General features: G+C 38.3%; 22 protein-coding genes and 2 long non-coding RNA genes across 52 annotated transcripts; 13 read left to right on the top strand and 11 right to left on the bottom strand.

Annotated features, from left to right (window-relative positions):
* Positions 1-736: 736 nt before the first annotated feature.
* On the top strand, positions 737-114,761 carry dgkza (diacylglycerol kinase, zeta a). Of its 15 annotated transcripts, XM_077229139.1 has the most exons (37): positions 38,101-38,233; positions 56,849-57,710; positions 58,643-58,751; positions 58,869-58,964; positions 59,411-59,488; positions 59,572-59,643; positions 60,126-60,152; positions 60,389-60,445; positions 70,936-71,004; positions 71,094-71,165; positions 71,259-71,375; positions 71,707-71,778; positions 71,939-72,034; positions 72,174-72,256; positions 72,903-72,963; positions 73,785-73,898; positions 74,082-74,222; positions 74,326-74,404; positions 74,540-74,595; positions 74,939-75,001; positions 75,299-75,372; positions 75,575-75,686; positions 75,777-75,976; positions 77,148-77,248; positions 79,576-79,655; positions 81,314-81,358; positions 82,302-82,371; positions 85,967-86,007; positions 86,111-86,304; positions 93,053-93,154; positions 95,635-95,691; positions 101,106-101,140; positions 104,596-104,645; positions 105,733-105,853; positions 108,280-108,316; positions 108,575-108,674; positions 111,207-114,761. In XM_077229139.1, the coding sequence occupies exons 2-37, from the start codon at positions 56,890-56,892 to the stop codon at positions 111,321-111,323; spliced, it is 3,819 nt and encodes a 1,272-aa protein (XP_077085254.1). In that variant the 5' UTR covers positions 38,101-38,233; positions 56,849-56,889; the 3' UTR covers positions 111,324-114,761. The 15 variants fall into 15 exon arrangements, with proteins under 15 accessions (XP_077085258.1, XP_077085259.1, XP_077085261.1 ...); XM_077229140.1 differs by lacking the exon at positions 60,126-60,152; XM_077229143.1 differs by lacking the exons at positions 38,101-38,233; positions 56,849-57,710; positions 60,126-60,152 and adding an exon at positions 737-1,267.
* Positions 114,762-118,674: 3,913 nt separating this feature from the next.
* Positions 118,675-127,204, top strand: mdka (midkine a). The gene is made up of 5 exons (XM_077229156.1): positions 118,675-118,812; positions 123,777-123,859; positions 124,047-124,214; positions 124,379-124,540; positions 125,340-127,204. The coding sequence occupies exons 2-5, from the start codon at positions 123,778-123,780 to the stop codon at positions 125,366-125,368; spliced, it is 441 nt and encodes a 146-aa protein (XP_077085271.1). The 5' UTR covers positions 118,675-118,812; position 123,777; the 3' UTR covers positions 125,369-127,204.
* On the bottom strand, positions 126,098-139,317 carry chrm4a (cholinergic receptor, muscarinic 4a). Its single transcript, XM_077229154.1, has 2 exons — positions 138,944-139,317; positions 126,098-129,884 (listed from the first exon to the last, which is right to left on the bottom strand). Exons 1-2 carry the CDS (start codon positions 138,996-138,998, stop codon positions 128,401-128,403), a joined length of 1,539 nt encoding a protein of 512 aa, XP_077085269.1. The 5' UTR covers positions 138,999-139,317; the 3' UTR covers positions 126,098-128,400.
* A 23,598-nt stretch (positions 139,318-162,915) lies between these two features.
* On the bottom strand, positions 162,916-269,512 carry ambra1a (autophagy/beclin-1 regulator 1a). The gene is made up of 19 exons (XM_077229059.1): positions 269,282-269,512; positions 267,692-267,908; positions 266,897-266,955; positions 266,556-266,739; positions 266,262-266,434; positions 260,035-260,101; positions 258,502-259,928; positions 254,729-254,815; positions 253,362-253,544; positions 250,744-250,818; positions 250,126-250,226; positions 229,440-229,550; positions 216,053-216,241; positions 214,058-214,212; positions 200,953-201,092; positions 186,828-186,938; positions 185,437-185,645; positions 167,063-167,179; positions 162,916-165,698 (listed from the first exon to the last, which is right to left on the bottom strand). The coding sequence occupies exons 2-19, from the start codon at positions 267,821-267,823 to the stop codon at positions 165,121-165,123; spliced, it is 4,098 nt and encodes a 1,365-aa protein (XP_077085174.1). The 5' UTR covers positions 267,824-267,908; positions 269,282-269,512; the 3' UTR covers positions 162,916-165,120.
* Positions 269,513-270,013: 501 nt separating this feature from the next.
* Positions 270,014-278,714, top strand: acp2 (acid phosphatase 2, lysosomal). 2 transcript variants are annotated; one of them, XM_077229043.1, is made up of 11 exons: positions 270,014-270,177; positions 271,576-271,671; positions 272,462-272,548; positions 272,654-272,806; positions 273,013-273,111; positions 275,545-275,634; positions 276,557-276,689; positions 277,080-277,168; positions 277,320-277,426; positions 277,515-277,693; positions 277,830-278,714. In XM_077229043.1, exons 1-11 carry the CDS (start codon positions 270,094-270,096, stop codon positions 277,958-277,960), a joined length of 1,248 nt encoding a protein of 415 aa, XP_077085158.1. In that variant the 5' UTR covers positions 270,014-270,093; the 3' UTR covers positions 277,961-278,714. The 2 variants fall into 2 exon arrangements, with proteins under 2 accessions (XP_077085158.1, XP_077085160.1); XM_077229045.1 differs by having other exon boundaries at positions 270,044-270,177; positions 272,462-272,489.
* Positions 278,715-279,023: 309 nt separating this feature from the next.
* Positions 279,024-288,479, bottom strand: snx1b (sorting nexin 1b). The gene is made up of 15 exons (XM_077229042.1): positions 288,159-288,479; positions 287,820-287,952; positions 286,173-286,315; positions 286,010-286,076; positions 285,147-285,190; positions 284,908-285,049; positions 284,435-284,513; positions 282,508-282,583; positions 282,305-282,418; positions 282,119-282,212; positions 281,830-282,035; positions 281,592-281,735; positions 281,351-281,431; positions 280,802-280,873; positions 279,024-280,727 (listed from the first exon to the last, which is right to left on the bottom strand). The coding sequence occupies exons 1-15, from the start codon at positions 288,288-288,290 to the stop codon at positions 280,677-280,679; spliced, it is 1,578 nt and encodes a 525-aa protein (XP_077085157.1). The 5' UTR covers positions 288,291-288,479; the 3' UTR covers positions 279,024-280,676.
* Positions 288,480-288,900: 421 nt separating this feature from the next.
* slc8b1 (solute carrier family 8 member B1) lies at positions 288,901-299,544 on the bottom strand. The gene is made up of 15 exons (XM_077229046.1): positions 299,109-299,544; positions 298,715-298,867; positions 298,300-298,352; positions 297,559-297,616; positions 296,929-297,034; positions 296,063-296,230; positions 295,787-295,900; positions 295,322-295,381; positions 294,991-295,124; positions 294,442-294,583; positions 294,068-294,189; positions 293,639-293,792; positions 289,690-289,770; positions 289,470-289,534; positions 288,901-289,289 (listed from the first exon to the last, which is right to left on the bottom strand). The coding sequence occupies exons 1-15, from the start codon at positions 299,256-299,258 to the stop codon at positions 289,101-289,103; spliced, it is 1,749 nt and encodes a 582-aa protein (XP_077085161.1). The 5' UTR covers positions 299,259-299,544; the 3' UTR covers positions 288,901-289,100.
* Positions 299,545-303,513: 3,969 nt separating this feature from the next.
* On the top strand, positions 303,514-304,619 carry LOC143736619 (uncharacterized). The gene is made up of 3 exons (XR_013203509.1): positions 303,514-303,707; positions 303,947-304,124; positions 304,497-304,619. It is a non-coding gene; the product is annotated as an uncharacterized LOC143736619 (long non-coding RNA).
* Positions 304,620-309,496: 4,877 nt separating this feature from the next.
* LOC143736621 (uncharacterized) lies at positions 309,497-310,093 on the top strand. Its single transcript, XR_013203510.1, has 2 exons — positions 309,497-309,916; positions 310,006-310,093. It is a non-coding gene; the product is annotated as an uncharacterized LOC143736621 (long non-coding RNA).
* Positions 310,094-310,521: 428 nt separating this feature from the next.
* tnni2b.1 (troponin I type 2b (skeletal, fast), tandem duplicate 1) lies at positions 310,522-312,062 on the top strand. The gene is made up of 4 exons (XM_077227302.1): positions 310,522-310,646; positions 311,351-311,440; positions 311,531-311,713; positions 311,889-312,062. Exons 1-4 carry the CDS (start codon positions 310,593-310,595, stop codon positions 311,976-311,978), a joined length of 417 nt encoding a protein of 138 aa, XP_077083417.1. The 5' UTR covers positions 310,522-310,592; the 3' UTR covers positions 311,979-312,062.
* Positions 312,063-316,549: 4,487 nt separating this feature from the next.
* Positions 316,550-333,934, top strand: lsp1b (lymphocyte specific protein 1 b). 3 transcript variants are annotated; one of them, XM_077229049.1, is made up of 14 exons: positions 316,550-316,885; positions 318,632-318,751; positions 319,103-319,553; positions 319,670-319,779; positions 320,724-320,940; positions 322,230-322,268; positions 323,060-323,103; positions 323,631-323,712; positions 324,174-324,308; positions 324,937-325,035; positions 325,653-325,745; positions 326,024-326,114; positions 332,858-333,297; positions 333,431-333,934. In XM_077229049.1, exons 1-12 carry the CDS (start codon positions 316,827-316,829, stop codon positions 326,105-326,107), a joined length of 1,533 nt encoding a protein of 510 aa, XP_077085164.1. In that variant the 5' UTR covers positions 316,550-316,826; the 3' UTR covers positions 326,108-326,114; positions 332,858-333,297; positions 333,431-333,934. The 3 variants fall into 3 exon arrangements, with proteins under 3 accessions (XP_077085164.1, XP_077085165.1, XP_077085166.1); XM_077229050.1 differs by lacking the exon at positions 322,230-322,268; XM_077229051.1 differs by lacking the exon at positions 322,230-322,268 and having other exon boundaries at positions 332,858-333,271.
* On the bottom strand, positions 326,105-335,271 carry LOC143737506 (uncharacterized). Of its 2 annotated transcripts, XM_077229047.1 has the most exons (4): positions 335,123-335,271; positions 334,822-334,852; positions 332,838-332,925; positions 326,105-332,435 (listed from the first exon to the last, which is right to left on the bottom strand). In XM_077229047.1, the coding sequence occupies exon 4, from the start codon at positions 332,425-332,427 to the stop codon at positions 328,084-328,086; it is 4,344 nt and encodes a 1,447-aa protein (XP_077085162.1). In that variant the 5' UTR covers positions 332,428-332,435; positions 332,838-332,925; positions 334,822-334,852; positions 335,123-335,271; the 3' UTR covers positions 326,105-328,083. The 2 variants fall into 2 exon arrangements, with proteins under 2 accessions (XP_077085162.1, XP_077085163.1); XM_077229048.1 differs by lacking the exon at positions 332,838-332,925 and having other exon boundaries at positions 335,123-335,227.
* A 1,597-nt stretch (positions 335,272-336,868) lies between these two features.
* On the top strand, positions 336,869-353,191 carry tnnt3b (troponin T type 3b (skeletal, fast)). 5 transcript variants are annotated; one of them, XM_077229055.1, is made up of 13 exons: positions 336,869-337,184; positions 338,893-338,932; positions 339,049-339,059; positions 341,559-341,726; positions 343,609-343,626; positions 344,614-344,632; positions 344,786-344,831; positions 344,930-345,046; positions 346,888-347,079; positions 347,183-347,295; positions 347,423-347,513; positions 350,657-350,697; positions 352,853-353,191. In XM_077229055.1, exons 2-13 carry the CDS (start codon positions 338,913-338,915, stop codon positions 352,887-352,889), a joined length of 873 nt encoding a protein of 290 aa, XP_077085170.1. In that variant the 5' UTR covers positions 336,869-337,184; positions 338,893-338,912; the 3' UTR covers positions 352,890-353,191. The 5 variants fall into 5 exon arrangements, with proteins under 5 accessions (XP_077085170.1, XP_077085172.1, XP_077085167.1 ...); XM_077229057.1 differs by lacking the exons at positions 341,559-341,726; positions 343,609-343,626; XM_077229052.1 differs by lacking the exons at positions 336,869-337,184; positions 338,893-338,932; positions 339,049-339,059 and adding an exon at positions 339,781-339,907.
* Positions 353,192-354,163: 972 nt separating this feature from the next.
* otog (otogelin) lies at positions 354,164-396,325 on the bottom strand. The gene is made up of 55 exons (XM_077229058.1): positions 396,233-396,325; positions 395,773-395,830; positions 393,811-393,883; positions 393,171-393,269; positions 392,929-393,086; positions 390,346-390,467; positions 389,980-390,188; positions 387,384-387,514; positions 387,060-387,166; positions 386,807-386,916; positions 385,292-385,417; positions 385,020-385,128; positions 384,852-384,898; positions 383,979-384,124; positions 382,874-383,006; positions 381,926-382,103; positions 381,681-381,805; positions 381,205-381,417; positions 380,459-380,624; positions 379,156-379,230; positions 378,919-378,962; positions 377,329-377,494; positions 370,650-370,757; positions 370,257-370,395; positions 369,999-370,133; positions 369,478-369,621; positions 369,231-369,350; positions 368,420-368,536; positions 368,157-368,313; positions 367,684-367,710; positions 367,385-367,552; positions 366,497-366,775; positions 366,273-366,390; positions 366,073-366,152; positions 363,291-365,695; positions 362,998-363,175; positions 362,754-362,902; positions 362,505-362,594; positions 362,187-362,373; positions 361,877-362,097; positions 361,653-361,791; positions 361,329-361,517; positions 361,034-361,243; positions 360,563-360,667; positions 360,373-360,477; positions 360,066-360,167; positions 359,379-359,477; positions 359,156-359,196; positions 358,944-359,019; positions 358,670-358,848; positions 358,487-358,591; positions 358,109-358,228; positions 357,230-357,275; positions 355,340-355,419; positions 354,164-355,254 (listed from the first exon to the last, which is right to left on the bottom strand). The coding sequence occupies exons 2-55, from the start codon at positions 395,809-395,811 to the stop codon at positions 355,054-355,056; spliced, it is 9,195 nt and encodes a 3,064-aa protein (XP_077085173.1). The 5' UTR covers positions 395,812-395,830; positions 396,233-396,325; the 3' UTR covers positions 354,164-355,053.
* Positions 396,326-398,246: 1,921 nt separating this feature from the next.
* On the bottom strand, positions 398,247-405,452 carry slc67a1 (solute carrier family 67 member 1). Of its 2 annotated transcripts, none has more exons than XM_077229060.1 (11): positions 405,221-405,452; positions 404,702-405,124; positions 403,880-403,977; positions 403,510-403,655; positions 403,280-403,412; positions 402,436-402,545; positions 402,213-402,323; positions 401,610-401,710; positions 401,389-401,490; positions 400,275-400,395; positions 398,247-398,993 (listed from the first exon to the last, which is right to left on the bottom strand). In XM_077229060.1, exons 2-11 carry the CDS (start codon positions 404,798-404,800, stop codon positions 398,809-398,811), a joined length of 1,206 nt encoding a protein of 401 aa, XP_077085175.1. In that variant the 5' UTR covers positions 404,801-405,124; positions 405,221-405,452; the 3' UTR covers positions 398,247-398,808. The 2 variants fall into 2 exon arrangements, with proteins under 2 accessions (XP_077085175.1, XP_077085176.1); XM_077229061.1 differs by having other exon boundaries at positions 404,702-405,117; positions 405,221-405,430.
* A 3,286-nt stretch (positions 405,453-408,738) lies between these two features.
* LOC143736700 (serine/threonine-protein kinase pim-1) lies at positions 408,739-415,126 on the bottom strand. The gene is made up of 10 exons (XM_077227342.1): positions 414,708-415,126; positions 414,084-414,305; positions 413,709-413,800; positions 413,388-413,438; positions 412,846-413,224; positions 412,534-412,710; positions 412,350-412,438; positions 411,214-412,254; positions 410,632-410,977; positions 408,739-408,778 (listed from the first exon to the last, which is right to left on the bottom strand). The coding sequence occupies exons 1-8, from the start codon at positions 415,024-415,026 to the stop codon at positions 412,243-412,245; spliced, it is 1,341 nt and encodes a 446-aa protein (XP_077083457.1). The 5' UTR covers positions 415,027-415,126; the 3' UTR covers positions 408,739-408,778; positions 410,632-410,977; positions 411,214-412,242.
* Positions 415,127-416,239: 1,113 nt separating this feature from the next.
* ptprja (protein tyrosine phosphatase receptor type Ja) lies at positions 416,240-462,104 on the bottom strand. Of its 5 annotated transcripts, XM_077229063.1 has the most exons (31): positions 461,907-462,104; positions 436,460-436,481; positions 435,727-435,924; positions 435,418-435,504; positions 434,533-434,781; positions 433,628-433,879; positions 433,105-433,380; positions 432,722-432,982; positions 431,979-432,230; positions 431,541-431,798; positions 430,706-430,972; positions 425,496-425,762; positions 425,132-425,395; positions 424,741-425,001; positions 424,369-424,635; positions 423,579-423,830; positions 423,036-423,308; positions 422,810-422,953; positions 421,750-421,954; positions 421,412-421,524; positions 420,871-420,952; positions 420,438-420,485; positions 420,316-420,324; positions 419,948-420,035; positions 419,579-419,669; positions 419,034-419,107; positions 418,825-418,959; positions 418,482-418,598; positions 418,062-418,222; positions 417,811-417,946; positions 416,240-417,440 (listed from the first exon to the last, which is right to left on the bottom strand). In XM_077229063.1, the coding sequence occupies exons 1-31, from the start codon at positions 461,970-461,972 to the stop codon at positions 417,285-417,287; spliced, it is 5,331 nt and encodes a 1,776-aa protein (XP_077085178.1). In that variant the 5' UTR covers positions 461,973-462,104; the 3' UTR covers positions 416,240-417,284. The 5 variants fall into 5 exon arrangements, 4 of the variants coding, with proteins under 4 accessions (XP_077085178.1, XP_077085179.1, XP_077085177.1 ...); XR_013203665.1 differs by lacking the exon at positions 420,316-420,324 and having other exon boundaries at positions 420,434-420,485; XM_077229064.1 differs by lacking the exon at positions 420,316-420,324.
* A 10,032-nt stretch (positions 462,105-472,136) lies between these two features.
* ptpn5 (protein tyrosine phosphatase non-receptor type 5) lies at positions 472,137-486,807 on the top strand. Its single transcript, XM_077229067.1, has 13 exons — positions 472,137-472,217; positions 478,050-478,248; positions 479,398-479,508; positions 479,650-479,727; positions 479,918-480,156; positions 480,596-480,782; positions 480,874-480,958; positions 481,065-481,144; positions 481,461-481,598; positions 482,061-482,171; positions 483,476-483,636; positions 484,061-484,174; positions 484,421-486,807. The coding sequence occupies exons 2-13, from the start codon at positions 478,081-478,083 to the stop codon at positions 484,512-484,514; spliced, it is 1,566 nt and encodes a 521-aa protein (XP_077085182.1). The 5' UTR covers positions 472,137-472,217; positions 478,050-478,080; the 3' UTR covers positions 484,515-486,807.
* A 9,032-nt stretch (positions 486,808-495,839) lies between these two features.
* On the top strand, positions 495,840-518,663 carry kiaa0232 (KIAA0232 ortholog). The gene is made up of 8 exons (XM_077229068.1): positions 495,840-496,074; positions 508,404-508,951; positions 509,308-509,448; positions 510,751-510,820; positions 510,925-511,012; positions 511,377-514,689; positions 514,902-515,010; positions 515,199-518,663. The coding sequence occupies exons 2-8, from the start codon at positions 508,718-508,720 to the stop codon at positions 515,213-515,215; spliced, it is 3,972 nt and encodes a 1,323-aa protein (XP_077085183.1). The 5' UTR covers positions 495,840-496,074; positions 508,404-508,717; the 3' UTR covers positions 515,216-518,663.
* Positions 518,664-521,798: 3,135 nt separating this feature from the next.
* Positions 521,799-552,593, top strand: tbc1d14 (TBC1 domain family, member 14). Of its 2 annotated transcripts, XM_077229083.1 has the most exons (15): positions 521,799-522,294; positions 522,580-522,706; positions 526,936-527,641; positions 529,928-530,054; positions 533,819-533,937; positions 535,729-535,811; positions 536,112-536,229; positions 537,943-538,049; positions 546,306-546,392; positions 546,612-546,706; positions 546,794-546,865; positions 548,532-548,660; positions 548,754-548,863; positions 548,958-549,216; positions 550,041-552,593. In XM_077229083.1, the coding sequence occupies exons 2-15, from the start codon at positions 522,649-522,651 to the stop codon at positions 550,095-550,097; spliced, it is 2,127 nt and encodes a 708-aa protein (XP_077085198.1). In that variant the 5' UTR covers positions 521,799-522,294; positions 522,580-522,648; the 3' UTR covers positions 550,098-552,593. The 2 variants fall into 2 exon arrangements, with proteins under 2 accessions (XP_077085198.1, XP_077085199.1); XM_077229084.1 differs by lacking the exons at positions 521,799-522,294; positions 522,580-522,706; positions 526,936-527,641; positions 529,928-530,054 and adding an exon at positions 531,235-532,403.
* Positions 552,594-552,809: 216 nt separating this feature from the next.
* Positions 552,810-553,895, top strand: ccl36.1 (chemokine (C-C motif) ligand 36, duplicate 1). The gene is made up of 3 exons (XM_077229089.1): positions 552,810-552,986; positions 553,195-553,306; positions 553,486-553,895. The coding sequence occupies exons 1-3, from the start codon at positions 552,911-552,913 to the stop codon at positions 553,577-553,579; spliced, it is 282 nt and encodes a 93-aa protein (XP_077085204.1). The 5' UTR covers positions 552,810-552,910; the 3' UTR covers positions 553,580-553,895.
* Positions 553,896-559,686: 5,791 nt separating this feature from the next.
* Positions 559,687-563,270, bottom strand: cfap184 (cilia and flagella associated protein 184). Its single transcript, XM_077229069.1, has 3 exons — positions 562,030-563,270; positions 561,159-561,649; positions 559,687-559,772 (listed from the first exon to the last, which is right to left on the bottom strand). Exons 1-2 carry the CDS (start codon positions 563,113-563,115, stop codon positions 561,308-561,310), a joined length of 1,428 nt encoding a protein of 475 aa, XP_077085184.1. The 5' UTR covers positions 563,116-563,270; the 3' UTR covers positions 559,687-559,772; positions 561,159-561,307.
* Positions 563,271-563,376: 106 nt separating this feature from the next.
* tada2b (transcriptional adaptor 2B) lies at positions 563,377-567,808 on the top strand. The gene is made up of 2 exons (XM_077229070.1): positions 563,377-563,693; positions 564,387-567,808. Exons 1-2 carry the CDS (start codon positions 563,424-563,426, stop codon positions 565,572-565,574), a joined length of 1,458 nt encoding a protein of 485 aa, XP_077085185.1. The 5' UTR covers positions 563,377-563,423; the 3' UTR covers positions 565,575-567,808.
* A 152-nt stretch (positions 567,809-567,960) lies between these two features.
* grpel1 (GrpE-like 1, mitochondrial) lies at positions 567,961-575,111 on the bottom strand. The gene is made up of 4 exons (XM_077229071.1): positions 574,990-575,111; positions 573,596-573,752; positions 569,318-569,399; positions 567,961-569,216 (listed from the first exon to the last, which is right to left on the bottom strand). The coding sequence occupies exons 1-4, from the start codon at positions 575,109-575,111 to the stop codon at positions 568,870-568,872; spliced, it is 708 nt and encodes a 235-aa protein (XP_077085186.1). The 3' UTR covers positions 567,961-568,869.
* Between the last annotated feature and the right edge of the window lie 1,605 nt (positions 575,112-576,716).

A 576,716-nucleotide genomic window follows, 5' to 3' on the forward strand; every position in this document is an offset into this window, starting at 1 on the left:
AGCAGCTGGGGCAATGGGATTTGATAGATGATAATATGTGTGAATATGTAATGTGAAATTTTATTTTGGGTGACCACATTCTGATTACCGTGTCTCCTTTAACGGGTTCAGATTAATGCGATGTATTTCCACACAAGCTGTTATGTCATTGGTGGAATTAGCTTCCTGGCATTGCATCCAGTTATCTGTAAAGTGTGGTGGCTGAAGATGGCTGTAAATCTGACCTTACATTACTCAATAACATTACAACAACTAACATTTGGATGTAAATCCCAGTGAACCTCTTCAGAGATTGCTTTAATGTACTCAATTGAGTTTTATTTCAAATGTCGTTCACATGCACGCATACTAATCAAATAGAAAACAATGCTCTATTTACAAAGACACACTTCCTTCTTCACACAAACTGGCTCAAACATTGACAATTGACCCTTTATCAGGCCTCCCCAATGTCAATGTCAACTTTGTTTCTAACTGAATATTGTTGCAATGATCAAAGGAATTTGATAGTAAAGGGAGTTTGATCTCTACTGAGATTTGTTTTTAAAATGCTGTGATTCTGTGCCAGTCTTAGCTTGTTGTTTAGGATTAGTGTGTGTGTGTGTGTGTGTGTGTGTGTGTCACGGCTAGAGAGAGAGAGTTCTTTGTTATGATTGGTTGATCCTGCAGCTGTGGTTAGGTTGGGCAGGGCTTATGGGCATTCTCTCATATGATTGGCTGATCCTGAATCGATAGTGTATGTGGGCGGGGCTTCGTGACACAGTCAGCTGTGTGTTTCGAGGTGGTCGTCGTCTGCGCCGCCGAAAGCAGATTCAACCGTAAAGGAAGGTGATGGTCAAATCTATCACAAACTTCCCCGAAATTATAATAATATATAATTCAGCTGCTATTTCACTCGTGCGACTTAAGGAAAGCACATATATCTTCTTAACTTCGGCTCGCCTCTTAGTGTGACATTTTACATCGGTATTAAGTTAGTTTAATAAATGGCAGAAGCATCGAAAGCGACCGTTGACGGTTCGTCTCGTGCGGCACATAGCTCCGCAGACTCACTGACCACGGTCGTGATACCGCCGACCTTGGAAGACCTGGTGGAGGAGGAGGACGTGTTCCTTTCTGAAACTGGACACAGCGGCACAACTTTAGAGTGTTCGGGGAATGGGACTGAACGACTGGTAGTAGGGAGAGAAGGAGGGCTGAGTCCTCAAAACCAGGCGGAGAGCAGCGAGTTCTTACACCTCAACATCCGGAAACAGGTGTCATACAGGTAAATCCCTCTCACAGTAAACATGTAGAGCAATATAACTGCAATAAAAATCTGACCATTTTTGCTTGATTTCATACTCCAGCTCCCACTTGTCTTAATTGATGGGCCTAACCTTGACCAGCAGCAATTAATGTAGCTTTTGGTAATTGTTCTGTTAGTATCGTTACAGTCATAGGATAGTTGTGTCAGTTGCAACTTGTTGAATTTTGTCTTTTTTTTCCGAAGAACCGTCTTGATTCCCTTTGACTGGATGATCTGGATTACTGTTACTGCCATCACAAACTGAAACGCCACACTCTTGTAACCTACTAGTTTACTAACAACTAATACAACTAAACACTACACACACACACACACACACACACACATACATATATATAATGCATACATTTCCTCTTTAAACTTGACATGGTACACCAAATTTTTAGTCTATGACAGGTTTTCAAACTGGTACCCCCAACATGGTCCACAAGGGAGTCTAGAGAAAAGCAATCTAAAACGGGTTAAAAATAAATAAGATTAAAATAAGTAAATTAATTAGGTTAAAATAATTGAATAAAGATGTGATTAAAATATAATACAATAGTTAGTTATTAATCTATTAATAAATAAATAATCTGAAATAAATAAATACAAATTAGATTTAAATAAATAAATACGTTGATATAAATAAAAATGAGACTTAAATAAAATAAATAATACATTTAACAGTAGGCTACATTAATATTGATTCATATACCTATAATTTTTTCAGTGTGTAATATGGTTGTTTATAAAAGACAGGTGCCTTTTAAATTTTAAGATTGGTCTCCCGCACACAATGATGATCATATTGAGGGTTATGGCATCTAAAAGATTAAAAACCTCGCTTTATTTCGAAATGATGAATAATTGTAGTTCATCGGGCCTAACTGCATGGCTCTCTGTCATCAGGGTCAGTTTATCATGGATGTAAATTAAATTGCTGTCAGATGCCAGAATCTCTTTGCACATTAACAATGTCATTCTTTTCATTAGGGCAACTATCATAGGCCTGGCCTTACAATATATCCTTGGTAACATTAGCCATGTGTTTTTGTACAGAATGCCACATCTGACAATGTGTGTGATGGCTTGGAGTATATGGCACCACATGCTTCGTTACTTAGAAAGCATTTGTGTGTGCACTAAGTGCTCTTAATTATTTTACTGTGGTTACAGTGTATGTTATGCTTTACTGGCCTATTTGTCATGTAGGTAAAGGCCATGCCATGTTGGGCAATAAAAGTGTGTGTGTTTATGTGATTTTTCCTAGCACACACTTTGCTCTTTTCCTGATTGCTGTATCATGTTGGTCTACCTTATTGTGTTACACTGGATTTCTTATTCCCTTGAATCGAGACTGAAAATATTTTGTACCAGTATGTAGAACTAACTTAATTTAAATGTAAAGAAACATAACATTTAAATTTGAGTTAAATAATGTATGGTAAGGAAGTGTTATAAATCTATACTCTTTTGTTGTGAAACATGCTTTTGTGTTGTATATTGGTTACAACATCTTCAGATAAGGTTTATGACCTCTTACTTCTGTGTTCTGTCATTAGTAGTAATCCCACAAATGATTTTTCCCTTTCGTTTCGGTTGGACAAAGTAATGTTTTTGTGTTACTGAAACTCTTGACATTTAAAGAGGAAGTAAATTAAAGGTTTATAGAATTTGTAAGAGCTTGCTCAGTTTTTCGCTGGCTTTGTGACTGAATTTTTGGAAAATAGTACGGTATAGATTTGCTCTCCTCTCTTGCTTTAATCTAAAATAAAACCAGCACCAGCTGTGCTGATTATGTAATAATGTTCAGGGTTTTTATACTACACAGTGTAAAGTAAAAGGACTTTGATTGTGGGCATGATGGTGGATGGGTTCTTCGTGCTCTTAGTGTGTTATATAAGAGGTTAACTTGGGAAACAGTGTGGAATCACAGGTGGTTTTGCATTGAAGAAAGAAGTCAACAAGAGAGGCCTGTCTGACCCTGATGCACGGTGGGCAGATGCTGATAGATGTGTATAAGGTCACTAACAACATACTACACCAGCACCGGCAGGACAGAAAGAGGAAAGAGAAGGACAGTCAATTATTGGCTTAGAGTTAGAAATCAAGAGGATCACCACCGAAACAGTCAATAACAGGCGGAAATGCAATGGCAACCAATCTGTCCCTCTAGCTGTCCACCTCAGTGCTGTTGTTGTGACCTCGGTAATGTGTTTAGGGCAATCAGCCTTGTATCATCATCATTTTAGCTCTGATTAGAGTGGGAGTTAATTTTTTAGCTAAAAAAGAGCAACATGTGTGGACAGCTGCCTATGGCAATATTAACAGAGCAAAAACAATGCAATACATGACCATCTAGTAAACCTGAGAATGTTGCTCTTGCTGTGTTTTGGTGTAAATATCTACCAGGATGTTATATTGTGAAACTAAAACACTAAAACGACTTCTTTCAGCTCTATGTTGTGGTTGTTGCATCGAAAAGATCTTTAAATAAATGACAGCATGTGCATTCATGCAGTCAAGAGGTTTTGTGTCTCTGTGCAGGCAGTACAGATTAAGATTACTGATAGTTGCAAAGCAGGTCACTCTCTCACTTTAATTCAGACTGAATTCCTCTGAAATGTATGTCCCTACTCCCTATAGACTGCAAAAAGTAATTAATCTTAGTTTTTTCTGAATGGACAATTAATCCTTTGGGTAATTTACCAATAAATAACCATCGTAACTTATCTATGTATGAACTTTTACCTAATTATACTATTTATGACAAAAGATAAGGATTATGCAGTGTAGGCCGGTGTTTACTATGGCTTCACAGTCAATTTTTGGGATTGACAGCAGCAGTTGCTTACAATGTTTTGTTTATTCAGGAGATTAAAGAAGCTGCTTGAATATGTTAATCAGTGTCAAACATGGCGGTGTCCATAAAACCTTAAAGTTTTAATACAAATGGCAGTGTGTTATTAAATAAATGAGTCTAATCGAGGCAGGAGTTCATCCATTAGATATTTTGAATAACCAACAACAGCGTTAAATGCTTTATAAGCGGTTGCAGAGAGTACGTTTGAGCCGCGTGTCTCACAGCCTCGCACCCAGTGAAAACTGAATGCTGTATGAACGCAGCTGTATTAAGCATAAAATGTAGGACAGACAACTGTATTCTGTAACTGTATAGTGCTGCGTAAAATGGAAAAAACTGTGTGTGAAGCAAGTGGTGGTTTGTTGTTGTCACAATCAGTTCTGTGCTTCTATTGGTTTTGATTTTTCGATTGCCGTAAAAGAAGTCACACTGCAGGACTGTACCTCAAAACCTCTGAGACTACAGGGCTCCAGTCTAAGGATTTTTTCTACTTGCCCAGTTGGGCCAGTCACACCCCTACAAATTAGAAGTCTAAAACGAGAAGTATTAAAGAAAAATGTCAGAGGATGTCGATATAAGAGAAGAGGAGCTACGTCCTACATCGGGTTAGAGGTCACCCTTCCGCCGGAACTCGAATCTCTTGCGCCGCGAAATTAACGGGGTGAAAAGCTGTCTTGCGATATGGAATGACTGAACTTGAGGGTGAAATTAGCATAGTATGCCACCGCTGCATTTACATTACATTACGGTGCCCTCCGCGTCACCGCCTCCACTGTCGTTTTGATTTCTTTATAGAAATAAAAAACATTTAATTCAATTGAATAACGGTCGCTTCAATTGCTATTTGTAACTATTGTGACTATTGTAAACGTCTACTCTACTCATTCAGCACGAGCTGCAGAGTGCACAGTCGCGCACAGTGCAGCAGGAATCACAGTTCACTGATCATGTGACGATGGCAGATGATTCGTTGCACAACAGAGCCTAAGCATCTGATGAATGTCTTATCTTCTAGAATGCACGCTCAGCACCGCCTTGCACTCTTTAAACGGAGTACGTGCAATCGCGAATTTGAAAGTGAACGTAAAACACGAGCTCCCTGATGCTCGCAAATTAGGCTACATACAATAGCCTGTCTCCCAATGTCAAACCTATCTCTGGACTGTGTAGTTGTGGCTCTGGTCTTTGTTTTGGTCTCTGTTTGCACTTTGAATATTGAGAGAGTACTTCGGTTATAGTTGCACTTATTGTTTGCCCTTAATAAGACTAAGAGAAAACTGTTATTTTTGTTATTTACACTTTTTATTTCTATGTTCATTCAGTCAGAAATTCTGGAAGCTCATAATTCATGTACAATAATGTCTGAAGAGACGCATGTGAAATCATACTGGAGAAAAGCCGGTCAGTTGAGTTTGTGGCAAAACCTTTTACAGTGTTTGGATATTGTTGTCTTTCAATGCATATGATAATTATTCATAGTCAGAAAGTAGAACTGAAATGACATTCATTGCAAGTTGATTAGCTAAAACATTTCAAATCCACAGTATGCAGACTATTTTTTCAGTCATGAATTTTGTCATTGAGGGTTTCTTAAATTCTGTGCAAAAATCTCATCTCGTTCTCGTGAACCCAATCACTTGTCTCGTCTCGTAAGCTACAGTAAGTGTCTCGTCACACCCCTACTAATTTGTGATCGGCGTTTTGTTTTGCTCTATCCCCTGCGTTCTATGTCAGTTATACTTTATTTATACTACACATATCTTCTTTTAACAGTCACAAAGTAAGTTCTTCATCAAATATAGCACTCAGTAGTTTAAGTAGAGAGAGGCCATGTAACATGAAGCAGAATATTACCTTACAGGCTGCAGATCATTAAGTGCATTACTACTAACACGATGAATGAGCATAATTTACTGCTCCTTTAAAAGCAGTGTGCTGATATTTCGCTGCTCTATCTGACAATTGGATGAACAGAGAAAATTATTTAGAGAACCACAGTGTGCTACAAATGTCAATATCTATTAAAACATATCTAGTAATACATCACATTTAGGAGGGGCAGTCAAGCTGAGCCTAGCTCAGAGACCAGTGGAAAGAGGAAATACTCCAACAGTTCTCACCATTAAACAACTACCATCCCCAACAGCTGCTTTACCTTCAGCCTTTCAGTGTCCTTCAAGTTGTGATAGATGCTAAAATTCCTAAAAAGAGAACTAATGATAATAATAGTGTATAAGAAAGAACAACACTGTATTTTTTGTTTTTTTATTTATTTATTTTAATGCAGGATTGTATCTTCTGAAAGCTGCAGTTATTTTTAACATTGGCAGGGCTCAGCTTTATGAGCAGCGCAAGGACTACCAGTTGGAGTGCATATAGTGACCCACTACGTAATACAGCTGATATCGTGGCATAGTAGGAATGTCTGCTAGCGACCAACAGCACAACGACTTTATTTAGCCTGTTTATTTAATTTTTGCTTTCTATGGATGGAATCCTTATCAGAAGAGGGCAATATGTTTACTTCATTTCTGTAAAATAGATGTTTCTAGAACACAAAGTATTTAATCTTGTGTGGAAGGTTATCTGTATTTTATGAGATCTGATCTGGTCAAACAGTGGAAGTTTTATGTGTAATCCCCTGTGTAGATTTACACAGATGACTAACCCTACGCTGGATTACCATTACAACAACACACATAGACTCACTCACAGAGTGTCACATGACTACATCACTCACAGATAGGCGGGTAAATAAAAAAACATTTCCATGGCATTTTAAGATGCTGCAAGCAAAACTGTACACTAATTATATTAGTTTTTATTTTACAGTGATGCTTTTCATATTGTTCTTTATTTGGAAGCTATTATTGTGTATTATTGAATATTATTAATACGAGGAGAACTACAAATGTAGAAATTATCTGTACCCTTTTACCAGGCATAAAACAACTGTTTTGCATAACAGTAACACTCAGTTCATGCTAATGTAACTATGATAATCATGTGGTTAAAACTGGATAATTGTTTTCAGTCTGTTACATTTGGCACAACATGCTCGCATTGTTGGGCTGAAGTATTTCAGGGGGTTTATATTTGTTATTATTTATTTGCTTTGTCAAATTTAATGTATCAACATAACAGGCTACATCCTGTTGTCCTTAGGCTCAGTCCTTGAATTGCTTCATGAACCCCCTGAATTGCTTCATGTTGATTATTAAAACTGTAGAATAAGTATTATAATACTGTTTTGTGTCCATCACAGCTCTTACCTGTGGGGAAATTACTGTTACACACAGCCTCTTGTGGAATATGCATTCAGGACATGCCGAGAAACAGGGTTCATTCATGAGATAGGAAAAGTCCCGTTACCTAAAATGAAAGGTCTGTCAAATAGGATCAGAATTTTGTACTCCACTATAGAAAACGTTCTTGTCTCCAACCAGAATTATATTGCTTTTACAGCAATAGGCTTTCCTGCCACTCATTACCTTTATATTACTCCATCAACCCCCTTTATGACCTGACCTTTCAGGTATCTCATTACTGCAGCAGTGGCCTATTCTGAAGAAGAACAGATTCCCATTTTGATCCTCTTACTGCCAGCAGTACAGAAAAACTGGGGTCATTATCTGGCTTTAATGAGCCCCAGTCTTGTGTGTTCTGGTTTCTGGGAAACCAAAAATCCCCACCGTGTATAAAGTTCTGAGAAGATCTTTAACTGACAGTTTCATGATTTCAAAGTTCACGTACACACTGCAGCTTAATACGGTTGTCACTCCTTGTCTGTTTTGTACAGTGATTGACAACAGCATTTTACATCTGGATTAACTCCAAAAAATCCAAAGTGAATTACATTAAATGTTTCTAGAACAAACAAGTTATTGTTACATTTAGTCCTTGCAATGCATACAGCCTTCAAATGACTTACAGTTGTCTTTTAGATATTAGGATTTTTTTCTAAAAATAGCTCAATAACTAAGACGTATGTATATAAAGTTTAGTCAGACAGTGCAACTTGATTGGGCTGGTTATATTTAGACTTGGTGGTTTCTGCAACAGCGTTTTAGACAAACACTTTTTTACAGGGTAGGTGCGGTATGAATGGGCATGAGGTTTCTGATAATAGTATTATTACGTGTTGAATAATGTGGTAAATTTAGATCTCTTGATGCAGAATGTAGCCCTGGTAAAGCAGACAACTCCTTTGGAAAAAATCAATGCACTACATAGCAAACAGAGTCCATGCAGGGCCATCAGCGCCCCACCCCCCTACTTCATCAAAGACAAATCTGATACAGACATGAGTGACTCTTCCTTAACCATATCACCATCTCCTTCATCTTAATCAGGCCTGGTAGGCTTAAAGCCCATTAATCATAATTCTAATGTAGGTCTGGTGGTTTTAATGTCATTAGGCTGCTTCAGTGGGCCAGCTGGTTATTGGTATTAAAGGACCAGCTGGTGTTGTGTCATCTGTATAGAGACAGATCTGCTCAGTTTCCGTGTACATCTTGAAAACAAGGTCTGAGCCATCTGACAGACTTGCTGGACTGTGTCCCATGCCACTAAGATTTGATTCGCTACAATAAATAATGTAATATAGTGTTCAGCTCATCTATCATGCAACCTAAGCATTCAGGTACAACTAATGTTAAAACATCTAAATTAAAGAAGTTCTGTAACAAATGTAACTATTGCAATTTGCTCATTGTTACTGTTAGTTAATGCATTGATTAAAATTAATTAATGGGACTTATAGACCTTATGTAGCCCCGCCCCTTTTCAGCGCTGCGCTCGTTGTCTTTTGACTTCCGGTCTGTATTTTCACAGCGATCTTGCATAGGTATGAATGAACTGCTCGTAAAAAAATTCCCGGTCGACATTTGTTAAGAAATCTGCTTTACAATGCTTATGATAAACATTACAATGCTCATGATAACTTTTGTTAACTCTACAATAAGTAAATCCACTTCACCAGCTAATTACTCCTGGACAGTGATGCCATAGAAATAGAAGTAGAAAACGGAAGTTCAAAGACAATATTCTAAAGATGACGGCGCCCACGTTTCTCTGGTGCATAAGGTCTATATTACGGGGCTGTTGGATGATTGAATCTGATTGGTTTACGAATGTTCTAAGGTGTGCAATTATTTTCAGAGAAATACACAGCTAAAGTAGTTCCAGCCATGTCTTGACCGCATTACAGTTCCATATCACTTCGCCTAATGATTTCAGTTATTTCAAAGGGCTTTACAGCCTACAACAGCAAAAGAGACAAAACCCACAACAACAAAGCAGATAAAAATAGTAAACGATAGGATAAAAACAAGTGTCCCATATGTTGTGTGTGTATTTGACCGTTCAAGGCGGTAAAAATAACTCTGTTCAATACTCACTCGCTCTATGAGCAGCGGCTTCATGTGTTTGCGTTTCTCAGACAGCGCTTAGAAAATAGGGATGCACTGAAATAAAAATTCTGGGCCAAAACCTTAAATTCTGAATACACTTGTCCGAAATAGCGAAAACGAAATCGAAAATTTATATGAATATTAGAGTTTTTAATGAAATTCAATAATTTTTTTGATACTGAATTTAAATAAAAATATTATAACCACACTTTTAGTGAAAGTGACACTAAAATTGGATGGAAAATAACAATATATTATTCTTTATTCAGTACTATGCCACAGAATCAGATTAACAGATACATTTTTTTGGTCAATTCTCCAAATAATGTTTAGTCTTACAAAGCTATTATCAGAGCACATGAGCAGCGTTGCCCAGCACGGCTTATACCACACCATGTTACAGCACATTAGGGTTACAAACGGAAACAAGTTTACTACTACACAGAAATTTTATATTGCCGCATTGTTTGAGCGGACTTTGCTTTTTCGACGAGCATGAGCGGTACATGGGTGGACCAGGTGGTGGGTACATGGGTGGTGATGGGCAGGGCGGGGCGGCATATATTTTCGGCCTTTTTCTCTTTCAACCAAAAACTGAATATGCCATTTTCAGTCAATAATTTTCGGCAACTGAAATTTCAGTGCATTCCCATTCTCCACTCAGAAACCATCTTTCAGACAGCTTGTACTTATATTGAAATGAGCTCTCTTTCTCTGCTTATTGCGCTTCAACAATGCTTAAAAATGCATGCTAATAATAAGCTATCATGACTGGTCAGCATGTCAACGTCGATAGAGACGGTAGTCCAAAATCTCTACTGGTCGACAAATGTCTACCGGTATATCGGTAGACATAATACTTAATACACACTTAGAGGACGCTCACCCAGGTTTTTTACTTTATAGCAAACAAACAAATCACAGATATTATACAAAAAAGGTTTTATTCTGGCTTCATGAAACATACCTCAAACATATCCACTTACATTTTTTGTATTAATTGCCTTTCTTTTTCCAGAGCAAGTAGAGGAAAAAAGTATTGAATCACTGTGTTGAGAAAAAAATTGTGGAATCATCAAAAAAACTACAACAACAACAATGGACTTCACTAATGAAAAACAATATTCCCCATCAAGCTGGTTTTAACTTTCTTAAAACTATAGCTGTCTAAAAATAGCTGTTGACTAATCAGCTTTGCAGGATGGAGCCTTATCATGGACCAGTATTTTTAATATCCACCATGTTCCAAGTTTCAATTGGATTTAGATCCAGACTGTTTACTGGCCATGTGGCTCAGTTCTGTGCCTTTCCTGAAGAAAATGCTTTTTGTTCTGTGGGAAGATGCATCATCATCCTGAAAATGATTTCATCACCATCAAAGCTATTTTCAATCGATGGAATGAGAAAAGTGTCCAAATTTTCAGTGTATACCTGTGAATTTACTGCTGTGGTCCTTAACCTGACATGCAACCTCATATTATAAATCAGGTAGGAGGGAAATTTTTATTGTTTTCTTCAGGCAGTCATCTTATACGTTTCATTGAAATGTCACCTGACAAAAGTTCCAGCATCATCTCCTTGCTAATGCAGATTTACTATTCTTCACTGAATATAATCATCCACACTACTGTACATGATTGCTTCTCTTTAGCCCTCTGTAACTTTGTTTTCTTCTGTTTAAGTGTTAGTACTAGTTTTCATTAGGCTTTTCTATATGTAAATCCCATTTCATTTAGCTGGTTTCTTACAGTTCTGTCACAAACATTGGCTCCTGTTTCTGTCCATTATTTCTTCATTTGTTTTGTTGAACATTTTCTATTTTATAGGCATATTGCTTTAAGATGTTCTGGACTGATGCTTTGACATCTATTCAATTATTCAATTATCTATCAATTATTTCCTCAACACTGAGTGATTCCATACTTTTTTCCACTGCATGTTCTGGAAAAAGACAGGCCATTAATAAAATAAATAAATAAGTGGATTTGTTTGAGGTATGTTTCATTAAGCCAGAATGTTAAGCTAAGCTATTGGACAAACCTTTTTTGTGTCATATCTGTGATTTTAGTTTTTTTGCTATAAAGTAAAAAATCTGAGTGAACATCCTCTATGTGTGATGTAGACAGTAATTGCAGGCAAATTTGCATGGTGCGTGCAGCTTGCTCTTGTAGTAGCCTCATTTTTGTAGCCGCTCTTCAGACGGAAACTCTCATACGTCTTAAAAGGCTGGATGAAGTTGGTTGTTTTGGTGTTATCTCTTGGCAAGCTTTGTTTCGACAGCATTGCTACAAGAGCTTCACTCTGCAAATCCCAGGAAATGTTCCTGCCTCTTTTATACTCTACCATCTCTTAAGTCTCTCTCACACACTTCTGTTTCTCTGAGCTTTACAGAATCTGTCTACTGTAACACGAGTGTGAGATGGGCAAAAATAATATTCTCACCATATGCATGTTCTGCTGAAAAGAACTGGAAACAGAGTCGATTCAAAAAGAGATTTAAATTAGAGGTCGTATTGACAGTGGTATGATGCTTGGGATGGGGGAAACGGGTATCAATGGGGAAAAAAGCCTAAAGAAAAGAGATAAGAATTTTTTTCAATGTCATATGGATTATTTCTTGCAGAGAACAAAAATCAAGAGCCTCAATAAAGCTGTCCGATGGAAACTCATTTGTGACCCAATAATAAAACAAATAAACACAGATTTCCACAGATAATGTCAGTGGAGATTATTTTAGTCGTCAGATTAGTGATCATGGCACTCAGTCTGCATTCGATCGTCTCTGGCAGTCATCTGTGTGGGTTTGAGGGTTGCTCCTGAGGATAATGCTGCAGCCACAGACAGTAAGGAAGTGGGCGTTTGTTAATTGAGTCTCTCTTATTCTTTTTATTCCTCCCCCGTCTTTCCTTTATTCCCTCCTCCTTCCTCTGTATAACCCCCTGTCTATCTTCATCTTTCTCATCCTCCATCCATCTCTCATTATTGTCACACTGTTTCTCTCTGAATCTGTCTACAGACAAGCATCAGATAATTTATGCTATTTCAGTTTATCACATTTTTCTTTGCTAAACCCTCATACCCCTGGTATGATATTTTATTTAAAATAGATATATGCCACGTCAGTCTCTTTTGTTATTTTTATGTCAGAAATATTCTGATCATTATTTTCAATGTAACGCAATCAGGTAATACTACTGTCACGTTCTGAGTGGCTGTAATGAAGTGTGCGGCGATAGAGAAATACTAGAGCAATCTTTATACTCAGGAGTATACAGTAACACAACCTCAAACATGAACGATAAGCTAACCGACAAAGAACTAAAGTGACCAGAGTAAATATGCAGGGGATAGTCAGGAATTAAATAAGATACAGCTGATGATAATCACAGAAACATGGATATAATCAGTAACCAAGGAAAACGAAATTAAATAGAGCAGGGAAACAGGTAACCAAATAAGAGTCCATAACATAACAACTACCAGGATGAGATTGTTTATTAGTTAATGTTAAAATGTTATCTAATAACTTACATATGCGTGAACGTGTTAGTAATAATAACAAATATATATATTTCTAAGGGCTTATCCCAATAATGTAAAAGACAAATTGGGGTGGTGTAATTTAAAATAAATACAAATAATTAAACTAAAGATTATTAATCTGCTGCAAATGTTGTGTGTATGTGGTGATCTATATATTTTCTGGTAAATATTATCAGTTTATGATAGACAAGTTCCATTTTATGAAAAGGTTATGAGGCCATTATACAGTGCTACGAGACATTATACATATACATTATATATCTATTTTTTAAATATTTTGATGTGTATGTGAGTGTGTATGACTTTCTGTGTGTGTTTGCTCTTAGAGTGAGCTATAGAGGGTCCCAGCTGTACTGAAGGGTTTGTGTAATGGCTGTAGATTGGAGTGTATTGTGAGTGAGTCAGTGCACCATGTAGGTGCTGATTTAACAGGAGTTCTCCTCCCACAGTCGGAGCCATCACAAAAACAGCTCCTTTCCTCTAACAGCACTAACAGATTTCTTCCCTAACTTTTGACATTAGATGGTTTTAAAGTGAGCGAGACAATGTTGAACACACCAGGTTCAGATCTCACAGCACCATTTTGTGGCTAAGTCAGTACTCGAGTTAGGTTGTGCCGTTTTATAAGTCCTGTTCATTAGTTTGTGTCTGCAAGTGTTCTTAAGGGATCAAGTAGATGTTCTTGAGAGAGAAAGCAGCTGTTTTGATGTCAGAAAACCTAATCCTAAACCATTCCCTACTGCATGTGTGAAAGAAAGAGAGCTGGAACAAATGCGTTCACAGACACATACGGAAAGGACATCACTCAGTGACTGACTGGGTAGAGACTGTGACTGAGTGAAAATTAATTATTCAAGCCTTTTCTGTACAACACAGATTACAAACACCACTGTGTGTGTGAGAGAGAGAGAGCGATATTTGAGTAGATGTGAAGTGTGTGTGCGCGCTCAGTGTTTGCACTGGAACAGAGTGAGGAGTGGGCACAGCGTGGCTCAGTGCATCTTTAGACACACTCTGTATTACCAGGACAAATTGTTTGTAGTTCCCTCTATATTTTTCTCCTAAACACATTTTTCCTGTGCACATTTAGTTTGTCATGTTTTATTAGAAACACACTATTTCCTCCAATTAAATATTGTGGTCACAGTATCACGTCGTCATGAAAATGCTGAAAGCAAGCTAATGAAAGCCAATCACCCGGCCTTTACGGTTACCTAGTTAATCGATGCTTTAGCTGATAAGCAGTCACTACAGTGACAGACACCATGGTACCTTTGGCCTTGATCTCTCTCATGACTTCATGGGCTGGAACACGATGTCCAAAACGCTTAGCAATGAGAGATGCTGCAGACGCCGCCACCTCACAAACACACTGAAATGGCAGCAGGCTTTCTGATAAGCCAAACCACACAGAATCTGCATCTGCAGAATGAAGTTGTGCACATAAAATAGTTTGGCAGACTTGACTTCCAAGAAGAGTGTAGTACTATGAGCTCCATGTGACAAATTTGACCATATTTAAATCATTCCATCTAGGTTGCTCATAATTGACGGTTTTAAGTGTGCCGGTGGGCCGAGCTGCTCTTTATGTGAAGGTTCAAAATGAGCGAACAGGATGTCACTGAACCCCAGAGGGCTTTCTCTAGGTTTCCTTGTATATGCAGGGTTTTCAGGAATAGTTCAGAAAAAAATATTCAGTGGTGCAGAAAACGCCAATGCAATCGTGGAATCCAGTCATAAAAATGAAATGTACTGTATAATGCTGAATATGGATGAATAAATCAAATGTTAGGGCTGAATACTTAATCAAATCGCAATAGTGTCAAAGTATCAGTGAATATTTAAACACAAAAAGAACGTTTTAAATGCTTGTCTCCATGTGAATGAGGGGCGCAGTTTCGTCCACTACAAATACTCAAGATGCTCATGGTTTTTCAGCTTTTGTTGGCTCAGTATATGAGGACATGAACTTAATCTCTAGATCTGAGTTCACTTAATGAGCATTTTGCCATTTTACTAGATAAAAACTATACCGTCATATCACAGACCCTCAGAGGTCTTCACTACAGTTAGTTAGTTAGTTAGTTCAAGTTTATTGTCATATGCATATTAGTACAGAGTTTAATTTACAACCTGCCAAAATAAAAGTTTGGTTTGACTTGAAGAAATTGACTGAAATGTATTGTAGAATGTAGGAGGCTTTTTTTTGTCATTTTCTTTCACACCACTAGAGGGCACATAAGGTATTAATATTGTAAAGTCGACACAGAGTTGTGTGCAAAGAAGGTAAAACAAACTTTTTTGACCGCGATGACTCAAATGATTTTTTTTGTAAAGTGCATGAAATAGCTGCTGCTTTTTATTTTTCTTAGTTGTTGTTCTTCAAAAAACTTTTTTTGTAGTCACCCAGGTTTGGAACCACAGGATCAAGAGATGCAAAGCTAGGATAAGAGAGATTACAGAGCCATCAGTAAAGAAGAGCACATTCTCCCCCTAGTGTGGAGAGAGGAGACTTACAGGAACTTTCTATACCTTTCTATCCTATTCTTTTATATCTTAGAGTAATCATTTTAGAGTTTAATGAGTTTCAGCAATCTGGTGAAGGTAACACAATCTTCAGACCCAATGATCTGCAGAGAGACAATGAGAGGAAAAATAGAAATTCAGCGATGACTCATTATGAAAACATAATTCACATGTGTAATTGATTTCATATTGACAAATGTTTTTAATTTTGTGATTTGTTACGGTATATTTTGGATGGTATACTTTAGATCCATCAGTGAATTTTTTTTTTTTTTTTAGATGATGATGACAAAACCATAAATATTTAAGTATATTACAGTTTTTGTCAAAATGAACAAAATTCACATCTCTAATATAAATAGAGAATGTAAAAAACACAATGAAAATGGACAACAATATTTGTTTTATAAAATATCTTAAGACATGTATCTGTGGGTGTGAATTTAAATGTGGTTAGAACTGAGAGGAGGCTGACAAATGAATAGGCCTAACAGTACTGTCTGTTCTTCATCATTTGTTTATTATTTGAGCTTGTGTTCTCATGCGCAGAAAGAAATATAAAAGTTCAAGATCATCAGCCACTTTCCTCTGTAGGAAACGGGGCGAGCCGCCTGCCTCTGTCTGTGTGTGTGTTTGGGGCTCTCCTTTAACACTACTAAAAATAGTTTCCTACAGGACCCTGTTCTCAGTGTGAGTGTGTGCCTGCGGTAGCTCATATCCTATTTGAGGCTGATTCTTTTACCAGAACCAAGTTTTACCTCTGACCCATCTCTCGTTCTCTGTCTTAAAACACATGCAACACTAACACAAACATACACTCACATAAGGAAGTGTCACAACAGGAAGTAGGGGGTGTTGGGGAAGAAAGATTTAGCTCAGTGAGGCACAGGTTGTGAGGGTCAGTTGTTGTCTACACTAGCTGAGTGCATGAGAGTAAGTTGATTCAATCTGGCAATCTGGCAGGCCGAAAGAGAGAGAGAAATGTGGGCTCACAGGGGGAAATGGGTCTTGCCCCCCACCCCTCCGTCTCAACCTCCCCACAGGTAAGACTGAACTACACCTGCAACTTTTGATGTCCCATGCTACTTGTGCCAGCTCATTTAGATGTAAGAATGAAGCTCTGCACATAAAGACATTGCAACATACAGATCTGAATCCAACTGCAAGATCTGGCAGTAAGAACACTTTCACTACATCGGAATATGCCTGCTTTTTATCTGAAAAACATTATTCATAGTATTTGAAAACGGGTGAAAAGAATCAGTGACCTCCCTATAGAGTGCACACTTTACTATCCTGAGGCCACAGTATGCATATATTGTACATCAAAATGGGGATTGGGGGGGGGGGGCATTTGGCAAAGTGGGGACATTTAATATTCAATAATATTATTGATCTGCCTTACTTAAGGTGGACGTTGACTCAATTTTCTTTTAGAAACAAACTCTGTTATATTATTTTCATGTTATCACTGTGAAGCTGCTTTGATACAATCTGTATTGTAAAAAGCGCTATATAAATAAAGGTGACTTGACTTGACTTGACAAATACTACCCATATTCATACTGTATAGTTCTTTTTTTTTAACAGATGTAGTATATTCTAGACAGTATGTGATTTCGGAGACAGCATCTGTAGCTTCTTGTATGCAGCTGCGTGTGTGTATGAACTTCTGTAAATGTGGTAGCAGACATACAGTAACTGTATTTAACTGTGCAGCTTAAAGTAATACTATCTGTGAATCTGCTGTGCTGTCAGCACAAGCAGAAGTTTATTAAAGGGGTGGTAAAATGCTCTTTTCACAAGATGTAAAATAAGTCTTTGATGTCCACAGAGTATGTATGTGAAGTTTTAGCTCAAAATGTTAAAATTGTTACTTTTTAAGGCTGAGCAAAAACGCACCATTTTTGTGTGTCCCTTTAAATGCAAATGAGCTGCTGCAGCGTTCCTAGCAGGCGTATAGCACTGCTGACTTCAGTAACCCGGACGATGAGCCTGCGTTATCTGTTTTGAGCGGTTGTTATCTGGGAATAACTTACCGCTAGGTGGCGCTACTGACCAAACAGAATCAAGTATTCCACAAAGTTGTGTAATAAAATAAAATATCTCCCTTTGTTTTGAACTTTGAGCTTCGTAACTTTGCAGATGTTGTTTATGCTCAAACAGCAATATTACACACTAACTAAAGTTAGAAAAGCGAAATCATAATCAACCACCCCTTTAAATAAGCCATTTTAGTGACTAATATGCTGCTTTTTTCCAGTAAGCGGTGTTCTGAAACGTTACATAAATGCAGGTTAAGAATATTTACATTTCACATTTATGCTTTTACCCAAAGCATTGCATTGAATTACATAGCATTTTATAAATCACGCACACGAGTTGAGCACCTGACACTGACATTCCCATTGCTAGCGTCATAAAATGCATGTAAATGTTATTGCCGCTTTTGCTTCTCATTCAGCATTCTCGCAATAACCAGCATTCTGGTGTGCATGTAAACATATCTGGCTTCTGTTTAAGGCTTATAGCTGGTTGTTTTGTTTCCTTGAAAGTTTTAGTCCAGATGCGGTTATCACCAAACCTGCATATGGAAACCTTCTGTGACCACCATCTCTTATCTTAGAATCTAGAGAGAGAGAGAGAGAGAGAGAGAGAGAGAGAGAGAGAGAGAGAGAGAGAGCGAGAGAGATATATTAAGCATGTAAGGAGATTACACAGTTTAATAATATTTCCATTTGTTGTATTTATTGTGGGAACACAGTATCTGGTCCTAGTTCAGATGATGCTCAAAATAACCACAGTCACTTTCACAGTATTATGACTTGTGTAAGTGTGACCTAAGTAAATACATATACTGTATAAAGCAGTGGTTTTAAAGTATTGTAAGAGAAATGCCTGCACGCATGCAGTTGCTCAATATAACCACAAGGTGGAAACCAAAATCATAATTCCCATAGAAATTGTTTTAGACTCAAGACTGTAAAAAGGATAAGTCGATGCTTGAAAAAAGATACTTTACGTGAGTGTGTCCTGCTGTGGTGAGTATGGATTGATTTGAGGTTGAAAAATTTCTTCCTGCTGTTTCTGGTGCTGAATCCAGGTTACTTGTTACTCCTACACAGTTTTCTACCTACTGATCTTTTCAGATGTCCCATTTTCACCTCCTTTCTCCTTTCCTCCCTCTATATATCCTCCTTTAGCTCTCTCTCTCTCTCCCTCTCTCTCTCTCTCTCTCTCTCTCTCTCTCTCTCTCTCTCTCTCTCTCTCTCTCTCTCTCTCTCTCTCTCTCTCTCTCTCTCTCTCTCTCTCTCTCTCTCTCTCTCTCTCTCTCTCTCTCTCTCACAAGCACACACACATATTGCTAACAGAAGAATAGCAGGAAACAATATCTGGTTTGTGGTCCAACCGTAATTGTGAACGACTCCCATTTTAGTGACATCATTTCCTTCCTTCACAGGAAGTCTGTAGTGAGTGTGAACAGGAGGTATAGTGGAGATTAATCATTCTGCTGTCTTATTGTGTTGACATGTTTATAGTACACACACTCACACACTATGACCTAATTAGAATACTTCCCTTCTAGTTCTGTCCTCAACAGTCTTATTTTAGTATCATAGAGATTCTATGTTTTCATTTGAACTTAAAGGTATAATATGTAAGATTTTTGTAATAAAATATCCAAAAATCACTTGCACAGTCTGACATTTTTCCTGCAGTTGTGTACTTACAATATCCCAAAAGTTCCCAAAGATTTTTAATTTCAGAGAAATTCCAATTTTAAATAATGGCTCGTCCTTGGTCATTGTCCACTGTCAATGACGTAACATCCACGTTATCCCTGGTTTCCGGTAGTACTGCCATAGTAACCATGGCGTTACGTCTAGCGGCACGCTCATGCTATTTTTGTTTCGTTCAAACATAATGGACCATGGCAAGCAGACTTTGGGACAAAAGGAAAACTAAAACAAGGATCAATATCAGCGTGGCATTTTCGAGATGCCAAAAGCTCCACGTCCGTGACAAACTTCGACTTGACAGAGACGCCGCTCTTGCATGTACTTTATTAGACAGGTGATCAAATGGACATAAAACTAATCGATATTATACAGCTCAACATGATGAAATGTTAGAATATGATCAGTCTATGTTATTCTAATGTTGATCTAGCTTACTGTTTGTCTCATACAGCCAACAAACACATAGAATAACATTATAACTCAAATGCAGTTTATTGTGATAGTTTAGACCAAGTGAAACAGCGCTGCGTTACCTCACAAGTTTCATTCGTCTAATAAACTGACCTGTGTTAGTCAGCACTTATGGGTAGTTCGGTAAAATGAAATGTCCTCATTCCTTTATATCCGCGGGACTCGCGTGTGGCGCTGATATTTGTCTCTCATTAGCAATCGCGACCTGCTTCATACCACAGTCATGTTAAAAACATTAATCTACTCACTCACCCATAAACATTATTAGATCCATCGGCTTGACGACAAGTTCCATAATTCCGCTTGTGCGTCATCAAACTACGCCTTTGTTATTGTAAGAGGTTAGCGACCCCTAGCGGTGAAAAAAATTACATATTGTAGCTTTAAATGTAAGTTTTAGTAACTTTGTTGTTTTTTATTTTTTATTTAATATGTCCGTATAGTTTTGTCAAGTTAAACTGGCTGGTGATGCTTATGAAATTTTGAAATAATTATCATATCAATAGAATCATAATTAGTATGTATGATGTATTTATTAATCAAAATAGTATTTTGTTTGAAATGTTTATTTTTTTTTTTTAAATGAGCCATACGCAGGTTTTGTTAATTACAGAGGTCACGACGAGTTTGCTAGGGGGTTCGGGGGCATGCCTCTTTTGTTAACATTAGTTAATAAAAGTGCAACTGTTCATTGCTAGTTCATGCTAGCTCAGGTCCATTATATAATATTAACAGATACAACTTTTGATTTTAATAAAGCATTAGTAAATGGTAAATGTTGATATTAACATCAACTAAGATTAACAAATGATTTAGAAGTAGGCCTATTCATGTTAACTAAAGAATTAACTAATGAAAACTTATTGTAAATGTTACAGAAAAATAATAAAGAATCAGGACATTTTCAATCAGTAGCCAATTTTAATTTCAGTATTTGGCGCTGTGACGAACATCAAAGCGAATACTAAAATATGAATGGCTGTTTGAAATATTTAAATGGTGTTCAGAAACAAAGTAGCACAGCTGCTGTGTTTACGGGGTTGCCGGGTAACGGCTGCATTCCTGCTGTTCCATTAGCTCCATCTACTGTCAGACAGTGAATGTTATGTTCATTTTCATTCAGCGTTTCTTCTTCACTTGTTTCATTGTCGTGCACTCTCATCCGTGTTGGGCTTGTTTCAGAGTGCGCATGCACATTTATTATTAATCTTATGCCTTATGAACAGATTCATTAATGTTTCTTATCTCGTCACGATGACCGTTATGAATGGCAATGAATCACGTAAATTATAACCTACATTTTCACTTAAAAATTAAACAAATAAACAAAACTTAAATAATCCTGTTGGTCATTTAGCATTTCTGTAAAACAGCTGGCAAATATTAAATGTTGACTTTATCTCGCACTTCATGACCGTTTACTGAAGTGTTTCGCTGGAATTGCTTCTGCAAACATAAAGCCCCGCCTACTTTAATTTGATTGGCCATGTCAAACATCTTGCCTTTGACAAGCGCTGTTAGACCGAAGGACATGACAGTTCAGATGAGAAGGTTGGTTATCTTGGCGCTGGGCAATATCCATGCAGCACCAAAGTAGAGTAAATATTAGACAATTATTTCACAACCTTTATTATACACACCTCGGAAAAATACAGAGGTCCGGACCTCAATGGTGGGTACAGACCTGTTTTTATGGTTTTAGTTTTAGTTAACTATAATAACCATTGTCCACAATATGACAGTGGAGGAAATATGTAACTGTAAAAGATGTAAAAGAAAACCCTTCAACCGATGATAAGAGGCATACTCACATGCCTCTAACACACACATACAAGGATTTGACAGAAATCAATAACCCAAAAACCTGAGGCGATCTTTCTTTCTATCTTTTTCTTAATCAAACTGCATTTATCCACTAGAAGATCCTCATACCTGTTCTCCTGTTACAAGTGTGCTTGCACAGCCACAAACTCATTGTTCTCTCTCTCTCTCTCTCTCTGTGTGTGTGTGTGTGTGTGTGTGTGTGTGTGTGTGTGTGTGTGTGTGTGTGTGTGTGTGTGTGTGTGTGTGTGTGTGTGTGTGTGTGTGTGTGTGTGTGTGTGTGTGTGTGTGTGTGTAGTTTTACATAGTTTCATACGCTTCTGTGACCTCAGTTACACCTTTTATCATTAGCCAGTTCTATACAGAGATTATTTTCAAATAACCCCTCAAACTCAAGGCAGCCGTTTGTCCGTAAGTGATATTTGTGAACAAAACTAGATGGACTACTGATCTGATCTGCAAACTGTGAGCTGCTTTTTCCATTGTCAGAGATCACATTTTGTTCTAAAGCCTCTATCAGAGAGAGAAAGACATAGGTTGTGAGATAGATGTAAGGTTGAAAACAATCAGGCACCTGGAGGGGCAGCTACATTTGGGGTCCTACGAATGAGTCTCTTCTGAGTTTGACACTTCCTGGTGTGGTGCAATGTTTGTGAGTGCAACCGGCAGCTAGAGCGTGTGTGTATGTGCCTGCATAGACGCGTGTGTGAGTGCAAGAGACAGCCACTGTGGGAGGAGAGAAAGACATGAAGAGAGAACTGAAGGAATACTCTTTGCTTTATGGCTCTGCTTAGACCGGGACTGTAAGAACTTCCTGAGAGAGAGAGAGAGAGACAGAGAGGGAGGAAGGAAAGAGAGGAGGAGGAGGGGGGAGGAATGTTGGGGTTTGCTTATAGGATTAAGTGTCTTGAAGGCGGATGGGAAGCGGATCACACGTGGAAGTCTGCAAGGATCTGGAGCACTGAGTGCTGTTTGCGTTGTCCTCCCTCTCTTTCTGAGAGGCAGAGAGCAGGATGGTGCGACCCTTCTCCAAGTTTTTCTCGTCATGAGGACTCTCTGACTGCATGACTTTGGGATTGGTTACGATTGTTTGATTGACGGCTAAGGCTCCTGATGGAGCAGGAGCTAGGAGCAGGTTCGCAGGACAGGGAAGAGGTCACAACCTCTCTGGCCTCCACGTCCGCTTCTTCATCCAATTCTGACCTCCCGTCCAACCCCTTGGCTGAGGGTGAAAGAGTCGCGGTGGGTCGCCGGCACAGCAGCAGGACTTTTTCAGGGTTACGGCTGTTTGGAAGGAGGTGAGTCGAACTTGCACCTGATGAGTGCAATCTGAGCTCACTGTAGTGCACTTATGTATGTCTATATGTAGATGTAAAGAAAGATTGTGTATTTATGAGAACTTGCAGAGAGTGTGTGTGTGTGTGTTTGTGTGCGGGTGCTCAAGTTTCCATTCAATGTTTCCATCTCAAACCTGAGCCCTGTAATGTGTATTTGCAGTAACAACATGTCTGTAACGCAGTGCATGTTACCTAACCAGAATGTGGCTGTGTTTGCTTACTGTTTGTGTTGTGTTGTGTTCAGGTTGGGCTTAGTTCTTGTTAGGCTGTATTCGATTATCAATTAATCGCATCTGTGCACTGTTCAAGAAAAACATACGTCAGTCACTTTATTTTACAGTAGTGTATAAGCATTTCTATGAACAAAACAAATCTGGAAAGGATTGGAGGACACAGAGTTAGCTACTGTTGGAAAAGTGCACAACCCAAGTTGTTCTAAACATGAGAAATCATCATATTTAGAGCCTCAAAAAAAAATTCTACTTGTAACACAATACACAAATATTTTTTTATGAGAGCAGTAACAGGGACCATTGGAGTATATGATCAGATGATCCATTGAATTTGTGTTCCTCCCATGTACCAGTTAACATTTTGTATGTGCTTTTGTTTTTCTGAATTATCATTTATAATTTAGTGATTTTAACTGCTATGGTAAGCAATCAGTTTGAAAATGTATTTGCACATAGCTTATAGGGATACATTTGTCATATTTGTTTTCATTTTCTATTTTTACAGCATTGCAGCTTACAGCTCAGGTATTGATTTATGTTTTGTATAATACTAAAATATTTTAATTTGAGCTATATATCATTGTGCATTACTTTAATATGCAAGCAACAATGGATAATTTACCTCAGATGTTGAAAATCTTGATTTCTTTTACTGGTATGGACAGACAAATTGCATTGTGTCTGGTTAGGACACTGTTAGGTTGGCCACCCACCCAAAGTGTTTCTCTGCCTTCAGCCCCAAAACGCTGGCCTTCAGCACCCTGCCCTGTGACCCTACACAGGACAAGCTGTTCTGAGAATAGCTTAAAGGATGGATGAATGGGTTTGGGTTTGTCTTGAGTTGTCAACCTTGGGTTAGTCATCTTCTATTTTTAATCTGGTTCTTCCTATCTATCAAACGGTTTCAAAGAGCAAACAGAACATGATGGACTGAATACTGAACGAGGGAGAGAGGGAGAGGTGGATGGTTGGATATGCAAACTCATCCCATCCTACCCTCGTACCCATGACATGTACATAAAGAGATCACAGAGTTATTAGTTATGTCATCGAGTGTGGCAGAATGGGAGGATTTGCTCTGCTAAAATGGTGCACGTTAATGTCAGCTCTATAAGGAAGTCTATGAAAGAAGTCTTTTCAGCATGACAACATTTATATCACCTCTATTACCTCTCGTCTTCTCAGCTCTGCATGTGTTCCCACTGATGAGACCGCTCCTGCTGTGTGTGTTAGTGTGTTGAGCTTAATGATTGATGCATGAAGATGATCAGAGATGTGAGAAGAGGATGTCAATCAGACTGAATTATTAACTTTCACTGGTAGAGCTTGATTTCTCTGGGATAACTTTATTCTCAGACAGATCACAGTAATAATAATGATTAGAGCGACTGGCGATGTTGTGTGTGTGGTTGAAATAAGCGCGTCTCAACTGTGTGGTGTGTGAGAGATTTACACTGAAGAAATATCAAATCAATCTCTCTCTCTCTCTCTCTCTCTCTCTCTCTCTCTCTCTCTCTCTCTCTCTCTCTCTCTCTCTCTCTCTCTCTCTCTCTCTCTCTCTCTCTCTCTCTCTCTCTCTCTCTCTCTCTCTCTCTCTCTCTCTCTCTCTATGTTTACTCTGTCATTTTGAATGTTTACATTTCCAAGCCTTTGTAAGTAGTCTCAGACAGGGTTAGTTTTGAAACTCCTCCCACTGTTTGTTTGTTTTTGTTTACTTTTCTGTTGAATTCTCAATTAAGTTTACATTGAGAGTCTCTGTGACATCAGAGATGACGTTAAGCACAATGAGAGCAATTGTTTAAATACTTTAACCTTAGTGAACTTTAGGGCATGATGGGATATTTCTGATCATATCCTGGAACTCTCTGTGTCACCATGGCAACCCTATGTCAGGCTGGAAGAACTCAGCGGAGATGCATTCATCATGTGAGACTCCAGATATCTGGGTCATCTCCACATATAACTCTGTGTGACAAAAAAGCCATGGGAACGTTTGACAATACTGACTCATGTACTGTATGTGTCAATGTCTGATGTCCTCTGAGTCTGATCATACTTTCATAAGTGTGTGTGTATTAAATTTTTTAAAGAGGCAATTCACTTCCAATTAGCTTGCTGCTGCCCCCAAATTCGGTCTTAGCTAGCTACTGTATATAATGAACGAAAACCTGAATCCCATTTCTCATAACATTTATATATAGTATTTATAGCTATGCACACGCTGTAGTTAAATTTACATTTTCAATTAACCTTTTTCTGCTTAATCCTGTTCTGTACACACAGATTTCAGTCATTTATGGGAGTGACAACTGCGTTCTACAACTGAATTAACAACCACTTTTACAAAAACCTCCATGCAGTCTGTACGAAACCAAACTGAACAACTAGTTGTTAATAATGTATATAAATTCACATTAGAAATGGCTTTTGTATGCACAAGAAAAAGCCTCGAATCATTTGTGTTGCCAGATCTTGCTAGAAAAAAACAGCAAACAAGAACAAGCCCATAATAAACCTAGATAAATCCAAATGCCTTATATTGCTATTAATGGGGCCAAGCACAAAAAGGCATGAGTCATACAAGGATGACTGGGAGCATCAGACCAACACCAACAATGAGTAATAAAATATATATTTTTATTATTTTTGGTCAAAACGGCTGAAAAATGATAAATACAATCACTAGTAATATGATTTAATTGCTTATCACTTTTGCGCTGTTACAAATTGGTCAGTGGGAGGTGACAAAGAAACATACAATATGCCAAAGCATTGCAGAGTTACAGCCTCAAAATCAGTTTGAAAAAGCTTTTTTGCCAATTTTGGTGAAAATTGAACCAACGGTCTAGTTTTGACCAAATATGGTTTAAGGAATGACTCAAGGAATCTATCAAGACTTGTTTCATTAAAATAGGCACAATTATTAAAAAGCTATTAGCATTTTTTAAAATTTCATTTACATTTTTGACTGTTACTGTTTCAAATTTTTGAGTACCTTAAGGACATGGTCCCAATGACTCAAGCCGGGTTTCGTAGTGATATGCTAATTTGTTCGTAAAGTATATATAATTTTACTTAAATTCAAAATGGCCGATACAATTGGGTATCGTTCAACTGAATCAAAAGAGACCATTTTTATGACTTTTGGGCAAACCGCCCATTTATTTAGAGACTCGTGATGAAGCTTCCTCTATCTGTGATCCAAATTTCATAATTTTATTTCGCAAGCTGTTCTATGGACTGCCATAAACTCAATAGCGGATAATAAGAATACTAACAGATACAATAGTTGTCTATGCACCTTCAGTGCTTGGCCCCTAAATATCACATCCCGTACAGGTCTGCCCAATTTAATAACTCCCTAAACTTGATTGCTTTATGAGCCAAACACAAACAACAAGCCCAAAGACGCTTATAATAAGTGGACATGACAACACTGAAAAAGAGTGCTCTGCAAAGCAGCCTTTAAAACATAAACAAAACATGACACCTCTGTGGACCAAATTGTCTAACATAATGAGTCTTTGGTGCATGGCTTTATTATTATTTTGGTTAAAAACAGTGGATTGCAAACACGTTAGATGCCAGAACATTGCTATTGTTACAACGTTGTCAATCATCACAGTTTCGTGAGCGAGTCATGTTCCGTACACACACGGAACAATCATTTAGGGCTCTCACTCCTGTATTTAAAGGTGGCTGTCACTCCAAAAATTTTGCGGTGTGTACATGACCAATGTCTTAAAATTAGCAACTGGTCAGTGTTTAGACTGATTTAAGTCTCACAAACTTTGACCTGCTTTGAGGCTTCTACTAGTAATTCACTGAGGATGTCGTTATCAAACTGAAGAGTTCAAGACAACTTCATGTACATTTATAAACTAACGGATGCCATATGTTACCTGCTGTATGCAGCTGTGATTCATTTGGCCTATAGCGGTGGTGTCAAACAGGTAGGATTAAATTTGTGCCAAAACAAACCAGATCCACCACCTCCAGAACTGGAGCACCTATTTTTGTTCATTTCCCACACGCCGCTGATTTATGCTATGACTTTTATGCATGTTTAATAAAAAATTAGGCGTTTCATTATTTAAGTTGTCGATAACCTGTATAATTAGAAGTTTTTATTATTTATAATCTATGATTTAATTAGATTTATTTTTTATTCACAGAATACAGACACTTCTTTAGAAAACACTATGTTAGTGCAATCTCCACAACAAGCAAGTGTCAAAACATAGTTTACTAGATATAATCAAGACAGAACCATACTCAACAATGCAATCCACTCTACTTTGTTTGCAGTGTAGGCAGCTTAATTTTGATGGGAGCAATGATGTTTTGTCATGAAAAAACATTCTTTTAATTTACTTGATTTTTTTTCTTTACAGTGCAAAATACCAAAGAGATAGATGAATAAATTAGGAGAGTGAATCCAGCATGCTTTTTATCTCTATTCCTGTGCACATCTTCAGGAGAACCGTTTCCTTTCTGTGTGCTTGTGTGAGTGAGAGATAGGAAAGAAGGTGGGGAGGCTGGACAAGATGGACAGAAAGTGCACTTGAAGTCATTTGTGGCATCATAGCTACAAATTCCTGTGTTTGATGGCACATTCAATTGCTCATTTGAAGCAGAGGAACTCTGTATTCTTAACCCTTTCGCACGTACGATCACACCGGTGTGATTAGAACGGTCAGTGCATCATCTGATCAACTGTAAAATTCAAACGTGCTTTCGCGCGTTGACTGGCGCTGAGCCAGAGTCGGACGCACTCAGTGCTGTCATATATCACAACTATTGAGTGTTTTCAACCACATAATGTTTATTTTAGGTTTCAGACACTTAAATACACATAATTACTAGCAAAACAATGATTTTGAGTTTGTAAAATACACACTGACGTCTATGGAAGCGGCAATAATAATCCTTTACATTATAATAAGACGACACGTTCATTCATATCAGATGCACATTGTGTAAGTAGCTTTACATTTTACCTTATTCTTCTCCCAGTTCACAGGCCACTTACTTTCATGTATTTCGTGAGAAGTTGAGGAATTGACGTGTTGTAAATCCAACAGATCCGATTCTCTGAACTGTGAAACAAACTAACATGGCGCATACAGCTCAAATAACGCGATCGTTATAACGGTGTTTAAACAACAAAACACATCCACTTGCAAATATTTGCCAATCGGAATATCTATGTTTCATGCTATAGCTAATACATTTGTGTATATTTTTAATAAAAAAGGAAAAAAATACATAAAAGCAGATCATCATTCATTCAGCGCTGTGTTGTGGTTGCGCTGTCACGTGACAAGCAATGACGCGTCACCATGGAAACATTTAAGTGACAAGTTCTAAATAACGGTCGCCTTGAAAAACTCACGCTGGGGGGTCAGTTAGAATATTTTAAACTTACGTGTGAAAGGGTTAAAGCTGGACTGTGAACAGAGTTTAGATTGCACTGCAAAAACTAAGCAGAAAAGAGAAATGACAGATGAGTGTTTGGTCAGTGTTCTGCCCTTTGTCCTCTCTGTGTGCTCTTCTCTCTCTCTCTTTCTCTCTCTCTGTGCTCGCCTCGGTGGCCCGTTCAGACCTCAGCAGAATCCACAGAACTGAGTATCCATCTGTCAGCACCTCTCGACCTGCATCTCTCTGCAAACTGAGAAAGAGAGAATGGAGGAACAGTTTTGTCAGTTAAAGGGTTGTATAATAAGTCTTTGATGTCCCCAGAGTGTGTATGTGAAGTTTTAGCTCAAAATACCCCACAGATATTTTCATATGGCATGTTAAAGATGTCACTTTTTGAGGGTGAGCAAAAACGCACTGTTTTGTGTCTGTTCCTTTAAATGCAAATGAGCTGCTGCTCCCGGCACAGAGGGCGGAGCTTCAACAGCTTGTGTCATTTAAAAAAAACGTTGAGCCTTTTTTTATGTTCAAACCAAAGTCAGATGATGTCAATAGAGTCAATGATGGAGAGACTCAAGAAGTGACAGCATGTAGAATGCAACAGGACATTTCTGAATGATTAGTTGATGAATTTATGTAGCTGATGTGTAGTTATCTTCTAGTCATTGATTATATCAATCGTGTTTAGGGGGCGGGTTGATGTCATTAATCCGGGAGGAATGTCGTGTAGTCCCTACCAGCCGTTTGTTGTAGTCTTTAAAAAGCAATTTCTTTAAATGCAAATATCTCCCTTTGCTTTGAACTTTGAATATTGTACCTTTGCAGATGTTGTTTATGCTCAAACATCAACATTACACACCAACTTAGTTAGAAAAGTGAAATCATAATCAACCACCCCTTTAATTTAGAGTCTGCGTGCGTTTGTCTTTTAATAGCCACGTCTTGCAAATATGTGTCTGTGTGGTGTGTGTAAATATGTATGTGTGAGCTAGCTCAACAGATTTGTGTGCCGGATATGTCGCATGGCAGTTAGATGTCTTACATATGTGGATGCACACACACTATGGGTTGCAGTGGTGTGTCTTTTCCTCAGCAGAGAGAGAGAGAGAGAGAGAGAGAGAGAGAGAAAGATGAAGTGAAACTAATAAAGGAAGGCAATTGTCAAGAGCAGACACTCTTTGTTAAAGGGATAGTTCACCTAAAAATTTTAATTCTGTCATCATTTACCCTCATGTTGTTCCAAAACTGTATGAATTTCCTCGTTCTGTTGAACACAAATGAAGATATTTTTCAAAATTTCTTCTTTTGTGTTCAGCAGAAAGAAAAAAACAAGTTTGGAACAACTTATGTGTGAGTAAATAATGACATAATTTTCATTTTTGGTGAACTTTCCCTTAATCTGTCTGTCAAACAGGAATGCAGCATAACATGAAAGCCATGCTGCTCCTCAGTAACAACTCGAATGGTGCACCAGTGGAATGAGGTGCACCTCAGAACCCTTTAAAAAAAATGAAGAAATACCCATATACTGTTAAAAAGTTTGTGGTCGGTTTAAAGGAGTCTCTTCTGCTAATAAAGCCTGCATTTATTTACATGTAAAGAATTCCGTAAAATTGTGAAATATTATTACCATTAATAATAACTGCTTTCTGTTTTGATATATTTTAAGATGTATTTTATTCCTGTGATGGCAAAGCTGAATTTTCCGCATCATTTCTTCAGTGTCACATGATCCTTCAGAAATCATCTTTCTTCTTATTATTATTATTATTATTGTTATTATTATTGTTATTTATTCTTGTTTGCTGAAGCGTTTTTTTTTAAATAGACATCTTATGTTACTCCCCAGACTTTTAAACTATAGTTTAAATTAATAAAAAATCTCCAATATGCTATATTTGCTATTAAATAAATTATCAATTTTAAAAATAAAATGTAAATATATAACAATAAATTGCAACTATTATCAGTAGAAACATTTTAGCAGATGGTTCGCATTATATTTGATGGTTTGTCTAACCGTATTGACTTTTAGCTGGTAAAGAAACACTTTTTTTTATAGGCAGGCTGCTTCTCTTTTTCTATGATGCTGACAGCAGCCGAAGCGAGAGGGGGCATAGAAGCATAGTGCTGGGAGCCGCTCTGAAAAAGGTTACCCTCTGGGGTTGAATGCGAGAAGAGGTGTCTGTATCTCACTGTATGCATGTGTGGGCGTCCCAGAGAATGTTATAGGCGACTGCCGATCCCGCTTATACCAGGATCTTGTTGTACCGGTAACATGGAGATCTGTTCACAAATCCTGATCCAAGTAAATCCAAGTAATTCTGATCTCCATCAAAGTGGCACTAAGTGAAGTCTTCAGTCAACAGTTATTGTTTGTAATTATTTATTCATGGGATTTACACATAATGCTTGTGTTGCAGTTCTTAAAAAGTATTTTGTACTTGCCAAAAAACGATTTTTAGTTGCATTTAGGATAGAACCGGAGGAGACTATAGAGGAGACGGGAAGCAATGGGAGAGGTGAATCTTGGCCCTCTGCTTGAACATGATGAACATGTGATGTAATGATTATTTTATAAATTACTGGAACTCTTGGATAATGGATTGACTAAAACAAAACCTGCTCTGCCTGATTTAGATTAGGTATGAAGTGCTTTATGGTTTTTTTATTGCTCAGTGTTAAACTGATGAACTAAAGCATCTACTAAACACACATAAAATAAAAACACTACATACAGAAAGGAAGTCCTGATCTACAGTATGAGCTGACTGAGGTAGTAAATCATTGTTCACCATTTGTTTTCTAGCAGTGCGGTGTGTTTTCATGTGTGTAAAGGTGGGTGGATGCCTGTTGGTGAAAGGGATGGAGGTTAGGGCTCAGATTGAGTTTTGTCTGTTCACTGTTACTCCTTTCATTTCATTTTCTTGCTACCGCTCTCTTTCGACCCGTTTATTTGATTGAAGTGATTGTAAATTGTGACAAAGAAGAAGAGTTAACCTCTTTAGTGCAGTATGTTCAATGATTCAAGCAGAAGCCTAACTGAACTGTTTAACATAAAATGAACCTATCATGCCAAGTGTCTAGTTTTAAACAACCTTTTTGTAGTAAACTTTAACTGATTTAAATTAATTATATTAAAAGGAAACTCAAGCTTCAAAAAGATACAAAAGCTCTATAAAAGTATCAGAATGACTTATGCACTACTGTATATTATATTCCAAGCCATGATAGCTTTGTCTGACAGAAATTTACTGTTGCTCAATTCTTATCTGAAAATACTTCCATTTTTACATTTTCTAATTTAATGTTGTTGGTGTTTTTCATCATAAAAATTATATTGGATTCATTTAAGAATGTTACATTTTTTTATTTGTTTCCTTTCAGTAGAAGCAATGAAATACTTTTCAGTTTACAGTTGACAGTTTACTCTTATTCTGTGCAGACTGTCCCATGCATATAACATACGTGAAATACATCCTATTCAGATCTAGAGGGTGTAGATGAGTTTATATCCATATGCGCAGTCATGCGCTAATGTATTTTTGTGTGTTGTGTGTTTGAGCACACCTGTGTTGGTTTAAGCAGAAGTTAAGGAGAGGCGTGTCTGTGTCATTAATGATGAAATGCTCTGCCTGTCTGTCATGCGTAAAAATAAATACCTCCTCTTAGTAATGTGGGATACTCTAGTCTAGAGTAGGGATCAGTGTAATGGAATTAAATTTCATGTTTGGAAATGCTTGAATTACAGCTGGTCTAATCATTAAAAGAAATGACAAGTGTTTGGACAGTTTGATTTCAAGCTAATCAATATTCCTCCCTCTTTCTCTCCCTCTCACTGGTTCTTTAAATGGCTAAATCATCTCTCATAGGTAAGTATCCATGTCTCTTTGAAAAGGATCTGTTCTGCTGACACAGTCTGTGTAAAAGAGGGATCTTGTATCGTGTGTGTGTGCGTGTGTTTGCTTGCATCGGGTGTAAAGTGCTTGTTCTCATTTATATTTATTCCACTTTTTCAGCCTAGCACAGGGTTTTCACAATATCAAAATTTCAGTAGTTGACATCAATAGCAGTGAAATTGCACAAATCTCCACACTATTATACAACAGCTAAAATACATTTGCTATTGAAAACATCCTTTATTTAAAGTTACATATGAATATGAACTAATTCATATAATTTTATATCATTGTAACAACTGAAAATTCTGAGAACAAGAATGTGAACAAACTTGAATGATGCTCGGAACAGTCGACAGGCCAGTGATGCATCGTCACGAAAGTTTGAGCCTTGTGAATTTAAATATTCAAGCTCAAATCAATTTCAACACCATAAAATCTGCTTCTCAGACTGAATTGAGTTCTCTTTCACGTCTTCTTGCACTTGAATGGACATATTCAAAGAAAATTGTCAAAATGGCCATCTTGGCAAGTATCTTTGTAAACAATCAGTTAGCCTATGTCTTAACTGAACGTAAACGGTTGAGATGTAAAACGGCCATTAAATTTTCTTAAGTCAACGACCATTGGCAGGTGTGGCACAAGGATTTAGGCCCTGGATAAATCACAGTGAAGTGTGAGTGCTTTCCACATACACATGGAAGCATGTCGGCTTGGTAACAAACTACTGGTGTTTTTGAGATCATTGCTCTTCCAGTGGGAATATGCAGCCATCTGCCACTGCAACAGCCTCTGATCTTGTTCCCCATTAACACACGCACACACACACACACACACACACACACACACACACACACACACACACACACACACACACACACACACACACACACACACACACACACACACACACACACACACACACACACACACACTCGCAATAAGGTCACCAGCCACTATATTCATCTGTCACAATTTCTCTGTCTCTCTGTCTATCCATCCCTGTCTTATTCAAGGGTACCTGGTCAAAGATAAAGGGACGCCAAAATAACAAAAAACACCAAAAATAATCAGATTTTCCAGGGCTTAGGCTCTTGAAGTCATTGAAAGCCCTGTTATTTCGTGTTTGCGTTTATCTTTTTGTGTGTGGAGTGTCCCTTTTTACATACCTCATTATTTTTTTGGTACCCCTGTTGAAACCATGATGATACTGTGACTTTTCTTGCTGCTCTTTGAGAGGTGGACTGGAGCTGGGTGTAAAATGATTATGAGAAAAAAAGAGAAAGATTTGTTGGAAATAAGGAGATGGAGAAAAAAGGGTAATTTTTTTGTTGTTGTACTATCTATTGGCCATGTTTAAAATCTCATTACTACCTCAAAGATGAAGTAGGGATGCTGGTTATGGCCTGTTCAGTGTTATTTGTTAGATGGATTTTGTCTAGTGATGTAACCTGACAGAATCAGGGTGATCAATATCTACCATGTCCTCCACAGCGAGGGATCTTTCTCATAATCAGACGAGGATGAATTTCAACTGCGCGTTTGCTAAAAGCCGACAACTGTCACAGTTAGAAATAGCTGAGCCGTTGTGATTACTTATCTTACAACAGTCACGAAAGGTGTTGCTTTTTAACAGCAGTTTAGCTTCCATGCCATGGAGACTCTGGAGTCTCTGTTGGTCTGCTTTTGTCTCCTTCACATCACACTAACCTGTGACTGAAGAGCTAAATAAGAGGTCTGTTTGCAGGAAGTTTGTTGCTTTTGTTTGTTTGCTGGCTACTTTAGCTTTCTCTCCTAGAGTTGTAGCAAAAGGCACTATGCTGCTCCAGAGGGTGTGTATAAGTGCATTTGCTTATTTATGTCATGTTGACACAGCAAAGGAGAAGGAAATGTTGGTAAGAGTAATGTTCTTTCCCAAAGAGCAGAAATTAGAAGATTGGTAAATCAGAAAAAAAAACAAAAAAACAGGATAGGAACAATTCATTTAATATAGTTTATTATAATAAAAAAAAGGATTTAGAAACAATAGAGGTCTATATGTTCACATTTGGATAATTAGGTAGAAAAATTCTGAATAGGGCTGGGTATTATTACAGATTTCCAGATTTGATTCAAATTCACAAACTTTCAGTTTAATAGGATTCTTATTTTCAGGGCATTGTCCTGTTGCACTACACATCACATTACATTGTGATTTTGTGCCATCTACTGGAGGATACATGCTGGCAGAATGGAAGATTCTACCGTTCAAAAAGTTTGGAGTCTGTAAGATTTTTAAATGTTTTTGAAAGAAGTCTCAACATGCTGCTTTTATTTAATCAGAAATACAGTGCAAACAATGTATTATTAGAATATAACGTAATCGTTTTCTCTTTAGTTTAACATTATCCTACAGAAATCATTCTAATATGCTGATTTGGTGCTCCTAATATTGTTGTGGGATTTTTTTTCAGGATACTTTGAATAAAAAGTTCAAAAGAACAGTATTTGTTTGATATAGATTTTTCTTTCAACAGTATAATGATGACTTTAGTTTCACTTTTGATAAGTTTAATGCATTCTTGCTAAAGAAAACCCCTACGTTTGAATGGAAATCTTTTCATTTCAATCTTTTCTTCATTCAAAGTTGCTTTTGATAAAATACTGGTCTATTGATAATCATTCTGAGAGGAGTTTGATATCTGAGCGCACAGGAACAGAATGATGCACATGAAGTCAAAACTTCAAGACTGACGGGCAGTTGACACACTATTATGCCTGTAATGCCAGCTTCTGACCAGCAGATGCCTCCCTTTCTCAATATGCTCATACATGGGTGTGTGCAGGATGAGAAGGGCTATTAGATGGCATATGAAGATTGGGCTGTCAGCGGAAATATGACTGACAGCTTGTCTCAGGTGGTTGCTCAGATGATTATCAGGTAATGATGTGCTGTGACACCCAGGCAGAAGCAGCAACAGTTGCCGTGGGAGACGGTTAAGCGACGTCTGAGATGGCACGTTCAGTTCACACATGACAAAATAAATAGACAGACTTTGCTTCTGTTCCTTGTTTGCATGGTGACTCACACTCCTCATTCCTCCCACTCCTCCACTCAGAGATGGAGTTCTAAATATAATCCCCTTGTCTGGTTTATGAAATGCTAATGTAAAACCCCTCTGTCTTGAACTAAGACTATCAAACCACCGTGTCTAATTCGTGTCTGTTGAGCAGTGTAGCATTACCAGCCACAAATACTCTGAGCAGCACCTTTACCATATATGGCGGAGGCAGACGCGTGCATCGTAGTTCATCAAATCTACATAGAACAGATTCTGTTTGTGTGTGCACATGCATATCGACAGAGTCAGGGTGAATAAGTGTGTGGGGGAAGGAAGTGTACAGTGTGAATGCATGTGTTGCTGTTTCAGTAAACGCCGCTTTTTTAGTTTCTGCTGACAATTACTCATTGCTCACACATCCCTTGTATGATTTTAAACTTCTGGGTACTTTTTTATGTTGGGAGCCAAACTGACCATACTTATATTCAATACAATTCCCCAGAAATCACACCAATGACAACCAAAGACCTTTAACATGAGAGGAATAATAACATTAAAGAACATAACTCATAAAATCTGAATAGGCGTATTATAAACGGTATTTAATAAAAACAAACAAAAAAAAAACATTTGAAGTTGTTTGGAAAAACACTTCTGTGTGCCTTCCTGAAGCTCAAACAGTTCAAATTTTTTTTTGAACTGGGAGTTCAATTCCCAACAAACCTAACATGCACGAATTAACTATATATGCCTTCCATGCAAATTCTTCAGATCAAAGTGTCTACCAAATACTGTACATAAATGTAAATACCCTCTGATGGTAGTTTAGAAACTGACATAACAAATTAAAATACATGTTTTTATTTCGGGTCTGTGGAGCTGACTTTAACAATGTAAATTTTGTACGCACATTTAAGTGTTAACACCTTGCAGGCATGTTCATCTTTTAGATTATTTTCTCAAGAAAAACATCATAGGTTTAATGTTCTTTCTGACAACTAAAAAAATCGAAAAAGGCCAAATTGATCTACAACTTAGTATGAGGGGTTTTTTTCCTTTAAAAAAATGTCAGTTTCTCAACAAGCTTCTCGTGCATTTTTGGAAACAAAACTATGAAACCAAGAGTATGGCTAAATGTATGCATGCATGTGTGTTTTTTTGCAGTAAACCGCTCTGACTGAGATGGGTCTTTCAGTCATTATAGGACAAAAAAGCTGTTGTGGTCCAACCACACGGGCAGCGTCCTGATGCACACACATACTGCTTGCGGCAGTTGCGTCACACTGATCAAAGGAACTGTTGGCGTCTGTCACTTCAGAGTTAAGAGAAACATACACCCTTTCCCCCGGCACAAACACGTACACTATGTACGCATGCACACACACACACTCGCACACATAAATAGCTGGCTTGAGGATGTTTGTGGTTGATGTCCTCCCCATAGGAAATGGAGTGTGTGTTTGTGCGTAAAATAGTAACCTTGCTCTTGGGTCGATGGGGGAGTCAAGAGGATCTTAGTTGTTTAAAACTGCCAGCCTGTGGTAATTGGGTGTCTTTTTTTCCTGATGTCGAAGCTTAACATGCAGAGACAATGTATAAGTAAACCATTAGTTGACTGATTCCACCCAAAAGTGTAAAAGCTCTATGGCACTTTCAGAACGTTTAATCAATCTGTCCTGCACGACACAGTGAATGTGAGTTTAGGACTGGATTATGTCTGCCCGACCAACATTGGGAGGGTTTGGTCTTTATTTTTGCAAATACGTTTGGTGCAGAAATGACATGCTACTCATTATTGGATTATAATATTGTTGCATATTGCTGTGGGAGTCGGACTCTAAACTAATTATGTTTAAAATAGATTCACAGCACCTTAAAAGAATAATTCATCAAAATCGAAGTATACGAAAGAAGTATACTTCATTTAGTCACCTTCATGTCGTTCCAAATCTGTAGGACTTTCTTTCTTCTGTGCAACACAAAAGAAAAATGTCAAAGTATTTTTTTGTTCCGTATGATATAGGCAAAGGGGTCCTATGTTGTTCGGACCCCAGTGCTCTCCAAAGTATATTTCACAGAAGACAATATTAATGCAGATTTGGAATGGAAGAATATACATTTTTGGTTGATCTATTCCATTAATAGAGATACAGTCAAAGATACAGTTGCTGTAGATCCTCTAACTAGCTTTCAGTACTCATATATTTACATAATAATACATTCTGGGGATGTTAGTGTACATATTTACACCTGCTGTATGTACATGTCAACATCTGTTCAGACTGAGCAAATGTTTTCAAGTTTTTGGTTGACTTTGATCTATATATCTGGGTGTTTGTGTCAGGAAGTGTGCTTCATCAGTAGAATCATGCTCTCTCTCTCTCTCTCTCTCTCTCTCTCTCTCTCTCTCTCTCTCTCTCTCTCTCTCTCTCTCTCTCTCTCTCTCTCTCTCTCTCTCTCTCTTCCCCAGCTTGCTTTTTGACCCTCCCACTCTCTTAGGAAAGACTGCATGCTCTCTCTTTCCCCTTCCCCAGTCAACCTTCTCTCTGTTTTCATTCTCTTCCCACTCTCTCTTGCTTTCTCTAAAAGTTATCTGGTGAGAAAAGAAGACATTTGGATGATTTACACTCTTCCATCAGGTTGTACATTTCTCTGACTATTCTCTTTTGAGGGCTTGAGGTTTTGTTGATCTCCAGAGTTGAGAGTGCAGTGCTGTGTCCTTCAGACTGTGATTTGTGTTAACGGTGCGTGTGGAAGAGTAAGACGTGAGGTGTCTGATGAATCTCATGCTATCTGACAAATCATCTGCAGTTTAGATACAGTGACTCTAATCTCATTGCTGTCTGTCTGATTCTGTCATCAACTGTTGCTGCTGTATTTGGGTTGTATCGGCCTGCGGTTTGTAACTGTACAAATCCAGGTGTTGTAATCTGTATTATATTTGTTTCGGAGTTAAAAGAGGATATTGCAGGCTGCTGTTGTTACCAGAAATCTGCCTAGCTCTGACAGTGAAACTCTAAAAATAGTGCACTAGCACATACACTTGTGTTTGTGTATGTTAATAAGACACCTTGTAACACCCACAGAGTGAAGCTAAAGTAAAGGCTTTTAACAAAGTCAAGCAAATGATTAAACTGCTATGATTATAGACCATTGACTGTGTGTGTGTGTTTGAGAGAGAGACAGAGACTGAGTAATTTCTACCATAATGACAAAGAGATAACTCAAATATTTATATGCACAAGCTTGTCATTGCAGACTAGATATTTATTTAGAAAAAAAGATAACTCTGACTGTAAATTCTGATTGCATGAGCCACATCTGAAGCCTAAATTGCCGATATATTGTACAAGCAAATATGGCACGAGAGGCTCTGAATATAGTCAAAGCTAAAGGCAAGTTAGGCAAGTGAATTTATTAAGGTTTTACTGGGATTTTACCATGGATAAGTTTTTTTTTGGCACTTCCAGTGAGTTGTACCTAAAACCCCATTTGGAAGTGACAAAAAAACATGAAACGGTAAAATCTGAAAAGAAAATAAATCCTAAAGTCTTTGAGAGCCGAATAAATGAATGAACAGTGACAACATAGGAAGAAATGAGAGAGGAACAGTAGCTCAGACAGTGTTAAGAATTGAGACATGATGTGACAGCAACACTTACAGTACATACTGTATGCTCGGATACTGAAAGTAGTGTTTTATAAACTCAGACACTGTGATTTTATATAACAGATTACATTTTCTAGACATGTGCATGTTTTTAAAAGCAAAACACTTTTCAAATGTTCATTAAAGGGTTAGTTTGCCCATTTAAGACATGAAGTTGTATGGAATCCTTACCAGCACTATAGTGCATACACACTGACCCACTCTGTTGTAACCTCCCTGGTCAGAGTTCTGGCCGCTGGAAGTTTTTCAAGAAAGTACTCCCGGTTATTTTCCGGGGCCACAAAACTGTGCGTTTTTACGTGAAAAAATGATTTGCGTTTCAAAGCTTGATTAATTTACCACACAAAAAACACTCCGGTCAAAATTCATACCTCAGTTTTAATCGGCACTATTTTCTTTCCATTTCTATCAATCCGCGCTGCTGTCAACGTCAACAGTGCGCACGTTCCGATCAGCTGTTGATAGCGCGACTCGCTGACAACATGTCTGACTGCGAAACTTCTGATGATGAAACCAATTTTAGCACAATGTCAGACGGATCAGATGATGAAAGTAGTTTTAGCACAACGACAAAGGGATACCTTTATGAACCGGAGTATACAAGATCAAATCAAATGTTATTGATTGCAACACAAAACCTCAATTGTGTGTGTGTTTTTCTCAGCAAATTGTTCAATCAAATAGTTTTCTCAGCAAATTGTAGGCTACCAATATCCCTATATACTGTTTTTATACTAGACATCTTTTCACGTGTTTTATAATGGAATCTAAACATCAGCTTGTTTACCGTACAGTTTAGACATGGGATCATGAAGTTAGTAAATAGAGCTTACCCGTGGTACTGGTACAGCAAAACTCTTTAATTTTTCTTTTCCTCCTTGGTTGGGGATCTAATCGTCTTCGCTGAAGTGAGCACTGCACACACGAAAATCCTTTATTCTGGATATTTTAGCTCCTGCAGAGTAGCCGATGGCAACCAGCCAAAGCTGTCTCACAGTTATATTCGAAACAGGAAAACGATGGAATCTGAACTTTGATCCCGGCACATCCTTGTGGTCACAGCCTGGGAATTTACAAGTTCGCACCAATGTTAATTTAATACTTTTTATGTCGTTGTCAATCGATTGTGTAAACACTATGGAACAGCTGATCGGAACGTGCGCACTGTTGACGTTGACAGCAGCGCGGATTGATAGAAATGGAAAGAAAATAGTGCCGATTAAAACTGAGGTATGAATTTTGACCGGCGTGTTTTTTGTGTGGTAAATTAATCAAGCTTTGAAACGCAAATCATTTTTTCACGTAAAAACGCACAGTTTTGTGGCCCCGGAAAATAACCGGGAGTACTTTCTTGAAAAACTTCCAGCGGCCAGAACTCTGACCAGGGAGGTTACAACAGAGTGGGTCAGTGTGTATAAACTATAGTGCTGGTAAGGATTCCATACAACTTCATGTCTTAAATGGGCGAACTAACCCTTTAATGTTAAATGTATGTATCTCTACTAATATTTAATTTGGATTTTGACAAATCAAACTATTAATAAAATGTATTCCTGATCTAGGCATTTACCCAAGAAGTTTATTATGAATTAATCAATTTATCAGATGCTTCAATTGGGTAATAATTGAGGACACACAAAAGCAATTAATCATAAGAGCATACTGCTGCTTATACAATATACAGAGAAAACTTGTCACAGGGTTTAACAATAAGGATTTTTCCAGTATTTGGCCTGTCAGGTCAGTTGCTTGGCAACATTTTTAATGACCCAAAATATATATATTTATGTGTAAAATAATGATTTAATTTATGTATAATTTATTAATATTTTTAATAATTATTTTTATTTTACTTTTAAATTAATTAATTTATATGTGTGATATATAATATTTATATAATATTTTTTTATAGAAAAAATTACTTTGAAATGAAATGCAATAATGTAACTACATAACAGCGAAACACACTTGCGTTACATATGTTCGTAATGTGTATATAAATAAATATGTACGTATGTTACGTAAATGCAGCGTTACATGCATTACTTGAGGGTTATGACCCACAAACAGTCAACATCTGGGTCTGTATGTTCTGTGTTGGATATCTTGTTTTTTGTTTTCTTGTGTAGAAGAGCTGGACAATTCTTGATAAATTGAGAAGCACGATTTTTTTGTTTCAAATAGAGATCACAATTCTCCCACGAATATGAACAAACGTAATTGGTTCGTATTAACGAACAGTGTGGTCTGAAAGCTGTGTTTGCCAAATTAATAGGTATCTATGCTAATCGCATAACCTTTTCTTTTGTCAATTTGCTGAAAAGGTCACATAAACCAGGATGGAGGTGTATGATTAGGACATATGAAAACAACAGTCTGCACCTCTTATAATATGCCATCAGTAAGAGAATAGAAATTATGGGTCGACTCGTCGAGAAAGCATTGCTCACAAATTCAGTTGTAACATACAAGCGCCCTGAAGTGATCGACACTGCCGAGGTGATAGAGAATTGGTCGCATCTGACTCATCCACTCCGAAACGCACTGAATTGAGTATTTCAATGAATGTAGTTTCACTGAAATTCACAAAGGGATTTCAGAAAAGGGTCACAGCAGCCCTTAAGCACACACAAGGGGTTATTTTTATGTTACACACACACTTCACAAAGCTGTGATGTTGAGACCGAGGCAAGGTCAGAGCTTCACATGTATAATGACCTGCAACAACAAGGCAGAATGCAGTCATGGTCACCAGAAAGCGACCGCTACAAATGAGCTTTTTTATGAAGCCACTGACAGCTAAAACCAACAGCTAAAAGTAGGCGTTAACCTCATCAGTGTGGCTTTGCTAGCTTGTGTCTCATCTAACTTTTCTTTTCCCTCATAAAAACGTGCGTTGGTGTGTAGCTATTAATTCCTTTTACTTTCTAACCCCTTCAACTTCTTAGGCCTGCTCTCATCTCCTTTCCTCTGGTAGATTAACACAGTTTCCCTAACAAGCACTTTTTTGTCGAGAAGTGTGACCTTCACTTTACAAACAAAGCAAAATTAGCCCAATTAATCTGTTCCTGTGTGTGTGTGTGTGTGTGTGTGTGTGTGTGTGTGTGTGTGTGTGTGACACAGAAGCATGTCATATCCCAAAACTGTCTCTGTGCTCTCATGTAAATATTTACTCAAGCTGAAACGACTCTCCCTCCCCTCTTTCTTTTCCCCTTCTCTTTCCCTCTTTCTGTCATGTATGAGGTGAGCTATGGTAAACTTTAAGGCATGTGATTAGGGCGATAGTTGTTTAAGTGAGGTTTTACACTGAAAAGCAGTACATTTATTTGTTCAGTAAATGACCATTGCAGCTTTTTTTATGTTCCTGAAAATATTTACATTGCCGGGTTTTTCCGATTGGTCAAAAGGTGAACTGCAATACAGTATGTAAATAACCATGAGCACAATTCACATTTCACAGTTATTTACACACTGATGCGGGATGTGGAATGACAGGACGATGAAGACATTTCTAAAATGGAAATCGGGACATTTTAGTTCATCGTTATCTATGAATGGAAAAACCAAGACAATCCATTTTTTTTTATTTTTTTTTTATTGTGTGTTGAATAAACTTATTATAATTAATAATAGTATAGTATTATTATTGTAAATAATAATTATGCTATTACAGTTCACCAAAAATAACACAATGAAAAATAAGTAAATTAAAATAAAATTTAAAATAATTAAAAAAAAATGTACTAAATTTTTAGTAGAATTAAAAAAAAGTAAATAGTAACCATTGCAAGTAGAAAACAGATCAAAACAATATAATAGAGCAAATTATGAATGTACAAAAACGCATTACAAAAATGTTACATGTAATACAAAAACACATTACAAAAATGTAACATAATAAATAAAACTGTATTTAAAATATTTTTTACATTTTTCTTATAGCAATATTTTTTTTTCCTTTTTTTTTTTTTTTACAAAATACTGCTACTGTCATGTTGGTCTAGGATTTATTTATTTTTTTTACAGTGTATTTGCGGGGTGTCTTGAATGTACTGTTAAATGGGGATATTTCCAGGGACAGCTCCAGTTGTGGACAGGACACCAAAAAGCAGGACCACATCTCTATATATTATTTGTCAGTGACCCATAAATCCATAACTAGAGTGTCCGTAGTGTCTGTAGTGAATGAGGGGGAGACAACTGACCGCAGACAGTTTTAAGTGCTTCCTCTTTCCCATGGTCTGGGGCACAGCCCAAGTGGGACAGCACTGTCACAATCACACACATCACACAAAATCCCTAATGACAAACAAAACCTTCAGCTGCACACAGAGACTTCAGAATCCCAATGGATTGACACAGATGCGCTCACACATGCAGTGAAGCTTAACTCACAATAGATTACTTAGTTAACTTTTTGAATTGGTATGAACTGATGTTTGTGTCTGAACATCCTGCTACAGGCTTTCGGTGAGCTTTCAAATACTGGTTTATTCAATGTAACAGTTATTTTGTTATTTTGCATACAACATGTATTTTTTAAAGACCACCATACTGGAGCATAGCTCAACAACTGCTGTATCTATTCAATGGCCACAAAGAGCGCTATGTAGAGTGTTTTGAGAGGGGACCTCTATTAACTTTTTGTTAACTCTATTAAATTGTTAATGGTTATAACTTTATAACACATTATTACATGGCTTGGTTGAATTCTAATGTAGAATGTGGTCTGTTATTTCTTGATAACAGACCGCTGCTAAGTATAACACACCGTTGCCATGAAAAACAGAGCGTTGCCATGGACACAGTTCTGTTCACTCTGGAGCAATACAATCGTTTTTAAATCAATAAACTCCTTTTAAATCAATATTTTGTGTCAAATTATTGATTTACTTGGTAAGTAGCCATGTAAAAAGCGGGATAATGTAGAGCGAGGCGGTTGTTATAATATAGCGAATACAACCCCTTCAGGCTGATTCAAGAACACTCCGCTTCGCGTCGGGGTTCTGATCAGCCTCGCTCTACATTATCCCTTACACAATAAATAACCCACACAACTAACTCTCTTTAAAATAGCAACTATCATATTTGGCCCTATGATTCCTTGTGATGTGGAAATGCCAGAATTGCAGAATCCAGTCATAAATGGAATGTACTGTAAAAAGTAGAGTGTCACAGAATTTAGCAATTTTTGGATAAATAAATTTAAAGAAGGCATGTAGGCTACAATAAATCAAATCACAATATGGACTAAAGTCTGTGAATATTAAAGCTCAAAAAGACTGCTATTTAAATGTGTGTATTTTCTGCAGGCCAATGCGTAAATGAATGAGCACCCCAGTTTCAGCACTGTTGTCTCAGTATATGAGGACATGAACACATGAACTTTATCTGCAGAGCTGTTCAGAGAGTTCACTTCATCAGCATTGCACCATTTCGAGGAAAACTATTGTGATATGTACACAAAAACTCATAGGTCTCTACCCACTAAAATAAATTTGGAGAAATTATGTCAGAAATATATTCATGTATATTAATATATAAATATGCTTCTTAAAGTTATAATAATAATAGTAATAATACAAAAAATGATAAGGAATATCATACAATAATTTAAAACATGGACAAAAATTGTGTTAATCATTAAACCTCTGTTGTGCAGTTTTTCCAAAAAAATGAAAGAAATAATTACATTTTCATTTCATTACATTTTAAAAGATTAACTGGTTTTATAAGATTTGTTTTATAAATAAAAAATTTTATAGTAAATTTGTGTTTGACATTACTATGTTTTTATATTCGATGTACTCCTGACAGTAAAATAAGATACTATAAAGATCCAGTCATACAAAGAACAAAAAATAATACAGTGATACAGATATTTGGTCATAACCCTCAGCACTAGTTAGTGTTTAAGTGTTGTGATGGAGTTTTTAAATAAGTGTGTGTGTGTGTGTGTGTGTGTGTGTGTGTGTGTGTGTGTGTGTGTGTGTGTGTGTGTGTGTGTGTGTGTGTGTGTGTGTGTGTGTGTGTGTGTTGATTGAGTCTTGATTGTCCTGGTAAAGACGGCTGACTGCTTATCCAATAACTAGAAACAAAAAATGTCTTAACTTTACTATTTTAGTGGTGATGCTTTAAAGCAGATGAATTAACAGATTTAACTGAACAGTAAAAAAAAATATAGCGGTAGTTAGACTGTCAGCACAACTCTCTTTAATAAATTAATTTTTCCCCTTTTTAAGCATCAGCACTACCTACAGCCATCAAACTCTGCTTGAGTAACAAATTCACTGCCTTCAATAACACATTTCAAGACTGTCAGTTTAACTGCATGTTGTGAGTAGTTTTCCCATTATAATGCATAATATTTATTGTTTTTAGATATTTAGAATATTTATCTGTTAGATATTTATTGAATATCTGAGATCACATTTTGAGACCCCTGCATTCTGATCTATTTTGTTACACACTGACACTGTCCAGATTTTGTGTGTCTGATGGACCCTATACAGGGTTTTCTTAAGACCAATAGTCAACTAGACAGCTCACCGGGTAGCTGATTGTGAAGATCTGTAGTTTTGCACACCCCAATAACGGTAAAACCCACCTGTGCTAGAGGTAATCTAATTTACTCAGACATCTGTGCAGTCTCTTTCTCTCTTTTGCAATTGCACACTTTCTCTTTATCTCTATTACATCTTTGCTTTCTGATGCGTTCTTCAGTCGTTAGATACATCCAATTGAATGTTTTCTAGCAATGTGAAAATTGCTGTCTAACACAGCCATGCCAGTCGCTTTGGACAAGCGTGGATTATTTACTCTTAACATACTTTAATTCTGACTGACACAAACTGAAACTGTTGCTATTTTAAAGTCCCCCTGTAGTCAATAATCGTATCCCTTAAAACTCATCTTTGATCACCACAATTATACTTATAAAATTTTTCCTGTGAAAATGTTTTCTTCATGCTTTAAAATCGATTGAATGTAACTCTAGACCCTTGCCTCATAGATACAGCGCATTTAGGCCACGCCCATACCGGGGGGGAAAACAATCCAATCCTCTCCATTGACTTTGTATTGCCTGAAGCTGCCTTCTTGTCATTTCTGATTTATAACAAAAAACAAAACTATGTCTAAAAGCTGCTTTGTGACATGGTGTAGAAAACAAGCTAAAAAACCAGAACAGCTTTTTATAAGCTCCATTTGACTTCATACAAAGTCAATGGAGACGGTTGGATTGTTTTCCCCCTCCGGTGGGCGTGGTTTTTAGATTATCTGTCTCTATTTAGTATATTTGGAACAACGAATATGCAAATTAGCCCCACTCGCTCACACCAGCTCAGAGATCCACTCGGTCAACTTACTAGAGTAAACACTGCACAATGGTATCGCTCTCAACAACGTCGGACACATAGCGGTAATTGATATGATTAGCCTTTTGCTTGACTATGTTATCAAACAGCTAATAATGGGTTGCTAATGTTATACACAAACAATGTCCCCGTTCGCCATCAGAATCAGACAGCTGCCTTCTAAAAATCAACATCCTTATAAACGCTTTCAACAACTCAGAATAACGTCGTAATATAAATCATACAACCGCCATATTGCTAAATCTACCGATTTTTCATATCAACAGAAAACACACAGGGATAACGTTTGTCTATGGTTTGTCTATTTGATATGGTTTGTCTTAAAGCATATTAAAAACACCACATAGACATATAAACAACTTAGTTAAACAAAGTAGTGTAGCACTTTTTCTAGTAGTGAAGCACTTCCATAAAGGCTGACTGACATATGTAGCCTATTATAACACTAGGTATGGTCTGTTATCTTTCTAAGCAAGAGTCAGTTGCATAAACATAGCCACCATGTTAATACTGTGTCTTAAGAATTAGTCTGACCAGCAGTTAGCCAAGGCCCAAAGGGTAATTAATCTTACTTTTCAGATTCAATTGACACCAATATACTTTTATGGAACCGACATAAAGTTATGACCAGTTATTACATATAAAATGATATATCTATTTTTAATAAATTGGAAGTCTCTATAAATTGAGATTGCTACCACCGAGCTGACAACACAAGACAGAAAACAGATTTCTTCCCGACCTCAGTGTCAAGTTTGCTTTAACAGTGTGTTATTCACAGAAAACAAACTCCTCATGCAAACAAGAGGTGGTCTTTGCGTCACTCACAACAAGGCTCGCTCTTTACAGCAGAGGAACAGCCACGGCCCTGTTAAAGCCAGCATATGCAAATCATCTTCAGGTCACCACTCGATAACACTGATCAACTTGTGTGTTGTTCCTGTTAGACATTTACTTGTCTGATACTCTTGGCTGTACTTGTACTCTTTTAAACTATTTTGATGGTACTGTCTTTATGCACACAAGTCTTTCACTTCAGTGTCAAAACTTGAGACCGCTTTTCTAATATCTCTGAGCATAATGGAGGAAAGATCATCTCTATCCTATTCAGCTGTCAAATATCAAGCTTTCACATGCAAACCTGTGCATGATATGAGAGAGCGTGGTAGAATTAAAAAGTCACTGCTTGTGCTGGTTACCAACTCACCCTAACATATAAACACTTCTCGTGTGCATTTTTTTTCTACTGTCTGAACTCATTTAGTTCATGAATTTTGAGTCCATCAGCATTATTGTTGAATTTGCTAATCAACCTTAAATGTCAGAATTTAATAAGTCTAATCTACAAGTGATGGGAGTTAAACAATTTCTACTTGCTGCAGTTATTTTTTGCTTTTGTCACTAATATAAATTCATGCTCATTTCCCTATTTTTTACATTTAGATTAGCTTTGCCATCAGCTAATGCTCACTTTTTAAAAAGTCAAATAATTTAACAGTCATCAAATCTCAGGATACATTTTCACAATGTGCATTATAATGTTGAGATGCCTAAATTCACACGTAGCATTTAAAGATTCATTTTAGTTTTGTAGTGTTTTTTATTTTATTTTAATTAATTTAGACAAAATAGTATAACATTTTATCAGTTATTAACTCTCCAACCCAAAATAATGATCAACTCATCAGTTTCAGACAGAATTTTAATATCAGTGCATCTCTACCAGGGTTTAAAAACGTGGGGGGAAAAAAACAAAAATCAATTGGTTCACTCAGAGCAGAATCTGTATTATAAAATGGATAGTTCCGGTCCTTGATTCTGATTGGTTCAGCTGCGTTCGAAGCCATTGCAAATTACTCAACAAACATACACCTGTGACCGCATTACATTAGTATTACTGCGCAACTGCCATTGCTGCATACTTGCTTGGCAACCTATTTGGAACTACATTGCTTGGCGGAGGAATAAAAGTGTTATTATAACATTATATTTTTGTTGCTGGTGATTATTTTATGAATAAAATAAATATTAAAATGAATATTTTTATGGAGTATCCGTTTTATAAAAGCAATAAGCCTGAACCATTTGAACCATTGAACCATTTTTACAGTGAATTTTAGAACAGCTACGTTGGTTAACAACACCCCTTAGCTGTTCTAAATTCTCTGTAAATCACGGCTTGGCAGGGCTTATTGTTTTATTTTAACATATCTGTTCATTCATTCCTTCTGTAACATTAACGTTCCAAAAACATTTTGATTTAAAAAAAAAATACCAGTTAGTAACGTTTTTATTTATTTATTTTTGCCTTTACTTCATACCAGAGCTTGAATTGAACTTTATACTAAGAGCTTGTGACTAAACCTCAAAACTCCAGTGGATCCTCAAACTTTCAGCAAAACCTCATACAGCAGTTCCACCCGCCTCAATCGTGAATGAGTCCTGCACGCATTTGGGAGACTCTCTCTGCTTGTTTGCTGTGCAGGGGTAAATAAATAAAAAACTGTTATTTTGAATGAGTGAACCTGTGATCCAACAGCAAATGCACATTGCCTTGATATTTTTTATTTATTTATTTGATTATTATTATTATTATAAGTACATTATTTTCTTTATTCAAAACACTGTGTGTGTAAAGACTAATGTTTATATATTTGAGGAGCGGAGAAGAGTCTGGTATTTACTATCTTGTCAAAGCCAATACAGCCTGTGCGTCTTTTATAACACAAGCTTTTTGCTAAATATATTAAATGACAGTAAAACTGAGCGCCCACATAGCTACAATAACCTTTGTTAACTGTAAGTTGATAAACTACATGCAATGCTCTTACTGCCTCAGATGCAACTGTTCTGATGAAAACCTCGTAACTTCATTTGAGCTTGATTTTGGAAAAACAATTATAATATAACGACACGCACAAGGGAATGACCATACATAAAGCCACAATACTTTTGTCAACATGTTGTTTAATCATTTTTAAAGAATACATTTGATTTAATTTCCTGAATAGTAGTGGTTCTACACTAATCTGCAATTTTCATTGGTTTCACAACACCACTCTGGATATAATGTGATATGGTAACAGATCCTCGGATAAATTCCTGCAATCCAACCGCTAAAGCACATTGCCTTGCAGCTTAGGATGACTTGATCTGAGTGATCTGATGACTGATCATGTCACTCACATTAGATGCGTCAACGTCACATTTGCATAGGCTGTACTATTTGAATTCATAATTGATTGACTGCCAAATTAAACTACGATAAAATAACATTATTAACTGGTTAACAGTAAACTATTTTTTATTATTTTTTTTATGTTCCTTTTAAAATTTCGTTTGTTTCCGTTTTTTGTTTTCATTCCTTGAACCGGTTTCGGAGCCCTGATCTCTACTATCATGACTAGTATTTTTGTATTTTACCACTGATAATATACAGGCTATATTTTGTACACTATCTTTTGTTTTAATTGTTTATTTTTATCACTTTTCTTTAATAAAATATCCTGTATAGTGATTTATAGATTTTAAGACTAACCTGTCAAACATTTTGTTGTACCACAACCGGGTAGAGTTAGAAGGAGAGTGTTTTTGTCATTTGTGCATAATGTGTAAAGTTTTGCAGAGGAAATGTCAAATGTAAAGTTTCTATATTTAAATTACCATCTGCAGCAACCTTAACCTTAACCTTTAACTCTGAGACCACAGCAGTCTATTACACATCACTAACCACCCACACGTCGCCTTCTCTGCTGCTCTCTTGCTTTCAGATAGGGCTTTAATCTGGTCATGGTAGAAGCTCTACTGGATCACACTCACACACTCCTGCATCTTAAGACATAGTGTAATCTGGTGCAGATGTGTGTGTTCTGTTTGGAGAACGGACAGCCTAAAACACATGAAAGGGTGAAGTGACAGGTTGTGTAGAGATTAATTTGAGATGTGCAGGAATGCAGTGTCTCATTTATGATGTTCACTGTGCAGAGCAGAGTACAATAGAGCATTCCAGTTTGTCACAATTTGTTTCAGCAATGCCATAGCATATAGACATGCCATTGCTATAGATGGGGGATAGCTAGGGATGTATGTCTGCACATGATGGGAGAGAATGATGGTATGCATTCATTTGTATCATAAGGGAAATAATTAAGAGAACGTTTGGAATATAATACAAGAGAATATTTGAAATCTATGATGAGTCACTAGAGATGACCAAGGCTTTGTATATTTTGGCAACAAACACTTTCCCCTGAACATGTATTTTTTTTCTTTTTTCTTTTTGCAGTTTTGGAAACTAGATGCATTTTGTGTGATCTTTTGGGTGAACTGGTTACTGGCAGCATCAAACATTTTCAACATTTGAATTGTGCAAGAATGCAAGGTCCCTATTTTGATGTTCACTATAATGTACATGTTTTGTTCACACAAAAAGGTGTCTGCACAAAAAATCTGTATTCGCAGTAAAGAGACATTTATTTACTTAGAAGGATTTGGACAAAATTATAGTTTAGTTTTGTCACATAGTTAATAGCAAATATAGTTGCTATTATCAAAGTGCACAAAATTGCAATGTAATTAGAAATTTTGACAACTGTACATTTTTACATAACATACCTCAGAATTGTGCATCTGTAAATTATTCTCAAACTGAACACTTATAAATATAATATCTGTACATTCATAAATGTGTACTGAATTGTATTTAATTTTTTGTCTTTTTTAATAATATTATTATTTTGTTAGTCCATTTTATTGACCAATTCCTATGTATGGCGTCACTATATCTGTACTTTCTTCTGCACTGGAAGCTCCTGTCACTAAGACAAATTCCTTGTGTGTGTAAACATTCTTGTCAAGCTGTTTCTGATTTTTCTGATAATGATTCTGATGTGCTGCATGTTTCAAAGTGAAGCACTGCTCTGTGTTCTTTTACACACATGCAGCTCATGATCCAGTGTTTTCAGATGCTCAGTTTAAAGTAAATGCTGCTCCACACTAACACCGGACACGTGTTATAATTTCGGTGTACATATTAACAAATTTAAGCATTTACACAGGGACTTCGACCACAGGGGCGTATTCATTCCCACAAATGGGATGCAAACCTTCACGTAGTGTGTGCCTGTGAATCCTGCATGTACTATAACTTTTGAGTCACTTATAATGTGAGGTTGGGAACACAATGTGTGGCAGGTTCACTTTTCACATTTGCACAATTTCCAAAATTTTTGTGTAGACAAGTTTACAGTTTTTTATTTATTTTTTTTTTTTACCAGATATGGAATGAGAAGTATTTGTAAACCTGTTGTCAACAAAACACAGAAACACTCCCTGCAATTTTCCGACAAAATAAAAGCTTGAGGAATTAACGCTTAGATGTAAATATGTTAGAAATAATTTATGATGGGCCATTCAATTATTGAAAAAGTTTTAGAGCTAGTAACAGAGGCTTGAACCATTGATATGCAGTTATGAGAGAGAGAGAGAGAGAGAGAGAGAGAGAGAGAGAGAGAGAGAGAGAGAGAGAGAGATCATTTACCTTAGTGTGTATGGATCTCAACAGGGTTCGGCAAGTTCGGCAGTACTGACAACAAATTTATGTGCGTGTGTATGTTTCAGTCTTTTGCAAGTTTCTGTCTGTACACACACCTGCACACTAACTCTTTCTATTGGCATTAATGTGTGGTCTCTTAATACTTTCGTCCTGGATGTTTTAGCAGAGAGGATTTCACAAGAGATAAAATATTTAGGTGTCACAGTTCAAATCAATTATATCAAATCAGTATGTATATATATATATATATAATTTCCCCCCCCCGAATCGTGCAGTATAGTGTTAGTGTATGTACTTTGAAAGATATAAGGAAACAGAGCTGTAAGGAAACATCTGTCATATATCGCCAGGTAGCCGACCTGGCTGTGTGTGTGTTTTTATGACACAGAGCTAAATATTTAAGTTCCATTTTATTCTTTCTGCACTGTTTTTGTTATTTGAATTCATTTCATGCTCTTTAGTTTAATGGTTTAAGTTTCCAGTTCCAAGTCGGTCTAACAATCTCACCTTACATGAGTCATCCAAACCTAATTGCGAGTCTCTCTCACCCTCTCTTTCTCTGCTGACTTCAGCTCACAGACCTCTGAGTGCGAGAACAGAGCTGAGCGTTTGTTGTTTCATGTCTTATTCCTTATTGTAGGTAGGCTAAGGGTGCGGCCCTTTTCAACAGACACGCACACTTTCTCTCTGTGCCTCCATCTCTCTGTTTCGCAGTGGATATAGAATATATAGTGGATATTGCAGTATGACAGAAGATGAAATTATACAAGACCAGCTATACATGTTTGGGAAATTTGGGACAGACAGAGTAGTAGTTTGCATAAGCATAAACCTTCATAATATATTATTAAATATGACAGTGTTTTCTTATAATAAATAAAGGTGGATGCATGTGGATTTAAAAATGGAATGGAATATGATGTAGCCTATACATAGAAAACACTTAAGGAAAAGAAGGAATTATTGTGGATATGCTCATACAGTAGTTTATCTGCTTCAAGATCCAAGTTAAATGCTAAAATTCTCTCTGTTTCATTATCATTCACAGAGATTGAAATATCTAAATATGACAGTGGTAAGTGTAACTAAAAGCTTATGCAGATTCTTGCCATATCCTGATTCCTGACACACAAATGATTTTCACATTGACCTAAAGACCAAAGGACACAGTAACTTAGATCTGTACTAACGTTTGTTTACTCATTTTACTTTTCCAGCCCTTCCTCTTTGCAAAGTCTGTTCTTTGGAAATATGTTCAAATGTGCATGTTATTGGTTTGGATTTAATAATAAACAGTCACAGTATAAGGGGACTATTGCGGTGGGGCACAATTTTAAAAGCAGTGGATCGACAGTGGAGTCTGCATTTCGGCCTGGCCCCCCTACTTACAGTAAAGACCTCTCAAAGCCAAGTAGTACATTTCTTGACCTTCGGTCAGCTTTTGTATACTGACCTTAATTTCCTCTCAGAGCGCAGTTCACACAGTGGGATAGACACATTTTACTGCCACTGTCATCTTTGCATCTAATTATTTGGTAACTGAAACATTTTTTTTTTGTTAAATAATTTATATTAAACGTAAAGGGGTACTTCACTGCTGGCAAATGGGCTATCAATAAAACTTGGATGCCGGCAGTAGAGAGGCGAATTTAAAAAAAAAAAAATAGAAATCGGTGCTACGTACCTGACTAGTGAAAACAGAGGATAACTTATATCCCACCCATAATGCAATGGGCATGTTATCGTCCAAGGCAGCTCCCACCAGTCTGCTATGGATACACTTGACCAGAGTCAAATACTGCCTAGCTTTAGCAGGACATACTTCTTAGAAAACTTTTATTTATAATGGTGTCAACTTGTATTGTTCCCAGGTGCAAGAATTCAAAGAGTAAAGGAGTGAGTTATTTTCAGTTTCCAGTGAAGGATCCAGCACATTGTAGGCAGTAGCTTAAGGTTGCAAACGATTGGAAAAACCTCTGTGTTTGTAGTCAATATTTCAAACTGGATGACTTGACTACAAACACAGTGTTTTAGGCCAAACAGAGGGGTAAAACTGAAAGAAACTGTGGTTCATCAGTTGCACATAACATTGCGAAGCAAAACACTGTTGACAGTGTTTAATTTTTACCATACTGCTGTTTAAAGTGTAGACAATGTTACAATTTTATTCCAGTATACCAGTTATAATCCTACCCTTACAATAACTGTCCTGTTAATAACCCTCTGTCAATCCAACTGTCCGTGGGCGGGGATACAAAAATGCGGAATCATAATCTGTAGTTTTTTACGAAAGCCCTAGAGCTGTCAAAATTCCACCAGATGATGCAAAACAAATAAAAGAGAATTTATTGGTCCAGGTAACACAGAGAACAAATAAACATTGCTCATTTAAGTATACTAATGACATTGTAACAATACAAAGCGTGTAGAAAATCATCAAAGTTACACTTTAAAGCGCAAAATAATTTAAAGACTCTGCAGCTAGATGCTCTGCAGCCACATAAATGGCTGGGATGACCATTAGAGTCACAGACTTATGCAAAAGACAATATTATATAATAGACAATCTCTTGTAGTTTCTTATAGTATACTTTTGTAGAAAAGTCTTTATTCAAAAGTCATTATAAAAGACACATTAGCAATAGTGTCATCCACCAGAAAAACACAAGGCTGTCACTTTAAATTCTTTCTTAAATTGATATTCGTGGAGTTCTTTTTATGGAAAATGCATATTTACAGTATACATTTTTCTTCTCTTATCATTTATTTGCATTACAGAATAATGTCTCAGTCATGTTGTGTATTTTGACAAACAGTTACTCACTGGTGACCTTTAACAGTGTGGGAATCTGATAAGGCCTGTGAGCTCAAACTGTGGTGCTAGAGTTACACACAACCTTTTTTTAAAGGTACACTGTGCAGTTTAAGTATTTTATTAGCTAAAATCAATGTCTTTATTCATAAATATGTCCTCATTGGTGTAAAGTCCATGGAGGCTTCCATGTCGTTCCGCCATCTTGAAAAACTATAATAGCAGAGAGGGACAAAAAGCACTTGCCTACCTAAACGCGTTTCCACAACGCATTTTCATTCAGAGCCAGCGTCACGTGATTGAAACCAGCTGAAACGGACAAGGAGATCAGTGAGAGGCGCTTGTCACTGCCCCGGCAAATTTGCACAGTACTTCATAATGCAGGATCATACTTATGAGAAGGAATCCTCATCGCAAAAAAAAGCAACACATTTTATTTAAAAGGAAACGTGACTGGCGAATTCAAAAACCGAGGGTAAATATCGGGAACGTTTTTCCAGTTGGAAAGAGCTAATGAAGGAGAAAGACTTTGAAAGGGACGCTGAAGTTGCCTTCTTTCTTCTTGGTACATAACGGCTACCATAGTTTCAGCACTCGCGAGGGCACTAGAAAGCACTATTTGTTTGAATGCAAAATACAATTTCACCGCTAGATGGAAAAAATTCCTACACAGTGTACCAGTGCAGAAATTAATCCACACACTTCCAATGTTGTTTAGACTTAACATTATTTCAATTGTCTGTTTATTCAATCATAATAATACATTTTGTTTGTTAGATTCCAGTTTTTGTTCTTGAATATAGAGATACTGTACAGTACACGGTTTAGTCTAAGAAACATCTAATTATTCTCTCTCATTATAATATCTCTTTCCTATGTTGTTCATTGGATGGTCATGTGTTCATAATTATGATCATGTGTTTTAAAAAAGTTTGTGTTTTGTAATTGTTGACAAGTCAAATAATCATGCTATGCACTGTTGAAATTAGATGGTGGTCTATGCTACAGATAAACACGTTCTCTCTCATCTTCTCATTATTGTTCTCCTACTGAATTTCTCTGTGCCTGTAAGCTTTAAGTGACATACTTTTGCAGTCTTTGTGTCTTTTATTTTGAGTTGTGAGTTTTCTGAGTAGTGATGCAGAATTCAGGCATGGGTGTTAGTATGGGTTAGAGTGGTTAATCGAGGTTTAAAAAAAGAGACTTCCTACAGAGATACTGTACTTCTCAACATTGCCATTCTGTCATTGTTTTCTCACTCTCATGTCATTCCAAATCTGTATTCCCTTCTTCTGTGGAACACCAAAAAAAAAATATTTTCAGTTTCAATAGTCAGTGGGGTCCAATGATGTTTTGGAGTTTTTTGGTGTACTATCCCAATAAGGGCACTGTTTTGAAGTCACCCTGTGGGGTCAGAGAGTGGAGTCAAATATCGCTGTGAGATACACTTTCTCCAGGTAACGTTACCTGAGTGCCGTCAGGTGTATCAGGACCACATTATACTCCTGAATCAATTGTGATCATGTGTCGGTTACATAGCATTGCTGATTAAAAGAAGTTTCATTTTCTTTGTTACAATTCAGATACTTTGATGCAAAAGATTATGGCAGATGGTTTTCTTCCCTAAGTAAGTCACGCAGGTGAGGAGAAAAGAGTTGATTGGTATTGAATAGAGCTGATGGAGTGATTAGTGGTGGTCTGATATCCCATCATTGTTATTTCACCTAAAATAAAGGTCAAAGGAACAGCACTGCATTCGTGGAGACAGTCACACCACATTTGTTCATGTATGTTGTAGCCTGTGTATTGTGTGTGCTGACCGACTCACTCTTGCGCCAACAGCGTCCTCTGGGGAAGACATCAGTCGTGGCATATAGAATCCAATGGAAACTTTGTTCGGACTACGTTTCAGGCGGAAAGCCTGTGAGCCAAACGTGCGCAGGCGCTCCAGTGTGTCACTTCCAGCGAGTAAAGCGCGCCGGCGCTCCAGCGTCGGCCTGCCCTCAGCTGGCCTGGCTCATAGACGCAGGTCTAGCGTTCAGCTTCAAACCTGCAACGTGCAGGCAGGTGTCAGAAGAGCCAGAGGACACTTCACTAGGAGGAGGTCGAGTGGTGCGACGGCATGCCTGACCCCGCGGTTCGCTATCCGACGAAGACAGGCTGCCAAACACCGCAGCATTCACGCCCATCTCCTGGGACCGTCACTGCTCCTGGCCAGTGTGGTGCAGATGAGCGAAGACCATGAAAGGGAGGACAAGAGTGTAGAAGAATACTCCTCTTTCTCTGATAGCGATTGTAGTCAAGAAGAGCTCGAGCAAGCAGGGATGGACTTGGAGACGGAGTCTGATAAGTGTCTGACATGGTTGGCTCAAGGTTTGTTGGCGGGAGAAAGCATTCAGCCCCGCCCCCTCATCCGTGCACCACGTTGCCTGCGGCGAAACTCCTCACACCTACTTCCTGCTGAGTCCGTTTTTCGTAGCCCAGCCTCTTCTGGGCTATATGGCCGTTACCGAAGGACCAGTCAGGCACACAGGCTGTCCGATGTGGGTGGATTTTGGGCAGGGAGGAGAAATTCTCTTGCAGCTCGAGGATCAGTTGCACTGTATAGGACCAGCTCCCCTTGCTGGCCAGATCTCAGTCTTTCACACACACTGCAGGGAACTTACTACAACCCACAGATTGACACATGGAACGGGTTCCTCTCGTATGTAGAGCCCTAACTACAGCTGTATGTCTTATGTTTGTGTGTTTGTAATTCAGTTTTTTTCAAAACAAAGGCTAATTGGACTTTTCTGTCACTTAAATATTTAGATTTCTGTTGGATTTGTTAGAGAGTATATATCCCCATTTTCAATTGATTACATGATTAGAGAAGCAAAAAAAAAAAAAGAGGACTACATTATTTGAACCCTAATGTAACTTAATATGTATCTTAATACTAGCCTTATATCAAGCACTCCAATGGTAATTCCTCTATATTTGTCAATAGAGAGGTGATTATGGAAAGTTTTTTCTTGTGTTCTTAGCTTTCTAACCATCTGACACTTACAGCTATTCCTTCAATTGTAAGCACAGAAAAATAAGATTGAGAGTTTCTCTCTTCTTTTTACTCTTGCTCTGTTCATTTTTTTAACTGAAATATCAGTCTTCTCCCTAGGAATATTTAGTGTCTTTAGTGGTTTACATGTGAGGCACACTGCTACACAAGTCAAGTCACTTTTATTTATATAGGTCTTTATACAATATAGATTATTTCAAAGCAACTACACAGTAATAAATGATGCAAACGTATCAATCCCAATTTTTTTTAATTAAATTTTCAAAATCTAAGATTTTATATCTAAAATGACAAAAGTGTCATTATTCAGCTCAAGTCATTTCAGTTTCTGATTCAGTTTAGTTCAATAACAGTGTTGATGTTCCAAAATTAGTTAATTATGAAACAAATTAGATTCAGCTATAAAACATGTCATCATCCAGCTCAATTCAGTTCAACTTATTTGAAGGTTTTGTTTGTTCCAGGCACATTTACTGTCCTTCTGTGTGTATGTGTGGATATCCGGGTTATACACCAAGTTTCTGTATATCATTATTACTTGATGTTTTATGGGACCTGTCTATTTTGTTTGTTTGTAGGAAGGCCATTGCCAAGTCCGGTCTCCAGCACCTCTCATGCCAGCCCAGTGCTGCAGTGTTGGCCAGGGGGGAAACGGACAGAGAAATCCGCAGCACAGTGGACTGGAGTGTGAGTAACACACACCCAAATAATCTAGACTTCAAATCTCTATTCATTGTACTGTAGATAGCGCTATAGTTTCTTTCTTCAGTTTCACATTTAATTTGATGCTGTGTGTTTGAGCAGGAATCAGCTCTGTACGGAGAGCACATCTGGTTCGAGACAAATGTCTCTGGGGACTTTTGTTACGTCGGAGAACAGCACTGTTACGCCAAATCACTGGTGAGTGGGTGTTCCATATGTAAATATAAAGGAATACCAAAAAAAGCCCCTCCTAATGCAAGAATGAGTAAACGGAAGAGTAAATAGAGGGACAAAAGTGAGATAAGACATCTTGAATGAGGTATTCCAGATGAGAGGGAATAAAGGATGAAATAAGACACTAAAAGAAGGTGAGCGAGAGGATAGAAGTTGATGGATGGTAAAAAGGAAAAGAGAATCTGTCATTTGCACCGTTTCTCTTTTTCTCTTATATTTTTCTCACTTTGTATAATACTGCTCCCTGGTGGCTTTCTCACAGAATGCATTGCTTAGGATTTGGTCCTTTAACTTCGGAATTATGTGCATCAAACCAGTTTGATTGAATTATTTTGTGGAGTGGAGATCACCTGTGACCTCAGACCTTTGAGTCTGAATCTAATAATGTCTCTCTTTCCTGTGTTTCACAGCAAAAGTCTGTTGCTCGGAAAAAATGTGCTGCTTGCAAGATAGTAGTTCACTCCATCTGCATTGAACAGTTGGAGAAGGTGAGTGCTGGTTCTAATGGCAACACAAAGGTAGAGACATGATCTGACACTGCATCACAGACCATACGTGTTCCTCCCTTCAGTTATTGGATTGGAATGCTCCGCCTCAGGGGGAGGGCCTTGATGAGGTGCCTCTCAAAGAGCCGTCATTCAGAGTGAGAAACCCTCTGGCTTTTTCTCAGACTCAACTGGGGCTAATGGATCACTCACACATCTGATTTTAGTAAAGACTGGTGACTGTCTGGCCTGATAAACCTAGAACATCCAAATAACAATGTCCTTTTAACATCCGGAGCCACTTAAGCTCTCAGTCCAGACTGTGAAGGGGCCATCCTTTGTCTCTTTAGATAACCTCATTGGTTTGAAGTTAAGACAAAAGCTGGTTCTAATCGTATTAGGTTTTCTTGCCAGACATATTCTTTTTCTCACTAGTACCTTAATCACTTTCATTTTGATTGGGCAAGTCAATGTCAGGTTTTTGGGTGGAGTTTTATTTTATCCACGAGGCACAGATTCTGTGTTCTCAGTTCTAATTCTGGCTGGTGTCTTCGACAGTTTATGTCTGGTATGTGGGGCTGATTGTGGTGAAATGATGTTTGATTAGGGGATGATTTTAATCATACTTCTCACTAACCAGGCTAACAAACTCAGAGAAGGTGGCAAGGCAAGTGGTGCTTTTGCTTTTTGTTCTGTTCTCATAAAATTTTTGTAATTTTTTTTATTCATTTCATATGGAAATGTTGATCTCAGTGGGTCATCTTCAAATCTGAGCATGTTTTCTGTAGAATAAAACAGTTTTGTAGTTTTGATAAACTACTGAACCTCTTGAGGCTTTATTTAGGGTAGATACCGTACTTAATAGTATTGTAGAAAACTTGATTTTTTTTATTTGTCTTTCAGATAAACTTCAGATGTAAACCATCTTTCAGGGAGTCAGGATCGCGGAATGTCCGGGAAGTGAGTTTCTTCTTTTCCTCTTCCTTTCTTTGTTTTCTTAATGTCTCTCCCATTCTGCCTGTTTCCCAATTCTGTCAAACTTACTGTCATAAAACCTTTATAGATTGATATAAACAGCCAACAGCGGTGTGCTGAGAGTCAGTTTTCTTTGTCATTGCATTTTTTTTAATTTATTCATTTCACTTTAAGATGAATAGCTCCTCATTTTTGTTATGTGTAAACTTAAATTTAGCGCTATGCAGCTGTCTAAATGACCCCAGACTGTTTCACACACTACAATGACTGATGCTGTTTGCTGTTTACATCTTTAAATCTTGATTTTACCCATTTTACCCTCTTTTCCTTTTAAACATTCCCTATGTCCTGCTCACTGCTGTAATCCATCCCTCGTCACTTCATCCCTATCTCGCTATTGCACTTCTGCTCCTCTGTGTGCCCTTTCTCTTCCTGTCTCTCATCTTGGCTTGGTGGGTTAGCGCACCTGGCGACGCAGAGCTTTCAGAGGTCGCCATGCTTTGGAACAAATGACAGTTGCTGCAGCTAAATATAGTGCACACACCTCCATCACACAGGTATCAAACACACTCTCACCCAACTATGATGACACCTTTACTTGGCTATCTAAGTCAGGGCTTGGACATTTCTGCTATTTTAAATAAAGCTAATTACAATTGATACAAACAAACCATCACCCTATGCGGTTAGAATTGTTTCATATGTCTAAATAAATAGATGTATATATCTACAAATAAATAGATATTGATCTACAACTAAATTTAAAGAGGTTTACAAAATTAAACAAAATCACAAATAAATAGTGTGATCAACAAATATAAGTTAGGAGTTTCACAAAAATTTATTAAAGGGTTAGTTAGTCAATTTTCAACACAATTTTTATTGTTACAATGTCAGTAGTATATATGCACAGTAAATGAACAATGTGTAATACCTGCACAGATATATCTTAATTTCTTTGTCAGCAAAATTTGTCAGTTTTTGATGGCTCCAGAGCTTTTGTGAAAACTACCAAACGCCTTTCTGCTTCATTTTATTGATAACCCATAATGCCAGTGCTGAATTATCTTTAAATTCACAAATAATTCTGTTTTATTTGCCGATATCAGATTAGCTCGAGTGGACGGTGGGTCTATCTATTTGTGAATTTTTTTGCACAACAATCAAGTCAAGTCAAGTCACCTTTATTTATATAGCGCTTTTACAATACAAATTGTTTCAAAGCAGCTTTACAGAGATAACAGGAAAGTAAAGTTGTAATAGTATTGTTAAATTCTAAATTAAATGTTAAATGTCCCCAACTAAGCAAGCCAAAAGCCAAAGGCGAATGAAGGCGAAAAAAAGGCGGCAGTGGCAAGGAACCAAAACTCCATCAGGTGACAGAATGGAGAAAAAAACCTTGGGAGAACCCAGGCTCAGTCAGGGGGCCAGTCCTCCTTTGGCCAACAAACGAACAGTGTATGACTATGATTTAGGCGGCATAATAGGTCAGAAGTCAGATTGGATCAGAACTTTCACAATATTTATCCAGTTCATCTGGTTAGGGGTCGGAGTCATCACGCTGGTATGGAGACGAGTTTGTTGAGGTGTCCGTGAGGCCTTCACAGTGTTGATGAGGCTGGCACTTCAGGGATGCGTTGTCGTCATGTCCATGTGATGGTCCTTCATCAGAACTGGATATGGCCTGGATCCGGCGGACTGCGGTAAACCTCAGGATAAACAGAGAGACTAATATTAGCGTAGACGCCATCCTTCTTATGATTTACAAAGTACATCAGGATTTATGGGAAGTGTTCCCGGTTCCGGCTGATCTAAACTATGCAGCCTAACATTGAATTATAGCAATCTATAATGTGTTATGTGTATGCTAAGCCAAAGAGATGTGTTTTTAGTCTAGATTTGAATTGACAGACTGTGTCTGCTTCCCGGACAATGTTAGGAATATTGTTCCAAAGTTTTGGTGCCAAGTAGGAAAAGGATCTACCGCCAGCAGTTGATTTTGATATTCTAGGTATTGTCAGCTGGCCAGAATTTTGAGATTGCAATAGACGTGAAGGACTATAATGAGTTAAGAGCTCGCTCAAGTACTGCGGAGCTAAACCATTTAGTGCTTTGTAAGTAATCAGCAATATTTTAAAATTTATACGATGTTTAATAGGGAGCCAATGCAGTGTTGACAGAACCGGGCTAATATGGTCGTACTTCCTGGTTCTGGTAAGAACTCTAGCGGCTGCGTTTTGAACTAGCTGTAGTTTGTTTATTAAGCGTGCAGGGCAACCACCCAGTAGAGCATTACAATAATCTAGCCTTGAGGTCATGAACGCATGAACTAGTTGTTCCGCATTTTTCAATGAGAGCATATGACGTAATTTAGATATATTTTTGAGATGGAAAAATGCGCTTTTACTAGGGCTGGACCCGGATATTCGAATATTCGAATGTCACATTTTCAAATCGAATACCAACACACCGAACGAATATTCAAAATCTTTTTTTTTTTTTTTTTTTGCACACCTGGCATCCCCCTCGAAACGGATCTCATTCGCGCTTGAATATGTTTTACACTATAAAATCTGGTGAAATATAATACTTAACATGTAACTTCGTTAAATCTACTTAATAAATATATTTGCTTCTTCTTGGACAACTAAATGTGTTCCTGCAACGGGAGTATTCTCTGACTAGAGCGCAGAACAGCGGAGTTTGTATGTACAGAAGTGCATGATTGAGCTTGTATTTTGGGTTAAGCTGCGTTGCTTTGACATTGTGGAACATAGAATAATAGAAACAAAATGTATTATCCTTTTCACCCTTATCAATCTAAATTAATCCACAGCTAAATATAGGAGACTTTGAGATTTTACTGGGACGTCACGTTTATTTTTTTTATTGTTTTTCTTTATTTAAATTTTGTTTTTCTTTATTTAAATTTCGTTTTTCTATATTTAAATTTCGTTTTTCTATATTTAAGTTTCGTTTTTATTTATTTAAATTTCGTTTTTATTTATTTAAATCTACCCTACTTTGTCAGTGAGAAAAATATTATAAGACTACCTAATTAAAAATATTGCTTAAGTTAAAAGACGTGTGTGTGTGTGTGTGTGTTTTTATATCACTAGCGCAGTGTCCGTTCTCGGAGCATATATGCCCTGCATGCGTGAGGCGCGGCGCTTCTTTATTTAAATCTACCCTACTTGTCAGTAATTTGTTAGTGAGAAAAATATTAGACTACCTTATTAAAAATATTGCTTAAGTGAAAAGACCTGTGTGTGTGTGTGTGTGTGTGTGTGTGTGTGTGTGTGTGTGTGTGTGTGTGTGTGTGTGTGTGTGTGTGTGTGTGTGTGTGTGTGTGTGTGTGTGTGTGTGTGTGTGTGTGTTATATCACTAGCGCAGTGTCTGTTCTCGGAGCATATAAGCCCTGCATGCGTGTGAGGCGCGCCGCTTCTTTATTTAAATCTACCCTACTTTGTCAGTAATTTGTTAGTGAGAAAAATATTAGACTACCTTATTGAAAATATTGCTTAAGTTAACAGACCTATGTGTGTTTTATATCACTAGTGCAGTGTCCATTCTCAGAGCATATAAGCTCTGCTCACGTGAGGCTCGCGTGCATCCGGCTCGCGCTGTTCTGTAGTTTATTAAAAGTTTATTAATTCTGAACGTGTCGAGTCTCGCCTGTCTATCTATATTGCACCAAATACGACACTGCACTCACTCCCTTGTGAAGTCGTTTGGATGAACGGTTCTAGAAATAATGAAAATGCAACGGACAGATAGACATAGGCTATAGAGATTCCGAACCTGGGTGTGCTCTTTGATACCAATCTTTCATTTGAAAGTCACGTGTCTAGTATCTGTAAAAGCTAGGGCTGGTCCGAATACCATTTTTTGAGCTTCAAAGCTTCGGTAGTAATGAACATCAAATATTCGAAGCTTCGAAGCTCAAAAAATGGTATTCGGACCAGCCCTAGCTTTTACAGATACTAGACACGTGACTTTCAAATGAAAGATTGGTATCAAAGAGCACACCCATGTTCCTAACTGACGACGAAGACTTGACACAGCAGCCATCAAGTGTTAAACAATATTATAGGTTATTGCGTGTGGAAGTTTTTTGTCCAATAATTAGAATCTGTTTTTTCAGAATTTAGTAGAAGGAAATTACTAGTCATCCAATTTTTTATATCAGCGATGCATTCCGTTAATTTTGTGAATTGGTAAGATTCGTTAGGTTTTGAGGAAATATAGAGCTGAGTATCATCAGCATAACAGTAAAAACTAATTCCATGTTTCCTAATGATATCTCTTAAAGGTAGCATGTACAGTGTGAACAGCAGCGGTCCTAGAACTTAGCCTTGTGGTACGCCATACTGAACTTTTGACCGATAAGACATCTCTTCATTTACTGCTACAAACTGATAACGGTCAGATAAGTATGATTTAAACCATGCTAGTGCAATTCCACTAATGCCAACATAGTTTTTTAGTCTATTTAATAGAATGTTGTGGTCAATGGTGTCAAATGCAGCACTAAGATCAAGTAACACTAATAGAGATAACGTTATAATGTAATAAATAATAAATAACGTTAAAATGTCTTTGTATTAGCAACGTATTAAACTGCAAATTAATATTTATATGCCCTAATATAGGCTCATAAAAACAACAAACGTTATGCCTATGTTACAGACGAAATATGAAAGACAACATTTCGTTGACTAGTTTTGGATAGATTATTAACTGTTTACTGTAAACTAGACTACTGCCACATTGAATAGGCAAGGCAAGGCAAGGCAAATTTATTTATATAGCACATTTCATACACAATGGTAATTCAAAGTGCTTTACATAGAAGAAATTAAAATAATCAAAAGAAATCAGAATAATTAAAACAAAAAAAAGAATAAGCTTTTGTTCACCAATTTCTGCACAAATGTTAAATATATTAGGCTATGTTTCTTTTGTCCAAAATAAAGTCATCAACTAGGATGCTATTATAGTGTTTGTTCCAATGTAGGCTTTATTCAAACTAATGAATCCTTAACTTTGAAATATGCATGATATTATGATAACACAGTTGTGAGGATACTGCCTTTTCTAATATCTTTGACAGAAAAGGCAAATTCGAGATCGGCCTGTAATTAACTAATTCCGTAGGATCTAGTTCCGTAGGAAGTTGCGTTTTTTTTAACAAGCGGTTTAATCATAGCCAGCTTAAAGGGTTTTGGTACGTATCCTAGAGACAAAGACGAATTAATGATATTGAGAAGAGGATCTATGACCTCTGGAACCATCTCTTTCAGTACTTTAATCGGTATAGGGTCTAACATACAAGTTGTCGATTTAGATGAGTTAACGATTTTGCAAAATTCTTCTTCTCCTATAGCAAAAAATGAATCAAATTTTTCAAAAACTTCTCAGATGGATATTTCAAGTGTAATATTTATTTGTAAAAACTAAAGTATATATTTTATCATACATATTTCAAAGTTAAGGATTCATTAGTTTGAATAAAGCCTACATTGGAACAAACACTATAATAGCATCCTAGTTGATGACTTTATTTTGGACAAAACAAACATAGCCTAATATATTTAACATTTGTGCAGAAATTGGTGAACAAAAGCTTATTCAATGTGGCAGTAGTCTAGTTTACAGTAAACAGTTAATAATCTATCCAAAACTAGTCAACGAAATGTTGTCTTTCATATTTCGTCTGTAACATAGGCATAACGTTTGTTGTTTTTATGAGCCTATATTAGGGCATATAAATATTAATTTGCAGTTTAATACGTTGCTAATACAAAGACATTTTAACGTTATTTCAACATATTTCAGTCGATTTTCACTCATCTCACTATAGCAATAGGGTTTGGTAAAAACTGTTCAGTTCATTCATTCACACACAGACGCGATTCATATTTAAACAGTCTTTTTGCGGTTTACATACACTATGATATCGCGATTAGAACAATAATAAAAAAAAACGTACTTCTCAGATGGATCCGTTGCTCCTCGAAATGAAAATAAATCAGCACATGTTCTGAGGTAAATGTCCCAGGATTATTCCTCACACAGCCTCGCAAGAAGAAATAGTACATTAATCTGATTGTTGTGTTACCGCATTTATGAGGGACGTTGACACTTTGCATGTGTTGCTTCAGATAATTTGCGTTTGAATACCGCACGCTCTCCGTGGGCGTGTCACATTCAGCAGAATAATGAGCTGAGAGAACGATAATGAGATTGGCTGACACCTCTCTCTTTTTTTTTATAGATTACATAAACAGAGAATATTTATTTTAGTTTTGAATTAGATATTTTAAAAGTACAAACATAAATGATTATAAAGATATATTGCTCATGCTTGTCTGAATAGTATTCGCTGAGCTTTGTTTAAGTTTAGAGACATGCTCCAGAAAAAAGGTAACGCAGACAGAGAGGCAGAAAGCACACCCCGTTTATTTTCTCCATTTTACAAAAGCACACGGTTTTGATGTTAATGTGAGTGTACACAAAAAAAGAAGACCCTCTATAGTTTATGATCATGTATTGATTTTATTTATATGACCAAAAATGATGGAGTATTTTAAGTCTATGTTGCTGCTATGTGGATAAAAATCTGCAAAACGCGCTGGCGCGTTTCTGGACCCCAGAGGGTCAAGCGCAGCGGAGCAACTGCGTCTAAAGTGCTGGAAAAGAGAGAGTTAAAAGTTTCTGTTGCAATATCGAGTTATTCTAAGCTATCTGGGATGCTGAGATGATGAAACTGATCAGGAAGATTATTGATAAAGCAATCTTTCGTGGCAGAAGTGATAGGTCTAACATATTTATAACACGGAGTCGGCTTTGCAGCCTTGCCTAAATGTAATTTACATGAGACTAGATAATGGTCTGAGATCTTGCAGATGTTGCTCTGCTGCAGTATTTGAACAGCATCGACATCTATTCCATGTGATAATATTAGATCTAGAGTATGAATACGACAATGAGTAGGTCCTGACACGTGTTGTCTAACTCCAATTGAGTTTACAAGGTCTTTAAATGCCAATCCCAATGCATCTTTTTCATTATTTACATGTATATTAAAATCAACAACAATTAGTACTTTATCTGCAGCCAATACTAATTCTGATAGAAAGTCAGCCAATTCTTTGATAAAGTCTTTATGGTGCCCTGGTGGCCTGTATACAGTAGCCAGCAGAATTGTCAAACGTGATTTATCGTTTACACTATATATTTTTACATTAAGCACCAACACTTCAAAAGAAGTATATTTAAAACTAGATTTCTTAGTGGTTTTGAAAATATTACTATAAATTACAGCAACACCTCCCCTTTGCCTTTCGGACGAGGTTCATGTTTATAACATTAATCTTGCGGGGTGGACTCATTTAAAGTAATGTAATCGTTTGGTTTTAGCCAGGTTTCTGTCAAACACAGCACATCTAGGTTATAATCTGAAATCATATCGTTAACAATAAGTGCTTTTGAAGTAAGGGATCGAATATTCAGCAACCCAAGCTTTATCGTTTGCTCATCTGTATTATATCTATTTTTTTTTTGTTGAACATTAATTAAATATTTAACCTTAGATAGTTTTGGAAGTTTTTTGTATTTCCAAATTCGGGGAACAGACACAGTCTCTATATGATAATATCTAGGTGAAAGAGCCTCTATGTGATGGGATTTACCTGACCTTGGTGACGCTAGGCCGCTAGCAGACGGTCGGTTTATCCAGTCTGTCTGCTTCCTGACCTGAGCCCCAGATTGTCATGTTTTATCTCTAAGACTATGAGCCAAATTACTAGAGAGAAGAGCAGCACCATCCCAGGAGGGATGAATACCATCTCTTTTCAACAGGCCAGGTTTGCCCCAAAAACTTTTCCAATTGTCTACGAATTCTATATTATTTTGCAGACACCACTTAGACAGCCAGCCATTGAGTGAACACAATCTACTAACTTTCTCATCCCTCCTTCGGACAGGAAGGGGCCCAGAGCAAATTACAGTGTCTGACATCGTACTTGCGAGTTCAAACACCTCTTTAATGTTAATTTTGGTGATCTCCGACTGGCGATGTCGAACATCATTAGTGCCGACGTGAATAATAATCTTAGAGAATTTACGATTAGCATTAGCCAGCACTTTTAAATTTGCTTTGATGTCAGGCGCTCTGGCTCCCGGCAAACATGTGACTATGCTGGCTGGTGTCTCTATTTTCACGCTCTGTGTAATCGAATCGCCAATTCGAATCAGGGCACAATCAACAGAATTCTCAGTCGGTGTTTCACTGAGTGGGGCAAATCGATTTGTTATGGTAATTGGAACGGAAGGGTGTTTTTTTGATCCGCGACTAGAGTGATCGCTCACTGTCACCCATCTGCCTGGCTGCACAGGCAATAATTCAGCCGGAACCGAATCATGTAAAGGGTTCACTATGCTAGGCGCATCCAAAATAGTATCTAAAGCTCTTGCACACTTACTATCCTCAATTAAAGTTTTGATGCGTGTCTCTAGTTCTGAAATCTTCTCCGTCAGCCTGACTGTTTCCTTGCATTTATCACATATATATCCTATATTGCCGACGGGGAAGGCTATACTAAACGTGGCATGAAGTGCAGGTGACAATAACAGGACAAGACATTACTCACCGTGTTTGTTGACTGATTCTTACTCACTTGGGCTTTTATTAACTCAGAGGCGCAGGCGTGATTATTGCGCGAGAGAAAAATAAATAAATAAACTGAGCGCACGGGTGGCGCTTAACAGACTTAGCGAGTTACTAGTGTGTCGTGCTAAGAATAACGGAAGCTAGCGAATGATAAGAAAGCTGTAATTAGTAGTATAAACAATTAGAAATGATAGTAAATGATGGTTCAAAACAGAAAGAAATACGAAGCTAATACGAGGCTTAGACGGAGCTTACAGCCTCGAAGCAGACAAAACTCACAGCACAGCAGGCAGCGAGGCAGACAATGCTAGAAATGTTTCCGAATCCACAAATGCATGTGCCGATCCACACATGCACATTAAGCAATCCACAAATGAATGCCAGACAAAGTTGTGTTTGTAACACAAACATTTTTGTTATTTTCAAAACTCATTTTATTCATGTTTTTGATTTCTTTGTGTTTGTGTAAATTTCTCTTAATTTTGTGGATCTTAATCTATTTATTTGGAAATATGACAAAATTCTAACCCTATAGAACCCAAATCCCAATCCTTAACCCTGAAAGATAACTTACAACTGCTGTTTTAGAATAAAAAGAAAATCTAAATCATTTTAGTATTCTGTATGTCTGGGGGAGGGCGGGAGGGTTTGTCCCCCTAGTATTTAATTATACATTTTCCCACATTCGTATAGGCATTGCATCATAGCATTCAAATATGAGTTCACACAGTTTTTGGATACAGTATCTCACAAAAGGGAGTACACCCCTCACATTTCAGCAAACATTTTAGTGTATCTTTGTTTGCGGGCTTTCTTGTGAGCCAGGTTCAGAAGAGGCTTCCTTCTGGGACGATGGCCATGCAAACCGACTTGTTGCAGTGTGCGGTGTATGGTCTGAGCACTGACAAGCTGACCTTCCGCTTCTGCTACCTCTAAAGCAATGCTGGCAGAACTCATGCGTCTGTTTTCTGATGCCAGCTTCTACACCTGAAGCACAGCACGAGGAATCAATTCTTTGATTGACCCTTGCGAGGCCTGTTCCAAGTGGAATCCGTCTTGGAAAACCTCTGTATGACCATGGCCTGTACTGTAACTCAGTTTCAGGGTGTTACCAATCTTCTTATAGCCTAGGTCAACTTTGTGGAGAGCAACAATTCTAATTCTCAAATCCTTAGAGAGTTCTTTGCCATGAGGTGCCATGTTGAACATCCAGTGGTCAGTATGAGAGAATTAAACTCAAAGCACAAATTTGAACTGCTCTGATACAAGATACACAAATTTGTATGGTCCTATCGAGCTGACATAAACATGAAAATTATGAATAGGACATGTGGCTTTGCATGGTTAAACGATGTACAGCTATTACCACTTAGGGTGTACTCACTTTTGTTGCCAGCTATTTTGACAATAATGGCTGTATTTTGAGTTATTTACAGAGGACAGTTAATATATACTGCCATACAAGCAGCACATTGACTACTCTAAAATATATCCAAGTTTCATTTCTATAGCATTGTCCCTTGAGAAGATATACTAAAATGTTTGCTGAAATGTGTGGGTTGTACTCAATTTCGTGAGATACTGTACATCTCCAGAAGTCTTCTATTTCCATGATTTCTTTTCTGCTGTCTCATCCTGTTCACATGTCACACCAAATCCCTAACTTCAGATTTGATCTTGATCTTTGCCCCGCAGCATAAAATCACTACATTAAATTGGTTTAATGTAACATTTTTAACATAGATTGTCATAATCTGTGAACGAGACAGCTATTTTAGATCTCGTCTTGTTTTTATGACAGCCTGCAATAGTGCGACACCACTGGGTCCATCGGAGAAGACAAGAGGGCAAATGCAAACAGTGTGGAAAGGTGGGAAGAAAGAATCATGATAAAAGTGTTTATGTGACATATGTTTGGGAAATGACATGTATCTCAATGAGCCTGATCTCCACCTACAGGGATTTCAGCAGAAATTTGCCTTTCACAGTAAAGAGATTGTAGCCATTAGCTGCTCCTGGTGCAAACAAGCAGTAAGTCTCTCAGGCTGAATGCATTGGTGTGTTTTAGTATTGTAGAGTATGTAAATGTTTGTAACTTTCCTCTATTTCTCTGTCTGTCTGCAGTATCATAATAAGGTGACATGCTTTATGCTGCAGCAGATAGAAGAACCGTGTTCATTAGGAGCACACGCCGCCGTTATAGTACCTCCTACCTGGATCATACGGGTTCGCCGACCTCAGGTATACACTACACCCTGTTACTTCTCTATTAAGGTTGTTGCATGGCCAACTGAATTAGATAAATTAATTTGGTGGCTCTGTAAGCAGTGCTATCAGCATCTCTATGGCTCAATTTCATGTAAAACGATAGATGTAAACACCTACATTCCACCCAGTGCAAACCCTAAGGAATTCTGTAAATTTTCAAAACGTAGCATTTTACTTACTAGTACAAAAGCACTGTTTGAGCTTTGTTCTGCCAAAGAAGTGTTGTTGTCTTCCCTGGATTGTTTAAAAACTCCAGCAACTCCTGCGTTTTTAGTAATGTTATTATGCTGTTTTTCAATCGTAGTCCTCACTTAAGGCAAGCAAAAAGAAGAAACGAGCGTCTTTCAAACGCAAATCCAGCAAGAAAGGAGCAGAGGTATGAGAAACAAGTATACATTTTTGTTTACTAGAGGATAATACAATTAAAGAAGCATTTTTTGACTCATGTCTCATTTAATGTCTCTCTCTCTCTCTCTCACTCACTCTCTCTCTCTCTCTCTCTCTCTCTCTCTATTTCTGTCTATCTTTCTTTCTAGGAGGCTCGATGGAAGCCATTCATAGTGAGACCTATTCCCTCTCAACTCATGAAGCCACTGCTGGTGTTTGTAAACCCGAAGAGTGGAGGAAACCAGGTATTATAATTACCTTCTAAATCCATAATAATGATGATGATTTAATAGTAATTATATTAACACCAATAACCACCATACAGCAAGCATAAAAATGATAATTACCTATATGAACTATTCCCTTCTGCTCTCTCTCTTTCAGGGAGCTAAAATCATCCAGTCCTTTCAGTGGTATCTGAACCCTCGGCAGGTCTTTGATCTCAGTCAGGGGGGTCCTCAGGAAGGGTCAGTACTTGTATATGGAATGATTCAGAACAGGGCTTCCCAAATTTTTTTTCTCAGCGTTAACCCCTTTATCCCAGTTGTAATCAAAATGATTTAACCCCCATTGCAAATCAGGTGTTTTGGCAAAATATACAGACTTCCAGCTGTTCGCAATGAACAAATCAAACAAAAGTAATTGAAATAGCTCAACACAACAAATGTTTCAAGTGGTTTCCCCAAATTCAACTGAAAATTAAACTTTTAATGACTTCTACTGTCTCAAAATTATTCAACCCCTTCATGCCAAGCATCTTTAGTACTTAGTAAGGCACCCTTTTTTGTACCTTTGTTTGATTTGTTCGTTGCAAACAGCTGGAAGTCTGTATATTTTGTCAATAAACCTGATTTGCAATGGGGGTATAATAATTTCGATTACAACTGTATAATAAGTACTATTCAAGATTTTAAGTTGTTTGTGGTTCTCTGATGTCAGTTAATGGTCACTTGTAATGGTCACACTACAGTACATGTTTTATTTTGATTTGTTTTTATTTGCGGTAAACGGCTGCACGATTTGGTCAAAAATATATATTGTGATTATTTTGTCATACATTTCATCATACATTGATATTTTCTACATGGATGTTCATTGGTGTTTTGTTTTTAGCTTGGAGATGTATCGCAAAGTTCACAACTTGAGAATTTTGGCCTGTGGTGGGGATGGCACGGTGAGTGAGTGAGTGTGTGTGTGTGTGTTTGTGTGTGTGTGTGTGTGTGTGTGTGTGTGTGTGTGTGTGTGTGTGTGTGTGTGTGTGAGAGTGTGAGTGTGAGTGTGAGTGTGAGTGTGAGTGTGAGTGTGAGTGTGTGTGTGTGTGTGTGTGTGTGTGTGTGTGTCTGCATGTGGCAATAATCTGCAAACACATAGTCTGTGATCCCCTTATGTAGATGTTTGGTGAATGGTTTGTATAGGATTATGAGCCCCTCCAGCAGGGGGTGGCACTGCAGTCTTATCTTCCAGACTGTGAGCAGAGGAAGAGATGATTCTCCTGAGTCATAATACTGTGACACTATTCAGATGAGTCATGTGTTTGAGGAGTTTTCTGACATATAATGCTGATGTCTGTGTCCTGGTTTACCCCATGCTGTCACATCTCCGTAATCCATTTGTGTGAGTAATTAAGAGTGTTAAAGTGGGATCTGAATGCAGCTATATTTCATATATTGACTTTGATCCATGAGAGAGAAGTTTAGGAATATTGCCTTAAGTCCAACTGAAATAAGGAGATTAAACCACCCGTCCTCCACCCTGCTGAACTGCGGTTTTATTCGTTAAATACTGCAGATATTCATATTGAGTTATTTTTCTTGTGTGGTTTTCTGGGTTGATGTGATTGTACAAAACAAAATATCAGCTATTTAACTTTTTTTTGTGTGTGTGTTTTATAATGAAGTTTTTATGCATCTCTCTCTCTGTCTCTCTCTCTCTCTCTCACTCTCTCTCTCTCACTCTCTCTCTCTCTCTCTCTCTCTCTCTCTCTCTCTCTCTCAGGTGGGTTGGATCTTGTCCGCTCTTGATCAGCTGCAGCTGAACCCTTCTCCTGCTGTGGCAGTACTTCCTCTGGGCACAGGAAATGACCTTGCTAGGACGCTAAACTGGGGTGGGGTGAGTGAAACTTCGGTTAGAATTCTGCGCATTCATACACAATTATCCCAAATAATCAGTCCAACTTTATCATGTTCCTCCATAGTAAATTTGAATGTAGTTCATGTAGCATAGTCTGCTCACTATCCATTTGTAAGTATTGTTTGCTGAATGGTCATTTCTTGTACAACCGTATGCATGTAGGGTTACACAGATGAACCTCTGAGTAAAATCCTGTCTCACGTTGAGGATGGGAATATTGTACAGCTGGATCGATGGAATCTTATCGTGAAGCCCAACCCAGATGCGGGCCCAGAGGAAAGAGACGAGCAGGTTACGGACAAGGTAAGAGCTTCACCTTCAGTGCTGTTTTACATGCAGTCAGAAGCACAGGTTTGCGTCAGTATGTAAGCAGCTGATGAGTGATCGATGTTTCTCTGCTCCACAGCTCCCTCTAGACGTGTTCAATAATTACTTCAGCCTTGGGTTTGATGCTCATGTGACTTTAGAGTTCCACGAATCTCGAGGTTGGTGTAAAGGCGCTAGTCTGTGACTGTTTATTAGCCTGACAGCAGTCGTGTGAGAATAAACGATTTCTTCTATGAGGTCGGATTGATTGGTACTTATTGAGTTTAATGATGGTTTGTCGTCTTACTTCTCAGAGGCCAACCCTGAGAAATTTAATAGCCGATTCAGAAACAAAATGTTTTATGCAGGGGTAAGTGAAACACACACATTTATAAATGCATGTTATCAATCTTATTGTGAACGATTCCTTGATGTATGTTTTTTTTTTTTAATTAGTTTTGACCTTGTAATTCTTAATCAAACTTGTTCTTCCGGTGAAACGACAGACTTTTTTTCTAGTAATGTATGCTTTCTTAAAATCAACTCCAAGCTTGCATTCAGATCTCCCTCCATCCAGAAAAAAGGCTCTTTCGCTACTTCCGTTACTTCACAACTATAATAATTGCAAAGCCTTGTGTTAGCTGAAACATTAATAAATATGACAGTGAGTTGGTGATGACAAATAATGCAAATATTGTTTCCTATTTCTACAGACAGCGTTTTCTGATTTCTTGATGGGCAGCTCCAAAGACCTGGCTAAACACATCAGAGTGGTGGTAAGTACAGAACAACTCCTTTGTGCAGAACAAGAGAGGAAATATGTGTGCATGCCAGGGTGTTTTGAAATGCAAATGAATATGCTGTGATTTTTTTATTTTTAGGCTTGACTCAAAGTCTCTATATTTGCATGCTTGTTTGTTTGTTTGCGTTTCTTCCTCTTGGGCTTTGGGCTCTTGAGCATTGAGAGGTAGTGTGTCTAAATTTGAGTTGAAACCTTTTTCCTGCTGACTGTTGGTTTGTTCTGCTGACTTACTCAGTTTATGCTGCTTTCTTCTCTCTCTCCTTCTCTATAGTGTGACGGCACAGATTTGACCTCGAAAGTCCAGGATTTGAAGCTGCAATGCCTGGTTTTCCTCAATATCCCCAGGTAATGCACAAAATCTTTTTTCTCCAACTTGTTGAATTCTCAGCATCCTTACTCCAGTCTTCAGTGTGACATGATCCTTCAGAAATCATTCTAATATGCTGATTTGGTGCTCAAGAAACATTTCTTACCTTTGCTCAACATGTCACTCAGCTCTAGATTTGTTTGTGTGACATGTACATTTGGATGTGCATGTTAATCACAGGTACTGTGCGGGCACAATGCCATGGGGCAATCCAAGTGAGCATCATGACTTTGAGCCTCAGCGTCATGATGATGGCTGCATCGAGGTCATTGGATTCACAATGACATCACTGGTATGTTTCACCTGATTGGATAAGGTTGAAGTGAGATTTTAAAGTTGCATTGTTAATTTCCTTTCCCTGCTTTGTTTGTTGTGAATATAGGCCACGCTGCAGGTCGGAGGTCACGGTGAGAGGCTAAATCAGTGCCGTGAAGTCACCCTTACCACCTTTAAGTCAATACCCATGCAGGTGGATGGCGAGCCTTGCAAACTAGCGCCATCTGTTATTCACATCTCCTTGCGAAACCAGGCCAACATGGTGCAGAAAACCAAGAGACGCACATCTATACCACTTCTCAATGAGTGAGTCCAACTTATGTGACAGCACACTCATTCCTGGATTCTGTGTGTAGATTAGTGCTGTTGCAATATATTTTCACTACACTGGTCATGGGACAAAATAATGCTCTATTACAATAAAATTGCATTATCTATAGAAATAAAAAAATATATAATGCTCTCATTCAAATTCATCTTTAACTTTTGTGTTTTCTCTTTTGGTCAATGAATCACACTCAAAATACAAGTATAGTTTTATTGTTGATAAAATGCAAAATACGGTGTCTAACAGAATCTGAAAACCCCTCGGGTGAATGTAGTGTCTCGCTTTTTTATCTTGAAAGATTTTTCGTGACCATAGTAATATGTTATTGGCACTGAATTCGCTGTATTATTTATGTTTTTATCATATTTTTAGTATTAACATGATATTAATATTTTATTTTTTAAATATCACGGTTATCGTCATTAATGCTATGTTGCAACACCCTATTGTGCATATGCTATTAAACAGAAGGTCTGCCATTTTAGAATGAGTGTTAAAGGAGCATGGCTCTTTAGAGGGGAGAAATCACGAAAATACACACACACACACACACACACACACACACACACACACACACACACACACACACACACACACACACACACACACACACACTTGAGTATTTTGTATGAGCTTGTTTAATAAAAAGCCAATTGAGCAGAAATTTAAACTGCTTGATTGATGTCTTTCTCTATTGAGCTGTTACTGAAAGTGTGAAAATTTAGTGTGATTTATTCGCTCTCTCATTCTCATTCCATTTCCTTAAAAACTTGAAGTGAATAAATTACCCTCATAAATGGCTGCTTAGGACAGACAATCTTGCTTAGTCCTGCTGAAAGTAGATAATCGCTCTCTCTTAGGTTTTGTTCATTTCACACCTGAGTGCTTCGAGGTAAATGCATTGTATTGACAGCAGATATGCCCATAATGAAACCACTGTTAAAAAACTAAATATCTGAAATGGAGACAGATTTAATTAGTGTGGCGACAGCAATGCCATTTATAAAGTGCAAGACACTGTTCCTAGCCAAGACAGTACATACAGTGTCAACATACTATTTCATGCATGTGTTCTCAAAAGCCTCAATTTGTGCTGTACATCCTTTGTTTGTATGATTGTTCTAACTGGAATCTTTTTCCATCCGGTAGTCAGCAACCATTTCCAGAACGGTTACGGATCAGAGTGAGCCGTATAAGCATGCATAATTACGAAGCTCTGCACTACGACAAGGAGAAACTCAAAGAAGCTTGTGAGTATGAAACACATATTAACGTTACAGTTCAGCAAATGTACTGATGATTTTAGCTGTAAAGTAATCAATTTGAACTATTTGCAAATAATATTTTATTTTAAAAGTCGGCATGAAATGGAAGTGGCAATAGTATTTTCTTCCCTATTGTGATGTATATCCAAGTGAAACAGCTTATTGAACAAGAAAACCTGTAGAGCGGGACTTGATTTTGTCCCTCTGGAATTGATTGGATCATTGGATAGTTGTGGTTTGCTGTTGCTGCGATTTCATGTGAGTGACAGGATGTTCTGCCCTCGCACCAGTGAGCACGTCATCAAAGAAGAGATGTCACTGCAAGTTATTTTGATTAAAGATTACAAGGCCACATGATTTGAAAAAAATAATGATATGCATGGATAAATCATTTACAACAAATGGTGCAAAATTCCATTAAAAAAAAGAATTGTCAATTTTGATTTCATGGTGACTTTAAAATTCGCACACGTTCTCTCATATTCGTATGCCTAATAAATAGACAGTGCAATAAGCTGTTTGTCTAAATTATAGCATATTTTCAATTAAAAATGGCAAAATTGTAAAAAAAGTTTAGTATTTTGTGTCACAAAAAATTACTGTCGGTTGTTTGGATATTACTGTTTTCTGTTGTTAAACAGTCAGATATTAAATGTTTAGGTACTTTGCTACTGAACCATCTCTTTAAGCTGCAGTTCTATTTGTCAACACTAGGTGTCGTCCCATCACTACAGTGAGTGATTATAGTGCGTCCTGATGTGGGTCTGTGGGTCTTTGAGAATACGTTCAGATTCAGCTTCATGCTGCTATTGTAATTTGACAGATTATTTTGTGCCGATCAAAATGCCACACATTTCTGTTCTCAAAAATCCATACTCTGTAACATATGAGTGTGTGCGCGCAACAGTCCATCTTAATGAACCGATATAATCAAGCTATCTGTTGAAGTATATATGACACAATGCGTAATAACTTAAGATAATTGAACTATTGAATATGCATTGCACATCACTCAGATCTTTTTCAGAAGCTCTCTATGCCGAGACCAATTGTAGTGTGTTTGTAGCTTGTTCAACCAGCACATGTTACTCACTTTATTTAGGCCTGTTAGTCTGATTTCTCTAGCATGATGTTCATGTGACATTTTATAAAGACAAATTATTGCTTTAGTTTTACTGAAATCAAACTTTTCAAGTGTATACAGTTGTTCTGTACTCTCTCCTTTGTGATAGAAAGCTATGCCACGCGCCCCTGTGTCTATTCTGCTCGCAGCTGTCCGTCACTAGTCTTCACTCTTCTGATGAGCTTTGACAATACCACCAACTCAACAGATAGAGAGAGAGCAGAGAACAAACCTGAATTGAATTTGAGAAATGACTGTTCAGATGTTGCTAAGCAACCCAACATTCCTCAATGGAAGAGACCTCTCTCATATCTCGCTACTCTCTCTCTCTCTTTGCTCGTTTCTTCCTGCTTCCCTTGTCGTTCTCTCTCTCGCTCTCGCTCTCACTCCCTCGCTCCCCACTTTGTCAGGAAACTTGCCGTCCTCTTGAGAATGCTCATTTAATTTAGAAATATTACCTTGCCTCTCTGAAGCCTGTGAGATTCAGCTCAGGGTTGGACATGACTACTGCTCCTCCAGCCTTTAAAAGTACACCACTGCACTTCCATAACGTTAAGGTGATTGAGTGCGTCACGCTACAGTTGGGATTTCAGTGCAGGTTCTATGTCTTTCACCCTTTTCCTCTAAAGTGACTTAGACTTGAGAATGTCCATATGCATGAGAGGACGCATGTACCCACAGCAACCTCTGCACAAACATCATATTTCATCATATTCTCTCAATGACACATACTGTATAAGAGCAAGCCTACAGCCATGTGTCCACAAAACGCCTGCAGTGGTTTAGACGCTAGTGCAGACAAAATTGCCACATCCTCCCTATCATGTCCTATTACTGTCTGACCTTGTTTTATGAGGATTCTGTAGATTAGTAGATTAGTCTGAACCAGTGCATGTTTCATACAACTGCCAAAAATCAACTTCATCAACTCTACTGCTTAAATGTATATCCACAAAGATAGAGATTAATTAGCTGAAACCTTAAATGATTAAGAAAAGTATTTCTTTGTTTTCTTTTCTTTTTACTCTTTCTTCCATTTCTGATCAGTATCCCCTGAGAGGAAATATGTGGGACAAGTTTTTCACAACACGCAGCAGACTGTTATTGTGAGAGTGATGGAAAGATTCTGTTTCTTCTCCTCATCGCTCGTTCTAACTTCTCTTTTCGTCTCTTTCCATCCTTACTGTAGCGATTCCGCTGGGCCTCATCGTTGTCCCGGGAGACAGTGATTTGGAAACCTGCCGAGCTCACATCGAAAGACTACAGGAGGTAAAAAATGAGAGGGTGGGGTTAACAGATGGAGTGGGGTAAAAGTGAGAAAGGAAGAGGACAGGGAAAGAGTAAAGAGGAGAGAGGTGTTGGAGTTTGATTAATGATGGGAACAGTCAGAATATAAGGAGGGAGAAGTTACTGCACTACAGATACAGAACAGTGGTACTCAACTGGTTTGTACTTTAGGACCTAGATCGTAGTGGCGTCACAGTATCAAAATTGTTTATTGTACAATAGGAAAGAAAAATCAGCAACAAGTTGATTAACAATAGTTAACGAATTAAGTATTAAGAAATCAGTGAACAGCAGTTTTTACAGCATTTCTTGATCAAGATTAATGTTAAAGGGATAGTTCTGTCATAATTTACTCACCATCATGTTATTCCAAACCTGTATGGATTTTTTCTTCTTCTGTGGAACTTAGTATAATATATATAATAATATACACTGCCATTCAAAAGTTTGGGATCTTTAAGATTTTTAATCTTTTTAAATAAGTCTCTAAGCTGAGAGATTTCTCAAGATATCCTCTTATGTTCGATTTGCATTTTTGGATGTACTATCCCTTTAAATTATAAATATATTATTTATTCATGAAGATTCATTATTAAATATCATATTCATTGTTAGTTAATGATACCTAAAGTATTAACCAATGTTAACAAAAAGTGTTGTTTATGAGTGTTACCCAAAAAATCTAATATTAAAATGTGTTATAATACTTTATACTAACAAAGTGCTAATTTACAATTACATTATGAAATAAGAAAACTGACATTCCTGGATTCAGATGATACCATGCTTTCCAGCCAATAGTTTATAGACAAAACAAATTGTGACAAACAATGTCCTTTTGCAACTCATATTCAGCCTTATGCAAGTAATAATGTAGTCTGAATTTATGTCATCATCTGCCTAATGTAGCTTGTTTCTGCAAAGGGGCAAATTAAATACTGTAGTTTGACAGTTTTTGATTCCAACAATTAAAAATAAGGCAAAGCGTTTTCACCTATTGTAAAAGTTTTTATCATTTTTTACTGTTGTGAATATGCTAATTTTTTGGTTAGATGACCTTTAGTATTTACCATTGTTTTTTTTCCTGACGTTGTGACCCTTGGTATAGAATATCTTATTTGTTTATGCCATACTCTCCTTGTTTTAAAACTTTCTCATTGAGAAACATTGGTCGCACAAATAACTTCACGTTTAGCTGGAAAACTAAATGATTTCAAACCAGTCAGACCCTTCGTCTAGACACATATGTACAATAAATTTAGGTTTGATTTGTTATCATATGGAAGGCAAGAGCAGGGCAAATCTCTCTCTCTCACACACATGCACACACACACACACACACACACACACACTGTGCAGCGGGTTATAATGAATTTCTTGTCAGGACGGTTGTGTGAGTGTCAGTGGCAGAATAGGGTATTCTTAAAAAAAGAAAAGTAGTCTCAAATTCAAATCCTCTCATTAATTCATGTGCTAGAGGGAATTTTCATAGAAAACTGTTGTCCATCTGTTGAAATGGAGACTATAAATAATAGAGAAATCTTATATGATTGGCATTTGTATCTGAACTTGATGCAATGTATGCCTGATCTGAGGGGGTTTGTGTGTGTATGTATCTAATGTAATGGGGTCTCCTGCAGGACTTTGTGTCGTGTCACCCATCTCTGCAGCGGCTGGTGCTCCAGGTGGGTAAGATACCTGTGAGAGGTAAAACAGGCACACCTGGAGCACTTTCAGGAACAAGGCTGGAAATACAGCCTGGACAAAGATTCTAGAAAACCAAACAGAGTTCTGTTTGTACTAAGGCCTGTCAGATTTTGATGGACATTCCTGCACAAACCCAAACTACATTAACTTCAGCAGCACATTTGTGTACTCTAAAAATAGGCTCGGAGGCAGACGTGTTTACCGTGAGTGTGCGTAAAACTCCGAAGAGATAAAATAAGCAAGAGAGTATGTTTTTAGATAGAGCTTAACATGATCCTCAAAGCAGAGTATTCTGCAATTCATCCGAAATCTCCCGCACCATTTTCTGAGATTAGAGCACTCTAGCGCCTCCTAGACACTAGTCTGTTTTCAGACGTGAAGAGAACCCTCATTAGTACAGCATTCCCTCATGACAGATGTTATGGGTGGAACTTCAAATAAGCACAATTTATACTAAATGCTTGCTAAGCTAAATCCACTCACTCAAAGGTTCGTTCCCTGGATATTTCCCCTGGGTCCTAAGTGCTCCCATGTGCTTTGTGTGGATGGATGCCTTCGATCACATTTAGCTTCTGTTGAGAATGGCAGCTTTCTTTAGTGATGGTGCATGCAGGTGTTGTATTTATTGTGTGTTTGTGGATTCTGTGAGTGTAGTCTTTGTAGTGGGTATTTGACTTTGCATGACATATATCTTCAAATGGCAGTTTGGCGCTTTAGGAAAGAGATTAATTGATGTTACAGGATAAAATGACAGGTCTGAATGTGTGTGTGTGTGTGTGTGGGGTGAAATAGTGAACTTTCACATTTTTCATATGCTGTTAATTCGCTTTGAGTGGCATAAACTGACACTAATCAGAACTGTATCTACCTTTCTCCTCTTCCCATCTCCTACCCCATACTTTCTTCTTCTCTCATTCACAGGAAGGTGACGGGGCACAATCAAAGGCTTTGTCATCTCAGAGGCTGTCGCCAAAATGGTGCTTTCTCGATTGTGAGTATTCTTTTCACAGTAGTTTGGATTGTAGAATTCAGAGAGTCAGATCTGGGGTACTGAACATCAAGTGTGTCATGGTGGCCCTCAAGGATGTGGGCTGGAGTTGTGTTTATCAGTGCACAAAGTGTAGGTGTTTGCTGTGAATAAAATGGCAGAGAAAGGTCAGAGATTCAAAACCATGAGTCAGACCCACAAAATATTCTCTTATCAGTGCCAGAATCAAAGTGAGCCAAAGAGGAAAAGAGAAAGAGTCATGAATCTCCATACTAAAGAACAGAATCTACTCTGACATTTGAGCACTAATAAGGAGTGCCATTATGATTACTGTCAGCGGGAGAGAATTACAGCCACAGAGAAAGAGAGAGGAGCTGTTGGCATCATATTAACTGCATGTCTGACATGATGAACTCTGTGGGTATGTGTGTTTCACCAAGTCAAATGATGTAAGAGTCATTACTCAGTCATTTATGTGACGTACATTACCACACATGTGTTGCATATGTACATATACACACACCATTCGTCTCAATTAGCATCATCCATTGAGTTCACAAAAACATTTGGAAACATAATTAATTTCTGTATTTATTAGAGGTAAAATTTCTATTCTTTATTTATTTAATTTTGTTTTACTTATTTTCTTATTTTCCTTTAAAGTACACTACCATTCAAAAGTTTAGGGTAATATATATATTTTTTTAAAGAAATTAATACTTTTTTCCAGCAAGGATGCATTTAAATTTCTTTTGAACTCTCCATTCATGAAATATCCAGAAAAACAGTCTAGCGGTTTCCACAAAAATATTAACAACTGTTGTCAAAATTGATAATAAGAAATGTTTCTAAAACACCAAATCAGCATATTAAAATTATTTCTGAATGATCATGTGACTCTGAAGACTGTAGTTGTGATACTGTTTTAAAATATATTCAAATAGACAACTGCTATTTTAAATTGTAATACTTTTTAACTGTATTTTCTATTAAATAAATGAAGCCTTGTTGAGCATGAAAATTCTTTCAAAAACAATGAAATTGTAAATGACCTCTAACCTTTGACTGGTATGTATTTTTTAAATAGGGCTTTATGGTTTGTTTAACACTATCCTTCTAGCTCATTATTGTCACCATACAGACCTTTGTGTGGACCACTTTCCAATTCTAGTAGTTATCTCCTGATTGATCCCTCAATGCATGTAACTCGTTGAAGCAAAAAGATAATTATACATATGTATTCAATGAGAAATGATAAATAGAAATAAATTGCTTTTCGCATACAGGTGAGATGTGTGTTGAAGCATTGACTCGAATTGTGTTGAAAGGGCCGTCAGACTTCATTTGACAGCATCTCGAGATATGGGGAGTCAGTATTCATTATACACCAATCCTCTGTGACAGCTGAGTCACATTCACATAGATCCTAAACTGCTACACATCAAACCAGTGAAATGACAGTACATCACAATCCCCTGTTCAGTACATGCATCTTTCTACACTTCCCACCCTTTTTTCATCCTTTCTTTCCAGTCCCTCCTTCCTCTCTTCCCACTGGCAAAACTCATCTCCTCATTTTAAGACTAAAAAACTTCTGAGGGCTTCATTACCAGAGCAGAGAGCTACAGAATTAGCCAAAACTTTTGAGAGTGATTGTGGAAGCACTTCTCAGCTCGGAGTTATGAAGTTGCTGTCAAATAATTAGTTTCAGTTCAAGCTGGGGGAAAGTCTGATCCAAGGCCAGTGTTATACCATTTTCATGGATCATGGAATAGATTGTCCATGCCCCAGGCCAGCATTAAGGGGGGAAATTGTCACCAGAGTGTGAGGAATCAGGTGCACTCATTACTTTAGTGGCAAATGTGTTATTTACAGGTATGAAGTCAAGCTCTTGGGAATTTGTTTATGTGTGCATTTTCAGCATGTGCATTATCTTTGGGAGTAATTTGCTTTGGTGAGATGTGAGACCCATGGCAACATCTCTTTTCATGCTCATTAAAGGACAATTCCGGCCAAAAATGAACCCAGGGCTAAATAACACATGGGACAGTACACTTCGCGTATACAAGCAAGAGCCATCTTTGGAAAACAGTCTCGATCAGTCGAACCACGAACGCCGTGCTACGTGCTGGTCGATAGTCACAGTTCAGCTCACGTAGCACGGCGTTTGTGGTTCGACTGGTCGAGACTGTTTTGATTGCTCAAAGATGGCTCCTGCCTGTATACGTAAAGTGTACTGTCTTTATATAGTATCTTCTTATTAAACTGTCTGTACACTTACAAAGTTCTCAATGCTTCGGTTTGCAGGTAGACACCCTAATTATGCTACCGTGTTAGTGTGCGGCTATTCTGAGCCTTATTAGTGGTATTAACTAGCGATTTTTATTTTTACTTATTCGATGCCCCATACACTAGCGTTATAAGCTAATCTGTGGTTAAACTAAAACTAACGTTAAAACTGGGTACATTCGATTATCATGAAAACGCATCCCAGAGAACGTTTGTCTCGGTACCCATGTGTTATTTACCCCTAGGTTCATTTTTGGCTGGAATTGTCCTTTAAGACAACATGAGGGAGTGTCACACCCCTTCAGAAATCCAGCAGCACCATTGGTCTAAATACCTGGCATGCTTTATTGTCACCCTCTGATTCGTTCAGATCATCTTATCTGTTGCAGCCAACCCTGTCAAAGGGGTATCATGAACCTGTAGATAATAACCATGAACATATTCTGAGAACCCAATTTGGGTCATTTTGGCAACCCAGCGCTGTTTTTTTTTTTTTTTTTTTTTTTAATCCAGCTGAGCAGTGTTGGGTGTAATCTGTAATGCATTACTAAGTGATTAATTACTGTAATTTTCAAAGGAAAAGTAATTCAAATACAGTACGGGATTACTTTTAAGTTTTCTGTAATTCAATTACTGTTACTTCTGATATAATTGCATTTAATACTGTAAAGAGACTATAGAATATAAATAATAGTGGATGTTACATTAAAATTAACATGTAATGTTAAAATGTATGTTTTTAATATATCCCTTTCCCTTTAAATACGGAGAATACTAATTTAAAAGATAATTTATGCAATTGTTTATGATTTATTTGAAAGAACTAAACGAGCAGATTCATGTCTATCCTTGCATTGTTTAAGTGGTTGAGTTTGATATGGGATTTAGAAAGTAATAAGTAATGCAATACTTACTGTTGAAGATTTTGGCTAATTAGTAGCTTGTTAATTACTTTTTAGAGTAAATTACCCAACACTGCAGCTGGTTAGGTTAAATATTTGACCCAACATAAAAAATAAATTTAAAAAAAGACAAAATTACTGTACTGCTGGGTTAGAATTTAGGAATTTCAAATAACTTTAACCCACACACAGAATGACTACAGTAACAGTATAACCAAAGGATGAAGTTTATTTATGAGTAAGAACACCCAGAAATAGACAAATATAGCTAACATATGATAAAATAACCCAGTGTATGATCTGTAGATGTTGAAGGGTACAGTTGTTTAATTTGGAGACCTGATCTGAAGGTCTGGTAACTAATCAGAGGCCTGATTTGGGTTCTTATTTATGTTTTGTGTTTACAGCTACAACAGCTGATCGATTCTACAGGATTGATCGAGCTCAAGTGAGTCCTCCATACAATACCTCTAAGAGTAATTTGAGCTAAAATTGAGCAATTTTGAGTGTCCACAAACAAACCGTGCATATTTGTTTTGCGTCTGTCTCAGGAGCATCTTAACTACGTGACTGAGATTTCTCAGGATGAGCTGTTTGTTTTGGACCCGGAACTGGTTGTCACAGAGACGGTCAGCACATCGCCAGGCATGCCAGACCTGGTGGACTCTGGTGATGTCTCGTCCGATCCACATAAATTTGCCTTCCCATCATCCTCCTCTTCTCCACCAAACTCACCTGGACCTAGGTGAGACACCGTAAATACACACATGGACAAACACAGAGGAAACGGTTTCAGTGTATCCAGTGCCATTATGTAAAGGTATAGTTCACCCAAAAATGTACTTGCCCTCATGTCGTTCCAAACCTGTATGACTGAACTTCTGAGGAACACAAGAAAATATTTTGAGAAATGTCACAATCAGGTCCATTTTTGTTTTGGGTACCAATTATATGACCAAAAACAGTTCAAAGGAGACATTCTTCAATATATCTTTGTACAAGTTTGGAATAACGAAGGACGAGTAAATGATGACAGCATTTCCCTTTTTGGGTGAACTATCCCTTTAAACTAATCTTTAACTTTCCTTTCATTATATTGATGTTTTGATGAATGAGTTATTTTACACAAACTCTCGTACAGGAGACATGTTCATAATCGTCAGTAGCTAATTACTCAGATGGCTGATATCTGACAGCAGTTTCAGCCAACAGAGAGCAGTAGAGCTAGAGCATCGAGCCGCCTGGTGGCAGTGTGTTTCTTACAGCTTAGCTGCTTTATACAAATGCTACAGTACATTAACAACACTAATTCTAAAGTACTGAGAACTGTATGTTTAACATCCACCTAGGGCACTTAATAGTTGTTGCTTCTGAAATGCTTTTAATATACAGTAAACATACACACGTGTAGGCAGGTTCATACATGAATGTCTATGCATGTTTGGATATGGGAATGATAATGTGATTGTGAGATTGTGTGTGTGTGTGTGTGTGTGTGTGTGTGTGTATAATTGTGTACTAAAGAGTGAATAAAACAGAGCGTTTCCTGCAGCGCAGAGCTTGATCCGATCCTCTATTTATAGCTTCTTGAAAAAGTCATACAGCACCGCAGCTCCTGCTAATCTCCTCTGTGTGTGTGTGTGTGTGTGTGTGTGTGTGTGTGTGTGTGTGTGTGTGTGTGTGTGTGTGTGTGTGTGTGTGTTTGTTTGTGTTTGTGTTGGGAGGGGTTAAGAAAGCTCAAGACACAGAAAGAGAATACAGACGGTAATTTAGATTTTTGTCTTAGTAAAGAATGAATAATTACATTATATTGATTTACACAAGACGATAGGGTTGGGCGGTATTTCGGTAATATCGTATACCACGGGGTCTTAAAATAGCAACGGTATCAGTTTCAATACCGTCATTACCGGCACTTATATATAATAAATAAATATAATTTATTCAATGCCTAAAAATGCTTATGTAGTTGTCATCAAGTGACAGTGTGGAGGAGAGAGAGAGAGAGAGAGGGAAGGGAGAGGCGGTAAATACTGACGAGGCAATTTGTAAATGTTGCAATAAAAAAGGTGACCGCGAGAGATGGAAACACCTCTAACCTAATGTCGCATCTCCGAAACAACCACCCACTCACTGCTGCGAGGGTGCATTTTGCCCCGAGTTCATTAAATAAGCGCATTAGTTTATATTTGTTAAAATATTATAATGTTATTTTTTTTACGTTGATAATGAAAACTGAAGAGCACTAGTAAGATGGGATGCATCGGGAGTCAGACATTGACCACTTAATTAAGTTTCATTTTGTAAAAGGCCTTTCTTTAAAGTGAATTTCGTTTTGTATAAATTGTATCCTAATTTTAATTTTTTTTTTTTATCAACCAATAATAAATAAAAATCAAATATAGCAGACAACATAATCATGACATGATCGTGCGCTGGCGCGCCACGGTCACTTGCATTGAAATCTCATCATAAATTAACCGAAACTCAGTGTATGTCTCACAGACATGACAGATATCTAAATAAAGCTTGAAATTTCATTAAACGAAACAATTCAAAATGAAAAGAAATAGGCCACTCGCTGATTATTTAATCCATGATGTGCATTTCTCTCTATGCGCGTTCTATACGGAAATGGCGATCATCAAATTAAACGAAACTATTCCAAACGAAAAGAAATAGGCTAGCCTACTCTCTGATTATGTAATCCATGATGTGCATTTCTCTCTATCGTTCACTATGGAGATGGCGATTCATCAATTTCTTTAAACGAAACAATTCAAAAGGAAAAGAAATATAGGCAGCATACTCTCGGATTTATCCATGATGTGCATTTCTCTCTGTAGGCGCGTTCACTACGGAGATATCAATCGTCAATTTCTTTAAACGAAACAATTCAAAACGAAAAGAAAAAGGCTAGCCTATACCTTCTGATTATGTAATCCATGATTTGCATTTCTCTCTATATATGCGCGTTCACTAGGAGATGGCGATCGTCAACTTAATCTTTGCAGCACTGACAGAAAAGTTGTATTAATAAAAATCAATGGACGCGTGTCACCGGATTTACAAATGCACTTCTTTCTTGTTGCTTGTTAATTTAATTTAAATGAATGAATAAAATGAATACAATTGTCATAATTAAAATAATTAAATATTATTAATTGTCCCATTTTTGCTCATTTATAAATAGTATTTATATCTACCACCCCTTCAGCACCTGGGTTAAACAATTATTTGGCGCCACTATATTATAACGGCCCATGTATTAAAAATAGTCTAGTCTAAATAGGGCTACGGCTCATATTACATTTAATGCCGTCAGCCGGGATCAGACACAACGTGCACGGGTTGGCCTTGATTTTTTTTGTGTGTTTTTTATGCCCGATCTGGTATTCAGTTTCTGAAGGGTTTAGACACAAGCCAACAGTTTGGTGACGCTGTCTGAGCCTTATGTCATAATTTTTAATTAGTCACGGTAATACCGTATACCCCGGTAAAATAGGGAGGAGGTTTGACGGTATCAAAATTTGGATACCGCCCAAGCCTACAAGACGATATCATTTGATTTCATCAAATCTTTATATTTACCTTCAGTTCCATCATCACACATAATTTCTATTCAGTAAATGTAAAGGTCTGTAGGGAGGGTGCATTTGATATTTTATTTTATATTATTCAACCTTAGTGGAATGCTTTGCTAAAGAAATTTTAGGGGACCAACAGCCAAAACACAACATACACTACTATTCAAAAGTTTGCGTTATTCAGCAAGGACACATTAAATTGATCAAAAGTGACAGGAAAGACATTTATCATGTTACAAAATATTTAGATTTCAAATAAATTCTCTTTGAACTTTCTGTTCTATTTATTAAATTATCTAGAAATTGAATGTATATGTATATGGTTTCCACAAAAATATTAAGCAGTGCAACTGTTTTCATCATGATTTCTGAAGGATCATGTGACACTGAAGACTGGAGTAATGATGACTGCTGAAAATTCAGCTTTGCCATCACAGGAAGAAATTGCATAAAAATAAATATATGCACATGTACAATCCATACATATATGTATATAGACTTATATATAATATATTACCGGTCAAAAGTATATATATATAAAGGGCTTGACATTAACACCCGCCAATCCACCCGGGTGGATTTTGCTTGTGGCGGGTAACAGAGTCACTCCAACTAGCCACTTTGGCCGGTTCCCGCCTCCTTCTCGGGTTTCAGCACTAGTGTAACGCAGTTCAGATGTAATAGGAAGGAGGAGGCGGGAACCAGCGAACAATCAAATACATTTTAATGACAAAATAAAACAAATACAAAAACGAAAGTAAAGACTGCAGTCCCTCACGGTCGACTGCCGCCACACACAATAAAGCAAAACATCAAATAAAATTCAGGCCTGTCCTCTCTCGCTCTTCACCGTCTTCGCCCCTCCTTTTATGCTTCCTCTCCTCCGTGAGAGATACGATACCGGTGCGTCACGCAGGTGTCGTTCATCATTAATCACGCCATTAATTAAGTCTTCTTTGCTCATTGTTGTTCTAATGCAGAGATGTTTTTTCTACTCTATTATTTACTGCTGTTGTTGATGATACTGTAAGGAGTGTTTACATTTACAGTGTATATTTCTATCCATTTCTCGTCAACCTTACCAGTAGTCATTATTAGGGCCTAAACACAAAAATGACACAAACTGAAATGTGTTCTTTATGATGAGAGGGACGTTCCCCTCAAATTTGAATGAAAATAAAAGCAACTTTGTCCGAACCATGGCATGCATTTTTCTTGAGGTTTCGAGACTGACCTACTTTCCATTGCAACTTCCCATCGGGGCTCAATAAAGTAATTGAGTCTGATTCTGATATTTAAACAGACAGGGTTTCTAATGCTAAAGGTTTTTTATCTTTTTTATTAATCTTCTACATCCATGCACCACTTTTATTATGCAATAAGAAGCTACTTTTTAATGTCTTTATCTTAATACATGGTTTTATTTTAAAAAGGAGCTTTACACACAACTTTATCAGAGCTAATGATAATGACCTGTATTGTTATACATTTATGTAGTCTTGATTTGGGTGTGTTACAGTGGTTTTACATTTAAAAGGGTTGTAAATCTAGTTCAAGTAAATTTTAGCACGCCATAGTCAACTTTAATCAGGTAATTTCGCAACAACAAAAATGTGGCTGGCTAGTAAAAATGCTGTGTGGCTAGTAACTTTGGAAAACCACTAGAAAAAAGTTAATGTCAAGCCCTGTATGTTTGTGTGTGTGTGTATATATATATAAAACAGTTATTTAATAATATTTCACAATAGTACTGTTTTACTGTATTTTTTATCGAATAGCCTTGAGGCGCATAAGAGACTTCTTTAAAAAAAACATAAATCTTGGCAATTATCTGATATTTGCTAATAAATCTATTCATGTATTTAGCTCATGCTGGTCAGGAAGAGACTAGCAGTCTATTGATTTATCAGAGTGATTGAATAGTTATCTCTGTGAATTTTGTATAATGATTGTTTTCCTCCTGCATCCCCCAGCTGTTTGAAGCTTGTCTGGTTGAAACAGAGAGAAGCCGCTCGCTGGGCATAACTCTCTTCTGATTATGTCATGTATGTCATTGTATAACCCAACGGATAGGAGCTATTGTTTTTGGCTCCCAATGGAAAACATTGAGGGAACCCTCAGAGCACTTTCAGTCCTGATGCTGCTTCTGTCATGTGTGCTGTACTGTGATTGTGAGATAACAGTCAGCCTTTTGACTTTAGGGGCAGTGGATGCTTGAGATGTACTGATATGCCCTTTATCTCTCTGTATTTGAACTTCAGAAAGTCTTTCTTTTACTTCACATTTGCAGTAAATGTGTCATTTTTCAGCCTTAATGATTCAAACACTGCCTTTTCTCTCACCCTTTTTCTCGGGTTCACTCTAAGCCACCTGGGTATTTCACATCAAAGCTGAGGCTTTCTTTAATTAGTCTTGTTTACCTTGATAATTGTGTTTTTTTATTTTATTTTATATATTTTGTGTTAGAAGCACCACAAGCATACAAAGCTACAAAATGTCGACATTCTATTTTTCTTATATATATATAAATATATCTGGGTTCTTGTAAAATGTTTAAAAAGCAGCACTATAAATGATTTCTTTGTCCATTGGCTTTGTCTGTTATTGCAAGAGGCTTGGATGTTTTCTTCCTTGTCGATACTTAAGTATAGTTTCTGCATGTTTTAATGACATGCTTGCCAAACCGAAGAGTCTTTCAGAGAACTTTGGCTCACCTTCTTGTAATTAACATCTCCTTTTTCCTCAGCTCATCCTCCTTTTCTCCTTCCATTTTGTCCTCCTTTTATTTGGATGTTTCACTTTAACATATTTTTTTATTTATACATTTAATCAATGGCACTTTTTTTGTTCTCGATTCAATTTTTCGTCAACTTTTCTATTCCTGATTTGTGGTTAGTTGCACACACCCAATCAGTCACACATGGCGTACGGCTGATGATGCGTTTGGCAGGCATTATTACATCCCTTAACTCCCTTGGGCATGAAATAACGATCTCTCGCCTAGCCAACATTGAACATGCTTTTGTTCAATTCAGAATCACACAGAATCGCTCATGAAAGGAATATTAAATTAATAAAAAAAGGTAATTAGCCTTTGTGGTGATCTCTTTGTGGTGTTAAGTGCTGAGTTTGCCTGGGTGAACTGTGGGTGAACAAAGTGACAGAAAGCATTGTCTTTTTGAGTCTCTAGAAATGTTTTTTTTCTCTCTCTCTCTCTCTCTCTCTCTCTCTCTCTCTCTCTCTCTCTCTCTCTCTCTCTCTCTCTCTCTCTCTCTCTCTCTCTCTCTCACTCACTCACTCACTCACTCACTCACTCACTCACTCACTCACTCACTCACTCACTCACTCACTCACTCACTCACTCACTCACTCACTCACTCACTCACTCACTCACTCACTCACTCACTCACTCCACTCTCTCTTGTCTTCGTAATGTTTTTCCACCGGTTATGCTTTTCCAACAAATGAGATCAGACTGCTGCAGGGTGATACATGCACTAGTGGAGATCAAAGGGTAGTGTCTCTATCTTACTCCGTCTCTCTGTCTCCACCTTCATCTCTTCCTTTCCCTTTCTCTCACATACTATTATTATACACTAAAAACACAAACAATATGCATCTAAACCTACTTCTATATCTATATACATATATATATATTTTTTTTTAAAGGATATTCCTTATCTTTTAGGTGTGTTTTGAATTAACCAGACTGTACAGTAATTGTGGGTTTTTGCATGTTATTTTTTTTTATACTGCAAAGTCTTCCAAGCCTTAAAGAACAAGCACACAGATAATTTTGATTGGTTTGCAGCTAGACCATAGCATTTGCTTTTGTTGGATGCAGATATAATGACTGGCCTGCTGTTATATTCCTCTTGATATTCCTCTCTGTCGTTGTTTCCTTAGGGCTGCAGAGCTCCAAAGGAAGCGTGTTTCCAGTGACAGTTCTGTGGCAGAAGCACTTGCACACTGTGACTCGCTCAGATCAACCAAAGCAGCTCTCAGCAGGTAAGAGATAGAGAACGAACGTTTATGCTCCTCCAGAACATGTCTCTCAAACTCCAGCCACGTGGATCAAGCTTACTGCCACACACAAAGTGTTCTTTTTTTCTTTTCCAGGCTTATAAAGTTCTACCTGATTTGCATTTGTATGGCCCTAAGCAGAGTATTGAGTTCTGTGATAGTTATGAGAGATGCTGATCTGTGAATCTCAAGTTTTTCTGTGAAAGAAACCCTCTCTAGCTAATCTTTATTGTAGCAAAAGGGAGCTAACTTCTCTACTCTCATTTCTCTTTTTGTGGGGCTTGATGGTTTATTGATAATATATACAATATGTAGTGCTCGGCAGTTTGAAATATCTTATCCGGTAGAGATGTTCCTGCAGTGTTTATACAGTGGTAGATATATTTAGGACTGCTTTATTATTTACTTTCAAATTTATGTTTATAACAGAGCAATGTGTGTGTATAGCAGTTATTTTAAAACATTTAGAAACGTTTAAAATCTTTCGATTGTCCAAGCAGAGTCAATACCATCCTTTTTACTACATTAGTTTATCTTTTGTTTTTAGCTCAAATGCTAGATTTTATAATTCATTTCTAATGAATAATCATATCTTTTAGCCTGCGTTCCGAATAAAAAAACGATGGATGAAGTACCTTTCATTTGTAAAGTATTGCATTCACTCCCCTCAGTATGGGTAAAATAAGAGTAAATGTGTTTGCTTGTACTGTATGCTTGAGTCTGTATTGGTGTGTTTGCAACTGTGGCCACCAGGTATTTTTGTGAAAAGTATGACATCTCATTACTGTGTATAAATGCATGTTCCTTGTTCTCTGTGTCTGTGTGAGAGAGAGGGGTTTTCATGAAGGTTTTTTAAGGATGCATTTAATCCTCATGAGCATTTCATGAGGACTCCATGAAAAAGTTAGTGTTTTCACATACATGACATGAAGCTTACATGGAATATTTAATTTTTTATGTTTGCTTGTAATAAGTCTTTATTCCTGCTTATTTTGTTATACAAATATAAATTATAATATATAAGTATTGCTGGAGATGTTGTTTGTCAGGCAGAAGTCTCCAGAAGTGATAGTTTTTGCGATTTTATTTATTTATTTATTTCCATGCTTGATTTGGAAGTGGTTTGTCAATCCACTATCCATCATGGCAGGACAGACAGATATTAGGCTCTACTTCATGTAAATGTGTGTGTACGTATATGCATTTGCGATTGGAGAGGATGAGAGAGATTTTCTGTTAGATTCTCTACAGGATCCCAGACCTCTCAATGATATACTGTACAGAGGAAAGAACCGACCACTGGATACAGGCCAAGAGATATTACACCGATAAAAATGCAAGAAAGCTGCTGTCCATGAACTGCTAGCTTTCACTTCATAGAAGACGTAAGGCATATCACTGCCTGACTGCTCTCTAGTCAGAAACCACAATCACAAATCTCGTTCTTGTGTGAAATCAGCTCTGTAAAGCACAGAGGGCTGTCTTGGACTCCTTTGTGTTCCTAAATGATGGGCGCTTTGGGTCCTATTAAGTTTCTCCCAGGGTCAATAATATCTCTGTAAAGGAAACTCCAGTGTCTGTGGTCCATTATGTAACATTTGTGTTGGCCATGAACCGATACGCTCCAGTGGGGTCCGGGCCACAACCCTGCCTGAGGGGAGGAATATCTGTCCAGAAAAGAGATAATAGAACCACCCCTAGTTTTAATGGAGAAATGTGTCTGGATTACATCACATGCACATGCTTGATGTCCTCAAAATGTCACACCAACTCAAAAGCACAATGCACAAATGCTCAGTTCTTTTATTTTTTCCCCTCCTTGTTATTATTTTATTTTATGTGTGTTTTTATATGTATTTATTTATTAGTTTCAATGTTTTCCATTCCATGTACTGTATAACATTCTGATTAACAACTCAGCTACTTAACAGACTCTTTAGGTATTTTTTGCATTTGTACATTTTATACTTTTTTAAAAGGACAATTGTAAGTTTGAAAATCTTCCATTGACTGTTGATTATTTAAAATGCAACAGTAGCAGTGACGTTGCCACAATATTTTAATACTGAATTAATTTGGTATTTTTTCTTTTAGATTTATTTACATACTGAATTTTGATTTGCCCTTTTCTCTTGTATATATTTAACAATGTCAATTTAACAATACACAGTGATCATGTGTGAATTGTTTGCAGCCAACATAAAACAAGATGCTTGCTCAGTGTCATGAAAATGACAAAGCCGCACTAATGCAGCATTGTATTTAAAGTATGCAGAACCAAAGCCTAAAACCCAAGTCTATGCTACTTTTCTTTGCTGCCATTTCCTTTGGGAAATGCAAATGTAGTTTGTACTGCATCACTGTTATGGCAAAAGATTATTGTTTATGGTAATGTCTTCATCATTTTATCTTACATTCCCATTTATTGATGTTGTTTTTTGTTTAATTCTTTTGTTGTTTTGAAGGGTGGGGGGTGTTCATCGCTCAAATACAACAGCAGCCGATTTCAAACCTACCAGCAGGTGAGACAAAGCTTTACGGACTTCGTTTCTGTATTCCTCCCTTCTCTGTACCCTGTCAGTCGTTTCTTCTCAGAGCTACCACAGATGTTAGTGTTCAAAGAGCAGCTCTACTCTTTTAATCCCAGTCGGGATAGTTTCTGGCTGCCGGTGGCTCTTCTTTATGTGAACTATGTGTCATTGCTGCAATGAGGAAATTAAATCCAGCACAGCAGGACCACACCATTCAGTTCTGTGGAGCAAAGAGTAGTAATTTACCATGTTCTGGTCCAGTATAGGCATTTCTAGTCTTGTTTGTTCATGTTTTGTCTTGTCTTGCATTCTCCGGTTTGATGTCTATCATCCTATTGACTGCTTTTTGCTTTAAGACTAAGGGCAGAGTCACACAGAAAGCATTTTTGTGTTCCAATGTGCTGCTTTTTGGTTTTCCATGTAATCATCTCCTAAACTGAAATCTTTGACCATTGTGGCACATCTCACTGCTTTTTTAGCATCTTGCATGAGCACCCCATTTTTTAAGATGCAGTGTCAAGTTAAAAGAAGTTCAGTTTAAAAAAAAAAACATCGAGAAAATCTCGAGACCCTGCTTTTCTTTTATTTGTTAGTATCTTAGCATTTGGATGATATTGTGTGGAATCTGGCTTTTCTTTTTTAAAGTTATATTTTAGTATTTTTGTGGCACGGTGAAATGGGATTGACAAAGGACCACGAGCCAAGAATCAAACTCAGGTCACCAGAGGAGCAGTTACGCTATGTGTCAAAGCGCTGACAACAGAATCTGGCGTTTAAGCGGCCCATCTTAAAGGGATATTTCAACCAAAAATTAAAATCTTTAGATCCCTTACACTCATATCATTCCAAACCTGTATGACTTTTTCTTCTGTGAAGTACTTATACAAGAAGATAGTTTGAACAGTGTTCATACAATTGAAAAAAAGTGGTGATTTAACATTGTGTTGAATCCCAAATGATCCCTAGAAGATTAGGGTTGGTATGACATTACGGTGAGTAAATGACAGAATTCTCATTCTTTGGTGAACTGCTCTTTAAGAGATGGCTTCAGCATGGTAGAGAAGCACAAAGACAGCTTGTTTAAATTGTGACAGCCTGAGCCAGTCTGTTCTTCTACAGCGCAATCTCTTCTGTTGCCCATATTCTACGTCTCATCAATACCTCAAATCAGCTTAAGATGCTTGGAAGTTTGATTAAACCAGCATCTCTCTCTCTCTCTCTCTCTCTCTCTCTCTCTCTCTCTCTCTCTCTCTCTCTCTCTCTCTCTCTCTCTCTCTCTCTCTCTCTCTCTCTCTCTCTCTCTCTCTCACCAGGGAAATTGATTAGTTTTTTGTTGTCGTTGGTTTAACTTTGAATGTGAGCCGTAATTAATCGATACATGTTTTACAGTATGTTGTTTTTCTGTCATACTTAAATGAGGGATTTGTGTTTTCCTCTGTAATGGAATTATAGCTGGGCCCATGAGGAGCTCGCATTCTGAGGCAGATTCACATCTGAACACTGATACTCAAAGCAAATAACAACAGGAAACAAGAGCACGCAAGAGAGATTAGCCCCTTGTTTCCTGTGCAGGCTTAACGAACCATCTTTAATGTGATGTCTGCAAATGGTAAATTGGAAAGGAACATAATAAAGGTTATATTGATGAGAAGCAAGCGAGAAAAGATACGCAAGAGCAGCCAGGGCCAGAGCCTTCATTATCAAGGTCAGATCCTGATGCTGCCAAAGTCTGATTGGCCCCTAGTGTGCTGAACTTTGACCCCTAAGAACCTTCCTATATTGAAGTCTCCTCTATTGGTATTGTATTTACAGCACGGGTCATCAAGCAGCCCTCATTAAGAACTGTTTTTGTTTTAAGAAAAGACTGCTGCTCATAAATCTCAGTGGTGATTAGAGAAGAACATTCCAGTCCACAATCAATACAGTAAAACTAACTTGCAAATACCATTTGTCGTATTTGTGAGAACTTGTGGGAGCTGGTGATCTGGCTGAATAAATGCCAGGCCGGTCCGGATTCAGATTGCTGTTTCTTTTTAGAGTTAATGAGGGATTTCTTGACTCATATCGAATAATTGGTCCAATGTCACATTTCTACCCTTTCTGTAAATGTGCTAAATTACTAGCAATTACAGCTAGCAAAAACTCAATAACCCCATTAATGCTGCGTTGAGCTATATTTTCATTGTTGAGCGTGTGTGTGTGCAGGGTGCATGTTAGAGTGTCTTTTAGAGCTGTGGTAGAGCGTGTGTGAGTGTGTTGTGAAAGCAGTGTGAGGAACGTCAGTGATTACAGCTGCCGTCTGGGTTACATACCAAGGAATGTTTCAGACATGTTTAAACACTGGATGATCATTTACAATAGGGGACTAAACCGTTACCAGCTTTTCCTCCAGGACATGATGGTTAGAGATTCATTTGCCCTGATTTCAGGCACATGTATCAAGCTCTTGTGATACGTAGAGGATTGTGTGACATCATCAGATCTTTACTGCCCATATTGTCCCAACTCAGCTGCAAGCCTTTTTTCCATCTGAAGAAGAAGAGGTTGTATCGAAATGGACATGGCTGAAGATGAATGTGGATGCCGATAACCACAGCAAGCTCAGTGATGTGAATTAGTTTGAAATGGTTAAGTTTTTTTCCTCATGCTGTATTGATGCTGTGAACTCTCAGACACACGGGAAAAGATTGGCTGATCTGAAAATTCTTCTCTGACCAGAGATCAGTGTTTTTTAACATCAGTTGTCATGATAAATCTATATGGAAAGATAAATTAGGATTGATAGAGTTAGTTTTTGATAGCTGAGAGTTATGATTTGTGGTTTCAGAGATCTGAAATCCACTTACCTGAGCAAATTTCACTGCCTGGAGGCTAAACCTCAGCTGCGAGGCTGGAGGAGGCATGCAAACATTCAAAGGTCCATGTTGGGAAGACATGTCAGAGTCAGCCCAGATTTATGAGTCTGTGAACTGCTTTTAATTATGGGACACACTCAGATTCCTTAGCAAGGCTAAATCTCTCTCTCTCTCTCTCTCTCTCTCTCTCTTTCTCACACACACACACACACACAGACACGCACACACTCACTCACTCACACATCACAATGGAAACAGTATTATGTGGCTTTGACTCAAATGGTCATGAATCCCTTTACCTTTTCCTTTCCTCTTTTTCTGTCTCACTCAATTTGAGGCATTGTGTTTGAAGTGAAACAGGTTTATTGTTTTTCAACTGTGATCTGACCTCTCCTAAATACCAGTTTACATTTTACATTTACATTTATTCATTTAGCTGACGCTTTTATCCAAAGCGACTTACAATTGCTATATATGTCAGAGGTCGCACGCCTCTGGAGCAACTAGGGGTTAAGTGTCTTGCTCAGGGACACATTGGTGTCTCACAGTGGATTCGAACCCGGGTCTCTCACACCAAAGGCATGTGTCTTATCCACTGCGCCATCAGCACCCCAGTTACATTTACTGCAAACCTTTTTAGTAAAAAAATACCCCTCATTGGCTCTTTATATCAGATGCTGTTACATATTTCCTTGCAGTGTGTTTCTGGCAAAGAAACTAGTCTCAGAGCTGCACTGCTTCTAGCAAAGTTCATCGTCGCCCTGTGTGCCACTTGTCTCTTTTCCTTAATATCCCAGTCTTCTTAGTGTGGGGTGGGGAACCCTTTGATCAAATATTCTTTCAGGTGAGAGCACACAGAAAATGCTCCAGTCAGCTGCAGGTCTGTTGGGGGAAAAGACAGAGAGGAGGTGTAGTGTCAACGATGGCATCATCGTCATAGGTGTGTTCGACTTCCACTGCGTCTGTCCTTACCGATCGTTGATATTTCCCGCTTGCAGTTGGGGGAGGAGTTCAAAAAGAAGAGGTCAAATTGATCACTTTATGCTTCCCATAGTGACGCTCGCACAGTGTCTGTGTACTTTATCTCAGACAAAGATTAGATGTAATGTTTCTCAGATAAACAGATGTTTGAATTTTACATGTAGCAAGCAGAAACGCTCTTCATTGAATAGGGTACATGCTGCTTGATACAGTGCCTGTGTGGAAAAGAGAAAAGTTCAAGATAAGTTGTATTATTTAAATACCATTTTTATCAATTTTATTTTGATTAACATAACAATTGTAACGATATGACATTAAGATTAAATGGAAAGAGTTTTACTCAAAAAAAACACTGATTTTTGAGTATTAGTGGAACTGATATTATCATCTGTCTGACCAATTGTGAAATGGCTGTCGTCATCAGTGCTCATGCAGCCATTCTGGTAAAATGACTGAGTCTGTCGAGTGCCGACTGAGTCTGCTTGAATCCTTCTCACTGTACTTTAGTGGCATATCATATGTCAGCACCTCATCAAGTCAGACTGTCATGCACTGCTCAAGATGCCCATTCTGTGCAGTGCACAGTCAAACAGACGTAATGTCACACTGTTTATGTCACACAGATAGAATTGCAGTGACATTCATTGAGTTTGGGCTCTCTTCTCAATTCATCTCTTGCTCTGAGAGAAGAATATTATCAAGCTTATTTGAAGTTATTGTTCTGTTGCTCAATAAATCTGAGATGCTGAACATTGAGAAGTGCATAAAAGAGTGTGTATGCATATGCATTGTAGCCGTTCTTTCTTTCTAGGACCATTTGAAGATTATTTTTAGATTAACAGTTTTTTTATTGATTCTCCGAAATTTTCCAGAATACAACACAATGAACAGAATCAACCTTTTTACTCCGATCAACCAAGAATAGTATACTGATGCTTCATGACCCTTCCCATATGCCAAAATTACCATGCAGTGTACGTCTGCCTACTCAGGAAGCTGTTACTAGAACCAAAAGTAGTACCAAGTAAAAGTCGGAACCGTAAATACCGGAAAAACTGAGATCAAGATATACCATCTGCTGTCGTGTGTGTTCAAATGACTTAAGACTACCATTTTCTTAAAGGTTGCTTAATATAACGAAACCCTTCTTAATCCATTCCTTCCATAGAAAGGGGGTTTTATTAATACGCAATTTAAGGTTCAACCAGATGCTTAAACAAGCATTTAGGTAAGGGTCAATGTTTGGCAGATGGGAAATTTTTAACCATACTGCATGGAAGTGTGAAATAATAATAGGATGTTTTTTCACCTCTCCTTCCAGTTTAATGGACAGAGTCTGTAACAGGGAGACCGAAGGCAAGATAGCTTGTTCAATCATATACCAAGGGGGGAGATTTTAAGGTTATTTTAACAGCTTCATCAGATGATTCAAGTTGAGATGAATGGCTTCCCAGAGTGTGCATCAACAACTTTAGATTCAGATACATGCTGTGAAGAGGTCCTCTAAAAGATTTGTGTTTTTTGACTTAAAGTGTTTCAATCACTCAGATGTTTCTGTTTCTCCCACAGGTTTGAGAAGAGCACCCTGAACAATGTGAACTCTGGTAAGGAGTTTAAGTAGTGCTCTAATTTTGCTTTCTGCTCTTCAGTGAATGAACATCATGTGAACTTTGGCAGTTTCTTTGGATAATAATGTAAAATTCTAAATGAATAAATGTAAATGGGAGCACAGCGAGGGCTGAATTTTAGTCTTTCTTCTGAGAACAAGTTAAAGTCGTACAGACTCTCATGTCTCTGCTAGAAGCAAATTGGGGTCGCTACATATAGTGGAGGAGCAGCTCTTGCTCAGTGAAACATTTCTGACTTTCATAGAAGGTGGAAGTTGAGTGTTAAACACTCCTTGGTCTTCTTGTTCCTTTTAACGAGCCGCTGCCTGTCAGGAGAGGGCATGTGCCAAGGCTGTGGTGTTTTCCGCTCTTCTTGGCACTGGTAGGGGAAGGAAAGGACTGTCTCACAGTCTGTGAGGTGCAGCGAGGCAGAGCAGGTTATCGTAACTCACATTGATCCACATTAGAATTCAGCACTTGCTCCAAAGCATCTTGGCATGAGCATAGGAGGAACGCATTTCCAAAACCTGATTTGGCCCTGTGCTTGCTTTTTCTCTAGACAGGAAAAAAGACTCTTCAGTTCCATAAAGCGGCCGAGTTTTCAGAGCTGGTTTGGAGCGGGCATATCTTTAGACACAGGCGTAGATTTAGCCTCGCAGTCCTCTCTGCAGCGCGTGTTAGCCCAACATTCCAGCTGGGTGTTTTCATTTTTTACCTCTTGAGGTTTGCGAAGCAACACACAAGATTGCTGGATTAGGAAGGCAAATCTACAAAGGGCATTGCTAAGCTTTGAACACAGATTTAGCATATTGAGACTGAACCCTCAGAGCCAGCATCAGCAAATGTGATTAACACCCGTAATTAAAATCGTATTTCTACTCCCTTTTAAACTATCTGCTCCCAAAGCATTAAATAACCAGAACATCATCTTGTGTAACTCTGAATAACTGAATATTGAACATATGCATAAGCGTTTTGAGCATGCAGCCAGTTTATAAAAAAATAATACCTTTAAGTAATAATGGAGTCATCAATTGTCATGAGGAAACTAACTCTAGTATTTGCACATTTTCTGGTATCACAGCTGTACAAATCTTCTTGCAAATAATACCGCCTTTGTTTTTTTATTCTAATGCCATAGGTTTCACACATCTGGTCACATTTGAGATTGGTACAGTAGATTCAGTCTTTCTTTAAAACTATTAATGTAACTTTTCTAAATTGTTCTAGATTTAACATAATTTAAATGGTGAGTAAATCCATCTTCCAAACCATAATTTCATTTCTAAGCCTATAATAATTTATTTTAGAGCTGTTGGGTGGATTTAGCAGGAACCTCGATACTTCAGTCATTCATCCTTGCGTGTCATGTCTGTAAATAAAGGAAATAAGGTCAGGTTATTACAGTGCAAGTTGTCGAAGTAGCCTGAAGCCACAAATAACCCTTAAACTGAAAAGAGTGTTGGTCAAAGGGAAAGTGACAATGCATGTAATAAAACATGAATCAACAGCAGGCAACAATTTGCCTATAAATAGCCTATTAGCCAACTTGAAATAGTTTCCAGTTTACCTTATATAATATGAATAGATGGATTTTGTAGAACAATTCAATGAGACAAAACAACGGATGCTTAAAAGCTACTTACCTGCTCTTAACACATTTTTTCCATATCCATCTTTCTTTTGTTCTTCATTGGTTTATTTTTCTTTCTTTCTTTTTTTTGGAATGGGGGAGTTTTGATGTTGTTAGTGACATTTGCACTCATAAGACAATCACCTGTAAACATGGGCACAGTGTGTGCGCCTCAAGCCATCAGAATCATCTGTATGGAATAGCAGAGGCCAAAGCACAACTCGCACAATCACAAAAACAATGTTAAAAAACAATCTACAGAAAAAATAAAAAAAATAAAAAAATATACTCTGACATACTGTTCTGGGGCCGTATTCACAAAGAATTTTAAGGCTAAAAGTAGCTCCTAACTGGCGAATTTAGTAGCAACTCCTAAAAATAATGGGCGTGTCACTCCTAACTTTAAGACTCCTAATTTTTTTCACTAAAAGTAATTCACGAAGCATTTTAGCCCTAAAAGTAGCACCTAAGTCTGGGACAGCTTAAAAGAAGTCGAGAGGACTCCTAACTCACTAAGACCTATTCACAAAGGATTGTAGCGCATATCACCGCCTCGCAGTCGTCCGGGGTCCGCCACACAAGCGGGAATGCTGCATTGATCTGCAAACAAATCTTCTCCTATGTCTCACGCTTAGTTTTACTTGATATCCCAGTGTCGAATTTCTCTTTTATTTTTATTTTTTTATTTTTTCAGCACCAACTGGGCCAGCAGCAGTAACTGATCCTGCGTCCAGTTGGGCTTTCTTTTTCGTTTTGGCGAGTTCATAATCCACCGTCATTCAACTATTACATTACTTCAATAGGAGCAACATTTACTTGCTTTAAGTAGTCTATTTAGGCTATGGAAGCTTGTTTCCGCCACAGAATGAAAAATAAAAAAGCTAATTGCTACTTTTTATCTCACAACTGCGACTTTATTTCTCACAATTCTGACTTCATATCTCGCAATGAGATAAAAAAGTCGCAATTATTTTAATTTATTTTTATTCAGTGGCGGAAACAAGCTTCTATACTAATAGGATGTCAATTAACCAAGCAAGTGTTAATGCAAGTGTCGTTTTTCATTATTAGGCAAGTGGCGGTTTCATTAGGGTATTAGGCTACCTTAATTTAATTGAATTGAATTCACCACTTTTCTCTCTCTTTCTGCCTTTTTAGAATTACACTTCACTGGGGCCTGCACAAACATATCATTATATATGCATTTCGATGACATTACTATTATTATTTTGTGTAGGACACAGACATATTTAGATGTCGTAATTCCATGATTTGTTGCGTCTGTGTTATGTTCCGCATGATGGCCCTGTCATCTAACAACCAATCACCGTGATCATTGCGTGGAAACTCGTGCATGAGAATTGACGTCATCCATAGCAACGAAGACTCACTCTTAGTTTAGGAGTTGTCATTTTTCCTTACTAAGAGTAGGTCTGAAAGGCGTTGTGAATAACTTTTAAGAGAAAACTCCTAGCTAAAATATTTTAATGGGATTTAGGAGTACTCCTAGTGGTAAAATAAAATTCTTTGTGAATACGGCCCCAGGTCACATTTCATCTTAGCAAATCTCTTGCTTTAGTTACACTTAAGTAATAACATCAAAATATTTTTAAGATCAATTAAGACGGCCTCCATTAATTCTGGAGAAGTCTCTAATGCGGATTACATATTTTTAACACATCTGATCACATTACATCTTGGTAAACAGTCTGCTATAATCATTAAGTAAAAATGATCAAAACAAGTTCAAGATCAAATAATAAAAAAAGAAAAAAATAAGCTTGAATCTCCATTAATAAAGTACTTTCTTGTTTAACAGTGTCAGCAGACAATCTAATCGAATGTGTGAAAATGAAGGACCACCAGAAGGTAAGAGCATAATTTGAATACATTAAGCACATAAACAACCTTTTCACCTTCTAGGTTTCTCAGACTTTTGACTAAATTTTATTTTTTATTTGCAAAATGACTTGCACGAACATGCATATCATTTGAGTATAGCTCGAATGTCGTGTTTTACAGTAATTTAATATGCAAGAAAGCAATCCGTGTGCTTTTAGTTAAGTACTCGGCCTAAAGGATATTCTGTCGTCTCTAACACTGGACTGACCTCACCATTAAATGTCAAGAATCTTGCAGAGCGGAGGCGGAACCAGATAAATGATCCTGCAAATTCTCTTGACCTTTCACTCGTTCTTAGTTTCTATGGTGACCAAACAGCCTTTCCCCAGAATGATAATCTCTCACATCCAGCCCCAAACCTGTTCTGGTACAGAGCAGAGACGAGAGGACATTTCAAATATTAATGAGGATGTTTGCACTAGGGAGTGATGTACACCGCAACCCTTACCTGCCCCAATGCGTTTTCTTTAAATTAAGCATCTCCGCGTCCTTACAACTGGAACATAGAGCAGTAAACACTCTCTCTGACATTTAAACTCACATGAAAGATGCAGGACTATAGACTCTCTCTAAATGGTGTCTCCTCTTTCCTCTCAGTGCATTCATCAACAGGAAAGAATTCATCATCCTCCAAATGAAAACTGGCGAATAAAGAACCTCTGATGATACTAGTCTGTCTAGACTCACTGGACTGATGATAATGCCAGTATTTCTTAAGCCCAAACTCTCTGTGGTGTATAAAAGAGTCCTGGCAGGTTTCTCACAGATTTTGGGCTTAATTGCACCTAAAGGTCCTTTGAACCTAATATTGAGACTGTCTATGGCACGTTTGCTATCAGCCTTCAGCCAAACTTGTGCTTTTCTCCATAAGCACAGCTGAGCCCATCACTAGATTCGGTTTGAATTACTGTGCGGAAACTTTGGAATAATTAATGAGCCTCGGTGTTCAGGATACCATGTGGCTTACCACAGTGATGCTCTCTTTGGTTTGCCATTGTTTGGGGATGTGTTTATCTCAGTGTTGGTTTGTTTAACTGGCAGCTTTTCTCTGCAGTTGAAGGAGCTACATAAGATGGGGGCAGACCTGTGTGTGCAGGACCCTGTGGGCCGTACCCTACTGCACTATGCTGTGGAAGTGGGCAGCAAGGAGATTGTCAGATACATCATTGATAATGGTAAATGGTCACACAACACACAACTGTAACATCTCTAAAATGCTTCTGGCATAGACAGAATGTCTTTGTCGCTGCAGTTTTTATGCCTCTTGTTCTTTCTTTTGAATGATCAATGTAAATTATGTGGAGTAGATATTTCAAAAAGTAAAGTGATACCCGCATTGTCAGCAGTCTCTATCAATTTCAAATGAGCTTTATTAGCATAGCTGTGTAGCAAAATATATATTTATATATATATATATATAGCATAATAAATTATATCCATCTACAATAAATTGGGTCTCTCAGTGAATTAACCATGTCTAACATTGTGAACGGCTAACACATATTTAGCACTAGTTCAGCTGTCCTATCATCTTCTCCAAAGCATTTTCTCAGCATCACTAAGTTGAATGATGGAATCAGTGTTTCAAATCTTGGGAGAAATGTTTCTCTTAAATTGTGGTATTTAGGACTGATGAGGAGGAAGTGTTTCTCATCCTCTGTTTGCTGTAGATCACAGTGTCTGCAGAACCCCTGCTCTCTCTGTGTCCATGTTTCTGTATGCTTTCTTTTTTCCTATTTCTAGATCATGGTCACTTAATCTGTATTTGGGGAGGGTTTGACTTTCTTTAAATTGTTTAAATAGTAAATAATTAGCCAATGTTGTAGTTCTATTTAGGGTCGAATAACATTGGAGTTTATTTTGGTGGTCAAATTGAGTTTTTAGTGTTTTGTCTAGTGTAACTTTTAGATTTTTGTCAATTTCTTTTAATAAACGTTTATGGGTTGTAGCTGTGTGTTTAGAGTCTGGTTTCATTGGCAAAGAGGGCTTTATATTGAAATGAATCGGGATGGACTGATGGAGTTGATGCCAAAACTGAACACATCTCTTCTGGACCTCAATGTTCAACTGGTACAAGCCCACTTCATCCCTGCATCATTGGAAGTGCTTCTGTGGACCTCTTAAATGTTTTTGGCAATTTCTAATTGAAAATTAATTAGAAAAAAAACAACAATAATAGATTGTTAATAATAGAAGTTTATCCCAATTTAAAAATGTTAGTACTGATCCCCAAAATTCACATCCATATAAAATAATTTGTTTTATTATTGAATTATATAATTGAATCCACATTTTAATGGGTAATTTTATTTGACTTTGTGACTTTATAGCATAAAAAGCCCTCCGATCCTTTGCGCTCAGTGTTTTGTTAGCCAGACGGAAGCGCTGATGTTGATGCCTAGATAACTCATGGCACTTGTGACCAGTGCTGTACCAGTTCAATGCCTCTCTCTCTCTCTCTCTCTCTCTCTCTCTCTCTCTCTCTCTCTCTCTCTCTCTCTCTCTCTCTCTCTCTCTCTCTCTCTCTCTCTCTCTCTCTCTCTCTCTCTCTCTCTCTCTCTCACACTCTCTCTCTCTCTCTCTCTCTCTCTCTCTCTCACACTCTCTCTCTCACACTCTCTCTCTCACACTCTCTCTCTCACACTCTCACTCAAAATCCTCATATACAGTGAGGGTCCAAAGTTCTGAAAACATCTATTTTGCTTTTTTATTTATTTATACAATTTCCTAAATACAAATTTTATTATTAACACAGCAATTTAAGTGAAAAGTCTATTTAGTTCCCATGTAGATCATATATGGTAAATTATCATATTCATTATCTATCATAATGTTTCTTTGTTTAAATTCTTTCAGTATATTTTTAACAGTTAATTCCACGTTTTGAATCTTTTCCCCGGTTTCACAGAAAAGGCTTAAACTAGTCCCAGACTAAAATGTATGTTTGAGCTGTTTTAACTGAAAGCAACTGACATATCTTAAAATATATATTATTGGCATTGCTTTGCCTCAAGATGCACAGACTTTTTTTCTAAGGTATGTTTATAAGAACTACTGAAATGTCCTAATTAAATTAAATTTAAACCCTGTGTGTGAAACCAGGCCCTAGTCTCTCAGCGTGGTCTCAGACTTGAATCCCCTCCCCAGACAAACATGCCTGATTTTGTTTGTTTTACAATACTATACATTTTCGGACGCACCTACATATTCTTTACTATTATTCTTAAGTGTGAAAGGTAGTAATAATATAATCATTACAACTATGACAAATAAATTATCTTATATTTTAGATTCTACAAAATAGCCACCCTTTGTCACCATTTGTCTCTGTCCAGGCCTTTAGATCAACAAGTTTCTGAACGTAAACGCATTCAGGTGTGTCCAAACTTCTGACTGGTATTGATTGCTACTTTGCTTTCAGTCGCTGTTATGCGCATTATCTGTGGTGTGTGTAGGGGGTTGATGTGTGAAGCAGGTCATCTCTCTCTCCCACGCAAGCTTTTTACAGCTCTTCATTAAGCAACACACCATCACTTCAGGGCACGTGCTTTAGTGCGGTTGCAAGGTTTAATTTTTCTTTTTTTCTCTCTTTTTTCCACAGCACCCACCGATATTCTGGATATAACAGAGAAAGAAAAGTGAGGCCTGTTCTGTCATTCTATAATGCACATTGATGCCATTTGTTATTTTTATCTGTTAACAGGAAAGGTTCAGGCTTTTGTTTTATGATAGTGTAGTCAGGCCTTGCTCACTCAAAAGCTTTTTCAGGAATTATCTTGAGATTCATTTGTAACAGCCTGTTTATTCCTCCAACTTGTTTTTCTGCCTTCCCTTTCTGTCTGTTTTTTTCTCTCTCGCTTTCCCTCTGACTTTCTATCTCTTCCCTTTTTATTCAGCGGGGAGACGGTGTTGCACAAAGCGGCCTCGTTGTGTCATAGGACAATCTGTCATTACCTAGTGGAGGCCGGAGCATCTCTCATGAAGACAGACTTACAGGTGAGATAGGAATGTAGAGAAAGACAGTTCATGTTTGATGCTGGATAAGTTAAAGGGTTAGTTTACCCCAAGAGGAAAATTATGTCATCATTTACTCTCCTTTAACCGGATTTCATTCCAAGTCCATAAGACTTGGTTACTCTTTGTAAAACATCATATAAAGCAATTGTATCTCTTCACAAGACTTGGATTAAACTGCTAGATTCAAATGGATTTGTTCCACAATGCCTTTATGACCTTTTTTGGATCTTCTAAGTTTTAATTTGCTTTCAATGGAGGGACATAAATCTCTCAGGTTTCATTAAAAATTCATCTTAATTTGTGTTTAGAAGAATAACCAAAGTCTTGGGGGTTTGGAACGACATGAAGGCGCGTAAGTGATGACATGTTTGGCTAAAACATCCCTTCAATGTTTTCAGAGGTCTACTTAAAAGCATAGAATGAAGTCTCATGACCAGGGCTGTGTTTCCCAAAAGCAATGTAAGCCTAAATTGATCGTAGAACAATTGCCACTAGTGGTCTCAATGTATCTCAACTTAGGCTTACGATGCTTTTGGGAAACACAGCCCATGTCTGATGCTGACAAAAACATAAGGGGAAATAATGTCATAGCTTTGAGTATATCTATTGACATCCTGTCAGAAGTTTGTGTTTGATATGAGAATTTAGGAAGGAAAAATTTTGGTGAGCTCTGAATACAGATTCATGCCAAGCCGATCCATTTTTAATTTTTATTTTTTTAAACATTTGTGGCTTTTGGATCGGTCTCATTTTGGTTGCAGCCCTCCAGCTGGTCTCTATCCCTGAACGTCTCTGTTAGTCAGTGCTGACTAAGACCTCCACATGAAACAGGGAGCCATTCTTCCCCCCAGCAGCCCACCCTCTCCCCCGCTCACCTCCACAGAGCCAGCCAAGAGATTCAAGCTCTCCTGCAGCACTTCTGATTGGTGTACCGCAAAATTACACACAGCTGTAGACACACTACACTCTAATTACTGCCTCTCTTCCTTCAGAAGACACGTCAATTTTAAAAACTACTCATTTGAAGAGATCTATGAGGGAATGATTTTCCACAAAGCACAAAAATCTCATTTGTGGTGAGAACTCTCAGCAGTACTGTCCATCGCTCTTGCTCGATCTCATTTCCCCCTGTAGCTTTGTGCCTTTGCACCACTGGGGCTTACTGTAAGAGTCTGCTCTAAAGCTCACAGCAGTCTAACAGACCTTTCCCAGCTCCCATCTGATAAATGTGTGAGACGGCACTGATTGTGTCTCCTGGGTGCAGACGGACTCTAGTCTGTCTGACAGCCTTCAGTTCTATCTATGTAATTATCAGTAACTCATGTGCTGTTGAGGGAGATGAAATGTGTAAAGTCACCAGTCTGACACAGTCTGAGAACGGACCGAAATGAAGATTTTTCTCTTCAGAGGATATCCCATGATTTTCATCTGCCCTCTTCAGGGAGACTGTCCTCCTATGCTCTAGACAGACTCGAACTGATCAAGACCTGATTTAGTGGTGCCATTTTCCTGGACTGTGGTCTGTTGCCTTTAACAGCTCCATCAGCACTTTTCTGTTCTGCTTTCCATCAAATCTTAGGATCCTGCACTCATTCAATCCAGAAAACATCATATCCAGGATAGAGTGACTCATCGTTCATTTCCCTGTGATGATGCGCAATCCTCCTCTCCAACTCTCCTCCCTCTCGCTTTCTTTCCTCTGTTTCTCTTAGGGTCTATCCATCTGTCTTTGTCTTTATATAATAAGCATCCCCATTATCCTTTCCATCATTTTTTTCCCTTCTCTCCTTTGCGACTTGTATGAGAAAGGATGCATGCTGGTTTTTAAAAGCGCTATAAAAGTGTGATTATATTTCTGTTCGGCATGCCCTGCAGGGATAAGTATCTCAACCACAAAGCTGTTTTTATTTTTTTCTCATGTGTAACTCGTCTCTTTTAGTTCATCATGGCTAATATTCTCCGTTGTGCTTGCTACAGGACTCTGTCGTTTTTGACAGCTTTTCCAGAACTGGCCTTTGTCTGCATGTGAAAGGCTGAAAATGAAGGGATGCAGCACCACACTTGCGTAGTATGAAAGGGTGCTGGTGGCCGCTCGTACTGTATACGAACAAAAGCAGCTTCATCTGTGCCACAATAATGAAAACGCCTGGCGGGCAGTTTGAGTGCTCTCAGCTCTGTTAGGAACAGTCCAGGCCTTTCTCTCAGTCTCTCTGCACCAGGTCTGCCTGCAATTAACAACAATTACTGTTGAGCAATGCTGGCACCAACAACATGGAAAAACAGAGGCGTTTTCTGAGAACATGTTTACCTTTAGAGGCTCTGTGTAATCTTTGATTTCCCTTCTTCATTGTTCATGAAAATCCCTAATTAAGGCCTGGAGCAACCATAGATATTTTCTGTGTATTTTGCTTCAGTTCACGAAGAGCAGTTTAATTATAAACTATGCTAAATTTCTTTTGAACTTTTCCAGCATTTGTTGTGTTTGGACTTAACGTGTCTCTTCATTTCCAGGGCGATACTCCAAAGCATCGTGCCGAGAAGGCGGAAGATGCAGAACTCGCGGCATATCTTGAGAATCGCCAGCACTACCAAATGATCCAGCGTGAAGACCAGGAGACTGCAGTTTGACCTTTGACCTCTCGCCTCAACCAGTGTCGTCCTTTTTGTGCCAAAACAACAGTAACCAAAACTGAATCGCTATACCCATCGCAGGCTCTCTGGACTGCAGAAGGGGGGAGGGGGGAGGGGGATTCATTCCCAGAGAGGGGAGACGGTCGGACACTTGACTCTCTGAAGAGGTCCCTAGCTTTTATCAACATTCTCTGAATGACCTGTTGAACTTAATGTCTTGTATTTCATTGCACTGCCAAAACATCTTAGAGTTTGTATGTATGTATGAAACAGGATGCAGAATTCTCTCCATGTTAATGCACTCAAGTTTGCTTTTCTAGTTTGACAATGCTGAATTTTCGATGAATAGAATGAGGATCTGGAAGATGCCCATGGGCTGGTGAGGACAGTGCTGTGTGTGTGTCTCCTGACAGAGTCATCAGTGTCAGTAGAGTCAGGGCTATGGTGAATGCTCCAGCTGCACTTACAGCTACAGCTTCAGTATTGCTCGGTTATGGCTGAACTTTAGTCTGGTCAGTGGTCCAGAACTTGAACCGGAACTCGAAACAACATTTCAACATAGCTGACTTATTTCCTAATAACAGTAGAGCCATTAAATAATATGATGTTAATATGTAATGTAACTTTCTAGATTCCTCTGCACTGAAAGAGTTCAGGATGGTTCAAAGACTGGAATGTTTTCCTAGGGCCTTGGTTTTTAAGTATCAGAACGATTTAGATATTTTTCAGGGTTGTTTATGGGAAGGATTTTGCATTTTCATAGATTTCTGTGCAGTTTCTAATAAGAACATTTGGTACTGTAAATGTATGCGAGTAGCTTTCTGTTTAAGAGGCATTTTGCACTGTAGCTTCGATTGCCTTCTTTATTCTATAATATGGATTTATAATTGATGTACTAAATATAGCTTCTTTCCTACAATATTTTTAAGTAAATAGATGTTTATATAATTTGTAGCTATAAAAAAATATGGGTTGTCATGTTTGTATTATAAAACTCTGAAAATTGGAGTTTCAGCATTTTTCTTAATTCTTTGTGATAAACCAAGACACTCTATAAGAGTTTGTTTATTGTTTTGTTGTTGTTTTTTTTAGTATCTAATGTCTTAATACAGATTCAAGATTTTAGGATGCTAAAAATAAATATTGAAACATTTTGGCCTTGAAACATACGTATTTAATAATATTAGTCATTTATAATTTATTTCAGTAATGTACATCACAGAATGAAACTCTTCTCTGCCCAGAAAGTTTACTACTTCATTAATGATGTGACCCACTGGTTTTCATTGTATTTAAGTAAATACACTAGCATCTTTAATGCTCTTCATTAGCTGATCAGTTGTATTCTTTCTTTGGAAAGACATTGAAAAGTTTGAGTGTTTACACAACCATCCATTCAACCCTTTTACCCTGACAGCTATTTGACAGGAGTCTTGATGAATGACATCATATGGCAAACACGCTGAACTCACTGAACTCTTACATGGGACATGTCTTAATAAACATGGAATATGTCTTAATGATCGATTATGTAAAATCTGAAAGGTTTTTTTTTTGTGCCCTTTTTTATAGTGTAGAAAATTGGTTTCGTGGTCCATGATTTTTTTATATAATATTCCATCTGAAACCCCAGTGTAAAGGCTAAGAACCCATCTTGGTTTTGATGATTGGTGTTACTTAATAGCTCCTGTAATGGAAAAGCTGTTTAATGTTCGGGCAGACACTGGTTAACAGATGCATTCTGGGAGAGAACAAAGCTAGCAGGCTAGCTGAAACTGTAATTGGTTTTCTAGCTAACAGTACTTTCTATTCAATCATGCCAACTTCGTTCCTTTACCAAGGAATTTTGATCATTTAATTCTACTATTTGAGATAAACAGCCTACAGGAACCTCTCACTCTCTCAGAGATTGGGGGGATTAAGGGACAATTTTGCGAGTTTCAATTCATAATTATAACAATCCTAAAACTAGAGTTTTTCGGACTAATAAGGAGGACAAATGGCATAGATTTGCCCCAAATGTTTGAATTAATTTCTAAACACTTTTAGAGGAGACTTTTTCTCTTATGTACTGTAATAGTTGGAACAAATGTTGTCACTTAAATCTTAGAAAGCAGTTGTATTGAGTGTATGATATAACAAAACTCAGTTTGTTACAACTTTTTATTTCTCATTTAAAATATGCTAGAGCCTTGCTACAATACTATACTCTCTTTTTTCTCTCTCTCTGTTTCTGTAAAACTTGTAATTGATTTGGATTTTATTTGAAATAGATAGTCCATAGACATTTAACAGCATTCAATTTCTGATTTAGGTGATTTACAAATATTTGTATGTCCACAGTTCTGTACCTGATTATGAGCAATATGCATTTTGACTGGCATTGTGATGTTCTACTGCATGAACTCAGTCCACAACTATTAACTCAGTGAAGTGGATATTTTAATGGCCAGTTTTTATTTGTAGACTGGATTTAGCATATCGTTCTCACACCTCTAAGGGCAAACGAGTCTATGCCCTTGCATAAGCCCACTGTCACAGAGTTATTTAGTCTGGTGTTAAAATTTTATTTCACCCAGACTTTAATGATATGGTTATTTTGTTTAGTTATTGATTCATCTACTCTTTGGCACGTTGGGAGGAGATTGCGAGTGGTTCAGGCAGCATCATAATATTACACTTCAGTCTCCTCTGCTGTGATTTTTGTCCAACCAACAGATTGTGGTTATGTATATTACTTCACTATACATAATTCATACTTGCATGTTTTCTCAAGCAGCTATTTAGAGCTGGACCTTACGTGCCCTTTCTTATTAACACCAAGTTTTCAATGCATAGCTCACTTTAGCGTCTCTTATCATCAATACACTGTCAGCAAACATTCATTACATGCATCTAATATCCTGTTTTACTTCATATGGTAGAGACACTATTGAACACTTGCAACATTATTATCAATAAACACCCCTTTATACTCTATACTGCATTATTACTTAAGAGATTAGATTTTTGGAGAAATTTCCATTCTGTTATGAAAATATTTTTACTTTCAAAGGGCAAAGCAATGTAATATGTATGTATTTTGAATTTCTGAATGTGTTTTGTTGCTGTGTATTTTCTCGCTCAATTAAGCTCTTAAGCCTTTAGCTGTCGAGATGCATGAAAGCAGTAAGAAAAGGGAAGAACTGTCTCTTTCCTTGATTTACAGGGAAAATAACCTGACGTTGACACTAAAGTGTGTCTAGTTTTAGGTTGTTTTTTTGTTGCAGTGCAATTTAAAGAATTTGTTTGATGTTTTGATAATGAGAAAGCAGAAAGCATGGGTTCCAGTGCAATACAATATATTGGGTTTTAAGAAATGTTTCATGAATTTTCTGTTCTGTAACAATATGTACTGTCTGGTTATTAACATAATAAAGCATACTGAATATTTCATTCTGAACAGCAAGTTCATTTGTTGTTTAAAACACAAGGATATCTTAAAAGATTAGACCTTGAATGGTCTTTCGGTCCTTATCATTATGTGAAGAATCTTTTTAAAGTAAGAATTTTGTGGCTTATTCTACAGATCAGAATGAGATCTAATCCATCGGTTGAACAGAAAGACCTCTTCAGAGTAAACAATCCTTCATACACCCTGCTGTTAATTTTGTACTGTTCGCATAGAATGATAAACTGAGAAAAAAGGTACAAAAGCTGTCACTGGGACGGTAAATTTACGCAAAGAGTGCATATGCATGTGAGCTTTGTTTTGAGGAGCCTGTAGGGAATTTGTATTCTTCTGTATTGCACATGTCCACATAGATTGATGGATGTGAGGCTTCGGTGTCTGATACAGCTGTTTAATTTGAATATATTTGAATCATCCCTGGAATGTATTAGTGATATTTCCCTCCGACTCTGCTACTGAGTTTCCTTTTGTCTTGGCAGGAGTGAGTTGCCAGCTCAGAGATGAGAGGCAGGTATTAATAAGAGAAATGCAATTGCTGTCTCTGGCTTCAGGCTGTGAGAGAGGCATGAATTATCAGTCATTGAATTATCACCCTATATGAATGGAGGATCCTGGTGATGTGGAATAACCATCGATGAGAATGACCCAATGTTCAGCAAATTCTTCTGGTTGAGTAGTCACAGCTCAACTCTATTCCAGTGATTTCTTTAAGAGGAAAAATAGTAATTCAATCAAAAACTGCTGCCTGGGTACACTCTCAGAAAAAAAGGTACAAAAGCTGTCATTGGGACAGAACCCTTCAAAAGGGTTCTAATATGTATCGTACTAATATTTACACTTTTGTTAAAAATATGTACCTTTGAGTGACCAATATGCACTCTTTAAGTACAAAGGTGTACCTTTTGAAAAGGTACAGCCACAGTGACAGCTTTTGTACCTTTTTTTCTGAGAGTGTATAAATTGGAAAAAAAGAGGCATTTGTTCACCCCTATAAAAAACGGTATTGATATAAATGTAATTTCCTAAACTTATATATAACTTAGTTTTATTATTCTTATTTATGATTCTGTTAGACTTCTGATAGAGTCAATATTTTGGTAACATTTTATAACAAGGTTCAATCAGTTAACATTAGTTTAAACTAACATTTAACAAAACCTTTACAGAATTTCTTAATCTAGTTTAATGTTATTTTTTAATGAAAGTGCATAAATTAACTTTATTTAATGCATTATGAATGAACAAGAATTAAAAATGAACTAATGTATATAAATGAATCTTAACCTAAAAAAAATGCTGTAAAAAAAACATTAATTGTTAGTTCATGATAGCATTAACTATGTTAACAAATAAAACATTGCTGTAAAATATTACCAGGAGGATTCATTTATTTATTTAATAGAATCTTCACTCTTGGTAAAAAAGCTTTGGGGTTCTTTTGAATTGTGAACCGTTTAGAAGTCTGTGTGGTAGTCTTTCATTACATATTTATTCGTTTTTGCAATAAGAAAAAGAGTAACTGCATGTGTATGTGAGAGGAAGTGTAGAGTCCATTCTTCTGGTCATGCTCTGAGTGACCCCTGCCTTTAGAATATTGAAGACGTGAATACTGACTAAACTTCTGTTTTAAAAAGCACAGACTTCATCTTCAACTCTTTAACCTTTTCATGGACACCCTTTTGCCCATTTGGCAAGCTTTCCCATGAGTTCCCGTGGATCTAAAGAGACATAGAGCGGGGAGAGGAGGAGTGTTGGGGTGTTGTTGATCATTTGTGGTGGCTGTGAACTCTCTTTTATTCAAACAGTGATTGTTCCATCTGGTCCTCTGTTGTGAGACAGGTTTCACTGTGGAGAGTAGGGAGGAGGTCTTGCCTTTTCAGTTTGCTACAAAATATGTAGCCTGTATAAACCTCCCAACCCACTCTTTCTTTCTCTTTGTCCCTCACCCCACTTTGATTTCCTCCATCACCCCCATTTTCCCTGTGGTCTACTTAGTCATCTTGGAGTGAATGTGTAAAACGAACTACTTTCCCCTCAAAAGTTGATTATGTTCATTCATCAAGTATTTTCACAATGATGCCTATACTGCTTTTTTGTTAGTTCTGTTCAAATCAGCTACTAACAGATTCCTGATTTTTGTGTGTGTATATATATAGTTAAGTAAAATTCTAATTTGGGAAGCATTTAAATGCTTATATTAGTATACCTTTCCTTTCAAATATTTGTGATCAAATCAGTGAAATCTTACATTTACATGTAATGCATGATGTATATTACAGTCTCTTTTTTTAAAGCACAACCTTCAGAAGATGTGCTCTGACTGAAATACAGCTTATAGAAAAACTATAAAATAACTTCTCCCTTACATTCTGTCTTCAACAAAAGTCTTATCTGATGCTCTGCGGTCACTTTTTCAGTCGTTATGATAGAGGCCGCGTGTGTGCTGCTGTAAAAATGCTTGATTGTGCGACAAGTGTGTGTGTTTTTTTATTGAGAGTAGGTTTTATATGAACACGGTCTATGAGAATGGTTTTATTTGTGGAGTTGGCTCAGGTCATTGCATGTGTTCTGTTCTTGCCTGTCTCAGCCTGCAGAGATTGTTTATCTGACTACACCATTTGTCCTATTGAGCTGCTGTTTCCTGCCCTTAGGGGTCTACAGACACACATTCACAGACTAACAACACACCCACGTAAAATCACATAGATGGCAAAAAAATAAGAGAATCTATAGCCTCTGAAAACATTTTAATCATTTGCAGTTAAACGTTTCAGTTGCTTGCAGTATAAATGCAAACAAATACACAAAAATGTAACCGATTCAATTCGATATTTTGTTGAAGCTAGCTGTTATAAGCTGCTATGCTATTTGGAAATCAGGATATTACTATGTTCATCAATACGCAAGTATTTCACAGATTCAGACTGTGCTGTTTAATCAGAGTACGTGATCCTTTAATAGTAAAACTCTGCCAGGAAGTCCTAACTTAGCTGGAATGTTTTCAGAGTTTTTATGCATTCAATTTTACATTAGATTTTTTACATTATGATGATTTGCAAAATTGAGATGGTATTTAATCTGTTGAATCGTAGGTCCTGTTCTTAGTAGTCAGGTCTCTGCATGAATGCGCTTATAGACAGATATATTTGCCAAACTTGCAAATAGTCAGAACTGCTCAGTTCAGCATTGATCATGATGTTCTGCCATTTTTTATTTTCTGTTTTGAAGGGGAACAAACCATTCATATTTGCTTTTTTTATTTCCGCAGAATTTGGTGTGTGTGTTTTGATCATTTGATTTAGTCTTATTTAATGTCTGTCCTGGGAACTGCCAAAAGTGTTGGTGTTAGTGTTTGTGAACAGCCATCTCTGTCATCGTGGAGGGTCTTATTTTCACTTTTTCACTTTTCACTAAATTAGTGTTAAATGTAATATTTTATTATTGATGTTATTATAATTATAATTATGTAGCCTACATGTAGATTAAAATTATTATTATTGTTATTATCAGCCTATTATTGGTATTATTACAGGCTCTAATAATAGGCTAATAATAATAATTGAGAACATTTTTTGGTAACACTTTATTTTACAGTGTTCTTGTTACATATGTTACATGTAATTACCATAGTAATAACAGTAAATGATGCATAATTACATGCAACTAACTCTCAACCAAATCCTAATCCTACCCTAACCCTATAGTAAGTACATGTAGTTAATTAATATTACACTGTACTTAAATATTTAATTACACTGTAACAATGACACCTTAAAATAAAGTGTAACCCATTTTTTTTAGGTTGACTTACAGGTCTCATGGCTGTGCCCTGAGGTCTATTGACTGATGCTGACGTGAGCTCTGACGTCACTGTGGGGTTAATTTAAATAGGGTTCAGGAGAAAGAAACAAATTAAATTAGTCTGGGGGGAAACAAAGAGACGAAGAGAAGCATAAAGGCGGATGCTGGAGAAGAGTTCACACACGAAACTTCAGCAAGACCTTTCAGTGTGGAAACTTTCAACACAGAAAACAAGTGAGTTAAATCTGCACTTTTCATAGCAACAGTTGTTATGTGACCAGTACGTGGACTTTCTATTTTATTCAGCTAAACTTCTTGAAAGTTATAAAACGAAAGAAATAGTTTAGGCTACATGGATGTTTCGCCCAAGCTGTCCACAACGATAACATATTTTAACACAAACAACGTGTTTTAGAGGGTTATTTTGTAAATGTTTGAGGGCTATTACATTTTTAAAGAAGAGTGTTTAGATAGCTAAATACCCAGTATGAAATTATTTGATACTGCTCTTCATTTGGTATTAGGAGTTTTTGTTATCCATCAATAAACTAAAATATCCGCCGTTCTGAAGTGCGCGAACATAGTCTCGGTCTGTGTCGCGCGCTGTTGCATTTATTTATTGTAGGGAGGATTGCAGCACAGGATGAGTAGTAAATTAAAACCATCAGTTTAACCAAGTAGAAATGATCTATCACTATCCTACATGACCAGCCTCCTCTGTATGCTAAAATGTAAGTTGTTCGTTTCTGCGTAAAAAATATAAGGGCTTTACGGAACAAAACAATTTTGAGCTGCTAAGGCATCATTTTACATTTTGTTTTGGCTTTAACTTTTTTTTTTTTTTTTTTTTGCTATCATGTTAATGAATGACTAGTATGATGCACTTATTGTAATTTAATACTTTTACTGGAATTTATTTTTTTATTTGATTACCATAATAAATTAATGTACAAATTATTTGCCTTTATCTATAAAACACTCTGTATAAAACTGCATTTTTGGGCATCATTAGTCACCTTAGCTCTCACTCACACTAAGTGTGCCCAGTTTCTGTGTGGATAGGCAGTTCATTGTGGCTAAAAAGTATTTACACAAAACATGTTATACCCTGCTCTAACCCAAAGTGTTTCAGGTGTGTGTGTGTGTGTGTGTGTGTGTGTGTGTGTGTGTGTGTGTGTGTGTGTTAGGGGTCATTGTGCATTTAATGCTCTTGGTTTCATTCACTCCCTCTCTCCTCTTGAATGAAGTGATTAAAGTGAGCATGGTCAAAGGGTGCAGAGGAGAAAGGAAGAGGACCGCGCTCCATCTTTTCTTCTCTCGCTCTTTCAGAGAACCTTTCACCTGACCTGCATTCTGACCTGCCCCCTTTTCATTTCTCTCTTTAGACATTTTTCAGGGCCTTTTCATCCCAGAGTGGGACTTAGAAAGTGCAAAAAAAAGAGAAAAAAAAACTGGCACTTTTATTGAAGGGATTACACATTTAGAGGTATACTAAGGTATTACAGCACTTCAGCAAAGTTGTAAACATTCAACCTTTTGGTCTCTGCCCTGATTTGGTGTGAGTTTATGACAGACGGAGAGGGACTATTTGGGTCAAAACACTGTTATCAGGTCAAATAAAACATATAAAGTGAGAGAAATGTGAATAATTCTCAATGCCAAGCACAATATATTATACTTAGTATATTTACATTACAATAGAGGAGAAATGGAGTATGTTTCAGAGCGATATTACAAAGACCTCTTGCACTCCGCATTGTAGTGACATGCTTTCAAGCCGAATGTCTCAGTCTCAAGCTCTGGATATATGAGTTCATATCCTTAGGGTGGGTGTATAATGGCTGGAGCAGTGTCTCAGTCACTGATTTCTCTTTAAGGAGCAGGGATGTAGTTACATGTTTTTTTTTTTTCTTGTTTTAACTCTGAGCTCTCAGACACTTACCTAATGCTTTACAGAGCTGGTCTGCTGGCTGTGTGTGTGTGTGTGTGTGTGTGTGTGTGTGTGTGTGTGTGTGTGTGTGTGTGTGTGTGTGTGTGTGTGTGTGTGTGTGTGTGTGTGTGTGTGTGTGTGTGTGTGCGTGCGTGCGTGCGCGGACATCACACAGCTGCACACACTCATCAGAAAGAATAATGGGAGGCTCACAGTGATTTATGACTCCTAGCCTCAGACCTGTGTTTGAGTAAATCTTTTGCTGAGGTGAACTTAAACAGCTGTTTTTGGTTTGAACACTGTCTCCAGTCATGTCTCTCCTCCCCTGTGTCTGTCTGTATGTGGTTTAGATGACTGATAAAGCCAATGCTGACTTGAACTCCCTCTGCACTGTCTCTGATGACTAACGCTCAGTACCAGCTTAGCCTTAAGGGCCTGCTTTGCTTCAGACTTAATGAAAGCACCTCCACTAAATAGAGTCTTTACAAAAAAACGTAGCGCTTGTAATAGAATTTAAGAGTTGCTGAAAGGAGAGACTCCAAATGAAAATCTGTAATTGAAAAGCAGCACTGATAAGCGTGAAACTGTGCCATGTGTCTAGCTATGAGTGAAGTGGGTCAGAGCTTTGTGTTGTTTTCTCTGCTATGGAAATGAGTTTGAGGTCCAGCTGGTTGTGCTGCAAGGGACTCGCACACTTGAACGCTGGGTGCTGGGACATGCTGAAAAGATGTGAGGGGAGGAGAGAGGACCAGTGGTGGGGAGAGAAGAGAAACCATGTGTGTCCAGCGGTCCCGCATTCCTCTGCGGTTGTGATAATGGAAGCCCCATGGCGTATGATGAGTGAGAAAGGCCCTCAAAGAGTGTGTTTCTGTGAGAGGAATGGGGCTTTTAAAGGGTTTTCTACCCTCAGAGTGTATGAGATGTGTGTGTGTGTGTGTGTGTGTGTGTGTGTGTGTGTGTGTGTGTGTGTGTGTGTGTGTGTGTGTGTGTGTGTGTGTGTGTGTAGACCCAGCGGGTCAGAACAGCATCGTTAGGCAGTCTGTCCCCCCATCATACACACACACACACACACACACACACACACATGGATCACACAAAGAAGGCTGCCTGATGAGTTTTGGAGAAAGGTCAGATAAAAAAGGTGAGGTGGGGGAAATTTTGGACAGGGAGAGGGGGTGAAGACATTTTTGGGCCAGGAAAATGGGGGTTGGGGTGCTCGAGATTTGAGTTTTTCTGAGAGAGGTTAGTCACGCTCCGCTGAGCGGCTGACACTTAATTACTGTTTGGAGGGAGTTGCAGGATTTACTGGGTCAACAGAATATTTTATAAACGGCTTTAGAGAAGCATTTAGTGTCTGAGAGTGAGAGATGAGGGGGAAAAAACAGGTAGAGTATTTTTACTGCCTCTTCTTATGGTGACCTATAAAGGCCTGGTGCCTGAGTGATGCGGGACAGCGTTTGTTAGTGAGAGTCCAGAATATTAAATTCAAACACAATAGGAACAAGAGTAGCCTGGAAACATGTGATCCAGAGTGAAATGGCCATCGTGCGCGAGTGGACAGACTAACGGACGCATCGACTACAGTGAATAGAGAGTGTTGCGGTCAGGACGAGAGACTTGTTTGAATGGATGCTTAATTATCCTCAAAGACAGTACAATACCACTTTTCATCAGTCCAGCTCCTTCTGGCTGCTTTGAGGAGTCTTTTATTGCGTCTTACAGAGACCGTCCTCTCATTCAACAGGAGATCAGCTTTTGTCACCGTTAATTGCTTTTCCTGCTAACAGAACTCTGAACCAGGGATGTCGTCTTATTGACAAAAAAGTCACTCCCACACTAACAATGGTGCAGAGTTGTTAGTAAATGTATCTGTGGGAAGCTGGGCGATGTGTGAATGTGAGTTCTATAATCTGTGTGGGTCCATATGTGAGTGTATATCTCTGCGTGAGCTGCTGCTTCAGTCCTCTTGCCTTCATATCCACGGAGCGTTCCGGAAGAATGGCGTCCCGCTGCGATGATTCCATTCTCTTCAGACAATACGCTCCTACTATCTCACAGCAACCGGTCGAATCATTGCCATGGAGATCACAAGCTGAGGCTAAAGAGCGCACTCACGCAGCCAGAGTCACAAACACAAAACCCATATAAGCAGATCTGTGTACATTGGGCAAACCTCCTTTGAGATGATGCACACAAATAAATGCCCGATTGAAAAAATCTCTTTTATCAGCAAAAATATCACTTTCTCCAACTCTTTACCTGCCATTTGCAGTGTTAGTGGAAATAAACTTTGTGAGTGCTGTGGGGTCAATGTTTTTCCAGTTTTCCAATCTCAACGCTGACATGTTGAGAAGCAGAAGAGCAAAAGAGTGCAGGTTTTTTTATACAAACTTTTGGTTACACTTTATTTTACAGTGTCCTTGCTACATATGTTACATGTACTTACCGTGGTAAAAAGAGTAAATTATTCTTAATTACATGTAACTAACCCTCAACCAAAACCTAATCCTCCCCTAACCCTATTGTAAGTACATGTAGTTAATTATTATTACTCATTACTTACATATATAATTACACTGTAACAATGACACCTTAAAATAAAGTGTAACCAAACTTTTAATAATTTACATCATGTGTTCACAGCTGAGGACAGACACAAATGTCTGGACTGTGAGTTTCTGGAGCTGGAAACCAGCTGAAAAGAAAGGACACTTTCAAACACACTCTCTTCCTCTTGAGTCTGAATGGATGTTAGTCAGGGCTGAATGTTTATGTTTGATGATTCACAGCAACAAGCTAGTACAGTGGCGGTGCCTTCGGTGCCAAGAACGTCATTATCATAATTCCAAGAAAATCACTCTGTATTCTCCCATTTCACTAGCTCTTACATTATACTCCTGTGTGATGTGTTTGTGGGTGTCGGGAGAAATGTAAGCGCTGTTGTTACATTATAATCTAGTGGCAGTGATAGCAGAGAATCATAGTCCTTCACCACTATGACCTTTTGTGTTTGTGACATTTTAATACCAGTCTGTTGAATTCAGTCAGTGAAGCTCTAATTAATCATTCTGAATGATCATCCTTATCAGCTTCATCCATTTATATCTAATTTGGAATTTGAAACATTAAAAGGGCAAATTAAGGTCTCAGAATAGATGCCTTGATTACTGTCCTGTCCTTTGATAACAGCACTTATGACAGAAATTGTTCATTTCCTGAAAACTGTAATTTTTTTATCTGCAGCAGCTGATTAATCTGTGTTTTTCAGAATGCGTGGCCTGTTTTCCACCCTCATCCTGGTGCTGGTGGCCTTAATGATCGTGACTACAGAGGCTGGGAAAAACAAGAAAGGTATCAAATATGGAAGAGACCATCTCTTCCCTTTCTTCTTTTTTTCCATTAGTTCAGCTCTCATGCAGAATTACACTTTGTGATCTGTCACTTTGAACCTTGGACAATAGTTTGTGTGATACTCACCCGAATGGAAGGTCAAGGTAATCACATGAAGTAACTGTGGTGCTTATGTGTCATGTGATAGAGAAGAATAAGGGAGGTAAGGGTGGTGCGGACTGTGCGGAGTGGCGCTTTGGCAGCTGTGTGGCCAATAACGGGGACTGTGGACAAGGCGTGAGGGAGGGTACCTGCGAGGAGCAGACCAAAAAAATCAAATGCCGAGTTCCCTGCAACTGGAAGAAAGAGTTTGGAGGTCAGTGAATCTGTGGTAAATCAGCTGAAATTTGCCTACCTTGATTTCTCTTATAGAATAAAATTGATGGCTAAACATAATTAGTGTTTTTCATGCTGCTATGTATTTCTGTTTGTTCTGTGCATTTCATATTATCTTACTTCATTGGTACTTATTTCATGCAGCTGACTGCAAGTATAAGTTTGGTAACTGGGGCGAGTGTGACGCTGGGACGGGTTCAAAGAGCCGCACCGGCACTCTACAAAAGGCTCTCTTCAACGTCGACTGTCAGCAAACCATCTCTGTGTCCAAAACCTGCGCCACCAAGGTCAAAAACAAACCCAAAGGTACATCCTCAACACCAAACCCAAAACTGACAGCCAATGAGCATGTTCCTGATTTTGCCCAGTTAGACGCATTCATGGGTCAACATATTTTGTTGATCCTAGAGCAACATTCCTAGGATTAGGACTTAATCCTAACCATATCCCCAACCATGTCCCTAAACCTAACCCACCCATAAGTTATTCCTAAAATCAGAGGGAAATGATAGGTGAATAACACCTAACCCTTGTTGTTAGACTAAACTTGACATAAACTGTAAACCTGTCCATCAAATCTGATTGGTTGATTTGAATGTTGTTTCAGGATCAACAAAGATGTTGGTCCAGGAACATGTTGCACTTGGTGAAATCAGGCTCTGCATTCAAGGACAAAACTGTTATGTTAAAATCAAATGTTAGTGTTAAAAAAATCATAAAAAAGAGCTTCCTCAAACACACACGACTCAACAGGTGTTATGTTGCAACCGGTTTGGTTTGGCTGAATGGAGTCAGTAAGGCATGTAATCTGCTCTGGTTGTGTAATCTTGGCCTGTTGGCTGTGGTGGGTGTCTTGAGTGGGATTCTGAAATCAATAATGAACCTCTGCTCATACATAAGAGGCAGATGTGTAAGTCAGTCCTTTTAAAGCATGCGTTTGTGGTTAATGTGCTTATCTGGATGTGGATTCAAGCAATAATACTGTAGCATTATTTTTATAAGAGCATCTGCATTTCCTAACCAGCATGAGACGGGGAGGCGTCGTCAAAGGTTCAGGTTTCCTGCTGGATCTGAATAATGAGATTTTGTGTCGATCTCTCCACAGGAAAGAAAAACAAGGGGAAAGGCAACTAAAGGGAGAAAGAGATCCAGAGGAGCAGTAAACATCACGTGATCATCCGTCATCCAAACACGGCCTTTTATATCTCCACTCAGTGTTCTTCAGCTTGAGCGGGACTCGCTCTAGCCACAAACGTATAGCCACAAACGTATAGCTTTATAAGACTATGACTGAGTAACATCCCTCCAGCACATCTCTCTCTCTCTCTCCCTCTCATTTGCTAAAGGACAACAATCAGTAGAATCAAATCAATCGAACACAAACACTATTTTATTACTGTTTTACTTAAAATTTGGTTTTGTAAAATTGTGTAATTTACAGGATTGTATTACTAGTGGGGTATATAAGTAGTGTTTTGATGTCACCCTTCTCTTTTTTGTATCATAGAATATAAAACTGAGGAGTGTTGTTTGAAATAAATGATTTTTTTTCTTTTTCTATAAGAGGTGTAGTTTGTGTAAAAGTGAAAATAGCCCAATACTGTTACTTTTGACTTGACTGTTACTAACAGATTTAAGGGTGACAGAGGGTTTTTAAGTCCCCTCTTGTGCAAACCTATTTTATAAGCATTTTAAGAAAGACAGTGAAGTTTTGTTACAGAGCTTTGTGTGTTATATGTTGTGTTAACTAAAGGTAAATTAGTGATGACCGTTCATTATTAAAGACACTTGAGCCCTCCAAATTTTATGCAAACCCATATGTGTGTTCGTGGACATGTAAAGAACAAGCCTTTTCTCCTCCTGGTCAGTGCGCTTGAGATCTTTATTAAGCTTTATGCAATATAAAAAGAACCACACTCTTATGTACACTGGCTCTTTAAGGGCAGTGGTAGATATTAGATAAGTCCATAATTACGGAATTATGGAATGTTCATTCCATCAGCTTCACTGGGGTAATGATCATTAACTTTGCCCTTCAGCTGGTACGCTTATACGAGGGATTTCTACATCAATCCTTATACAATTTACATTTGAACATTTGAAGTGAAAATTTAAAAGACCAGAGGAAAGAGCATTTTTGGGCAAAGTCATTTTTCTGTATTGGTCATCTAACAGATGCTAATGATAGATTTGCTATTTTCAGATTTGCAGAAGGACAATATTCAGATTGTATGATTGAATTTCTTTAGTACAGTTGATGGTTCAGAACTCTCTGAGATAACTCTATTCCAGTGTGACACTTTCTTAGTTTGCATCAGAGTTGGGGAGACTTTTTAGAATGTCTACTTCAACATAGTCCATGTATCAGATGACCAAAGCAATTTGCAAGTTTTAACATTCATAAAAAAAAGGAAATCTGCTTTTAGCTCAGTTGCAATGACATGATAGTCATTTAGTCTGTCTTTACCGCTCATTAAAACGAGATTCAGAGCTGGTTTGGATATTCAAACGCTATGAATGGAAATTTGATTATGAGGTAGAAAACATGAAACCAAACTCAAGACGTTAGAGAGGCAAGTCTCTGCATCTTAAAATGATGCTAATGAATGAATAATCTCTCCTCCTGACCAGGTCTAAAAGCAGACCGGAGTGCCACGATCTCTTTGGTTTAATGCTTTAAAGTCTGTAATTGCTGAAACTGGCAGCCTGTAAATAATGTAACATCATGAGCCCTAAAACAACCAACACATTTCTCCCTCTGTGCCAATTCTGACCACATGTTCTCAAACACAAAACAGTTGGAGATCATTCCTTCAGGTTTACATGCTGTAGTTTCATCAATTACAAACCTTGTATTTAAATTCAAACTTGTAAAACAATATTGCACCATGAGAAAACATTATGAAGTGGATATGTGCTAAATCAACATGTTTTACAGGGGGAAATAAAAGCAATTTTCCATTTCTCAAATTTACGGACACTCCTTTGTGCCCTGTTTTAAATAAATGCTTGAAATTGAACATCTTAAAAACAGATTAAATAAATTAGTCATCTCTTATTTTTTTCAAGTATATCACAAATTATAAATGGTTTCAACAGTTCTGCATACAGACAACAATACATTTAATATTTAATCTGTAAAATTACATGAAGATCACCAACTAAATACAATAGGAACACAAACATCCAGACATCAAATGCAGGGAAGAAATAATACTTTCAAGAGCATATATTCATCATATCTAAACATATTTACAGACCTCTGTAAGATCAAACCCTTACAGTGACATTTCTCAGCTCAGTATAGAGTGTCTCATCCCATTTGAAGTCTATAATGCCTATCCCAATCCATTGAGGAGATCCTTTTGAATTCTGACCTATACCAGAACCTCAAGAGGATCACACTAAGAGGATAATGATGACTAACTTCTCCCAGGCTGAACCACATGTCCTGAATTTGCCGCTATGAATGTAATGAACTACACAGCTGTTGTGGACAGCAAAAGACTTCCTTAATTTGGAAAGTGGACTGTGCAGGTAGGCAATAGGAAATTGAACCTCACTCTGGAGCATCATGCTTTCAGAGATAGTCAAACATGAAGCTTTTCCATATGCTATTTGTCTTAGGCTGTGATCCTCTGTCTGATGTTTTCAGAGAATCTGCACAGAAGTCTACTAACCAAAAGGACTTGATTGATACCATTTACGCTGTACTGGGAATATAAATGAATGATTCAAATAAATAAATATAATGAATCAATAAATTCCCCTAATTCACATCAATTCAATTCAAGTCTCTTCTGGATTATATTTGCTGGGATTCTCTCTCCTCACTGTTGGAAATAATGAGCCGTCTAATATAATGTCATTCGGAGCCTGATCTTCATGTAACTGTAGTGCAGAGTTCAGTGGTCTTGGCAGTGCAGCAAAAAGTCTTGATTTCTTCAGTGATTCAGTCTATTGTCCATCGCTCCATCATCTTCTTGTAAACACTGATTCCTTAATATATTACGTTTTGGTTATAATGCACTATTTAGCATTATGGGACTATGATGCCTCTCAATGTACTGTGCAATACCTTCCGAAGCTTCAAGTTATGGGGTCAGAAGAGCCAGGACAGCCTTTATACTCTCCATATCACACCCTCCATCTCTGCTTTCCTCAGTTCATCTGGTGCCGATGTTCTTATACTGGCACATGAGCAGGTTTTTGAAGGTCTTTTTGAAGGTGGCGTTACAGAGTGCATAGCAAGCGGGGTTGATGGTGCTGTTGACGTAGCAGAGCCAGTAGCCAATGGCCCAGACTGTGTCTGGAACGCACGACTGGCAGAACGTGCTGATTAAGACCATCACGTTGTATGGCGTCCACGTGATGATGAAGGCCAGCAGGATGGCAAAGATTGTTTTTGTCACTTTCTTCTCTCGTGCCGCCATCTGCCTTTTCCTCTTCACCTGGCTGCGGGCGATGCTGGCAAACTTGCGCGCCACCGTGCGGGGACGGTTGACGGGGATGGAGCGCCTCTCGCCGGTACTGTTCGGTGGGACGATCTCGATGGCTGTGATGCACTCGTCTCCTGCCTGTTTGGTGACTATCTTGATCTTGGACCATTTGGATTGAGGGTTGATTTTAGGCGCGGCTGTTGGTGCGGGTGTCAGACCGGCCTCTGAAGTCACCTCACTGTTTGTTCGCTCTTTGGGCTCTTTAGGCGCTATGCTGACCGTGCTGGAGTCGTTTGAGCTCTCCTTCTCCGGCTGCACGCACGAGTCAGCTTTAGCCGATACCACAGACTCGTCTAGTTTGCCGTTCTTCACAGTGTCTACTGTAGAACAGGTATCCAGGCTGGGCTTAGGAGTGGACTGGTTGTTGTTGTCCTGCTTCAAGATGTGACTCTTGAGCAGGCCGCTAGACTTCTGGCCTTTCTTCTCTTTCTTAGCCTCGGGCTTTTGCTTGGACACACGGCTGCGGCTGGCCAGAGAGATGTGCACATAAAGCACCGTCATGATGACCACCGGCAGGTAGAACGCAGCAATGGCCGTGCCGAACGTGACCGCGGGGTTGGAAAGGAACTGGATATAACATTCGCCAGGCTCTACGGTCCGTTCTCCGACGATGAACTGCCAGAAGAGAATAGCGGGAGCCCACAGGATGAAAGACATGATCCAGGCGGTGGCAATCATGAGGCCAGCCATCTTGGTGGTTCTGCGTGTAGGATAACTCAACGGTTTGGTCACACAGAAGTATCGGTCAAAGCTGATGATTAGCAGGTTCATGACAGAAGCGTTGCTGACCACATAATCCAGCGCGAGCCACAGGTCACACACGACTGGGCCAAGCGGCCAGTAGCCCCTGATGATGTAGACGGTGTAAAGGTTCATGGAGAACACACCGATGATGAGATCTGCACAGGCCAGGCTGAAAAGGAAGTAGTTGTTGACGGTCTGTAGGTGTCGATTAACCTTGATTGAGAGCATGACGAGGATGTTGCCCACAACGGTGACAAAACTGAGGGATCCAGTAACCAGTGCGATGAAGACCATCTCCACCGCCTTGTACGGGCTCTCGCCGCCCGCCTCAACCGCTGCACACGAGCCATTAGCGCTGCCGCTGTCACAACTGAAGTTGGCATCACTGGACACGTTGCTCAATGAGCCTGAAATACACACACAACACAGATACAATGCTATAAATAACAAAAATGCTGATATCAAAATAGATGCAATCATTGAAAATAATCCCAGGCTGATATACATACTGGCAGAGTGATTGCATATAGGGAAACAGAATGACATTCATTAAATATTACTGCAGCGCATTCATTTCCATAATGAAATATAACTATGCTTTTTGTATTAAAAGCAAGGTAGAATGTGACCCAGCTGACAAGGACTAATTCAACAATTCCCAAAAAACACTTAGAGCTGTAACAGTAATGATGAAACATAAAGCCCTATACACCCTAAGCTCTATACAATTTTTTTTTTTTTTTTTTTTTTGCAGGGCATGCAGTTTTGCAGAATTGTGAAGTCTGGATTCATGTAACATAAATTCAAACATTTCCTCTATATCTTGAACAGTATAATTACAGAGTATAATTATCTATTATCTGACCCACTGGCACTAACCAATGAAGGCACTGGTCATTAGGGTACAAAACAAAACAATGTACTGTTATATATCCTATTTGTTAGCATATATAACTGTTACCAACTATGCAAAATTAGTTTTTGTTTTGTTCAGTGTTATAATTAAATACAAACCAGCATCATTCATTATGGAATATTTTACAATAAAGTTCAATTTATTAATATTTATTTATTAGTAACATGAAATAATGTGTGATACTTCTGCTGCAATTATCTTAATGTTCATTTCTACATATACTAATTCACAATATTTCACATTGTGTAACTAATGCATTATGAACAAATATGGATTAACAATTAATAAAAGTATATTTATACATTACCATTTACCTAGATTAATAAATGTTGTAGAAATTGTTGTTCATTGTTAATTCCTGATACCTAACGCATCAACTAAGCTAACTGAACCTTTAATAATTATTGAGACAGTGTGAGAACGTTCAGGCATTGGGATGAGCAGTCTCAGGTGAAGAGAAGATTAATTAAATCCTCATGATTAATAACACGTTCATGTTTCATTCAGATACACAAACTTGACTCCTTACAACATTATCCAATCAAAGAAGACAAAGCTGCCCTGTCGGTAAACTCACATGACCCCTGGGCTTCCTAATGATCTGAGCTGCTCGGAAACAATTAAATACAATTAGCAGACAGGGAACCCTGAGAACCTCAGTGCTCCTCAAAAAAAATCCACTCAACCCTTTGATGAAGGATTTCCATACACCCATTTACTATATGAACAATTTTCATAAAATTAATGTTTACATTGCTTCCTTTATCAGAGATTTTCAAGTAAGGATCTTGGTATATGAAAAATTGAGGGGTTTGGCATGCCATTTGTGAATGTGGGCTGCATTTCTAGAGATTTCGTCATGATGCATGCTGCATGCTAAACTTTACAAGAGACAGCGCAAGGCACAATGCACTACCATAGAAAAAGGTGAGAAAAAATGTACAAAAAAAACCCCCTTTTTGATGCATAAATGTGAGAAGCTTTTTGTTTCAGGTCATGAATTATCCATAACCTTCTTCATGTGTACTTCTGGGAAGCTGTTGTCATACTGATAAAGTATTAATCCAATGGACAATTAAAAACCTATTTGAAGCAGCTCAAGGCAGGCGTTTCCTAAATGCATAAAATGCACTAAAGAACGAACGCAAATATCTTTAAGCATTTTAAAGACACTTCATTATTGTCCATTTTAATTCCTAGAAGAGTTGTTTCTGTCATATCTTTTGAAGGTTGCCATCTTCTGGATAACCAGTGAAATTACAACCTATCACTATGAATAAACACGGCAAAAGACTTGCTATGAATGCTGTTGCCTGCCAAATTATTCATTTTTTATGCTTTAAACTGCTCTTGATGAATAAAGATATAACAAATCTTTATATCTATTAAATCTGAAATCAGTTTCCCACCAGAGGAAGGACCCCGACCCAGACCCTCTCTTTATCTTTATTCTCTCTTAAAACCACCTGACTGATCATCAGCGGGCATCAAAGCACTGCCACACTCCGGACGGTTAGACACCACATATCCTATTCCTTTTGAAAGCTTTTGACAAACAGACACACATTCTCTCCTCCTCTCTCATGCCAACACTGATCACACTTCTTAAGGTCTTTGGCTATTGGTACTTGGAAAGCAATTAGAAAGTTGATATAGTCTGGGTCTTGCTCTATATTTTCCCCCTCGAGTGCAGGTGATTCAGTGTGGGGAGAGGATTCTTTACCCCTTATCAAATATGAATCAGCAATCACTCAACTGTGGATTCGAGCAGAGCGGAAAGATAAGCGCCAAGCCTCATTAAATATGAATAAAAAATATTCATCTGATATCACCGTGGGAGAAAGCTCTCCAGGACTGTTTTACCAGCTTTCTTGTACAATTTGTACACAAACAGCAACCCCTATCACCCCAAACTCTTCCCCTGAAGCAGAACAGCTGAAGCTTGTCTATGTGAAGCTTGTCATGGTGCCAGAGCCAGACAAGGTTAGTATACTTTGCTGTATATATTAAAAAAAAATAAAAAATTACTTTCTGCTTTATTTGTATTTCAGCTTATTTGAGGGATTTCTTGTTTAGTTGATTTAGTTTTTACTGTCATTTTAGTATTAAGAGGGAGCTCAAGTTGCTAACTGGTATCATTTAAAAATGTTATAAATCTCTGCACACTCAAGTGTTCTTTTATCTAGCTGCATTTTCCTGTGTAATGCAGATGTGCTGCAAAGGTTTCAAGTTTTATTTACATTTACATTTATTCATTTAGTTTTATAATATACATGATTTGAAACCTGTAATTAAAATGAATTAGTTGCCTGTTAACAGTAAATATTTCATTGAACAAAAATGTATCCGTTTAGATTTCATTGTAGTTTTGTTAAAGATAATAATACTGTACCTCATCTGTCCTGCTGTCAGTCCAGTACGTGTGCAGACAGAAGCAATTTCTCTTGTCACAATGTGACAAGTAAAAAAGCAGAGCCTCATCTAACCACACACACACACACACACACACACTCAACACTTGCACATTCATTCCCTGCTGCACACATCACACATCACACAACGAGCATCGCAGAACCAAAGGCAAGGTTTGTGGATCACTCATATACAGAAGTCCCGCACATATGGCTAGTTGAAAAGCTCCACCACACCACTGTAAGATTGCTTTGGTTGGAATCTTGGCTGTTCTGCTTCCTCTGATCTGATCATTTTTATCATTAAAAATCTCACAGCTGGAATCAGAACAGAATAATAACCGAATAAACAGAATAAGAAACAGAACAGAAAGCCTAGCATTGAAAATTAAATCTGTTTACACAAACAGTCTGAGACAGAGTGCATGTATAATGAGACATGCAATGTCAGGAAAAATCACTCTCTATGATGGCTTTTTTTTTCATGTACTGTATGCTTTACATTCAATAATATTCACTTCTTTCTTTAGGTCTGAGTAAGGCCCAAACCCACACTCCCCACTCGTTTAGACTTTCGAAAATACTGGCCCCTTCAACGGCTGCAGTGAAACGTCACCTGAAAGAGCCGTCGTTGTGTTTGTTTGTTTGTTTGTTTGCTTTGTTTGAGGGTTATCCCCACTTCTGAAGGTTAATATTCAGAGAGTCAAAGCTCTTTGAGGATGGAGTGACATTTGTGTGCTGAGAGGTTGTCTGAGCTTTGAACCAGCACAATACCGGCGCTGGCTCTCATGTCAGGAGATAAAAACAGTCTGGAACATTTCAACATGCTGACAAACATCTCAGCAAAGCCTGCGCTAAACATTAGATTCCTGACTTTACCAGAGGATTTTGTGCTGTTGACTGTGAGCGCTGCTTTGCAGCTTCATTGAAATTGATGGCGAGCAAAGCCACCACCCTCTTCCTCCGAACCGCAGCTGATTCTATCTGGGCCGGGTTTTTTGCAGTTTGTATCCGATGAGCGGATCTTAATTTCCATAATAAGACAGGTGTACGCCATCACATTTGAGCCACTGAAACTCAAACGTACACATCCTGGAATAAAATATGAGGAGCTGTGAAAGCTTATTCATCGATTCAACCAGATATTTGATTCATTCTGCTCCTAAAAAGGATCAACAACAAATGTACAGTAAACCACACCGACCTCTCACAGTTTAACATAATCTATCAAATGATTTATTACCATAAATGCATGATGGAGCCTCAAAATGGCTAAACAATTATCACATGCAAATTAAGCAAGGGTGAGTGGCATCTATTTTAGTGATAGGATCTGGTTGTGAAGTTCTCCCACAGCTGTGGATGTGGAGCTGGCAGGATGCAGAAGCAGAGAGGGTGATCTGTGCTCAGCCTGCAGCAGTGAGATATGAGGTGTCTGATCTCAGCTGGCTCTCAGCAGCGCAGCAGCTCCGTGCCTGATCACAACCGCGTGCCAATGTATTCCTCTGCCCCATTCTGTGTTCCTGAGCTCAGTGTCCTAAGCGAGTTGATACAGGACCTGCTCGACAGAGCTTTGAAAAACAATACCAGTCTAACCGTTACCAAGAGGGCGATAATCTGTGACTACACAATGACCCCAGCAGTGATACGTCAGTGATGTGTTAGAACGTTATAAATAGTGCTCATTTCTAACTGAACTTATATAATCATAATAATTCATCTACCCTCACCTCTACTCATCTCTCTCTCCGGACACATTCCGCACATTAACTAATTATTGATGACCCTTATATCTCCCTCTCTAAGCACACTTGCTCTGTTTTACTTTTCTTTTTCTTTTTTTTGTTGCTCAAGTCAGTTATCCAGTACATGAGCTTATGGTGATATAATTTCTTAAACACTATAATTATAAACTGACATATGCATCATTACATGGCATATCATTCCCTATTACTGTATATTGTAATTTATAAATAGTCACTGTTTGTAACATTGCATATACAATTATTTTTAATGTTCTCTTTTATAATACATACTAAACGAGAGTACATAAAAAAAATATTTTTAATGTTCTTTTTTAATGAATTATTATAAAGAGAAATAAAGAGAGAAAGAAACAAAATATAAATCACCTGTCACAAGTTATAGTAATGTTTGTGTCAGTATATTCAAAAAAACTGTTATTGTTCATTGGAGACTTTTCTGCACTGATACCAGATTATTTTGGTTGTTTGGCTGCATGTACAGTGATGCGGTGACATCTTGTCAAAAATACAGTGAAAGACGTTTCCAGAGTCTCCAAAGCGAGTCACAAACCGAGACTTTTATATAAGCTGTCATTCTCTCGGCTGTGTGTCTCCTGTGCTAAGCACTGGGATGCAGAAAACAGCAGCTGTTGCTCGAACACTTCCCTGCTTCACACACACTGCCACAGACTTTCATAAAAGCTAAACACTTGTATTTTTACATTTAATTGAATGACAAAGAATAGGAAAGGAGTCAACTGAGCTGCAGAGGATTTGACTATGGATGTAGTCACACACGCTTGTCTGCACAAACAAATGCATGCACACCAACAAACACATGGATGCTGCTCATTTAGTGACTCTTTTGGGACTAAAAGCAGAAAGCCTCCAGTTACCAGCTGGCAGCTCGAAACATAAAGCCATCTGCTACCAAATATACTTTCCCCCACCAGTACAACTCTGAACAAAAAAAAACAAAACACATTTGAATACCAGTTAATTAACATAAATATCTATAACAATGTGTCAGCATACAAATAACAAATTGAAAGGTTCCATTGAACCACTTTCTAATTAGTGTTTTAGTGTCTTTTCCAAATGTCTTCGACAATCAAAAGTTCGAGTTTGTTAAGGCAACCAGGACACACAGGCAAATACACAGACGGCACACAGGCCTCTGCAGATTCGGACAGACATCACAGTGGGAGTGTGTGTGGGCTGCATTGTGGTCTGTTCATCAGACTCCTCCTTTGATTCTGATATGTGCTTGTTATAAGATCCCCCATACTGTCCACTGGCAAACTAATGACTCTCTCGTTCTCTCTCCCACACACAATTCTAATTCTCTGCTAATTCTCTGAATATTGGATCGAAATCAGGCACATTCCCCCGCTGTGCTACAGTTTAGCAGCATTGATTAAGCTGATCAGCAGACAGACGAGCGTCTGTGTGACAAGTGACGCAGCATCCTTACATCAGTCATAGGATTGAGCACACATTTTAAAGGGGGGGGTTACACAACTAGAGAAATATTCTAGATGTTTCTGATTGGCAGATAGTCCAAGAGAGATGGTGATGTGGGTGATGGTTCCCTTATAACTGTGCCATTGTGAGCGCCATGGAAAGAACATTTGTAATTGTTGACACACACCGACTCACAACTCACGCAGTTATCAGCATTATTCTATCCGGTGAGTAAAAACAAAATAGTCAGTGTCGGACTACTTCCAGTGGCATTAGGTGGGATTCATCATATTGATAAATGCAAATTTCAGCTTTGCTTTTCTCCCATTAAACCCCATTGATACTACAATTTGAGTCAATTCCTATGGAAATTAAGGCAAATGACATACCATGATCCCAGCCGGTCCCCAAACATACAATAATCAAATTTAAGACGATGAATTTGAATGGATTATTCAACCAAATATAATGTTTCATAAGATATGATTGGTCCAAACCCTTGTTGTAACGATCTACCATTCAAATAATTACTAAATAAAATCTTATTATTGTCAGTTCTGATGTGATCTTTCTTGGAGGATCTCTCAAAACAATTAGGTGCACCGCTGACAATAGAGGGCGCCATTTGGGATCAGAATGTCCCATGAGAGGCTGTCCATCATGCTACAATGCTGAAGGCTATCCGCTCAAGTCTCCTGCACAGTAATGATATATTATACTGACAACCAAAATGTGCTACCTCTGATTAAATATTTAGTCTAAAGCTGTCAGAGGTGATTGCAATTGTTGGGGACCAGTGGCAGAATGCTCAGGGCTTGGTTTAAAGCTAAAAGCCAATCCTGCTGCTTCAGCTGTTATAGCTCTTCTCTCTCCCTGTTGAGAAGCCACAGAGAACTGGCTGTGTCTCCAGGCATTTCATTCTTTTCTCAGTGTTTGTGTGTGAGTGCGTGTAACAGGGTGAAACAGCAACATAGCGACACACTTTCCTCTGTGAAACTGGGTTAACACCCAGCCAGAGACAAAGAGAGCACAAGGAAGGATGGGGAAGAGTGAGAAAACCCGACACAGAGAGAGAGAGAGAGAGAGAGAGAGAGAGAGAGAGAGAGAGAGAGAGAGAGAGAGTGTGAGAGAGAGAGAGAGAGAGAGAGAGAGAGAGAGAGAGAGAGAGAGAGACAGACAGAGATGAGACTTTCACTCTAGGGGATTCTTCTAGTACTTTACCAGTTCACACAGTGAGAATCATGGTCACAGAATAAAAAAGGCGCCATCATGCGCATTAGTCTGATGTGATTGAGTAGGTCAGAGATAACGGAACTGAGAGATTTGTATTCTTTTTAAATGCTCTCCGAGTGAACTGTGACTTTTGGTTTCTTTCCCCCATGTTTCAGCACCCCCAAATGTCTGTATGTTTTCTGTTTTATTGTCAGATTGGACAGGGTAGTCTGTGCAAGTATCTGAGGGGGATTGTGTGCCTGTTCTGTGGTGATATGCACTCTGCTTCTAATGAGCTTAAAACGCAACATTTTAAGAACTGGATCCAATTTAGTTTTTAGATAAAATATGCATGTGCATTATGTGCTGCATATATGGGCATATGCATATTCTTTGAGAGAAAGGAATAACAGATATTTGCCATAGAGAGCAGGCTTTACCCACATCCCCCCTTCCCCCACTCCCCCACTCCCACCCCCATCTATTTCATCAATTTCATTTATTTATAATCCATACTTTTCAACAGAACAGGTGGAACAGACATAAAGTCATTGCTTGTTCAAATATACATTATGTATATTGATGAACAGATAGAGACAATTTTCCGTATTAATAATCCGTATTAATGATCCGTATTAATAATAAGATAATCCGTATTAACCATTGAAGCACAAGTTACAGAAAGAGACCACAGGGGCTTGGAAATCAGGTCCTGACAGCCCAGTTAACAGAGTGGCGATAAGAGTGAAGAGAAACCAATGGTGAATTGGGCAGAAACGACTTTCTGCCTAAAAACTACACTAATCTATATGTAAACATCAAGACTAATCTAATCTAAACGTCAATCAGTCCTTGGCAAACCCACCATCAGCCAATGCCTCAGGACATTCACCACTCAATCACTCATAAGTCACACACACACTGCACACTCACATAAATTGTTGTTTAAGGTGGTTGATCTTTGAATTCATTTTCTCACCGCAAAAGCATTACAGTACATACACAGAAACATAAATGGAACAAATTTCTGGAACAAACATTCACATAGGATATCATACAGTTTTAGTTTGGAGCATGTTAAAGCCAAAGCTGTTTTAGTTAAGACTTTTAATAACACAAAATACATTATATAATTGAACCTCTGCATCTAGAATTAACAAAAGCATTATATAATGAATGCAATCAGAGACCTGTCCATGTTCCTTCAAACCGCCCCACTTCATATTCTGTTTAAACATACAACTTGAGTAAAATATTTTAAATGGAACTGTAATAATTTGATTACATATGTTTCTCGAGATGAAAGAACGTTGATTTAAATGTTTTATTTTACCAAATGTTAACTTTAAAGTGCATACTTGGGAATGGGATAAACAGGTTAAGCCATTTTGCTGGTGTCTTTAATTACCATTAATGCTTCTTTCATATGCTTGTTTAGCTCATTCTGAAAGGGCGAAAAGGGATCTACAAAATGATATAGCCTACAAAGACAATAACACTTGGAACATATTCATCGTGGAAAACATTACAGGACAATTTGAGTTTTTGTTGGGAGTAACACCATACCGTCACGAATACGATTCTTTGGACATGGTCTCACTATATGTAGGCTACTCACACAATGAACACATACATCGCAATTCTCTGTTGTGACATAAGGAACTCTTTCTTTTCTAACTCTTTCGTGTCATACTTGTGTGCCTTCACTCGCAACTCACCGTTGAAGTTCCAGGGCGCGAGTCCCTCTGCTCCAGTGCTGTTAGTTACATTCATGTTGCATGATTTTAAAAATGCTCAGCCAGCCAGAAGAAAAAAATAGTAAAAGAATCCACACTTCCTCTTTCACTCCGTCAAGTTTTTCCTCAAGATTATTAGAAGGGTTGTCCTCATGTTGCGCGGGATGACTTTGTTTGTCACATCATGCGTTCTTGACGCGCGCGGCTCTTGCCAGAGGGAAGAAGCTCATTATGACTCTGACCATTGTGACTGGCGGCTCACCTAAACACACCTCGGGCGCGTGGTTTTCTCTAAATCTACTCGGTTTACAATCCGCCAGATGTGGCTCCCATCTGCGCGAGCGGCTCTGATCTCTTTCCAGGAGTTTAACGCGCGCGACTGAGGCAGCGGACTTTCAATGATGTCATCTACCTCCAGCCAATCACCTGAGAGTCCGCATGTTCCACTGAATCAACCTATAGCTTGTACTGTCGTGCTTTCAGCCCAGCACTGTCTGTTATAACAAAGTCTGAACCATCCTTCCTAATAAATGCATTTACTAATAATCGTATTACTGTTGTCAGATAGACCTCATTGGTGAATCAACTACAGGCTAAAACAACGTGTGAATGATGGGTTTAACTAGTCACGTCTTGAACACTTTGGGTCAAAAAAAAAGGTTGAAGGGTATTTTTGAGATGTAAGCTATGTTGAACCATGTAACCTGGGGTTTCTCAAGAAGAGGGCGGAACACTAGCAAAACATAAATAAATATTAGACTACAAATATATCACAAAAACCTTTTTAGTTAACTTACAAGCCAGTAAAATAGTTCACAAACAATTTGAAATATACCATTTGGTGTTGCTCAACACGCACCTCGACAGATTGCGACCCGAAAATTCCCAATTAAAATTCTCAAAAACGTCGAACCAATGAGAGCCAGTGTAGTCTATAATTTGCACACTAGGTAAAACCATATAACTTCTATAGGAGTGGGAGAGTGTCCGACTCTTAACCTTAGAGCTACGTTTCTTTAAAAAAATTAAAAAATAAAAAGCAACGGACCTGACCATATGTAGGCCTACATGTATTTCACAAATTACAGTTCTTTTCTGCGACGTAAAATAAAGTAGTTGTAGGCTATGCCACTGATCAAACGTCATTTCACTGGGGAGGGAAATCTGAGCAGTCGGAATCCCACATCATCTGAGGACAGTGGTCATATACTCAAGATATGCACGCGGTTAAGGGAAGGCTAAGCTTTCCCCAGCCAGCCGTACACAGCTCCGCCTACGTTTCTTGGGTCTGTTCATCGGTGTAATTGCTTATGATGAGTTTGGCTCTCAACATATAGGATGCTCTTCAGCGCAGTACAAAGGTTCAGCACCAACGCTCGTGGACAGCGCTCAACAGCCCGAGCATTTAGCCCTCTTCCAAAAATATCACGTTATTAAGCTGGGAATAAAAAAAACAGGCTTTAAAGTGTCATGTTTTCCCAAAACAACGGCAAAGTTGCTATAGATAAATAAACCATTCGATATAGAGCGAAAGTAGAGGGGAAGGAATGGGATGTTTTCTTCCCTTTAAGAACTATCCTCCTCCAGAGATTTCGAAAACAGCTGAATGGTTGCTGTCTGTCGCTAGTGCGTGAACTGGCACCAGAGCAATGCATGACAAACGCACGCGCTCAAAGCCGCCGGGGCTGTGTGTTCTGTGATAGTGTGTAAGTGTGTGTATAGTAAAAAGGCAGAAAGAAAGAAAAAAAATTATCTCACGGAAAGGGTGATTGGGAGATACGAGCATTTGGGAGCTTGTATAAGGCTTTGACAGTTAAACATCAAGACATCCCTTCCTCGACCCAACCAGCCCTTCTCGGCAGATTCGGAAGGCTTGCACCCAGACTCAAAGATTAATCTGGCAGCTGTCTCACAGCAGACAAAAATTAGATTGATGCCAGCCAAAACAGAGAGAACGCGCACAGAAAATCATTTCAATGGCAGCACAGAGCGGAAACCTGACAGCCACTGACAACCCGGAACGAAATCGTCTAAATCATATGCAGGCAGAACGTTCTTTGAGCCAGCGTGCGCTCCGCCGCAGATGAGCAGCGCTGTTAATTAAAGTACACAAGCGTAAAATTTGGAATAAAGAAAGCGCGTGCTGTAACTAAGTTTACAAATGTGTAGGCATCAGTTCGCCTTGTCTTTATTTTGCTTTTCCCAAATTACAATTTGTCATTTGCACGTGCGGCGTGCCAGTTATGCAACAGAATGACAAAATGTCGCCAATAATTTAGGAGAGACGCACGCAGCTCCCACGATTTATTTATTTATTTGATTGATTGATTGATTGATCGATTGTAATGTAGCCATTTAATGAGGCCAGGTAAATGGCTGTCACATTAGAAAAAACCTGCGTGCATTTCCCCCCATGCGTAACAAAAAAGAAGATATTTAAACAATTAAAGAATGCTTGTGACCATTTACTTCCAATGAAAAACAAAAAATCTCAAAATATCTTCTTTTACGTTTCAAAGAACGTTATGCAGGTTTGGAACATTAACTTTAAAACACCTTTAAAAATATTTAATTAATACAATTTCATTAGATAAAATAACAAACCAAGTTAGAACTCATTTGATATTTTACTGTAATGCAGTGGTTCCCGATGCTATTTTTGGGGCACTGTGGCTGATTTTAAATGGTGAGTTATTCTATTTTATAAAAATCTGAGATATCAAAGAAAGACCTATGTATTGAGAATAGTCCATAGGTTTTTAAGAACAGTAGCATGCCTAAAATACAGGAACATAAAATTGTAGACCTGGAACTCAAATAAAATTTACAGACTTTTACAGGGAGGATTTATCACATTGATGATGTGCTGACACCGCACCAACACACACATTATCACACACAAAAAGAAATATCACATTTGTTAGATCGATTACAGGCAGTAATCCTCAGGATTATGTTGTTGAAGTCATCATTTTGAACTGACACTAGAGACAGAGCATGCAATTAGATGAGAGAATCCTCTTTATAATAATACTCACCAACACTATGAGCTTTTTTCACAACAGCTATTTTGTGTATGGAAGTGAAGAAATTTCTGCATCTAAGCCCTCTCTGTGAAACCAGACTTTGTGTGTTTGTGCATTTGTCCAGCCTAATATTTACACCCACGGTAGGCCAGCCAGTGGCTTTAGCTCTGATTGATCAAAGAAGTGATGCAATTAGGTCACATGATGTGCCAGAAGGAGAGACAGTGAAGTGATAGATGTGGCTGTGTGCAGGTTTTCATCATCAAGGCCATGAGATCCTACTGGAGCCAGGCATGCTGGGACTAAATGATTTTAACGGTGTATAATATTCGAGCAGATAAAGAGAAAAAGAAAGAGAGATGGAGAGAGAGAGAGAGAGAGAGAGAGAGAGAGAGAGAGAGAGAGAGGGGGGGGGGGGGGGGGGGGGGGGCTTTTCAGAACACTAATCATTTTTAATTTCAGGTGAGTCAAATTGGTGATTCCTTAAAGCAGTTCTGCTATAGACCCTATGTAGACCCGCCCCTATTTTCACAACGATCCTGCTTATTTATAAATGAACGGCTCGTTTTAAAATCTTCCCTGTCTACTGACATTTAAGACATCTGCTTTAAACATTACAATCCTCATGATAACTTTCGTTAACTTTACATCAAGTAAATCCACTTCAAAAGCTAATTACTCCTGGACAGCGATGCTATAGAAACATACAGAGTAACCGCAAAAACGGAAGTTCAAAGACAATATTCTAAAGATGGCGACGCCCTTGTTTCTCTGGCGCATAAGGTCTATAGACCCTCTGCACAGCTTTGCTAGACATGGTAAGCTGTTCCCATATATTGCTATATGCAGTGGGTTCACATGTCTAAGTCACATTTACTGTATAGGACACAATTATAATATAATATTTTCCTAGTATATTCAAACCTCATAGGATGAAAGCGTGAGGAGGCGTGTGCATGTGTGTTCCTCTCAAAGGCAGAGATGCTCTGCTAAGAGCAAAGAGGGAATTCAGTTACATTCATAGAGCAAAAGTACATCTTTCACAGCACAGCTTCACTAAACTCCCAGCAGCCCTTCCCACAGAGCGGCCAATCTGTTTCCATTAGCTGAGCAGGTACAGGCAACAATTAAAGCAGATAAAAACATGATGTGCTAAGTGAATTGGATGATTAGTCTGTTATTAAGATAATGTGTGTTTCGTGGCACCAGTAATCCACAGGGAGAAAGGATTCACCACAACGACATCAAACAGCACCACAGAGAGAACATTAACAGTGCGAACTGCTGTAACATCACCCACTCACCTCCCATTTCCTCATCTGTAAAAAGAGGAAGAGACACACACAGAGAACAGCTATATAGTTTTAACACAACAAATGAACAAAATTCATATACTAGTACAAGAGTTTTGATATTAGCTACATTTGTAATACACAAATTTAAACTGTTAATTTTAAAACTGCATTTTAATATATTTTTTTAAATTAGGACAGATTAATTTAAACATCCTTTGGGAATCAGTCCCTCTGCAGCTCATAGTCTCTAAATTTGGCAGGAAATTAAAATATCACATCACCGTCCCTCTTAAAACAAACACTTTGTTAATTTCGGTTTGCTTATTTGGGAGCTATTGTGTGCAGAGAAGCTGCACAAAGACCATCACAGATCACCACACAACATTACTTTTTAAAAAAAAGACAAATAAATCACTGTGGAAAAAAAACGGGTTCAAGGGTTCAACAGCTTGTCACTGGGGCAGAAGCTTACACCCTTTTACCCTACTGGCACATTTTAGTAGAGACAATTCACTCAACCTGGTTCCAAACCTGTTATGTCCCAGAAGACAAAAGAATATATGTATATATATATATATATATATATATATATATATATATATATATATATATATATATATATATATATCACAAATGAAACGCAAACACACACACACACACACACACACACACACACACACACACACACACACACACACACACACACACACACACACACACACACACACACACACACACACACACACACACACACACACACACACACACACGCACACATGTAGTGTTTCCATGTTTTATGGGAACTTTCAATAGACATAATGATTTTTATTCTGTACAAACTGTATATTCTATTCCCTTACACTAACCCTACCCCTAAACCTACCCATCACAGAAAACTTTCTGCATTTTTACATTTTCAAAAAACATCACTTAGTATGATTTATAAGCCGTTTTACTCATGGGGACCAAAAAATGTCCCCACACGAACAAGGATTTCAGATTTTGCCATCCTTATGGGGACATTTTGTCCCCATAATGTAGGGTTTACCAGGCCACACACACACACACACACACACACACACACACACACACACACACACACACACACACACACACACACACACACACACACACACACACTGTATATGTGTATATGTGTGTGTATATATATATATATATATATATATATATATATATATATATATATATATATATTACTGAAAAAATTATTTGGTAAATAAGACACTATGAGAAAACTGAGCCATTTTAATTCTTTAAGAGTTTAAAATATTTGGTTAAGGCTGTTTACTTGTTTATAGGTTTTTATGTAATGTGTTTGCTTTAGGCTGTAAGTGACTGTTGCAGGTAGGAGGAAGAGATATAACATTTTATTCCAATCTCCGAAAAGAAGCAGAGTTCAACTATTGCACATGGCTAGCAAAAAGACACAGCTTGAACCTCAGCATGGGTAAATACAATAGGACACCATTAGTGACTTTGAGGAGTATGTTTTGGAGAATAGGAACCTGTTTCTAAGGAAAGCCAAAGATCATAAAGTACAGGCACTATACATATTTGTGCGAATTTCAGTTGCATCAGCCAATGCAGAACTATTTCTTACAATCGGCAGCACAGCTAAAAGTTACAACCTAAACTGTTTTTTTGTTGTTGTTGTTGTTGTTGTTGTTTTTTAGAGTGAGAGGAAACTCACATTAAAATGTCCAGTCAAACTTATATGACCAAAAATGTATGAGCATATAAATGTGTGTGAGGAGGGTAATTGCCTACAAACACACTCACTGGTTTTTGGGCCCTCTTTGCCTCCCCTGCATTTCCACATTTTTCTCTGATGTGGTTATGTTAAATTAGATTTCCTGCAGCATAGCTGATCTAATTGGACATAACTTGCCTTCAGGGAATGCCAGTATTACCCAGCATGCACCTCTCAGGGGAGCACTCATGAGTATGTACTGTAAGTGGTGGTGGTTTCTGCAGGTGTGGAGTGAGAGAAAATAGATCTAAATGAGCATCTTTAAGACAGGTATGATGCAAACTCTACAACGCATCATGACTTCCTTGACAAAATATAAATGTTGTTGAATGTCTATGTCATAAAAGTGACATCTGAACATGTTTTTATGGTTGCGTGCTGAAGTCGGCTAATGTAATTTTCGGTCAACTGATCTGTTTTTGTATAGTGATGTGACGGAAAAGCGAAATAGATCAGGGTTTGTTTAAATTTACACCAGCTCACTTCAAACTAGAAGTTGTTCTGTTTCCCTGTTAACTTCAACCTACAATCTGACTTAAGCACACACACCAAGTACACAAAACAAAATGTGTATAACCAAAGTAAGTATCTCAGTTACTGTTGAGGACGAGAATTGGTGTAACGTTACCGGCAGATAAATGAATTTAAGTGAAAGGCCAATCACAGAGCTATTTACTTGTAGAATTCATCTGAGATCCGCTGACAGTTCAGTGCTACAGAAAACGTATGTGCGTGTCTGCGTGAGAGAAGACATTTGATTGACAGAGGCTAAACTCAGCCTGACTTCCTCTCACAAACAACCCTATTTATAGCAACAATCCCACCTCTGCTTGGATTCATGTTTTCCAACAGCGCTTCAGTCTTTCTTATTTTCCCAAATAAAATTAGGCTCATTAAGAGGTGGGCTTCAGATAGGAGGATTGCGTTGATCTTCAGAGAGATCTGTGAGCATTCTTTTCATAACAGTTTGAGTAACAGTTAAAGCCAGAAATTGCACCAGGAGCTCAAATGGCCTTTGGATTGCAACAAGAGGTCAACTGTGTTTGATCAATCCTTAGCTGAACATTGTGTCAAATGCATGCTTTATCACTAAGAGAGGTATGTAGAGAAAAGACAGATATCCAATAGAGCAATTATTATGGATACTGACATATTGACTTGAGCTTAAAATTCTTCCTGTAGTCTGCAGGGAGAGCACTGCTTCTATCCCATTTGATTTAGTCTCTCTAAGCCCTTGTTAATGGCCATAATGATCTTTTCTAATGTGATTTACAGCATACTGTAGAACATTGTTTATCATCTTAACATAATTCAGGAGGTTCCAGTAGTCATTATATTTCTTTAATATTATGAGTCTTAAAACAGTAATTAATAAGTGTTTTTCTTTTACAGTCCCTTGTATGGTCAAATGGTCAAAACAACTAGCCACTGAACAGAATTCAAGTTTTGAAATTATTGCATTTATTAGGTCGCATATTTCAGCTTATCTTCAAAACATGGATATGCCAGAGAAAATATATTCATATTTTATGGACATTGGGGTTTAGAATTATGTTCTTATAAAGCACAGAGTTTCTATAGATGATTTACATTGTATATGTTGTCTAAATATATATATATATATATATATATATATATATATATATATATATATATATGAAAACTTTATTCTCTAAAAGCAAGAAAAAGCTTAAATTAAACATCAGACCAGGCTCTGAAGTCTGAAGACTCTGTAAACCATAGACTTGTGTTAGGCTTTGTTTAAGAAAAATATGACTTTTTCATGATATGGCAGACAGAGTGATTGGCATCACTGTGATTTGAGTGATTTCGCTCTCATCTTTCATCACTCCCTGTACAGCAGTTCATAATGTCTTAATGTCTGTCCTGCTGTTGATAGTAGCACACCACAGCCCCATCCCTCTACGTGACTCCAAATGAAATCCCAATGTCTCCAGACTGCTTAAGCAATAGACTTCATGGGAAATGAGAGAGATTAGTGGGAGAAAAGGGGACAGAGTGACGGCCCACAAATCAATAGCTGCTTCACAGATGAGCAGAATTTATACCTCTGTAAATAGAACCGAGTCAGTCTAGCGGACAGTAATCAGGTTTAGACTTATGTGCTGCTGAAGAAGCCGCTGAGGAGCACAGTAAACATACACAGAGAGAAAGAAGGACCCAGGGCAAATGTTTGGGGTTGAGGATGAATGCAAGACAGGACAGTTTTTGTAAGAGAAATTGCACCAGGCAAAAAAGTCCAAATGTGCATGGCTCAGGTCCCAGACCTATAAGATGCAAGACTTTATGTTTTGGTGTTTTCATGCTTCTCTTATTTACTGAAAGTGGACTCACTGCTCCGTTGCCAGATCATTATGCTGGAGAGATGCAGGGAAGACAGGGCACAAGGGATGTTGTTACTTTTGGGCTGCTGTTATCCAGGGTACAGTAACTGTGGGCAGAGATATAATCAAGAGTCCTCCTGAACTACACCAACAACTGCGATTTTGGGCTGTGTAAACACTTTAAACACTATCCTGTTGCCAACCAAGAGGCAACCTTGACAAGCAAACCATCTGGGCAATACCCAAGGTGTAAAGCTCCGTATATATTCCATCATATAACTTGGTCAAATCCATGATCTTCTCCCTGAGGTCTGTTGAGGATGCAGGTTAGCTTTCTGTTTATACTGGCACTGCAGTGTAATCTACAGGGCAACATGAACCAGCTGAGCCAAAAGACAGCGAACACTCCATCAGAATAAATGCCAGTGGGTCCTTGTCTCCCCTCGCAGTTAAATGTCATTCTTTTACGTTCTCCTCCTCTCACTCCCCTCTGTTCGTTTTCCCTCTGCCTCTCTCTCCTCCCATTTCTGACAGTTGCTCAAAGCTGTGTGATTATTATGCGACTAAAATCAATGACATTCGGGAGAACCTGTCCTGCAGGAAAGGTCACGCACACACTTTCTCTGTTCCTCATATATATGAAGGGTGAGAGGATTCTAACAGATATCACGCGACATATGACCAAACACAAAACATGTATAAACATGTATAACTACAGCGATCACATACAGTTTAAAGGGAAGAAAAAAGCACGTCATTATGCACAGCAATTTGCTTTCCAGATGTAAACGACTGAACGATCTGCTCTTAAATCCTCCGCAGGTCAGAACTGCTTTGAAGAAAAGGGTCTATTAGAGGAAGAATGCAAAACCTCAGCTGACTGAATCAATACGTAATGAACACACTGGCCTCCTAAGAATACTACTGACTCTAAATGAACAGAACCATTTAAAAGTCGTCTATCAAGAGAGCGACCCCATGGAGATCATGCTTTAATCGTTTCATCTCTAAAGAGCTGACTGCAGTCCAGAAGATTCACCATTTTTCACCAGGTTTAGACAAAATTCAAAATTGAATCTTGGCTTTACTTCATTCATGAGCTGGAGTCTCATTTGAACTGGTAACACCCCAAATGAAGTTGAACTGAAATGACAGGAAAAGGAATGTAATGAATTGCAATTCAAGGTGATGCATTCTGGTAAGCCCTTCTCCACCCTGCGAAGGTAATTTATATTATGAAATATTCACTAAATCAAATTAAGTGGCTATAGAAATCTGTCTTTAAGGCCTAGAAAACCTTTCAACTTTTTTTTTAAACTTTCAAACAAGACCTTGTCATTCTAACATTCAAAGATATGGAAAGCTTTATTTTTCTACTCAAAGATAAAACTTAAATAAATTTCTTTAATTTTACTTCCTTACTGTTTGCATTCTGTTTGCTACATCAATTCAAATGAAATCCAGGGACTGAATTGGAATTTAAAAGGCATTCTCAATTCTGAATGAATTCCTTCCCTCCAGTGTTAACAAATTAACCCGTGTTTCTGACATGCACTACAAAGTTGCTATTTTTTTGGTAAATTAAAAACAACAACAAAAAAGGTCTGTTGAGAAAGAGTTAAACTAATTAACCCCCAGACCACCCCCCCCCCTCCCCCTCCCTTAAGCCTAAGAAATCCTGGAATCAGCCCTAGATTATGCCTATTTTCCATGCAAAAGGTCAAAATAAATCCCAAGTCATGCACAATACACAAGGGCAAGGCAACTGAATCCTGAGCGAATTCACAAAACTGTTGCAGAAAAAGCTCTACATTATTAGAGATGTAAATTATTTAGACACTCTTATCCTGCTTGAAATGCTTATGGAGACTATTAATGTTTGTAATATGAGCAATAACAAGAAAACTCATCTTTCACAACATTGTGCATCTGGAATTGCTATCATTGATCAGAGCACACCTAGACAGTTTCTTTATGAGGCGATTCCTCACCAGCTTAAGAGACAAAAAAAAACAACAACTAAAAAACAGAGGATGTTTAGGACTTTAATTATTACTAAATATTCTATGCGTGTAGAGTCTGTTGTTTCTCAGTGGACTTCTTAAAGTGGTAATATGTTGATTTAAGAAACAAATTAAATGCAAAACCTAGCAATTATCTAAATAATTCACACTAGCTCTGTATTAATGAAAGTTTGGGGATTTTGAGAGACTTCCAAGAGCATCTGAGGACGAACTCTGTGGGGGGACCGGGAGTAAGTGTTTGCTACACAATTTTGTGTGTGTGTCCATGGTCAGTTTCACACAGGCATTAAGGGTTCATTAGTTCAGTTCATTCTAATGTTGATTCTGGGTGACACATCAAACAAGCTTGTGATTAGATCAGAGAGCTGCCGTACCATGTGATGATTGTTCTTAGATTCAGGAAAAGAAAAAAAAAACTAGAAACAATTGAAAATATTCTAGAGCTTTCCACCACTTTATGAATGTTATAAATTTTACATTAGAAACAACATTCAGGGACTGGTGCAAGCAAGAAGATCACTTCTGCAGTCTGTTCAGTCAACCCACTAATTAACCTTATCAGTCATTCAATCCATAATCAATATTCAGTTCCACCCATAGTCGAAGAGGCACCAGAGAGTGGTAGAGAAATATGCTTATCTGGCATAAGAAAAAAGTGTGATAGTATCACCCGAGCTCAGAGCTCTAAGTGATTGTGTCAGCACTGACAGTGTCTGTCTGCACCTACCATCAACACACATCACTGCTGCCTCTCTACTCAGCAGATTAATCTCTCCACAGACATTGAATAACCCAATGAGATGTTTGTCCAGCACCTCCAACCTACGTTATTTAAAGCATGTTATCTGACTGAGGCTAAAGAAAATAAAGTTTGACTTCATCAGGATAGAAAAAGGAAGCCAGATTTACAGTCTAAAACTAAAAACCACCCCAGCACTCTCTGAATTTTAATTTGTATCCTTTTAGTTATAGGAAAAGTAGATTTTTTTTTCATGCAGATGTGCAGAGCAGAGCAAGCGAATCTTTGAGGGTTTTGGCATTCAATAAAGCACTCTTCAAAACTAAATAAGCATCAACAAAGACAGATATTGACACTGGAAATTCTCTTCCATTTACTATTCCATTTCCAAACTTTCTTCACCACTATTATATATATTTTTTGTATAAGTTGATTAATAATTGTATAAGTTGACACACACACACACACACACACACACACACACACACACACACACACACACACACACACACACACACACACACACACACACACACACACACACACACACACACACACACACACACACACAAACACACAAACACACACACACACACACACACACACACACACAGTATATAATGTATATATAAAGCAATAATCAAATCTTGCTAACACAAGCATCCCTTTTCATCATCAATATTTATATGTAGAGAGAAATAAATCATCTCTCCCAATCATTCCAATATTCAAAACAGGGCCAGAATGATACAGATGCAGAGAGCTTCCATGTTCTAGGCCTGTAGTATTCAGAACTAAAGCTAGGTTACGAGATATACAAGGGAAAGGGAGACAAACCACAACATGTAAAATGTGATGAACACTCACAGTCTAACACAGCAGCCTGCAGTTTGCCATCAAATCCAAAATACTGTAGTTTTTAAATGTCTCTTTGCAAAGCATGCATCACAATATAACAGGGTCACAAAATAATCTACACACAAAGGTAAACATTGGACTGAAATGAACAACCTTGTTAAAAATAAACTGCTCACTTCTATCATTGGGATCCTTCTGTCATGCATTTAAATTTTATGCCATTAGTTCTTCTGGTGATTCTTATGACCCCTTTAATTTATACCCCTATGCATTTCTTTTCCCATAATGATTTTTGTATTTTTATTTTTTCAAATCTACAAAGGAGGTTTGTAGCCTACTCGTCTGCACAAAGCTGCTTTGATTTCTGGATATCGTTTGCATGTTTGAACACTGTCAGAACACATCACTGCATTTCAATGACACTGAGGTCACTCGACTTGGCCATTACAGGATTTCTTCTCTTTGATCCCTTCTGTTTTTGGGCTTGATATGACAAACAGATGCTCTGACATTTACATGTAAAACTGATACAAATTCTCAATTTTACAACACCGTTATACTCCCTCCACAAGTATTGACAGCTGGGATGAAGCTGATATCTTATTGAAATGGAATGTCTTGTTTTCTTTAAATGTAATGCTTTGTACAAATGTTCAGATGCCGTTTTCTCTGTCCACAGTCCATTGTTTTAGTACAGCTGTGGGTAAATTATTTATCGCTTTAGAGAGCAGTGGTTTCCACTACAGTAACCTCTCATATACTCTATCCCCATTCTAGCAACAGCTCTGATGTTTTTCCACCTGTCAACTTTCTGTCTGATGGTACACTAATTTGGGTCCTAGTCTTTAGAAATTCTTTTATACGGCTTTCAACTCTTGGGAGCTTCATCAACTCTTCCCTGGGGTGCTCTAAAATGTTTTTTAGTTTTTTCATATTCAAAGCAAAAAACTGTTCAGAAGAGTATAGGTTAAAAAAGGAAGCTTCCATATGGCAAAACAACAGAAAAACTTCACTGTCTTTTTAATGTTGTTACTTCTATGTTGACATCATGGAATCATACCATGTACCAATAATACGCACCACTGCAACAGTGTCTAATTGGCAATATTGAATGAGCAGATGATGCTGCCCTTATAGACCAAACAACACCATGTTAGCAGTAGTGCATTAACAGGACTGTGCAGGAATTCTGCAGGAGATTTTTTATGAATGGGATTGATTTTAAGATACTCTTATTTGTTTTTAAAGCCTTACATGGTACTGCTCCAACATATAGCTGATCTGATCCAGGTGAAGAAACCAAAGAGAACATTATGCTCTGAGTCATTAAACCTCTTAGTGGTCCCGCGGACGTAGCAGAAAATGAGAGGATACCGCTCCTTTGCAGCCGCTGCTCCTAGGCTGTGGAATGGGTTACCTCATTACATCCGGCAGTGTTCCACTCTTAGAGAGTTTAAACGAAATTAAAATCGTATTTATTTATTCTAGCATTTGATCATACATGAGTGTTGTGCTAGTGGTGTAACAGGTTTTTATTTATGGCTCGTTTATTTTCTGGTTTTTATCTGTGACTGTGTTGTAATGATATACAATTTGAATGGGATTTTGTGATTATTTTGCTTTGTCCCGTGTACAGCACTATGGCCAACTGTTGTTGCATTAATATGTGCTTTATAAATAAATTGATCATGAATGAGGCCAGAGATTGTGGTAATTACAGTATCACGATATTGTGGGAAAAGAAGTGTGGTTTACAGGGGAAAATGAAATCCTTGTTATCTGGTAAGCAATGCGACACTGTAAGAGATGCTTGAGCAGTTCATAGTTAATGGTTGATTGCACATGTGTGTCGATGCATGCACTCCGTAACATAGGGAATAGGTGCTCTAGGGGCATGTGGAGAGATTTGGGACCTCTGCAAAAACTGTTGGCCTGATTAAGTCAATCCTTGTAAAATACACACACACACACACAGACACACACACAGACACAGACACACAGACACACAGACACACAGACACACACACAGACACAGACACACACACACACACACACACACACACACACACACACACACACACACACACACACACACACACACACACACACACACACACACACACACACACACACACACACACACACACACACACACACACACACACACACACACACACACTCACACACACACACACACACACACACACACACACACACACACTCAGGTGCAAGAATAAAGACTGCATGCTCCACTAACTTTGAGACAGAGAGATGGAAGGAGTGACGAGAGGAAAGAGGCATGGGAATGAAACGATAGTGAAAGAATAGAGAATGAAAACTTTACATTTACATTCCTGTGTTCTCAAACCTACATGTGAAGGAATGCCTGAGCTCCCACACGTGTAGCTACATAAAAACATCATAATTGAAAATATAATTTGTAAAGAAAAATACAATTTTATGCAATTGTATGTTATTTATGCCATCATAACTTGAAATCGTGCAATAATAATTATATACTACTTACCTACATGTATAATAAGAGTTGTAAATGAAAATGTCCCGAATAATATGAGCCAGGAGATAAAACCATGAAAACTAGATGTTTTAAAAAATTACTTAAATAATCGAAAAACTTAAATTACTAAAAGAATTAAGAAATCTTAAAAACAACCTCAAAATGTGAGCTATTTATTTGTAAAATATAACTAGAACCAGCTTAGCTGGCTTAAGCTGGTTTAAGCAGGTCTTCAGCCTGGTCAAGCTGGTGGACAGCAGGTCTCGCAACTTGACCAGCTGAAACCAGATAACAGACCATGCTGGGAGACCAGCAAAGAACAGCAAACCAGCATAGGCTGCTTTTAGCTGGTTTCTTTTCAGCAGAACTGACAGATCAAGCCAATAAATGCATGAGATTTTACCTCTGTCTACACTGCTTGTTCTTGTGTTTAATGAAGTTAACTTTAATCTCACTTGAATTTAATTACATTTGATTCATTAGTCAAGGCCATAAAGAAGACATTGCAGAAGCGTATGCTGTTTCACTGTGAAGTCTATAATATCAGAAGGGAATATTCTCTCATGCAAACAGACCACAGGGTAGTAGGAACGAGATCTGAGGGAGCCGTTAATGAGGTGAGGCAGACCAGCACTCCTGTGTGGACATGACGAGATGTCTCAACTAAATCACTGTGTATAGTAACAGTAATACGCTCTGGTGTCTCATTAGTTCGGTATGAATACTGAGCTCGATGATCTGAGTACAGCAGGAGAGGGGGAGAAGGAGAGAGAGAGAAACCAACATCACTAAACTTAAGAATAACTGAAAATATCAAAGTACCAATGGTTTGAAACTACAAGAACGTCAAAACTAAAACTTTACCAAAACTAATACTGTAGGTCTACTGCCGAGACATTTTTAGTTATTTAACAACTCTTTTTATTTTTTCTAATCCTTTAGTTTGTTTCATAGGCTGTTTAGTGATATGTCCCCATAGGGAACAGCAACAAAAACAACAACAAAAATATGGGTAGAATAAGATAATGAAAATATAATATAATGAAAAGCTCATGCTGCTGTTTGCCAGTTCCAATCAGGATTAGACGTCCATAAGTTCTCTAACAAGTCAAATTATAGGATATTTAAGCTCATACATCACAGACTTACATAACAAATTCCATTTCACTTCACTTGCCCACCCCACTGCTTCGAAATGAGATATAGCACTGCTGCCGATATCAGCCGGTATCAGTTCAGTTCTGCTTTGTTAACTTTAGAACTGCTGAAACTGGTGAATTTCATGAGCACCCCATTGAGTTTGGCACTGAATTCATTGTATATGGTGTGTTTCTCGTGTAAGTTCTATAGAATTATTGGGGCTTCAGGCCAGAGGCAGTATCTGCCTCAATAAAACAATTGATAAAGTTTTTATAGGTAACTGAACTGCTGACAAAGCAAATGGCTTTTTCCATGAGTTTTTTTGTGTGTGGCTTTTTCTGATGTTTATCAATGTTATAAAATCTCTACAAAGTAACCCTGTATATTAACTTTATGTGGTTGACCTAAAGAAAAACTGTAAACTGAAAGTCACTACGGACTAAAGTCACTGCGATGATCACCTCTAGTTTTAGATAAGAACACCTATCTCTCTCATAGTCTCATTTGACTAAATCAGATTAATTGAGAATCTGCTTTGAAGTGATAGAAGAACTACTGCTTATGCCCCTTTATGCCACACCTCTTTACTTGGGAAAGAGAGATAGAAAAGAGAGATTTCTTTTCGAAATGAGAATGAATGAATGAATGAATGAATAAACCAGAGTCAGATGACTTACAGATAACACACCCTCAGGTCTACTTTCTCCTCCCCTTAACCTAATAGCTAGCGAGTCAATCTAATAGCTAACTTTTCATATACAAATGGCATAAGTCTGAAGATGGCAATATTAGGAAAACACTTACAGACAATTAGTTTCCTCCAATTATTTTTGCCATGGATCTGGCTGCAGTTTGCATACTATGAGAAAGAACTGTCCTTCCTGTTTTTGGAATACGAACATAACACGCATTCATGCATGCACACTTGTGTACTCATTTGAATATAGCAAAAGATCAGCATCACATACAGCCACAGACCTCTACATCTCACCCTATTCTGCTTCTCTCGGTCCTCTCCCTACATTTTTTATATTTCCATTTACGTTATTATTTAACACTCTCAGGGGCTCTAAGTGCAGTGTGTTCTCTCTGTTTAAGAGGTGCATGTTTGTATTAGGATCATTATTCACCACCAAAAGACAGAGAGGTACCTGAGCAAGTAATTAGATGTGTGAGAGAAAGAAATGTGTATGTGTGTGTATGTCAGAGAAAGAGAGAGAGAGAGAGAGAGAGAACAAATCAAAAACAAAGCAGTTATATCTAAATGGAAAGTTAAGCTAATGTAATGCAATGATGAGCATCTGTTTTCCGATGAACAAGAACACAGTTAAGTGGCTAAGGAGGACATGCAAAACATCCTTTCAGCTAATTTATATAGTGATCACTTCCTGGCAGCAAAAAGCAACCAAAATTGTTTTTAAAAGCCATAAAGCTGAAATTGTGACCCCTTTCATACTCTTCAGTTGAGCATATAACATTCCAGTACATTGTAGGAGAAGATACAATTATGCAAATATACTCTTAAAAAAAGGTGCTTTGGATGACAAATGGTCCTTGCTGGAACCATTACCGCTCAGAAAATCCAACGCAAATACGGTGGTGCTCATGTAATCTTTACAGCTCTCAGGGGTTCTTGGCATCACAAACACCGTTCTTAGCCTCTTTAGAGGGTTCTTGTTCAACAACAACAAAAAAGATTGAATTGTTTCTTTTATCAAGTACAACATCGGGTAAGTGGAACTGTTTTTTTTTTGTTGACTTCCCTTTCTCTTTATTCTATTTGACACGTCCATTTGCTCTGGTTATGTTCAATAATGTGACATAAAATAATAACAGTGAGATTAATAATAACAATAACATAATATAATAATAATGTTTTCTCTCTTCCATGTCTGATTTCTTTGTAAAGGTCTTGTATCTTAATAATTTCAAATTAATTTTAAAGAGTTTATTATGGTGTCTTTTAATATGGTTCTGTCACTTCTGTCTAGTCTATTTCTTGGTTTGTGATAGAGCCCTGAAACTCCTGTTTTGTCTTGTAGTGTGTGCTTTCATGTTGTCAAGTTCTGTGTGAACACGTGGCTTATGAGCGTTTCATTAGCTGCGTGTTCATGTCTCGCTTTGTGTGAGCACATGGCTTGTGATTTGTTTTACTGGCCATGTGCTTGTGTTCAAGTCATGTTTGGTGTGTGAGCACATGGCTTGTCATGCATGTTTCCATGTGCCATGTGCTCTCTGTCGATTGTCTAATCCTTCCCATCTTGTTACCTGATTGATTCATTTGCCCCATCTGTCCTCCCTCGTTACCTCCTTTGTTTGCTCTCTCTATTTATTCTCCTTGTGTTTGCAGTCCTGTGCTGGGTCGTGGTCATCTGTACTGCGTGTTTCCCTGCAGTCAATTCATCCCCTTCAGAGTAGTTTTTGTTTGTATTTTGTTTTATTTTTATTATTTAAAAAAAAGGCAATCAACTCTGCACCTGAGTCCTCGCTTCTTTCACCACCCCCACACCAGACAGGTTCACTGTCTTACTAAACCTAATATTTTTTTTGTTTTACCAATTGCTTTAAAGGGATAGTTTACACAAAAATAACCATTATGTTATAATTTACTCACCATCAAGTCATTCCAAAGCTGCATCATATTGACTGTGGAAGATATTTTGATGAATGTTGGTAACAAAAACCAGAGGTGGACAGTAACAAAGTACATTTACTTCACTCAAAAAAATTTATTTTGCCTCTTGTTAAATTTAATTAATTAAAATAAGCAAAGGTAACACGATTGTTTAATATTTTGTCACAACTTAATTTAATTGTGTTCAATCAAACTAATATATTTAAAACTGAAGTTTACTTAATTCATTTGTGTGAAAACTACATGAATTATTTTTGTTGACAACTAACTTGGCAGTGGATCTGTAGCTCCCAGCATGCTTTGCAAGGGACTGCATTAGGAGGGTAAATTTAGGGATTAAAATGTTTTTTATGTGTTTTTCAGTAAATGGAAAGATGTTGTTAGTTGATGTAAGTATTTAATGTTCAGTTATGTAAGAAACTTAGAGGACTTTATGTAATGTTTTTGAATTTTGTGGTTACCATTATGCAGAAGAGTGACGACTGTGTTTAGTATGTGGGAACTCAGTATACACTCTATATGCATTAAACCTCACTTGCATACCTGCATAAGTCATTTCTAATATTATTATGTGAAAAGTTGTTCTAATTAAATTGAATGCTAGTGGCTACTACCATTGGAAGTAACTATAGAGTCAAACTAGCTAAAATTATAATGTTGGTGATTTTAGGCAGGACAAAAATTAAATCTGGGTAACTTGACAAAAACTTTATCTAGTAGGAATGACACAATTATTTTAGTAGTCTTGACCAAATTAATTTAAATTCATACAGCAAGATTACAACAAATCATTTCAAACAAATTCGATTTTGTTGGATAAATATAATTCAATTTCGTCGAAAAGCTTTCCTTAATTTAATTAAGTTGGTTCAACAGATTTTTTTGAGTGTTGAGTACTGCACTTAAGTACGCTTTTTGATTATCTGTACTTTACTTGAGTATTATTTTTTCTGGAAACATTTTACTTTAACTTCACTACATTTGAAAGACAAATATAGTACTTTTTACTCCACTACAATTCTGTCAAGGTCCAGTAACGTCAGTCAGGGGATGATTTTGGTTGCAGGGGTTGCATTTTAGTTGGAAAAAGTCGGTTTGACGCCATAACCCGACGTCAGATTGACGTCAACATCCAACGTCGGACAGACTTTGGATTTGGTTGAAAATGAAACCCAACTAAAGTCGGTTTGACGTCAACCCGATTTACATTTTCAACCACAATACAACGTCTGTCCAATATTGGAGATTAATGTCAATCTGGCGTTGGATTCTGATATCAACGTGCTTTTCATTTTCAACGTTGGGTTTGGTCTTCTAAATGCAAATTTTGTCATTGTTTTGGAGCACAAGCTTATAAATAACAGGCTAACATATTCATACTAAAAGCCAAAAGCCTTTAAATAGGGCACTATTTGACGGAACAGCCATTTGGTTGTCCGAAACCATTGTGGATGATATTGAGTGCACTTATTCAATCTCACATTCAATACCACTACTGGAACTGTGATCTAGAAATAAATTTGATATTGAAATGAGGGTAGGTATTGCAGGCATAGATTCAGAGGCATAAGGTACTTATGTAAGTATTACATACAACAATAATAAAAATCGGTCTTTACAACTGTTACTTGTAACAGATATTTGACCAGTAGTATCTGTACTTTTACTAAAGTAAGGAAGATGTGTACTTTTGTCCACTTCTGACCAAAACGCTTTGGTGACCACTGACTTCCACCGACAATAAAAACATATCTGACTCTATTATTCAGCAAAGACACATTTCTCAAAAAACTTTTTTGTTCCACAGAAGACAGAAAGTCATACAGGTTTGGAAAGACATGAGTGGAAGTAAATGATGACAGAATTTTCACTTTCTTTCACTATCCCATTTAGAACGTCACTGTAAAGTGGGTAATTTTGTGATACTAAATAAATGGACGTGAAGAATTCAGTTTAGTTAAAATTATTTTATTATGCAAAATTAGACACTGCGGAATCATACGAGAGCCATGAAATTAGCTGAGCGGTGTAGCAAATGAGTTGCTGGGGAAACGGTCAATTAGGCCACAACAATTAAGTGATCATGTTATCAAAATATGACCCCAGAATGCCACAACTGACCAATCAGTATTCCAGAGAGCAGAGTAATTTGCATAAATATGTCACAGGCTATTCTGATTTGTTATGATTATTGGATATGTTCCTGAACCTTTTTTTTTTTTCACTAAAACTCAAACACCATCCTCATAAACACCATTCAGGATTTATTGAAGACTGCTGCATGGATTTTAAACCATACTACATCAGGTCTTTTTCCTATATTATTCCACTTTAATAACAAAATTCTGAGGTTTGTTCATTTAGTGGTTTTCTAACTCATAATAACTGTGTTAAAGGCGCATGGAAAGTTGGCTATACATCTATATTTTATTTTTAGTTTGTTCTTTTCTGGAAAAAAAGGTATTTATTTATTTCACACAACCTAATCACTGCTTTATTTCAACGGCACCACTTACTTGAATATAAAATATCTCTAGATATTTGATTATATTTCTATTCAATACTACTCATGTCGGTAGTAATCATCGGCACACACACCAATTTAAAGTTATATTTTATAGCTTTTCTAGCATTTTTCATTTTTTTTTACAATTAAAGTTTTTTTTTGTGCAAATTGATGTACATGCTACTTTGATGCATTACAAAACAATAAAACAAACAACAAATAGATCATGAATATTAAAGGTTGATCAAAAAAATGATAAACATCCACTGTGACAGTCTATAATGATCATGAGACCAGATTACACTCAATTTCAGGGTTATGTATCCTGTGAAGTATATGGGCAATTTTAGGACAAAATTGATCAATACACCATAATGTATGAGCAAATGCTGTGTGGATATTTCCTGTACAGTCTCAGTGGCTTTATTAACTGGGGATGTACAGCACATTATAACTGACAACAGCAGAGAAACACATTAAAAATAATGGCTTTAGAAGAAAATGTCCACACACAGCATTTCAGGGAGAAAAACAAAACAAATAAATGTACAACATGCCATATCTGTTAGAGAAACATGTGATAGCTTTGTAATTGCATACAGTACATAATGGCTGCACACTGTGCCAAGGGTTTTTTAGCAATAGTAAATGGGCCGGATCATTAGCAGCATGTTTTGCTGTAGTCATCCCCATTAACCTCAGCCCACTCTGTTTATCTGCCACATTATACAATTAAGAGGGGCTTTGCATAACAGTCTTTCTCTCAGAAAACACCCATCATTAAATCTCCTCTCTCACAAAGCCTAACTGTGCATGTGTGCACTTGAGCGCTCAGAATAATGCCACCACACACACACACACACACACACACACACACACACACACACACACACACACACACACACACACACACACACTGCCCACTTACGCTGCGATGCTGCTCTCTGAGATCCTCTGTGTGGAGCACTTTATGCAACAGCAGTTCTGGAGAGTGAGAGCACAGTTACTGTAGGTGATAATAATGCTCAGCTGGTCATGTAATCATGTCAGTATTAGAGCTTTGTTTCTACACAAAACTACTGAGATCAGCTTTATAGGGAGGACTCTGATCAGGCCCGCTGTTGTCAACCTCACAAGTTAACATGCAGTGAGATATGAATTCCAGCGAACCCAGCCCTCTATACTCATCAACAGCATCAATACTGATATATGAGACAGGAGATTCACAAAAAAGCGGAGAGTCAGCTGAAAGTTGAAAAATAAGACACACTGGGCTAATGCCGAACAAATTTCCTGCCAGACAGGTGGAATTTCTCAGAGCCTTTAGGGAAAAGTGTATAATCGCTTTCTCAATATAAACAGTGAATTCTGCGGTGCCTTCCAGTCCCTCAGGAACGATCTGTCATAGCTTAGTCTGGGAACAGGAATCGGCATCATTTCACATGGCAAGAATGGATTTCTCAGTCCTGCATTAAAACTCTTGATATTTGTCAGGATGACACTGATTAGAGGAGCAAAGTGTTTCTATCAAGGAGGACTATAATATCTGAAAAAGCTATTTCAAAGGCAGTTGCTTTGCTATATAGCTAGAGAGAGAGACTGGAATTTTGTTTTTGAAATCTCTTCTGCTCACCAAGGTTGCATTAATTTGATCAAAATACAGTAAAAAACATAATATCGTAATATTACAATAATAATAATAGATATTTTTTTATTTTACTATATTTTACAATGTAATTGATCCCAGTGATAGATTTTTCAGAATTATTTGATGAATAGAAAGTTCAGAACAGCAATAATTTGAAACAGAAATATTTTGTAACATTGTCTTTACGGTCACGTTTGATCAATTTATTGGATCCTTGGTGAAAAAAAAATATTATTTTATTTTCAAAAATGTCTGTCTATCTACACATACAATTAATAAAAATACATAAATATAATACATTTTGCTTATAAATGCAGCAATTAAACAAATATATAAATATTTAGTCTGAACACAGAGCTGCTTGTAAAAGGTTATCATCGATGGAGAAATATGGGCCTCATACAACCATGCCAAACCTCGACCTCCTGGTATGTATGCGTGCAGCAGAATGCTGTAAGGCAAATCTCTCCCTTCTTTTAATGAGCCCTCAGCTGTATTGAATCTACATCAGCAATTAGACACCACACAGTTTTAGAGGAATGGAGCCCAAAAGCACAAAATGTTCTTGCTTGTTGCATGTTGCCTCTAGCCTCACATTAGCTAATTTGGCTGTTGCCTTCATACATGCCTGCATGATGAAGTGTTTCTGGGTGTGTGTGTGTTTTATACCATTAAAACTGATGTTTTCTAACAGTTAGGTCATCTTGAGATCCTCATTACAGGGCTGCTCATCAGAATAGAGACTATTTTTTAAGCTTCCCTTGAGATCCCATTTAATCAGTATAAGGACTGAAAAAGGCTATAGAGGACCAAAATACTCTTCCTGATGTTCCTTCCCTAGCTCTCACACATCTCATTTCTATTCACATCTCTCTGAACCATTTTCACTGAGAGGATTAACAATTAACAATCTTAAATGACATCATTGTACCTTCAGAATCCTATAGCAAATGTCTGAAGAACTACAGATTTTAGAATCTTAATATTAACTGACAAATCACTTTTACAGGCCTTTTTATTCAAATGGTCTCTCAGAGCCAGTGTTAACCTCTCCATCATAGCACAGTGAACACAATCACTGCTTAGTCTCATGCACAGTTCTGGCATCATCTGAAAAGAGTCTACTTCGTGAGAGGCATAATCCTAAACAGGCAGCACTGATCTGAACTCGGCTCAGGAGCAACAAGGCTAATGTGGAGCTAAGTGTATGAATGAAAATGGTTATAAAATAAATGAACAACAGTGAATCTAATAACATCTGGACCGTTAGACTTTAGTTTAAAGAATCATTAGGTGCAGCAAAAGATTATTTAAAACAGTAGGGGCATGCGAGACATCCGCAGCAAAAAGGCCCATAATAATAAAATAAAAATATTAGAAACAAAACATTACAAAATGAGCATTTTTATCTTTATCGCTATCAACACACAAACAAACATTAACACGGTATGTTTGTTGTAATTTTATTCCATATAATTCACATACAAGATTGTTTCCCAGTATGCAGATCAATGTTTTACCGCTATTTTTTCGTTGAAAAGACAAACATTTAATAACAGTTTTCTAAAAAGCAAACAGAAAAAGAAACAAAAAAGACAATTTTTCACTTTTAATGTGAAGTACATAATCCCTCAGAAAAGCTGCTGCTGTAATTTTACAGTGTCTTATACATCATGTGCAGAAAAAGCACAACATTTTTGTTGTTGTTGTTGTTTGTTTTGTTTTACTGTAGAAGGCCAGTGAGATGAGCTCTAAAGCAGAGGTTACACTGTTTACAAAAGCAGCAGGTTGATTCAGGAGACACTACCAGACATTCATTTTCAGGATAAAGTGGTTTCCCAAAAGAAGCAGAGAGAGCCTCTCCATATTAATGCGGAACATAATGCATTAGCCAGCGAACAAGAAAAATCTCACATAAACATTCATCCAAGCATCCGCCTTCCCTATGCAGTACTGTAGCACTGTGTACCAGACCACTAGCCAGCATTTCGACAGTGAAAAACACATCATATAGACAAGGTCACATATCAACATAAAGTACACTAAACCAATCCCACATTATCATTTGCTAGTTATTTAGTGGATTGCGAACAAGCTGAAGACAAAATATGCTTCACATTCTGAAATGCAAAAGGCATTACAGCAAAGCCAGGGGCACACTTTGAGGTTCAATGGACAAGCTCTCTGAACACACACATGCACACACACAAACACGCACGCACGCACGCACGCACGCACGCACGCACGCATGCACGCACGCACGCACGCACGCACGCACACACACACACACACACACACACACTTTTCTGAGAGAGAAGGTAGAAACCAGAGTGCTACATAAGAAATAAATGGCAAGGTAGCAACAGAAATGTTGTCAGGTGTCTGCTTAACTTTCAATAGGCTTTGAAAATCTACAGTAGCTGACAGAACTGGGATAGTGTCTCTCTAACATAGACATGCTTGTCAAACTTCACCGCTTCCCTGTTGATGTTCTGAGTGTGAGGTTTATTACATTGTGTCAACCACTTTACTGTAAACAGGGAAGGGAAAACCCTTTCAAGGAGCCAACTTTCTGGGCAAAGCGAGATAATTAGGGGTTTCAGTGGTAACACTGGGTGGAAAGAAGACTGACTTGGCCACATGGAAGACTGATGAAGCTGATGGTTTTATGGGGCTACAGATCTTAAAGGTTGAAATGAAAATTTTGTCATCCCTTACTCTGCCTCATGTTGTTCCAAACCTGGAATCTTCTCAATTCTAGAAATAACCCAATTCTTTCTTTCTTCTCAATTCTCAAAATAACTTATTTTGTGTTCTGCAGTCAGACAGGTTTGGAAAAACATGAGTATGAGTAAATGATAAATCAATTTTTTTGAACTACCCATTAATGCCACAGAATTAACTCTACAAAAAACAATATTTGTTTAGACAACTCTTGTCTTCTTTCTTGATTCTCTTTCTTGTCTTCCTTCCAAAAGTTTAAAAAACAGGAAAAACAAGGTGTGACCTTTTCAACTTTATAAAAATCTGAACTAAAATGTAACAATCACCTTCTAAAATTGGACCTACCTTCTACAGAAGTGACTTTACACCCGATTCTAAACTAACCAACAGTAACATAACCAAATTGTTCAGAGTGTGACAAGTGTTTGTAATTTCAAATACAAGACTATACGAGACTTTATACTTTTCTGGTCCAGGCAGCAGATTTCAATGGCATCTGAAATGTTACATTTGAAAGAAGATGTAGAGGAACAAAACTGATATTGCTCTGCAGAGTGCCTGCAAAGTGATGCTCCATCTCTCTGGCATTCACATAAAAGCACATACACACCTTATTCTGTACGTGGCTATATATGTGCGCACTTCATGATGGACAACAGGCAGACAGAGACCACCACTGGAACCTTCAGCAAGGCTGACTGAAGTACAACATGAAATCGCCTGAACACATTGCTGAGTTTTAGCTGATCAGGAAACTACAACTGTTTCTCCATCTTTCATTATTCACTAAATAGTGTCAGAGCAGATGCAAAATATTAACACTGATGCGAAAGGAACACCGAGTGCAAACATATTCGGACGTTTCTGTTGTGTTGCCTTCTCTTTCCTCGTTGTTTTCAAATTATGACTTCTCTCCGAACTCCGCCCCTTTCACCGCCCATACGCTTCTCCGTGGTAACTATTATCACTGTTGCTGTAGTTACTGTTATTCACTGGAGAAAGAGATGGTGAGGATGAGGGTAAAGATGGAGAGAGGGGCACAAAGTCTTGGAGCTCCTCTCCCTCCAAGACACTGTATGTTTCCATGGAAGCAGAAGGTCTGTTTGTGTTTACAGCAGATGAGAAAAGAGGTGAAAACTCCTGTGACAGGAGGGATGTGTGAAGTCTCTCTTGTTCTACGAGGGGTGTTAGGTCTATGTCTGTAGAGGTGCCCAGAGCCGTGTCGGTATGAAGCCCCAGTGCGTTGGTGAGGACGCAGGAGTACGAACCTGCAGCTCCAGCTAAAGACTCAGGGACACTAGAGGAGGGACCAGGGATAGGGCTCAAAAGAGTACGGCTCCGTGCGTCCGCACCTGTCTGGGAGCCACGGTGGATATGGTGGCTGACAATAATGTTGTTGCCAAAGCTGCCCATGGAAGCCATTGTGGTGCTCTGCTCACGCTGGACAACCGCAGTCATGCCTCCCTCAGCCATTAGCCTTCGGATACGAGAAACATACTCTGCCTGACCTGAGAGAGAGAGAGAATGAAGGAGAACTATTGAGTTCTTCAAGAAATACCAGTGTCCAACTTGCTTTCAGGGACCAATAAACTTTATTAGGGAGGAAAAAAGTAATAAGGCTGGATAGCCTTTTGGAGAAAAAGTGAAATTGACAGCTTACAAAACACGAAGAGTTGCAGTTTGGTGTTAGTGGAAGATTTATGTCTTGCCAGTGTCAGTGGAGATTTACACACATAAATTGGCTTTCAAACAGCTGTTACAGTACAGGTTTACAGCCTGGACACATGTTGTATGGACCTAATTTAACAGGAAGCTGCAGTACAATCAAAGCGCCACAATTGACTCTAAATTATTCATCAACTTGGTCTGCAAACTCAATTCTTTGATCCTCATCTAGTGTTTAGGCACTGTGGATCAAGTATAGTTAAGTATGAGAGTATGTTTCAGATGTTTGCATCAGCATCAACAATCCTTTCAAGCTTTGGTTTTTCCTTCTTCATGGTTTAATTTCTGCACTGACAGTTACAATGCTTGCATTGGTTTTCTGAATTGTGAGTGGATTGTGTACTCCACAAGTGACTTTTGCTGTGCAACAATGTACTAATGTACAATCGAAGGGGGCCTTCACACTGGGCACGTTTGCTGCGGTCTGAATCGGAGTGTGGCTGGTCTGGTTTTTATAAATCCTATCGAACCTCAGTGGATTTGTTCATCTTGTGGCATCACAAACGTGCACAGCACGCATGATAGAAAGAACAATGTGGGTTGATATGTTTTTTTTTAATTTAATTAGTGATATTATGTGCAGCAAAATGAATAACACTTGCGTCTATGTGTGTTGCATTCTGCTGCTCTTTTGAGGACACATCTGATTGCGAGCCATTCATTTGCCGCTCTGATTGCACTCACTCTCTATACACGATTACACTGCACGCTCACTCTCGCTCGTATCCAACGTAAATCATCACTGGCATGATCCCCTGCATTTGTTTGGTTGAACTAATGATGTTGTCATCAGCTAAAATCCACGTGCATGTTACTTTACATCCTGAACAAGTGCGGACCAAATTGCTTTCAAATTAATGAAAATTGCTCAACAATTCTATTGAACTGCCAGGGTGAAAGCACCCCAACATGTTAGTTACCAAGGTAAAAACAATTGTATTACCTATGATGGCTTTGGTTTTAAATGTCCTTTCTTTGTCCTAACCATAAATCATTGCTACAGTCAGAAGTCAATATGACTGTATGATGATTTAAATGTTGTTCAAGTTGGTCCTAAATCAAACTCTGGCTGGTTGATAACAGTTCCAGGACCAGAATTAATATCACATAGATACTGTGTTTATCTGTGTGAATATGTGTTGGTTACCTGTGCTGGGTTCAGTGAGATCTGACCCTTCATCTTCCTGAGGCCGACTGTGGGGGGGCGTCTCTGGTACCACCTCAGACCCAGAATCCTCTGGGAGAGTCTCTAAATCCAGAGAGTCTGTGGATGATAAAGAATGATCATTTCAGAATCGTATAAGTTGCTTTTGAAACCCCCCAGTTGATTTATTTGATTTTCAACATAAAAAGAAAACAAATGGGATGAATAAAAACAAACAAACAAACAGATTATAAAAACTTGCACAGGCTAGTGGCAAAATGAGAAAATAATATTACTGCTTTTTGTATTCACATTTTTTCAGGGAGAGTGGTACTATGACTAAACCTATATTGTACTGTGCTTTCTTAAACCTCTGAATGCTTGCAAATGTTTGCTTTTGTGTTGGTTCTTTATTCTCACACTGAATGAAGTGCCACTACAATAGTTTACTTATTTTAATATTACTGCTTTTTTATTGCTTGCTTATGTTTTACATTTTCCCATCTGACTGAAAAACAATCCAAATCTTATTATCAGATGAATGATTTGAGAAATAGAAATTTGACAAATAGAAGCACACAACAAAACAATGACAGTCAAGAATAATGGAGAGGAATTCTCCATCTCAGTTTTTTTCTGATACCTGCAGCAATACACCTACATCAGCTATAGGAAATAAAGTAAGTGAAAATGAGAAATCACGTGTTTATCTGTAAAAATTACGTTGCATGTTAAAATAACAGAAGTGACAAAAAAGATTTCATAATTAGTAACTCAGCCCTTTAAAGCTGTTTAAGCATGAATGGACTTATGACAAATACCGTCTGCTGTTTAAGCTTATCTCAGCTGGCAGGCTGATCAAAGTGTCTTTAATATCATTGAATAGTCTCTCTTTTGCCAAACTGCACTCATGGTTCAGGGTCACTAATTTCCAATATGAATACTCATTGTGCTACCTGTAAAATGCATCACATTGTGCAGAACACACTCATGCTTGCCTATGTCAGTTTATCCCTCCCTGGACAACAGCTCTCCAAAAACACAGAACCTGCCCATCATCACCTCTGCCATCTGAACCCAACTCAACCAAATTCTCTCGGATCACCGGTGACAAAGGACACTAATGCCAAAATATGCTGAGCACAAAATGCAAAATAGAAATCAAAACACAACATTTCCATAATAAAAGTATATCAAATCACACAAATAACGTTTAATTAAACAAATTTGATTTATACTTATATTCCGAAAGGATGCATTAAATTAATAAAAAATTACAGTAAAAAATATTTCTAATATTTCAAAAGATTTCTATTTTAAAAAAATGCAGTTCTTTTGAACTTTGTATTCATCAAAGAATCCTGACAAAAATGAAAACTGAAGCATGGATCAATGGCTGCTGACAATTCAGCTCGGTCATTTTAAAATATATTAAAATAGAAACATTATTATAATTTGTAATAATATTTCACAATATTACTGTTTTTACAGCATGTTTGATAAAAAAAAAACATCAGCCTTGATGAGCATATAAGATACTTCTCTCAAAAACATTAAAATATCTTTCAGACCCCAAAGTTTTGAATGCTAGAATGCCTTCTAAAGATATCATAAGATTAGTCAGGATTATTGTACTCTATTGACAGCCATAGCTTAACGGTATATTTTGCTTCAGGTTTATACATCTAACATTACTCTAGTGGTGGGTAGAAAAAAAAGATTCAGTGTCAGTTTAATAGAACGCAAATATTTTTCAGATACACTAAAAAAGTCGGACAAATGTACTGTTAATATGAAGGAATTTTCCGTATTGATTTTTCCCAGGTGTTTTATCCTTATTTTTAGTTATGTTTCATTGGGTTGTGTATTATAGCTGAAGGAAATGTCAGTAAACTTAACTGAAATGGTACTGTTAATTTTCTGCCAGGGCAATATCTGTTTTTTAGACAGATTTTTTTTACACATATTAATAATAATTTTATTTCTTACAGTATCTGAATATTCCTTTAAAGCCAAAGAACATTAATATATCTGACCCAACCAAGGTCAAGGTCAAGGTCACTTTTATTTATATAGCACCTTAAAACAGCATTTCTGCTGGCCAAGGTGCTTCACAAAAACACAATAAAAACAAACATCGTACAAAATTTCATAGTATAACATTTTAACTCACTAAGGCTACATATCCTCAGTTATGAGTACGCCTGAGAAAAAAGATGTGTTTTCAAAGCTGACTTGAATGCATATAAAGAGGAAGCTGACCTAACATATAGAGGTAACGAATTCCACAGCCTTGGACCCAAAACGGAAAAAGCTCTATCACCTTTCGTTTTCAAGCGAGAGCGAGGGATAGTTAATAATTTTTCAGTAGATGATCTAAGAGTTCTTAGTGGAGAGTATGGACAAATGAGGTCTGTGATATAAACTGGAGCAAGACCATGCCAAATTTAAATACAAAAGTCAAAACCTTGTATTCAATTCTTAACTTGACCGGTAACCAATGCAGATCTTGTAAAATAGGGGTGATATGTTCACGTTTTTTCTTACCCATTAAAAAACGAGCTGCAGCATTTTGTACTAGTTGCAAGCGCATTAATGAAAAATGGTTGAGACCGGCATACAAAGCGTTACAATAATCTAGCCTTGTTGAAATGAAAGCGTGAATGACTGTCTCTAGGTCACCAAAACATAAAATACATTTTAGTTTTCGTAAGCTCCTGAGCTGAAAAAAACTGCTTCTGACAACCGAGTTTATTTGCTTGTCGAATTTTAACTCAGAGTCGACAATGACACCCAGGTTTTTTACATGAGTGCGGATGTTAGCTTTCAGAGGTCCTAAATCAGAGGTCAGACTATCTACCAAATGGGGGGCGCTAAATAAAATACTTTCAGTCTTGTTTTCATTTAACTGAAGAAAATTTTCACCCATCCAACTTTTAATGTCACTTACGCAGGCTAATAAATCGGATAAGGACTTAGACCCAGATTTTATTGGCATGTACAACTGGGTATCATCCGCATAAATATGATAAGGAATCTGATGAGATTCAAAAATATAACGAAGCGGTAGCATATATAATGAAAATAAAATCGGTCACAAAATGGAGCCTTGCGGTACTCCCCCCGTGACAGGAAAAGGTGATGAATGAAACTGACCGATCTCAACAGAGAAACTCCTCTCAGAGAAGTAAGATTCAAACCACTCTACAGCTGAATCACAAATACCAGCCTCAGTTTTTAACCTATTTAAAAGAATACAGTGATCCACTGTATCAAAAGCTGCACTGAGATCCAACAATACCAGAACTGCACAATTTCCGGAATCCACAAATAATAACAAGTCGTTTACCACTCTTAGCAGGGCTGATTCAGTACTGTGCTTGGATCTAAACCCAGACTGAAACGGATCCAGTATATTGTTCTCAATTAAGTAAGGGGATAACTGATTTAAAGCAGGCCTATAATTATTAAAATCGGATGTGTTCCTTTTTAAGCAGCGGATGAACTACTGCATGTTTGAAGCAAGATGGAACGGAACTCGTCTGAAAGGAACTGTTAATGACAGAAATGAGATTTGGTGCAACTGAGTCCAGAACTTCCTTAAGTAATCTAGTTGGTATAACGTCAAGTGAACAAGTGGTCGATCTTAAACTGGACACTATATTCGTTAGTTCAGAATGTAAGATCGGACGGAAGTGTGAAAATGTAGCTCTACTCAGAGGCAAACGCCAGACCTTCTGGGATGGATTCAGTACAATCTGTGATTTAATGCAAATAATTTTGTTTATGAAAAAGCTGCAAAACTTCTCACACAACTCTGTGCTCTTAACAATACCAATCTCAATTGACGAATTTAATACTGAATTTATAGTAGCGAACAAAAACTTTGGACATTGGGAATTTTGAGCAATCAAATTAGAAAAATATTTAGACCTTTGAAAGGCAGCCTCCTCTTGAAATTTGACTAAGGAATTTTGTAATAACTGGTAGGAGATTTGTAATTTATCCTTTCTCCATTTTCTTTCTGCTCTTCTACACTCTTTTCTTAAAGTACGAACTTTGTTTATCCAAGGCTGTTTTTTTGGTTTTAGTGTCCTGACTTTATGGGGGGCGATTTCATTTAAAATCCCAGTACATGATATATTAAAACTAACGACCAAGTCATCAACATCAGAATACTGTGTAGTGACACCTACTGGGAGTTCTTTAAAAGCCTCGATAAACTGAGCGGCAGTAGAGGAGTTGATAACTCTAGACAGGTAAGTGGAGGAGCTGTTTTCAGGTTTTAAAGCAGGGATAGAACAATCAAAAATTATTGGCAGATGATCAGAAAGCCCAGTATCACGAATTTCAATATTTACTATAGGAAAACCTGTAGTCATAACAAGGTCAAGAGTGTGGCCCTGCATATGTGTGGAGTCGGAAATATATTGTGTTAAGTTAAAAGAGTCTAAAAGTTGAGTAAACTCTCTTACAAGTGGCTTTTGTGGGCAACAAACATTTATATTGAAATCGCCTAAAAGCAAAACATCATCAGCTTTTGTGGCCAAATTAGATAGAAAATCAGAGAACTCTGTTAAAAAATCCTTATTGGATTTTGGTGCTCTTCACAATAACGTCATTCAGTAGACTCACAGATCTTTCAAAGCCCTGAATGCATCTCTGTGACTGAGCCAATCTGGCAACGGTGCCATTGGGGTGCGTTCATACCAGTACCAATGTGCAGCATTATTATCACATCAGCATTTTTGTTCATACGCAGCTAATGAACAAGCCATTATCAGGCCGCGTGAGAGAATTAAATGGCTCCGTGTGGAGCATCTCCTCATGGGGTTTGTGCTGACTGAACAATGAAAAAGTAATCTCTCAGCATTGACTGCACCCACAGGCTTTTGTAAGGAATACATTTAGCTGTTGAGTGAAGAGAGTCTTTGAGGTATGTATTAATTATTTATCTAATACATAACATCTGTTATGCCTCCAAAATAGTGTGTGTGTGTGTGTGTGTGTGTGTGTGTGTGTGTGTGTGTGTGTGTGTGTGTGTGTGTGTGTGTGTGTGTGTGTGTGTGAGTTGAATGAGTAAGAGATAGAAAGCAAGAATCATCCCTGTCTTTAAGAAGTAATCGGAACTGTCTCGCATGCAGCTGTCCTGTTGGTCGGTTTGCAACATGAACACCACTTATACTGCTCAATCCTCACACAAACAAGCTTTCAGTGCCAGACAAAAAGCTCACCAATGTCAGAATGGAAATGTGAGAATTTGCTCTTCTGCGACCACAGTGCTTCATGTGAATGTTGTGACAGACTGTACAGTAAATCCCCTTAAAGGTGCATGAGTCACTGGATAAGATATCAACAACACTAGCTATTCAAACACATGGAAATAAGCTGTTTTCTATAGGAATGCATGCATATTTTGTGTGTTTAAGAAAGAGAAAGGAAGGAGAGATTATGAAAACTCTCATGACCTTTGGCTGGTATTCTGCCTATGACAGCTGAAGCTGATTCCTCTGTAAAGGAGAGTTAAGGTGTCTAAGCGTCATGAAGTGAGATAATGAGACGGGTTACTGTCTGTCTCTGTCTAAGCTCTGACCACTGAAGAACGATGAGAAGATTGGCGGTAAGAAAGTTTTTAATGCCAAATCAAACCTGAACACATAAAACAAAACCATGGCTTCACAAAAACTGAACACTTTCATATGGAAGGGTAATCCTAACGCCGTTCACACACTAAAGAACTTTCAAAATTGCTGTTCTTTTCACACTACACAACTGTCTGTAGTCGTTGATATCAGTTCCAGTCAAAACACATTTAACTCTACAGGACTTGGGTTGCACACAGGTCTAGAAATTGAACATGCTAAATATCTCTCGGGCATCGGCAACACACTGGTGGTTCTCTCAGATTGCGTCTTTGATAATTCAAACATAGCGGTCATCACTTACGTGAACGAGCACCGATTTGCCTCTGAATTTGGGCTTTTGTCAGCTATCTCCCTTAACTGTTGACGAGTGGACAGTCAGGGCTAAAATTGTGTTGTTTGTGAGTGGCATAAGACTGAATCTTTCCATTACAATGATCGGAGAGGACGAAACCCAAAATAGGCTCTATACCACACAAAAAAATCTGAGAAAGGTTTGCATACCTAAATTAAGTGGAAACAAACTCCGGTCATTCACTTGCTTTAATGCACAAAAATCATTTCATTTGCTTTATTACAAAATAAAACAATGATTTAGAGGTACACTCAGTAAGTGTTAGTTTGATTCACCAGTCCTAATATGTCCCAGTGGTCTTGATTTTTATACTTACATTTATCACCGTATTTATTAGCAGTTTTGTTTGTACTTTGTTTTAGACTTTTTATAAATATTTTATTCTGTCTAAGAACACATACATCAATAAACTCGACCTTGAGGTACTCTTGTCCTTGCTTTGTGGTTAATGAACAGCGAATCGATGCAGTTTGTTTCAATACTCTAAAAGGGACTGCTTGTTTGGACAATTCATTTATTCAGTTTGGATTGGTTTACTAGTTTTATTCAGATACTCTTATACAGTTTGTCTTGAGCATAGGAGTCAATTTAGAAAACTTACTATGCTATTGTTACTAATAGTAGTAGTAGTAGTAACTTTTTGCAAGGCACAGCTTTTGGTGATCACAGGTCACATGATCTCAACTTTTCTAAGCCACTGATATGGCTGCTGTCTCCATTTTGTAAAATAAGTGTTTCGTTTTTTTAACATTTTTGTCAAAATAGCTATTCACAGTTTCATGTTAAACTTTTTAATGAGGGAAAAAAGTTAAGTACACCTTTAAAATACAATAATAAGAATAGTATAATTAAAATAATGTGATGGCCAGATATTGTATATAAATATATCACAACCAGGGATGCAACTAATTTTTTAATTCCACAACCTGCCCAATGTTGTCCTCCAAACAATGTGCAATATAAAGATTAGGAAAACAAGTTATGAATATAGTGAATATAATTATGTAGACTATGCTATACATGCAAAAAAGGGTTAAAATGTAAACATTTGAACAAAAAACAACTGATTGCTTACATTTTTTAAAGCAGAATTTCAAATGAATAAATTAAAAATGACATGACAACAAAAAAAAAAAACATGAAATGTATGAGGATCACACACATTCACATCGTAATTAAGTTAAATTACTGTTACTGCTCTCATAGAAATATGATTAATTGCACTCCAGTTCTGTTTGACGTGCATGTGCGCATCAAAGCTCGTTCATTTACGCCTGTGAAGTTTGATGGAGATTCGTTTGTTGTCAAAATATGCTAAATGGAAATACTCATGGGAATTTATAACATTTACAGATAAGGATATAACTGAAGAAAACACGTCTAAGTGTTACTTTTAAAAGTAATGTTACAATATTGCATTACTCCCTTAAAACAGTAACTAATTGCATTACTTAGTTACTTTTTATGGAAAGTAATGTTACACGTTACTTTTGAGTTACTGTTTCTCACCTGGGCGGGGCTTGCTTATTCATTTTTTAATAACAAAAAAAAGTTCAATTTTTGTCAAATGGAAAGGCCCTTTCACACAAAAAGTGAAAGGAATATGCCTCAGGCTGAAGGAAATGCGAAAACAGCAGAGGGCGCAGCTCAAACAAACATTTCAACTTTGCTGCCATTCTGGATTGCAGAAGAACAAGACACAGGACAAGAAATTTCAACATTCTAACTTCACTAAAAACAAAAATATTAAACAAATGAGATGTTTCACTAAAATTAATTTTCCTTATTCGTATGGTTGAATTTGATCATTAAAGATCAGAAACAAAGACATTGGTAATAAAGTGAGATTAAATACAAACATATATTTGTGTTAACATTTAATTATTGCAGATTATTATTCTTTTTTTTTAGGAATACTGAATCTGTTGTTTTTTTTGCAAATGAGATGAGAAAGTTAATGTTAACATTTAGTCTAGAACTACAATAACCGTTATGTTTACACAGCGCACACAATGCCTCTGCAGTTTTACTCCCGATTTCTCTCAACATGGGGGCAGGAGACGTGTCAGTCAATAAATGGGGAAAAAAGGGACGTGCTACTTATTTGAAAAAGTAAATTACAAAATTATGTATTACTTTACTAGTTACTTGAAAAAAGTAATCAGATTACATAACTCATGTTACTTATAATGTCCAACCCTAACACCGCTAAAAAGCATTAATCAGCACATGTATTGATCAAAGCACGACAGGGCAAGCCAAGGTAAATCCTTATGCTTTTGTTTGAAGTGCTTATAAATATAAAAGTATTCTCATGTTTCGGACAACTTTGGTTATGCACCTTTCCTGCAGCAGCTTACTCTGTGTCCTCCGCTATTTCTCCTCCTCCGCTAAATCTATTGTAATAAATAAAGCTCTGTGTAGAATATAAGAGGTCCATATATACACATTACCATTCCAATTAAAACACTTTTTTATATAATTTTATTAAGCACAACAAGACACATTAAACTGATTAAAAGTGAAAGACATTATGTTAAGTGTCATATAAATATAAAGCAGCACAACTGCTTTCAACATTGATAATAAGAACTGTTTTTTGAGCATCATCATTATATTATAATGCATATTTTAAACATCTGCATATTACAATGATTTCTGAAGGATCATGCGGCACTAAAGACTGGAGTAATAGCTTCTGAAAAATTCATCTTTGCAATTACAGGAACACATTACATTGAAAATAAATTAAAATAGAAAAGTTTTTTTTTTTAAATCAATTAAATGCAGCTTTTGTGAGCATAAGATGCTTTACATTAAAAACTCCTACATAGTCCAGATTTTTGAACGGTAGTGTGTGAAAAAGTTCCATTTAATCTGTCATTGCCTCCCATGCCAATACACCTTTTTATGATGTATTAGGACACCAAAGATATCAACAGCTTCAGCCTGTCAGAACATAAGGACAGGTGCAGCAAACTCAGGTTCAGGTGGAGCATGATCTGTCATTAGTCAGTAAACTCAATCTACTCAGCGAAATGAAGAGAGAGGAGGAGGATCACATCTCTATAGTAGAAATAAATATCCCCAAAACATGAACTAGACAATTTCTAAATGAACTTCTGGAGATTTTTCATTTCTCTGTCTGAATGCTAATGTGAGGTGGTTCATTCCAAAAAAACACATTTCAAACAAAGATTTGAAGAAATAAACAACTTAAGGATTACATTTTACATTCCGTACAACATTCACATCAGAAAGATAGAGAATAGACTGGGGGAGGGATTGAGAGAGAAAACGTCTGTGCATATTTGTATAACCTAAGTAAAAACACCATACTCTTACCTCATATTCATTACATAAAATGCACAAAGAGGATGCGAATTCTAACCCTAAACTTATTCACTGTCTGCAGTTTAAAACGATACCACACTTAACCCTCGCCCACAGATCTCACTGCAGGGAGTGTGTGCACTGTTTGTGTGGGAAGATGGCTTTCCTTGAGGTGAGACACTCAGATGTGAACTTCTCTACCCTAAAACTTTGAGTCATCAAGTCTTGGCATCTGTAGTACCTCAGAGAGACAAAACATACAGTTGCTGCAGGCGAAGATGCAGTACATCTGACCTCAGTCAAACGCCACAAAACAACTACGCACAGCCATGAAACCTGCTACTACGTATAATGGGCAGGTTACATGCAAATCAATTTCAGTAAAAAGAAAAGTGTTAACATTTAATCACAACAAGGTCACAAGACCATCCGACCTCTGACCAGAGTCCATTCACTGATATTCCGTCTGATACTGTACACTAAACTGAACTTTAAACTAAATTTTCTAAATCTAGCAAGTTCTAACCTGGTCTAAAATAAAGTTCAGGAGTAAGGCCACACAGGTTCGTTTCAATCAGTTTGCACAGTAACCAAGTCATGTTTACAAGGAACAAGCTGATACAGTTGATCTTTTGAGAATGAAGTATTGAATGGCTTTGCCAAATTTGCCAGGTTATTGACATCAAATCCTTGAAAGATATTTTTGTAAACAAGTCAAAAAGCAGAACTCTACAGTGTATTCCACTATTTTAGTCAAAAGTCTGCATACACAAGATTAAACAAAAGACATACACTTGTTCGAAAGTGTGAAAACAGAGCTTTTGAATAGTCTCAGAGACAGAAGTTTTATTCCTTCAGAGGTCAGTGCTAAAATAGATTTGCTAAAACCACCAAACTTCACACAGCTTCAGTCTGTACATGCACTCTGGGACTTCATGGACTCCATCCTGGTCCACTAATTATTATTTCTATTCATGCACTGTTTTAAAACCAACAGAGTTTAGCTTTAAAATCGAACAAGAAAGGGGTGTTCGTTCTTCTGTTTCTATTCTATTTTTAATACTCAATTTTTCATAGAAGTACATTCATTTGACTCTTGCTAAAGCCAGAGCCAATCAATTTAAAGGACGCTTCATGCAGTGCCTGCTAGGGCCGCATGTGCTTGGTGTACTGATAGCTCATCCCTAGCCGTCCTTTTCCCTCTCCTCTTTTAATCCCTTTATCCAACTGAATTAAAATTGTCATTTAAAACTCTTCCCACTACTACAACTTTCAAGCAAGAGTTAATAAACTTCAAAACTGCTAACCTGTATGCAAGTTATAATCTATGTACGTTCCTGGGCTAAACATAAGCTTAAAAAAAGAAAGAATAAAAAAAGTTTGTTATTTTTTTTTCTGACAGAGCTTTAAAAATACAAAGTTTATACCTGTGCTTGATAACCCTGAATTTCAGTAACACTCGTAAACCGAACTGTATTTATTGTTTTTCTAACATTCTAGTATTGTTTCTCTTTAGTACTCTGTCACTTTAACAATACAAAATTACATTTTTATTTTCAAATTATATATGGGTACTTTATTAGGTACACCTTGCTAGTACCGGGTTGGACCCCCTTTTGCATTCAGAACTGCCTTAATTCTTAATCATGGCACAGATTCAACAAGGTGCTGGAAACATTCCTCAGAGATTTTGGTTCATATTGACGTGATAGCATCACGCAGTTGCATCAGATTTGTCGGCTGCACATCCATGATGTGAATTTACCATTCCACCCAGCAGCGTAACTATAATTTCAGACTTGAGGGGGACAGATATGCTGTGTATTAACTTAAACAACACACGCACTCTTTTTGCTACTGTAGAGAGTCTGACAAACCCCCCAAGTCACATTCCCAGAGAAATGCTCTCAGACAGCAAGTGCAGTGAGTTTGCTTCCTTCTTCTCTGAAAAAATCAATAATATCAGAAAGGTGATCAGCACATCCTTGAGTTGCGCTGGGGTCAGAAAGATCAGACCACAATCTGAGAAAGTAGTTACTATGTCTGATTTCGGAGAAATTGATGGCAAGATTTTGGAAGAAACCGATAGCACCTTAAAACATCAATCTGCGCTCTTGACGTACTTCCCACATCTTTTTTCAAAAGTGTGTTAAACTGTTTAGAAGCAGATCTCCTAGGAGTGGTAAATGCCTCACTTCTCTCTGGGAGTTTTCCAAACTCCCTGAAAACTGCAGTTGTCAAGCCCCTCCTGAAAAAGAGCAATCTGGATAAGACTATATTAAGCAACTATAGACCAATCTTAAATCTTCCTTTCATAGGCAAGATCATTGAAAAAGTTGTCTTCAATCTGCTGAACAAATTTTCAAGCTCGAATGGATACTTTGACAATTTTGAATCTGGCTTCCGACCGCATCACAGCACAGAGACAGCGCTCATAAAGATAATAAACAATATTCGCTTAAATAATGATACAGGCAAATTATCAGTGCTGGTACTACTCGATCTCAGTTCAGTGCTGCATTTAACACTGTCGATCACAACGCACTTCTTTACAGGCTGGAAAACTGGGTCGGGGTTTCTGGGATAGTCCTAAAATGGTTCAGGTCATTCTTAGGAGGGAGAGATTATTATCTTTAGGATTATTATAGGAGACCATAAGTCTGAATGGACACCCATGACATGCGGAGTCACTTAAAGGCTCAAATCTTGTGCCACTCCTATTCAACCTGTATTTGCTCCCAGTGAGCCAACTAATGAGATAAAAACAAATTGCTCACCACAGCTATGCAGACGATACACAGATTAGTCTAATGACTACAGCCCCATTGACTCCCTGTGCAAATGCATTGATGAAGTCAACAGTTGGATGTGCCAAAACTTTCTTTTGTTGAACAAAGACAAAACTGATGTCATTGCGTTTGGAAACAAAGATGAAGTTCTCAAGGTGAACGCATACCTTCACTCTAGAGGTCAAACAACTAAAAATCAAATCCGTAATCTCGGTGTGACTCTAGAGTCCGACCTTAGCTTCAGTAGTCATGTCAAAGCAATAACTAAATCAACATACTACCATCTGAAAAATATTGCAAGAATTAGATGCTTTGTTTCCAGTCAAGACTTAGAGAAACTTGTGCATGCTTTCATCACCAGCAGGGTGGATTATTGTAATGGACTTCTCACTGGCCTTCCCAAAAAGACCACAAGACAGTTGCAGCTCATACAGAACGCTGCCGCCAGGATTCTGAGCAGAACCAGAAAATATGTACACATCACACCAGTCCTCAGGTCTCAACACTGGCTCCCAGTTACATTTAGGATTGACTTTAAAGTATTATTAAATAAATAATACTTAGTATATAATTCATTCAATGGCCTAGGACCTCAATACATTGCAGATATGCTCACTGAATATAAACCCAACAGATCACTCAGATCATTAGGATCACATCAGCTTGAAATACCAAGGGTTCACTCTAAGCATGGCGAGTCCGCTTTTAGCTACTATGCCAGCCGCAGCTGGAACCAGCTTCCAGAGGAGATCAGATGTGCTCCTACAGTAGTCACTGTAGCAAATTATCTCCATGTAATATTAATAACCAATCATAACTTGTTATAATTGATTATGAATATTTGTGTCAGTTAATCGGGTTAACTTGATGTAGCTACATTAACATTACAACCAATTACTCGGTTCATCCTGTGAACCCTCAATATTGGTTATTAATTAATTAATAGAAATGTACATTTCCGGGGCATGGGAAATGTCTTCATTACTAAATACTACTAAGAGCAGGTAGTTAAGATCAATATGATTAGTGACTCCGGATATGAGCTTGAGACACGGACAACTTTACAGTTGATCTTTGCTGATGTTGTATTGATGAGAGAGAACCAGTTGAAGTCAGAGGATCTTTGGTGAATGGAAAGACAAGGCCGCAGCCTGGCACAAGCTTGGGGGTCCTTAGAACACTTCTAATTCAGCATCATCTTCACATCAGAAAAAGGACTAAGCGAGAGTGGGGACTGATCTTGTGATCTTAAAGCATGAAGATGTCACACCCTCTGGAGGTGTGTGAGCCAATAAGAAGTTGTCCCTTTGGAGGGAGATTTTACGACCCTTTGTGTTTGTTCGAGCAGCACATTTGAATCTGTAATTTCAATGGGCATTTAAGAAAAATAATCTTCAAGATTCTTATAATACCCATTCGTCACAAAATGTAAAATAGCAAAATGTAATGTAAATTAACAAATGGGGAACGAAGATTGGAGTTTATAGAGATCAAACATGCCACACATATGATTTTGGCTAACCATAGTATGCAAAGTCTGAAACATTAACCCATTAAAGTTTACAAGAAAACATAGGCCAAAACAACATCAGAAGGAAAATCATGAGATGTGAAAATTAGATACATGTTTATACATTTCTCAAGTGGTTATATATACAGAATATATAGGATTAACAGGGTTTATTTCCCCTTCTCAGAAGAATTATTTGAGTGTCACATCTCTCAGGAATGCCTTATCTATGTTACAGGACATTGTGAGTGTCTGAGTTCTGCCCGTGGTGTTAGCTTCGTGGGAAGTTACACAGATATTTGTTGGGAGAGTGGGTTTGCCGGACTATTCATTAAATATAATGAATAATTTGTGTCTGTGTGATTGGTCCAGACGCTACTTCACATTCAAATCCAGACTCAAAACACATCTGTTTAGCTGTGCATTTAACTAATGAGCATTGTGCCACTGTTCGTCCAACTGTTTGTACTGTATTTTATTTTTGATTCTAAACAGTTCTAATTACAGTTCTGAATTATTCTTATTTCTTTTGATTATTTTAATTTCTTCTATGTAAAGCACTTTGAATTACAATTGTGTATGAAATGTGCTCTAAATAAACTTGCCTCTTTTTTCTAGTTTTCTATTGACAGGTTTTATTTTTTCTTATCTCCTGCTTCTAATAGGCTAGGAAATCAAATACACTGCTGACCAATAACCACTGATTTGATTCTATATATTTTCCTTATGACAATTGACAGATTCATGAATAAGAATTAGAATTAATTAGAATTTTTATCACAGTATAAGGCAGAAAATATATGTTATAGTTTCTATACTGTAGTAAAGGCTATGTTAATTAGCAATGCATTATTCATATACTTTATTGTATGAAAATACCCAGATATGGCTTTAAAAACATAAACCATAAACTGTCACAATCGTGTGTTTATTGTATCTACATTTCATCAGTCAAAACATTTCTGCCTTTTATTCAGCTACAGTGATAGTTGGATCCCTTGGTCCACTTAAGGGATTTACTGGAACGTCATAAGTTATTACTTCTACCCATCCGTTTTGGACTTTCTGCACAAGAGCGCCCTCCGGCTTCAAGTGTGAATGAAAAATACATTGCACAGACTTTCTTGTCTCTTTAAATGTACTTTAATTCATGAGGAATGAGAACCTTTAGGTGAACACACTTGCCCGAAAAAAGTGAGGACGACGAATTTCTGTTTTATTAAAATGCATATTCTACACCCATGGTTCCACCACATCCCAAAGGTGCTCTGTTGGATTAAAATCTGGTGACTGTGGAGGCCATTTGAGTATAGTGAACTAATTTTCATGTTCAAGATATCAGTTTGAGATGATTTCAGCTTTGTGACATGGCGCGTTATCCTGCTGGAAGTCGCAATCAGAAGATGGGTTACTGTGGTCATAAAGGGATGGACATGGTCAGCAACAACACTCAGGTAGCTGTGGCATTTAAACGATGCCCAATGTGTACTATGGGGCCCAAAGTGTGCCAATAAAATATCCCCCACAGTCAAGACTCATCAGAATATGCACCGTTTTTCCAATCTTCTATTGTCCAATTTTGGTGAGGCCGTGTGTATTGTTGCCTCAGTTTCCTGTTCTTAGCTGACAGAAGTCACCCACAGTGTGGTCTTCTGCTGCTGTAGTCCATCTGTTTCAAGGTTGAGCGTGTTGTGCATTCAGAGATGTTCTTCTGCAGACATTGGTTGTAACGAGTGGTTATTTAAGTTTTTGTTGCCTTTCTATCAGCTTGAAACAGTCTGACCATTCTCTTCAGGCATCAACAAGGCATTTTCGCCCAGAGAACTGCCGCTCACTGTATATTTTCTCTTTTTTTGGACCATTCTCTGTAAACCCTAAAGATGGTTGATTGTGAAAATCCCAGTAGATCAGCGGTTTCTCAAATACTCTGACCAGCCCGTCTGGCACCAACAATCAGGCCACATTAAAGCAAGGGATAATGAACATCCAGCTGGTTGTTCTCTCAAAATAAACCCCCGACAGAGTGATGAGGACCCCGACGCGAAGCAGAATATGCACTTCCTGCTTATCACATGGCTACTTGCCACATAATTAAATAATTAGATACGAAATATTGATCTGAGTTGAAATAGCTTCCCTGCTATTTTGTCCGACAAACAAACCAGAAAGGGGAGATTAACATTAACAATTATTTTATTTTTTACAAATTAAAACATTGGTGGACTTCAACTTGAAAAATGTATTGACGTCTTTCCGCAGTTGAAACAACATACCTTCTGATATTAATTTATATTTATTTTGTGCTATAGCTAGTAGGAAGTTTACCATTCGAAGTAAGGCGCAACAGCGATCTGTTACAACACATTAAAAAGCCACTAAACAGTATTTATTGTTAAAATTTCTTAAAAAATTTAAAAATTTGAATGCTGAGACTTTGTTTCCTACCAAAAGTAACTTGCTCTGTCTTGGCTGTTGGCGCGTTGTCAGAGTCCTCTTTGCTCCGGCCATGTATTTTCCCCTGTGTGAGAACGTGATGTGTGGCGTGAGAGCGCAATGGCTTGTCGGATGTAGCAACAGTAACTAAGGAGGGTGGGTCTTTATGAAGGGTCAATTGACCGTTTTTTAAGTTCAAATCCTCCGTTAATCTACAAACGTTAAGTATCCTGACTGCTTTGTCTGACAAAAATGGCGGATTCAGCGGATGGCGGATTATGATTGGTCACATTGATCAAACTCTCTGCGAAGGGTCAATTGTCTGTACTGTACAAAACTCTACAAACTGAGCATCATCTTATGCATTTAAAAGCCAAGTAAGCCTTATGTTAGCTGTACAAATGACAAATAAATAAAACTTGATTGGAAACTTCAGACAAATGGTCAGATTTACAACTACAATCTATAGATATGGAAAGAAGTAAATGATTAATTATGTGCTGCTAAATATTGCACACAGTATGATCTGACTCTTCTGAAGTTGAGCTCCCACCAGGCATTATATCAGACATATTATTCCAGCAGCGGCTCCGACTGCTAACCATGTTTATAAATAAAACACATTTAAACAGCCCAACGATCTAAAAATACAAGTGTCAGCTGGGTTAAATCTGTCGCTCTGCTTATTTCTGCAATTTATATCTGGGACCTCAAAATAGTTAAGCTTCATCGAGACATGCTTATTCATCTGTTGCTAAAAGCGACACATGCGGAATAAGAGTAAAAAGAGCAGAGAGCTAAAGTGGGCTGATGGGTACTTGGAGGCTGGCAGAGTAGAAAATGGCGGGTACCAGGAAAGAGAGATGCAATGTAGTGTTTTCTGTCATAAACGCTCTCTCTGAAGCTAACCACCATTAAACATGAGAGCAATACTACACACACATTAACTTGCCCAGTGTAGTGGCCTCTCCTGTCCCCTGTAATTACCATTAGCATAAGGACAAAATTCAGCACCCAATCTTCTCTATTCACCTCTCAGGCTTCTCACTAAAAGACACAGAATGACAGATAACACAAAGCCAAACGGGAGCTATGTTTACATGAAGCCCAGTAATCCATAAATTCAAGTGAAAGCTCAAATGGAATCAAAAATCATGTAAATACCTCATTCGAAAACAAATGATCCGACTGAGCTCGATCCTGTCACATGCCTATCCTGTCTTGTGCTGCACATGGGTGTTTTGTTATTTTGGGCCATGTGCTCGTGTCATTGTCTGATACCTCCCCCTTGTTATCTGATTACTGTTTGAGTTCATCCACCTGTTCCCACCTAATTGGTTTCCCTTTTTAAGTCCCCTCTTGTTTGCATTCTGTGTCGGTATGTTGTCTAATGTTTCCCGCTCCCCGTTATCCTCCAGCACGTTTCATGTTCTGTTGTTATTTTGTATTCATTAGTTATGTTTTCCCCCTCGTGGCTTTTGTTCTTTTGTAATTAAAGATCATTCTCCTGCACTTGAGTCCTCGCCCCTGTTTGCATTGTACCAGCCGTGACAGATCCCAATTAATGAGCCTAAATACTTCAGAGAAATACTCAAAATAACTTGCATGTAAATCAGACAACTTTCACAGTCAGATCCAAAATTGAGGATTGATATTTGCACCACAGCAATAAACATGATTTTAAGTTTAAGTCTTAGTCATTTTGTTAGGTACTTTTGACATTTTCTTTAAGTTTTATATATTTTATATGTTTAAATTGATTTTTATTTCAGTTAGCCACAAGGCAACAATTTTTTAAGTTTTTCAAATCATATTTATATTTTATTTTAATTGTGCTTTATTTTAATTAACAAACACTGTTTTAACAGTTTTAGTTAACAATAACAACACTGACATTGAGACTTAACATTCGAAATGAAGGAGGGAAGAAAAGTATAGAACAACGACTTCAAAAAAGTCTTTGAGGTAATGAAAATTGTGTCCACGTTCTCTGACAGGAGCACTGACAGCTTCTTGTTGCTGTGGTAGCACTGACACTAAATGCTGCTCTTTTGTATGTACAGAATACATGAGTAGCCACAAGTAGCCAGATAAAGTAAGTTTGAGGTACATAGAAGTTTGAGTACTAGAATCTGCAGTCAGATTGAATTTATTCAAATTGGTGAGACAAAAAAGAATGTTTTGTGGATACAGAATATTTTTGCAGAGAGAAGCAGCCAATATGTTAGAGCGAAGAGATGGGAAACTAACCAAGGCTTGATGTGCCTTTTCATCTCAATGACCAACCTAACCTGAGCTCAGAAATGATGTCTTACCATCAGTAACCTGTGACCCCTGAGAAGTGCTGGGCTGCTGAGGTTCATCTGGAAGGTCATGATCTGTTTGTGTCTCTGCATTCTGTAGCCGCAAAGTCTGTGTCTGCGTCCCCTGTGATGCAACAGTGGGGGCGGGATGTCGTGGCTGCAGACCAATCGCATTCATCAGGCCCATCTCTCTGTGTGAGCGCCAATCAGTCCTGCTGTTCCTACAAACAAGACACATCGCAAGTTCTTCAGGTGGGTCCAATTTGATCTGATATGACAGACAGTTCAATTCTGCACAGGGTTGAAGGAGCTTCAAATAGAACAGGATATGTGTCTGTATAACTGCTTATTAGGTAAAGCTCAAGGTTGTTTTTTATATTTGATATAAAATTTGATATATATTTGATTTGGTTGTTGATTATATTTTTTTAAATATCTTCTTTTGAAATTCATATTGGTTTGGAACAACATGAGGGTGAGAAAATGATTACAAAATATACATTTCTGGATGACCCTTGAAATGCAATTCATAACAAGCACTAAGCTTGGAGACAGGGTCATGTGGCGTACAGAACTGAATTATCTTTAAAATACTAATTCAATTGATAATTCAAAATTTACAGTGAAAGGAAGTAGAATTAAAATAAACTGAAATTCAAGAATAACTAGAATTAAACAATAAATGTAATTTTTACGTAAAAAAAGCAAAGTCTCCAAGATCAAACCTTGCTTTGAAGAGGATTAAGTATGAAGTATTATAGACAGATAATGGCAGTGGTAGACCATTATTATGATCATGTATGACTAATTATGTGATGCCCGCAGTCATATGCTGTTGTGGACTTCCTCTTAGCCACCTGGTCCAGCCTGAATCTGACATCTGGTTATACTTTGAGAGGAGACGGAAACTCCATCACAATTTTGGGTGATGCACCGTTGCTGTAGACTGGACTAAGATGTCTCATTAAGTCCACTGTGGACAAGTGTGGCACCAACGTGTCAAATAATAAAAAACAACAACATGGGATCAGCAGTCAACACCTCACTAAGGCTTTTTTCTAAAAAAAAGTGTCAGCAAAACATGCTGGAATCATGGCTGCTGTGAGAAGGTCTAATTAGCAGCAGCCATGCCTCACAGCTGTGCTATCATGCACATCCACTAAGTGACACACTGCTATTGCCCGGACCTTGGACAGCGATTGGAGGGCTACTCTGCAATAATTCTGAAGGGAGGTGAATCCTCTGTCACACAATATATACCATATTACAACAGAATGGATAAAAAGCTATTAATGAAACAGCTCTTTGATATATACTCAATTTGCCAAACCAACAAACAAAAATTATATTATTTATTTTTTTATTTAAATGTATACTTTTTAATTAAAATAGTTTATACTCACCCTACCCTGTCTCCACCCCTGCTGCTGCTGGTTCCAACACCTCCACCATTATTGATGGTGAACATTCTCTCAGAGTGTTCAGAAGTCTCGTTGCCATCTGAATGTACATCACTGCGCGGTATATTTCCATGGTCACATAGACAGGCAGACAAAGAAAGAGAGAGTGAAAAGTCCAGGTAAAGCTCATGGAAAATGTTGCATATAGAAGAAGAAAAAATATGGACCTTGGAATAAGAAGAACAGAGACAATGTGTTACTTGATAGAAAAGAAATTAAATATAAAAAAGAAAATCAGACAAACATCCCATGAATCAGGGTACAGAGTATTTTTTTGCAGAAATAAAGCATTAGCTAAAAAAAACAAAACAATGGGAAGCCCTCATTTTTCTTTGTCAGTTTTAAATACAGATAAAAACTTCAGCAAACACAGCATGAGAAAAAAGAGCTGAGCTTAAACAACAGCAGACAGAAGGAGAAACCTCTCTTTTTCTCAGCAATGTCAGAGCTGTAGTTCGTTGACTGCTCATTTGCCTAGCTCAAAGAAACTCGCTATACTCCCCACGGACTCCCACAATGCATCTTTGCGGCTCATTAGCATAGCACAGACAGTCCCGTAGTTGCCGAGGCTGACATCCACTTTATCCAACCATCCCATGCACCTGTCTCAAACCAATAGTTCCCGGAGATGTTGCCTCCCAGTGGGCCTGTCCAGCTTCTCTTTCTTGCCCCCTTATCCCTTCTACCACTCTCTGTCCGTTTGTTTCTTTCTCATTTCTATAAGGGAGGCTCACTAAAGGAAAGTAAAGAGTGTAGCAGGTCAAGAAGGTATAACAGAATAACCACAGTTTTGAGCTGATGGTGCTCTTTAATGGATAGGAGACAAGTTATGAAGGCCAGCTCATGGCATTCTTAAACTATCAAATCAATATTTGTGCACTTTACAATTGATCTTTTTTCAACACATCCGTTAATAAATAAAATAAGTGGGTGTTCCCCAGCATGAGAGTAGGCTGATATCTGGAACCACTGGAGGCTAATTACAAGTTTCAGTCAGATCGATCCCTCTCCCTCGATGTCCATCAAAAGCTGTAGTGTAAAGAGCTTTATGGGTACTGACAGAGAGAAAGCTGTGTGTGATCCTAGCTGCTTTCAGAGAGAGGTGAAGACATTCTGAACCTCTGGTAAATAAATATACGGGAGATGGGACAAACAAATTGACTATATATTAACATAAAGAGTCAAATGAACAGCCTAATATAGAGTAGGGCTAAACTTTGTCTTCAAAACAGCATCAATCCTTCATAGAAGTTGCCATCTCTGAAATGTGTTGTCTCATTGAGATTTCCCGAAAAATGCAACAGATCCTGTTAAGAAGTTGTAGTTGAGACCAGCATATTCGAGTCCAAGTCAAGACAGAGACCAGGATAGGGTTGAGTTTGAGTCAAGACTGAGGCCTGATGCTGCTCCCAAGTCCATAAGACCAAGACCATGAAAAAAAGTCAAAGACCATATATTCAAGGTCTTGGTCTTTTCATGGATCTTGGACCATGACTCACACTTGAATGAGCTGGTCTAAACTAAACACTGTAAGCAGTTGTAAATGTCAAACATAGTGTTTAATTTTGCCCATCCTTCTAAAATAAAATCATTTACAAATATCAAGTGTGAATACATTTGTGAATGTGTGAATTATGTGCAAGACCAATAACTCCTGACAGTTCTGATGTTTATGATATCTGGCCTTCTAAAAATCAAAGGTGATAAACTATTTGCATTTATTAACTGTTTTGGCCTTGGGCACTTTATAGCCAGAAGTTGTGGGTGATATTAGCCAAAAAATAATGCACATTTGAAAAAAGGTATGTTTTTAGGCACCGGTGTCTATCTGTTTACAGCATACTTGTGAAAGTGGCTCAGAAAAGGCGGTTTCACTTTATTTTGATGGTCCCTTTAACACATTCTGTTGACTATGAGTAGCATTGCACCTACATGTTTACTAATTCTTGTTAGAGTGTTAGTAGAGAATTAGTAAACTTAGGGTTATAGGGTATAGTACATGGAAGGGTTATATATATATATATATAGTAGGGTTATAGGGTTTGAATAAGTTGACATGTATTTGCAAAGTTAATAAGTTAGTAGAATGTCTGTTTGGAGAACCATCACAATAAAGTGTTAGCAGATATTAAGCAGATAGTCCACTAATACACTAATGAGAGTTAGTTAACATGTAGTTGCAAATTTTCTTATAGTCAACTACATGTTCAAAAGGGACCATCAAAATAAAGTGTTACCGAAAAGCCTATGGCTAACTGAAGATCAGTGAGGGGAGCTCTGGAAAGAAATGCCACCATGAGGACTATGACAATTATATATTAATTATAATCCAGGATAGAGATGGGAAACGCTACACGAATTTGAAGGGTAACATGAATAACGGTGTTTCATGCCATGCCAAAGTTACTGTAATTATGAGATTCCAACTAGTAAAAAGCATTACCATCTTCTTAGAACTTGTAATTACAATTTGTAAACTCCAACTTGTGTCACCTGAGCGCAGCAACATCATGTGGAAACTCAGAAATGGCAGCAGCTTTAAATTAACTTTTAACTTTAAGTAAAATAAAGTTGTAAGCAGTTATTTCACAATATTTAACAATTCCTATAATTATATATTGTTAATATAATAATAAAAATGAAAGAATAACCTGGAACGAACAAAACAAAGTCCTGCTAAAACGGTTTATTAATAAGGTATTTGAATAACAAATATCATCTGTTATTTGTTGTATTGCGGTTTTCTCTACTTATTACTCAAATACTAATGCTTCAAAATACTGGCACTGTATTTTTTAAACGGTGACATCATCAATACCGTAAGTAATGTTGTATGTGCAGCAAGTACACTATTTAAAATGTTCATTTGAACATGAATGTTCGCAAAAACATCACAAGAGTCTTTTTGAGTGCTGCTGCCTTTCTGCTGTGCCCTGTGTAGTAAATGCTATCTTGAATTCTCGTCTTATATGGTATTGAGTATTTCCCGATGCTTAATTTCATTTTGCAATGAGACATTGCAGGTTGTTGTTTGTGCTGCAGTTTATTAGGAGATAGGATCTGAAAAGATTAAAAAAATAAGCTGCTCATGCATCACTTTTCAACATTATAAAATCTTTATATGAAAATGAATTATCGCAGTTTGTCCGTTGCTCATTTGACCACTTCTGGAACAGGTGAAATGGTGTGGTATCTGTCAAGAGTTATAAAACAATGAAGCACATGAGACAGGAGTAGCAAACTTCATCCATCTTGTTTACTCATTTACAACTTTTTTTACAACACTTTTCAAAATAGTAGTCAACAACACAAATCACTTATGAACATAACATTTCCCCCCTTATTAAAGCAACACCAAGTAACTTTTCCTCTGCGGTCGCCCTAAAGGTTGAAAGCGGAATTGTCAATTACCGCTGTCGTAAATAATTTAGCCTACCGCAGCCTACTGTCGCACGCGCATGCACATGCTCTCTGTTTATCCAGCACCGGCTTTGGAATCAACAATGGCCACAGACAAGGTAGAGTATGATGCATGATTTTATGAAAGTATGATGTGTTGCGACATCACAAACGAGGAATTGTAGCAATTGTAACGCTTGCCGTAAAGCAAGTTATATTAGTAGTTTTCTTATGTTTCATTAGAACTACAGAAACGCGACCCGATCTGGCAATCTTACATAGCGTAGATATATCAGATAAAGGACCGCAAAGCTGTGGCATAAGTGCATTTCACCATGTCACGACTTATGAACCACTGAAACGATTGTGGAAACATTATTTTAAGGTAAAAAATCTTACTTAGTGTCCCTTTAAATAACAGAATATTACAGCAGATCTAGCTGTAACATAGTCCTTTAACCAACTAGGCTTCCGAACATCACATTTAGGTACAGTATAGTGGTATGAGTGTGTAGTGAGCAGTGTTCTCAGCCAGAGTTGTTGGTGTGCATGGGTATGCAGTGAAATGGGAAGCATTCCATGTCTTTCTATCACTAAGAACACAGTACCCACCCAAAATCTTTTGGCAGCTGTGATCAGTGAACCTACCGAGACCCCTTAGGAAGACCCCTTACCGAGACCCCTTAGGCTTCCATACCCTTACTGTATCCCCCTCCTGGAAACAAGGCATCGAAACGAGCCATAGAGGAGCTGAAAGGGCGAAGTACTAGTTGTACACCTGCAAGAAGTCAGTTACAAGTTTCCATGGCTGATGTTGCAGGATGGCCCTTTGGACAGTGTATTTGAGCACAGGGTTAAACCTCTTTACAGCACAATTAGCTGCCAGGTAGTAGAGAAAAGAACAATGGTGATGAATATTCATTCCTTCCAGAAAAGCAGCGAAAGCACCAGACATAAAATGAACACAAATATCAGTAACTATACTCAATGGATTACCATGGTGGCTGAAGACTGATTACCGAAACTAAACCACAGAATCAGTACTGACAGTGTGAGTGAAGGAGACCTCAGGTCATTTGCTGTAATAATCAGTTAATGTAATAGCAAACCTGCAGTAGGATGCAGCAGTATCAAATGGCACAACTACTGTATATCCACAGCCACTTTCTGCCATGGTCCATTTGACAGCAACACCGGCTGGAGAGGAGCAGGATGTGACTTGACAGTTTGGTCATTGAGCTGACACACGTGGCAGAAACGGACAGCATCCTGAAGCTGAGAATCCATCCCTGGCCACCAATTGAGATCATAAAGGCGTTGTTTAATTCTCACCTTTCCCTGATGTCCTTTGTTCACTATGGAGACCAGCATAAATTGAAGAGCAGCAAGTGCAAACAGCCGTGAGCCTCAGAAGACAAAGTTGTCCTTGAAGGGTTAGTTCACCCAAAAAATAAAATAATTTTTCATAATTTAGGCTACTCACCATCATGTCGTTACAAACCTGTATAACTTTCCTTCATCTTCAGAACACGAATTAAATCAGAGAGAATCAGATTTTTAATGAAATCAGAGAGATTTCTGTCCCTCCATTGACACGTAATTACCACTTTGATGCTTCAAAAAGTTCATAAAGAAAAACTAATCCATATAAATTGAGTGCTTTAGTCCAAATTTCCATTAATTTAGGCTTTTATTCACATATAAACATTCATCAACGCACACATCAGTTATGGTAAATGGAAGCTCTATCATGCTTGCTTGACGTGCGAGAACCAATGAGGTTCATACTTGTGTGTTAAGCAGCATGTTTGTGTCAGGGTTGAGTGAAGGGATGACGAGAGGTCTCAAGATCCAGAACAAGGGGCTTTTATTTATTATGAAAAATAAAATCTAAACAAACAAAAACTACCTTGTTGGGGGGTGGAACGTGGGTACATCAGATGTCAATCTGGCACAGGAATGAAAACACAAGGAGAATAAATAGGGAGCAAAACAAAGCAGGAACAAGGAGGGACAGGTGGGGCAAATTAACCAATAATCAGATAACAAGAAGGGCATGGTTAAGACAATAAAAAGGAGAGCACATGCTACAAAGAAACAAGCATGACAAGTCATGTGCTCAAACAAAACAAGACAGGAGCATGCACCCCATGAGAACATTCACAAAACACACAAAACATAACACAAAAGCATGCAGCTGATGAAAATATGAACAGCATGCTACACAGACACGACATGAGCACCTGGACAAAGGAAACAAACTAAACACTCAAAAAACACAAGAGTGCATGGCGAGTGATCGAACACACAACCAGTGCGCTCACACAAGACAAAACATGGAGCATGAGTGTCCCCCGAAAGAACCGAAACCAAACTAGACATGAGTGCCGGGATACAAACACCACGCTCAGAATATGAATCAAGGCATGCGGACAAGAGAGCGCACGGCTCGAGCACACTCTAAACCACACTCACACGAAGACAATGAGTTTTGTTTGACCTCTGTCAAAAAATCAAGAATAAAGCAGACAAAGTGACAGAACCTCAGCAGTTTGAGCTTCCGCAAGAACCAATGAGATTGTTTCTTGCTTGTCAAGAAAGTACGGTTGAGCTTCTGTTTATGTTCGGTGATCAATGTTTATAGATAAATAAAAACTAAAAATTAAATTAAAAAATAACCTCTCAACAGCCCACACACGCTAGTGCTTCCTTTTCCACCATGGCATATTTACACTCAGCAAAAGACAACGTACGTGATGTAAAGGCCACAGTTTGTTCAATGTCTTCCGGGCTGACCTGAGAAAGTGTGGCTCCCAGACCATAGTCAGAAGCATCTGTGGAGACAATCGTGTATAGTGTAGGGTTGAATAATGCCAAAGCAAGCCTGTTTGCTAGCAGTTGTTTTACTTCTGTTAAACTTTGTTCAGCCTCTTTTGACCAATTGAATCCATTTGGATCTTGTAGACATGCATGCACTGGAGCTACAACAGTGGTAAAATCAGGAATAAACTTGCTGAACCATGACACAAGTCCATGTAAGGAGAGAAAAGTAGCCCCTAACCCCTAACAATCCATCTTCTGAAATGCCAAAGGTGCTGAAGCCAATCTGTAAGGAAGACAACAAAAACTGATCCGTCGTGAGTATTTAAGTCCTCATGCAGTGGCACTTGGTAGTAAGCATTAGTCAGGTTGATGGTAGAAAAAAACCCCCAGAACAACATTTTAGAGCATAGAGTAGTTCATCCATGTGCGGCGATGGAAGAGTCCACGATCACTGCTTTATCTGTCTAAGGTCAACGCACATCCTAATTTTACCTGACTTTTTCTGCGTAACAACAATTGGTGACACCCATGCAGAGACATCGATGCTTTCTATCACCCTAACTAATTACAGGTGAGAGAGTGAGAAGCAACAGAGAGTGGCAGATGGCAAAGTTTTTGGTGCACAAGTGTGACCGTTTCATCCAGCTTTACCCAGTGAATAAACTTTTGGCACATCCGAAAGTTTTAGCACAATTTTAACACAGCAACAGTACACTGAAAGACTGGGACAGGAGAAGCAGGCACAGGAAGGGCATTAGGATGGGTCCCTCCCCATGAGAGATGTCCCTTTGTCCACAATGAAGAACGTATCAGGAACGTATCAGGAGTGGTCATATAGGGAAACATTCGCTGACAAACGTCCAACCACCGGAATATAGGTTTTTGAATACGTCACAAGCCTGGCTGTGTGTTGCGACATTACTGAAACGGCATGCATGAGTGCTGGAGGGCAGGGTAGATATGGAAGACCCACTGTCAACCACCAAATCCACCACACAAGTCAGAAGTAGACATAGTCACTGTGCTTGTAATACTGGGAGTACTAGCTGAATATTCGGTGTAAAGTACAGTAACTTCTGGTAATAAATTTCACGGCCCTTCCACTTCCCCATCTAAGCAGAATTAAGAGGTGCATGTGACGGCTTTCCCGGTTTACTGTGTGCGGCACCGCTTGTACGGGGGCAGTAACTTGGCGGGAATATGAAATGGATTTAGCCTGTTCAGCAGCAGATTCAATCTGGCTTGCTATCATAAAAAATCTGTCCAGTGTGAGATCAGTTTCTAGAGAAAAATCTCTCGCGTATTAGTAAGCTAAGTACATTCTACTAACTGATCGTGAATCATTTTGTCAGTACTGGCACCAAACTCACATGAAACAACAAGGTCTTGAAAAGCAGTAATGTACTGTATAACTGTCTCGTTAGGTGCCTGATAACGTCTATGGAAGGTGTGACGTTCAGCTACTGTGTTAGCTTTTGGCACGAAGTAGGCTTTCAATGCACCATCTGCATCCTTATACGTTGTACCTGTGTTAGGCAATGAGTAGAAAATTCATTGTCCCTGTGTGCCAAGGCAGTTAGGCAATACAACTCTCTGTCTTTCGTCCTGTCAGGCATCCCTTGTACTAGGGATGTGACAGTGAGGAACTTTTCTCACCGGTTAATCGACATTGGACAACACCGGTAATACCGATATCACAGTTGGGGGGACGTTTGAGTTTTTAGGTGGTCTGCACCAGTGGACATGCACCGTAAGACTGTAACAGAGCGAGAGTTTTCAATTAATTCCTATAGAAGCTCAACTTCCATAGGAATAAACTGAAAATGCTCGCTCTGCTTCGCCCCAGTGGAGATGCACCATTATGAATACCTGGGTGGCCGAGCACATTTTACTTTAGAATTAGTGCAAATTTGGGGGTGGCAACTGCTTGAATGGTGGGTTTATTATTCTTAATGTAAAACACAACAACAAAACAGTACAATGATAAACTCACTTAAAAAGACGCTTTTACATTTTGCTTAGAAAACCAATCTTCCGCCATCGTCAGTCAGTCAGTGTTGCGAAATGGGCGAAGTGAGGTGAAATCTGACTCCTGCTGCTGATCTGTGCTGCGACTCTTGTTCAGTTTACACTGAATTAAGCAGACGCGTCCAGTTTTTAATTGCAGTGTCTGTTTCTAACTGAACAAAATCATTTTTGTTACTATAAAAAATCAAAACAACGGTGGCGGGCAGGTTGCAAGTGATGCAACCGATGTTGTAGCTGAACACTAGCAACACCGACTATCGCACCAAGTCTACCCTGCAATAAATCGTAGATATATCCGCAGCCATGTGCTGAATGGCATAGCAGGCTTATTAGGGCATAGCAGGCTTTTTAGGGCATAGCAGGCTTACTAGGGCAATGCAGGCAAAAACTCTGGCAAGTCATGTTAGAAACAGCAATTTTTGAGACCAACTATAGCGAATAAATGCCTAATCCTCATTGCCAATTTGTGGTATCTGTCAAGAGTTATAAAACAATGAAGCACAAGAGACAGGAGTAGCGAACTTCATCAATCTTGTTTACTCATTTACTTCTGTTCTCACACACGTTACATAGGAACACAACACTTTCAAAATAGTAGTCAAAAATACAATTCATAAATGAACACAACAAATGATTAGTTCTAGAACCATCTTTGCGATGACGAATTAAATCCTATTCATCGGCATTTGCACTTGGTTCTTATCAACCCTTTTAATGTGATTAATGTGTTAATGTGAACATTATAAATGAATTATATATGTTTTAATATATATACTGCCCTCCAGTCAAATTTGGAAATTTCAAGCCATGGGGGAAAAAATGCTTCTGTATGAGTTCTTGTTTTTTTATATCTATGATAATTTAGCAATATCACACAAGCAAGAGTTCTGTTTTTCCTAATATCAGAACGATTGCAAATGTGATTGCTTTTATACAACAGTTCAATTAACAAAAAGTTAATATAAAATCACATAGGAAACAACATTGTCGATATTTATTTACGCTCTATTTACCAATGAAAATAGTTCTAAACAAACCAGAACTGTAGCGTTTCTCCGAGCAAACATACAACACTGTTTTGTTTCTGAATGAATCTGTGTTTTTTGTAATGAAGCCATTCATTCAAAAACGTTGAACATATCAATGCATATATAACTACTGTTCCCAGAAGCAGGGAAACAAGGTACAACACATTACTATGGGATATCGTGCTCTTGTGCCATTTGTTATAGACAACTTTAATAAAGCCTGAAAGGCCAATGACGCATGACCATGTGGGCAGGTTTACCTGCCAGTCCAGCTCTTCACCGAGCCTCCGAATGTAAGGGGCTCAGAGGTGCTGTACCTCACTTTCCTCCTTCTGGGAACAGTAGTTATATGTATAACTCATCGTTCATATTTAGTCAGTCACTCTATGGGACATATATTGACGCCCCGCAAAGTCACTGAACTGAACGCAAGGGACAAGCACCTCCGCATACCCCTTTTTCAAGGGAGTGGGAAGTTGGAAAACACAACAAAAAGCTGGTGAAACCAATGTTCTTTGCTGATGGCAGTACCAAAGACAGGGCAGCCTTACATTCAAGGATTCTAAAGGCTCAAACGGAGGTTCACACATAGCCTCCAGACCACAGCAGACAGGTCATGATGGCACCATTACATTTTGTAATACGCCTAAAAACGGGTGGAGAGAGAGCACTTCAAAACCAAATCCACTAGATAGTGCACATGCGCCGAATGCATCTGTCCACCTACGCGACCAAAGGAGCATACTTTGAAAGGCTCACGCTCTCAATCATGCTTGAGATGGAGCGGAACGCAGAAAATTAAGTAATGCAAGTGCTCTGTCTGTATTGTAGCTACAATCAGATTCTCTCTCTCTCTCACAGTTCCGGCCGAAGGTGCAGAATCTGCCTCCTGGCTAGGACAGCAGGTCCCTACATAGAGATAGACACCTTGGTGTCCTTATGGTGTCACGTACCATGACTTCGCTGGTCAACAAGAAGCCACAAAACTCAGTGACAGACCCTTCTGTGTACAGCAAAGTACATGCGACAATGGCTCAGCCGAAACCAATCGCAGATCTGCACCACTATTCAAGAGCACAAATGCCACTCCAGGGGAGACTGCAGGTCTGCGCCATATCAAATAAAACTTTTATGCAATCACCTCGAAAGAGACTTCAGAACATTTTCTGTGGTCCGGGTGGACTGTGGTAATATGCATTGGGCAAATCCACCGATGTAAGTCAATCCCGAGGATGCAGGTGACATACTACAATCATTTTTGAACTTGTAACACCTTGAATTATGTGTTTAACTGCTGCAAATCGAAGATAGGGCGGAAACCCCCCTTTTCTTTGGGAGGAGGAAGTAGCGGCTGAAAAACCTCTTCCTCCATCTTTTCTTGTGGCAACACCTGAATTGACACTTTTCTGAGGAGAACACGGATTTCCTCCATGGAAAGGGAAAGCCCTGTCAGACACTGAAGTTGCAATTACTCCACCGAACAACATACTTAAAACTGAACCCACTATCTTGTAGGTTAATATTTACCCAATCTGGATAGATTGCCAGGCGTCAAATAGAACTTCTCTGCTTCTCTGTATCGGGGCAGGCCACTCAACAGACAAACTTTGTTGCTGCTCTCCGACATAAATCAATGCAAGGGCCCGGCCCTCAGTTTACTTCCACCCACCACCTCGGGGGAGCCGTGATCTGCCCTGCTTGAAAAAATATCGTCAGAGCATTCATCGCCCACCGCGCCTCCAGCGAGACAGAATCATCCCCCTGACAGTAAAAGTTCCGCACAGACTAAGGGCAGCCAGAGGAACCTTGTCATGGACACTACATCAACGCACTTTGGCCTCCACACGATTGTCCCCACTCTCGATGACCTCCAAAAATGGCGATCACAGCATCTGGATCAGCACCTGAAAACAGGAGCGGACCGTGTCTGGCTGCTGCCCCGTCGAGCACAAAGCTACACACCGCTCAAGTGCTGAACGATAGATCTGCCAGCAGTGCACACATGCATTGGGTTGGGAGAGATCCAGCCTAGAGTGAACAATTCCAAACACACTGGACAGTGCTTGTGAGTATACCATAAACACCCACATGCCATAGGACAGGGGCGAGATGTTACTCATGTTCAGATATTTCTTGTGAAAAAATGTATTAACCTTTTGTTAGCTATGCTAAACTTGAGCTAAAAACTTATCTTTTATGCTTTTTCCTTCAACATGAGTCATCACCACGGGATTTCTTGTGAATGTGGCATTTTTGGACATTTTGTTTGAGAAAAGTTTATTAGCCCTTTGTTAGCAAAGCCAAAAACGTTCTATTTTCTGCCTTAGTTTCGACAAGAATCACCATCGTGGGCTTTCCTTCTCAAGGAAATGTGGCGTGATGGTGTTCTAGCAGCACGATGAAGACCTGAAGAACAAAGGGAATAACGCATGTAACTGCTTTTATATGCTGTGGATGGGAAACCCACAGCATATAAACCCTGCATATAAACGTTGTCATGCGTAATTGGCCTTTCAGGCATTAATAAAGGTGTCTTTAGCGAATGGCGCAAGAGAGCGATATACCATAGTCATGTGTTCTACCGAGTGAACTAATTGAATGGGAACAGTCACTTGCTTTGTTCCTGAATGAATCAGCCATTTTGAACAAATTAAATAAATGATTCAGTGACTCAATCATTAAGGCTACTTTCAGACTGTCAGTCCAAATCTGATTTTTGTGAATATCCGATTGAAATCTCATCAGATTTAGCGTGAACAGCAAAATAAATCACATATAATGCGAATTTTATTTTATTTTCAAGCTACATTCGTATGTGGTTTGAAATCATATTCAAAACGCATTTCTGGAAATCCGTTTCAGTCTGACCGCTCTGATCGCATTTCGCGTGGTTTATGTGACTGTCTCACGCCACATAAAAAGTAAACTTCAGACGTCTTTATAGGAAACATGCTGAAAATCGCTGCAGAAACAAGGGTGAGTTGTTGCAAAGTGCCGGACGAGCAGAAAATTACGATATTTTTTGTATATGTAACGGAGACATGTATTAATACTGTCAGAGACAACAGCACGGAATAAAGCCACATATACCAGCCTCCTATGTTTCTGCTGCTGCCTCATAAGATGCAGTAGTCCAGAGCGGCAGCTACACATCGTCATGCTGTAAAGACGACAACATCTGCATTGCAAACCCCTCCTTGTTGCGGTTGTTGTTTTTGACGTATATCTGCCAACGCAATATCATTGCCATAGAAACCAATGCAGATATTCCGGAAAACAAAAGAGCTGCATGGACACACAAATCAGATCTGAACAGTTGCGATTCAGTGTGGACGTCAATAATTTTAGATCAGATTCCAATCGGATACACAATTAATCAGATTTGGACTGGCAGTCAGAACAAAGCCTATGAATTGCTGCCACCTACTGGCAGTTTTAGTTTCCCATTTACAAATCCATACGACCATTTAAAAAAAAAAGCATTGTATGAATTGTATGGGTTATTGCCATGTTTGTTTTGTGTGGTTTTTGAAGCATCAACTTTGAGAGACCCATCTATTTGCATTACTCACATGGACTCACATTCATTTTTTATTTCTTTAAAAATCTCAATTTGTGTTAAACAGCAGAAAGAAAGTCACAGATATCTGGGATTGCATAAAGGTGAGTAAATAAAGCAACCATTTTTGGGTAGAGTAAATAACGGTCCTTTGTGGTGCAGAAAATAGACTCCCCTACTTCTCTCTACACACAGGAAAAAGAGACTTGACAGAGCACATCTATTGATTTTTTTTTTTTACACGCTTAAATGTAATTTATGTAAATGTCAAAACGTGATTTAAATTCAAGTTAATGTTATTGAAGTTCTCAAATAGTTGCAATAGATCAAATAACCGCTATCAGACGATTAATCAACAATTTTTATAGGCCTATGTGGTAGTGCATTAATTATTGTGTATGTTACACTAAGAGAGATCATTTCCTGTCACGGCTTTTCGGTCTCAAAGCCACACAATATCATCTGTCTCTGAACACTGGACACCATGACTGAGTACATAAACTATAAATAAGTTTGTGCCCTGAGTTTGTGTATGGTGCATTTTCTGCTTTCTCTAATTAGCAAAACTGTTTGCATTAATGAAGTGAGAGCGTGTTTACATTAGAGACAATGTTTGTGTGGCAACGTGGGCTTTTTGTATCCACAGTAACCTTGATGATAATTATGACAAACTTGCAGGAAAGCAACATTCACAGCCAAGCTGCAAATTATACAACCAAATACAGTGGAGGGAAATGATCCTTGAAGTGAATTAATTAGTGTCTGTTTCGTTAACAAACACCAAACGCTTGTAGGAAAACTTCTTTTTAAACTGCTGAAGAACTGACGACACCAAGAATGTATTTGAGATGTATGACATTCATTTACATAAACATTAAACAGTGTAGTTCTCACTCAGAAAACAAAAACAGATGGGCAAAGCAGTGGAAAGACAGTTCAACATTTCAGAACATCCAAACATTTTTATACGCACACCATTAATACCATTGCAATTTGTTTTATCATGGTTAACATTATGGATCATTTCTCATTTGTTGATGACCCACATGCAGATGAGTAAAGTGCTGATTATATTTGTCAAGCAATTATCTTGAGGAGTCCAGCCGAGTTAAAAAAAAACTCTTACAACAGCACTTTTATTCTTTAATGCAACAAAAAAGGAAAGAAAAAAAGTATTCATGACCCGCAAAGAGGGCTGAGTGAACTATGAAGGGATGGATAGGAGACTCACACAGGTCTGCAGATGACCAGATCTCCTTTGTTGGTTCCATAAGCAAGCCCAAGCCCCGGTTCTGGCAGCCAACGTGCAGAATTTATACTGACATGTCTCCGCTGGTCTGGGGCCATTGGATACACCACATCAAACACCCTCTGAAAAACATACAAGAACACACCTGTTTAAACTGTCCCACAGCCCTCTTAGTAGTATCACTCATTCAATCAGTCACCAGAACCTCCCATTATCCAATCCGCTGTAGACTGCAGTCTGTGTCAGATATGACAAGCACTCCTAGCATAACTGAGGAGAGGCTAAACTGTGAAAAGTCAAATCTCTTTCTTCAAAGTACTCTTTCTTTCTCTTTCTTTACCAATCCATTCCCCCGTCCCTGTCTGTCAGCCTTGGCATACTACTTACACTCCACTGGCTCTAGAAAAAAGGACAAAAATAGGAGTTCATGTCTGCCAGGGAAAGAGAAAGCGGTCTCATTCATCTGCAGATGAGTGATCAACAGACAAACTCTTTCTCTCTCATATTACTCTAGACTGAGGAAATTCAGGACAAGAATAAAAGCCACAAAGTACACTGTTCAAACAGTGTATTTAAAGAAATAGTTCACTTCAAAATTAAAATTCTGTCATCATTTACTTACCCTCAGGTTGGTTCAAACCTGTATGAATTTCTTTCTTTTGCTGAACACAAAGGAAGATATTTTGAAGAATGTCGGTAACCAAACAGTTGATGTACCCCATTGACTTCCATTGTAGGAAAAAACATACCATGGCAGTCAATGGGGTACATCAACTGTTTGGTTACTATTTTGGTTGATTTTTACCACAGGGGGACTTTAAATATTACACTGCTCATAAAACAATTAATTGCAAGTTTTCAATCTAAAAAACAACCCCAGTATGAAATCACATGTCAGCACTACTAGAGAACATTGGCAGGTAAGTGGTATGATGAGTATTTTTCTATAGCTTGAGAATGAAATTGATTATTACATAAAAAAAAGAATATGTACAAAAAGTTGTTTACAGTTCAAAGTTGTTAAAAGCTGGAGACAGAGCCTTGGGCTAACCTTTGTTCATTTTCATTCTCTCTGTACTCCAGTGTATAATTAATCCTGGTAATAAGCATACACATTAACGATGCTGACGCATTAAATTCATTCATTAACTACATATGAGAAAATATCACTTCAAATAAACAAACAAAAAGACCTCCTCTAATAAACAAAGACATGAGGGGGAAACAGAACATAATCAAATTACAGAATATAAAATGATGGAATCTAATAAATAAACATACTGTGAATGAGAAACGTCTCTATAAACAAACAATGAAATGTATTAAATGTGCTGTTGCTATAGTTACAGCTGAAATCAGAATCAGAATCAGAAAACAGATGCTGAATGCACCAGTCCACGTTTTTTCCCGTGATTCATAGCAGAAGCCTGTTGACGTTTTAGGGTGCTAGTGTTTTACATTCACATGTATTCAATACATTAATTCAGACATTCAAAAAATATAGATATATTTGAATTTCTTAGAAATAAATTAGTCGTACATTTTAGTCAATGTAACAGTGTATAGAAGCCCTAAGAGGCCATGTATTATTTTTTTCTGCCTTGTGTTCTTCTGACCAAAACTTAATTTACTTGTGACCTACACTTAAAAACACTCAAATGGTTTTGGTTCATGCAGCTTCTACAATGATATTTAGGGCCTCCATAAGCAGTTCAAGGAACTTACAGATGAGTCTCATATCAATCTCACATACAATGCAGGGAGAAAATTTAATGAAAGCAGACCTGGAAAAAATATTTCACACAGTGATGTGTGAAAGGCTGTCAGTCAGAGACCTGTGGAGTTCGAAGACTCCTCATTATCTCATATAAGACATAACATAACAATACTACATTGTCCACTTCATTAGATTACCTGTGGTAGTGATATACAATAACCATTAGAGTGCCTGAGTGTCATTAAGAGAGACTGAATTCATGTATGGGTCATATTCTAAACAGCTCTAGCAGCAATAACAAGGGGTACTAACTTATTTTAATGCATCACAGTTTCTGATAAACACAAAGACATTAATGTAAGCCTAATTAAGAGGAAGCTTCATATTTATCATACAAATTAGGCTCAGTATGAAACACAAAGAGACTAAAGTGGGGAGTGCTGGCGAAATAACAGCAAACACCCATGAAAACTAACAAGGGCTCACTGAACGGCTTTCCAAACTCTGCAGAGAGAGATTTGGTGTTGTATGTTTAGAGACTGAACAAGGATAAAATTTAAGCTCTCCTGCTCCATCGCTCTCAAATTAATCCACTTTCAGAATCCTGCCATGAGCACAGCTTACAAAAACAAAAGTCAACCATGTAGATATTTCCATTTATGCCCTTCGCTCCACACAAATACACAGTTTTCCCACTTCTCTCTCCCTCTCTATTTCTAAGAGAGCGTATCTAGGTCAGGTTCCTACTCAAAGGCTTTTCTAAACCCCAGGCTCCCCCCTCTGCTGTAGAGAGCACAGAGAGCTGATCTACATAGGGCAGTGGCAGTCCACCAATAATATCCAAGCTTCACAATAATCAAATGTCATGAAAAGAATTACTAAGTTGACTAAAGTAAATTAATTAATTCGGTTACTAACGTAACCTCGGTTCTCTCTAGAGAGGGAACAAGTATTGCGTAAGTTTAGCTTACGCTACGGGAAAGATTCATCTTCTCGAGATACTGAAGCCAAAAAATTATCCTTAATTTTGTATTCATTGTCAACGCAGTGCAGCAGCTAGCAGACCTAGAGCAGGCCATCTCGCGTGCTACTTGGCTGGCCTGCGGGCAACTGCTGCAGCCTACCAGTGAGCCCGGCGTGACGTCACGCCCAATGAAGGGCGCCCGCGCCTTCATAGCGTCACAGCCCGCAAGAATGGCCGTGGCTTAGCATATAAAAGTAGGGGCTGTAGGCTGACTTCCCTGGTTTTTCGTCGACTGAAGCGAAGTCGCTCGTGGCGCGAGCACGGCCGGTTACGCAATACTCGTTCCCTCTCTAGAGAGAACCGAGGTTACGTTAGTAACCGAGTATCGTTCTCTTACGAGATGGGTTCTCTCGTATTGCGTAAGTTTAGCTTACGCTACGGGAACACTTTGTCAACGCCGTGCGCGCCAAGCATCCACCATGAGACCCCGAACTTTCAGGGGACCCCATAAGTGGAAAAATAAAGTGGCCAGCCACGCGGGCCATCACTTGTACATAAGCACACATAGGGAAATATAGAGCAGCGTGCCGGTCTGTATAGGCACATGGCACATACCCCACTTGGTGCAGCTCAACCAGGAGAGCTGAGTCATGTGAGAGTGATCTGAGCAGGAGATCTGGGCAGAATACACCTCTCCTTCAAACTGACAACAGTTTAGCTTGCAAGGCAGGAACTTCTAGGTTATAAAACCTGACAAAGGTAGACGGGGGGCTCCAGCCCGCCGCTACACATATGTCATGGATAGAAATTCCACTGGACCATGCCCACGAAGAGGTCACGCCTCTCGTGGAATGAGCCCTGATGCCCAGAGGGCATTGCAGACCTTTTGACGCATAAGCGGCTGCTATAGCGTCCACTATCTATCTGGACAGGCTCTGTTTCGAGGAGGCGAGACCCTTGGTGCGCCCACCAAATGAAACAAAAAGCTGTTCAGAACGCCTGAAGGAGGCAGAGCGCGTAATGTAAAACCTCAGCGCTCTGACAGGGCAGAGGAGATTCACATCACTTCTGCTGTCAGATGCTGGGAGAGCTGACAACGAAATAACTTTACTTTACAGCCAACGAGCCATTACTTTAGGAACATAGCCATGTCTAGGTCTGAGGATGACTTTAGAGTCATTCGGTCCGAACTCAAGACACGACGCGCTGACAGACAGCACATGCAGGTCCCCCACACGTTTTACTGACGACAGTGCAGTCAGAAAGACGGTTTTCAGTGATAGATATTTCAACCCCACGGAGTCTAGTGGTTCAAAAGGAAAAGCTTTCAGGGCCTCGAGGACCAATGAAAGATCCCACATGGGAACCGACGGGGGGCGCGGCGGATTCATCCTTCTAGCTCCTCTAAGGAAGCGGATGACCAACTCATGTTTTCCCAGTGACTGGCCGTGCGTCGATTCTGCGCACGCTGCCACGTATACTTTGAGCGTGGATGGGGACCTTCCCTTATCCAACAGCTCTTGTAGGAAGGTGAGTAGATGCGCCACCCCGCATGTCCGCGGGTCCAGACTAGTGATCGACCGATATTGATTTTTTTTAATAACCGATACCGATTATTTGCATGTTTATGTGCCCAATAACCGATATGCAGAACCGATATTTATTTACTGTTATACTTCTGTTTTTGACACAATTATTACAACACAAATGAACTGAACAAACCATTTTATTTATAACAATCACTCCCTCCTATATAATATATCTATATAATATAATAATATATAATATAATCATTCCCTCCTATATAATATATAATATCCCTCCTATATAATATATAAATATAAAACTTTATATTTATACACAAATAAATAGAGGGGTCTGAGTCCAAAAAATATAAAGTGCCTTTGTTTAACAATAAAAGCTTTGATGAGGTAAAAAATAAAGCACAAAATTTATTCTAACATACTGGGGGGAAAAAATCTAAATTACATGAATTTTAGTAGTTATTTTAGTAGTGTAACTTAATACTCCCAGTTAAGCAGAACTAGGTTTTAGTGTAAAAAACAGAGTCTTTCAGCATTCTGCCCCTGTAAGCCTGCTTCGTTTGTTTTCATAAATGGTAAATAAATCAAATTACAATAAAAACATTTATATTATTACATTATATCATTTATATCTAAATTATATCAACAATGTTAACAATAGGCAAAATAAATGTTAAAAGTCTAATGTTTTCATATGGAGAAAATAATTGACAGGGGAGTCATATCACCTTTGCAGAAATGTAATTCATTTTAAACAGTTTTAGAAGGTTAATGTGCCGTTTAATAGGTTTAAACTAAGAGTGAGGAATAATTCACTGGGTAATATTAATTCACTGAATAATATTAGCTGGAATATAACATTGTCAGGAAAGTAGATAAATAGGTCGACTTCCGCTTTGCCGAATAGGCGCCACAGTTTCTGGACCGTTTGGGGGTGCAGGGACCATTCCCCTGGGGGAACATTGTCCCTGGACAGTTTGTCTGGGCCGTCGTTCAAATGGCCAGGCACATGCGCCGCCCTCAGCGAACGCAGGTGCATCTGAGACCAAATAAGGAGGCGTTCCGTCAAATTGCAGAGATTTCTGGATCTGACACAGCCCTGACGGTTTACATAGGATACCACAGACATGTTGTCCGAGCGGACAAGAACATGCTGGTCCTGTATGAACGGGAGGAAGCACTTCAGCGCGTTCTCGACCGCTATCATCTCCAGACAGTTTATGTGAAAACCCTTCTCCTGGTCTGACCACTGGTGAAAGACCGGTCTGCCCTCCCCCAATGTTCCCCTGGGGGAACATTGTCCCTGGACAGTTTGTCTGGGCCGTCGTTCAAATGGCCAGGCACATGCGCCGCCCTCAGCGAACGCAGGTGCATCTGAGACCAAATAAGGAGGCGTTCCGTCAAATTGAAGAGATTTCTGGATCTGACACAGCCCTGACAGTTTACATAGGATACCACAGACATGTTGTCCGAGCGGACAAGAACATGCTGGTCCTGTATGAACGGGAGGAAGCACTTCAGCGCGTTCTCGACCGCTATCATCTCCAGACAGTTTATGTGAAAACCCTTCTCCTGGTCTGACCAATGGTGAAAGACCGGTCTGCCCTCAAACAGTGCGCCCCAACCCGAGTTGGAAGCGTCTGTCGAGATTACTTTCCGATAAGAGATGGTTCCCATCCTTACTCCCTGCTGGTACCAGTCGGCCACTAACCAGGGCTGCAGAGCCGCTATGCAGGTCTGAGTCACTCTGATTTTCTGGCCGCCAGACAGCCAGGCTCGGCGGGACACGCGAGTATTCAACCAGCGTTGGAGCGGGCGCATGAGCAGTAGGCCCAGCTGAAGCACCGCTGCAGCTGATGCCATACAGCCCAACATCCTTAGAAATGTTTTCAAAGGGTGAAAGCTGCCTTTCCGGAAAGATGCGGCTAGGTGGCGAATACGGCGCGCGCTGTGTCGATAAACGAGCCGTCATGGTTACCGAGTCCAGTTCTATGAAAGGAAATTGACTGGCTGGGCAGTAACGAGCTCTTGGTCCAGTTGACCGTGAGACCCAAGCTTTCCAGATGACTGAGAAGCACTGTCCTGTGAGATAGCAGTTCTGTCTCTGACTGTGCCAATATCAGCCAATCGTCCAGATAGTTCATTATTCGCAGCCCCTGACTTCTCAGGGGGGCGAGCGCCGCGTCCATGCACTTCGTAAGTGTACGGGGTGCTAGGGACAGTCCGAACGGCAGGACGGTGTATTGATATACCTGACCGTCAAAGGCGAATCTCAAAAATTGCCTGTGACGGGGTATTATCTGAATCTGAAAATAGGCATCCTTCAGATCTAGAGAAATAAACCAGTCCCTCGGGCGAACGTGCGCGAAGGATTTTCCTGGTCGTAAGGATGTTGAACGGTCTTTTCGCAAGCACTTTGTTGAAATGTCTCAGATCTAGGATAGGTCTGAAGGCTCCGTCCTTCTTGGGTATGAGAAAATATCGGCTGTAAAGTCTGACTCGATCAGAGTAGGCGGTACCTATTCTATAGCCCCTTTGCACAGCAGCTTTGCTATTTACGCGTGAAGTAGGTGTGCTACTTCCGCATTCACTATCGTCGCGGTCCGGGCTTGAAAGCACGGGGGGCGGCGAATGAATTGAAGTGTATAGCCCTGCTTTATTGTGCTCAGCACCCGTTCTGAAATCCCTGGGATAGTTTCCGACGCAGCTATGTGAGCCGCTAGGGGGCGAATGGCCTCCGGGTACAGATCGCCGCCATTTGCGGGCTTGTGAAACTGAACCGGAGCCGAAAGTGCGGTGCGCGCGCTCTCGGTTCTGGGCAATGGCTGCTCGCTGAAAGCCGAAACCGGCTGATTTATGTGAGATGCCCCAATCATAAGGGATGGGGAACATTCTTTTTTCACTTTTTGACGCGCGAGCAGCGCTCCGGGCGGAAAAGCTTTCTGTAAGCGTGAGCGCGTGTACGCGGGCACTAGACTTACAACTGTATCTGACGCCCCGATCATAATGGATGGGGAGCGTTTTATTAACGCCCTGCGTTTTGTGATAACACTTAAACACCCGGGCGGAGCCCGGGGGGAGGTTTGTGTCAGCAAGCGTGAGCGCTCTCTGGCGGGCACGAGACTTACATTCATAACCTGCTTCTTTGATCGTGTAACAGAGCGGGCAGATAGTGGGCACAGACTTGTGGACACATTTCTTACATTTAACACTCGAGCGGCTTTTCTGCGCTTTATGAGAGTGTGCTCTGTGAGTGACACGGGATTTGGAGTGCTTATGTGTAGGGGTGAACACTGGGGCGTGGGCACTTTCACTACACTTAAAACACTGACGGCGTGAGCCGGACCAGACATTATATTCTTTTTGAGATTTCTCTGGGTCGCCAGAGAAAACGGCGTTTGTGTGCAGGCGAGAGGGTGAATAAACCGGCTCGTTGGCTGCTAATTGAATCACTGCAGTAGCCTGTTTGAAGGGGACTGACAGGGAAATTAACTTTGACGGCGGTCCGGCCGCAGCGGGACACTCACGTCTTTTCTCTCTCTCTGTTAGGAGGGCTTCGCGTGCTCAGACTTCAGTGTAATTCTTTGCCGAGGCCCTCTGGGGGACGGCGGTATGTGACGGCTGTCTGAGCGCGACCTAGGGCGGCCGCCTTGACGTCGCTGCGAAGGCTGAGGCTGTGCTGGACGCTGGGTGCTGGTTCGCACAGGAGGCTGGCTTTGTCTCTCGCGAGAGCGGCCTGTGGCGGAACTCGAGCGTCGCGGCAGGAAGAGGTTCATGGCCTGCGTGGTCTTCTGCTCCTCAGAGAAGAGGTCAACGATCCTGTTCACCGCTGGGCCGAAGAGACCAGTGGGGGAGATCCGCGCGTTCAGGAAGGTGGCTCGCTCAGTTTTCCTCATATCCGCGAGCGTTAACCAGAGGTGCCTCTGTGTCACAGTTAACGCGGCCATGGCTCGTCCGATGGCTTGGGCTGTGGCTTTGGTGGTGCGGAGAGAGAGATCCGTCGCACTTCTCATCCTTCTCATTCCATTCACGGAGGAGGTCGGCTTGCAGGATCTGTAGCACGGCCATCGAGTGTAGAGCAGACGCGGCCTGGCCGGACGCGGCATAAGCGCGGCCGACCAAGGCGGACGTGGCTCTGCAGGCTTTAGACGGGAGGGCTGACCATGACCCCCATCTCGCTGAGGGCGGGCAAAGGTGCGCTGCGACCGTCTCTTCCACAGGGGGAATAGCCGTGTACCCTTTCTTGGCGGCGCCGTCCACTTGGGAGAGCGACGCGGAGGCCTGTGACTGAAGTCTCGAGGAAAATGGTGTATTCCACGACTTCGTCAGCTCCGAATGAAGTTCCGGCAGGAATGGAGCGGGCCTAGTTGCTGAAGCTGCGCGGCGGCGACTCTGAAGAAAACAACCGTCGAGCCTGTTCGGCGCGGGTTCATTTGGATTGACCACTCGAGCCCGAGACAGTCTACAGCCTGTGACAGCAGGCGCATCAGTTCTGCATCAGCTCCAGGGCGGGTACGGGTAGATTCCTAGATCGACGAGGTGGCGGAATGAAGCAACCATTCCACGCTGTCGGATGCCAGGATGGAGCAGCAGTCTTTCGTGGCATATTCCTCGGCCTCATCCTCCGATGCGACGGTGGGGAAGGCGAAAGCGAGGCTCGAGGGAGGTTCTCCGGCGTGCGCGTCGCTGTGGCCACAGGTTCCGGCTGTCTCAGGGAGCGGCGCTTCTTCCTGCGCGGTCCCACAGAGGGCGGAGTGACTGCTGCGGTGTTGAAGACCTCGAGTCGAGCCCGCAGGGTCGACAGCGGAAGCTCCTCACAGAGCTCGCAGCCCCCGGACACGAGGGCTAGCTCTGCGTGTTCCAGGCCCAGGCAGAGAGCGCAGATAAGGTGGCGGTCTCCGGCGCTGAGCGGGGCTCTACACGAGCCGCAGGAAGTGCGAGGCATCTTTAAAAAGACGCTCGCTGCTCTTTTAGAATATATATAGCAAAAAGGATACGTGCCGGATAGCGTAGCTCGTATGGCTGAAGGTGGCGAAGACGGCCGGCTTCCTCAGCGCTGTCCTAAGCTGGCTGTTCGCTCTTCGACGGCGGCGGTGGCTTCTCTCAGATCCAGCGATGCAAAGAGCTCGCTGAAGAGATGAAAAATCAGGGAAGTCAGCCTACAGCCCCTACTTTTATACGCTAAGCCACGCCCATTCTGGCGGGCTGTGACGCTATGAAGGCGCGGGCGCCCTTCATTGGGCGTGACGTCACGCCGGGCTCACTGGTAGGCTGCAGCAGTTGCCCGCAGGGCAGCCAATGAGCACGCTCGATGGCCTGCTCTAGGTCTGCTAGCTGCTGCACTGCGTTGACAATGAATACAAAATTAAGGATAATTTTTTGGCTTCAGTATCTCGAGAAGATGAATCTTTCCCGTAGCGTAAGCTAAACTTACGCAATACGAGAGAACCTCTCGTAAGAGAACACAATACTATATATCAGTGGTCTTCACTATTTTTTTCATGAGAGCCGCACTTATATGAAAAAGTCAATAGGAGAGCCACTTTTACTGCAAAGTATAAAAATTAACCTCCAGTCTGCTTATCAATCTGTCACCCCTGAACATAATGCATTAAATACAAAATGTAAGTAAACTTTATTGCAGTAAACTTTATTTAAATAGCACCTTTCACACAAGAAGGGTCACAAAGTGCTTCACAGACATAGAAAAAAAAAAGGGGGAATCATTCTTTATTTTACCAGTCAAATGTGTAACTGCAACACAATGATTTCCCTTAATAACAAAAAGGCAGGATTAACTTAATGCTGGGATGACTGGAAGCATGCATGCATTTCTTTGACCTTATTCATGTTGTATTTGTAGCTTGTTGTTGCAATCCTTGTGAGGGATGCAAGATGTTCATTGGTGAGGCGGCTTCTCTGTTTCCTCTTAATAGTGTTCATGGTTGAGAATGTTGACTCACAAGTGTATGTGCTCACAAAGAAGGACATCACTTTTTGCACAAGTGGCTTCAAAGTGGGAAAATCATTTTTAGACACCAAACTCCAGAAGTGACCAACACCTGCTCTGAGTTCAACTTTAAGAATGTCTTTTGTCTGCAGTTCTACTATTTCACTTTCTACATCAGCACGCTGAGTAGGGCAGAGCAGAGTGATAGTTGGAGTGAGAGATGACACATCCACATGGAAGGGATTTTCAATAAAGTTGAAAATCTCCTTGTGCTCATTCACATCTTTGAATCTGGATTCAAATTCCCCTCTCAGCTCTTCCAAAACATTCACAAATCATCTGTGGCTGAAGTGCTGCTGCAGAGATGGGTCATTTGTGGTGACAGCTCTGAGTTTGGGAAAGTGAATGAATTCTCTCTCAGGTATGTACAGGGAAGTTATTTGTTTTTGAAATGCTCTGATGGCATTCAGCATGTTGCTTGGAAGCTTATCTCTTCCTTGAAGCTGCAAGTTGACAGTGTTCATGTGACAGGTGATGTCAGCCAGAAAGGCCAGCTGTGTGATCCAGCATGGGTCTTCCAACTCTGGCTCCCTTTTTCCTTTGCTGTCCAGGAAAGTGCAAATTTCAGGGAGGAGGCTCAAAAACCGTTCAAGCACTTTTCCACGAGATAACCATCTCACTTCACTGTGCATCAGTAAATCACCATACTCTGTGTCATATTCCTCAATGAACTGTCGAAACTGTCTGTGATTCAGCGCTCTGGAGACTATGAAGTTTACCACACGAACAACTGTTTGCATCACATTTTGGAATGATTTATTTTTTAGTTTTGAAACCAGTGACTCCTGATGAATGATGCAGTGGAAACTGACAAAGTTTGGTATTTCTTCTCTTTTTTTCATGAGGCCAACAAGCCCCTTCTCCTTTCCTCGCATGCAGGGGGCACCATCAGTGCACACACTTGCTAGACCTGACCAACTGAGATTTTTTTCATCAAAAAATGACAGAATTGCATTCAGAATGTCCTCACCTCTCGTTTGGTCAACAAGTGGAAGCAAGCACAGCATTTCTTCTCTGAAAGATTTTTCTTTTGGGAACCTTACCCAAACACACAACTGGGCAACATCTGTCGTATCGGTGCTTTCATCCACCGCGATGCTGAAACACGGTGTTGCTGACACATCTGCACAGAGCTGGTCACTCATGTCTTTGCCGATGTTTTCTATCCGCCTCATTATGGTGGTATCAGATAATTGTAATCCTTTAATTTGCTTTACAATTGCGTATTTGTTGTCAAATTCTGCAAATAATATTTCTGCCGAAACCAAAAAGCAATCTTTCACAATTTCTGAGTCTGAGAAGGTTTTTTTTCCCCGAGCTAAAATCCATGCGATCTCAAAAGATGCCTCCGTTAAACGTTCAGCTGTAGAAGTTGTTCTGTGTATGAGCCTTTGCTGTCCAGAAAGAGAGGAAGAAAGCTGCTCTATTTTTCTTTTCCTTATTACACTTCCCGGTGGGTAACTTTCGTTAAATTTTGGGTGGGTCGTTTGAAAATGTCGCTCCAAATTACTTCGCTTGAAACCAGAGCGGGTTTGTTTGCATAGTAAACACAAAGGGTTCGATCCGTGGAGGACAAATAAAAATTCCTCTGTCCACTTTTCTTGAAATTTTCTATGCTCATCTTGTATGACTCGTACCTTTCTCTTTTTACCAGGAGTTGACTCTCCGCAAACCTCGTCTCCATCATCTTCCTGTCGATTTGCGGTTGTTGCATGCTCCGAATCAGTTCCCTCGCTTGTCACTGTCACATTGCTTTGTTTCTTGTTTGGTGCTCGACTTTGTCTAACAAGAAATCGATCCATTTTCAGTCCGTATATAAATTGTCTCTGGTATAACACAAGCTAACTAGCATGGAATGCTGGAAAAAACTAGCTTTGTTATAATGTGCGCCAGTCTCCTCCAATTGAATTGCTTCAATTTACCATAACATTTTATTTAGATTTTTTTGTAAATGCCCAAAAATATTCCATATTCACCATCATGAAATTATAGATAAGAGGGTATGCATAATATATATTTTAATGACCTTAAGTTATTTTTTCGACATTGGCCCATCATGTATCAAGAGCACATTCGGTGGTAAGAGCTGGAAAGACCGCCACTGGCAACTCCACAGTGAGTCAGTGTTATGGATGTAAGGGCATCTAATGACGCTGTTTTGAGTATTTATATAAATTATTTGTATGAGTTTTTAATGGGTTACGTTATAGCCCTGCTTGTTTTTAATGTTTCATGACATATCTGTATTGACTGCGTAATCATATCACCATATTAGTAACTGGCATGCGAGCCACAAATTAAAGCTTGGCGAGCCGCATGAGGCTCGCGAGACGCGCAATGAGTATCCCTGCTATATATATATATATATATATATATATAGATAGATAGATAGATAGATAGATAGATAGATAGATAGATAGATAGATAGATAGATAGATAGATAGATAGATAGATAGATGGAAGTTGAATAAATGAATAAAGGTTTATTCGGTTACTAAACATGGAACAAAATGTATATAATACAACAACAAATTCATTACAAACAAAAAAGGTAACCGAACGCTTATTACGCCTACCCTAAAGTTCATCTCTTTGAAGGCAAAGGATGTTTTTTTTCTACTTTTGCCTTTACTTTTTATTACACTGAATAGACTGACAGAAAAGTGCACAACCTACATAGGAAGGCATTTTTTTTTGTACAAAATTACAGCCTTCCAGAGGCATATAATTTAAGGAGATATTGCGGTTTGGATTTCTAAAAGCAAATGGCACTTTTCTTTGCTTTTTTATTTCATTGAGTATTGAGAGCAGTGGTAGTCTCTAAAGAAGACGTGAGGTCAGAAGTGACGTACCCTCATGGACGTCTCTCCTCCGTGGGGCTGCTGCAGTCTGAAGACCTGTGCCACCATGTGATCGGTGATTTGATGCAGCAGGATGCGACGAGACGCCAGACCCACCATCACGTAACGACCCATCGGAGACAAACTGACAGAGATGGCATTTGGACCTGTGACAAACACACAGTGCAGTTATTTATAGCTGTACCATGACAAACAGAGACAATCTAGTACAGACACATCGACTTAAAACTACAGCCTAAGCCAAACCATTGCAAAATTAGCATAATTATGTTAAATTAATAAATTCAACAAGAATGGGTTGCGGGTAGGGTGACCACCATCAAACAAACCAGATGTGGGACGATTATAAGTTTGTGTGGGACAATTTGGGACATGTTATCAAAACTAAAACATGCCCAGAAACTGTTATATAATGTTTATCTAACTTAATAAAAACATTTGTATTCTGCCTATTAGCTGATAACAATTCTTTATTCTTTAGTCCCTTCCAGAAAACACCATTACATCACAATGTAAAATAACATGTCTTTATTTTACATGACATCACTGAATATATTAAGAATATATTAAACCAAAAACTTTTTTTTTTTTTTAGAAAGGATGTGAAAACCACCACAGCAGGCAACAAGTTGATAAATTCTGTTAAATTAAAAATTTAATTCGCCGAATTATCCATTTGTTTTCTGACAGGGTACACATGGAACGAATCACCGCTCCACATTTTGATTGACAGCGTCACAACCCACTAGGGACCGTGTTTACTCCCTTCCTTTCAACCATTGGATAGGATTTTAAAAACAGCTGTTGTATTTGTACTTCTGACGAAGCAATGTTAAATATAGGTGAAAAACTACGGCGCAAAAATAATAAATAAAATGCTTTCTTAAAAAGGCAAAAGAACGCATGAACGTTTTCTTAGTATGATAATTAAAAACCAACAGACTGATGAAAATGCGGGACATTTTCTCAATATGCGACGTGCGGGACAAGGGGTGAAAACGCTGTGCGGTACAACGCAAAGCGGGACGGGTGGTCACCCTAGTTGCAGGGCTGTATTTGGTCTTTTTTTGCTAAACCAACAATGCAATAAACTAATAAAACACTGAGTAAGCTGGCTAAGCAGTATTTAAAATATCATAATTACTAAGTACACTTCAAAAAAAGTCAAATCATAGCAGTAAGCCTGATGTAAAAACTAAACAAAATATTATGAAAATCCAGGAAATGCATTTTGAAACTATTAAAACTTAAAGATTCATTTTGTACATTATTAATTGCTGTAAATGTTATAACCAGAGCATTCAGACTTTTAAAGCATGAAATTAGAAAAGTTCACACCTAGACTCAGACTGTAATTATAGCTGATATAATTTTTCATCTTAAAACGTAATTGAATTTTGTAGCTATTTTAACTTTAGAAATCAGTCTTGCTTGGCAAGTGCATGAGCTAGAGAGCCAAAGAGTGCTGGCAATGTGATCAGCAAATTAAAACGAGTGGTTTAGTATTGAGGCTTCCTGGTTGATTGCTTTCATTAATTCACTGATACTAGATAGGATAGAATGATAGTTCTTTGAGACCTGTACAGCCGATGGCGATGATCAACCCACAGAGAGAGGGAGAACAGCGTTTCAAATCACTTTAATCTAAAACAAGCAGGACTCATACTTCCTCATCATTGGTTTCCATTAGCAGCCTGGTCCCATCCCTTCCTTCATTTGGCATTTAAATGGGGTCTATCTAAATAAAGCTGCCTCTAAAAGAGCTCCATCACTGCTGTCTGTTCAGCCAATTAGAGGGAAAGTGAGAGCACAATACGAAAAGCTGTGTCCCTTTGCATTTTATTTAATTAAGCACAAGTTTAAACTAATTTTAGCTCTGATGGCTCAATCAATCAGTGTATTAAACCCTAATAACCACAGGAGTCATGTTTTCGCAAACCAACAGCCCTTGTGAGATCAAGCAGTTTATGTCTCAGGGTTACTCACCAAATCTCTTGGAGTAGAGCATCTCTCCCAGGTTGTGCGGGGCGAGGGAGTACACAGCCAAAATGCCTTCATCAGGGAAACCCCTCTGACTGCTGGGAATGAAAACAGCCAGCAGCTGCCCATCTGCTGAGATATCACAGCTCGCATCATTGTAGATCTTACAGTTGGGCACCAACACGTTAACAGAAGCTGAAAAGAAATCAGACACAAGAGTTAAAATTAGGTGTAAATCGGTATGGAAAATGTGTCTGGTAATGATAACGTACATGTGTCCAATATTAGATATTAGTATAAAAAACTAAATACTAAAAGTCCAAATCTCTACACACTTCAGATGACAGAGGAAGTGGAAAACCGCTTTGATTTTTAAAATAGGTACAACTATAGAAAACAATTCATTTTATTTTTTTTATAAAAGTTAAATGGAAAATATAATTTTAATAAAGTTAAATGGAGAAACTAAAAGCACAATAACATTCTATTATAACATCTTCTAATTTACAGGGAAACCCCGGATTTAAAAGTCACAAAATTGGCTTCATCCCGCATCCTGCAAGTCATAAGCAGCGTCCAGCATTTCAATTGAATCTATATTATTTTTGTTTTTTTCCCCAAAAATTAAAATACCACAATAAAAAGGTCAATAATAATACGATTATTGGGGTTTAAAAATCTATTTGCGGAGGCATGATGTTCGAGCAAAGGAACCGAGCCAGTTTGGACCTCAGCAAAAGTAAAATGATGAAGGTTAGCAACAGTTACAACTGCCAGGATTTCTACAGACACATACTGGATGAGAATCCTCTGCTTGATGTTGCCAAATCCACAAAAACAGCATACAAGTTCAAGATGAATCTGGTAAAAATGCACATAATCTTTGTATAGTCTAATACAGTAGCATAGCCTAGTCACTCACTGCTAAAGGAAATTTATATTCAATAAATTCAATATATTTAGTAGACTGAATAGGTCCCGTGTTATATCACTCGAACCTGCACAAATTGAGTGCCAGTCAGACAAAGCCGGTCACAATGAATATATTATAAAGCTTATTGCTAATTTAAAGCATGATATTATCATCCAACAAATATTCTATAAATAGACTTTTCATCTTACATAAATCAATATTTACATAATATATTATCACTCTCATACATGTCCCCCATTGTCACATAAAATCACATCTGCTGACCTGCAAAAGAGCAACAACCAGATGGTCACCCTATTCTATTTGTGTTTAAGAATAGGTATAGGCCAACTAGAAATAATGTGCAATCCCATTATCATTTGAATATAACTTATTAGCTATAATACATCACACTTATTACCAATATAATCACAGTATCATGCATCCAAATCATCTCATACATTAGTCCAAATAATCTCATACATTACTTAATTTAGCTTGGAGTCGTCAATGAAAAAAAACAACAACCATAGAATGGATGAACGAGATTCCCACTGACCCTACCTGCTATCTAGCGAAACCACAGCCAAGGAAACAGGCTTGGCAGAATCAGTGGGGAAAGTAGCCTTTGGTTGAGCTTGATTCTAGTCTGGCACTGTGAAGAGTCAGAATAGCAGAGGTAGAATCCGGAACTAGCTCTCTAGTCTCTGTACTCTTGTATTGTGTGTTATTTCATAAACACCATAATGAATAACAAAATCTAAAAGGCTTTTGAAAACATGTAAATACTGACTTTTCTTCTCTGTGAAAAGCGGGTGCCAGAAAAGTTACGTAACGCATTGACTCTCAGAATAACCAGGTTATATTAGCTTTTTTAAAAGTGCCATCTATTTTCAGAGAGTGAATCTGCATTTTCATTTATCCGGTCGGGTCAAATTTTTCTGCCTTAGACAGAACAGTGTTATAGTAAGTCATTGAAACTTTAAATTTGTCATATTTTGAAAAGCTAACTGTTCTTATCTGCTATATTTAAACTGAAAATTTAGCTCCACTTTTTAGAGAACGGATGTTAAACAACCATGCTCATAAAAATTTGCCAAAAATTGATAGTAGTGTCAGCCTCTGCATCTGCCAGATTTCTATTTCACATCCAAATCTCTATTTGCACACAAGCAGTACTCTGTGTAAAAATCTTTTTGCTAAATTAGCAGAAACTGCAGAATTGCCATAGGTTGAGCCGCAATAAAAGTGATTTAGCGACGTACAGACAGCTGCATCTGTTTAATCCACACCAATGAATAAGAAAGTTCCCCATTCCACACACACGCAGATACACACGCACATACACACACACACGCACACGCACACGAACACACACACACACACACACACACACACACACACACACACACACACACACACACACACACACACACACACACACACACACACACACACACACACACACACACACACACACACACACACACACACACACACACACACACACACACACACACACAAAATGCATCTAGGACTACCATTCTGTCAAGGAGAAGGCAGATATTTTTTTTTCTGCTCTGGGAAACACGTCAACTCCAAAATTACTCCAACTCCATTTTCTGTTATACACATAGTATAATCCTTTACTGTTTCCATGGAAATTTGCATCCCGATGAAGCTATCTCTCAACACACAGAATGGTAGTAATATTCGGAAAACAAATGTGAGTGAACCGAGACGGTTGATTCAAAACAATTGTTCAGATGAAGCAACGTATTCAAAGCATTACTGGAACAATAACGTGCTGCTCTGGTCTCATGCATCAACGCATGTCATTGCGCAGAGGTCTCTGAATAAAGCATCAGGTGCTTGTGTGTGGGAGGTGTAATTAGGGCTATTTGTGTTTTAGAATGTGAGTGTGTGATTGAAGTGTTTGTCATTTCCCTGGAGAGTGAGTGTGCGTGCGGACGACGCTGGAAAACATGTAAGGGCACAAGATAAACAAGAGCAGGTGAGTTTTGGCAGGTGTCTGAGAGTCATTATGCCCATTTAGAAAGATGGATTTGTTTTAATTACCCACTGTGTGTGTATCTGTGTGCATGTGTTCACTGAGTAAGGTCAAGAGAGTCTGAGAGGACAGGAGGGAAGATTTAAGCATGAGTGTGTTAATTAAACAGGGCAGTAATATTGTGCAGTTATGAGGCTGCCGTAGGGCAGGAACTGCATTTCACACCCTGACACACACACACACACACACACACACACACGCACGCGCACGCGCACGCGCACACGCACACGCACACGCACACGCACACGCACACGCACACGCACACGCACACGCACACACACACTCACACACACACACACACACACACACACACACACACACACACACACACACCATCACTTCAGCCCACTCATTCACTGCAGGCCAACAGGAGCAGGGAGACAGGAAGAGGGAAATCAGTTCATGATAAAATACACACATACAAAATAATAATAAATAAATAATAAATCGTTACAAACGGCAGAACAAATAGTGTAGGAAACTGGCTCAGAGAGACACTGGCAAAAATGACAATCTTGCCCTTAAAGACTTCAATTCAAATCGAGAGCTAAAAAGTTTAGAAATCAGGTATAATCTCATCTGCCTCTCACTATGATGAAGGCAAAATGAAATTAAAACACTTGTCTTTTACCAGGAGAGGGTCAGAAGGGCAGGTTGTGTAACGGTGAGAGTCGGTCCAGACTGCTAAATATGGATAAGTGGCTCACGGTTTCATCAGACAGAGCTCCCTACTGGACATGAGTAATGTATTTGCTGGGGTAAAGTGACGGCTATTCCGGTGACACTACGTGGGAAGCACAGACCATTCCCGTATGAGATAAAGTACGTTTAATCATCTATTTTTGTGGACACAAGTGTGCACGAATGTTCTTTAGGATTTAGATTGGGTTTGCGGCTGACACTGAATGATAAACGAAGCGCTCAGGCTGCTATGGACAGAGAGCATCTGGACAACTGAAATAAATAATGCTTTTACAGGCATATTTACACTGGATCCATTCCATCGACCTAGCCAATGTACCCAGACTGGTTCAGTCCCGAATTTCTCAGTCCCATTACATTCTCTGTCATCTGCAAAACCACTCTGTCTGAAACTACAGTACAAAGTCATCAAGCAGTTAACAGACACAAGATGGTAGTGACAGGGATTTCCTGGTCATAACTCCAGCAGAGGAGCTTGGGAAATATGTCTGAGAATAGTGATGTGTCTCTTGTCACAGAGAGACTAAATGAGCAAAAATTAGAGACAGGGATAAGGAACAGATTCAAAGAAGCAGTGGATTAACACATCCCTAGAAAAAAAAAACATCCAGAATCTTCTAGTTTCAAGATCAACAAATAATGAGTACACAAACATTCATAAAAACACAAACATCCCTCTTCCATCTCATAAACGACACAAAACCACAAACACCTAATGTCAGTTCAAGTGTCAATTACGGTCACTTCACCTGAACACTAGAAAAAGGATTAATACAGATAAATACAGAAGAATGACAAAGAAATAATAAAGTTGACAGATTTTATGTTTGAGGTTGATCCCAAGAGTGCAGAAGTTGCTCAAATCTTTATCTAATTTCTTAAAACCAGCTTTCATGTAATCATACTATAAGTCCAGCCACGCATTAAAAAAAATCATCTGGCACTTAAGCCAGGTACACTAATTAATTTGTATTTTAGCAGATGCTTTTACTCAAGGCGACTTCCAGTACATTTGTTATAGGGTCTGGTGATAGTTCATGGATCATTGATTTGAACCTACAACATTTTAGTTACTAGCCTAGATCACAAGTGGCCTGGGTTTACAGCCTTCAATATTAACACAACTAATCATACTTGAGTAACATACAATGGACAGCGAATGGAAAGGTGCAAAAATAAAGTGCAATAAACATTTTAATTTGAATAAACAGATGTTAATGCCTCTGTTCAGACCGACACATGACTTGGTGGCACTCATAAATGGAGTATTTTTCTAGAATCTGGAACTAGCTCTCTAGTCTCTGTACTCTTGTATTTTGTGTTACTTCATAAACACCATAATGAATACAAAAATCTGAACGGCTTTTTGAAAACATGTAAATACTGACTTTTCTTCTCTTTGAAAAGCGGTTGCCAGAAAAGCTACGTAACACATTGACTCTCAGAATAACCAGAATAACTTTTTTTAAAGTGCCATCTATTGTCAGAGAGTGAATCTGCATTTTCATTTATTATTTATTATTTATCCGGTCGGGTCAAACTTTCGTGCTGATCATTTGCGTTGGTGTGAATAGGACTTAAGACCGAAAACGATATGCATGAATTGCCAAAGTATGCATTATGCAGGCTTGTACTACACAGCAATAACATCCATTCAGTGGTTCATCTCAAATGACCAGCCTGCATTCCCTATTTACTTCTGTATTGTGGAGAGCAATGTTTTTTTTCTCTAGGGCACCACTAGATTTCCGAAATTGTCTACCACAGATGAGACAGTATGTTGTGCTCTTTTTTTCCATTAAATGTAGACATGCTATTGCAGCAATAATTTAATGAAGCAGCTACTGCAAGCATTTCACACTACAGGCCCCGTATAATATATAGATGCAACCCATTTCATTTCCATTGCAGCAGTGGGCATACTAAACAGTTTGAGGTATTTTACATAAAATCCTCTTCAACATTTAATAGAATAATGAATATTCATAGACTCATGTTGCATTTTTGCATCAATGGGTCTGCCATATGCATGTGTACAGTATCTATTATTATTTCAAAACTGGAGCTCCTTCAGCTCCTGAGAATTTACAGAAACATAAAACACTACTTAACTCTACAATCAGTCCTGCAGTGACAGTCTGAATTTTATTTGGGATTTTACTTTCTAAGTCACAAAAATCCTCTCGCTACACTAAAAAACAATGAGTTTGCATTTACAAGAACTGCATGAGAGCGAATCGGCACACACATAAAAATAAATTCAAATAGAGGGGGAAGGAAGGGGGTAGGCTTACTGCGGTAGTCGGTGTTAGCAGTGTTACACGGTGTGTTCGGCGTACACCGATTACATTACTTGGCCACCGCAGCACCGGCCCCACTTTTTTTTATAGAAATAAAAACCATTTAGTTCAGTTGAACAATGGATGCTAAAATTATAAACTGAAAGCATCTGCTCTGCATACAGCACAAGCTTCAGAAAGTCAGATTTCACTTATCACACGAAGAAAATGAGATGATATGACCTCATCATGACCCCTAGAAGGGGCACAATAATCATATATATTCACAAAATGACCATACCTGCTTTGCTGTAATGAGAAAGGACTTTGTGTTGAAAAATAACTAGAGCGAAGCATTTAATTTGATTTGACTCATAGCTCTCCTAATTAAAATAAAACCAGCATGTGCTGCGATCACAGCAAAATTCCACATAGCCCTTAGCAATCCAGTGATTTCAGTGAAGTCTAATCAGAAACATCTTTGATTTCAGGATCTGCAACAACATAGGGCTTGAAAACATGTCTTTGATCCTCTGTTTTAGTCTTTATATAGAATAAAAAGTACACAGGGCTGAATATTTCATCTTAACTGTAACAAACTAGAGGACAGGAGAGTAGCTGCTGGAGGAAAAGAGTAAGGAGGCATTGTAATTGTCAATGTTTGATTTCTGCTGAAGCCACCAACAAATTCATGAGACTATTTCATTCTTAATTATGCATTAATGAGCTGAGTGGTGTTAAAATGATGAATCAGTTGCGATGGCTTATATTTAGTCAGAGTAACAATTACACTGATTTATGATCCCCTGCAGATTCCTGACATCATTGACTTTAAAAGGATGAAGTACAGAAAAAGGTTTCTCAATATGAGCTCCCAGAGCTCTCGGAAGCTTTATGAGCTGGATTTGTTCAGTGTCTCTGCTGGTAATTAGAAATCTGTGACAATCTAGCAAGTTAATATTTATAAACACAGATAAAAACACAGCTTTAGCCTTAGACCTGACCTCATGAAACTAAAGCATGTCTTGCTGTTCTGGATTAATCACAATAATGGACTGTTGTGTGGTTTTATCTAAATATCCTTATATTTGCCATTGTTTTCACCACCACCACATCAGCATCTTCACCGTTGAACTAAACTATACCAATCAATCATACAGTAAACAATACCAACTGACACCAGAGTTGGTTTAAACCTCTAAAGGCAAACTGCACCAAGATGAAGAAAGAAAGGTCAGCTGTGAGAGATCTCACTTTGGGCATCCCCTAAGCTGGAACAAAAAACATCCACACACTTTGGAACAGATGTTAGCTAGAGCCAGGTACTTTTGCTACCCCTAGAGTTTGTATTGGCGCTTTTCCACTGCATGGTACGGTACGGTTCGGTTCGGTACGGCGCGCTTTGGCGCTTTTCCACTGCATGGTACGGTACGGTACGGCTCGCTTTAAATGGTACCACCTCTGTTGAGGTTCCAAGCGTACCGTACCGATACTAAATGTGACTTGAAAACACTGCAGATAACTGATTGGTCAGAAAGACAGAATCCTCACTACCAGCATCATTGTATTTGCAAGACATCAAAAACGCTAGATTTAAATAGCCAGTAACAGCCACCGCTGTAGCACCTGTTTTAAAGCTACTTGCTTGAAGAAAAAAAAATTCCAAAAAAGAAATGGCTGAATCGTGGTCAGTGGACGAGAAGTGCAGACGTATCTCTTGTTGGTTGCCGAGGAGCGGATAAACTATAATGATCAGTCATAATCCCAAAAGCGATACTACCTGCAGTGGAAAAGCAACCGAGCTAAAGCGAACCAAGCCGAGCCGCGCCGAGCCGAACCGTACTGAGCAGTACCATGCAGTGGAAAAGCGCCATATTATATTATACTGGCAATTAGTGGAGTTTACTTGTTTTGTGTACTTGTTATCAAACCTGGAAATAAAATAGTATATTTTGAGCTTTGTATTACTGACAGAGCTTCTGTGCAGCCAGTCACACTCTTCTCATATTAAAATAATGGCTAACTTTGATGTAGAGCACTTCCACGGTCTAAACTTCAGATGCTCTGTTAATTTCAGCTTCTTGAAGCCATACATTACCATGATGCATTAGAGAGGATGGAAACATTTTAGCTCATTAATACTTCTGCTCTTTGGCTGAGCTGTCCAGAAAGGCTTCTGAGGAAAGGGTAGTTAATAAGGAGAATAAGCTCAAGTTAGATAATGAGCCTGCTCAGCTGAAGGCTCACCATGCTCAAATGTTTTTGCCAGAAATCAGACTGTATTACCCCAGTAGATTTCTTCACCCTTGTAGTCTCAAATGAGTCTAAGGATGGCTTAGTAAAATTGGGCAGAACTTTGTTTTGTTCCAGAGTCTCTAGGTTTCTCTCGGAGGTCTTCTCAGCGGAGAGTGGAGAGATGGCTGCTAGGTGCACAGGGCTATTGAGTAGGTTGACTGCTCAGAGATATCAGTCAATGAGCAGGCCAGTGATTCACCAGTCATGCCTCCTGCTGCTGAGCAATGCCATTATCGCCCCTTGGAGGTGCCTGTCCCTATGCTGTCAGTTGATAGGTTGCAGAACTTTAATTGTGTGGTGGTTGAGGAAAGCAAGCAGGCAGGCCTCGGGTGGACACATATGTGACACACACCTCTTACTGGTCATTCTCTGACAGGATGAGCCTAGTAAAAGATACGCTGGAATACATGGAATGGATCAGTGAGTGTTAATTGAGCTTTTTACAAATTTTTGTTGGTTCTAAAAGTCCTATATTCTTGAATTCTTACAATATGGATGTGAAAGTTATGAAGTCCAAAGCATCAATTTGAAAGCATTTTCTCCCCAACAAATCGTCTGGATCACACTATGTTGTGCTTGTATGAACTTGGTGAAACTGAAGTGTTGTTCAGAGTCCCTGCAGTCACTTGAGGTCTTTATATTTATTACTGTGGCAGTTGTTTGCATGTTTCCTCAGAGTCAGTTGTATTAGTTGGGGCTGTCACAATATCAGATGTTTTACTACACTATTATCTCGGCCAAAAGAAATCACAATAACAATATATCACAATATCTATAGAAATCTATAAAAATATTGCTATCAGTCAAATTTATCTTTACTTTGTTTATTTTGTGTTTCTTGAAGAATCCATTGCATACAAAAGGAACAATTACACTTAATGATAACCAGTTTGAAATATCTTCCTTCTGTGAACTGATGTAGCTTATCATTACAGAATTAGGTAGAAATTATTTTATAGTATTCTATACAGTGATAAAGGCTATGCCAATTGCCATTGCATTATAAATATACATTATTCTTTTGAAAATTGCCAATATGACTTGAAGAACAAAGATACTGTTGAAATGGTGTAATTCTCTTCATGTTTAATCAGTCAAAATATCAATACCTGCATTTCATTCAGCTATTACAGTGATATCTGAATGTCTTTGTCCACGAGGGCGCCCTCCGGCGTAAAGAATGAATGAAAGATGAACTACATGTGAGAGTTCAGCATTCCATAATGCTCGCATCGTTCTAATTTGGGTAAAAATAGAAAAAAATACTGCTCTCTAAAGACATTTGAAGAAAACATATGATAATCCATAAGTTTTCATCAGAATGAGCACCCTATAATCCCAGAGGGATGCAAATAAAATAATACACAGAAAGACATCAGCAGTTTAAGGGTTAATTCACCCAAAAATTTCAATTCTGTCATTAATTACTTACCCTCAATTCGTTCCAAACCCGGAAGACTTTCGTTCATCTTCGGAACACAAATGAAGATATTTTTGATGAAAGAGAGATTTCTGTCCCTCCATTGACAGTCCACGCAGCTACCACTTTGATGCATCAAAAAGTTCAAAAAGAGATGGTAAAACGAATAGGTTTAGTCCAAATTTTCTAAAAATACCCGTCTCATATTTTATATGATGAAGAGATTTAATTTAGACTTTTATTGACATATAAGCATTCAACTCCCACATCAGTTGTGGTAAACAGAGGCTCAAGCATGTTCGCTTGACACACGAGAACCAATGAGGTTCATTCTCAAGTGTTACGCACAGGACATTTGAGCTTCTCCAAATACCAATGAGGTTTGTTCTCGCGAGTCAAGCAGGTTCAGTTGAGCTTCAGTTTATGTTCGTTGAATTTAGAACACAAAACTGACAGGAACAGCCAGTGGAGAACAGTGACTGTATCTAAAATCTTTAGATGACACAGCTAATATCTCAGTCAAATCTCTGTAAGTTACCAAAAGCGAAACCACACAAGTAACCGAGCAACACACGGCAAACACGTGTTTGTGCAGTGCCAAACAACAATCAACTATTTGTTCAGTCTGGTTCTGTTCATGCAGCACACGTATTCTGAAAATGTGGTTGTGAGTCCTGAAAATGTACATTTGTGAGTTTGGTTATAGAATGCGGTTGTCACTCGCGTAAATAACTGCATTGTTCGTGAACACAACCGTATTAAGGCCTCAAAAATAGGACTGACAATTGTATTCTGTTATTCTACTTCATATTGTTTTTATATACAGCTAGTTATAAATACTATTACTTAACCCTGACCCACACCATTACCCTAACAGAAAGCTTTCTGCATTTCTACAATTGAATGAAAAACAAGAAAACTTTGTATATTTTATACCATTTTTACACATGAGGACATACCCAAAAGGAGGTTTTGTCAGATTTAGCTCACTTCTGGGCACAAATTTGTTCTCAAAATAAAGTTAATATTGCAGGCAGCACACAGAAAAAGATGTTAGGTTACGGGCAAATGCCCTGGTGTGTAACCTCTAAACAGAGAGTTTGCATTATATTACAATGGCCAGGCCTCGCGTCTTTACAAGGTTTAGATCAAAGATCTGCAACTAAATTACTGTCATCACAAGGACACAAGAGAAAAAGCCTCTCAGATTCAAATCAACTTCTATTACTGCCAACATTTGAGCTAAAGAGCATCAATAATCTACAGAGCAAATAATTACTTATCTGGCCTAAAAATCTGAAACATGTCCCATTTACACTAATGATTATAGCCTGAAGTCTGACAAGCTATTTTTGACAAGCTATTTTTGACAAGTTATTTTAACAAGTGCACTGCATTTCTAACAGATGTGTACTTCTACAATTTTTGGATCGAAACAAGTTCTTAATTACTGTATCAAACTGATTTTGAGATATTTAAGCCAGAGCACATAATTAAAGCAAGTACAAGTATTTTCTAAGAAGATTAAGTGCTTTTTATAACAATTAAATCAGATTGCATTCAAATAACTATAGAGGAAAGAATAATGTAGGCCACCGAAAAGAAACGTTCACAAAAGCCCAGTCGTACTTAATTAAAAACTATGGCAAGAGCATGTCTAATGGAAATGTTTCAATCTTAAGTGTTTTCTAGAACAATGAGCTTCCACATATTGAGCATGAGCTGTTTAACTGCACAATACATGAACTTCTAATGGGCTCCAGAATCAATAGCACAGTTTATTTGACATCTAATGCCTATAAAGGATTTCTTGTATTTGTAATTAGACAGCACTGATGTACTGTGCACTGTGGGAGGACAGAAGAACGCACTCATATTTTAATATAAATATTCTAAAAAATGTATCATGTTGAAAGCACACGAAGAATTTATACTGCAATGTAGTAGTATTGTGCTGTGGTTTTCATGGCCATAAAGGCCTTTTCACAGCAAGAATAAAAACTATAACAGTAACTATAATGTCTACACATGGTCCAAACTAATGGACGATAACAATCTGCTTATTACAAGCGTACATTTCACTTACGATCTGTGAACACATAATTTAAGAACGCACATTAAAGTAGGAAAAAAATTGCTCTGAAAGTGATTCCAACAATATGATTCCACTGTGTCGTTATTGTTGTAATGGTCTGGATTCTTAGTGTGAATGGGCCAACTTTCTAAATTGGCTGAGAACAGTTCCTATGATCACTCCTTGGGACACTCATGCACCTTTGCACGGAACAGAAAAAAAAAATAACAGGAGAAGAGCAAAAACAATTAGAATTAACTCTCAGTTCTGCAAAAAGTGTTGTATGGAAAATCTTTCTTTAGGGTACTTAATAATTAAAATATTTTAATATTTTGCCATATTTTGCAGGATACTGCCAAGCTAAGGACTTTTTCCAGGGTGGTTTGGGGCAAAGCCAGGGCTTCTGCAATCCAAGTAGTTTAAGGGGATTTCCAAAACATTTGTGAGTGTTTGAATACCTTTAACAAAAACCTAACAAAATATTTATTGTGCATCTGATTGAACTGGATGCGACTGACACTGGGATGCACGTCTGCATGCATAATATGCATTGTGCTGTTCTGTCTCATTTCTATGTTTTATTTTACAACACAGTACTATAGACTATGACAACAATGCTTCTAAAATCATATCAGTTTTATTGCCCTGTCTTTGGGAGATCTGAGTATTAAAAAAATGACTGGGTCAGTTCTCAACAGAACTGACAAATAAAACTCCATCCTCATCCATCAACAGATCCTCAGCAAGTCTGGCACCTCTGGGTTAAGAGATAAGTGAAGGTCAAACTAAATCTTATAAGGGATTGACTTTGGGGTTTTTTAACCTTCATACCGCAACAAACACAGCATTCATAAGACTTATTTTCTTGTGTATATCTGGCTATGTGTACATGTCCTGAGGGATGCTAACCTTTGTTTTCTGAGATTTTCAATATTCTTACAGGCTGAACAGATGTTAGTGCCTAAGTGCTGCCAGGTGTGAGATCAAGCCCAGATAACAAGAATCACTCTGCAATCTTGTAATTAGCCCTGGGTAATCGCCAAGAGCTTCCAGTAACGCTTATCGTGACAGAGAAAGAAAGAGAGAGGCGGGGAAGAAAATAACTCTAATATGTGACCAATTTCCTCTCCTGTCCATGGCATCTGCCCTCCATCAGCTGTGCTAGGTATCTCGGTGAAGTGAAGTGTCACTATTACCTTTTTCTACAGCTACTCTATCATGGTGCAGCCTTTCCCCTCACTACGATTTCTTCAACACTGTGGGGTATTGAGGCATTTTGTGTTTCTGTTCAGGTGGATGGGCACATGGCAAAAATTAAATCTCAGAAAGAACACGTGCCTTTCTGGAAAATCCCACAGAAAACACCACTGTAAACAGGGGTGCACACTTCACAATTCAATAAGAATATATTTCAGAGAATCGCATTTTTTATTGATTATTCTGCTGTTTAAATGCAAAACTGTAGATTACTTGCTCAAAGATTTTTTTTGTGTGGAATAAAAAAAAATGAACTTTGTAGTTTCGATTAGGAATCATTAAAGAAAGAACAGCGATGTATCAATGTATTGATTTCCCCACAATCTCTGATAATGCATCTGTTTATCATTAATGGCTATGATACATCCCTTCAAAAACTCACCATTACTGATCTCAGGCAAGTCGAATTTGGTGAAGTCCCACCACTGCAGACGATAGGTTGTGTTAGCGATGTTGCTGGCTACTGCAGATTGACCATCCCCAATTACAGCACCTTAAAAAACAAAAACAAACAAACATTCAGTCATATATTACTGATACAGCAATTAAAAAAATGTCTCAATCAGTCAATATTTCCATGGAAATAGGTTGATTATGCACAATCCTTACACTACCGTTCAAATGTTTGGTTTCTAAATATACCATGGTTTCTAAAATATAACATTTTAAATTGTAATAATATTCCACACTATCACTGTTGTACTAATAAAATGCAGCCTTGTTGAGCATAAGAGACTTCTTTCAAAAATATTAATAAATCTTACCGACCCCAAACTTTTGAACTGTAGTGTATATCTGACCACAACCGCAACAGCAGATGACAAGAACAAGTAAATCTAACTTAAGACACTCAGTTGTGTTTAGTTCTGTTTACATGGCATCTCAGAATGCAACCCCAAGGCTTGAACACTCAAGCAGAACAGGAAAATTAATAAAATCGGCCCTACTAATACTGATCAAACCCACAGTGCATATTCTTGTTTGGTTAGAGGATAGCAGATTAAAAATAATAGACAAAAACCAGGCGAACGATTTGCATATATCCGCTATTTAATACACCTTCTGCATGATTCTGCATCTGATCTGTACAATAACAGTTAAGCTTTGTTTGCCTCAGGGATCTCATCTGTCTGCAATAACTTCTTCCACTAAGAGTCCATCAATGGTTATATAAACCATATGTAATATATGAGTAATATATATAATATAATATATATAATAGTTATATATAATATAACCATATTATGTGTAATATGGTTTCCTGCAACAAAACACTTCTTTGCGGAAAACAAGGAAATGTCAGGCTGTCCTCTCCTGCGCTCAGCCTTGTCACCATAATTACAGAAGTGAAGAAGGAAGGCTTTGGCCAAACAGTACACTTAGAGGTCCATTTGCCAGTAGAGGGTCGATCCTGGGCCTGGCTAACATATTAGATTTGCCTGTTATGACCTGAACTCAAGGAGACGTAATGCAGCCATAAATATCTATTACGCAGCTTCCCCCTGCACTCTGCTGTCTGCCCATTACGGCCCACAGACACCCAGGTGCAGTAAGCTGGCATTCAGACGGGGCTTTCAGAAGCTGCTCTAACAGCCATGGACTAATGAGCTGGAGAGCTTTCCTCACTATAAAAGACCCTTTGGGAAACTGAATGATATGGACTTTACACTAAACCTAACCTGAAATACAACACAACACTTCTAAGAGTGCTATGTAGGAAAACAAAGTATGCTGTGTTCAAATAAAAAGACATATCATTTACACTAACATTCAAAAGTTTTGTGTCAGCAATAATTTTTATTATTCTCTGCTCTTTCATGCTTTCAAAGGCTACATTTATTTGATAGCTGTAAAAACAGTAATACTGGGAATTATTAAAATGTAAAACAACAAGTTTCTATTCAACATTTTAACATGTAATTTATTCCTCTGATGGCAAAGCTGAATTTCCAGCAGCCATTGTTTATTTCGAGCAGCCAGTCAGTTCAGTGTCACATGCTACTTCAGAAATCATTCCAATATGATGATTTGGTGCTCAAGAAACATTTCTTATTATTATTTTTATTATAATTTATTTGAAATCTAAATCTTTTGTAACATGATAAATGTCTTTACTGTCACTTTTGATCAATTTAATGCATCATTTCTGAATAAAAGTACCTTACTTACCCCAAACATATCGACAAAGATAAATGTAGGATTGATAGGGGAATGGGAAATAAGGAAAGACAGAATGATATAAAGAACTGACATGAGTGTGTTGATTGAAACCAAATCCTCAAAGTCTTTACAATCAAAACTGCAGGTCAACAACAGGACAAATCACAAAATAAACTGCTCTAAAAAAGTCATTAATATGACAGGAACGTAAAACACAGTTTGCAACAGTCATCTTCAGAAAGAGAGATAATTAATAATTTTACTGTAACATGGTTTTATTTTAGAGAGTTTAGAGGAGTGGGCTGGAACAGATGAGGAACAAACAGAGTTAACAAGAATTAACTACACTTACGTGACCATTTTATCAGCAACCACAAAAAAAGCACTAGGACGAGGGTGAGGGATTAAGTATTTATCATCTGTCACAGTGCAGTTATGAGCTAAACCTTTTACACGGCCATCGTTTTTTTTCATAGACGCACAACAAATTGCCCTGAAAAATGTAACTTTTGGGGGAGTCGAGTGCTTGAGAAGAATTTTATAAGGTAGAAAGAGGCAGCAGAGACAATGGGGGACTCACTCATTAAAATATTTACAGATAAAAAAAAAAGAGCCAAGAATGGAGATGTATTTTAAAAGTTCACTGCAGCACCTTGTTTGTTAAAAGGAGTTCACCCAAAAATATAAATAATAAAAAATATAAAATATCACCGTTTACTGACTCTCATGTGACTTCAAACCTGTATGAATTTCTTTCTTTTGTGGAACACAAAAGATACTCTGAGAAAATGATTGGCACCCCTGGTAAATATGATCGAAGATGGCTGTAAAAATAAATCTGCATTGTTTACCCTTTTGATGTTCCATTCAAAAAATTCGCCAAAGAATTAAAAGTGGGGGTCTATCACATTATGAAATAAAAGCTTTTTTCCAAAATACGTGCATAAATTATTAAATACTTTTCGCAACCTCCTTTTGCCACGAAAACAGCTCTGAGTCTTCTTCTATAATACCTGATAAATTTGAAAAACACCTGACAAGAGATCAGAGACCATTCCTCTATACAGAATCTCTTCAGATTCCCAGATCCATGTTGGTGCTTCTCCTCTTCAGTTCACCCCACTCATTTTCTATTGGGTTCAGGTCAGGGAAACTGGGACAGCCACGCAGAAGCTTAATTTTGTGTTCAGTGACACATTTTGTGTTGATTTTGATGTTCGTTTTGTGTCCTGATGGAAGATCCAACCATGGCACATTATAATATTTCTAGCAGAGGCTGTGAGGTTTTGATTTTTTTATCTGTTGGTATTTTCTAGAATCCATTATGCCATGTATCTGAGCAAGATGCCCAGGACCTTCGTCAGGAAAAGAGGCCCACAACATTAAAGATCCAACGGTATATTTAACATTGGACATTGGGTACGTTTTATCCCCGTTTGCACCAAACCCATCTGGTGGGTTTGCTGCCAAAAAACTTTTTTTTTTTTAGTTTCATCTGACCATAAGATCCGGTCCCTTTTGAAATTCCAGTCATGTCTGACCAGGGCCGGCCCGAGGCATAAGCGAACTAAGCGGCTTCCTGGCCACCAGGGGGCCCCCCAATCGAGTTTAAATTTTTTTTTTTTTAGATGACTTAAACAAGTGACATACATGAATGAATGAATATGAATGAATAATTCAAGACAAGAAAATTCTGATTTCATGATCAATATACCTGCCAACCACTGCTGCTGTGTCTGCCAACGTTTAAGTCATGCGCATTATCTAGACACCTTGCGAGTGTAGACAATTCGTGCGCAACTGCGCATAGTCACGGTATCGGTTTAAGTTGGAGAAAATAGCCGCAGGGGAACTTAACCTTCTAGGTGTAAGGGTAGCAGTTTGAATAAATAAACAACATAGCAGTTTGAAATCTTCTCCACTTTATTATACCACACATCAGATCACTAACTCCAAAAACCCGCGACACTCCAGTACCAAGTGCGCACGACCCATTCCTATCTACGGCAAGCCCCGAGGGGAAAAATAGATTGCATACACACAGACAACGAGCGCCAGTACATCATTACCTGTATTATAGTAAAAGACTTTGTTGGATTCTGTCATGTACAATCCAACAAAGTCTGTTACAATAATAATAATAAAAAAAGATTTTGAGGAGAGTTACACTGTATTGAGACAGTTGAGAAATAATAATAATATTTTTACAGTTTTCAACAATAATTGTCATTGTTGAACTCTTGTTCTTATTATGTTTCTGATTTCTCAGTTTTGTCAATATTTTTTGCAAATAATTTATTTTATATGTTTTGAGAAGTTTGTTTTAATAAGTTTCAAAGAGGTAGTAAAAGAGTAAAGTAAAAGTTAAAACTTTTTTATTTAAGTAGGCATCTATTTTTTAAGTATTTATTTTGTATTAATACATAACCTCACTTTATTCATTTATAATGTATCATTATTGTGTGACATTTGTGTCAATAATCATCAAGCACAGGTGACTTCGCGTAGAGGGAGGGGGCCCCCAAATCAAAATCTGCTTAGGGCCCCCAAAAGGCTCGGGCCGGCTCTGTGTCTGACAACTGAATATGCTGGTTTGTTTTTGGATGAGCAAAGATGATTTTTCTTGAAACTCTCCCAAATAACATGTGGTGCTGTAGGGGTTGATTGAGTTTTATTGAGGCTTTCTGACCATAAGACTCAACTAATTTCTGCAATTCTCCATCTGTGATCCTTGGAGAGTCTTTGGCCACTCAAACTTTCCTCCTCACCGTGCATTGGGACAATATAAACACACGTCCTCTTCAAGGCAGATCTGTAGCATCTTTAGTTGATTTAAACTTCTTAATTATTGCCCTGATGGTGGAAATGTGAATTTTCAATGCTTCAGCTATTTTCTTACAGTCACTTTATATTTTGTGAAGCTCAACAATATTTTGCTGCACATCAGAACTATATTATTTGTGTTTCCTCATATTTATACTCCTGTGAAACAAGAAGCTCAAAGCTCCTAGTCACCCTAGTCACCTGTGATAACATTTTAAATATTAATCGTAATATACTTAAGAGATATTTTACTCATAAAAAAATGTATTGGTGTCAATAATTGTGGCCAACGTGTTGTAACAAACCTGGCTTACAACCTAAGTAAACCAGAAGTCACTTAAAAGTTCATGGCACTCTTAAGGCATGAACGATTAATGAAAAACACTGTATCAATACTTGAAATCAGACAAAGACAGGCCTAAGCAGATTAACCAACAAAGTATATTGACAACTCAATAGTCAGATCAGAAAAATGATCACTAATCCAAGAATCCTTGATCCAATAGTCCATGTGTGAGAAGTATTGTTCGTATGCGTGAATCCTTAATCCTTGAACCCAAAAAATGAATCAAAATGTCCAAGAAAAAAATGGTAATAATCCTCCAAATATGGTCAAACAGCAAAAATACCAACAAAAACCCAAATCTTCTCTTGACCCTTGATGAGTAATTAATCCATAAACGCCCTCAAAGGAGAAGGCTAACAAACACCAATCTGTTTGGTTCAAACAGCGTCACCTCACATGCTCCTCCCATCACCTGGCTTGGTCTTTTTTACTAAACAAGGCCTTCCTCCCCAAGGCGCCCTCCTGTAAAAAATAAGTGTCTATTTTGCCAACTTACAGGAGGTTTCTGCACCAACCATAAAAGTCCCACATACAAAAGAGAGAATTTACACTATGGCCTGAAACCAATTGAATCATACCTATACTAATTTTACAGTATTTTATTTATCTTAGCCCTAATATAGAAGTGTCACCGTGTTTTGGAGAAAAACATTTATTTCACAATGTGATTTTGAAAAAATGAATGTCAAATTCTCTTAATGCTAGGATTCAACTAGAGAATTTGGATGATTAGTTTAACGGGTCTCAGAGTCTTGGCAGGATCAGTATTTCCCGCCCTGCTGGCTGATTAAACTTCTGCTCAAGACCAATTACAATCTCAGCACGCACAGGCAGTTAGCACAGAGGAGGTCAGGTCTGCACCTTTTCGAACAGAGCAGGAAAGCTGTTACAACTGTTAACTAGTCACCATTCCAGCTGGCATGAGCACTGCAATGTTGTCTGGATAAAGTTCAGCAGCCCAGTATTTAATAACGCTGTGTCATCTGGAGAGATTTTGATTGCATGAACAACAGATCTGACAAGCTGTATCCTCTTTCGATTTACCCAGAGGCTGCCGCTCTCAAAAGGCGACAGTATCAAAGGGATAAAATGCAAATATCATTTGAAATTGAAATTTTTGGTATAGTCCAGGTGATGGTCAAAATTTGAGGTGATATGTTCACTTTTTCATAAAACAGGGCTCCAGACTAACTTTTTTCACCTCCGTCCTGAAAAACAATTTGAACTGTCCTAAAGTGAATGTCAACGGTCCCAAAATCAAAATGTTTTTTTCTGTACTTTGTTATTATCATCTATAGTTGTTAAGTCACATAATAAAAACACCATTAAAATGTTTATGATATATATTATTATATTTATTTAGCTCCATTCAAAGTAGTTATCTGTAAACAGGTTAAAAAAAACAGATTTAATAAAAAATGTCAGGAGTTAAATGCTTTTTTGTATTCATGCAGAACAATTTTTTTTCTTTTTTTTTTTACATATACGAAAATTAAGAGAAAAATACATACAGCTCAAAACGTTTTTGAGTTGGTTGGATTAAACAATAACAAATAAATACTGGGCTCGTCCATTTTGACCCAGGCCTATGGTGACTAGTGAGTGATTTTCATTTTAGCAGTTCATCCAATAAGCAGCCCGAGGAAAGCTTTGAGTGAAAGCTTCTCAGCCAATCAGCGGCTTCTACCCCACGTGTGGACTCTTAATCCTGCCCACACATCGTCACCACAAGTGATCCAATGAAATGAATGACGTTTGCGCCAGGCTTTTCAAAGCAAGCTCTTTGGGGCTGTTTACACCTGGCCACTTCATGCGTTTTCTGTGATCGGTGATTCTGTGATCCGATCGTGAAAAGACCAGGTGTAAATGCCCTCCGAACTCGAGACTGCCTGGAGGAGGTGGTCTGAGTTCGGTTGCTCCCGAACCGTGCTGCGATTCGCGTGTATGTGTAAACAACACGGACTCGGATGCGCACTTGTTCAGGAAGTAAAGTATCCTGCGCATGCGTTTTAGCCGATTATGATGTATTTAGTTAAATAAAACACACGTAAGGGATGAAGATTTACCCTGGATACGAGCAAGAGTGAGTCTGCAGTGTATTCACGCATAGTGCGTGCAATCAGGGCAACAAATTAATGGAAATCCACTGTCTCCTCATAAGAGTCCATTTGCAAGCAGCGGAAAGACAGATTATGTGAAACACACACACAGTTAACCTGCGTTGTTTACTCAGCTATAATTAATAGCACCAAATTAATAAAAAAACACAATATATTGACCCACGTCGTGTTTTCTATCATGCGCCGTGCACGTTTGCAATGACGTAAGATGCACGCAAATGCACCAGAGTTCGATAGAATCAAGTTGAGTGTGAAACCAGACCAACGCTGCGGGGGGCGCCGGGAACAATCGCGCCCGGGCTCGGACCGCAGCAAACGAGCCCAGTGTAAAAGCCCCCTTATTGCGGTCTTTGATTTTGATTTTAGCTGATGATCAATAAAATGTAGCTCATATCTGTTGCTTTCGGTGACGTGAACTATATTAAATCTGCATATAGCGCGGGAATTGAAGATCAGATTTATTTCCGTTTCGCGAAAAACACATTTGTGTGTCCAGATGTAAATGGAATCGTTTTGATAAATCAGATAGCTATCCGATCTGAGAAAACGCATGAAGTGGCCAGGTGTAAACAGCCCCATTGAGACAGACACAGATGGTAGCTATTATTTAGCAAATATGAAAAGCAAAGCAATCATTTTTACGTTACCTTTGTTTAACCAGCGCAACATATTTGCGATGTCATTAAGTCATTTGATAGATGCACCCATATGCACCCGGTACCGCGGAACACGTCTCCGGGTGAGTAGCGGCCAGTGATAGTAACTATAGTAACAGCATGAGAAGACGCGCTCCGTTGTAGTCAGCGTTTGGTCGGTTAATTTTGGCATTTTCTAAGTAAGTTAGCCTAATAGGATAGTAATAAATGAACACACATACAAAAATGTCTTTCGTCCTGTAGGCGTCTTGGAGAATATTTCTGTTCGTCCTAAACACAGTCTCGAGCCCTGCATAAAAGCATGAAACCTGGTACTGTTGTACAGTTTGGGGTCCTGAACATTTTCAGAAATGGAGCCCGCGCTAAAGCGCCTCGTGGCGGTCATTTTACTTTCTGCCATAAACAAGTTATGTATTTTGTATCATATCTCCTGAATCAAACACGATAACAGAAAATATTATGTCTACCCCTATGTTTTGATGGTCAAGGATTACAATGATACAATATACAACATCATAAACTGTTAAGGTGAATAGTCTGTGTCTGTTGCATGCATGTTGTGTAGAGTTTAAAAAGCTTAACCCTTTTGTTCATTAACCATGACAATACATTGACTGTAAAGAGTAGAATATTCAATATGACCTTAGCAACATGGCCTAAAAAGAATGTGTCAAACGAAAAGATTTACTTATGGCCATGTTTGTGGTCTCTCCCATTTTCAAAAATATTATAAGATTTAAAAAATATTTTAGTGTGGCCCCAGCTTTAGATGATATTCTCAGATACTGCAATTTCATTGTAATCCTTCTCACGACATCACTGAATTCACCATTAACTATTCACCAGAACAGTTTATGTTGTATATGGTGTCATTGTAATCCTTGACCATCAAAACATTGGGGTAGACACAACATTTTCCATGTTATCATGTTTGGTTCAGGAGATATAATACAAAATACATAATTCAGTTATGGCGGAAAGCAAAATGGCCGTTACAAGGCGTTTTTGCGATGGCTCCATTTCTGAAAATGTTCAGGGCCGCAAACTGTACATGTGTCCCAAGTTTCAAGCTTTTATGAAAAATACCATAATTTTTGCATATCACTTGGACTAGTAGGCATATGGCCAATTAGTCTCTTTAGCATTTATGCAATATACTGAAGCCAAACCTGAGAAGGGAGTCAAGAAGATTCCACAGCGTTCCTGGTCACGTAATTTACGTAGTTGTAATTCATAAGCGGATATTATGCTAATTATGAATGAGCGTGCACACACGGCCTATTTATTAATTGTTGGAATTTATTAACACACACACGTTTTAACTATGAAATCAGATGCTTACGAAGCAATTGTGAATCCGGATGAGAGTTTTTGGGAAGGTCTGTTTTATGCGAGAATTCACTACTATTTACAAAGGTTCCATGAATGAGGCCCATTCATTTCTGTCATATACAGTGCCTTGCAAAAGTATTCAAACCCCTTCATTTTGTTATGTTGCTGCCTTATGTTAAACTACTTTAAATGACTTTGTTTTTCACATCAATCTACACTTCATGTACCATAATGATAAAGCAAAAAAAAAAGATCAGTGATAACTTAGCAAATTTATTAAAAAGGAAAAACTGAGATACATTGCATTAGTATTCATACCCTTTTCTGGGACACTTGATATTTAGCTCAGGTGGCATTCACTTCAAATGGAGTTAAACTGTGTCAAATTAAATTGAACGGGTATGGAAAGGCACACACCTCTCATAAAAGGTCTAACAGCTGAAAATGCATATAAGAGCAAAAACCACTTTCTCAACAGCATCTCAGACTCAGAATTCTCTAATACATACAGCAAAAAATAGTTAGGATAGGGTATGTGACCCGTGACTTCTGAGTCTGTTCCCAATGTTAAAGAATAAAGAGCAGCTGAGGGGAACTGATGCAGCACCTCTCAAAAACAGGTCACTACCTGTAGCTACCCAGAAAGACAAAGACAACTAAAAAGAGAAAATGGGAGGGAGAGAGAAAGAGAGGGACCTCACCTGAACTCTTCATAGACTCAGCTGTGTTTTAAGAGTGGCTCGATTGAGTGTTTCAAGGAACAATTACCCGAGGGAGTCTTTGTATGGCATGTGGTGCGTATGCTAAATGAGGTCATCATAAGTGTCCCACACAATAACTAAATTTAGGACGACTACCAAGAAAAGCGCGTTTCATCATGAAAAAAATAACAAATTATATCAGTGCTTTTCAAAATGGTTGAAATTTACTTCACACACCGAAACATAAATTAACAAACTGGCCATGCAGCAGAAATCAGTCATACGCCTCATGTATACTCACCAGCCTCTTCAGCACTGACCCGGCAGAGCAGAAGAGGAGAGAGAGAGAGAGAGAGAGAGAGAGAGAGAGAGAGAGAGAGAGAGAGAGAGAGAGAGAGAGAGAGAGAGAGAGACAGACAGACAGAGAGAGAGAGAGCGAGACCATTCCATTAAAGATAATCGGGTTTTTCATGCTCTGAAAAGTCCATATAAACTGGGGTTCTCTCTGACAACAAGAGCCTGAGGAATCCGTCAGGCCTGCAGTACTGGGTGGAGCAGGACTGAATGGATCAGAGTCGGGCTGAAATAGAGAGGGTCACTGTTCTCCATCACTACCCCTTCATTCATTACACACTCCATCCTAAGGCCCTCCAGCTCTGGCTTTGTCATACTTCCTATCTGTAGTTAAACAATATTTAATAGAACACACACACACACACACACACACACACACACACACACACACACACACACACACACACACACACACACACACACACACACACACACACACACACACACACACACACACACACACACACACACACACACACACACACACACACACACCCTATATTTCTCAAAAGCGTTGCTTAAATGACCACTGATTAAATTTGACTATGTAAAACATAAAATCAGACTTTTCAAAAATGATTATATTTACTTACTCATATTTTCATGAATGTATCTTGATTTAAAGATTTGTAACGGAAAACAGAAAATATTGAGGAAGATATCTTTTTTTTTTTTGCAATGTATGCAACAGTTAATGCCAAGACTTTGTGAATTTAAGATGTTCTGCTCTGATTTAAGATCTTTTTAAGGACTTAATTTGTGTAAGGGTGAATTAAGACTTTTTAAGACCTTTTAAAGACAAGCAAAAACCATGTTTTTGAGAACTGCTTACTCTTGCTTAAAGGAACTGACTAATATTTATATCTCTTAAAATTGTAATTAACTAAAAATTCCTCCTACATATTTTGTAAATGCTAAACATTCTAGACATTAGTATGAAAGATTCAACCATGTTTTTTTTTATATTTAAAAACTTCGTAATGTTTACATAACTCAATCTTCTGGTGAAAATGACAGACGCTAATTTTTTTCAGTTTCATTGCAACTTTAAGTACATTAAAAAGCTACGATGTGTGCCCAAGAATCTCTAGTACTGATATGTTAGCTACACAAAATAAATACAATACAGCTAAATCTAAATTCGAAAAATCGTAGCATCGTCATATATCGGCATATCGCCCAGCCCTGCCCCTAAACTTGCTCCATGTTGACGCATTAAGGCATTACCTGCAAGATGAATCGCTAAAAGAACGCGATCTTGATTCAAACACCCACACAATCTAATTCCTAAATGCTAATTATTCACCTGTGTCTAATAAACGTTTGACAAAATCACACCGGAACATTCAAATCTGTGTTGGCGCTGCTGCTGAACCAGAGAGAGTAGATGTCATGTATAGGTGTGAAACAGCTTCACAAACAGTCTTTTCAACCACACAGTTTCATTATTTCTGTGATATTGGCATTTATTCAAGAAATTCATTCAAAAATACTGATTCATCCAGTAATTAAACAAGTGAAGTATTTATGAATCATTAAATCATTATTTCAAACAGTTTTTAAAAAATAATTTATTCAGAATAATTTAGCATTTTAAATAGTCAGAACCTCTAGTAAATTGCATTTTATTTTTTATATTTTGATTCTCAATTTAACCAGAATTGTGCTGATCTACAATATGACTTTCTGTAAAGCTGCTTTAAAATTATATGTATGGTGAAAAGACCTATACAAATACATTTTACTTGACATAAACAAACGCACATAAAAATGTATGGACTTTAAAGAGTTAGTTCACCCAAAAATGAAAATTCTGTCATCAATTACTCACCTTCATTTCGTTCCAAACCAGTGAGAGTTCTGTTTATCTTTGGAACACAAATGAAGATATTTTTGATGAAATCAGAGAGATTTCTGTCCTTCCATTGACAGACAGTCCACGCAACTACCGCTTTGACGCTTCAAAAAGATCATAAAGGGTTCATAAATTCATATGAATTGATTGGTTTAGTCCAAATTTTCTGAAGAGACACAATCGCTTTATATGATCAACAGATTTAATTTAGGCTTTTATTCACAATAAAAAAATATCTGTATTCGTGTTTCAAAGATGAACAAAGGGGTCTTACGGGTTTGGAATGACATGAGGGTGAGAAAATGATGACAACATTTTTTGGTAAACTAAACCTTTAAGGTAACCCTAACCCTAAGCTCAAGACATTTTTTCTTTTTCTGGTTTCTATGAGAAATATAGTTTTAATGTAGTTGGTAGTTTGGAGCTGCACATTCATCGAGTGACCACTAAAACTATAAAATTTTCAATGAAAACAAATATACTTTCTTGTAGGCAGACGAGAAAGAACTGAAGAATCAGAAAAGGGGCTGGTCAACCAAGTAGCCCGTGGGCCAAATACAGCCCTTTGGTTGATTTAAATAAGACAGAGCTGCCTGACACATGAGAGTGCTCTCTGTATAAAGCTATGATGAAATCAAAAACACTCAGTGGCCAACAATTACCTGGCCATATTTGGAGCACTTGAGTATAACTCTTGTAAAAAGTAATAGCGGGAAACGCCATTGAAACCTGCATACATCCATACGGTTGTGTACTGTACATATATAAAACATACATGTATAAAAAAAGAATAAAAAAAATATATATATATATATATATATATATATATATATATATATATATATGATAATAACATGACTAGACTTTAAATGAAAGTGCTATAATCTAATAATTACTTTGAAAAATGTTGTCCCTCCCCTAAAATTTACATTTGGATAATCTGTCTCTCAAAAGAACGTAATTGAAGAGCCCTGATCTCTGGGTAGTAAAATAAGTACACAGCAATAGCAGAAAGAGTGAGATAGAAATCCTGTGTATGTGAAAAATTGTGTCTAAATGTGCATGTGTATGTGTGTGAGTGCACGCTCTGTGCTGTGGGGCTTGTATAAAGTTGTCTAAGAGCAGTTAGAGAAGGAGAATGCTTGAAGGAGGGGGAATGTGTGCTGGCCTGGTAATTGCCATCAGTTTGGATATTTGCCCTGGAGTTCACAGTAACGGTCCTCCCCTCTCATCTTAGAACAAGGGCCAATCATACGTCATGGCCTTCTCTTTGCAACAAAATATAATAGGAGTCCACAAATCAACCCCTATTACAGAACTTTAATCCCTAGAGTGATTATTGGATGCTGGGTAAAATAATTCTCTATTTAAAAATTAAGAAACTCAATATGATTAGTTCACCCCCAGTGCACTTAACAATTAGTATAAACTAGATAAAGTACTGATTTAACAACAATTGATGGTTAATTTATGCACATTATTCATCTTGCCACAGAAAAATCTGTCAGATGACCATAATAACTGTTCCAACATGCACTTTTTAAAATCACAGCTGAGAGGAGAGGAGAGGAGAGGAGAGGGACAGAACGATTGATGCTCTGTAAAGTGAAGTCATGATGCTGTTTTCTGTGTGAGTTGAAGAGGGTTTGGAGAGGGGCATTTCTGAACCTCGTATGACACACTGCAATTAGTGTGGGCTGAATGCCTCTCTGTGTGGGAGAGAGAGAATGCTGGTATGCAAAAGCGAGAAACAGTTCTGTGGATATTTGCATTGTTTTGAATTGGTGCAGGATATGTGGGGAGTGGGATCTGTGAAGTATGGGACGTCCGCCCTCACAAGCACTCAAATGATGGCTGATAAATTTTTTTAATGTTGGCCCTGAAAATAAGAAATGTGCTTGTTGTTTCCTAATTTTTTTCTGCCTCCATAGTAAATGTCTAGTAATTTACTATTCATTCACAACATCTGTTTGGTTCTTCCGCACTTCTGGAAGTTGTTGACTTAATGTATGAAAGATGCTCAGCGTCACATCCGATGCAGCTGGCAGCTGGCTTCAAGAAATATTTTTAAATAACCCTGTGATGAGAGCATACAGGTGTATCGAGATGTATATTTCAAGACTAAGGGTGTTGAGAAAGTTGATTTGGAGTATGTTGACAGTAGGTTTGGTGTAAGCGGTAGGGCACATAGGACTTATTTCGAGAAATACAAAATCATAGATATTTGCAATCAAGTGATGAAGCCAGGATGTGTGTTTGTTCTGAAAGGTTCCCTTTCGAGGCGGTAACTCAACATGTGACGTATATGGGAACTCATCCCTTCTCCACTTTTGCTCTTATGGAGCAATCTTATGGGCTAATGCCAACTTGGGATAGCTGGCCAATTGTCGCGAAGCATACAAATACTGACAGGTCCGCGGGCAGTATAAAATGCATGGGCGCGACAATTACGTCAGAATCTCTTTCTTCGCGCTAAGAAGTAATCGTGGAAGTTGCACATAGAGGACTAATTATCTTTTTCTTCTCTGCATCCGATGGCTGATACATGCCAGATTTGTGCGGGGCCCATCGACGCGCCCGACCTTCACAAGTTTTGTGTCGCCTGCCTGGGCCTTGCTGAGGCGGCACTTACGGACGACAAGTGCGCCCAATGCGCCTAGCTGCCAGTGCGTGCCCTCAGAGCCAGAATGGAAGTGGCTCAGGCCACAGCGGGGATGAGGCCCACTGCCACCAGCGAGCCACTGGTGGGCCCTCCCCTTCCCAAAGGCGAGGATTCCGGCGCTATCAGCTTCGCGGAAGCAAGCTTCCGCACCCCCCACGCCGTCGCGGACTTTGTCTCCTTCGGAGCTGGCGGGGAAGACGACTCCATGTTGCTCTCAGCGTCTGAATCGGGACGCTCCGACCAAGAGGGCTATGCAGACCTCCAGGAGGAGCTCGGCAAGGCCATCACGGAGTTGGACCTCACCCGCAAAAAGTAAGTTGGACTCGTGGTTCCTCCAGTCGAGCCGCCGCCAGGCTTATTTCCAGATGTGCATGAGCACGTGGTGAAGTCGTGGGCTGCACCCCAATCGGCGCGCACCCACACTGCCATGCAGGCCATGTTCGCACACATGGACGGGGGGGAAGCCCACAGATGTGTGCGCATGCCCCTTTGTTGAGGAGACCGTCGCCGTGCACCTGTGCCCGTCTTCGCCTGCGTTGGCTTCGGACCGCAGCCTGCCTTCCAAGCCGTGCAGGTTCACGGCCCACCAGGCGGACAAGGCCTATGCATCTGCGGGCGAGGCAGCATCAGCTCTTCACGCCATGGCAATACTGCAGGTATTCCAGGCAAAACTAATACAATCCCTGGACGGCAGCGGCGCTGACATCATTAAGGATCTGCGCACGGCAACGGACCTTACGCTGATGGCTACCAAGCGCTCTGCACAGCGCTCCATGGGGTTCATGGTCGTCCTTAACAGGCACCTATGGCTAACCCTAGCTTACTTGATGGACACGGACTGCAAGACGGTCCTGAATGCTCCAGTCACTCCCTCCGGCCTCTTTGGCAACACCATGGAGTCGGTCACGGAGCGCTTTTTTTTTTCTGACCCAAAAGCGCATCAAGGCGATGAGCCACGGGATACCCCATCACTCACTTCAGCCATCATTGAGATCCCGCTCTTCCTCGGCACATCGCCACACTCAAGGACCAGCTAAGACAGCCTGCCGTGGCTCCCCGCCCCGAATCGGAAGCTTGTTTCAGCCGAAACAGGCAGTGGCCAGGGCCTGGGAAGAAGCGCCAGGGTCAGAGGAGAAGCCCGCGCCACGAGAGAGGAAGAGAGAGCGTGCTGGAGGCCCCGCCCCCAAGCATCATGTTCTAATGCTTCATGCCCCCCATGTTCCTACGGGCGACAATTGCAATGTGTGTGTAAATGCTGTTTCTGTTTGTGTGGGTTCCACAATAAAAACATGTATCCCTTCACACAAAGAGCTTTTTCTTCCTCTTGCACCTAACACTGTGTCACTCGCCACACCCCAGAGCAGTGCAGAGTCACATCCCATTAATATAATGGCCTCTCGAGGGCGCGAGAGTGACAACATTACACAAAGCCCGCCGCGAGCCAAAGTAGTGGTACCAAAGAAGGATGGAGGACTCCGTCCGATACTGGACCCGAGACCCATCAACCGCGCACTTCACAAGCGCGCGTTCAGAATGACAACACTGAAACAGACCCTGGCACAGATCCGCCCCGGGATTGGTTCGCTTCAGTGGATTTAAAGGATGCGTCCTTTCATATTTAAATAGAGACGCGCCATAGGCACTTCCTGAGATTTGATTTCGAAGGCACAGCTTATTCAGTGCTTCCATTCAGGCTGGCCCTAGCCCCCCACACCTTTTCAAAGTGTATGGACACAGCGCTTTCTCCCTTCAGATCGAGCAGAATGCACATCCTGAATTATCTGGATGATTGGCTGATTTTAGCCCCCTCAAGAGATGTGCTAATCGGTTACGTGGAAACACTGCTTTGCCATCTGGATATGCTGTGACTGCGTGTGAATATACAGAAGAGCGTATTTTCACAGAGTCGTACTATAACATATCTGGGAGTATGTTTGGACTTGATGGCGATGCGAGCCCACCTCTCTCAAGAGCGCATAGAGACAATCTCATCGACTCTGCGCCGTTACAGACAGAGGAGGGAACAGTCTGTTTCACTGAGGGAATTTCAGAGGCTTTTGGGACTGATGGCGGCGGCTTCTTCAGTGTGCCATCTGGGCCTGCTGCATATGCTGCCACTGCAGATTTGGCTGACAACTCGAGTTCCGCCAAGGGCGTGGTCTTTAGGTCACAAGCGCATTATGGTCGCTCACAGTTGCGTCAGCACTCTGAGACGGTGGAGCAACCCGGATATGTTCAGCACAGGAGTTCCTTTGGGTATAGTGACGCAACACACCGTGGTCTCGACGGACGCGTCAACCTAAGTATGGGGACCAGTGTGCTTGGGCGTGCCTGCTTAAGGTCTGTGGTCGGAGTCACAGAGAGAGTGGCACTTAAACCGTTTGGAATTAAAGACGGTGTCCTTAGCCCTGGAAGCATTTTGGTCACAATTGGAGCAGCAATATTGTACTGATTCGAACCGACAACACGTTTGTGGTCTCGTACATAAATCGCCAGGGCAGCGTGCGCTCCAGAGCTGTTCAAACAGGCAGTGAGTCTCCTGTTCTGGGCGGAGCGACACTTTCTGTCCATAAAAACGGCACACATCACCGGTCTCTTGAACCGTGGAGCGGTAGGGCTGGGTACCGAGTTCGGTACTTTTTAGGTACCGACCGAATTGCCTCGATACTACCGAGTATCGAAACATGTCTTGTTTTTCGGTACCAAGTTTTGGTACCAAAGTGGTTAATCTCGTCAACGTCAGTGAAACAATAAACATGCAGCATGATTGGTTGTGGCGGAAAAACACTAGTTTACGCGGCTGCCCAGAGACGTGGCTCGTCGCACGTGAGGCTGTAGTGTGTGTGTGTGTAAGTGTCCAACCCAGATAGATAAAAAATATGTGGAAATGATCAAAAGTGTACCTATGTACCCGACTCGATGCCATAAGCACACAATGCAATACTTTCGACAAGATAATTGCTGCCAAGACCGGTAACACGGTAAATCTGATAAGGCACTTAAAAGCGCACAGAATAAACTCGAGAGTAGAAAGTTTATCAGCCTTCGACTACAAGAACTGGAGCGCGTCACATATAAACCAAAACTCAGCGTATAGGATGCTTGCCTCACAGACATGTGAAATAGTTCTATATATGTTCAAAATATTTCTACTTTTAAACGAAACAATTAGAAATAAATAGTTTGATTACCTAATCCATATAGGCGCGTGCGCATTTACTACTGCAGGGATGACGAGTCAGCATCGCAAATTCGCAATACTCATCTTTGCAGCCAACACGTTTAGTAAACACTTGTTCATTAATAAACAATTAAAATCTCTCCTTGCTATTGTTTCCCGACACATCCATAATCATAAGGCTACTTTTGCCAGTGCTTTGCGCAAGCTTCATGTGTGCTGAGCGCGAGGCATATATCCCGCACCCCAGTAGCCTATATTTAATTCAATTCACATTTATTTGTATAGCATTTTCACAATACATATCGTTTCAAAGGAGCTTTACAGAAAATGCATGTGTCTAAATTACAATTTAGAGTGATCTGTTATCAGGGGTGACTGTGTGTAATGCATTTCAATTAATTTTCATTCAGTTTCATTGTTAAACAATGCATTAAGTTAAGGCAGAAACAATGAGCTCATTGAAGTAAAGAATACATGTTGTTAAATGATTAGGAAACATCGAAAACTTTAGCATTGGGGCTTTTTTACAGACTCAAAATATGAGTGTAAAAAAGTCAACAAACTGAAAAAATAAAAGTTTTTTTTTTAGGTAATGTTGTTATATTGATAAAATTGGTATCGAAAAAAGTATCGTTCAGGAACCGGTATCGAAGTCAAGGTATCGGTATCGAAAATTTTGTTACGATACCCAGCCCTATGGAGCGGACATGCTTTCGAGAAATGGGATTCCTCAAAGAGAGTCGAGGCTTCACCCCGGATCGGCCCAAATTTAAAGCCAGGCTTTAAATTTGGGAATCGATTCGGGAGGGCAGACGTGGATCTGTTTGCCACAAGCGAGAACACGCACTGTCAGACGTTCTTTTCGCTATCTCACTCCCCGCTGACGGGAGATGCTCTGACATCGCGTTGGCCGGAAGCCAGGCTTTAAAGTGTTCCCTCCGGTGAAGATTCCGCCTATGGTGTTGTGCAAAATCAGGGAGGAGAGAGCGTCAATGATCCTCGTGGCCACGAACTGCCCGAATCAGCCCTGGCTCACGAACCTGAGAGAGTTAATGGTGGCTTCCCCATGGCAAATCCCCCTCAGGAAGGACCTGCTGTCTCTGGTGAACGACACGATATATCACCCCAGCCCCGAGCTGTGGAACCTTAATGTGTGTCCGCTGCGTGGACCATAAACGAGTGGGACACTCTGCATTTACAAATGCTGAGCACACTCGTGGAGGCGCGTGCGCCTTCTACCAGGCACCTCTATGCTCTGAAATGGGGAGTTTTTACATACTTAAGTGCCTTATCTGCTGAGCCGTCAGCCACGCGTGACGCTGACGCTCAGAGCGCTGTTTGCCCTGTCAGGGCTTTGCGGATGTACGTGGATCGCACGGCCGCCTTTCGGCAGTCGGAACAGCTGTTCGCGTGCTTTGGTGGATGTACTAAGGGACGGGCTGTTTCAAAACAGATACTTTCTCACTGGATTGTGGACGCTGTTGCATTGGCTTACGAATGCCAGGGGAAAGATTGTCCCCTTAACATCAGAGTTCATTCTACAAGAGCGATTGCTTCCTCGTGTGCCTGGTCTAGAGGTATGTCTATTCAGGATTTATTTCTTGCTGCTGGCTGGTCTTTTCAGAACACATTCGCCAGGTTTTACAAGCTGGATGTACCGTCTGTAGCGTCACAAGTGCTTTCGGTGAGTTGAGTTCTTACTCATGTATTATGAACTGTTATAACCAGCTATGCAGTAGCTACCATTATGCTGCTAACTCTGTGTTTATGGCTATTAAGGTTGATGCAGCTACCACCGCAAATGCCGTCGACACTGTGTTTAACTCTCATGCTTGAGTGCTTATTGTGTTGTGTCTGCCCTGATCAGTGCAGCCTTCGCTTTCATTGCGTTGGGATATTCAAATTTTGGTCTATACTTACTTCCACCTATCAGATGCGAGTACTCCTAGCGGCGCGGTTATGGGCTAAGAACTGTCTGTCACTTAGTTGTGGGTGTAGCTTGACCCCGTTATCAGGGCTTATCTTCACTGCTCTCACGGTGGGATTTAATACAGTTCCCATATACGTCACAGCTGACGTAATGTTGAGTTACCGCCTCGAAAGGGAACGTCTCCGGTTACTATCGTTACTATTGTCGTGCCCATGCATTTTATACTGCCCTTGGACCTGTCAGTATTTGCATGCTTCAGCTGTCCCCAGCTGGCGTTAGCCCATAAGATTTCAGCAAAAGTGGAGAAGGGAGGAGTACCCATATACGTCACAGCTGACGTAATGTCTCGTTCCCGCCTCTCAGGGAACCGAGGTTCAACAGTAACCGGAGACGTTTTGTATGGTGAAAAAAAACCCCAAGAATAACACTGTAGTTGAAACAATATTTCCGTAGCTAACACATCGCTGATGTTACTGCAGCTATATATGGCTAATACTAAAGGGATAGTTTACTCAAAAATGACAATTGGTTCATCTGAAGTTGTTTTGTAGTCTATTCATTTACAAGCAACTAGCTCTAAAAAAAGTGCAAACACTCCCCCAAAAAGTAGTTCATACGACTTAAGTATTATTTGGCATCTGAAGCCCTTTGTGCTAATTATACATATTTGGGGCGATATGAAAGTGAATAGATGACAGAATATTTTATTTTCAGTTGAACTACCCCTTTAATATAGAAATGTCTAAGCTAAAGCAACTACTGTTAAAGAGCCCAGCTGAGAGTCCTCATAGACAAAATAGCAGGGTGAGTGGGCGAATTAGCACTCGTCATTGACCTGACACATGACATTATACAAACATTTTTGGGAAGTTTCATCCCTGAAAAAGCCTTCAGTGAGTACCATCCCATCTAATATTAGAAAACTGATGCTTTAGAGGGCAAACGTACCTGCGAGGACTCTATTGACTGATGAGTGTGTTGCCAGGCCTGGCTGCCCTCGTTCATGGAAGATTCCAGCATACGGCAAAAACTCAGGCAAAAGGAACCGCCTGGGATAGATGGAGTGAAACAGAGGCAGTGTGAGCGAGAATGACTGGACATGTGAAGACAAGATTTGATAGTTTTGAGGCTGTATAAGACATTCATCAGCATTACATGCATATTTCACTGAGAAGACAAACCCATAATGCACTTCGACAAACTCAGTATAACAATATATCCAGGATTTTTTTTTCAGCCTTAGTTATTATAAAACACTTCTTTCATAAACTTTATAAAACCTTACTGACCCTCAAACTTTTGAATGGTAGTGTATACTTATAATGTTTATTTATATTATTATTAAAGTATTGTGTAATTTCTCTCACATAACTATTGTATTTTTAAAATCAATCAGTCAAGTCTCGTGCAATTTGCCTGCGGAGTGCTATTTGTATGACACAACACACTCTCAGATGGAAGGTGCCTGTGTAGGCAGTAGGTAGAGAGGCAGCTCACTAGGTTTTGGAACAGAGTTAGAATGTGTTTCTGGTGCAATTTGCGTAAACAGGCTAAAAGTGTTCCTACCTGGGCACAAAGCGACCGAGGGAGGGGGCAGACATGCGTGCGTTACGAGGAGCCCTATGTCTGCTTCCATTATCCCTGTACACACACACACACACAATTATAATTATCACTGAATCAATCATAACTTGCTTAATATCATTTGTCTTTTGTAATTTTTTTTCATGAATTACTCACCCTCATGTCGTTTCAAACCCATAAGACCTTTGTTCATCTTCGAAACACAAATTAAGATATTTTTGATGAAATAAGAGGTGTTTCTGAACCAGCCATAGGCAGCAACGTCATTGCAACTTTCAAGGCCCAGCAAGGTAGTAAAGACATCGTTAAAATAGTCCATGTGACTACGTTGTTTCAACCTTAATGTTATGAAGCGACGAGAATACTTTTTGTGCGCAAACCCCCCAAAATAACGACTTTATTCAACAATCTCTTCTCTTCCACACCATTCTCCTACGCTGTTGATGTAGTGTCAGTGCAGCACTTCCTTGTTATTGTTTGTTATTTATAAAATAACGTTGTTATTTTTAAGGGGGTTTTAAGCACAAAAAGTATTCTTAATGTCTCTTCATAACATTAAGGTTGAACCACTGTGTCTTTACTACCTTTCTGAGCCTTGAAAGTTGCAATGACTTTGCTGCCTATGTGAGGTCAGAAACCTCTTGGATTTTGTCAAAAATATCTTAATTTGTGTTCCAAAGATGAAAGAAGGTCTTAAGGGTTTGGAACGACATGAAGGTGAGTAATTAATGACAGAAATTTCATTTTTAACTATTCCATTTAACTAACCCTTTAAGCATCTCTGTAATAGTTTTTTAGCTAAATGAGAACATCAGTATGCTTAAAAGGTAAGAGTGGGAATGATTGATAAAGAACTGAAAGAAAATAAAAAGTGAATGAAAAAAAAATATGGCAAACATAAATATTAATATGAAGGCTAACTGAAAGACTGATGGGTTTCATAAATATTCTGATGAATATGGATCTATGGTCCCAGACTGCAGCGCTGAACTCTCCAGCCAGCGGGTGGAATTATTCATCAGCTCAGAGGAGGGCATCTAATCCGTGCCAAAAAAAGAAGAAAAAAGAGAGAAAGAGAGGGAGAGAAAAGCTGCGTGGTATGGAGTGGAGAGAAGCACTGATATTCCACTAGTGGAGGGGTTGGGAAGAGGGAAAGCGAGACTTTTTTAGAGCATTAATGGTTCCATAAAAGGACAGATGACTAAAGCCCTGAGCACAGACTAGCTGGCTGCTTCCAAAAACAAATTTTGCAAACAAATTAAAAGAACATTTTAATATTAAAATTTTGAGTCTGGACTTCATAACTGAGCCCCTAGATTAAGAGAGTAATGCTCAGGTTTTTAAATGGCTGGTAATGAGATTGAAAGGGACATGTAATTTCATTATTTGCTTGTGGAAAAAACAATGGATTATTCACAAAATATTCCAAAAAACAATACAAAAACAACCCCCATATTTGTGCCCAATCTGCCTTTGCAGAGTCATATCCAGTGTTAGCCATAACGGGCGTCTGTCATGCACAGCCTGGATCCCGCCTACTTACATATCCCTTGGACTCTTATTTTATTAGAACTTCATTATTTTTAACAAATTAAACAAATCTCGTCATTAATACTATGTTGCTGGATAACATACGTTAAAATTATCATTTGTTTTAGTACGCTTTGTGTATACATTACAGTTCAAAAGTTTGGGGTCAGTAACACTATTTTTGGGAAAGAAATTAATACTTTTACTCGGCAAGGAAGCATTAAATTGATCAAAAGAAATAGTTTGCCACCATTGCATAGCATTACATTACACAATGGTGTTTTTTTTATATTCAAACTGAAAAGTTATCTGAAATTGCAATAATTTTTCACAATATTACTGTTTTATCTATACTTTTGATCAAATAAATGCAGTCTTCTAAAGAGAAAAAAGATACTTTCATAAACATTAAAAAAAAAAATCTTACTGACCCCAAACATTTGTTTAAATATGTGGCAGCCAGATGAGGGGGGCTTCCCCAGCTTGACTCCCAAGGTAGATCCTCATCTACTAAAACATCGTAGAGAGTTTTTCCTTGTCATTGTCACCTTTGGCTTGATCACTGGGTGTTTTGGAAGGCACAATTCTTAGTATACCTGCTTTTAAACAATATCTATTTTGAAAAGCACAATACATATCATTTGACTTGAACTGAAAACATAATGGGTGAGAAGAAAAATTCTTCTGACTTCTAAACTAAAAATATAATTTCAGTTGTCCGGCAGTTGAGGAAAACAGCAGTAAGCTCACAGCAGTACATTGACTGATTCCCGATGGGATGTAGTAAAGTGCATTTCAAGCCAATGCTAATGCCAAACGCTATAATAAGAGCGTTTATTATAAACGGCAACCTAACAAACAAATTGTTGGCAAGCTCAATAAGTCAGTTGAAAAGCACAAGTGATAACATTCTGGCATTCAAAGCCTGCCCCGTGTATTTTTTTGTGTTGCCTAGCAACAATACAGGAAAATAAATACATAGAGATTTGTATAAGCAGATGAGAGCAGGTAACAACTGAGGAACAATTACTTGGCACGGGCTTTATGTGTCTGTGTGAGTGTTTACTTACTCAAACTCCTCAAAATCAACTTCGTTGTTCTCAACACTGGAGGCGGGGCCAGGCGAGAGGCTGTTGGAATTAGAGGACAGGGGTCGGGGTCTGCTGGGGGAACGGAGAGAGCGCTGCCGAATGCTGTCACGCCGAGACAAATACTGGATCATACGTTGTGCATAATATGCTGCAGGGGACAACCTACACACACAACACAGATAGAAACCACAATGACGTTAGATATTCACTAGATAGATAACATATCAAACAAGTCATCCTCCCGTTTTTATACTGATATATATATATATATAAAAATCAAAAAAATACTTTCATTAGGAGATAGCAATATTGGAACACATATTTGGTATTAGTATCTAATTATTTTGAATAATCTACCAATACCGATACCGATCTTAAACTTATGAACTTTAGCTGTAACTAAATGTTGTTTTTGTTTTTTTGTGTGTGTATGCATTTAATGAACATTTTGAAAAGGTTTCAAATTTCAACATGGGTTTTTCTGCAGTGGTTCAGAACCAAAACCAATCACGGAGTGTCTGTTGTACACAATCATGTAATGGTCAATCAGAGGCGTTTAAATTACTTTCATAAGACATCAGTATCGACAAACCAATCAAATGTTTTTAAACATCTTTTGAATTGCTGATAAGAAATCTGCATCTATTCTGAATTTAATTCAGCTGTAGAGACATTAGTTAACATTTTGTCAGGACGACTTGCTGATTGAAGCCCTTAAAACATAATATTTTGTGCAAGAAGAGCATCTGGAGTTTCGTTCTGTCTAGGACTAGTTGAGCAAGGAAATCTGCCAGTCTGTCTGAAAGACCCTAAACACACCAACGCGCACACACACTGTTTATCAGCATGTCTTTTAGACCAATATACAGGGAGACGATACGGGAAACAGTGTCATATAGCGCCAATTACTTGTGGTTTTGAATGTGTTGGAGTCAGACTATCCTTCTAACACCAGGTAATTTCTGCTCTTGGGGAACGGAGTCTGTTGCGGTAAAACACAGGTTAGAGGTGTACACCAGCCCATGTGTTTGTGCGAACCTGCCAGTGGGAGTCCGTGCTAACAATCTGTCTTGATCCCAGACCACAGCTGATTCCCCAGAGCTCAACAATGACTCTCTAGCCATGAATTCAATTTATTATGAGCCTTACTCACAGAGCCAGAGGATGCTGACAGGCTCTGTGTGTGCCTGTTTGAATTAGGGGGACATTGGGGTGCTGGCAGGTCTGAAATGTCACACTGCTGTCCGGCAGTGTGACACACACAATTCCTCATTACTCAGACCTCACCGGCAAACCGGAATGACCACGAAAAGCAGTTTACACAACACACACACACACTGAATCACCTGGCCGGGTCGGGGTAGATGGGGTGGTCTCGTGATCCAGAGACGTCATATCTGGAAAGAGACATCATGGACGACTCCAGCAGCCTCCTACAAAACAGAATTATATAGCTTTGTATGTTTGCGAATTGTGAAGACCTTCACTTCCTGTTCATATAAAGAATCTCGGGACAGGACATCACACAAAGACAACACATTTTCGTCCAATTTACACTACTCTGTTTCTACCGTAACACTCCCCACCAAGCGCCATCACAATCATTAAAAATCTCATTAAACTGCACAAGGACATTAGTAAGCTCATTACCAACTGTTATGCGAAGGCTAAATGAATATAATGTGTAAGTAATGATGTGCGCTCTGCCAGGCTAGGAATCAGTTAATAACCCATTAAATTGGGGCATTTTTTAAGTTTGAGTTTGTACTATTCCTCAAACAATTAAGAGTTCGCTAAAGGGTATTAAGAGAGGAGACCATGTCCCGCGGACGAAAACATGCTGTCTCCGACTGGCAGGGCACAAAGCTGGACGGACAGTTGTGTAGCGAGCTGGGCATTTTTATTCAGCATGAGTCAGTGTGATGTGTGTGTACGTGAATGTGTGGGTGTGCTCGGCTCTTCATTAGAATGCCATCTTCTGCCCTTTGACTCACAGCAAAAACAGAACGGATCGATTCTGACTCCTTTTCACGCACTCCGCTGTGTTTGCTCCCTTTGACTCTTAAAGATCAAGTTCTGCATTTTACCAGAGATGAAGCAATCCAAATTTTGCTGTTCTTTTAATGCTGAGGGTATTTTTTAATTGTTTTGCCTACAATAACCCTACAAGTACAAAAGCATTTTACTCTGTCTATACTAAACTATTTTATTTTAATTTATTCATAATAATTTGATCATTATAATGATAATAATATATCAATAATAATCATTAATAAGTTGCTCTCGTTTCAGGTACGACACTATAGCAGGTAGTAATGAGAATTTGTTCTGAAACTTTGCATCATGCTCAAAGCCATGAGTCAGAAGACTGAACTGGAGTGGGACTCATGGGAGAACATCAAATTACAGTATTATTATTATTATTATTTTGCTCTCCTGCATAAGTGAAGAGTGATACTGTTTTTCGTTGCACAGTTTTAGCCTTAACACACAACCGAATCATAAAACTCCCATGCACATGGGACAAGCTGTTCAGCAACATGAGAAGAGGAGATTGGTGTGTTAGAGTGCAGGTACATAATCAGAATAAAGGCCCATTGGCCACTCAGTGTTGAAGATAGGCTATATGTGAAAAGTTACCACTAAATTTGCAGTGTGATGAGCTACTTCCCCCTAATGGACTGTAGCGGGCATTGCAGGGACCCTTGAGGGGCAAAATCACCTCAAATTGTCCCATATTTTAGATCAGATTACTTTCAAAAGTGCCAATATGATAAATTTCAACTTATAAAAGTGGATCGTTAACTTAACTTCAGAACTCAAGAAAGACAGACTTCTCTAAAAGACACTTAGTGAGCCAAGTGTGCCGGTGACCTAGGGTTTGCATGACTACTCATTTTAAATAGTCGAATGTGACAGTCCAGAAAAGGAGTTGACTACTAGTCTGTGCGTCATTGTTTACCTTAATGACGGTGTCTAGTCACCATGCAGCATCAGCATTCTGACCCACAGTTCATTCAAACATCATAACCAAATAAAAATTCAGGACCAGTTTTAGAGGGCTTAACACAATACACTGTTTTTTTTTTTACTGGTGAAGCACAAAATATAATCATTAACTGTACTATGAATTAAAGTATTCTTAGTCTTATTGAAGATTAGCAACTAACTCTTTCGACAGAAGCCATGATGAAAAGACTGACAGCCCAAAACTCGAACTTGTTAAATCAGTTAATTGAAAAAAATGCAGCTTGTGTAGATATATGAAGAGTGTCAATACAACAAACATGTTTCTCTCACTTATAGTTACTGTCAGTGTCTTGCAGATAATTTCATTTGTTATAGGGGTCTCAGAGTAGTTCAGAGTGAAATTCTGACTTGTATGTGAAGGCTCCAAATGAACTCCATCTAAGAAGTCTGCCATGCATTTCACCTATGACATGCTTGGTGAACGCAACATGCTCTTGTGAAATTCACATACAATCAAATAGAAAACCAATGACATTCAAACGCACTGACATTTCTCTATGCAAAGCCATCCTTGTTTTCTGGTGAGATTTATAATTTAGGTAGCAATTGGAAATAGACATTTTTTTTCACCTCACTGAACTCTTAAAGGGATAGTTCACCCAAAAATGAAAATGTTGTCATCATCTACTCACCCTCAAGTTTTTCCAAACCTGTTCGAGCTTCTTTCTTCAGTTTAATTCAAAACATATTTTGAAGAATGTTGGTAAACCAGACAGTTGACAGTCTTTTTTTTTTCATGCTATGGAAGTCAATGGCTACTAAGGAAGTCAATGGAAATAGTTCCGTCAACTGCCTGGTTACCAACATTCTTCAAAATATATTATTTTGTGTTAAACAGAAGAAAGAAACTCGAACAGGTTTGGAACAACTTGAGGGTGAGTAAATGGTGAAAGAATTTTTGGGTGAACTATCCCTTTAATGTTTATTCATCTATGCTGTCTGGAACTGTGTGCGCTGATTTGCAGATAAGCACCTCATTAATATTGTGTCCAGCTCTGGATGGCACACTCTGCTGTGAGGGCTAATAGAGTGCACACAGACGGGCACAAGGTCAGATCAAGCTGATTTACATGTTAAGACATCTTTACTTGAAGCCCAAAATAGGTGCCTGATCATTTTACTCTAATAACAGTTTATGTGGCGCATCGCAGTGCGGACTGCTTTGTGATCCTGTCACTATATAATAGTGTCTTTGCTCAGAGGCTATTGTTGAAGAATAAGGGAGTTAAAAATGAAATGTGACATGACAGAAAACTCACAGCCATGTGTTAGCACCAGAGCATCTCACACAGAGCTTTTGCTCATTTCACATGCAAACCATTTTCAACTGCTGTGTCAGTCCCTTCACATGTTAAATGAGTAACAGTGCTTTGCTGTGCTCACACACAGACTTCAGGTTTGCTGTCAGGTCCAATACAGTTTGCACTGCCAACAGCCTCTTTGCTATGACAAAATAACAAAACAATCCACACTGCAAAGAGCAGTTGGATGAACATATTTAATATTCAATTTTTTGGCAGTTTATGCATACAACATTTTTTTTCTACTATTATCAATGTTGAAAAGTTATGCTGCTTAATATTTCTGGTATATTAATATTTCTTCACTATTCTTTGATTCTTTGAACAGCATTTATTTAAAATAGAAATATTTTGCAAGAGTGTAAATTTCTTTACTGATTTAATACATTTATGTTACTTTTGAACACTAGTGTATATATATCCCACATTAAAAAAAAATAAATAAAAAACTGTAGTGGGGTCAGTGAAAACACTGGCAAGTCTGAACCACTGACCTAAAAAGCAGAAAAAGAAAATCCTAATAACTTCACAGTGACTGGTCGGGCAAAGTTTCTAAACATCTTCGCAGTCATTTAAAAGCAGCCTTCTATGAGCCATTGTCTGATGTCAGTAAGTTGTGGAACTACAAAACTAATCTTTCGTGCAGCTTAGTTTAAAAAAAAGATTATTTTTTTAACTGGCAATGGAAGACGAGAAACAGTATGATTTCATGGTACATTGAGACCTTTCCATATCAAAGAATCAAGGAAAGTTTGATATGACCCATTCAAACAAGTCTACTGCCTCACCTGCGTAGGTAATCGTTATCTTGTGTGTCTTCAGGCATTTCCTGGTTTAAGGCTTCTTGTGATACGTTTTCTGAATCAGAGCTGGCAGATGGCCGGTAAACACGCTCTAGCTGACCAGTTTCCTGGTCGAAGACCAGCCCGACAGCCTGATCCTCATGCAGACTGGTAGCTGTGCTGCGGGAAAAGGGTACGTGAGGAGGCTCTGGGGTGTCTGGGCTGGGCTCTATTGGAGCACGTTCAAGTAGGTGATGAACAGAATGAGAGACTGGGGCTATGCTTTGAAAGGCAGGACTAGTAGGTTGCCAAGCTGCGTTTCTCTCAGCAGATGTCGGCTGACCGGTTCTCTCCCAGCGCTGAGTTCCCCGATTATAGGTGAAGAGGTTGTGGCAGACTCTACAGCGGTTCATGTGACTGTGGGAACGGTTTTCTCTGCTGTAAAGTGGCTGGTAATGAGATGGGCCTGGTTGCTCTGGGTCAATGTTGTTATTCAGCATTTCCTGATTCTGCTGGTCCTGCCTGCTGCTCTCTAGTGGCTGCACTAGGTCCTGCATTTGCTCATAGTCCATGAAATAGCGGTTAAGGTTACACTGCAGAATGTTGCGGATGGAAGAAGGGCTACTGTGCCCCTCTTCCTGTGGTGGGCGGTGCCTGCTAGATCTAGTCCCTGATGAGCTGCCACTGCTATGAGGAAAGCCCCATCCATCACTAGCAGAGGTGTAAACAGGTGATTGGCTGGAAGTTCCTTGATCTCGCAGGACAGAATGCAGGCTGACAGAGGAAGCACTGGTTCTGGATGGAGTCAAACTACTACCTCGTCCATTAAGCTCACTGCTTGTCCATTCCGCCCCAGGGAAACGGCCTCCACCTTCCCTGCCTGGCGGGTGCTGCCGAAAAGGTGGGATGGGTGCCATTCCAGCCACTCTCCTCCTCCCAGAGCTAGAAGAAAGGTTCCGCACGTTGCTCCCACCACCATACACACAGCTAAATGCTGAGGGCCGATTTGCAGCACGAGATTCGACAGGAAACCGCGGTATCCGTGGCTCTGTGCGTGCAGAAGAAAAGGTGGATGCGTGTGATTGTCCCTCCAGGGAGGCGGAGTCTGAAGAGTCCTCGTCAGGCGGAGACGGAACCCTCGTTGATGAGCAACGGCTACAGAAACACACAACTCCGAGTGGTTGAACGCAACCATGGTATGGCAGCCGGGAACGATCCCTCAAAACAGCGTAATGCCCAGATGAATCAGAGGCCTCGTCAGTGGAAGCAGCAGGAGTGCTTCCAGCCTGAGGGACTGAGTTCCGGGAAGTGAGGATGTGCAAGAAATTGTGCAAGATTGGTGTGCGTCTTACAGGCTGGGACTGCAGGAAGGAGCGTTGACGGAGATGAGGCATCTCCACACTGTCCATTGGAATCTCAGGATCATCATCATTCTGCAATGCACAAATACAAACACATTTACAGTAAAAAAAATTAAGGAATAGAAATATTCGAAGCGACTTGTGCCAAAACAACAACATTTCCAGCAAAAAGTATCACCTGCTGGTTTGAAGGGTTTACAATGGCAGTTAGAAGATAATGACCCAATGGATCAAATCTCACCAACCTGCAAAAAACACAGAGAATGCTCACAAAAGCATCAGATGCACTGACATCAGATGTAAACTCTGATTTGCCTGTATCTAAATGTTGAACATTAAAGGTATGGTTCACCTGAAAATTCTGTCATCACGTACTCACCCTCATGTCGTTTGAAACGCTTATGACTTTGAAAAACAAATGACAATATTTTTAATGAAACCTGAGATTTCTTTCCCTCTATTGAAAGCCCATTCCACCAAAATCTTTACACTTTAAAAAGTTCATAAAGAGATTGTAAAAGTAATCTATATGAATCAAGCGTTTTTTCCCAAGTCTTCTTAAAAGATCTGATCGCTTTATAAGATGAACAGATTTAATTTAGGCTTTATATAAATCTTTATATAAAACATTGATCTAAACAAATTCATAGGGTGCATCAGATATGGTAAACGGAAGCTCAAATGTGCTTGTTTGATGAGCAAGAACAAACTTGTTTTTTTGTGGATCAAACAAACACGTTTGATGTTTTGTTTACTATGTTTGCTGTGCTCTATGCAGGTGTGTTGATTAAAGTCCCCCTGTAGTCAATTTTATCCCTTAAAACTCATCTTTGATAAGCAAAATTACATATTTCAAAAAATAATTCTGTGAAAAAAATCTTCATTCCTTAAAATAGCTTGTATGTAACTCTACACCCTTGCTTCATTTAGTATACGCGGACCCATGAATATGCAAATGAGCCCCACCTCCACTCACTCACACCAGCTCAGAATAGCTTATCCACTCTGTCAACTTTACTGTAGTAAACGCTGCATAATGGCAAGTGGAAATAGTGGTTTAATTCAGTCATATATGTTTGAACCAGAAACTGATTCAGAAGAAGTGGAAAAGTGAATAATACAGGTTCGTCAACAAGTCGATCAGAAACTGTCTGGTTTGTGACCTGTGTGGTTATTTTAATAGGCTTTGAGAACTGTTTTTTTTATATCTATATTTTTTTTTTTTATATTCAAAACTGCTTTGATATCTTAAATAGGTGAAAAGACCGTATATGTTCATAGAGACTAACTCCTTGATTTATTTATTTTTTTCCTTGATGAACAAAAATTATTTATGCATACCCAGTGATTGACTAATTAATTATACTCATAAATGTGGGTGTTGAGATTACCATCAAATGGAACAAATGTGTCAGTTTGTGCCCTACATAAATCTACTTGTGGTTGTGAGTGGGTGTTGAAGTGAGGGTGTGTGTGGGCTTGGGTGTAAATGGAGCAAGGTGCAAAAGAGAGTGCATCTAGGCAAGTGTGTATGTATTTTTATTATTTTTTGTTGTACTAAGGATTGAATGCTTTATGTGTATATGCCTTATCATGGATGTTGGATGTAGGACTAGGTCTATCGCTTTTGGATGGGTTTGGATGAATTGGATGATCTTGATGGGGAGGTTCGGCACTGGAGTGACATTGGTGCATATATCACTTGCAAGCAATATGCCTCTTAAATACTTAAATACTTAAGTATGAATAATAACTTTTCGGTGGTCCATATTAATATCAGAAGCCTAGCTAAACATTATGATCAATTAGTGTCAATGCTGTCTGCATCAGGTTGTAGTTTTGATGTAATTGCTTGCAGTGAAACCTGGTTAAATGATAGGTCATTCTGTGATTCTTTTAACCTTAAGGGCTATAAACTTTATTACAAGAACAGATTAGGTAGAATGGGTGGAGGTGTGTGTCTTTATGTTAAATCAAGATTCCAGGCCAATGTCTGTGACAATTTGGCCTTGGATGATGAACAAACAGATTCATTGTTTGTTGACATAAGTATTAATGCAACCAGTAATCTCATTGTTGGCATAGTGTATCGCCCCCCTGATGTGAACCCTATTACTTTTACTAGTAAAATTGAGGAAACTCTTTTTGACATCAATAGGAAAAATCACAACTGTATAATCCTTGGGGATTTTAATATTGACATCTCAAGGGATGGTCCTATTAAAAATGATTTCATGAACACTCTTCACTCCTCCTCCTTTATACCAACCATTAATAGATATACTAGAGAAACTCAATCATCCAAGTCTATCATTGATAATATTATTACAAATATCCAAAATTCGAGGTTGGAGTCAGGTGTGGTTGTGATTGATATAACTGATCACTACCCAATTGTGTTATCTTTAAACCTGGCATCCAAACCTCCACTTAACCGCCGTAAGATAAAGATCAGTGTCCTGAATGAGAGAACACTACAGCAGCTCCGTGATAACTTGGAGAGTAAGGTTTGGACTAGTGTGTATGAAACCCGTGATCCTGAGACTGCCTATGACAGTCTAATTCAAGAATTAACGGAGTCCATCCACAATACTATTCCAATGAAGACTGTCATATGCAGAAAAGATGATCATCACCCTTGGCTTACTAAAGGGATTCTCAATTCTATCAAACGTAAAAATAAACTTTATAAGCTCTATAGGAGAAATCCCAATGATGACAACAAAAGCAAATATTTTAAGTTTAGAAATAGACTCACTCATATTGGCCCTCATTTATCAAAAGTGCGTACACCAAATTTCCAGCGTACACCTGGCGTACACCCAAAACCACGGTGACTTTGATATTTATCAATATGGACGTTGGCGTACGGCACGCTCAAATCCTACGGCAGGTCAGGAGGTGGTGTACATGTACGCACGTTTTGAGTTAGTGCGGAAATGTGCAGAAAAACAATTCCTAAAACCACAAAACGCACTGACAAACTAAAAGATATGAGGAGCTCTTTTCCAAAACGCGATAAAAGCCATTTTAAAAAATAAATTTGTATTTTATTTCTATTAATAAACTAGTGTTGTGTCTGCAAAGATGAAATTGATGATCACCATCTCCGTAGTGAACGCACCTATAGAGAGAGTAGCCTATTTCTTTTCGTTTATAATTGTTTCGTTTAAAGACATTTCAAGCTTTCTTTATAGATATATTTCTCATGTCTGTGAGGCATATACTGAGTTTCGGTTGATTTGTGATGAGATGCGCTCCAGTTAAAGTGCAATGCAAGGGACCGCGCCCGCGCCTACATGTCATGACTCATGATTATATTGTGTGCTATTTGCTTATTATTTATTATTTTATTGGTTGATGAAAAAAATATTAAAATTAAGATACAATTTATAAAAAACGAAATTCACTTTAAAGAAAGCCTTTCTACAAAACAAAACTTAATTAAGTGGCCAAAATCATGTCTGAGCATGTCTCCCGATATATTGCGCATCCTATCTTAGCCTATGTTAACTTTTCATAATAAACATAGATGGGTAAAAAATAACATTATTATTTTTTTAACAAATATGAAACTAAATGCACTTAGTTAATGGCTACAACACGTAGCCTAATAGTAGGCCTGAATATTGTTATTACTTTACTATTAGCCTAAATGTGTTACTAAATGATGTGAATGTATTTTTAACATCGTTGTATTTAAGGACTGTATTTGTGTGTTATTTTTAAATTATTTGTGTGGTGGACAATATTGGAACGTGACATTGGAAATATTTATTTTATTTTTACTATTTAATTTATTTTACTATTTATTTTGTTTGGCTTTTATTTATTTCATGCAGTTGCACTTATTTAATTTATATTAATTTATAGTATGAGTCCCTGATTATATGTTGCATGTTCTCTTGTTGTTTTTGTTGTTGTTTTTTTAGACAAAAAATGGATGGATTTATAGCGTTTTGAAAAAAAAAAATACAATTTACTTTGAATTTATCATCAACAATATTGTTGTTTGATTTAATAATAATTTTTCATGATGGTGATGGCCTCGATCTCCAGAGAAGTGTCTCCTCTTTGCCGTCTTCCGTGTGGACATGGCGTAAAATGAGGGTGTGGGGGAAGCGGATACTTGAATATATAGGGGCGTGTTATTCTAATGACGATCGTTTTCAGCCGCGGCATTTATCAAGGACAGGTATTGTGTACACCTGGATTTCAAAGGTACGCACAGCTTCATAAATCAGGCGGTGAGAGGAGTGTAAGCATAATTTTACGCCAACATATACGCCCGTTTCTACACAAGAATGATAAATGAGGGCCAATATGAGGAAGAGTAAACAAATTTACTATACTGAACATATAAATGCAGCCCAAGGTGACTCTAAAAGGACCTGGGCTGTGTTGAATAAAGTTCTAAACAGGGGCCAGAAGTCAGCTGTGCTACCCGAATGTTTGAATGACAATTCACCTTTATTAGCTGATAGTTTTAACGATTACTTTGTTTCATTAGGTGAAGATCTGGACAAAAAAATCAGACCTTCCAACGAATCCTCTTTTAGACACTCTTTTATCTCTATGGAAATTACATGCAATCTTTCTTCATGAAACCTACTGACAAAATTGAAATTCATAAAATTATTACAGATTTGAAGAGTTCTCATACGGGAGGGGTTGATGGAATGTGTAGTAAAATTCTGATAGCCTTTGCAGACATAATAGCACAGTCCCTTTTGCATTAAAGGGCATTAACCACACACACATTGCATTAACCTATCACTTCTTTATGGCACAGTGCCAAGTATGACAAAAATAGCCAGAATTACTCCAATTTACAAATCAGTAATTCATTATTTGAATTACTGAATTACAAAAGTCATTATTTGGATAAGCTTCATATTCTAGTAAGATCACAGTATGGTTCAGGAAAGAGAACTCTACCTTTATGGCTGTTTTAGATCTTGTTGAAAAAATCAATGATTCTTTAGACCAGGGTGTTTGTGGAGTTGGTGTTTTCCTTGATCTATCTAAGGCATTTGACACTATTGATTTTAATATTCTTCTAGAGAAATTACATCATTATGGTGTTGAAGTAGTAGCACTTGACTGGTTTAAAAGTTACCTATATGGTCGGAAACAATATGTGATGATTAATAACCATATATCCCAAATGAAAGAATTTAAATTCGGGGTTCCCCAAGGCTCAATATTGGGTCTATTACTTTTTAACATATATATAAATGATTTTGTGAATTCTTCTCAAATATTTCAAAAGGTGATGTTTGCAGACGACACCCATTTGTTTTTGTCACATAAAAATTCAAGTGATTTACAAATTATTTTAAATGAAGAACTACAAAAAATTGTTATCTAGTTCAAGTGCAATAAATTATCCCTCAACATTAAAAAAAACTAATTACATAATGTTTCAATCAAATATAAGGGCATCAGCTACAAAACAGTTTTGCCTCAATGTAGATGATGAGTAGATACTACCAACCACATCTACAAAGTTCTTGGGGGTTCACATTTATAAATGTGTAAACTTTAAATGCCACATTGACTACTTCACACAGAATCTTTCAAAATATGTTGGTCTGTTCTTCAGAATACGGCATTATCTTACATTACCTGCTCTTCTTACCCTGTACAAAACCTTGTTCGAACTTCACATTAGTTATTGTAACGTAATTTGGTGTAATACCTACCCGAGTCACTTAAAATAAATTAACAAGTCTACAAAAGAAGATAATACGAGCTATATCGTGGTCTTGGTACAACACTCCTACTAGACCCCTCTTTCACCGATTAGGTCTCCTCCGGCTTACTGAGTTGAACATATAACACAATGCGTGCATTATGCACCAAGTAGTTAATGTTACAAACAGCAGGCTATCTCAGCTCATTCAAATTAGTGGTCGGCTACATGCTCATGCCACCAGGAACAAACATCTGATTACTGGTAAAACCAGAAGACTTAAAAGTGCAAATTTGAGCATTACAAGTAGAGGCCCAAAGATTTGGAATGAGCTAGATGGCAGGCTGAAGGTGTTGAAATCTGTATCCATCTTTAAGAAAACACTAAAAAAGGAACTTTTACTTTTATATCTATAACCTTGTCAGTAGCCTACCTAGACTACAGTTGATCTTAAAAGCATTGTCCTGATTTACTTTTTGTGTGTCTTATGTTGTATTGTGTATTTTTGTATGATATCATTGTTATGTGACTGGTGTTTAGTTTAAGTATTTGTTTGTAATGTATTATTTTAATATGTCTCAGGCTCCCTATTATAAGCTTTGGATAAAGACATTTTGTGAACAACATGTGGGTGAGTTATTGATGGCAGAATTTAAATTTTTGGGTGAACCATCTCTTCAAATTAATAACATTTACAATGCAAATCAAACCTGACTCTCTCTGTCTCGCTAGCAGTCTTCACCACAGTAAAGGGCTCCTTCCGGCTCCAGTCCCATAGATGCAGCTCGTTGTTGCTGGCAATGAGCAACAGCTGAACCGTGGGATGGAAAGCAAGGGATGCGATCGCTGAGTTACTCTCTGTGAGCCAGCTCTCACTACCTCCCTGAAATAAAATCACATGATACTTTAACATTTGAGCAAAATTAAGTTGTGGTGACAAATGAACTGGAAAAAAAAAAGAGTTGACAAAACAATCGTTCAATATGGGTAAAGTAAAGACTCACGTGTAGGTCCCAGATTCGGACCTCTCCATCCAGGCAGCCAGAAGCAATAAGGCCAGGTATGCTAGGGTGAAAGGTCAAGCACCAGGGCGTCCGGCGGTGGCCCACCAGAGAGTTAACACACCTTCCTGTCTTAACCTCTGTGATGTAGATGTTGTGGTTCACATGGGTGGAGGCCATTAAAGACCTATGAAGAGAAAAATAACAAAAGTTCCTCTCTAATTATATTGCTGATGAAAGGCCTGAGTGGTCTAAGATCATAAAAGGTTTTTATGTAAGTGGCCTATTTATTTATCAGATCAGTACTACTAAGGACTATGAAGGACTAGTCAGAGGGTTATTACCTATCTGGACTGAAGGCCAGAAGAAAGGTCGAGCGGGGGCTGTCCGGTAACTCCACTTTCTGTGACACCGAAAGAAATTCAAATGATAAGTGATTTCACTTTAGTCACATCCAAACCATAATATTAAGGCCAATTCACACCAAGAACAATAACTATTACAATAGCCATAAAGTTTTAATAATTATTTCTATGAGGATAGGTAAGTACGCACCACAACTATAATGATAACGACACAGAGGAATCCTGTAAATGAAATCAGTTTTATAAAGTTATATTTCAGCTGATGAAAGTTAGAAACAGACTTCCAATCAGAATTTAAAGAACTTGAGCATTTAAACGCAGGGAACCGACATAACTGCAGCGCAAGACTAAAATAAACAGAACGTTATCATGCCTTGGTGTGGAAGCTAATATATTTATCGGTATAGTCATAGTTCTTGGTGTGAACAGGCATTTATTTACTGGTGCTGAGCAGAGTGTACCTTTTCAGGTCAATTTTGTTTTTAATAATTATGAAAGAAAAATCTTACATGGCTATAAAGCTATTTATTTGGAATTATTTCGATTTTTTTTAGAACCCTCAAAATAGTTAAGATCCACAGTTGGCACAACAAATAAAAAACAAAATCATCCATCTTAATAAAGATGAAAATAGTTCCTTTCTAATTGTGATATTTACACTACTAGAGATCAGCAGGCAGCTTATTGCTTCTGACACATTGTACTGAGCAGGCGTTTCCCAGATGACGGTCTACAGTCCACAGATGAAGTGTCAAAAATCTGTTCATCAGTTACCTGGCTTTGCCATTTCATGCGCTGTGTCTTCTCCTCTACAAGCTGCTGTAGGATCCTGTGTGAGGCAAGACCTCGTGCTCCTCGCTCTCGACTAGAAAGGATACACACTGAGTTCTTCTGTCCCACCTTCATTTCCACACACACGATCACAACAGACCCACAGCCGTCCACAGGCCCACACACACTGGACCACCACTGCTACAACCACGCCATCATTCTGGGGTAGAAAAAATTAGAACGTTCATGACTATCCTAGAGCATCACAACTTGATTTCAAATCATATTAATTTGATGACAATGAGACGATTTCCCTTTATTTCATTCGAGGAGGGAGTTATTTAAATGCAATGTCAAATCTTCCAGCATTGTACCTCACCACACACCGCCTCTAAATAACATCTCTGCACAATCAGCACAAGTGTCAAAGGTGATTACAATGTGTAATAGAACATTTTCAAGTGTATAGAATCAACACTACAGAGCCAAATGATGGTGTATCCTGGTTGTGTCACACGAATAGGCAGGGCATGGAATAGAAGTGTGAAAACTTCATTCCAGACAACCAAGGAATCAGCATTAGTCTATTTTATCATCACCTAATAAAGAGCCAGTCAAAACCTAGGTCACAAATACACATCATCCAATGACAGAATGATTCATTTGAATAACTTAAACAGAAAAATATAGACTTTTATTGTACAGTAAAAAGACTGTAGAAGAATTATAACTCTAGGTAGAAAACGGTTATAATAGTTAACTAAAACAAAACATATATAATTTTCTTACTTAAAATAAATAAATGTTAACTGTAATTTTACTAAAATAAAATAAAAAATAGAAAATGTATAAAAACATTTTATTTCAGCTAGTTGCTCAGGTAACATAAAATAACTAAAACTAGGCCATATGAGCGTTTAAAAACTACTAAAATGACAAAAACATGACTAACTAAAATTATTATAACATATTTGAGCAAAAAGCAAAAGAAAGGCTAAAATAGATAAGAACTAAACATGACAATAAAGCAGTAAAGAGATATCGTTAAATAATAATCTTTATAAATCATTAAAGAATGGTAAACGACATTTCCTGTAACTGTCTCATATGGGTAAAAGTACCACACAGTGCAACTGATAAAAAGACAATAATTATAAATGTGTTACTTATGTTCAGGCATGCATTATGCATGAAACTAACAGGTTGGAAAAACAGGCGGATAAGCTTTGCGATTTTGTTGCACTCTAATATAACTTAAGCCATCATTCATCTGACAGGCTACATGTTTGATTTAGCTGTTATCTTCTGCTATTAAGGATAGACAGGGGATTTAAAATGGCTTTAAACGGAGTGTCGCTCATTAAATGAACTTCATGATTATAGAATTAAGGAACTAGTGAACGTCATAACGTTAATTTACAATGTTTGTTTGTTTTTGAATGAGAAAGCTAACAGCTTTCACGTTTAGCAGTTAGCAGGCTACAGTTTACAGGTGATGCATTAATTCTCACAGTTACACAGTGTATCAATTATGAGTGTTTTTTATTTAATATATTTTTAATACAAACACTCGGGGTCTCAGCTTTGGCCTACCTTTTCTTCATATTTTTGTCCGATTATACTCCTTGAAATCGTAGATATCAAATAAAACAAGTACGTTGGAGACCTTAAGCAGCAGGGACGTTGCCTAAATCGTCCCTGCTAATTTTATTTTCGGATTTATATGTATGTAGTGAGGAATATTCTTCTTTATTTCCAAAAAAAGGGTCGCATGTACTTTAGATTTGTTGCTGTGTTCCTGCCAAAACGCATACAGACAAAACCAATGGAGCACCGATCATTCATAGTCAATTACCGAAAACATCGTTCATGCTCTTTGAGCTGTCTGTCACTGCCCGTAAATCGGTAAAAAAAAAAAAAAAAACCTAGGGTTAGGGTTATACTAACCCTAACTTTCTTAGTATACCTACGGGTATGAACATAATATTTAAAAATATCTATATGCAAATACAAATATAGGAAACTGAAAGATAATGGCCAACAAAATGCTAAGTGTATTAATTCACAGCCCCTTTCATTATAAAGATTGCAGTTTAAGTGCGAAAGCAATTAGTTCACACATTCAAATACACCTCAATGGAGACTGGTCTTAAATGTCAGATTAAACAAGACCCGCAGTAGCAGTTTACGGTTATCTTATCAAAAAAACAACTATTGTTTACGATTTGGTCACGAGAGTCCTTCTCTGTTCCAAGACTGCCAATCACCTTACGTGTTTTTAAAGCTGCAGAGTGCGTTGGCCAATGGGAGCGCTCCTTTACCCGGAAAAGCTTGTAGTTCGTCTTGTGTTTGCCAGATCGTTCAATGAGGTTACTGTACTCTACCTCAGCTGCTTGTTCGCAAGTATGGCTTCCTCCTTTCTGATCGTCGTGTTTGTCCTCGCTTTAAGTTTTTCCAATGGAGAGAGAACGCTGAAGTTTGTCACAGTGGTGAGTATAATCCATTTGTCCAGATTACTGCCAGTGTTGAGTAACGTTAAATGTTGGTTTGCAGCTGGCTTGATAAAACTGTTCGTCTAAAAAAAATCATAATACGAGACACAAATTCTGACTTCCTAATATGTGTATCATATTTGTATGCATAACATGTGTCTTCTGTGTGAATATGAAATGAGATTGTCTCTTCCCCCCACGTTGTTTATCAATGCTTTGCATAGATTACTGTATATCAGTCGATACTGGTCTTTTCTGTCGTTATCAGTCTAGTTTGATACTGTATCCAGAAGCAACGACGTGAGTGAGTCGTAATCAGGTCGCAATATCTGCTGACATGAGTAGGCTAACAAACGTTTGCTATTAACTTTGTTTTTAGTTCTGCTTGTTCTCGACTGTCTCAGCTCAATCTTTGGCTTCATCACATGATGAGACATGTTGTCTATTAATTTCATTTTACCTTTGGATTCTGGTAATATTCTAATTTATGAAGCTCCATGGCTTCCCAAAGCTATATAATCCCTTTGTATAAGTTATTAACTTATATCTTAAAATCTACCATGTTTAGAAGAAACAGCTTTTACAGATTTATTTTTTGATTGTATTATTAACAATAAATTCTTGGCTGATCGTAAGTGCCTTTATTTTTAGTCCTGCAGAAGTAGGCCTAAACCTCTCCTCTATTCTCAAATATATTATTTTGTATTATGACAACTGTGATCATTTATCTATTGATTATCTTGCTAATATTGGATGCAAAATTTGCATTCATAAACCAAAATGTTTTAAATACCCATCGTCTTACTTACACTATTTCTTCTTGAATTCAACTCTATTTTCATCCTTCAAAATTGGACACAATGATAAAAATACCAGATTTTTGATGCTTTGTGAGTGTTTTTCTTCTATTTGTGTATACAAATCATTTTCCTTGTGTTGTTGTTTTATCATATTTGAGATGATTGTTTTCCTTCTTCATGTCTGATTCTGTACTCCAAAATGTCCACAAAATAAGTGTTTCATGGTTAATTATGACTTTGGAGTCGCTGCAAATGAGTAAGTTTAAACCAGAGGCTTGTGTATTTTTAAGTGTGGTTGTGTAACACTGCTATGAAGCATTCTTAGAAAACGTAATTTCCGTTTGGAAAGCGATACAGGTAAGTCCACTTATAGACTTTAGTGTAAATTAGAGAAGATCACGGCTGATATCTATGAAAGTCAGAGATAAAGATAAGGAGATAGACTGAATCTGCTTATCCAGTTAGAATATGTTTATCGACTACTGTGTGGCTCGTATCTGGGTGTCATTATGAGCACATGACAAGCAGGATTTGCTGATCTAACTGCTGTTGAACACACACACATAAATCGAGTATTTGACTTCCTCTCTGTCAGCTCTATCGTCATGGCGACAGATCTCCAATCAAGGCCTATCCGACTGATCCCTACAAGGAGAGTGACTGGCCCCAGGGTTTTGGACAGCTCTCTCAGGTATGCAGACATGCACGCACATACCTTATTGTCTTTGTTTTAATCAGGTAGGCTACCTGCTACTTGAGGAGCATTTGATTATGCAGTAACGTGCAAGAGGCTGTCCTATATTATGTATATGGACTGCAACAGTCGGGTTCCAAAAGTAAATAGTCCATTCATTTTCTCCATAGGAATTTTTAACGATAATTTATAAACCATAAGACAGACCTACTGTGAGCTCTGAGGTTGTTAATCAATGGTAAATGTTCTGTTAAAGCTGCCAGCCTGCATTATTTCAACTTATTATTTTTTTTAAATAATTTTTAACAGCTGAGATTGTGGTGGTAATGTATTTTTCTCCATGATGCTGTACATAAAATTCCACCACTCAGACAGTTGCAGTAACGATAAGCGAATCATACCAAAAGAGCTTTTAGGGAACGCCACTCCGATGAAGCACTGTGAATGATGTAATTGGGTCGATTTCCCTACACAGAATGTACAGTATTCGAGCACAGAGCAGCTCACCCACCTTTGCACGTCAGTGGTGAGGCCGTAATGGCATTAACATGCAGCTTGAAAATCCTCGATGGACACATTTTCAATTTACTGTCACGTCATTTCAACATGCCAAAATACACTGACTGGGGCGACCCGCACCGTACATAATTAAAACCCCTTTATAGAAAACTTCAGTCCATTCTGTGCAAATTTTTGTAATAGGCACCAAACTACTAAATGCACGTTAAGGATATATTTCATCCTTTTGTGTTTTTATTACTTTAACTCAATCTTTTTGATTTTCCAGGAAGGAATGAAGCAGCACTATGAACTAGGTCAGTTTTTAAAGAAACGCTACAGAGGATTCCTGAGTGAGGACTATGACCGGCATGAGGTCACTGTTTTTTTTTAAATTTCTGTTTAAACATGTTCAGTAAACAGATACACAAAGCTGCTGGACTTGTGCATTTAAACCGCATATGCCATCTTTGTGCTGCAGATATTCATCAGAAGTACAGATGTTGACCGGACTCTGATGAGTGCAGAAGCTAACCTGGCTGGCCTCTTCCCACCTAACGGTTCTGAGGTGTTTGATCCAGATTTGAAATGGCAGCCAATACCTGTTCACACTGTCCCAGCGAATGAAGAGAAGGTAAGACCTCACACTGAAGCTCTGTTCCCACTTTTTCTCTCCACTATTTTGCAGCACACTGAAACTTGGCCCTGACCTCTCTTTAGTGTTCAGTTCATATTTGCACAGCAGCAGCATCAGTAAATGTCCCTGGATGTTTGAAATCTATTTACATGGTCACATGACCTGCCTACAGAGTTTGCCTTTGTTTTTTGTTGTCTTTCCAGCTGCTCTCATTCCCGCTAGAAGACTGTCCACGTTACACACAGCTCATGAACGAGACTGAAAAATCTGAAATTTTTCTCAATATGACTGACACTTATAAGGTGAGTCCACCTTGCAAAACCCCATCTATAATAGCAGGTCATCTGTCTATGTAATTTATAGTAATGTTTTTACAGCAATTATGATATAGTGCAACACAAAAGGTATCCTGCAGTTTTCTGAATTGGTTTTAAATGGTGATGCCAAGAGGAGGTTCAGTTTGACAGTTTGACAGTTTGATGAATATGTATTTGAGTCCACAAATCGTTTTGGTAGTCCTAACAGTAGACGAGGGGAATTAAAAAAAAAAAAACATTTTTGAGACAGATCTTCTCACAGACAGATTCTTATTTACCTGAAACACCTTTTTATTGTTGCACTTTTTACCTCTAAATTTTGGTTTGTTTAAGTGGCTTGCAATGAAAATTAATAACATTCTTTTCACAGTTTTAGAAGATATCCTGTTTTTAAGTATACCGGTACATTGAATCCCTAGATTTCTGAACTTGTGAAGATGGTAAATGTAACGCAGTTAGAGGTTTTTGGAAGAATGAGGCGGGAACCGGCGATTGTTCAACACATAATTTAAAGCTGCAGTCCGTAACTTTTTTGGGTTAAAAATGATCCAAAATAATAATAATAATAAAAAACATGACCAGCCAGTGTTCAAAAATATCTTCTTGCCTTAGCTCGATTCAAAACGGTTAGCTTGTAATAATGATTTTAATTCCAGTGGTACTGGTGGATTTCCGCGGGAAATTCGAGCATGTCTTTGCGTCATTGCGTCACATCTGTACACATAAAGAAGGTGTTTCGGCTAGTAGGCTATATTGCGTGTGAGGATGTTGGAGGTGGAGATTTTTAGGCTTTTCTCACAGCACTTTAAATAATTAAACGTATGGCGGATCCAGAAAGGTTCAAACGACAATCACCAGTGACAAATGGAGGTTCACCAGTTGTAAAACCCAAAAGATTTCGGACTTCGGAGTGGGAAAAAGAGACTGCAACCGGGCCTACGCGAAAACAAGGATAAACATCGGCAGGGCTTTTGAAAGGTGGCGTGAACTCCGTGATTTGAAGGGGTTTAAAACGGACGCAGAGACGGCTTTTTTTCTGCTGGACAGGTAACGTTAAGTTTTTTCAATAGTTCAATCGTGAAACCGTAGCATACTTGTTCGCTCAATTCACAGTTATGGAGTTTCCTTCGTTGTGGCTTTTTTAGTTTTGCTATTATGGTAAATATGAATTATTTAGCTATGAGAGGGAGCAATTCACCTCTACTCCAATACTCCAAGAAAACCAAACCCGCCTTCTCCGTTGTCAAGCATTAGAGCTGAATCAGATCGGTAAAGTGAAAATTTTCCCGTCGTAAGATGTTATGCTTTTGTCCCCCTTAGTTGATCAGAACAAAAGTGGATGTTACTTACTTGTTCAGATGACATTTTCCGGTGAAAATTATTATGTTGGTCATACTGTACTTCCAAAAAGTAGAATGTGTAATTCTGAATGCCAGTATCCACACTGGCGCGGCGACTGACAGAGGCGCAGTCTCCTCAAAACATTGTGTTCATCCGCGCTGTTTCATGCCGATGTATAACTGCAATTACTGATTTCGAACAGAGAGGGCGACAAAGAGTAAAAGCTACGGACTGCAGCTTTAATAATAAAATAAATAAATCCAAAATGAAAGTAAAAGACAGCAACCCCTCACGGACGACTGCTGTCACATATGATAAAACAAACAAAACACAAGTCCAGGCCTGTCCTCTCTCGCTCTTCACCGTCGTCGCTCCTCTTTTTATGCTTCGCTCCTCCATGAGAGATACGAGACCGCTGCGCCGCACAAGTGTCGCTCATTATCAATCACGCCTCTCACAGCCCTCGGCCTCGTCCTGTTCGCCCACAGTAAGATTGTTGGGTAAATATCACATTCAACCCTCCTTTGCTTTTTTTCATGATTTTTTCAAAATTATTTAAATTCTCAAAGTAGAAAGGCAGAAAATGTATACTAATCGAGTACTTCTGCACTATTCTATGTTGTTTTGTAGTATAAATAGTGTGAATCGTGTGTTCACACGGAAAATTCCTAAGATAAGAAGTACACTTTAAACACCCTAATGATGCACTTACTTAAATGAAAATTCGTGGAAAAGTGTGGAATGCTGGACACTTCACAAAGTCAACTGTCAAAGGGGGAGGGGCTATCAGACTCCGATGTTGAATGATAATAAATGACCACATAAAGTTCATACACTACATGGTTGAGTACATAGTGTGTAAGTGTATAGTGCATCATATGGAACGCAATGTAAATATTTACTATTCTAGTGTTGTATAGTATTGTCTATTCCATTTCAAAACTTGCTCCATATTTTTTTCATGTTTTTAAGCGTGCCTTACAATGTTAGTATGTTCCTTGTCTTGCAGTGTAAATGTGCAATAAATAAAAACAATGGTTTCTACAATCATGATTATGTCATTGTGTTTTTATGAAGGCATTTATAGAAATGGTGAGAAATAAAACAGGACTGAAGACAGCCTCAATTGAGTCTATTTGGAGTGTTTATGACACGTTATTTTGTGAGGTGAGTTTCACTTGGCATTCATGTGCACATTATTCATGACTTCATCTAGCATTAAGAGATTCTGCCAGCCAATCTTGCCTGCTAAGTATTGTCTATATGTGAATAAATGATAGATTAAAGACACTATGTATGCAACTAATGTAGTTTATTATCGACCTCATTACAAAGTGCAACATTAGGTTTCTGAAAGTAAAAATCGGATTGATTTTCTTAATAGGGAAATTGATTTGATCAGCCCACTTTTTTTTTTCAACTTGTTTTTTTAAATAATCACATTTAACAGTGGAATTATTGGTTTAAAAAAAAAGAGCTCTTTATAATTTTTATAAGTTTTCATAAACTCTCAAACTACAAAAAAATTGTGTATATATGCATATTTTTCAATAAATTTAAATATAAATAGATTATTTATTTAACAGTCTTGTACCTTTTTTCTTTTTGTCTGTTTTTCAAATACCTTTTTTGCTTCAAATCAAAATTAGTCATGTTGTGATTCACCTCATAGCTGGTTTGTTTGGTTAATGGCTTATAAGACTTTTCTAAAATCCTTTTGGGAAAAGTGAATGGGAAAAATACTTCTGGAACCAACTCTGCTGAAAAAGATGAATGGTCACTGTTGCTCTATAATGCCTAGAGTTAAGTTGTTTGTTGCCATGTGAGCAGAGTTAAGTAGCCAAGTTAAGTAGACTGGCTAACTGGGTGAGTCTGATGGCTTGTGGGTAAACTGTTCCCCAGCGTGTATGGACTCTTTATTTATGTTGAGTGGTCTTCTGTACACTTTGTGGTAAATGTCTTGCACTGATGGCCTTTTTACCACAAGCTGAGACACTGTTACATAATTTTATTCAAGAATGGTCTATAGATGCTCAGACAGCAACCATGAATTGTGTGTCAGATCAGTTCTGTTATTCTCCATCCCCAGGCAAAACATGGGAAGTCACCACCTGGCTGGGTGACTCCAGATGTGATGGAAACGCTGAAGGTGCTGAAGAACTTTGGTTTTCAGATTATGTTTGGAGTCTATAAGAGAAAGGAGAAGTGCAGACTTCAAGGAGGTGAGAGGTTATCACTGGGCAGAGCATATTTTTTATTATTACATTTTAATTAAAAAATAAACAAAAACAATAATAAAAAGAAAATGCAAGCGAAAAGCATTTATGTGAGGTTATCTGAGCTTTTTTTTTTGTTGACATTTCAAAGTTTGTTGTGCTCATCATAGGCATAAGAAGACTGTTGAGGATTCTTGGAAGACCATTTACATAGTTACACAGTCTGACACTTTTATGCACACATGCAAATCAGTGTTGTAGGTATAGAGGGAAAGGCCGCTACCTCAACAGTGCAGGCACACGTCAATGTAAAGAAACAACGGACTGCTCCACATTCAGACTGGATATGTGCAGTACTGCGATTGTGTGACACTTTGCTTACGCTCTTGTTCGCAGGCCTGCTGTTAGATCAGATCATTAAGAATCTCTCAACCGCCGCAGTTCCAGACTCTAAACAAAAAGTGAAGATGGTGATATACTCAGCTGTAAGTCATGTGTCACGATCACATCAACATCAGCTGACCAAACTCCTAGACTTCCCTTTTTCACTCAATAGTTTTCTATAAAAAAGAAATGTGTTCTGTTTAGAGAAAGCAGTTCATGTAATGTTCTCTCATGCAACTCTATCCTCACTAGCATGACACAACAGTTGTAGCTCTGCAGGAAGCCCTGAATGTCTTTAATGGCCTGCAGCCGCCTTATGCCTCATGTCATCTAATTGAACTTCACCAGGAAGAGAACGGGTAACATGTTGTCTGTGTTTTTCCTAAATTCATGTTTCTAGAAGACATCTTTGGTCAACCAAAATATTCCTTTGCTTGTCTCTTTCAGGTCGTTTTCAGTGGAGATGTTTTATCGCAATGACAGCACTGTGTCCGAGCCGTACGCAGTGTCTTTACCGGGCTGTTCCCAACGCTGCCCCCTACAGGACTTTGTGAGCCTCACACTTGAAGTCATACCACAAGACAGGAATAAAGATTGTCAGATAAAGAAGCAAGCCACAGACACTGGTAAATGCAATAATGTACATTCATATATGGACTGTAGAGTAAAGATGTGTATCTATAGTAAAAAATCTGTTTATATTGTAAGAACGTTTGCTTGCATACTTGGATTTTGATAGTTCTTTCTCATGCATGTGTGCAGAGGTCATCATCGGGCTGGCTGTGTGTGGATGTCTGCTCTTCCTGCTGGTACTACTGCTGTTTGTAGTGCTATGCCGTCAAAAAGAGGCGATGGTTAGCTATAGTCATGTCGTAAATGAGAGTGACTCCTGACAATCATATCAGCTCCTCCGCAAAGAGGAACTGTGGGACAGTGAAGAGGACCTATGAGGACACAGCGGCAACTGAAACTCTAAGCCAACTGAAGAGACTTTGTTTAACTTTGGCCACACATTTTATTTTATTGGGGAAGACTTGTTAATATTTTATTTCTTGTAACTTCAATTGTTTCAAGAGCAAAAAGGGAACCAAGAGTTGTTATGGCGTCAATAGCATTAACGCAACAATGCTTAGCGCACAGACTCCGTAACTGTGCAATAGTGACTGGGTGTCATTTGCTCTGGGCTTTTGTTGTAATGATAGATTGTGCACAAGTGTCACGGGGAGGATCTGAGATGTGGACTAGACTAAAACTCCCAGAGATGTGTGTCCCCCTGTTTGTGTGTTTAGTGTACTTATGAGCCCAGTGTACTTGATGCATTAGCCTACAGATTCAGGTGGGACAATGAAAGACTACTGGATGCATATCGAGGCCTTATAATGCACTCATGGAATTTTTTCACTCCTTTTTTTTTATGTGATGATCTCCTGATTTACAGCCACGAAGTAGTTTTGATGAGTACATTTAATAATAACAGCATGCTGATATGAAGAACAGTGCTCTCAGGTTAAGCTCAAAAGATCCGTTTTGAAGTCATTTGTTTGAATCTGGTGTGGTTTATTTTTATGTATTTTTACGTTTTGTCATTTAACATAATATTCACCCGACTCTGAGTAAAAATAAAATGTTATTCTCCGTTATTAAAAATGTTTTCATACATTAATAATTCAGTTCCAGGCGCATCAAATTTAAAACAAATTACTGTTAGATTGACAAATATGCCCAGTAAAATTAAAAACATCATTACTAATCGTTAAAAGCACAGTTGTTCTACCTTCTCAAATCTTTTAAAATCAATGTTTTGTTTGTTTTTAAAGATTGTCTATCACTGTCTCAGTGCACATCTATTCAGCTTGGCTGAAAATGTTCGGTACAGGATCCATTTAGAACAAATGCTGTATTGACTAGTTGATGAATTTGATGCTTTGAGATGATGTACTTAAACTGAAACAGATAACAGGTTTTTTAATCCTTTTTTATTTTCATCAAATAGACAAATAATGTTTTACAGGACAACGGTTTTAAATGCATGTCTTACATGTAATTGGTCATTAACATCTTGTTAATAGTCAAAACGGAGGCTTATAATACAATCGTATAACAGCAGTGAGTATTTAGTGTAAAAAAAAAAAAAGAAAGCTTTTTAACAAGAATGTAACCCAAAATTGACAACTGGTGTAAATCTGGCATTAAAAAACAAATATACCTCTGCTTTGAATATGGGGGTCCCCTCAATATCTATGATATTTGAAGACTTGGGGCCTCATTTATAAAGACATGCATAGAATGGTCCTAAATGTGAACACATTTCTGAAATATTCCTTTGAATGATTTATAAAACGTCTATATGCAGAAAATGTTCCTAAATGCATCACTCTTGATCAATCAAAATTCATCATAAATTTAAGCATTACGTGAACAAGCACATCAACTCCGCCTACAAAACGTCCGCAAATATCCCTTCTTAGTTATATATAATTAATTTCAGTGACATAATTATCACAAACTAGTTAAAATGTTGCTTATCTGCACATACAATAATATATGTGCATATTGTGATCACCTATTTATGTTCTTAATGCTGAATTAATATAATTGTATATAAGTGCAAAAAGTTCTATAAACATTTTCTTCAGTTGGTGTATGCATAAGAAAATTTTCTCTTTTTACAAATCCCGATTTGTTTCACACTTAGGACGTGGGATAAAATCCATGGAATGTAGGATCAAATCTGATCACGTGTGTTTTATAAATGAGGCCCCTGGATTCTGCAGGTAGTGCGATATCATGTATACACCAGCAGTGTGTAAATGTTCAAGGCTAAAAGCATCCACAGTGCAAATGTTTTTACACATTCTTCGCAAAATGAATTAAACCATTTTACAATTAATGTACGTTTTGACAAGTTCATATAGAATTTTTTAAAGAAATGTTTGTCCACCTATAAGTAGACCTTTATCTGGACCAGTCCAGATCAGTGCATTGTTTGAGAACATAAAAAGTCAGTCAAAATACTAACAACACAAATTATGGGACTCAAAAGACAACAACCATTTTCCCTTGTTGTAATGGGGTTCATTCTTTTGTCTATATCATACTCTAACTTCTTGGTGCAACATCAGGCTGGGCTGAGTGACCCTGGGAACATCTCAAGTGTTTTTCTGTTTATCTGGAATGGATTACAAACTCCAAATGTTCAGTCTTATTTCTGTGCACTTCCATGACACACAGAAAATGAGACTCAACAATCTTAAAGGCGGTTTAATGTCTCTACTAGAAAACTTCACAAGCTAAGCACCATTAAAAACATTAAGGATAACACTAAACACATGCACACATAAAAAAATAGTTTTGCTGCACCCCACATAGCTTGCTCTTTTTTAAATGCCGCTCTGACCTTTAACCTTTACTCTCAACACTCAATTGTCAACAGTGGCACGGGTCACTGCATGGGTTTGCCATCACAATCTAGAAATTAACCTTTTGATGGATAGCCATTAAGATGTACATGTTATTTGACGCACAGAGAGCAAAGGAAATAGGAAGAGAGAAATGTTGATTGTCTGTTGTCAAGGTCAAAGTTTAGGAGCGTGTGAGGTAAGGCTCGGATCAGGCGATGGCTTTGGCCTCAGGCAGGAAGGCCTCCCAACACTTCACCAGCTGGTTTAAGATAAATAACATTTCATGAAAGGCTATTCAATGATGCTGTATGTAAAACACACACATACACTTACCCGATGCTGTGTGTGAAGAAGGGACTCCAGGTATTTTACTATGTGCTGTTTGAAATCTCTGGCTTTCTCTTTCTGTGACAGAAAAGAAAATATTTCATTTTCTATTTTGTGATGTTTTGTGCTGTACACTAGAGATTTAATTACACAATTAATCTCTACTCGACTATGTAAAACTTTTGAGAAGTACAATCACAGCGGAACAAATTGTGTTGGCACTGCCGCTGAGCCAGAGAGAGCAGTTGAAAGGAAAAAAAAAAATATATATATATATATATTTATTTAACAGCAGAAAGAAAGTAATACAGGTTTGGAAAGACGTGACAGTATATACATAAATGATGACTGAATTTTCAATTTTGGGTGAACTATCTCTTTTAGCAAGACTCCAAGTATTTTACTATGCCGTTTCTCTGGTGTCCTCTTTCTATCTTTCTTGGAAATATTCAACTATATGCTTGATGAGGTGTAAAAGAAAAAAATGCGTCTAAACACTAAAATCTTATTTAAACTTTTTTGCACTAGTGATGTTTGTTTTGCAACACATCTTACCTCAAATCTGAGCACTTCTTTGCGCACAGTACAGGTGACTCTTTCTAAATCTCTCTCATACTGACTGACTTTAGACTCCCACTGCACAGAAACAAAGAAAATAGCTGAACATGAACAGCAAATTAGTGACCAATCATCTTGTAAATAAACAGAACTCTCCTGCACGGACACATAAGTTGCGTATTTTATGAACAGTACATGTAGAGTGTTGTACATCAATCATTCACTGATAAGGTTTAACCTCATTTATGTCATCTTTAGCCTGCTGCAGTTTCTCGGGTTTGTTGGCCCAGAGCAGTTTGGCCTCAGCCTCTCGTTTCTTCTGAAGTGTGCTCTGAGCTTCCTGCAGACGCTGCCATACTTTCACCCTCTGCTCAAAACAGCACTGAGGGCAGCAAAGAACACAGTAAATAACATCATATTTCTTGTGTGGTTGGTTCTGACTGCTGGTTTTGGGTTATGTGGTTGTGCTCTCTAACCCTCACGGCCCCCAGGAGTCTGACGTAGTCGGCCAGGAGCTCGGCGAGGATGAAGAAATCGCTGAAGGCCTGTTGCTGATGCAGCTGCTCCATCTTATCCTCCACTTCCGCCAGCTGTGACAGCGCACGAGACAATGCAGAGTTCTCCTCCACACTGCCCAGCATGGCCACACTTTTACTAAACACCGCTGTGTTAGTACACAACTCTACGAGAGGAGAAAGACATTAAGATACCGTGTAACAGCATGAATCTGGAATATTGGCTTCACAGTGTAGTTTTTACTCTCACCTTTCCTGTGGTTTACTAATGAGTCAACAGCAGCATGCAGCCTCCTCAGCAGCTGCTCCTCATTCTCCACCTCCTGCAGCTTGCTCTCAAACCACTGACACACACGCAGACGGGTCAATCACTAGCCAAATTCAACGTCCTGGGAAAATATATGCTTTAGAACTGCAGAAACTGAGCTCATCTTACATTATCTGATTCATTCATTTTTATGGTCATCTTATTCACTGCATCCGACGCTCTGTTTATCATCTTTAGCAGGCCAGGTCCACTCAAAGTCTGAGTATTTACTGCCCTGGGCAACTAAAAACACACACACACAAGTTTGGATCTTAAATATGCCACCAAAAAATACTGTACAATGTGACTAAAAACATGATAAAGGTGGTGACCTCATCTCTCTCTAAAAACTCTCGAACATCCGGGTCCTGCAGCAGAGATGGATGGGCCACTACTCTCTGTAGATACCTACAGAAAATATAAACACACAGTAAGTAAATATAACCAGTAAAAATAATGAAACAAGTGTGTAACATGTGAAACATTTTGGGCCCTATCTTGCACCCGGCGCAAATGACTTTGTACACTGACGCATGTATCATTCATATTTTGCACCCGCGCAAAGCGGAATTTTCCCTCCACAAACACACGTCGGTTAACTAAGAAATACACTTGCGCTCCACGGGGCGGTTCAGCGCAAAGAGGAGGCGTGTTCCGGCGCAAACTTTCCCTCATACTATTTTGCTGTTCTATAAAACAATTGCACCACTGACCAGAAAAAAACTAGTCATAAGTCAGTGGCGCGTTGCGCGTACATTCAGATGCTATTTTAAGCGCGCATGCTTGGCAATAATACAGTGTGTGAACAACGCGCATACACTGTAGAGGATTCTCTCATCTACACAGATGCATTTAACTTTTATTATAAGAAAAAATATTAAAACACGAGGGAAATCATTGTTGTGTCCATGACGATTGGGGAAAATAGGCATAAAGCTTACACATTTACCCAAATTATTATATGCATTTTTAACCGAAGCTAATTTGGGTGGGTTTGTCCCATCCCCAAAGTCACTTCTCTTTCTTTTACGGCCCTGACGAGAACATTGATCTCCTCGGCTGTGAACCGATTCTGAAGCGCGCCTGGTAAATGCGCCGTTATAATAGTATTGCGCCATGGAACAAGCGCACTTCGTTCATCATGCTCTTAAAGGGAATGTGATATAAAGCTCTTATTGGTTTGTTTCCCGTTACGCCCAAACCAAACCTATGAATAATGAAGCTACTTCAGACCAACCCCTTTTAGATTTGCGCCAGGCGCAAGAGGCATTTATCCCGCCGGGAAAATAGCAACAGCGCCGGGATCCGCCCACAAAGTTACTTGCGCTTTGCGCTTTGACACTTGCGTTTCAGATCGTTAAAATAGGGCCCTTTATGTTAGAGGTCAATACATTTTGTGTGTGCGTGCCTGTGTGTGTGTGTGTGTGTGTGTGTGTGTGTGTGTGTGTGTGTGTGTGTGTGTGTGTGTGTGTGTGTGTGTGTGTGTGTGTGCATGGTGCAGTCAAGTACAACCGGAGAATAAAAATTAAAGTGTTTTTTTTTTACACTTTTGACAAAGGATCACTGATGATAAATGGCAGCTCATATTTGAATATTCAAACTGACTTTATAGTGTAAAAGTGTTTCTCTTTTTCTGGATATTATAGGACAGTTTTATTTTTGGTTGCACAAAAAAAGCACTTTGAAATTCCTACATTTCAAACTCTAGAATGCCCCATCACACTAAGGAAAGACTAAGAGGTTTTCTAAACATATTCAATACATCTAAATCAGAAAAATGCTGTTTACTGTTTTCACGTGATGTCACACCCTTCTAGAAACACCCACCAGGAGGGCAAAACAAGGCCTTCCTCAACTGCAGATTATGAACCCAACACACTAAATTGCGCGTTAAGTTTACAATAGAAACCACTATAAAGAAAGTGCTTATTATGACATTGATATGGCATCTGATTGCCTGTGTATAGTATGCATCATCATTAAGGTGTATACTGAATATGATCTTTTAAAATCACTGTTAAGTGTTTTTCACATCACATTTTTGAATGTCCCTCTGTTTTTGGTGGTTGAAATACTCTCATTCTTCTTTTGAGAGGGGATCTAAATATTTGTGTCTTGACACAGATGGAAAACTGACAGGCCTGTGCAGCAGTTCAATGGATGTTTTACCCTCCATGTCTAAGCTCCTGTCATGTGACTGAAAACTATGAATTGATTGACCTCTTTTTTTTGTGTATGTGTAATTAGGCATGTGTTCACCTCTCCAGTGCTGCTCGTCTCTTTTCCACAAACTCTGCTGAAGACGAATCCTCCTTCCCTACCTTCACTTTAGTCATCCCTGTGACAACAACAAACCACACGCTCAGTCAGCAAATCACACCAGACTGCTCCGATTAAAATGATTCAAGTGAGAGCCAACAGACAGCTCAGAGTCAACATTCTCAGGAATCCGGGCCATTGCAGAGTGTCTAGTCGGGTTCACTAGAACAACTCCACTTGACCAGGGATAGGCAACGTCAGTCCTGGAGAGCCACTGTTCTACAGAGTTTAGCTCCAACCCTGAAAAAAACTCACTCGCCTATAGCCTTAGCAATCCTGAGGACGTTGATTAGCTTGTTCAGTTGTGTTTGATTAGGGTTGGAGCTAAACTCCTCAGGAGAGTGGCTCTCCAGGACCGGCGTTGCCTACCCTTGCAATAGACAGAGCCAGAGTGAGCATGAGAGCTTCTTTACCCACTACGCTCTTCTGAGGTGGAGGTGGGATGATGCAGCCCAGCAAGGAATGTTTGGCTGACATCTTCTCATAAAGTCCCAGGAAATCACTGAAACGTCGACGCACTGTGAACGTCTTATTAAGGAACATAGACAGTGTAGTCTGGACAGAGACAGAGAAGCATAGAGAAAAGGAACAATTCTGATATATAAAGCTTGAGCAATCCAAAAAATAGTAATAAGGAAGAGTTTTTATGTACCTGAGTTGAAACTTTGTAAGACATGTAGGCATTCATGCCATCTCCTGCAACACAATAACGTAGAAAAACACAGTGACTAAAGCTCTCAACTGAACATTCAGAACAAGAGGCTCAATCTAGACCAGTGGTTCGCAACTTTTTCCATCCCCATTGTCCAAGGAAATATTTGAAGGCCCACCTATTCCTCTGGTACTACTGCAGTAATGACAATCCTGCTTGTTTTCTATGAGTGTCAATAGGTGAATTATTATTTATGATTAATGTTTTTATTTCAGAGGTGTCTGAAGTATTTCAGAAGAACTGTATGTTCTATGATAATTACAACAACAACAGGGAAAATATGAGAAATATAATCTGGAGTCATATTTCTTGTATTTCCTAATGTCTATCATATTTAGCATTTTAATTAAGTTAGAATACTTTAATTCAATCTATTTTAAATAATTCTAAAATGTAATAAAAATATATATTTTTTTAAATGCTCCTTTGGAAGTTTGCTGAGGCCCCCTACTGGGCAACTGGTTGAGAACCACTATCTAGAAGACATACTAGATGATGCCATTTTTTAAGAGTAAGTTAACAGTAAGAGTAGGCACTAATATTTGTAACTTGAATGTGTAAGGCTTCTGGTGTCTGCTGTTTTATAATTATTATTCTTTTATAGCTGTTTTATTTTAGCTGTACAAAAATAGTCCATTATGCTGCTTGATGTTGCAAACTGCTATTTGTTATCATGTTTATTAAATGTATCATAAGTTATTCTTCAAATTGTTGTTTACCTAAAGCGGATGATGAATCAGAAGACTTGCACATTCATTGAAAATCGCTTACTTCTGCATTAAAAAATAAGGTGGATAAGATACCAATTTTCTCAGGGTTTGTGACTGCGATGTTCAGCTCAAACTGGTCTCCACTCTCTTCCTCCTCCAACTGTTAAAAGTCCATCAGCATTCAGTTAGAACTGAGAATCTATATAAATAATACATTAATGCAACTAAATGCACATGAAGGGTCTTGTTTCAATACCTCCTTCATGGTCTTGGTGACAATGCTGGGTTTGAGTATGGAATTAGGGACATGTGTGGTGTTGCAAGCCGATGTATTCGGGCCAATAATCTCTCTCCTGCCTTGACTTGTGGTGTTGGTGAGTGTCAGTTCGACAGTGGCCTCTGGAGTTTGAACAGACAGAACAGATAAAGCACAGTGATGTAATGTATTCGAGTAATGGTACTTCACTATATTTTAGTAGTTGTGTTTTGAGGAATCTGTAATGTACTTGCGTTCTGATAAATTCAAGTACTTGTACTTTTATTCAGTTATATTTACAAGAAAAAAATTATACTTTTTACTCTATTACAATTTCATGTAAACTTAAAACGACAAATTACATGTATGTATAGGATTGAAAATAATCCAAGATATTTGAAATGACCAAAGACATTTGCTTTATTGTTTTCCACCCCCTCTTTCCCCAATGACCATTTGGAGTTCCTAGGCGCAGATAGTGATCAAGGCCTGTAGGCCAAGATGTGTTTACTTTCCGGGGTCTATGAATTGTCACACCTTTAGTAAATTGGGGGAAGTTGTATTTATCTGATTGGTCAGTTTGAACGTCTCACATTTGGGTTAAACTCACATGGTAAGGGAAAGGATAAACAAGATTTTAACTGTTGCTCTGCCTCTTTTATTTTCTGGGTCCCTTTCTTGGGTCTCTCTCTCTTTTTTTTCTTTCTCTCTCTCTCTCTCTCTCTCTCTCTCTCTCTCTCTCTCGCTTTACCTCCTTTTTTCTTTCTTTCTCTCTCTCTCTCTCTCTCTCTCTCTCTCTCTCTCTCAGGTAACATTTTACACATATGCTGGGTACAATTAATGGTATAAGTTATCATCATCTCATACATCTATTTTGTAACTTTTTTAAGTGTAACCATAACCATATTTTGTCATTAAACCTTTTCAATTACAAAGGATGTGCTAACTAGTTTTGATTTGATATTGACTTTGAACTGCAACCTATTTCAATACAATATTGTCACTCTCTATAGCAATGCTCTCCCACATATTAAGCAATTGTAACTGCTTATTTCAGTCATTGGTATAAGTAGCAGTGGGTGGTAATAGACAAGAAATGTACAGTTTTCTACCATCTTACTGACCATCTTACCATCTTTCTTTAGTCATCCGGCAGTCTTGCAGCCTGAACCCGTGCAGGAAATCCACCCTTACAGATGTCATTGTAACTTAAAGCTTTCCTCAGTGATTTAAAATCATTTATCCTAATGTGACTAACAAGCCAGTCAATCATGCACACATATAATCTATCCCTTTCAGACATACTTTAAGCTCCTAAATTATTTTTATAATAATCACTAAAAATCACAAGGCTATATTGAAAAGTCTGTAAAATCATCTGATAATTTTAGCTGTAAATACTCAGATAACAGATTTCAGGATATTGCTTTCAGTTTAACGTCTGATGCTTAATCTCACTCCTCAGATTAAGCATCTTTACATAATCTGCATTTCATGCTTTTTTAAAGACAAAGATATAATTCATTATATGTTCTCCAGAAAGCAGTTCAGTTGCCATCTGGCCTGCATGTGAAATTAGTGTCATTAAGTATTTATTGCTCATTTTGAGTAATGCAATGTGCAATGTAATGGAGTGGTGAGAAATACCAGTGAACAGATCCAGCTCTTCATCAGAGTGAAGGCCATTAGTGGCGTGATGGACATTGGTCCTGATGTAAGAGCCCTCCTCACTGAAGATATCGCCTTCATCAGGAGCTGATGTCGGTGTGTTCGGTTTACTCTGCAAAGAGATTAACACATTGCCACAATAACAGCTGATAACCGTAACATAATTACAGTTCGTGCATCTGTTGAGCTGCATTATTAACCGCTGCAGACATTGAATAAGCTATCCGTTAGCTGTCAAATGACACTTAAATATTCCCCCACAATTTCAATTCACCAGATAATGAAAAAAGGTTATTCATTCAGAAATTGGTGTCTCACTCTCGCGCCGGTGAATATGTCCTCGCCTTCATCATCATACTCGTCGCTGTCCAGCACTCGAGTGTCTGATTCAGCCTCCTGATCTTCATTTTCAGGGAAAGGAGGAGGATTCCGCCCGCAACTGCCTGACATCGCTCGTGCCAACCAAAGAAAATATATGTATCAAATAATAACCCTAACGGGTCGAGTCTTAAGGTTCGCCTTATTTCTACCTGTCTGTGTTACAGGTAAACAGGGATTGAATTTCACTGCTAGGTAACCTCAGCCTAAAAACAGCTAAGGACGGCTCAGCGCTCTCAGGCTCAGAAAGAGCGATGGGGCGACACTGCCACCTCATGTTCTGGAGCGAATACTACAGCTACTTCAACAACTCTCACCCACCCATACTGATGACACTCATTCAGGAGACGTAACGTTGACATGACATTCAAGCAATATATTTTATGAGTGCAACTACATAAGTATACATGTCGTCTAAGTTCGCTCATCGGGTCCTGACCTCTCGGACCAATTTTATAATCCAGATGAGATCAATTAATTCAATGAATCATTCGAAGCAAAAAACGGTCAGTGCACGAATTGGACATATATATATATATAGCAAAGCTAGTAACCATGTTTTTTTGACGGGTTTTTTCCATTTGTATAACCAGTTTTACTTCAAACAATGGTGAATTTGTGGTAAAACCATGGTTAATTTTCGCAAGGGTTCGCTTTAAGAAAAACAGACAAATTCACATCATATTTGCAAATGTTCCGTTTAATAAAATACATAATCTCATGATTCAAGATTACAGTTGATTGAAAACAATTTAACTGTACAGTAATTACTGGCTCATGATCTTCAAACACATGTGCATTTACAAACATATGTATGTTCTTATATATTTCTATGAGAGTCTAAAGATCTTTGCATCCACCCGGTTAGTGTTTCTGCAGATGTCAGAATTGGATAATTCTAAATTCGGTGAGGAGGGCGACGATGAGGAAGACAACGTAGAAAATCAGTAGAAAAATGCCATAGACTCGGTTCAGGTGGAAACACTGAAGAGGAACCAGTATGAAGGAGAAGACCAGAGACAGACCCAGAGCTCCTGAGAGAACCCAGCACAGCACCCCCTCTGGTTCCAGCTGACCATACAACAGAACACAGCACACAGATCAGACTCCAGCACTCATTTAAACTAATATTCAGTTGACTAAAAGCTTGCAACATATTCTCAAGTAAACACCAGAAAATTGTACAGAAGACAGCATCCAGTTACATGTATATGCAGAAAGCTGAGGCATTGTGTAGAGTGTGAGACATACCGTCACAACGTTATTATTCTGAAACATTTGCAGCAGGGAGCCCAGACCTACACCAAACAGCATATCTTTATGCAACGTTAAAGGCATACAAAACGCACTCTGTGGTGATGTTTTAGGGTAAAATATATCAGGATATTAACAATACTGTCAACTATTGATATAGTAAAAGCACATACTCAAAAAGGAAAACTTTTAAAAGACTGTAAACGCTAAAGGATACTAAAGATAATGCCGCCAAAGCAGGCTGAGATGGCCATCCGTGGGTATCCCTGACGGGCTATAGTAATGTCTGCAAAGCAATCTGTGAAAACACAAAAATATTATATCTGGTCTAACAGATGTAATTACATAACAGAGTATATAATCTCCTACTGGTGATCATACCTTTAAAGTATTAAAAGCTATCTGTTTTTAGTTTTTATTTAAACTAACACATAAATTGCCACTAGTACTTAAAGGGTAAGTTCGGCGTTTTACAAGTAAAGCCCTGTTTTAAGATCGTTTCTGATGAAATCGAACGGTTAAGATTAAAATTTGGACACATGCTGCTGTCACGAGAATTTTAGGTTCTCGTGACCCCCCCCCCACACCCACCTATACAATGGTTTCATCCACCTGGCGGAGGATCACATGGTGGCGTGCCCAGGGGTCGGCGAGCCCCTCCCCTCTGTCTCTCTCTCTCCCTCTCTCTCTCTTTCGCCCCCCACTCTCCCCAAACCTGTTCCCCTTCCCAGGTCTCATGGGGGGCTGATGCCCCGGCCGGCGCTGAGGTGGAGAACGGGGCCGCCGGCGGAGCCCGTCCCGGCATCCAGGGGCCCACCCAGGGGACCCCCAGCGGCTGACCACTCCGCCCCGCTTCCTGCAGCTTTGCGCTCTCCACGCCAGTCCCTTGACTCACTTCCCGCCACTGGGACGGCGGGGAGGCCTGGGCCGACATGTTGGCGCTGCGGGGACCCAGGACACTTTATAGACCGGTGTCCGGTGATGGAGGTAGGGACACTGATCCGGGTCCCCGACGCGCCACAGGCTGCCCCCGATCAAGCTGGCCTGTACCAGATACCAGTGAGTATCAAGGGGGGTACTTATCAGGCTTTGGTGGATTCAGGCTGCAACCAAACCTCCATTCATCAAAGCCTGATTCAACCGGGGGCATTGGATTACAGCCGCATGGTTAAGGTACGGTGTGTGCATGGGGTGGTGGTGAGTTATCCTATAATGCCGGTGGTAATTCAATTTATGGGACAAAAGCATAGCGTAGAGGTGGCAGTTAACCCGCACCTCCGGCATCCGCTAATTCTGGGTACGAATTGGCCTGCTTTTGGGAAATTATTGGGGTCTTTATGCCCGGATGCCTCTTGGGGAAAGAAAAGCAAGGGAAAGACAGCGGTTGTTCAGGTGGGAGATGCTGAGCCGGGACCTCTTGGTTCTGCTGCAGGGGAACGGAGTGCTCTGGAAAGAACTATCCTCACCGAGCGCGATGATTTTCCCCTGGAGCAATCCCAGGATGAGACATTAAAACGTGCATTTGATCAGGTCCGTTCCATCGACGGCCAGGTACTCCACCCGGACCAACCGCTCTCTTATCCCTACTTTGCTATTTTGAAGGATAAGTTGTATCGGGTGACCCAAGACAACCAGTCAAAAGAAGATAGAAGAAGAGTTGTTAGAGAAGAGTTGTTAGTTCCGAAGAGCCGCCGGGAAATGCTTTTTCAGGCGGCTCACTGTAATCCAATGGCCGGGCATTTAGGTCAAACAGCAACACTAAACCGGCTCATGGCCCGATTCTTTTGGCCGGGCATTCACGAGAACATGCGCAGGTGGTGCGCGTCTTGTCGGGAATGTCAGTTGGTGAACCCACCGGCCAATCCAAAAGCACCATTGTGCCCCCTCCCATTAATGCAGGTCCCCTTCAAACGAATTGGTATGAACCTCATCGGGCCATTAGAACGGTCAGCACGTGGGCACCGCTTTGCGTTAGTCCTGGTGGATTACGCAACGCCGTACCCTGAAGCAGTCCCGCTTCGTAACATTTCTGCCAAAAGTGTTGCAAGCGCGCTCTTTTCGTTAATCTCCCGAGTGGGAATCCCTAAAGAGATTCTCACCGATCAGGGCACGGCGTTTATGTCACGAACTATTCGCGAACTTTATGAATTATTGGGCGTTAAATCGATTTGCACTAGCGTCTACCACCCACAGACAGACGGACTAGTGGAACGGTTTAATCGCACTTTGAAGTCCATGATTCGAAAGTTCGTTCAAGAAGACACCAAAAATTGGGATAAGTGGCTAGAACCCCTCTTGTTCGCTGTACGCGAGGTTCCCCAAGCCTCCACGGGGTTATCCCCCTTCGAGCTTCTCTATGGGCGTCAGCCCCGCGGGGTGTTAGACGTCCTTAGAGAGACTTGGGGGGACGGACCGTCCGCTAGTAAAAACGAAATTCAGTATGTCTTGGACCTGAGAACAAAACTCCACACTTTGGGGCGGCTATCAATGGACAATTTGTTACAGGCCCAGGACAAACAGAGTCAGCTGTACAACAGGGGGGCTAGACTTCGTCAATTTGCACCGGGAGATAAAGTGCTTGTATTACTCCCTACTTCTAGCTCTAAATTACTCGCAAAATGGCGAGTTAGCAATCTCAATTATGAAGTAGTTCGAACGGACAGGGGCGGAGCACATCAAATTTATCACCTCAACCTCCTTAAAAAGTGGGTTGAGGCAGAGTCAGTGATGCTGGCGACGGTAGTGAGTGGAGAGGAGGATCTCGGGCCAGAGGCGAACACAAAACCCACAATCTCTCGCGCTGGCCCTTGGTGGAGATTACCTCACCCTCCCAGCTCACTGACTTGAAAAATTTACAAGCTGAATTTGCTGATGTGTTCTCGCCCCTGCCTGGTTGAACGGACCTCATTCAGCACCACATTGAGACGGAAACGGGTGTGGTGGTGCGCTGCCGCCCGTATCTTTTACCTGAACACAAAAAAAAGGTAGTTCAGGACGAATTAGAGGCTATGCTAGATATGGGGGTAATAGAAGAGTCCAGCAGTGACTGGGCGAGCCCGATAGTTTTGGTTCCTAAAATCGACGGCTCGGTCCAGTTCTGTGTGGACTATAGGAGAGAGTGGCTTGGGACTCGCACGGGACCCGTTACCAGCAGTTTTAGACACGGAGAGGAAAGAGTGGTCGACGGAACCAACTGAGCTATTGAGTAACGGAAAGAGTGATCGCTGGACTGAACCTTGAGAGCTGGAGACATACAGTGAGAGCTGGTACAGCGGGCAGAGTGTTTTTTTTATATGCTGCAGTGATATCTACGGTGAAGGCGCACGAGCGCACCTTTCTTTTGTTCTGTTATTTTTTCTGAACAAAGTGCGAGTCCCAAGTTCGCCGACCCTGTCTTCTTCTTCCTTCACCCACACTGACTGAACTTTGTTACAAGGTGTTTTACCATTCGTTGTAAAACTGTGGACCTATTTTCCCAACGCCTCACAACCAGACATTCTTCCAAAAACTACGATAAAACCTGTTGGAAAGCTTCTTTTGCAGCGATTTTTGCGTGAGCATATCAGTGCACACCCCAGACCCCTCGGTGAGTTCACGTCTTTGTAAACCAAAGTTTATTGCGTTTATATGAATGATTGTTCCAATGCACCTATGAAACCATTGTATAGGGGGGGGGTGCTAACATAAAAACCTAAAATTCTCGGGACAGCACCATGTGTCCAAATTTTAATCTTAACCGTTCGATTTCATCAGAAACGATCTTAAAACAGGGCTTTACTTGTAAAACGCCGAACTTAACCTTTAACAGTGCCAACAGAATATTTAAACCAGGGTTCCTCAAACTCGGTCCTGGAGGGCCACTGTCCTGCAGAGTTAGCTCCAACCCTGATCAAACACACCTACCAGTGAGTTTCTAGTGATCCTGAAGACCTTGATTAGCTTGCTCAGGTGGGTTTGATCAGGGTTGGACTGGACCTAAACTCTGCAGGACAGTGGCCCTCCAGGACCGAGTTTGAGGAACCCTGATTTAAACAATACTATCTAGTAGTTGCAAATCTCTTTTACTTTCACTTCAGGTCCTAGAACTGGCTATGAGCAAAAATAATAAAATAATGGGACGATAATGTGCTATGTGTGTATTTTTTATGTTGTGAGTGGGTATGTACCTCCGATGCTGTTGCCCCAGGCTAACAAGGTGAGTCCCAGTACAGTGTTGCTGAGTCTGAGAACAATCCCCAGCAGATGCAGCACACTGACAATTTCAGACGCCACTGTGCTGATCCACAGAGCACTGACCACAAAACCTAGCAATGAATAGAGCTACACACACACAAAATTCAGCTTTGCCTTTACAGGAAATATCGTTTTAAATACATTAATTAATTATTATTTATTTAAATTATTTATTTTATTTAAATTATTTTTATCAAATAAATGAATCCTATTTGTTAAGTTAAAAAAAATCGAATAATAATCGACCCCAAACCTTTGAACAGTAGTGTACATTACTGCAAATATGCATATGAGCTATGAAGCTTTATATTGGCAGCATATTTCAACCAAAATAAAAAGCAGACAGAACGTAAGATTCATACAAAGTGATATCTAGGAGGATGATTATTTGTGGTAGTGAAGAAGACTATGGCTGAGAGGAAGACTCCAATGCAGACTGTAAGCACCCAGACAGGAAATTCTCCTTCAATGAGGTATAAGCCATCTTGAATGAAAAAGAATGAATGTCTGTTTTAATCACTTGCACTTTACAGAATGTGAAGTGATTACACAGCATCTGCATTAACAGCATTTATCTTTTTGCATACAGGAGGAATTTCAGTTCCTCTGACTGTTCTGATGACTGCAACAGGAGTAATAAAGCAACAATGATAGGGGTGACATAACAGTACCGTGCACATAACTGCTGTTAAACAGTTTTGTGCTTATAGTTAAAAAGAAAAACAAGCCAACTTACACTTTCCAGACTGGAATGTGAGCACACACACCAGAGGCCCAGTGATTATCTGCAGACAGTTAAGAGGCCGTTTCCAGTTGTGATCTTCCTTATCTGTGTCCACCACAGGAACGGTCAACAATAACAGCACTTCTACAGGCACCTAACAGTCCGACAGACAGGAAAAAAGTAACTTCACCTTAAAGTCGACATGAAAAGAAGAGTGAAACGGCTTCTTGAACAAGAAAAAATGTAGGGCGGGACTTGTGCATTTTGGCCATCGGTCGTGTTTTTTTTTAATTATTATTATTAAAGATTACAAGGAACATGTATTAAAAAAAAATAATGTGAAAGGATAAATCATTTGTAATAAATATTGCAATATTCTATGAAAAAAAAATAATCAACATTTTGATTTTATAGTGACTTTAAAAAGCAGATGCATTTATATAAAGTTCCCACCATCCGCCAATTGGATAATTACACAAGTTTATTTTAAAAAAGAGGTTACTAGAGGAACATCCACTCATTTAGAAACAGGAAGTGATTATGAAACATTCACATTTTCACCTTGATAACTTTGAGGACTCTGGCACTCCAGTGCAGTCTCCTCCAGGTCCGGCTGTCCACTGGGTTAATAGCATTCAGGAAGATCTGAGCAGTAGAATGATTGTAAGGCAGCAAAGGCTCATACTCTACTCCATCTGAAACATACATGTAAGAATTTCACACACACGCACACTAAATTATGAAAGAAACTTGCAGATGGGAACACACACTTGCAAAACTCCCATACTTATGAAAGTCTGTGGAGTTTAAAACAACCACACACAAAGCCGACCCACGGAAACTCCAGCTATTAAGTTAGCCAACATTGTTTTAAGTTGAGGAAGTGACCCACCATGTGCTTGTATGCTGCCACTCTGAGTTTCTCTATATGATTCAGGTGGGAGAATCTCTCCTACAAGTCAAGAACAGCACTCATTAATCTCTGCTCATTGATCTAACTAACACTGCTATTAGTCAAACAACACGCTTTTTATTTCATAAAGTACAATAATACTTTATTTAGATAAAGTCCTGACAGAGTTTTGCGTTTCCATTGTTGTGAGCAGTATATATGACTGTGTAAATAGTGCAAAATAAAATTAATATTCAAAATTTCACACAGCTTAGTTTTCATATTTTGAAAACCAAAAACCAATAGTTACATGACTTTACACATTTTAACATTTTTAACTTAAAAACAGAAAATAATCGCTCCTAATTCAGAAATTGTAATGAGACTTTGAGAGGGTAAAATGTGTGTGATGTGTGTTTTTGGAATAATAGTGCTCAGTGCTGACAAAAACTGCAGTCTCCTCACCGTGTTCTCTTCCTGAGCTCTGTGCCGGTTCATTTAGCTGATGCTTCTGACGATTGTAAACATATGCACTCACAATCACAGTCAAAACATATGCAATATACAACCCCAGATAACCTGCGGATAAGAGGAAAAAAAATGCCGCAGGAGATAAATATGTTAGACTCGTAGTCATGTTTATCTTCCAAACAAACTGAAATATTAATCTTTGAACTGGTATCCATATATTCTACTATATGAATGTGAAAATTTTGGGTAAATGAATAACGGTTATCAGACCCACGGCTTCTCCCATGGAAATGTGGCCTTTGTATAGGATATTGAAGGTCCAAAACACAGCCGCCATGTAGAAAATGACATCACGAAGGAATGGACGGGATGCCACAGTGAAAGGTTTAATCAGAGCAATGCTCCCAGCTACCACTGTTGTAACAAAAATTCCTGCCCCTAAAAAAAAAATCAGATAAGGAAAACAGTATGTCATAATAAAGTAGGGGAAAAAATCCCAATTCATGTAGTACAACAAATGGTCTATATTCATTGTTAATGAACATGTCAACGAATCAACATTAAATAAATGAACACATACTGAATACTATATACTGAAAAGCACCATAGATATAAAAATACTACAGAGCACTTCATGTTTTTTATGGTTAATGAATTTGTTCACAAGACTTAAATGTGAAGTGTGTAATTTCTGCAGCAGCCAATAGAACTATATTTGTGAGGGCCAAATGTCCTCACTTGTATAGTGAAATACTATCACAACTGACTAGTGAGGACATTTTACTAGTCCTCACAAGTTAAAAAGGGTTATAAATTGGCCAAACATGTTTTTATTTAAATCTAGTTTTTTTTTACATGTTTCTGTGAGGGTTGTGTTTAGGGGTAGGGGTTGGGTTAGGTGATAATATATTGAACACAATATAAAATCAATGGAAGTCTATGCAGTGTCCTAACTAATAGAGGGAGATGTGTCTGTGTGTGTGTGTGTGTGTGTGTGTGTGTGTGTGTGTGTGTGTGTGTGTGTGTGTGTGTGTGTGTGTGTGTGTGTGTGTGTGTGTGTGTGTGTGTGTGTGTGTGTGTGTGTGTGTGTGTGTGTGTGTGTGGGGTGTGTGTATGTGTAAAAGTGCTGATCTCACCAAAAAGTGCTCCAATAGCAAGACCAGCAGTCTGAGGGCGAGAGAAAGCAGCCATGGCACTGAACACATCTGGAGCCCCATTTCCAAGTGCCAGGAACGTTACTCCCTGCTCTATTCCGTCACGGAAAATGTGGAAGAGAAAAAAAACATGCCAACACCAGCACACACATTTTGGGCCCTTTCCAGAAACCAAAACACAAACAGATCACTTTGGATTCCACTCCGTCACACACTGCTTGACCACTACACACACCTCTCAGTCATGCTTTGCACACACTTTAATGACTCAAACCGTACAACAGACTCTTCTCGATCATGCACAAACTTCAAGAATAAACAGTATTAGACTCTAAACAAACACTACCTAGAATAACACAGCCTTGGCTAACACTGTGGGCATATGACCTACAAACAGACTTATTGTTTGATATACTAGTTGCTTAGCATGTTGTGATATTCTCTTCACTCCAGGACTCAGGAGTTTATCACTGCTGTGATTGATAAGGACAAAGCAGAAGTCCACAGGAGGAGTAATTAACCTCCTCAACCTCTGCAACATGAGGGCAAATTACAAGGATCAGCTGATCTGTGTATTACTGTTCTGTCAGGTTTCAAACATTTAAAGGATACAGCCACATTATGAGTCAGTCTTAGTGAGGAGGAAATGGCTGAAAGATTTGGGCAGAAACTGAAAAAAAAAAAAAATAATATAATATAAATCAAAATACACATTATAAGCTACACACATTTTAATTAAATATTCTGTACTTTATAGATTGTGATCATTGTAAATGAATTTTGCAACCAAATGATGAATTAACTGACTTTATGACCCTCAAAAAGCAGAACTTTTAGAAAAGACTCAACTCAAAATTATCCAGATAAATGAAAGAAGTTGTCTCTGTCACATGAGTAAATAGGGAAGTAAAACATAGGTCATGGCCAAAGACTCAGCTCGATTGGTATTGCCATGAGATCACATAAATAGACCTGTTTCGAGAGTGTTACAATTATTATTTATAAGTTTTAATCTATTACTAATTTGTATCAATTGATGGACCTAATTATCAAATTAAATGCACAACACACATAGAATGCAATGTAATAAACATGCCAAATCATATTCACTCTACAATATTACAAACACACACACACACACACACACAACCAGCACTTAACTTATACCTAATTCAGACAGGCTCAATTATTGCAATTCAATTATTACCAACGTGCCAAGCTGCAAAGGATGTTGGTAATATGAGGAACATAAAATATGTCTCAGTGTGTATTTAGTCCTTTAAGGACAGGGGCAGCAGTGATCACCAGCCTGATTAATAACCTTTAAAGTATTTTCTCAAATACAAAACTCACAAGTCTGAAGCAATCAGCCCGAGAATGAGGAACAAAACAGACAGCCAGATTACCTGACAGGAAGAAAAGAGAGAAGGAGGGAAAGTTGACCAATATCATCAAATTACAATCTAGACTGATGGATAATGATTCGTTTTAGTTGGATATGTAAACAAAAACGTGTCACGCTCCACAAATAAACTTGCACAATATTTGATTCTCTGTTATGTGAACAGTTCCAACGGAAACTGTAATTAAGGTGATGATACACAGGGCCCTTGACCGATCTAAATTATCCAGATAGAAATGTATTGCCCATTTTCAATGGGAAAGTGCCCAAGCAACAATCGCTCGGCAAGATTGCCAGCAACATTGCTCAAAAAGTTGCACTGTGTATCATCACCTTAAGTTTGGTGACTAAGCTAAATGTCCTTACATAGAGTGTGATGACTAGGGGCAGCAAATTAGGTGGGAACAGACAAAAGGTGACCCAAGGGTATTTGATGAACCCTTCATCTGAAGCGCAGTCCGGTGTATTCTTCACAAACTCACATCTTTGACTGGCAGACAGGTTCATTACAACATCACACTGCAACAAAAACAAAAAATGCAGCAGTGCAGGATTCATAGCAAATTGCCAATAGTTAAAAAAGGACATATAGCGCAGAGTTTAATTATGGTAAATGGAGAGTGATACCTTTGATTGCACTTTTATGAAGTTAATGCACATCCGAATACTGAATTAAATAGGTGTAGGGGTTTGATTTAGCAGTAATCTAAATGTACATTGTCTATGATCGTATATTGAATAGAAGTTTGGTCCACCTCACCTCGTCACCATTGCTGTTCAGTGTAACTCCTGCAGGTCTGTCTGAACTCCAGACATTCCCAAGAGCAACGAGGTAAACAGATTTCTGGCAGCTGACACGATCCCATTGCAGAGCAACGGTGCAAAACAACACTAAGAGCAGAACACGCATTTGTACGCAGATACTCCTTCAACATTGCTTTTCAATGTTCAGCACTAATAGTTGAATTTTAGCGACAGCAGCCTCTTGGTTCTGACTCGGGTTTTTTTCCTTCCGTGTGATATACTCCGTGGATGTGAAACACAATCTATGGTTTGCTTGACCTAAAATAACGCAGGATTACACATTTTTAGTACTGTCACAAGAGAAAGTCAAGGTAGTGTGACAGGTCTTTCCAGTACTTCCTATACAAACAGCGTGACGACGAGCTTTCTTATGCGCCCTCCCTCTGTCCTATGGTTAAAGAGAAGGGACATTTCACTATTTTTCCACTTAAAGGGATAGTTCGCTCGCAAACACATTTAAATTTTGGGTGAACTAAGCCTATGCCGTTTTCACTCTCTAAGGACTTTACGAATTGGCTTACAAGTTGAATTGCAATGTGTACGTGACCAACACCTTTTTTAACCCTTGGTGTGTCTTTTTTAATTAGTTTTTCCCCCTCCTTAAAAAAGTGTTTTGCAAGATGACACTGTTATAAAAAATCATTTGCAAAATTGCAACTGTGCAACACCTTACATCAAGTATGCAATATTCATTTCTGACAAAGGCAAAGCTGGTTTGCTTGACTTTAGGCTGGATCCCAAATGTCCCAAAGGCTGCATCCTCCGAAGGCCGTATTTGAAGTCCCATTGGCGGCCCATTTGCAGGTCACAGCGGCGGGACGAAGGCTGCACCCTTTTTTATTTTATTTTTATTTTTTTTTATTCAATGCCACAAGAACAAGAGGTATTACATATTTCCAATATTACATTAATATTACCTGCCAGGAAATAAACAATAAAGTAAAATAACTGTTTAACATAAATTCCAGTGCTTTCAAAGCATTATGTTTTCATTGCTTTTTTGTTTTTAGTTTGTTCCAAAATATGTACAATTGTACATATATGTGAAGTCATTCATAAAATGTGAACATTTTGGTTTACCTTGAGCCCACTTCTTTACGTATAGGTCCTAATAAAACAAATTACTGTATAATATTTTGTTCTTTACATTCCAAATTGTCATTCTGAGTATAAAAAAACACATTTAATTAAATCTACGATTGGTCAGCTCAATGCGGCCGTTATCTCAATTGCTTGAGGAAACGGTGGGTGGAGCCCACTTATTTGTGGACAGTGTTGCAAACTTAGCGCCTTTGTCGCTATTTTTAGCGACTTTTCAGACCCCTTTAGCGACATTTTAGAAAAAAAGCGACTAGCGACAAATCTAGCGACTTTTTAGACAAGCCTCAGTAACCTCCAGATGTTGCCAGTACTGTCCTGTGAGCGCGAGATCTTGCTTTCTCCCTGCCGTCACTCTCTCTAACTGTTCAGTGAATCAGCAGCACATTCATGTGTTGAGCGCGCGCCAGTTTTTTTTTCACGGACTTGTCGCTTCTCTGCTTCTCTTTTGTTTTATTTTTAGTTTTGTTTGACCATTTTAATTTCATTTCTTTTCTTGTGCTTATTACTTGTAATACTCACTATCACAGAGATTTCACCCAGTTCCCGAACTCTCTCAATTCAGATAATTTTACACACATAAAAAAATCTAGTCATTCACTAACGTTATATCATAGCTAGTCTACTTGTTCTATTGTCTGACAAATTAATATGGGTAATAAGAACAGCTTTATTGGACATTCGGCTATATTATATATTAAATTATATTATATTATATTAAAATGCAGCATGTGAGCATGAATTTAGAGAGAAAACACATTAGGCAGACAGAACGCAAGTACGACGCGATGACGTAATGAATATGCTAATGACATATGACGTCACCTAGCGACATTTATCAAGTGGTACTCGATCAGAGACTATTTATACTCGATGCAGAGCCAAATGGGAGGAGCTGGAGCTCCAGCTCTTCCCCTCGCTGGAGCTCCAGCTTCACCTCACTGGATTTAGTGGGCGGGGCCGCGCAGGCGCAGTAAGCCGGGAAACATTTAAGCCTATCGTCTGGTTCCACTGACGCATGCGCACAGTTGAGGTTCGGAACAGCGGAAATACGTTACTGTTTGAAAAAGCGGCATATTTGATTATCCAGTGTATGTGTGCGTTGTGTAAATATCAGACATCCCAAGTCTCCCGCATATTGATAGCGGCTCCCTGATGCCCGCAAATTAGTTCAAATCTCCCAGAATCTAGAGCGAGCGAGCAAGAGCTTGCACATACTGTGTGCTTCAAACCGTGTACCGCGTGCACGGCAGAGAGGGAGAGAACCCATGCGCATCCGTACTAAAGTATAACCTGTGGGGGAAAACGCGTTTCAAACCTTATTTTGGGGTAAAGAAATCAAACCTTTTCAGCGATTTGTATCATATTTTACTGCTGTTAGATGGCGGCCGAGTAAAAGGATTTTGACTAGATCCAGCGAGGGTGAGCTAGAGCTCTAGCTTCTCCCATTGGACGCTGTAGTGAAACCCCGCCCACTAAATTTAGCGAGGTGGAGCTGGAGCCCCAGAAAAGGGGGAGCTCGAGCTCTAGCTCCTCCCATTTGGCTCTGCATCGAGCACCATCTCACATTTATCGACTTTTGCTGCGTTCCAGTCCACTTTTAGACACGCACTTGCGAACTTCCCTAAGCACGTCCCCTCGGGGGAATCCCTGTCGCCATTTTGAAGTGCGTTCCACTTCGTGAACGAGGGAAGTTTATATGGACAGACACTCGTTCCCTCGATTTTGACAGAGGGAGCGAGTCTACTTCATATACAGGTCCTTCTCAAAAAATTAGCATATTGTGATAAAGTTCATTATTTTCCATAATGTAATGATAAAAATTAAACTTTCATATATTTTAGATACATTGCACACCAACTGAAATATTTCAGGTCTTTTATTGTTTTAATACTGATGATTTTGGCATACAGCTCATGAAAACCCAAAATTCCTATCTCAAAAAATTTGCATATCATGAAAAGGGTCTCTAAACAAGCTATTAACCTAATCATCTGAATCAACTAATTAACTCTAAACACCTGCAAAAGATTCCTGAGGCTTTTAAAAACTCCCAGTCTGTTTCATTACTCAAAACCGCAATCATGGGTAAGACTGCCGACCTGACTGCTGTCCAGAAGGCCATCATTGACACCCTCAAGCAAGAGGGTAAGACACAGAAAGAAATTTCTGAACAAATAGGCTGTTCCCAGAGTGCTGTATCAAGGCACCTCAGTGGGAAGTCTGTGGGAAGGAAAAAGTGTGGCAAAAAACGCTGCACAACGAGAAGAGGTGACCGGACCCTGAGGAAGATTGTGGAGAAGGACCGATTCCAGACCTTGGGGGACCTGCGGAAGCAGTGGACTGAGTCTGGAGTAGAAACATCCAGAGCCACCGTGCACAGGCGTGTGCAGGAAATGGGCTACAGGTGCCGCATTCCCCAGGTCAAGCCACTTTTGAACCAGAAACAGCGGCAGAAGCGCCTGACCTGGGCTACAGAGAAGCAGCACTGGACTGTTGCTCAGTGGTCCAAAGTACTTTTTTCGGGTGAAAGCAAATTTTGCATGTCATTCGGAAATCAAGGTGCCAGAGTCTGGAGGAAGACTGGGGAGAAGGAAATGCCAAAATGCCTGAAGTCCAGTGTCAAGTACCCACAGTCAGTGATGGTCTGGGGTGCCATGTCAGCTGCTGGTGTTGGTCCATTGTGTTTTATCAAGGGCAGGGTCAATGCAGCTAGCTATCAGGAGATTTTGGAGCACTTCATGCTTCCGTCTGCTGAAAAGCTTTATGGAGATGAAGATTTCTTTTTTCAGCACGACCTGGCACCTGCTCACAGTGCCAAAACCACTGGTAAATGGTTTACTGACTATGGTATTGCTGTGCTCAATTGGCCTGCCAACTCTCCTGACCTGAACCCCATAGAGAATCTGTGGGATATTGTGAAGAGAAAGTTGAGAGACGCAAGACCCAACACTCTGGATGAGCTTAAGGCCGCTATCGAAGCATCCTGGGCCTCCATAACACATCAGCAGTGCCACAGGCTGATTGCCTCCATGCCACGCCGCATTGAAGCAGTCATTTCTGCAAAAGGATTCCCGACCAAGTATTGAGTGCACTCTCAGAAATAAAGGTACACGAGGGTACAAATAATGTTCCTCGAAGAACAGTTTTGTACCTTTTCAATAATAGTACCTTTAATGGTACTGGAAAGACCTCTGATGATAAGGTTTGGTACCTTTTAAGGTACAATTGAAATTAAGGTACATAATTGTTCCCACATCAAGGGTACAATGATAGGCCAAACTACTGTTAAATTCGTGATTGGTTGCTGTGTTGAGTATTTGGCATAGCAACAAGACGCTGATTGGTCGAAATCGCTTCAGCCGTTAAGGAATTTTCCAAACTGACAGCGGGCAGCAGGCTACATGACTGCGCGTTTTATTTTAAATATCAAACTTGAAGAAGACAAAATTAAAAGGTGAGTTCTGATAATTTATGTTTATATTTAGTTCACAAGTCGAAACTATAAATGTTTCAGCCACTTAACGTAAATTTAGCGAGTTAAATTAGCTTTGCACCAAATGCTTTTAGCCATTTGACTTGTATAACGTTACACTTTATAATGCAATATTGATTAGTATTAAGTCATCGCGTGTAAATACTATGGCGTTTGTTCTCCATTGTCCACTATAACTGTTAACTTTGCTATTAAGTTAGGCACAACAACATGAAACTGATTGCCCAAGGTCGCTGCAGCCGTTACTGCATTTTCAAATAGAACGGAGCGGGAAGCAGATTACGACGAGCACGAGCACCACTACAACCATGGCTTCGCCCTCTTCATCGTCAGAAGAACTTTAGAGGCTGGACTCGAATTAGAAGAGGAAATTCAAAGGTGAGTTTAATGTCTAACCAAATAAAAAACATATTAAACGTTACAGCAACTCAACATGACATTAGCGTGTAAATAGCATAATTAGGTACGAATCCAGTCAGTGCTATTAGCGTCTGCAAATATATTTAAAAGCAATTGAGTTTCTGTGTCGTAAGTACACATTTAAATCGTAATTATTGTAAATGAATGCTTAACTAGAGGTGCCATGGTGGTGTACATTAGTCCACATACAATAACGTTACTGTATGCAGTTGTTGAACAACGCCACCGAACAGTGCACAGATAAAATATAGATATAGATATATATATAGATGCCATTCATTTTATCAGAGAATTTTGTTGAAACTCAGCAAATGTGTCTTTGTTTTTTAGAACATGAAGATGATGGGGTAAACTGTCAGTACTGGCCTCACTGATCACACATCTGAAAGTCTGACTGCATCCTCAGCTGAGGCAAGTATCAGTACAATGAGTTATTTGAGTTTATTAATCTTATGATATTCTCTTAAAAAAAAAACTTTAAGTGAATCGTGTAAAACTGCTATTCTTTTTTTTTTTTTTGTGTGTAAATTGTAAAAATGCAGAAAGGTTGTCAGCTCTAGGGTGAATTTTTAAGTCTAGAGGTCAAATTTAAGTTAAATAAATGCAAGGGTATTGTGTGAAATGGGAGGAAAAAAACAAGTCTAGCTTTGTTGTAGATGAGAAAATATATTTTATGTACTGTAACATTTTAGTGTAATTGCATTTTGAATTCTTTCAAATCTTTTTAAAGAAGTGATATTCTGTTAATTTTGTGAAGTTTTTATTGTTAAGTTTTTGATTTATTTACACAAAGAAATACTATACTGTAAGCTGGAACGAAAGTATTCAAATGTTCATATGTATTTGATATGTATTTGCAGTACTCATTAAATTGATGCCTTTTGGATTCATTTGTTGAATGTGTATGTTATTCAATAGGAAATCAGCCATTAATAGTTCTCGAAGGAACATATTTGACACAGTTAAGGTACAAAGGGGCTTGTCACTGGGGTGGTACCTTAAAAGATCAAATTTGTACCTTTGATAAAGGTACAATATTGTCGTAGCCTACCAACAAGTTTTAAAAAACAAAAGGTACATTTTGGTTGCCCATGGTACAAATCATGTCCTTTAAGGTACAAACTGGAATGGTACAAATTTGTTCCTTTATATTAAGGTACAGTTTTGTACCAGTAAAAGGTACCGCCCCAGTGACAAGGGTTTGTACCTTCTTTGGTACAAAAATGTACCTTTTCCTTCTAGCTTGAATTGAAGTATCTCCCCATATACTACTTAGATATAACACCTCACTCTCATTGACTGTTCTCCATATCTAGTCAAGTTTTTAATGTTAGGCTACTGTCTGTGTCTGTTGTGTCTAGGGCTTCGCCGGCGCATAATTGTGACAAATGTCGACGTAGATTGACGTAAAAGTCGCATCAAATCCGCCTTGATTGTTCACACTGCGGCCGCATTGAAAAAAATCAGATCTGGGTCTGATTCAGGACCACATATGTATGTGGTCTAAATCTGATTTGAAAGAATCAGATCTGGGCTAGATTTGAGTGTTCACACTACCTCTGAAGAAGTCTGACCTGGTCACTTGACCCCAAAAAAAATCAGATTTGGGCCACTTTTGCCTGCAGTGTGAACGGGGCCTAATTGCACCGTGAGGAGTCGAGGATCGAGGAGGCTTTCAGAGGAGATGTGAGCGAGTATACACACACAGGTGTATCCTATGCGGAAGTGTTTTATTGACTAAACGTGAACTAAGTAGCTATACATTCTCCTCCCCCTTCACATCATCACAATAATTTGAATTTACACTTTACCCTTGCAGTTTATATAAACTACACATCTCACATATTTCAACAGGGTATCTTGCTTTATTATTATTCACTATGAATTTCATGAATAAACAAACTTCAACAACATCCTTTGAGCGCTGCTGATGACGCTGTGGAGTGACGAGTGATCAAGTATTCCAATGTATAAAAAAGCTTTCATTCGATTCCTCCGTCCTCATTTTCTTTCCTTGCGTCCTTCCCTCGTATCCTACAGGGGGAGGAGCTGAGGCGCTAGGAAAGGAAGCGAGGAAAGGAAACGAGGATGCACAAATAAGAAATGAGAAGCACCCATGAAGTGGGAGAGATAGAGGGGGCGGAATCAGGAAAAGTACAAGAGTTAGGATTCGAATTCGGGTAACCCAAAGCACAACAGTAGCTATAGCTACTATGTCAGAAGCTGCCCGTGAGGCTAATCGGCAACAAATATAACATCAGTTTTGTAAATTTAAGAACCTAATTTTGTAAGAAACATGGGGGAACAGAATCCGACGGCAAACAGTCCAGCTGTCGGGATCCGTTCCACCCCCATGATGAGAGATGGTGATGTAGCCTAGATGTGATGTGATGTGATGCCAGTCAGACAGACCCATCAATATTATTTTTGCCAGAATAACCTAGGCCTACTGTTCACGCCATTTCGAAATTACCCAAATGAGATTCCGACTTGTAAAAACCATTCATGTTTTCAAACCCTTAATTCAACTTTTAAACTGAATTTTCTGAGAGATGGGATATTGATTATTTTAAAATTTGAATAGTCTAAAAATATTTTTTAAATGTTTTTTGTCAGTGTTAAGTTTCAGTGTTAAGCAAAAAAGTTAAAAAATAAAAAAATTACAGCCTATAGTATTATTAAGGATAATAAGGACTAGTATTACAATTAAAATTATATTGTTATAAGAATTACATAAGGATATTTTACGAAGAGTGAGTATAATTTACTTGAAACTTAATTTTGAAATTAAAGCCACCAAGAATTGTTTAGCCTTAAAACGTGTTCTGTAGCATTTATTTGCATTTCTGAGTATAAAAACGATTCTATCTTTTTTCAATTAAATCATGTTCCTATTTTTCAGTATGCTATAGGCTACAACTTAAAACTGTATTAACCATCAGTTTTTTAGATAAGAATGCAGCAAATGACTAATGCTCAAAAAAGCCATTGCCTGTCTGTTTTCATCTGATTGCTCTATGATGTTGACCCGATAATAAAGGCTTCTTAAGACTAAGTGGCCTAATAGTAAACTATAAATAGTTTATGTACGTTTCTGCAAAGTTTCACGGTAAGTAAAAAATTTGAAGACTCTAAAATCTTTTCTAACAGACATGCCAAGTTTTGAAAAAAAGTGTATTATAATGACAATTACAAAGCACTTGTGAGGTTTATTATGCAGTATGTGATCCATGGAGAATGTGCTGAGGGATATTCTTGTAATACAGTTGGAGTTGCCACCTGTTTTACTGCTGAGAGCACAACAGGTGAGAAAATGCAAAGATTTCACAGACAAAAGTGATAGCAAGGGATCAATCTCATTCTTAATTTCTCTCAGTTATTACACATACAGAAAGTGTTGTATTTCTCTGCTTGTTGCAGGGTGGGACATGATTTAGTAAAAGCTGTGTGTTTGTAGGTCAGGTTATACTCTAAATTGTTGGGACCAAATGTCCCCAAATGGACAGATAAAACTGAAATCACCTTGTCGAGACCAGTCAACATCCAAAATTCAAAAGTGTGTGTGTGTGTGTGTGTGTGTGTGTGTGTGTGTGTGTGTGTGTGTGTGTGTGTGTGTGTGTTTGTTTGTTTATAGTGGGGGAAGGGAGGACAGAGTCCCATTGGCTTAAGGAAAGATTTGCTTCCTTAAAGAGAATGGAGAAGCTGTATGGAAAGCCTATATAAACTCAACTGGCTTACACTCTTTCCCTCTAATTTCATTTAAAGGTTCTGCTGCGCACTGTAAGGTGAGTCTCTATTATTCTGTCCATATCAAGGGTTTGCACTCTAACATTTGAGCATGCCAAAGACCTTCAGAACATCTCACTCATGCTGAGCAGCCACACAGCAAAGAAATCAAATAAATAAGCTCAAAAATATGCTTTAATATGTGTACTAGAAGAAAAAGGTCCTGGAGATAAAACATTGGCTGTTGCCTAAAATTATATTATGCTGTTTTTGTTATTGTAGAGGTTATGAATATGTTTTGATGTGTTCTTTGTAATCAATGTTGGTCATTTTTAACTTTTTAATGCATTGTAATGTCAAATGCTCAAAAATGTTTAGTAGACCTCTGATTTATATCATTAAGCACACTGAAAGTTAGATATTTCCTGTCTTAGTTTATCAGCATTATTTATACATTCAAAGCATACACTTTTACAAATAAAGGGTCTTTATTGCCATAACATTCATGGAAGCTTTCCATTACACAAAAACACTGTTCTTTGCAGGGGAAAAAAGGGTTCTTTAGATTTTTAAAATGTTCTTCACACTAAGGAAAAAAGTTTCGGCAACACTTTCTATGAAGCCATGAATTATAACTCCATTCATACTTAATTAAAAGTATCATAACTCCTTAAGACCTATTCTGCATTATAAGAACAGTTATAGTTACATTTATGTTATTTTTATAATTACTTATAAGTCATGTAGGCTATTTGGCTTTTCAATGCGCATGCTCATAATCCATTATACACGGATTTATAAGTATTAATTAGCCAGTCGAATGGTTCCATGAATGTATTTATAAAGATGCAACCTGCATTGCTATAATGTTCTTATATTATAGTTACAATGACTTTTAATGATTCAGATTTATTTCTGCCAAATAAGTGAATATATCGCATCAGCCGTGTTGTGTTCTTGTAAATTATTACTGTGAGTGATAATACAGTTATAAATACATCATTGATGGCTTTAAGTTAAGTGAAAACATAGGAAGCAGTTTTCCTAAAGCAAATGTTAAGATGTTAATAATGTTAATAAGTTGTTTATTTGGAAATGTAACTAATGAACAACAATTACTCTATTAAAATAATGGGGGGGGGGGGTGATATATCAAACTGCTAAAAGCAATATGCATATGGCTGAGGAGAAACAGATTTTAACAAATCAAAATGACCGTTCATGACCTCTAATAAAAATATTAGCCATTAAAGACATAACTGATAACTAATTGGTACAGCAAACAAGTGTCTCTGGAACAATTTTATATTTGATCATTTATAAATCAGTGTATAATGGATTATGAGCATGCACATTGAAAAAGCAAATGCATGACTTATGTAATTATACAAATAATATAAATGTAAATATAAATTAAACTATTAAACTATAACTGTTCTTATAATGCAATATACTGTAGATCTTAATGAGTCTTTATAAATATATTTATAGAATAGTAATACTTAATTATAAATACGGCTATAATTCATTATACGCATGTGCTTCATAGAAAGTGTTGCCAAAGTTTCCTTTAATAACTAAAAGGTTTTGCGGAGCTAAAAAATGGTTCTTCTAAACCCCCTTTTGGAACCTTTATTTTAAGATTGTATCACCACATATTGCATATTACCTTCAAACACCTGATGACATGGGTATGGAGACCTCAACTTATTTTAGAAAACAGTCCCAACTCAGTCCATGTCTAATCCAAAATCTTTTTTTGGCAGGAAAAGTAAAGAACTAATATAGTTCTTTAGAGTAGCAGAGTATTTTTACAGTTGTGCAGGGTTTCAGCTGTTAGGTGTTGAAGCTGAGGAGATTCTTCAAGAGGCAGCAAGTTGTCTGTCAGCTGTCTCGTCTTCTGAATTGGGTGCAGACCTCCTACTTCCAACAAAGGAACACTAAAACAAGAGCACAAGACAACTGCTTCTCAAATTCAAACCGTTAAACATCAAACACTTCTTTGGGTTTTGACACACACCCATGTACATCAGCCGTCTCTCTTTCACATTATCCCAAGTCAAATTTAGACCTCCTGCAGGGCCAGTGACTAAATATAAATTGTTTCTATTAGATTGAAGGCTGCAACACCCCATCCTGCCACCCACAGGCATCTTCACCTTCAAAGGGAGCGCCACAAAGAGACCTGCAAGATGTCTGAGTATGTATTGAGTTAAAACATCATGATCTTTGTGTGCTGTGAAAATGATCATATAACTCATCGTCCTCGATCACTGAACTCATAAAATTGGTTTAGTGCCAAGCTCCAATCAGCTCATTTTGTATTTATTGTTATATATACTAGCATACATGCCTAAATAATACAATTGTCAAAAGCACAATGCTTTTTTTGGAGTTCCATCTCTTGGTTATAATCATAGTATCGCAGTCACTGAATGATGTACTGTTCTGTGCTCTCTGAAATTGTAAACATTTGCTTTCTGATATAGGAAAAAGATGACGACCAGCCGTAAGCACCAACTGAAGGTAAGGCCATCTCTTTCTTCATGAGATCTGGGCTATTTGAACTGTCAGTGACTCTCTTGGTAATTACTGTCTATGCCTCTTCTCGTCTTTGTGCTCCAGAGCTTGTTGCTTCAGATCGCTCATGGGCTTTTGGAGGAAGAGGCAGCTGAGGAGGAGCAAGAAAAACAGCAATATATGGAAGATAACTGCCCTACTCTCTCACTGCCTGGAAGCATGCAGGATCTACAGGTACAGAGAGAGAAAGAGAGAGAGAGATGCAAGCTGTAATAGAATCACACCATGCTCAAGAACAGCTTTATACAGGCTAAATGGCCATTCACACTGCACTAACAGGTGTCGACCAACGCTGACAATCACCAGATTACAGTACGCTACTTCTCTGACTTAACACAATCCAACGAGCGGCATTTGAACAAGCGCCGACCAACGGCAACAGACGCTAACAGGAGTAACACACTGATTTGGCAAAAACTGAAAAAGCACCTATTGAGTTAGACCCTTTCCTGGGTCAACAAATTTGGTTGATCCTGGGACAACATTCCTGTCCAAAATTGAATCTTAACCATTTAATCCCTACAATTAATCCTAACCCTACCCATAAGTTTCCCCTAAAATCAGAGGGATATGATAGGTGAATAACACTGATGTAGAAGCACCTAACCCTGGCTGTAAAATCTGTTTGGTTGATTGGGATTGGGATGGGAACATTCCAATCAACCAACCAGTCACCAAGTGCACATAACTCAATTGTGTACTTGGTGAAATCGGTTCTGCCTATTGGGTTAATGCTAATGCCAGTGCAGTGTGAATTGGCCTTAAAAGCACACCATCTTATTCATTTGTAGGTATTGCTGTGTGATGTGCAAATGTACAGATGAATAGGCTATGTGTGAAAATTTGTGGGAAAAATCGGCATGTATCTTTGTGTAAAGGAACTGTGTAGGAAGTTGCACCAGCAGATAGATGCCATTGATGAACAAAGATACGATATGGAGACCAAAGTGGCCAAGTCAAACAAGGAGGTACTTCTTAATTGTTCTGTATCTAGTTATAAAAAAGTATTTAACTTCTGTAACTTCAAAAACTTAAACTTTTTTTCTTGATCACTTGAGATTGATGATCTGAAGATAAAGGTTCAGGACCTGAAAGGTAAATTCAAGAAACCCGTTCTGAAGAAAGTGCGTATGTCTGCTGATGCCATGCTGCAGGCCCTGCTGGGCTCCAAACACAAAGTGTCTCTGGACCTGGACCTGAGAGCCAACCTCAAACAGGTCAAGAAAGAGGTCAAGGAGGAGGTGAGCACACACTAATAGCCTTTTAACAGAAACGTGCAATACAAATGTGGGCATAACTCACACTCTTTTGGAGACTTGTACAGCAAAGGTTAGTTGTCAAACATGTAGTCTAATATAAAAAAAAAAATGTATGCAAAAAATTATGAAAAAAGAAAAACTTTTTCTGCTGCTACAGGAGAAGGATGCAGTGGGAGACTGGCGTAAGAACATCGAAGATAAGGCTGGTATGGATGGCAGGAAGAAGATGTTTGAGTCTGAGGCCTAAATCTTTCTTTCTTCAACAATTTTAAATTTCCATTCAATGATTTGTTCGGTTAGGTTGTCTTAATTCTTGCGGTCTTCGAGGTTATGAAAGATAAAAAGTGGTAATGTTCTCTATTGTGTGAAGTGATGTTACAGGTGGTAAAAGTACTATATGAAGGAGGTTTTGATGTACCTGATGGTTGGTTTTGTAGCTGAGGCTTTAAATTGATAAAAAGAATAAAAATAAATAACCTGACTTTAACCCATTTGCAATTTCAACAAATAAATTGACTTTTGGTCATTAAACCCCACTGTATTGAGAGTAGATTGGGAGGGGGGGGGGGGGGGGGGGTTGGGGTAGAGTACAAATCAGAGAATCAAAGTTTTACACCAAACTTTATTTCAAATGTACACTCACCGGCCACTTTATTGCACACCTTGCGAGTGTCGGGTTGGACACACTTTTGCCTTCAGAACTGCTTTAATTTTTCATGGCATAGGTTCAACAAGGTGCTGGAAACATTCCTCAGTATCTCTATATTGACATGATAGCATTGCACAGTTGCTGCAGATTTTTCGGCTGCACATCCAAAAGGTGCTCTATTGGATTGAGAACTAATGACTGTGGATGCCATTTGAGTATAGTGAACTCATTGTCACGTTCAAAAATACAGTTAGAGATGATTTGAACTTTGTTACATGATGCATTATCCTGCAGGAAGTCGCCATCAGAAGATGTGCACTGTGGTCATAAAGGGATGGACATGGTCAGCAACAGTACTTAGATACCTGTGGCATTTAAACGATACTCCATGGGTACTAAGGGGCCCAAAGTGTTCCAATAAAATTGAATCACCACACCATTTTATCACCACCATCAGCCTAAACCGTTGATACAAAGCAGGGTGGATCCATGTTTTCATGTTTACACCAAATTCTGACCAAATTCGTGCACTGTTTTTGCCCTGTCAATGTATCTTCTATTGCCCAATTTTGGTGAGCCCATGCGAATTGTAGCCTCAGTTTCCTGTTCTTATCTTTTAGGAGTGGCACCCGGTGTGATCTTCTACTGCTGCAATAGCTTCAATGTTCGATGTGTTATGTGTTCAGAGATGCTCTTCTGCAGACCTTGGTTGTAATGAGTGTTTTTTGTTGTTGTTGTTACAGTTGCTTTTCTATCAGTTCGAATTTTAACTAGTCTGGCCATTATACTCCTCTGACCTCTGGCATCTTCGCCCACAGAACTGCCGCTCACTAGATGGTTGTGCGTGAAAATCCCAGTAGATCAGTAGTTTCTGAAATACTCAGACCCGTCTGGCACCAACAACTATGCTACGGTCAAAGTCACTTAAATCTCCCCCCCCCCCCCCCCCCCCCCCCCCCCCGATTCTGATGCACAGTTTAATTAACTGTCACCGTCACGCTAGCGGGACGCCTAACTTTACTTCAATATATTACTATTAAATTCTAATTTAATCATGTTGGAAAGGTCTAAGACTCCTAAATAGATATTTTAGCACTGTTTTTTATTAGAAATTATGTAGGAACAGTAATAGATGAATTTATGACAAGAGTGCGCCTCAAATCTACATCATTACAGGAGTTTCTCTTTGTCACAAAAAGTCGACGCACACACTTTTAATAATTTAAACTTTGTTCATAATAAAACATATAATCTAGTATTTTTCAATAAAAAAATATAAAATAATATTATCCTCTAAAAATTATAATATATATTATAGGCCTATATATATAATTTTTTTATTATTACATCACATATTTTAGTAGTTATCATAAATTAGGTATCATTTGAAAGCTTACGAACTCAGAACTCATCCTATGAAAACCATTTTGAAATTGGACGTTGCGTTACCATAGAAACGGTACTCTAAATTATTTTATTATTTTATTAGGCATTCACTATATCATAGCTACTTGTTCTATTGTCTGACAAAATAATATAGATGAGAACAGCTGTATTGGACATTCGGCTAAATTATATTATATTATATTAAAATACGGAATGTGAGCATGAATTTAGAGCGAAAACACATTAGGCAGACAGAATGCAAGTACGATGTGATGACGCCATGAATATGCTAATTTGTGTATGACGTCATCTAGCGACATTTAGCGACTTTTAGGGAAGGCGTTATAGCTACTTTCCTTTGAAAATAGTTGGCAACACTGCCCTGATGATGATAGGCAACGAGTGTATGATAGGACTCAAAATTGTTGTACTTCAGTGAGACTGAAATAGAACAGAAACCCATGACCTCTAGTGGTCATGGGCAGACTGTCACACTAGTAGAGTCTTGCCAAAGCCAGTCAACGGAAAGCCTAGCCACTCCCTATTAAGTCCTATTGTACCGAATTTTGGTTGTAGTTCCACCAGAGTTCCACTGGGGGGCGATCGTCCGAGTGCAAAATGAATGGGAGTCTATGGGGCTAGACGGCTAAATTTGTCTCTTTCACCCAATTGCCGTTGAGAAATCTCAGATTTGAATGTAGGTTTTGCAAGTTCAACATTAAAGGTCGAAAGTTGAATGAACAATGTCCTTTTGATTTCTTACAGGTTGAGTTGTTGTTGCCCATAACACACGCTAGCATTCTGCTAATGGACGCTGATTGGTCAGTAAAGGACTGATTACGACCAGGCATACTGCCTGATGGCATCGTGGCATCCGAAGCGGGACCAGAATGTTAAGGGGGACTTAACTCTTAGCACGTGTATTTACCTGTCAGCTGTCTTGTCGATGCCTCGAGAGAAAAGAAAGAGCAGATCGCGAAAGCACCAAAGTGACTGAAGGATTGCCGTAAAGCAGTTCTCTGGTCGTATGATGTGTATGACGTTATTGACATTTTAAAAGACTTTTTAAAGCAAATAAGTGAGTCTAAAAAACACCCAGTAATCTGTAATTTCTTTGCATCTCCTTTAAAAAAAAAAAACATTCAAATTACTAGACAAAAAATCATGTCCTGAGAAAAGTGGATTTATAGGGCTATATCTCCATAGGTCTCCATTAATTCTGCACTCGTCCTGTGAGCGCCCTCATATGGAGCCAGAGTGGAACTGCAACCAGTTCAGAACCCGGAAGTTGAGAGTGGAAGTTCTCCGCATATTAGACATTCTCTGGTCTTGCCTTTTAAATGTAGAACACAGAGCAAGATTTGAAATCTCAATAATCTTATTGGAAAATAATATTAATTTTTGTAAACAGGCTTTATGTTATGCCTTTATTTGCATATTTTGCGTATTTTTCCTGTATTCCATTCTTTATATTTTCAAAAGAAAAAATAGATATATATTCAAAAGAAAAAATATATATATTATACAGTACGGCATCATGTCCGATGAGTTAAACATACTGAATCCATAGTAATTAAAGTAACCATTAAACTATCAATTTTGGTTTCCACCTATACTGCTGAAGTGTGATGTATATAGGCTACACTGGCATAATCTGACGACATCCTCACATCACGCTCTCAAAAATATATACATTATTTTGACCCACCATGTGCTGTGGTTATTAAAATTATTTTCATTATAATGATATAATTGTACTATAGTTAGGCGGTTTAGTTTGCAATTATAGTGGAGACTTATGTGCTTATCTCCACTTCGGTACTGAAGCTTACCTTTTTATTATCTTATTGGTATTGGTTATGTATGGAAGCTTGTTTCCGGCGCCACAGAATGAATAAATAATAATAATAATTGCGACTTTTTATCTCACAATTCTGACTTTTTTTCTCACAATTGCGAGTTTACATCTCGCAATTCTGACTTTATTTCTTACAATTGCGAGATATAAAGTCAGAATTGCGTGATATAAAGTCGCAATTGCGTGTTATAAAGTCAGAATTGTGAGATATAAAGTCGCAATTGCGTGTTATAAAGTCAGAATTGTGAGATATAAAGTCGCAATTGCGTGTTACAAAGTCAGAATTGCGAGAGAGAAAACTAAGAATTCTGACTTTTTTTCTCGCAATTCTGACTTTATAACACATAATTGCGAGTTTATATCTCGCAATTCTGACATATTTTCTCAGAATTGTAAGATATAAACTCGCAATTGCGAGTTACAAAGTCCAATTCTATGGGGGGAAAAAGACTGACTTTTTTCCTCTCAGAATAGTTTATATCTCACAATTCTGACTTTATAACACGCAATTCTGACTTTATAACACGCAATTGCGACTTTATAACTCACAATTCTGACTTTATAATTCGCAATTGCGACTTCATATCACGCAATTCTGACTTTATAACTCGCAATTCTGACTTTATAACACGCAATTGCGACTTTATATCACGCAATTCTGACTTTATATCTCGCAATTCTGAGAAATAAAGTCAGAATTGTGAGATAAAAAGTCGCAATTACCTTTTTTATTTTTCATTCTGTGGCGGAAACAAGCTTCCATAGTTATGAGCATAGAGGTTATGGGTAGTGCCTGACAGCGCTGTTAGTGGCCCTGCAATGCAATTCTTTTGGTGTGTGTGTGTGTCTGTGTGTGGTATCATCTTACTCTCCCAGGGGAGCATCACATGACTGGTTAGCTTTCTGCTGATTGGAAGAGAGAACTGGAAAAGACAGGAGAGAGTTTCAAAGCTCCGAATGAAAAACACATGGAGAGCAACAGAGGAAGGGAGTGAGTGGAAGAGAGAGAGAGAGAGAGAGAGAGAGAGAGAGAGAGAGAGAGAGAGAGAGAGACAGACAGACAGACAGACAGACAGAGAGAGAGACAAAATCCTGCTCAGTGAAAGAGGGGGAGCACATTCACACGCTTTAGGGGACTCATAGGAAAGGAGAGAGAATCAGAAAACCAGTCAGATATCGTATTCAGTCAGTGAAACAGAAACATGTCCAACTCAATCCTGCGAAGACATTCCAGCAAAAAGGGATTAGATAACCTCAAGAGGTGAGATGTTCTTTATGTGTGTGTGTGTGTGTGTGTGTGTGTGTGTGTGTGTGTGTGTGTGTGTGTGTGTGTGTGTGTGTGTGTGTGTGTGTGTGCGTGTTTGATTGTGGCCATTTGGTCAGAGGTGAAGTCTGTGATCTACAGTCACACCAGTTTTGTTTTTTTGGTTTTTTTGCCTCTAAATGGAGTATGCTGCAGTTAATTCATTCCTGTTTTATGAATCTTGACTTCTATAACCTAAATGATGACTTTTAAACTCTTATCATGCTGATATTAATGATCTGTTTTAACTAGAAGTGCTGGGTAGCAGCACCAGACTGTCATTAGGACAGTTTATCAGGACCTTTTTACAGTCTATGGGCAGGACAGGGGGGTCAAGAGGGGAAACAGAGCATGAGTTCTTCTGCTGTTTATCAGTTCTTCAGGGTGTTTAGGGGGAAGGGTTCAACTTATTGTCAGTTGTTTTGCAGTCTCTCTGTATTTCATACAAATTTTATAGTCAAAGAATCTACCGACGCAGATATAGTGAGAGCCAAATCATCAGGGCTTCCCATGTGTTTTGAGGGTAGATTATTGTGTTGTTACATAGTCTTGAGTGATTTCATGAAATGATAATGTGTCTGTCCTTGAGGAGGTTTCTGTAGTTAAAGTAAAATCTGTCCCAAAGCCGTCCCAGATGGCTGCTGTTCACACGGCACATGGTGAGTCAATTCATGACATCATATGGAATGGCAATGACAGGCTTCAATAGCTTCTTTTATTACTGGAATTTTCCTGAGAGTGGTGACATCATCAGATCACCCCTTCTCTAAATCTGCTGGATCTCCCCCACCCACTCTGCCCTAAGGACCTGGAGATCCTCTAAACTGAGCTGGAAAAATTGAGCCTTTTTACCACCCAGCCACTCACACTGGGTTTATTAAACAAAGCAAATAGTGCAGTTATTATTGATGTTATAGGGTTAGGCTATACTTTAGGCTATAAGTGACTTTTTAGAGTCACTTATTTGGTGCTATCTAATCTGTTTTTAGCCATAACAGTCAAGAGATTTATGTGTTTTTCTTCTTCCGTGTGTAACATAATATGATCATGGAATTAAGATTTACTGAACTACTGTTTACTTGGAGAAGGATATTCACAATGTTTGTTTGATATGCACAGTAGATAAACAGAGTTCAATTAAATACAGTTGCAATTAGAACACCTTAGTTGCTTATTTATAGGACAGATTAAAGACAATATTATCAATAGTTCATCAGTTCCCAACTTCCCATAGGTGTGTGTAATGTGTATAGCAGGATAGACTTTAGTAAAACTTGTGATTGAATGGGTGATTGTGGAAAACTACGTGGCAATCACCCACCTCTGCACAATTATTGTAAATATTTAGTAAAAGGTGTTGTTCCTGCTATTTTGTTTAGTTCCTGTAATGTCAGCCCCAATAAAGGAAGTTAGTGAGCCATTTCCTGTCAGTGTGAACCCTGCACTTCCTGTCCATGTTTAACTTCCTGTCCATCTCTGACCCTACCTTCTGTCAGATGACCCTTATCATTGTCATAGTAATGATGATGCCTTTGTTCTGAAGATATATACATATCAGCTTCTGTTTACCTTCATGCACAACACAAATGCAGAATTCTTGATTTAGTTATCTTTATTTTTAGTAATTAAAAACATAGTAATTGTGAATGTTGTTATTATTATTCATGTCTTTGTTTGTTCCATTAATTGTTTTTGTGTACACAGGATCACTGTTCAGCGCAGTCTGGAGGATGCAGAAGAAATTGAGAGAGAAAGACGACGGCGTGCAAGAGCCAGTACCTCTACTGAGGCTTCTCAAGCTACTGCACAGACTCTGGACAACCAGTTAGTTTCAAAAACCTAAAAGCATAATCCAGTCTTCATCAAATACTTAAAAGAAACTGTGTTGTGTTTATTTGTTTTGTTTCCATGGAATCCCAACCCCCAGATTGTGGCTCAAACCAACTTTCTCTGTCTTACTCATTGTGTTATGTTAATCTGTTTGTGAGTTTGTACGTGTATATGTGACAAGACCACACCTGTTCTTTTGATTCAGTTACAGAGTCTGTTATTCTATTCTAATCTATTCTATTTTATTCTATTCTATTCTAACAGACTCAACTGTTGTAAGTAGACTAGTTTTTGTATTGGTATCTTAGTGAGAGGGAATTCTGAAAGTGTTTCACTGTTTGTTAGGGGTCAGAATGATGTGGTTTCAAACTCTCCTCCATCCTCTTTGGAAGAGGACGAAGGCTTCAGTGATTGGACACTTCTGAGCAGACGCAAAGAGGAACAAATGGAACATAAAGATGTTAAAACACATCTCAACGGCTCTCGTCCCTCAAAACTCCAGCTCTGTTCTAGCTCTGCTCAACATAGTAAACTGCATGATTTAAACGTGTATGACAGCACCCCATTTATACAGACTCGACCCCCGTTTTCAAATCAGCAAAACCTGGATGAGGATGGTGATGATGAAGACTGGGGTGCCAGAGAGCAGGAAAGAAGGGCTAATATTAAGGCCGCAGAGAGGGAGGAGGGAGAGATCAGACGGTGGTGTGCAGAGGAGGAGGATCCGAGGAGGATGAAAGGTCGTGAATCATCTTTCTGGAAAAAACAAAATCAGAGCTGTAATATGGATGAAAAGGTACAATATCTAAGAAAGCATTTAACCTCAACTCAGTCATGCGTCAAAATCAGTCTTTCAAAGGTACTTCTTGCAGTGAGTGAACATACAAACTTCTGAATATTTTATTTTCACAGAGAGAAAAAAAGGTAGAGATGAAGATATCCTACACCTCCACAGTCCTCCTCCAACAGAATGGGAGACAGTACAGCACAGATAGACAAGAGGCGAGGAGAATACATGACAGGTACAGGCGTAGACAGGCACACACTTCACAACAATACAGCTCAGTTTGGAAGAGACTGCCATTATTTTCAGAGCTTCAAACACATGAATGTATTTAGGTCATTCTTGTTATGCAGCACTTCTTCAGCTTTTAAAGCTAAAGCTTTAAATGAACTTTAGAAAATGAATATGCTTGTGTTAAAGGCTGTTATTGTGTAAATATGCTATAAAAGGAATTTTAAATGATGCTTGGCTCAAGTTAAAGCTTTTAAACTTTATTCATTATAATTATGTACTGTTGTAGCCTATACCTAACAGGATGGAAACAAATATCTAGGACTGGTTACATAAAATGCTTAGACAAGTCTTATAAGTTAGTCATCTAATTTTTTCATTAAGACTTGTCAGAACTTTAAGTCAGTTAATTAAAACAAGACACTGTCTTAACATTGTGGGTGTGTTTATGCAAGTAGCCACTTAAGCGATATATTGCTCATTCAGGGGTTGAGAGTTAGTTTACATGAGGATGTCAACTTGAAGTTAACTTTAATCATTTTTAAATTGAGCTCTAAATTACATTTTGTGATAAGCTTGTTCATCTAGTCTTGTCAATCACAATTTTAAAGCAATATGTGACTGCTTACCTCACTCGTCACTCCCGTGACTGATATGAAAAATCATCTGACATGCTATATGGAGACATAGCTATGCAGGAGAACAGCTTGAGAATAGTGTGCCAATGATTGGGCAGCAATAGAGTGGTTTCACAACTTCCTCAGAACTAATGTCCTTCCTGAGTACAGCGCTTTTAATCTTACTCAGAGAAGTGAAGATACAGAGTAACATGGACACAGTCGATTCAACAGCTCTCAGCAGTCCAGAGAGGTAAAAAAAAAAACTGCATTCGAGGTAGAATACTTTTACTTTTCATGAATCATTTCCCTTTCTCAATCTTGTTATATTTAGTGTGTCGGAGGAAGTGTTTGTGAATAACAGTGAAGAGAACCAGCAGCACAGAGAAACAGAGGATCAGACTCATGAGGAGGTTCTGAGGATGATGAGAGAGGGGGAGAGAGAGAGGAAGAGGAGGGATGTGGTGGAGAAGTTAAAGAGGTTGAGTATATCCAGCGGAGATCCAGAGGAGCCTTTCAGTCCTCTCAGCCCCAGGAGCCCCTCCTACATGGTATGTCATCATCACCATCAGACACCTCACACCTCAAAATGACATTATAATTAAAGATTTGCACACATGCTTCTTAAACAGTATTCAAATTAACATTAACACAGTTTTTAATTGCTGATGACCTGGCATCATTATCTAAATCACAAAGTTGACCTGCCAAACAAATGAAAACATCTGGAATGATTAGTTTTATAGTGTCAATGACGTTTACACTAATGCTTTTTTTTGCATGTGTTGGTCTGAGTTAGGGCTGTCCTGCAGAGTTTAGCTTCCATCCTTAATTACAGTTTTTTCTAATTGCTTACACACAATTTCTGAAACTATGGCTTGTCAACTATCCAATTTTTGTCAGATGTGAGCAAAACATCAGATTTTTGTGCCAGTGTAAGTGCACAACAGGAACAGAACAAAACTGCACATGCGCATTGTCTGGACCATCTGGAAATATACGTTTTAAATGCTATTTGAGAAAAGAAACTAAATTTATGGGACAGTTCGTGTCAGAATGTTGTTGTTTTTTTTTTTTGCTGATTTGAAATATTTTAATTAAATGTGAGTTTTGCCAGCAGTTTTTGTTATTCTTGCATGCCTGAAAATACGATGCAAATATGGCCACCAAGTGAACTTACTTTATTTGAAAGAGACTTCAGGAAGTATTAGAAACTTTTAGTCAGGTTGGTTGGAGCTAAAGTCTGCAGTAAAGTGGCCTACTGTGTACAAGATTGGACACTGCAGAGACTGGGTGATCTTGTTTGTGTCTTCATGTGGGGACAAATGTCTCAAATGATAATAAACCTGGAAAACATATAGGGACCTTTTATGAGGAAATACCTTGATGAAGAAAACATGTTTGTAAAGGGAATAAAAAATTGGTTCATTGGTTTGGTATACAATTATACAGTTGTGGGGGGGGGGGTTTTAGCAGTATTTTTTTTTTTTTTGCTATACAATTTGGTGGTTTCCAGTGCAGAAATGGCTCAAATCACCTTTATGAATAATAACAGATAATGGTTTGATAATGGTAGGTCCTCTGCCTGATATATAAAACATGACATACTACAAAACATGTCTTTGTGCATTCTGCTCAGTGGTGTTTTCACTCTGTAATTATATCTGGTGTCTTCCATGTGCTTTTTTCATGACTCTGACATCTCATGTGCTATGTGTGGTTCTGATATTTTCATTGCAATGGTGTGGGTTGAGGGATAAAGATGACAGAACATGAAGCATCTGCTCTACATTGCTGAGGTGCTTTGTATGTGTGTGCTGTCTTTGCTTGCTGGTTTCAGGCTGAGGGTGAGGAGTGGCAATCAGAAGGTACAAGCTCGGTGAGTTGCTTACTATGTGCATGTGCACGATACTATCGCATTGTACGTTTGAGTGTTTGTGTGTGTCTGCTAGTACTGTGCACCCTACACTTGCTTTATAAAGCTGTGGTTATAATTGCTTTGCATTTGTTTCGTTTATGTCCACGATCATATTCCCTTCCATCTTACTTCTACAATGTTCTGAAAAAAACTGATCCTGATAAAGTTTAGCATTTAGTGAATCATTTTTTTATGTATGAACATTTATGATGACCTCACTGCCCCAAAAATATCCATGTGCACGACTTTTTTTAAAGGCAATAGATCAAGTTCTCAAAAGCACAGGCACATAAGGTGATGACATTTTAAAAACACAGGAAATGGGTGGCAGGAAGACATTTTGTGAACAAATGTATCCTATACTGTTGGGCAAAACTGAACCTTTTTGTGGAAGAAAGTGCAACCAACTACAGGGATTTACAGGCTCAAAAAAGCCAGATACAGGGATTTACAGGGTCAACAAAGCCAGATACAAAGCCTCCAGCAATGAAATTATGAAATAAATCTGCTCACAACATCAATCGGTTGAACTGCTTTTCAGTATTGGCTCAAAATCTTGACAGAGTATGACAACTTTTTGAAATCATTATCTGTTACCCAATTAAGTTGCACTTATTTTTCACTTTTTCCGTTTTGCCTGGAAACATTGCACACAATATTGCCATGAACGTTTTCATGCTTATGACTGTAGGAATTCACACATTTTTTGAATCCATTTACAAATAAATGTTGCTTTACTGTTTAATCTACAGATTACTGAGAGGACTGAGTCTCTAAACCGCTCCATTAAAAAAAAGTAAGTAAAAGTAAACAGTAAGACTTCAGAAACACACATACAGATTGAGATCAATGGATACACGTGATTTATTGTACGATTGTATCAAAAAAACAGCAGGGGCAGGATTGTTTTTCTGTGCTGTGGTATGACATCATGGGTTCATCAGTATTTTCTGTTTTATCAAAACATGTCACATGAATGATTAATTCATGAATGAACAGCTGCTTGAAACATGGTTCGCCTTTCAGGCAGACATGACATGTTTCTCTCTGTGTATCTTTCTCCTATTCACTAAACAGGAAATGATGAAGGATTGTGTAGTGTTTTTTTTTTTATATACATGTATCTCAGAAGCCCGGCTATTCTTTTCCACATTGTTTAATCTTGGCATGAAGTATAAACAAGATACTTTACAGTGCTTTTGTTTGTACCTTACACTACTTTATGAGTCATGGTCCTCTTCATGTCACTGCTTGTTCTGAGATGATCTGTTTCTTGGAAAACAATGGTGCTTTAGGTAATATTTCATATGTTTGTGAAAACAGGAACAGCATAAAGAAAACACAGCCTCCCACGATCATCTCAAAGTTAGATGGCAGATTGGAGCAGTACAACCATGCCATTGAGGTGAATTACCTTCACATGTGCTTGTATAATGTCAATTTCATTGTTAGGCTTTTTGCATATATTCCTGTAAACACACCTGCACAGCTATTCTGCTGCTTTTACATTCATTTCTTTAAACATGCAGGTCTTCTCACCACACCCAGTGCTTACGTACACCTGCTCTGATGTTTACCACACTTATCTCATTGCTGGGGTGCATTCGGACACCCTGCATGCCCAGGCACCTCTTCTATTAGTCATACTGACTCAAACTATTGTGTTCTTAACCCGTCCTCTGTTTTCCTGCCACCTAACTGTCAGGAAGTGTGTTAAAGCCCCATGGCAAGTGTGTGTATAATGGATCCAGGTGTTACTCTTCTTTTGCTACTGGGAGTTACACAGGTGTTTTATCACATAGTCTCTGCTGTGAATCAGATAGCGTAATATTTCCAGTCATAGTGTGTGTTTTTGTGCGTGTGCAGGAGTGCTATAAAGAGGGGAACGTAGTCAAGCTAATGGATGTCCCAACATCACCAGAGCCTGTATCTGCTCGGAAGACCCTGTTTGAGGCGGGGGAAGCCTGGAATCAGAATTCAGCAAGGGCTGTGTCCTCTAAGGTTCATACGGTCATGTTTATCAATAAATGATTTATGTCTGTTAAATAGTTCACTCAAAAAATGGAAATTCTGTCACCATTTTCTCACCCAAGAATGTCTTTCTTTCTTTCTTTCTTTCTTTCTTTCTTTCTTTCTTTCTTTCTTTCTTTCTCTCTTTCTCTCTCTCTCTCTCTCTCTCTCTCTCTCTCTCTCTCTCTCTCTCTCTCTCTCTCTCTCTCTCTCTCTCTCTCTCTCTCTCTCTCTCTCTCTCTCTCTCTCTCTCTCTCTCTCTCTCTCTCTCTCTCTCTCTCTCTCTCTCTCTCTCTCTCTCTCTCACACACCATACAATGAAAGTCACTAGGGTTCAGTGTTGTTTTAGACCCCTCTGACTGTCATTGTATGGACAAAAATATATTTTTTATTTATGTTCCACAAAAGACTGTCATACAGGTTTAGAACAACAATATATGAGAGTAAATAATGTCATAATTTTCATTTTCTGTGAGAAGTGACAGTACACAAAAAAGTGATGGTAAGCTACTGATTAAAATATAGAAGCCTGCTGCGTAATTCCAGGTGTTTCCTTCAGTTGCAGCACAGTCAGTGAGTGAGTAAATGAAAGAATAAATGATATGTTACTCTGATTCAGGATACAGAGGGAATGAATGTGGGCGTGACAGATCTAATTAACCAATGGGTGAAAGGAAACTCTGATGTCAACACCAAGAGTCCCTCCTCTAAAGCAGCTGTAAGTTTATATGGGTCTCTGAATGTTAATCGCATAGTTTCTTTCCTGAATCCTACCAATAGTTAATTTCCTTCTGAATCTTTTGTATCCTCTATTTTTTTTTCTTCAACTTTAGTTCTCTTCTTTCCACTTTTTCTTGTGTCTGCTGTTCTTCTCATCTTTTTCAATAAGGTAAACAATTCCTATCTCTCTTTTTCTCCATGAGTGGGTGGATTTAGGTGGTTTCTCACTCTTTCAAAATGTCAATGGGGTCCACTGGGTTAAAGTCCAATTGCAATAAACTATTGTGGAAGAGTTTTAGAAGACGCCAGCAATTTTAGAATATCTGATGTCTGCTTTGTTTTTGTGACTTTTTGGCTTTAGACTGCTGCTGTGTATGTATATGTGTTTTCTGGATATAATCTATAGAAAATATAAAATATTTTGTATGGTTAAAGTTCATGCTGTGGCAGGTCATGTGATGGGAGAGATACCTGAATAGCCTGTTGTTCAATGAGGCCATCTAGTGGTTTAGGCCTGAACCAAGGGGGGGAAAAATGTTTTAAAAAAAAACTTTTAGGTAAAAAAAAACATTAATCCTAACTGTGACATTTATTATCTTTCTTTGTGTGTGTTAGTGTCAGGATGTTAAGGCTGGTGAGGTGCGTAACATAAAATCCATGTGGGAGAATCTGGGAGACAACTTGTCACAGGATAAACCATGCGCAAAGGTACATCAAAACTCCTTGTGACACTAAACCATGAACAACCCATACAGAAACCTTCTTCTAAACTGCTGTTAGGTTAAGGTTAGGTTAATTGTTCAAAAACAACCCATAAACAACAATCAGTATCAGTTCTTATAATCATCATTTGAGTTTGGCTGTTCACATTGAGCACAGGCTCATTATCTTGCATTTGTAAAGTGTTATTTTAGATTTAGTAGTACTTAAGTCCCCTTCACTTGGTTGTATAGGTTTAAAGGTTAATTTGATCTTTACCTTTTTAGGGATCATCTGGAAAAAGGTACAAATTTGTTGTGAGTGGCCATGGGAAGTACGAGAAGGTCTTCATTGATAATGACACAAACTAAGGATCAAGTAAGAAATTTATTTTCTTTATTCAAAATAACAAAATATAAATTCAGCATGTTTATTACTACACAGACATAATTCATGCTTTACTAGAGTAACTAAAGTATGATAATGTGCTGTACATTAGCTTGGTTGTATACCGCTGATTATCTACAGAAACAAACACAATAATATGAAATTAACTTCTGGGTGCACACGGTAGAGTGTGTGTATGATGATTAATTGTTAAAGAGTGTTTATTGTAGTTTCTCACTGTTCTAAATCATGACAATATATGTGATGGTTCCATTTGTAGTGTTTATTTAGGATATATGTAGCCAGTTGTCTTCTTTTGCAACAGAGATCCCTGAAGTACAAGGGCTGCCAAAATGATCGTCTTATAAAGTGTCTTCTTGCTTGGAGCTCTGGGTAGTATTCAGTAAATGTCACATGCCTGCTGTCTCACCTATCAGTCTAATTGTGACACTGAACTACAAATGAATCCATGAGCATGAAATCACTTGCAACATTTCACTAGAAATGTGTCAGTAAGAAAACATCCAAAACTCAAATGGTTTTAACTTAAAAGAAAAGTACAAATGAACACATCTGAAACTAGTTTATAGGGTTTTGTTTCATTATCAACATATTAAGATTTAAAATTTTATTTAAATGTCTTTCCTTCATATTCTAGTTATACCTTTCCAATATCCCTCTGACCTTTTTGAAATGAACAACACTGCCGTCATGTCATATCTCATGCCGTCATGTCATATCTCATGCCGTCATGTCATATCTAGGGCTGTCACTTTACGTTCGAAAATCGATTGCACAATCGATCGGACCAACCAACACAAGTTTCGAAAACGAAAATAGGGAATCGATTTAAACTGCCTTTTTTTAAACCAAAAATGTGTTTTAGGTAGACAGATTAATACAGTACACAGAACATGTAGGATGTTGGAAAATAACAATGTCTGTTCTGTTAACCAAATGCTTTTTAATATTTGCTATTACCTCAGTGCAAGTGAACAAGCGCGCCGTTATTTGTTGCTTAGTGACGTGTGTGTTCAAGCAACCCAGAAATGCGCAGATTCTGCGCAATACGCTGTATTTAATATATCATGAGGACTCACGAGTTGCGTATTTGCGCTAAATCCACGCAGATTTGGCTCACACGAACTTCCCCAGCAAAGTGAGTAAACATAGAAACACGCCAAATTGACTCGTGATATGACAGCGTAACCCGCCAAAGTTCATTTTCATCCGAATTTGGCGGGTGTTAATTTCAATCCTTGAATGTTGCACTCCTGTTTGTCATTGTGCAAAAAACTTCACGCCAATAAATCATCAGAAATATTTATAAGACTTGTGCGCGTCTCAAGCGCCCTCTTTACGTTCGTCCTAATGCCTAGTTGTCCGTGGATTTGCCAATATTTGGTGTTGAAAATGGAAACGTCTTTAGACATGGAAAAATCGATTTTACAATCGATTCAATGAACACATATGTCTCAAAAATCGAACAGGATTTTTTCACAAAAGTGACAGCCCTAGTCATATCTCATGAGCAGGGCTCTTAACACAGCTCAGGACGTCACATTCTGAAACACTCTATTCAGAACACGTCAGCTCGCACCACCCATCTTGACTGACGTGAGCAAACGTAAACTCAGTATCCATCCACATTGCTCTCTAAGCCGCTTTCCTTTTTTGATCATTCTCATCATTACGTTTTCAGCCCTTGCTCACTTCCTCACTCGCCACATCCCGAACAGCTGCACCTATCAGTCGCTCTCTCAATGCAGGAATGACTAGGCCTCAATTTCTGCTGACCAGCCCATTACTGCACTGCTCAAGGCAGAGTGCAGTGTATAGTTTGTTTGTCTCGTCGTTGATTTCATGAAGAAAAAGGAAATTACATTTACAGCACTACAATACTACATAATTGGATAATTTTGTAGTTGAAATCAACTTTACATGTACATTTGAAATTCAATCAAACATCTGCCATTATTTCTGTAGATGTACCAAATCCTTTGGCTGTTCTGTTGAAGTCTTTTGGCTCTTCACCTTTCTGTTTGCGATTCAGCAGCCCTCTTTCAAAGGCTGTAGCTATTTTGTTGAGAGGTTTTGCAGCTGCCTCCTTCAGCTTCCGGGCATCGAAGCGCGGGCTGTAGAGAAGGATGGGCAGACGGTTGACGAAGGATGGGACCAACTGGCCATCCTTCTCTATGTTTTTCCGCTCTTCCTCGGTTTTGTTGCTATGTATCTGCTTCATAATGTTCTCCTTTGTGGAAAACATATGAAAAAGTACAGCATCCCACATCTTTGTTACCTTGGGGTCCTCTTTCTTTTTGACCACGTCCTGTCCACCTGATGACTGTTCTTTGTCCCTTGCAGACTTGCCTTTACCACTTATTTTTATATCTGTTTTCTGGGCATTTTGCTCTGCATCAGGCTCTGGAAAACTGGGGGCATCAGGTTCAACAACCATGTGCTTTTTCAGCCTTGTCCAGCCACTGAGTTTGGTCTTCAGGCCTTTGGGTTTTTGAGTATTCTTAGGTTCATTTAGTCTCTTCTGATCATCTGGTGTGGGTTCAGAGGGAGTCTCTTTGTTAAACTTGCCATCTTCAGTGGCTACAGGCTCATTTTGTCTTTCAGTGGTTAATGAATCTTTTAAACACTTTAGAGGTTTTGAGGTATCAGACTTTAACAATTTAACTGTGATGAGATCAATTTCTGAGTCCTGAGCAGTTATATGTTGTGCCTTTACATCCATATTAGATGCTTTGGCTTCTGTCTGGGATTTAACACCGCTTTCCTCAGATGAAGAGAGTGGTAGAGATTTGGCGGCCTTGAGAAGCATGGCAGCAAGACTATTTTCTGCGCTTGGAGCTTTGCAAAAAGTCTTGACAATTGAACACGGTAAATTAGCCTTTTGAGTGTCAGATTTTATGGATTCGGACTGCACACTATCCATTTTCAATTTGGTGTCCTGGGGTATGTTAATTGTTGGTTTGAGTGAATTTCTTTGTAATGCTGTTGAATTGTTTGATTTAGATTCAATTTTAACTTTAAATGCAGCTTTGGAATCAGTGTTGGTTTTATTTGAGACCTGTAAGTCTGATTCCAAATCTATCAATGGGTCTTTTGTAACACCACAGATGGGTTTTAAGTCTTCATTGCAGTTGTCTTGTTTAGAAGATTTATCCATTGCCAAGTGTGTGACTAGAGCCTCAGAGTAACGTGCAGGTGAAAATACCTGTCCATCTGAGGGAATTTTGGATGATATATTTATTTTGTTTGGAGGGCTTGGAATAGATTTCACATTGTTGTCATGTTTCTGCATCTGCTGACCTTTGGTTTCTTCTGTGTTTTGGTTGATTTTATCTTTGGATTTCAAGGAGGGAGGTGTTGAATTTGGGTTTAATAAAACTACACTTTTATTTGCTCTTGATTTAGAGTGAACTACCGCATTAGATACATCTGATTTAAATGTGTTTGCAAGTTGAGATGCCTCTGTTTTAGAGGGACTTTTAGTAAATATATCTGTTTTAGGGGGGCTTGGACGATTAAATATATCTGATTTGGGCAAAACTACAGGATTGGCTGCACAAGACTTATCTGAGTCTTCATGTCTGGTTATTTCTGTCTTTGAGTCTGTAAAGATAGATGAACCTAACCTTGATCGAGCTGTAGATTTAGTTTCCTCTGGCTTTAAAAGGGCTGCACGTTTAATATCAGGTGGGACTTTAATGTAACTTCTGGTGTCTGCAGATGGCATTCTAGAGTCTGTATTTACAGTGAAACCTTCATTGTTGGTGTTTATGACATTGTGGAGTTGATTGCCTGTAATGATGGCAGTAGAAGAATCACAGACAGCAGAGTAAGTTCCTAAATAACTTTTGGATAAACATGGCAAGGTTATCTCCTCTTGATTTGCAGAATCCTTCATCATTTTCACCGATGCAGGATTAAAACTTTCTGTTGGATATATAAATCTGTGTGCAGTCTCTGACTGCACTGTTTGCAGTGGGATATTTTGAACTGACAAGACATTTTTTGTTAACAATCCGGTTATATTTGAGTTCTGAATATTTGATTGCACCTGGGGAAAAGGGTAAGTTGGCATTTTTTTCCCCTCTGCTGCAAAAGGAGGGGTGGGGATGTCTGTAGATCCTGAATTTAGTTGTCTAGGAGTGTTTAGTTGTTTAGTTGCTACAGCAGTGGGGTTTACAATCATTCTTAAAGGTGTAATTTGAAGCCCATGGTACATTGCATCTTCAGGATTTAAAGCTAGGGGCTTTGGTTGTACTCCAGGGATTGTCTCTCGCTCCTTTAAACTTTGATCTGCTATTTCTGAAGTGGGATTATTGGTTTCGATTTCAGTTTTGTCAGTTACTAGTACCGTAATACTTGCTTGGTTTGTCATCGCGATTTGCGAGGGCAGTGCAGCCACTGAAGTTTTTAACGCCTTTAAATCTCCCAAGGATTTCTCTGCATTGAAATCAGATATAATGCTAAGCCTTTCTTGAGATGTCTCGTTTGGAGTTTTGGACATGCAATTCTCATATGTCATGTTTTTAATATCTTCTGGTACTTCAGGCTTAGACACAGATAGATCACCATATGAATTCCTCTTGATTCCACCATAAGCAATATATTCAACAGGTGTCAAACCATAGTATGTTGACTTTCGTTTCGAGATGTTCATATCATTTTGGAATGGCTTCTGGTTGCCCACAAACCGTGCGGGTGGTCTTGGTGACCAGTATACAGGAGTACTGGGAGTTTGGTAGTTTCGGGAAGGTGCAGGCATGGATGTTTCCTGACTTGCATCTGTTGGAGCAGACTTGGCTGGTGTCATTATACAGGTTTCTGAAGTTTCAGTTTTAGTCATTGGATACTCCTGTATAACTGTAGATGTAAGCACCTCACATGCTCTAGAGCTTGACTTACTAGCCTCGGTAGAGGTCTTAGATAAGGAAACTTCACATTTAGAAATCTTTGGTGTCAAGCATTCCTCAGAAAAGGCATGAGAAATGAGTGGTTTGAGTCCTGTGGCAAACACAACACCATTTGGAATGGAATTCGTTATTTTATCCACAGCAATTTTTTTAAGGCCATCATCATGATCAGCTGCTGCCCTCTGAGCTTTTACATTAATCAGTGAGGGAGGTTGGAGCCATTGATTTTGAGATATGGGTCCCTGATGGTTTTCTGTAGAGACTCTTGCCTCCATTGTGGAGGATAATGTAGAGTTGAATGCAAACAAGGGTTGATTATTTGCAGAAGCTTCAAAAACAGGTCTTACTGAGCTTACACGTGTATTCATCTGACAAGGTGGCATTTGGAATTCATACCTGGATTCATCTATCACTGTATTTTTTGCAATAGATGGTGCTTCTCCCTGTAAAGCAGAACCACAAGTCCAGGAGTCTTGAATAGAGGGCTTTGATATCTTATAAAATGAAGTTTTTGGAGTATAAATCGTTGTTTGTGGAAAAGCAGCAATTTTCTCCACTGTGGAAGTCTTGACTTGTGACCCAGCTGTTTCCATGACGTGACTATTTGTGAGAGGTGTGTGAGTAGTGAGTGCAGGTGCAACGTTTTTATATCCTTCCACATTGGATTGGTTCACTGGAACCTGATAGATTGATGGTTGTGTCTGGGAACCCGGTGCACAGGCTGATGTCAAATTTGGAGCGGGAGGTCGAACTGTAGCCAAAGGGGGGGTTTGTATTTGCACTGAGGCTTGATAGGTCTGTTGTTCGCCGAATGTGCCATGCGTCATCCTTACTCTTGAGGAACTGGACTGAAGTGTTTGACTGAAGGCTATCTCAAAGGATGAATCTGGGTCTGTGTCTGTGGCCTGCTCTGAGTCATCGTCAAAAAGGATTGATGAGCATGTGTAAAGAGGTGCTATCTGGTGCTCCAGCGATCGGGCAGGGTAAGAGTACGATTGTGCAGACAGTGTCGGGGTGGAACTGTAGTGTGAGCTGTTGGTGGGGTAAAAGTATGGGGAGGGGGAGCGAAGGCAGAAAGGGCTGCTGGAGGAATATCGAGACTCGAGGGTCCTGCTATAGAGAGGGGTTTCTGGAGTCCTTGGAGGTGTGGAGTGGTCACTGTGCTCCAGGTCAGGGCTGGCCTCATTTACTGGTGACAGGTTTGACCGGAATGGGATGGGTGTCTGAGAGGAAGAGCTGACTTTCTTTTTGGCACTTTTCTTCAGGAGTTTCTGCAGACGGGCATTGTCTGGCCCTGGTTTTGGCAGTATAGGGGGAGGGTACTGCTCTGGAAGCAAACTAGACTGACTACCATAACTTAAAGCCATCAGCATTTCAACACCTGCATTGAAAACAAGCCACAAATACTAGTATTAAAAAAAACATCCAATTCATACTGAATGCTAACTTTGGTTTTAAACTTTAAACTTAATCTCTATTTTTCTTCATATTAACTATGAATTTCACTCCATCGTCATGCTTAAATAATTCAAATGTCTGGATTCCATTTTGGCTTAATTTCAAATTTCTGAATGAAAATTGTTTCAAAGTAAGCCCTACACATATTTATTTTATTTTTGATATAACTTAAACAACAGTGTTATGTATTTGAGGCCTATTGTATGTCCAAACCCAGAAGCTAATTTGAAATTTAATTTTTACTTGAGGGTTATTTGCAGGGTTTACTTTTCACTCTTAAATTAATATATATATATATATGTGTGGTTAATGCAAAATAACTGACCTCTCTCTATCTCTCTTTAGCTGGCTGCTGGACACAAAGATGTCTGAAGACAGGAGGCTGATGCGATCACCGTCCTTCAGTTATTGCACTGTTAAAAAAAATGTAAACCCAGTAAATTTGACTTTTACATTTTAAATGCTGCCTTACGTTGAGTAAAATCAAAGTGGTGCCAAAGCCACAATCACTTTGAATAATTGTACTGATGAAGAAAATCATAAAATTGGGAAAAAGTGAATTATTGTAACAAGTTACATATTTGTAAACAAGGATGCTGTTTTAATCACAAATGACAGTTACAGTGTGGTTATTAGTTACAATAAAATCACATTAATGTGTAAAACCATAAATCAGGGGTGTTCAATCCTGCTCCTTGAGGGCCACGTATTTAGTTCCAAGTTCCAACACAACTTCCTGCCTTAAAGTTTGTAATGAGCGTGATTTTTTTTCCCAAACCACTTCAGCGGAAATCCCGCCCTGCAGCCGATTTCATTGGTTTAGTTTACAGTGACGGGTAGGTTTAGGGATCAGTGTTTGGTGTAGGCAATCAGTACAGTAATTGACATGATCAATGAAAATTTTCGAATCGGCTGCAGGGCGGGATTTCCACTGAAGTGGTTTGGGGGGAAAATCACGCTTGTTGTGATCCTGAAGACTTTGATTGGCTGGTTCAGGTGTGTTTAACTAAGGCTAGAGCTAAACTCAGCTGGTAGACCTTAAGGAACAGAATTCAACACCTCTTAAAAATAAAGATTTTTGTGGAAAAAAAAAGTAATTTACAGAATGTAAATTCTCATATATATATATATATATATACACACACACACATTTTGTCAAAATGTTGAATGATTTCTTTATAGCTGATACAAATTTTCTTTTAGTTTAAATAGCGTTTTCATTCTGAGCATTCTTACTCTCGATGTCCTGCTCTCAATTAGTTTTCTTTCCTCTCTTATGATTTTCTTTTAGAATATTGTCTCCATATAAGTGAGTAATATTCTGTTAAGTATAGCATTACACAGTCAACACATGTAAAACAATCAACGAAACATCTGTGCAGTGTAAGGTGTATTTGTCACAAATAAAACTCGTCAATTTTCGGGTGAGTGTTTTGTCTCACTGTTCATCCATACTGTTGAAAATATGTCCTCTACAATTCCATACATACATATAGAATATAAATAGTAAGTTGTAGAATGTCTTTCCATGTTAACATTTAGACATCCTGCAGTTCACAGGCGTGACGAAATACCGTGATTTTGTTTACCATGAACAAGTTTTTTTTTTTTTAGGGAAGTATGTTTGTCCTCTGTTAATATGTTAATGTGCATACATGATGCATACATGATGCTTTCATATGACAGAATTTATTAAATTCAAATTCACCATTATACAGAATATCCTAAAAGTCTAGTCAATATTATAATATTCTTCTGCATACATGCAGTCTGTGACTAACTCTGTATCTGGGTTACTTTAGTATCTGTGTGTATTCTAGTGCCTGTGTGACAGTAGTATCCCTGAAATGTGATCTTGAGCTGCTCTACGTTTTATTTTTGCCCACTGAAAGACTGCACATCCTGGAACCACAATAAGATAAACACGACCCCAGCCTCAATTCTCACACAACAGCACAGAGGTGGAAATTACTTTAACTACTTTCATTAGAATGCATTTAATAGTTATCTCATAATAAATAAGATAATTCGTTTTTTTTATCTTGAATTACTGTGTATCTGGTTGACAAACTTTTTAACCTCAGTGATCTAATTCCCTGCCTTTCCTTAGACGTGTGAGATGTCTGAGTGCTGAAGACCTGAGACATGCCTGTTTGATATAGGCTCTGTTCTATTAACAATTGAAATACTTCCTGCTAAATCGTTGTCTGTTCACTATTGTGTATTGTAACACATACAACTGCAGTATTTTTTTTTTTATTAAATGCTTCAGGTAGGATGATCGTGCTATAAGCATTCATGAGACTTACAGTGAGGCCAGAAGAGAGAGATGATGCTGATCTGCAAAAGATATGAACAGAATTAAAATCACTTAAGTACTTAAGTAAGGTGCACAAATACCACACACTGGCCAGTCATGTTATATATATACCAAACAAAGATCTTAAATGACAAAAGCAGCTTTCAATGGTTTTAAAGCAGGCACTTTGACACTAGTGCTAGTTAGCACAATGAGCAGAGGCATTACGTCTCTCACAGAGCCATGCACAAGACAACCACTTACAGATACACTGTTAATGAAAGCTAAACTGTGCATTTTTTTGTTTTTACCTGTGCAAGTATTGCTGTACAATTAAGTTTGCGTCTGCTGGGTCCAACTCTGTGCGAGTGTGGTGGGGGAAGATTAGTAGAACAGAGCAACAGGACATGGTGACCTACCCCTTTTCCATGCCAAAAATAAAACTCATCGCTCTGAATTCAATCTGCGCTCTGACAGCCAGTGAGATTTAACCAGCAGGGGCTTTCCACTTCACCTGAAACATATGACAGGCCCAGTGCATGTGTTAGGTTATCAAAAGTCTTTCCCAATTGCTATCTTTGCATGCATTTATGATATTGAAGGCATGGAATTGCTGTGTTACAATGTATGCAGAGGTAATATTTTTAATATTCTGCTGATACATTTTGGTTGTGGCATGGGTGCAGATTTACATTTAAAATCGGCATGTAACAGTTTCAATAGTCTCTTGTGACATATATCTGGCTCTGTGGGTAGCAGGGTACAGCAAGACGGTCCCTGGTTCAAGTCATTGGCGGCTGAGCCAGGAGTCCTTTCTGTGTGGAGTTTGCATGTTCTCCCTGTGTCTGCGTGGGTTTCCTCCGGGTGCTCCGGTTTCCCCCACAATTCAAAAACATGCAGTATAGGTGAATTGGAGATGCTAAATTGTCCTTAGGTGTGAATGTGTGAGTGTGTGAGCCATGTAATAGGGAGGATTGTGAAAAGACCTGGCAACCTACCCCAGAAAAATGATTGCCTAGAAAATTCATGAACAGTCTCTCGCGTATAGCGAGTGATGGCTAAAGAATCTCGGATACGACTGAAATCGACTGAAAAGAGTCGGATACGACTGAAATGGTTAATGAGAGAGAGAGAGAGAGAGAGAGAGAGAGAGAGAGAGAGAGAGAGAGAGAGAGAGAGAGAGAGATGTATCTGCATCTGCTTAAAACGACTTTTCGAACATGAAAAAAATGTAGGACAAACTTGATTTTGTTCACTCACTGGGAATTGATTGGTTTGTTGGATGGTTGTGGTTTGCTATTGTTGGGATCTCTTGTGAGTGACAGGCTGTCCCGCCCTCGCCCCAGTGAACGTGTCATCAGACAAGAGATGTCTCTGCAAGTGGGAGTGGAAGTATTTTGATTAAAGATTTTCAAGGCACATGAATTAAAAAATGTATGATGTGCACGGGTAAATCATTTATAATATGCAGCAATATTACATAAGAAATAAAAACTCAATTTTGATTTCACTGTGACTTTTATGCATATTTAAATTCAAACTATAAAAAAACAAGAGCTGTACAAGAACTTTTTTTAATTCTGAAAATAATTTTCAATGTATTGTTTGGACATTTTATTCAGTGTACAAATTGTAGTGGACAAATAATTGCAAATATAAAATTTATTTCTAAACAAGAACAGTTTCTAAACAAGCATTAGTTGTTAGTTGAACAGCTGAAGAATTAGTTCAATGAATTATGAGTATTTTTGAGAGTTTTTTATTGTTTTAATTTTTTGAGTATTCCTTATTAAAAAGAAAATGTACTTATTAATATGCTTCAAGATTAAATTAGAATTAAAACTTAATAAAATGCTTTCAAAGTTCACTGATTGGTTTGCACAATGTAGTTATTCACTTCAGGCAGTTTGTATTACTGTATTACAGTATATGCTTGCTTTGATCAAACTTGCCCCTATTGTGGACAGCAACCTTTTCACTTTCCAGTTTGTGACGTATAGCGCATGCCCTGCTCCCACAAAGCATCCACAAAGACATTTTGTATCCCTCTGTTAATCACAGTCAGATTTCTAAAAGAGCCTTACATACTCTCCCTCTTAACTTGGGCTTATTTTTGCTTGCCTTGTGCTACGACAGATATAGCGATTGGGTGCCTCAGCTTTCCAAATCTGATCGTTCTTTCATCCAGCACATTCTTTGGGTCTCCTTATGGTCCAGATTTCCTCCCCCCACACACATTAGCTCCTCAGCCAATGAGACTCCTTAGAAGATCAAGTATCAGTATAAGTTAAGGACTTAAGAAGTTTCAAGGTTTGCAGAACCTTACAGCCCGTCTTCGCCATCAAGACACTCTCTTCTTTCGCCTTTTCTGAGGTAAGAGTTTTAAAGATTTGGTATCTTCAGAAATTCAAAGACATGTCTGGGGCTGGGCCGAGTCTGAGTGGAAAGTTATCTCCGTCTGCCCACGTGCTTTTTTTCTTTTAAAATCGTAGTTCTGTTTTTTTTCTCTCACACATGTTGTAGTAAATTGTTGTAAATGATGAACTTGCTGAACTATGCTGAATGGAATATGCTGCTAACAGATTTTACTTCAGTTGACGGCTTAAATGAATATACCTTGATGAGTTTAGGGTGCTTGTGGGCACCTCTGTTGATGGGATGGTTCTGTCTCAGTGTGCCACTCTGTAGATAACAGACTAATGGCTATTATCAACCAGCACAATGCGATTTAGGATTTACACATTGTTGGCTTCCTCTTTGTCCTATCCTGTAGATCACCACTATGACAATAGAGGCTTAACAGCTGTCAACAGATAATAGCACGAACAGGGAGGAAGTATTAGAACAATGCACTAATTATGTCTCAAACTCTAACTAGATGGTTGAGATTTTGAGGCTAATACGATGCATATTATAATAGTATACTATATTCATTTTGTTGTGGTACTGCTTTCACTTTTTTGTTTCATATCAAAATTGAAACATAAATAATCCAGCATTCTTTCCTTTAATGGCTCATAATTTAAGCACACAGTTATGCCCACATAAGGCAGGGCTGACAGGACCAGAGACTCGCTGTCAAAAAGAGAGAGAGCTGATGCTTGGAAATATGATCATGTGTTAATCTCCAAATGCTTCTGCAGCTGTGCTTGAGAAATGAGTCACAGCACACACACACACACACACACACACAGAGAGAGAGAGAGAGAGAGAGAGAGAGAGAGAGAGAGAGAGAGAGAGAGAGAGAGAGAGAGAGAGAGAGAGAGAGAGAAAGAGAGAGAGAACGAGAGAGAGACAAGCTGTAATAGAATCACATCATGCTTAAGAAAAGTTTTATACAGGCTAAAAGCCAATTCACACTGCACCAACAGGTGTCGACTATAACAATCACCAGATTACAGTACAGAGAGAGAGAAAGATTTTAAATGATAGCGAGGATATCTGGTAGTGCTTCTATAGGCGTAATGTTTTTTTTTTGTTCTGTATAAACTGTATATTCTATTCCCTTGCACTAACCATACTCCTAAACCTACCGATCACACACACTAAAAAAACACTGTTTAGTGAAGTGTCCTCGTAAACCATGTTTACTTTGTAATACCCATGTCATTATACACGTTTTTGTCATTATAAACCATATATTCAAAAACACACGCACACACACACATGGTCAGGACTTTTCATTTTTCTTTAACTGTTTTTATACTAAGCTAATATGAATGATATTTGATGCTTTTAGACATTACACCTCAACTTAACCATCACATTTTTAGAATGAAGATATTATTTAGCAGGTTTATTTCATTTACAAAGTTTGATTCTGTTGATATTCTGATGAAGATGTAATCTAAGCTCTAATTCTGTCAGATTCAACATGCTTTGATAATTTATAATTTCTTTGAGGGACTGAAGTCAGACAGTAAATGTTAAGCATATTCAGCCATCATCTTATGAAAGATCTCATGAAATGTTACAAGTTTCCTAAAATATTTAGCATGTTGAGGTGCCTTTCACATCTGTCAAGTCTGCGATTAACTCACAGTGTCACAGTGGTACAAACAACCCTGTCTGTTTCATATAGGTCTAAAGCTCCCTATCATCATGTCCGACACAGAGGACGTGTGAGTATTCCGACATTAAATATTAAACTCCATTGTTCAGCATGCTAATTATTATTATTCATGTTTCATGGTCAAGACAAAATAACGGTAACTCTTCTTTCTCTCTCTTCTTTCAGTGGGGTCGAGGGTAAGTTCTAAATTTAAGTTATTATTGCAGTTGTTGTAGAAATGCCCTAGACAGGAAGTCTATCATATGTGTATGCAGTATATGTACATTATATTCTGTATATATGTACACGTTTTTCCAGTTAATATCTATTTCCGGTTTTGTTTTTATAAAAAAAAAAAAAATCAAATTATATTTATTTTGTTTGTTCAGTCAGCATCAATGTTTTCTTGGTATGTCAGCAATTACTCTGTGTATAGAGAGCCTTGATGACATATCTGTGCAGGTTTGGCTTTGCTCTATCCAGCATTTAAATTTAATTCGTAAAAAAAAAATAAAAAAAATACACATTTCAAAAATAAATATATATCCAATGCAAGAGTTGTGCCCTGAATTTGTTTGTTATGAGTGATATTGTGCCACCTGCTGTCTAGCAGCTGTTTCATGAATCTCATGCCAGCATACTGCCTTCTGCCACTGCTACGGAGAGCTTTTTTAGAAACATCTCTGGAGGCTGACATGCCAAACACAAGCAGTGGCTGAATGCAGTATCAATCATGCTTATGTTACTGGTGTTCTCTGAGGTAAATGCTCATGTCAGGCTAGGTCAGAGATCAGATCCAAATGATTAATTTACTGGAATTGTTTTATTAAATTTACATTAATAATTGGCTACTGTGGCTCTGTACTGAACTCCAACGGAGCACTAACTCCACAGAACACCAAAACAAAAGGCTCAGCATGCATTTAATGTATGATGCAATTACAAATACAATGGTACAAAAAAAAGAAAAGAAAAAAAACATTTTTTAATTTGTGTATTCCTTTACTGCTTTCTTTTCTGGCATATGAAGAATATGAAGAGGAAGGTAAAATAAGCAACAATAAACTACAACAAAACAAACCAAATTGATTTGATAATTAACTAGTCTTTCAACATACTAATTCAACACAATTTCTCCTTATTTGTTTAAAACTGCTGACACTGTTGTCAACTGAAGTCAACTGAAAATAAATTAACTGAAAGCAGAAAATGAAAATGATTTGCTTGACTAATTTTTGCCTAATTCAGGGATCTTTCAAATGTCAACCTTTTCATTTAACTCATCATAATGAAAACCAAAACAATAAGCATATTAATTATGTTTATGCTTGGAAACGTCTAGGTTACGACTGTAACCTCTGTTCCCTGAGAACAGGGAACGAGACACTGCGTCGATTGACATGAATAGTGATTGGCTGGGGCTCCTTCGGGTTCCCTAGCCACATTCCCTAGAAGGGAAGGATTCCCTAATTTGAAGCTGTGGTCCTAGGCCCTTGAGCAGGCCCAAGTAGGCCTTTTCATTAAACAAAGTTAATGGAGGGTTTCCTGTGAAGCGTATAGCTTGGGTTATGACCATAGGGAATGCTGTCATTGACAGCTCAGTGTGACCTGAGGGTGAGTGGTTTTGGCATTTCAGTTGAATTTGCTGGTTCTGACAGTTGTCACTGCCACTGTCAGGCACTCCTCTTAGCATGGTGGCACGTGGTGGTATATCGTTCCCCAAAGCGTCAATCGACACAGTGCGAGTTCCCTTTCGAAAGGGAATGTCTAGGTTACGACTGTAACCTCTGTTCCCTGAGTACAGGGAACGAGACGCTGCGCCTTTTCACCATGCCTCGGGGCCTGCCTACCAAACAGTCCCTTCAGACGATAAGGTTAATGTCATGTTTGCAAGGCTCCCCTTTTATACTTCCGGGTCGCACAGTGATGATGTCATGGGCTGTCGCCGGTCAATAGGATTGTCATGATTTGATAGTGATTTCAGACACCTGTCACGCCTGAGGTGTTCCCCAAAGCGTCAATCGAAGCAGTGTGAGTTTCCTTTCGAAAGGGAACTAATGGGAGCTAACCAGCATGTGATGCCCCCCACAGCTTGAAGGGTGCCATGACCTTTGATGACCTTTTAGACAATCCATAAAACGGATTGGAATACTTCAGTGTGGAAACCTGAAGTTCTAAATTGTGTGACTGTTGAAAAGGTCATTAAAATAATCTGTTGTTTTGATGCTTTGTTTTTGTTTTGAGGTGATAGTTTGTGAATTTTGTCTGTGCACAAGGTGTGAAATTTATTCTAGTTTATTTTCCTATCCAACACAAAGTAGTTAGAGTTGACTTTAGAATATTTGAATTAATGGCTTTGGCAAACAGGGAAAAACAAAGGCATTTCGTGTGGGTATTTTATTTGGCATGTGGAACCCTGGTGTCTCATAATCTCATCATTTTATAACAGGTTCTCCCGCTATGTGGATCCTCTTAGCCACCAATCCCATCCTTATTTATTTACATGTCACACATGACTCTCTCTCTCTCTCTCTCTCTCTCTCTCTCTCTCTCTCTCTCTCTCTCTCTCTCTCTCTCACACACACACACTTTAACTAAAACTTAATCTCCCATTTGTGAATGCTCCCTCCTCTGCAACGCATTAACTTTTGACAACCTTCCTTCCCCTGGTTGCTTATTGCATCATGTATTATTAGCTGAAGAGGTAGTAGAGGTAGAGGTAGCTCCAGAGGCAGCTCCTGAACCGGAGCCTGAGCCTGAGCCTGAGCAAGAACCAGAGCCAGAGCCAGAGCCAGAACCAGAGCCAGAAAAAGAGCCAGAACCAGAGCCAGAGCCAGAACCAGAGCCAGAGGTGCATGAGGAAGGTATGTGGCATGAATATTCATTCATCCTTCCCATTTTACCCAAAAAACTAAAAACAGGCAGCGCACCTCACCTGCTACTTAAAAATCATTCACATTAACGTAGCAGTAGTTGCCCAGTACTTCCCCTCCAACCCTACAAAACTTTAAACACTGCTGGCGGTACCTCCTCTTCATTCAGGCCCACTATGGGACTGGTGTGGTAACACCAGATGTTGACAGAGCTTAGATTCATGCCATTTCAGTCCCTTATGGTGCATTTGAATTATTTTTCAGAATTGGACAATTTCCCAATTTATGAACAAGGAATATTTTCCAATTCTAATTCACTTGCAGACCAATGGGGAGTGAGCTGGAACGATTAAGCTCTGACAGACATGGCACTCATCACATCTAAAATGCAGCTTTCTTTAGAGTGGATGCAGGAGGCTTTCAGTGTTGGGAATCAAAAAAGATTAGCAACACTTCTAAACTATATTTTTAGTTGGGTGAATTACAAAAAAAGGCTTCGTTGCTCTTTTTTTATGTCAAAAGTCAATAATCAAACACATAAACTGTCCTCTCTCTTATATGTCATGTTGGGAAGTCCCAGTCGTTCAAACTGCGCCTGTAAATTTACCATGTAAATATTCACCAATTCAGTAAATGATTGACAATGAAAGATTCACTGATTCAATAAACAATTCAATAATAGCTGTACTAAATACTGCTGTTCATCACTGTTTTTTTATTCAGTTCGGCTGTTTTTTTATATAAATTAAGTGATAATTTTGTCTGATCAAGTTAAATGGCCCCTCACTAATTAGGATCCTTATTTATATATATATATATATATATATATATATAATTTATAATTTATAATAATTTATATATTCAAGATGGTATGTTCCCCCCGATGTCCTCTAGTGTAGTTCCTTTTAAGGTAGCCAGTAGCTTGACTGTATGAACTGCTAAGCATTAGGAGTAGCTCGATAACAACAGTTTGAAAGTAGCTTCCCCAACACTGGTGGCCTGAGCTGATAATAAATCACATTCCAGCTCCTGCTCTTGCCAATTACGCTGCAGCCATGATGATGCTTATATCAGATTGTGACTGAAAACTCATTGCACTCTTCTGCATTCAGAACTGTCTTTGAGTTGCCGCCAACACAATGCTACTCTAGGCTGCATCTTGAGGAAAAATCTATTCTATTGCATGTGTTTTAATAATTCTGCAACAAACGCAACTGTTTCAGTTGCTATGGTGTTTCATAATAGTCATAGGATGCTGATATTAATGTTTAAATACCAATTACACAATAAATGGTCAGTATATGTAATGACATTTTCAAAGGGACAAAAAGGGCTGCTGTATGTTGTTTAGTAACTTATTCTCTCTAATTTCACTGGCTTAACACGGGAAAGGCTGTCTTTGGCACACTGAACTATATTGATTGTTAATATTACAGTCTAAAGTCTTTAAGTTTAATTATTGAATTAAAAAGCAAAATGCTGAAAGTGTCAAACCAGATTCTGTCCGTTATTAAGATGCTTTTTGTCCACTTTGAAATAACAAGCAATGTTTTATGATAATATGTATGCTAATATAAATTGATCATCAATATAAATGTTGTTATTTAGCTTATGTTATATAGCTTGCTCATATTGAGGTGTCCCGTTGAAAGTGATAACCCAATTCATTCAATCTTTATTGTGTTTTTTTTATGTTTAATTAATTTTTGTTTAATTTCAATGTATCCTGATTCAAGCTGATACCTCAATTTGAGTGTCCGCTCAGCTGAACTCTGCCTCTGAGCATGCAGCCCTGCTTGGGGCAGCAAAAAGCACACAAAGCAACATTAATGTTCTCTATTTTACTCTTGCTTTCAACGCTTGATGCATGCAGAGGCCTATGAAGAGGAAGGTATGTTTGTCATTTTCTTGTATTTGTCATTTCTGATTAAAAAGAAGGCATGTGGGTGGGGTTAATGCCTGCAAGGTGCACAGTGAAATTAGGACCAAAACCTTACAACATCATATTCTAAATAGGGAGACACAGAAAGCTGGCCTGTAGTGTCGGTTGAAACTGACGCTGATTTACAGTAAGTCAATAACAAGGGTGAAAGAATATGAAATGCTGACATTGCTCTGTGCTTTGCTTCTTTTTGCATGAATGTGCCACAACACCAGTGGAAGAAGGAGTACAAGATGGTAGTTTTCAATTCCCTTCTGGAAAATGTCTGGTCTGGGTGTAGCTTGATGCTTGTGTTTTTGATGTGAAGGTCAAGCCAAATAGTTACGATACATTGCAATTGCTTAAACATCTTATCTAGCCCACTTGCAGAGTCTAGTCAAACGTCCATGATGACCAGAGATATAATAAACCTGGATTTAGATGCTGTTAGTCAAAAGAGATAGGAAAATGAATGAAGGATAAAAAGCTGAATCTTTTCCACAAGGCTTTTTTGTTGTTGTTGTTGTTGTTGTTGTTTTAATTCCTGGAAAAGTGAGAATGGTCCGCTTGTCCGGAGTTCTGTGTCTGTTTATACTCATGTACTTATAAGCACCTCATTATCTGATTTCTTGTGCAATGATTCTGCTAGATTTGTTTTGATCAACTATATGTTTCACAACTTTCTAACTAACCCAGTTTATTAACATTACTGAAATTAATATATGTACTTAACTTCATTAAGATACTATTAAAAGATACATACATCATTCTTAAAGCTCAGGGTAACAGAAACCAGCACTGAGTTGTTACTAAGAGTAAATTGAAATTGAATTGAGTAACTCCATGTTCATGGATTTGGCTAACAGAATTCCCACTGATTGTTGACTGAGCTTGTTTAAAACATCTCTAACCATGTTACATATCCCTCTCCCTTTTTTATTTTATTTTTCGTAACAGATGAGAAGCCCAAGTTCAAGTAAGTAGTATTGTCCACTAAACAGTTTTTTACCGCTGAGCTGCCAATTTCAATGCTGTGATGCAATACAACATGCTGTTTTCCTGAGGAGCTGATGAAGTTATGTGATACCCAGAATGCCACTAAAACTAATTTTCCTTTCATTCCCTTCAGACCAAGTGCACCAAAGATCCCTGACGGGGAGAAGGTGGACTTTGATGTAAGCAAGTAGTGCATGTCATTGTTGGTTACATTAGATTATGTATTAAACATTGCACAAATACATGTTTGAGGTCATATTTCTGTGTGTGCAAACAGGATATCCAGAAGAAGCGTCAAAACAAGGATCTCATTGAGCTGCAGGGCCTGATTGATGCCCACTTTGAGTGCAGGAAGAAAGAGGAGGAGGAGCTTATTGCTCTGAAAGATAGAATTGTGAGTGATCGCTGTCTGTTAGCTCCAAGATGACATGACTCAACAATAAGTATGTGGATTTTAAATATTGATTTGAGTTCAAATTATTTCATAATCTTACCTGTATATTATCTTAAAATAGTCTGTTACAATGTACAACACAATCAGCCTATCAACAAGACAAACACAAAATGAACACTGAAGTTCATTTTCACTACAAAAGAAAAACGAGACGCATAAAGGTTGGTTTTATACAATAATTAAAGTTAAAGTAGCCTACTAAAATTACTAAACCTAAAATGGAAATATTCATAAAATAGTAATATTTTTAAAAATCCCCCAAACTAATAAAAATAACAAAATGCTAAATGCTAAAAATTAAAATGAAAAATAATATATAAAAAATAAAAGCTAATTAAAAATATTAATAAATATTATAATAGTATAAAAATAATCCTAAAATAACACTGACCTGGATAAGCAGAATGATATACAGCGTTGCTTTGGACAATGGGAAATTTAAAGCAGAACTAAGTAACTTTTTTACCTTAACCGAACAGCTTTGGAGTCATTGTAATGTTTATATTACTGATTTCGTGTTGAATGGTGGTCGTCTCGCACCCCCCGGTGCCTGTGAGCTGCAAACCACCCTTGCAACTTTGGGCCGGCGGGCCGCCGGCCTCAGTGTTAGGAAGTATCGTGTGATATCAGGTCTCGCGAGGTAACGAATTGCTTTACGGCACTGCACCTGTACACGCCCCCATCCAGGATACGGCTAGCTATAAGAACAACTATCGTCCCATGGCAAAGCTGGCATATAAGAAGCAGAAAGCTAGAAAAGCATTGTCGCAGGAACAGAGAAAGAGGAAATGGCAGACTGACCGAGCAAGGAGTCAGACACGAGTGAACATCGGACCTGCGTTTTCAGAGTGGCGGAAAAAAAACGAAGCACGCGCGGTCGGAAGAGTCAAGAAAAAGGTAACGAGAATCTGGCAAACGAGGATCCGGACAAGAGTCCCACTCGCTCAGTCTTTCACTGTTAAAGTTGATTTCTGCGATTATCATGAGAACAGTTGTCAATATCTCACATAATTATCAGGACATAAATAAGCCTACATGTTGTAAATAGTGTAAATGAGCGCAATTTGCAAACTATTATGATAAATTGCAATAATCATGTCTAACAACATCATAACGGACGTTACGAAATCAGGGCTCTCAAGTGTCACGCATTGAGCGTGACAGTCACTCATTTCGGTCTCCTTTCGGTCTTTTGTCACGCTCTCCCGCCACACATTGTATTTCTCACGCTGAAAAACTATTTGTAATATATTTAATATGCCAAAACTCTGGCCGCGCCGCTCTCACTGTGGAACCGGCAGGAATCAAGCGCGTCTCCTCTGGTGTTGTTCGTCGAGCTACACAATAGCCAATCAGAAAATAGCACTATTGTATCTGGGTAAGATTTAACGCAACAACCAATGACAAAAATGTATCTGTTGGCTGGATGTCACTTTTGCCTGTCCTCAAAACTTGAGAGCCCTGCGAAATAATGCGACGTACATGATACACTTTATTGGTGTCATCTGGCATTTAGGCTCAGGTAAGCCTAACGCGGTAGGCTACTTTATTATTATGAAGTGCAGAGGCCGTGAGTGCAGATACGCTCTGCGTGAGTGGTGTTTACGACAGTAACGTTAAATACAAGTACTCTACAGCGAATCTAGGGATCGCTGTTTGACAAAAACAGAAATCCTGCATAGTGCCGCTTTAAGGGAATGCTGTGATTGACCAGTCAGAATTGAGTTATCCTGTGTATCAGGATATTACAATGTACATATTTTATATCTGTGTGTGTGTAGGAGAAGCGTAGGACTGAGAGGGCAGATCAGCAGAGGATCCGCGCTGAGAAGGACAAGGAGCGTCAGGCAAGACGTGAGGAAGAGAGGCTGAGGAAGGAGGAGGCTGATGCTAAGAAGAGGGCAGATGACGATGCCAAGAAGAAGTCTGCCCTGTCCAACATGGGCTCCCAGTACAGCAGCTACCTGCAGAAGGTGCAGAGCTTTCTATCAGCCCCAACTCTGATTCTCTTCATCATCACTCTGAGTACTGTATATGATTGTCAAATGTGTTGTGTTTGTGTGCTGATAAAAACAGGCTGACTCGAAGAGGGGAGGTAAGAAGCAAACTGAAAGGGAGAAGAAGAAGAAGATTCTGGCAGACAGACGCAAGCCTCTGAATATTGACCATCTCAATGAGGACAAGCTGAGGTCAGCACAAATACCTGACAACTCTAAGCCTATACAGGCAATGAGGCTGAAAAAAGACACCTTGTCCTGATGAAAAAAGTTAGTGTCTAAATTCTAAATGTGTTTTGGTGTATATGTGTGTTTACAGGGAGAAAGCTAAAGAGCTGTGGGACTGGTTGTACTCCCTGGAAGCTGAGAAGTTTGAGCACCTCGAGAAACTCAAGAGGCAGAAGTATGAGGTGAGGGAGCATTCTAATGCCCATTTGCACAATACAATGTCTATAAACTTAATTTACTTGACAGATTTTATTATGACCTACATTTGTTTTACATGGGGAAATTCACTACTTTGTCCACTGCATCCTGGAGACACTTAAAAGTTTAAAGGGATAGTTGACCCAAAAATGAAAATCATTGACTGGTATCTGTGGTTCCATGTTAACCCATTAACATCCATGGATCATTTGGATTGCACAAACGGTTCTTTGTATTAGAGAAAGTTTAAAAGGTTTTTTCAGTTTATTTAAAGGGATAGTTTACCCAAAAATGAAAATTCTGTCAGTATTTCTCACCCTCATGTTGTTCCAACCCCGTAAGACCTTCGTTCATCTTCAGAACATGAATTAAGATGTTTTTGATTAAATCTGAGAGCTGGATCACTCCTCCATAGGCTTCTAAGGGATTGTTCCCCGAAAAGTTATTAAAGACATTGTTAAAATAGTCCAAGTGACTACAGTGGCTCAATCCTAAGTTTATCAAACGACGAGAATACTTTTTGTGCGCAAAAAAAACAACAACTTTATTTCAGCTATTCATTTCCTTCTCTGTGGGCCTCGAGTCAGTTCACTAGTGTAATAGCGTAAGCTTCTGTTGTTGTACGTCACACGCATCACACACATGACCAGCGTCGGCCAATAGTGAGCCTACGTGTGACGTAGCTCTACGCAATCACACTACGTTAACTGACTAGAGGCCCACAGAGAAGGAAATGAATAGTTGAAATAAAGTCGTTATTTTTGTTTGTTTTTGCGCACAAAAAGTATTCCCGTCGCTTGATAAACTTAAGATTGAGCCACTGTAGTCATTTGATACATATTTTGATATACATATTTTGATATACATATTTTTGGACTGATATTTTCATGACAGTCTGAACAACACAGATCCGATCTTTTCAAATGCGACCCAGGCCACTTGGGTATGTGGTCCAAATCCGATATGTATCCGATCTTTTGAAATGCAACTTCAATCTGAACGGCCAGGTCGCATTATCCGACCCGCAGTCATTGATATGCGACAAACGTCATAATTCTGCGTTGAAGTAGGCGGGAATGAGAAGATAAACAACAACTGGCGGACGATGCTGAGACCAGTAAATGGAAGGGAAGCGAGGTTTCTGATTTAATTAATATTTGGACGTTGTTGACCGTTGAGTACTCTTCTGCGCATGCGGGTCACTTCTGGGTCATTTCACATTCACGTTCTCGTTCACATAGGAGATCACAAATGGACGCATTTAATTGGAAATGTGAACGGCCTTGCAAAAAAATCGAATTTTTTCAAAAAATCGGAATTGAGCATTAAGCCCCTGCAGTGTGAACGCAGCCTTACATCTCTGCGAAAAACCTCTTTTGGAAACGTTATTTTTACGAGTGAATGGGATACAAAAAGAGATGACCATCTCAATCACCATTCATTATCATTTTATGCAAAAAAAAGATGCAATGAAAGTCAATGGTGACTTACTCTCAGTCTCAGATGTCATGCCCATGGACCACGCACACCTCATTTACATCTGATGCATATGGCAAATAAATCTGGAAACAACTTTCGAGAAGGCAAAAGTCTGAATCTAATTGGCTGACTTCTACACGTTTTGTTTGAGGCACTTAGTTGAATTTAAAAGATATTTGTTTGCATGTTTACCGACGAGAGCTTGGCCAACCCATTGTATTAGTTGTACCCTCTCACATCTATAACAGAAGTTCATGTGAAGTACTTTACTAAGAAGGGAATATGCAGAATATGCAGGTAAATATGAAAGTATTTGCTTTTATTGTAACATGACGTTGAACAAGACAAAACATTGATTGGTCACTTTACATGTCAATCAGACGTCCTCTTCCTGTCTTTGTGGGCAATTGCAGTGGCTATAGAGCTTAGATCTTATGTCGTTAAGCAAAGGTCTGGCTACTTGAGACTAATGGTGACTGAGATACTTATCTTGCCCAACACAAAAGAGAGTCAATCTTACAGATTTGGAACAACATGACGATGAGTAAATGATGACTGAACTGTCATTTTTGGGTGAACTATCTATTTAGTCCTCAAATTTTCTTGTGTTACATTGCATTACAGACAGTCAGTCTGTACATTAGTGGTGGGAATTTTTCAGTGATTCCCTCTATAGGTCATCATTACAGCTGTAGGAGGCTTTATGAGTGCATCATTGAATAATTTATTCAACCGATTCGATTCAATTCGTTCAAAAAAGCTGATTCATTCAGGAATGGGACACCACTGTGAGTTGTTTGGAGACATGATGGTTCCATGCGATCAGAAATTAGAAATTTAAAGCTGAAAGATTTTCGCAACGCATTCATGTTCATGACTGATCTCGCTGCATTGACCAACAGAAAGCCGCTTCGTTTGAAAGTGACTTCGCTGTGAGCTGTGCTACATATATCACTACACTATTAACAATTGATATTGGACTTTTTGCCTACGAAATTTCGATAATGTGACTCGAAATATTGGAAATTTCAGTGAAACTCCCAAGCATGTGGATTTCTATTGAAATGACTGGATTTTGCCTGCAAAATTTTGTCAGGCAACTGTAAATGTGACCACACCTTTCATCAGAGGGCGAAAAAGTTCCCCATTCAGATTTTGCTCATGTTGAAGTGGGTCATGCAAATTCTCTACACTGATGACAACAGATAATGGACATGTGGACCTACTTGACCAGCACAAAATTTTGGAGAAATCCTGTTAGCAAAAAAAGTCTATTGTCTATTATCAATAGGTCACTTTCAAATGAAGCAGCTGTCTGTTGGTCAGCACAGCGAATTCAAGTCACCGACTTGAACCCGTTGCAGAACCTCATCTGTGTTGTGGAATACTTCTTCTCCTCCTTTTGCTTGTGAAATGGTAAATGTGACTGTGCCTTAAGTAACTATTCAGCAATATACTGTCTAAAATGTAAGTAACTTAATATCAACATTCACTTATTCGCATAAAGGTTACAGTAGCTTGACATTAAAAGAACATGAACATATCAATCACAATGTGTGTGAGAGCAGGTCTGAGTGTGTCTGTGCTGGTGATTCAGAGTATGTGTGTGTGGTAGTTCAGGTCTCAGCTGTGTTCTGGTGTTCTGCAGGTTACAACCCAGCGTAAGAGAGTGGAGGAGCTCAGTAAATAGTGAGTAACTGGAAATATAGGAAGCTAAGCATCAGGCTTTGGTCAGCAACAGGGACGTGACAGCATGGTCTGCATGCATGAGACTCTCTGGTCTCCGTGGCTTCTGGGAAAAAAGGTCGATTCAGACTACAGGTGAAAGGTCAAATGTAATGTCACTCCTAAAAAGAGAGTCTATGGTCAGAGCCTTCACAACAAGTTGATCTCTTTACCACCAGCAGCTAAATCAAACAACTATGTCAACAACCTTGATACTCTCCAGTAGAGTTGTGCTTCATGGTTAAATGAATATTGTATGTAGTGTCATTAAGCATCTGATCTTCCAAGATGTTTTCTCTCGCAGGTAAGTGTGTGTGATTGTTCAAGCTCAATACCGTCTTGCTGAGGAAGAACACACATGCCTGTGACATGCCCACACAATGCTGCTTTATACCAGCTCTTGACTTCAGCAAGTTCTGAGCACCAAGCCAGAATGATTTGTGTGTGTTTGTCAGCACTCTATGGTAGAGGACAGCTGTCACAATCCAGGATCCTGTGGTTAAGGTATGATCTGGCAGGTTTAAAAACGCACATGTGTTGTTTTCAGGTCATCTCTCTCAGAAACCGCATTGATGAATTGCAGAAGCAGTAAGTAACTCCTTGCCACCACGCACACACAAAGCGCACGGATGGACTGACTACTTTAATCTAATATTACTGATTGAATTATCTAATCATTTTTACACCCCATTAAAACTCTCAAAGACACTGTCACTCAGTCATATTGGTTAAAACGCATATGACGCAAGACTTTACAAAACATGTCCTAAAACTTGACATAGGGCTTTAGGCTTGAAGCTGTGGTAGAGATGGTAAGTATTTGGGACATTTTTGTAGCATTGTGACAGACTTGCTGAAGCTTGAAGCCTTTGAGAGTGAGTTTCTCTAGAGCCGAATGAGTTTTGTCTCCCCTAGTCAGACAGCAAACGCTCTCTTGCAGTCTCCACATACAAGCTTCTCTGAGTACGTTTACATGCATTTGAGTTTAATTTCATTCGGAATAAAGCAATTATTCATCTTTTTTAAATGTTCGAAATCATGCCAGTCCAGTATTTGTGAAGTTGAACTACCCAGATAATGTGATTGTAGATCGACTTCTTCCAGTGAATTCACGAATCGAACTACAGTTGGCCTCGGCATTGTGCTCATGCTCCGAAAGACAACTGGCACGTGACTTGCAATTATGCTGCCTTTTAGATGTACCTGGGAAACTTTTATGTTGAGCATTCGTTATTACTACATGTGACTTATTCAAGTCAGAAAATGTACAAAAATAGCGTAAACAAAACAAAACAGAATTATAAGCTTATTGTGAACAATAAACCCAAATAACTAAATCTGAATTCAAAATTAGGAACAATATTAATTTCTATCACTTTTTTATGCATAGTATTACACCTATCTATCCTATCTATCTATCTATCTGATATCTCTATTATAGATCATGGTTTCATCCATTTCAAATTGACATATCCCTTCCAACATCATAAACTGGCCGTGTAGCTTGATTATAATTGTGCATGTAAATGTACTTGATTCCTGAAAGGATTTACAGACAATGAAAAATAAAACTCACTCTTTTATCTGTCAACATGCAACACATAGCATAGCCTAAGTGGCACTATGAAGCACTTGTCTATTCCAGATTTGGCTTATTTTTCATTGGTGCCATCAAATCTGAACTGATTAATGTGTTTGGTATACATGAGGCAATGAGTGATGTAAATGTGATGTGTATCAGCTGCTGCGGTGATAAGCATTTAAGACTAAGACAGGCCTGTTTAACAAACTGACAGAGCTCAGAGAAAGGGCGGTAAGTCCTGCATGGTGTGAACTGTGATCAATATTTCAGTACAATGTGCATGTCAAACTTTGTGTGGACACGAGAAGCAGAGAGGAACATCCTGCAGGACCTGACTGAGAACTGGACTGGAAAACAATAGTATTTGAAAGGGCTTTATGTTAGTAAAAACAACAGAATCATTACTTGTGTGTTTGTTCTTAAAATTAAAATGTAAAAAATGGAGCCCTGTCCTGTATGGTGTTTTTCTCAGTCGTCTACTTGCAGGTCAGTAAAGATCAGCACCGCTAACTCGCTCTTTCTTTGTCTGATATTCAGCTCCAAGAAGGGTGCTGCTGCTCGCCGCAGAAAGTAAGCGTTCATGGAGAAATCTACACTTGTGGTCAAGACATGTCTGTTGCCTGCGTCTCCGAGCTTTGCCTTCATTCACCAGGCATCGCTGATCCAACCCATCATTTGCATTTTACCAGAGGCTATCAAAGGCGGTCTACCACCACCTGCGTGACATTAACACTGTCCGGTCTCAGCAGTAGTTGTAGTAGGAACTTCCCCTCTTGCTATGTCTTTAGGGTCTCACCTTCTGTTTTTGTAAATAATGTTTGGCTCGCCAGCTTTATCTGTTGCATCTGGCAGTTCAATAAAATATCCTTCAAGACTCATATACTAGAATTGATTGTGTTTCCTTTATACTGAGAAACTCTGATGCTGAAACTGAATATATACCTTCTAAGCCTTCTGACTTAGTTGACATGTTCATGATGAATCTGAGTTGACAAGTACAAACCATTTCTATGGCAACGAACAGACTGTTCTGTCTTTCCATGCATTTTCATATTTGCGGATTGATGGTCTACGGTAAGGGACCCGGATAATGGATAGGGGGCGCTGGCCCAAAAAAGTTTGAGAACCACTGGTCTAACCAATAAGAGTTGGTGTCATTTCCCCCTAAAAGATGCATTCAATTATACATTGCAGTGTGAGATGGTAAGGTAATAAGTAGCCTAATAATTATCATCTATAAACAGTTTTGAATAAGTTCTCATTTGTTAACATTAGTTAATGCATTAACTAACAATGAGCAATATATTTGTTACAGTATTTATTAATCTTTGTTAATGTTAGTTAATAAAAATACAGTTGTTCATTGTTTGTTCATGATAGTTCAAAGTACATTAACTAATGTTAACAAATACTACTTTTTTGATTTTAATTATGTATTAGTAAATGCTGAAATTAACATTAACTCAGATTAATAAATGCTGTAGACATATTGTTCATTCTTGGTTAATTAACTAAATTAGTTAACTAATGAACATTTATTGTAAAATGTTGACAAATATCCTAGTGCACAGTTAAATGAGTCGTATATACACCATGCAATATGCTGGAGTTTGGAAAATGATGTCATGACAACAGTGATTGGCTGATGCCACCACATGAAGGCCAGTAGACAAGAAAAAAATATACGCCCATAATAACCTTCCAAAAAAGAATCGGAACTGGAAAACATCTACTGCAATAACATAAAATACTAGTTGATATCCATATTGGCTGTAAAGAAGCATCAGAAGGCTACATGCCTACTTGCACAGCCAGTGAAACTGCTGTTCCTCCACAAGAATGAACCCATTTTCTAAAGATTTTTATTGAAAATGTAAATATACATATATAGTATGGTACAAAAAACTAAGCATATTACGAATGTTGCAATTCTTCAGCAGGTACAATGTTAAACCAAGAACCTAAAAAGGACTCACTCCATAAAATAATTCATTGAGTCTATACAGAGGTATTCATTATGACCGTCCGTTTGCATTTTATATATGCAACATTGCAATACTGTGGTAACACAGATATAAAAACAGGAACTTCACATATTCAGTTTTAAGTCAGTACTAAGTATTTCACAAAAAAAATCTAAAGCTGTTCTTAAAATGTGCCATAGTGTATAAAGCTAATTTATGTTGACTTCGCAATAATTGATATCAGATCACAAAGATAAAAATGTATTTTGCATCCGCTGAAGTGCTTCATAAATCATGTGTAAAAAATCTTGTATTTTGAGTGAAGCAATTGTTCTTATATGGTAATAAATAAATAAAGTGCTCAAAATACAGCATAAGGTAAATTATTCAATAAACATGTGATTGATATATAACTGGTCAAATCACATTATATTCAGATCATTAAGAAGTAACATTACCTGTAGAAAAGCATCTAAATACAATTTGTAAAACTTTATTTCAGCGTTCTCTGTTGTAGAATTCCATATATACAGAACAGGAGCACAAAGCTAGTATCATTACTGTTACCGTTACTGATTCATGTGCTTCCACATTACTTACATATCAAACATGCAGCCATGCAGTTTATACCATTTTCTGAAATATTTGAGAATTCTGATAGAACAAACTATATATTCTGCTCTGGGAAATAGAGAAAAAAGACACTTTACAACACTAGATCTTAACGTTCAAGTTGAATGATAAGTAACACTTCCTGTTGTTATGGTTTAGGGTTTATGACCACTGACAGGAACAGTCGGTAGGTTCCTGTATGGTGTAACTGACCCACGTGGAGTTTCCACTGCAGTAGAGTTGGACTGAACGCCGCTGCAGTCCCATCTCTCTGCAGCACTTACAAAAGCGTGCATATGTGTTGATGTTGTAGTTATAAATACTCGCAGACGGACACTTCCCATCACATGATACTATGTTGACCTGTGAACATGACAGACATAATGTGAGCCCTTTTACAGCCAAACTAGAGCCAAATTATAATAGGTACATTCTGAAATGAACTCACCGGTCTGTTGCTACGGCAATCATTCTTTCTTATTGTCATCCTCACTGTGACTTTCTGACATGACTTCCCGTCCTCTTTACCTATAGCATGAGGGATCAATGAATGACCTTTTTTTTTCATCCTGTGTAGAAGTTCTAATTCATTTAATGAAAAATAACTTCTGCTCTCCCTATGCAAGCATTTTAAGATATGGGGGGGGGGGGGGAAACATTTCTGGTAGATTCTCATTTAATTGTTTGTTATATGCTTGATTTCCTGTTGCTAAGATGATGTTTAAACTATTGAATGGCTTACCGTCAATTTGGGTGATGAAAAGTTATTGAAAACAGTGTATTTCTCAAGAAAATTGCTGGGATACCACTTCAAGAGACGTCGCTGGATGGCTTTGACTCAGGTTATAAAGTAATCTTTGCATTCAGCACGAGCTTGATTATGCATTAGAAAATATTCATTTGTGAAAGTGAAAATAGTGTAATCTTTATGAAAAGGAAGAAGCTGTATGACATTTAAGATCAATTATTAATGTAGACGGCATCAGTAGGCTACATAATAAAGCTATTATTTTAATCTGGTTCAAGACCACAGCTAACCGCAGGATCATTAAATTAATTTTCCAATTCAATAAAAGTGTATACTACGGAGGATAAACAGATTTTTGGTAGATTCTATTAAAAATTAGAATGTACATCCACCTCTAAGATTAAAGGCTTTAACTTTGAAGATTGTAATGACTGTTACTTGTATACCTGACAGTGGAAATACAATTCTTTCCCCACTTAGCTGATAAATAATCACTATAAAACTACTCATCTACTGAAAATATTAAGATCACATGAATTTGGTTGTACTCAAGATCAATGCTTTTCCACCACCTCAAAAGCAAAAAGAAAAAGAAAAAAATACTGAAATGAGCCCCGATACTTGATTTTCCAATAAAAAGTATAGATCAGCAGTGAGAAGAAGCGTTAACGGTTTGAGTAATGTGGCAAAAAAAAGGTGGTATAAATGTATGTAAAAAGTGCTTTGTATTGCTACTGTTGCCATATCACTCAAAACATTACTAAACACCCCATTACCACAAACTACACATACTAGATGATTAGAGGCTACAGCCTAAGCACTCTGAATCATGCAGAGCTACAGAAACTCTCTAACTGGCCACTACCAACAGTACATTGTTGGCAATCAACAATGCACTGCCCGACAGAGCAAAATGGGGAAAGATTTAGTTGCTTCCAAGAAACATCTGGGAGAAAAGTAACTAGAAGTGTACTGCCTTCAATGAGCAGTTATGTTCAAATCTGTTGAGAGTCCTGTATTGTTTGAATAGGGGGAGTACATTGTTGGAATTCAACAATGGTGATGGCGAGCCTTGAGGTCTGATGTTAGTATCAGGTACCTTGTTCACAGTTTGTGCTAACTGTGGGTTTCAAAGGGCTAACAGAGAAGGGGAACAGGGAGTTTGCAGCGCCTGGAGAGATTGTTACAGAACGTTACACTGATGCAAGAAATTAACTTTTTGCTATTGTGTGCATGTCAGTGCTTCTACACAATGCTTTTCTTGTCTGTTCAAGTGAATTCTCGGAAGTGACACCTTTCTATACTGATATGTTTAGGTTTATGAATTTTGCCCTTTACCTTGCTGGTACAGAACAAAAGTTCTGTGTCATATCAATAGAGAACATAAACATAAAACCATCAATAGAGAAAAGAAATAGAGAATCATGTGATACATGAGTATAGCCATGGCACTGTTGTTTTCATTCGGTACATACTGAGTGCAAATGACTTGAGAAAGAAACAGATGTAGCTTTTAAATGGTATTATTGCCCATGTTTCTTGTTATAATAAGAGTAGAGATGAACGAAAGAATGTGACCTCTGTACTCACATGTCTTGCAGCACCCATCCATGTAACTCACAACGGTGCCCCCGATCTAAGACAAGATGAACAGAAGGGACCATTATTTGCTAGACACATTTTGCATAATGACATGTTGTATATCTTTTGGCACAATGGAAGAAGTCATTGAAAGTATTGAAGCACTGTGTAACCACTGACTCTATGTATTAGTCCATGTACATCTCTGTCACTTACATGTGTGGTTTCTCTTTATTTTCAGGGAGCCTTTCTGTTGACTATAAGTAACTTTGCACCTACATGTCTACTAACTCTCATTGGAGTAATAGTAGACTGTTAGTAGACTGGTAGGGTTAGGATTAGAATAAGTTGACATGTAGTTGCAAAGTTATTTATAGACCTTATGTAGCCCCGCCCCTTTTCAGCGCTGCGCTTGTTGTGTTTTGTCCTCTGGTTTGTATTTCCACAGCGATCTTACATATTTATGAATGAACTGCCCATTTTAAAATCTTCCCAGTCTACTGACATATATTAAGACATCTGCTTTAAACATTACAATGCTCGTGATAACTTTCGTCAAACTCTACAATAAGTAAATCCACTTCAAAAGCTAATTACTCTTCGACAGCAATGCCATAGAAATACACAGAGCCACCACTAAAACGGAAGTTCAAAGACAATATTCAAAAGATGGCTGCGCACTTGTTTCTCTGGCGCATAAGGTCTATTAGTCAGTAGAATGTCTGTTGGAGGACCATCACAATAAAGAGTTAGTTGACATGTAGTTGCAAAGTTACTTAAAGTTAACAGAATGTTCAAAAGGGACCATCGAAATAAAGTGTTTGTATGTATCATAGCGGTACCTAATGTATTATTTGGGTTCATGTTTATTAAGGAGAGAGAAATCACCTTCATGCACTCTGTTTCGTTGAAGGGGGGGCAGCTGTAGGGGTGGGAGATGAGCACAGGTCCTGACAGAGTGTCTGTACAGTCATAGCGCACACAGTCAGATACCCAACTTCGCCCTGGCTGGAGAGGAGAACACAGAGAATACGTTCACATCACACCCATTACTCCAGTCTTCAGTGTCACATGATCCTTTAGAAATCTTTCTTATATGCTGATTGGTGCTCCATTATAATCAATTATTATTGATGCTCAATTATGTTAGATACATTTTACAAGTTCTTTTAAATTGTAATATTACTGTCTTTATGATTTTTTTGATCAAATAAATGCAGCATAAGAGACTTCTTTCAAAAACATAAAAAAAAAGGTCAACATCACCTTGTACATAGTTTCAGATCCATTTTCACTCCGGAGCAGGCAAGAAATGTTCTTACACACACCACAGCAGCTGCTGGGGTCTTTAGGAGGGATGTATAGCTGGTACTGTTGAACACATAACACAGTTAGGAGGTATTTTGAGTTTGGCTAGTGTTCGTGTCTTTGTGCATTTAAAATACTCACAGGCTGGCAGCGTGCAGTGCAGTTAGTGCCAGTGGCTTTGAGGACATAGAAACCTGTGGCAGTGTCCAGTGTGTGTGTGCACTGTGTGGTGTAACACACACCCTGATCACGTTGCTCTACCAGTGTCTGCCCCGGCCGCATCACTCCCCGTTCCCCATCCACACACACTGCCTCTCTCACTTTAAATACACAGAGAAAAGCACACATACAAAAATATTGTATTATTTATTTATAATTTATTTTCAGAGCATTTTAGACAGAGGTGTGTTCTCACCACACACAAATCTTTTGCAGGCACATCGGTTTTCTGGATCAGACAGAAACGTTCTGTCTAACTGCATACTTTCCCCCTACAACAAAATACACCTGATATCAGATATGAACCAACCAGTCAAACAAAAGCCTGATCACAAACAAATGACGGAAGAATAAAATGTAAGCAAAATATACATGGTCAGTTGAATATATTCATTTCTGGAGACTCACCAGAGAACATTTAGGACGAAGGATTTTCTCACATGCACATTCTAAGAGAGAGAGGAGCTTTAGTCTTTTCAGAAACACACACACACATTTTGTTTCTTTAGCAGAGTTTAAAAGACACAGACAAGCAACACACGTACTGATGCACTCTCACACCGATATACATGAACAAAGACACTAATGCAAATACTGCTCAACCACATTGTAATGGAGTTGGTGGACTTACCACATGTCTGCGATGGACAACACTGTTCTTGAATCCTTGTGGAAACTACTGCCATGCCAACTGGACATGTGACTTCTAAGCATTGAGAGGTCTCACACACTGGATGCATAAACACACAACTTAGTTACAATAACACTTCACTGTTTCAGTTAATGTGTTTTGAAGGCAATCCTTAGTTTTAAAAATTATTTTGTTTTGTGGAGCTTGAGGGCTGTTTAGGCTACTTGTTCTACTGTGGATATATAATGGTTGTTGGTATTGGTATTTTCCTACTGTTACTGGCTTACTATAAGCTCCACAACATTCTTAAAGGGATAGTTTACCCAAAAAGTAAAATTATTTCATCTTTTACTCCCCCTCAAGTTATTCCAAACCTGTATGAATTTCATTCTTCTGCTGAACACAAAAGAAGATACTTCGATTGATGTCGGTAACCAAATAGCTGACTTCCATAATATATATATTTTTCCGTCCTATGGGAGTCAATGTTTGGTTACCCATATTCTTCAAAATATCTTCTTTTGTTTTATCAGAAGAAATACATTTATACAGGTTTGGAAAAACTTGAGGGTGAGTAAATTTTCATTTTTGGGTGAACTATCCCTTTAACTGCATTTGTTGGCAGAATTTACCACAGAGAAAGAAAAATGTAAATGTCTGTATGTTTAACCATGTATTTGTACTCACAGCAGTGATAAACTGGACAACAGTGCTCTGTGCTGTTTGTGTCCACAATCAGCAGTTCTCCATCTTTACACACTGGAGCTGCCTCAGAACATTTGTCACACACTAACACAATAATAAACACAATTTAAAAAGAAAATCACTTTAAATTTGAATACATTACATGCCTGCCAAATATTAGGCTGGAAGACTTCTAAAGGAGTGGAATGTAAATATATATTGTATAATTTATCACTTTTTGTTCCATAGAGGAAAAAAAGTCAAATGGAATTGGAATGACATGGTTTTAAAATGAATGGTAATGACTTACTGCAGATGTGTGCCAAACAGCAGCTGCCTTCTGCGCGAGTGGCGATCAATGTCTGATCCTCACGACACACAGGAATGTCCAAGACACATTGATCTGGATCGCACTCTGAAAAAGACAATAAAAAAACAGCACTCATACACATGCACAAGTACACAGACTCAAATACACAACAAAATATGTCCAAACTCACCACATAAGTATTCTGGACAGCAGGAGTCCTGCCTATGATATGACACCAGCTTCTCCCCATAATTACAGTCCGTAGGAGCTGCTCCACACATACTCTGATTACAAACTGTCGCAAAACAATTAAGCACGAATTAAACAACCTCATAAAGCATCTGCACTTATTAAGTAATAGTAAAAGAATACAAATTTATTATATACATTAACATGTACAATGCCAAATTGTTTTGGGCAGTTTGAATTTTTTTTGTTATGATAGAGTTATTTGGCTTGAAATTCAACTTCAGAAAGTTTTAGAAATTCCATTACGATGTTCTTTTTGTTGTGGAAAATCTAGTGACTTAAATCATAAAAAGGAAAGAGGCTTTGTCTTATTTTAACGTGATGGATGTACAAGGTATATAGAATATACCATAATTCTGCCCAGCCCTTTTATAGTGAAATAATTAATGTGTGAAATAATTGAATAACAGACCACAGGCTTTGTGAGGGCAGCAGCTGCTGTCATCTGCAAGGTTGACGGTAATCTCTCCTGTACGTGTACATACTGGCTGAGGGATATTACTGCAGTTATACTCCACCGGCACTATGCTGTCGTTCTCACACTTATACATGCAGCAGCCATCAAGGGAAGCTTTCCACACCTCCCCAAGTGCACGTGGGGTTCCAAAACTATCAGTACATGCTGCAAACAAAATCATAACGCAAATTATTAACAACTAAATGCCGTATTAAACAGATACAGTAGAAGAGAAAGACAAGGAGCATACCACACTTGCTGGGTGGAATGCATAGGGCAGAATAGGGCCGATGCAATAGAGTTCCCTCTGGACATACACAGCCCTCTGAAAGGCCCGTGCATTGCTCTGGGACAAACTCAAACTCTTGGTTTGGGCAGGATGGGGCAGTGCAGGTGGGCAGACATGCTTGGTACCGCAGATTTTCTGGGCACATGAATGCTACACAGAAACAAATGCTAGCATTACCGTGAAATACAGCACACATAATACCAATAAATAGCATTTTAACACCCTATACAGCTGTGGAAATCATGTCTACTTAAAGCTGTGTTGATAACCTTGGTAACTACTTACGGCAGAAATCAGAGCTCCTCCATTCCATGCAGATGTTGAATTTGTGGCAGGAAGCAGCATAAGCGGCCAAAGCAACACATGGATTATTCACATACTCCACATCTCTCACCCAAATCTCACAGAACACTGCTGGAGGGACCTGAGCACAAAGACCAGTTAGGCAATGTAGTGTGCATGTGGGTGCAGGTTTGGTATTGGTAGGATGTTCGTGTTGTGTGCCTTACATAAGGATGGCAGATGGTGAAGGTACGGTTGCTCAGCATGCTCATGCACTGAGAGCAGTCGCTCGTGGTGCAGTTGACCTCCCTCCGTCTGCTGTGGCTGACATAGCTGGTGGTGTTGGGAATCTGCCAGCTATCGATGAACACAGCCGGATCCTCTTGCTCAGGCACAACTGAACCGTTAGACAGAGTCAGATCGTTCAGAGCGTTACCATCACAACTACCTGGACAGGGTGACAAAGAGAAACATGTCATTAAAATATGACATGATCATTTTTACAGTCCATATAATCTGTTGTTAATGGATTCGTACCACATAAGCCCATTGTGGAGAGTCTCTTGTTATAGCTGTCCATCTCAATCACCATCATGCCTGTTGTATGAAACCACTGGATCTTCAGACCAGCTGGACTTCGGATTAGATACATGTTTCCTGTGTCCAGAATCTCAAAACCAAACTTCTTAAAACGTGGCTTTGCATACCTGGTGTTCACATACAGCTGAAAAAACAACCCATTGTTTATGTAAACATGCCCGATAACTGGCACGATAATTAATTTTTTTATGTAATTCGTCATCACTAAAAAAAGGTGGCAAGTTTTCCAAGAATTGCGAGCAGATGAATACTCACACGTCTCTGGAGACGATTGATGAGTACTTCGTTGGATTTGTGAGTGATGTTTAAAGCTGCCAGACATAAATTGGTGAAGTTCCACACAAGCTGGAAACAAACAGAATAATATCATGACTTTGATTAAAATATATATATATATATATATATATATATATATATATATATATATATGTAAAGTATATATATAAAGACGTTTTTATATCACTTAAGTTGTGAGGTGCTAATGTGAGGTTGTGCATATCTTACGGTGTAATCTGGTCCAGAACACTCTTGTACCAGGATGCTGATGGTCTCATTGGGAAGTTGAGTCACCACATATAAAGCAGCTTTATAAATCGCAACACTTTTCCCATCGAATGTGATCAGATTAAGATCTGGGAACACTGAACAACGACCTACATGCCAAAATTTAAATACATTTTGATAAAACATCAACAATTGGCAGAATGAAAATGATTATAGCAATGTGTTTAATATGTGTGTTCCTCACATGGGCAGTCCCATCGTGGACAACACTCATCACCATTGACCAGTACAGCAAAGCCAAGCAGACCACAGTTTGGGGGTGTAGGATCATAAGGGCAGCTCTGAGACTTGTTGAAGAGGAGCAACTGGCCACTGACACAAATAAGCTTTGAACATTCATCCACTACCTCTGAATATGGTGACTACAGACACACAAACATAATTTAGTTCAACACATAAATCAGACTTTTGTTAACCAAAATATACAATAACATTTAAAATATATATAAATATAAAGGCATTTTATAATTGACTCACAGTGCATACTCTGCTTGGCTCGACAGCAGTAGTTTTCGGGTCTACATGTATCTGGCTTGTCATCAAGTGCTCTGTTTCTATGGTGTAGGGAAGACTGGTCACTACAGATGAACTCAGCGTTGCTCGGGCAGTGTCTGAGGCAGGTGGCATGGCTGTGACTGTGGTAAGTTCATCCACCAGAGGGCGCTCAGTAGAGGGAATACCACTGGTTACGGAACTACTCTCAGTAACAGAAGAGGAAGTAGGTGGCTGTTTTGAAATGGTAGTCTGAGTAACAACTGATGCCACACTTGGCGTTAGAGTTGTAGTTGTTCCAGTTGACGAGGTCAATGCTGTGGTCTGACCAGATTCAGTTGTGTACTCTGTAAATCCAGAAGTGTATTCAGTGATGTCAGGACTGTGTGTTGTAAGTGTGCTAGAAGAAGCAACAGCGATACTAGAGGAAGTCCTATATGTGGAAACAGTAGTCACTTTATCTGTAGAAATGGTAGAGAGTGTTGTCAATGTCGTCTCATTCCTCGTGGGAGGTGAAATGCTGGTTGTGGCCACAACTCGTGGTGTTTCTCGTCGTGTGGTAGCCACAGCCACCCGTGTAGTCAGGGCTGGTGTGACAAGGGTTGTGAATGTTGGTGTCATTGTAGAAGGAAGGGTGCTGGAAGTCTCATGCACCAGTGTTGATCTCTGGGTTGTCGCAGTAGTTGACAGCACAGCTCTATCTGTGTCAGGTGAAACCCTAGTTGTCTCTGTGACATAATGTATACTAAAAGGTCTAGTTGTAGATGTTTGAGTGGTGGGTATCTCCTTCTCAGCTGCAGTAGATGTCAGCAGAGGTATCTCAGAAGTGACAGTCGTGTCTGTGGTTTTTGTTGGGCCTTGAGATACTGATATTGCGATTGTAGATGGCGAAGCTGGAGAAATCGCAGGCAGTGCAGGTGTGGTGGTCATAGTTGTCGTAGAATAAGGAGGACGAATTGGCGATGTGCTGACTTTGTCTGTAAGGAGAGCAGTGGTGGATACTAAACTCCAGTGAGACACTGTAGGGCCCAATGTAGTAGAAGCAGAGACAACTCTAGAAGTTGTCTTTTCAGTGGGTGACACATGTGATGTGAGCAGTGTTGATGTTTCCTCTGTAGGCGCTGAGGTGAATGGCATGGTGGTGTAGGTGGTAAGTGGGGTCTCTGTTGTCCTGACACTGGTTTGGGATGTCTCTGGAAATACTGATGGAGTTGACGTGGTTTGGATCATTCTCCAATCTGTCTGTAATGTTCTATCAGTTGTTAGAACATCAGGATAAGTATACATAACAGATGTTGACTGATAGGTTGTTTTTGCTGTGGTTTCTGTTGGCACAAATGTAGGAGCTTTAGAGGATACTGTGGTAATGAGGGTTGCTGGAGCAGCTGTGGAGGATGACAGAGTTGTTTTTGAAGTCTCAGGTTGCTCTGAGGTTGATGTTGAAGAAATAAAAGGTGTTGTTCGAGTTGGTGAAGTTGGTGTTTGAAAAGCGGAAATTGTGGATTTCACTGAAATTTGAGTCGTTGATGCTTTAATATCTGTAGGGGAAGTAGAAATGGTAGTGATGTCCAAAGGCTTCTGGGTTTCAGAAGGGCTGTCAGGGGTCTTCAGAGTGTGTAAAGTCGTTGGAAAGGAAAATGTTTCTGTGGTGACAGAGGTACTCGATCCTAATATAGGCATCGTGGTCGATGGTGATGTGAACTTTGTCGTGCTGATGGTTTCAGCAGGAAACTGTGTGCCGCCACTAGAAGTCACAATGGGAGTAGTGGTCTTTTCAGTAGGTGTGAGGATCTCTGAGACTCTAGGTGTCTCAATACTAGTGGTGAGGGGAGTTGACATTTTTACAGTTAGGGAAGTGGCTTCTGTGGAGCTCATGCTGGTCGAGACTGGAAGCACAGGTATAGTGCTTACTCTGGTCTGTTCTTTACCTGAGGTAGACGACAGAACAGGACTAGAAGTAGGCGGTAAGGAGATAGTTGTCGTATGGATCAGTAGTGTTGAAGACTCTGTTGGCCTGCTTGTTGTAGAGGTGCCAGAAAGAGATGCTGAGATAAACGTTGGGCTAGTGTGCAATGTGGTCGAGGAAGTGTGAGTGATGCTTGATGCTTTAGTGGTTCTCTCACTGGAAGCCAGTGGGCTTGGGGAGGAAGAGGATGTTGTTAATGTGGTAATGGTTTCCACCACCTCAGGTCTGAAAGGGGAAGATGTAAGCATTGCAGTGCTTGGCTTGTATGCTGTAGGTATAGTAGCAGTGGCGCTACTCTCTGGCACTGTTGTAGATGAGAGTGACATAGACACCGCTGGGCCACTCAAGGTGTAATGTTCTGAGGATGTTGATGATATGGCAGTGCTGGGTGGTGTGAATGGAGGAACAACAGCAGGCTTAATGCCTAAGCACAAATGCAATATTTATTAGACGCTGCACAAAATAGCTCATTTAAACTGATAAATCTAACTGTGTTATGTTAAGGTAGCTAAACTGGAGCTTGAATTTACTATGGCAATAAAAAAAAAAATTATATTATTTTTACATTGCTACATTGATAATTAGTGGTCTGACTTGTGGTCTGTTTTACTCAAAGATTGTTAGCATTAGAGCTAGTTGAAATAGCATTCACAAACCTGTCACTACCTCATTTGACAATGATTATAGAAGTAAATCCTGAACTTAGCTATAGCATTAATCTCATTTCAACAAAAATAGTTTTGATAGTGTTTTTGTTTTACACCAGATTTAGCAATAGAAGAAGCACAAATAGTAGCTTACAGTCCTCCATATAGACACATCTGTGAGTGACCTCATCTAAAACCATGTGACTTGGACACTGAGGCAGGCATCCCTCAACCCTAAAGAAAGGTTCATGACAGCCACATCACTTAACCATACACTTAAACAATTTAGATAATTGTAGATATTTGCATGAATCAAATGTGTGTGTTTGCATGCATGAATGTGTGTGCTCTTACTTCAGGATGCTGGCACAGCTCAGACCTGACGGGTCACTGCATGTCCTGAAGCATGGACTCACACATGATTCATACCTCCACTGACATCGAGGACCCATTGGATAGTATGGTATGCCACCTGTAGTAAAAATAATGATTTGGGGAAAAATGGGGTAAGCAAGTGATAGACCTAATGTTTCTTTGTGATTTTGACCAAGTTTGCAGATATGTTGCCACATGCTGACCTGTCAGTTTGAAAAGAGTAGCTCGGCGGTATCGATCTGAGTGACTGTATTTCATGAGCTGGAGTCTGGACAGCATGAAATGCAGAAAAAAACCTGGCTTTGCCAGGGACTCCAGCGAATCAAAGCCGGAGATCCAGGTGTCTCTATGAAGAACAAATGTAGCTGCATCCCAGAATGTCTCAGTTTCTTCCCACTTCTGCAGTCTCAGCTGCCCACTGCGCTCTGCTTTTAAGAAGTAGTTGGGTCTGTCTGCCGCCTCAAGTGACACCAGGGATGAGTCTGCAGCATTAACAACACTATCAACTGTATATACATATATACGTACATATACATATAAAAAAATTATAAATCATTTGTTTAAGAAAATAAGTTGGAGGTTTGTGTTTTTTAGATTTTGTCTAAAAATGTGCATGTTTTACTGTACCTTTTTTACTTAAAGTCCCCCCTGTGGTGAAAATCAAGCTTTCAATGTTGTTTATGTCTATGTGGTGTTTTTAATATGCTTTAAGACAAACCATGTGCAAAATCCTAAGTCACCACCATTGCTGAGTATTTTCTCCTTAAAACTGCAATGAACCAAAGACAGTCTCAAAAACACGGTTTGAAGTCGCTGGTGTTTCGTATGTCACAAACTACCTTGTAACCAATCACGTCAACTTGTGATGGTCAACGAGTGGATCTCTGAGCTAGTGTGAGTGAGAGGGGGTGGGGCTAATTTGCATAATCATAGAATCACAAAATGAGGCAAAGGTGTAGAGTTACATTCAAGCTATTTTAAGGAATAAAGCATTTAAATGTGAGTTTTAAGGGATAAAATTAGTGAATACAGGGGGACTTTAAGCATTTTTATATGTTGATTGTGTGCTTTTGACTGACTGACTGACTAACCATGTGTTCTGGCTTTGCTGATGCCTGGCGTCATCATGAACAGCGTCAGGATCTCATCAGTACTGGTCATTTCTCTTTTTGGGAACACCAGTCCAGTTGTCTTATTGGCTGCCAACATTGTTCCTCTCTCTCTGTAGGTCAAAAGCTTCAGTGGCCCTTTCCCTAAAGCTATGAACATGTGCATTCCCACAAACATGCACAATTGTAAAAATTATAACAATATATAGTTTATATAATATAACATATAATATGTATCAGACATGTAGAATGTTATAATCATCACAATATTACAGATTTACCTTTGTTGTAGTATTCACAGTCATAAGCTGTAAGAGGAAGAAGATAGTATTACTCATTATAGCATAAAAATAAAGCATATGATGAAAAACTGTAGTATATATCGCTCAGTTCCTTCTTCCTTCTGACCATCATCGTCTTTTAGAAGAATGTGTGTTCCCCGTAGTTTATTCAGTTATTAGCTATCAGGGTCCAATTCTCACTAAACTATGACTTTTGCCTTAATAAACTCCTAATTACTGCTTATTAATAGTTAGAAAGGTAGTTGTTAAGTTTAGATATTGGGTAGGATCAAGGGATGTAGAATATGGCAATGCAGACATAGAAATTAATATGTCCTTTATAAGTACTAATAAACAGCCAATATCCTAGTAATATACATGCAAATAAGCAACTAGTTAATAGTGAGAATTGGACCCTAAACTAAAGTGTTACCATTATTATTACAATGACTGATGTTAGGAATATCACTTACGGCAGACAGAAGGGGAGCGCCAATCAATGGTGACTCCCTTTTGGCAGCAGCGGTGAGAATATGCTGCAACACTTGTGCAGAAACACTCACAGTCTCCTCCACGGTTGCAGCCACAGGTGTCCACCAGGCAGTTCATATAGAACCATGTGACATCTACCTATAGAGCATGAAAAACCTTTAAACACAGAGACCCTCTCTCATTCACATGTATATTTCGAATTGATGTGAATTTGAGCATCAATGTTCGGGGGTGATCAACTTACCACAGGGTGGCAGACTTGGAACACTTCACCTAGCAAAATCCCACACTGTCTTTTTGCAAAGGGCTCTCGAAGAGGATTCAGATTGCAGGGGTGCCTTATATCAGGACTGTTCACACACTGATGGGACATGCAATCACAAACAGACAGTCATTCTACAGTGTTTGATTTGGAGCTACCGCCAGATTTGAGACATTCAGAAGGGCAAAATCAAATGTTTAGTCATCTACAAACAATTTGAATTAAATAAAAGTGAGTATTCATGTTTTGCATACACTACAAGTTAAAAGTTTGGAATACTTATGATTTATTTTAATGTTTTTCAAAGACTTCTCTTATGCTCACTAAGGTGCTTACTAAAGAAACATTTTTTATTACATTTGCACTTATATTTCTTATCAATATTAAAAACAATTTTGCTTCTTAATATTTTTGTGAAAACAGTCATACAGTATAATTTAAAGGTTTTGGGTATGTAAGATTTTTTTAAATTAAATGAATGCTTTTTAATTGAGCAAGGATGTATATTAGAATGATTTCTGAAGGATCTGAAGTAATGACTGCTGAAAATTCAGCTTGGCCTTTAGGAATAAACTGCATTTTAATATTCAATTAGAACACATTTTAAATTGTAATAATATTTCACAATATTCCTATTTTTACTGTACTTTTTGATCCAATAAATGCAGCCTTGGTAAGCATGAGATACATCATTCAAAAACAAACAAACAAACAAACAAACAAACAAACAAATAATCGTAATTATTCCAAACATTTGACTGGTGTTGTATGTGTGTTTATCTGTTTGTCATGCCTCTGCTGCTGTCCAGCTGTTGCCAAACTCCTGTGGTGTTGATGAGTCGATGTTTTCTGGTGTTCTCATTTCATTCGCTGTCTTCTGATCAAAGTTCCCACAAAGACCAGTAAGCTTGCCCTAAAAATATCATGAACACACAAATACAAACTTGTAAGGTAATCCAAATTCTGCAAATTAACGATTTGCTACTCAAAACTACAAGTTTACACCAGCAACACATTCACCTCTTTATGTGTGTTTTTACCTGCCAGCGTGGTCCAGCTTGTATATGTACGGTGGTTTTTCTGTCCCACAGCACTGTGAGGTCTTCCCCAAGCAGATGCACAATGGTGTAGTATCCTGCTTGCCAGATATATACTTTCTGCCTGTCAATCACACTGGATGGATTCTGCACATGAACCAAATCCGCAGATTATTATCAACCAGATTATCGTTATCATTTCACACCAAACCAATGTATCAGGAAACATAAGTTACAGATGCAGCACTAGCAAAACTATATCACCACTATGATGCAATTGCACTATCATTCCTTCCTTGCATTAAAAATATATTTCTCCAAAGTATATTCACCAATACCCAGGGGTCGTAGGAACGACCTGAAAGTGGGTGGGGCATATTATAAACCTCCTGAATAATTATTAGGGCATCAACTGTAGGCATTGCTTTTAATTCTAGCATAATTAGAATATGTTTATGTGTAACAACAGTAAGGTTTTATGACAGGTTTTGGAGAGAGTGAATGGGACAGAAAAGTTCACTTACAGGTTTGCCGGTGTCATCATCAAACACAATGAACGAACGACCCACAGAGATGAGGAGAGATTTCCTGCAGATCACACCACTCTCAAAGCAGTCAACATTTTCTGCTGTGACAGTCATCATTGCATCTAACGAGCTCTGACGCACACACAGGAGCACACATTAGTATTCAACTACAATACGTATGCAAACACATGCAGTCATTTTGTCTTTTGATAAGAGTGAGTTATGGGTTATCTGGATCTGTTGCACAAAGCTCACCTTGACTAAGTACACCTTGCATGCACCAATATAATCAAATAGGAGCCCATCAAACGTTCGGTAGTGGCGATCTCCATAAGTAGTGCACATTGACGGACATGGGCGAAACTCACACTGGAACGTGCCATGCTGACACACACTGCAAAACATTCACACTCAGATCCTAAAAACAGTTTCACTACACATTATCTCTCTCTCTCTCTCTCTCTGGAAAATGTCACTGTGTTACGTATAATTGTTTTCCAAGCATTCTTAATCTAAATCAATGAATTTAACAAAATTCAAGTGACCACATGATCTTTGATATAAGTAGTTGAAAATGTAGTATAGCAGCAGCTGACTGATGTAAAGACATGAATGAAATGCACAGAAATTGACTTAATGTAAACTCACCACTGATGGCATGGGGACGATACTCTGTCTCCTGGATAATATTCTTTCCCTTTCCACAAACACGGACATGCACGTGGCTCAAAACACTCATCACCATGCTTGAGGAGCCTGAAATTAACAAATGCACATACTGAAACAGCGCACAGAATGCATGTTTAAATGCATCTGAGTACATGTACTGTATTTGAGTCCAGAAGCCATGCAAGTATGATGCAGGAACTCTGAAGATTCTGCCTGAGACAAGAATATTTGGATGGGTGGAGGGATGAAAGAAAAATCTCACTGGTCACATGAGAAAAACGGCCGATTCTCATTCTCACAGATCCAAAGAGCTTCTCTCTCTCACTCTGTCTCTGATAAAGATCTCGTAATATTGCAGTGAATCATTTCCATTGGCCGGAGGGTCTCTGAGAGTTCCCAGCACACTGTCTGTTAGAACTGAGTAAACTTACACCCCAGATAGACAGGTGTTAACAGCTCTCTTTATCCCACAGCCAGCACGCTGGATCACTTACTGCCATCAAAGAATGTGTGATCACCTGCTCCTGTTCTGCATGCATTAATTGAGAGTCAGAGAGATGAATCCATAACTAAACAATCACACACTCCATTGCTCACCAATTATCTTCATGCACCAGTGATGCTGTTCTCTCTCTGTACAAAGCAGACTTGAGAAAATGAAACCATGGCTCAAACAAAAACTCTGAGGGCTGAAATTACAGAAAAAATGAAACAAAGGTTTTGTGTGCAAAATTATATTCATTGTTTTCAAATGAATTGTGTGATGAGTAAACTGAAATGCCTTACGTTGGATTGAGCACAAGTGATAGGATATAATTTCATATTTCATTAATCCGGGGGGCAGTCATTAAAACACACTGATTGTCAAATCGTATATAAAAATTAAATTCAAAGCTGATTAAATTCTTAATACATGGAGTATTATATACACAAACAGACATTTTGCCACATTTAGAATCGGCAAGATGATATTCTCAGACGATATTCCCAGTTTCCCTTGATTAGCCTGTTCAGGTGCGTTTGTTTAGGGTTAGAACTAATCTCTGCAGAGCAGTGGCCCTCCAGGACCGGATCTGAGGAACCCTGGTCTATACTGTATGAGCATGGTTTCACAAATACCCGCAGTACGTACATATTTACATAAACCCAGACCTTTCATGCAACACATAAACTACTGCATGCTGACACACATTATCACAAACTTCCCAGATTTCCTCCAAGCAAATCTCAGAAAAATTCAATAGAGAGAATATCACTGAAAAACCACTAACTGAATGCTTATCACACTCTGATATCTTGAGTACTGTTGAATATTATTTAGTTCAACTTTTATGTTTTGGCTAAGTAATGTATATCAGAAATGGTCACTCTAATTTATATCTCCTCATTGACAACAACTACATTAATCAGTTAAAAACAGATCACAAAATCTGTCTATGAAATGAAAACAAAAACTCACGATATTGAAGCAGACAATTCAGTTCAAACAAGGTCAAAGTTTTTGGTAAAACTTTAAGTGCATGGAAATAAAAGTGAATAGAAATGAAAGCAAAATCTCTGGGTGAACATACAATGAGCACCATGACCATCAAAAGTCTAACACACTTTAGAGACTCAACTGTGGCATCATTTTCACTGAGAGAGCTCTAACCTCAGACCCAGTGAGATGCATTACACTAAAGAAGACGTAGAGGTCATCTGGATTGATCCCTGACCTTGACCTTAACCCTAAACCTGACCCTAACCCTAAGAAAGAAAACAATTGTTCAGAAAACATCTGTATTCATACAAGCTGAAGGTCTGCAGCAGAGCACAGCAAAAGCACAGAAACATAAAGATGGCTTTCTTTTCTTATAGTTTCCTTTCTTTCTTTTCGTCTTGACAAATGAAAAAGTGCTGATTTTGAAGTATGGACTACAGGAATGTCTTTAAGCAGCTTATCAGTAATTTGATCCAGCTGTGCACCTGTTTACTGTGTAAATAAGCATCGCAGCCATTAACCACTTTGCTTGAGGGGTGGAGGAGGGGGTAATTATTCCCTGTCATTAGTGCAGGAATTCCCCTGCTCACAAAAAACACTCCTATACCTGCAGCTCCCATGAGAGACAGGGGTATCAGCATCACCCGTAGCTTAATGGACGGAGAGAAAGTGTGAATGAGAAGTCAGACTATGCTGAAACATCTTCAACAAACTTTAGTTACAGAAAAAGTTCCACTGGCCGCCAGTAACCAATCTGGGGTGTGTTTCCCCAAAGCATCATAAGCCAACTTCTGTCATTATCAACATGATTTGTTGTTTGCTGAAATCATAGTTCCATTGGCAAACAGTATCTCAAACTTATGTGGTTGGAACTAGAGCTCTTGAGCTGTGGTTAGAAGTTTCTTGTTAGAATGACATAAATAGATCATGCTCTTGGGCATAATAAGCATAATAAGCTAACATCCAGTACATTCTATATCTTTCATACCATTAAAATATATATACATTTCAGTCTATATATTTAAGCCAGGTATGCGCATGTGCATAAGTGTGTAAGGGAACCCAAGATCATGATGTAAGAGGGAAGCCTCGAACTCCAGGGAATAACAATAGTAAAGTAGTCTTTAGATGCCATGTTTGTTATACAGCAGTTGACGTCATTAAGGTAAAAAAAGACATAACTAAAGTGAGAACTTTATAGAACATGTATAATAGACAGAAAGATGAAAACCCTGTCTTCAGTAATTAGCAAACTAATTTTCTGGGCATGAACAGGTGCACTGAGGAATTCATCCTGCATGTAAGGTCTAGCTCACATATCAAACACAGCTTGGACAGCACACACACACACACACACACACACACACACACACACACACACACACACACACACACTCAGACACACACACACACAGACACACACACACACACACACACACACACACACACACACACACACACACACACACACACACACACACACACACACACACACACACACACACACAAATACAATTTATATTGTTGGTAGTGAGACATTGCTCTCTGAATAAGACAGGATGTGACTGTGACTGTGTATGTGTGTGTCTGTGTGTGGAAGAGTATGGCAGTTGGAAATTCCCTGGAAAAGGTCTAAAGTGACAAGAGGCTCATGACAGTGTTCCACTGGGCAAATAATCAAATACTTTACATTCTGCCTTTTACAGTCACTTTAGGTGCTTTCAAATGTATAAAATCAAATTGATAATCAGCAATGTATTCTACATCTCTTTTAAAGCTTATCTTTGCAAAATATGTTAAAATATTCAATGGTTCACAGTTACTTGAGACACAGAACAAACAGAAATTCTGCATGTGTAAGGTATTGTGTACGGACCAATACAGCCCTCCGTCTGCACTGCAAAAAAAAAAAAATTGCCCACAGTATATTTGCTTTGTTTTCCAGTACAAATATCTAAACATTTATAGTTTAAGATAGATGATAAATGACTTTATTAAAATGATGTAATATGATTTCGACACACCTGTTGTGGACATTCCTTTGGTAATTTACATCCTGTATATAACATCCTGCTGCTACTGCACTGCTCCACGATAATGATGTTAGACCACACGTACTGTATGATGCATTTCGTCATTTCCAGACTTATCAATAATATCATCACTACTTCTCATTGTGGCATAAGGGGCCTTTGTGCCATATTTACACCAGCCCAGATGCCAAACTATCGAGTTGCAGGAATTTATTAAACACTCATGACAGAATCTCAGTCATGATATTTCTTTCCCATGATGCTCTTGTGTAACTGTTTTCTGTTTAAAAGGTCAATAAGTCAGAAGAATGTGAATCACACGCACACACACTGGGCCATCTAAAATATCACATCCCCTCTGTGTGCAGTGGAGACTCTAGTTGCTCTCCAGATACATCCGTGACCTCACAGTCCTTTCACTACGTGACTGATGAATGTTCATGAGAGTGTTTCCCTTTGTATTGAGAGTATTAGATTGCCTTTGTAATTCAGAATTAGTGAGATCTGAGCATTAACAAACAAAGTGTTATACTCATTCCAACTAACAATCTAAATAAAAATCTATAATAATAAACTTTAAAAATATATTATCTTAATCAAAATTGTAACAGGACAAACAACTGTCATAATTTGAGAACTGTTATATATTTTGAGATTAAATAAATCCCAAACCATAATAGTTGAATCCATTTAACACAAATATTAAGAAGAAAGTGATCAGCAGACACTCCTTTCTGCAAAAACGAAATCAAATTGTGTTGAAAACATCATGTGAGCTGCTTAAAGGGATATAGTTCGCCCAAAAATGAAAGTTCTGTCATCATTTACTCACCTTTTCAAACCTGTATGAATTTCTTTCTTCTGCTGAACACAAAAGAAGATATTTTAACGAATGTTAGTAACCAAACAGTTGATGGGCCTCATTGACTTCCATAGTATTTTTTTCATACTATGGAAGTCAATGGGGCCCATCAACTTGAGGGTGAGTAAATGATGACAGAATTTTCAGTTTTGGGTGAACTATCCCTTTGAAATCTCACAGATCAAAAATCTTTCACAATTAAACTAAAAATAAAAACAGAACATGGCATATTCCCAGACTCTGTGTTGCTGGTTGTGGTGTTGGTAAGACGATAACTGAGACGAGGTCTTATCATGCTGTTATGGCTGAGGATGGCTTTAGGAAGTTAAGCTTGTGATATGGCACTTAACCTCAGTTTGCTTGTGTAGACACTGGCATTAAATGTATCAGATGACAAAAATCCATCTATAGACCAAGAGTCGTGCTCTCTGAGGCCCCTTTAGTGGGAACGTGACGTGAGGGGGAAAAAAAGAAGGGGAAGTGAAGTTGAGCTACAAAGAACTCTTTTCACCTGCCGTAGACAGCAGCAAAGGTTCCCACTGAGTCAGTGGAGACCCTTTAACTGATCTGTATCGACATCATCACCTGCTCCGGCAGACACCATCCGAGTGAGACCTCAGCATGTAGAGCAAAATGCCATCAGTGCGTGAAAGTGCGCTGGGGGGCTTGTGTACTTCTGCAAATCTACATTACATTGCTTGGTATGTCAACGGTCTGCATCTGCCAGATATAGGAGGTTTGATTCAATATTTGAATGGGATTTAATTTAGAACAATATTTGAGCCAGATTAGTTAAAAATCCTAATGTCTGCATGTGTAATGGAAATGAGTAGTTCCTGACGCTACTCAAGCGATTCCACCCACTAAGCTTAGCCATGGATCACTGCCTCATCACACACGTAAATACACAGCCATTCACCAATTAAATCCTCCACATCACACACAACCACGGAAACATCTAACCTTTAAAAATATAAAAAATATACTACCAAAACTGATGAGGAATAAACATACTCTGGTACTTTTAAAGAGTCCTCAGTGTCTGTAAAAGTGTTTAAATTGGCTAAAATGCAACTGGGAGTCATTGAATAGAATGACACCAAAAGCAATCGCATTAGAACTCAGTAAAGGGATAGCTATTTGATTTGTTAAAACGGTTACATTTACACTTTGCCACATAAAGGTGTCTCCACAAAACAAATTGAAATCCGATCTTCAATTCCCATGCTATATGCATATTATAATGGTGTCACGTCAATGAGAGTAACAGATAGGCACTGTATTTTATATATCATCAGCTAATCAAGATCAAAGACCGCAATAGGAGAGAGAGCGATGCATTTACACTTGTCCAGTTTTGGTTGGAATGCGTCTCAGACCACCTGGTGAAGTGGTTTGAGCTAGGGGATTTAAAACCATCTCGAAAGCATTTGGAACGGCATTTACATCTGGTCTTGTACTGATCAGATAGCTATCCGTTCAGAGAAAACGCATGAAGTGACCAGTTGTAAACAGGTCCTAAATCAGCTGAGTAGTAAATGGCACAATAGCAGCATCACTTACAATAAAGTACCATGATAGTCCCATGTTTTTTTTTAAACTGGTGTGCCTTCAAATAAAATTAATCAAAAGAATATATAACATGTATCAAATCCATACAACATGATACACTTATCAATATGTGCATAGGATTCAATGGACACCGAAGCAAGAGTCCATTGAAGATACAGTACTTGTATCTTTCATCTTAATGGAGCAAAACTCAATGTTCTTTTGAAAAGAGGCTCTAAACGTGACATTGTGGGTCCCTTTTAATTGTTTATTGGATATTAGGCTTTTAATCTATGTATTTTTGTTTTCTCTGTGATGATTGGGTGAGCTCTGAAATAGACAACAAATGGGACAATTTTTTAGAAATCATTCAAATATGCTGATTTGATGCAGTAGTAGAAGTAGTTTAGTAGTAGAAGAAACATTATGCATTTATTATTGCTGATAACAGTCATGCTGCTTAATATTTTTTGTGGAAACTGTGATAATTTTTTTCAGGATTCTTTGATGTATATAAACTGATCCCAAACTTTTAAATGGTAGTGCATGTGACTGACAGTGTTTGTAATTTAAATTCTAGAAGTTTCGTGTTGATTCTTGTCTCTTGCCTACTGTCATTTGTAAATATTGCAAAGCTCCTGTTGCCACTGGTTTTTGAATACGGTCCACCCCAGTATGTTTTTGTAAGTGATAAAAAAAAACAAGAATGCAAACATCAAAGACTCCACTCACCCTGCGGGACAAACACAGCCAGGAACGCACGGCTCATGAGTGGAGCAGGTGAGGTTCAGCAAATACGACTCACAGGTCTGTTCACAGGCTAAACCTTTACTGGCCGAAGGGCCGTCTACTCGGTTCCCGCAGTCCTCATAAAACTGTCCTGGTGGGCACAGGGTATCTGAGAAAGGAGAGAAAGAAAACGCACACTGAACTCAAGGGTCCGGTTGCACCAGCTGGACATACACCTTGTTGTAAGACTAGGCTGGGCATAAAATGCATTTTAAGTCCTGCGTAAAATTAATACCTGTTGCACCATCTAGGCATAGTACACTTATAAGACTAAATCTTACGCCTAGTCAAAGGTAGGTGTAAATTGAAAAGTCTTGACTTTTTCAGACCATGATTTTAATATAGACACGGAACTCCAATTTAACAGTAAAACGCAACGAACCTGCCTCACTTTTTTACTTCCAGTTTCAACAACAACGTATATCTATTCAGGGAACCCCCCATATAAAACACAATGACAAAAAAAACTACATGAGAAATTGCTTAATAACTTAAGAGCTTTAACTAAAAATATACACAAGCTTAAAATAAATTATTCTGATAAGAGTGTTTTCCAACATGAAAAAGATTAATTTCATCTCTGCGAATTAATTGTTACTGTGGATGTGAACTGTAATGTTAATTCACGCAGGATAAGCTATACCTATAGCATTCGTTAAGATGGGTGTGTCTACTGCACACTGCACTGCCGACACAGGTAACAGCTGACCTAACAAAATGTCTGTATGTAATTATGTTAGAAATATTAAATACAAACATATACCTGGGGTTATTGGTAGAAACTGTATACCATTAATTTTGCGTGCAGGGACAGTAGGCCTATGCTATCTTTGAGTCCATTCACAGCAAGCCAGCCAATCATTTAAATAAAGTTACTGAACTAAAAAGAACAATATTATCCAACACATAACAGTAACAAAATAAATGTGAATAACTGTCAGCTACAATGTGAATTAAGTTGTATGCACATTAAAAACACATAATTCTCTATTGAGATTTCAGAATGAGTGCTTTGACATTTGCAGAAAGCTTAGGCCTGTACACTCGCTCACCCTTTTAATAAGCAGGGACAATTCATGACTTTAAATAAATAACTATTTACATGCTTAGGACGTTTGCATTTTACAGGGAGTTCAGATATAAAAACGCTGACTTGTTAGGCAATGTTTACGCATTGAAATCAGATGGTGCTCTGGCTTCATTTGTTATGATGTCATGAGCAAGTCAGTTCTTTATTAATAGCAAAGCTTGAATGGCATCTTAATATAACTGCAGTAGAATGTGTCAGCGTGGACGTGCATAATCTACGCTGGGCGTAATTGCGCCTGGGCGTAGTTTTAGTTCGTGTAAATATTTATCGGAAAGCTGGACGTAGCTAAGCCCAGTGTAGAGCTTACACTCAACTTTTTTACCTCCAGGTAGTGCTACCGGCCCTAGCACTATATGCAAATTTAAACAAACTGCAAACACTGCAGACATTCAAAGAGTTTTACACTTGTAAACGACATCAGGATGTTGAAATACAACACTCACCAATAATTGAGCTCTGGGAAACGAGTTTTCCATCTTGGCAAATTCTGTTGATGTTAAAAAAGATTTTAAATTATGTGAGGCAGTGAGTGTATTCTACTGCTGTGATATACTGAGATAAACATTATGCCCTGACAAAAATAACTTTTTATTAGGAATGTAATATAAAGGAGAAATAAGGGGAAGTGATATAATGAACAGTTTGGTGATGTTTAATAAGAGTGAATAAGGCTATCTTACTGTACACCTGATGATGTCATGATCACATCTCCAGGAGAGTAGTCACCACCAAGAAAACTGCATGGACACTCACTCCTGTACCACAATATATGAAAAAGTATTCGACTCAGAACCAATTTATGTAATATCATATGCAAGGAAAAAAATGTAACTGAAATTCTAGATAATTTAGTTAACTATAACACAGTGTCCTAACCTAACATTGTCAAAAGTGACACATGACATGACAGCACAGCCAATCACAAGACATTGGATGCTCAATAAGTGAGGATGAACATAGTGGATTCATCCTGTGTGATTTAAGGCCAAAAAAAAATCTCTCAGAGCTGTTTAAAAGAGTTGAACTAATATTAGCTGGGTTAGAGGTGAGAGACTACAGGCCACAGTGCAGTGGTTGAGTCTATAGTAGAGAAAGAGGCCAAAGTCCCCCTCTATCACACTCCTGATTTTCTCTCAGCCTCTGCCAGAGTGCTGTAACTCTAGTACACACTGAGTATGTGGCAGTGGGACACAGGACATTTAAGGGAAGTGAACCCTTGTGAGGGTGATGAGGCTAAAAGCGTTATACAACACCCGAGGTTGTTGGGCCCATAACATTTTACAGCCTGCTTAAAAGAGGACTGCAAATAACTTCACTCTTACACACACTAAATAACTCAATTTAGGTCATAGTCACAAAGCTAATGTTTAAAAAAATGCGGAGGGCTTTGAGTTAGGAAATTTTGCATATTTATTCATTCGAGGTCATATAATGCCTTTAACTTAAGTGAGTAAGGTAAACAAGCTTGTCGGAGCCATAGCCTAGTGATCATATCGCAGTAGCGCTTTGAGCGACCCGAGTCCTGTCCCGATCCCATTGCTTCCTGTCTCCTTTACACTGTTCAATCCGAAAAAGACCAAAACAATAACTTAAAAAAAGGTAAACAAGTCTCGACATTAGCTCTACTACATTAATAAAAAATAATAATAATTCTTTACATCACAGAAGTGAATAGACGAAAAGGTAGAGTTGAGGTGGTGGTAGTGAGGAGAGAGCAGTTTTTGTGTTGAGATTGACAGAATTAGATGATCATGGTTCTCATGAAGTTTCATTTGGAACTCCATTTAATTCTCAGATGTAATGGAACAACATTGTTTCCAAAGTTGTAAAGGGATAGGTCATTAAAAATCAACCTTCTGTCATTATTACTCATGTTATTACAAATGTAAAAATATTTTTGAAGCAGTTCATAGCCGGGCACCAAATGAAAAAGCACTATAAAGTACCATAAAGTAGTTCATATGACTATATTTTAACTTTTACCGTGGCACACAGGTGTGTGTATGCATGTTGAAGTATGTTCCTTCCGGGCACACGCAACCCTCCTCACACTCATCTCCACACGGCTGTGGAAGGGACAGAAACAGGCAGCGGTGTTGACATGAAGACACGCAGACTCCATACTCCATAGTAGACGGACACGAGACGGCTGCAAAAACAGTTACACACAGGTCAGACAAATACACATTTTATTCTCATGCACAATGAAAATGTGAATGCGCTAGTGACTATCTAGGTTCTGAGGCTCATGTACACTACCATTTAAAAAAAAAATTCAGCAAGGATGCATTAAATTGATAACAAGTGACAGATTGATTGATTGATCAACATGTTACATTGTTGCAAAAATTATCTCTCAAATAAATTAATTTTGAAACTTCTGAATGCAGAACACAACTGTTGATAATAATATAATAATATAAAAATATAATATCAATAAGATAATAAAAATGATAACATTGATAATAATAAGAAATGTTTCTTAAGCACCAAATCAGCATTAGAAAGATTTCTGAAGGATCATTCAGCTTTGCCATCACAGCAACAAATTATTAATATATTATATTATATTATATTAATATTGAATATTAATATATTCAAACAGAAAACAGATGTTTTAAATTGTAATTTTATTTCATAGCATTAGTGTTTTTATCAAATAAAACCAGCCTTTTTCAGCATAAGAGATTTTTTTTTAAAAAGGGGAAAAAAGTATGTGTTAGACTCACCACACTCAGGCAGGTGTGAGCGGAACTCAATAATGACACCGTGTCTCCTGCAGGTGCGAGCGTAGTGAGCGAGGATGGAGCACAGGCACGGTGCTCCACATTTGCAGACGTCTGCACGACACTGTAGCTGAAAAGCCACCGGACTCACATACTCATGACAGGCAGAAAACACCTCTTGCGTCAGCACGTCACACTTCTCAACTGCATAAGAGGCTGAAATTGCACAGAAAGACATTTAAGCCAAGCAGCCTAAAAGGGTACTTGGTTATGCATAACAAGATTAATGTTATTCGTTAATGACGACTCAACGCAGGCGATATTTTATGCCCTAAATTAATACATGATTAACTAACTTTATTTTTCTATGTACATTTCTGAAATGCACTTTGTGTAAAGCTGCTTTGAAACAATATGTATTGTGAAAAGCGCTATACAAATAAATTTGAATTGAATTGAATAGAATTAATGTTACACACCTGCTTGTTGGTGTGTGTCACAAGGATCAAGTTGGGGTAAGCTGGGCCGTGGCACACACGCTGAAGACACACGCCATGCATTTCCAAACAAGTATGGCGTGCTTTCAATCATTCCAGAGGGTGCACTAGAGTAACACATAAACAAAATTCACTCACAAATCGAAGAAAAGTTGGAGAATAAGTTAGAAATAGGCAAAAACAGACAGCAAATGGGGAAATAAAGCAGGAAGTAGAGTGAAACCCACAGGAAGTCATCCTGAATGTTGCCGTTAAAGGTTCCGCAGAGCCCCACAGTATCATCTCTCCACTGCTCTCCCAACTGCAGGTACAGCCTAAACTCCCTCCAGTTATACTGCAGCCGCAGACCCTGCGATGACTTCACCTGAACAAACATAGACGACAGCTCCTGGATCTGAAAGACATCTGAAAAGACATCAGTATATTAAACACATGAAGAACAACGAATAACGAACAGACATTTAAAAAAAAATCAACTTTGATTTTTATTATTATTTATTTTTTTATTGTGTATAGTTCCACCAAAGATGAAATTTATGTCATTATTTACTCTTTTCTTACATTCTTTCTTCTGCAGAACATAAATGAAAATATTTTGAAGAATGTTGGCAACCAAACAGTTTTGGTAACCATTGACTTCTATTGTATGGATAAAAAACACATGTTTGAGACATGTCTCAAATATATGTTCCACAGATGTAAAAAAAGACATACAGGCTTGGAACGACATGAGGGTGAACAGAGTAAATAATGACAGAACTTTCATTTTTGGGTAAATTATTCCTTTAAAAAGTAAAACACAAAACCAGACATTACGGTTAGACATCAGTGTGATTGATATGTGTCTGTTTGTAATCTGTAATGTATCCAGATTCAGTTGAGGAACACATTTAAGATAATAGATTAAAACTCAGATATAGATTTACCTACTAATATAAGAATTCCCATACATAAAAGTATGAGACAGTACCATGGTACAGTCATGGTATGACATGGTAATATTCAGACAAATACATTCATGAATTTCATGAAGCTGGTATTTATATGGTTGTCCAAGGTACTTTTATCCTTGAAAAGACCATAGTAGTACTTACTGGTACATTTTTGGAAGTGTTACAGCACATTTCCATGCCATCGCAAGTCCATCTCATTACAGTGTAGCAGTAGTACATTACCATCTGAATACGGCAGTGAGATCCTGAACTGGCTGGCCAGAAAAACCTCTCCACTGTGGCTCATTGTGATCTCAGTACGTGGATCCTCATCCAACACCAGGTTGACTGACTGAATACAAGCACCATCCAGATTCTGCAGACATAACAAAGGGAAATTAAATCAGGTGGTCAGAGCGTCCAATACAAGCACACATATTATCAGCAGCTATAGAACTACTGCATTAAACACAGTGGATGAATTTCAGCACAGGGAAACAAACCTATCGGATCATCGCTTTCAATTTTGACTAATTCAGTAATCATGTTGTTGAGGAATTAAGCATTTATGCTCGTGAATGAGTTACTGAGAGCTGTTCACAGGAGATAAACCACTCGGACTCTGAATCGCTCCATTCAAGGAAATGATGGATGCTACCAACAGGTGCCTATGTGGAGATCTTTCAGCAGTCGCTTTACTGAAATACATCTCTCACTCTCTCCGCTCTCGCTCTCTCTATCAGCAACTACAAAGTCTCTGGCTCTGTCATGCAGAGGCTCAGATAAGCAGAATAGCTTGTTCAGAGTCCAGACAGCGACACCATACACCAGACTGCTCTCTGTGTGTTGAGTTTTAGCATCAGCAGGTCTGGGCTTCAGGAAAGAAAGGCTTTGAGGGGAAGAAACTCTTCATGTTTTGTATCGTTTCATGTTTTATCTGTCAAAGTTAAACAGGGTCTAATCTCGGTACAAGCTCATCTAAGACTTTGTTTCATCTCAACCCCAAAAATGAAACTTTAGCCGAAAGAAAGACTGTGCAATTATTTGTGCCTAATCTAGCGACTAATTTAACTTACAGATTTACAAGCACAGCTACTCTAACTGCTGATATGCCAATAGCTTGACTAATCACACAAATCTAGAAGCTGTAAAATCTTAAGTCTTTCTACTGAAGCTGTGTTCCAGCCACCAGATTACTCTTTAGATCACAATGCTGGACCAATTCTGGAATGTGATGAACAAAGGTTTGGCATGGTACATCTGGCTTGCCTTAAGTCTTTTCTCCTTTGTGTGCTATTACTTGAGGTTTGTGTTGCTGCAGATAGCATGAAAGTGCAGAGGGACTTACGGCTCCACAGGGTGCATTCTGGATGGTCACAGTGAACCTGCCCGAGTTTCTGCTCTTGGCTAAAACGTACTGGCATGTTGCAGGAAATGTGTAAACACGGTCATCAAATGTCTGGAAGAACATATCTCCTGTCACAGAGCACTCCCCTGTTAAAAATAAATAAGTAAAAAATAAAAATAGTGTACACCACCGTTTAAAAGTTTGGGGTTGGATACAATTTTTTTTAGGTTTTTGAAAGAAGTCTCTTATGATCACCAAGGCTGCATTTATTTGATCACAAAAACAGTAAGAAACTATAATAATATAATATATTATCATAATAAAACAGTGCTGTTTAATATTTTTGTGGAAACCATGATACATTTTTCAGGATTAATGAATGAACAGACAGTTCAAAAGAACAGCATTTATTTGAAATATTAATCCGTCGTAACACACTTTCAATTTTAATTAATTTAGTACATCCTTCTAGAATAAAAGTTTTAATTTTCAAATGAATAATTCATGCGTACTGATGCCAAACTACTGAATGGTAGTTTAGGGTTTATACTAAGCCTTTTAATTAATATTATATTCAGCTTAGAAAAGTGAAATGGTGTAATGGTTATTAAAGAGAAGTATTTCCTCTAGAATAAGGTCATTCATTAATACACAAACATTATAAGAGGAGGGGTGAATCAGACCTGTTATATTTGGCTAAATGAATAAAAATCTCTCGAATCGCAAGACAATTAAATGGTAATAAGATACATTCAGAAGCAGTGAATTGAGAAAATGTGCTTTAGAAAGAAGTGAATGAATGAAAGTTGAAAATAAATACACAATGAGGGAACAGTAAATATGTAAAAAGTGAATAAAAAAACAGATAAACACCTGGGCAGTTGTGTTCTGTGCAGTTCCAGATGCCCCTAACACATGTGCTGAAAAAGATGCAGGGACAAATATGGATACATACTGTACATTCAGTACCACACAAACACAAGCATTAATATTTCTTCAGGCATTCAAGTATGCAGTGCATAAGATAATATAGTATCTGACCAGTTGTTGCAGTCTTCCTGTATGACATGTCCGGAGGGATACAGCATACTGTGGTGCTCACATGGACAGTCTGATGCCTTAACACACACCCCATCCTCGTAGATCAAATCTAGAGTCAGAAAAAATATTTTATTGTCTTCAAACATTATATATATATATATATATATATATATATATATATATATATATATATATATATATATATATATATATATATATATATATATATATATATATATAATGCTTTTGTTTAGTTTATTTAGAGTTACTACCATCAGGGCAGTAGCAGCCATCCAAACACTGCAGCTTGCTGTCTATACACATGTGTTCAATCTTGCAGTGCATGGGACAGCAGGTAATACACTCTCTGAAAAGGAGCTCACCAGGGCAATCAACATCTATAACAAAGAACAAAAGATACTCTCACAATATATTTATCACGGCACAAAAAAAAATTAAAAAAATATATATATATACAGTTATATATATATATTTATATATATATATAGATAATTTAAGTGTTTGAATATATATATATATATATATATATATATATATATATATATATATATATATATATATATATTCAAACACTTAAATTATCAAATGGCTCAAAGTACTAAAATATTAGACGTCTGCAGATGAAATAAAGCACCCGAGGATGTTCGTTAGAGTGATTTTACAACTTAACGTCATACTTGTGGTAAAATTACTGTAACACATGACACATTATTACATATCTCCATAATTATTTTGCTTTTATAAAATGGCAATAGCAAAATATTTCAATAAATTGTTACCAATGTTAAATAAACTGTTAAAATTATTTATTTACACTACCATTCAAAAGTTTGGGGTGAGGAAGATTTTTTTGCAAAGAAATTAATACTTTTATTCAGCAAGGGTGCATTAAAGTTAATCAAAAGTTACATTAAATACATTTATTTTGTCAAAAAAGATATCATATAAATGCTGTTCTTTTGAATTTTCCATTAATCAAAGAATAGTGATAAATGTATCATGGTTTTCACAAAACTATTAAGCAGCATAACTGTTTTTAATATTGATAACAATGAAAAAATGTTAAAATACAGCAGCCGCACACTCAAACACTGTGCAAGATCAATTTATTGGCAAGCTTTCGGTCTTACGACCTACTTCAGGCATCAATTTTAATATTGATAACAATGAAAAATGTTACTTGAGCACCACAAAACTATTAAGCAGCATAACTGTTTTTAATATTGATAACAATGAGAAATGTTACTTGAGCACCAAATTAGATATTAGACAGATTTCTGAAGGATCATGTGACATTAAAGAAAAATTCAGCTTTGCCATCACAGGAATAAATTATGTTTTGAAACATATTAATGATATATTATTAATAAATAAATATATATATATATATATATATATTTATTTATTAACATAAGAGACTTATTTTAAAGATTTTATACAAATCTTGCCAACTCCAATTTTTTAATGGTATTTTATAGTTAAGAATAATCAAAATAAACAATTCCTACACCAATAGTTCACTAAGATAAACTTCAGGTTGTTTAAAGTTGTCAAGCAATGCAGCAACTTGGCACATAAATATAGGATTCATTTGTGGTCAAAGGTGTGTATATATTGGCTATTTTACTTCTGAATATTCAGTCATTCAGTCAGTCTTAAATTTTATCAGTCAGTCTTAAGTTTTATAATATGTACAGTTCATTTAACACCTTTACGAAATAAACTCCAACATTTCAGCAACATTTATGCATTTGCAAGTAGCTTACTGCAAACAGGAAAGTGTGCTCTCCAGTTATGCAGCGGATGTTCAGCATGGGCACATGCTCTTGCATACTCTGTAAACACCTGGCACACCACATCACCATTGGGACCAGACCTGAACCAGGTGAAACAATTACACACACAACAATTATAAAGTGCCAAAGCAGCAATAGCCGATTGCACTTTGGAAAGTAATGTCAGTAGCTTTGCAATGCAGGTTTAAAGCTTTCCAATAGGTATGGCAATGTCAGTACTTACAGACAGAGGTCATTGGAGCAACTGGCCATGTATGAATATGGACTGACAAACTCATGGCAAGACTGGAACGGTTCCTTCAGTAGGGTGGCACAAACTTCCTCCACTTTCTGTAGTGAAGAACCAGAGCCTTTATTATGAAGGATGTTAATTTTGGTCTAGATGTGATTATGAGGTTTTGGTTGGTGTGGGACAAGAATATATAAAATGTAAAACATGCATATATATATGTGTGTGTGTGTGTGTGTGTGTGTGTGTGTGTGTGTGTGTGTGTGTGTGTGTGTGTGTGTGTGTGTGTGTGTGTGTGTGTGTGTGTGTGTGTGGTACCAATAAGACATGAGGATCCTGCGTGGCACATGGTGAGGGGTAGAGAGAGGGAACGACAGGACATCTGGCCAGCTGTGGCTCCTCCTCTGCCCAGCTGTTTCCAAACATGGATAAATCCTGTGTGAAAACACCTGGAATGATAAATGGATATGAGTAGGTGATGCATTATGTGTTCATGCACTTTTTTTTAAAATCAACATCAAGAGGTCAAGGGGAAAGTGTGTAGTTTTCCACTAATTTTAAATGAACCTGTGGTGTGACAAATGATTTTTAAAATTAAAAATATTCTCTAAAACTACATGCATAATAATTATGAAATAAAAGTTTTATATGAAGTATAGCATGCCACACCACAGAAAAATTCCTATAAGTATTTCATGTCAACTATCATAAGAATCATTAAATATTACTTGTCTGACTGTCACAAGCAAAGAAGTTGCGAGAAAATAATGTTTATGATTGAATTTTAATTACTATTATATTGTATATCACCGGTATTGACAGGCATAATGTGAATGTCAGGGTTCTATTCTGTTCTATATGTTTTGGTTCTTTTTTTCCCTGTGCCTGTGATTTCCCAGTGTGTCTGATCAATGATTCCGTTCACCTGTTCTGTTTATTATCTTATTAGTTCTCCTTGTTAGTTAAGCTCTGGGTTCCTTGAGTTCAATGTTTGGTGTCGTCAAAGTTATCGTCAAAGTTATGGGGTTGTATTTCCCTGCTAATATCCTGTATTCGTTGGACTTTTGGATTAAAGACTATTTTGTTTGAATTATTGTCTTTGTGCACCTGTTTGGAGCAGCCACCCGTGATACTGAGCCGAAACAGTATTTTTTGTAGTGGTTTTTTTTCTTGTTTCTCTTTTTTTTCTTTTTTCTCCACTCTGTCACCATGCCATTAGCCTGCTATGACTGGAGCAGAGGGACCACTTCCTGGAGTCTCACATCAAGGGTTTTTTAAAATTGGTATGCCAAACTCACCATCCAGGCCGCTCACTTTGCGTGTTTTATATCTCAAGCTTCAGGGAGTGGTCCAAAGGCACACCTCCCAGGGAAACCTCCTCGTTAAACCTTGTAGCATTCGTGGAGTGGGTGCTGGTTCACCATTTGCCCCACGGAGGACGACACCATCCCCACTCCAGACCCTGACCCAGAGCCTTCACCCCGCCTGATGAGCTTCAGCAAAACTACACTGCAGATACGTAGCCAGAGCCTGCCATGGACAACAAGCCAGTACATCAAGCTAAACCCGCACCCTGAGCCCAGGGATACGTCTAACCAGGTGCACGAGATTCCCAGCCCTGAACTTCCTGTGTCCCAGCTGGTCCCGTCCAGAATAGAACTTCTTGTTTCCTCGCTGGTTCCAACCAGCTTACAACTTCCTGTGTTTCCTGAGTTCCCGTCCAGCCACCCTCTCCCTCCTCCTCTACCTAAGCCATCCTATTCACCAGCCCTTCCTCCCCTGTGAACCGTCAGTCCCTTGGCTCATTCACAGTTGGTCCCCTGCAATACAGTGGATTTGCCTCGAGTCTTCCAGTCCTCAGCTCTGCCTTGGCGTGAGGATTCCCCATCTCTGCCTCCAGCCACGGAGCCATGGACTCCAATCCATCGGCTCCGCCTTGGGTCAATGCTCCCTCAGCTCCACTGTGGCCTGTCATCTAACCAGTTCCACCGGGCTCCTTCGTCGTCCCCCCGTATCCGCCTCGGTGAGACATCATCCTGTTTACACCACGGGATTCTTGGCTTCTGGCTGCGCCTCCGTCCTCCATCCCTTTGGCTCCACCGGGCTTCACCTTCCCTCCGGCTCCCCCCTGTGTTCTTCGGTCACTCAGTCTCCAACACAGTTTTCTGGGTTCCTGCTTCTGCCTTGGTCCCAAGAGCCGTCAGCTCCACCTTGGCCCTCCAGACCTGCGGTATCACCCTGGCACCGTTTGGGTCTCCACCACTGCATCCTTGGTCACTCCTCCCAGGCCTCAACCATGACTCCTCCCTCCTGGGCCCCTGCCTTGGACCATCGTGCTGGCTGTGGCCTGGGTCCCTGCATGGCTCCTCCCTCCCTCCACTCACCCATGGACTGTGTTACATGCCCCTGACCATTTTTGTCCCTCTCCTCTTCCACATCCTCCTCCAGAACCCCATCCTTCCCTCCTTAGTTCGGACCTTGGATGGCGTGAGGACATCCCTTTCCAGAGGGGTGTTCTATCAGGGTTCTGTTCTATGTGTTTAGGTTCTGTTTTCCCTTTGCCTGTCATTTGACCCAGTTTCCCAGTGTATCTGATTTATGATTCTGATTAATGATCTCATTAGTTCTCCTTGTTATTTAAGCTCTGTGTTCCCTGAGTTCACTGTTCGGTGTCGTCAAAGTTATGTGGTTGTATTTCCCTGTTATTCTCCTGTATTCATTGGAATTTTGGATTAAAGAACATCTCAATCTCTGGCATGATGTATATCATACTATTCAAATAATTCACTATTTTTTTGTATTGTCAAATAAAATCTATACTTTCTAATCTTGATCTATTATTGTTGATGTTTTCCCTTTCCATTACACAGTTTTAATTCAAATGCCAGTCTGTAACAAATTGAGTGAAACTTGCCATAGCTGGTCATTAAGTCATCCTGAGTGTCAGCATTGAAATTGCCACAAAGTCCACAGGTGTGTCCTACAAACTCAGGACTCATCTTGATGTACACAGAGCCAGTGAACCCCTGCCAGGCTAGTGTGAAACCCTGTGGCTGTGTCACTACAATGTAGTCAGAGATTCGCTCCAGCTCAACATCGTGGATTTGATGGGGCAGCTGCACACTACAGAATATTAGAATAGAGAATATTCAAATACAGTTAATAGCACACAAACATTTCAACCATTACTGAATAGCTCTTTAAAAGAATCCCTGAAATACTGTGTAGGTCAGGTTGAGATTAAGTGACTAGAGTGTGGTTGAATTTTATTGTTCATTACCTTTGACCCTTGAAAGTAACACTGAAGATCTGTAACCTAATCTCCCCCTCCCAAGGCAAGAAGAGGCTGATTGAACGTGTACAGGAGTATGGGAAAGATCTGCATTCTGGGTCATTATGCACCTGCAAATCAATCATTAATAATGAAGCACGATATAGGAATATCGCCGTATTAAAGTCACCATGAAATCAAAATTGACTATTCTAATGTTTTACGGAATATTGCAGCATTTATAATAAATACAATTTCCATGCACATCTTTGTTTTTTTTAATGTACCCAGGGCTGGACTGGTAATCTGGCATACCGGGCAAATGCCCGGTGGGCCGACATGCTTTTTGGGCCGATACATCTCATATTTTTATTTTTATTTATTTTTTACGGCCAATAAAACTCGTACATCGGCAACCCATTCGTTTTGTTTTGTTTAATTGACGGCGCTGGGTTAGTGCCGATGTAATGCATTGGTCAAAAAAAAATTCATATTTTTTTCCAATGACAGACCGGCCCATGAAACACTTAGATCAGCGGCCCATTGGTTGTTTTCTTGATTGACACTGGGCTGGCCCAATCAAATCTTGAAACACCTCCCCCTTTGTGCTTTGAGTGAGCGTGCAGTGTCAAGTGTACTGTGTATCTGTCTATAGTCTGAGAGATGGAGAAAAAACGCAAGGAATGTGCAGAGAAATAGCGTGAAAAATAGATATAGGCCCTTCAAGCAGACGCTGTAAAATGTGTCAAAGTATATGTGTTTTCTTCAGCAGCAGGAGCTTCATCAGCTCCAGTGGCTGATGAGGAGGATAGTGAGGAGGATCAGGAGACGAGAGAGATGAGAAAGTGTAGAGTCTGTGGTAAGCAGAAATACTTTTTAAAACACTTTGGCTATGAGTGTAGGAACCCATTACCTAGTTACGCATTATTTCCACATCTGCATTGTTGACGATTACAGCAATTTACTAGAAGTTTAATGAGACGCGTTTGTATCCATGTTTTCCGCCAAAATAAAAGCTTGATGCAGTTTCCGTCAAAATAAAAGATCATGTGCTTATCTCTTTCAAGTTTATAAATTAGTACAAAACTAATTATGAAAGTTTTCTTTATTTTTCAGTGCATTTGTTTTACAATATATGGCTATTAGGCTACTGTCTTGAGATTAATTATAACTATTATTATATAGTAGTGTAATATAGTAAATATAGTTTTATACTAAAAGAGTTTTTTTTTTTCTGTGTTTAATTTGCACACTAAAAATGGGTTGGAGCTTTTAATTTTTAACTCTCAAAGTGCACCAGATTGATGAATTTAACATTAAAATGCACACAATTTTCTTAGGGGGGGGGGGGGGGGGGGGGGGGGGGCATGCATGCCCCCAAACCATCCTAGAGGGACAGAGGTCCACCCACCACAGTTTTACCAAAGATCCTGTGGGAAACACTGGTATTGCTATGCCAGTGCAGCTTATAGCTTGTTTTTTGATGCATCGCTGCGGAGTATAGTTCAATTGTATTAATAAATTACAATTTTGTACTTATTTCATCTGTTAACTCTCACTCGTTCCTACTCACTCATTACATGCCATTAGTGGTTTTCATGAATAGGAGTTGAACATATTCAAGGGCGTGCAAAGATGGGTGGTGTTTATGATCATATGTAGTGGGCCAGTCTGTGCCAAAATGCCAGGGCCGATTTTCTATCCCAGTCCAGCCCTGAATGTACCCTCCATCATTTTTTATCAAAATAACTTCCTGTCCCCTTGCAACAACAACTCTTCTCTGAGGGCAGGACCACAACAATCCAACGTTTCAATTCCTGATGGACAAAATCAAGCCATACATATTTTCTTGTTCGAGAAGATGTTTTACTTGGATATACGTCACAACAAGGAAGAGAAGACTATTGCAACTTATATTTCATGGCGACTTGAAAAAAAACTAAAATGAACCTACCATGTTAGATTATAAAGAATTCCAACACTAAAATTAGGCGTAAGTAAGCCACATTGCCACTAAAATAAAGAATCTGCAAATACAGTGTGCAGCTCTTAAGAAGCTTCCTCTACATCATCAAAGAGCGGAGTCTACTTATCCAGAGCAGCCGGGCCAATCCTGCTTAAGTTCTGCATTACTGTCAGCCATCCTTTCAATTCATTGATAAATGATATTGGCACTTAAGCTAATGGCCTAAAGAAACTCCTGGCTGAGTTAACTCACCTTCTCTGGATTCCCATCAGTGAGTCTGGGAGAACAAAGCCAATTCTGTTTTGGCCCTGGCTGTAATTACTGTATTAAACTGTAATGGGCATAAATGACCATAATAATGAGATCACTTTCTCTATGAATGCCAATAAATATCTTCCTCAGGCAAGAGCTGTGCAGTACACACACACATATGGCATCTCTGACACAAAGCAGAGAACAGTAGTCTGCTCAAACGAGCCACATCTGAAGCTAATAGCAGTCAAATGGCAAAAAAGGAAACAAATCACCATCTGGTAAAGGACATATTTTCTACCACAATGAACATCAGTGGAACTATAAACGTATGCTGTATTAAATTAGTATTTATACACATTATAAGAGATCACCTGTATATGTACACTTGACCGGGTGCTGTCTTCACAGTCTCTCAGTAACGTGTAGCTGCATTTTCCAGGGAAGTAGTAATAAAGTCCATCGAAGGTTTCATAGTTGTATTGTCCCCACGAGCGGCATGTCATCTCTCGCTCAGAGCCTATGTTGGGGACTGAAACATTTTATCTATTATTTGTCATGCCAAAACTAAAAGAGGAATGTGAAATTAAGTGTTGTATGCTGCACAGTACAGTACCTGTCTGGCAGTGTGTTCCAGTGGCCTGGTATAAAGTGCAGTTACAGGAGTCTGGATGGACACACCAACCCCCATTCAGACAAGGAGATGTACACTCACCTGCTCGATACAAATAAAGCACATTCAAATAGTGTGTGTTTCAGTGCGTTTAAGCATGTGTTTGAGATCTGGTAACTGAAGTGGTCAGTGAAGCATTAAGATGAATCCAGCTCGTATCCAGCTCGTATGTGTAATGATGACACTGTTGAATGAGCCTGTTGAACAGATGTCCACTGAAAGAGGGGGCAGTCCCTTTCTCACATTTCAGATGACCATAACTCTTATTGTTTGCAGTTTCCCATAACAAAAATAAGGTTTATGCATCACAAACTAGCATTAACTGTAATTATCAACTTGTAATAATAGTTTACAATAATTCCTAAATGCAACAAGCAAATTCCAGTGCATCCACGTTGAAACACATTAACAAACAGTTCCTTACAGATTCATTCATACACATATGTGCAGGTGTAAACGAAAAGACATGCTGAAATTAAACACAGAGCAATGTTCGTAGGGGGGAAACATGCATAAAGACCCATGACATACACAAAGAGAGCACTGGGCCTCCTCCTAAAATCACATTCAGCTCAGGTCTTACCGGTGGCTCTGCGGGGTGATGGCTTCTGTGCTTCTGTTTGCTCTGCTGACGATGTGTTGCTCTCTAAGGATCTCTTTGGAGAATAAAACGATTGAATTAACACATAGTTTGTGGGGTACTGTGACCCCTAGCGGGTCCACAAATAGTCTACGGAGTTTGCCAATTATTGTTTGATTTTAAACTATTGAAAAAAAGGATTAATCTAAAAGTCAATATGTAGCTGATGTTAACCAGCTGAAGTCTAGTTGATCCCATATTCAAATGTGAGTAAAATTAAAATGTAATGTGCATGACATTATAAATGATTATAATGTGCATGAAAATTTGTAAGCACATTAATATTGTTGCTATTTCAAGTTTAAAAATGAACACTTTAAACATTTTGTTATTATTTATATACAATTTATATATATATATATATATATATATGTGTGTGTGTGTGTGTGTGTGTGTAGCATGGGGTCCCTAAACTTGGGTCATTGGCTTGGAAAGACTCCTGCATTAGACTGAAAGAATGAATTGAATATGCAGAACAGTCACAGAACTCTTAAAGCTTGAGGTTATTACACAAAGGCCGTTTTTTTGTTATACAAGCAAATAAACATTGAGCTTATGTAACTCTAGCAGTTCTAATTAGTTGACTAATTAAACCTATGATCTGTCCTGCAACTAGGCTACATTAACTTGTTTTCATATCGGATTATGAAGACCTCCAAGATTAGGCTACATTTATCAGGATAATAGAAGCAGGGCGCCGCAGGGCAAATGTGAAGTTTCAATCAAATTCCTAATCTAATAAATCATTGTTCGCTTGACTGTACAGAAGCTGCAAGAATGTGCTGCGAATAACATGGACAAGAGTTTATTATCACCGCATGAGGGGGTAGGCTACATGAGAGCGATCAACGATCACTTCAGAACTAAATCATTTTCTTATCTGACCGAAACCAGCTCTATTCTGCCCGCTTCTCCCCATCACACCTGATATCTGAGAGTTCAATAATTTCATGTAGCTTACGAGGCAGTAAAGGGAGATGTATTCTGACATAATGAACGGGGCCAGTGTGTCTCAGTGAATAGCGGCTCTAGGGAACAGCCGCGCCAGCTTTACCAATCCTGAGCGCCCAGCGGACACCTGAAACCGCTTTACTGCCTCCGAAATGACGACTTTTTGTCCCAAAGATCTCCGCAAAGCCAGCACTGGGGGTTGTTTTATGTGTGCGAATTAAACAATGAATTTAAGGAGGGGTCGACTTCTTTTAAAAGAAAAGTTGCAAGGAATTTTCTTTCGATGCGCCATCCAATCTCGTTCATAATGTGATTTTTGTGCGCACCTGACACAATTGACCAAATGCCAAATAAATCATTTTAAAACAAACAAACCAAAAACACAAATTTTTATGTTACCCTGCATGTAAATTTATAATAAAAAAATATAATGACGCAGTGTTTAGAAAATGTTTTTTTAATAGGCTACTCAAAATGCTCGAACAGCGTGCTGTTGTTAATTCTTTAGTCGAAGAAGTTTTCGTTCAAGCAAATATGCACCCTTAGATAGCTACATCATTCGCTTCCTCTTTTCTTCTTCAGTAGGCTAATTAAATAGACTATATGACATTGGTGAATGGGAGGATTATGAAAAACAGTAGAATGAAAAATAAAATGTGCTAGGAGATGATTCCTTTAGCTGGAATTGTGTAGAAAACGTTTAAATTCCTTTATATTTTATCATTTAAACCTCATTGAAGTTTAGAAAATTTCACTTTGATTTAGATCCTAATTGAATCAGGTAGACTATTCTCACCATAGCTTGCTGAAAAACCGCGCTTTTATCATAGATCAAGAAAGCACATCTTTTGCAAACACCTTGTTTTCTGTAATGTTATGCATTTAACCTCATGGCACTGCATTTAGCGCAGGTTTCCTGTGCGCTCTCTCAATGCATCGCTTCAGCTCTCCTACCTGCTCCGTTTGGGAAGCGGGATCCCATTTCTCCAGCATTATCCTGCTGCTTTCGCTGCTGCTGGGACACACAGAGAACAAGGAGCGGTTTGTTCCTCACACACAGCTAATCAGCACTTGTGTTCGACAGAAAAGCCAGAGACTCACAGGCGTTTCGACTGAGCTTTGACGGCCTGTTTCACAAGCAGAACAGACCTAAAGACCTTTCAATTGATTTCATCAAACATGCGTAAAATTAGCGCGAGTAAAGTCACGAGTTGAGATGTCAAAGTTTCAAGATGCTCAAAATGTGCAGAATGTTTCACCATTACCATGTAAATTTACATCTAGGTTGTAATAGAAAAGTTACAATAAATAAATTATAGGCCTAAATAAATAAATAATAAATGAAAATAAAAAATACAGCACGCATAGGTCTTTCGGGTAGGCACATAGCCTACATTTAAATAGTAATACTTACTTTTCAAACTCATGCTGTTGTGTTAAATTCAGACTTTCAGTGCCCCACGTGAGGTTTGCTAAAAAGAAACAAATGATCACATTAGTGCAGCACTTTTCAAAGTTTATGGTTAGATTTTTTTTTACTGTTAATGTAACACTGTATCAAACTATTTAATCAAACGTTTGAAAACTATGCATCATACTAAACATATGAATTGTATATATTTGTATATAAAAATTATTAAGATTTTTACTCATTGTTACTTTGATACATTAAGATAAGTAATTTCGCATATTGACCATTAGCATTAAATTATATTTCTCCCTTCACTGCCAGAGGAAGTGTTTTCCTCAAAGTCAAAAGCTGGTTCCTTTGACAATAATAATAGGCTATAAGCTACATTTTTTTTGTTGTAAAATCTAAATTTAATTTTTCTTTAAAATAATAGGCGAATCAATTGCCTGTATCAGAGCATAAGTGACCACACCAGTCCATCGTAATGCTACTTACCTTGATATATTAAGATAAAGAATAATAAATAGAGTAAAAAAAGTTTCTTTCCGGGAGTTAAAATAGGATCCATTCGTGACTCATGCGAATCACTTGAAATGGAATGAGATTCTCCCCTCACAGTCTTACACCGATGGACACTATCGACGCATATTCCCGTCTGACTGCAGCAGCTGCTCGCTCTCTCTCTCTCTCTCTCTCTCTCTCTCTCTCTCTCTCTCTCTCTCTCTCTCTCTCTCTCTCTCTCCTGTGTGTCCGCGCTCATTTCAGGTGCTGAAGATAACACCCGTTGCTCGCTCGCCCTCATTAGCATAATATATGCTAATGTAACCCACTTATGCACAACTTCAGAGAGAGAACGGGATGCTCGTTTACTGTTGCTGCAAGAAAACGCCAAAGTTTAGGCTTAAATATATATATTTTTATATAGCCAACCTATATACATTGACAATGAAAACCAATTTGTCCAACAACTGACAGGTGTTAAAAGGATAGTTCACTTCACCTTCATAACAATAAAAAAAAGACAATTCTATCATTTACTCGTCCTTGTGTTTCACATTTGCAGCTTCCTTTCTCCTCAAAAGGAGATGGTAGGCAGAATGAGAGGTCACCATTCACTTTACTATGGAAAATAAAAGGATGCAATGAAAATGAAAAGTAACTGTCGGTGCATTCTGCTTAAAGAGTTAGTTTACCCAAAGACTTTCGTTCATCTTTGGAACACAAATGAAGATACTTTCGGCGAGATTTCGGTCCATTCATTGACCATCTACACAATTACCATTTTGACGCTTCAAAAGTCCACAAAGAGATTGTAAATCCAGATGAATTGAGCAGTTTAGTCCAAATTTCCAAAAGAGACATGATCACTTTATATGATGAACAGATTAAATTGAGGCTCTTATTCACATTTAAACATTGATCAGCAAACATAAACAGAAGCTCAACTGAACCTGCTTGACATGGGAGAACAAACCTCATTGCTTCAAGCTCGTGCTGGGTAAGAGGATGAGCTTCATTGGTTCTCGAACGTCAAGCAAGCATGCCTGAGCATCTGTTTACCACAACTCATGTGTGCATAGATCAATATGAGAATAAAATCCTTACTTAAATCTGTTTATCCTATAAAGCGATCGGGTCTCTTCAGAAAATTTGGACTGAACGCTCAATTCATATGGATTAGTTTTACATTCTCTTTATTAACTTTTTGAAGCATCAAAGTGTCAGTTGCATAGCTGTCTATGGAGTGACAGAAAGCTCTCAGATTTCATTAAAAGTATCTTCATTTGTGTTCCAAAGATGAATGACATGAGAGTGAGTAATTAATGACAGAATTTTTATATTTGTGTGAACTAACCCTTTAACGTCTGCCTAATAAAGAACATTCTTGAAACATGATTTTTGGAAACTTGAATCCACCCTGAAGTGAAATGGAGAGGAAAGTTCAGAATCTATATGCCAGTGATGTGCACATAATCTGTAGCTGGATTGTTGTGAAGCTTAAACATGGAAAAGAGTGGACAGACACAAAACCCTTTCTCAGAAACAGAGCTGAAAGAAGTGGGGGATTAATCAATCAAAGGGAATAGAACAACAGATTTGACTGCAAATACATTTGAGTAGTTTCAGCTAAAATTACATTTAAGGTGATTATGGATTTTGAATTTTGCCCTTCTACATGACATATCTCCTAACTGCAACATCATTATAATGAATAATTATTGTATAATCTGCAATTGTTTAAATGAGTCAAACGCCACACAGATAAATCCATTATGCATCGCTTTGTATTGGCCTACAGTAAACATTTACATGCCAGCTTCTTTTCAACATATGAAACTTCATAAAAGACAACCCTGAGTTAACGTGTGATATAAAGAGGAGTAATTTGACAGTAACAAGATATTTTGAATGTATGTATAGCATTTACAAAACCTAAGATCAGCTGGGTTATTTATTGGGACTAAATTCTTCCCCAGTGTATGAGGTAGGCTAAGTTAAATGCCCATGGTGTTTTGTACACAGCCCTCTCTCACACAATGTGGCCACAAACATGATACTCATAAAGCTTTTTACAATTTTTATGGTCTATGTGGCTGTGAGTGCCCTCCTGTGGCTAGCAGAAGGCTAAAGACGGCAGCATTGATGACACACTGGATGAATCCAAAGGATGGGACACCGTATGTCTCATAGAGGAATCCTCCAATAGTTGGCCCCACAGTTCGCAAAAGAGACTGCACCGAAGCACACAGACCCAGCATGGTTCCTGAATACACACAAACCCCAAACAAAGAGCTTGAATTTTTTTTATGAATGTTTAACTAGTTGATGATTAATTATAACTGTTAGAGCCTGCTTTTTTATAAAATATATTGTTAATGTATTCGTGTAAAGGCTGAATTCAAGGTGCAGTAATGGATTTCTGAGAAAAGGCAGTTAAAAGTGGATCGCACCAAGTACCACAACCAGATTTACCTGTTGAACTCACAGTTACATAACATGTCTCAAATCAGCAACAAAATCTAACATGATCTGTCAGAAAAATGGTGTTTCTTATGCTCAAATAGCGTTAAAAAAGCTTTTTTTCATGCTGGACCAGCCAATATGCAGTCCTAAGTGCATGTCTCAGAACACTAACTCTCTCTAAAGCAACCGGAGCTTCTAAAAGCAGCTGCACTGATGCGATGACTTTAACAATCAGAATGCGGGATTTATTCCACTTTTTCCCATTCATGAGTGTATATCTAAATTCTTTGACCACAACACACTCTTGTAGCCAATTAGCAGTAAGGGGGTTATTCACTCATGGTGGGGGAGGGTAGAGGGAGATTTGAAGAGAGAGAGATGGCTGAGGGACATTACAAAAGAAAAGAAGGTCAGGAAAAAGAATATCACTGGAAAAAGAAAGGTTATGATCAGGCAAGAGTTGTAGGACCCGCTTTAATATTAGAAAAGCTTTCCAGCGCTGAAGAGACCCAAGCGAGAAGGCCTGAAAATGTACGCTGAAGTTGTGTTGTTTCTGCTCCATACGCGAGTAACATTGGTTTAGCTATGTTTCAAAAAACCAAGAAATGCTGTTGTTGTAATGTTAGCTTACAGGACAGTTTTCAGTGCCGTTGTTCTTCTGGAGCTGGTGTGCTGCTGGCAACTAACACAGACTCTTGCTTGTATATACTCTTGTGTACTGTATGTTCTTTTTTTTGTTATTTCTTGTCGCTCGTACGTCATGTTCACTTTATTTTTCACGAAGCGTTTTTTTTTGTTTGTTTTTTGCTTCAGCTATGATAAATAGACATCCAATCTTGCAATGTGTGTTTGTGCATTTTGGGGGGAGAGCAATGAAGGGAGGGGTGTGTTTGTTTCTCAGAAATCACTTACTGCACTTTTACTAAAATTATTATTATAAAAAACAATTGTAATTTTCAAATGTATTGCCATTATAAAAACCTTAGTAAGGAAAATGATTCCTCAGGCATTGAGTACATTTATATGTACTTATAAGTACTATTTATATGCATAAGAGCATCCAGTTGAGTGCGTAGATTACCTGTGTCAGAGGGAGACACACTCTTGGTCAACATGCTATCTGTGATGACATTGAAGACACTTAGAGAAAACATCATCGGTATCACGATTAAACAAAATTGAAACACATTGGTCATCATAGCCTGAAAAACACACAAAGCACATATATTAAACATATGCACTTAAAGGGTTAGTTCACCCAAAAATGAAAATGATGTCATTAATGACTCACCCTCATGTCGTTCCTCATGTCACCATTGAAAATCTATTTACGGTATACTGTCCTTGTCCAGAAAGGCAATAAAGACATCATCAAAGTAGTCCACGTGACCTCAGGGGGTTAGTTAGAATTTTTTGAAGCTTCGAAAATACATTTTGTTCCAAAAATAACAAAAACAATGACTTTATTCAGCATTGTATTCTCTTCCAGTTCTGTTGTCAATCCGCGTTCACGAGGCCAGTGACGCTGCTGACGTAAGACGCTGCTGACGTGTTATCTGGTGCATCCGTGTATTCGGGTTCAAATAAATATGTCTGGTTAAAAAAAAATGCAAGTCTTCCCCTGTGTCGAAATCCTTAGACATGTTTGCAAAGATTGTTTTGTTTAGAGCGTGCGTCTCCCTCAGACTGTAAATGAAGCTCGGGCGCACCAGATAACACGTCAGCTCGTCTTACGTCAGCGGACTCATGAACGCGGATTGACAACAGAACCGGAAGACAATACAATGCTGAATAAAGTCGTCGTTTTTGTTATTTTTGGAACAAATTGTATTTTCGATGCTTCAAAAAATTCTAACTAACCCACTGATGTCACATGGACTACTTTGATGATGTCTTTATTGCCTTTCTGGACAAGGACAGTATACCGTACATAGATTTTCAATGGAGGGACAAAAAGCTCTCGGACTGAATCTAAAATATCTTAAACTGTGTTCCGAAGATGAACGGAGGTCTTATGGGCTTGGAACGACATGAGGGTGAGTCATTAATGACATAATTTTCATTTTTGGGTGAACTAACCCTTTAAAGGAGATACACACATCACTAAATATTCCATAGTTAACTGACACCACTGTTATGCAACTAATTAAAAATAAAAAGGGAACTGGAAGGATGATTTTGCAATATCAGTTTACCTGTGCAAGGCCAACTACACTGCTTATCCCAACAGACAGCAGCAGTAAGGTATATTCTGAAAATCTAGATGTAAGACGCCCAATTACAGCACCTTGGATCACCTTTAACATTAGGAGAAGAGTCACTTATTACCAAAGCAAACCACCTCAGCACAGTAGTGCTTTAATTCAAAACTATTTATATGGGATATGATTGAGTAGAAGTGTGCATGTGCTTATACCATTTGAACAATGCCAAAGTAAGCCATCAGATAGCCATTCTGCTCAGCCTTTAGTTGGAAGAAGTTTATGGCAATGATGGAAAACATAACTTGAAATATACCTGAAGCACAAAGGAAACAGACAAATATATGAAACAAAACACAAGAAAAATTATGGAATGGAAGAAGTAACAGATCTTTACCTCCACATTGTGACATACATAGAGCGAAACATCAAAAGAGGGAAAAAAAAAACCTATAGACCACCAGGGACTTATTTCAATGCATCGGTAGTTGATTGGATGGACGCAAATCTGAATTCAAGGTTGCAGTAGGTAGCAAGTACCCTTTCTTAAAGCTTGGAAGAGTCAGGACATTTTATAATATAACTCCAATTGTACTGGTCTGAAAGAATAATGTAATCTACACCTAGGATGGCCTGAGGGTGAGTAAATCATGGGGTAATTTTCATTTTTGGGTGAACTATCCCTTTAAGTGGACTAAATGATTGGTTAAGATGGTGAATGAGGGTGAATTTTCATTTCATTTAAGTATGTTTCCACTGTGTTTCAATAAGTTTATAGTTTAAAGTCATAAACAGGAACAGTTGATATATATGTTCACCTGATGGCAATCCAGAGATAATCTTCACTATAAACGTCTTTGCAACACCTGGAAACTTCATCAGTCTAGTGATCTCCCCCAGATTAAACACCGACTTTGATGATCCCTTCTCTAAACACAGACAAAAGTATTAATATACAAGATTTTTATAAAATAAAGTTACAGAAAGCTACAGCAAGAGTATTCCTTCTGTGTCTATGTGAGTCTTGTGTGTTTGTCATACTGTCACTCTCTGGCACGGTGTGTATTTTGGTCTGTTTAGGGATGAAGTTCAACACCAAAAGCAAGGAAACAAAACTCCCGATGGCTGCGAAAGATGCTGCAAACTTTTCCCTGCAAAACATACACACACACACACACACACACACACACACACAAAAAACATAACCATTGGTATTATTAAATTGTGTTGAACTGGATCAGTGCTGCCTTCAGTTTTCCTTCAGACTGCCTTCAGACTTTTTCCAAAGTACAAATGGTAACGTTTTGTACTAATGGACAAAAAGCACACAAAGTATCAGGGAGAGCTTACATATTAACAAAAAAAAAACTATTTTGAGAAGGTGTGCTGAATTTTAAGAGATGTTGCTGGCATATATACTACTTCTAGAAAAATATAAAAAAATTGATAAAAAATGACAGCAAAGATTTAAATTTCAAATAAATGCTGTTCTTTTGAACTTTCTATTAATCAAATAATCCTAAAAAAAATTCTATCATAGTTTCCACAAAAATATAAAGAAGCACAACTGTTTCCAGCATTGATAATAATTATAAATGTTTATCAAGATTCTTGAACAAATTAGCATATGAGAATGATTTCTGAAAGATCATGTGACACTGAAGACACGTGTAATGGCTTCTGAAAATCAGCTTTGCCATCACAGGAATAAATTACATTTTTTAAATATTTTAAAATACAAAACAGTTATTTAACATTCTTATTGTATTTTTTATCAAATAAATGCAGCAATGGTGAACATAGGAGACTTATTTTAAAAACCTTTAAAAAAAATTGTCGACCCCAAACTTTATAATGGTAGTGTAGGTGGTGTAGTGTGTTTTACCCAAAGCGTGTGCTGAGGGTCCCACCCAGTGTTGATCCTACGATCATGCCAATGCCAAAACAGAGGCCAAGTTTCCCAAGAGCTTCTGCTCGCTTCTCATTCTCTGACAAATCTGCTACCACCATTTGAGCTCCTACACACACAGATACAAATGTGCTCATGTACCCGTGTACAGAGTGTGTCTGAGTTACGTGCGTGTGTGTGTGTGTGTGTGTAAGAGCATGTTTTACCTGGCAGTCCATGCATGAAAACAGCAGGTAGTTTGTGCACGAAAAGCATAAAAGTGCTGTCTGCCACGGTCAACAGTAGGAAATAAACCACTGATGCCAAGCAGGACACAGTGAGAGCCGCACGTGCTCCAAACACATCTGCAAACCTGAGAACAGACACAAGGACATGATGACACACATCCAAGTATGTGAATAAAAGAAATCACTTCTGTACATAAGAAAAAGTAACTGTATTCTTATAATTTATATAAGATGTTAAATAATGACATCTTTTCACTAAGCACACATAATTACATACATGTATATAGCAACACTATACCATACACATCATATATTACATAAACACAACACATATCTGATATCTTCTTACCTTCCATAAATAGGGCCTCCAAGCAGCTGAATCACCCCAACTGTGGTCTGAAGATATCCGAACCAAATAGTGTCGAACCCGAGCCTCTTCGCCAAATACTGTTCCACAGAAGACAAAACAGGACATGCAATGCAACCCATCTGTTACTGAATAGCTGAATACATCTAAATAGCTGAAAGAGCCTGGATTAGACTAGAATAGGGCAAACATCATGGCCAGCTTTGATCCACTATACAGCCTTTATGTGGCATTTACATTTAGTAATTTAGAAGCAGCCAGTGACTTTTAATTAATTAAGAAAATCCCAAGGGCGTGATTCAGATGAATAAATAATTGCATATTGAAAATATCTAATACATATAAATGTTATAAAAAATGTATAATATATATTATAAGTACAAATATAGCCTACATAAATATTGAATTTAATAATGTTGTAGTGCTTCAAAAAATAAAGTGTATTCAACTAAAAAAAGGTATCAAAACAAATCAAAATATATTTATATAATTTATATTATATTTATTAAAATTATGTATATGATCATTTATAATATAAATTATATTATATAAAATATATATATATATATATATATAAAATGTAACTGTAAAATCAATTAGTTCACATGAATTAACACAAGACTTACATTATTAGTTTGCTGGAGTGTCGTGTGAAAATATCACTAAACATAAGAACACCGCAGCAAACACTCACACACAAAAAAAACCCTGCAGATATTCCAGAGTACAGCTAAAGATTGACTCAAATGTGGTTTCATTTACCACGTGATTTTGAATGAAGTCGAAAAAGCAAGACCGACGTACCGGTGTTATGGAGAACTGGAGGAAGAGCCAGGTGACGTCCAGAGCTGCGATGAGGTAGGTGATGTAAATCACTTTCTGCTTCGCTGCAGGTTCCATCATGCAAATTACTTTATTAAATATCAGCTCTAGGTTTGTATTCCCCGACACGACAGTTATCCTTCCTTCCACTCGATCTCCACCTCAACCTGGTAAAATAAGAGCATCTGCTCCAGCGTGTCTGACTCCCTCCTGACGATTTAACTGGTACGAAAAATAGAAACTCAACGCTTTACGGCTTCATCCAGCGGTAGAACAAACAAGTGACAACGCATAATATCATGTGAGGGAAAGGTTACACCCATGAGCGCGACGACCTGAACTTCGACCAGTCTTCAGACTCTCAACAGTTTCAAGTTTATTTCAGTTTCGCTGAAGTTCTGCTCACTCCGGTGGAGAAAAAGGGGTTCATGGGGATTAAAAATATAATATTGAAATAGTATTATTATTTATATAAACATAATAATATATATAAAGACTTACAGTATTTTATACAAATCTGAAGGCTTTTCATCTCCGCACAATATGCTACCACGGATATGTGTTTAAACTGACCGACTAAGTTACAAATGTTGCGACAAACAAGTAACCGGATTAAATAAGAACAATAAAAGTGTAAAACGTATATAGGTGTATTAAGTGCTAAAATAAAATCCTTATATACCACGTCCTCGCCATTTTGTTGTGGATAACGTAGAGGAAATTCCTCCTCCTCTCTGTGTCGTGAACCCTGGAGGCGTGACTAGGTTAGCCATAGACATCATATCTATGAGGTTAGCCGTCAACAAACCTTCAACAATCCACATCTGCAGTAGGCTAGTCAATAGTAGCTCGATATCAAGAGTTGCTATGCAGTCAAGAGAAAATGCTGTTCGCTAGTAAAGGTCGCAGAGCATATTACGGCATAGCTGTCAACATTGAACATTGAAAATAAGGGAGATTTCCCGGAATCCATCCCCAAAATAAGGGATTTTTTTACACGATTCTTACCCACAAACTTTAAAAAAAAGCACTAATCATTAACAATCTAAAGAGTTTATAACTACATATAGGCCTACATATGTGAGAGAGAGAAAGAGACAGTGTGTGTGTGTGTGTGTATGAGAGAGAGAGAGAAAGAGACAGTGGGTGTGTGTGTGAGAGAGAGAGAGAGAGAGAGAGAGAGAGACAGTGTGTGTGTGTGTGTGTGTGTGTGTTAGGGGTGTGACCGTAACCGTGAGACCGACGGTTATAGTTGAACACCGTCATTAGAACTCTATAACCGCCAAAATCGTGTTATTAAAATATTTGTTACATTTTTTATCATAGAGAATGTTTAAATAGGCCTACTAATATCAGCTTACGAGGGAAACGGAGGCGGAGTTAGTGGTGCTTCGGAAGTTCGGAGGATGCTGCAGGAGATGATTTGGTAGATGTCTGTGCCCCTTTACAGAGCAGAGCGCACGCTGACACGGAGTTAGGGTTAAGCTTGGTTTATACCATGGTTTATACTCGACGCGTCCGCATGAGCGCGAAGGTGCGCGCGGCAAAAATGACCAGTTGGGTGCGCAAGACCACATTTCGCTTTGCTGTGTGCACGGCTTTTTTTGTAACAGCGATTGCGGCGCCGCATCCGAGGATGAACAACTTCAAGCCGAATCTGCCCGAGCTTGTACGTCTCACACAATCAGAGCGTAAAAATACGGGATATTTTACGGGAAAATACTAAAACGGGAAGACAGCGGGAAAAGAGCTAAAATACGTGAGAAACCCGGAAAAAACGGGAGGGTTGACAGCTATGATTACGGAGGCTATTAAAGGCAATATTTAATAGGGCGATTAAATGGCCTATTGCTCTTCTACCTCGCTTTTAAAATAAAACATTTACATTTTGGTAGCATATTTTATGTACTATAACAAAAACAATCGAATTTGTTGGACAAAATGCAAAATGTAACCTTTGTAAACCTGTTGTCACCGAAAAGTAAACTCTTGCAAGTAAAGAAAAAAAGGCATAGGCTACATCTATTTTTTCTTATTTACATTTCAGTACACTAGTAATATATTTCTGTCTTAGATATTATTATCTTTATTACTACTACTACTACTACTACTATATTCTAATTGCTTGGTTTCCTAAAAACATCATTGTGAATGGAATGTGGACTTAGATATTTTTATAATTATAAACAGTTCAGAGTAAATAACTTTTTCTCTCAATCAAAGTGTACCAGATTGATGCATTTAACTTTAAAAAGTAAAAAAAAAAAAATCTTCCGGGGGATCATGTTCCCATTCCCAGACCCCGTCTAAGGTCCACCCATACAAAACCCTTTAGAAACACTGAATAATTCCACAACAGCAAAATAAAATATGGGTTATTTTAACGTCATATCATAAACCCAAATTAATGTCATCAGGACAGTACATTTTAGATCCCTGTAACCATTTGATAGAGAAAATTGAGATTCATCAGAAATTCTACCAAATGCATAAATGTAAATGATGCAGTCCATCGAACAGTTGAAACATGTTTCTCAGTTTGAGCCTCTTTTTATTAAATGCATTAGGCTACTTTAAATAAATATAATTGCGTAGCATCAGTTAGACGATATTTAACATCTCTTTATGTTATTAATACTCTTTATGTTTTTCCATTCAACAAATGCATCTGTCAAGCTCCTAAAAGCACAGAAGTACTGTGTCAATCTTCTTAAGCCATTGACAATGTTGAATGTGAAGCATAATATTGAATATATAAATCTTATCTCTTTGTGGTGTTAAAATACATGAATAACAGCATATGGGTTTGCAATGACGTGAGGGCAAGTATAAATGACAATTATTATTATTTTATTCTTGGTTAAACTGATTTTGGAACGGTTTTATTTTTCTAGTCTTAATATAGAACATGTGCAAACTTCAGAGCACACGTTTTGTTAGCCATGATTCGTTATACTGTATGAAAACGTATCACTCTTTATACAGCCTGACTGCTGTGCGAGTTATAAATAATCATGTGAGTCTGGTGATGATTAAAAGGATAGTTTAGAAAATTCTCTCCTTTGGGATTGTGACACAAATACAGAAAGTTGAGCAAAGACAAAATTGGTATGAAATGAATGACAAATGTGAGCTACGGTTTGATAATGCGATCTATGCTGATGACAGAAGCTGGTCTCCTGCAGGTTCTCGTCGTCTGAATGCAGCAGGTCCAGGTGTTTGGGCTCTCGCTGTCTTTCTCCTCATAAGCCTGATCTCTGCTGCAGCATTCATACTCTTCAAGTTTAAAAGGTTTGTCAGTTACTTCAGTTTTTCTAGATTAAAAAGTGTTATGTCAACCTTGTTATCTGACAAAATGTCTGTTGAAACTAGTTTTGCTTAATTCAAAAATAGTCTTATGCCTGTAAATTCAAAAATAATCTACATATATATTATTAACTGTAAACCATCACTTTATAATAACTTTTTTAATATTCAATATATTACATTTATAGCATCACACATAAAAGTTCATCATAAAAATAATAACTGTTAGCAGCTCCCTCTAGTGTCAAATGAGAATGCTCTTCACTTCATTATCTGAAATCAAATCTAAAATTGGTATTGAATGCACTACTCATTGCTGTATTGTGTGGACTGTAGGGCCGTTTCGTTCCCTATACATATAAAATTCCCTTATATATTTTCCCAAATTCATTTTTATTTTTTCCCAAATTCATTTTTATCCAATTTAATTTTTCTGGATTCAGTTTTTTTCCATTTTTATTTTTTTGGTCAATTTTAATGGTTAAATTAAATGTTTGTAATTAAAAAGCATATCTAATTCAAATAAAATAATTTCTATGAAATGTTTTGATTTTTTTTCCCCCAGAAATTTTGTGTTGTGTATTTAAATCTTTCTGGCAATCAAATGAAGGCATAAAACATGAATTTATCTTTTAATCATATGAAAGTAGACTTTTTTTATCAAACAAACTGTAAAAAATTAAAGGCTATGTTTTCCGTCACTCTAACCTCTATCTCTAAAATCTCTCCCTCTGTATTTTGAGGCACACACCGCTAGTGATGGGAAACCGAGGCTTTTTGAAGCATTTGATGCTTTCATCAAATTGTTCCGAAAAAGGTTCATTACTCGAAGCTTTTAACACAATGCGCATTAGGGACATCTGGTGGTCAGACTTGTTTCCTCCACCATACCTAACAAATAACGCAGAGCAGAAAAAGCACGTGACCAAACAAAGTTTTCGGAAGTCCGAGACATACAAAGTGGAATCATGATTGCAATCAATACAGTTCTATCTAATCTAATCTAAATTAATTTGTGCCAATGAGACCACAACTCGTGTAGCCTGGCTCGGATTCACATATTGATCAATAATATAAAATGTACAAGTATCTGATCATATAGTAATTTAAAAATATTTTCTGTTCTTTTAAAAAAAAAATACATATAAATTATGTTATAGGGAAGTGTAGTGTTAAATATTTTAAATAATGCCTCCTCAATAATCATTTCTCTTTTATGCATCAGGTGGTGTCGCGATACGCCAATTCTTTCCAAACAAGCTTCAAACGTCATCAATCACGTGGTATTGTAATTTCGATACAAGCATCGGTACATTTGGCTTGTTTGTGATCTTTTTCTTTTACTGTATATGTTTGTGATGCTGCGCCTTGCCTCTCCTAAAATGTAGTCCAGAGTAGGCGGCTGTAGTGAGAGGAAGAGTGAAAAAAGTGCAGGCTAGACGGACAGTTTTCTCTTCTCGCAGTGGATCAAACACCTGAGATCAGAGGTGGATACCGCGGGATTCACGACACGCTCGTGCAGTGTTGCTAATAAACGATGTCATGTAAGTTCTGTTGCTTTAATATAAAAATAAATATATTGAACAAGACACGTAAAATACATTTGAGTGTTTTTATATATACATTTTTTATATAAAATTATATCACATAGCCCATATAGAGATCCCACTGTCAGAGAGTTTGGGAATATTCACACATCATTTATACACATAAAACATGATATCAGAGTTAAAAAAAAACATTTTAAAAGAGAATACATCACTGTTGTTTAAACCACTGAGCATTAAGCTGTGTTGTCAGCAAGTTGTTTCCCATCATGCTTTTGATCAGCACAGTCAGTGGAGAGCAAGGGGGTAATCCATCAGCCGTAAACTGAAGCCTCCCGGGGGGCCGCCGTTGTAGCAGACCATCACCTGCTGTTAGCATTCCATTTACTCCTATTCATTTTGGCATCACTTTGACAGCGAATAACTTTACATCTGAGGCGTCCAAAGACTTAATTTGTCCATTATTTATTTCTAAAGAAACACGACAATGTATAAAAGGCTCCATTACTTTGTATCTTATGTTATGGCCCCGTAGAAGCCATTTTTGTAAAAATAGGCTAACGATTGCGTCATAACCGCGCGACTTTCTGTCGCACAGTAGACAAATTACCGTATAGACAGGAGGAGAAGCTTGCAGGCAATCTTTTACTGTCTATGAGGCAATTTGGGGGGCATGGAGGCTTAAAGTCAAGGGAGAAGTCCATAGATAGAGAGTCCATAAAATATTTCAACAACATTTTTTGAAGAATTGGAAATAGTTAGGTGAGTCAGATTTGTCTTGGCACAGCTACTAGAAGATTTACAACTGTCAGACAGGTTGCTCACGTCACAATCACATCCACATTGTCAAGCTCAGAATGAGTATGCGCAGTACGCTCAGCCATCAGGAAGTGAGTGCTTATAATGGGCTTCACTTTTCTCCGTTTAAATCAAGGGGGTCGCTGTGTCCATTTCTTTTACAGTCTATGGTGGAGAGCAATTGCATGCGACTTCAGAATCCGACAAGTCCACCCTGCGATCGCGAGAGTTTTCACCCGGTATCAACCGTTCCATCACTACACACAGCACCTTGCCTGAGCCAATCAGCGTCCAGAAACCTTGACCAAGTGATCTCCTGTGCTGTGATTCTACTGTAAAACAGTAATATATTTCTATCACAATTTCTTTATTAAATTTAACTTTTATTTTGACGGGTTGCCGTGAAGACCTTTGAGTTTCCATGCGTTTATGATATGACGATAGTTTTTCCCAAATGATGCGGTAAAATGAATCACAAAGTGATTCTCAGAGCGGCTCCGGAGATGAAGTTCATGCATTTATGTCCTCATACAGTGAGACAGCTGAAGCTGGAAACACCACGAGTGTCATGCGTGCTTCGTATGTGTGGTAGGCCTACGTCCATCTCCTGCAGAACAATCATTTTTTTGTGGTTTAATATTCACATACACTAGTCTATATCTCAATTTGATTTAAGTGTACAACTTACCTACTTTTTTATTCATCAAAAATTTGACAAATTCCGTGACATTCCGCATTATAGATTAAATTCCGTTGACTGGATTCCGTCCGCGTTTTAAGGCCGTCATAGGGCCCTAGTACTGTATATTGTATAGTTTGATTCAATAGGAAGTTGTACTTTACCTTTCTCGGTCTCATTCTTCAGGCACGAAAGCTTTCTTCTCCTGTGAAAACAAAAAACATTTTTACAGTCTATTGAGTTATTCCAGGCAGGCAATAAGAAAATTAAAGTGATGTGGTATTTGTCTGCAATCAATTTCTGTGCACAGTGTTTACCAGGTGTAAAATTATATTGTCGTTGAATAGTAATAAAAGTCAATTAATAGGCCTATAAAGATTTGATAAAAAATAAAGATCTCAAACGTTTGTCTGTGCCTATGTGCACATCATTTAGAAAATTATTTAAAATTATTATTGGCTACTATTATTATTGACATAACCAAGGCAAATTATAATTATTAATCTTTTGTATTCCAGATTATCAGTCAGTGTGTTTTTCCAATATTATCAGTCATATTGTGTATATGCTTTTATTTATTTTTACAATTTGATACTACTGCTCTATGTAACTGCATTAGCCGCTGTTCTGGACTGGGCAAATGTCCGTTAACCATATAATCGTTCATGTGAAATGACTGATTGTTATGTTATTGCTCTTTGTGAAGCGTCCTTGAGCTCGGGAAAGGTGCATTAAACATTAGGTCTAGTAGTATAATTAAATATCATTATCATTGTGTAACTATCTGTGAATAAAGCTTGCTTTTATACAGATCTATCATGTTCTATCAGAGGAATTTCACTAAATGAAATAATATGAAACAAACAAAATTAATTTATTTTTCACTGTGTAATGATGTTTCCTTCTGGAGTTCTTCTGGGGTAGGAACAGGAACCTCTCAGGCATCTACGACAAACACCTCTGGAACTGAGCAGCTCCGGCTGAAACCTAAGCTCTAAACTCTGTAAGACTATTTACACATCCCTAGGCAGCAATACACTAAGATGCAAATATTGCTGCCTCGGGCCGGAGTGCCAGACGCAACCAGGGCTCGCCATCCCTCGCAAGACGCTAAGGCCTGGAGCAATGGAGATGCCACTCGTGTCGGTGAGAAGAAGAGCACTTCTTGCCTAGGGTGCTCTTGCCTCCATGACCTATGGGATGACCTAAAACAAAAACAAACAAAAGCAGGGTTATTGTCTACACATCATAGTTACATACATTTTACAAAATCTTTTTCTGATGATCTTAGGTAGGCTACCTTAAACCAGTCATGGAGAAGGAGCATGTCAAGATGAATCCTCTTCTCAGGGTCAGGATGTAGACAGGCATTAATCAAATGACTGCATTCTGTGTTGAAAGATGGGAGAGACATTCGGCTATTACCTTAAACTTCTTTTACACCTGCTCTCTTTGATCATGTTTTTCGAAGCAGTACAACTCACCTTTTGTCAAGCTTGGCAGATACCACAGCCAGTCCTTGAGCTTGTCCTGGTCGCTGTGGTCCGGGAAATAACCGCACACCATTGAGTACAAAAGTACCCCCAGTGAAAACACGGTTGCTGGTCGCCCATAGTACTTGCTCGTCTCAAAATATTCGGGGGGGCAGTACTGCTTTGTGCCTGGAGGAAAGAGATTTGTAAATTTGATTTACTATCATAGATTTTTAAAATTTTAAAACATCTAAAATATATGAACATGACATGATATAATTCGACACAACAGTTTAAGTCCCGAACGACAGCTATAATACATACCGCTAAAGGTGTGGTAAGCCGTTTCATACAGCAGGTCCCCGCAGCCGAAATCTATTAGTGTCACGTCCAGGGTTTCCGTGTTCACTAATATGTTCTCCTCTTTAACATCTCTGTGGAAAACTCCTCGGCTGCAGCAGGTGTTTGCAGCCTCAACCACCTGCCGCATAACATGGCATGCAATCTCTTCATTTAAAAAGCCTCCACAGCTCTGCAAGAAGTCAAAGAGATTGATGCAGGGCGAGGGGCGCTGCAGGACCATGATATAATGGTTAGGGAGGTCCTGCCAGTCCAGCAACTTAATGATGTGAGGTGTGCTGGGGCCCTTATTGGCAAGGACTGTCAAACCGATTTCCAGGGGAACGGGTTTGGTATGATCAGCCTAGAAGAAAGACAATTATTCACAATGGTTAGATGCAGCTGGTTTCCTCAATCAGGATTTAAGGCAGTTTTTCTGGTGGAAATTCATTTGTACTCTACGATTAACATTTATATAGAATTGAAAACAGACACAGCAGATATCATAGAAAGTGCAGCCTACTTACAATGTGGATATATTCCACGGCTTCCGTTTTTCTGGCAAATTTCAGAGCCACCTGATCAACAAAACAAAGTAGTAACAAATCATTCAAGTCATTAATCCTCAACAGACATGAATTTAAAACAATATTGAGCATGTTTGATCAGTCTGATAACTCTAAATTATGTATATTAGACAAAACAATAATGTATCTTGTACTATTTTAGGTTGCTGCAAAAATTTTTTTATTTAATTTTAATAAATTAAAATGACTACATCAATGTCAGTTACATGCCGGTAGGATGCATTTAAATTTTTATACACACACATCTATTTGTAAACATACCGGAAGGTTGTCCATGACACGAACTCCGGCATAGACAGCACCAAATCCTCCTTCCCCCAGTTTATCGCCAATGTCGTACTTTGAGCAGATGTCTATTAAAAAAGAAATAACTGTGGTTGAGATACAATTTAAAGCAGTTGCAGAAATTTCTGCAGTGTTACATGCTATTCTCAGTCTAAATCTGTTTAACATTTCATATAATTATAGATGAGTAGTTTCAATGGCCTCCATATTAACTGAGTGATATGGATTTGTACTTTAAAAAATGAATTTGTAATACTGGAGGACTATTATATATATAAGAAATACTAATAATATCTGTGTCGAGCCATATCGAAAATGTGTGTATGTTTTGGGTTTATGACAAACTCTCACCCTCAATTATCGTGCCCACGTCATTGTCCTGTTGTTCTGTTTGAGGGGACTCAATCTCACCCTCAGACAGGATAACTGGACTGTCTTGGACACAAGGTTGAAGGGGCTCCAGCATCTGCTGGTCCTCAGAAGAGGAGAGGACATCAGGGCTGCTGTTCGGAAGTTCCTCCTGATGATCCCAGTCCTCTACAGTACACGTGATGTTCTCTAGAGAAATCTCATCTAAAGAGAGGAATTTAAATCATAATAAATATTCTCCAGACCAAAATGTAATAACAGTAGGGGGCAATGTTTTTTATATATATAATTTTTTTAATTAAAAAAAGGCTAATTGCGCACATACACTTAATATATTGAAAATATGTGTGAATAAATTGAAAAATGCAACAAAATGCAAAATAAGCATTAAGCATTGTAAAGGGGAAGTTTAAAAAGTCTAGGTGGGATAGCTAACCCAAAACAGAAAGATTTCAACATTAGGCAAAACACAGTATTCACAAAAATAAAAAGGCTAATATATTTTTATATATTATTATTCGTTGTTCTAAACTTATCCTAAGGTGTATTGATAAAGTGATTTTTTGGTGCACAGAGCTCCAATATACAAAAGGTTGATGTGATTACCATCAGTTGACCGCCTAGAAGGTCCCTCCTCAGCCTCCTGCTCCTGATTGTTGCTCTGCTTCACTTTCTCACCCTTTCCAGCTCTAGGGCGAGAGAAATGGAAGCAGAACAACCTCCTCCAAAACTTCCCGTTCTTCCTCGCCCCCTTCTCTCTCTCCTCCCTTCCTCCTCCGTCCACCTCAGCAATAACAGCACGGCTCTCATTAAGCGGACGAGGATTTAGCGTGTTGGCGGTGGTTTGCAGTTGTGTACTTGGATGTGAATTGTACACACACTCGTTACCTGCCGCTTTCTTCGCACGAGAAACTCGCTGACCCATGATCGCAAAAGTACAAAGCTCGCTAATTCTCTCAAAACTACCTACAAAAGTCAAATGTGAATTTTCACGCCTTTACATGCAAACTGTCTAAGAATTCTTTATGTGGTGTCATAAGGGCTTGTGTAGCGCAGCACTGAATCTAATGTCTAATGTTGTTATTTGAACATATCATCTATCTATACATTACAGGAATGTCTGTGTCTGTTATTCGCATTTCTCTCGAACCGTAAGTCCGATGGATTTCAAACTTGACATGTGTCTTGCTACGGGCACAAGTAAGTGCAGTGCCAAGTTTGAGGTTGTTTGGATTAGAAATACAAAAGATATCGGTAAATATATTGTGTAAAAGAAGCACTAAGAAGGTTGTGGTTTAAAAATAAACATTCTGACATTAGAGGGTTGTAGTTTAAAAATAAACATTCTGACACAAACACTCGGTCTAAACATTAAGTCAGGTAACGTTACGTGTTACTTCTGAATAGTATCATTTGTAGTAGCAAACTGTTTGCTCAAGCGTAGGCTAGCGTTTTGTCGGAGTTCACTGTGCATGCTGAAACGTCGCGCTTATTCATTTGTGGATGCTGAATATGTAAGTCAGTTACGCTGTTTACTTCTGAATAATATATTCAGTTCTGGTGCGCCCAACCTTATCGCTACGGTTTAATAGTAGCCTATGCTATTCACCAACTAAACAACCTATTCAATGTGTTCAGTCTCTTTCACGGCCATCATTTGTAGTAGCCTATTCACAAACTGTTCAAGCGTAGCGTTTTCCCGGAGTTCACTGTAGCCTGCTCCCTGAATCGTGTAGTTCAATTTTCCATAATGTGTAGGCCTGTCATTATGTCAGTATCAGTATTTGCTTTCTATCATGCACAAATAAAAATGTCACTGAACTTTTGCTGTTTAATTGTTACAATGAGCACTCAAACTCACCAAACCAACAATTACTAAAAACACACACAAAAAATGATTTTGCACAGGCACTCTGCACTATTCATATGATACAAGTAAATTTCACCAATTACTTAAGAAATTTATGGTTAAATAAATACATATTAAATATTATGAATGTACTCATTTTGATTGTTAAATATTAATCTTTTTCTTTTAATAAAATAGCATATCTGTACAGAATCTATAATACCAAGACAGAATTATTTGACGAGAGAAATTCTGACCCACACACACAAATCACCACAGAGGTGTGAAATAAAGTGCAGCTTTTTTTTTAATCATCCTAATATAATACAGAGTTGTCTGTATGGTTCTTTACCGTGACCAGCAGAGTATCAATAAACAATCATTAAAAAAAAAAATATGCTGAAAATTGCAGAATTTTAAAACCACACAAGCAAAATGTCCCTGGAACAACACTGAAAAAATAGTTTGAAAGTTCAGTTTGAACAAAATATATTATGTACAAATATAACAATTAAGTGCATAAACATGTTACAGAGTCACACTCTGTTAAAACCTTTTCACAACAAGTTGTCAGTCGGAATATTTGAAACTGATCTGATTCTAAAAGGAAAACAAAAACATTTACAATCCAGGAACAGACAGGTCAGCATGCATCTTTACTGAAAATAAGCAATTCCTGAAACAAACCGAAGAGATCGCTACTGTTCATTGCTAATTTATTGTCCTTATGGTCCAATAAGTTCGACTTTTGGCCTGTGAAATCCAGAAATCATAGATGTATTGGAGCCACAGACCACAGAACAGCATATTGGCACAGCAGCTCAGATACAACCTCTAACATACCTCAATGAAGTCACAGCACATTGTCAACTTTTTACCAGCCTACTGGCTAATACCAAGCTTAGCTGCTATGTTAAATCACAGAAGAAGGCTTTTGAAAACCCATCCCTCTTCACTGCTGCTGCAGTGAAGTAGAAATGCACTGTTACTGTCTAATGATGAAGTCCTATGTGACGTGTAAATTCTATATTTCGATTCATGCTCATCTTCATTTCACCTGTAGTCTGAGGAAATGCCATTTTTATGATGCCATATTACAGAATTGAAACATTAACAATTTTATTCTATGAAAACTCTCATAATACATCCCTGCAGCTACATTTCTGTATTTAATAAAAACATTTTTTTTATATATATTTCTGAGTATTTATATACCTTTATAAACAAACTTTTTAATAAATATATTTGTTTTTTCCTCTTTAAATAAAACAATTTAAAAATTAAAGAAAAACATTTCATTTACAGCAGAGCAGCGAACCGTTCAAGGTAGACGGTCAAGCCTTATGGTAGCCATTTTTGGGTTTTTTCAAGGGCTCAAAGTTCTCATAAATAGAGAGTGCAGCTGTGTTTTGGTAGATCAAATCTACATTGTTTCCAGTCCGAGACTTGATGATGTCCATGGAGCACTGGTTAAGAAACACATATTGATCCTGCAAAAGTAGAGAATGTAAAGGCCTGTACTGTTAGAGAATAGGATCCCGATTATGGCTTACAAAACAGTTATTGAAATTTCATATTTGATGATTATTTGTTAAAGATATATCCACACTATTTTTCAACGCAGAGGTAAGCTATTTTCTGTGTAATAATCAATTAAAACAATATGATAAGTTACAGTTTGCAATATCAAGCAGCATATCGGACAGTTTACAGCTGTAATAACTGGAAGCGGATGAGACTGGAAGTCTCAACACATTTAAGTTACAATGGCCGCACCCACGCTCTTACGTTAAGAATAAGGTGGATAAAAGAACATGCAAATAGTGCAGTGAGATGAAAAATATGTGTTAATGAATGTACCTCTGTTTGCACCATGAGTGGTCTGTGCATGCGTAAATCGTGGATGATCCCATATACATCCACTACACCATCCCGCTCGATCTGAAAGATTAACCGGTCAATGGCGATGAAGGTTCCCGTCCGGCCCACACCGGCACTGCATTACGAAAATAAAAGGTGTTCAGAAAATGACTTTTTCTTTGCGGGAGTATAATAATAAAACAGTGTTGAGTAGACTTGTTTGTATACTAGTTCAGGAACTGTTCAAGTACCTGCAGTGCACAAGTGTGGGTGAATGTCTCGAGTACTGGTCCATGTGTTCTCGGACCAGGTGTCTGAAGTTGATGAGAAGCTCAGTGGTCTCAGGAACTCCATGGTCTGGCCATGCCGTGAAATGGAAGTGACGAACTGATCGGGACTCTGATGTTTTCACCTGTCATGACAAGAATCATTTATGCCAAAACATCAACACAGTACTTTACAGTAAATGAGGCATAATGCTACAATTAAGACATAACACTAAAATAATACAAACATGATACCAATTAAGATAACTGTGACTTCCTAGGAATTTAAAAAAATAAAACAACACAGACCCACGTGTTACACAAAAACATTTTTGTCAGTGTAACATACGTGTCATTTAGTGTTACAGTAGCCTGGGTCTATCTGTAATAATAATATAGACTTACATTTTTCACTTCAAAGTCACGTAAAGTCCAGTCCTCCAATGGAATCTCAGAAGTAGTCATCACTGTCAGATTGTTAAAACGTTTTAGATCTGCTGGCCAGTATTCTTCACATTTTACCTGATAGGGACAGAACATTATGAGAACATTTATTTAAGCTCAATCCTTCAATTAGAAAAAAATCTGAAAGAGGATATGAACATTGAAGTAGTGGTCAAGGCTTTTAAAGGTGATGCATGTATGATGAAGACATGTATCCTAATCTGACAATAAAATTGACTGAAACATGTGAAATGAAGGCTCTGGCGGGTGAGATCACAGATAAAGTGATGAATGTATACTGTACCCGTCCCTGCTCATTGCATTTGGTGAGCATGACAATAGTGTGCACATTTTTCTCCCAAATCAGCCTCCAAAAGTCATTGACAGTGCAGGGCAGTGGCCCTTGGGCTGCGATAAACTCCTTCTTTGATGTGTAACCCTGGAAATATCACACAGTTAGTATGAAAAATGTGTAAATAGCTAATGTTTTTTTATTTTTTTCGTTTTTCATACCGGCATGTAGCTGGCATTGATGTAGTCATCAAACGAGTTGTCGAGCACAGAGAGTTTGACACGAGAAGAATCATCTGTAGAGAAGACATGAACCATTATAAATATGTCCAGAACAGACTAGATGTGGAGGGAACTTGGTCTTGTGTTATTTCATGGACTAAAATGAGGTATTTATATAGCACTTAACTATGTACTACTATACACCCAAAGTGCTTTACAATCATGTCAGGGGTTTCTCCTCAACCACCTCTAGTGTGCAGCAACGACTTTGACGATGAGACAGCAGCCACAGAACAACTGCGCCGGTGCGCTCACAATAGAGAGAGAGAGTAGTAGAGCCAATTGAAAGCATGGCTATTATTATTAGGAGACCATGATTGATAAAGGCCAATGGAGGGAATTTGACCAGGACACCGGAGTTACAACCCAACTCTTTACAAAAAGTGCATGGGATTTTTAATGACCACAGAGAGTCAGGACCTCGGTTTAACGTCTCATCTGAAGGACAGATGAAGGTAAACACTCGTGAGTGGAGAAGTTCTTACATGGCAGCACATTGTTATAACGATTCTTGGCTTTGTTTTCAGGGGCCAGAGCAACAGTCTTCAGCTGATTCATCCCAACCGGCCTTAGATCCTACAACCACACACACATACATTTAGTTAATCATACATTTATTTTCTTTATCATTTGATTTTACTACATTCACATACCGGTAAATAATTAAACATGTCATAAAGCATTTTGTTAAAGCAATGAAGAGGAGCAAAACATGGTCTAAGCAAACCAATCAGACATTGCTACCAAAAATACTGGAAAATGGAAATCTAGTTGCAATACTTGCAATGCCAATCATTATTTATTATTAATGTTGATCAGTTGTAAATCTACAAAGAAACCAAAGATATAATCACCTCAAATTCTTCAGCAAATCCACAGAAGGAATCAGCCCTTTGCCTCTTGTAGTAAGCCTCATAATCCTCCACCTTTATTGGATTACTCCTGTGACACCATTAAATAACGTGATAAACCATGATTTAAACTATACAAGACACCACAGAACACTGTATTTAAACAGCATAATGCAGTATATTCTGTGTAAATACAATAATATATGAACATAAATGTTACAGAAAAAAGGGCTTATTTTCAATTGCTATTATGAGACACAATTTCACATTCTTTCCCCATCTAAAAAATCACAGACATGTAGTAAAAAACATGATCGAATCATGAATATATGCACAAAAATGAGAGTGAATAAACATGCATAATTACTTACACTTTGTTTCTGTAAGAAAACAAAAATTAAAGGTTACATTTTTATGGATTGATATGTATTACTTTTTCTATTGTTTGTTTCCAGTATGTATTATGTTGTTTTGAAGAGACCAGTATACTGACCTTATAGAGTGGATAGGAACACTAATAGAATCATCTTTTCTTCGCTTCCTGAGATATTGAGAGCATAAATATGATTGATTATCTAGTTGCCACTGTCCATTAATATATAAAAACAGACCTGATGAACACTGCAATTTGGCATTACTGTGGGGGCACATGCTAAAGTAATCTTAAAGGGATAGTTCGTCCAAAAATAATAATTCTGTCATCATTTACTCACCCTCATACAGGTTTTTAAAGTAAATGATGACAGATTTTGTTTTTTGACTGGATTTTTTTTTTTGTTTTTTTTTTTTGTTTTTTTTTTGGGGGGGGGGGGGGACTATTCCTTTAAATCCTTCAAATCTATCATATCAAACACAAAACTCTAAATCAAACCATTAAAACACTTTAAACATCAAGAATCATGTATGAGATCTGTAAAATGCCTTACCGTCTACAAACCACAACCCCAATGATGATTACAACAAGAACAACAGCTACAACGGTTGCTGCAGCTGCTCCTCCAATTACCTCTGAAAGATGGAGAGTGACAAAACAATTCAGTCAAGTCAACAAAAATAAAACTGTATGGAATTGATCAAATTTGATATAATTTATATATACACTGTGGATCTAGAGTTTGTAGATGGAAAGATTTTATGACGATCCAAAATATCACATATTTGATACACACAGGCCAAGTCCACTCATTAGTCAGGGTAAGTAAACAAATCATTCGGGAGCACATTCAATGGCACAGTTCTTGTTGCAAAGTAAATTAAAAAATCTAAATTAAATTGGAAAATATTAAGTGTTGTTATATGAACAATGCAAGATTTTTACAAGCTAAAAATATGTGACCACAAAAGTAATCAGCTGTAATCTAAATGTTTGTCTTTAATGGAAATGTGTTTGTCAATAATTTTCATCTGACATTAAGGTGCAATGAAGTAAGTGCTTTAAATATTGACAGAAAGTCTCCCAGTAGTTACCTGGGTTCTCTGGCAGAGTGATGGGACTAAACTCAGATATGGAGTAGTATGAATTTGACACATCCACTAAACTGTTATTTAACTCCAGATGTGTGAAAGTGATGACAGCAAAACTGCAAGAAAGCCAAACACATGACAACATAATGCAGAAGACATAACAACGTTATGTGATTCATCACAGTAGTCCAGAAGATGGAGGCAGTATCAGGAAGCATTAGGAACGAAGTGCATCAGTTCAGTTTAGTTTAGTTATGGAAATAACCGTAACACTGTTATAATGGGATTTAATCTATGCAGCACTGAAGTTAATGCAAAGTATGGGAAGTGTATTGATTTACTTGTAACTGCCTTTGGCATTTAGTTCTCCATTTTTGTAACTATTCCACATAGTTTCATCTCCAATGATGATTGTTTGGTCCTGACCACTTCTACGCTCTGTTGTTTTTTTGACAACAGCCAGGAATGTGTTGCACCGCTTTGCTTTCCAGTCCTCATAGGTGTTCAACAGGCATTGATCCAAGTTCTTAGTATTGACCCAGCAGTCTGCAGGAGGCAAAACTCATATTTAGTGCACCAAAAACAAAATGATTACAATCCAACTCTTCTTTTTTTTAATATACTTTTAAATTATTATTATATATTATACACCTAAAAAGAATAGTAAGTGTAGAGTATTAAAATGGAAAATTGAGATACAATTTTATTAGAATGTATTTTTTGTACTATCATTCAAACGTCTTTTTTTTAAAGAAATTGATACTTAAGGATGCATTCAATTTATCAAAAGTGAGTAAATACATTTAGTAATGATGTAATGTTTCATAATGTTACAAAAGATCCATTCAAATACATGCGGTTCTTTTTAACTTTCTATTCATCAAAGAATCAAAAAAAATCAAGATTTACACAAACATATTAAGCAGCATTTTCAACATTAATAATAAGAAATGTTTCTTGAGGCAAATCAGCATATTAGAATGATTTCTGAAGGATGTTGAAAATTCAGCTTTGACATCACATGAATAAATTACATTTTAAAATGTATTAAGATAGATGACAATTATATTAAATTGTAATCATAATAATAATAATAATAATAATAATAATAATTATTATTATTATTATTATTATCATTCACAACATTACGGTTTACTCTAGTTTGATCAAATTAATGCATTCTTGGTGAGCATAAGAGACTTCATTCAAAAATATTTAAAAAATCTTACCGACCTCAAACTTTTGAATGGTAGCATAAATTTGTATTTTTTTACTACCTAATTATTAAAGACACTAATATAGTGGTATTTTGCTAAATGTTAAATGTTAGAATAAGCCATCAATGGATTTTAGAGATTTACAAAAGAAGACAAATAAAATTCTCAGGTTTATTAGACATACCATCTGTGCCGGAGGAGACAAGCACACCATAATAGAACACAGAACCATTCGTGTCATTAAAGATGTCTTGATGAAGAATCAAAGTAAACTTGTTATATTGTAGCTCAGATACTCTCACTGCTGTCACTTTAGGTACAACAGGTCCTATAAACACAGAAAAATAAGAAATATGTGATATGCACTCATATATAAAAACAAAATACTAAACAGATATAACTCTCCTTACTTGTGAAGCCAGTCATACAGGAGATCACCTTCACTGTGCTATTCTTCCCACAGCCGAGTGTCCAGAGCTTGGCACTGTACGGTTTGTTGTACTTGAGTCCAGTGAAGTTGTAGTTTAGATCGGTGATTAAATTGTTCTGTAACTCCTCAGAAACGTTAACCAGCTTGATTTCAAAGCCCAGGTTTCCACCGGGAGGACGGCTCCATGAGAGGGTGAGCATTGGTAAGGTTAAATTAGGACCCGTACAGGTCACATTGTCCACCGGTGCTGCATCTATACACAGCAAAACACACCAAAGACAATGCTATTTTACCTTTTTTGAATTAAGACATTCAGAACAACATCTAATGAACTTCACCAGACTAAAGAGTTTAAAATTACTTTAAATAAGAAATCAAGAAAGTGGACATGTTTGTGCAAGGTAGAAAACTACACATACACCACAAAAGAACTCAATGCTGAATGCTGCAAATTTCATAGTCCAAGTTCCTGAGAACAGTATATATAGGTATATATATAACAGTTTATAGTGTTTGTACTAACCTGTGCATGCTTGCAGCCACATAGCTTCTCCCTCAGTGTTGTCAAAAGCGTTGCTCTGGACACTGATGTTATAGTGCGTTGAAGGCATCAGATTGTTTATAGTCATGTTGTCTGAACTGGTTGTGTAGTTTGCTACCTTGTTACTATACACTCTCAATATATAATTCGGGACCCCTTCCACTCTTGCCCAAACTACAGAGATGGCATTTGTTTCTGTGGAATTAACTTGTAGGTTTTGAACAGGATTAGGCTCTGAAAACAGATGCAGAGAGTAGGATGAGGACTTTAGAGGAGATCTCAATGCACATATTCATGGTAGTTTTATGTAAATGGACACTCTGTCTAAAAGGCACAGTTCACCCAAAATTTTAACTATGTCAATATTTACTAACCCTCACACTGTTTCAAGCCTGCTTGACTGTCTGTCTTATGTGAAAAATAGAAGGTGACTTTTTTTGTTATTTAAAAATATATTTTAATATGTAATTTATTGCTGTGACGGCCAGTCTTCATTGACACATGATCCTTTAGAAATCATTCTATTATGGTGATTTGTTGCTCAATAAACATTTATTACTTTCACAAATGTTGAAAACATTTATTTTAAATAGAAATCTTTAAGTCTCTGTCACTTTTGTTCATTTAATGTGTCCTAATGTGAATGTTGTTGAATTAATTTCTTTAAAAACAAATCTTATTGATCCAAAAAATGTGTGTATATCTTGGAATGTTATTTAAATGTAACATAACCTTTTTTATAATTTTCCATACCACTAAGTGCTGAACTTACTGGTGGTTACATTGTAGCTGACAGATTTACTGCTGAAATTCATTGGCCCTACAGTAGCCACAGAAACAGTATAGGATGTTCCAGATCGCAAGCCATCCAAAAGGAAAGTGTAATTAGGAGTGAGATAATGGCCGTTGTTAAAGCTGGACCAGTAGGTCAGGTTGTAGGTGAAGCTGCCAGCTGTCATGTCCTGAGCTTCAGCCCATTGAAACAACAAAGAATGATTGCTCTTTAACAAATTCTTAATCTCTCCCGGTCTGTTTGGATCTGCAACATACACAATCATAATCTATAAGCACTGCAGTCCAATATGCTTATTTATAAAGGTCTGCCACATGAATTCCTGACTATGGTTTGGGGTTGAATACTCACAAGTTGCCATTTCTACTGGACGCGATGTTTCCTGGAAGGCTGCATTGACAGTCGTGAGTGTGACCATGAATACAGTTGCTGCTTTTAGTTGAGTGAAGGTGTGATTGTGTTCAGTGCTATTAAGAACTCTAGAGCTGCTCCATCCATTACTGCTGATGTTCAGAATGTACCGGTCCAGGCCACCAACAGGATGATCCCACGTCACCAAGACTGAGTGATTAGAGCCTTCATTATGTAGTTTGGGAATCACTGTAGAGGGCTCTGTGGAGAGAAAGAGAGAGAATGAGGAAGTAAAGTGTCCCTACAAAAGCAATAACTACCCAGATTGTCTGGATCAAAGAGAATATTTGTGTTTGATTCTCCTTGTTGGAGTGTGTGTGGGAGTACATACTCATGAGGACAGAGATGTTCACTGGTTTTCCCAGAATGCCGCAGGCCAAACTATATAGACTGAACTGACACATGGTGCCAGGCTGCAAGTCTTCCACTGTGATATTTTCAGAGGAAGTAGACAAGTTCCTACTGTTTTCTGTGCAGTTGGACACTAATACTTGGTAGGAAAACCCATTGCGGTACTCCTTAGGATGGGACCAGTTCAGCCTCACGGCAGAAACATTCAAGACCTTGTAACTCACATTGGAAACCGAAAACGGCTCTGGAAAGCAAATAAGAACTGACTGTAGTGCAGATGTGATAGCATGATATGTGACAAGAATGTCCTCAGTACTGTGTTGTCATTCAGGATAGTTACTTACCACTGCAGGCTGTTATAAACTGGGGATCAGACTTGGTGCCGCCTGCCGTCTGAGTGATAATGCTGATGTTGTATTGACTAGCCGACTGCAGTGACAGTAGCTGCACTGTGGTGTTACTCACAGTCTTCTGGTCAAATGTGCCATTGGGGTGTGTGAAGTTGAGCAGGTAGGAGTAACCGGATTGCTGAACATCATGCTGCTTCCAGCTCAGAGTTATACTGGTCTCAGTGTATCCATTCACTCTCAAATCACTTACAGAAGTAGGATCTGAAAATCATTGAGAAAAAACAAAACACATACACTAATCTTTCAGCAATGTACGGCTCAAAAATGGGCTGTACAGGGCCAAGGGTCCTATTCTAACCATCAAGGAAGTATACAATGACCACATATATATACAGGGCTTGGCATTGACACATGCCAACCCACCAAATGCAGGTGGATTTCAGCAGTGGCGTGTAATGAAGTCACTCCTACTACTAGCCACTTTGGCGGGTTGAATTTTATAATACCTGAATGAAACGCTTCCAATTCTCATTTTCCGCAGAATAGCATGATACCAGCTGCACTTTCTCACCTGCTCATCTTTCTGACAGCGAGTTGACACACAAACCCGCTTCCCGTCATTTGCTACTGACGAATATTGTTGGTGTTACAGGGCTTGAATTTCGGCGTGGGATTGCGCGTATTGCACATAATTTTACTCATTCCCGCAGATGTTGTGCTCACTAAAATAAAGCTGCCTCTCAGTACTAAATTGAGGGCTTTTCTTGCTACTTATTACGCTTAAACAGTCAAATACACACGCAATAAAGTCAAAATGCCATTCTTGGTGAGTATTACGTAAACACAGTCAGTTATGGTTTAAGTGAACATAAACAGTTAACAAAGAAAACACAAGTAACACTATAACAAATCCGTGCGTCAGCTCTTAAATTGACAGCAAACTAATAAATATATATATATATATATATATATATATATATATATATATATATATATATATATATATATATTAAATATAATATAATATAATATAAGGACGCGTGTCCACCAAAGCATTTTTAGCCAGCTGCAAACGCTAGGCACTCTGCTGAAAACGCCCAGCTGTGGGCGCTTGAGAGCGTTTTGGCAGCACAGCGGGGGTTTTTTCAGTTGAGAAGCTTTGCTATGATACAGTGTATCCGCAGAAGTGCTACTAGCATCTCATTTCACAGATAGTTTGTTTCTGTGTTGTTTCTATATAAAAATGTCAATACAATGTAAAGTATTTGCTCTGGCTCTTGTTTTAAATGTTTTTGTTCCGGTGTGGTATTTGTCCCGCCCCTCCTCCACTGTGTTGGACATCTGGGTAAAAAGTGACAGTGATGAGCGCTGCGTTTTACCCAGAGTTGAACATTCTTCAACTCTCGGCAACCGATAAAAAATGCAGAATGCTGAGCACTTCAGCATGAAAAAGACACTCAGTGCCTCATTACGCTCATGGCGTTTTAAAAAAGATTTTATCAAAGAATTTGCTGACTTTCTATCAGAATTAGTATTGACTGCAGATAAAGTCCTAATTGTTGGTGATTTTAATATACATGTAGATAATGGAAAAGATGCATTGGGAATTGGCATTTAAAGACATTGTTAACTCAATTGGAGTTAGACAACACGTGTCAGGACCTACTCATTGTCGTAATCATACTCTAGATCTAATATTATCACATGGAATCAATGTTGATGCTGTTGAAATTCTGCAGCAGAGCGACGACATCTCAGATCATTATCTAGTCTCATGTAAATTACATTTAGCCAAGGCTGCAAAGCCAACTCCGTGTTACAAGTATGTTAGACCTATCACTTCTGCCACTAAAGATTGCTTTATCAATAATCTTCCTAATCAGTTTCATCATCTCAGCATCCCAGATAGCTTAGAAGAACTTGATATTGCAACAGAAACTTTTAACTCTCTCCTTTCCAGCACTTTAGACAAAGTTGCTCCGTTGCGCTTAAAGAAGATTACATAAAATAGTCCAACACCGTGGTACAACGAGCGCACCCGGGCCCTTAAGAGAACAGCCAGAAAAATGGAGCGCAACTGGAAGAAAGCAAAACTAGAGGTATTTCGGATTTTATGGAAGGAGAGCTCAATTGCTTACAGAGAGGCTTTAAAAGCTGCTAGATCTGCTTATTTTTCAATCCTATTAAAAGAAAATAAACATAATCCAAGGTATTTATTTGAAAAAGTGGCTACACTAACGAAAAAGAAAGCTTCAAGCCCAGAAGTTTCCAAGAAACACAGCAGTAATGACTTTATAACTTCTTCACTTATAAGATTGATAATATTAGGGACAAAATTATAACTATGCAACCGTCTACTACAGCATCACATCAGGGAGTGCATTACAGTCTCCCTGAGGTAAAATTTGATTCATTTGTTTCCATAGGAGAGGAAGAATTTTGCAAACTCGTTGATTCATCTAAATCGACAACATGTATGTTAGACCCTATACCGACTAAACTACTGAAAGAGATGCTTCCAGAAGTTATAGATCCTCTTCTTAACATCATTAATTCGTCTTTGTCTCTAGGATACGTACCAAAAACCTTTAAGCTGGCTATGATTAAACCGCTTGTTACAAAAACGCAACTTGATCCTACAGAATTAGTCAATTACAGGCCGATCTCAAATCTACCTTTTCTGTCAAAGATATTAGAAAAGGCAGTATCCTCACAACTGTGTTCCTTTCTTGAAGGAAATGCTATCTGCGAGGATTTCCAGTCAGGATTTAGACCGCACCATAGCACTGAGACAGCTCTCATTAGAGTCACAAATGATTTGCTCTTATCATCCGATCGTGGTTGTATCTCTCTATTAGTGTTACTTGATCTTAGTGCTGCATTTGACACCATTGACCACAACATTCTCTTAAATAGACTAGAAAACTATGTTGGCATTAGTGGAATTGCATTAGCATGGTTTAAATCATATTTATCTGACCGCTATCAGTTTGTAGCAGTAAATGAAGAGATGTCTTATCGATCACAAGTTCAGTATGGCGTACCACAAGGCTCAGTACTAGGACCGCTGCTGTTCACACTGTACATGCTACCTTTAGGAGATATCATTAGGAAACATGGAATTAGCTTTCACTGTTATGCTGATGATACTCAGCTCTATATTTCTTCCAAACCTAACGAAACTCACCAATTCACAAAATTATCGGAATGCATAGTTGATATAAAAAATTGGATGACTAGTAATTTCCTACTATTAAATTCTGAAAAAACAGAGATTCTAATTATTGGACAAAAAACTTCCACACGTAATAACCTAGAATACCGTCATAACCTAGAATACCGTCTAACACTTGATGGCTGCTCTGTTAAGTCTTCGTCGTCAGTTAGGAACCTGGGTGTGCTCTTTGATACCAATCTTTCATTTGAAAGTCACGTGTCTAGTGTCTGTAAAACCGCATTTTTCCATCTTAAAAATATATCTAAATTACGTCATATGCTCTCATTGACAAATGCGGAACAACTAGTTCATGCGTTCATGACATCAAGGCTAGATTATTGTAATGCTCTACTGGGTGGTTGCCCTGCACGCTTAATAAACAAACTACAGCTAGTTCAAAACGCAGCCGCTAGAGTTCTTACCAGAACCAGGAAGTACGACCATATTAGCCCGGTTCTGTCAACACTGCATTGGCTCCCTATTAAACATCGTATACATTTTTAAATATTGCGTATTACTTACAAAGCACTAAATGGTTTAGCTCCCCAGTACTTGAGCGAGCTCTTAACGCATTATAGTCCTTCACGTCTATTGCGATCTCAAAGTTCTGGCCAGTTGATAATACCTAGAATATCTAAATCGACTGCTGGCGGTAGATCCTTTTCCTATTTAGCACCAAAACTTTGGAACAATCTTCCTAACATTGTCCGGGAAGCAGTCTGTCAGTTCAAAGCTAGACTAAAAACACATCTCTTTGACCTAGCATTCACATAACACTCTATAGACTTCTATAATTCAATATTAGGCTGCTTAGATTAGGTCAGCGGGAACTGGGAACACTTCCCTTAAATCCTGATGTACTCGTTACATCATAAGAAGAATGGCATCTACGCTAATTTTAGTGTCTTTTTTTATCCCGAGGTTTTCCCGCAGCCTGCCGGATCCTGGCCGTTTCCAGATCTGACGAAGGACTTTCGCCTGGACCTGATGACAATGCAGTGCTGAAGTGCCAACTAGCCTCTCCCTATGGAGGATCCCTATACCACTCTACAGATAAAGCGTTGTGGAATTTTTCGGTTCGCGTACCTACCCAAAGTGATAAGATAAAATAAAATTCTGCATCAAAATTTATAGACAAGACAAGTAGTTTGTTTAGGCATGGTTTGTAAGGAATTACAAACCTGCGCACATATATTCAAACGTACATAACTATAGAATCAATTCTTAATGCGCATGTGAACGCCATCAGCGTCTATCACAGGTTCACGTTTAAAGTTCACGTTAAGAGAGAACGGTGTCGTCTTAGCGGCCCCTAAAACAAATGATCATTTAGACGGAAGTGAATCAATCAAAACTAACTTTAGCTGGAAAAAACATTTTTCAAGAACCACTATAAAACCAAACCAATCTCTGTTACCTTAAATTATATGTTTATCTCTGTAAAGCTGCTTTGAAACAATCTACATTGTTAAAAGCGCTATATAAATGAGGATGACTTGACTTGACGTGGCACTCCCATTGAGAAAATACGCCAGCCACGTGAAAAAGCCTCTATTTGACAGTTTAATTTTCAAAAAAGAAACAAATAATGATTAAATTGTAATTTTTGGGTGAACTAGATGTTAAACGTTATCAAATATAGAGAAAAATCAATGCAAAGACAAAAAAATCATAAATATCTGCATAATGATATTATTTCCTATTTCAACCTTTTGGATTTACAACCACCAAATTAAATGAACCACACTTATACAGAGACATGTGGTGACATCACCAGATTATGTATCTACAGCAAGCCACATGGATATGAAAAAGGAACGAAAAAAGCAGGGGAAGGGAACATTTATATATAAATTTTGTATATATTTATTTATATAAAAAATATTGTATTGTCGAATCAAATTTATAGTGAGAAAGACTTCAAAGGTGTACGTATTCATTTAAACTTGCGTGATACATGTATATACTACAAATGTGCATTGCTTACTTGTATATGCAGTGATATTCTGAGGAGAACTCAAATATCCCAATGCACCAACAGTCCTCACAGTGATGCTGTACTGGACACCTGCACTGAGTCCTGTCAGAGAGCTGTAGTTTTGGCTGCAGTTCATTGAGTTCGTAATGAGTGTGTTGTTGCTGTACTGCAAGAAGTAGCTGTGTGACACTAAGCTCATGTTGAGCGGTCGAGCCCAGCTGATGTACAAAAAGTTTGTGCTCTGCTCTGTCCTTAACTCGCCAGGAGAAGTAGGCACTGAAATGACAACAAAACAGTCACAGATGTGATATACAAACAAGCCGAGAGCAACACCTACAGGTCATCATATCACATTTTCCTATATCCATGTCTGTAATAAAAGTTATGAAATCAGTTAATGGTTTCATAAATAGTTGCATTCATTGTAACAAAAATATCTAATGATGACTACCATATACCCAAAACTAAAAATAAAATGCTGCTGTAAATGTAAACTTGAACTTTAAAACTTCAAACTATTAATAAACACATACAGCGAGCACAGTGGAAAAAAGAAATAGGAAACGTGTGAAATTAATCAAAAAACTGCACAATGGTGTGAAAACTGTAATACTCTTTCTTGAAAAGGACATACTAAAGTGCTACTTCCAGTGTAATATGCCTGGTTAGAAAAGACTAGTCAGCTCTTTGTTTCTGAAAGCAAATGTCTTACTTCCTTTTCACACAAAGTGCATGCAAATGGCAATACAATAGTGTGCAGTATGAGTTTAATGTGAGTAGTGCTTTAAGTGCTTATACATGAGTAATTCACATTGTTTATTTCAGAATGTGTGAAGGGTCTTACAGGTGGCATTTAACACACTATCGCTGTCCTGCTTTATGGGTCCACTGATGCTTGTCACAATGACCAAGTACTGAGTTCCAGGCAACAGGTCTGAGAACACCACGGTAGTCTCATTCGTTCGGTTCTCAGTCTTTAAAAGAGTTCCGTTCAGCAGGATTTTGACGTTGTAGAGACTCACAATACCAGCAGGTGGTCTCCAATCCACTCTCATACTCTGAGTGCTGCCTATTGCAGAAATATTGGACGCTTTCCCAAGAACTGATAACACATAATAAGAGAGGAGGAGAAAGAGGGTTACTAAATCAACATCACAGCGGTATAGACATTGTCCTGCAAAAATGTGTGGAATACATTCATCTTTACATACATCTAGTACTTTTACTGCCTTGTGGTGTGTAGTATAAGAGACGTTATTGAGAAATGTGGGAATTGTAATACCTGTGAATGCAGAGATGGCTACAGGTTCAGAGATCATGCCGTTTACTACAGTTCGCACAGTAAAGGTGTAGTTGTTCCCGGGGATCAGGTCCGAGACATTCATGGACTCACTGTTACTCTGTAACCATCGTTCCCCGTTTACGCTCACATTGTACAGATATAAAGATTGGTTGTTACTCTGATAAGACCAGGACAGGCGCATCACAGTGGTGCTGACAGGAGAGGCAGTTAAATTAGTCACTGGCCGTGGCTCTGAAAGAGAATGCACACAATTATATTCTGCATTAGACATATTAATGTGTGTGAATTTGAGTAAGCAAAGACTAGGAAGCTATACTGAATTTAACATGAATGAAAACAGTGCTCTGAGGGATAGATGTACAGCCTTTACAATGACATGCAGTGCACTAAATAAAGGTCTTAGATCTCATGGAATTTTCACAACCTTTAAACCGGTCTCCTGAAAGTCTTTTGAAATGGTATTTTGTCAGCTGAACAGCTGACATGTTGTTAAACAACAGCACAATCCTTTGAACACACTGTACTTCTATCCCTCACTCTCATTTTCATTCCTGTCAAAAAGGATAAAATATGGCGCTAGTCCATTTGGTAGGCATGTGCCAATGTTAACATTACGCATAATGCCCATTAGAAGGCTGAAAATCTCATTAGGACAGACAACATCATTACACAAGAGTATATTCTTCTAAAGTTAGAGAGCGATGTGTAGTATTTAGACTCACTGGTATTACACTGTATGAACTGTGAGGGTCCAGATATGTTGGCAGCTATTATGAATGTTCTTATGCTGCAATTATACTGAGTCCCAGGCTGCAACTGAGTAATCTGATAATTGTTGGATGTGGTATTGAGAGTCTGATCGGGTGAAGAGATGCTAATACTATAGGAGAACAGGTTGAAGTTCCCATTTGGGGGAAGCCACGTCAGATTGACTGAATTGGTGCTGACAGCGGAAACCACCAGATTTTGTACTTTATTAGGAACTGTGGAAATACAAAACACACTTATACAACCATACACATAGTAAAATATACTGTAATTGTAGTGTTAATTTTTTGTTTACACTATCAACAGCTTATGTTAAATGCAGTGCGCTTTACAGTACCTGTATATGCGGTGAGATTTACATAAGAGCTCCTGAGATCTTTTACTCCTATGGTGAGAGCAGTGATGTCATACTGACTGCCCGAAAATAAATTTGTGAGCGTTGTGTTTAAAGAAGTGGTTTGAATCGAAATCTGGTTGACCACTGAAGAATTGGATCTATACAACACTTCATAGGACACAGTCAATCCATCCATCGATAAGGGTCTTGACCACAGCAAAGAAATAGATTCATTAGTCTGACCGCTCACTCTAAGAGCTTCCGGCGGGTTAGGCTCTGAAGGGAAAATATCACACACACACACACACACACACACACACACACACACACACACACACACACACACACACACACACACACACACACACACACACACACACACACACACACACACACACACACACACACACACACACACACACACACACACTATAAATGAACCTGCAGATGTAATAAATGCATTAAGGTTTTGTTTGATGTTCTGGTGATGAGGTGGAGAGTGTGTGAAGCTTTTCTGACTCACTAGTGGCAGTCTGTAATATGTTAGAGATGTTCCTCAGGGCTCCACTGATGGAGGTGACAGTGAGGTTGTAAACACGTCCTGCCGTGAGGTTACCGATTACTGAAGAGTTGGTGAAGACGGGGATGGTCTTCAGCTCAGCCCCGGACACACTCACCTCATACGAGTCCACACGACCGAGAGGAGCTGCCCATTCCACCGTCAAACTGCTGTTACTGGAATTCAGCACAGTGATATTCTCTACTTGTGCTGGACCTGAACATGGGTAAAGACCTTCATTAACATACATACATACATGCACTACCGTTCAAAAGTTTGGGGTCAGTTTAAGAAGAAATGTATATAATTATTCAGGAACAATACACTAAATTGATCATAACTATAAGTTAAGACATTTATAATGTTACAAAAGATTTATTTTTAAAATAAATGGACTTTATTTTTTTTTAACTTTATATTCGTCAAGGAAAAATCATTGTGGTTTCCTTAAAAATATTAAGCAGCACAACTGTTTTCAACATAGATAATAATAACAATAATAATAATAAACAACAACAACAACTATCTCTTGACCACCAAACCAGCATATTAGAATGATTTCTGAAGGACCATGTGACACTGGTGACTAAGTTTATTCAAATACAAAAAAGAGGATTTCAAATAGTAATAACATTTCACAATATTACCATCTTACTGTATTTTTGATCAAATAAATGCAGCCTGGAAGAACATAAGAGACTTCTTTCAAAAACATTACAACAAGTTTACAGACCCCAAACTTGTGAACGATAATGTAGAAGTACATTTCACAGCCATTGCCATCCACACACAAACCTTGGATCGATTTACTCCACAATACAATAGAGACACCGTTAAACCCCCTATTTTCTTCTGCCTAGGGTACGTACTTGTGTTTTGAGATATCTCAGCAGCATGCCCAGTAGTGCTGTTATCAGAGGCCACCGAGGTGACTTTGAAGGTGTATTTGGTGCCAGGTGCAAGATGTAAGATTTGCATGGAGGTTTGGTTAGTAGTGAGCAGGTTTAAATCCCAAGCTACTCTATAATACGGGCTAATGCCATTTAGAAGTATCCAACTCAGGTTCACTGAGCTCACAGTGATGGAGTACACAGACACGTTACTAACAGGGTTGGGGCCTGTAAGTGCAAGAGAGCGGATGTGGACCTTTCTGAGTGCAAGAAAGTCAACAAGGACAACCAAAAATGAAAATTCTGTCATTATTTACTCTCATGATAAAACAGATGTTTGGCAGACCATTCGCCCTGCTTTTTACCATACAATGAAAGTGGCTGTGATCAAAGGCTTTCGAGCTTCAAAAAGAAAAAATGTATTTGTGCATTTAATTTCAGGGATGTCACATGCAAGGCATGGCATCAGTTATGTCATAACCATCTTCATGCATACATTTTTATGCACAAATAAGATGTGAGAGCTGCATCAAAGTTTCCATTGAGTTCTTACACAAAGCTATAATATTGTATCATATTAGAAGACTTGGAACACAGAGCCCTGAGTAATATGGTGCTTTTATGTCCTTTCTAGAACTTGACAGACTGGTCATGCGAGTCATATAAAGGAAAGTCTTTTGAGTGTGGAGCAATGTGAAGGTGAGTACATGATGACAGAATTTCCTTTAATCATTCATGTTTTACTCGTATTAAACAAAGCTTCTGCAGTATAAAAATATTAGCGTTATATCATACAGCTGTCTAAAAATGTATTTTCATTTTATGTTATTGATGCCTTTGCGATTGTGATTGGCTGGGACTTACGCAGAGTAAAAGATCGATTGGTCAATGATAACTGGCCCGTCTCGTTCAGATATATTGTGGTGGAGTTGAGCTGCGTGATGGTGGCATCTGTTATGCAAGTAGAGAAATATTGAGTGTGTGAGTGAATGAAAGAATGAGAAAAGTGCATGAAAGAGTGATATGGTGAATGTAAACGAGGAAAAAGGCAGAAATATTATTTCTTAATAATGCTCCTTTCTGAACAACAGTGACCTCATTGCTCAAAACCACTCAAACCACTAAAAACATTTACACCTTATCAATTGTTATTTAGAAGTAGTAAAGACTTACTGGTGGAGAAGTTTCCACAGCACACCTCTGAGCAGTTGATTTTAAAGAAATATGTGTTTCCAGGCTGCAGTCCAGTCACTGTGATGCTATTCTGAGTGTTTGTAATGTTGGTGTTCTGCACACTACAAACAGAGCCGTTTCCTACAAACATAGTGATTTCTGACGTTGTGGGGTTTATCTTGTATTGGCACAGTGAACCTAAATAAAGACACAAAACCAGTGTACAGTCGGTAAATGTCCAACATTATTTGAAAACATTATTAACAGATTGAGTGGTTTAAGATTAAAACTATTGGTATCATTTATCCAGGCTGTAAAATGCTAGCAAAAGAGCTCCTTATTAGAAAAGGACTTTACACAACATTATATCTTGGAAATATTAAACAGAGAGTTGAGTAAAGATTTACATCTTGTTAATATATCAAGTGTAGCTGGTAAGAAGAGAATTACAAGGCATTGGTATAAGCAGGACATCCCCTTACTTGGTAGTATGGATAGAAATTGTTATAGAGGATCTATTTCTTAAACACTGGAAGAAATGGATTGAGTACCGTAATCTAAACAATACATCAATGACTGTATGTAAATCTATACTTGCCTCAAAACAGCATACACCCCTCCCACACACACACACACACACACACACACACACACACACACACCACCACCACTACTGTTAAAGTAAAAAGTAATATAAAGAAAAGAAAGGGACTTTAGAGATGATTATACTTACAGTCAGAGTAAACATGAGGTATCTGGGGAAGAAAACAACATTGTCACATATCAGATGTATTACTTTTCTATTTTGCTTGCTTAACAGGGTTAAGAAAGTTTCAATCTACAAAAGCACAACTTTACTGAATAAGTGCATTGTGCAATATCCATTTCAGATATAGATCTATTAGGGGTGTCCAATAACATGATTTTTGATCATGAACGATTAAAATGTCTCCACGATCTGCTTTTGAAGAAATACTGTAGTATCGTGCCACAGCGCACATTCTATCAGTTGCAGTTCTGGCGCCTCCGTCCGTCCCAAACAAGTGTGCCGCACACGTCCTGAAACGTGAAGCCAAAATGTTTTGTTCGCCCCCAGGTGTCTGATCCCAGTATAGGTCATAAACCCCACCCTCTCCATGTAATCTAATGGGACGTGAGGCAAACTAATTCAAATTATACTTCAAATAAAAAATTTTTATGTAGTTTTTATCTCTCTGAAGAAAGTTAAAATGTTCATGTTTTTCAAAATAAGTTTGGTTTTAGTTAGTTATTTGATGCTATAAAAACGTCAGTGTGACGCCATGATTGACAGCTGAAACTGACAGGAGGGAAGTAGTCACTGAGGCCCCAACCAACTTTTTTTTCTGGATTTTCGGGAGGACATTGGAGCTTTAAATTTAATTTCTGCATTTCCATAAACAAAAGACAAAGAGAATTAAAGCTGCAAGCAGCATTTAGCGGTGTTCAAGCAGTTAAGGCAGTTAAGGCAATTAAGCTCAAAAGCATCAAAAGACATTAAGTTTCATGTAGCAAGCATGAAACACTGACATCATAGATGGAATAGACCTTGTTTTAGCATGATTTACCATGATATACCAAATTTTAGCGTAATTTTTCATGATTTACCATGTTCCAGTATGATTTACCATGAATCTAGCATGATTTACCATAGTTTACCATGATATACCAAGTTCTAGTATGATTCACCATGATTTACCCTGCTCTAGCATGGTTTACCACAATTGAACACATTCTAGTAGGATTTAATATGATGCTAGCATGATTTATCATAGTTAACCATGATTTACCATGTTATAGAATGATTTACCATGATTTACCATGTTATAGAATGATTTACCATAATATACCACATTCTAGAATGATTTACCAGGATTGTAGCATGATTTACCATTATTCATCACATTGCTAGCATGATTTGCCATGATACTCCATGTAATAGTATTATTTACTATGATTTACCATGTTTCTATCGTGATTTACCATGATTTACCACATTGCTAGCATTGATGTGAAGTGTCAATAGCCATGAAGTGATAAACTGACAAAAAAATGATTGTCTTATAATAGTTAACATGGAAAAACAGGTTTGCTTTAGTGTAGAATAGTGATGAAAATCAAGTCTGTCAAAATGAAACTGAGCCAATAAGTGGTCTTCTACTGCCCTCTGCTGACCATTATACTTATTAATAAAGTGTTTTCACAGGTATCTTATTTAGACATATGCTTACACACACACACACACACACACACACACACACACACACACACACACACACACACACACACACACACACACACACACACACACAAACACACAAAGACAAATGTTGTTGTTGATTTTTTCAATGCTATTGGGATGTGTCATTATGAAAATATACTTTAATGGTCTATAAGCATTTCACATAATGTCTTTGTAATCTATTAATCCGATTATTCAGCATTTATTCAGAAATATAGGACTACACACACACATTCTGTTGTAGATACAGACATTTGAACTATGTGATGGAAAAAAATGTTTACTGCAAGTCTCCTTCAGGATTCACATTTCTCAATGTGCCACAATAGTCAGTAGCAATACTTCAATAGATGAATTTTGACTAAATGTGAGTGTAAATGTTAAAATAGTGATTTTATAAAGTCTAAATAACAATTATAGAATTATATTAGTTAGTAGCATGACAAAATGACTATTTTAAACAGCAGGGGGCAGTAGAATACCACTTATTGGCTTAATATGCCATTATGTTATAACTTTAACGTTTTTAACTGTTATAGATGCATTATTTCTTATCTTATTTAGAGTCACATGTTCTGACTTGTTTTTAAGAAGATCTGAGCATTCATTGAAGATATATAGGCTTTCTTGGTAAAGGCTTCATATTGAAGTGACCCTATTATAGCCATCCAAATGAAGAAGTTATAACTTTTCTGATAATTATTGATCTAGAGAGTCCAGAGAATTGTACTGCACTGGTTTTGAACATTATGATATGAACATTACATGATAATAAATGCAAAACACCATTTACAGCAAATACAGGCAATTTGCCATAGGAAATACATTGTTTCAAAGCTTTTTAACAGTTATAGCGCCACCTATGGTCCGATCTCTATAAAATTTGGCATGGTTTTTAAGGATGTTATGTCACATATGCTCACCAATTTTTGTGAAGTTCTGAGGTTTCGTATAGGATTTATAGGCTTTTGACTATATTTTGCCACGCCCATTTTATAAATGACCCTGTTATAGCCAACCAAATGCCAAATTTCAACTTTTTTTTGATAATTATTAATCTAGAGAGTCCAGAGAATTGTCCTAGACTGGTCTGGTTCCGATCGGGCGAAAAACCAGGGACTAGTTCGCAAAAGTAGGTTTTTAACATATTCGTGAATATTTAATGAACGGTTTGATTGACAGCAATGGTTCTAGAGGCAAAGTTGTTCATCATGAGGAGATCTATCAAATGATATGCATTTTGTGGGGATGTGTGCAACACCACGTGATTACAGAGCCGTAAAACTCGTTAGCGCCAACTAGTGGCCGATTTCTTTCAAAACTCTTACAGACCTCTTGGGCCATGAGTCGAACATGCCCATAGAGTTTCGTTCCGATCGGCCTCCGTTAACCTCGTCTCACAGGTGCTCAAACTTCATTGGCCGATGGCGGCCATGTTTTTTTAGATACGCCAATATCCTTTTACACATACATGGCACCTTGGACCAAGACACTGCATACCAATTTTCAAGTCAATCGGACTAACGGTCAGGTGGCCACACCCCCTTTTATGTTTTTTTAATGTTATAGCGCCACCTAGTGTTAGATCGACGCGGTTTTTTTACTGTGACCTCAGATTGAGCTCATACATATGTGTACCAAGTTTGGTGAAAATATTTCGTTTCGTTCACGAGTTATACCCATTTTAGTAAAATTAGCTCCGCCTCCTTCGAACGTTTGGGAACCCCCTAGCGACCGTGAATCGAAATTTCAACGTTTTTTCGATAATTATTGATATTTAGTGTCCAGAGAACCTTTCTGCACTGGTTTGGTTCCAATCGGACGAAAAACCAGGGACTAGTTCGCAAAAGTAGGATTTAGACAAAACCGGAAATAGCGAAAAAATTTGCATACCGGAAATGAAATCCTTGAGGCCTTTTTTGTTCGGCTTGAGCCAAGGATTCCAATGATATAAGACACTTGAGGCTGCGACAAAGGGTTATTGAGATTTAAGCAAAAGAGTGCATTTTTTTTGTTTTTTGCGCTATAGCGCCACCTATGGGCCAATCGGCCTCATACTTTGATAACCTCTCCTCGATTTTTGTACTACCTTATGCCAAAGTTTCAAGTCTCTAGGCCTTACGGTTTGGGCTGCACGATGCGTTTTAGGTTTTTTTTTTTTTCAAATAGCAATTACAATAGGTTTTCAGCACTTCGTGCTTGAACACCTAATAATAGGGGACCTTTTTGCCCGTTATAGCGCCACCTATGGTCCGATCTCCATGAAACTTTGCATGCTTCTTCACCATGTTAGGACACATGTGCTCATCAATTTTTGTGAAGTTCTGAGTTTTTATTTATGATTTATAGGCTTTTGAGTGTATTTTGACACGCCCCCTTTTCTAAATGACCCTGTTACAGTGAACCAAAGGGCAAAGTTCAACTTTTTTTTGATAATTATTGATCTAGAGAGTCCAGAGAATTGTCCTAGACTGGTCTGGTTCCTTCCGATCAGGCAAAAAACCAGGGACTAGTTCGCAAAAGTAGGTTTTGGACAAAATTGGCCATAACAAATTTTTCTTCGCTCAAATCGACAATCCGAGATATACATCTTGTCCGTCTTGAGCCAAGGAACACAGTGGTGTGAAAACCTTGATTCTAGGTCAAACGGTCGAGGAGTTATGGGCAATTTAGTACTTTTGGTTGCTGTAGCGCCACCTATGGGCCAATCGGGGTCATACTCTGATAGGTTCTCCCCAAACTGAGGCCCTACCATCTGGCCGAGTTTCAAGTCTCTAGGCCTTACGGTTTGGGCTGCACGATGCGTTTTAGGTTTTTTTTTTTTTCAAATAGCAATTACAATAGGTTTTCAGCACTTCGTGCTTGAACACCTAATAATAGGGGACCTTTTTGCCCGTTATAGCGCCACCTATGGTCCGATCTCCATGAAACTTTGCATGCTTCTTCACCATGTTAGGACACATGTGCTCATCAATTTTTGTGAAGTTCTGAGTTTTTATTTATGATTTATAGGCTTTTGAGTGTATTTTGACACGCCCCCTTTTCTAAATGACCCTGTTACAGTGAACCAAAGGGCAAAGTTCAACTTTTTTTTGATAATTATTGATCTAGAGAGTCCATAGAATTGTCCTAGACGGGTCTGGTTCCGATCAGGCAAAAAACCAGGGACTAGTTCGCAAAAGTAGGATTTGGACAAAATTGGCCATAACAAATTTTTCTTCGCTCGAATCGACAATCCGAGATATACATCTTGTCCGTCTTGAGCCAAGGAACACAGTGGTGTGAAAACCTTGATTCTAGGTCAAACGGTCGAGGAGTTATGGGCAATTTAGTACTTTTGGTTGCTGTAGCGCCACCTATGGGCCAATCGGGGTCATACTCTGATAGGTTCTCCCCAAACTGAGGCCCTACCATCTGGCCGAGTTTCAAGTCTCTAGGCCTTACGGTTTGGGCTGCACGATGCGTTTTAGGTTTTTTTTTTTTTCAAATAGCAATTACAATAGGTTTTCAGCACTTCGTGCTTGAACACCTAATAATAGGGGACCTTTTTGCCCGTTATAGCGCCACCTATGGTCCGATCTCCATGAAACTTTGCATGCTTCTTCACCATGTTAGGACACATGTGCTCATCAATTTTTGTGAAGTTCTGAGTTTTTATTTATGATTTATAGGCTTTTGAGTGTATTTTGACACGCCCCCTTTTCTAAATGACCCTGTTACAGTGAACCAAAGGGCAAAGTTCAACTTTTTTTTGATAATTATTGATCTAGAGAGTCCATAGAATTGTCCTAGACGGGTCTGGTTCCGATCAGGCAAAAAACCAGGGACTAGTTCGCAAAAGTAGGATTTGGACAAAATCGGCCATAACAAATTTTTTGTTGCTCAAATCGACAATCCGAGATATACATCTTGTCCGTCTTGAGCCAAGGAACACAGTGGTGTGAAAACCTTGATTCTAGGTCAAACGGTCGAGGAGTTATGGGCAATTTAGTACTTTTGGTTGCTGTAGCGCCACCTATGGGCCAATCGGGGTCATACTCTGATAGGTTCTCCCCAAACTGAGGCCCTACCATCTGGCCGAGTTTCAAGTCTCTAGGCCTTACGGTTTGGGCTGCACGATGCGTTTTAGGTTTTTTTTTTTTTCAAATAGCAATTACAATAGGTTTTCAGCACTTCGTGCTTGAACACCTAATAATAGGGGACCTTTTTGCCCGTTATAGCGCCACCTATGGTCCGATCTCCATGAAACTTTGCATGCTTCTTCACCATGTTAGGACACATGTGCTCATCAATTTTTGTGAAGTTCTGAGTTTTTATTTATGATTTATAGGCTTTTGAGTGTATTTTGACACGCCCCCTTTTCTAAATGACCCTGTTACAGTGAACCAAAGGGCAAAGTTCAACTTTTTTTTGATAATTATTGATCTAGAGAGTCCATAGAATTGTCCTAGACGGGTCTGGTTCCGATCAGGCAAAAAACCAGGGACTAGTTCGCAAAAGTAGGATTTGGACAAAATCGGCCATAACAAATTTTTTGTTGCTCAAATCGACAATCCGAGATATACATCTTGTCCGTCTTGAGCCAAGGAACACAGTGGTGTGAAAACCTTGATTCTAGGTCAAACGGTCGAGGAGTTATGGGCAATTTAGTACTTTTGGTTGCTGTAGCGCCACCTATGGGCCAATCGGGGTCATACTCTGATAGGTTCTCCCCAAACTGAGGCCCTACCATCTGGCCGAGTTTCAAGTCTCTAGGCCTTACGGTTTGGGCTGCACGATGCGTTTTAGGTTTTTTTTTTTTTCAAATAGCAATTACAATAGGTTTTCAGCACTTCGTGCTTGAACACCTAATAATAGGGGACCTTTTTGCCCGTTATAGCGCCACCTATGGTCCGATCTCCATGAAACTTTGCATGCTTCTTCACCATGTTAGGACACATGTGCTCATCAATTTTTGTGAAGTTCTGAGTTTTTATTTATGATTTATAGGCTTTTGAGTGTATTTTGACACGCCCCCTTTTCTAAATGACCCTGTTACAGTGAACCAAAGGGCAAAGTTCAACTTTTTTTTGATAATTATTGATCTAGAGAGTCCAGAGAATTGTCCTAGACTGGTCTGGTTCCGATCAGGCAAAAAACCAGGGACTAGTTCGCAAAAGTAGGTTTTGGACAAAATTGGCCATAACAAATTTTTCTTCGCTCGAATCGACAATCCGAGATATACATCTTGTCCGTCTTGAGCCAAGGAACACAGTGGTGTGAAAACCTTGATTCTAGGTCAAACGGTCGAGGAGTTATGGGCAATTTAGTACTTTTGGTTGCTGTAGCGCCACCTATGGGCCAATCGGGGTCATACTCTGATAGGTTCTCCCCAAACTGAGGCCCTACCATCTGGCCGAGTTTCAAGTCTCTAGGCCTTACGGTTTGGGCTGCACGATGCGTTTTAGGTTTTTTTTTTTTTCAAATAGCAATTACAATAGGTTTTCAGCACTTCGTGCTTGAACACCTAATAATAGGGGACCTTTTTGCCCGTTATAGCGCCACCTATGGTCCGATCTCCATGAAACTTTGCATGCTTCTTCACCATGTTAGGACACATGTGCTCATCAATTTTTGTGAAGTTCTGAGTTTTTATTTATGATTTATAGGCTTTTGAGTGTATTTTGACACGCCCCCTTTTCTAAATGACCCTGTTACAGTGAACCAAAGGGCAAAGTTCAACTTTTTTTTGATAATTATTGATCTAGAGAGTCCAGAGAATTGTCCTAGACGGGTCTGGTTCCGATCAGGCAAAAAACCAGGGACTAGTTCGCAAAAGTAGGATTTGGACAAAATCGGCCATAACAAATTTTTTGTTGCTCAAATCGACAATCCGAGATATACATCTTGTCCGTCTTGAGCCAAGGAACACAGTGGTGTGAAAACCTTGATTCTAGGTCAAACGGTCGAGGAGTTATGGGCAATTTAGTACTTTTGGTTGCTGTAGCGCCACCTATGGGCCAATCGGGGTCATACTCTGATAGGTTCTCCCCAAACTGAGGCCCTACCATCTGGCCGAGTTTCAAGTCTCTAGGCCTTACGGTTTGGGCTGCACGATGCGTTTTAGGTTTTTTTTTTTTTCAAATAGCAATTACAATAGGTTTTCAGCACTTCGTGCTTGAACACCTAATAATAGGGGACCTTTTTGCCCGTTATAGCGCCACCTATGGTCCGATCTCCATGAAACTTTGCATGCTTCTTCACCATGTTAGGACACATGTGCTCATCAATTTTTGTGAAGTTCTGAGTTTTTATTTATGATTTATAGGCTTTTGAGTGTATTTTGACACGCCCCCTTTTCTAAATGACCCTGTTACAGTGAACCAAAGGGCAAAGTTCAACTTTTTTTTGATAATTATTGATCTAGAGAGTCCAGAGAATTGTCCTAGACTGGTCTGGTTCCGATCAGGCAAAAAACCAGGGACTAGTTCGCAAAAGTAGGTTTTGGACAAAATTGGCCATAACAAATTTTTCTTCGCTCAAATCGACAATCCGAGATATACATCTTGTCCGTCTTGAGCCAAGGAACACAGTGGTGTGAAAACCTTGATTCTAGGTCAAACGGTCGAGGAGTTATGGGCAATTTAGTACTTTTGGTTGCTGTAGCGCCACCTATGGGCCAATCGGGGTCATACTCTGATAGGTTCTCCCCAAACTGAGGCCCTACCATCTGGCCGAGTTTCAAGTCTCTAGGCCTTACGGTTTGGGCTGCACGATGCGTTTTAGGTTTGTTTTTTTTTTTCAAATAGCAATTACAATAGGTTTTCAGCACTTCGTGCTTGAACACCTAATAATAGGGGACCTTTTTGCCCGTTATAGCGCCACCTATGGTCCGATCTCCATGAAACTTTGCATGCTTCTTCACCATGTTAGGACACATGTGCTCATCAATTTTTGTGAAGTTCTGAGTTTTTATTTATGATTTATAGGCTTTTGAGTGTATTTTGACACGCCCCCTTTTCTAAATGACCCTGTTACAGTGAACCAAAGGGCAAAGTTCAACTTTTTTTTGATAATTATTGATCTAGAGAGTCCAGAGAATTGTCCTAGACTGGTCTGGTTCCGATCAGGCAAAAAACCAGGGACTAGTTCGCAAAAGTAGGTTTTGGACAAAATTGGCCATAACAATTTTTTCTTCGCTCAAATCGACAATCCGAGATATACATCTTGTCCGTCTTGAGCCAAGGAACACAGTGGTGTGAAAACCTTGATTCTAGGTCAAACGGTCGAGGAGTTATGGGCAATTTAGTACTTTTGGTTGCTGTAGCGCCACCTATGGGCCAATCGGGGTCATACTCTGATAGGTTCTCCCCAAACTGAGGCCCTACCATCTGGCCGAGTTTCAAGTCTCTAGGCCTTACGGTTTGGGCTGCACGATGCGTTTTAGGTTTGTTTTTTTTTTTCAAATAGCAATTACAATAGGTTTTCAGCACTTCGTGCTTGAACACCTAATAATAGGGGACCTTTTTGCCCGTTATAGCGCCACCTATGGTCCGATCTCCATGAAACTTTGCATGCTTCTTCACCATGTTAGGACACATGTGCTCATCAATTTTTGTGAAGTTCTGAGTTTTTATTTATGATTTATAGGCTTTTGAGTGTATTTTGACACGCCCCCTTTTCTAAATGACCCTGTTACAGTGAACCAAAGGGCAAAGTTCAACTTTTTTTTGATAATTATTGATCTAGAGAGTCCAGAGAATTGTCCTAGACTGGTCTGGTTCCGATCAGGCAAAAAACCAGGGACTAGTTCGCAAAAGTAGGTTTTGGACAAAATTGGCCATAACAAATTTTTCTTCGCTCAAATCGACAATCCGAGATATACATCTTGTCCGTCTTGAGCCAAGGAACACAGTGGTGTGAAAACCTTGATTCTAGGTCAAACGGTCGAGGAGTTATGGGCAATTTAGTACTTTTGGTTGCTGTAGCGCCACCTATGGGCCAATCGGGGTCATACTCTGATAGGTTCTCCCCAAACTGAGGCCCTACCATCTGGCCGAGTTTCAAGTCTCTAGGCCTTACGGTTTGGGCTGCACGATGCGTTTTAGGTTTGTTTTTTTTTTTCAAATAGCAATTACAATAGGTTTTCAGCACTTCGTGCTTGAACACCTAATAATAGGGGACCTTTTTGCCCGTTATAGCGCCACCTATGGTCCGATCTCCATGAAACTTTGCATGCTTCTTCACCATGTTAGGACACATGTGCTCATCAATTTTTGTGAAGTTCTGAGTTTTTATTTATGATTTATAGGCTTTTGAGTGTATTTTGACACGCCCCCTTTTCTAAATGACCCTGTTACAGTGAACCAAAGGGCAAAGTTCAACTTTTTTTTGATAATTATTGATCTAGAGAGTCCAGAGAATTGTCCTAGACTGGTCTGGTTCCGATCAGGCAAAAAACCAGGGACTAGTTCGCAAAAGTAGGTTTTGGACAAAATTGGCCATAACAATTTTTTCTTCGCTCAAATCGACAATCCGAGATATACATCTTGTCCGTCTTGAGCCAAGGAACACAGTGGTGTGAAAACCTTGATTCTAGGTCAAACGGTCGAGGAGTTATGGGCAATTTAGTACTTTTGGTTGCTGTAGCGCCACCTATGGGCCAATCGGGGTCATACTCTGATAGGTTCTCCCCAAACTGAGGCCCTACCATCTGGCCGAGTTTCAAGTCTCTAGGCCTTACGGTTTGGGCTGCACGATGCGTTTTAGGTTTGTTTTTTTTTTTCAAATAGCAATTACAATAGGTTTTCAGCACTTCGTGCTTGAACACCTAATAATAGGGGACCTTTTTGCCCGTTATAGCGCCACCTATGGTCCGATCTCCATGAAACTTTGCATGCTTCTTCACCATGTTAGGACACATGTGCTCATCAATTTTTGTGAAGTTCTGAGTTTTTATTTATGATTTATAGGCTTTTGAGTGTATTTTGACACGCCCCCTTTTCTAAATGACCCTGTTACAGTGAACCAAAGGGCAAAGTTCAACTTTTTTTTGATAATTATTGATCTAGAGAGTCCAGAGAATTGTCCTAGACTGGTCTGGTTCCGATCAGGCAAAAAACCAGGGACTAGTTCGCAAAAGTAGGTTTTGGACAAAATTGGCCATAACAAATTTTTCTTCGCTCAAATCGACAATCCGAGATATACATCTTGTCCGTCTTGAGCCAAGGAACACAGTGGTGTGAAAACCTTGATTCTAGGTCAAACGGTCGAGGAGTTATGGGCAATTTAGTACTTTTGGTTGCTGTAGCGCCACCTATGGGCCAATCGGGGTCATACTCTGATAGGTTCTCCCCAAACTGAGGCCCTACCATCTGGCCGAGTTTCAAGTCTCTAGGCCTTACGGTTTGGGCTGCACGATGCGTTTTAGGTTTGTTTTTTTTTTTCAAATAGCAATTACAATAGGTTTTCAGCACTTCGTGCTTGAACACCTAATAATAGGGGACCTTTTTGCCCGTTATAGCGCCACCTATGGTCCGATCTCCATGAAACTTTGCATGCTTCTTCACCATGTTAGGACACATGTGCTCATCAATTTTTGTGAAGTTCTGAGTTTTTATTTATGATTTATAGGCTTTTGAGTGTATTTTGACACGCCCCCTTTTCTAAATGACCCTGTTACAGTGAACCAAAGGGCAAAGTTCAACTTTTTTTTGATAATTATTGATCTAGAGAGTCCATAGAATTGTCCTAGACGGGTCTGGTTCCGATCAGGCAAAAAACCAGGGACTAGTTCGCAAAAGTAGGATTTGGACAAAATCGGCCATAACAAATTTTTTGTTGCTCAAATCGACAATCCGAGATATACATCTTGTCCGTCTTGAGCCAAGGAACACAGTGGTGTGAAAACCTTGATTCTAGGTCAAACGGTCGAGGAGTTATGGGCAATTTAGTACTTTTGGTTGCTGTAGCGCCACCTATGGGCCAATCGGGGTCATACTCTGATAGGTTCTCCCCAAACTGAGGCCCTACCATCTGGCCGAGTTTCAAGTCTCTAGGCCTTACGGTTTGGGCTGCACGATGCGTTTTAGGTTTTTTTTTTTTTCAAATAGCAATTACAATAGGTTTTCAGCACTTCGTGCTTGAACACCTAATAATAGGGGACCTTTTTGCCCGTTATAGCGCCACCTATGGTCCGATCTCCATGAAACTTTGCATGCTTCTTCACCATGTTAGGACACATGTGCTCATCAATTTTTGTGAAGTTCTGAGTTTTTATTTATGATTTATAGGCTTTTGAGTGTATTTTGACACGCCCCCTTTTCTAAATGACCCTGTTACAGTGAACCAAAGGGCAAAGTTCAACTTTTTTTTGATAATTATTGATCTAGAGAGTCCAGAGAATTGTCCTAGACTGGTCTGGTTCCGATCAGGCAAAAAACCAGGGACTAGTTCGCAAAAGTAGGTTTTGGACAAAATTGGCCATAACAAATTTTTCTTCGCTCAAATCGACAATCCGAGATATACATCTTGTCCGTCTTGAGCCAAGGAACACAGTGGTGTGAAAACCTTGATTCTAGGTCAAACGGTCGAGGAGTTATGGGCAATTTAGTACTTTTGGTTGCTGTAGCGCCACCTATGGGCCAATCGGGGTCATACTCTGATAGGTTCTCCCCAAACTGAGGCCCTACCATCTGGCCGAGTTTCAAGTCTCTAGGCCTTACGGTTTGGGCTGCACGATGCGTTTTAGGTTTGTTTTTTTTTTTCAAATAGCAATTACAATAGGTTTTCAGCACTTCGTGCTTGAACACCTAATAATAGGGGACCTTTTTGCCCGTTATAGCGCCACCTATGGTCCGATCTCCATGAAACTTTGCATGCTTCTTCACCATGTTAGGACACATGTGCTCATCAATTTTTGTGAAGTTCTGAGTTTTTATTTATGATTTATAGGCTTTTGAGTGTATTTTGACACGCCCCCTTTTCTAAATGACCCTGTTACAGTGAACCAAAGGGCAAAGTTCAACTTTTTTTTGATAATTATTGATCTAGAGAGTCCAGAGAATTGTCCTAGACTGGTCTGGTTCCGATCAGGCAAAAAACCAGGGACTAGTTCGCAAAAGTAGGTTTTGGACAAAATTGGCCATAACAAATTTTTCTTCGCTCAAATCGACAATCCGAGATATACATCTTGTCCGTCTTGAGCCAAGGAACACAGTGGTGTGAAAACCTTGATTCTAGGTCAAACGGTCGAGGAGTTATGGGCAATTTAGTACTTTTGGTTGCTGTAGCGCCACCTATGGGCCAATCGGGGTCATACTCTGATAGGTTCTCCCCAAACTGAGGCCCTACCATCTGGCCGAGTTTCAAGTCTCTAGGCCTTACGGTTTGGGCTGCACGATGCGTTTTAGGTTTGTTTTTTTTTTTTCAAATAGCAATTACAATAGGTTTTCAGCACTTCGTGCTTGAACACCTAATAATAGGGGACCTTTTTGCCCGTTATAGCGCCACCTATGGTCCGATCTCCATGAAACTTTGCATGCTTCTTCACCATGTTAGGACACATGTGCTCATCAATTTTTGTGAAGTTCTGAGTTTTTATTTATGATTTATAGGCTTTTGAGTGTATTTTGACACGCCCCCTTTTCTAAATGACCCTGTTACAGTGAACCAAAGGGCAAAGTTCAACTTTTTTTTGATAATTATTGATCTAGAGAGTCCAGAGAATTGTCCTAGACTGGTCTGGTTCCGATCAGGCAAAAAACCAGGGACTAGTTCGCAAAAGTAGGTTTTGGACAAAATTGGCCATAACAAATTTTTCTTCGCTCAAATCGACAATCCGAGATATACATCTTGTCCGTCTTGAGCCAAGGAACACAGTGGTGTGAAAACCTTGATTCTAGGTCAAACGGTCGAGGAGTTATGGGCAATTTAGTACTTTTGGTTGCTGTAGCGCCACCTATGGGCCAATCGGGGTCATACTCTGATAGGTTCTCCCCAAACTGAGGCCCTACCATCTGGCCGAGTTTCAAGTCTCTAGGCCTTACGGTTTGGGCTGCACGATGCGTTTTAGGTTTGTTTTTTTTTTTTCAAATAGCAATTACAATAGGTTTTCAGCACTTCGTGCTTGAACACCTAAAAATCACTTACTGCTCTTCACTGAATTAAAAATCAGTGTATGCACTACAGTGATGTCAATGTAGTGTTTTATTTTTACATTTGTTTATGACATTTTTTACTTTAATACACCTACTGTGAAAAAATAAAAGTACAATTTATTTCATTTGTATATTAAATTGTATTTGTAATTTGCATTTAATGTTCTTATTTTTAATAAAATAAAATAATGAAAATTATATTTTAACTTTTATATTTTGTTACCTTGTAAGGCTACAGTTTAAAAAAGGGAAATTAATTACTGTACTGCTAAGTCACTTGCAAAATAGTAAAACCAGCATGAAAAAAAATCATGATAAAATCGTGAATTGTGATTTTCCTGAAAAAAAATCATGATAAAATGTTTCAAAACACAATCAAATCTGAAGTTAACAACACGGTAGAAAGACTATTAATACACATCCTGAGCCAATGCTTTTTGTAAAGCTCAAGCAGGCCTGAGAACTTATAAACACGCTTATAAGCTATATTTACACATTACTGGGCAGAAAATTAACGCAATTGACTGAATTGGTTTCACATGACCTAAAAGCCCTTTAAACTCAAGGTGTTTACTGATATGTTTGAAATTAGTTTTGTAGAAAAACATGTGGCCCACAAATTTCCTTACGAAACCAAAATATTATCTTTTAAATAATAAAATATTTATATACAAAAAATAAATAAAAAAATAAAAAAAATAATAATAATATATATATATATATATATATATAAAATAAACAAAATATTTCTCCACTGGCTTTTACCATGGCAATGGAATTAATCATTAGGACATCAAAATGGGTAGTAGGAGGAGAGCGCTTGGCTTCTGGGATGCGACTATCACCAATCAGAGAATACATGGATGACATGACAACCATGACTACAACAGTAGCCTGCACTAATCGGTTATTGGGGAAGTTAACAGATAATATTGAATGGGCACGAATGCAATTTGAGGGCTTAAATCAAGGAGCATCTCGATAGGTAAAGGAAAGGTAGTAGATTAAACATTATTCATTAATGGTGAGGCAATACCAACAGTTTCTGAGAAGCCAGTGAAGAGTCTTGGGAGATGGTACGATGCGGATCTAAAGGACACAGTTCGAGTGGGAGAAGTTAGACGACAAGCAGTGGAAGGGTTGAGAGCATAAACAGCTGTGCTCTACCAGGCAAACTAAAACTCTGGTGCTTTCAGTTTGGTCTATTGCCAAGGTTGCTGTGGCCACTGGCTGTGTACGAGGTTTCTTTGACAACAGTGGATAAGCTGGAAGCGTTAATAAGTTCATACATCAGGAAATGGTTGGGAGTTCCACGCTGCCTCAGCAGAGTGGGACTTTATAGTAAAGGAGTATTGCAGCTGCCAGTCTCTCCTTTAACCGAGGAGTTTAAGTGTGCCAAGGTCAGACTGGAAATGACTTTAGTAGTCACGCGACAAATGTGTAAGGGAGGCAGCCCCTGTGGTAAAAACTGGTAGAAAGTGGTCAGCAAAGAAATCTGTAGTAGAGGCAAAGGCTGACCTTCAAATTGGGGATATCGTGGGACAGGTACAGCATGGAAGAGGGGGTTTTGGGCTCAGTTTAGCTCCTCCTAAATGGCACAAGGCAGGCCCAGCTCAAAGGAGGAAGCTGGTAGTCAACGAGGTGCGAAAGCAGGAGGAGAAGATGAGATGTATAAAGGCCATTTCCCAGGCCAAGCAGGGAGAGTGGATGAGATGGGAGAGTGTGGAACAAAATGGGCTGGCAAAATGGGCTGGCAAGACCTTTGGTCAATGGAAGAGAGTAGGATCAGTTTCCTTATTAGGTCAACATATGATGTTCTCCCATCACCGCAGAACCTAAACCTCTGGGTAGGAGAGGATCCATCTTGTCCTTTGTGTTCATCACCTGCCACATTAAGGCACATTTTGACAGGATGTAAGGTGGCTCTTAGCCAAGGTCGGTTTACTTGGCGCCATGACCAAGTATTGCAATGTTTGGCATTAGCATTAGAAGGCAAGCGTAGTATGACCAATAAGTTGCCGCCTGTTCTAGCAAAACATTACACGCAGAAGACAATATTCCTCCGCCCAGGCGAGCAACCACCAAGAAAAGGTGCTAACACCAATTCTCGCCCAGGACAACTGGAAGCTGCTAGGGACTTGAAGATGCTGGCTGATCTTGATCAACGGCTTATTTTTCCAACTGAGATTGCCACCACTAACCTACGACCAGATATTGTTTTGTGGTCTGGATCAGCACGCATTGTTCAACTGATAGAGTTAACAGTGCCATGGGAGGATGCGGTAGATGAGGTATATGAGAGGAAGAAACTGCGGTATGCTCATCTGGCAACTGAAGCAGAACAGCGAGGATGGAGAGTCCAGGTTTATCCAGTGGAAGTGGGTTGTCGAGGTTTTGTGGCACACTCTACAACCCAGTTCCTCAGAGACGTCGGATTCAGTGGCCAAGAGTTGCGTCGCACAGTAAAGAACTTATCTGAAGCAGCAGAAAGGAGCAGCAACTGGCTGTGGTTGAGACGGAAAGATTCTAGCTGGCTGTGTACAGGCCGCCATGCTACGGTTTCGTAGAATTCTTGAAAACTTGAAGAGTCTGTTGGTTTATTTGTATAGGTTGTATAGTATTTACAGTCATTACGTTCCTGTGTATATTGCGTGAATGACGGGTGGTTGGGCAGATATTGTGTTTTGCGGTAGGTGGTATGCCATACGGAACCGTTGCCACTGAAACTGCATATTAACACACCAGTGGGGCTCGACAGCCTAAGTCAAACGGGTTGGCGCGTATGGTTGGGTTGCGGAGAGATTGTGGTTAGGTCTCAGCAGCAAGAGGGATGTAGAGGTCAGTAAGCTGGGCTGAGTTGAGTGGGGGACAGAGGGGGGTAACTCTGGGACGCCAGAGTCACTGTCGAGCCCTCTTGAGGTGTCGTGGGTTAGTCAACGAAACACTGAGTATGGAAGGTGCCCACTTAAAGACCCTAGAGATGTCCCCTACTCAGCTCAATCCAGACGGTTGTCATGGGGGGACCGCACTGTGGTTGCAGCCGTTGTGTGTGCTGACGCGTGTTAACACTAGAAAGAAGGAGATTGTCATCACCATATGGAAAGAAGCGTAAATGGATGGAGAAGCATAGGTTACTGTAAAGCTATGTCTTAGTTGGTGCTTATCTTGGCGAAAGCAGAGTACAAATCAGCATGAAGTTTTAACATCTACTCTCGTGTAATGGAAATTTATTAGGGACAAATTGGCCTACTTGTAAATAGGCTAAAATATACAATACTTTTGATGAATACTTTTTGGTCACTACATGTTTCCCATACATTAATTTCTTAGTTCACACAGTGTTGTTGGCTTTAGAATTAAAATGTAGAGAATATAAATAATAAAGACTGAGTAGGTGTATTATATTCAAAATCTTAGACTGGTAGAGAGAATGTAGATGTAGAGGCAGATCATGCCAAGCTTACATTTCTTTATTCTGCCTCTTTCCCTTTCTCAGAGCAATATTTTCATTGGCCGGTTATGAAATTGACACCTACTGCCTGGCTATGATTGCTTGCTTATCTGGGACATCTTTCTTTGTCAAATTTGTAAAGGAAATATGATATTTTTTTCTGCCCAGCCACAACTTTCATATTAGTAACAATAATAAGTTTCTACTCTTTTAACTCTCTGTGGTTATCTTTATTCCAGCCACTAACAAAAAACGTGAAACAATAAGTATGAATAAACACATTTAATCTATAATCACCTTTTTGAAAACTTTGGACAGCTTATTTGTTTGATCATAATGCACTCATTTGTTTGTTGGCTGAAACTTTTTAACCAGCTGCATGGATAACACTGATGTGAAGTGCAAATGAGGCTCTAGTCGCATTAAGTATTAACTAATTAATTCCAAGCAACACATTGACAATAATGCATTCCAAAATCAACAAACACTGCTGAAAGAATCAGTAAGCACCTTATCAAGGCTTTTGTCATGCAGTATTATTGATTTCATGTCAAAGCCAACTACAAATAACAGATATGGAAAAAAGGAAATTAATTCAGGAACTTATTGTATAAAATTCGTAATATTTACATAAGTTCCTAATTCTTGGTATATCTAACAAGTTGTTGGAACTAAATCACCTTACACCTGTAAAACACACCCTGGTGCAAAAAAAATGCTAAGTATAATTGCGGCCAGACTATTTATCAGTATACTTCAAGTGTGTTAAGTTAATTTGAAGTGTGCTATTTTGAAACAACTAATTTTGTACTAAGTATATTTTAGTTGTAATTAGATTGTAGTAAATCATAACTTTAAGTGTATTTAGTGTACTTTTGTGTACTAAATTGGAACAACTTCAAGTATACTTAGTATACTTTAAGTATATCCCTGTGTAGGGACTAATTACATGCTTGATTAGTGATATTACAGTGTACTTTATTTGTGTTACAAGTACATTACAAATTCATTACGAGTGTCTTTTAAGATAGAGTACAATTATTTTAAAGCGTGTTTAAAGTTGTATTGTGAAAATAGGTAAAAAATATGATGCTAATATACTTTTAATATATTTAAAGATAGTACACTTTTTGTTAGTATATTTGCATTGTACTATTGAAAAAGGGAATATATTTCAAATACAATAAAGTATACTTTTTTCCACTAGGTCACGCTTCACTAATGAACCCTTTTAAAGGGACACTCCACTTTTTTTGGAAATAGGCTAATTTTACAACTCCCCCCAGAGTTAAACTGTTGAGTTTTCCCGTTTTGAATTCATTCAGCTGATCTCCGGTTCTGGCGATACCACTTTTAGCATAGCTTAGCATACATCATTGAAGTGGAAAAGACCATTAGCATTTCTCAAAAAAAAGATGACTAAAGTGTTTCGATATTTTTCCTATTTAAAACTTGACTCTTCTGTAGTTACATCGTGCACTAAGACCGACGGAAAATGTAAAGTTGGGATTTTCTAGGCTGATATGGCTAGAAACTATACTCTCATTCCTGCGTAATAATCAAGAAACTTTACTGCCGTACCATGAGTGCAGCAGGCGCAATGATATGACGCAGCGGCTGAAAATAGGCTACCTTCCGTCAACTGCGCTGGGTCATATCATTATCATCTCATTTAATCTATGCTAAAAGTGGTACCGCCAGAACCGGAGATCGGCTGAATGGATTCAAAAACGGTAAAACTCAACAGTTTAACTCTGGGGGAGTTGTAAAATTAGCCTATTTCCCAAAAAAGTGGAGTATCCATTTAACATTTCCTGGGTTCTCAGAAGTGGGAGTTGTCAAAGCTGGGTAAACTTCTATAGTGGTAAATGGAAACTATAACACATATAATCTCTGCACTCACCATTTGATCCAACAAAATATCAAATTTGCCATCACTCCCTCAGCCATTGTATTAGAAACACTCAAACAGCAGCTTTAACACGAGTATAGTTATATATATATATGTATAACTTTGCTAGATTTACAATGTTAATTGTTAATGACTTCGGAAAGTCACTACAGTCTGTGAAAAAAGTTCCATACGAGTCAGTTGTATTCAGGGGACACTTATGCAGAGTATCTTTGGAAAGTCATTACTAAATAAATTATTACTAACACTTAAATTTAGACAAATATTTTTTCACACACTCATTTTCAAATGGACTCGTCTTCTTATCTGCAGCCCTACAGATCGGCCCTTCCACAGCCCGCAGGAAAGAGGCCTTAACCAGAATGCCACTTCAATTCCCCTAACTCTAGAATATAATGCACTGGTCCAGATATTACAATATGAAACCAAACTAGAACAAAATTAGGCTAATTATACTAACAAACATACACAGACCAAAAATTTACACATTCTTTATGATATATGTTGCTACTACCACCACCAAAGCACTAAAAGTGTATTAATATTTATTGACATGTCAAATACATGCTAGACAACCGATAATCACATTATGTAGCCCCATTAGTCCTGTTTCAGTCAGACCAGTGCGATAGAGAGAAAGAGTTGCGACACTCCCATAGACCGCCATAGGAACTTTGGAATGCGGAAGTAAGGCGTGTCGTGGAGCAGCCAATAGAGAGCCTAAGTTCCTCCCATCTGCTTCCGGCTCATGGGACCTTATTTCGGAAAAAAAATTTATGGTAGTCAATGGTGAGAGACAACTTATCTTTTTATTCCGTCTGAACTGTGCCCTTAATTACACATATGATGTTTGTCAATTTAAAAGATAATTATGAAAGTCAAGAAAGTCACAGTTTGTCATAAAACAAAAGAGTAACATTTAGTTTTATGTGAAAATCACTCAATGAACTACATCTCTCGTCTCGCACTATGTACATCACCAAGCTCGTGTGTGTGCAGTCTGGTACAAAACACACAGGCATGACGGCGTAACGTTACGATTATAACGTTAGACTATAGAAAAAATGACAGACGTTAGCTTCAGTAAAGTTAGCTTCATTCATTGAGAGAAAAGGTAAGACGTCACATGCGCGCCTTTTGGGTTTGTAGTCTTTGTAATTACGTATTTTCGCAGTCTTATACCTAAACAGTTTACATCAAACTGCGACTTTCTTGACTTTAAAATGTATCTTTTAAATTGACAAACATCATATGTGTAATTCAGGGCACAATTCAAACGGGATCCAAATATTTGTTGTCTTTCGCCATTTTCTACCATACAATGTTTTTCCGAAATAAGTGGTGGTCCACTGGAAGGGGAGGGACTTAGGCTCTCTATAGTTCCAAACACTGATAGTTCAAGCATTGAACCCCATTAATTTTCAGTGTTTCCGAAGTACGCTCGCTGGTAAATTAATGAAATTACTGTATTTTTTTACTTTTAAACACATTAGCCGACCTCTCGTGAATCTAGTCAGTAGTTATATTTTATGTAGCCAGTTTTAGTTAATGTTTATTGGAAGATAATAGGTTAATTGCAGCTATAGCTTACGTGACACTAACGTTAGCTAACTTACGGTAACCTGATATTATATATACATACACACACACAATTAATGTATTTAAATTTATTAATTTAATAAATAATAAATAAATAATATTAATTTATTTGGGTTAGGGTTATGTGTATATATGCATATTTGTCAAAATGTGTGTTTGTGTAATACATATAGGCCTACATAAATACACATGCATTCATTTATATATATATATATATACACATACACAATTAATATATTTTGTGTATGGGTTAGGGTTAGTAATGTGTGATTGAAATATATATACATGTGTACTGTACACAGTACATCGTATACATGTATTTGTGTGCGTTTTCTGATGAATGGTTTAGTGTATGATTAGGGTAGGATGAAGGGGTACATTAGCCATACTGAAATAAATCCCGTTAACAGTTATTTAGTTACTTATTTAGGAACATAGTTAATTCACTCATTAACTATCTCTCCGGTTTCCTTTTATGAAGTTAATGTTTACCGAAAATTGCTGCAAATATAGTCGTTGTTTTCTATGTTATGGGAGCAGTCCATTTCCCTCATAAATCATTCATTTGTACATGCACAGCTTAATTATTTATATTTTATGTTGGTTGGAATTCTGAACGGACCGCCTGCAGACCTCTTTGCGTGATCACGAAGGTAGGCTAATGGCTGAATCGGAATTTATAAGCAAGATCACGGATCAATAGCCTTACACACCCCAGTTGTGCTAAAATAAATATCATGAGACGTCCATCATCAGATGAAAGCCGCTAAAGCCAGTGCTACTACCCATGCGAACATGAACCCTAAGCTTTTCCCTCCAAAAAAAACCCTAAAAATCTGAGTAATATACAGTATTTCGTTGTCACCCTGCCTCTCCAAATGCAAAACTGACATTAACTAAATGCAATAATGCAGTAACAGCTGAAAAAGTACTTGGGTGTGTGTTTTATTTTATATTTACCGTTCAATAATGTAATCGCTGCTGTCTGTCCCATAGAAGAACATGACAGCCAGCGTATGTTTTGGACTATTGGGGCTTACATGAACCACGTGACAGCCATAGCGGCGACATCAAAGCGTGTCGCAACTCTTTCTCTCTATGGCACTGAGTCAGACTAAACATCACATGTTTTAAAAAAATAATTATTACTTTAGTACAACTTTTAAAATGCAAAAGACTTAGTGTAAAAAAGTGTAAACAGACTTAAGGAACTAATTCTGGTTAGGTCAAATTAGATTTAATTGTCCTAAATTATACACAGATGCAAGTGTATTTTCAAAAGTGCTAACAAAGTAAATGCTGCATAGGGAAGTTAAGTACCGAGGCTGTAACATTCGGTCTTTGAGGTTCAACATGCTTCAGCAAACTTCTTTGAGTCAAACTAAAGTTGTTCTCTGAGAATGTCCAATATGTATCAGGCATCACTTTTAAAAACGAAAGCCTCAAACTTCCTCATTTCAGATTTAGACAAGTTTGGTTTACACACTACACAGAGAGCTCATCATCATATCTGTCTGTAGAAACACTGTAGGAGTGTTATTAGAGTCGTCTTTAAAAAGTAATATAATACAGTAAAATGGTCACATGTACTACTAGGGTATATGCACAAAGAACATTGTTTACTGTATGAAATGTTTGTGCTTATGTTCCACACTATATTTGAATCATGATTGTATTGATTTCCGATTTTAGGCTACAAAGTACATGCAAATTCAGGTGGCAGACACCATATTTGCATGTTACTGTTACTTCTCCATTTGGTCAATGTACAGATAAACCTACAATCTTTCCCAAGCCACGATGAAAGACTACCTCCTATAAATCTCCTCTGAGTGGGTGTTTCAAATGTCTGTGTGTATGTGTGCGCCTGAGAGAGAGAGAGAAGAAGCATGTATGTTTGAACTTTTGTATAAATGTATAAAAACCTTTTACTACAGATTTAGTAAAAAGACAGTGTTTTGGAAATGAAGGCCGAGGCATGTCATGTAGACAGTCAGAGACAGGACAGGAAATGAAAATATTCATGTAGCTGTCTGTCTCTCTATATCTTAATGATCTAAATTTTAACTGCCTGAGAGTCTTTACAGTTGAAATACATATTATGATATTAGTCTTATGACCAGTAATTGTACACAATAAAAGTTACCTAGAATAATGGCTTTAATTGCATGTTAGCATAAATGTTACATTATTGTTGTTCAATTTTATGACGCCTGACATTTCAAGTTGTGCATATTTCAACTAGCCATGCCATACAATAAACCATTGATTACTGTGAATGAACAGACCAGAATTTACATTGAACACACAACTGTGATCTATTCCACCCCAGGATAGGCCAGAATCCTTCTACAAGAGGGCATTATTAACTGGACACAAGCATTTTGCGAATACACAGAGCCTAGCTTTATCTGACAGACGACTCAATTTCCAAACTTAGGGAAATGTACTGAATTTCCAAATTTTAGAAATGAAGAACATTTTCAAGTATTGCACAATTGTGGCCAACGCTTCTGTTTTATTTACTTTTTCAGTTCTATCACTTAGGATCAGTGTTATCCAAAGTAACTCAAAAATGTAACTAGTTAAGCTATCAAGATATGTACCAAAAAATTAACAAGCTACAGATCAAGAGTAGCTATAGAAGACAAACATTAAAATAAAACATTGCAATATTAGTACAATAATAATAAATATAAATAATAAAAAAAAATATATATATACATAATCTATATAAAAAATAAAAATAAACATTGTTCCAAATGTGTGTAACTGTGGCATTCACAGGACACTATAGAAACTTGAAATTTCACGAAAAAGATCTGTGGCGGTGCCATTGTCCATCGATGGTATCAGATGGTAATACTACTTTGATATACCATGGTACAGAATGATTACCATATTCATATAATGTTCATAAAAAATATTACATTTTGGTACGATAACATGGTATGTTTTGGTACTTTTAACTTTTTGTACCAGACAAACAACCTGACAGCTGAAATAGTCAGGGAAAATGTAATGCTCTAGGAATTTTAAAGTAAAGAGTAAAATATCTTATAATTCATAAAAACTACTGATTGAAATCTAGATTAAAATAAAAATCATAATTGTGTGGAAAACTGATGATGTTGCAAATATTTTTTCCGTGTCATTTTTTTAAATAATAAATAATTTATTATAGTGCACACCAAATTTTGTGAGAACATTTCATTTAATTAAAGTATAATTGAATATAGCAAATTATCCCTGCCTTCAGGCTGATGCTGGAAGATACTCTAGTATGGACGATGCATAGGCTAGATGAATACAGCAATTTAAGTCTACTTTTATTTATTCTTTTTTAATCCATGCATGCAACTCAGGATATGTACAATATGCATGTCAAGTTATCCACCCATACAGGCAAAATGGCCTAAGTGCATAAAAAAAATACTCCTGCTGTAAAATAATTCTTCTTCAAATAGCAACACCACCGAATACAACACCACAACGGTTATCGCAACAGATGACTGCAGTGATTAGAAATGAGAGGGGATGTACACCGTTTTCTTTTCCCTGTTCCGTAGCTCTACGTCACAGTTTCCCCTTTTCTCTTCTACTGCCCACAGCAGTTTATTCTTCCTAATTGGGCTGGGCATTATTTTCATGAGACATTCATGCAAAACACTGTACTTTCCTGATGGTGTTAATTGCTGCACATCAAGGATTAAAGGAACTTGGCATGCACATTTGCGCAAGAGGATGGAACAGAGATTTCCTCTGTATCAGGCCGTGGAATCATCATTTGGTTTCTTGTAAATCAGTGCTGGCGATTCCTTAAAATCCCAGGCCTTATTTAAGTTTGGACCAAACGGTCCATGACCTCTCCACCCAAGTTACACCACTAGCTCGAAAGATTATTGCTATCAATTTAACAAGGCACTGCTTCGGTTTCAGAAGCAACAGGTAGCCTATAAAATGTCAATATACAATTATTTAGAAACAACAGAAGTGAACTTCATATGTATGCCATATCACACCATCGCAGGGAGGGTCAGAATCCTGTATCTGGGTGAGGTTATTGATTATTAGAGAAACAATTTAATCCATAAAGCACTGTCAAGAGAAAAACTATCCCAGAAATGACTGCTGTCAGCTTGCCAGTCTCTGTCACACCAACGCACACTGAGATGAGATGAACAAGAATTTGCATAGATAATTGTTGCACTTCTGGTTAAACAAAACATCATGGAAAATCTTCACACATTGTAATATCACGATTAAGCATTACAACACAACTGAAGCAAGCCATCTTAGAACGGTCATTTTAATTTAACAGATAGATGGAAATATTATCAGCTTACTAAATCACTATTCACAATTGTGCAATGTGCAATAATGTGCAGCTGTGCTCAACAGTTTTGGGGAAGAGTTTGTAAGTAGGAACAGAATTTATTGACAACTTTCCATGAACCACCTTTTGAATCAGATTAAAACAAAATGTGTCAATTTGCATAAATTTGCATTGATTTCAACTGAATTTAACTTAACTTTCTGTTATCTCATAAAACACAGTTTAACACACGTCAGATCGTTTCATTATATTTCAAAGTAGGCCTACAACAAAAAGTAAATCGAAGTTCCAAAACAACGTTAAACGGTTAAAAACTCTTGAGAGAACTTCAGAAACTCTGACGAAGTTCACTCACACAGGATGTCATATATAGACAAGCATGATTAACTTTAGTAGAGACACGAAACCAGTACTCTGAAGTATCAGCTTTGAAAAGAGAGACGAACGCGGATCTAAAACATCAACACAAACACTTGTACACTTACCGAGACGAGCACAGCAAACAAGACAGTTGCACGGAAGACACTGGCCTGGAAATAATGCTGACCCATAGTGGCAATTTTTTTTTATGTCATTTCATAGTTTGGTTAATTTCTCTGTCTTTGTTATCTATAAAAGTGTCTCTATATATTGTGTGCGATGAAGAGGGGAGATGCTGCTCATTCCTGCTTCAGGTGCTCTTAAACTTTTCTCATATCGACTCTTTCTCTTCTGTGTGATATGGGCGGGGCGAAATGATTAACCACGCCCATCAATGTCTTTTTAGGCTTTATCCAGTACAGACTAGACATCAACATTTATAGCAGCACCAGCGGACGTTCACCCTTAATAAAATCCTTTTGCAGGCGTCAGTTTAGACAAGCAAGGCTGAGCCATCTCAAAAATGCATTCAAAGGGAACAACGAAGCTGATACAGTTAACCGTTGCTTTAATCAATTTACCCAAAAATGTGCAAATTCAAATGCATAGGCTATGTATCAGCTTCTTTTATAACGCTTTAGCACAGGCAAGTTTTATTTACATTTCTGCATTTGGCAGACACTTTTATCCGAAGCAACTGCATTTATTTTATCAGTAAAACGACTCATGACCTTGTTGAAGAGAAACTTTAAAATGTAGCCAAAATATTGATGAAGTGCAAATGAATAAGGATCTCAGAACAAGTGAAACTGAACGACAAGACAATTAAGTTGTCTTGAGGCTATAAAGGAGGGTAGGATGGATTAAATGGAAGGGGGCTCTCTGTTCATAAATACAAATGGTCATGGTAAGCATTTGGCACTGTTTTGTCCACTGATTTGTTCCATTGATTTATTGGCAAGTGTTGTGTTGGTGATCAGAAAGATTATAACGTGGCATCAAGACTATTGTTAGATATCAGAGTGTAATAATTTGTGTAGATGAGAATAATTACAGTAAATATAAAAATCAAACCAGCTCCAAATGTTTGTTGTCTGTGAGCATAACACAGCTCTCCAGTGTGTTTATGTTTTCAGTAGCAGAGGGATTGGACAGAAGAAATTAACTTCTGTGAAAGTAGGCGGAGCCTCAGCACACACACCTTTATAAAGTAATCGCCACGGCGGACCAATGTACAAAGGTTTAACAGCTGAAGCAAACTTTTCCGTGAAGTTCGGCTTAGCAAGCTATTTGAACTCCCAAAACAAACTCCGATCAAAGTTCATTTTAGCCAGGTTTTATTTGAAATGACATTACATCAGTTTGTTCTTCGATTTCGCTTGAAGTATATCAGAGCCTTTAGACAGACGTCAGTCACCGAGCACCGCAACCTAAACAGCTGCCACTTCTTACAGTTCCTCCTGAACCAAAACAACAAGCTTATGCTGCGTTCATGGCATGACTGCTGTAATTTAGAAGAGATAAAATCCTGTGAGGTTATAAGAACAGTTTGTGACTCAAGTTGTTCAATGGCAACACTATCAATGCCGAAATTAACCTGCAGCAGTCAGGTGATACAGGTCAGTGCTCTTTAAGTTGTTTATGTTCATTATTATTGTAATTGTATGTGCTTTGAGACATGAGGTAGTTAAACATCGTCTTTATTTTGTTTGCTCCTTGCTGTATACGTTCATGTGTTTTGAAGGAGGTGTGGCTTTGGAGATGCTCTGAAGGGAGGGTCTTATGCTAAAAGCTATCTCGCTATTGCTAGCCTCTCCGAAAATTGCCTACCCTACCTTTCATTGACATATCAGCCTACCCAAACAATTCCTTTATGGACTACAACATGAATGTCTTTTAGAATGTGACAATACCACAATACTTACAAAGCCACAAATTAGCATCAACATCTTTAAGTCTTGCTATCAAGTCTTGCTTCCCATCTCACTATTAACTAGTTCTTTAAATCATCATTGTATATACAAAATCTATATTGTGCTTTGTTTGTAGTTTTACCAAACTGGTAAGCCGTAATGTGAATTGTAACAGTAATTTTGTTGCATAGTTCATTGTGTCACATTACTTAGCCCAGCATTTCAGCCTTCCTGTTTGTCAATTAGGACTGTCATGTTTCCGGCTTCTAAACACTAGATTGAAAGATTACTTTTCCATACAAATACTACTTTAGAAGTATTTACAGTAAGTGGGTCTTTGAATTGCCTACACAGCGTTTATTATTGGCAATGTTGATCAGATCATATTATAGGAGCTATTCATGCAGAAATCCAGATAATCAAGAGTTTGCTTACTCCCCCCCCCCCCTACCCCCCCCCCCCCCCCCCCACACACACACACACAACTGTAAGTTTTTATTTTGTCAATAAACAGTTTAGCAGCAATCTTGATGATTTGGTACATCAGCCCCATAACAGTGTTGCAATGTAAATGCTTGTGGGTGCAGTTTTCTCTGCTTCATCTTTGACTGTTCTCTGTGTTGCAACAGTTTTTCTTTTTTGGGGGGTGGGGGTGGGGGGTCTCAGTCCTGTTCAGTGAACTATGCAGTCTCATGGGTAACAGAAACCAAGCAAGAGTAGGCCAAATGCAGTGACTAAACAGGAAGTGGTCATACACAGAGATCTCTGGTGGATGAAACAGTGAAAATCTTATCTTCCCGCTCACAATAGAAGCCTTTTTTTAGACCGCACTGATCATAGCACTAAACCCTTCTGTAAGCTGCAGTTTTATTTCCCTTGCTGAAAATGTTGTATATGTATAAATAGTCTATGGATTTTTGTAAATAAATTTCGCAAGTCTAAAGTAATTTTAAATTTTCTTAAAAAAGATAAAATAGTGGTGCTTAACTTGCCAACACAATAGGTGTTGTGTGTGGTTGCCAGAGCATTAGTATGGGGAGTTTTTTTTTCTTTCTTTCTTCTTAGTTAAGTGGTTTTAGATTGTTCTTGGTCACTGTTTGTCCAAGTCAAAAACAGTTCAGTTTTGATATTCTCGTTCCTAGATATGGCTGGCATTCCTCATTCAATGTACATCTTTTTTTATCTTTTCTTTTTCTCCAGGTAGGCCAATAAATATGATCATTTATAAAAGTAATACCATCCCTAACAACAAGTCATATATTTTAAACAGAATCACTTGTTTAAGTATCAGTGAAGAGTACATAACTGTAAGGTAAAAGGCCTTTTAGTATAATTCCAAAAACGTTACTCTTCACGTCATGGTACATTTCTTGTTGCTGTGAAATCTTAACTGATTTTTATAAATGTATAACTTTTATATTCTTAGTTTAGTACCCTAGTGAGAAAAACCTATACCAAAATGTATTTAAAATAAATTTATTTCATACTAAATATACTACAAAACCATTAACATATAGGGTTTTCACTACACCTCATCAATCCGGAAGTCGGCCATTTTGGAGGCACTGAACATAAACAATGCTACTGAACTGAACGGACTTGCATATTTGGCTGATTATCGCTACTGAAAAATGGTCTTGTTTTGGTCTGTACTAATCGGTCGCACCGGGAAAAAACATTTTCTATAGACTGCCAAAAGTTAAAGAGAAGAGTGCAAAAAACGGATGAAAGAAGGTGTTTGTGGTTGAGAGAGGCACAGCCAGTGGTGGTAAGTAACGAAGTAGAAATACTTCGTTACTTTACTTAAGTATTTTTTTCGGGGATCTGTACTTTACTTGAGTATGTTTTATTTGCATCTACTTTTACTCTTACTCCACTACAATATTAAAGACAAAGTTTACTTTTTACTCCGTTACATTTCCCCATGCCTGCTCCAAGTATTTATTACACTGGCTTTCCAAACCAATGAAAAACTTGGTTTTATTTTGAAAAAAAGAATGCGCAAGCTCTTTGCCAGCATACGCTCACATAGCAGTCAGTTCGCCATTGTGGAAGATGACCGCAGAAACAGGTGAAGGTGCAGCTCTGCCCAGCAATGATCCCGAGATTTCCGCTTACTTTGAATCTTGCACATCTTCTGTTTGATGCAGCTAATGTTATGGAACATGTCTATTGCAGAGCTGCCAACTCTCACTCATTCAGTGTGAGACTCACGCAATCGACACTTTCCACACGCTCTCACGACACACATCCATTTTCTCACGCAGAGAAAAATCGCGAAGCAAAGAGGACATTGACACCGATATTAAATTTTGATATTAAACAAATTCTCAGCTCTCAGATTATGTCAACTGTATTACGAAATTTAAACAATAAATACTGTTTTGGAGCTTTTAAATGTGACGTGACAGATAGCTAGCGCCTGCTATATGGGGTGCCGTTAATCTCTTTACTACTAGTTAATTGTAAATAAACACAAATTAACAATAATAGGTAGCCTATGTTGAAAGATACAGTACAACTTACCGAAATGTATATACCTTATACATAATATCAATAAATCAGTGTTTTTCAACCGCGGAAAGAGGTCAATAAAACAGCTGGAGAACAATGTCACATAACGTTACATTTACCTCAGGACAAAGAAAAAAAACATTTGATGACCATAGCATGTTAGTTGGCTGGAAAAAGTATTATTTTATAATATATTTAATATTAGTATAAATTAGTATTTTGTTAAATGTGCACTATATATTTATTATATGTTTACTTATATCATTAAAATATTATAAAGTTGTTATTATAATAAAAATCACATGTATTTTTAACATGTAATAATACCAGCTGACAGGGCTCTCTGTAGCCTATGTTTACAGAATTAGGTGAGATTTTCTTAATTTAAAAATTAACATGCATCTTCTGTACCAAATATTTATCAAAATGAATCTATATTGAATCAAGATCGGAATCAAACCACAATAATTGAATTGAAATTGTAAAATTTGTATCAAAGAATGGCCTACCAGTCATTGCAGCATAATATGCTGTCACTAAACTTAATGAAATTGTTTAGAATTGATGCAAGGTGCTTCATTGTCTCTTATGATTGCAAATCTAACAAATTCTTAATTGCAGTATCTAATAATTTGTTAAATTAAAACATTGCATATCACTCCCAAAACAATTGATCTTTTTAATTATTGATATTTACAGTTTGAATATTTACTTTTTACTTTCGGTACTTAAGTACGTTTTAAATCGGATACTTTTGTACTTTTACTCAAGTGATGTTTGAATGGAGGACTTTCTACTTTTACTGGAGTCATTTTTTATTTAGGTATATATACTTTTACTCGAGTATAATTTTTGAGTACTTTTACCACCCCTGGGCACAGCATTAGCCACATGTGTAAATGAAGCGTTGATATGGCTAAAATGTTGACGTAAAGTAGTTAACTATGGCTACATTCACACTGTCAGTCCAAATACGATTATCTTTGTATCCGATTAGAATCTGATCTAAAATGATGTCCACACTGTGTATTGCAACTATTCAGAGTCAAAACAGAAGTTATTGTTTTTAACCCCTCAAACTAAGCAAATCTATGATTTTGACCTGGGATCTATATCTATCTATTGCTCCCCAGGTACGGAACTTAGGTGTGATTTTAGATAGCTCCCTTAAATTCGATAAACAAATTAGTGCTGTCATCAGATCTAGCTTTATTTCGGTGTATCAAAGTCCCAAACGGCCCGCCTACAGATTGTTCAAAATGCTGCGGCGAGATTCCTTATGGGGAAAAGGAAATTTGACCATGCCACCCCCCTGCTGAGATCCCTTCACTGGCTACCGATAAATTTTAAAATTGAATATAAAATTTTAATACTGGTGTATAAATCTTTAAATGATTTAGCACCTTCTTATCTATCTGATTTACTTCATTTCTACTCTCCCACTAGAAGTCTTAGATCTGAAACAACTTTTTCAGATACCTAAAACCCGGCTAAAATCGAGGGGAGACCGAGCTTTTGAAGTGGCTGGTCCCACACTCTGGAACAAGCTCCCACTTTATATTAGAGCAACTTCCTCTTTGTCTGAGTTCAAGTCTTGTCTTAAAACCTATCTATTTTCGGTCGCTTTTATCTCAGAATGATTATTCTGCTCTGAACTGCTTGTCATTATTTATGTCTCTAAATTGCATTAGTTTCTTTATCTATGTGTACAGTACTTTGGTCGGCCAGTGGCCGTTTTTAAATGTGCTTTGTAAATAAACTGAAACTGAGTTGTGTGTTCATGCAGCTCTTTGGCAATATGGCAATGACGTTGCGTTGATGGAGGGGTGCAATAGAGATGTTGTCTTATTAAAATTTTACAACATGGAAATGTGTAGCCGCTGCGTTGGACTCCTGCGTCTTGAGCTGCAGAATTGTAGTAGGCTGGTTATGCACAGCTTTTTTCTGCGCTCTTATCTGCGCCGGTTTCAAAAATAATTAAAGCTGCAAGCAGCATTTATCGGGGTTCAAGCATTTAAGGCCTTTTAGCACATAAGCATTAAAGACATTAAGTTTTATTTAGCAAGCATGTAACCACTGACATAATATATAGAAAAGACCATTTACAGCCAATATAGGCAATTTACCATAGGAAATACATGGTTTTCAAAGCTTTTTTAATAGTGCCACATATTGTCATGTATGTTCCTACAGGTTTCCTATAAGTTCTGAGTTTTCATTTCGTATAAGGCTTTTGAGTGTATTTTGCCACGCCCATTTTCTAAATGACCCTGTTATAGCCATCCAAATGGATAAGTTCAACTTTTTATCAATAATTATTGATCTAGAGAGTCCAGAGAATTGTCCTAGACTGGTTTGGTTCATATTTAATGAACGATTCGATTGACAGCAATTGTTCTTGAGGCAAAGTTGTTCAGTATTAGAAGATCTATCAAATTATATGCATATTGTGAGGATGTGTGAACCACGTGATTAAAGAGCCATAAAACTTGTTAGCGCCAACTAGAGGCCAATTTCTTTCAAAATTCTTACAGACCTCTAGGGCCATGAGTCGAACATGCCCATTGCCCACCGAGTTTCATTCCGATTGTCCTCCGTTAACCTTGTCTTGAGGTGCTCAAACTTCATTGGCTGATGGCGGCCATGTTATTTTAGATACGCCAATGTCCTCATAGACATACATGGTAACTTGGACCAAGACACTGTATACCAATTTTCATGTCACTCGGACTATAAGTCAGGTGGTCATAGCCCTTTTTATGTTTTTTTCATGTTATAGCGCCACCTAGTGGTCAATCGTCGCGATATTTTTACTGTGACCTCAAATTGAACTCATACACATGTACCGAGTTTGGTGAAGCTACCTCATGTACTTCTTGAGTTGTAGCCATTTTAGTAAAATAGACTCTACCCACAACGTCTATTTTTCGCCCCCTAGTGACCGTGAATCGAAATTTCAACTCTTTTTTTCGATAATTATTGATATTCAGACACCAGAGAACATTTCTGCACTGATTTGGTTCCAATCGGGCGAAAAACCTAGGACTAGTTCGCAAAAGTAGTTTTTTCTACAGGAGTCCAGCTATCCAATGCTATAAGACACTTGAGGCTACGCCTTACGGTATAGGAGTTATGAGCAGTTTTGCGCTTTTGGTTATAGCGCCACCTATGGGCCAATCTGGGTAATACTCTCTCAACCTCTCCTAAATTTTTGTACAACCATCTGGCAAAGTTTCAAGTCTCCAGCACTTACGATTTGGTCTGCACAATGCGTTTTAGGGAAGAAGAAAAATAATAATAAAAATCCTAACAATTACAATAGGGTTTCAGCACTTCGTGCTTGAACCCCTAATAATTTTCTGCTTGTCCGGCACTTTGCAACAACACAGCCTTGTTTCGGCAGCGACTTTCAGCATGTTCCCTATAACAACGTCTGACGTTTACATTTTACGTGGCGTGAGAAAGTCACATACCACGCGAAATCTTAATAGCACAATGCACATTTCTCAATAGCCTACAATGGGTTTAATATCACTATTACTAAGGATAGTATGATCTCTGTATAATAGTCTATAAATGCAAGATATTTTAAGTGTACCTGTACTTGTAATAGTTCCACTTTTGCACAATCAAATACAAGTATTTCTTTAGTTTGACCTCAGCACTATTTCTGGATAACTAAAGTGCATTAACAACAAAATTTGTTGTTCTCATTTAGCAGACTTTAAGTATAACAATTTAGTATACTAAAAGTACTATTGCAGGGTATTTATATTAAGTAAATAAATATGTAAATGTATTTGTAGTATACTTTGCATAAAATAAAAGTATTTCAAAGACATTTTAGTATATTTATTTTTCACTAGGGTAACAGATGCAACTTAGATTTACTTCATTATCCATGCATAATTTTGTAAAGAAAAAAATCATGTTAAAATGTATCAAATATGCTATCGGGATTTTGAGGAACGTCCATCTCTCAATGATCATTGTATTGCATTGCATTATATGTTTTGCTACTTACAATAAAAACTTCAGATCTTTGATCACAAAACTAAGCATTTCAATGTCATCTTACTGAGATTATTAGGAGATACAGAGTGACAACTGATATTTATATGCAATTTGTGCTAGTAGCTAGTAGCTGTTCTGTTACAAAGATCTCATTGCTTTAAATTACAAACAGTTATCAGAACTCCATCTATTTATGAATTGAATTTTCATCTATTCATCTAGTGTTTTTCCTACTTGAGGCCTACTCAAATATGATACTCGACAAAAGATATATATGCAACATATATAAAGTTATATATAACTTTTTATATTTCTAAATAAAAGCAATCAGTTACATTAAAAAACAAGATTTTTCTCACTATTATTTCATATGTCATGTTTTTCAGGGTTTGAAGACAAACTTGAGGTTTTTGAACATAGAAATAAGTGTGGAAATAAGAATTGCATGGGGTTCGGTTCTGTTTGGACAGTATGTTTTAGCAGCAGCATCAGCTATATAGCATCTGTATCTAGGCTTATAGCACCCTTTCCACAGAAACAGAAGCCATAGCCAGCCTACCTGTGCCATTCCTCCCACAGCCACAGCTATGCTATTATAACACCGCTATAACAGCAGCAGCAACCACACCAGCCTCTGTAGAGAAATGCCACACAAACCACAGATATATTTACATGAGAAAATATTTCTAGAGTATGACAACTTGTTATATATACAACTAGATGCACATGGTTCTTCAGAGTCTCATAACCAAGGTGCCAAAAACAGGTCTCCAAAACTCGTGCTACGATTGCGTATGATGACCACGAGTGGCGCTGCTAACGTGGTTATTAATTCAGCATGAAAGCTATAGTTTAGCACCACTAGATGGAAGCAGTTACTTACGGAATATGAAGTCTGTGGGTTTACAATAATAGAAAATTATGAATAAGGTAATAGAGAAAGAAAGAAAGAAAGAACGTTATCACGTGCTTTTATTTGCTTATCCTCTGGTGCTGCTCCTGTGGAGGTCAAAAAGTGTACCAATGTTTTAAAGTGTGTTTAAAGTTGTATTGTGAAAAGTAAAAGCATGATGCTAATATACTTTTTATATATTTAAGGATAGTAAAATATTTGTTTGTATATTTGCAATGTACTATTGAAAAAGGGAATATATTTAAAATACAATAAAGTTTGAAATATTAATCAATGTAGAATTTTATTTCAAAACCAATAAAATTTCACAAGGGTTGATATCTCAAAAATTAGATTTTGTTTGGGCGCAGTACCAAACGTTTCCACTAGCTATATGAAATTCGCTTCCCATTCGTTTCCAATGTGTGACTGCTTTTTTTTTAGGACTATTTACCCTTTTCGAATCGTAATTCGTGTCCATTATTATTATTGTTTTATTTTAATTTAGTTTTTTGTTTACTTTTCAAGTGCCAAAACCTTTAACAAGTTTCGTAAAAAATTAAAAAATTCTTTACCAAAAAAAAGTTAAAATTGTCAGTCAAAAATGACCGAACAGTACCAGAGGGTTATGGAAATGACGCTGTTGCTAAGTGAGTGCTGATGGGACCGGAGAGAGAAGAGGGCACTAAATCCCTCCACCCCATTCTACACCAGTTGCCTAGGTTACACCTCCAGCTGCCACCTGAACCGAAGCATCTCACCATCCGCCTCGCGAAAAACAATACCTCACACGTCAACAACACCTATTGAAAACTCAACAAAAGGGATCTCACGAAACAAAAATCTACTCGGAAGAGAGAGTCAGAGCATATTAAGACACGCGCACGCACGCACACACGCACACGCGCGCAAACACACAGACCCTCCTCATTGTGAGAGAGGCGGGTTCATATGGAGGGCCGCTTTTCGGCTCTGCAGCGACTGCAGCGTCTCCCGCTGCCTGTTCTTCCTCCGCGCGCGTCTCCGCGAGCGCTGTGATGTGAATATTAATGATGCTGCGCGAATCTCCGCGCTCATTTCCATCGCTTTCACCCATCTGAGAGGTAAGAGCGCATCCGTATTTTTCCGTAGACGGCGCGGTTTACATTATTATTATTCAGTGTCCATTTCATCCTGTGAAAGCGCGTGTCGTGTTTTTGAGGATGCTGAGACGCTCGCTCGACGCAGTGTTGATATCAATGAAGAGGCGAAGCGAGTCAATGAGCGAGTCAGCGAGGCGTTTCAGTATGGTGCATGCACTCCTGTTTATACGGGCTGTTTCGTTTAAAAAAACTAGCTCGCCTTTGGGGTGTGTCATTCATGCTATCATAATTAATCTAAACATTCGGTTGTCTTTGTTTGGTGAACACAATGACTGGTAGGAAACTGAAGTAAATGGTCTTCATGTTTATGATGATGAAAAACAGATCCATTTTATCAGTATGTTTTAGATAGTGGATAATTTTAAGCCCATTTGGTGGGTTTTTTGGAAGATGGGGAGGATCCTTAAATGGCATTCAACAAGTGTAGACGATCTCATCCCTTCTGCTGTGCGACTGATGTTCTCCAGATTCTATCCTGTGTGTATATATACTGTATATATATATATATATATATATATATATATATATATATATATATAACTGATGAGTGTATGGAGATATGGGGACTATGTGGGGACTATATGCAGTCAGACTATTATTTTTTTTAGTTTTTTTAGTTTTTTGGAGTCTTTGTTTGAATAATTCAGACTTTGGATCAATATAATGACTGTTTGTGCAGGAATTAGTTTTAAAAAGGGATGTTTGCTTTTAGTCAATGCAGTAAGCCAGTGAGACTTAGGCTATATTTCATGGGGAGGGAGACTGGTCTAAATAATCCCCTGCCCGTGATTTCAGACTCTTACGTTTTCACTCGCTCTTTCTCACAAACGGTTTGTGGCTTCATCTCACGTCTTTGTCGTTCATCTCTGAAATGTATACAACCAGTTAATCACATCAGCTATGCGTTTCAGAAATTGAGAGTGAGACGGAGAGGTGGGTTCTTTGAAAACCATGACAGCTTTCATTCATGGAAATCCAAAGGTGCAGTACAATAATGGGCCCCGTCTGCAGAACAAAAACACACCGATTTAACTCATCCAGCATAAAGCGTAATCCTCTCATACGAGGAAGCACAATGATACACCGGCCCTATAGTGTAGGGCTGCTATTAAGCAGGTAATCTCTCTCTCTCTCTCTCTCTCTCTCTCTCTCTCTCTCTCTCTCATGCTGTTTTCTTTTATTAAAACTATTAGCAAAACAAATCAGTATTACCATTAGCTAGGCTAATTCTTTGCTGAGGAGAATTAAAAAATGTTTATTTTATGGAAATAGACTTCTAATGTATCCAAAATGAAAATAAATAAGGCCATGCTAAATTGCCCACAGTTATTACCCTCCATTGTTGTTGTTAAAAGGATTGCTGACATATTAACTTTGATTTAGTTCAGAATAGTGTGTAGGATGTAAAGTCTGCCTCATTGTACAATGCGGAGAATGTGCAATATGTCTATGTTTAGTTTATGCTGTTTATATGTGTTTGTATGTGTATATTGGCTAGGGTTGGCTATAGATTATGGCTTTAAAAAGCCCTATATAATGAGTTTGCATCTCATTAGAACTGTGGAAAGAGAAATGGATTTCATATTAGTTTCGAACACAATAGGCAGGAAATGTCTATGCCAGATGGGAACTGTGTTTCTCCTTTTATTCCACTATGGATTTTGTCTGCTGCATGATCCATTTGCGTGTCTGTATGCGTGGGTGTCAGAGTGTGTGTACCTTTGTGTGTCTGTGTGTGGAGGGGGGTGTTGATTGTGCTTCTATATAAACCGTTTGCTGCTGAGTGTATTTGTTTCCATGGTTACCCCCATGCCAATGTAGATCACGTCATCACCAGACCAGACCTCTGCAGCTATTGTTTACTGATCGTAGAGAAGACTGAGTGTGTGTTCGGGTTTTAGATATGTCCCCCACACACCTCAAGTTCTTCATTGTTTTTAAGTCCTTTTGTCTAGCCTGTCGCCTGCACTGTGTTTGATTTCTGGACGTCTTGCTTGGATTAAACATGTCTCCTGCTATATTTTGACCACCTGTCATTTTTCTGTGATAGACACACATGGAGGGCTATTTATTCGATACTGCTCAGTGACTCCATACTGTTGGTTGACTTGGCACGCAGTGTCTTCTGCTTGTATCGCCATCTGTAGCGCCCTGTACAGCGCTGCATGAGTAAGAATGATCATCTATTGCTATATAAATACTGCTATTTAAATTGAGAAATCTTAATTCAGATCCCACTAATATCTATTTCTCATTTTGCTTCTCACTACTCCTAGTTTGTTTTAGGTCCTGAGAGAGGCGTTTGTCACTGTCATGTGAGCCTAACTTTGCTTTTTTTATACAGTAAGTGCTCTATTGTTTCTTTATGAAGTGTGTCTGTTCTTTCTCTAAGAGTGAAGGATATGTTTCATTATGTTTTGGTTTACGAAAGCCAATGTGTGAGTCTTTTAACACTAGCATGCAATTTTTTTTGTCAAGTGAAATTAGGTTTTAAGAAAAATGTAAAAAATATATAAATGGCTCTCTCAAGCCAACACATTAATAAGATATAATTTCAATAATAAGTTCATTATTGATATGTGCTATGCAGTTCAGTGAGAAAGGAATTGAGTTTGCAAAGTTTTACATTTGTGAAAATGAAAAGATTTTAACAGAAGTTATTAGTCTTAACAGAAATTAAGCTGAGTCAATAATAAGTTTTAAGAGTTTGACCTTAGAGTTGAATTCAATATTAGTTAAATATATGTGTATATACACTACCGTTCAAAAGTTTAGGATCAGTAAGTTAATAGTTTTATTCTGCAAGGAAGGATGCACTACATTGCTCATAGGTGTCAGTAAAGACATGTATAACAATATAAAATGTTTCTATTTTAAATAAATGCTGTTCTTTTGAACTTACCATTCATCAAAGAATCATGAATTTTTTTATCACTGTTTCCACAAAAATAATAACCAGCTGTTTTTACCATTGATAATAGAGATAATCAGAGATAATACTCAAAATCCTTTACATATTACATAGAGATAATACTCAAAATCCTTACTTGTCACACAATTTCTGAAACCTGACACTCAAACACCATAACCACACACCAAATCTGCAAACCATACACCAATTCTTGGCCTTCGACTTATCAGTAACTTGATCAGTAACTTGATTTCCATTTTCAAACACAACCTATCAAAGTGCCACACTAATTCATCAGTGCCTAACACACACTCCCCACATGTGGAAACACTCATTGCTTTACTTAACACCAACCAATCATGGCTTTAGAATAGGCCTATAAATAGGCCAATGGTCAAGTTATAAGTTTTTCGGACTGTGTAATACTGTATTCACAACCACAAACGCTTACTGTACAAATAAATAGTTTGGTTTCAATCTTGCTTTCGTGTTTACCGTGAATTTTTCAACATCTCTCTGCCAATTACTTTCAATCTTGTACAGAAATGTACATAGAAGCTCACGAAAGAAGAGCTTTAGATTTTGATATGATATATCCAAAATATAATATTATGGCAAAGGTGTTTGTGATATTTTGCTAGAGATGTGATTCATTTTGTGTGTGCAATTTTTGGATTTGTGTGAAGTTTTGAAAAAAAGAGGCAAAGTTTTGAAAATGTGTGTAAGCAGTTGAAAAAAACTGAAATATGTTTCCTGAGCACCACATCATCATATTAGAATGATTTCTAAAGGATACTGTGACACTGACGACTGGAGAAATGATGCTGAAAATGTAGCTTTACCATCACAGGAATAAATGACATTTTAAATTAGATTAAAGTAGAAAACTAATTTTAATAAAATTGAAAACTATAAATAATAATACAAAAAATTATATTGCAATTGAAAATTGTAATAATATTTCATGGTATTAATGTTTATTGTATTTTTAATCAAATAAACACAGTCTTGTTGAGCATAAGAGACTTCTTTCAAAAACATTTAAAAAATTGTACCAACCCCAAACTTTTGAATGGTCGGAAATGCATGCTGTGTAGTTATCATTGACAAATGACACAGATATTGTCAAATCGTTCAAAGACAAAAACATATTACTAAATAGTTAGTTTATGGCCCATTTAATCCTTGGTTTCATTCAGATACCTGCCTCTCTCCATCTCTCCCTGTCGGACAGTTTCTGGCTGGGAATTGAATGCTGATTTAGCAAGTGGCTTGAGATGATTATGCTTAGGTTTGATGAAAGACAATCTGGGAAGGGTGTGTACTTGTGTGTATATGCACACATGTGTGTGTTTCCTTCAACACAGCGATCTCTGCTCTTTATAGCTCATTCTCATAATTCAAGAGCATCCAGCTGCTGCATGAATAGAGTACAGGGATAAATAAATGAATAATATTCATCACAGAGGAGAGGTAAAAGAAAGGGGGAAGTAAAGATAGATAAAGGTAAAATGGATAGAAGGAGACCATAGAAGGTGAGGGTCAGAGGTATGAAGAGAGAGAGGGGTAAACATTAAATAAAGATAAAAGAGGAAAATAATAGAGAATAGGGAAAAGAAGAAAAGAGGGGAGAAATGCGAGAAGAGAAGTAATGAGATGATGGGCATAGGGAGATAAAGGAGTGAAAGAAAGGAGGATGGGTGTATTTGTTGCTGAAGTGACTGTTTTTCTTGTAAATCCAACGTGTGTGTGTGTGTGTGTGTGTGTGTGTGTGTGTGTGTGTGTGTGTGTGTGTGTGTGTGTGTGTGTGTGTGTGTGTGTGTGTGTGTGTGTGTGTGTGTGTGTGTGTGTGTGGAGCTGGAGTATTGATCAGAGTGATCCACTCCAGCCCTGAGTGTTGACTCTGCGGTAAAGGTGACACAGTATGCTCGGTCTGACTTTTGCTTGTGTGTGTGTGTGTGTATATTATATATATATATGGCTGTGATTAATATGTGATTATTTGCTATTTCAACTGCAAAATTACCTAGCATTTTACACATTATTTGACAAGTTAAGCAATTTTAAATTAGAATCCAATACAATATTCATGCAAAGCAGTTTGAGTGACAACTGGAATACATTGGTGGCTAGGTTCCATTTTTTATTTATTTATGGATCATGGATTTAACAAAATGATAGGACTTGTTTATGTTTATGTATAAGTCGAAATGTCAACTCTGTCAGCGATATTGTACACCTTTAATGTTTTTGAAAACTGATAGTCACTATCAGTGCACAGTAAGTGTTTAAATATTAAACACAGTGTGTCATAAGCATTTCTGCTGTGAAAAAAGGAAGAAAAAAGTGATACAAATTTTATCAGCAGTAACTCTCACATGATGTGGGAATATTTCAGTTTAAATAAGCGGAATTGAACATGCTTTGAAACTTGACGATATGATTCCTTATATGGTCAATGGTTCTCATTTAATGAATAAAAAATAAAGCAGTAGACTAACAGTAATCACACTCAAAAATTTGATGGTCAATGTAATGTAATTAGAAATGACTCACTGCATCTCAAACCTTAAATATTTATCATTATGGATCTTGTGACAAGATTGCTACTGTGCTTTTCACACTGTAAATGGCATGGCATCCCATGTTAGCGTTATGTCCGCAGCACTGTCTCGTTTGCATAGTCCGCCTCTAAATGTGTTATTCCTCCCACAGCAATGAAAGGTATTATGAGACTGAACTGCAGAAGATGTAGTGTACTACTCTCTGATTACATTCAGCTGCATTCTTGCTCCTGTTTGCTCTAAATTAGATTCTGTTTATTCTATTTATTTATTCTGTTCTGCCTCTAGTAAATATGTTTTTCTCTGTGTCCGTTTTAGTTGTTTAAAGACAGGACGTTTCGAGAGCAGCATGGCAGAAGCCCCTGTTGGAGAGGACGCACCCAAAGAACAGGAGAGTGACACCTCACTTACTCACGATCCCCTGCCAGGGGTCGGTGGAGCTCTGTGGGAAAGGATATTGAAAGCTAGTGTTACAGCTGGAGCTTTCCTACTGTTGTACACACTGTCTCAACTCACAGTGAGTTCATGCACATTCTCTCAAATAATGAAAAAATGAATCCTTTATACGTACATAACACACTTTATGCTGTATGCACACCATTGACTGTCTATTGATTTTTAAGCGCTGTATGTATGAGAATATTTCATTTATTCCCATGTTCTGGCTTTGTCTAAAAGTGGCAAATTTGGCTTTAGCTAAAATTAAACAGTTAATAATAATGTTGTGTAGCTGAATAATTTAGACTTTTTGCAACCAGGAGTGTTTTCAATTTATAATGAAGGCTTTTGTCATGTAAAATATAACATGACAAAATGGCTATAAAACAGTTTTTGTGGTGTGCCTGTCTATATGTGTGCTTGAATATCCTTCTGTTTGAGTGTGTTTGTGCATAAGTATAGAAAGACAGACTGTTCCAGGGTCTGCTGTGATCGACCCTGTAGTCAATAACTGCACCACATGCCTTCCTGTCTGACAAACCAGCAAACAGCTGTGTAAGATGTATATATATCGACTACCATTCAAAAGTTTGGGGTCACTTTTTGAAAAAAAAGAAAATAATACTTTTATTCAGCAAGGATGCATTTAATTAATCACAAGTGACAGTAACAACGTGTATAATGTTACAAAATATAAAGCAGCACAACTGTTTTCAATATTGACATCAGCATATTAGCAGGCAAATCAGTATATTGGAATGATTTCTGAAGGATCATGTGACACTGGAGACTGGAGTAATTATGCTGAAAATTCAGCTTTGCATCACAGGGATAAATTACATCACAGGGATAAATTACATTCTAAAATATATTCAAATAGAAAATGGTTATTTTAAAATGTAATAATAATATTTCACAATATTACTTTAGCCTTGGTGAGCATAAGAGACTTCTTTCAAAACATTTCAAACATCTTGCAGACCCCAAACTTTTAAACGGTATTATTTAAAAAACAATTTTTTTTTAAAATAAATTTATTTTATTAATTTGACATTAAACTTATGTCAAACGCAAATGACAGTTTCAGACAAGAATTTTTGTGATTCAAATAAAACATCTCATATCTTTCTTTGCCATTCATAGTTATGTAGACTAGGTCACTTTTACCATTTGAAGGGTTTGTGTGTGTGCATGTGTAAAAATAAATGTGTTTTGATGATGTGTTCAGGGTTTGTGGGTCCTTTACATGCTGAATGGATACAGGGCTTTTCCAGCGGCACATAAAGTTTTGGATCTCCTTCAGTACCTTCTCTCCACCAGTGATGCCTATGATCAACAGGTGACCTATCTAGAACTGAAATGACTGAATAAAAAACTGATTAATGTAAAATAATAATATTTTAAAGGAATTCACTGCCGCATGTCATTCCTTTTTTGAAGTGACAAAATAACAAAAAGACATGAATGCACTTGTCTGCAGATGGAGATATGGAGGGTGGAGAGCGTGTTGCCCCTCATAGCCACACTCTTCTTAGGTGTAGTCATTCTTGGTACTGGAGTGAGTATGTTTTATATGTTTTTGCCTTTTGCTACTCAGAGTTTTAGTTGACAAACCTGTTTATACAAGAACATGTGCTCAGGATAAACTGTGTTGCAGCAGCTGATTTGAACCCTACGTTGTTTAGCATCCACTCATTCCTTTGTGTAAAGCTTGAACTTTCCTTTTTTCCCCTTTTGCGTCACAACAGACACTGTTCTGCATTAGAACCCTGGTGCCTGGCAACCCATCTTGCTTCCCTGATGACCGTCGTCAGTCCATGAGCAGGCAGCCCTCCTTTACATATTCAGAATGGACAGATGCTAAACAGGAGTATTTCTACGAGCTGGATGCTGTTCCGGAGACGCCTGTGTTCGACTGCTTTATGGACATGAAGACCGAAGCTGACCCTGCCACTCTCACTGTCAAACCTGTTGGCTTACAGGAAAGGTAATAAAGCGGGCTATTTCTCTGGATGCTTCACATTTAATGTATTGTACGTCTCATAAATAATTTTTTGTCGTTTGCTGTTAGAATATTCTATGATGGCTTTGTTAGTTAAGTGTTTAATGTGACAGTGTGCTAAATATTTAAATGAGGAAAGAATAATAAATGCAGAAGTGCTGAGGATGGAAAGGCTAACCACTTGTGTCATAATTAAACATTAATAAGCAATTGTTCAATATTTAAAAGCCAACTTTAAATAAATATTTGAACAACAGATGAATTCCCACTTCATTTATGCAGAATTATATATCCTAAAGTGCATAAAACAAACTCTTATAAAAAGAAAAGTAGTCAAAATAGTTTTAACTTTTGACTTAAACACTTGAAAAACTGAAAAATCTGAAATCAGTTCGCATCGTACGAACTATGTTGTGATTTTCAGGAGAGGTTCTAACGTGTCGCTGACGTTGGACATGTGCACCCCTGGTACTACAGAGCCCTATGGAGCGCTGCTGTCCCCTAAAGAGCAGGGGACACAGGAATACCTGCAGAACGCATCCAACCTGCTCACCCCCGAGCAGCTGCACAAGCGCGCACTGGACGACGCTGTACTGCAGGCGGAGTTCTACGTGAGTATCATGACAGTAACAAGCATATACACAACAAAACAGTGATCGTAACGTGACGTCACTGCTCATCTTGGGATTCTGCTGGAAACAGGAGACACCCATGAACTTCGTGGACCCAAAAGAATATAATTTCCCCGGCGTGGTGAGGAAGAATCGCTACAAAACCATTCTACCAAGTGCGTATAATACTCTGTACACAGTTATATGTGGAAACGTCTAATGAGGTTTGTTCTTGATATTGGCATACCTTTGTATTTGTAAGGTCTTATCTCTAAATTGCAGACACACATAGCAGAGTTTGCCTAAAAGCAAACGTGGAAGGGGATTTTCTCAGCACCTACATCAATGCTAATTATTTGAAGGTGAGTCTGTGTTAGCATCAAATTGTAAATATTACTTTGCTGGTTGATATAGTATTTAAGTTGTTTTAATAAAGTTTGTAGTGTAACGTTCAATTTTTTAAGGTTGCTAATCATTTCGCATTTTTGTGAGGGCTCTAAATATTGCTTAATTCTTGCAACATTTCTGTAACATTCTGTCATTTGTCCTCAAATTTCAGCTAATAAATGTATGAGCCCTAAATTATATTTAAGAAAAGACAATTATGAGTTTTGTGTGTTTTTTCTCAAAATAGCCAGTTTTTCTTAAAAATCTTTGTTTTTATCGTATGCTTTTTAGGGCTACGGTGGGAAAGAAAAGGCTTACATCGCCACACAGGGTCCCACTGTAAACACAGTGGGGGATTTCTGGAGGATGGTTTGGCAGGAGCACTGTCCCATTATCGTAATGATCACCAATATTGAAGAAATAAATGAGGTCTGGCTATATCCACACATATACCATATGCACACTATTCTCACATGATTGGAATGAATCAGTCTTTCATGCGAGTGATTAAAAATCCTATATTATTCAGATGGATTTCCTCTTTAATTATCAGGTTTTTGTAAACTTGAATCAACACTAAATTGCTCTTCTTGTCCAACCTCTGGTGCTGTCAATATTTAATGCTGAGCAAAAACTCGGGATGAAACCACATTCCTAAATTTTCACTTTGTAAATTTGTAGCTTAAGCCATTTTCCAGTATTCAAAAAGTTAATAAAGGCACCTGTTTCAGGTGATGTTGACTCTTTACTTGCCTAGAAATATTTCAGTGAATTAGGTGAATTTCAAGTAAGTCATGAATCGTGAATGGATTTTTGTCTCAATGGGTTAAAATGAGCTGTGCTGTATTTCAATATGAATTAAATAAACCTATTTGTCTGTGTGACCCACAGAAATGCGCAGAATACTGGCCAGAGGACAGTGTCGTCTGTGAGGGTATCGAGATCACTGTCAAACAGGTCATCCAGGCAGATGACTACAGTCTAAGGATTTTCACTGTGAAGGTCTGTTTGGTGTTTGAGTGTGTTTTGGTTAAAATAACTGACTTGCATTTATATTAATTTATAAGTGAACTAATGATTGATGGACTTTTAATGTATTAAAAGGATAGTTCACCCAAAAATGAAAATTCTGACAGTATTTACTCACCCTCATGTTGTTCCAACCCCGTAAGACCTTCGTTCTTCTTCGGAACACGAATTTAGCTATTTTGGATGAAATCTGAGAGCTGGATCACTCCTCCGTACTAGTCCTTAGGCTTCTTCAGGGAATGAAAATTGCCAGCCCCGAAAAGTCCTTAAAGACATCGTTAAAATAGTCCAAGTGACTTTTTTAAGAATAAGTCATCTAAAAGTCAATTATAAATATAACAAATTTAATGTAACTAATAAAGACTAGTCCCATATTTACTGAAAAGTCTAACCTCCTAAAAGTTTGCATGAAAGTGGAGTAGAAAGATAATAGGGACAGAAGGTGAGAAGTCCAGGTCGAGCGCAATATTTTTCTGCTTCTAGGTGTGTTTTCTACTGTTTCCTCTGGAGGCATTGCTGTCATGGCAACAAATATTCTTAGCAATGCAGTGTTTCACATAATTGAAGGAAATGTATTTAATCACAAAATCTGCATATATGATATCTTAAAGAGATATATCAAAGAATGTGTGTTTGTGTTAGTATATGGGCAAGCTCTTTATTGCATGTGCAGCTTGTAAACGAGCAACACACTCTGTACTGCAGGTAAAGACAGTTCACTTTCTATATATCTAAAAATAAAGGCCAATTCACAACACAATGACAGACGGCAACTGACACTTCGTCGGATCGGTGTTAGCCCTGTCAAAGTCTGTCAGAGCTTGTTTTCACCTATTGAACATGCTGAATAGGAATTATGCTGGGTTCATACTACACGATATCACAATGCATTTGGGCGATTTGGGCACAATGCATTTGACGTGGTGATTCCTTGGCTGCAAGAATCAATCGTTTCATCCCGTATAGTGTGTCATATTAGGCGACAACCGACACAGCATCTGTGATGCTTCACGGCGTCACGACAATAATTTAGGAGTCAAAATTTCATATTCTGACACAGTGACTACCCAGCATTTGAATGTCTGAGAAGTGATCTGCAATAATCTGGTTACTGCCGCCGATGGTCAGCGTCTGTCGGTGCGGTGTGAAATGGCCTTAAGGTGACACTTTTGTTATTGGGCCCTCCCCCAGTACTGACTAAAAGGCTAGAAATGCTTTTGTGTATACATGTGTGTCAATGAACTGCAAATGTGCAATATGAATGTTTGTGTGTGTAGAGTGAGGGTGAGGAGCGCACTCTCAGACAGTACTGGTACACATCCTGGCCAGATCAAAAAACTCCAGACAAGGCCCCGCCTCTCCTGGAGTTGGTTCAGGAAGTGGAGGAAGCGAGGAAACAGGCTCCATCCAACAGGGGCCCTGTCATTGTCCATTGCAGGTAACGCACACAAACACACACATACATATAATAAACATATAATACATATAATATAATATATATATATGTGTGTGTGTGCATATATGATCCATTTGAGCACAATCTATTATCAAACAGTCAAATCTCATAATAAATGCTGCACACTTGGCAAATAAAGCTTATTCTGATTCTGATTCTGAAGCTCAGTTATTTTTTTTGGAGTTGAAGTGAATATGCAATGGGAATTTGCTTGCTTCGGCTAGCACACCGACCAACATGCATGTCCTGAATATGGTTATTCATGGCTCTAGTGGAATTATGCTAGTTAGAAATGGCACAGCTTACATACAATTTTTCTATTTTATTTCATTTGTCTTTTGATTGGTCATCTCTGTGCTCTCCGTGACTGACACATTTTTTTAAACACCATTTTCTCTACTCTCAGTGCAGGGATTGGACGCACTGGTTGTTTCATTGCTACCTCCATCTTGTGCCAGCAGCTAAACAATGAAGGGGTGGTTGACATCCTGAAGACCACTTGCCAGCTACGCTTGGACAGGTAAAATATGGCTGTATGTTCTATTAAACATGAGTGTCAGTTTGAGTACTGAGACAGCAGCAGAATAAATATTGAATCTTTGGCCTCAGTGGTATCCAGGCCACCCTAAAGTCATAGATATGGTGTTATAATAGTCTCTTATTAAGTGCTATAAAAGTGGACTGCTAGATGCTAATCTGTGGATGACGTATATTAACAGTTAGTCTCTTGCTGTTGTTAATGTTGTTGTTGTTGTTGTGTGTTTAGAGGTGGGATGATCCAGACAGCGGAGCAGTATCAGTTTGTTCATCATGTACTCAGTCTGTATGAAAGACAGCTTCGAAAGACCTCAGAAGAGTAAAGCCTCCATGAGCGCACAACCTTCACATCACTCCTCAGAGCAGTTGACCTGTATCCGAACACATGGGGCAGGGACTGACCCTCAGTTCCTCAAGTCTCATGTATTCAAACACAACAGAAGTTTAGGTTGAACCCTCCTTTTAGAAGCAGACCCAATATTACATTTTAGCCCACCTAAATTCAACATCACGAAACCAATCAGTTATTAAAAATACGTTTTTCTTTATTCTTTACCATAACAGTATCACAACAAACATAAAGGGATCATATATATCATAACACAAGTGCTGCCCTCATAAAAACGTTCAGCGGGCCATCAGTGCTCAAATATGACAAAGTTTCTATGCGTGTGTACTTCATACGTGGTGGGATGAACACAATAACAAGCAGACACCAAGGCCTCCATTTTTGATGTGCATTTAGCATTAGGTTTAGGGACCTCTTCAATTTCCGAGCCTACAAATACAGCAATTTTCCTTTTACTGCTAAGACATTTTTACAGGATTTATAACTCAATGTAACTATGAGATTTGTTCTAAAGTGTGCGTGAAGGGGTCTCACATGTTGAAAGATCAACCTCTTGGCAATCTGAAGTGTCTGTGTGTGTGTGTGTGTGTGCGTGCGTGCATGCGTGTGTGTGTGTGTGTGTGTGTGTTGCAGAAACAGAAGGAGAGAGAGAGAGATAATGTTTACTATGTGTTATGATGATTATCAGACTTTAACTCCGGATGTGTGGTTGGTCTCTAGAAGAGGTTAGCCTAATATATTTAATACAAAATGGCCTTAATATGTGTCTTTCTGTTCGTACTGGGGTCCATATGGTTTTTCGTAGATGTTGTCGGGCAGATCTAAACGCAGCGTGGCGTTACAGCCTGTCGTAGTCTCATTCAGTAAGACTGAGAGAGGCTGATCTCCGTACAGAATGATGTACATTTTCCCTCAGCATACCTTTGCCTTCTCGGTTTGCGTGTTGTTGGATGCTATATAATGCGAAATGGTTTAGTTGGACTCTAAAAAGCATTGATGCTGCACCTCAAGGTTTTATGTATCAAAATGCCGAAACACTGTATCCAACTAATGTTAAATTTGTAAATCACAGCTTGTATCAATAGCAGAAATCATGTCAATTAGACATATATAGTTGTGAAGTTTTTTGCTAATTTCTATTTATTTGATTAGCTTGTTTTACTCTGGTTACATTTAACATTGTTTATATGTGGGTCTGCATATCTGATTAGTTAAGATGTATAATCAGTATTTGCCCAAATTGGCAGCTCGTACAGCTTTGCTGAGACTTGCAGTTTGCATGAGCAAGTACATTTTGAACTTCTTTTTAATTATGAGCAAGGAAATGTTTAAATTACAAGCAGACATCTGTGTGTGATTATGTGCAAAAGCTTCTGATACGGCTGAGTCTATCTCTCTGCTGTTGGAATAAGCATCTTCAATCAATGATCTCATGTGATCCAGCTGGAAGTACCAATGCAAGTTCTCCTCTGAATTTCTATAGACAGTACTGCTACCACCCTAATTGTCTCCAGTTGTTCTCGATTCAGTCATATGTAGTTTCATAGTCGATGTTTCCTTCCAGGCAGCTTTGAGCTGAAATTAGGAAGTTTACAGAAGCTTGAAAACACCACTTTGTTACATAGGAGATTGTACTGTTTGTTTTGTTTTTGTTTTTCTTCTGGTTTTTTTTATATATAAGTGTTGTTAGTTCAAAGCCTCATGATGATAGTTTGCAAGAAATGAGAATAACTTTCATTTACATGCTTTAATTGCTGCTGTATAGTCTTTTTATTATTGCATATCTGCTTTCTTGTTTTAGTTGGTTCTAAGTGAATTTTATTATTTGTTTTTAATGAACTGACATATTCGTCATATTTATTGAAAGAGTTTTGTCTCTATGTTTTTGTGCTGTTATTACACTGCCAAAGACTGTAGTGATTGGTCCATACCGCAAAACCTGAACAATCCTAATTCTATATTTACTTTGAAATCCTAAACCAGTTTTAACACCAACATGTGAAATTGTGTATATGTATGAAACCAGAATTTATATATTTTCAACCAGTTTAAAAATGGGAAGAATCTAAATTTCCACAGTAAAACCTGTTCTCTCACTTACTCAGCCTTTCTTTTTTTTTGTTTAAGTTTATCTTCTTTTACATTATTAATTTATGCTGATGAAGTATTTTCTGTCATAGTTTGTTTCCTTTGCAGAGTGATGTTGACACTAAATCTTCATAATAAGATTGTACAATAATTAATTAATTAAAAGTAATTTGGAAATGCGGTGATTTGCAAAAGATTTAATCTTTATTATTTTTAGATTTAAATTTATATTTAGTTTTGGGGATTTTATCATTGATTTTTTATATTTGGGGATTGGAACCTTTTTTTATGTTTTTGAAAGAAGTCTAATGCTCACCGAGGCAGCACTTATTTGATCAAAATTTCAGTAAAAACAGTAATATTGTGAAATAATATTGCAATTTAACAGTTTTTTATTTTAATATTAATATATATATATATATATATATATATATATATATATATATATATATATATATATATATATACAGGTCCTTCTCAAAAAATTAGCATATTGTGATAAAGTTCATTATTTTCCATAAAGTAATGATAAAAAATTAAACTTTCATATATTGTAGTTTCATTGCACACCAACTGAAATATTTCAGGTCTTTTATTGTTTTAATACTGATGATTTTGGCATACAGCTCATGAAAACCCAAAATTCCTATCTCAAAAAATTAGCATATCATGAAAAGGGTCTGTAAACGAGCTATTAACCTAATCATCTGAATCAACTAATTAACTCTAAACACCTGCAAAAGATTCCTGAGGCTTTTAAAAACTCCCAGCCTGTTTCATTACTCAAAACCGCAATCATGGGTAAGACTGGCGACCTGACTGCTGTCCAGAAGGCCATCATTGACACCCTCAAGCAAGAGGGTAAGACACAGAAAGAAATTTCTGAACAAATAGGCTGTTCCCAGAGTGCTGTATCAAGGCACCTCAGTGGGAAGTCTGTGGGAAGGAAAAAGTGTGGCAAAAAACGCTGCACAACGAGAAGAGGAGACCGGACCCTGAGGAAGATTGTGGAGACGGACCGATTCCAGACCTTGGGGGACCTGCGGAAGCAGTGGACTGAGTCTGGAGTAGAAACAACCAGAGCCACCGTGCACAGGCGTGTGCAGGAAATGGGCTACAGGTGCCGCATTCCCCAGGTCAAGCCACTTTTGAACCAGAAACAGCGGCAGAAGCGCCTGACCTGGGCTACAGAGAAGCAGCACTGGACTGTTGCTCAGTGGTCCAAAGTACTTTTTTCGGATGAAAGCAAATTTTGCATGTCATTCGGAAATCAAGGTGCCAGAGTCTGGAGAAAGACTGGGGAGAAGGAAATGCCTGAAGTCCAGTGTACCCACAGTCAGTGATGGTCTGGGGTGCCATGTCAGCTGCTGGTGTTGGTCCACTGTGTCTTATCAAGGGCAGGGTCAATGCAGCTAGCTATCAGGAGATTTTGGAGCACTTCATGCTTCCATCTGCTGAAAAGCTTTATGGAGTTGAAGATTTCATTTTTCAGCACGACCTGGCACCTGCTCACAGTGCCAAAACCACTGGTAAATGGTTTACTGACCATGGTATTACTGTGCTCAATTGGCCTGCCAACTCTCCTGACCTGAACCCCATAGAGAATCTGTGGGATATTGTGAAGAGAAAGTTGAGAGACGCAAGACCCAACACTCTGGATGAGCTTAAGGCCGCTATCGAAGCATCCTGGGCCTCCATAACACCTCAGCAGTGCCACAGGCTGATTGCCTCCATGCCACGCCGCATTGAAGCAGTCATTTCTGCAAAAGGATTCCCGACCAAGTATTGAGTGCATAACTGAACATAATTATTTGAAGGTTGACTTTTTTTTGTATTAAAAACACTTCTTTTATTGGTCGGATGAAATATGCTAATTTTTTGAGACAGGAATTTCGGGTTTTCATGAGCTATATGCCAAAATCATCAGTATTAAAACAATAAAAGACCTGAAATATTTCAGTTGGTGTGCAATGAATCTAAAATATATGAAAGTTTATTTTTTATCATTACATTATGGAAAATAATGAACTTTATCACAATATGCTAATTTTTTGAGAAGGACCTGTATATATATATATTCATTTTCAACATCATTACTCCAGTCTTCTGTGTCACGTGATCCTTCAGCAATCATTCTAATATGATGGTTTGGTGCTCAATAAACATTTATTATCAATGTTGAAAACAGTTGTACTGTTTAATATTTTTTGGAAACCATGATACATATTTTTTCAGGATTTCTTTAATCATTATAAAGAACTGAGCATGGTGGTACAAGTGAGTGAGAAAACAGGTTTTTATCCATAATGATCTTTTCATTTAAAGGAATGTAAATACAGGCTCTATCTACAGCATTTTCTCAATTATCAAAAATATAAATCACTAAAAACAGAAAGAAAAAAACCCCATAAAAATCAGTTTTGTGTACATCATGGACTAGTGTAACAAAATCGTTTACTGACAATCTTTCAGTGACTGGTACAGCCTGTAAACTCATTAACTTTCAAATGTCACGTGTAAGAATGGAGCAAACTGCATTCTTGGCATAAACAAAACTTCATCCACCTAGAAAAGTATTTTCTGTGGTAATCACTATAATGGCACAAATGCTGTTGACAGCACATAAATGTATTCAAACCAGGACATTTCTTAGAGGAATCATTTTTAAAATGTTGAACCAAATGTGTCTGTTACAAGCTGTTTGTCATCCTGATGGCCATTTACTGGTTTTGTACATTGTTAGAACATTTCCAAAGTCATCAAACTTGTCATTTTCAGGACTATACTGTTTTAGGACAGTTGTTATTAAGTGAGTTTAACCACAGGAAATCCTATTTTTTTAAAGATGTTGGATGAGTGTAAAGGAGGCCTTTACTAGCCTTAATCACCAGTGATCACACAAATAAATCCTGTTTTCATTGGGTGTACCAATTTATTATTCTGAGGCATGCACCAAATGTAATCAGGGTCAAATAACGTGATTTCATGTTAGCTGAATAATCTTTTGAATCATAATGTTATAGTTCAGACTGAGAGAAGGGCCAATATTGCAGTTTAGAGAAGTCCTATCCCTCCTCCAACTCACTGCCCACTCACTCTCAGTCGGACCCCACTTCCTGAACACTCCATCTGTCAGACCCGTCTGTGTTGCCAGAGAAGAGTAACAGACACACAGGCACCAGCAAATGAGGATATCATTATATCATACACACAAATTAGATCCTGGGCCAAACTAGCTTGGATTATATCCATGTAACCGTGATTTTAATATATTTAAAAGCGAGTGTACTGTTTTATGTTTAAATGGATATTAATTTAATCATAATGAATGACTCACTACCAGCATAGTATGTCTTTATGCACTAAATGTACAAAGCTAAAACAAGCACAAAGATGAAATACTGATTTTTGAATGTGAATGCAGAGGCCTGTGCCTCGGCTGTCTTAATTGCTCAAATATTTCAATGCCACCTGAGTATTTGACCTTTTGCTTCTTCATCTCACTCAAATATTTTCAAGATTTGTTTTCAAGAAACCATGCGTTGATCAGTGTTTTGATATTTTATTCTTATTTATTGTCCTGTGATTTTGGTTGAAATGTTTGGCACAGACCCTGCAATCTAAAAAAAAGAAGAACTGTTTTGGTTTCCTTTTAATACTGTTTAATAGTTAAATAGATGTGGTTTGAAAAATACAATTTGCCTCATTGCTTTTGTATTGTTCCTTTGCTGTTGAAATCCAAATAGAATGTAACATGACTACGTTTACAATATCATGGCTTGTATTATTGGTATAAGCTTTAATTTTGAAATAAAAAATATTCTTCTGTTAATCAGGACTATGGGGTGATTGGACTTTGATTGACATACAGAAAAGGTGCCATCTATGGAACCAAGTTTTACCATGGGTTTTGCTCAGTGATCATTTCAAACAAATATAATATTTAATATTGACCTGTAAAAAAAAAAAGGACGAGCGAGTTGTGATATGGGTGACTACAGTATGCTCGGAATAGCTTGTATAAATAGTGAAGTGATGTGTAGCACAGTATGGTGGCCCATACTTGGAATTTGTGCTCTACATTTCACCCATCCAAGTGAACACACACCTGGAGCAGTGGGCAGCTTTTTTATTTTTGCAGCGGCACCTGGGGTTCGGTGCCTTGCTCAAGGGCACCTCAGTTGTGGGTATTAAGACAAGAGAGCACTGTTAATTCACTTCCCCACCTACATTTCCTGCTGGTATTGAGACCTTCAGTTTTCATTATGTATTTTGTTAAATGTGTCTAGTAAAATGTGCATGATAAAACCAAAAATGTAAATTAACACATTCTGGGTTTTCCACCAGCTCTGCACTTGCAATATTATATATATATAATATATATCTTTGTTGTGTTGACAATAGGGGAATAAAGAGTCATAAAAAAACATAAACATTTGGATCTATAAAAAAAATGAAACGGTAGCTTTTTTCATCTAATATCAAAATAGAATCACTCAATTCAGGGTTGAAGGATGGCGTATATAATTTTTTGATAAAAGTCTGAAACAATTTTGATAGATGAGATTTTGATGTCACCACTATATATATATATATATTGTTTTATTTAAAAAGTGTGCAGATTACCCCACCACAGACTGTTCCCATGGACTTTTCTAAAAAAAAAAAAAATACCATGGAAGTCAATACGGCCCATCAACTGTTTGGTTATACCGACATTCTTTAAAATATCTTCTTTTGTGTTCAGCTGAAGAAAGAATAACACATATAGGTTTGTAACAACTTGAGGGTATTGAGGGTAAGTAAATGTCAGAATGACAAAAGAAAAAAAATGACAAATCACCCCATATAGGCTACCCTTAAATATGGTAGCCTACTATTTGAGGGAACGGCCATTTGAAGTGGTGTGACGAAACGTCTCAGTTACGTATGTAACCCTCGTTCCCTGAGGAGGGAATGGAGACGTTACGTCAGTGACTGACGAAATGGGGGTTTTGCTTCAAAGCCTATCACCTTCGAGTTCTACAAAACAAGCTGTAACGAGTTAGCTCAAAGGGGAAATATTAATAATAACTCATAACTTGTTATGATTCATTATGAATATTTGAGTCAGTTAATTGGATTAACTTGAGTTAGCTAAATTAATATTACAATCAATTAATTGATTTTGATTCATTTATTCTAAGAGAAGGGTATCTTTCATGGCCACAGAAAAATTATTATTTCTTAGCATGTACAACGCTTAGAGCATGTAACGGTCAAGATCGTAAAATAAACTTTGTTCCAAATACATATTGTGCCCAAGTTTTATTAACAAAATCACAAACACATAACTAACATACAAACAATTACACATACAGGGGTAGATGGTAAATGACAAAATGAAACCGGAAGTGAAATGAAGCTACTGAAAAGATTCATTGAACATGAAAAGAACCATCAGCTTATCGATTTCAGAGCACCTCATTAAATGTATAGTTGCATGGCATTTGCAGTGGAGACAATTCTTGAAGTTGTTAATGGTTTTGTGAGTGTCAAATGTTGAAGTTGCAACCGTTTTCTTCTCCGTTGGATGAAGAAGATATGATGAACTTGCATGGTTAGTTTGACTCTTTTCTGGATGAAGGTTTTCTCTCTCTCCATGAGCACATGGCTGAGCACATGCAGATTGTGACCTGCCGGCCCTTGGCCGGAGAGGCCACGCAGGCAACTAAGGAGTGAGGAAGTCGGAAGAGTTGGTTGCCCATTCAGTGATGGTAAAGTTGCAGTTTTCTTCTGAGTTGGATTGAAGAAAATACAGTCTGACTCTGTTTGGAGTGTGAAGGCATAGCAGACATCAACCCGAAGAAACAGCAGTGAAGGCCAGAAGAAGAGAGCACTAAGAGGGGGAAGGGCTTGTGGAGATGCAATTTAAAGCCTGAGATAGGTCCCACCTCTCAGGGTTGGCTCGACCAATAAGAAAGCTGGAGTTTCCAAGCGGGAGAATTTGATTTATGGATCTTTGTTTCAAGCGTGCTCATTTGTATGTGCAGCTGGATTGGTTGCTGATGAAGAAACTATGAAAGATTCTTGTAATACTAATATGTTGTTGTTATCAACATATCATGTACACAGTCATTTCGATCTTCAAAGTACCAATTTATAGAGACCAAACATGGTATAGGTGAGGTTACATTGACCGTTGGTTCTATCATAAATCCACACTATCAAAAATGAAAATTAATAGAATTAAAAGACACTACACAAAACAGTAAATCATTCACATAATTTTATGGGGTGAATGTTTATTTATAGATCCGTTCATCTATGATTAATGCAGCAAAGTTTGTTTTAAAGTCTGTTTCTGTCTTCTCTGTCTGGTAACCAAAGCCCCTTCTTGCCCTTGTTGGGGGATGGGACCACAGATCCCAGAGTGAGTTTTAAATATTATTTGTTAACTATAACAAATACTTGTGTCTGATTTGTCTCAGTTGTTACAGAGCCAATGGCAAGGAAATGCCATGGGTCTGCGGAATTTGCATAGCGCAACTCCGTCTCACCGAGGGGGTATAAAAGCAGGGACGCTGGCAATCTCTCATTATGTTTTCCTGCTGAGGAGCCGAGACTGAACTCCAGGCCGTTCTAGTGGTACAGCGGTTGTAGCAGAGGGACGTAACATCTCCCTCTCTGAGTTACGTCAGTGACTGGTGAAATTACAATTTAATCACGCCACAGCGGCTGTCTTCCAGTGCCCTGCGCAAGACTGAGCTCCCTGTCGTGAGACTAGCACAGATGAAGGGCAAGGCTTAACGCAGGAATACCAAGGTACACTGCGTGGCATATCCCAGGAGGAATATGTAACACAGCGCCTACCCGTAAGGAGGATTACTTAGAATACACATATGACCCGAGGCCGGGATCCAGCCCGCAAGGAGGATTGTTTCAACCTCGAGGCAAGGGAAAGACACGAGCTCGGAGGAGACTTACTGTGAGAATACACATGTGGGGGTTGCCCAACGGGGGAACCATGCACATGGAGACACCTAGCCAATCACGAGGGCTGACGAACCGGGTATGCACTCTGGTGACATCATCAACAGTGCAGGAGGAACTCAGGGTCTAAGAAGAACTCATCTGAGTGAAATAGCGCACGTATCCAGTCCGTGGAGTGGAATGGCGCAGCAAGCGGTGACACCGAGCAGGTCCTACATACTGGCTAGTGGAGCTCTGCAGATGTCTGTTAGCGAAGCGCCAATGCGCTAGAGCCCAAGAGGAAGCACACTCCGGGTGGAGTGTACCTTCACTCCAAGGGGTCATGGTCAACCCTGCATCTGGTAAGCCAAGACAATGGCGTCCACTATCTAGCTTTGCTTGGAGAGAGGCATTCCCTTCAGCTTCCCACCATAACAGACAAAGAGCTGGTCCTGAAACACTACGTTCTGTCTATGTAAGCATGGAGGGCGTGTACTGGACAGAGCAGTGCCAAGGCTGGGTCTGCCTACTCTGAGTGCAGCGCTTGCAGGTTCACCACCTGATCATTCAAAGGAGTGGTGGGAACCTTGGGCACTTATCCAAGCCGGGGTCTCAGGAATACGTGAGAGTTAGCCGGCCCAAATTCCAGGCACGCTTCGTCAACCAAAAATGCCTGCAGGTCCCCTACCCACTTGATGGAGACCAAAGCGACCAGGAGCATTGTTTTCATAGACAGGAACTTAAGCTCATCTGATCGCAATGGCTCAAAGGGAGCTTTCTGCAGGGCCACTGCGAGGTTCCAAGAGGGTATAAGAGAAGAGCGAGGAGGATTTAGTCTCCTCGCACCCCTCAGGAACCTGAAAACCAGGTCGCGCTGTCCTACTGTTTTTGACTCCACAAGGTCATGGTGCGCAGAGATCACAGCCACCTAAACCTTCAGGGTGGAAGGAGACAGCCTTTGTTCCAACCCTTCTTGGAGGAAGGAGAGCTCTGACCCGATCGGGCATTTTCTGGGATCTTCTCGACGAGAAGTACACCATGTGACGAAGAGATTCCACTTCAGAGCATAGGTGTGTCTTGTGACTCTTTTGTGAGAGGAAGAAAGCTCAGCAGAGTGATGAAGCGCCCAGGGAGAAGCGCACCCACTGTTGGCAGATCACTGCACAGGCCAGCAGCAGGCAATGTGATCTCGCTGGAACGCGCTGTTGCACCAACACACTGGAGAGCAACTCGTCTCGTAGTATCGAAGATCTCAGACACAGGCTTGCAGAGGAGTGAAGAGAAGCTCTTGGCTCCGAAGCAAAAACATAATGCGAGATTGCCAGCATCCCTCCTTTTATACCCACGCGGTGGGGCGGAGTTGTGCTATCCAAATTCCGCAGACCCATGGCATTTCCTTGCTATTGGCTCATTTTGTAGAACTCGAAGGTGATAGGCTTCTAAGCGAAACCCTCATTTCGTCAGTCACTGACGTAACTCGGAGTGACTGAACGAAAGTGAACCATGGTGTTCTCAGATGTAGTTTAGTTCTCAGATGAACTAGACGATACCGCTAGAGGGCTCCAGTCATCCTTAGCGTCCGAATCCGTGTCATGACAGGGGAGCTCCCTGTATGGTGGGCAGCCTGCAGCCCAATAGAGCTCAAAGGCACAAAAGCTGCTTGACGAGACTTACTGGGGGGGATTTTTTATTTATTTTTATTTTTATCTTAATATTACGGAGTACAGTGATGGAAAAATATTAGAATTGAGAAAAAAAATGTTTTAATTGTATTTGTCATTTTTTTCTGAATGCAGAAATGCCATATTTCTAGCACTCGATTAACTCAAGTAACATTAGGCCTACTACAGCACATGCTTTGCTATTTTCCTGTATATGCTCACTAAATTAGGCTTGTAGTTAAGATGTTTGCAATCTAACTCTAATCTAAGGGATGACGATAGAATTATGTTTTTATTTAATTTAATTTTACTTAATTTAATTGTACGCAAAGTTATAATCAGCAATATTCGAAATATTGCTGATTGCAAACATCTGCTTTTTGTGCAGATGTACGCTGTACACTTTATTAAAGGGCTGCTAACCTAATGGTAATAATTATTTAACTGTAAATAGACCGAAAAGACCTCGGGCTCTCTGATGCAACTTCTCGCGGAGGGATATCAGCCATGGCGACACATTTGTAATCTGTCTTGTTGCCTGGAGATAAGTAAAATGGAGTCTGAAATCGCCTTTAAAGTCCTTCCTTCTCAGCCATGTTGGCTCAACCGGAACTGTCATATGATGTTTGGAGACATATGATGCAGGTCCACCTTGATCCAAAATGTCGTCAGCTGCGTCCTAACCCGAGTTAAGGACGTAACATATTTTACCCCGCGCCTGAAATCTGTGACGCGATTGCGGCGGACCTTCGGAGCTCGAGCTCGCAACGGCAGCGGGAGAGAAGTCATCGCTTCTCCTGCTGCTATTTAGCACACTGCGTAGGGTTACAGCAGGTAAGATTATTTCACCATGTTAAACTGCCTTTCAATATGTTGCGCTTTATATATATTGGTAATGCTCCACATTTACGACTTGAATTGAAAGCTGATGTTTTAGGCCGTCTTGTCAAGTATTACAAGCGTCTGTAGCCAGGCAAATCAGCCGCGCCTCCTCCCCGGTTTAGCTACAACGGTGCACTAGCCTAGCTTAACGCTACCCCGTATTATTTAGGTTACTACCGTCCTTTTTCCTATTGTAGACATATTTGCTTTTGAATTGAATCCACGAAGCACTCATTTAGACCGTTTTATGTCGGTTGTTGTGAAGCAAAAATATTTACGTTGCCTGTATTTTTCGAGGAAGTGATAAACCGGGACTAGCGTTTCACTCTTGCGTAAAATGGTGTCCGAGTTAACCAGCCGACAATACTGTATGAGCGGACTGGTCATCTGTTTACATCTCGAATGTGTCAGAATGACACTTTAGACGACGATAACATTGGTTTTGCCCACTGGATAAAGCCAAATCACGCGTTTCACAACATGAAAAGGAAGCTTATTGTGCATTGTGAGGAAATCGTTCCAAGGAATCACTTTGTAACTTGGGCTGGTTAAGGAGCAGAGCGGCAGTCCGAAAGTTACTTTGCACAAGATTATATCTTGCACTTTCTCAGTATCGTTTAGCAGCCGGATAACATTAATGTTAGCTGAATCATGCTGAGTAAGGGGAAAGTGGTTTGTTCTTCGTCTAATGCGCTCATAGATAATGGCCCGTGGAGAGAAACCTTTATTAAAATAATAAACTGTCCATGTTCATTTATTTTGTCGTTCGGCTTACTGAAATGATAGGGAGATATAAACGTGACTTCTGTATTCAATGCTTCAGTATTATTCAGTTTTCTGGTCTCTGGCTTGAGTCAGGTGATTGTTAACGTTAGCTCGTAGCTAGTCAGCTGGCGTCCTGTCATTCCGCTGTTTTCCTGTCATTGTTAAACAATGCGTATTTTGATGTCGGTAACAATCTTTAAACAGATATTATAGAGACATCAGGGGCCCGTGTTGCCCTCAGGTGGTCGTTTAATACATGACAAATAACTAGTCGTAAAGCTTACATTCTAACTTGATTAACTTAAGCCATATGAAGGGGCAAACGTCAAGGGCATACTGCAAGTTTGCACTCCGATCCGTTACGGTAATACGAACGAAAAGGTGCATGATCTGAATTGTCCTACAGGATATTGTTGGTGTGGAATCTTGACAGACTTTTAAACGTTTTTAAAGATACATTTTTATGAATTCTGCGTCCATTTCAGAAACTATTAAAATAGTCGTCTTTTGTATGTAAACATTGAAGCCTCTGTGACTAATGACGGCAGAAAGCTAAACTAAAGTGTGTTTCTTTCTGGTCAGTGACAGTGAATGAAAGCGCTGTTCAATACACTGACACTCAGCACTCACTGTAAATGACGAGGGGTGACGACAGAAGATGGGCGTGACGGACCTTTTTCAGTTTCTTCTGAGTGGAAACAAATTTCTTGTCTACTCCAACACAAAAATGTATTATGTCAGACAGGGAGAGATTTTTTTTTTAAATTAATTAATTTTCTTCCTATTATAATGTCCACATTTAGTTGTAGCATATCCAAGCTTGGATTTTCTGCTTATGGTGAAAATGAAATGCTGGGGTCATGCTTTGGGAACAGATTAAGTCTTGGGTGAAAGTGCGTTGATAATTACAGTGGTTGCGTATTTTTTTTTTTTTTCATGTAGAGTTTGCCCTATTCACAGAAAGCTGCACCTTGAGTATGCTTGACTGTGCACCTGTGTGTAGAAGGCATAACCCTTGTTATAAGTTAGGTTGTGGGGCATAATTAGCATTTGATGTTTGTCTCGAAATGCTCATCATACAGAGTAATGACATGTTGGACCTGTTTCTTTTAAACTGCCTTTTGGAACTCATGTATTGTCTTGCATAACAAGAAGAGCAGAAAAACTCATAATTAAAGTGACATTCCAGGCATGCTGATCGTCCTGCTCATACCTTGGGCAATACCAAAATGGTTCACTCAGAAATGAATATTGTCAATTTCGTACTCACAAATAAGGGAGGTTGTGAATAGAGCTGCTGTTTTTCATTCAATGAAAGATTTAAGATTGAGATATTTTAGGGATGCACCGATATGAACATTTTGGCCGATACCGATAACCGATAATTCTTTACATTTGAAAGCCGATAACCGATATATTGGCCGATAAATCTAAATTAAAAAAATGTATATACTTTGATAGCCTGTATACATAAACAAAAGGCTCACCATTAAAAGCCTCGTCTCAAACACTTTTAACATAAATCAAACATTTACAATACAGTATAGCCTAGTTTGAACCAGTGTAAGATTCCTTAACTTTTAAAATAAATTTTACACTCCTATGGGCAACTTTCTTTATTAAAAAAATGGTAACACTTTATAATACGGTTTAATTTTGTTAGCATTAGTTAGCATGAACCAACAATTTTATAAGACATTTTTAAGAAAGTTGTATCTGTTAACATTAGTCAATGCACTGTGAACTAACATGAACACACATATTTTATTAACTACTATAACAAAGGCTATTGCTCTCTGTTAGTTAATGCATTAACAAATGAGACCTTATTGTAAAGTGTTATCAAAAAATCTATTGCCTAACAAAAAATAAAATACCTAAATAATGCAAACAAGTCATTGGATAACATTGGGCTGCATATAAAGAAACAAAATGGATCAATAAAATGGAATCGCCTCTGCACGGACAATAAGGAAATTATTTTTATCAAACCATATCGTTGATGAAAATAATACGAGAACAAAATAATGGTAGTTATTAATTATAACACAATATTTTTGAAAAAAATTAAACATTTTTAATATTACAGTGATAGTAAAAATCTTTAATAGCTTAGTTACTGTTTCAAATTACATTGCTGTGTGAGCTGCACACGCTGAAGCTGAAGAGAACGAACGTTAAACCAAATCGCTTTGCTAGAAGGTTAATCAACTCAACGGTTGCTGAAGAATGCAAACCCAAAGAATTTACAAATTTATTACAATAGTGAATACAATTATAATTATATGACAGTCCCAATCATAGGTTTTAATGTTTTGCATTGTTGTTCAATCTGCGCGTGCTTAAGCTGAAGAGAACGAGCACCGGGAAACTGAAGAACTTTTCTAGCAGGCTGTTTAAATCCACGAAACGCATCATATGTGAGATTAATCAGATATTTATTTTACATCAACTTTATATTACGACTTATCTGCACAAAATGACGTGAATGCACAATCGAACTTGTGCTGGTCACAATGTTGTAGTAATCCCTGTTCTGGACGCGCTATTCCCACAACAACGCGCTGAAACACGGCAACTAAACCCAGAGAATTCACAACGTTTTATTACAATAGTGTTCTCATTATAATGGCATGTATATGACAGTCCCAATTATAGTTAGGAATGTGCATTGCTGTTTGAGCTGCGCGCACGCTAAATAGGCTATAAAGATGATCACCGGTACAACGAAGCTCTACTGCATCGTTCATTAACTCAACCAAACGCATCCTATATTAGATTAATAATATAGGATAATATAATATATATAATAATACAGATATATATACACAAAATAAACATATTACAACTTACAATGGCACAGAATGCTGCGAATGCTCAAGAGAACTTGACTATGCTTGTCATGAAGGCTTAACTCCATAGATGCGCTCTTTCCAAAACAACGCGCTCGTCGCGTTGAAACACTGGCGAACAAGAATTCACAACATTCTTTTACAGGCGTTTTTATTATAATGTTATGAAGCCTATGTGACAGATTTGTGCTGCACATGTTGCACTGAACTGTATCTTCCTTTTCGAAGTGAATCCAATCATTCAGAACCATCATGGCGAACAGCGCGCATCTCTCAACTGAAGTAAATAATCTATTATCTATCGGCTTTGATATATCGGCCAAATTTTCTTATCGGATCGATAACGATAACATCAAAAAAGACCATTTATCGGCCGATATCGATATATGGTCGATATATCGTGCATCCCTAAGATATTTTACCTATTTTTACTTACTTATTATATTTTTATATGAAATATTGTAATTAGGGCTGGAACTAGCAAAAAAAAAAAAAAAAATTCAATTAATCCATCAATTATTTTTCCCGGATAGATTAATCCGTTGTTTATTTCAGAATAGTCTATTGATCCTTTGGTTAATTTACCAATAAATAATAACCGGTCTGTAACTAATCTATGTATGAACTTTTGCCTAATGATATTGTTTATGAGAAGATTTATGCAGTTTAGGCCTAATTACGGAAAGTGTAACTATGACAGCGTTCACAATCACTTTATGGGATTTACAGCAGCAGTTGCTTACAAGTGAGTCCTGAAATGTTTTGTTCTTCAGATGATTAAAGTAGCTGCTTAAATATGTTGTTCAGCTGAAGTCACGACCGCATTCTTCTAACTAGCGACAGTGTCAAACATGGCGGTTTTCATAAAACCGTAAAGTTTTACAACGATTGGCAGCGCGTTAAATAAATGAGTCCAATAATGGTGGGTGTTCATCCATTAGATATTTTAGATTACCAACAACAGCGTTAAATGCTTTACAAGTGGTTGCAGAAACTACCCACTGAAGTTCGTATAAAACTGAATGCTGTATGAACGCAGCTGTATTAAGCACAAAATATGGGACTAACAACCATATTCTTGTGCTGCGTTAAAAAAATCACCATAATAAATGTCCAAAGACTTGCCCTGTTGTCTCGTTGTTTTGAGGTAGAGGAGTCCTGGGATGTTTTATTTTCCGATGATCCTGCATAGATGTTGTGGTGTGGTAGGCCATTTCCGTTTTACAGAGCGTGCAAAGCACCATTTTATTTGTTCTCGGCTAAAAAAAACTCCCACACTTTAAATCGGGCTCAATATTTTTGCAATAACGGCTGATTTTCACCATGCCCGAGTGTCGGAGTCGCCATCATTAGGGATGAACATAAACGCACAACGAAACGACGCATTCCACGGAAATTGACAGATTATAGCTACTTCCGCGTCGGACCTACACTGGAGCCTCTACGCTGTAGTCTACGCGTTGGTTTTCATTTATACTTCTGCGTCGTTGTCCTCATTAACGTGCAATTACACGTGCAGAGGGAGAGGTTCTTGCAGACCAATCGCATCGCTTGCGTCCGCGTAGAATTGACTCGTTACATTTTTGGAGAGGTGGACGTCAGGGTACGCGTACTCCATACAACCTACGACGAAGCTACGGCGTGAGTTCGACGCCGAAGTATAAATTGGGCTTAATGGTTATGTTGACGCATCATTCCAGCCCAAATCATAATGTCTTTAAAGTTATTTTTAGAATTTAAATTGTAATGTATGAAAGTGGTTTGTGAGTTTTCAAAATGAGAACAGAATACTTTTCATTTAAGCTATTCTTATTACAAAACACACCTTAATAATTACAAAATGCATATTTCCTATCCTGGTTTACGATTGGACAATACATCATGCCAAATGTGCTAAAATGAACAATATAGTTACAGCTATGGGGTGATTTATTATTAAATGAAACCAATTCAAAGATAAAGTGATAAATGACAAGCAGATAAATAGATGCTTCCATGAGAGCTTGTTACTTCCGTTTGACAGTTTCCACTTTCTGGTCTCATTTAAAATAATTGGTGAGCCTTTCACACCCAACCCATAAAGGAAGTAAGGAATAATTGACGACAGCCCGTTGAACTATTAGAAAAATAATGCACACCCGAGGTGGTCCTCGGTGTGCATTATTTTTCTAATAATTCAATGGCTTGAAATCAATTATTCCGCTTATACTACAGTTACCACACATCGAAACATTGTTCAAATGATGTATTTCAAGACGTTTGTAAAGTTTTTGTCATTAAAACGCTCTTGTATGTAGGACTAATTTATTGCGCATCTAATCCCACGCCTCCGTTGCGAATTCCAAAACGTCATTTTAGAGTTAGTAACGGAGGTTTGAGCCACTGATAGCAGACTAATGCTGGACATACTTAACGACTGGCTGAAACATTCTGTTTCCATCGACTGCAGCAGATTTTAAACACAGACTGAACGCGCTGAACACGCGTTTGGGCATGATCAATCATAACAAAGTATCAAATTACATTCATAACAATACAATAAGTCCTTACAATAAGTGTGTCTCCGGCTTTATATATTAATGCAGTTATTAGAGAGAGAGAGAGAGAGAGAGAGAGAGAGAGCTTCAATGTTATTATTTATTAATTCATTTTAATTAGTTCGTTCATGTTTTTTTCCTAATATTGACGAAAATACATTTTGTTCCAAAAATAACAAAAACGACGACTTTATTCAGCATTGTATTCTCTTCCGGTTCTGTTGTCAATCCACGTCCATGAGTCCGCTGACGTAAGACGAGCTGACGTGTTATCTGGTGCGCCCGAGCTTCGTTTACAGTCTGAGGGAGACGCACGCTCTAAACAAAACAATCTGTGCAAACATGTCTAAGGATTTCGACACAGGGGAAGACTTGCATTTTTTTTTAACCAGAAATATTTATTTGAACCCGAATACACGGATGCACCAGATAACACGTCAGCAGCGTCTTACGTCAGCAGCGTCACTGGCCTCGTGAACGCGGATTGACAACAGAACCGGAAGAGAATACAATGCTGAATAAAGTCATTGTTTTTGTTATTTTTGGAACAAAATGTATTTTCGATGCTTCAAAAAATTCTAACTAACCCCCTGAGGTCACATGGACTACTTTGATGATGTATTTATTGCCTTTCTGGACAAGGACAGTATACCGTACATAGATTTTCAATGGAGGGACAGAAAACTCTCGGACTAAATCTAAAATATCTTAAACTGTGTTCCGAAGATGAACGGAGGTTTTACGGGCTTGGAACGACATGAGGATGAGTCATTAATGACATCATTTTAATTTTTGGGTGAACTAACCCTTTAAAGTGCTTTTACAGGTCCTTCTCAAAAAATTAGCATATTGTGATAAAGTTCATTATTTTCCATAATGTATTGATTAAAATTAAACTTTCATATATTTTAGATTCATTGCACACCAACTGAAATATTTCAGGTCTTTTATTGTTTTAATACTGATGATTTTGGCATAAAGCTCATGGAAACCCAAAATTCATATCTCCAAAAATTAGCATATTATGAAAAGGGTCTCTAAATAGCTATTAACCTAATCATCTGAATCAACTAATTAACTCTAAACACCTGCAAAAGATACTTTTTAAAAGAGGCTTTTAAAAACTCCTAGCCTGTTTCATTACTCAAAACCGCAATCATGGGTAAGACTGGCGACCTGACTGCTGTCCAGAAGGCTATCATTGACACCCTCAAGCAAGAGGGTAAGACACAGAAAGAAATTTCTGAACAAATAGGCTGTTCCCAGAGTGCTGTATCAAGGCACCTCAGTGGGAAGTCTGTGGGAAGGAAAAAGTGTGGCAAAAACACTGCACAACGAGAAGAGGTGACCGGACCATGAGGAAGATTGTGGAGAATAGGGATGGGAATCGAGAACCGGTTCTTCTTCAGAACCGGTGCCCAGTGAACCGATTCCTTGGAACCGTTAGCATGCTTGCTTAACGATTCCTCTTATCGGTTCCGCTCGTTGCAAATGTGTCATGACGTCACACACGCGCTACGTTGTTTTGGTTATATTTCACGCGAAAAGACGACAATACGGTCAATTTCGTCAAAGGGAACTACCTCCATTATGCAGAAACATTTGGCCACACAGCATGCAATTCATTTGACGCGAGTGTGAGTAATTAAAAATGCTCCAACTACTTTATAAGCCTACATCTGGGCACATTTCGGGTTTTATGAACAACCTGGTAAGCACGACCTGGAGAAGAGACAGTGCGTGTGCGCTCATGTCACGCACAAATAGAATATGCAGGAGGAAATACCACTAACTTGAAATACCACGTTAGCCGTGTTCACTCGAGCTGTTATAACGCCTGCAGAGTCTGACTGCTTTAGAGTAAGCATGATTATAATCGCGTGATTATAAATGGATGATCGTCTTCAACAACGGACTCGTTGACGGATGCACGCGTCTCAGGGTAACATTATACACTGATGAATGAGCGCTGCTTTTAAATGAACATTTCTTTAAAACAAAATTGATTTGACAGAATTTCATTTTCTTAATGGCATAAACAGACTTTAGTCCCATGAAACGTTAACTGGAATGTCACTGTTTCTGTCACTGTGACTTCCCGAACAGGCGAACACACACACACACACACACACGCGTGCGAACGCGCACATCACTTTTGAAGAAAAATTGAAAATTGGATGCAGTGCATCGTAATGCATCGAGATATCGAATTGAACTGAATCGATGAAATGATAATCGTAATCGAACTGAACCATGAGACCAGTGTAGGTTCAAACCACTAATACTCTGTGCTGTGTCATCTGATCAGATATTAAAGCGAGTTAATACAAACAAACACATTTGTACTTATTCCCTCACCCAATGAGAATCGATAAGGAATCGAATCGATAAGCAATATCGATAATGGAATCGGAATCGTTAAATTCTTATCAATTCCCATCCCTACTCATCACACATAATACACCTGAAAGTGCACATGCGCAGAAGGGACGAGCACGTACGACGGCCTCACGTAAACATATCACCGGAATGATTGACACTTAGGTGGACCAATAGTATAGGCTACCCACCCAGAAAAAGAAAATATTCCGCTGTATCTTTAATGTTATTTTAACAACAAAATACAAAGAGAATCACTTTTGTATCTTTAACAAAGATTCACTATGCAGTGTTATTTTACATTTGATTATTCAATTTCTATACCTGAATACTGTTAAATTTACCTGAAAAACAAAGCATTGTTTTTCATTTGCATCTTTGTTCTATTGAATTTATCTATGCTTGTAATTTGTTTATTTTCAATGCAGATTCACTCCTCTGCAAAATCACCCGAATCATTCTAGAATGAATCATTTCAAATAAAGCTATTCATCTGGTGAAACGGTTTTCATATCGCAATCTATATCGCAGAAAAACAAAATATCGCAATCAAATGACAGTTTTTTCCAGTATCGTGCAGCCCTAACCTCTTGTGATTTGTGTCTGTATTCATAATATAGCCTCTCATACATTTTTGCTAAAAGGGGAACTATGTAGTTTTTTTAGCTTAATTTACCTTTACTGAACAGCTTCGGTGTCATTGGAATGGTTATATTACTTTTTTCGGGTTGAATGTGGCCGTCTCGCTTCCCCCTAGCGCATGTGAGTGGAAAAACCACCCTTGCAACTTTGGGTGGTTTTCACCGGCCTCAGCGTCAGGAAATACTGCGCAATATCAGGTCTCGCGATGTAACGAATTGCTTTACGGCACTGCACAAATACACGTCCCCATCCAGGATCCGGCTGGCTAGTTTTTCACCATATCGTCATGGGTGAGCCGGCTTCTTTGAAAACAAATGCACATGACCGGAGGGAGAAGATGGAGGGAGGGACAGTCACCAACTAGTTTTTACGACAGAGTTGTCAAATATCTATTCCGACGCTGTAGGGGGAGCTCTATATAGAAACCAGCGAGCAAAAAGCGAGAATGCAGTGAAGAAATTGCCAAAACTGCAGAGCACTGCTTTAATTTTAACTGTTTTTTTATTCCAACTGCATTAAATTCCAGTATTCAACATATTATTCATACAAAACTATATTAAGCCTCACCTTAAAAACAATGCTGAATAATCCCAAAATGTTGTTGCTGTAGCACTTGTAATAGTGATACAAGGTGCCAAGAGCAGATACAAACTGTACTTATGTTTTCCTTTTCCAAAACCACATTTTGAGGTGTTAACTACAGATTAAATTATGTGTCAGACCTGGATTCCAAATGAATTAGAAAATCAATAAGGACACATTTGTTGCTAGGTGAAATTAATCCCACTGTTTACACGCTTATTAAATCATACACTTATTAAATCATACATATTTACAAAACAAATGTATCACATCTTTCTGACTTTTATTTCAGATTCAATAACAAATACATTTGTCAATTGTCACCATCCGGTGGTGATGGCGCAGTGGATAAGACGCATGCCTTTGGTGTGAGAGACCCGGGTTCGAATCCACTGTGAGACACCAATGTGTCCCTGAGCAATTGTAGGTTGCTTTGGATAAAAGCTTCAGCTAGATGTAAATGAAACAATGTATTCTATAATTTGTCACTTAAAATAATGCATTTTCTACATCAGTATTTATATTTGAACTTTTATCCAAGTACTTCTATGATAATTTGAACTATTGTATCAGAAATAATGATACTATGAGGTTGAAAAGACTGCTGTTTCATGACTACTCTCTCTGGGTCAGCGGCAGAGCCAACACAGATTTGAATGTTGCGTTATGATTTTGTCAAAGGTTTAATAGACAGACGAAAAGGAAGAAGATCGCGTAGGTGTTTGAATCGAGATCAGTCTTTTAAGTATTAATCTTGCAGCTCTACTGTCGTATTTCTCTCTCAGCATAGGAGTAGCACGACGGCTTTTCAGTGCAATGTCTCACGTCGCTTCCACGCATCCACTTGAGAGGGATATTACATCACTTTAACACAGATTACGAAACATTTTTATCCTCTGTTGGAACGAAAGTGTCTAACTTCTGTCAACCTCATCTATATGGAAGGAAAAATATAAAACGATTTCATTTGAATAAATATCGATTCTGTAATAAAAATAAGTAAATTTTAAAATGGTGATTGCTAGGTGAATCGATTTTAGATTCTAGTTAGTGACGTGTTACAATGTGTTAAAAAATGATAGCATCATACAAAGAACATGTTAAAATATGTTGGCAAAATACTAATTTATTTTAACATGTTAATTTTAGTGACATGTTAAATCATGGTAGCAACATGGTAATTAATGTTAAATAATACTAGCAACATTTTAATTCATATTAACATGTTAAAACATGCTTACCAAATGTTAAACCATGCTAGCAACATGCTAATTCATGTTAGCAACTGTGTTAAAACATAATATCATCATGCTAATACATGTTAAAAAAAGCAAGCGAAATGTTAATTTATGCTAACAACATGTTAAAACATGCTAACCATGTGGTAATTCATGCTAGAAATGTGTGTTCCCCTGCTGTCCCAAACTTCAGTTTCACCAATTCAATTCAAACTTGAAACTTGTCAAAGTTATTTCAAACTTTCAGACATTTCAAAGGCTTTTTCAAGCCAACTTCAAAGTTTAAGAACTTTACTCGCTTAGTTATTATTATTATTATTATTAGTAATAGTTAGTTGTAGTATTACATGATGTTACAATTAAAATAAATCAGAGTCACAGATTTATAGAAAAGCATAGTTAGGCTACAGGATAGTAGTGTTGTCAAAAGTACTTACTTCGGTAAGTTGTTACTGAAATTTTAAAAATGTGATGATACCAGCATTTCCCTCTAGCATTTTGAGCGTTGTTGAACGGATTCCTAAACACCTCCAATTGGCCATTGTGATCACGCACTCAACATAAGTCTCTGATTGGCTACAATGATCAACACTGTAAAAACATGTTGTCTTCACTGACTTAGTTGGTACCGAAGTCAGTATTTTTGACAACACTACAGGATTCTGCAAATTTTTTTCTGTCTCATTTTCTCATTTCATTATCAATTTTGGGTGGATGCTATCAATGTTATGCTCAGCTACAGCACGCAAAGGAAATGTACAAATCCACAATAATTTGTAATAAAACAATTTTTGCAACACACACAACAGATTTTTGTTAAACTGACTTTAAATATCAACCGAATGTGCATTAAAAGTCTCAAAATATCAACATGCAATATTATTTTGTTTTAATTATTTGTTTTTTCCTTTGAATGCCATGACACACTTAGTTTCAGAAAGGGCTTTCATTGCACTTTCGTAACACCCTAAAGAGTTTAGGTCTGCCCTAAAATCTATACTGTGAAAGCACCTTGAAATACTTTGCATTATGGACCACTATCTATTTTCAGGTCTTGTCTTCATAAGTCGTGTGTTCTAAATTGGTTCGGGGGTTTTTGCCAAGAGCCTGTTGCCAGCTGAAGTTCTGATCACTCTTTGCTGCTGTGATGATTGACAAAGGTCTTTTCTAGACTAATATCTTGAAAGACTGTGGATTAGGCCTATAATAAGACTTGGTATATTAATTGCTCTTGAGCAAAAAACATTTAGTATGAAACTAAAGGCTGTTGTTTTTTACTCTCTCAGGTTGAGCCTGGAACCAGCTGTCCTCCAAGATGAACCCTTATGAGTGAACCTGAGCCTATTCAGTAAGCTGTTAGCTTCCAGTGGTCAAAGCCATGCCTGAAGATTAGAGCCTCTCTCTTGCTTACAGCAATACAAATATACAGAAGAATCTACATGACTCTTCATGTAGACCTTCCTGTGTTTGTCCTGCTGGATTGAGTTCTTCCTCCCCTACTATAATATCAGCTCTGTCCTTTTCATACCACTCCGTCTTGCACTTTCATGTCCACCTGGGAACATGCAGCTGCATTTAAGAATGTCTCCAACCTAGTCTCATGCGTCCAATGAGTGGAGACTCAGACGGCCCTGCTCCTGAAAGAGTCTCGCGGGCCTTCCCTTTGTCAGGCCCTGTGTCCTCCTCAGAGATGTCCTCCCTGCAGTCACTAGGGCCAGTGCAGAGCTGGCTGGGTCAGGAGTTGGAGAAATGTGGCATAGATGCAATGATCTACACCCGCTATGTCCTTAGTCTGCTACTGCACGACAACTATGACTATGACCTGCAGGACCAGGTATAGTGAAAACGTTTCAGAAAAATGTTGTTCTTTGTTTTTAATATTTTAAGTGACTACAATTCTAATAAAACATCTTAAAGCAGCAGTTTTGTAAAAGTTGTAAAAGTGTATAACAGGTGTGCAGTACGTTTTATGAAGTCACAATTGTTTTTAATGTAAACCAACTTTAATGAAATCATTCTAGCAGAATTTTGAATGCTGGTTGATCCGTTAATACAGGATCATTTCATATATTTTATGTATTTAGTAGTACCGGTAGTTCTCTCAGTTTTATTTTATTTTTTTGCATTCAATTATTCAGATTAAAAAAACACCAAACAACATGAATACTAAGCAACTTTCCTTGTGCACAGGAAAATGACATCTTCCTGGGCTGGGAGAAAGGAACAGGGAAGAAATGGGGAAAGAGCAAGAAGAAGGGAGTGACTGACCTTAGTCTTGAAGAGATGAAGAAACAAGCTGCTGTGCAATGTTTGCGTTCAGCATCTGATGAAGTAAGACCTTTACTTCAAGGAATTTATCAAATGTGTTTTGTATTCCTACAACCTTTTTTCACACCACTGTTGTGAGTTTGTGTTGTGGGATTAGTGGACCAAAGAATTGTTAAACAATCAAGAATAGCACTCATTAAGGCCTCGTTTACACATAGCCGGGTATTTAGAGAAACAAATATTTCCCCCCCTCCGTTTTCAATAATAACATCGTGCACACAAAAGTGTTTTCAAAAAAGTTGTCATTTACATCAACCGGCGTATTTGTCGAGTGCCATCATAACTATGCCAAACCTATGGGCGGAATTGCAAACTTAGGGCGCTCACATGACCTTAAGCATTTTTTGGCGCATAATGTGACGTTTGAGAACCTAAAACCCTGTTTCTCCCAGTTGACACGACAACACATAACCGGCGTTTTCAGAAATCTCCACTTTGGCCAGAGTTTTTAGAAATAATCGTTTTCTGTGAAAAAAAACGGGGTTTTCGTGTAAACGAGAGTCCAAACCGCAGGGAAATATCTGTGTTTTCCGTTCGTGTAAACAGGGCCTAATACTGTAAAAAAAAAATCCACTTAGGGCTCTAGTAATGTGGGTTTGCCTAAAAGCGTTTAAAGGGTAACTCAACCCCTGGTCAGAGCCTGACTCCACCCACTGGCAATATTTGAAAAATGCTGGAAAAGTGGGCAGAGCCCAGCGGAGGGTGTGGGGGGCGGGCACCTGAGACCCGCGTCTTTCTGTAGGCAAGGGCGTGGTGAGCTGGTCCATGCTTATGTCACGCAGTACCGTGACATCCAATAGGAAAATTCAACTGCAATAGCCAACGTTCAACCTGAAGAGGGCAGCACTCAGAAGTTTTTACACCATATATTGTAGAATTAAAACACTTTATACCCAAACGTCAAATGTACTCGAATCAATGAACTGCATTAATAAAGCCCCAGTCTTACAGATCATTAATTTAAAAAAAGTTGTTTTAAGGTTGTTACCCTTAAGGTTGTTACCCTTTAACAGTGATTATGCTTATTTCTTTACAAAATAAAATCACCAGAACTAGTTCACAATTATTCAACAATGTGGTTAATTTGATTGTTTTCTGTGTATTTGGAGCTTAAAAATCAGAGTAATTTTTAAAACAAATTTTATATTTAGTTCCTACTATTTTTATGAAAACTGTTTTTTCTCTGTTTTTTGTTTTTGGTTGATTTTTTTAAAATCCATTTATTAATTTATAAATCACAAAGAACAGCGATTAGTATAATTTTCCCTGCAACTAAGTTTAAATTACTGTTTTGTTCTCCTTCAGAATTCTGGAATTGAAAGCTTGGTTGAGGAGCTTTGCTCTAAACTCAAGGATATTCAAAATAAACATGCAGGTTGGTCTCATGCAGGTTATGCAAAAATTGCATTGTCCTACTACAGTTGTAACCCGTGTATCGCAGTGATTCAATTAAATTGATTTACTATTACTGTCTTACAGAAAAAGAAAAGCAAGGAAATAAAAAATCTGATATATCTCAGTCTCCTGAACCAGATGAATCCCTTTCTTCTAAGGACCAGGTTGAGATGTAAGTAAAGCCTGTAATAATAATGTGGATTGTTACACAGCTGGGGTTATGATCTCTATGTAAATAATGAATAGTATGACTTTATAGTCATGTAGCTTTTATTAAACCAGAAAAGGCTGTGATTAAATATATAGTCTGTGTGCTGCATGCTTAAAAGTTAATGGGCAGTGTTTTGTTTTGAGAGCCTAGTGAGTGTACTTGCATAACATAGTAAATAGAGATGAGATTTTTTTTGTATGATTACAACAGCAGTCTCAGATAGCAACATTAAGATGACCTAATGCAGTTATTGCTCTTATTTAATTTTCTTATTATTTATAGTAAAATGATGATGATTATTATTATTATTATTATTCCCTCTTAGGTACTATGAAGCCTTTCCACCTCTGTCAGAAAAACCTGTTTGTCTCCAAGAAATTATGACAGTGTGGAACAAAGCTAAAGCCTGCACATATTCCAGCTCATCATCATCTGCTGTCCCTCAAACAAGCACAGACACATCCTCTCCAAAAGACTGCACCAGCGAAGGTGAAGCCTTTAAAGACCGAACAGTTGATGCACCCAGTTCCACCACCACAACCAGCGAGAGGGCCCAGCAGCGACGCATTAAGAGGGAGAAGGAAAACCGATTCCATGGAAGCGCAACAGGAGTGCCTGATGATCAGGTTGCACCTCATAGTAAGAGGCAGGCCAGACACCGATCTGAGGGAAGGTTCCGTCCCAGATCATGGTCCTCTGGCTCGAGTGAGGCTGGCTCAAGCTCCAGTGGTAACCAGGGTGACCAGACCCCTAGTTGCAAAGCAGTCCGCATAAGACACAAGTCTCGAGAGGTCAGCAGTAGAAACAAAAGAGGCCGAAGTGGCAGTGGACAGGTGAAACTGGCCCTAAAAGTCATCGACAAAGAGGAACGGAAAAATGCACGTGGCAACGTCAGTACCACTGGAGGCCCACCTAAGCAGCAGCACTACATGAAAAAAGGCAAGAGACCTCTGAGGGAGATCCGCAAAGATGCTAATCTAGTTGAGGCACAGGAGTCAGGAGGAGAGGCCAATAAAAAAGAATATATGGAGGAGCCTCTTTGGTACACAGAGCCCATCTCTGAGTACTTTGTCCCTCTCAGTAGAAGTAAATTGGAGACAAAGTATCGGAGTACAGAAGACTCTTCCAATGACTTAGCTATGTCCATTGATGTGGACTGTCTATCGGAGAGAATTCAAGGAATCTGCATTGCAAATTCTTGTTTTCAAAGGACATACCTTGCAGCAGGCACTTTTGTGGATGGCCACTTCATTGAAGTGCCTGGTGAAGGTGACGAAGAGGCTCCTGAACTGAATGGGATTCCAAGCTGCCATCCTCCTGAAGATGGTCAAGATTTAGATGATGAGCATCTTTCTGAATTCACTCACTTCTATGAAGTTGATCTTTATCAATCCATATTGGATCCTAGTGCCTCAGATGCGGTACAAGAAAGTCGAATCCTGAACATGATTCGACAGAAGAGCATTGAGCGAAAACACTTTGAAGCAGGATGTGTAGTTTTAGATGGCCTTGAGCTGCAAGGGGAAAGTGCAATAAGGGTTGATTCTCTGGGAACTTCAGAAGCAGATGTTTCTATCACTCAAGATATGGAGACCATTGCCCAAGTCTGGGAGTGCTGTTCATCTTCTAGCTTGGAGGATTTGGAGGGAGAAAGTTGTCCTGGTGACTCTCCAGTCAGGCTCTCCCCAGTGTTGGACAGTGTTCCATTTAATTTTAGCAAACTATCTGGAGCTTTTGTAGGGCATCATCTCCAAGAAGCCAGTGGTAGCATCTCTGACCTAAACTCCTGCTTTTCACTTTTTGAGTTGCAGTATGATAGCCCTTCCTTTTCTATTCCCTGTGACTCTCTCACAGCAGGTCAGGACAATGTAGATTCAAGTAGCTGTTTAGATCCACAAAGAAACAAACAATCCCGTTTGCTAATTTGGACCAAAAACAGTGCCTTTGATGAAACAGAACACTGCTCTAACTTATCAACGAGGACCTGCAGTCCATGGTCCCACTCAGAGGAGACAAGGTCAGATAGTGAGCAGATCAATGCACTGGCAGATGAATCTGTTTTGTTGGGCAATGAAGAGGTCAGCTGTATCTCCCTTATCCCACCTTTATGCCTAGAGGAGGAGCTTTTAGATTTCTTTCAAGAGAACTCGAGTCACCAGCAGGAAGAAACAAATATAGGCACAGAGTCCAACCAGCCCTTCAATAAGAAATCGAAATTGGAGTCTGTTTGTGGCATAGCATTAGAGCAGGATGAGAGTAAACTCTATAATGCTGTTGTGTTTTCAGATGTCCCAAATCAACAAAGTGATGAATACACCTCAGGGATAATAAAAGACATTTGGATGGCTATTGGAGACAGAGACTGTGTCTTAACACTTGGGGTAAAGAATACAGGGGAGCACTTCTTTTCAGAGGAGGCTCCTGGCTACCAATGCAGCTGTCTTGACAAGGATGTAAAAGGTGAAATTATTCAAAAGAAAGCTGTGCAGTGTTCGGAGTATCATCTTTGGGATGGGCAGAAAGAGGATGAGGGACTTACTAAAAACAAGCTCTCTAAAATAAATGATGGGGATTACACCACACCGGCAAAGCCCTGGAATTGTAATTCACAGGACAGCACCTCATTTATCCTCGGTGGGGTTTATGGAGAACTGAAGACTCTAAGTGGCGACAGAGAATGGGCTATGGTTCCACCTGGTGATGCTTGTGGCAGTTTGTTGCAGTGTGCAGCTGCCACATCTTCTGACATGGTAACCATTGCAGGGGCGGATGTGTTCATGAACACGAGCAGTCGCTTTGCTCCTGGCCACAGGCCGTTGTGGAGACCTCTCGTGTCCCTTGGTCAAAATGAGCAGACTTCCAAGGGACCAGGGGATGGTTTGAATAAGGGATTTTCTGTTGTCTTCCATGAAGATTTACTGGGATCATGCGGAGGGTTCCGTGGAGAAGAGTCAGGACTGGATTACTCATTTTCATCCTTTGATTTAAACAACCCTTTTTCCCAGGTCCTGCATGTGGAGTGCTCCTTTGAGCCAGAGGATATGGCCTCGTTCAGCCCGGGATTCAAGCCAAAATCCATATTATGCTCAGACAATGAGCCCTTTTGCCCTTGGTTATATGGCATCAATCGGACTCAGTATCGGGCCATTCGAATTTCCCCAAGGACCCATTTCCGGCCAATATCTGCCTCTGAATTGTCTCCAGGTGGGTGCAGTGAGTCAGATGTAGAGTCTGAGAAAGAGGAAGCAAGTCTTCCAATTGGTCAAGCAGACCTCTTTGATGACCCAGAGGCTGACCTCAAGCCTCTCGAGGAGGACGCAGAGTGTGAGGGTCCTTACTATGGGAAATCTGAGCTGGAGTCTGGTAAGTTCCTACCCAGATTAAAGAAGTCTGGCATGGAGAAGAGTGCCCAGACGTCACTCGATTCACAGGAGGGTGGGAGCACCCTTTTGCCGATTTCTGAACAAGAGATTTGCATAGATTGTGAGACGGCAGTGGTTTCGGCGCCATGTTCTCATGTGCAGTCCTCTGTTCAACAAGAACAATGCAGCAAAGAGACAGAGTCTTGCAAATGTGCTGCAGCTGATCAGATTCCTAAAACTGGGAAGTCACTTGATGTTGCTCAAGATATGCATGAGGTAAGTACTACAGAGCCAGTCTGTCACCTTCAGATACATGTATGCATATGGACAGTTGTAATAGATTAGCATGTCTTTAGCTGTTAATATAGACATTGGTATCACCTGCACTTTCTGAATTCACATATACCATGACTGTACTTCATATTGTTTAGTGATTAAAAAAACTTTCAAAAAGAAAAAAAACCTTACTTTTCTCCTTACTTCAACAGTTTCCTCTGTTGAATTTTGGAGAACAGTGCTTAAATAATATGCAGCAAGAAGAGTGCTGGTGGCAGAGTACTCTAAGTTCTCCTTTATTTCCAGGTTCTCAGTGTGGAGGTAAGAGGAATACACAATTGAACAGTTTTAGATACTGGGAAGTTAATTGTACTCTGCTTTGACAAACCCATTAAGTTATAATAGATAATAATAATGATTAATTTGAATGTAATGTTGTAGACGTTACATTGAATGGAATTGGCATAATATTAAATGTTGTAATGTGTTTTTTGTGTTTTTGCTTTTAGGAAGCAGTAATGTATGAATCTTCTGCTTAACGTGGAGGCATACCAATGCTATTTTCCTCATCACTTTCAACCATAAACCAGAGGAGGGATAGGAGGAGCCTTACAAGAACAGTGAGCCCAGGGCCCACAGTGGTTTCTTACTTAACCACCCTGTCCTAAGCCCTATTATTCCTCAGTTGATCTAAAATGGTGTATCAGCAAGTTGAACACATAGAGGGAGGAAAACATGGCAATAGGTTGAACATACAGAAGATGATTCTGGTCAACAGCATATATTATAGACCTGTTTCAGTCTGTTAAGTCCAAGGTTGATCAATTTTGAAAAGAATAAAAAGGCATAGTTAAGCATTAAGATTTGTTCTTTATTTACCCCTTATAGATTTTAGCTTCACTTTTATGTTTGATCTAGGATACACTATAACTGTGGTCCTACTGATTGTGCATGTGCTTGTGAACCTAGTCTCAGTCCTTCTAATAGTCAAAGTTTCTGTGACCGAACTATGAATACTCAGAAGTCAGGTTGAAAGCACTACAATTGCAACACCCCCTTCCCCTGCCGGATAATTTTTCTTTTTGTCTTATTTTTTCCTTCTAAATTACTTGTAGAGGATAGAGTTGTGTGAGGTTTGGTGTGTTGAAAGAAAATTGCTTTTGTCCCCTACCATGCTGCTTTGAAAGCATCTTAAAGAAATAAAGCAGGGTAATATATTGAAAGTGTAATAAAACAATAAGCAAACTAAAAACTGAGATAATTTAAAACAGAAGGTTAAGGTAGAAACAGAGCTTTACCCTTGAAATCTGAAGTTGCTTTCTTTTCTTGAGTTTCCCTTTCAAAACAGCCATTTTGATAAAGGTTTAACAATTTGCTAGGTTATTTTTTTCATTTCAGGTTTTAACTTTTTTTTTATTGTCAGTTTGGTTTGATTTGTGAAGTTACCTTTTGATAAAAGTTAATTTTGGAGAGAGTTGTGGTGTCAAAGAATAGTTAACATTTTCCTGAATACAAGTATGGCAACATATCTAGAAAGCATGTAAAATATGTTGCAGATAATGGAAAAATAGTTTGACCCAAATATATAATTTCAGATAAGTTGTTTAAGTCTTAAAAAAAAAAAAACTATTTTACAACTTACAGTTGATAGTGCATATCTGTTGCAGTTTGGTATTGTAGCCATAACTTTATGTATTGTTTCTTTAAGGTTAGTGTAAATTTTGGGCTTTTCAGTTAAATTTTTTCCCCTTTCTTTAATCAACAAAATTGTGACCACTGAATATAACATGGCTTGATTACTTTATTTGTTTATTTTTTAACAGGAAAATTGATAATTTCCAGTCACAGCATTTGATTGCTTGAAGGTTGTTTATTTCATGTTCTTTACCTCCTCCTTGTTTTAGAAATCTGTGGCTGTTTCAATGTGAACTCATGGCATGGGCAGTGCCTATAGCAAGATTTAATATGAAGAGGGGTTTATAAAAGCAATATAGTATTTTGGCACACAATAACTCTACAACCTTATGATATTGATGTATTTTTGTGTTTAAGTCGAACATACATTTATTTATTTTTGATGGTTTATTTTTGAAATGTTACTTTAATTTAAACTCATTTCCCTCTATTTTCGTATGGATAAGGCCCAAATTACTTTTCCTGCAAAGTTTGAAAGGTTGCTTGCCTATATAATTTTAATGGCTGTGGAATGAAAGGTGGAATGGGGTATGGTTTAACCCTTTTGTTCATAATGCATAATCCTGTCCATCCTAAATTTGTTTTGTGATCTAATACCATCTTTTACACCTGTGACTTATCTATTCCCTTTTGTCTGCTTCTTGACCTTAACAGATCGAACATAGCTTTAATCTAGCCTGGACGATTCAGTTTTGTTACAAACATTACAAGTGAGAAATTACTAAAATTTACATTTTTAAAAGTACCCTATATGTTTTTTTTTGTTTTTTTTGAAAAAAAATTAGTACTTTTTTTTTTCTTTTTTCTTTTTTCCTGTACCAATTTGGGAAACTTTGTTTTAAAGCATTACTATTTAAATATTTTCAGGGGGAATTTGAATGTGACAATGAAATGGAAAATAATAATGCCCCATCAGCATTGACCAAAAAATTCCTTTGAAAAACGATTCCTTAATTTGGCACAGGGATTTAAGTTTTTAAACTTGCTTTGGCATCAAATGTCCCAAAAAAACAAAAAACAAAAAAAAGCCCCTTTGCAAGAGTTTATTTTGTTGACCTGTTCTGAGATGCACTTTGGGTTGAATTGCAAAAAAAAAAAAAAAAAAAAAAAAAAGTATTTTATATATCGGTGCTAACATTCATACACCATGTCTAAGATGTAATCTTTAGATGTGTATAAGCAAATTGTCTGCACGTCTGCAACAGAAACAGGTCTAAGGTTTGAAGTGTATGATCCTAGACTGTATAGAAATGGCCACAGACTATAACCTTGGAGAGATGATTTTGTATGACCCAGTTTGAAACGGCTTGTGTTTGTTTCCCCACATTATTTCCTCATTGTGGTTATGGGAGTGTGATTATTGTTTTACAAAGAACCTAAATATCCAGTTAATAGAAATGTTTAGTGGTAGAAAACAAGGCACAAAGAAGTTATTTTACTGTATGTTATAACTGGGTAGAGCAGCACCTGGGTGCCTTTATTGGATTATTTAGTTGACAATTAACATGTTACAATTCACTTTCATTTTTCAAATTTAAATTGCTGTCAGAGATTCCAAAATGCAATTACACATTTTTGGCATCACTTACAAAATCTAAATTGACTCTTGTTCTGTCTAGCCCTTGGAGTGAAATGTTGCCATCCTCCAAAGTTGTTTCTTGTATTAGTTGGATTTTTGTTCATTAAGTAACTTAAATTGTTTATGGTGGGTGGGTGACAGAGGACAAAAGCATTTTTCAAATTTAAGCATTTTGAGAAAATGCATAAATATTATAGTGAATGTGTGATTGTGAAATATAACAAAACAGCATAAGCAGATTATTTACAGTTACATACATTTGAATCAGTTCCTCTTTTAGTTTGAACAGACTAATTTTAAAATGAAAAAAAGTGACACTTTATCTTTCAAGTCTAGTTCTGTTTGTGAGGTGGTATGATTGCTGGAGAACGTACTCATGTCTGTGGGAGAAATTGTATTATTTGCATTCTTAGGTTTTGGTTTGGTCAATACATTTGGAGAGGATGACTAGTCTATACTTACAGGTTTAAGTTTTGATTGCAATGTTGAAAAACTTTTAAAGCAAAATTCTCTCCATTTCATCTCTGTGACAGCTTCTTAATTGGAGCCCAAACCTGTATTTTTCCTCTGAATACCTGATGAAAGTCACCGAACCCCAACACAGACAAAGTTGGTTGCATTGTTCTAATGCCATGTACATCTGAGTACATTTTGTTTCCATTGTGAAGTTTCTAAACCTTTAATAAACATCAAAAAAGTTCATAGTTGTTCTCTTTCTTAGGCACGGCTAGAAATATTCTGAAAATACTGATTTATACAATCAATACCCAGGTAGCTTATTGGCCTGGTTTTCTAGGTACACTACACATTAAGTTCTGACCCTGAGCCAACCTCACTCAAAAAAATGATTTTTGCCTCTTGTTAAATTTAATTAATTAAAATAAGGCAAAGTAACACGATTGTTTAATATTCTGTCACAGCTTAATTTAATTGTGTTCAATCAACCGAATATATTCAAAACTGAAGTTTACTTCATTAATTTGTGTGAAAACTACATGAATCATTTTTGTTGACAACTAACTGCAGTGGATCTGCAGTTCCCAGCATGCTTTGCAGGGACTGCATTAGGGGGCTAAATTTAGTTATTTAATGTATTTTTCATTAAATGTAAAGATATTGTTAGTATTTAATGTTCAGTTATGTTAGAAACTTAGAGGACTTTCCTTAATGTTTTTGAATTTTGTGGTTACCATTATGCAGAAGAGTGACGACTCTGTTTAGGCTGTGGCACTCAGTATACACTACATGTATTAAACCTCACACACAGAACAAGTCATTAAACATTACTGTGTAAAAAATTAATTAAATTAAATCAAACTCTTGTAGCTTCTTTCATTGGAAGCAACTGTAGAGTCAAATTAGCTTAAATTATTATGTTGTTGATATTAGACAGGACAAAAATTAAATAGGAATCTAGTAGGAATGACACAATTATGTTAGTAGTCTTGACAACATGAATTTAAGTTCATACAGCAAGATTACAACAAATTATTTCAACCAAATTAGATTTTGTTGGTAAAATGTAATTCAATTTTGTGGAAAAGCTTTCCTTAATTTAATTAAGTTCGTTCAACAGCTTATTTTTTAAGAGTGCTGGTTATGACAAAATCAGGCAGAGGGAAATGCTTAATCTGTTAGTGGATCCCTGACCTTAAAGACTTTCCGATACGACTTTTCACAGAAAATGACATTACAAACTGTAATTTGCCTTTTAAAGAATATTCATACTATTTTCACTCAGTGCTTTGAGTAAGCCTAATAAAATGTTATAGCTTGCAGGCCCAGCACCATGTTATGGTGCTAAAGAGGTTGAAAGTTTTGTAGCACAGGCCACAAAATTGTAGCACTAGTATTACACATCTGTTCCCATCTCTGAAAACAACCAACAGGCATGTGACTGACAAAAGACATTAATGTTCCATACAGGGCACGCAAAATCCAAACCTTAACAAGAAATATTTTCAGCCAAACATTGACTGACTGGCACACTGGAACATAATACTCTTGCTTAACATTGTCAATTTTGTTTATATATAGCCCAATATCACGTATCACAATCAAAACAACACCCATCCTTTTTGGTTGAGTATCGCTTTTTCCTTTAAATCATTAGAAAGGTCTAGAGTTTTAAAATAAAATAAAATAAAAAAAAGATCTGTGATGGTAATTTCAAAATTTTTATGCATCCACTGAGAGAAAAAAAAACTCTACACTGGAGAAAACGTATGGATTCGCATATGTTTGTTTACTTCCAATTTCTTTAGAGAGAAGTATTATTTTTCCTATTTTTACCCAAAATATGGTGTGAGCATTAGTTAGTACACATGTAATGTCCGTTTCATTACTCGCACACAAACGAGCACACAGCAAACTCTCACTTCAAACAAGTGTCTCTGTCTCATACTATTGTGTCTCACACAGGAAAAACTGCCTGTGGTACTGTGGTAAATTTATTCATCACACAGATGGATTTTTTCATAGCATGTGCGACAGTGGCTGGGCTATATAAGGGCCAGGGTGGCACTGGCCCACTCAGATTGACGGCTGGTCCACTCAATCAAATGAGAGACAGAATCATTTTTGTGGGAAAGGAGAAAATTATCATGCATAGGCCTACTACATGACAATAATACTTGCTCAAATAAATGAATTTAGTGGATGACACTCCCTAAACTTTGCAGCCTGTATGTGACTGCTGGTCAAGCATGAAAAACAAAGGTTTTATTCAAATTTTGAATTGATAATGCATCGCCTATAAAGCGTGCAAAGAGTGGTCCCTTTATAATAACTACAAAGCTATCACTCATCCCAACACGGTCTGTTATAATCAATGAAGCTGTCTACACGGCATGAATCTCTTGTTTACATGTCTACACTTTGTTAATAAGAGGATTTGCTAACGTGCAGAACTCTGGCGTTTTGTGCATTTAGTGGATTCTGACTGAAACACCTGATTGTCCATTGCGTTCAAGAAATCAACGGACATGTCTGTGATTGGCTAGTGGCTACATTGTTCAACACTGCAAAAACACATTATAAATAGAAACTTTTGAAGCTCTCTAGATGGCAAACACATGCAGATACAGACGGGATCTATAGCCAAATTGGCAATATGCTATTATTACGGTGAAAATTATCATAGACCAGAAGTTATGGGCAGCTTTTCATTCTAAAAGCAATCAGAAGCAGCAATAGGCAGTGGTTTGACTGAGACAATTCTACGCTAGTCTTAAGTCCACCTTGCTCCGCAACGCTTTATCATTTATTTTTCTTATTCTGTGAATTGTTATTGAGTATTTTATTTATGAATGGATTTTGTTTTCATGAAACTGTTGGCTGACAATAAATCACATTTAACTTATCTTAATTGTCAAATTAATTTTAATCCGATGTATTATAAAATTATGTCATTTTTAGTAGGCTTTTGTCGACCCTATTTCACCGGGGTCCACTCACTTTAAAATGTGAGGCTTCACCACTGTGTCGCACTGTACAGCCTGGGCCCCTGGTTATAGTGTACCGCTGTACCAACCACAATAAAATCCAGCTACAAATAATTGCATGTTCCAGATGTATTAATTCATAAGTTGAAAGTAACATTTTAAGGTCTGTCAGTAACATTAAATGCATTTACGAGCAAACAGGTGGGCTCCTAATAACTGTTAAGTCTTACTGAATTAACTGTATTTTAGATACAGTAAACAGTATTTAGTCAGTACAACTGATGAAATAGCCTACTGTTATTTTCACCCAATGGTCAGACGTTTTCATTTTAATGATGGTGTGAGGAATGAAGGACGTTCACTTTAATCAGCCTGATGCAGGTTTGGGGGTTGTTTTAGTTACTATAGCAACAGTCTGTCTACTGGATACTAATAAAACACCACCTACTTGGATTTATTAAAACTAGCATTAAACCGTATCTACGCATAAACAAACGTTAACCTCACGCGAGGCGACAAAACCATAATCACTCATGAAAGATTGCTATATGACACTGTAAGCAGCTGCGTAAATGGGAGCGTTGTAGTTTTATCGCGTCGCGCAGTGTGTACAGTGTTGATAGGGCACTGAAGGTCACTTCCTGATTTACTCACTGTCGCATTATGTCCCAACACATTCAAAACGCTCGGCCCCTCTTTAAATGACGTTTTGTATCCCTGAAACGCGACATTACTGCTACAGGTGGAAATAGCAAGTTTTCTTACTTTATTTGAGGCAGACCTGCACCTCATTCAGTCAGGGCAGGTGAATTTATCGACTCGTATGCTTTCCTGGCACGTTTATATTGGCGAGGAGGTTTTAAAATGGCGGTGGCAGCGTCACAACAGGTAAGATACTTTTCATTAACTTTTATAGCGCTATTAGCGTTACTCGTGCGCAGAAGTTTGAATAAAGTTTGAGCTCTTTGCAGTCAGTCACTTGCCGTAATGTAAAAAAATTCAGTTCAGTCTCCTGGAACGAGGAAGAGTGATGTGCACCAGCAGCAATGAGAAAAGTTGTGGGTTTGAGTTAAGTTTAGAGGTTAGGATAAATGGAACGTAGAAGTGTTCGTAAGCGGACAGTGTGATATTATAATCGTAATAATAATAGTATTTGATGTATTGTTTGTTGAGGGCATGGACTCTGGAGTGAAGGTGAGGGGGTGATGGACGCAAACACATCCCTTCACCTGCAGCAGGAACATGGCAGAAGCAGAGCTTACGTACAGTGAAAGCAACACAAACTGCCAGAACAACGATGGTGAGTTCAAAGTAACTTTGTTGCCCTGTGTATGTAACAGGTACATCCCCCGACATCTTTTTCTAAGTTGTTTGTTTAGGGTCTTGAATGTCAAAATGGTAACAGCATTAGTAGCTATTATTATGCTTATGTTGTGCATAAGAGAAAAGTTCTTTAGAAAAATGAAGAAAAAAAAGTTTATATAGGCTATAACTGAATTATTCTCTTTAACATGTTCAGATGTGTATTAGAACACAGATAAATCATAAATAATGATTGACAAATTAATAAATGTATGCACTTCAATGAAAGAATGAAATGAGACCACAGGATAGTGTCAAACTGATTTTCAGAGCCATCAATTGAAATGTAACCAGTAAAATAGAAAGCCTTTAGATATTGGTGGTGGAGGTTGCTATCAGATATGAAAATTAATGTGTACAGTAACATTGATGTCCAAAAATCAATTATAGTACATCGGGTTTAATTGGTCATTTAATGAGATATACAAATATTGTTAGTGCCAAGAATTTTCACATGAATAAATCCATAGATCCGCAAACTATTCTTGTGTATTTTAATGGTCTAGTAGTCGAAGGTCTGGGTTCTAATCCGCACTCTTTTTTTTCTCTCTCATCAAAACCGAATGTTCATCAGTGGTTGTATGTCAAGCAAGGACAAGTTTTTTGAGCGTTTTGTGATTTCACCGGAACAAATAGAAAGTCTCTGCAACAGTGTTAAGTGATAGATTGAACCACACGTCTGAGTGAAGACTGTGCTCGAGCCACAAGAGAACACCGTATCCATGCCACTGATAGCAGCGGCAACGAGCACTCGGCTTAATTTAAAAAACAACACATTTCAGCGCTTATTTAAAAAAACAAATTAAATGAGTGCTCTTCTTGTTAACTGGAGATGTTTTATTTATTTGTATTAGGTACATCCGTGCCACGAGATGTTTTAAAAGTGGTGGGGACAATATCGACCCTGGCAAAAAGTGGTGAGGACATGTCCCATCCGCAAATTACACCTATGGGTACTATTACGGTGGCCGAGAGAGCTCAACGTGCTGCAACTGAAGAAAACACATGCAAATAGAAAAAACACCCGCAAATTAAGAAAACATCTTCATCAGTTTCACAACACACGTGTGCTCCAACTACTCACAACACAAACAAATACAGAAACACGCTGCAAATAGCACAGAGCATAACAGAAATATTTCCAGGGGACCCCAAATAAGTGACGAACCCGACTGGGACCTGCTTACAGCTCAAAGAATTTTTTTTTTTTTTCAAAACATACCAAGATGGCATGTTAAGGACATACAACTTTGTATACGATATAAAAATTAGAAACGAACAATGAGCTGAAAACTAAAATAAATAAATAAAAAAGATGAGGGAAAGAACATGAGGGAAAGATATTAATCTATATATCAGTTACATTGTACATATTTTCTCATGTTATGTTTCATGTTGTAGTTTCATACGAAATGTTATGTAATGCAGGGTCCAAAGATGAGACCGCAAGTTTTAAAGTTGAGACACTCACACACAACGCATATTTTAAAAACTGTTTTTGTATAAAATTTATATTTATTTGCAACCGTTATGTTAATAACAATAATAAGATATTTCTGGTAATAACAGCTATTCAGCTGATGCACACCATGCTGCGTTGTCATGGGAACATCCCAGGTGAAAATAATGAGGAAATTACATTGTCTTTCTTTGCTCCCTTCACCAAGTGCGCTCCAAATGGCTAGGCTACATAATGGCACACAAGTGCCGTGCTCACTCCAAAGTCCCACTTCAAGGGCTCTGCCGTCTGCCCTTCGAAGGGAGTAGGGTATAGGGATGCTCGCAAGCAATAAGCAGGTCCCTGCCGGGTTCGTCACTTATTTGGGGTCCCCTGGAAACATTTCTGTTATGCTCTGTGCTATATGCAGCGTGTTTCTGTATTTGGTTGTGTTGCGAGTAGTTGGAGCACACGTGTGTTGTGAAACTGATGAAGATGTTTTCTTAATTTGCGGGTGTTTTTTCTATTTGCATGTGTTTTCTTCAGTTGCAGCACGTTGAGCTCTCTCGGTCACCGTATACAAGACTGTAACCACTTTAATAAGGGAATAAAATACAATCCCATGAAGCATCGCAAATGACAATGAAATGTAACATTTGTTTATGTGTATATATACATTTTAATTAGGTATAGAGTTAATGTATATATACATTAACTCTATACCTAATTAAAATGAGTTAAATTACCGTATGTAAATCTAAAATGATTGAAATTACCATATGTAAATCTAATATGAGTGAAGATTATATATTTTTTTTGTCCTTGTCTTGTTTTTATTAGTATTAAACACACGAACATCAACAGTAGGGTTAAGACTGCAAAATACAAATGGACACTTTTGTTCATTGTTATTAAAATGTTGAAGCCTGATGTTAACTTTTGTCAGCATATAATCCCTATGCATGAAATTGCAGTTCCTTAAAAAAACAGTGTCTTTGGTGCTTTTGAGAAATGTAGAGGATGCTGATTGCCTTATAAGGATTGCATCAGAGAGCAACAATCCCATTTTGCAAGCATTAACAGCACATGAGGTACTTCATTGCTCTATGAATGTATGATTTTGGTTGAAAAAGCTAATTATTTATTTGGAAATTAAATCAAAATCAGTTAGCTATTTCTCTGGGACTGCAGGAACATGGAAACCTTAAAACACAAAGACCAAAAATAATTATTTGTATTTGAGAAATATGTGGGCTGGGTCACCACTGAAATTGTGAAAGCGTTGTTATTGTTTAAGGTGTGTATTGTTGGGCAATTAAACTATTATTGCCCTGTCAAATGCAGCAGTTACTGATTGCACTTTCTTTCAATTGAAGATTTCACAGCTTTGTTAAGGCATGTTCTGTCCACAATCGAGTATTGGCTTGTAGATTATTTGCACATTTTTTGTTTCTTTTGCAGTAGATGAGCAGCTGCACACACCTGTGATGCACACTGAACCATATTCAATTGGGGAAGAAGAACCAGTAGAGCTCGTATTATTTGTTGCCTCTCCCATTGTACCATTGTATATTTTGCATCCTTATTAGGTACAATATGAACATTTTGTTTGTCATAGTGAGCTGATGTTGCTCTATTTTTGATGTGTTGTGGATGTGCTACTGTGCTGTCCTCAGACCTTCTGCTCTCCAAATTATTCATCCTCTATCCTCATTAGGTCAAATAGCTATTTTGGTCAAATTTTGATTAAGATATTGATGGATTTGATGGAAGATATTGTCCGGTAGATTGACTACAGCCGTCTCATAGTTAGAGGGCGTGTTCACGTGATGTTTCCTCTGGTCTTTGGGTCACATTTTTAGTCTGGTTTCAGCTTGCTTTCTCTACTCCTGGATAGTTTTCATGTCTCTCTATTATGTGCAGATAAGCTGGTCAATGGTGTGTTACGACTAAAAGAGGATAAAGGTTGTTGTACTGTTGTTTTACTCAGGCAAGACTCAGAGAAGTGTTTACCCAGCCACGCACATTGAGTCTTATCACTCTTCAGGACATGTTTACCTGGAACATTGACATGTGGGGAATATAGTGAGGGCTGAGAGCATAGACCTGTCACCCAATGAAAAATCTGCAGTACAAAAATAATAGGGTACAATGTACTGTGGTAATATGATGGATTATTTCACAGGTGTATTACCCATTATTTTGAATTATGCATTGTGATGTGTTTCGGGGTTGAAGGAACAATCTGCAGATTTGCTGGCTGAAAATTACCAGTACCGTTTTTGTTTTTCTATGTTTTTTGACATGCCATGTAGGGTGTTATGTATAGAGAGATATGTTTATTTTTTTATTATTATGAATTATTTCTGTCCAGTTGACCCTGAAATATATGATGATGGTTAAAGTCAAAAGTAGAGATGGTGTTTTTTGCACAAACTGCCTCTAACCCTATGCATAAAATGCCTTTTTATAAAATTAGAATTCATTTTATTAATTAATTAGTTTAAAAGACAAAGCAGTCATTTTCTTCATCATTGTCATTTCCACCACAGAATGCTATCAAACACTATATTGTATGTAATTTGACGTAGTGGAAATGACATCTGTTAGCTTTAGAAAAATATCAGTTTATTTTCTAAAAGGGAAGAAACACCCGTATGACTTGGTGCTTACAGATATGAGCTTTTTACTTGTAAGGACTGATCAACATTTGTAATTTGTTTTTCTAGATTCCCAGGTCTCATCAATAATCAAGTCTTCACAGTGTTTGCGGAGTGCCCCCAAGCCTCTCCCCGAAAACCATGCCAACCATTTCATGCCCTCATGCTCTCAGCCCCCACATGTCTCACTCGGCTGCAAATTATTCACTCCATGTAACGGCGCAGGTGATGAGGATCGCAGTAGCCTGGCCTCTCAGGACTCTGGTATCCCCACCCTTGAGATCAACCCACCTGAGCACATTCATGCTCGGGTCAACACAGCTGAGCTGGTGGTTCCACCACCACTTGATGATAATCCAGCAACACTTAACTTGGATATTTCAGATAGCTCCTTACTCAAGTCTTCCACCTTCCCCCGTTGTGACTTTGATTTGGTACGTCTCTACGGTGCAAGTGGGCTTTCCAGTGCGGCAGGCAAGGGTACATTGAACCGCAGTGATGACATTTCAGTGTGCAGTGTGTCCAGTTTAAGTACTGAGTTTTCTGCCACATTGTCAGTCAGTAATGAGGACTTCTTAGACTTCATGGTTACATCCGAATCCAGTGCCGTTGTTACATTTGAGAATGATGTGTTGCACCGTTCTGATAATTCACTCTCACCCCCTACTAACCTACACGGCAAGCTGAGCAGCCCACAGCGACAGGCAGTGGGGGTCTCTATGCCTCATGAAGCTAGGCCCAAGAGACTGGGACCACTCACCAACTTCTTCCACAGGTATTGTAGCATTTGTAAAGTTGTTAAACTCGCACTAAGAAACTAGATTGGTTCAGTAATATCATGAAATGCCTGTGAAAGTTTATTCAAATGTTGCCTTTCAAATAATGTTGCATAAATATTATTCAACAAGCTTCAAGTTTTTTTCCTAATTTACAATTTTTGATTGCATCTTATTTTTCATGTGTGCATCTTTCTTGGGTACATTTGAAAATCTTACAATACTCTTGGCAATAGATGTTTGTTTGTTGTAGATACCTTTTCACTTTTCGCACTATCTAAGCTCTTTTTATCATTGACTTCTGTGGTATGTCAAGGGGTAGCACCCTAAAAGTATTATTTTGTTCTGCCTTTTTTTTATTTTAGTATAACAACACCTACAGCACAAGTTGAAATACTGAAATTGCTGCAAGTGGTGTTTCCTTAAGACTGGAATACACACAACTTTTAAAACCTGAACAGATTAAAACACTAGGCATCATACACTTGCTGATTTTTTAAATGGTTACAGAGGGAAAAGCCTTTAGTGGAACTGCCAACAAAAACCCTCTGAGTGTACTTATGTGTACATGCCAAATTCTTGCCAACATCCCTTTCTATCTGAACTTCCAATTATATAGTATGCTTGTGTTTCTCATTACCAGTGATTTCATTTTTTCAACTCTACTTTCTAATTTATTGTCCTCTCAAAAACAACAATCTCTTGCTGCCTCAACCCAGTGCTTGTTTGACTATAATAAACTTCAGATCTTGGCCCCACAATATCCATTTCACCATCATCCAGTAAATCAATCAGTTTCTGTGCTGCTGAAAAGCTCATGTATTTGTATCACAATTCGCAAACATTTTGGAACCTCAAAAATGGGTTGCTGACTCAAAAGTGTTGTGAAGCCACTGTAGCGTGGAGTAAAGGGCTCAAAAGGTCTTAAGTGGCTTAGGTTTTTCATACTTAATAAAGCTCGGTCACTAATGACTTGTTTTCTACCAAGCGGTACACAGTACAGTACGATTCGGCACTGTAAACCCTGATCCGGCTTGCGTTTCCACCGCCAACAGTACCCTTACTTGATAGATTTGGTTTATGCCGGAAAGTAGCGATCGACATCATTCTCGCGCGAAGAAGAAAGCGACACAGTAAACAACAATGGAGGACATACAGCATATCTTGTTCTTGCTTCTTGGCTGCTTGTCACAAGACCAAAAAAAAACCCCATTGTGTTGCAATGGTATTGTTTATTAAAAAATGGTGTGTTGTCATTCCTCTTGTAACACGCGCAAGTGATGATTCTTTGTCAACCAGTCAACGCTCTGCAGTGAGTCTAGCTCCAACCTTTAGGTAGCTGCTACTGGATTACTTTACTAGGTACCCCAACGGAAGGGTCCCAAAAAAGTGGTACGGTACGGAACATTTCAGTATTTTGGCACCATTCACAACTTTTGACAATCGAAGCAGAAATAATTGTGTACCGTACTTAACTATACTGTACTGTTGCTCGGTGGAAACAAGCCATAACTGGACCTTGGCTTGTTCTCTAAGATGAAATAGTCTTCTACGTCCCCATAACATGACTGTGCACTGTCTCAGAATTACCTGCCCTTTCCTCACTGTGATGTGGACTGTCTTTAAGCTCTCAATAGATATCTTAAAACAGCTCAAATATTTTTCCTTCTCCCTTACTCTCCACTATAGTGCAGTATTCAATGAAAAGTGTTATAACTAAGCAATAAGGTACGAGAGACTGTGCTGTATCTTGAATAATTCATGGCTGAAGGGCGTCGCAGAGTGCTTGCAACCCCTTCAGCTGTGGTTTATTCACGATACAGCACTAGCCTTGAGTACATTATTGCTTTTATAAAACGGTTACCACTTAATAAAAATATTTAAGCCAAAAAACGTGTATCAAGGCAACTTTCATGAAATAAAATCACTAAGCCTTCCTTCCGCTGGAAATAATAGTCCCTGACTGTGAACAGCAGCAGAAGTTACATTATTTCGCCATTAGATAGCAGCAAAGACTGTCTTTAGGAGTGACTCAGTCAGTAGAGAAGACTTTTATATTGAAAGGACTGAAGCAAGACGCGACTGACAAATGACTAGAGTGTCAGGGCACGGGAAAAGCGGTCTATTGACCAATCAGAATCAAGGACTGGAATTAACAGTTTTATAGTAATAAATAAATGTATTGTTTTATGGAGTTCATATTGCTTAAAATATAGAGCAAATTTGTTCATTTTCAGTCGTGCTCTGTTGGCTCAGTTCTGTTATTTATTTTCTATATTTGTTAGGAGTCTTTTTGCTAAGAGGACGAAGGACACGGGTGCACTGGAAGAACAGCGAGAGCCCGGGTGGAAGCTGTTTGGTAAAGTTCCACATAAAGAACTTTCAACCAAAGACTCCAGGAAAATATCAAAGGTACGTTAACTTTACAGGCCTGCACTCATTTTTACAAGACTTTAAAAGACAAAATATGCGATGTACTTGCTTTTTGAGTGGTTTGTATGTAGTAAGGTTGAGCTGAAATTATGAAAAAAAAAATTCTGTATTCAGTGCCGTCCTTACGCCTATTTGTAAAAAGTACCCTTCACTGAGCATGGCTCTTCTTATTTTGAATATTTAGTATCTCTTAGTATTAAACAAGTCATATGAGGTGCTGCTTTTAAACTGAAGGCTGGAATATTCTTCACAACTTTTGCCCAGATTTTTGCATTTATTTGCAGTCTCAAGAAGTCAACATTAGTTGTTGATTAGTCAGATCCAGAGTCTATGGTTACATCCAGTTAGATGACATCAGACATGTTTCATATTTCTTTTAAGTATTTTTTTTTAGTACTCATTGTTTTAATTTGTCGTACATCTCCTAGAAATGTTGATTTTAAGTTGATGTTAAAAATGTGCAGGGTAACACTTTCCTCCCATGACTACTGCAAAAATGGATTTATATTAACCAAGAATAGCACCTACAAGTAAAATATTAATAGGCATCCCATAAAGAAATTATTAACTGTGAAGCTATGCTTAAGAATACGTGAAGTTGCCACTTTACACAGGAAAATAGTCGAATGTGTTTTTAATTGTGGATTTCTCTTTTTAATGTATGAGAGGAAAGTATTTACAATGGCTTACAATTTAACAATGAAGTCATATAGTGCTACAAAAACCATGTTTATTTAAGTTAAACCAAAGGGAGGTTTCTAAAATGTGTATTTATGCACATTTATGAACTATGTGAAATAAGGTCAAGAAGTAGTGTTCATTCTTTGTCATGTCTTAGTGTCTGTATTGTTTATGTTTTGGCTTAAAGTTTAAACAAATTTGCAAAATGAATGAAACTGGTTCCCCAAAGGCTTCCCCGATCAGATGTAGTCCCGCCCCAAACCCAACCACGCCATTGGTTGAGCTGTTTTGGGGGTATCAACGTGTGAATACAAGTCACCATAAAAAATCAGTCTCCATCAAAATGGACAATTCTTAGTTTTTGTGTGGAATATTCATTGTAGTGTTTACTATAAATTATTTATCAGTGCATTTTTTAAAAATTCATGTGACATCGTAGTCTTCAGTTAAAAACTTTACCTTCCTCTCCCCCTTACAGCAAAGTCTCTTCTGATGTGTGCATCGGCGTAAGGGCAGGACAACAATCCCAATAGTTAAAATATTCTCTGCTTGGAAGAAAGAAAAAAAATCATGTTTAAGGATTTGTTTATATCCGTTTAGATTTTTCTTTTTTTAGTTGTTCCCCTTGCATAAATCAACTGGCTTTACATTGCAGTCTTATGACATTGTTGTGAATGGGGCTTTGTTTCTTATGTACAGAGAGACAACAGGCCTGCAATGTGCTTTAGGTAATTTGAACCCCCCTGATTCAGATTTCACCCACCTCCAACTCCTGCCTTTATCTCTCGTTTTTGTTCTCTGCAGCTGTAATGGAAGATTGAGGTATTGGGTGACTGGTTTCGAGTTGCTGTTTTATTTAGGCTCTCTAGCAGTGGCTCCTTGGAAGAGATGAGTTAAGATGAACTTAATATTATGTGCTTTAGTCCTGACTTTAAACATTGCCGTATTCTACCTGCTATTATTACTTGTTTTATTTGTAAAGTCTTAACAGACTAAAAATTTGTGGGATTGTCTGACAGTGTGTTTTGGATGTGTTTCTTCATATTTTATTTTAATCAGTGGAAGCTCATGAGAACTGATGACACACAGTAAAACAGATTATGCATTATCTTTGTATATGACTCAGGCTAGCACAGCGGAACACAGAGCGCACTGATCACATGAAACTGCAGTGCAGAGAGCCCTGTGCTCCTAATAGCTGGAATCAATTAGTATGGCTGCCTGTAAATCATGGATCCTCTCTCAGCACTGTGATGACGAGTAACATTAGCATGCACACACGCATATGGACACAACAGGAGCAAGGGACAAGATCGGATCCTCTGCATCCCTCTAATGTAGGCCCTCCCAGTTGGTGCATGTTTGTTTGGACGGAGTTATAGAGAGAAAGAGGGCAAGGAAAAAACAGTGTCAAGTAACTTAGCCGGAGTGAGACAGCAATAACAGCAGAGGAGCAGGAGCACATAAGTATCATGCTACTGTTTCTCAGGGTGTGTCCCATATTCCTTGTGGTATTCCTCTGTTATTGTGCCTTGCCTTTCTGTCTACAAGGCACTTAAGCTTATAGTTAGGAAAATACTGCAATGGTGGAGAATAGTGTCTGAAACGCTGGATTCTGAATGTCTCAACAGCACTGCAGCGTTCATGGTGAGTTCATGCCTTATTCATTTTTTTTCTTTCCCCCTCATTGTTTTCCGTCAGATAAATAGGAAAAGGTGAGGGGAATGAGATGAAAGAGAAAAACGAGAATTTGTCGGGAGGAAATGACATGGAGAGAGAGAGAGAGATTTTGTTCATGTGTGAACACATTTGTGTGTGTTGGTGAATTATATTTTCATTGTTTTTTTTATTGGCTGTGCCACATTTACTCTTAGAACTAATTTAGAGTTATTTGTCTAATCTTACTTAATGTCCTTTTCTTAAACTTATTTGGAATGTTGGTCATTTTGTCTAGTTATCTCTGAGAAAGTGCAGTGTGGGGGCAAATTAAATATTTATATTCATTCAGTTCAGTGTGCAATAGCGTGTGTTTTCTGACTGCATGAATAAAACAAAACATATTCCTCTATTATCAACTTGTTTTGGATATACAAATTCGACAGAATATTTTCCAAATGAGAGAATTTAAAGATAGATGCAATGACAGATAGCACAGATTTCAGTAACAGTAGCAAGTTGTTCTGATTTCATTTGGGCCCGTCATGACATATTGTGTTCTGTTAAGACATTTATTATATTCAGTTCCTGCTGGTTGAGATCTTCTGCTTCCATCTGTGCAGGCTGTGAAGAAAGTGTTGCAAAAAAAGCTTAACATGTTTAAGCATGAGTTCCATCAACTTGTCATAGCTAAAGCCTTGAAATGTATTATTTAATTATAATTTTTACATTCTAAAAAACTCAATACTCTAATATAAAAAAAAATTATGCAGTGTTTCCCCTAGGTTTTTGGTGGCAGACCCCCCGAAACTGCTAGTGTTGCGAAGAGGGCATGTTACGGATACGTGGTGTAAAATTTTTAGTAACCAAAAAGCATGTCTAATTAATTGAAATCATGTATTATGAATCATTAAACTTATACAACATTTCAAAAGAAATCTTATAACACTAATTCTGTGTTGTGTTTTTTCTGGTAATCAAATGAAGACAAAAAACAATGGTAGGGGAAACACTGTATATGTATGTATATATGTATATATAATCTTAATTGTAAAGTGATATACGTCATGGTAGTAAAATGGCTACATTAATCAGAGCTAAATTAGACTTTTTATTGAGAATAAGGAGAATTACAAAAAAACTCAACATCACAGTAATGATAATATGGCGAAAAATGTGCATTATTGTCATACAAATAATGTCACATTGCATAAACAATTTTAATAGACCTCAAAACAGCCGTAATTATCATGCATTGTCAAATTACATTTACTGTTTTTTGGTGAAAAGTGACAAAAATAATCACAATTATTTTAAAAACTATATTATTATTTATTATAGGTATGTTATTAATGAATTAATTAGTTTATTTATTTATTTATTTATCTATGTATATATTTTTTCAGGAATATGAAAGCAGGAGTGGACACATAAGCAATTCCACATCTCCCAAGAAGAATGTAAGAAAGAACCTGGACTTTGAGCCACTTTCAACCACAGCCCTTATACTGGAGAACCGTCCAGCGTGAGTATTTTTGTGTGTGCCCATGTCTCTTTAAATGTGTTACATTTATCCCCTCCTATCCTCAAACTTCTTATTCCTGCATTATCGGTAAAAGAAAAAAAATAGAGGTACCATCATTGGTATGCAGTGGTGTTTTAAAATGAGCCCTCAAAGTCCTCACTTTTTTATATATCAAATGTAAATGTATGTCCCTGTTACACTTAATTTATCTTGTTAAATAAACATTGCATAAAAAAGAAAGACCAAATATAATTTTATTTGTATTATTACACTAAATGTAATTTGTAATTAAATTGGTGTTTTTAAGCATTTTAAAAAAAAAACATTTATTCCAAAATTATAACTAAATGCACTGCAGTAATAATTTAAACCATATACAGTATATTATTTGCGAACTAAGGTTTAGCTTTTCTTTTTAATAGTCAACTTATTTCCAGCAGTCACCAAGCTGATTGCTCACTAAAAACCCCACAGTCATCATGTTTTCAGGCCAATTTAAGTTTGATTTTGAAGCGATATAAAGTGGTGATATCTAAATGGCTGAATTGTTTACTTGCTACATTTATGAGAAAACGCTTCCCTGCCATTGACGAGTTATTGCGGCTTTCCTCGTTATCACTATTAAGGTAGGGGGCGCTATTACTCATCTCCTGAATGAGAACAGTATCTCCAAATCAAAAAACACAGGCAAAGAAGCAGCAGAAATGAGCAATCTCATATGTTAGCAGATGCATATGAAAAATAATGCTAACTATAAACAGCATATAAATCAAAATGGCCTAATATTACTGAATGAAATGTCAACCCAGGGTGAGCTACAGGGCTGTGCAAGCTTGGGGGGTGTTGATGGACTCAATCTACTCTGTCTATGTTTTGATCATTGTACAGATTCTGATCCAGATGCAGTCTTTGACAAAAACGCGATTTCCTTTTTACTCAAAATGTTGCTTTTTTATTAAACTTACCCGTATTTAAGTTTTGATGAAAAGAGAATGCATGAAGATTTTTGTTTAAAAGCAGAGGCTCTGTTTTTTCTTTTGATATATTGCATGTTCAGATATTCATACAACAAAATATTCTGGAGGCCATGAATATTTTGTGAAAATGACCAAGACGTTGGTGGTGGCGAGAAACTTTTTTTTAAAAACGCTGGCTGCGAAAGAGTTAACACCACCATTGTCTTCATTCAGGCCAATTTGAAAGTGCACACAAAAACAAGGGGCAAGATTTATCACACGAATCAATCATATCCAATTATAACCGATCATATCCAATCATAGCGCGATGGAGGCATTGCCTCCTCTCACTTGGCTTTCCCCCATTCATTCTTAATTACACCCCATTAAACTTAGGGTGTCTGTTTTAAGAAAATGGGGTAGCTTCCCGCTGTAACTTTACCTGCGGGTGTCGCTGTTAGGCAATGTTACTTTAGAGAAACAAGTGACTTTTACTCTTTTTAATGTCATGTTTTGTAATGTTTGCATTGTTTTATTTTTGCATTATCAATTTTCTCATCTAGTTTTTTTGAGGAGAGACTGCCTTTCTTGCCTCCTTGGAGGAAACGCCCCTGCATAGCACTCTCCTAAAACAAAATGAAATCACCTCTTATCTTCCATGCAACGTTATACCATTCACAGACAGGAGCTGAGGAAATGTTGCATACTAGTTTGTATTAAAGCATAGGGATAATTAAGATCAAGAAATTAGTTATAGATGTAAAGTTTGACAGAATGTGACTCTCACAGGCAGTAATGTAAAAGTGAATTGACAGTTATTTTGTCTATTGCGTAGGAATCTTCCTGCAAAGCCTGAGGAAGAAGCCCAGAAGCACAGACAAGAATATGAGGAGATGGTGGCTCAGGCCAAGAAGAGAGGTAACTTTCTTTTCATGCATGTGTTTGTGTCCACGGTTAATATGCGCAACGCATCTAGAAGTAAAAATCTTTGGAGAGTGTATAGGAATAATATCTTCAACCCTAATTATAAATATTCACAGCTAATCACTGGCAGATGTAGCAAAAAGTGCAAAAATGTGCAAATTTTATTTGAACATGACAGTTTGATTGTTTATGTCTTTAGTTTTGTGTGCTCTAGAGGGCGCTGTTGTAAAAGAGACAGATTTCCATTTCACTGCCATTCTCTCTCTCTCTCTCACACTGTGTGTTTCTGTGCAGAGCTGAAAGAGGCCCAGAAACGGAAAAAACAGCTAGAGGACAGGTGTAAACTAGAGGAAAGCATCGGCAATGCTGCGCTTACCTGGAGTCAGGAGATATTACCCAACTGGCAAAGCATGTGAGTCAGCACACAAAAATTATTGACACAGTCTATAGCCAGACAAACAAATGTCACTTCTTGATATTCCATATAAATAAATAACAGTCAATAATAGATAGAGTAGCCAAAAAACATTCTAAAAATAGTAATGTTTGACAAGAGGTGTATTGTCAATGTAAGATTAGTGAGAGACATGGATTAGACGTTAGTGCATGATATTTTGTGCTGATATTTTGATCTTAGGTGCTTATGCAAGCTATGTGAATTTGAATTTGGCTTGCAACATTTTCAGCTCCAGTTCTTATCCTTATTAAATCCTATCATCTCTCATCTGTCCCTATAAATAAAACATTAACATGTCTAAAAGTCCAAAAATGAAATAAACAATATAAGAATAAAAAATGTGCTCAGAGAAACAGTCACGATATACAGGTGCCTGTCATATAATTAGAATATCATCAAAAGTTGATGAACATCAAAAAGATATTATATTCATCCATTACACACTGACTGATATATTTCAAATGTTTATTTAATTTAATTGTGATGATTAAAACTGACTACTAATGAAAATCCCAAATTCAGTATCTACGAAAATTAGAATATTACTTAAGACCAATACAAACAAAGGATTTTTAGAAATGTTGGCCAACTGATAAGTATGAACATGAAAAGTATGAGCATGTACAGCACTCAATACTTAGTTGGGGCTCCTTTTGCCTGAATTACTGCAGCAATGCGGCGTGGCATGGAGTCGATCAGTCTGTGGCACTGCTGAGGTGTTATGGGAGCCCAGGTTGCTCTGATAGTGGCCTTCAGCTCTTCTGCTTTGTTGGGTCTGGCGTATCGCATCTTCCTCTTCACAATACCCCATAAATTTTCTATAGGGTTAAGGTCAGGCGAGTTTGCTGGCCAATTAAGAACAGGGATACCATGGTCCTTAAACAAGGTACTGGTAGCTTTGGCACTGTGTGCAGGTGCCAAGTCCTGTTGGAAAATGAAATCTGCATCTCCATAAAGTTGGTCAGCAGCAGGAAGCATGAAGTGCTCTAAAACTTCCTGGTAGACGGCTGCGTTGACCGTGGACCTCAGAAAACAACAGTGGACCAACACCAGCAGATGACAAGGTACCCCAAACCATCACTGACTGTGGAAACTTTACACTGGACTTCAAGCAACGTGGATTCTGTGCCTCTCCTCTCTTCCTCCAGACTCTGGGACCTTGATTTCCAAAGGAAATGCAAAATTTATTTTCATCAGAGAACATAACTTTGGACCACTCAGCAGCAGTCCAGTCCTTTTTGTCTTTAGCCCAGGCGAGACGCTTCTGACGCTGTGTCTTGTTCAAGAGTGGCTTGACACAAGGAATGCGACAGCTGAAACCCATGTCTTGCATACTTCGCAGGTGTTTTGAGTTAATTAGCTGATTAGAGTGTGGCACCTGGTGTCTTTTAATATTGAACCTTTTCACAATATTCTAATCTTCTGAGATACTGATTTGGGGGTTTTCATTAGTTGTCAGTTATAATCATCAAAATTATAAGGAAGGAACACTTGAAATATATCAGTCTGTGTGTAATGAATGAATATAATTTCCAAATTTCACTTTTTGAATGTAATTAGTGAAATAAATCAACTTCTTGATGATATTCTAATTATATGACCAGCACCTGTATACACAAATATCTGAAGAGAAATAACTTGTTTCACTCTGTCTTTTCACCATGTCAGGTGTTCATCTAGGCGGGTGAGAGATTTATGGTGGCAAGGTCTGCCACCAAGTGTGAGGGGCAAAGTCTGGAGTCTAGCAATAGGAAATGACCTGAACATCACAGATGGTATGAATGTGTGTTTTGTATGTTTTTACACACAAAACCCATGCATAACGCATATAAGAACATACAGGAAAAGACTAAAAAGGCTTTTACACTTTGGACAATCACTTTAGATTTATTTTTTAATTTATGAATGAAAAAGAATACTTAATATAAAAGTTTTTTTAAATGTGCATTTTGTGGGTAATTATATAAATTGCTTTGCATTAGGGCTGCACGATATATCGAAATATCGCAAATGTACATCACGATATGCATATCTCAATGACTTACAATAACTGAATGATTTTAATACTTCAAAAGATGATGAAAAGTACTCATGCGTGTAGGAAGACGCCTATCGGACAGGGCGTGATCCCTAATTCAGTTCTCTTCCACAGTTTATATGACCAAATACACACAAAAGTATGCCAAAATGCCTGTCTTGGTGAGTATTCACATCAACACAGTCAGCTATGTCTTTAGTGGAGTAAATAGTTGAGAAAGAAAGAGTGCATGTAACAGTATATTGGATCCGTGCAGCTCTTAAAGTGACAGCAGCCTATAGTACCGCAGGAAGTAGGGGTGCTCAGGGTGCTGCAGCACCCCCTGACGTAGAGCTCAAGAAAAAATTAAGGGGGTTAACTTTTTTTAACGTTAGATATTTCCTTTTCTTTGAACAAAATTAATTCTTAATTCATTACTACTCTTAATGAAAAAACACAACAATAAAATAATACAATGGCAAACTCGCTTATATTAAACAGAACTTTTATTAACAAAAAAATAAGACCGATGACATGGTATGCCCACTTTGTAACAAATAAATGAAAGGTCTTTGGATTTTTCCCTTAATTTAAAACAAATACCTAGTTTGTGGTTCATTTATTATTAATGAAAACACATCAACAATATAGTACAATGTCAAATTTGTTTATTGGCCGATTAAACATAGACATTTGTGATTTGTTAGTTCTCTTGAACCTTTTTTTAACTGACAAAAGTACAAAGAAAAGTTTTCCAATGTTTTCACTGACCAACATAATTGTATTTTGTAAATATAAACAAAATGTTTATATTGATGGCTGCAACACACTACAAAAAAAGTTGTGACAGAGGCAAAATAATTGTGAAAAGATTATAAAGGTTAGATTATCCAACTCTTTTGAAACAGTCCACAATGAGCAGGTGAATTGGTAATAGGTGAGTGAATCGTAATTGGGTGTAAAAGACCTTCTCAGTCTTTGCAAGCAAAGATGTATCATGGCTCACCACTTTGTGCCAAATATCATGAGAGAATTTAAAAATCACATTTCTCAATGCAAGATTGCAAAGAATTTGTCTTTCACCATACATAATATTGTGAAAAGATTCAGGGAATCCAGGGAAATCTCAGTCTGTTTGGGGCAAGGCAGGAGACCTCTGTTGAATGTGCGTCACCTTTGATGGCATTGCATGAGAAACCCTCATGCTACTGTGTTAAATACAGCCACATGTTCTCGGGAGTACTTTGGAAAACCATTTTCACTTAACAGAGATTCAAGTGGCATTTCTTGATGCAGCGTCAGACTCTGTTACTCAAGGAAAAAGCTATACATCAGTTCTATGTGGAGATGCCAGCGAGTTCTCTGGGCCTGAGCTCATCTCAGATGGTCTAGAAGACAGTGGAAATGTCTGCTGTGGTCAGATGAGTCCATGTTTCAGCTTGTTTTTTGAAAAAATGGACATCGAGTTCTCAATCCCAATGACGAAAGGGACCAACCAGAATTTCATCAGTGACAGGTGCAAAGGCAAACATCTGTCCTGGTATTGGGGTGCATCTGTGCAAACGGTATGGGTGACTTGCATTTGTGTGAAGGTACCACTGACATGGAGGAAAATATTTGGATTTTACAGAGATATAAACTGCCATCAAGATGACATTTTTCCTGGAAAGCAAGACAATGCCAGGCCTCATTCTGTACATTCTAAAACTGAGTGGTTTCTAGACACTCTTTACCATAGAAGGCATGTGCCTACCTGCAGTCCATATCTGTTTCTTATTGAAAATGTATGATCACCCATCATGAAAAGGATTCATGTTCCACTTTCAACACTTTGACAATTAGTATCCTCAAATTCCCAAATTATTAAGAAGTATAGTAAAAAGGAAAGGTAACGTGACAGTGGTGAACATGCCTCTGTCCCAACTTTGGGGTGTGTTGCCACCATCAAAATCAAAACTTGTTTATATTTACAAAATAAAATTAAGTTGGTCAGTGAAAACATTGGAAATATTTTTTTTGTACATTTGTCAGTTAAATAAAGGTTCAAGAGAATGAACAAATCACAGATTCTCAATTTTATTCCATTTTACAAAACATCCCAACTATTCTGAAAATGGGGTTGTAATAAAATCACATCAACAATAAAAAAAAGTACAATGACAAAATTGCTTATTTTAATATGATATGATATGGCATACCCGCATTGTAACAAATAAATAAACTATCTTTGGATTTTCTCCTTACTTAAAACGAATGCTTAGTTTGTGTGTTTTTTTTAAATGAAAATAAAGCAACAGTAAAACAAAGATAAACTCTCAAAAATTATCTTCTGCTTTTGCCTCTGCTATTGTCCTTTCAGTCATCGCGCCTTACTTTCGTCATGTGTCTCCTGCGGATATGCGCTGCTTCTCATTCTCTATGGAGCAGATGGCCTCACTTTGCGTCCGTTGTCCAACTGAACTAAATTGTTCATTTTGTTTTATTTCTATAAAAATGCAATACGATTGTGTTGGGCAAGTAATGTAATCACCCCCCCTCTTTTTCTCAAACAACCCCCCCCCCCCCCCCCTTAAAATACGTTACCACGGCTACCAAACAATCAAATAATAAAACAACAAAAGGTCAAGAGAAAATCACTCGCTGCTCTTGATGGGATAACTTTTGTAGCTTTAATAAGAATCTGTGTATATTTTGATAAAGTGAAGACTAAACAGTCTTTTATTTTTAAATGTGATTATTCAATTTATGTTGTTAATTAAGCCTAATGTAGGCCTACCTGAAAACCTAAACCACCTGGTTTATACTGATTTTAAAATGACACTTACTTTTTATGTAATGCTACATTAAACCACTGCTGTTAAATTTCAGAAGTTACAGTGATGCTTTCTTCTCACAAAAAGAATGTGTAACATGTATGTTGGTTATATCACTTTCAGTTTTTAAATATATTTGAATATAATTTAAATTTATTTTACACTCTTAAAGTATTATTGTAGCTCATATTGAATATCACATTTAATATTGTATTTTCTTTAAAATCGTGCAGCCCTTCTTTGTATTGTGATTTTTTTTTTCATGGTATTTCAAAAGCAGCATCCTGTGATTTGATTAGGCTTTCATTTTAAACTTTCCTCCCACATTACAATTGCCCAGTTATCAAATACCCATTGCATGCATAATTTATACCATAGATTGGGTAAACAATTTATTCGAATGCTGAATTGACGTCATATGGTAATCAAAGCAGTAGTAACACTGCTTTTGTGGGTGTTCACTGTGAGAACTCTAGACTGAAAACTGTATTGTGGTTGTAATCTTTTTTTTTTTTTTTGCCACAGTCATATGTTGTAAGAGTGTAGAAATAAAGAAAGTTTAGGAGCTATAATGTTGAATAGCAAATGATTCTTGATGAGGACAGGTAGCTGGGTAGTTATGTTATGAGAACTTAGTTTTACATTATTGTTTATCCATTCCCTGTATTTAAACATAAATTAATGCACTTACTTTTTATATTTAGTCAATAAACACTCAGAAACAGAAACACTCTTCTAATCTTTTAGATCTTTAAGAGCAAATTTGATTCATAAAAAGTTACATGTAATAACCTTACTTTATCACTAGGGAGGGGCAATTACATCACGTTTTTCTCCAGAGCGGCTATATACAGGTCCTTCTCAAAAAATTTGCATATTGTGATAAAGTTCATTATTTTCCATAATGTAATGATAAAAATTAAACTTTCATATATTTTAGATTCATTGCACACCAACTGAAATATTTCAGGTCTTTTATTGTTTTAATACTGATGATTTTGGCATACAGCTCATGAAAACCCAAAATTCCTGTCTCAAAAAATTAGCATATTTCATCCGACCAATAAAAGAAGTGTTTTTAATACAAAAAAAAAAAGTCAACCTTCAAATAATTATGTTCAGTTATGCACTCAATAGTCAATACTTGGTCGGGAATCCTTTTGCAGAAATGACTGCTTCAATGCGGCGTGGCATGGAGGCAATCAGCCTGTGGCACTGCTGAGGTGTTATGGAGGCCCAGGATGTTTCGATAGCGGCCTTAAGCTCATCCAGAGTGTTGTGTCTTGCGTCTATCAACTTTCTCTTCACAATATCCCACAGATTCTCTATGGGGTTCAGGTCAGGAGAGTTGGCAGGCCAATTGAGCACAGTAATACCATGGTCAGTAAACCATTTACCAGTGGTTTTGGCACTGTGAGCAGGTGGCAGGTCGTGCTGAAAAATGAAATCTTCATCTCCATAAAGCTTTTCAGCAGATGGAAGCATGAAGTGCTCCAAAATCTCCTGATAGCTAGCTGCATTGACCCTGCCCTTGATAAAACACAGTGGACCAACACCAGCAGTTGACATGGCACCCCAGACCATCACTGACTGTGGGTACTTGACACTGGACTTCAGGCATTTTGGCATTTCCTTCTCCCCAGTCTTCCTCCAGACTCTGGCACCTTGATTTCCGAATGACATGCAAAACTGAGCAACAGTCCAGTGCTGCTTCTCTGTAGCCCAGGTCAGGCGCTTCTGCCGCTGTTTCTGGTTCAAAAGTGGCTTGACCTGGGGAATGCGGCACCTGTAGCCCATTTCCTGCACACGCCTGTGCACAGTGGCTCTGGATGTTTCTACTCCAGACTCAGTCCACTGCTTCCGCAGGTCCCCCAAGGTCTGGAATCGGTCCTTCTCCACAATCTTCCTCAGGGTCCGGTCACCTCTTCTCGTTGGGCAGTGTTTTTTTGCCACACTTTTTCCTTCCCACAGACTTCCCACTGAGGTGCCTTGATACAGCACTCTGGGAACAGCCTATTTGTTCAGAAATTTCTTTCTGTGTCTTACCCTCTTGCTTGAGGGTGTCAATGATGGCCTTCTGGACAGCAGTCAGGTCGGCAGTCTTACCCATGATTGCGGTTTTGAGTAATGAAACAGGCTGGGAGTTTTTAAAAGCCTCAAGAATCTTTTGCAGGTGTTTAGAGTTAATTAGTTGATTCAGATGATTAGGTTAATAGCTTGTTTAGAGACCCTTTTCATGATATGCTAATTTTTTGAGACAGGAATTTGGGGTTTTCATGAGCTGTATGCCAAAATCATCAGTATTAAAACAATAAAAGACCTGAAATATTTCAGTTGGTGTGCAATGAATCTAAAATATATGAAAGTTTAATTTTTATCATTACATTATGGAAAATAATGAACTTTATCACAATATGCTAATTTTTTGAGAAGGACCTGTACACTGAACAAAATTATAAACGCAACACTTTTGTTTTTGCCCCCATTTTTCATGAGCTGAACTCAAAGATCTAAGGGCGTTTTCACACCTGAAAGGCCAAAGTACCAAGGTCCGAACCAAAGTTCACCTTTTGATACATTTTATACTTTCAGAAAGTTTTGGTTTGGTTTCACACTGCAATTATGCGAGCGAACTTTACGTGACATACTTGCCTCCTGTCGTCATCATCTATGTGGGCTGAATCTTGAAATTGATTGGTTTGTAAATGGACGTGCGTCTGACGTCAGCGTGTTGACAATTCGGTGGATAACTTTGACAACATGAATGAACAGACGCATATCGTTGCAACTGTATTGTTATTTTTATGGCATAATTACCTGCAGCACCAACTATACACAAGGCTAGTTCAAATTCGCCAAATGAACGTCCTCATCGTGCGAACATTTTATCGTCGCCGGGAGGAAAGGAGGAGAAGACTGCAAGCAATCATGCGAGCTCTGGCGCAATTAAAAACCTCGTCTCCTCCTCTCCCCATTTGCTACTACGGCTAATTTTTCCTGCCACCTTCTGTTTTTTCGGCTATGTGGGAACCACCGGAACTTCCTGTAAAAGGTCTGAAAGTCCGAACCATACAGAAATGCGTTCACACTAGAAACTAACCAAACCTTTGTTCAGTTTGATCCGGACCGAGACTACCTCTTTTCGTCTGACCAAATTTCATCTGTTTGGTCCGGACCGTGGTTCGGGGTAGGTTTCACACCTGTAATTTTGATTCGGACCAAACTGAAAAGTCCGAAAGTCCGGACCAAACAAGGTAGATGTGAAAGGGCCCTAAGACTCATTTTTCATGAGCTGAACTCAAAGATCTAAGACTTTTTCTATGTACACAAAAGGCCTATTTCACTCAAATGTTGTTTGCAAATCTGTCTAAATCTGTTTTAGTGAGCACTTCTCCTTTGCCGAGATAATCCATCCACCTCACAGGTATATTAAGATGCTGATTAGTCAGCATGATTATTGCACAGGTGTGCCTTAGGCTGGCCACAATAAAAGGCCACTCTAAAATGTGCAGTTTAACTGTATTCGTGCGTCCGGGGGGGGGTCCGAAAACCATGCAGTATCTGGTGTGACCACCATTTGCATCACGCAGTGCAACACATCTCCTTCGCATAGAGTTGATCAGGTTGTTGATTGTGGCCTGTGAAATGTTGGTCCACTCCTTCCTCTTAAATGGCTGTGCGAAGTTGCTGGATATTGTCAGGACCTGGAACACACCGTCGTATACGCCGATCCAGACTATCCCAAACATGCTCAATGGGTGACATGTCCAGTGAGTATGCTGGCCATACATGAACTGGGATGTTTTCAGCTTCCAGGAATTGTGCACAGATCCTTGCAACATGGTGCCGTGCATTATCATGCTGCAACATGAGGTGATGGTCGTGGATGAATGACACAACAATGGGCCTCAGGATCTCGTCACGGTATCTCTGTGCATTCAAAATGCCATAAATAAAATACACCTGTGTTCGTTGTCCATAACATACGCCTGCCCATACCATAACCCCTACGCCACCATGGGCCACTTGATGCACTACGTTGACATCAGCAAACCACGACGACGAGCATGCAGATGAGCTTCCCTGAGACAGTTTCTGACAGTTTGTGCAGAAATTCTTTGGTTATACAAACCGATTGTTGCAGCAGCTGTCCGGGAGGCTGGTCTCAGACGATCTTAGAGGTGAAGATGCTGGATGTGGAGGTCCTGGGCTGGTGTGGTTACACGTGGTCTGCGGTTGTGAGGCCGGTCGGATGTACTGCCAAATTCTCTGAAACGCCATTGGAGACGGCTTATGGTAGAGAAATGAACATTCAATTCACGGGCAACAGCTCTGGAAGACATTCCTGCAGTCAGGATGCCAATTGCACGCTCCCTCAAAACTTGCAACATCTGTGGCATTGTGCTGTGTGATAAAACTGCACATTTTAGAGTGGCCTTTTATTGTGGCCAGCCTAAGGCACACCTGTGCAATAATCATGCTGTCTAAACAGCATCTTAATATACCTGTGAGGTGGATGGATTATCTCGGCAAAGAAGTGCTCACTAAAACAGATTTAGACAGATTTGTGAACAATATTTGAGAGAAATAGGCCTTTTGTGTACATAGAAAAAGTCTTAGATGTTTGAGTTCAGCTCATGAAAAATGGGGGCAAAAACCAAAGTGTGGCGTTTATAATTTTGTTCAGTGTAAATTGCCGCTCTGGAGAAAACCAAAAATGTCATTGCCCATCCCTAGTGATAAAGTAAGGTTGTTACATGGAACTTTTTATGAATCAAATTTGCTCTTAAAGATCTAAAAGATTAGAAGAGTGTTTCTGATTTCTGAGTGTTTGACTAAATATAAAAAAGTGCATTATGTTTAAATACAGGGAATGGATAAACAATAATGTAAAACTAAGTTAAAAAACAAAAAGTGCAAAACAAAAGTGTTGTTTAGAATTTTGTTCAGTGAATAAATTAACTAAATTAATAAGCTTTTTTTCAACAAAAATGAAACAATCACTGAACTTACTAAAGCTGGACTGTGACCCTATTTTCTTCTGGAAACAAATTTTGATGAGTTATTTTCCTGTTATCTCTGTAAAGCTGTTTTGAAACAATCTGTATTAGGTCTAATTGGAGAGCAAATAATGATTTCATATTTACATTAACATTTAAATAACACATCATTTTTTCTGTGTGTATATGTGTTTTAAATAGAGCTGTATGACATCTGTCTGGCAAGAGCTAAGGAAAAGTGGAATGCCTTTGTAGCCCCAACGGCTGCTGCAGAAACAGAGAGTGAAGGTGATTATGCATTTTTCTTTTTCAGCTTTCCATTATTTAAGCTGCTTTTCTCTCCTTGCACTATTGCTGGAATTGCCTCTTTAACCTCATATAAAGCAATCTTTATTATCCTCTTTTATGCTATTTTGTCAATTTTTTGTTCTTTATCAGAATCTCTTCTTTCTGTTAAACTCCTTTGCTTTCATGTTCTTTTGTAACTAATAATACCTTAATTTTTAGATACAGGCTTGTCTCATGCTGATCGAGAGGCCAGTCTAGAACTGATCAAGTTAGACATTTCCAGAACGTTTCCCAATCTCTGTATATTCCAACAGGTAGGGTGCATTGCCGTTTCTGATGTTTTATATCATCTGCTAACAATTGAATCATATTTTTTTGTTTGATTATGTGTTTATTTTCAGGGAGGCCCATACCATGATGTATTGCACAGCATTCTAGGAGCTTACACTTGCTATCGTCCCGATGTGGGATATGTACGTACCCGTTTTGTTTACTCAAGTAATGTCTAGTTTTTAAAACCACCAATGCACCACTGCACTGTTTACAAGCAAAACCCCTCTCTGACCATCTTAACCTTAGTTTATAAAGATCTCTTATACAAGTCAATACTTAAGCAGAGTAAAACAGAAACTGACATAGATGGTTTGCTGGGGTATGATGAGCAGTATTGTTCCAGCTATTACGCACATTATTCGCAGAACCCTAGACCTTATTCTGCTGCAAATTTGAGAATGCCACAGCAATGTGTGCTGCACAGCCCTCCTACATCCTGCTCACAGACCACAATATCACTTGTTTGGCCAAAGTGCTCTTGCTCTTGCACTTACACCTCCACATAGAAGCTGGGGTGTAAAGATCACATTGTTAAAAACTTTACAAGATAAATTAAGAACAGCTTTTCTGTCACACTCCCAAAAACACCTCCACTGGTATGATGCAACAATTTAAATGAGAATGTCTGTAATACAATTTAGCTGCCTAGTTTAGTACTTCTGCATTAAGAATCTTTTGAGAAAAAAAAAATGTATTAATCATTTTCATTTTACCCTTTGAACAACACATACCTGTTGAACAAGACGGTTATCAGGGAACAGTGTGGTTACTCTGCGTCTATGCTTGTTATCAGTTTGAATATAGAAAGGTGGCAATGATTTTTTAACTGACATTTATGCGGTAACATTAGTTTTTTAATTAAGAGTAGACACTAGGGGGTGTAAAGACAACCCTCATAGCTAAAAAGCAGCTAAAAGCAGAATTATTTTAGATGGATATGCTTGCACTCTTTCACTGACTAGATATATTCAGTGTGTGTGTATGTATATGTATATATATATATATATATATATATATATATATATATATATATATAGGCCACTTTTTACTGGTAACATAAGACTTTTTGCATTATAATGTATAATATTGCAATTTGGCATTATCAGGACCCACAAATATTTCCCCATTGCATTATTATACATTATATTCAACATTTATATATATATATATATATATAGTAGTTTAATGTAGTACTGACGATTACTCGCACAGTAATTTTCATTTTGGGTGAACTATTCACAATACATTTTGTCACTATCCACGATACATATTGTTGCATTTTTGTATTGCTATATATTGTGACACGATATATTGTTACACCCCTAGTAGATGCTATTTTTGAGCTGATAAACATCACTCATTTATCAGCTCATTCCATACAAAAACACGAATTGTCCATTTGCAATTCATTGTGACTTTAATGCTATTACAGTATCTATTATAATTTATCTTTTTTTTTCATGTACACTCGTAATCTTTAATCAAAATAACCCTCTCCCCCTTTTGCAATGACTTCTCTTCTCTGATGACGTGTTTACTGACAACCTGTCACTCATGAGATCACAGCAATAGCAAGTTACAACAAACCAATAAATTCCCAATGGACAAAAGGGACAAATTCTCACCCTACATTTTTTGTTTTCAAAAAAAAAAAATTGTTTTCACTTATTTTTTTCAATTTTTTGTTTTCACTTATGTCACAATAGGGAAGAAAAGACTATTGTTTCATGTTGACTTTAGAGATACGTTCTCAAACATGTTTGATATGTATTTGTCATTTGTTCCCCCATCTGTTTTCTTGTGTAGGTGCAGGGAATGTCCTTTATAGCAGCAGTATTGATCCTCAACATGAACACTGCTGATGCCTTCATTGCATTTGCCAATTTGTTGAACAAGCCTTGTCAAATGGCTTTCTACAGAGTGGACCACAGCCTTGTGAGTTTTATGAGCAGTTTTTTAAGATGTGCAATCAATAAGTTCGTAATTAGACCAGACTCTTCGTATGCTCCTTTTTTTTATCTTCCCTAGATGTTGACATACTTTGCAGCATTTGAAGTGTTCTTTGAAGAAAATCTACCAAAGCTTTTTGCACATTTCAAAAATAACAATCTGTCCTCTGATATTTATTTAATTGACTGGTGAGTTACTTTGTTTCTTGAAAAGAAGAGTTCATAAATGTACTCTTGGGGTATAGATTTATTTATCAGAGGTCTGCTTTTTTTGTCTGTGTAGGATCTTCGCCTTGTACAGTAAATCACTCCCACTGGACATTGCGTGTCGTGTGTGGGACGTGTTCTGTCGTGATGGTGAGGAATTTCTCTTCCGCACTGCACTGGGTATCCTGCATCTTTATGAGGACATCCTCACACACATGGACTTCATCCACGTCGCTCAGTTCCTGACACGCCTGCCGGACTGTATCTCTGCTGAGGAGATCTTCTCCAGCATAACCAGCATCAACATGAACAGCAAGAACAAGAAATGGCCACAGGTGTGCATCTTTTTCTTAACAATCACACATAAACACGTCACATGCATTGAAATGATTACATATACACTGAATTATGCAGAATGATATATACAGCTCTACCATTCAAACGTTAGGGGTCTGTTAGATTTTTTTTATGCTTTTGAAAAAAGTCTCTTATGCTTCCCAATGCTGCATTTAATTGATCAAAATACAGTAAAAACACTAATATTGTGAAAAATTACAATTTAAAGTAACTGTTTTCTATTAAAATACATTTTATAATGTTATTTATTCCTGTGATGGTAAAGCTGAATTTTCAGAATCATTACTCCAGTCTTCAGTGTCACATGATCCTTCAGAAATCATTCTAATATGATGATTTGCTGCTTAATATTTTTGTGGAAATATTCATACATTTTTCAGGATATTTTGATGAATAGAAAGTTCAAAATAACAGTATTTATTTGAAATTGGAATCTTTGTTACACTTACTTACGCCTTTACTTTCGCTTTTGATCAATTTAATTTGTCCTTGCTGAATAAAAGGATTTCTTAAAAAAAAAAAAGCTTAATGACACCAGACTTTTGAACGGATTATACAGTGAATTCAGGAAGTATTCAGGCCCTTCCTTTTTTCACATTTTATAGTTGCAGCCTCATGCAAAAAATGCTTTTAAAAGGTTTATTTAACATTTCAAAAATATATATAAAAAGACAAAGAAATGAATGGGCTAAATGAAAGGGTCTGAATACTTTCTGAAATATATTTTAGTTTTATTTTATTTTTTTAAAGTTTAATCTGATGGGACTCTACTAGTCTATTTTTCCATCGTTTGTTCCTCTAGGTTCTTCAGGCTTTGCAGAAAGGACAAGACCGGGGCAGTCCACTACTGAAACGCTAAGGATGCATCCTCGTGTGTGCCCTTCCACCTTACAGAGACTAAGAGAGAAACTCATGTTGACTGTGCATGGGGATTCCTGCATACCTCTGAGAATATCAAACTGATCTCTTCCATACAAACTGATCTCACAGGGCTGGAACGGAGACAACACATCACATGAAAGTACACACCATCTCTCAGTTAGATGTGGCAATGTGAGTTTGTGAAGCTCTAACTATTCCATGTCTCAGTCCACTATTTACTCCTTCACCCTTTATCTTTGGCTTTATCCCTTTTTTCTCCCTTAGCTTAAACGTGGTATTTCCATTTAAGTGAAATAAAGTAATATATATTTTGCTGTGGTTTGCTGAGATTGTTTTTATTTGTTTGTTCATGTTGTTTTTAATGTGTGGAAGCATACTGACTTCAAATTACCTCAGTGTCCTTCAAAATCTTGGAGTCTCAAAGGGAGTTTTATGTGGTTATTTTGTTTGCTAGGATGCAATGTCAGTGAATCCCACCACTGTTTTTAAGACTTTTTGCTCCCTTTTTTAATCTAAGTTTCTAATCAAGAACTATCATTTATTCTACCTCTTACTTCTTGTCTGTATTCTATGTTTCTGTCCTCTATCTCACAAATGTCTTTATTCAGAGATTTGAGTGGGTACTGAAAGGTATTAATGTGTTGTGGTATTGCTACTGGATTCTTTCTCCCTTTTCTTTCTTTTTATAGAAAATATTTTGCCAGTCTAAAATCAAACTTGCTGTTTCTGATATACCCATTTCTGAAGTTTGACTTCCTTTCATGCTTACACAACAGGAATTTAGTGTGATGAATGCGGCTTTAACATTGCGGTGCAAGTTGGGTCTCCTAGTGGTTGAAGTGTTGAGAAGAAAGTAGATTAAAGATTGCGTAGGAGAACCTGTTGAGAGATGATTATGGTTTTGTGTCGTACAGCTCATCTTAAAGATAGTTCCCCCTAAAAATTCTGTCATCATTTACTCACCATCAAGTTGTTCCAAACCTGTATGAATTTCTTTCTTCTGCAGAACACAAAAGAAGATATTTTGTATAATAGTCATTGACTTCCATAGTTGATAGTAGCCATTATCTTCCATAGTAGAAAAAAAAATACTGCATGAATTTGAACAAATAGAGTACTTCATGGTTTTCTTTCATGTAAATAACATGCACTAAAACAGCCTAATTTATGGGACCACAATGTTAACAGCAATAACAGCGTTTTTGACTTTAAGTTTGTTATTTTTTAGAATATGTTTCATTGAGAATTCTATGGAGACTTTTTTTGGTTTGACAGTATAACGTCAAACATCCAGATGCTTATTTATTATATTGATTAGCATTTTTTTGGGGGGGGGATCCCTAATCCACTTGGAAATTGTGTGTATATCATATGTGTGCAATGCATGTTTTCACATGTACAAACAGTAATATGTAAACAACTATGAAGGCACTGCAAAGAATATTGAATGGCACGTGTTGTCTTGCACACTCTGTCGTAAGTTTATGTTTAGATATTATCAAGATAATGTGGTGAGATTTTGATCACTGTGATCGAAGAAAACCTCCCACCTTTTTTGTGGTTTAAACCAAACTACTGCAATAAGCTGCTTTGCACAATATTTTTTTCTTTTTCATAGATTTCATAGGTCTTTTATATAATCCTCTCTGCTATTTCGTGTTTTGTTTCTTGTTCAATACCAAATAAGAACCCCAGGAATTAATTTCATGTTAATGTTAACTGTTTTCATTACCATCAATCTGATTTTTCATTGCCCTCAACTTATGATATTAAAAATGTATGTATAACAATTAAAAAACTATTAATATTGCTTTGTTAGTGGCTTTTTTCTCTCTTGTCCAAATATTTGAAGTAACTTATGAAATTATACATAACTCAAAAAAGATTTCAAAAGACTTCATATTGTGTCTGGTTGTGCAATCAGCCGCTTATGACTTAATGTACAATAATTCAAAAGTCATTACAATCTTAATTGTAATGACAGAGCTGACTTGTGTGTGTATGTTGTGTCATGTTATGCTGTGAGTACTTGAGTGCGTACATCATAAACAATTCATGTTTAGAAGGGCACAGGGCATCCAGGAACACGGGAAATGTTGATAATGAAGTGCAATAATAAATTGTGCATTGTATTTGTTATGTTCGTGTTTTGTTCATGTGGGAATTAACCGATTCGGGTGATAAGATGAAGGCCTCGGAATGTTCAGTGTATCTATGCCTATGTATGAATAGTTTGCCAGTCAAAACTAGCTTTTTTTCTTTATTCATCCATTTCAGCACTGTATGCGCATTCAGTTGCAGACTGTGTGCATGTAACCCCACACTTGAAGCTTTCAGATGTTATTTGAGCATGCATTGATGCAGCTCAATCAACACGTTTTGACTATGTCCTTGTTGTTTGTCCTTTTGTCATATAATGCTGCCTTTTGCTTTTGTTATGTCAATTAAGAAATAAACAAATATATTCATGGTCCATTGTCTCCATTGCATCACTTTATTAATGTTCACTTTGAGAATAATGGCACTATAGATAGACTTAAAGATGAGTCATATGTGAGTTGCAGTTTTGCTACATGAAATAACCGCATACCTTTCCTGTAAGACCTGTGAGGGTAAAACCACTCTTTTTTGCAGTTATGATTCGCAGTGGAACATTTTATTATCTATAACCTGCCCCCTTACCAAAACTACACACTCCCCCTCCCCTTCTACCTTTAAAGTCCATGGTGAAGTTTGTTGGCCATTATCCTATTGTTTTCAGTATTATCTCGTGAAGAAAAATCTGCAGCCATGCGTCATTATTGTCTTTGTCTTTTTATTGGACTTCTGGCAGTTGCATTCCTCCAGTCTGGTGTACTGGCCAGCAGTAAGTCAAACAAATCCTTCATTATGTATCTGTTCAATGGTGTGAATTAACATGCGTCAACAAACATTTATTTGTCAGTGTGAAACTCATTTCTAAGAGTGAATTAGTGATGCAATGATTTGTTTACAATGTTTATTTGAACTTTTATATGATTAATGTTTATGAGGAATCAATTTATTACATGAGTAAATTACTTTTTTCAACACAGATGTCAATATGCCAAACGAATGCTGTTTTAATTATTATCCAAGAAAAATCTCCATCGCTAAAGTTACGTCCTACATAGAGACGAGAGTGGATTGCAAAAAGCCTGGAGTCATGTGAGTATTGCCATTGCCTGTTTTAATTTAAATTCCTCTTTCTGTAAACAATAGAGGCAACTTATTGTATTAAACTTTCATAATGTGTAATTTGTCGTCATAAATATTGCCGAATAGAAATTAATTGTATTGTGTGTGTTTGTAAACTTTTGTAAACTGTGATCTTTTCTTTCTAACAGTGTTGTCACACAGAAGGGTTTTCGTATCTGTGTGAACCCTGAGCTGAGCTGGGTGAAGAGTTCCCTTAAAAAAATCGATGAACGTGAATTTTAGTGATGCAGTTATGGCAATGATCTGCATACTCAAAGGAGTGATTTAACTTCATTCTTAACCCAAGAATTTACTCAGTAACCTTCTTTCTATGATCTGTCATTTTTTCCCCCATTATTATCATGTGGCATCATGAAAAAATTGTTCTACCTTGCTACTGTAATGTTACTTTTACTGGAAAGCAATACATGTAAAAAGACAACATGATTTATGATTGTTAAAAATGTTAACATGTTTAATTTTTAAGAAATTTGCATTAACAATTAAGCTGTCTTATATGATGCTTTTAATACTAATAAAGTTAAACAGCAAACAAAAACCTTTATGGTGAATCTTTGAATGAATTCCCCAGTTGTACATCAATTAAAATGTATCATTTTAAGTGTCAGTAATTATTGATCTCTATCTGTGTTCATAAGAAAAAACTTTGCCCGGTTTCACAGACAAGGCTTAAGTCTAGTCCCAGACTAAAATGCATGTTGGAGCTGTTTTAGCTAAAAGCAACTTGCACTCACATATCTTAAAATATGTGTCATTGTTTTGTCTCAAGATGCACATCAATAATATTTTTTCTAAGGCACGTTTGTAAAAGCTACTTGAACATCCTAATTGAACTAAAGCCTATTCCTGGCATAATCTAAGCCCCATCTGTGAAACCAGGCTATTATATATTACATTTTTACCATTTTGCACTCAAGAACAATTAATTCAACAAGATCCTTTAGTGTAGAGAGGACAGTATTCAGTAAAGCAGACACAACACCACACATCACAGACAGCAGAGACAGTAAGTGTAGTTTGACTAAAGTATGCAGTTTAAATTGAACCAGGAGAAAAGCTTTGGACTGGAGTTCCAGTATTTAGGATAGCAAAATAAATGCATTGCTCATTTTGCGCACCTGAAAACTTTTAGTCAAAAAAATAATAATAAAAGAATAGTAGTAAGAGGTGTGAGTTAAAGTCATGCAGAACCAAAATATTTTCCTTCTAAATACTACCTGTCAATGGTCTTTAACATGGATCTCTTATAAGTTTCTTAGAGCTAGACCTTAAATTGCTCCCTATATGAAGTAACTGTGACTGTCAGCATTAAAATAAATTCACATAGTATTAATAAATTACTTCTAAAAGCAAGATCATTAATAATCGTAATAGTGATATTCATGCTACTACAGTAGGAGAACCTTCTGTCAATGTGAGTTCCAAAGTAAAAATCATACATGATTATTAAAGCATGAAAAGACCTGAAACAAGACAGACTTATCAAATGGAATACTGTAAGGGTGACCCAGATACAAGCTGTTTTTTCTAATAACTGTAACTTCATTTTGGATTTTTTTTAATTATTAAAAGAACAGCACAGTATTGCATAACAGATTCTTATACAGAATGTGATGATGGTGTTGTCTTATAATAGCACTAGTTTCTCACATACATGCACTAGATGATAACACCTCAAACTTGTCAGCGGAACACTAGAATTGTGGTTGGAGGCTTATGCCCATGACCCCTGCACCTCTAACTGCATTTCCTGTCGAAGATAAGCTGTGCATAGTTTTGAAAATAGATTGTGTAAAAAATAAAAACATCACCTATAATGTGAAATGGAAAACATTTTTCTTTAGTAATGGAATCAGGTCTTCAAGAAATTCTTTGAATGTTCCAGCATGAACTACAGCGACAAGCAATAGCAGGGAAAATATAGCTGAAGCATGTTTCCCATCTGACCCTGCATAAGTCATGTGCTTAAACTAAAACATTCTTTGCTGAGCACTAACCACTATAAGAACTTGTTTGATTCAAATAGACTCACAATACCAAGGTGAAATCGATTTCTTTATTAGACGAATGAGACAGAGCTGGTCACCTTTGCTGACTGTCGGCCATCTGCCGGCACTGCGACAAACCATTAGAAATTAGAAAGACTTTCACTGTTTCACACATCCTATGGGAAAAAGTTCCATAAATAAGGAGCTGCATGAACATAGAAGTGCGAGTTCGAGGGAGAACAAGAGTAAGTGCAGAAAATGATAGTGTGTGAATGAAGAAGTTCAGATAAGTATGAAGGGGCAAGATTATTGAATACTTTGTAAGAATAAGAATTTTAAAATCAATATGATATTTAACCAGTAGCCAATGCAAGTGTTGTAGTATGTAGTATGTGTTCAGCTAGACAAGTTCTGCAAATAATTCAAGCAGCTGAATTCTATACTAGCTGGAGTTTTGTAGAGAAGCTTTGAAGGCAGGCCATAAAAAAGAGAATAACAGTAATCAATACGGGAAGTGACTAGAGCATGACCAAGAATCGCAGTGCTCTTTATTGCAAGAGCTGGAAGAAGTCGGTTAATATTGCAAATGTGGAAATGCACTGTTTATATGTGCTTCAAATGATAGAGTACTTTCAAAGATGACACCCAAACTTTTAACCTGTTTAGAAACAGAAAGTGCATGGTAAGTTATCAATATTAACAGAGGAACATTTAGATTGGGCCAGATTGGTTTTGAACCAACAAGAATCATTTCTGTTCTACTGCTGTTAAGTTTATGAAAAAACACTCTTTAATCTCTGCTAAACAATCTGAGGGGACAGATGGAGGAAGAGTAGAGATAAGCTTGGAGGATAGGTAAAATTGGGTGTCATTTGCATAGCAATGGAATTGAATACCAAATTTCCCAAAAATAAATCCAAGGGTTAAAAGATACAGTAAATAATAAATAATAAATGATGTACGAAGGCTTTGATCTAAACTGCTTCAGCTGTACAAATTGAGTATGATCCATTAAGTAAGATCGAAACCAAGTCAAGGGGGTACCAATGATTCCAATAGACTTCAATCTGTCTAACAGAATTCTGTGCGAGATAGTATCAAATGATGCACTCAAATTGAGGTGAATAAGTACAGATAAAAGTCTCCAGAGTCAGCAGCTGGCAGTAAGTCATTAGAGATCTTAACTAATGCAGTCTCAACACTATGATTTGGATGGAAACCAGATTGAAATTGGAGCCAGAGGGAAGGCGGAGCCCGGTGAAGCCGAAGGGATGGAAAGTTAGGGAGGATCCAGAGGTCAGGAATCAAGTGGCAAAACCAGGGGCGACGTCTGACAAAGGTGTAGCCTGAGGGAGCCCGACGGAGGCAGTGGAATGACAGTCCACGGTGGAGACAAGAGAGAATGGAGCCAAGGTGGACCCAATGGGTCAGAGGACCGAAGTGGAGTCTGGGACTCTGAGGCCAGAGGGGGAGCTGGGGGTTTGTCATGCCAAGGCGGAGCTGGAGACTGGAAGTCCCAAGGCAAATCCAAACCATTATGCAGCACCCCTGAAGGAGGAGCTAAAAGGCTAACACGAGACAGCAGAAGCAGGGCCAAGTTGCTGGCTGGCTTTGGTAGAGGAAGCGGGAGAGGGAGGCGGAGTGGCACCATTGGAGATGGAGACTTGGAGCTGGGCATGACCAACAGAGAAGCAGGAGATGGAGCTGGAGTTGGGCAGGACTAGCGGAGATGCAGGAAACTTGGGGCTGGACGAAAACAGTAGTGATGGAGACTTGGCATTGGGAATAGAAGGGCACCAGTCAATCCATTATATTGACTGTTCTTGTATGCAGTCTGTGTACATCAGGGAAAGGGGCATGGATGGAATCCAACTCCACAACAACAAATTCCACTAAAATCCCTACTGGGATGGCCATGGGTGCCAACTTTCGAACCTTGTCAGACATGACCCTGACATGGGGTCATGACCTTCTCCATCCGTGGCAGGTCCTTGTTTGGCTCTGGCTTTGGCTCAGTGACCGTGGTGGGTGGGGTAAGGGGCTGTGTGAGCTTGGGGTTTGTGGCAATCATTGGCTCTGGTTCATGACTCGTGGTAAACTCTAGCATGTTGGCAGGTGTGAAGAGGGATGGAAAGGGACTAGGGAGGAAGTCCCTTTGAAATCTTTGAGATGAAGATCGACGGCACCAGGAGGACTAGAGTGGGCTGTAGGGCCTGCAACTGAGGAGTGATGATGTCTTCATCCAATTTGCCTAGTGTGAGGGAGGAACCACTCAGCCACAGTACATGTTCTACATATCATTTAAGGGTACAGTTGGTAGTTCCAAGTACATGTTTGAAGAGATGATCATCCAACCCACTCCAGAAGATGGTCTTCAGAGTTTTTTGCTTCATGAGCCCAGGTGGGACAGCTCGAGGAACTCCTCCACATGGTCTTCCAGAGGATGGCCAAGTTATGAGAGGGATAGGAGCAGGTCACTGGGGTGGACACGTGAATACCCTGATGGGATCATGTTGGTATGGTCTGGTCTTCTGTCAGGAAACACCACACTCGGAGACAGCGATAAGGTTAAACCCAAACAGGGTATTTATTTACAGTGATGAATTTAACAGCTGGCTGGTGAGTAAAGGAACAGTCAGAATAGTGGTGAGCAGATGAATATGAACTAATTGAGTCTCTTTTCATTTACCAGGGTGATAGCGGAGTAATGATGTCTGGAGCTGGAGTGTAAAGATAGCACACACACACACACACACACACACACACACACACACACACACACACACACACACACACACACACACACACACACACACACACACACACACACACACACACACACACACACACACACACACACACCTCTTCACAGGAGTATGGTGAGTAGACAGGTACATTAATGTAAGACACGGATCTCTAATTTACAGTAAAATGCAACGAACGTGCGTCACTTTTACTTTCGTTATCAACATCGTATTTCTCTTCAGGGAAAAACAATCAAGGAAAACATAACTAGAACACCTTCTAGTGGTCATTATATAGTACACAAAGGAATAACCCTACATGAGATTGCTTTATAACCTAACAGCTTTAACTAAAAATATAAACAAGCTTAACATAAATAATTCTGATAAGATTGTTTTCTAACAATGATTTAATGAAACAGTGATAATTTAAGCTTGAAGGGAGTAAAGCCTGTGGTTAGGCTATTAAAGAAATCCAATTTTGCCCAAGAATAACTTTTATTTTAAATAAATGTTAATTTAAAAGCAGCCTCCTTCAGTGTGATATGTTACCATATCATCATGCTTAACACTGAGAATTTGAATAATTGTAAAGTGATGATCAGGAGCAGATATCTAAATCAGAGAATATCATAAATTTTAGCGGTTGGTGGGTGGATTATTTATTTTTAACAGCAGATTCAGGTGACGTTAGAACTGATCTGCACATCTCAGCGCACAAGCCCTAAAGCCCCCTTCAATGCACAGACTTTTTCTTTATTCAATTTGCACACTGAACATGGGTTGGAGCTCTCAATTTTGAACTCTCAAAGTGGACCAGATTATTGAAATTAGCTTTAAAATGTAAAAAAAATTCTTGCGGGTGAGCATAGCCCCCGGACCCCCCTAGCAGGACCAAGGTCCAGCCACCACACATTCACAAAATCCTGTGGGAAACACAATATATGACAGTATCCTTAAAATAACTAAACTAATTACCTTATTGTTAAATAACTAAAATATTTGCTTGTAAAAAGTTGTTTCTTCTCCACCTCATTTTGAGCCAGGAAAAACCCTGAATAAAGTATTGTGCAGTTTTTGTTTTACTTATGTGGATGTTGAAGGAGTTTAAGGCAGTAGGATGTTTAATATATCTGTCCAAGTATGAATAATTGGCCACTGTGGCCATACAGACTATATGTTACCTTTTGTTGTTATTTTTTTTATTCATCTATATCATATATCTGTATGAGCAATTAAATACAGACATGCAATCCCTAAATTGATGCTTTCAGTTATTATAGCATGCAAAAGGTTGCTCAGTTATACACTTTGAAGTAAAATCTTCACTGACCATGTCCATGTTCTTACTGTCTTTGTACTTTTGTCAAATAATGCTGCCTTTGTGAATTATTGATACAGTAAATTAGATCAGAAAGGCCATTTAAATTACTTCTGCTTGGCACAGAAGAATCAAGATATCAACAGCATCCTTTAAAGTAGTCAGTAGTTAGTCATGTGCATAAACCACAACTGGTATCCATTGTTTGTTGACCGCAAACCTTTATAAGCACTTGTTTAGTATAAATAGTCTTAAATATCAACAGATGCCATAATATCAGGTAGTGATATCAGATTTCTTTATAGAACACATAAGACAATAAGCTGGCAAGGTAAGACAAGAAATATCGCCATCTGCTGACACTAGGGCTGTAACGATACGCGATATAAAATCGAAATCGCGATACTCAGGTCCACGATCCTGTATCGCGATGTGAGAAGGCAGAATCGCGATCACACCCCTTCCAACTCCCAGAGTTATCCTTCCTGTCCAGAACCAGGGCTCGAATTTCGGCGCGGGTATTGCGCATAATTCTAATCATTCCCGCAGGTCTCCCATTTATAATGTGGGAAATTCCCGCAATCGTAATCCACACAGATAATAAAATAAAATCATTCTTTTAACAACTATCTTCCAGACGCAATTTCACAAACAGCGTGAGTGTTCAGCGGTGCCGCGCGTCTTCTATCTCTTCTCATAATGTTTTGTGCAAGGCAGGCATCAAGCGCTGCGGCGATAATACACACTCGCGTTTTGGAGTCGGGACCATAGACTGTAAGGTCGGGACATGACGGAATATTCACTTGCACAATCGGGCCAGCAGTGCATCGTGACTGAAGTCTTTTTAAGTCTTACCAGTTTAAACATTCAAGCGATTTTAAACTAATCAGTGCTCGCGCGCTCTCTGAGATTATTTTCTATGCGCACATTCATAGAAAATCCGCCTCAAAAACAGCTGGCTAGTAACTATTTTTCGCGGATTATATTGCTTTAACACGCAAAATTGTCAATTTCGGTCTTTGTGAGTAGGCTACTCTAAATAGGCTATAGTCGGTTTTGTCTTTAATAAACATAAAACGCATGGCAGTATAATGAACACAGGATCCGTGCACTAGCTCTTAAAGTGGCGGCAGCCATATGTGTCTGTCATTAATTTTGTTGTCAAAACAACAAAAGATGGCTTTAAGTTAAAGGAATCAGGATTAATAGCCTATGTATTTAATTTATTCAGGACTAAAATACTACCCAGTGTTATTTTCCATTTGATTACTTTATTCAGTATCTGTATATAAATACTAGTGTTAGACCTATTCAAAAACTTTTCTCTTTAATTGTCTTTATTTGTATCTTTATTCTATTGTATTTATTTGTGCTACTTTTTTCAATTTAATTAAACAATTTAAATCAAGCTTCCTTGTGATGTGTAAATTCTTAACAACAATAGGCTATTACCCCATTGTAAAAATGCAATGAGCGCAAACATTTAGGCAAGATAAATGTAATAATTTTGTTTGGAAAAAATGCCCCCCCTTTCTCCCCTCAAACAAAAAAAATCCCCCCCATGAGAATCATCTAAAGGGGGGATCCCCTTTTTTTCTTCTCTCAAAATCTCTTTTTTTCACCACAAGCCCCGCCCCCTCAAGCCCCGCCCCCGTGATAGAATCGCGATACGAATCGAATCGTGGGTCAAAAATCGTGATACGAATCGAATCGTGGGTTTGGTGTATCGTTACAGCCCTAGCTGACACTCACAATAAGAAAACAACGAAGATAAAAACTTTGAATGCTAAGATGACAAATTTGATGACAAGTATTATTTCTCAGTATTATTCACCAGACATTTTCACTTTTGCACATTTACATTTAAAATTGAGGGGATCAAAGTGCACATGTGATGTCACTGGGACTCTGGTTTGCTTTGCTCAATCTTCTGCTTCACTCCTGCACACTTCAGTATGAGCTCAGCGTGACGTCTTTTTAACATCTCCAGTCTCTGCTGCAGGCATTCAGAGCTGTCTACCTTCTCCTCAAAGTCCCGCAGTAGTGTGGTGTTTCCCAGCAGGCCACAGCGCTGCTGCAGCTTTAGATTGTCTGCGCGTAGGCCGTCACGAACCTGTCGGGTACGTGTCAGTACTTCACGCTTAAGAGCCACCAACGTTTCTGCCTTGGCAAGTTGAGTGTGTTTGGCCTTATTCTCTATCTGCATGAAATGCAGCTTCTCTTTCACATGAGAAATGCCCTGAGGTTGTGGGACAAAAAAACGTGTAGAAATTAAATTAAAAACCTCTAAAACAACATAGTTTGTTAAAATAAATACTAAGAATAGCTTTCTATACAACAACATTTCAAAAGACATCTTATGTGTACAGTTGTGCATTTAGCTGCCATATATTTGAAATAATATTTTATTTATTGATATATCTATTTATATTAATTAAATATATTAATAAATTATTTTTTAACATCCTGATGACCACAAAAACTAATTTCACTCCTCAATATGAGTTGACATAAAGAAAGAAAGAAAGAAAGAAAGAAAGAAAGAAAGAAAGAAAGAAAGAAAGAAAGAAAGATGTTTAGGCTATGTGATGTTTTCAGGATTTAAACAAAGTGATTTACCTGCACAGAGCAGGCAATCTTCGTTTTTAGAATATGTAGCTCCTCGTTGCACTTGTTCATCTGGTCTTTAAATGACTTGTTCTCGGCTTTGACCTTCTCAAAGTCCATCAGCAACAAGCCATCAGCCAGTTCCCGTTTGGATCTAAGTGCCATCTCAAATTGACATATTTTGTTCTTGAGCTTGATACTTTTGAGACGCACACATGCCAGCTTGTCTTCCTGCTTCAGTCCGACAGCCTGCAGCTGCTCCACCTTTGCCAGTGCTGCCTGTTTGTCCACCTTACCAGTTAGTGCTGTCATGACAGCCTCATATTTCAGTGCAGCAAATGATCTCAACTCCTGCTTCACCTGGTTCAGTTTCTCTAAGCTCTGCTGGCGGAGCACCGTAGTCTGCTGTTGGTGGAACTCTGAGCTACGGTGGTGCTGCACTTTTAGGTCCTCCATGAGCTCCATGTACTTTTGGTACTGCTCCTGTCCTGAGATATCTCCTTCCAGTTTGGCACTTGTCTTCTTGCTGAGGTATTCAGCTATTTTGGTCTGCAGCTGACCATTTAGCTGTCTAAGCTCTTCATTCTCAGCCTTTAGTTCATGTAGCAGATCCATATGTTCCTTATTGTTGATGCGTAGGCCAAACTCTTCCTCTTCTGCGGGAACCAGTGATTCATTAGAAGGGCTGGTCCTCTCATTTTTTGGGTCAGGAGTTGGAAGTCTCTCCTCCTCCTCAGTGTCCTCACGTGATAGAAGACCATCACTGAAATGTTCTATTTCAGGACCACCAGTGTCCTCCGAGTTCTCATTTATAAGTAGCTCTATTTCATCCTCTTTTTCTGTCATCAAATGTTGCCTAGACTTGGTTTCTTCCTGCTGTGGTCCACTTGTCTCAGCACTGGACGTGTCTTCTGTGAGGACGCCCAATGAGAGGTGTGAACCTTGCTCGACCACATCATTCTCAACAGCTTGTGAAATATTAGGAGGTTCAGTTTCTTCAGTTTCTTTTGCTCTTGTTGCCTCTGTTAGATCCTCAAACGTTTCAGTGTTGTTTTCTAAAACACGACTTTCTTCATGATCTAATGACCCCTCTTCCATTTTATTTAGTTGAATTTACACACGATTTTTTTTATTAATCTTTTTTTTATTCACCTAAGGAATAATTACGTGTAATTTATCTAAAATAACCAACGTTTATCTCACGAAACAGCGCTTGACTGAACTACTTTGTGTCTGTATGGGAGTGCGTGTGTGTTGTCATGGACACCCAGAGCGAGAGCCAATCACACGCATTTGCTGTGTCATGTTAATATTAATGAGACGCAGCGGCGTGACCAGTGATACTCCACTGCGCATGTCCTCCCCCGCGCCACTGCTGCTTCCAACAACAAGCGGTAGTAAGCAATATGGCCGACCTAGGGAAGAAGTACTGTGTGAACTGTCTGGCAGATGTTACAAATTTGCGGATTCGCTGTGCCGAATGTCAAGATATTGAACTTTGCCCGGAGTGCTTCTCCGCGGGCGCCGAAATAGGCAACCATAGACGATGGCATGGCTATCAGCAAGTTGATGGCGGGCGCTTTTCGCTCTGGGGTCCCGAAGCAGAGGGAGGATGGACTAGCAGGGAAGAACAGTCGCTGCTCGATGCCATCGAGCAATATGGATTTGGTAACTGGGTACGATTCTCAATTGAGTCCATATTGATGCGGCTTTAATAAACTTCCATTGTATTGCCAAATGTGCACCTCACACAATTAGTCTGATGCATTGCAATGCAAACAAATAATGCATTGCTCAATGAAGAAACTTAGAGAACGTATTTTTTTTAAAGAACCTAGCAGATTCCCTAGGTCTGTGCTGCATTAAAGTTTTTGTCATTCATAAGAACTTATAACATAATATATACATAGAGAGAACAAACTGTACCGTGTGCACCGAAAGCAATTTTGTTGATACAGTAATATTTGCATTAACTTAATATTAATATTTATGTAATAATTTATAAGAATTATTTATGTTTGTCTTTGTAACTTTCACATTATTATGACCTGGCTGTATGTTAAAGGGATAGTTCTCAGAAAAAGTATAATTTTGTAATCATTTATTCGCTCTTATGTTATTCCAAGCGCAAACAACTTTTGTTCATCTTTAAAACACAGACAAAGATATTTAAAATGAAACCTGAGAGATATTTGCTCCTTCATTGAAAGTCCATGTCATCATAAAATGTATTAAAAATGTTGTAAACGCATGATTCACCCTGTTTAATCAAAGTCTTCTGAAGATACACAGTCACCTCATCTTCACTTATGTTTTGAAGATGAGCGAAAGTCTTTAACCCTTTAACTTTGATTATTTCTGTGTTTTAGGAGGATATGGCAGCCCATGTTGGTGCATCGCGCACTCCTCAGGAGGTCATGGACCATTATGTGAGCATGTATATCCATGGGAATCTGGGCAAAGCCTGCATCCCTGACAGCATCCCCAACCGCGTGACAGACCACACTTGCCTGAGTGGAGGTCCGCTGTCTCCTAGTTTGACTACCCCGTTGCCCCCACTAGACATATCTGTAGCGGAGCAGCAGCAGCTTGGATACATGCCACTTCGTGACGACTACGAGATTGAATATGACCAGGAGGCAGAGAAACTCATCAGTGGGTTGTCTGTAAACTACGACGATGAAGAGATTGAGATTGAGATGAAGCGAGCCCATGTGGACATGTACGTGCGGAAGCTGCGTGAGCGCCAGCGCCGCAAAAACATAGCTCGTGACTACAATTTAGTGCCAGCCTTTCTGGGACGGGACAAAAAAGATAAGGAGCGAGAACGACCGGGTGGAACAGGAGGGGTTGGGGGTGCAGGTGGTGCTCTTGGATTGGGGGGCGTTACCACCATCATTCCAACAGGGCCGCTGGGCTCCTCTGTAGCTGCAACCCCGAAACGCAAAATCACCAAGGAAGAGAAGGAGCAACGGACCAAACTACGTGGTCTTTGCCAGTTCATGCCACTGCGTGAGTTTGAAGAATTCTTCGATAACATGCACAAAGAGCGCATGCTACGGGCGAAGGTTCGGGAGCTTCAGCGTTATCGGCGAAATGGCATCACGAGACTCGATGAGTCGGCCGAGTATGAGGCAGCACGCCACAAACGGGAAAAACGGAAAGAGAACAAAAGTGTTGTTGGCTCAAAGAGAGGCAGCAGTGGTGGAGGAGGAGCGGCCGGGCTCGGAGGAGGGGTTGGAGCAGGAGGTGGGCTTGGCGGCGGTGGAGGAGTCAGTGCCATTAAAGAGGAGGGGAAGGACAGTGAGTTCTCAGCTATCGAGAACCTGTCTGGCTTTGAGCTGCTGTCGGATCGGGAAAAGGTATTGTGCAACTCTGTGAATCTTAGTCCTACGCGCTATCTGACTGTCAAGACTATCATCATCAAAGATCACTTACAGAAACGGCAGGGCATTCCCTCGAAAAGTCGTTTACCCAGCTACCTGGACAAGGTGCTGAAAAAACGGATTCTGAACTTTTTGTCGGAGAGCGGCTGGATATCCCGAGAAACCTCTTAACGACACTGTCCAAAGATTCGGCTGTATGAATAATGACTGTAAATATATTTTTCTACTGTTTTATAATGGATCTCAGAAAAGCCTGTGAGAACAAAATGACTGTAGGTGCCACACTACTGGATGTGGACCTTCAGTCAGTCAAACATTATCTCAGATCTTCTCATAGGATCATAAACGTAGGGAAATTCCTGTTAAAGAAGGTACATAATCAGTATCCATCATAGGGAACATTCCAGTATGTTGTCCTGTGTAATACATCATAATATAACAAAGCCCATTGCCCCTTGTTAAAATGTCTCTGTTTTGAATGTGATTTTGAGTGGCACTCGAATGTTTCTTGCCAATAGAGTTTCAAAAGAATGCTTAATGTTGTACAAAGCAGATATTTGGTTCTGAGTTTCTTGTTTTGTCATAAGAAGGAATTTAAGACGGATCCTTGTTCTGCTTGCCAAAAGTCTTATGCTAACCTGAATTTGCCTGTTTCAGTTGGACATATTCTGTTGTCAATGGTGGGAATGTGAGACACATGAAGCATGCTTGATACTATCTAAAAACAGCCGATGTTCATTTTTGATTATGAATTATTATTTTTTTGGACTTGACCTTTGTGAGGTTGTTACTATAGCTGTTTATTGAGCATGTTTCAGAAGCTCGGGTTAAAAGGCACACAACCAGGTTATATAAAGTATTAGCTTGATGAGTAAAGCAACAAGCTCTGAGTAAGAATATTTACCTTAATGCTCCTGTTTCAAGAGGGTATTATTCCTATTTGTTAGGTAATGTGATGGATAAAGCTAAATACAGCATCAAGGATTCTCATTTCCAAGTGTACAACAAAATTTCTAAGCTGAGACTGTGTTAGTGTTTCAACTACATACTAAAGGTTTTTTCTTTAATTTTCAAATGCCTTGACAAAATCTTCATGCAATACCAAATCTTAGATTACAACTGAGACAAACATATTTTTCCGTGATTTTTAATGTTATTATTGCCTGCTCGTGTCTACCCCAAAGTTGTAGAAAACTAAGAAAAGCACTGTTCACAAAGGCAAATGCAAAGGTTTAAATTTTTACATAGTTTTGAAATGATTAATATATTAAGAGTCAAATAGAATAGATAGGCACAGTATAACTTTTAGCTATTGGTTTTTTTTAAAGTTTTTTTATGTATACGATATTGGAAATAACTGATTAGTTTAAATCTGTTGTAAAGGCCATGGTGGTCATCCACATTTGTTTGTTTGTCATTTTTTGCCCCAGACATTGGTTCATTAAAGTCAGTCATGTTTGAGTATGCTCATGTAGTGTTCCTTGAAGCATATTCGCCCCGATTGATGGTTTTTATCCCTTTCCCTTTAAATTAATATTATATTTTAATCTTAAATTGTACTACATCAAAAATGTACAAAAGGATATTTAGGTGTGTTTGATCCTGTTTTTTCCCCCATATTTCTATGCTAAACATAACTGCCCCACACAATAGACAATATGTGTGTCTTCTTATGAGTAAAGCCATTAAAAGTAGATGTGCAGTTGCACTGGGAGAGAAAGTCACCCATGCCATATGTAAGATATGTAAATTGGCTGACTAACCATTTGGTAAATATAATTGATGAATGTTGGTATGAGGACACTGCGACTAAGAGTAAGGAAATTATATGGCAAATGTGAATATATATATATATATATATATTTCTACCCCACCCCACAGCCTTTGTTTTGTTTCTATTGGGGTACTTAAATATTAAAAAGGGTTAAGTCTTCAGGTTGTGCTTCATGGTTATAGGAAATAGGATCTTTGGTCATCTTTTGGTTCCTAAGCCATTCTTCAAGTCTATACATGCTCACCAACATTGAATTGTTGAGGGAAAAAAGTGACCGTTTCATTTAAAGCTTATTATTTTCACTGTAATATTCATTCAATATTTCAAAGAGTATAATTATTTTTCTAAAGAAACTGAAAATGTGAGAGGGGATATGATACTGAAAATGACATCTTCACAGAAAGACACTATCTGGGTGATATTGCAGTATGTTTTTTTTTTTTTAAATGTAAAGACAATGTGACATTTAAAAATGATGAGGAGACTTTTTTTCTGCTTGGTTGTGACATGTTCTCTGGTCAAATAGTCAATTTTTGAAGGATCATATTTGTCAAAATATTGAGTATGTGGAAAGTATTTCATTGCATATGTCATGTTCTTTCCTACTTTGTATTAAAGTGTTGAAATATAACCTATTGTCTGTTATTAAATGAAAAAATGCCCTTGCTTACATTTCAAGATGTCAAGAACGAAATATCCGAAGGCGTAATCTAAATAAGTCATTTTAAAATATTAATGGGTTTTATTAGTATGATATGCCATTTAAAAGAATATGCCGACACATATCACTATATTCTTTTATTCAAATAACAGTAATAACCAAAATTAAATTTACCATTGTATCCTGAAAATTTCAACAAAAATGAACTACAAACTTATGGAAGATGTAATAATAGAGGTCTACTTTTGAAAATGGTATGCAATTTATTTGACAAATGTCTGCTTGTTCACATGGATGGAAAAGTTGAATCCAGATGTAAACCTTTAAATCTGACGATTGCATATTTTTATGTTCGCTTTTCATTATTCAACCCATATAACCACCACCATTTCTAATGACTTTGTAGGACACATCTCTCTCAGAGTGCTCGCCCCTTCCTCTCCCTAAAACTTCACAGAAACTCATCAGTTCTTATTACAATTTCTGTTGATTGATATGTGATATTTCATCAGGTCTACTCTGCACACTATGAAAATAGCAGTGAAATAGTAGGAAGTACAACTGCTGTTAATTAAATTATTATAAAATTATACATTTTATTTTTGAACAAAAAACGTAAACAAAACAAGTGGAATTGAACTGCTGTCAACACATCATCATACATGTAGGGGCCAAATTGGTAACATTTTTTCAGTAAAGTATTAATATAAGAGCAAATACGTATATTGAGAGGATGTCCAACAGTTAATGTGCAGCAGTGTTTCTTTAAAAGATGGAATGGTGGTGGTGATTCTCAAAGGAATATGTGTTGCAGCCAATCCAATATTCAGTGAATCTTCTACTGCATACGCACTCAACTCTTATAATATAATCTTGTAATATTTATGTTCATCATTATTTATACATAAAGATTAGTCTGGCATTGTCCTTCAGTTGTCAACATATTGGACTTCACCTCTCAGAGGCACCTTTAACAAAAAAGCTGTGGAACCTGAGACCAGGCAGTGAGCCACCGTATAGTGTAAGAGTAGTTAGGGGGCCTTGACTACACCAACCAGAGCTGGCCGGAGGGTGCGGCCATGCAGCTTATAGCCTACTTTAGTAACTACGGCTACGGTACCCGGCTCCTTGCCCTCCACAGGTGCATGAAAGACAGCCTCATGTTCATAAGGATCAAATTTCTGACTATCAGGATTAAGCTTAACAAGGCCGTGTTTTTTGAAGACCTTTTGGATCTGCACCTCAGTCATTACAAGGCCATCGTAAAGATTTTTCAAGTGAGGATTTGCAGCAGACACTTCTGTTTTCGGTACACTTTCTGTTGCCTTCTCTAAGATGTCAGCCACCTCCAAGAGATCTTTACAGAACCCCTGTATTCCTGAGAAAAAAACAAACAGACGAGTGAAAACATTAAACAAATTAACTAGATGCAGAAATGTCGGTATATAAAACAGATTATAAAATAATATAATAGCTTACCATATAGCTTAGCATCATCAATCATCTTTTGACTTCTTTGCCTAAGGTTCTCAGTGTCTGCTAGTGCCCGCTTGTATTTATCCTGCGGCAAAAGGCGATTTAAAATGATCAGACAATAAACTACAAACGGCATGCTGAGTTATCTAATCAAATTACACACAATATTTAAACTGCCCCCCTCAAAAACACTTTTGACTCTCAGAAGATTTATGTTGCGCAGAAATAATGCTATTTACAAAGAGCTGGATTCACGGTATTGATCAATCTGAATGCTTCAAAGTAAAGAAAGGTCAAAGCTAAGGTTGACAATCAAAGACACATGATGAGTTAAGCCGGGTGCATGCTGTGCGATTTATTATGGTCTTTTACGATTGTTCCTTGTCAGACTGTACGGACATGATCCTCGATGTAAGCCATGTCACACTGTAAGATCTCAGTTGTCATTAAATGTCAGACCGTAAGACAGTCAAGAGGCATAAAAAAAAACGGGCGCACGCAGGAAAACTTGTACACAGTTTTACATCAATCAATGACGCCTTCAGTGACAGTGAGCTGCATTACACGCAGGATTAAAATGGTGGCAACAAAGAAATCACCAACACTCATTTTGGTCATGGCTTTTCTTGAAAGGTGAAGACAATTTGAAGGTCGTCGTAGCAGAAGTCACACTGCAGGACTGAGTCAAATCTTCTGGCACTGTCAGAATTTCGTCGGAGGTAAAATTTGATCGCAACGGTCATTTATCGGCTGTCGGTGAACGTCAAACTAACGATCAAATACTTAAGATTTTAGACTAGGATCAGAGGAATCTTTTAGGATTTGCATAAAGTGTCTCAGACGGCCAAATCGTGGCCAAAATCACACAGTGTGCACCCGGCTTAAGTATAGGACAGTTTACAGCTGATTTACAGGCAAGTAAATCCTCTGAATATCACTAATCTGAAACATGACCAGCTCCAGTTCCTACAAAACTGGTTTTACAAACAAATATAGAACAAGTGGATAGTCCTTGGGGTGTCCTTGAACTACAAAGGCAATTGAAGGTCAGGCTGTGCAGGAGGAAATTACATTATTTTGTGAACCGCAAGAAAAACATTTACTGTTGGTACATTTTAATCTCTGTTTAAGTGAATTTTTGACTGGAACTTCTATACTACGGTTGTGCCAATAGACGATGATAGTCAGTGATATTGCAGATGGGTGATGCCTTTAAAGATATCAAGATGATAATTGGCTTGTTTTCACAATGACGTATTAAATTATTGTTATTATTATTTTTATTATATCAGGCTCTAATTATTATCAAATTAATATCAGGACATACAGAGCCTAGGCAAAAACAGCATCTGTTTGTCAATATTTAGTTGTTTCCATAGCACATGACATTAATAAAACATTTTAATGACGCTAATAACAATAAAATTTCAAATTATTATTATTAACAATAATAATATTATTATTACTAAAATTATATAAGCCTAATAACAGTCTTTAGGTCTGGACACAGCACAATAATAATCAGTCATCGATGAAAATCAAATGCAGCTTCAAATAAACCGACTTTATAACAAAACAAAACTTCTTTAACAGGAAATATTTTTTCTTCTAGTTTTTTCCACTATCATTGATGTATGGTCCACAAGAGAAATATTAGGCCAATATTGACGGTACATGTTAACATACTGTCAGACGACAAATACAGTCTGTCACAGGCGATCTACACTCCAATCTGTATACTGTTTCAGCTGTTTTAATGAGACAATTTTTTGCTTTGGAAGTCTCACTACTTCAGTCCAGTGATTAAATATTTGTGTCCTGGAAATGGGAAGCCTCAGGTGCTGCTTCACTCGCTGTTTACTTGTGGAAAGGTGAAGTAGACTCAGATGTAGACGGCGCTTTTTCTCCTTCTCGCTCATCTTTCCATGATTTCTCCTTGGAAAAGCGTAATATTGAACTCTGTGCATCCGCCTTTGTCACTGAATGTTAATGAACTCTCATGTGCAAGGAAAACTAATCTCTGCACAAGTTTTATTTCTCATTATTCTATTTATTTTGTACTTTTATAAAACAAGAGATACTTTTCCGTAGGGCTGGGTATCGAGTTCAGTAAAGCATGATTGGCTGTTGCGGAAAAACACTAGTTTACGCGGCTGCCCAGACACTTGGCTCGTCGCAATGTGAGGCTGTAGTGTGTGTGTGTGAGTGTGAGAGCGTGCCAACCCAGATATATAGAAAATATGTGGAAATTATCAAAAGTGTACCTACCTTTGTACCAGACTCAATGCCAGAAGCATGCGATGCAATATTTTCGACAAGATAATTGTTGCCAAGACCGGCAACACGGTAAATCTGATAAGGCACTTAAAAGCGCACAGAATACACTCGAGAGTAGAAAGTTTATCCGTCTTCGACTGCAAGAACTGGAGCGCGTCACAAATGAACCGAAACTCAGCGTATAGGATACTTGCCTCACAGACATGAGAAATAGTCCTATAGACGGTCAAAATATGTCTACTTTTAAATGAAACAATTAGAAATAAATAGTTTGATTACCTAATCCATATAGGCACGCGCAAATGACGAGTTAGCATCGCCATATTCATCTTTGCAGCCAACACACTCAATAAACACTTGTTTATTAATAAACAATTAAGATTTTCCTTACTATTGTTTCCCGACTCATCCATAATCATTAGGCTACTTTTGCCAGTGCTTTGCGGCAAGCTTCTTGTGTGCTGGGTGTGAGGCATATATCCCGCACCCCAGTAGCCTATATTTAATTCAATTCACATTTATTTGTATAGCATTTTTCACAATACATAAGCTATCATTTCATAGCAGCTTTACAGAAAATGTATGCGTCTAAATTACAATTTAGAGTGATCTGATATCAGAGGTGACTGTGTGTAATGCATTTCAATTAATTTTCATTCAGTTTCATTGTTAAACAATGCATTAAGGAAAGGCAGAAACAATGAGCTCATTGAAGTAAAGAAAACATGTTTTTAAATGATTAGGAAACATAGAAAACTTAAGCATTGGTGCTACAATTAATTGGTGCTAACAAACTGAAAAAATAAAAGTTTTTTTTAGGTTAATGTTATATGGTAAAAACTGGTTTCATAAAATTGGTATTGAAAAAAGTATCGTTCAGGAACCGGTATTGAAGTCAAGGTATCGATATCGGTATCGAAAATTTTGTTACGATATCCAGCCCTACTTTTCAGTTTTGTAGCTGATTGTGACCAAATACCTTTTGTTTTTTATTAGCCCTACAAATAAATATGACCTATGCAAGAGTGCATTCTGTTCACTGCTTGCTTAGTGCTTAATACACTAAAGGAGGCTGTACTGTACCAACTAGGGGACTAAATGCCACTAGGTGGAAATAACTGTAATTTGAGCTACTATCTGTTAAAAATAAATGAAAAGAAACCTAGCATTGGATTTATGTCACTTTTTCCTGTTTTACCAAAACTTGTATCGAACTGTGACCCAAAACCGAGGTACCTACCGAATTGTGGCCTCTTTATACCGTTACACCCCTAGTTATTAAAGGGTTAGTTCAACCAAAAATGAAATTTCTGTCATTAATTACTCACCCTCATGTCACTCCAAACCCTTAAGAGCTTTGTTCATCTTCGGAACACTAATTAAGATATTTTGATGAAATCCGAGGGGTTTCTGAACCAGCCATAGGCAGCAACGTCATTGCAACTTTCAAGGCCCAGCAAGGTTGTAAAGACATTGTTAAAATAGTCCATGTGACTACAGCGGTTCAACCTTAACGTTATAAAGTCACGAGAATACTTTTTGTGTGCAAAAAAAACAAAGACTCTATTCAACAATTTCTTCTAGTCTGTGTCAGTCTCCTACGTGTAGTAAACACAGTGCAGCGCTTACGGGTTCTATGACAGAACGCCGGCTCATTATTGGCCGAAGCTAGTCACATGAGCACTGCGACACATTCGTGTGATACTGCCGCAGGAGCAAGCCAATACTGAGCCAGTGTTCTGATGTAGAACCTAGAAGCGCTGCACTGTGTTACAATGTGAACAGCAGCAGAGACTGACACGGAAGAGAAGTAATTGTTGAACAGTCGTTTTGTGGGGGTTTTTGCACACAAAAAGTTTTCTAGTCTTACAGGTTTGGAATTACATGAGGGTGAGTAATTAATGACAAAATTCTCATTATTGGGTGAACTAACCCTTTAAACATCCACATTTTATATATCCAATTATCAGAAAAGATAGCATCCTTCTGAAAATAAAGCAGTACCGTAACATCTTTCAGCTGTTCTTCCAGTTGCATCTTTTCTTCTGTGAAGGCTTTCTCAGCTGCACCGGGCTCTGGTTTCTGAGCCCCATTCTCTTCTTCGGTTCCAGTTCCTGAGCTTTTCTGTTGGGCTGCTGTGCAAAGGAGGCGTGGGGTCGCCCTGAAATGTTAAAAGATGGGAACATTCACCAATATAGCCTTTGCACTATAGGCAAAATATACATTGAGATTACACAATCTGTCTTGGATAAGAGATATTATGCATTATTCTTAATAGAAGAGTTCACCCAAAAACAATTAGTTATAATTCTTTAAAAAGAGGTTTACCAGCAGAATGTCATTCTTAAGCATTGGTGTTGATCTCAATGGCTATTGAAAATCAATCGGATTTTAGGGTCTTTTATCCTTTTGGAACTGAAAGTCACAATGAAGTGAAAGCAGTGACAGATCTTTTCTTCCATATTATGATGTACACCCGAGTGTAAAAGAAAAAAACTATTTCGGGTGGAAGTGGGACTAGCTTTATGCATCTGTTGTTGATTGGATGTGAGATGTGGGCGTTGCACTCAAAAATGGATGAGGATGAACGTGAGCTTGCAGGATCAGAGTTTAAGCAGACTAAATGATTGGAGATGTCCTGTACATGTCACCAGAGACAAGTCTGTCATGAATGATCACTGTAAGCAGCCTTAAAAAAGACAAGTTCTATAAACTAGTTGATTTAAGATAACTGCTTCTTTATGTGTAACTTAGCAGTGAACATTGAATGGGTGATGAATGGTTTACTTATACAATAAATAAAATAGGGTTATAATCTTAAACTGATTAATTATTTGTAGGACATAACCTTTCAATGACAAGGAATTCTAGATAACTGACATAACAAAATAGTTAAGAGTCCAGTCTGCAACTAGTTAAGAGACCGTTTAAACCAATCAAGAGGTGAAACAGCGGCAGTAGCCTATGATTAGCCTAAACTTCAGTAAGACTTCAGAACTAGCACGTGTCTTAAAATGAGTTGATCATCATTGCCATGCCAACGTACGAACACTATTTTTAAAGGAGATCGGAACAAACATCCTGAACTCAATGAAACACATTTTCTGTACGTAACGATATCTATCATGATATGGTAAAGAACAGTAAGCACATTTTACTGAGACTAGTCTGCACAGTTACAATGTGTCTGACAGGACAACAAAGCTACAAAGCTGTCTAACGATAGGCTAACGTTACTGTCATCTGAAGCCATAAGTAAGGGTCCTTAGGACATCAGAAAGAATCATTCATTTCTAAACAGCTTACGCAACAGAAATATTATTAATTTTCATAAAACAAAAATATTTAACCAAGCTTGGACACCAACTACTCACAATAACACTGCTCTGAACCCCTACCTTATAAGTGAAGGAGACGCTATGATAGAAGAGCTCTGTCTGATCGCGCGGACACACCAGTTCGCCATCTTCATCTTCACTGATGTCCACGCTGAGAGACACGCAGAAAGAGCAAGTCTCATTCAACCAATCGCAGCTTCTGTTCTTACATGTTTGTCTTACACGACCAATCATCGCTGTAATCAAAACTGACGCAATTCTGTAGTTTGGTTGAGAGAAAGGTCGAAACATTTTGTACGTAATAAAGGACGGCGTCTTTTCGTGGCCAACTGAAGGTTACCGCACACTTTTATTACTCAACTACGCCGAGCTTTTACATCACTCCAGGTTCATCAATTCAGAAAACACAGACGAGTGAATTTAAAACGGAATTGGAAGACAAATATTGGCTAGATTCTTTCCTTGAGTAGGCTAGTCAGAGTTCACCACATGAGTGATGGAAATTCTCCATAGGCTCATGAAAAAAAAACATTGATTTATCTATAATTATCACAATTTGAACTTTACTGTTATCAGTTTATTATATCAGAATCAAAGTAGGAAATGTGTTTGTGTTTTTCTTTCTTTCCAGACAGCTGGCAATGTTTAGCCTACTCTTTAAATGTAGTCCAGTAAGCCTCTGACTCTCAGTCAGCCTAGTCTGTCTCTTGGACAATAAATCATCTGAGAGATTGATATCTTGATTTAGGCACAGAAACAGTTCCTGCTTGCATAAGGATTTTGACTCAGAAAGGGTCTTCCTTAAGGAAGTCTGTTGTTTGACCTGACGAAGACCTTGTCTGGGTCCCTAGAGGTGATAAAATCCTGCTATGGCCAGTCATGTGTAGCAAACACCGTTCAAAATGTTTGGTTCAGTAAGGATTTTTTTGTAAAAATTCATACTTTTTTTCAGCAAGGAGACATTAAATTGATCAAAAGTGACAGTAGACACTGTATGTTACAGAAGATTTCTATTTCCAATAAATGTTGTTCTTGTGAACATTCTTTTTATAAAGAGTCTTGAAAAAAATGTATCACAGTTTCCACAAAAATGTTAAGCAGCAGCACAATTGTTTTCAACATTGATATTAATAAAAAAAAGTTACAGGATATAATAATGATTTTCTAAAAAAATCATGTGACACTGAATACTGGAGAATAATAGCGCTGAAAATTCAGCTTTGCCATCACTGGAGTAAATTACGTTAATTTAATATTAAAATAGAGAACAGTTCTTTTAATTTGAAAGAATATTTCAATCTTACTGTTTTTTTTGTCTCTATTTTTGATTAAAAAAATGCAGTTCTGTGTGAGCATAAGATAATTATTTTACAACTATTTAAGAAAGATTACTGACCCCAAAATTTATGAACTGTATGTAGGTGTGTTTCAATGCCGTCAGCCTGAGCTTCAGTGCTGCCCTGTGACCCTACATTTGATAATTAGGTATATACTGTAAATAGAATAGTTTTAGAACTCAAAACATACTCCATACAAGTTTAAAGGTGTTAAATGAATTTCAAAGTTCTTGTTTAGTGTCGCTTTTTTGAGGAAGGATCTGAAAATGAAAATCTGCCTTTATTAGAAAACTTGGACAGTATTATTCAGTGGCCACATCAGCTCGCTAGAATGCAACTTGAAAAACTTAGCTGTGCATATCATTTCATGCTTCATCTTCTGAAATTCTAGATTTTTTAGATTGATTTCAACTGAGGTAGCTTAATGACACTGAATAATTGGTCCATGTT

This window comes from Siphateles boraxobius, unplaced genomic scaffold (genome assembly GCF_051911475.1).
Source record: "Siphateles boraxobius isolate OS27281-9 unplaced genomic scaffold, OSU_SipBor_1 130, whole genome shotgun sequence".
Lineage (NCBI taxonomy): Eukaryota > Metazoa > Chordata > Actinopteri > Cypriniformes > Leuciscidae > Siphateles > Siphateles boraxobius.

What these genes read in the sequence shown, in the direction of transcription:
- otog (XM_077229058.1), bottom strand. Translation starts at nt 395,811, where the DNA reads ATGCTGGAGAAATGGGATCCCGCTTCCCAAACGGAGCAG. An exon ending in TCCACGATGGGACTGCCCAT is followed by an intron (nt 362,903 to 362,997) that starts GTGAGGAACACA and finishes TTTGGCATGTAG; the next exon opens with GTCGTTGTTCAGTGTTCCCA. An exon ending in CTGTTTGGCACACATCTGCA is followed by an intron (nt 360,168 to 360,372) that starts GTAAGTCATTAC and finishes TTATTGTGTTAG; the next exon opens with TGTGTGACAAATGTTCTGAG.
- tada2b (XM_077229070.1), top strand. Translation starts at nt 563,424, where the DNA reads ATGGCCGACCTAGGGAAGAAGTACTGTGTGAACTGTCTGGCAGATGTT. An exon ending in AATATGGATTTGGTAACTGG is followed by an intron (nt 563,694 to 564,386) that starts GTACGATTCTCA and finishes TCTGTGTTTTAG; the next exon opens with GAGGATATGGCAGCCCATGT.
- tbc1d14 (XM_077229083.1), top strand. Translation starts at nt 522,649, where the DNA reads ATGGCAGAAGCAGAGCTTACGTACAGTGAAAGCAACACAAACTGCCAG. An exon ending in TTACCCAACTGGCAAAGCAT is followed by an intron (nt 536,230 to 537,942) that starts GTGAGTCAGCAC and finishes TCACCATGTCAG; the next exon opens with GTGTTCATCTAGGCGGGTGA. An exon ending in TGCAGAAACAGAGAGTGAAG is followed by an intron (nt 546,393 to 546,611) that starts GTGATTATGCAT and finishes CTTAATTTTTAG; the next exon opens with ATACAGGCTTGTCTCATGCT.
- LOC143737506 (XM_077229047.1), bottom strand. Translation starts at nt 332,427, where the DNA reads ATGCTGATGGCTTTAAGTTATGGTAGTCAGTCTAGTTTGCTTCCAGAG.
- ambra1a (XM_077229059.1), bottom strand. Translation starts at nt 267,823, where the DNA reads ATGAAGGTGGGACAGAAGAACTCAGTGTGTATCCTTTCTAGTCGAGAG. An exon ending in TAAACCCTTCAAACCAGCAG is followed by an intron (nt 259,929 to 260,034) that starts GTGATACTTTTT and finishes TGTGCATTGCAG; the next exon opens with AATGATGATGATCCTGAGAT. An exon ending in TCTCACTGAACCCAGCACAG is followed by an intron (nt 165,699 to 167,062) that starts GTAACCAACACA and finishes TCTCTCTCTCAG; the next exon opens with GTCAGGCAGAGTATGTTTCT.
- grpel1 (XM_077229071.1), bottom strand. Translation starts at nt 575,111, where the DNA reads ATGAGACTTGCTCTTTCTGCGTGTCTCTCAGCGTGGACATCAGTGAAG. An exon ending in GCGTCTCCTTCACTTATAAG is followed by an intron (nt 573,753 to 574,989) that starts GTAGGGGTTCAG and finishes TTAACATTTCAG; the next exon opens with GGCGACCCCACGCCTCCTTT. An exon ending in TGATGATGCTAAGCTATATG is followed by an intron (nt 569,217 to 569,317) that starts GTAAGCTATTAT and finishes TTTTTTTCTCAG; the next exon opens with GAATACAGGGGTTCTGTAAA.
- acp2 (XM_077229043.1), top strand. Translation starts at nt 270,094, where the DNA reads ATGGCTTCCTCCTTTCTGATCGTCGTGTTTGTCCTCGCTTTAAGTTTT. An exon ending in CGCTGAAGTTTGTCACAGTG is followed by an intron (nt 270,178 to 271,575) that starts GTGAGTATAATC and finishes CCTCTCTGTCAG; the next exon opens with CTCTATCGTCATGGCGACAG. An exon ending in CTTCACCAGGAAGAGAACGG is followed by an intron (nt 277,427 to 277,514) that starts GTAACATGTTGT and finishes TGTCTCTTTCAG; the next exon opens with GTCGTTTTCAGTGGAGATGT.
- tnni2b.1 (XM_077227302.1), top strand. Translation starts at nt 310,593, where the DNA reads ATGGAAGATAACTGCCCTACTCTCTCACTGCCTGGAAGCATGCAGGAT. An exon ending in GAAGCATGCAGGATCTACAG is followed by an intron (nt 310,647 to 311,350) that starts GTACAGAGAGAG and finishes CTTTGTGTAAAG; the next exon opens with GAACTGTGTAGGAAGTTGCA. An exon ending in AGAAAGAGGTCAAGGAGGAG is followed by an intron (nt 311,714 to 311,888) that starts GTGAGCACACAC and finishes CTGCTGCTACAG; the next exon opens with GAGAAGGATGCAGTGGGAGA.
- snx1b (XM_077229042.1), bottom strand. Translation starts at nt 288,290, where the DNA reads ATGTCAGGCAGTTGCGGGCGGAATCCTCCTCCTTTCCCTGAAAATGAA. An exon ending in CTTACAAAGTTTCAACTCAG is followed by an intron (nt 285,050 to 285,146) that starts GTACATAAAAAC and finishes GTCTCTGTCCAG; the next exon opens with ACTACACTGTCTATGTTCCT. An exon ending in GACTCCTGGGGGCCGTGAGG is followed by an intron (nt 281,736 to 281,829) that starts GTTAGAGAGCAC and finishes TGCTGCCCTCAG; the next exon opens with TGCTGTTTTGAGCAGAGGGT.
- lsp1b (XM_077229049.1), top strand. Translation starts at nt 316,827, where the DNA reads ATGTCCAACTCAATCCTGCGAAGACATTCCAGCAAAAAGGGATTAGAT. An exon ending in GCTGTAATATGGATGAAAAG is followed by an intron (nt 319,554 to 319,669) that starts GTACAATATCTA and finishes TTATTTTCACAG; the next exon opens with AGAGAAAAAAAGGTAGAGAT. An exon ending in AGGATAAACCATGCGCAAAG is followed by an intron (nt 325,746 to 326,023) that starts GTACATCAAAAC and finishes TTACCTTTTTAG; the next exon opens with GGATCATCTGGAAAAAGGTA.
- ptprja (XM_077229063.1), bottom strand. Translation starts at nt 461,972, where the DNA reads ATGGGTCAGCATTATTTCCAGGCCAGTGTCTTCCGTGCAACTGTCTTG. An exon ending in CTGTGGAAACTTCTCCACCA is followed by an intron (nt 435,505 to 435,726) that starts GTAAGTCTTTAC and finishes CTTGCATAACAG; the next exon opens with ATGCCACCATCACGCAGCTC. An exon ending in CACTCTGCCAGAGAACCCAG is followed by an intron (nt 420,953 to 421,411) that starts GTAACTACTGGG and finishes TCCATCTTTCAG; the next exon opens with AGGTAATTGGAGGAGCAGCT.
- ccl36.1 (XM_077229089.1), top strand. Translation starts at nt 552,911, where the DNA reads ATGCGTCATTATTGTCTTTGTCTTTTTATTGGACTTCTGGCAGTTGCA. An exon ending in GTCTGGTGTACTGGCCAGCA is followed by an intron (nt 552,987 to 553,194) that starts GTAAGTCAAACA and finishes TTTTCAACACAG; the next exon opens with ATGTCAATATGCCAAACGAA. An exon ending in TGCAAAAAGCCTGGAGTCAT is followed by an intron (nt 553,307 to 553,485) that starts GTGAGTATTGCC and finishes TCTTTCTAACAG; the next exon opens with TGTTGTCACACAGAAGGGTT.
- kiaa0232 (XM_077229068.1), top strand. Translation starts at nt 508,718, where the DNA reads ATGCGTCCAATGAGTGGAGACTCAGACGGCCCTGCTCCTGAAAGAGTC. An exon ending in ACTATGACCTGCAGGACCAG is followed by an intron (nt 508,952 to 509,307) that starts GTATAGTGAAAA and finishes CCTTGTGCACAG; the next exon opens with GAAAATGACATCTTCCTGGG. An exon ending in TCTAAGGACCAGGTTGAGAT is followed by an intron (nt 511,013 to 511,376) that starts GTAAGTAAAGCC and finishes ATTCCCTCTTAG; the next exon opens with GTACTATGAAGCCTTTCCAC.
- chrm4a (XM_077229154.1), bottom strand. Translation starts at nt 138,998, where the DNA reads ATGAATGTAACTAACAGCACTGGAGCAGAGGGACTCGCGCCCTGGAAC. An exon ending in CGCGCCCTGGAACTTCAACG is followed by an intron (nt 129,885 to 138,943) that starts GTGAGTTGCGAG and finishes TGTGTATTTCAG; the next exon opens with GCTCATTGAGCAACGTGTCC.
- ptpn5 (XM_077229067.1), top strand. Translation starts at nt 478,081, where the DNA reads ATGGCAGAAGCCCCTGTTGGAGAGGACGCACCCAAAGAACAGGAGAGT. An exon ending in TACTGCAGGCGGAGTTCTAC is followed by an intron (nt 480,783 to 480,873) that starts GTGAGTATCATG and finishes TGCTGGAAACAG; the next exon opens with GAGACACCCATGAACTTCGT. An exon ending in CCTGTCATTGTCCATTGCAG is followed by an intron (nt 483,637 to 484,060) that starts GTAACGCACACA and finishes CTCTACTCTCAG; the next exon opens with TGCAGGGATTGGACGCACTG.
- slc67a1 (XM_077229060.1), bottom strand. Translation starts at nt 404,800, where the DNA reads ATGATGGAACCTGCAGCGAAGCAGAAAGTGATTTACATCACCTACCTC. An exon ending in ACTTTGGCATTGTTCAAATG is followed by an intron (nt 401,491 to 401,609) that starts GTATAAGCACAT and finishes CTAATGTTAAAG; the next exon opens with GTGATCCAAGGTGCTGTAAT. An exon ending in GTGTAGTTGGCCTTGCACAG is followed by an intron (nt 400,396 to 401,388) that starts GTAAACTGATAT and finishes TGTGTTTTTCAG; the next exon opens with GCTATGATGACCAATGTGTT.
- mdka (XM_077229156.1), top strand. Translation starts at nt 123,778, where the DNA reads ATGCGTGGCCTGTTTTCCACCCTCATCCTGGTGCTGGTGGCCTTAATG. An exon ending in CTGGAAGAAAGAGTTTGGAG is followed by an intron (nt 124,215 to 124,378) that starts GTCAGTGAATCT and finishes TATTTCATGCAG; the next exon opens with CTGACTGCAAGTATAAGTTT. An exon ending in GGTCAAAAACAAACCCAAAG is followed by an intron (nt 124,541 to 125,339) that starts GTACATCCTCAA and finishes ATCTCTCCACAG; the next exon opens with GAAAGAAAAACAAGGGGAAA.
- LOC143736700 (XM_077227342.1), bottom strand. Translation starts at nt 415,026, where the DNA reads ATGGGTCAGCGAGTTTCTCGTGCGAAGAAAGCGGCAGGTAACGAGTGT. An exon ending in CGTGGGCACGATAATTGAGG is followed by an intron (nt 413,801 to 414,083) that starts GTGAGAGTTTGT and finishes CTTTTTTAATAG; the next exon opens with ACATCTGCTCAAAGTACGAC. An exon ending in TCTGCCAAGCTTGACAAAAG is followed by an intron (nt 412,439 to 412,533) that starts GTGAGTTGTACT and finishes CTTTCAACACAG; the next exon opens with AATGCAGTCATTTGATTAAT.
- tnnt3b (XM_077229052.1), top strand. Translation starts at nt 339,793, where the DNA reads ATGATGCAATTACAAATACAATGGTACAAAAAAAAGAAAAGAAAAAAA. An exon ending in TTGCTCTGAAAGATAGAATT is followed by an intron (nt 345,047 to 346,887) that starts GTGAGTGATCGC and finishes GTGTGTGTGTAG; the next exon opens with GAGAAGCGTAGGACTGAGAG. An exon ending in GTGGAGGAGCTCAGTAAATA is followed by an intron (nt 350,698 to 352,852) that starts GTGAGTAACTGG and finishes TCTGATATTCAG; the next exon opens with CTCCAAGAAGGGTGCTGCTG.
- slc8b1 (XM_077229046.1), bottom strand. Translation starts at nt 299,258, where the DNA reads ATGCGTGTTCTGCTCTTAGTGTTGTTTTGCACCGTTGCTCTGCAATGG. An exon ending in CCCTAGTCATCACACTCTAT is followed by an intron (nt 298,353 to 298,714) that starts GTAAGGACATTT and finishes TCTTCCTGTCAG; the next exon opens with GTAATCTGGCTGTCTGTTTT. An exon ending in AGAATAATAACGTTGTGACG is followed by an intron (nt 289,290 to 289,469) that starts GTATGTCTCACA and finishes TTGTATGGTCAG; the next exon opens with CTGGAACCAGAGGGGGTGCT.
- cfap184 (XM_077229069.1), bottom strand. Translation starts at nt 563,115, where the DNA reads ATGGAAGAGGGGTCATTAGATCATGAAGAAAGTCGTGTTTTAGAAAAC. An exon ending in AGATTGCCTGCTCTGTGCAG is followed by an intron (nt 561,650 to 562,029) that starts GTAAATCACTTT and finishes CCACAACCTCAG; the next exon opens with GGCATTTCTCATGTGAAAGA.
- dgkza (XM_077229139.1), top strand. Translation starts at nt 56,890, where the DNA reads ATGGAAACTTTGTTCGGACTACGTTTCAGGCGGAAAGCCTGTGAGCCA. An exon ending in ACATGGAACGGGTTCCTCTC is followed by an intron (nt 57,711 to 58,642) that starts GTATGTAGAGCC and finishes GTTTGTTTGTAG; the next exon opens with GAAGGCCATTGCCAAGTCCG. An exon ending in CAGGGGGGTCCTCAGGAAGG is followed by an intron (nt 72,257 to 72,902) that starts GTCAGTACTTGT and finishes TTTTGTTTTTAG; the next exon opens with CTTGGAGATGTATCGCAAAG.